This window comes from Chiloscyllium plagiosum, unplaced genomic scaffold (assembly GCF_037043375.1).
Source record: "Chiloscyllium plagiosum isolate Xiang-an unplaced genomic scaffold, Cpla_swu_hap1 HiC_scaffold_38, whole genome shotgun sequence".
Classification (NCBI taxonomy): domain Eukaryota; kingdom Metazoa; phylum Chordata; class Chondrichthyes; order Orectolobiformes; family Hemiscylliidae; genus Chiloscyllium; species Chiloscyllium plagiosum.
Window position 1 is genome coordinate 21,471,497 of NW_028270176.1, and position 540,934 is coordinate 22,012,430.

The 540,934-nt window shown below is 51.2% G+C and overlaps 1 protein-coding gene, 1 long non-coding RNA gene and 275 other non-coding genes across 277 annotated transcripts; 72 read left to right on the forward strand and 205 right to left on the reverse strand.

Moving 5' to 3' along the window:
• Window positions 1-2,232: 2,232 nt before the first annotated feature.
• LOC122548095 (uncharacterized) lies at window positions 2,233-6,613 on the forward strand. Its single transcript, XR_006311172.2, has 3 exons — window positions 2,233-2,428; window positions 2,708-2,827; window positions 4,182-6,613. It is a non-coding gene; the product is annotated as an uncharacterized LOC122548095 (long non-coding RNA).
• Window positions 6,614-13,751: 7,138 nt separating this feature from the next.
• LOC148139022 (cobalamin binding intrinsic factor-like) lies at window positions 13,752-26,221 on the forward strand. Its single transcript, XM_087980829.1, has 5 exons — window positions 13,752-13,818; window positions 16,179-16,355; window positions 19,829-20,031; window positions 23,196-23,403; window positions 25,980-26,221. The coding sequence occupies exons 1-5, from the start codon at window positions 13,752-13,754 to the stop codon at window positions 26,219-26,221; spliced, it is 897 nt and encodes a 298-aa protein (XP_087836955.1).
• Window positions 26,222-53,673: 27,452 nt separating this feature from the next.
• On the forward strand, window positions 53,674-53,746 carry trnat-ugu (transfer RNA threonine (anticodon UGU)). The gene has a single exon. It is a non-coding gene; the product is annotated as a tRNA-Thr (tRNA).
• Window positions 53,747-54,991: 1,245 nt separating this feature from the next.
• trnat-ugu (transfer RNA threonine (anticodon UGU)) lies at window positions 54,992-55,064 on the forward strand. Its single transcript has one exon. It is a non-coding gene; the product is annotated as a tRNA-Thr (tRNA).
• Window positions 55,065-56,309: 1,245 nt separating this feature from the next.
• trnat-ugu (transfer RNA threonine (anticodon UGU)) lies at window positions 56,310-56,382 on the forward strand. Its single transcript has one exon. It is a non-coding gene; the product is annotated as a tRNA-Thr (tRNA).
• A 1,245-nt stretch (window positions 56,383-57,627) lies between these two features.
• On the forward strand, window positions 57,628-57,700 carry trnat-ugu (transfer RNA threonine (anticodon UGU)). The gene has a single exon. It is a non-coding gene; the product is annotated as a tRNA-Thr (tRNA).
• Window positions 57,701-58,946: 1,246 nt separating this feature from the next.
• Window positions 58,947-59,019, forward strand: trnat-ugu (transfer RNA threonine (anticodon UGU)). The gene has a single exon. It is a non-coding gene; the product is annotated as a tRNA-Thr (tRNA).
• A 1,245-nt stretch (window positions 59,020-60,264) lies between these two features.
• On the forward strand, window positions 60,265-60,337 carry trnat-ugu (transfer RNA threonine (anticodon UGU)). Its single transcript has one exon. It is a non-coding gene; the product is annotated as a tRNA-Thr (tRNA).
• Window positions 60,338-61,582: 1,245 nt separating this feature from the next.
• Window positions 61,583-61,655, forward strand: trnat-ugu (transfer RNA threonine (anticodon UGU)). Its single transcript has one exon. It is a non-coding gene; the product is annotated as a tRNA-Thr (tRNA).
• A 1,242-nt stretch (window positions 61,656-62,897) lies between these two features.
• trnat-ugu (transfer RNA threonine (anticodon UGU)) lies at window positions 62,898-62,970 on the forward strand. The gene has a single exon. It is a non-coding gene; the product is annotated as a tRNA-Thr (tRNA).
• A 1,246-nt stretch (window positions 62,971-64,216) lies between these two features.
• On the forward strand, window positions 64,217-64,289 carry trnat-cgu (transfer RNA threonine (anticodon CGU)). The gene has a single exon. It is a non-coding gene; the product is annotated as a tRNA-Thr (tRNA).
• A 1,246-nt stretch (window positions 64,290-65,535) lies between these two features.
• On the forward strand, window positions 65,536-65,608 carry trnat-cgu (transfer RNA threonine (anticodon CGU)). Its single transcript has one exon. It is a non-coding gene; the product is annotated as a tRNA-Thr (tRNA).
• Window positions 65,609-66,840: 1,232 nt separating this feature from the next.
• Window positions 66,841-66,913, forward strand: trnat-ugu (transfer RNA threonine (anticodon UGU)). The gene has a single exon. It is a non-coding gene; the product is annotated as a tRNA-Thr (tRNA).
• A 1,242-nt stretch (window positions 66,914-68,155) lies between these two features.
• Window positions 68,156-68,228, forward strand: trnat-cgu (transfer RNA threonine (anticodon CGU)). The gene has a single exon. It is a non-coding gene; the product is annotated as a tRNA-Thr (tRNA).
• Window positions 68,229-69,470: 1,242 nt separating this feature from the next.
• trnat-ugu (transfer RNA threonine (anticodon UGU)) lies at window positions 69,471-69,543 on the forward strand. The gene has a single exon. It is a non-coding gene; the product is annotated as a tRNA-Thr (tRNA).
• A 1,249-nt stretch (window positions 69,544-70,792) lies between these two features.
• trnat-ugu (transfer RNA threonine (anticodon UGU)) lies at window positions 70,793-70,865 on the forward strand. The gene has a single exon. It is a non-coding gene; the product is annotated as a tRNA-Thr (tRNA).
• Window positions 70,866-72,111: 1,246 nt separating this feature from the next.
• On the forward strand, window positions 72,112-72,184 carry trnat-cgu (transfer RNA threonine (anticodon CGU)). The gene has a single exon. It is a non-coding gene; the product is annotated as a tRNA-Thr (tRNA).
• Window positions 72,185-73,426: 1,242 nt separating this feature from the next.
• Window positions 73,427-73,499, forward strand: trnat-ugu (transfer RNA threonine (anticodon UGU)). The gene has a single exon. It is a non-coding gene; the product is annotated as a tRNA-Thr (tRNA).
• A 1,246-nt stretch (window positions 73,500-74,745) lies between these two features.
• On the forward strand, window positions 74,746-74,818 carry trnat-cgu (transfer RNA threonine (anticodon CGU)). Its single transcript has one exon. It is a non-coding gene; the product is annotated as a tRNA-Thr (tRNA).
• Window positions 74,819-76,064: 1,246 nt separating this feature from the next.
• On the forward strand, window positions 76,065-76,137 carry trnat-ugu (transfer RNA threonine (anticodon UGU)). The gene has a single exon. It is a non-coding gene; the product is annotated as a tRNA-Thr (tRNA).
• A 1,246-nt stretch (window positions 76,138-77,383) lies between these two features.
• Window positions 77,384-77,456, forward strand: trnat-cgu (transfer RNA threonine (anticodon CGU)). The gene has a single exon. It is a non-coding gene; the product is annotated as a tRNA-Thr (tRNA).
• A 1,242-nt stretch (window positions 77,457-78,698) lies between these two features.
• Window positions 78,699-78,771, forward strand: trnat-ugu (transfer RNA threonine (anticodon UGU)). The gene has a single exon. It is a non-coding gene; the product is annotated as a tRNA-Thr (tRNA).
• Window positions 78,772-80,014: 1,243 nt separating this feature from the next.
• Window positions 80,015-80,087, forward strand: trnat-ugu (transfer RNA threonine (anticodon UGU)). Its single transcript has one exon. It is a non-coding gene; the product is annotated as a tRNA-Thr (tRNA).
• Window positions 80,088-81,333: 1,246 nt separating this feature from the next.
• trnat-cgu (transfer RNA threonine (anticodon CGU)) lies at window positions 81,334-81,406 on the forward strand. Its single transcript has one exon. It is a non-coding gene; the product is annotated as a tRNA-Thr (tRNA).
• Window positions 81,407-82,649: 1,243 nt separating this feature from the next.
• trnat-ugu (transfer RNA threonine (anticodon UGU)) lies at window positions 82,650-82,722 on the forward strand. The gene has a single exon. It is a non-coding gene; the product is annotated as a tRNA-Thr (tRNA).
• Window positions 82,723-83,968: 1,246 nt separating this feature from the next.
• trnat-cgu (transfer RNA threonine (anticodon CGU)) lies at window positions 83,969-84,041 on the forward strand. Its single transcript has one exon. It is a non-coding gene; the product is annotated as a tRNA-Thr (tRNA).
• Window positions 84,042-85,283: 1,242 nt separating this feature from the next.
• trnat-ugu (transfer RNA threonine (anticodon UGU)) lies at window positions 85,284-85,356 on the forward strand. The gene has a single exon. It is a non-coding gene; the product is annotated as a tRNA-Thr (tRNA).
• Window positions 85,357-86,602: 1,246 nt separating this feature from the next.
• Window positions 86,603-86,675, forward strand: trnat-cgu (transfer RNA threonine (anticodon CGU)). Its single transcript has one exon. It is a non-coding gene; the product is annotated as a tRNA-Thr (tRNA).
• Window positions 86,676-87,917: 1,242 nt separating this feature from the next.
• Window positions 87,918-87,990, forward strand: trnat-ugu (transfer RNA threonine (anticodon UGU)). The gene has a single exon. It is a non-coding gene; the product is annotated as a tRNA-Thr (tRNA).
• Window positions 87,991-89,236: 1,246 nt separating this feature from the next.
• trnat-cgu (transfer RNA threonine (anticodon CGU)) lies at window positions 89,237-89,309 on the forward strand. Its single transcript has one exon. It is a non-coding gene; the product is annotated as a tRNA-Thr (tRNA).
• Window positions 89,310-90,551: 1,242 nt separating this feature from the next.
• trnat-ugu (transfer RNA threonine (anticodon UGU)) lies at window positions 90,552-90,624 on the forward strand. The gene has a single exon. It is a non-coding gene; the product is annotated as a tRNA-Thr (tRNA).
• A 1,243-nt stretch (window positions 90,625-91,867) lies between these two features.
• On the forward strand, window positions 91,868-91,940 carry trnat-ugu (transfer RNA threonine (anticodon UGU)). The gene has a single exon. It is a non-coding gene; the product is annotated as a tRNA-Thr (tRNA).
• Window positions 91,941-93,186: 1,246 nt separating this feature from the next.
• On the forward strand, window positions 93,187-93,259 carry trnat-cgu (transfer RNA threonine (anticodon CGU)). The gene has a single exon. It is a non-coding gene; the product is annotated as a tRNA-Thr (tRNA).
• A 1,242-nt stretch (window positions 93,260-94,501) lies between these two features.
• On the forward strand, window positions 94,502-94,574 carry trnat-ugu (transfer RNA threonine (anticodon UGU)). Its single transcript has one exon. It is a non-coding gene; the product is annotated as a tRNA-Thr (tRNA).
• Window positions 94,575-95,820: 1,246 nt separating this feature from the next.
• trnat-cgu (transfer RNA threonine (anticodon CGU)) lies at window positions 95,821-95,893 on the forward strand. Its single transcript has one exon. It is a non-coding gene; the product is annotated as a tRNA-Thr (tRNA).
• A 1,242-nt stretch (window positions 95,894-97,135) lies between these two features.
• On the forward strand, window positions 97,136-97,208 carry trnat-ugu (transfer RNA threonine (anticodon UGU)). The gene has a single exon. It is a non-coding gene; the product is annotated as a tRNA-Thr (tRNA).
• Window positions 97,209-98,454: 1,246 nt separating this feature from the next.
• trnat-cgu (transfer RNA threonine (anticodon CGU)) lies at window positions 98,455-98,527 on the forward strand. Its single transcript has one exon. It is a non-coding gene; the product is annotated as a tRNA-Thr (tRNA).
• A 1,242-nt stretch (window positions 98,528-99,769) lies between these two features.
• trnat-ugu (transfer RNA threonine (anticodon UGU)) lies at window positions 99,770-99,842 on the forward strand. Its single transcript has one exon. It is a non-coding gene; the product is annotated as a tRNA-Thr (tRNA).
• A 1,246-nt stretch (window positions 99,843-101,088) lies between these two features.
• trnat-cgu (transfer RNA threonine (anticodon CGU)) lies at window positions 101,089-101,161 on the forward strand. The gene has a single exon. It is a non-coding gene; the product is annotated as a tRNA-Thr (tRNA).
• A 1,242-nt stretch (window positions 101,162-102,403) lies between these two features.
• Window positions 102,404-102,476, forward strand: trnat-ugu (transfer RNA threonine (anticodon UGU)). Its single transcript has one exon. It is a non-coding gene; the product is annotated as a tRNA-Thr (tRNA).
• Window positions 102,477-103,722: 1,246 nt separating this feature from the next.
• trnat-ugu (transfer RNA threonine (anticodon UGU)) lies at window positions 103,723-103,795 on the forward strand. The gene has a single exon. It is a non-coding gene; the product is annotated as a tRNA-Thr (tRNA).
• Window positions 103,796-105,041: 1,246 nt separating this feature from the next.
• On the forward strand, window positions 105,042-105,114 carry trnat-cgu (transfer RNA threonine (anticodon CGU)). The gene has a single exon. It is a non-coding gene; the product is annotated as a tRNA-Thr (tRNA).
• Window positions 105,115-106,356: 1,242 nt separating this feature from the next.
• Window positions 106,357-106,429, forward strand: trnat-ugu (transfer RNA threonine (anticodon UGU)). Its single transcript has one exon. It is a non-coding gene; the product is annotated as a tRNA-Thr (tRNA).
• A 1,246-nt stretch (window positions 106,430-107,675) lies between these two features.
• trnat-cgu (transfer RNA threonine (anticodon CGU)) lies at window positions 107,676-107,748 on the forward strand. The gene has a single exon. It is a non-coding gene; the product is annotated as a tRNA-Thr (tRNA).
• A 1,242-nt stretch (window positions 107,749-108,990) lies between these two features.
• On the forward strand, window positions 108,991-109,063 carry trnat-ugu (transfer RNA threonine (anticodon UGU)). The gene has a single exon. It is a non-coding gene; the product is annotated as a tRNA-Thr (tRNA).
• Window positions 109,064-110,309: 1,246 nt separating this feature from the next.
• Window positions 110,310-110,382, forward strand: trnat-cgu (transfer RNA threonine (anticodon CGU)). The gene has a single exon. It is a non-coding gene; the product is annotated as a tRNA-Thr (tRNA).
• Window positions 110,383-111,624: 1,242 nt separating this feature from the next.
• On the forward strand, window positions 111,625-111,697 carry trnat-cgu (transfer RNA threonine (anticodon CGU)). Its single transcript has one exon. It is a non-coding gene; the product is annotated as a tRNA-Thr (tRNA).
• A 1,242-nt stretch (window positions 111,698-112,939) lies between these two features.
• Window positions 112,940-113,012, forward strand: trnat-ugu (transfer RNA threonine (anticodon UGU)). The gene has a single exon. It is a non-coding gene; the product is annotated as a tRNA-Thr (tRNA).
• A 1,246-nt stretch (window positions 113,013-114,258) lies between these two features.
• On the forward strand, window positions 114,259-114,331 carry trnat-cgu (transfer RNA threonine (anticodon CGU)). Its single transcript has one exon. It is a non-coding gene; the product is annotated as a tRNA-Thr (tRNA).
• Window positions 114,332-115,577: 1,246 nt separating this feature from the next.
• Window positions 115,578-115,650, forward strand: trnat-cgu (transfer RNA threonine (anticodon CGU)). Its single transcript has one exon. It is a non-coding gene; the product is annotated as a tRNA-Thr (tRNA).
• A 1,242-nt stretch (window positions 115,651-116,892) lies between these two features.
• On the forward strand, window positions 116,893-116,965 carry trnat-ugu (transfer RNA threonine (anticodon UGU)). The gene has a single exon. It is a non-coding gene; the product is annotated as a tRNA-Thr (tRNA).
• A 1,246-nt stretch (window positions 116,966-118,211) lies between these two features.
• trnat-cgu (transfer RNA threonine (anticodon CGU)) lies at window positions 118,212-118,284 on the forward strand. The gene has a single exon. It is a non-coding gene; the product is annotated as a tRNA-Thr (tRNA).
• Window positions 118,285-119,526: 1,242 nt separating this feature from the next.
• On the forward strand, window positions 119,527-119,599 carry trnat-cgu (transfer RNA threonine (anticodon CGU)). Its single transcript has one exon. It is a non-coding gene; the product is annotated as a tRNA-Thr (tRNA).
• Window positions 119,600-120,841: 1,242 nt separating this feature from the next.
• On the forward strand, window positions 120,842-120,914 carry trnat-ugu (transfer RNA threonine (anticodon UGU)). The gene has a single exon. It is a non-coding gene; the product is annotated as a tRNA-Thr (tRNA).
• Window positions 120,915-122,160: 1,246 nt separating this feature from the next.
• trnat-cgu (transfer RNA threonine (anticodon CGU)) lies at window positions 122,161-122,233 on the forward strand. Its single transcript has one exon. It is a non-coding gene; the product is annotated as a tRNA-Thr (tRNA).
• Window positions 122,234-123,475: 1,242 nt separating this feature from the next.
• On the forward strand, window positions 123,476-123,548 carry trnat-ugu (transfer RNA threonine (anticodon UGU)). The gene has a single exon. It is a non-coding gene; the product is annotated as a tRNA-Thr (tRNA).
• Window positions 123,549-124,790: 1,242 nt separating this feature from the next.
• On the forward strand, window positions 124,791-124,863 carry trnat-ugu (transfer RNA threonine (anticodon UGU)). The gene has a single exon. It is a non-coding gene; the product is annotated as a tRNA-Thr (tRNA).
• Window positions 124,864-126,109: 1,246 nt separating this feature from the next.
• trnat-cgu (transfer RNA threonine (anticodon CGU)) lies at window positions 126,110-126,182 on the forward strand. Its single transcript has one exon. It is a non-coding gene; the product is annotated as a tRNA-Thr (tRNA).
• A 1,246-nt stretch (window positions 126,183-127,428) lies between these two features.
• trnat-cgu (transfer RNA threonine (anticodon CGU)) lies at window positions 127,429-127,501 on the forward strand. The gene has a single exon. It is a non-coding gene; the product is annotated as a tRNA-Thr (tRNA).
• A 1,246-nt stretch (window positions 127,502-128,747) lies between these two features.
• Window positions 128,748-128,820, forward strand: trnat-cgu (transfer RNA threonine (anticodon CGU)). Its single transcript has one exon. It is a non-coding gene; the product is annotated as a tRNA-Thr (tRNA).
• Window positions 128,821-130,062: 1,242 nt separating this feature from the next.
• On the forward strand, window positions 130,063-130,135 carry trnat-ugu (transfer RNA threonine (anticodon UGU)). The gene has a single exon. It is a non-coding gene; the product is annotated as a tRNA-Thr (tRNA).
• A 1,246-nt stretch (window positions 130,136-131,381) lies between these two features.
• trnat-cgu (transfer RNA threonine (anticodon CGU)) lies at window positions 131,382-131,454 on the forward strand. Its single transcript has one exon. It is a non-coding gene; the product is annotated as a tRNA-Thr (tRNA).
• Window positions 131,455-132,700: 1,246 nt separating this feature from the next.
• trnat-cgu (transfer RNA threonine (anticodon CGU)) lies at window positions 132,701-132,773 on the forward strand. Its single transcript has one exon. It is a non-coding gene; the product is annotated as a tRNA-Thr (tRNA).
• Window positions 132,774-134,019: 1,246 nt separating this feature from the next.
• On the forward strand, window positions 134,020-134,092 carry trnat-cgu (transfer RNA threonine (anticodon CGU)). The gene has a single exon. It is a non-coding gene; the product is annotated as a tRNA-Thr (tRNA).
• Window positions 134,093-135,338: 1,246 nt separating this feature from the next.
• On the forward strand, window positions 135,339-135,411 carry trnat-cgu (transfer RNA threonine (anticodon CGU)). The gene has a single exon. It is a non-coding gene; the product is annotated as a tRNA-Thr (tRNA).
• A 1,246-nt stretch (window positions 135,412-136,657) lies between these two features.
• On the forward strand, window positions 136,658-136,730 carry trnat-cgu (transfer RNA threonine (anticodon CGU)). The gene has a single exon. It is a non-coding gene; the product is annotated as a tRNA-Thr (tRNA).
• A 1,246-nt stretch (window positions 136,731-137,976) lies between these two features.
• trnat-cgu (transfer RNA threonine (anticodon CGU)) lies at window positions 137,977-138,049 on the forward strand. Its single transcript has one exon. It is a non-coding gene; the product is annotated as a tRNA-Thr (tRNA).
• Window positions 138,050-139,295: 1,246 nt separating this feature from the next.
• On the forward strand, window positions 139,296-139,368 carry trnat-cgu (transfer RNA threonine (anticodon CGU)). Its single transcript has one exon. It is a non-coding gene; the product is annotated as a tRNA-Thr (tRNA).
• Window positions 139,369-140,614: 1,246 nt separating this feature from the next.
• Window positions 140,615-140,687, forward strand: trnat-cgu (transfer RNA threonine (anticodon CGU)). Its single transcript has one exon. It is a non-coding gene; the product is annotated as a tRNA-Thr (tRNA).
• A 1,246-nt stretch (window positions 140,688-141,933) lies between these two features.
• Window positions 141,934-142,006, forward strand: trnat-cgu (transfer RNA threonine (anticodon CGU)). The gene has a single exon. It is a non-coding gene; the product is annotated as a tRNA-Thr (tRNA).
• Window positions 142,007-143,244: 1,238 nt separating this feature from the next.
• trnat-cgu (transfer RNA threonine (anticodon CGU)) lies at window positions 143,245-143,317 on the forward strand. The gene has a single exon. It is a non-coding gene; the product is annotated as a tRNA-Thr (tRNA).
• A 1,238-nt stretch (window positions 143,318-144,555) lies between these two features.
• On the forward strand, window positions 144,556-144,628 carry trnat-cgu (transfer RNA threonine (anticodon CGU)). Its single transcript has one exon. It is a non-coding gene; the product is annotated as a tRNA-Thr (tRNA).
• A 5,741-nt stretch (window positions 144,629-150,369) lies between these two features.
• Window positions 150,370-150,442, reverse strand: trnat-ugu (transfer RNA threonine (anticodon UGU)). Its single transcript has one exon. It is a non-coding gene; the product is annotated as a tRNA-Thr (tRNA).
• Window positions 150,443-151,688: 1,246 nt separating this feature from the next.
• trnat-ugu (transfer RNA threonine (anticodon UGU)) lies at window positions 151,689-151,761 on the reverse strand. Its single transcript has one exon. It is a non-coding gene; the product is annotated as a tRNA-Thr (tRNA).
• Window positions 151,762-153,007: 1,246 nt separating this feature from the next.
• On the reverse strand, window positions 153,008-153,080 carry trnat-ugu (transfer RNA threonine (anticodon UGU)). Its single transcript has one exon. It is a non-coding gene; the product is annotated as a tRNA-Thr (tRNA).
• Window positions 153,081-154,326: 1,246 nt separating this feature from the next.
• Window positions 154,327-154,399, reverse strand: trnat-ugu (transfer RNA threonine (anticodon UGU)). Its single transcript has one exon. It is a non-coding gene; the product is annotated as a tRNA-Thr (tRNA).
• Window positions 154,400-155,645: 1,246 nt separating this feature from the next.
• Window positions 155,646-155,718, reverse strand: trnat-ugu (transfer RNA threonine (anticodon UGU)). Its single transcript has one exon. It is a non-coding gene; the product is annotated as a tRNA-Thr (tRNA).
• A 1,246-nt stretch (window positions 155,719-156,964) lies between these two features.
• On the reverse strand, window positions 156,965-157,037 carry trnat-ugu (transfer RNA threonine (anticodon UGU)). Its single transcript has one exon. It is a non-coding gene; the product is annotated as a tRNA-Thr (tRNA).
• Window positions 157,038-159,601: 2,564 nt separating this feature from the next.
• Window positions 159,602-159,674, reverse strand: trnat-ugu (transfer RNA threonine (anticodon UGU)). The gene has a single exon. It is a non-coding gene; the product is annotated as a tRNA-Thr (tRNA).
• Window positions 159,675-162,238: 2,564 nt separating this feature from the next.
• On the reverse strand, window positions 162,239-162,311 carry trnat-ugu (transfer RNA threonine (anticodon UGU)). The gene has a single exon. It is a non-coding gene; the product is annotated as a tRNA-Thr (tRNA).
• A 1,246-nt stretch (window positions 162,312-163,557) lies between these two features.
• Window positions 163,558-163,630, reverse strand: trnat-ugu (transfer RNA threonine (anticodon UGU)). Its single transcript has one exon. It is a non-coding gene; the product is annotated as a tRNA-Thr (tRNA).
• A 1,246-nt stretch (window positions 163,631-164,876) lies between these two features.
• trnat-ugu (transfer RNA threonine (anticodon UGU)) lies at window positions 164,877-164,949 on the reverse strand. The gene has a single exon. It is a non-coding gene; the product is annotated as a tRNA-Thr (tRNA).
• A 1,246-nt stretch (window positions 164,950-166,195) lies between these two features.
• trnat-ugu (transfer RNA threonine (anticodon UGU)) lies at window positions 166,196-166,268 on the reverse strand. Its single transcript has one exon. It is a non-coding gene; the product is annotated as a tRNA-Thr (tRNA).
• A 1,246-nt stretch (window positions 166,269-167,514) lies between these two features.
• On the reverse strand, window positions 167,515-167,587 carry trnat-ugu (transfer RNA threonine (anticodon UGU)). The gene has a single exon. It is a non-coding gene; the product is annotated as a tRNA-Thr (tRNA).
• A 1,246-nt stretch (window positions 167,588-168,833) lies between these two features.
• trnat-ugu (transfer RNA threonine (anticodon UGU)) lies at window positions 168,834-168,906 on the reverse strand. The gene has a single exon. It is a non-coding gene; the product is annotated as a tRNA-Thr (tRNA).
• A 1,246-nt stretch (window positions 168,907-170,152) lies between these two features.
• trnat-ugu (transfer RNA threonine (anticodon UGU)) lies at window positions 170,153-170,225 on the reverse strand. The gene has a single exon. It is a non-coding gene; the product is annotated as a tRNA-Thr (tRNA).
• A 1,246-nt stretch (window positions 170,226-171,471) lies between these two features.
• trnat-ugu (transfer RNA threonine (anticodon UGU)) lies at window positions 171,472-171,544 on the reverse strand. Its single transcript has one exon. It is a non-coding gene; the product is annotated as a tRNA-Thr (tRNA).
• A 1,246-nt stretch (window positions 171,545-172,790) lies between these two features.
• On the reverse strand, window positions 172,791-172,863 carry trnat-ugu (transfer RNA threonine (anticodon UGU)). Its single transcript has one exon. It is a non-coding gene; the product is annotated as a tRNA-Thr (tRNA).
• A 1,246-nt stretch (window positions 172,864-174,109) lies between these two features.
• trnat-ugu (transfer RNA threonine (anticodon UGU)) lies at window positions 174,110-174,182 on the reverse strand. The gene has a single exon. It is a non-coding gene; the product is annotated as a tRNA-Thr (tRNA).
• Window positions 174,183-176,747: 2,565 nt separating this feature from the next.
• Window positions 176,748-176,820, reverse strand: trnat-ugu (transfer RNA threonine (anticodon UGU)). The gene has a single exon. It is a non-coding gene; the product is annotated as a tRNA-Thr (tRNA).
• Window positions 176,821-178,066: 1,246 nt separating this feature from the next.
• Window positions 178,067-178,139, reverse strand: trnat-ugu (transfer RNA threonine (anticodon UGU)). Its single transcript has one exon. It is a non-coding gene; the product is annotated as a tRNA-Thr (tRNA).
• Window positions 178,140-179,385: 1,246 nt separating this feature from the next.
• Window positions 179,386-179,458, reverse strand: trnat-ugu (transfer RNA threonine (anticodon UGU)). Its single transcript has one exon. It is a non-coding gene; the product is annotated as a tRNA-Thr (tRNA).
• Window positions 179,459-180,704: 1,246 nt separating this feature from the next.
• On the reverse strand, window positions 180,705-180,777 carry trnat-ugu (transfer RNA threonine (anticodon UGU)). The gene has a single exon. It is a non-coding gene; the product is annotated as a tRNA-Thr (tRNA).
• Window positions 180,778-182,023: 1,246 nt separating this feature from the next.
• Window positions 182,024-182,096, reverse strand: trnat-ugu (transfer RNA threonine (anticodon UGU)). Its single transcript has one exon. It is a non-coding gene; the product is annotated as a tRNA-Thr (tRNA).
• Window positions 182,097-183,342: 1,246 nt separating this feature from the next.
• On the reverse strand, window positions 183,343-183,415 carry trnat-ugu (transfer RNA threonine (anticodon UGU)). The gene has a single exon. It is a non-coding gene; the product is annotated as a tRNA-Thr (tRNA).
• Window positions 183,416-184,661: 1,246 nt separating this feature from the next.
• trnat-ugu (transfer RNA threonine (anticodon UGU)) lies at window positions 184,662-184,734 on the reverse strand. The gene has a single exon. It is a non-coding gene; the product is annotated as a tRNA-Thr (tRNA).
• Window positions 184,735-185,980: 1,246 nt separating this feature from the next.
• Window positions 185,981-186,053, reverse strand: trnat-ugu (transfer RNA threonine (anticodon UGU)). The gene has a single exon. It is a non-coding gene; the product is annotated as a tRNA-Thr (tRNA).
• A 1,246-nt stretch (window positions 186,054-187,299) lies between these two features.
• On the reverse strand, window positions 187,300-187,372 carry trnat-ugu (transfer RNA threonine (anticodon UGU)). Its single transcript has one exon. It is a non-coding gene; the product is annotated as a tRNA-Thr (tRNA).
• Window positions 187,373-188,618: 1,246 nt separating this feature from the next.
• trnat-ugu (transfer RNA threonine (anticodon UGU)) lies at window positions 188,619-188,691 on the reverse strand. The gene has a single exon. It is a non-coding gene; the product is annotated as a tRNA-Thr (tRNA).
• A 3,885-nt stretch (window positions 188,692-192,576) lies between these two features.
• On the reverse strand, window positions 192,577-192,649 carry trnat-ugu (transfer RNA threonine (anticodon UGU)). Its single transcript has one exon. It is a non-coding gene; the product is annotated as a tRNA-Thr (tRNA).
• A 1,246-nt stretch (window positions 192,650-193,895) lies between these two features.
• Window positions 193,896-193,968, reverse strand: trnat-cgu (transfer RNA threonine (anticodon CGU)). The gene has a single exon. It is a non-coding gene; the product is annotated as a tRNA-Thr (tRNA).
• A 5,204-nt stretch (window positions 193,969-199,172) lies between these two features.
• On the reverse strand, window positions 199,173-199,245 carry trnat-ugu (transfer RNA threonine (anticodon UGU)). The gene has a single exon. It is a non-coding gene; the product is annotated as a tRNA-Thr (tRNA).
• A 1,246-nt stretch (window positions 199,246-200,491) lies between these two features.
• trnat-cgu (transfer RNA threonine (anticodon CGU)) lies at window positions 200,492-200,564 on the reverse strand. Its single transcript has one exon. It is a non-coding gene; the product is annotated as a tRNA-Thr (tRNA).
• A 6,522-nt stretch (window positions 200,565-207,086) lies between these two features.
• trnat-cgu (transfer RNA threonine (anticodon CGU)) lies at window positions 207,087-207,159 on the reverse strand. Its single transcript has one exon. It is a non-coding gene; the product is annotated as a tRNA-Thr (tRNA).
• A 1,246-nt stretch (window positions 207,160-208,405) lies between these two features.
• trnat-ugu (transfer RNA threonine (anticodon UGU)) lies at window positions 208,406-208,478 on the reverse strand. The gene has a single exon. It is a non-coding gene; the product is annotated as a tRNA-Thr (tRNA).
• Window positions 208,479-211,043: 2,565 nt separating this feature from the next.
• Window positions 211,044-211,116, reverse strand: trnat-ugu (transfer RNA threonine (anticodon UGU)). The gene has a single exon. It is a non-coding gene; the product is annotated as a tRNA-Thr (tRNA).
• A 1,247-nt stretch (window positions 211,117-212,363) lies between these two features.
• Window positions 212,364-212,436, reverse strand: trnat-cgu (transfer RNA threonine (anticodon CGU)). Its single transcript has one exon. It is a non-coding gene; the product is annotated as a tRNA-Thr (tRNA).
• A 1,246-nt stretch (window positions 212,437-213,682) lies between these two features.
• trnat-ugu (transfer RNA threonine (anticodon UGU)) lies at window positions 213,683-213,755 on the reverse strand. The gene has a single exon. It is a non-coding gene; the product is annotated as a tRNA-Thr (tRNA).
• A 1,247-nt stretch (window positions 213,756-215,002) lies between these two features.
• trnat-cgu (transfer RNA threonine (anticodon CGU)) lies at window positions 215,003-215,075 on the reverse strand. The gene has a single exon. It is a non-coding gene; the product is annotated as a tRNA-Thr (tRNA).
• Window positions 215,076-216,321: 1,246 nt separating this feature from the next.
• On the reverse strand, window positions 216,322-216,394 carry trnat-cgu (transfer RNA threonine (anticodon CGU)). Its single transcript has one exon. It is a non-coding gene; the product is annotated as a tRNA-Thr (tRNA).
• A 1,246-nt stretch (window positions 216,395-217,640) lies between these two features.
• On the reverse strand, window positions 217,641-217,713 carry trnat-ugu (transfer RNA threonine (anticodon UGU)). The gene has a single exon. It is a non-coding gene; the product is annotated as a tRNA-Thr (tRNA).
• Window positions 217,714-220,278: 2,565 nt separating this feature from the next.
• trnat-ugu (transfer RNA threonine (anticodon UGU)) lies at window positions 220,279-220,351 on the reverse strand. The gene has a single exon. It is a non-coding gene; the product is annotated as a tRNA-Thr (tRNA).
• A 2,565-nt stretch (window positions 220,352-222,916) lies between these two features.
• Window positions 222,917-222,989, reverse strand: trnat-ugu (transfer RNA threonine (anticodon UGU)). The gene has a single exon. It is a non-coding gene; the product is annotated as a tRNA-Thr (tRNA).
• A 2,565-nt stretch (window positions 222,990-225,554) lies between these two features.
• trnat-ugu (transfer RNA threonine (anticodon UGU)) lies at window positions 225,555-225,627 on the reverse strand. The gene has a single exon. It is a non-coding gene; the product is annotated as a tRNA-Thr (tRNA).
• A 1,246-nt stretch (window positions 225,628-226,873) lies between these two features.
• Window positions 226,874-226,946, reverse strand: trnat-ugu (transfer RNA threonine (anticodon UGU)). Its single transcript has one exon. It is a non-coding gene; the product is annotated as a tRNA-Thr (tRNA).
• A 1,246-nt stretch (window positions 226,947-228,192) lies between these two features.
• trnat-ugu (transfer RNA threonine (anticodon UGU)) lies at window positions 228,193-228,265 on the reverse strand. Its single transcript has one exon. It is a non-coding gene; the product is annotated as a tRNA-Thr (tRNA).
• A 2,565-nt stretch (window positions 228,266-230,830) lies between these two features.
• On the reverse strand, window positions 230,831-230,903 carry trnat-ugu (transfer RNA threonine (anticodon UGU)). The gene has a single exon. It is a non-coding gene; the product is annotated as a tRNA-Thr (tRNA).
• A 1,246-nt stretch (window positions 230,904-232,149) lies between these two features.
• trnat-ugu (transfer RNA threonine (anticodon UGU)) lies at window positions 232,150-232,222 on the reverse strand. The gene has a single exon. It is a non-coding gene; the product is annotated as a tRNA-Thr (tRNA).
• Window positions 232,223-234,787: 2,565 nt separating this feature from the next.
• On the reverse strand, window positions 234,788-234,860 carry trnat-ugu (transfer RNA threonine (anticodon UGU)). The gene has a single exon. It is a non-coding gene; the product is annotated as a tRNA-Thr (tRNA).
• Window positions 234,861-238,745: 3,885 nt separating this feature from the next.
• Window positions 238,746-238,818, reverse strand: trnat-cgu (transfer RNA threonine (anticodon CGU)). The gene has a single exon. It is a non-coding gene; the product is annotated as a tRNA-Thr (tRNA).
• Window positions 238,819-240,064: 1,246 nt separating this feature from the next.
• trnat-ugu (transfer RNA threonine (anticodon UGU)) lies at window positions 240,065-240,137 on the reverse strand. Its single transcript has one exon. It is a non-coding gene; the product is annotated as a tRNA-Thr (tRNA).
• Window positions 240,138-241,384: 1,247 nt separating this feature from the next.
• trnat-cgu (transfer RNA threonine (anticodon CGU)) lies at window positions 241,385-241,457 on the reverse strand. Its single transcript has one exon. It is a non-coding gene; the product is annotated as a tRNA-Thr (tRNA).
• Window positions 241,458-242,704: 1,247 nt separating this feature from the next.
• On the reverse strand, window positions 242,705-242,777 carry trnat-cgu (transfer RNA threonine (anticodon CGU)). Its single transcript has one exon. It is a non-coding gene; the product is annotated as a tRNA-Thr (tRNA).
• A 1,246-nt stretch (window positions 242,778-244,023) lies between these two features.
• Window positions 244,024-244,096, reverse strand: trnat-ugu (transfer RNA threonine (anticodon UGU)). The gene has a single exon. It is a non-coding gene; the product is annotated as a tRNA-Thr (tRNA).
• Window positions 244,097-245,342: 1,246 nt separating this feature from the next.
• Window positions 245,343-245,415, reverse strand: trnat-ugu (transfer RNA threonine (anticodon UGU)). The gene has a single exon. It is a non-coding gene; the product is annotated as a tRNA-Thr (tRNA).
• A 1,247-nt stretch (window positions 245,416-246,662) lies between these two features.
• trnat-cgu (transfer RNA threonine (anticodon CGU)) lies at window positions 246,663-246,735 on the reverse strand. The gene has a single exon. It is a non-coding gene; the product is annotated as a tRNA-Thr (tRNA).
• Window positions 246,736-247,981: 1,246 nt separating this feature from the next.
• On the reverse strand, window positions 247,982-248,054 carry trnat-ugu (transfer RNA threonine (anticodon UGU)). Its single transcript has one exon. It is a non-coding gene; the product is annotated as a tRNA-Thr (tRNA).
• Window positions 248,055-249,301: 1,247 nt separating this feature from the next.
• trnat-cgu (transfer RNA threonine (anticodon CGU)) lies at window positions 249,302-249,374 on the reverse strand. The gene has a single exon. It is a non-coding gene; the product is annotated as a tRNA-Thr (tRNA).
• A 1,246-nt stretch (window positions 249,375-250,620) lies between these two features.
• trnat-ugu (transfer RNA threonine (anticodon UGU)) lies at window positions 250,621-250,693 on the reverse strand. Its single transcript has one exon. It is a non-coding gene; the product is annotated as a tRNA-Thr (tRNA).
• Window positions 250,694-251,939: 1,246 nt separating this feature from the next.
• On the reverse strand, window positions 251,940-252,012 carry trnat-ugu (transfer RNA threonine (anticodon UGU)). The gene has a single exon. It is a non-coding gene; the product is annotated as a tRNA-Thr (tRNA).
• A 1,246-nt stretch (window positions 252,013-253,258) lies between these two features.
• Window positions 253,259-253,331, reverse strand: trnat-ugu (transfer RNA threonine (anticodon UGU)). Its single transcript has one exon. It is a non-coding gene; the product is annotated as a tRNA-Thr (tRNA).
• Window positions 253,332-257,190: 3,859 nt separating this feature from the next.
• On the reverse strand, window positions 257,191-257,263 carry trnat-cgu (transfer RNA threonine (anticodon CGU)). The gene has a single exon. It is a non-coding gene; the product is annotated as a tRNA-Thr (tRNA).
• Window positions 257,264-258,509: 1,246 nt separating this feature from the next.
• On the reverse strand, window positions 258,510-258,582 carry trnat-ugu (transfer RNA threonine (anticodon UGU)). Its single transcript has one exon. It is a non-coding gene; the product is annotated as a tRNA-Thr (tRNA).
• A 1,246-nt stretch (window positions 258,583-259,828) lies between these two features.
• Window positions 259,829-259,901, reverse strand: trnat-ugu (transfer RNA threonine (anticodon UGU)). Its single transcript has one exon. It is a non-coding gene; the product is annotated as a tRNA-Thr (tRNA).
• Window positions 259,902-262,467: 2,566 nt separating this feature from the next.
• Window positions 262,468-262,540, reverse strand: trnat-cgu (transfer RNA threonine (anticodon CGU)). The gene has a single exon. It is a non-coding gene; the product is annotated as a tRNA-Thr (tRNA).
• A 1,247-nt stretch (window positions 262,541-263,787) lies between these two features.
• Window positions 263,788-263,860, reverse strand: trnat-cgu (transfer RNA threonine (anticodon CGU)). Its single transcript has one exon. It is a non-coding gene; the product is annotated as a tRNA-Thr (tRNA).
• A 1,246-nt stretch (window positions 263,861-265,106) lies between these two features.
• Window positions 265,107-265,179, reverse strand: trnat-ugu (transfer RNA threonine (anticodon UGU)). The gene has a single exon. It is a non-coding gene; the product is annotated as a tRNA-Thr (tRNA).
• A 1,247-nt stretch (window positions 265,180-266,426) lies between these two features.
• On the reverse strand, window positions 266,427-266,499 carry trnat-cgu (transfer RNA threonine (anticodon CGU)). Its single transcript has one exon. It is a non-coding gene; the product is annotated as a tRNA-Thr (tRNA).
• Window positions 266,500-267,745: 1,246 nt separating this feature from the next.
• On the reverse strand, window positions 267,746-267,818 carry trnat-ugu (transfer RNA threonine (anticodon UGU)). The gene has a single exon. It is a non-coding gene; the product is annotated as a tRNA-Thr (tRNA).
• Window positions 267,819-269,064: 1,246 nt separating this feature from the next.
• Window positions 269,065-269,137, reverse strand: trnat-ugu (transfer RNA threonine (anticodon UGU)). Its single transcript has one exon. It is a non-coding gene; the product is annotated as a tRNA-Thr (tRNA).
• A 9,095-nt stretch (window positions 269,138-278,232) lies between these two features.
• On the reverse strand, window positions 278,233-278,305 carry trnat-ugu (transfer RNA threonine (anticodon UGU)). The gene has a single exon. It is a non-coding gene; the product is annotated as a tRNA-Thr (tRNA).
• Window positions 278,306-282,165: 3,860 nt separating this feature from the next.
• On the reverse strand, window positions 282,166-282,238 carry trnat-ugu (transfer RNA threonine (anticodon UGU)). Its single transcript has one exon. It is a non-coding gene; the product is annotated as a tRNA-Thr (tRNA).
• A 5,166-nt stretch (window positions 282,239-287,404) lies between these two features.
• Window positions 287,405-287,477, reverse strand: trnat-ugu (transfer RNA threonine (anticodon UGU)). Its single transcript has one exon. It is a non-coding gene; the product is annotated as a tRNA-Thr (tRNA).
• A 1,260-nt stretch (window positions 287,478-288,737) lies between these two features.
• On the reverse strand, window positions 288,738-288,810 carry trnat-ugu (transfer RNA threonine (anticodon UGU)). The gene has a single exon. It is a non-coding gene; the product is annotated as a tRNA-Thr (tRNA).
• Window positions 288,811-290,057: 1,247 nt separating this feature from the next.
• On the reverse strand, window positions 290,058-290,130 carry trnat-ugu (transfer RNA threonine (anticodon UGU)). Its single transcript has one exon. It is a non-coding gene; the product is annotated as a tRNA-Thr (tRNA).
• A 1,246-nt stretch (window positions 290,131-291,376) lies between these two features.
• trnat-ugu (transfer RNA threonine (anticodon UGU)) lies at window positions 291,377-291,449 on the reverse strand. Its single transcript has one exon. It is a non-coding gene; the product is annotated as a tRNA-Thr (tRNA).
• A 1,246-nt stretch (window positions 291,450-292,695) lies between these two features.
• trnat-ugu (transfer RNA threonine (anticodon UGU)) lies at window positions 292,696-292,768 on the reverse strand. The gene has a single exon. It is a non-coding gene; the product is annotated as a tRNA-Thr (tRNA).
• A 1,246-nt stretch (window positions 292,769-294,014) lies between these two features.
• On the reverse strand, window positions 294,015-294,087 carry trnat-ugu (transfer RNA threonine (anticodon UGU)). The gene has a single exon. It is a non-coding gene; the product is annotated as a tRNA-Thr (tRNA).
• Window positions 294,088-295,333: 1,246 nt separating this feature from the next.
• Window positions 295,334-295,406, reverse strand: trnat-ugu (transfer RNA threonine (anticodon UGU)). Its single transcript has one exon. It is a non-coding gene; the product is annotated as a tRNA-Thr (tRNA).
• A 1,246-nt stretch (window positions 295,407-296,652) lies between these two features.
• Window positions 296,653-296,725, reverse strand: trnat-ugu (transfer RNA threonine (anticodon UGU)). The gene has a single exon. It is a non-coding gene; the product is annotated as a tRNA-Thr (tRNA).
• Window positions 296,726-297,971: 1,246 nt separating this feature from the next.
• Window positions 297,972-298,044, reverse strand: trnat-ugu (transfer RNA threonine (anticodon UGU)). The gene has a single exon. It is a non-coding gene; the product is annotated as a tRNA-Thr (tRNA).
• A 1,246-nt stretch (window positions 298,045-299,290) lies between these two features.
• Window positions 299,291-299,363, reverse strand: trnat-ugu (transfer RNA threonine (anticodon UGU)). Its single transcript has one exon. It is a non-coding gene; the product is annotated as a tRNA-Thr (tRNA).
• A 1,246-nt stretch (window positions 299,364-300,609) lies between these two features.
• trnat-ugu (transfer RNA threonine (anticodon UGU)) lies at window positions 300,610-300,682 on the reverse strand. The gene has a single exon. It is a non-coding gene; the product is annotated as a tRNA-Thr (tRNA).
• A 1,246-nt stretch (window positions 300,683-301,928) lies between these two features.
• On the reverse strand, window positions 301,929-302,001 carry trnat-ugu (transfer RNA threonine (anticodon UGU)). The gene has a single exon. It is a non-coding gene; the product is annotated as a tRNA-Thr (tRNA).
• Window positions 302,002-303,247: 1,246 nt separating this feature from the next.
• On the reverse strand, window positions 303,248-303,320 carry trnat-ugu (transfer RNA threonine (anticodon UGU)). Its single transcript has one exon. It is a non-coding gene; the product is annotated as a tRNA-Thr (tRNA).
• Window positions 303,321-304,566: 1,246 nt separating this feature from the next.
• trnat-ugu (transfer RNA threonine (anticodon UGU)) lies at window positions 304,567-304,639 on the reverse strand. Its single transcript has one exon. It is a non-coding gene; the product is annotated as a tRNA-Thr (tRNA).
• Window positions 304,640-305,885: 1,246 nt separating this feature from the next.
• On the reverse strand, window positions 305,886-305,958 carry trnat-ugu (transfer RNA threonine (anticodon UGU)). The gene has a single exon. It is a non-coding gene; the product is annotated as a tRNA-Thr (tRNA).
• Window positions 305,959-307,204: 1,246 nt separating this feature from the next.
• On the reverse strand, window positions 307,205-307,277 carry trnat-ugu (transfer RNA threonine (anticodon UGU)). The gene has a single exon. It is a non-coding gene; the product is annotated as a tRNA-Thr (tRNA).
• A 1,246-nt stretch (window positions 307,278-308,523) lies between these two features.
• On the reverse strand, window positions 308,524-308,596 carry trnat-ugu (transfer RNA threonine (anticodon UGU)). The gene has a single exon. It is a non-coding gene; the product is annotated as a tRNA-Thr (tRNA).
• A 1,246-nt stretch (window positions 308,597-309,842) lies between these two features.
• trnat-ugu (transfer RNA threonine (anticodon UGU)) lies at window positions 309,843-309,915 on the reverse strand. The gene has a single exon. It is a non-coding gene; the product is annotated as a tRNA-Thr (tRNA).
• Window positions 309,916-311,161: 1,246 nt separating this feature from the next.
• Window positions 311,162-311,234, reverse strand: trnat-ugu (transfer RNA threonine (anticodon UGU)). Its single transcript has one exon. It is a non-coding gene; the product is annotated as a tRNA-Thr (tRNA).
• A 1,246-nt stretch (window positions 311,235-312,480) lies between these two features.
• On the reverse strand, window positions 312,481-312,553 carry trnat-ugu (transfer RNA threonine (anticodon UGU)). Its single transcript has one exon. It is a non-coding gene; the product is annotated as a tRNA-Thr (tRNA).
• Window positions 312,554-313,799: 1,246 nt separating this feature from the next.
• Window positions 313,800-313,872, reverse strand: trnat-ugu (transfer RNA threonine (anticodon UGU)). The gene has a single exon. It is a non-coding gene; the product is annotated as a tRNA-Thr (tRNA).
• A 1,246-nt stretch (window positions 313,873-315,118) lies between these two features.
• On the reverse strand, window positions 315,119-315,191 carry trnat-ugu (transfer RNA threonine (anticodon UGU)). Its single transcript has one exon. It is a non-coding gene; the product is annotated as a tRNA-Thr (tRNA).
• A 1,246-nt stretch (window positions 315,192-316,437) lies between these two features.
• On the reverse strand, window positions 316,438-316,510 carry trnat-ugu (transfer RNA threonine (anticodon UGU)). The gene has a single exon. It is a non-coding gene; the product is annotated as a tRNA-Thr (tRNA).
• A 1,246-nt stretch (window positions 316,511-317,756) lies between these two features.
• trnat-ugu (transfer RNA threonine (anticodon UGU)) lies at window positions 317,757-317,829 on the reverse strand. Its single transcript has one exon. It is a non-coding gene; the product is annotated as a tRNA-Thr (tRNA).
• Window positions 317,830-319,075: 1,246 nt separating this feature from the next.
• trnat-ugu (transfer RNA threonine (anticodon UGU)) lies at window positions 319,076-319,148 on the reverse strand. Its single transcript has one exon. It is a non-coding gene; the product is annotated as a tRNA-Thr (tRNA).
• A 1,245-nt stretch (window positions 319,149-320,393) lies between these two features.
• trnat-ugu (transfer RNA threonine (anticodon UGU)) lies at window positions 320,394-320,466 on the reverse strand. The gene has a single exon. It is a non-coding gene; the product is annotated as a tRNA-Thr (tRNA).
• Window positions 320,467-321,712: 1,246 nt separating this feature from the next.
• trnat-ugu (transfer RNA threonine (anticodon UGU)) lies at window positions 321,713-321,785 on the reverse strand. The gene has a single exon. It is a non-coding gene; the product is annotated as a tRNA-Thr (tRNA).
• Window positions 321,786-323,031: 1,246 nt separating this feature from the next.
• On the reverse strand, window positions 323,032-323,104 carry trnat-ugu (transfer RNA threonine (anticodon UGU)). The gene has a single exon. It is a non-coding gene; the product is annotated as a tRNA-Thr (tRNA).
• Window positions 323,105-324,350: 1,246 nt separating this feature from the next.
• Window positions 324,351-324,423, reverse strand: trnat-ugu (transfer RNA threonine (anticodon UGU)). Its single transcript has one exon. It is a non-coding gene; the product is annotated as a tRNA-Thr (tRNA).
• Window positions 324,424-325,669: 1,246 nt separating this feature from the next.
• trnat-ugu (transfer RNA threonine (anticodon UGU)) lies at window positions 325,670-325,742 on the reverse strand. The gene has a single exon. It is a non-coding gene; the product is annotated as a tRNA-Thr (tRNA).
• A 1,246-nt stretch (window positions 325,743-326,988) lies between these two features.
• Window positions 326,989-327,061, reverse strand: trnat-ugu (transfer RNA threonine (anticodon UGU)). The gene has a single exon. It is a non-coding gene; the product is annotated as a tRNA-Thr (tRNA).
• Window positions 327,062-328,307: 1,246 nt separating this feature from the next.
• On the reverse strand, window positions 328,308-328,380 carry trnat-ugu (transfer RNA threonine (anticodon UGU)). The gene has a single exon. It is a non-coding gene; the product is annotated as a tRNA-Thr (tRNA).
• A 1,246-nt stretch (window positions 328,381-329,626) lies between these two features.
• trnat-ugu (transfer RNA threonine (anticodon UGU)) lies at window positions 329,627-329,699 on the reverse strand. Its single transcript has one exon. It is a non-coding gene; the product is annotated as a tRNA-Thr (tRNA).
• A 1,246-nt stretch (window positions 329,700-330,945) lies between these two features.
• On the reverse strand, window positions 330,946-331,018 carry trnat-ugu (transfer RNA threonine (anticodon UGU)). Its single transcript has one exon. It is a non-coding gene; the product is annotated as a tRNA-Thr (tRNA).
• A 1,246-nt stretch (window positions 331,019-332,264) lies between these two features.
• On the reverse strand, window positions 332,265-332,337 carry trnat-ugu (transfer RNA threonine (anticodon UGU)). Its single transcript has one exon. It is a non-coding gene; the product is annotated as a tRNA-Thr (tRNA).
• Window positions 332,338-333,583: 1,246 nt separating this feature from the next.
• Window positions 333,584-333,656, reverse strand: trnat-ugu (transfer RNA threonine (anticodon UGU)). Its single transcript has one exon. It is a non-coding gene; the product is annotated as a tRNA-Thr (tRNA).
• Window positions 333,657-334,902: 1,246 nt separating this feature from the next.
• On the reverse strand, window positions 334,903-334,975 carry trnat-ugu (transfer RNA threonine (anticodon UGU)). The gene has a single exon. It is a non-coding gene; the product is annotated as a tRNA-Thr (tRNA).
• Window positions 334,976-336,221: 1,246 nt separating this feature from the next.
• Window positions 336,222-336,294, reverse strand: trnat-ugu (transfer RNA threonine (anticodon UGU)). Its single transcript has one exon. It is a non-coding gene; the product is annotated as a tRNA-Thr (tRNA).
• A 1,246-nt stretch (window positions 336,295-337,540) lies between these two features.
• On the reverse strand, window positions 337,541-337,613 carry trnat-ugu (transfer RNA threonine (anticodon UGU)). The gene has a single exon. It is a non-coding gene; the product is annotated as a tRNA-Thr (tRNA).
• A 1,246-nt stretch (window positions 337,614-338,859) lies between these two features.
• trnat-ugu (transfer RNA threonine (anticodon UGU)) lies at window positions 338,860-338,932 on the reverse strand. The gene has a single exon. It is a non-coding gene; the product is annotated as a tRNA-Thr (tRNA).
• A 1,246-nt stretch (window positions 338,933-340,178) lies between these two features.
• On the reverse strand, window positions 340,179-340,251 carry trnat-ugu (transfer RNA threonine (anticodon UGU)). The gene has a single exon. It is a non-coding gene; the product is annotated as a tRNA-Thr (tRNA).
• A 2,668-nt stretch (window positions 340,252-342,919) lies between these two features.
• On the reverse strand, window positions 342,920-342,993 carry trnat-cgu (transfer RNA threonine (anticodon CGU)). The gene has a single exon. It is a non-coding gene; the product is annotated as a tRNA-Thr (tRNA).
• Window positions 342,994-344,239: 1,246 nt separating this feature from the next.
• trnat-cgu (transfer RNA threonine (anticodon CGU)) lies at window positions 344,240-344,312 on the reverse strand. The gene has a single exon. It is a non-coding gene; the product is annotated as a tRNA-Thr (tRNA).
• Window positions 344,313-345,558: 1,246 nt separating this feature from the next.
• On the reverse strand, window positions 345,559-345,632 carry trnat-cgu (transfer RNA threonine (anticodon CGU)). Its single transcript has one exon. It is a non-coding gene; the product is annotated as a tRNA-Thr (tRNA).
• A 1,227-nt stretch (window positions 345,633-346,859) lies between these two features.
• On the reverse strand, window positions 346,860-346,932 carry trnat-ugu (transfer RNA threonine (anticodon UGU)). The gene has a single exon. It is a non-coding gene; the product is annotated as a tRNA-Thr (tRNA).
• Window positions 346,933-348,178: 1,246 nt separating this feature from the next.
• trnat-ugu (transfer RNA threonine (anticodon UGU)) lies at window positions 348,179-348,251 on the reverse strand. Its single transcript has one exon. It is a non-coding gene; the product is annotated as a tRNA-Thr (tRNA).
• Window positions 348,252-349,497: 1,246 nt separating this feature from the next.
• trnat-cgu (transfer RNA threonine (anticodon CGU)) lies at window positions 349,498-349,570 on the reverse strand. Its single transcript has one exon. It is a non-coding gene; the product is annotated as a tRNA-Thr (tRNA).
• Window positions 349,571-350,816: 1,246 nt separating this feature from the next.
• Window positions 350,817-350,889, reverse strand: trnat-ugu (transfer RNA threonine (anticodon UGU)). The gene has a single exon. It is a non-coding gene; the product is annotated as a tRNA-Thr (tRNA).
• Window positions 350,890-352,135: 1,246 nt separating this feature from the next.
• Window positions 352,136-352,208, reverse strand: trnat-cgu (transfer RNA threonine (anticodon CGU)). Its single transcript has one exon. It is a non-coding gene; the product is annotated as a tRNA-Thr (tRNA).
• Window positions 352,209-352,999: 791 nt separating this feature from the next.
• trnat-cgu (transfer RNA threonine (anticodon CGU)) lies at window positions 353,000-353,072 on the reverse strand. The gene has a single exon. It is a non-coding gene; the product is annotated as a tRNA-Thr (tRNA).
• A 15,756-nt stretch (window positions 353,073-368,828) lies between these two features.
• trnat-ugu (transfer RNA threonine (anticodon UGU)) lies at window positions 368,829-368,901 on the reverse strand. Its single transcript has one exon. It is a non-coding gene; the product is annotated as a tRNA-Thr (tRNA).
• A 1,247-nt stretch (window positions 368,902-370,148) lies between these two features.
• Window positions 370,149-370,221, reverse strand: trnat-ugu (transfer RNA threonine (anticodon UGU)). Its single transcript has one exon. It is a non-coding gene; the product is annotated as a tRNA-Thr (tRNA).
• Window positions 370,222-371,468: 1,247 nt separating this feature from the next.
• trnat-cgu (transfer RNA threonine (anticodon CGU)) lies at window positions 371,469-371,541 on the reverse strand. Its single transcript has one exon. It is a non-coding gene; the product is annotated as a tRNA-Thr (tRNA).
• Window positions 371,542-372,787: 1,246 nt separating this feature from the next.
• trnat-ugu (transfer RNA threonine (anticodon UGU)) lies at window positions 372,788-372,860 on the reverse strand. Its single transcript has one exon. It is a non-coding gene; the product is annotated as a tRNA-Thr (tRNA).
• A 1,246-nt stretch (window positions 372,861-374,106) lies between these two features.
• trnat-ugu (transfer RNA threonine (anticodon UGU)) lies at window positions 374,107-374,179 on the reverse strand. The gene has a single exon. It is a non-coding gene; the product is annotated as a tRNA-Thr (tRNA).
• Window positions 374,180-375,426: 1,247 nt separating this feature from the next.
• On the reverse strand, window positions 375,427-375,499 carry trnat-cgu (transfer RNA threonine (anticodon CGU)). The gene has a single exon. It is a non-coding gene; the product is annotated as a tRNA-Thr (tRNA).
• Window positions 375,500-376,745: 1,246 nt separating this feature from the next.
• Window positions 376,746-376,818, reverse strand: trnat-ugu (transfer RNA threonine (anticodon UGU)). The gene has a single exon. It is a non-coding gene; the product is annotated as a tRNA-Thr (tRNA).
• A 2,565-nt stretch (window positions 376,819-379,383) lies between these two features.
• Window positions 379,384-379,456, reverse strand: trnat-ugu (transfer RNA threonine (anticodon UGU)). Its single transcript has one exon. It is a non-coding gene; the product is annotated as a tRNA-Thr (tRNA).
• Window positions 379,457-383,340: 3,884 nt separating this feature from the next.
• trnat-cgu (transfer RNA threonine (anticodon CGU)) lies at window positions 383,341-383,413 on the reverse strand. The gene has a single exon. It is a non-coding gene; the product is annotated as a tRNA-Thr (tRNA).
• Window positions 383,414-384,659: 1,246 nt separating this feature from the next.
• trnat-ugu (transfer RNA threonine (anticodon UGU)) lies at window positions 384,660-384,732 on the reverse strand. Its single transcript has one exon. It is a non-coding gene; the product is annotated as a tRNA-Thr (tRNA).
• A 2,565-nt stretch (window positions 384,733-387,297) lies between these two features.
• On the reverse strand, window positions 387,298-387,370 carry trnat-ugu (transfer RNA threonine (anticodon UGU)). Its single transcript has one exon. It is a non-coding gene; the product is annotated as a tRNA-Thr (tRNA).
• Window positions 387,371-388,617: 1,247 nt separating this feature from the next.
• Window positions 388,618-388,690, reverse strand: trnat-cgu (transfer RNA threonine (anticodon CGU)). The gene has a single exon. It is a non-coding gene; the product is annotated as a tRNA-Thr (tRNA).
• A 1,246-nt stretch (window positions 388,691-389,936) lies between these two features.
• On the reverse strand, window positions 389,937-390,009 carry trnat-ugu (transfer RNA threonine (anticodon UGU)). Its single transcript has one exon. It is a non-coding gene; the product is annotated as a tRNA-Thr (tRNA).
• A 1,247-nt stretch (window positions 390,010-391,256) lies between these two features.
• Window positions 391,257-391,329, reverse strand: trnat-cgu (transfer RNA threonine (anticodon CGU)). The gene has a single exon. It is a non-coding gene; the product is annotated as a tRNA-Thr (tRNA).
• A 1,246-nt stretch (window positions 391,330-392,575) lies between these two features.
• On the reverse strand, window positions 392,576-392,648 carry trnat-ugu (transfer RNA threonine (anticodon UGU)). The gene has a single exon. It is a non-coding gene; the product is annotated as a tRNA-Thr (tRNA).
• A 2,565-nt stretch (window positions 392,649-395,213) lies between these two features.
• Window positions 395,214-395,286, reverse strand: trnat-ugu (transfer RNA threonine (anticodon UGU)). Its single transcript has one exon. It is a non-coding gene; the product is annotated as a tRNA-Thr (tRNA).
• Window positions 395,287-397,851: 2,565 nt separating this feature from the next.
• On the reverse strand, window positions 397,852-397,924 carry trnat-ugu (transfer RNA threonine (anticodon UGU)). Its single transcript has one exon. It is a non-coding gene; the product is annotated as a tRNA-Thr (tRNA).
• Window positions 397,925-400,489: 2,565 nt separating this feature from the next.
• trnat-ugu (transfer RNA threonine (anticodon UGU)) lies at window positions 400,490-400,562 on the reverse strand. The gene has a single exon. It is a non-coding gene; the product is annotated as a tRNA-Thr (tRNA).
• A 3,884-nt stretch (window positions 400,563-404,446) lies between these two features.
• trnat-ugu (transfer RNA threonine (anticodon UGU)) lies at window positions 404,447-404,519 on the reverse strand. Its single transcript has one exon. It is a non-coding gene; the product is annotated as a tRNA-Thr (tRNA).
• A 2,565-nt stretch (window positions 404,520-407,084) lies between these two features.
• On the reverse strand, window positions 407,085-407,157 carry trnat-ugu (transfer RNA threonine (anticodon UGU)). Its single transcript has one exon. It is a non-coding gene; the product is annotated as a tRNA-Thr (tRNA).
• Window positions 407,158-409,722: 2,565 nt separating this feature from the next.
• On the reverse strand, window positions 409,723-409,795 carry trnat-ugu (transfer RNA threonine (anticodon UGU)). Its single transcript has one exon. It is a non-coding gene; the product is annotated as a tRNA-Thr (tRNA).
• Window positions 409,796-412,360: 2,565 nt separating this feature from the next.
• trnat-ugu (transfer RNA threonine (anticodon UGU)) lies at window positions 412,361-412,433 on the reverse strand. The gene has a single exon. It is a non-coding gene; the product is annotated as a tRNA-Thr (tRNA).
• A 13,039-nt stretch (window positions 412,434-425,472) lies between these two features.
• Window positions 425,473-425,545, reverse strand: trnat-ugu (transfer RNA threonine (anticodon UGU)). Its single transcript has one exon. It is a non-coding gene; the product is annotated as a tRNA-Thr (tRNA).
• Window positions 425,546-429,405: 3,860 nt separating this feature from the next.
• Window positions 429,406-429,478, reverse strand: trnat-ugu (transfer RNA threonine (anticodon UGU)). Its single transcript has one exon. It is a non-coding gene; the product is annotated as a tRNA-Thr (tRNA).
• Window positions 429,479-434,644: 5,166 nt separating this feature from the next.
• Window positions 434,645-434,717, reverse strand: trnat-ugu (transfer RNA threonine (anticodon UGU)). Its single transcript has one exon. It is a non-coding gene; the product is annotated as a tRNA-Thr (tRNA).
• A 1,260-nt stretch (window positions 434,718-435,977) lies between these two features.
• trnat-ugu (transfer RNA threonine (anticodon UGU)) lies at window positions 435,978-436,050 on the reverse strand. Its single transcript has one exon. It is a non-coding gene; the product is annotated as a tRNA-Thr (tRNA).
• Window positions 436,051-437,296: 1,246 nt separating this feature from the next.
• Window positions 437,297-437,369, reverse strand: trnat-ugu (transfer RNA threonine (anticodon UGU)). Its single transcript has one exon. It is a non-coding gene; the product is annotated as a tRNA-Thr (tRNA).
• A 1,246-nt stretch (window positions 437,370-438,615) lies between these two features.
• trnat-ugu (transfer RNA threonine (anticodon UGU)) lies at window positions 438,616-438,688 on the reverse strand. Its single transcript has one exon. It is a non-coding gene; the product is annotated as a tRNA-Thr (tRNA).
• A 1,246-nt stretch (window positions 438,689-439,934) lies between these two features.
• On the reverse strand, window positions 439,935-440,007 carry trnat-ugu (transfer RNA threonine (anticodon UGU)). Its single transcript has one exon. It is a non-coding gene; the product is annotated as a tRNA-Thr (tRNA).
• A 1,246-nt stretch (window positions 440,008-441,253) lies between these two features.
• On the reverse strand, window positions 441,254-441,326 carry trnat-ugu (transfer RNA threonine (anticodon UGU)). The gene has a single exon. It is a non-coding gene; the product is annotated as a tRNA-Thr (tRNA).
• Window positions 441,327-442,572: 1,246 nt separating this feature from the next.
• trnat-ugu (transfer RNA threonine (anticodon UGU)) lies at window positions 442,573-442,645 on the reverse strand. Its single transcript has one exon. It is a non-coding gene; the product is annotated as a tRNA-Thr (tRNA).
• Window positions 442,646-443,891: 1,246 nt separating this feature from the next.
• Window positions 443,892-443,964, reverse strand: trnat-ugu (transfer RNA threonine (anticodon UGU)). The gene has a single exon. It is a non-coding gene; the product is annotated as a tRNA-Thr (tRNA).
• Window positions 443,965-445,210: 1,246 nt separating this feature from the next.
• Window positions 445,211-445,283, reverse strand: trnat-ugu (transfer RNA threonine (anticodon UGU)). Its single transcript has one exon. It is a non-coding gene; the product is annotated as a tRNA-Thr (tRNA).
• A 1,246-nt stretch (window positions 445,284-446,529) lies between these two features.
• Window positions 446,530-446,602, reverse strand: trnat-ugu (transfer RNA threonine (anticodon UGU)). Its single transcript has one exon. It is a non-coding gene; the product is annotated as a tRNA-Thr (tRNA).
• Window positions 446,603-447,848: 1,246 nt separating this feature from the next.
• Window positions 447,849-447,921, reverse strand: trnat-ugu (transfer RNA threonine (anticodon UGU)). The gene has a single exon. It is a non-coding gene; the product is annotated as a tRNA-Thr (tRNA).
• Window positions 447,922-449,167: 1,246 nt separating this feature from the next.
• On the reverse strand, window positions 449,168-449,240 carry trnat-ugu (transfer RNA threonine (anticodon UGU)). The gene has a single exon. It is a non-coding gene; the product is annotated as a tRNA-Thr (tRNA).
• A 1,246-nt stretch (window positions 449,241-450,486) lies between these two features.
• trnat-ugu (transfer RNA threonine (anticodon UGU)) lies at window positions 450,487-450,559 on the reverse strand. Its single transcript has one exon. It is a non-coding gene; the product is annotated as a tRNA-Thr (tRNA).
• Window positions 450,560-451,805: 1,246 nt separating this feature from the next.
• trnat-ugu (transfer RNA threonine (anticodon UGU)) lies at window positions 451,806-451,878 on the reverse strand. The gene has a single exon. It is a non-coding gene; the product is annotated as a tRNA-Thr (tRNA).
• Window positions 451,879-453,124: 1,246 nt separating this feature from the next.
• Window positions 453,125-453,197, reverse strand: trnat-ugu (transfer RNA threonine (anticodon UGU)). The gene has a single exon. It is a non-coding gene; the product is annotated as a tRNA-Thr (tRNA).
• A 1,246-nt stretch (window positions 453,198-454,443) lies between these two features.
• trnat-ugu (transfer RNA threonine (anticodon UGU)) lies at window positions 454,444-454,516 on the reverse strand. The gene has a single exon. It is a non-coding gene; the product is annotated as a tRNA-Thr (tRNA).
• Window positions 454,517-455,762: 1,246 nt separating this feature from the next.
• On the reverse strand, window positions 455,763-455,835 carry trnat-ugu (transfer RNA threonine (anticodon UGU)). Its single transcript has one exon. It is a non-coding gene; the product is annotated as a tRNA-Thr (tRNA).
• A 1,246-nt stretch (window positions 455,836-457,081) lies between these two features.
• Window positions 457,082-457,154, reverse strand: trnat-ugu (transfer RNA threonine (anticodon UGU)). Its single transcript has one exon. It is a non-coding gene; the product is annotated as a tRNA-Thr (tRNA).
• Window positions 457,155-458,400: 1,246 nt separating this feature from the next.
• Window positions 458,401-458,473, reverse strand: trnat-ugu (transfer RNA threonine (anticodon UGU)). Its single transcript has one exon. It is a non-coding gene; the product is annotated as a tRNA-Thr (tRNA).
• A 1,246-nt stretch (window positions 458,474-459,719) lies between these two features.
• On the reverse strand, window positions 459,720-459,792 carry trnat-ugu (transfer RNA threonine (anticodon UGU)). Its single transcript has one exon. It is a non-coding gene; the product is annotated as a tRNA-Thr (tRNA).
• A 1,246-nt stretch (window positions 459,793-461,038) lies between these two features.
• Window positions 461,039-461,111, reverse strand: trnat-ugu (transfer RNA threonine (anticodon UGU)). Its single transcript has one exon. It is a non-coding gene; the product is annotated as a tRNA-Thr (tRNA).
• A 2,565-nt stretch (window positions 461,112-463,676) lies between these two features.
• trnat-ugu (transfer RNA threonine (anticodon UGU)) lies at window positions 463,677-463,749 on the reverse strand. Its single transcript has one exon. It is a non-coding gene; the product is annotated as a tRNA-Thr (tRNA).
• Window positions 463,750-466,314: 2,565 nt separating this feature from the next.
• trnat-ugu (transfer RNA threonine (anticodon UGU)) lies at window positions 466,315-466,387 on the reverse strand. Its single transcript has one exon. It is a non-coding gene; the product is annotated as a tRNA-Thr (tRNA).
• Window positions 466,388-468,952: 2,565 nt separating this feature from the next.
• On the reverse strand, window positions 468,953-469,025 carry trnat-ugu (transfer RNA threonine (anticodon UGU)). Its single transcript has one exon. It is a non-coding gene; the product is annotated as a tRNA-Thr (tRNA).
• Window positions 469,026-470,271: 1,246 nt separating this feature from the next.
• trnat-ugu (transfer RNA threonine (anticodon UGU)) lies at window positions 470,272-470,344 on the reverse strand. The gene has a single exon. It is a non-coding gene; the product is annotated as a tRNA-Thr (tRNA).
• A 1,246-nt stretch (window positions 470,345-471,590) lies between these two features.
• Window positions 471,591-471,663, reverse strand: trnat-ugu (transfer RNA threonine (anticodon UGU)). Its single transcript has one exon. It is a non-coding gene; the product is annotated as a tRNA-Thr (tRNA).
• Window positions 471,664-474,226: 2,563 nt separating this feature from the next.
• Window positions 474,227-474,300, reverse strand: trnat-cgu (transfer RNA threonine (anticodon CGU)). Its single transcript has one exon. It is a non-coding gene; the product is annotated as a tRNA-Thr (tRNA).
• Window positions 474,301-475,546: 1,246 nt separating this feature from the next.
• Window positions 475,547-475,619, reverse strand: trnat-cgu (transfer RNA threonine (anticodon CGU)). The gene has a single exon. It is a non-coding gene; the product is annotated as a tRNA-Thr (tRNA).
• A 2,563-nt stretch (window positions 475,620-478,182) lies between these two features.
• Window positions 478,183-478,256, reverse strand: trnat-cgu (transfer RNA threonine (anticodon CGU)). The gene has a single exon. It is a non-coding gene; the product is annotated as a tRNA-Thr (tRNA).
• Window positions 478,257-479,502: 1,246 nt separating this feature from the next.
• On the reverse strand, window positions 479,503-479,575 carry trnat-cgu (transfer RNA threonine (anticodon CGU)). Its single transcript has one exon. It is a non-coding gene; the product is annotated as a tRNA-Thr (tRNA).
• Window positions 479,576-480,821: 1,246 nt separating this feature from the next.
• Window positions 480,822-480,895, reverse strand: trnat-cgu (transfer RNA threonine (anticodon CGU)). The gene has a single exon. It is a non-coding gene; the product is annotated as a tRNA-Thr (tRNA).
• Window positions 480,896-482,141: 1,246 nt separating this feature from the next.
• Window positions 482,142-482,214, reverse strand: trnat-cgu (transfer RNA threonine (anticodon CGU)). The gene has a single exon. It is a non-coding gene; the product is annotated as a tRNA-Thr (tRNA).
• A 1,246-nt stretch (window positions 482,215-483,460) lies between these two features.
• On the reverse strand, window positions 483,461-483,533 carry trnat-cgu (transfer RNA threonine (anticodon CGU)). Its single transcript has one exon. It is a non-coding gene; the product is annotated as a tRNA-Thr (tRNA).
• Window positions 483,534-484,779: 1,246 nt separating this feature from the next.
• trnat-cgu (transfer RNA threonine (anticodon CGU)) lies at window positions 484,780-484,853 on the reverse strand. The gene has a single exon. It is a non-coding gene; the product is annotated as a tRNA-Thr (tRNA).
• A 1,246-nt stretch (window positions 484,854-486,099) lies between these two features.
• Window positions 486,100-486,172, reverse strand: trnat-ugu (transfer RNA threonine (anticodon UGU)). The gene has a single exon. It is a non-coding gene; the product is annotated as a tRNA-Thr (tRNA).
• A 2,565-nt stretch (window positions 486,173-488,737) lies between these two features.
• trnat-ugu (transfer RNA threonine (anticodon UGU)) lies at window positions 488,738-488,810 on the reverse strand. Its single transcript has one exon. It is a non-coding gene; the product is annotated as a tRNA-Thr (tRNA).
• Window positions 488,811-491,375: 2,565 nt separating this feature from the next.
• Window positions 491,376-491,448, reverse strand: trnat-ugu (transfer RNA threonine (anticodon UGU)). Its single transcript has one exon. It is a non-coding gene; the product is annotated as a tRNA-Thr (tRNA).
• A 1,246-nt stretch (window positions 491,449-492,694) lies between these two features.
• Window positions 492,695-492,767, reverse strand: trnat-ugu (transfer RNA threonine (anticodon UGU)). Its single transcript has one exon. It is a non-coding gene; the product is annotated as a tRNA-Thr (tRNA).
• Window positions 492,768-494,013: 1,246 nt separating this feature from the next.
• On the reverse strand, window positions 494,014-494,086 carry trnat-ugu (transfer RNA threonine (anticodon UGU)). The gene has a single exon. It is a non-coding gene; the product is annotated as a tRNA-Thr (tRNA).
• A 2,563-nt stretch (window positions 494,087-496,649) lies between these two features.
• trnat-cgu (transfer RNA threonine (anticodon CGU)) lies at window positions 496,650-496,723 on the reverse strand. The gene has a single exon. It is a non-coding gene; the product is annotated as a tRNA-Thr (tRNA).
• A 1,246-nt stretch (window positions 496,724-497,969) lies between these two features.
• trnat-cgu (transfer RNA threonine (anticodon CGU)) lies at window positions 497,970-498,042 on the reverse strand. Its single transcript has one exon. It is a non-coding gene; the product is annotated as a tRNA-Thr (tRNA).
• Window positions 498,043-500,605: 2,563 nt separating this feature from the next.
• On the reverse strand, window positions 500,606-500,679 carry trnat-cgu (transfer RNA threonine (anticodon CGU)). The gene has a single exon. It is a non-coding gene; the product is annotated as a tRNA-Thr (tRNA).
• Window positions 500,680-501,925: 1,246 nt separating this feature from the next.
• Window positions 501,926-501,998, reverse strand: trnat-cgu (transfer RNA threonine (anticodon CGU)). Its single transcript has one exon. It is a non-coding gene; the product is annotated as a tRNA-Thr (tRNA).
• Window positions 501,999-503,244: 1,246 nt separating this feature from the next.
• Window positions 503,245-503,318, reverse strand: trnat-cgu (transfer RNA threonine (anticodon CGU)). The gene has a single exon. It is a non-coding gene; the product is annotated as a tRNA-Thr (tRNA).
• Window positions 503,319-504,564: 1,246 nt separating this feature from the next.
• trnat-cgu (transfer RNA threonine (anticodon CGU)) lies at window positions 504,565-504,637 on the reverse strand. The gene has a single exon. It is a non-coding gene; the product is annotated as a tRNA-Thr (tRNA).
• Window positions 504,638-505,883: 1,246 nt separating this feature from the next.
• On the reverse strand, window positions 505,884-505,956 carry trnat-cgu (transfer RNA threonine (anticodon CGU)). The gene has a single exon. It is a non-coding gene; the product is annotated as a tRNA-Thr (tRNA).
• A 1,246-nt stretch (window positions 505,957-507,202) lies between these two features.
• On the reverse strand, window positions 507,203-507,276 carry trnat-cgu (transfer RNA threonine (anticodon CGU)). Its single transcript has one exon. It is a non-coding gene; the product is annotated as a tRNA-Thr (tRNA).
• Window positions 507,277-508,522: 1,246 nt separating this feature from the next.
• On the reverse strand, window positions 508,523-508,595 carry trnat-ugu (transfer RNA threonine (anticodon UGU)). The gene has a single exon. It is a non-coding gene; the product is annotated as a tRNA-Thr (tRNA).
• Window positions 508,596-509,841: 1,246 nt separating this feature from the next.
• Window positions 509,842-509,914, reverse strand: trnat-ugu (transfer RNA threonine (anticodon UGU)). The gene has a single exon. It is a non-coding gene; the product is annotated as a tRNA-Thr (tRNA).
• A 1,246-nt stretch (window positions 509,915-511,160) lies between these two features.
• trnat-ugu (transfer RNA threonine (anticodon UGU)) lies at window positions 511,161-511,233 on the reverse strand. The gene has a single exon. It is a non-coding gene; the product is annotated as a tRNA-Thr (tRNA).
• Window positions 511,234-512,479: 1,246 nt separating this feature from the next.
• trnat-ugu (transfer RNA threonine (anticodon UGU)) lies at window positions 512,480-512,552 on the reverse strand. Its single transcript has one exon. It is a non-coding gene; the product is annotated as a tRNA-Thr (tRNA).
• A 1,246-nt stretch (window positions 512,553-513,798) lies between these two features.
• trnat-cgu (transfer RNA threonine (anticodon CGU)) lies at window positions 513,799-513,871 on the reverse strand. The gene has a single exon. It is a non-coding gene; the product is annotated as a tRNA-Thr (tRNA).
• Window positions 513,872-516,437: 2,566 nt separating this feature from the next.
• trnat-cgu (transfer RNA threonine (anticodon CGU)) lies at window positions 516,438-516,510 on the reverse strand. The gene has a single exon. It is a non-coding gene; the product is annotated as a tRNA-Thr (tRNA).
• Window positions 516,511-517,755: 1,245 nt separating this feature from the next.
• Window positions 517,756-517,828, reverse strand: trnat-ugu (transfer RNA threonine (anticodon UGU)). Its single transcript has one exon. It is a non-coding gene; the product is annotated as a tRNA-Thr (tRNA).
• Window positions 517,829-520,391: 2,563 nt separating this feature from the next.
• On the reverse strand, window positions 520,392-520,465 carry trnat-cgu (transfer RNA threonine (anticodon CGU)). The gene has a single exon. It is a non-coding gene; the product is annotated as a tRNA-Thr (tRNA).
• A 1,246-nt stretch (window positions 520,466-521,711) lies between these two features.
• On the reverse strand, window positions 521,712-521,784 carry trnat-cgu (transfer RNA threonine (anticodon CGU)). Its single transcript has one exon. It is a non-coding gene; the product is annotated as a tRNA-Thr (tRNA).
• A 1,246-nt stretch (window positions 521,785-523,030) lies between these two features.
• trnat-cgu (transfer RNA threonine (anticodon CGU)) lies at window positions 523,031-523,103 on the reverse strand. The gene has a single exon. It is a non-coding gene; the product is annotated as a tRNA-Thr (tRNA).
• A 1,246-nt stretch (window positions 523,104-524,349) lies between these two features.
• On the reverse strand, window positions 524,350-524,422 carry trnat-ugu (transfer RNA threonine (anticodon UGU)). The gene has a single exon. It is a non-coding gene; the product is annotated as a tRNA-Thr (tRNA).
• A 1,246-nt stretch (window positions 524,423-525,668) lies between these two features.
• On the reverse strand, window positions 525,669-525,741 carry trnat-ugu (transfer RNA threonine (anticodon UGU)). Its single transcript has one exon. It is a non-coding gene; the product is annotated as a tRNA-Thr (tRNA).
• A 1,246-nt stretch (window positions 525,742-526,987) lies between these two features.
• On the reverse strand, window positions 526,988-527,060 carry trnat-ugu (transfer RNA threonine (anticodon UGU)). The gene has a single exon. It is a non-coding gene; the product is annotated as a tRNA-Thr (tRNA).
• A 1,151-nt stretch (window positions 527,061-528,211) lies between these two features.
• Window positions 528,212-528,285, reverse strand: trnat-cgu (transfer RNA threonine (anticodon CGU)). The gene has a single exon. It is a non-coding gene; the product is annotated as a tRNA-Thr (tRNA).
• Between the last annotated feature and the right edge of the window lie 12,649 nt (window positions 528,286-540,934).

The following is a 540,934-nucleotide window of genomic DNA, read 5'->3' on the forward strand; positions in this document are numbered from 1 at the left end:
AGGAGGGGAGGGAGGGAGAGGAGGGAGGGGGAGAGAGAGGGGGAGGGAGAGAGAGAGGGAGGGAGGGAGGGTGAGTGAAGAGGGAGGAGGGGGAGGGAGGGGGAGGGAGGGGAGAGGAGAGGGGGGAGGTGGGTGAGTGACGGGGAGAGGGAGGGAGGGGGAGTGGGAGGTGGTGAGAGAGGGGGGGAAGAGGGAGGGAGGGGGAGGTGGTGAGAGAGCGGGGGGAGAGAGAGAGAGGGAGGGGCAGGCCCTCTGACATGCAGCACTCCCTTAGCACTGTCCCTCCGACAGTGCGGCGTTCTCTCCGACAGTGTCCACTCCCTCAACACTGACCCGTCTGACAGTGCAGTCCTCCCTCAACACTGACCGTCTGACAGTGCAGTCCTCCCTTAGCACTGGCCATCTGACAGTGCGGCACTCCCTCAACACTGACCATCTGACAGTGCGGCACTCCCCTCAGCACTGACCATCTGACAGTGCGGCACTCCCTCAACACTGACCGTCTGACAGTGCAGTCCCTCCCTCAACACTGACCATCTGACAGTGCAGTCCTCCCTCAAACACTGACCATCTGACAGTGCGGCACTCCCTCAACACTGACCCTCCGACAGTGCAAGCACTCCCCTCAGCACTGATGCTCTGATAGTGCCCACTCCCTCAACACTGACCCTTCGACAGTGCGGCACTCCCTCAGCACTGACCGTCTGACAGTGCGGCACTCCCTCAGCTCTGACCCTCCGACAGTGCGGCACTCCCTCAGCACTGACCCTCCCGACAGTGCGGCACTCCCTCAGCACTGACCGTCTGACAGTGCAGCACTCCCCTCAGCACTGACCCTCCGACAGTGCGGCACTCCCTCAGCACTGACCATCTGACAGTGCGGCTCTCCCTCAGCACTGACCCTCTGACAGTGCGGCACTCCCTCAGCACTGACCATCTGACAGTGCGGCTCTCCCTCAGCACTGACCCTCTGACAGTGCGGCACTCCCTCAGCACTGACCATCTGACAGTGCGGCACTCCCTCAGCACTGACCCTCTGACAGTGCGGCACTCCCTCAGCACTGACCCTCTGACAGTGCGTCTCTCTCCCTCAGCACTGACCCTCTGACAGTGCGGCTCTCCCTCAGCACTGACCCTCTGACAGTGCGGCACTCCCTCAGCACTGACCATCTGACAGTGCAGCTCTCCCTCAGCACTGACCCTCTGACAGTGCGGCTCTCCCTCAGCACTGACCCTCTGACAGTGCGGCTCTCCCTCAGCACTGACCCTCTGACAGTGCGGGCACTCCCCTCAGCACTGACCCTCCGACAGTGCGGCACTCCCTCAGCACTGACCCTCTGACAGTGCGGGCACTCCCTCAGCACTGACCCTTTGACAGTGCCCACTCCCTCAGCACTGACCCTCCGACAGTGCGGCACTCCCTCAGCACTGACCCCCTCTGACAGTGCGGCACTCCCTCAGCACTGACCCTCTGACAGTGCCCCACTCCCTCAGCACTGACCCTCCGACAGTGCGGCACTCCCTCAGCACTGACCCTCTGACAGTGCGGCACTCCCCTCAGCACTGACCCTCCGACAGTGCGGCACTCCCTCAGCACTGACCCTCTGACAGTGCGGCACTCCCTTAGCACTGATGCTCTGACAGTGCGGCACTCCCTTAGCACTGATGCTCTGACAGTGCGGCACTCCCTTAGCACTGATGCTCTGACAGTGCGACACTCCCTCAGCACTGACCCTAGCTCTGTAGTTACGGGTGTACACACATCTGTGTCTGTCTGCTTCTGAAAATGGTGAATTGGATGAGGCCATTCTACCCTGTCTGGTGTTTTCCCTCGTCCCGCTAGGTCGTTTTTGATTTGCTCATCCCAGCTCAGTGCCCTCCACCCCCCCCCCCCACGGTGACCTGTTACCTGTTTGATTGTGGAGAACGTATCTCACAACTCACCCCTCAACTCTGCTTCTGTTACATTTTGAGGAGGAGGGAGTCAGCAGTTTACCTGGACAAGTTGGGGAGTAGTGGAAAATTCAGAGGGAGATGGAGAGAGGGGGTAGAGAAAGCTGCTGTCCCCCTTTTGTCAAATGCTCAGTGACGAGGGTGTGGGCCGTCGTGTGGTATTGGAAAGGATGTGGTAGAAACTCCATTGCGACACTGCTGTTCGGAGCTGGGCCTGGTCTCTGAGGTACCTCACCCCTGTCTGCCACTCTGCCCCCCACCCCCCTCTCTCTCTCTCTGCAGGTAACCTGACATTCCCAGTGTCCAGTACATCCTCGCCTCCCACCACCCAGGGGCTCCCCATCACGGTGGAGTACAACATTGTGGACGGACTGACCCATTCCTTCGGCGATGCTGTGAGCGTTTCCGTGCCTGGAGGAAGTCCCTTGATCCGGGTTCTGGAACGGGCCCGGGATCTGTATCCCGATCGTTTCAGGTACGGCCTACTGTGACGGAGGTGATCGCCTGACTTGGGGGGCCAGTTCATTAGATACACTCGGGAGGGAGCTGGACATGACCCTTGTGGCTAAACGGACCAAGGGGTTTAGAGAGAGAGCAGGAACGGGATACTGAGATTGTATGATCCACCGTCATTGTACTGAATGTTGCTAGAGGCTCAAAGGGCCGAATGGCCTCTCCTACACCTATTGTCTATGTTTCCATGGTAGCTGTTTCTGATTGCCAGTCTGAATGATGCCTCATTTTCTGTTCAAAGCTTTAGTATCACACAGAAACTGTGGGGGCCCATCTCTGACCACCGTCCAGGGTCTAACGGCATCCAGTCAGAACAGAACTTATTGGCAGCTCCTGAGTGGATCCAAGCCACTGGATCAGGGTAAGAATTGACCATAACAAAGTCAGAAATAACTGGGAAATCTCAGCAGGTCTGGCAGCAGCCGCAGAGAGAAATCAGAGTTTCGGGTCCAGTGACCCTTCCTCAGAACTGAATCCACAACAGATAAATAACACAGCTGCAGGTTAATACACAGTAGATCCAGTAGCATTATTCTGTATACCCAGCTCCTGCAGCACTGTACTCTGCATTATTCTTGGTGAAACCATTGTTGATTGTTGGAAAACTGGGTCACTAATGTCCTTTAGGGAAGGAAACTGCCATCCCTACCTGCTGTGACCCACATGTAACTCCAGCTTAGAGTGGTGCTGGAAAAGCACAGCAAGTCAGGCAGCATCCGAGGGGCAGGAAAATCAATGTTTCGGGCAAAAGCCTGAAGAAGGGCTTTTGCCCGAAACGTCGATTTTCCTGCCCCTCGGACGCTGCCTGACCTGCTGTGCTTTACCAGCACCACTCTAATCTAGACTCTGGTTTCCAGCATCTGCAATCTGTGTTTTTACCTCATGTGACTCCAGACCCACAGCAATGTGATTGACTCTTAACTGCTGTCTGGGATGGACAAGGAATTCTGGTCCAGCCAACAGCGCTCTGATCCCATCAATACATTTTTAAAAATCCAATAACTAAACTCTTATAACACTATACCCCGGAGTATTCATTCATTGACATAACTCATGCACAATTGTACACAAGGTTGTAACTCTCTCTCCCCCACCCCTTCCCCAACCTTTCTCTATCTCTCTTCTCTCTTTCTCTTCCCCGCCTCTCTCTGTCTCTCCCTTCTCCAACCTTTCTCTCTCTCTCTCTCTCGCACTCCACTCCCCAGTCTCGCTCTCTCCCCATCTCTCTCTCTCGCTGTCTATCTGTGTCTCTCCATTCGTCAACTGTGGGTGGCACAGTGGCACAGTGGCAAGCACTGCTGCCTCGCAGCACCAGAGAGCCCGGGTTCAATACCCACCTCAGGCGACTGACTGTGTGGAGTTTGCACATTCTCCCCGTGTCTGCGTGGGTTTCCTCCGGGTGCATCCAGTTTCCTCCCACAGTCCAAAACTGTGCAGGTCAGGTGAATTGGCCATGCTAAATTGCCTGTGGTGTTAGGTGAAGGGGTAAATGTAGGGGAATGGGTCTGGTTGGGTTGCTCTTCGGAGGGTCGGTGTGGCCTTGTTGGGCCAAAGCATCTGTTTCCACACTGTAAGTAAAAAAAAAACTCGTACACGAGGTTGTAACTCTCTCTCTCTCTCACACACCTCCCCATCCTCTCCCCCTGTTCCGAACCTAGTTGTTCGGTGTTGAGGAAGAACCCTCAAAGTAATTGTTTATTACTTTGCCTTGCCAGGTATCGGTGATTACAAGCCCAAAGACGGGGAGCAAATCTTTGCAAAATACAGCCACTACTGATAGGGAACTGAGTGCGATTCAGGAAGGGAAATCGAGAACGATGGAACGCAAGGAAGGAATCTTCCCCTTCTCCCATGATGCTGCCTTCCAGTACCATCACAGCATACCTCCTGCTTATTCGGAAATCACCCACCCCTTTCTCCACACGCAGAAGGCGTTCTGCTTTGAACTTGGAAGCCTCTCAAACTAACTGAAAGATGCTGTCTGTATCACCTCTCTGACTGATTAATACTGAGCTCACACCATTCTCTCTTTGTAGCTTTGGTTCCCCATTGTGTCTCCCCTCTCCATGCATCAGCACATTGAAAACCCCGTTACCCCATTTCCAACTCGACAGCAGTTCCCATTCTCTGATAATCCTCCCCACCACCAGGCCATTCACAGACTTCCAGGGAAATACAACGTGCGATGTCTTCCTGTCTGTCTGTGCCTATCTTTATCTCTGTAACCCATGCCAGCCCCTACGCCCCCTCTCTATCTCTGTAACCCTCTCCAGCCACTACACCCCCTCCCTATCTCTGTAACCCCCTTCAGCCCCTACACTCCCTCCCTATCTCTGTAACCCCCCTCCAGCCCCTACATCCACTCCCTATCTCTGTAACCCCCTCCAGCCCCTACACCCCCTTCCTCACTCTGTAACCCCCTCCAGCCCCTACACCCCCTCCCTATCTCTGTAACCCTCTCCAGCCGCTACACCCCCTCCCTATCTCTGTAACCCACTTCAGCCCCTACACCCCCTCACTATCTCTGTAAACCCCTCCAGCCCCTACACCCTTCCCTATCTCTGTAACCCCCTCCAGCCCCTACACCCCCTCCCTATCTCTGTAACCCCCTCCAGCCCCTACACCCCCTCCCTATCTCTGTAACCCCATCCAGCCCCTACGCCCCCTCCCTATCTCTGTAACTTCCTCCGGCCCCTATGCCCCCTCCCTCTCTGTAATCTCCTCCAGCCCCGACAGCCCCTCCCTATCTCTGTAACCCCCTCCAACCCGTATACCCCCTCCCTAGCTCTGTAATCCCCTCCAGCCCCTACATCCCCTCCCTATCTCTGTAACCCCCTCCCGCCCCTACAGCCCCTCCCTATCTCTGTCACCCCCTCCAGCCCCTACAGCCCCTCACTATCTCTGTAACCCCCTACAGCCCCTCCCTATCTCTGTCACCCCCTCCAGCCCCTACAGCCCCTCCCTATCTCTGTCACCCCCTCCAGCCCCTACAGTCCCTCCCTCTCTCTGTCACCCCCTCCAGCCCCTACAGCCCCTCCCTATCTCTGTCACCCCCTCCAGCCCCTACAGCCCCTCCCTATCACTGTAACCCCCTCCAGCCCCTACACCCTCTCCCTATCTCTGTCAACCCCTCCAGCCCCTAAACCCCCTCCCTTTCTCTGTCACCCCCTCCAACCCCTACAGCCCCTCCCTATCTCTGTCACCCCTCTCCAGCCCTTTCACCCCCTCACTATCTCTGTAACCCCCTCCAGCCCCGACACCACTCCCTATCTCTGTAACCCCCTCCAGCCCCTACACCCCCTCACTATCTCTGTAACCCCCTCCAGCCCCTACACCACTCCCTATCTCTGTAACCCCCTCCAGCCCCTACACCCCCTCCCTATCTCTGTAACCCCCCACCCCTACACCCCCTCCCTATCTCTGTAACCCCTCCAGCCCCTACACCCCCTCCCTATCTCTGTAACCCCCTCCCGCCCCTACAGCCCCTCCCTATCTCTGTCACCCCCTCCAGCACCTACAGCCCCTCACTATCTCTGTAACCCCCTACAGTCCCTACCTATCTCTGTCACCCCCTCCAGCCCCTACAGTCCCTCCCTATCTCTGTCACCCCCTCCAGCCCCTACAGCCCCTCCCTATCTCTGTCACCCCCTCCAGCCCCTACAGCCCGTCCCTATCTCTGTCACCCCCTCCAGCCACTACACCCCCTCCCTATCTCTGTAACCCCCTCCAGCCCCTACAGCCCCTCCCTATCTCTGTAACCCCCTACAGCCCGTACAGCGCCTCCCTATCTCTGTCACCCCCTCCAGCCTCTACACACCCTCCCTATCTCTGTAAACCCCTCCAGCCCCTACACTCCCTCCCTATCTCTGTAACCCCCTCCAACCCCTACACCCCCTCCCTATCTCTGTAACCCCCTCCAGCCCCTACACCCCCTCACTATCTCTGTAACCCCCTCCAGCCCCTACACCCCCTCCCGATCTCTGTAACCCCCTCCAGCCCCACACCCCCTCCCTATCTCTGTAACCCCCTCCAGCCCCTACACCCCCTCCCTATCTCTGTAACCCCCTCCAGCCCCTACACCTCCTCCCTATCTCTGTAACCCCCTCCAGCCCCTACACACCCTCCCTATCTCTGTAACCCCTCCAGCCCCTACACCCCCTCCCTATCTCTGTAACTCTCTCCAGCCCCTACACCCCCTCCCTATCTCTGTAACCCCCTCCAGCCCCTACACCCCCTCACTATCTCTGTAACCCCCTCCAGCCCCTACACCCCCTCCCTATCTCTGTAACCCCCTCCAGCCCCTACACCCCCTCCCTATCTCTGTAACCCCCTCCAGCCCCTACACCCCCTCCCTATCTCTGTAACCCCCTCCAGCCCCTACACCCCCTCCCTATCTCTGTAACCCCCTCCAGCCCCACACCCCCTCCCTATCTCTGTAACCCCCTCCAGCCCCTACACCCCCTCCCGATCTCTGTAACCCCCTCCAGCCCCTACACCCCCTCCCTATCTCTGTAACCCCCTCCAGCCCCACACCCCCTCACTATCTCTGTAACCCCCTCCAGCCCCTACACCCCCTCCCGATCTCTGTAACCCCCTCCAGCCCCACACCCCCTCCCTATCTCTGTAACCCCCTCCAGCCCCTACACCCCCTCCCTATCTCTGTAACCCCCTCCAGCCCCTACACCTCCTCCCTATCTCTGTAACCCCCTCCAGCCCCTACACCCCCTCCCTATCTCTGTAACCCCCTCCAGCCCCTACACCCCCTCACTATCTCTGTAACCCCCTCCAGCCCCTACACCCCCTCCCTATCTCTGTAACCCCCTCCAGCCCCTACACCCCCTCCCTATCTCTGTAACCCCCTCCAGCCCCTACACCCCCTCCCTATCTCTGTAACCCCCTCCAGCCCCTACACCCCCTCCCTATCTCTGTATCCCCCTCCAGCCCCTACACCCCCTCCCTATCTCTGTAACCCCCTCCAGCCCTGGACTCTCCAGTGTCCCCTGATTCCTATTGCTCCGCCATTGCAGCCCGTGAGTTCAGGAAATCCCACCCTCCGCCTTCCTGACCCTCCTCACTTCTCCCCGTTTTTAGAATTCCGTTTAAAACTGACTCAAGGCAAGGTCCAGTCCTGACACTCTCTCCCTGGTGAGGCGAGTCTGCAGCTGCTGATGTTATAATCCATGATACTTCCTTCATTTGAAGCTTTTGCCACGATTACTGTTCTGGCTGGTGAATAATTGTCACGTTTACGAGATTCCCACATTCCCTCTCAATATCCAGCTTCAGGAAAAAAACTATCCATTGTGGTGTTCCGGAATGCTGGCCACTTTTCTTATCTTCTCTATCAAATAAAAACCAGATTGACTGGAGTGGCCTCTCATTTGGAATATTAGCTACACAGAGTCTACAGGAACCTTCCCTCAAATTGAAATAGTCAGGCCAGAAATTAAAAAAGGGTTTGGGATTGACCCCCTCAGGTTTGATCCTTCTCCCACCCCATAGACTCCCTACAGTGCAGATGGAGGCCATTTGGCCCATCGGTCAAGGCCAACCCTCCAAAGAGCATCCCGCAGACAGCCACATCAGCCTTCTAAAACCTGTTTAATCTTTGCTTCAAAGACAACCCCTCCACGTCAGGGATCATCGCAGTGAAACTTCCCCGAGCTGTGTCTCGGGGTTGTAGCTGCTGTCCGAATCAGTCCGGGAAAAATTGGCTCCATCCCTATATGACTGACATATGGGGAAAGACTAGATGGACTGGGCTTGTACTCGCTGGAATTTAGAGGAATGACAGGAAGGATCTCGTGGATAGATATAAAATCCTGCTGGGACTGATCAGGCCAGATATAGGAAGGACATTCCCGATTTTGGGCAAGTTCAGAATTGGGAGTCAGAGTCTAAGAATCAGGGATAAGCCATTCCAGATTGAGGTGAGGGAGAATTTCTGCACTCAGAGTTGGGAACCTGTGGAAATCTCTCCCACAGGAAGCTGTTGGGGGCCAGTTCCTTATTTCCTATGCGCTTCTTTATGGGTCTATGCACTGAGTACAGGAGTTGGGAGGTCATGTTGCGGCTCTACAGGGCATTGGTTCGGCCACTTTTGGAATGTCGCATGCAGTTCTGGTCTCCTTCCTATCTGAAGGATGTTGTGAAACTTGAAAGGCTTCAGAAAAGATTTGCAAGAATGTTGCCAGGGTTGGAGGGTCTGAGCTACAGGGAGAGGCTGAACAGGCTGGGGCTGTTTTCCCTGGAGCGTCGGAGGCTGAGGGGTGACCTTATAGAGGTTTATAAAATCATGAGGGGCATGGATAGGGTAAATAGACAAGGTCTATTCCCTGGGGTGGGGGAGTCCAGAACTAGAGGGGCATAGGTTTAGGGTGAGAGGGGAAAGATTTAAACTGGACCTAAGAGGCAACTTTTTCACGCAGAGGGTGGGTTGAGAGGGATACGTGCCGGGTGCTGGCAGGTGGGAGTAGATTGGGTTGGCGTACCTGGTCGGCATGGGCAAGTTGGGCCGAACGGTCTGTTTCTGTGCTGTACATCTTGATGACTCTGTATGTTCAAGGGGGAACTGGACAAGTGGCTAAAGGGGTGTGAGGAGAGGGTGGGAATGGGATCCTGAGATTACATGATCAGCCATGATTGTATTGAAAGATGGTGCAGGCTCGAAGGGCCGAATGGCCTCCTCCTGCACCTATTGTCTGTATCCTCATTCAAAGGTTTGCAATGGGAAGCGTTCTGGAAAAGAGAGTGGAATGTATTCGACACAGTGTGACCTGAGAAATCACAATAAATCCATAACTAATGAGCTCTGGTAATGAGAAAGCAAGAGGCACACTCTCTCACACACACTACAAAGACAGTTTGTCTCCAATCTATTGTCTGCAGGACAATCCCACAGTGGGAGATCAAAGAACACCTTCCACTCTGAGAGTCGTGAGGGCAGGCACTGTGAGGATTTTATCCCCAAAGGTATAGGCTGAAGATTGGCTCATTAACCACCATTTCAAAGGAAGGAGCATGTTCCACAGCTATTCACCTCAGCTGCCACAGACTGTTCCAACCCTGCATTGTTACAACTCCTTTGAAATGGTCACGTCTTCAGAGATTCAGCCAGAACATTGCAAAAGCCATGATAAATTGTTCCAGAATGTTGCACAAATGAGAGACAGACTCACTGGCAATGTCCCACTGGGCCCATCAAGTCAACACCATCCCCTCTGGAGAGCGTCCAACCCAAACCCACCCCATCCCCAAACCCTGCACTTCCCAGGACCAATGCACTCTAACCTGCACATCCCTGGGAAAATATAGCATAGCCAATCCACCCTAACCTGCACGTCCCTGGAGAGTCAGTCCTGAGGGAGTGCAGTGCTGTCAGAAGGTCAGCGCTGAGGGACTGCCACACTGTCAGGCCGACAGTGCTGAGGGAGTGCCGCACTGTCGGAGGATCAGTGCTGAGGGAGTGCCGCACTGGCAGAGGGTCAGTGCAGAGGGAGTGCCACACTGTCGGAGGGTCAGTGCTGAGGAAGTGGGCACTGTCGGAGGGTCAGTGCTGAGGGAGCTCTGCACTGTCAAAGGGTCAGTGCTGAGGAAGTGCCGCACTGTCGAAGGGTCATTGCTGGAGGAGTGCCGCCCTGTTGGAGGGTCAGTGCTGAGGGAACAGGTACTGTTGAAGGGTCAGTGCTGAAGGAGTGCCTCACTGTCGGAGGGTCAGTGCTGAGGGAGCATCGCACTGTTGGAGGTACAGTGCTGAGGAAACAGGTACTGTCGAAGGGTCAGTGCTGAGGGAGTGCCGTGCTGTCGGAGGGTCAGTGCTGAGGGAATGTCGTGCTGTCGGTGGGTCAGTGCTGAGGGAATGTCGTGCTGTCGGTGGGTCAGTGCTGAGGAAGTGCTGGACTGTCGGAGGGTCAGTGCTGAGGGAGTGTCTCACTGTTGGAGGGTCAGTGCTGAGGGAGTATCATACTGTCAGAGGGTCAGTGCTGAAAAGGTGCCGCACTGTCGGGAGGGTTAGTGTAGAGGTAACGAGCACTGTGGGAGGGTCATTGCTGATGGTGTGCCACACTGTCAGAGGGTCAGTGCTGAGGGAGTGGGCACTGTCGGAGGGTCAGTGCTGAGGGAGCGTCGCACTGTCGGAGGGTCAGTGCTGAGGGAGTGGGCACTGTATGAGGATCAGAGCTGAGGAAGTGGGCACTGTTGGAGGGTCAGTGCTGAGGGAGTGCCGCACTGTTGGAGGGTCAGTGCTGAGGGAGTGCCGCACTGTCGGAGGGTCAGTGCTGAGGGAGTGCTGCACTGTCAGAGGGTCAGTGCTGAGGGAGTGCCGCACTGTCGGAGGGTCAGTGCTGAGGCAGTGCCGCACTGTCGGAGGGTCAGTGCTGAGGGAGTGGGCACTGTCGGAGGGTCAGTGCTGAGGGAGTGCCGCACTGTTGGAGGGTCAGTGCTGAGGGAGTGCCGCACTGTCGGAGGGTCAGTGCTGAGGGAGTGCCGCACTGTTGGAGGGTCAGTGCTGAGGGAGTGCCGCACTGTCGGAGGGTCAGTGCTGAGGGAGTGCTGCACTGTCGGAGGGTCAGTGCTGAGGGAGCACTGCACTGTCGGAGGGTCAGTGCTGAGGGAGTGCCGCACAGTCGGAGGGTCAGTGCTGAGGAAGTGCTGCGCTGTCGGAGGTCAGTGCTGAGGGAGTGCTGCACTTGTCAGGGTCAGTGCTGAGATGTACAATAAACTGATTCCTGCTGTGCCCTTCGAGTTGGGTGTGAAATTCTCACGCATGTTTCTGGTAGGTCAAGGGAGTTTCTCGCTGCAGTCCCAAGTCCACTGCTGTCTAAACTTCACCTCAGGAACCTGTCAGAGTCCAGCACTAGGATTGGGATCTTGCTGTGCCCCAATTGATTTCCTCAAGTCGTCCATCCACATGACTCCAGTTTAAATAAAGCCGTTTATCTGTACCACTGAATGATGGCCTGAGGTGGTGACAGGCACCATGGAAATGAAAATGTACCCTGCTCATTTTCCCTTTGTCTGCTTGTTTTCGATTCTCTTATTCCCTAATTCTGTCCCTCTAACTGTCTGTGTGTGTGGACCTCTGTGTGTGTCACCGTGTGTGTGTCACCGTGTGTGTGTGTGTCTGTGTGTGTGTCACCGTGTGTGTGTCACCGTGTGTGTGTGTCACCGCATGTGTGTGTTTGTGTCACCGTGTGTGTGTCACCGTGTGTGTGTCACCGTGTGTGTGTGTGTGTGTGTGTGTGTGTGTCACCGTGTGTGTGTGTGTGTGTCACTGTGTGTGTGTGTGTGTGTGTGTCACCGCGTGTGTGTGTTTGTGTCACCGTGTGTGTGTCTGTGTGTGTGTGTGTGTCACTGTGTGTGTGTGTGTCACCGTGTGTGTATTGCCGTGTGTGTGTGTGTCACCGTGTGTGTATCGCCGTGTGTGTGTGTGACCGTGTGTGTGTGTGTCTCTCTCTCTCTCTCTCTCTTTGTCCTTTCTCTCCCTATCACCTTTTCTGTGGTCTGTCACTCCATCTCCCTCTGTCTGTCCTTGTTTCTGTCTCTCTCTGTATATCTGTGTCTCCTCCTGTCTTTCTCTCTCTCTCTCTCTCTCTCTTTCTCTGACTTTGTTTCTGTCTGGATTAGTGGTGCTGGCAGAGCACAGCAGTTCAGGCAGCATCCAAGGAGCAGCGAAATCGACGTTTCGGGCAAAAGCCATTCATTCCTGATGAAGGGCTTTTGCCCGAAACGTCGATTTTACTGCTCCTCGGATGCTGCCTGAACTGCTGTGCTCTGGCAGCACCACCGATCCAGAATCTGGTTTCCAGCATCTGTAGTCATTGTTTTTACCTCTTTGTTCCTGTCTGCCTGTGTCTCTCTCTGCCTCTCTCTCTCCATTCCTCTCTCTTTGTCTCTTTTTCACTCTCTCGCCCTCTTTGTCTCTCTCTCTCTCTCTCTCTATCTCTGTCCTATTCTGTGAGTCTCTGTGTTCTCTCCGACCATCTCTCTCTCTCTCACTATCTCTTTCTCCCTGACACCTCTCTGTCTGCCCTGATCTGTGAGTGCCTCGCCCTCTGACTCTCTTTCTGCCTGTCTCTCATTCTCTTCATTTTTGTCTCTCTCTCTGTCCCCCAATCTGTCTCTCTCTCTTTCTCTCTCTCTCTCTTTATCCCCCTCTTTGTCTTTCCACCTTGCTGTCTGTCCATTGGTCTCAATCCAGCTCTCTGTCTCTCTCGCTCTCCGTCCACTTACTCCCTGTCTGATTCTGTGAAACTGTCCCTCAGTCTCTCTCTTTCTCTGTCTCTTTCATTCTCTCTCTGTCTCTCTCTCTCTCCCTCTCGCTCTTTCTCCTTAATCCATCCTCAACAGTAATGGAAGGGAATGATTCCTGCAGTTTGAAGGTCATGATCCTGAATGATGAAGAGATTGGCCTAGCACTGGAGATGGTCATTGAGAATCAGAGGGGGATACACAGCACACCAGAGAGAGAGAAACAGGGCAAGAGAAAACACTGGGATGAGGGAGAGACGGGGGAGGCAGAGAGGATGTGAGACAGAGAGAGAGAGAGATAAAAACAGAAGGGTGAAGGGAGACACTGAGGGATAAGAGTGAGAGAGAGCAATAGAGAGAGGGAGAGTCACAGAGGAGGAGCCGTGGGTGAGATGCCATAGGAAAGTTGAAGCTGTGAGACAGTTCAGAGAGAGAAAGATAGAAAACCAGGGAAGATGAGTTCGAGAGATGCAGAGATAGACAAACAGAGGGAGAGCTAGATGAGAGACAGAGAGAAGATAGAGAGACAGAACGGGATAAACATAGACAGAAATGTATGAGAAAGACTAAATCTGTCAGAGAGAAGGGGGTCAGTGGGAAAAGTGGTGCAGGAGAGAGAGAGAGAGAGAGAGAGAGAGAGAGAGAAACACAGACAGTGAAGAACACAGAGAGATAGAATGAGATTGTGATGGGGATGTGTGCCATGGAGAGGGGACAACATTGAGCTGGAATAGAGAAAGTGAGTGAGAGACAGAAGAGGGAGGGAGCAGCAGCTGAGCAGAGGAGAGATGGAAGGAGCGAGTGAGGGAGGGAGGGAGAAAGGGAGAGAGAATGTGGGAGGTTGCTGGAGATTGATGTTGTTGGTGTTTGTGGTGAAGACAACTCCCAGTTGACTCCCTGCAGTTTCTCAGGAACACTGTGCCCTACTCCCTGACAATGACAGGTCTGTTCACCAGCTCGGGTAATGTGGGGGAACAGTATATAACCAGGACAAAAGGAGAGCAGAAAGTACTGTGGTCCAGTGAGTAATGTCAAAAATGTTAGCTGTGAAATGTCTCATTCTCCTTGTCATGATCATCGCGGCAAGTCTGTCTGACCAATGTGGTAAGTCGCTTTTAATATTCCCCCGTACACAAAACACTGGAGGAATAGTACAAAAACTGGAACAACAGGCATTAATCATCTCTCCTTGTCAGAGGGTCGTGCAGAGGGAGTGCTGCACTGTCAGAGGGTCAGTGCTGAGGGAGTGGGCACTGTCGGAGGGTCAGTGCTGAGGGAGTGGGCACTGTCGGAGGGTCAGTGCTGAGGGAGTGGGCACTGTCGGAGGGTCAGTGCTGAGGGAGTGGGCACTGTCGGAGGGTCAGTGCTGAGGGAGTGCTGCACTGTCGGAGGGTCAGCGTTGAGGGTGTGCTGCACTGTCAGAGGATCAGTGCTGAGGGAGTGGGCACTGTCAGAGGGTCAGTGCTGAGGGAGTGCCGCACTGTCGGAGGGTCAGTGCTAAGGGAGTGGGCACTGTCGGAGGGTCAGTACTGAGGGAGCGCCACACTGTCGGAGGGTCAGTGCTGAGGGAGTGCCGCACTGTCAAAGGGTCAGTGCTGAGGGAGTGCCTCACTGTGGAGGGTCAGTGCTGAGGGAGTGCCGTGCTGTCGGAGGGTCAGTGCTGAGGGAGTGGGCACTGTCAGAGGGTCAGTGCTGAGGGAGTGAGCGCTGTTGGAGGGTCAGTGCTGATGGAGTGCCACACTGTCGGATGGTCAGTGCTGAGGGGGGCCGCACTGTCGGAGTGTCAGTGCTAAGGGAGTGGGCACTGTCGGAGGGTCAGTACTGAGGGAGCGCCACACTGTCGGAGGGTCAGTGCTGAGGGAGTGCCGCACTGTCAGAGGGTCAGTGCTGAGGTTGTGCCGCACTGTCAGAGGGTCAGTGCTGAGGGAGTGCTGCACTGTCGGAGGGTCAGTGCTGAGGGAGTGCCACACTGTCGGAGGGTCAGTGCTGAGGGTGTGCCACACTGTCGGAGGGTCAGTGCTGAGGGTGTGCCACACTGTCGGAGGGTCAGTGCTGAGGGTGTGCCACACTGTCGGAGGGTCAGTGCTGAGGGTGTGCCACACTGTCGGAGGGTCAGTGCTGAGGGTGTGCCACACTGTCGGAGGGTCAGTGCTGAGGGTGTGCCACACTGTCGGAGGGTCAGTGCTGAGGGTGTGCCGCTGTTGCCCAGCAGATGAATCCTCTTGTGCCGTAGTCACAGTCAGATATGCTCCAGGGCGGGATTGTCCGTACCCACTCAGGGAAGGCAGGTTTTTCAAGCTGAGCCAGGGCCAGTCTGCTGTCCCGATTTGCCCCACAAGGAGGTAGTGAACTTGCCTCTTGACCCACTGCAGTCCCTGCATTGAGCAGAGTCCTGTGACACCCATGACCAGTCCCACTCCCTGAAGAGCTGTTTGCGAGATTGATCTCTCAATTTACGATGACTTTTTGGGGTAATCGTTAGGCTTTTAACAAACTAGGGAACCTAGGATGCTGGTGATCTGAAACCGGAGCTGAAAACTGCTGGAGAAGCTCAGCAGGTCTGGCAGCATCTGTGGAGAGAGGTGGAGAAAGCAGAGTTGACGATTTGGGTCCATTCTTGTGGTTATTAATCTCAGCGACAGACCCACTCAAACATCTGAATCCCCCCCATCCCCTTTAAATGACACAGATCTTCCAGAACCAATGTCCTGAAGCCTGGGCGATGATAAACTTTATCTTCATTCCCCTGGACCTAGATTATACGGGCATGAAAATTTTCCTACGTCCACGCAAGACCCTGGAGAGACCCCATTCAGAGCACAGTGCGCAGGGATAAAGCAACAACTTGCATTTCGAGTCACAGAGTCAGTCCGGCAGCACGGAAACAGACCCTTCAGCCCATCCAGCCCATGCTGACCCTAATCCCCAAATTAAACTAGTCCCACCTGCCTGCTTCTAGCCCATATCCCTCCAAAATTTTCCTATTTATTTACTTGTCCAAAAGTCCCTTCACCCGCTACTTCCTCAGGAAGGTCATTCCACACACGAACCATCCTCTGTGGAAACAATTTGCCTCATATATATTTTTTAAACCTCTCTCCATTTGACCTAGTACTTAACCACTGGTAAACCATTGCTGGGGAGGTGGAAGCTCTGGGTAGCTGAGATTTGGAGTTGATGATGGAGATTGAGGAACTGTCTCCCTAATAATCCTTACGCACTTAAGTGCTGGACGTAACTTGCTGCATTGAACTTCAGATAATTCCCCAAATGCAGAACCTCCTCCCCTCCCTGCAGGTTCCTGAGGCTGGGGTACACATTCCTGGTCTGGAATCCCATCCCGATTTTGGGAAAGATTGATTGGAGCCAGTGTCGGAGCTGACGGGTTGGAATTACAGGGAAGTCTGAAACTTTCTCGGACACCTTTTTGTTCTGATGCAGTGATTGATTTCGTCTCTTTCCAGGGACCCCTGTCCCAGAGAGGGGTTTGGTGGCTTCCCTCCTCCGGGGAATCCTACCCTCTGCAGGTGATGGATCTCCCGATCCGAATGTCCTCCTCACTCTTCGTCTCGCCAGGCAACATGACCTGAAAGAGGAGGCACACCTCCTGAGGGAATTGAAGAGGAATGTTCTCAGCAACGGTAGGATCACTGGGCGGAGGAGGGTGAGTGTGTGTGAGAGATGGAGTGTGGGTGTGCAAGAAAGTGTGAGTCTTGAGAGAGAGTTGGAGGAGGGTGAATGTGAGAGAGATTGAGTGCAGAGGCACATGAGTGAGAGAGTGTGGAGGTGTGTGAATTGGATTAGATTACTTACAGTGTGGAAACAGGCCCTTCGGCCCAACAAGTCCACGCCAACCCTCCAAAGAGCAACCCACCTACACCCCTTAATTTACCCCTTCACCTAACACTATGGGGCAATTTAGCATGGCCAATTCACCTGACCTGCACATATTTGGACTGTGGGAGGAAACCGGAGCACCCACAGGGAAACCCATCCAGACAGGGGGAAAATGTGCAAACTCCACACAGACATTTGCCTGCGGTGGGAATTGAACCGGGGTCCCTGGCACTGTGAGGCAGCAATGCTAACCACCGTGCCACACACTCTGCAAGAGTGAGTGACGGTGTGAGTATGAGAGAGTGTGTAGAGGTATGTGACTGTGAGAAAGAGTGTAGGGGTGTGATTGTGAGAGAGAGAGAGTGTGGAGGTGTGTGAGTGTGAGAGAGAGTGAGTGTGTAAAAGAGAGAGTGTGGAGGTGTGTGAGTGTGAGAGAGAGTGAATGTGAAGGTGTGTAAGTGTGAGAGAGAGAGAGTGTGTGTGAGAGAGTGTGGAGGTGTGTGAGTGTGAGTGAGTGTGGAGGTGTGTGAGTGTGAGAGAGAGTGTGGAGTTATGTGAGTGTGAGAGAGAATGTAGAGGTGTAATTGTGAAAGAGAGTGAGTGTGGAGATGTGTGAATGTGAGAGAGAGTGAGTATGAGAGAGAGTGAATGTTGAGGTTTGTGAGTGTGAGAGAGTGTGAAGGTGTGTGTGAGAGAGTGAATGTTTGAGAGTGTGAGAAAGATTGTGTGAATGTGTGTGAGAAAAAGTGTGTCAATGTCTGAGTGTGAGTGTATGAAGATGTGAGTGTGAGAGAGAGAGTTTGTGACGGTGTGAACATGAAAGAGAGTATGTTAATGTCTAAGTGTGAGACAGAATTTGAGTGTGGGAGAGTGACTGTGAAGGAGTGTGAGTGTGAGAGTATATGTGAAGGTTTGGAGTGTCATAATGTGAATATGGGTGCATGAGAGTGTGTGTGTGAATGTGGGTGTGCGAGAGAATGTGTAAACATGTGAGTGTAAGACTATGCGAAAGTGTGAATGTGGTGCAGTGTGTGTGCAAATGTGTATGCAAGATAGAGTGTGAAAGTGTGAGCGTGAGACAGACTGTGTGAACATGTGAGTGTGAGAGAATCTAGGAATATCGGTGTGTGAAATGGAGTGTGAGGATAGGAGTGTGTGAGGGAGAGTGTGTGACTGAGAGGCAAAGAATATGTTACATTTGAATATATGTGTGAGATATGTTGTGTACATTCATGAGTGTTTCCGTGTTTGGGCATATTTGAGAGTGAGTGAGTATGTACATGTGTCTGAGAAAGTGAGTGTGTGAGTATGTGTGTATATTTGTGTGTGAGAGAGAGAGAGAGTTTGTTAGCGTATCTATATGTGTGTGGAGTGTGTGTGAATGCTTGTATGTATTTGAGTATGAGGGTATGACTAATATTAGTGAGTGTGTGCAGCTGTGCGTGAGAGAGTGTAAGTGTGTGCATGTTTGTGTGTGATGGGCCAATAGATGTGTAAGTGTGTGCATGCATGGGGTGAGTGTGTGTGTGTGTGTGAATAAATATGTGAGAAAAAATGGCAAGTGCAAGATTGTGAGTGTGCACATATCTGTGTATGTGATTGAATGTGTAAACGTGTGTGTGTAAGTGTAAGTGTGTGCATAAATGTGTGTGTGCATAAGTATGTATAGATGAATGAGTGAGTGTGTGAAAATGAATGTGCAAATGTGAGTGAGAACGTATGTAAATGTGTGAGCATGAGGGCATATGTGTGTGCAAGTGTGTTAATGTGAGTGTGAGTATATGTGTGAAAGTGAGTGCATAAATGTGAGTGACTACACCTGCAAATATATGAGTGTGGGAGTGTGTAAATGTGTGAGAGTGTGTGCAAATGTGTGACGGTGCACATATATGTGAGTGAGTTTATAAATATGTGCATCTGTGTGGGCACATAGGCGAGTGTGAGTGAGCGAGTGTGAATGTACAAATGTGAATGAGTGTGGGTGTGTAAGTGTGTGCATATGTGTGTGTGTAAGTGTGAGTGAGGGTGTGTTTCTGTAAATTTGTGTGCGAGTCAATGTATGCTTCCACTTTTCAATCCAATATCTCTGAAGAGGAAATTCAATGAATTTTGGGATGGCCTTCCTCATGAGTGCTATCACTTTCAGGACAGCCATATCTAGCTCCCTCAGTTCCTCTGCCCCATTTGGAGTCTTATTTTCGAAGGCAGAGATGGTGAAATGCAAACTATAACATTCAGCCCATCACCCAAACCGGATTTGAGATCTCGCCTATGATGCCAGCTCTTTCCCAAATCAATGCTGTTTCTGTCATATCTCTTCCTGTTTGTTGCTGCAAATTTCAGCCGAAACTTGGCCCAACTCCTTTTGAAAGATGTTATGAAGCTGAAGGTGTGCACTGTATCTTTAAGAGAAAGTTGTGTTGATGCTGTTTTTCACAGAGACCTTACAAGCACCTGTCATATGACTAGCTAGCAGTCTCAGAGTGTACTGCAAAATTGAAAATATGTAACATTTGGTTTTGAAACAGATACCTGAGTTGATTGCTGTTTTGAATTTATCCAATCAGTATAAATTATGCCCCAGGATACTAAAACCCAATCCAGTTTGAATTTATGTTTTGCCAACATTGAACCAATGAGATGATCCGATGTTGGGGGGGAATAAAAGAGGCAGTCAATTTGAAGTTTGACAGAGAGTGACTGTCATCGAGAGACAGTGTCATTCGAACACTCTCTATCAAAGGTACATTTCTCACATGAAACACCTTTGTAGTAAAAGACAGAAGATGTTCCAGGGAGATCTTCAGCCAGAGGAAGACAGACACCAAAGATGCTGTGTGGTTTGGAAATTAAGTTGCTATCATTTTAATAAGTGTTTTATTGGAACAGTACATTGTCATGAAGTTGGAGACAGATAATAAGCAGTAAGAGAAAGGGAGAGCTTATAGTTGTTGTTTAATGTTCACTTTTAGAGTTAAAGAATAAGTTGATATTATTTTCTTTAAATAGTGGAATTTGGGAAGTTCTCTGTCACTCATATTTTAATATGAGGCTTTTCAGGTGTTTGGTTTTAATTAACAGAAGGGTATACCATCGTGTTGTAACAAAGGCAATAATTAGCTCCACCTTCCCCTCATTCTTTAGCCATCCATACACACTGCATGAAAAGTCGTCCCCTCTTCTGTTTCTCTTGTGAAAGACGATGTACCTCACACTTTCCAATGGTGTAGCACACTGTTTATATGAGCATCTGAACATTTCTCCGCTTCTGAAACAGGCTCGGAATTATCTGCTGGGACTATCGCCCTTCATACAATGGCTCTGCTGGCCTCATGTGATGACCCTCTGAACGTCACGGTGGAAGACCAGCAGATGAACCTGGTGGCCTTACTGATGGATAAACTGAAGACAGACATCGATGCCGCTGGTGCGATACCAAATGGGATTTTGCTCAGTACTGCCAATCGAGAGTGGAAAGAGGTGGAGGAGGGGTGCGGAGGGGTGATGGGAAGGCTGGGGGATTTGGGGGATGTGGGGAAGTGTCAGGGAAGCACACAGTGAGACCCTTGAGGAGATCAAAGCCGGTCAGAAAAACGTCATTGGGCAGGAAAGCAGCAAAGATTATGAGTGGGAAAGGGAGGCAAGTAGCTAAATTGTGCACCCATCAGGACAAATGCAAGAGTGCCAAATCTTCAATAAGCACAGCATTTATACACCACAGAAGTAAAGGTTGCTGAGTACTTGGTGACTCAACTCTGAATATGAGAGCCAAAGACTTGAAGAAAACAACAGGGAGCCATTCAATGTCCCCCACCTCAAAGTTCCAGGGTCTCAGACCTGGGCATATTCCTTTTGTTTGCAGATCATTCCATAGCTGAACATCTGTCACTGGCAGGATTGGGCCAGCTGATAGCGATAACATTCCGGTTGCTAGCGCAATTGGGATTATTGAGCACAATCCTTTGTTGTTTTTATGGTCACATAAACAGAGCACCCATTGTATTCAGTCATCCTTCTGAGGAAAGATGTCTGCGGTTTGAAGGGGCAGAAGTCAATGGGGTTCAGGAAGAGGCAGAAGTTGCTGAACAATCCTGTGTGTGCTCATGGCTAGATTGACAACCAACTCAAACTAACCCGTCAGGCTCATCAGATGTGGCTCGTTGAAGCTTTGAGGAGCAGGGTCTGCGAGGACTCTTCAGTAAGAGTATTAGACCTTTCCTCAAATCAGGAGAGTATTAGATCCTTCCTCCAATCAGGAGATTATTAGACCCTTCCTCAAATGGGGAGAGTATTAGACCCTTCCTCAGATCAGGAGAGTATTAGACCGTTCCTCATATCAGGAGAGTATTAGACCCTTCCTCAAATGAGGAGAGTATTAGACCCTTCCTCAAATCAGGAGAGTATTAGATCCTTCCTCCAATTAGGAGAGTATTAGACCCTTCCTCAAATGGGGAGAGTATTAGACCCTTCCTCAGATCAGGAGAGTATTAGACCCTTCCTCAGATCAGGAGAGTATTAGACCCTTCCTCAAATGGGGAGAGTATTAGACCCTTCCTCAGATCAGGAGAGTATTAGACCCTTCCTCAGATCAGGAGAGTATTAGACCCTTCCTCAAATGAGGAGAGTATTAGACCCTTCCTCAGATCAGGAGAGTATTAGACCCTTCCTCAGATCTGGAGACTATGAGATCCTTTCTCAGATCAGGAAACAAAAACTGTGTTTGAGGGTTTGCGATATGGTCTCACCGTTATAACTGAACCACAAGGTTCCTACTGCCACATTCAGGATCTCTCTTGCAATAAAGGTCAGTATCCCATTGGCCTTCCTGATTATGTGCTGTACCTGTACAGTCATCACGTGGTGTCCCAGATCCCTCCGCTTTTCGCACTTGAACGTTTACCTTTCAGATCGGCTCACTTCTTCCCTTATCATATATCCACACGCTCGCCCTATCTTTGCAAATCTCCTTAACAACATTGTTTCTCACCCATCTTTGTGTAACCTGCTGGTTTAGCCTGTCTGCCTTCACTCCCAACATCAAAGCTGTTGATGTAAATTGAGTTCCCAACATAGATCCCCATTTGTTACTAGCTGCAGCTCAGATAATCTATCCAATCTTTCTGTTTTCTACCAACCAGCCAATTTTCTATAAACGCCAATAGATTACCCTCGCACCAGGCATGTTAAACTTTTGGTCGGGTCATACAGCACGGAAACAGACACTTCGGCCCAACCAGTCCGTGCTAACCGTGTTCCCAAACTAAACTAGTCCCACCTGCCTGCTCCTGGCCCATCTCCCTCCAACCCTTTCCTGTCCATGTCCTTATCCAAATGTCTTTTAAACATTGTAACTGTCCCCACACACCCCCACTTCCTCAGGAAGGTCATTCCACACACGGACCACCCTCGGGGGAAAATAGTTGCCCCTCGTGTCTTTTTTAAATCTCTCTCCTCTCATCTTAAACATGTGCCCCATGTCTTGAAGTCCCCCCACCCTAGGGAACGAGACACCTGCCCTTCACTTTATCCATGCCCCTCATGATTTTATAAACCTCTATAAGGTCACCCCTCAGCCTCCAACACTCCAGGGAAAACAGTCCCAGCCTATCCAGCCTTTCTTTATAACTCCAACCCTCCCATTCCTGGCAACATCCTGGGAAATCTCTCCGGAACCCTCTCCAGTTTAATAATATCCTTCCTATAATAGGGTGACCAGAACTGGACACAGTATTCCAGAAGGGGCCTCACCAATGTCCTGTACAACCTCAACATGACGTCCCCAACTCCTACACTCAAAGGGCTGAGCAATGAAGGGGAGCTTACGAAACCCCTTCTAAACTCTCTGTCTATACATGACACAAACTCCAAAGAATTATGTCCCTGAACCCCTAGACCCCTCTGTTCTACAACATTCGCTGCTGTTCTTTATAGTCTGACCTACCGTCTGAATCTCCCTCACCTTTGTGTAATTCTACACAATTTCCTTCTGTTTGATACTTGCAATAACTTTGTTTGTTCTCTGTTTGGAATCTTTCCTCATGGAAGGAAGATAATTCTTCTTAATATTCCTCCTTGAATGTCACCCAGTGTCTCCATCGATCTGTCACCTTGCCTGGTTTTCCCAGTTCCCTTCTGCTAGGTCAGATTTTGAGCCCTCATAGTGGCTCTTAATTACCCCCCCTCCGCCGAGATCTCTGCATTCCTCCCACCATCCCAGCCTCTTCAACACCCGCCCCCACCGATTCCCACCGCTCCCCCACTGACGGCTGTGCCTTTAACTTGCTGGGGGGTGGGGGAGGGGGGAGGTGTCTGAGCTCCTTAAATATCCTGCAGTCGTCTCTTCAATTAAATATCTCACTGACCTGTTGCTCTCCTGTCCCTCAAATCTCCTCACGGAGGGCAAGTTCGGTATTGTTTGTTTGATAATAACCCCATGCATCATTTTTACATTGAGGGACTGAAATGCAAAACAGTTCTTGGCTTTGGAGGCCAAGGCATTGAGCGCCTTTAAGACCGAGATGGGTAGGTTGTTGATTGGTACAGGGATCGAGGGTTATGGGGAAGAGTGGTGCTGAGAAACATATCAACCACCATCGAACAGCGGAGTGCTCTCAATGGACCAGTTCTACTCTTATGTCTAACAGGCTGATGGTGCTGCTGTCATCTTCTCTGTCACAATGAACTATGTTTTCTCATCAGCATATGGAGACCCTCTCACAGATTACTACCAGATTAGCCTGGCGGTCCTAGCTCTTTGTAAGAGCTCATCGTGTTTACCTTGTCAAACCATTGAGATGATTTTCTGCTCAGCTGCTCACCGTTCCATCCAGGAAGAATTCACCTACTCGGCCGGTGAGTTGAAGAAGAGTTTTCAGTTCTAGCCCCATCCCATCCTCAGTTTTTTTTCCTCAATGACCTTCCCTCCATCAGAAGGTCAGAATTGGGGATGTTCGCTGATGATCGCATAACGTTCAGCAACTCCTTAGATACTGAAGCAGTCTGTGCTCAAATAGAACAAGATCTGAGTGATATCCAGGCTTGGGCTGACAAGTAGAAAAAAACATTCAAGCCACACAAATGCCAGTCTACGATCATCACCGGTGAGAGAGAATCTAACCATTGCCCGTTGACATTAAATGGTGTTACCATCACTGAATCCCCCACAGTCAACTTCCTGGGGGTTACCCTTGAGATAAAATCTCACCATTACCCCTTGACATTCAATGCTGTTACCATCCCTGAATCTCCCACTGTCAACCTCCTGGGGGCTACCATTGAGATAGAATCTAACCATTGTCACTTGACACTCAATGCTGTTATCATCGCTAAATGCCCGACTATCAACATTGTGGGGGTTACCATTGAGAAAAAATCAAGCCATGTTTAATTGACATTCAATGGTGTTACCATCACTGAATTCCCCACTATCAGCAACCCAAGGGGTTATCATTGAGAAAGAATCTAGCCATTGCCCCTTGACATTCAGCAGTGTTACCATCACTGAATTCCCCATTATCAGCAACCCAGGCGTTACCACTGAGATAGAATCTAACCATAGCCCCTTGACATGCAATGGTGTTACCATCACTGAATTCCCCAGTATCAACAGCCTGGGGGGTTGTCATTGAGAAAGAATCTGATCACCATCCCTTGACATTCGATAGTGGCACTATGACTGGATCCCCCCCCCCACTATCAACGACCATTGCAAAAGAGTCTAACCACCTCCCCTTGATAGTCAGTGGCGTTACCATCACTGATTCCCTTCCTACCAACATCCTGGGGTTACCATTGACCAGAAGCTGAACTGGCCCAGCCATATAAAGGTACAGTTCCTATAGCCTCACTTCCTCATTAGATAGTGATGACAGAAGGGAAGTTTAACCTGAAGGTCTCCACATCTCAGGTAAGGTTTGAGAAGGAAGGAGCTCTGCCGGTGTTGGGATTGAAGCCCTGCTACTGGCATCACATGTCAATCTCCAACCAACTGAGCAAGCTGACTCCCAGCCTTATACATACCACGTCTGAGGTAGAGGTATTGTTGATCAGTCGGGTAGTCAAGGCTTACGGGGCAAAGGCAGGGACATGGAGCTGAGGATGATCAGACCAGTCATGATCTCTCTGAACGGTAGAGCAGGCTCGATGGGCTCAATAGCCTCCTGAGCCTACGTTGTATGGTAAGCTGATGGAAAGAGAAGGGAGTAGAAGGATTCATTGATGGGGGAAAGGGAGGGAAAGGTGGGGAACAGAAACTCCTGCAGTCCTCAAGAACTGGGCTGACCACCAAAAGGGTATGGAGACTGGAATATGCATTGCTCCAAATGTGGTGTACCCGAGGGAAATGGAGTGTGGGACAGTTCATAGTGCTCCGAGTGTGGGTCTGACTGAGGGATACGGAGACTGGAACTGTGCACAGTGCTCCGAGTGTGGGTCTGACTGAGGGATACGGAGACTGGAACTGTGCACGGTGCTCCGAGTGTGGGTCTGACTGAGGGATACAGAGACTGGAACTGTGCACAGTGCTCCGAGTGTGGGTCTAACTGAGGGATACGGAGACAGGAACTGTGCACAGTGCTCCGAGTGTGGGTCTAACTGAGGGATACGGAGACTGGAACTGTGCACAGTGCTCCGAGTGTGGGTCTGACTGAGGGATACGGAGACTGGAACTGTGCACAGTGCTCCGAGTGTGGGTCTGACTGAGGGATACAGAGACTGGAACTGTGCACAGTGCTCCGAGTGTGGGTCTAACTGAGGGATACAGAGACTGGAACTGTGCACAGTGCTCCGAGTGTGGGTCTAACTGAGGGATACGGAGACTGGAACTGTGCACAGTGCTCTGAGTGTGGGTCTGATTGAGGGATACAGAGACTGGAACTGTGCACAGTGCTCCGAGTGTGGGTCTAACTGAGGGATACGGAGACTGGAACTGTGCACAGTGCTCCGAGTGTGGGTCTAACTGAGGGATACAGAGACTGGAACTGTGCACAGTGCTCCGAGTGTGGGTCTAACTCAGGGATACGGAGACTGGAACTGTGCACGGTTCTCCGAGTGTGGGTCTAACTGAGGGATACAGACACTGGAACTGTGCACAGTGCTCCGAGTGTGGGTCTAACTCAGGGATACGGAGACTGGAACTGTGCACGGTTCTCCAAGTGTGGGTCTAACTGAGGGATACAGACACTGGAACTGTGCACAGTGCTCCGAGTGTGGGTCTAACTGAGGGATACAGAGACTGGAACTGTGCACAGTGCTCCGAGTGTGGGTCTAACTGAGGGATACAGACACTGGAACTGTGCACAGTGCTCCGAGTGTGGGTCTAACTGAGGGATACGGAGACTGGAACTGTACCCAGTGTTCTGAGTGCGTACTAAGCAGATTTGCTACCTGAGGTGCAGTTGGTGTAAATGTGATGTTTGGTTGCTTTCTAGAGATCCTGTCCATAGCCGCCCTGGCCTTGCGGTGCATGAGCGTTGAGAATTGTGAATGTCAGACGGAGAACGTGATGTCAGCCTTACGGAATGTGGTGGAGCGTATCCTGTCTCACATTCAGAGTGATGGGACGATTGGGGACATCGGCAGCGCTGGACTCGCTATACAGGTCACTGCCCATCGGCTGAACCAGCCTTGGCAGCCCCGGTCGCCCAGTTACCGCTGTCTATCTCATGGATGACCTACCTGAGCCAGCAATACTAGCTCTGAGATACAAAGCAGGATTATTCTGTTTTGGATTGGGAAGATGGGCTACCACAGGGTTCGCTGACAGTGTCTCAGCTATTGCCAATGGGAGCAAGGAATGCAATGCATTCTGAGTTTGCAAATATTACAAAGTGAGGTGGGATAGTAAGATGTGGGAGGAGCATATAACCTTCCAGAGGGATGCCTACGGGCAGAGTGGGTAGCACATAGAGCCAGAACATGGAGAGGTGGACGTTTCTCAAGAACAGGAAGGCAGGTCAAAGAGATGGGAGCCTATTCGATGTCGGAGCTCAGACTGCTGAAGGTTACTAGCCATGGCTGGGCAGGGCAGACTGCTGTATGTTTTTATTCAATCACAGAGGGTGGGGCATTGCTGATTGGGCCCAGTATTTACAGTCCCATCCCTAGTTGCCCCCTCCCTCCTTGAGAAGGTGGGGGGTGAGCTGCCTTCTTGAACCGCTGCAGTCCATGTGCTGTAGGGTAGACCCACAATGTCCGTGAGGGAGGGAATCCCAGGATTCTGACCCAGGAAGGTACAGCCGATATATTTCCAAGTCGGGATGGTGAGGGGCTCGGAGGGGAACTTGCAGGGGGGGCGATCAAGGATTTTGCCCCAGGATTTTGACAGAGGTGATGTTAGGACGTTTTGTTCCTGCTGAGCAGGCTTTGGTGCAACCAGATCTGAAATCGTGTTGGGAAAATCGGATACGGAGCAGCGAAGATCCATAGAATTAGTTCCTGGAGTGAAAAGGTTACCCCAGACAGGTGATTCAAGAGAATGCGAGCCCATATTTTCTGGTGTTTGGAAGAATGAGAGATATACAATTCTTAAGAACCTTTGTCAGGGTCGTTGAGAGTCATAGAGATGTACAGCAAAGAAACAGACCATTCGGCCTAACTCGTCCATGCCAACCCGCCCTAACCTAATCTAGTCCCATTTGCCAGCACCCGGCTCATATCCCTTGAAACCCTTCCTAGTCATCCAGATGCCTTTTAAATGTTGTCATTGTACCAGCCTCCACCACTTCCTCTGGCAGCTCATTCCAGACACGTATCACCCTCTGGGTGAAAAAAATGCCCCTCAAGTCCTAGTAAATCTTTCACCTTAAACCCATGCCCCTCTAGTTCTGGACTCCCTCACCCCAGGGAAAAGACCTTGTCTATTTACCCTATCCATGCCCCTCATGATTTTATAAACCTCTATAAGGTCACCCTTCAGCCTCCGACGCTCCAGAGAAAACAGCCCCAACCTGTTCAGCCCCTCCCTGTAGCTCAGACCCTCCAACCCTGGCAGCATCCTTGTAAATCTTTTCTGAACCCTGTCAAGTTTCACAACATCCTTCCTGTAGCAGGGAGACCAGAATTGCACACAATATTCCAAAAGTGGCCTCACCAATGCCCTGTACAGCTGCAACATGACCTCCCAACTCCTGTACTCAATACTCTGACCAATAAAGGAAAGCATACTACATGTCTTCTTCACTATCCTATCTACCTGAGACTCCACTTTCATGGAACTATGAACCTGCACTCCAAAGTCTCTCTGCTCAGCAACACTCCCTAGGACTTTACCATTAAATGTATAAGTCCTGTCCTGATTTGCCTTTCCAAAATGCCGCACCTCACATTTATCTAAATTAATCTCCATCTGCTATTCCTCGGCCCATTTGGTCCATCTGATCAAGATCCTGTTGTGCTCTGAGGTCACCTCTCTCCCACCATCTTTCCCCAGCCTCAGATGTCGAACCTGGAAACAGATGAGAGATTTCTGTGGAACGGACATTGTCAGAACGTTGTCCCTCCCAGGCCTCCGTGGATATTCCATAACTGGATTGATTGAGAACTAGAGACTGAGAGAACAGAAGAGAATCAAGAATGAGGTAGTCACTGTGTAGGTGAGACAGAGGATCAGCCCATGGTCTTGCTGGACAGAGGTACCAGCTTGATGGGCTGAATGGCTGAATGGCTGAAACAGCTTCTGTTCCATCAAGTGCCAGGAATTCCCAAGACCACCGCTCCAATCCCTACCCCTTGGGCATCCTCCAAATCCTGTTCAGCTGCCTGAGACCCTGAGCTCAGGAATTCTCTCTATACCTCTCCATCTCTCTCTCTTTCTCTCACTTCCCATCTCTCTTTCTCTGTCACTCCATGTCTCTCTCTCTCTCTCTCTCTCTCACAGACACACACACATACACTCCTTCTTGACATCTCTCTTTCTCTTTCACTCCAGCTCTCTCTCTCTCTCTGTATCTCGCTCTCTCTGTCTGTCTCTCTCTCTCTCCCTGTCTCTCTGTCTCTGTCTCTCTCTCTCTCGGTCTCTCTCTCTCTCTGTCTCTCTCTTTTTCTGTCTTTCTCGCTCCATCTGTCTCTCTATCTCTCCCTCTGCCAATCTCTCTCTTTCCATCTTTCTCTCTCTCTCCCCATCTGTCTCCCTCTCTGACTCTCTCTCTCTCCATCTCTCTCCGTCTCTTTCAGTCTGTCTGTCTCTCTCTCCCCACCTTTAAGATGCTCTCTAAGACAAACCAACTACTTCAAAACTGGGATGTCTGGTGACCAGACCTCCTGACGGACCAGAGACTCTGCCTAATTTGCGTGGAGCACCCTGTGATGTTAAGGGGTGCTATTTGAATGCAGGTTGTTGTTTGTGCTTAAGTGATCAGCTGACTCTCTCTTCTGTCTGTCAGGCACTGAGTGCGAATCCTGAACTGGTTCCTCCCGGATCCTGGGACTGTCAGCTGTCTATGGAAGGACTCCTGGAGGGAATCTACAATGGAACTTTCGACAATCCCCAAGCCCTTTCCCTTGTGGTTCCAGCCTTGGAAAACCGAACCTTCCTGGACATCGACAGATTGAACTGTTCCATGGACGTTGGTTAGTGACTGAATTCCAAGATCTGGGAAAAGGAAATTTCTCTAACCTTCTCCCCTGTCTATCTGTGTGTGTCTCTATTTCCCTCCTTCTGTCTCTATCCCTGCCTTCCATTGTCTGTCTGCATCTCTCACACACACAATCACCCTCTTTCTGTGTGTCTGTCTGCATCTCTCTCACATTGTCCCTACTTCTGTCTCTCTCTCTCTCTCTGTCTCTATCTCTGCTGCTCTCTCTGTCTGTCTGCATCTCTCACTCTCTCTCTCTCCTTCACTGTCTGTCTGCCTATGTCTCTCTGTTTCTCTGACTCTGTCTGTCTGTCTGTCTCTGTCTGTTTGTCTCTGTCTCTGTCACAACTCTCTGGCTTTACCTATATCTCGCTCTGTCTCTGTCATGCTCTGTCTGCCACTCTCTGACTCTCTAACTCTCCCTCTGTTGCTCTTCCTCTCTGACTCTCTATATTCCTCCCCCCGCCCCTCTCTCTACCTTACTCTCAGTTTTTGTCTCTCTCACTGCCTCTTTGTTTCCCTCTGCCTCTCTTTTACACTTTTTCCCTCTCTCTCAATCTCTCCCACACTCACCATCTTGCTTCAATTCTGTCTCTCTCTCTCAGTTTCCTCCTTCTCCCTCCCTCTCTCACCTCTCCTCTCTCTCTGACTTTCTCTCAGGTCTCTCTCTCTCTCAGTCTGTGCTTCTCTCTGTCTCACTCATTCTCATTCTTTCAGTCTTGGTCTGTCTGTCTGTCTGTCTCCCTCTCTCTCTCTCTTCCCCTTCTCCCTCACTCTCTTTCTCTGTCTCTACTCTGTCTCTCCTGTCTGTCTCACTCCAAGTCTGTCTTTCTCAATCTGTGTTTTTCTCTCTCTTTCCCATTTTGTCTCTCTCCTCTCTTTTTCTCTCTCCCACAATTTGTTTCCCTCAGTCTGTGTCTCTCACCCTCTCCATCTCTCTCACTCTTTCCCATTCTGTCTCTCTCAGCACATCTCACTTCTCTCTCTCCCTCTCAGTCTCTCTTTCCCATTCTATTTCCCTCAGTCTCTCCTCTCTCTCTCTCCCTCTCTTTTTCCCAGTCTGTCTCTCTTTCTCTCTCTGTCTCTCTTCCTCTCCCTTCCTCCCATTCTGTCTGTCTCTCAGTCTGTCTGTCTGTCTCTCTCTCTCCCATTCTCTCTCTCCCCCCCCATTCTGTCTGTCTCTCTTTCTCTCTCTCTCTCTCCCTCCCATTCCGTCCCTCTCTCTCAGTCTCTCTCTCTCCCTCCCATTCTGTCTCTCTCTCAGTCTCTCTCTCTCCCTCCCATTCTGTCTCTCTCTAAGTCACTCTCTCTCCCTCCCATTCTGTCTCTCTCTCTAAGTCTCTCTCTCTCCCTCCCATTCTGTCTCTCTCTCAGTCTCTCTCTCTCCCTCCCATTCTGTCTCTCTCTAAGTCTCTCTCTCTCCCTCCCATTCTGTCCCTCTCTCTCAGTCTCTCTCTCCCTCCCATTCTGTCCCTCTCTCTCAGTCTCGCTCTCTCCCTCCCATTCTGTCTCTCTCAGTCTCTCTCTCTCCCTCCCATTCTGTCCCTCTCTCTCAGTCTCTCTCTCTCCCTCCCATTCTGTCTCTCTCTCTCTCCCTCCCATTCTGTCCCTCTCTCTCAGTCTCTCTCTCTCCCTCCCATTCTGTCTCTCTCTCAGTCTCTCTCTCTCTCTCCCATTCTGTCTCTCTCCCTCCCATTCTGTCTCTCTCTCAGTCTCTCTCTCTCCCTCCCATTCTGTCTCTCTCTCTCTCCCTCCCATTCTGTCCCTCTCTCTCAGTCTCTCTCTCTCTCCCTCCCATTCTGTCTCTCTCAGTCTGTATTATTCCCTCTTTCTCGTTCCGCATCTTTCTCTCTCACTGAAGACTGAGTTGATGATGACTTGATGTATTGACCTTTTGCAGATGATCTGCCCGTCATAACCCGTGGGGGACCCATCATGATTGACCCTGCAAATCCCACACGGACTTCCACCCACCCCTCCTCCACCCTGGTCCCCCACCCATCACGAAGCATCCCCATGAGCTCCTCCCCTGCTCGCCTCATCAGGGTCAATTACACCGTCATGGAGGCCGTATTCAACAACTTCACCCATTCGCTGGTGCTGACGGTGCCTCTGGGATCATCCGTGTTGGATGTAATGATGGAGGCACATTATCTGTCACCAGCCATCTTCAGGTAGGCCCAAACAGTTACCAGGGCAACAGACAGACAGGCCACCCATTTTCAGGTAGACCTGAATGGTAACCATGGTAACAGACGGGCAGGCCAACCATTTCCACATAGGCCAGAATGGTAACCAGGGCAATATAGGAAGGCAGCCATCTTCAGGTGGGTCCATACGATAACCAGGGCAACAGACAGGAAGGGGATAGGCTCCTGTCAGTGTCAATCATCAGGTTGAATAAATCCAGTCACTTTCGGGGCAACATTTATTACCCATTGCTAATCACCCAGGAGCCATGCAAGAGTTGGCGACTGGAGTCAGACGTCAACCAGACTGGGTAAAGACGGTAGATTTCCCTCCCGAAAGGACATTACTGAACCAGATGGGTTTTTACAACAATCACAATAGCTGTCCACACTGCTGATATGTAATTCCGTAAGGATTCCACTGAATTCAGATCCCACATTCTGACATACCACTAAATCACCAATATTTGGGGAATTCCTGCATGGCACACCCTCCAACAGTGCGGCACTCCCTCAGCACTGACCCTCTGACAGTGTGGCACTCCCTCAGCGCTGACCCTCTGACAGTGCAGCACTCCCTCAGCACTGACCTTCTGACAGTGCAGCACTCCCTCAGCACTGACTCACCGACAGTGCAGCATTCCCTCAGCACTGACCCTCTGACAGTGCGCACTCCCTCAGCACTGACCCTCTGACAGTGCAGCACTCCCTCAGCACTGACCCTCCGATAGTACAGCACTCCCTCAGCACTGACCCTCCGACAGTGCGGCACTCCCTCAGCACTGACCCTCCGACAGTGCGGCACTCCCTCAGCACTGACCCTCCGACAGTGCGGCACTCCCTCAGCACTGACCCTCCGACAGTGCGGCACTCCCTCAGCACTGACCCTCCGACAGTGCGGCACTCCCTCAGCACTGACCCTCCGACAGTGCGGCACTCCCTCAGCACTGACCCTCCGACAGTGCGGCACTCCCTCAGCACTGACCCTCCGACAGTGCGGCACTCCCTCAGCACTAACCCTCCGACAGTACCCACTCCCTCAGCACTGACCCTCCGACAGTGTGGCGCTCCCTCAGCACTGACCCTCCGACAGTGCCCACTTCATCATCACTGAACCTGGGAGTGATATGTGATTTCCTGACCTGTGTGGTTGAGCTCACCTTGTCTGATGTATTGGGAACAGATCCGTCAGCTGAGGAACATTGCAGCTTTAGTGAGGTTTATTAGTGTGCAACGTAACTGGGGGTGCAGGCTGTGAGACGGGTTGACATTAACGTGCTGGTGTCTGCTTTTTGCTCAGTTTTCAATCTGTTGAAACCCCTGAGGGTTTTATCATCAAGACGATAAGTGGTGTAACTGCAGACCTGTTCCAGACTGAGTGGTTCTTTGTCACTGGACATCATGAGTCGATTAAACGTGGGTATATTTCAAAACAGAATTGATTTCAGCGCGGGATTTATTTTCTGGAGATACATCATTGTACCCCTGTAACAAACCTCCTTGTTCACCTTTGCGCCCTTCCATTAGCGCCCTTCCTATGATAATCTCAGCAGTGATAAAGGAGGGCTCAGTGTCAGTATCTGACATTGTAGAGTCCTTCCCCTTCATGCATTAGCAGAGGTGGTGAACTTCACCGGTGGGAATTGGCCCATCGGCAAATCTGAGTGGTTTAGGTCAGGGAGATGGGTTTACGAATGGAGAGGCAAGAGGCAGGGGGAATGAGAGATCAGAAAGATGGGTGAAAGGTGGAGGAGGCAAGGACTACTACTAAATAGGCCCCAAAGGAACCTGGATACCTCGTAGAGCGGTCACTGAAAGTGAGCGTACGGGTGCAGCAAGCGGTCAGAAAGCTGTTGGACCTCATTGGAGGAGAGTTTGAGTGCAGGAGTAAGTCTTACTGGGTCCTGCTGCGAATATTGCGCGCAGTTTTGGTCTCCTTACTGTGGGAAGGAAATACATGCCTTAGAGGGAGTCCTGCGAATGTTCACCAACCCGATTCCCGAGTGTGGCTGGTTTGTTGTATGAGCAGAGATTGCGTTGAGTGGACCCGAGTTCCTGGAGTTTGGAAGGACGAGGGGCGACCTGAATGCCAACAGGGCTGGAGGTCGGATGTACCCCCAGCTCGATGATTGGGTGGTTCTGGGACAAGGTTGGGAGGTGGAAGGTCTAGGCCTCGGGAAATGCGGTAGACAGTCTCGGACTGAAGTAGGGACCAGCGACCCTGAGGAACTGCCTACCGGAGGAGGCTGTGGAGGTCAAGTCACTCACTCGATTCAAGAGAGAAATTACATTAATGTAAACAATGTCAGGGCTGGGGGGGGGGTGGGGGCCGAGGGGATGGGGGTGGGACGGTGGGGTGGTAGAAAGAGAGAGCTGGGGTAGAACAACGTAATAGGGGATCTGCTGTGGTCATGTTGAAGAGCAAATAGTGCACCATTGACTAAATGCTCCATCTAAGCCTCTGTTGTCTGTGTCTGAGAGGATCACGTTTTACATAGAGAGCAATAAAAGGGTGGGGGCGGGTGTTGGAGCGGGTGTGAAGGGAATCTGTACTAAGAATAAGCTGCAAATTCAGAGTCTCCGTGACAAATGTAGAGTCAGGGTGAATTAAACCATCAATATGAGCGAAGGGAGGAAGGCAGTGGTATAACTGTGATGAGAGTAGCCATGTGATCGAGACTCTGCTGGGAGATTGGAGTCACTTCAATAGCAATGTGACTGAGACTCTGCTGGGAGATTGGAGTCACTTCAATAGCAATGTGACAGAGACTCTGCTGGGGGATCGGAGACACTTCAATAGCAATGTAACAGAGACTCTGCTGGGAGATCGGAGTCACTTCAATAACAATGTGATCGAGACTCTGCTGGGAAATCGGAGTCACTTCAATAGTAATGTGACAGAGACTCTGCTGGGAGATCGGAGTCACTTCAATAGTAATGTGACAGAGACTCTGCTGGGAGATCGGAGTCACTTCAATAGCAATGTGATCGAGACTCTGCTGGGAGATCGGAGTCACTTCAATAGTAATGTGACAGAGACTCTGCTGGGAGATCGGAGTCACTTCAATAGCAATGTGATCGACACTCTGCTGGGAGATCGGAGTCACTTCAATAGTAATGTGACAGAGACTCTGCTGGGAGATTGGAGTCACTTCAACAGCAATGGGACAGAAACTCTGCTGGGAGATCGGAGTCACTTCAATAGCAATTTGATCGACACTCTGCTGGGAGATCGGAGTCACTTCAACAGCAATGGGACAGAAGCTCTGCTGGGAGATCGGAGTCACTTCAATAGCAATGTGACAGAGACTCTGCTGGGAGATCGGAGTCACTTCAATAGCAATGTGACAGAAACTTTGCTGGGAGATCAGAGTCACTTCAATAGCAATGTGACAGAGACTCTGCTGGGAGATCGGAGTCACTTCAATAGCAATGTGTCAGAGACTCTGCTGGGAGATCAGAGTCACTTCAATAGCAATGTGACAGAGACTCTGCTGGTAGATCGGAGTCACTTCAATAGCAATGTGACAGAGACTCTACTGGGAGATCGGAGTCACTTCAATAGCAATGTGATCGAGACTCTGCTGGGAGATCGGAGTCACTTCAATAGCAATGTGACAGAGACTCTGCTGGGAGATCGGAATGACTTCAATAGCAATGTGACAGAGACTCTGCTGGGAGATCAGAGTCACTTCAATAGCAATGTGACAGAGACTCTGCTGGGAGATCGGAGTCACTTCAATTGCAATGTGACAGAGACTCTGCTGGGAGATCGGAGTCACTTCAATAGCAATGTGACAGAGACTCTGCTGGGAGATCGGAATCACTTCAATAGCAATGTAACAGACTCTGCTGGGAGATCGGAGTCACTTCAATAGCAATGTGACAGAGACTCTGCTGGGAGATCGGAGTCACTTCAATAGCAATGTGACAGAGACTCTGCTGGGAGATCGGAATCACTTCAATAACAATGTGACAGAGACTCTGCTGGGTGATCGGAGTCACTTCAATAGCAATGTGATAAAGACTCTGCTGGGAGATCGGAATCACTTCAATAGCAATGTGACAGAGACCATGCTGGGAGATCGGAATCACTTCAATAGCAATGTGACAGAGACTCTGCTGGGAGATCGGAGTCACTTCAATAGCAATGTGACAGAGACCATGCTGGGAGATCGGAATCACTTCAATAGCAATGTGACAGAGACTCTGCTGGGAGATCGGAGTCACTTCAATAGCAATGTGACAGAGACTCTGCTGGGAGATCAGAGTCACTTCAACAGCAATGTGATCGAGACTCTGCTGGGAGATCGGAATCACTTCAATAGCAATGTGACAGAGACTCTGCTGGGAGATCGGAGTCACTTCAATAGCAATGTGACAGAGACTCTGCTGGTAGATCGGAGTCACTTCAAAAGCAATGTGACAGAGACTGTGCTGGGAGATTGGAGTCACTTCAATAGCAATGTGATAAAGACTCTGCTGGGAGATCGGAATCACTTCAATAGCAATGTGATCGAGACTCTGCTGGGAGATCGGAATCACTTCAATAGCAATGTGACAGAGACTCTGCTGGGAGATCGGGGTCACTTCAATAGTAATGTGACAGAGACTCTGCAGGGAGATTGGAGTCACTTCAACAGCAATGTGATCGAGATTCTGCTGGGAGATCGGAATCACTTCAATAGCAATGTGACAGAGACTCTGCTGGGAGATTGGAGTCACTGCAACAGCAATGTGATCGAGACTCTGCTGGGAGATCGGAATCACTTCAATAGCAATGTGACAGAGACTCTGCTGGGAGATCGGAGTCACTTCAATAGTAATGTGACAGAGACTCTGCTGGGAGATCGGAGTAACTTCAATAGCAATGTGATCGAGACTCTGCTTGGAGATCGGAGTCACTTCAATAGCAATGTGATCGTGACTCTGCTGGGAGATCGGGGACACTTCAATAGTAATGTGACAGAGACTCTGCAGGGAGATTGGAGTCACTTCAATAGCAATGTGACAGAGACTCTGCTGGGAGATCGGAATCACTTCAATAGCAATGTGACAGAGACTCTGCTGGAAGGTCAGAGCCACTTCAATAGCAATGTAACAGAAACTCTGCTGGGAGATCGGAGTCACTTCAATAGCAATGTGACAGAGACACTACTGGAAGGTCGGAGTCACTTCAATAGCAATGTGACAGAGACTCTGCTGGGAGATCGGAGTCACTTCAATAGCAATGTGACAGAGACTCTGCTGGGAGATCGGAGACACTTCAATAGCAATGTGACAGAAACTCTGCTGGGAGATCGGAGTCACTTCAATAGCAATGTGACAGAGACTCTACTGGAATGTCAGAGCCACTTCAATAGCAATGTGACAGAGACTCTGCTGGGAGATCGGAGTCACTTCAATAGCAATGTGACAGAGACTCAACTGGAAGGTCAGAGCCACTTCAATAGTAATGTAACAGAGACTCTGCTGGGAGTTCGGAGTCACTTCAATAGCAATGTGACAGAGACTCTGCAGGGAGATCGGAGTCACTTCAATAGTAATGTGACAGAGTCTCTGCTGGGAGATCGGAGTCACTTCAATAGCAATGTGACAGAGACTCTGCTGGAAGGTCAGAGCCACTTCAATAGTAATGTGACAGAGACTCTACTGGAAGGTCAGAGCCACTTCAATAGCAATGTGACAGAGACTCTACTGGAAGGTCAGAGCCACTTCAATAGTAATGTGACAGAGACTCTGCTGGGAGATCGGAGTCACTTCAACAGCAATGTGATCGAGACTCTGCTGGGAGATCGGAGTCACTTCAATAGCAATGTGACAGAGACTCTGCTGGGAGATCGGAATCACTTCAATAGCAATGTGACAGAGACTCTGCTGGAAGGTCAGAGCCACTTCAATAGCAATGTGACAGAGACTCTACTGGAAGGTCAGAGCCACTTCAATAGTAATGTGACAGAGACTCTGCTGGGAGATCGGAGTCACTTCAACAGCAATGTGATCGAGACTCTGCTGGGAGATCGGAGTCACTTCAATAGCAATGTGACAGAGACTCTGCTGGGAGATCGGAATCACTTCAATAGCAATGTGACAGAGACTCTGCTGGAAGGTCAGAGCCACTTCAATAGCAATGTAACAGAAACTCTGCTGAGAGATCGGAGTCACTTCAATAGCAATGTGACAGAGACACTACTGGAAGGTCGGAGTCACTTCAATAGCAATGTGACAGAGACTCTGCTGGGAGATCGGAGTCACTTCAATAGCAATGTGACAGAGACTCTACTGGGAGATCGGAGACACTTCAATAGCAATGTGACAGAGACTCTGCTGGGAGATCGGAGACACTTCAACAGCAATGTGACAGAGACTCTGCTGGGAGATCGGAGTCACTTCAATAGCAATGTAACAGAGACTCTGCTGGGAGATCGGAGTCACTTCAATAGCAATGTGATTAAGACTCTGCTGGGAGATCGGAGTCACTTCAATAGCAATGTAACAGAGACTCTGCTGGGAGATCGGAGTCACTTCAATAGCAATGTGACAGAGACTCTGCTGGGAGATCGGAGTCACTTCAATAGCAATGTGACAGAGACTCTGCTGGGAGATCGGAGTCACTTCAATAGCAATGTGACAGAGACTCTGCTGGGAGATTGGAGTCACTTCAATAGCAATGTGACAGAGACTCTGCTGGGAGATCAGAGTCACTTCAATAGCAATGTGACAGAGACTCTGCTGGTAGATCGGAGTCACTTCAATAGCAATGTGACAGAGACTCTGCTGGGAGATCGGAGTCACTTCAACAGCAATGTGATCGAGACTCTGCTGGGAGATCGGAGTCACTTCAATAGCAATGTGACAGAGACTCTGCTGGGAGATCGGAATCACTTCAATAGCAATGTGACAGAGACTCTGCTGGAAGGTCAGAGCCACTTCAATAGCAATGTGACAGAGACTCTACTGGAAGGTCAGAGCCACTTCAATAGTAATGTGACAGAGACTCTGCTGGGAGATCGGAGTCACTTCAACAGCAATGTGATCGAGACTCTGCTGGGAGATCGGAGTCACTTCAATAGCAATGTGACAGAGACTCTGCTGGGAGATCGGAATCACTTCAATAGCAATGTGACAGAGACTCTGCTGGAAGGTCAGAGCCACTTCAATAGCAATGTAACAGAAACTCTGCTGGGAGATCGGAGTCACTTCAATAGCAATGTGACAGAGACACTACTGGAAGGTCGGAGTCACTTCAATAGCAATGTGACAGAGACTCTGCTGGGAGATCGGAGTCACTTCAATAGCAATGTGACAGAGACTCTACTGGGAGATCGGAGACACTTCAATAGCAATGTGACAGAGACTCTGCTGGGAGATCGGAGACACTTCAATAGCAATGTGACAGAGACTCTGCTGGGAGATCGGAGTCACTTCAATAGCAATGTAACAGAGACTCTGCTGGGAGATCGGAGTCACTTCAATAGCAATGTGATTAAGACTCTGCTGGGAGATCGGAGTCACTTCAATAGCAATGTAACAGAGACTCTGCTGGGAGATCGGAGTCACTTCAATAGCAATGTGACAGAGACTCTGCTGGGAGATCGGAGTCACTTCAATAGCAATGTGACAGAGACTCTGCTGGGAGATCGGAGTCACTTCAATAGCAATGTGACAGAGACTCTGCTGGGAGATTGGAGTCACTTCAATAGCAATGTGACAGAGACTCTGCTGGGAGATCAGAGTCACTTCAATAGCAATGTGACAGAGACTCTGCTGGTAGATCGGAGTCACTTCAATAGCAATGTGACAGAGACTCTACTGGGAGATCTGAGTCACTTCAATAGCAATGTGATAAAGACTCTGCTGGGAGATCGGAGTCACTTCAATAGCAATGTGACAGAGACTCTGCTGGGAGATCGGAATCACTTCAATAGCAATGTGACAGAGACTCTGCTGGGAGATCAGAGTCACTTCAATAGCAATGTGACAGAGACTCTGCTGGGTGATCGGAGTCACTTCAATAGCAATGTGACAGAGACTCTGCTGGGTGATCGGAGTCACTTCAATAGCAATGAGATAAAGACTCTGCTGGGAGATCGGAATCACTTCAATAGCAATGTGATCGAGACTCTGCTGGGAGATCGGAGTCACTTCAACAGCAATGTGATCGAGACTCTGCTGGGAGATCGAAATCACTTCAATAGCAATGTGTCAGAGACTCTGCTGGGAGATCGGAGTCACTTCAATAGCAATGTGACAGAGACTCTGCTGGGAGATCAGAGTCACTTCAACAGCAATGTGATCGAGACTCTGCTGGGAGATCGGAATCACTTCAATAGCAATGTGACAGAGACTCTGCTGGGAGATCGGAGTCACTTCAATAGCAATGTGACAGAGACTCTGCTGGGAGATCAGAGTCACTTCAACAGCAATGTGATCGAGACTCTGCTGGGAGATCGGAATCACTTCAATAGCAATGTGACAGAGACTCTGCTGGGAGATCGGAGTCACTTCAATAGCAATGTGACAGAGACTCTGCTGGTAGATCGGAGTCACTTCAAAAGCAATGTGACAGAGACTGTGCTGGGAGATTGGAGTCACTTCAATAGCAATGTGATAAAGACTCTGCTGGGAGATCGGAGTCACTTCAATAGCAATGTGACTGAGACTCTGCTGGGAGATCGGAATCACTTCAATAGCAATGTGACAGAGACTCTGCTGGGAGATCAGAGTCACTTCAATAGCAATGTGACAGAGACTCTGCTGGGAGATCGGAGTCACTTCAATTGCAATGTGACAGAGACTCTGCTGGGAGATCGGAGTCACTTCAATAGCAATGTGACAGAGACTCTGCTGGGAGATCGGAGTCACTTCAATAGCAATGTGACAGAGACTCTGCTGGGAGATCGGAGTCACTTCAATAGCAATGTAACAGACTCTGCTGGGAGATCGGAGTCACTTCAATAGCAATGTGACAGAGACTCTGCTGGGAGATCGGAGTCACTTCAATAGCAATGTGACAGAGACTCTGCTGGGAGATCGGAATCACTTCAATAACAATGTGACAGAGTCTCTGCTGGGAGATCGGAGTCACTTCAATAGCAATGTGACAGAGACTCTGCTGGGAGATCGGAGTCACTTCAATAGCAATGTGACAGAGACTCTGCTGGGAGATCGGAATCACTTCAATAACAATGTGACAGAGACTCTGCTGGGTGATCGGAGTCACTTCAATAGCAATGTGATAAAGACTCTGCTGGGAGATCGGAATCACTTCAATAGCAATGTGATCGAGACTCTGCTGGGAGATCGGAGTCACTTCAACAGCAATGTGATCGAGACTCTGCTGGGAGAGCGAAATCACTTCAATAGCAATGTGACAGAGACCATGCTGGGAGATCGGAATCACTTCAATAGCAATGTGACAGAGACTCTGCTGGGAGATCGGAGTCACTTCAATAGCAATGTGACAGAGACTCTGCTGGGAGATCAGAGTCACTTCAACAGCAATGTGATCGAGACTCTGCTGGGAGATCGGAATCACTTCAATAGCAATGTGACAGAGACTCTGCTGGGAGATTGGAGTCACTTCAATAGCAATGTGACAGAGACTCTGCTGGTAGATCGGAGTCACTTCAAAAGCAATGTGACAGAGACTGTGCTGGGAGATTGGAGTCACTTCAATAGCAATGTGATAAAGACTCTGCTGGGAGATCGGAATCACTTCAATAGCAATGTGACAGAGACTCTGCTGGGAGATCGGAGTCACTTCAACAGCAATGTGATCGAGACTCTGCTGGGAGATCGGAATCACTTCAATAGCAATGTGACAGAGACTCTGCTGGGAGATCGGAGTCACTTCAATAGCAATGTGACAGAGACTCTGCTGGGAGATCAGAGTCACTTCAATAGCAATGTGACAGAGACTCTGCTGGGAGATCGGAGTCACTTCAATTGCAATGTGACAGAGACTCTGCTGGGAGATCGGAGTCACTTCAATAGCAATGTGACAGAGACTCTGCTGGGAGATCGGAGTCACTTCAATAGCAATGTGACAGAGACTCTGCTGGGAAATCGGAGTCACTTCAATAGCAATGTAACAGACTCTGCTGGGAGATCGGAGTCACTTCAATAGCAATGTGACAGAGACTCTGCTGGGAGATCGGAGTCACTTCAATAGCAATGTGACAGAGACTCTGCTGGGAGATCGGAATCACTTCAATAACAATGTGACAGAGACTCTGCTGGGTGATCGGAGTCACTTCAATAGCAATGTGATAAAGACTCTGCTGGGAGATCAGAATCACTTCAATAGCAATGTGATCGAGACTCTGCTGGGAGATCGGAGTCACTTCAACAGCAATGTGATCGAGACTCTGCTGGGAGATCGAAATCACATCAATAGCAATGTGACAGAGACCATGCTGGGAGATCGGAATCACTTCAATAGCAATGTGACAGAGACTCTGCTGGGAGATCGGAGTCACTTCAATAGCAATGTGACAGAGACTCTGCTGGGAGATCAGAGTCACTTCAACAGCAATGTGATCGAGACTCTGCTGGGAGATCGGAATCACTTCAATAGCAATGTGACAGAGACTCTGCTGGGAGATCGGAGTCACTTCAATAGCAATGTGACAGAGACTCTGCTGGTAGATCGGAGTCACTTCAAAAGCAATGTGACAGAGACTGTGCTGGGAGATTGGAGAGACTTCAATAGCAATGTGATAAAGACTCTGCTGGGAGATCGGAATCACTTCAATAGCAATGTGATCGAGACTCTGCTGGGAGATCGGAATCACTTCAATAGCAATGTGACAGAGACTCTGCTGGGAGATCGGAATCACTTCAATAGCAATGTGACAGAGACTCTGCTGGGAGATCGGAGTCACTTCAATAGCAATGTGACAGAGACTCTGCTGGGAGATCAGAGTCACTTCAACAGCAATGTGATCGAGACTCTGCTGGGAGATCGGAATCACTTCAATAGCAATGTGACAGAGACTCTGCTGGGAGATCGGAATCACTTCAATAGCAATGTGACAGAGACTCTGCAGGGAGATCGGAGTCACTTCAATAGTAATGTGACAGAGACTCTGCTGGGAGATCGGAGTAACTTCAATCGCAATGTGATCGAGACTCTGCTTGGAGATCGGAGTCACTTCAATAGCAATGTGATCGTGACTCTGCTGGGAGATCGGGGACACTTCAATAGTAATGTGACAGAGACTCTGCAGGGAGATTGGAGTCACTTCAATAGCAATGTGACAGAGACTCTGCTGGGAGATCGGAATCACTTCAATAGCAATGTGACAGAGACTCTGCTGGAAGGTCAGAGCCACTTCAATAGCAAAGTGACAGAGACTCTGCTGGTAGATCGGAGTCACTTCAAAAGCAATGTGACAGAGACTGTGCTGGGAGATTGGAGTCACTTCAATAGCAATGTGATAAAGACTCTGCTGGGAGATCGGAATCACTTCAATAGCAATGTGATCGTGACTCTGCTGGGAGATCGGAGTCACTTCAATGGCAATGTGACAGAGACTCTGCTGGGAGATCGGAATCACTTCAATAGCAATGTGACAGAGACTCTGCTGGAAGGTCAGAGCCACTTCAATAGCAATGTAACAGAAACTCTGCTGGGAGATCGGAGTCACTTCAATAGCAATGTAACAGAAACTCTGCTGGGAGATCGGAGTCACTTCAATAGCAATGTGACAGAGACTCTGCTGGGAGATCGGAATCACTTCAATAACAATGTGACAGAGTCTCTGCTGGGAGATCGGAGTCACTTCAATAGCAATGTGACAGAGACTCTGCTGGGAGATCGGAGTCACTTCAATAACAATGTGACAGAGACTCTGCTGGGAGATCGGAATCACTTCAATAACAATGTGACAGAGACTCTGCTGGGTGATCGGAGTCACTTCAATAGCAATGTGATAAAGACTCTGCTGGGAGATCGGAATCACTTCAATAGCAATGTGATCGAGACTCTGCTGGGAGATCGGAGTCACTTCAACAGCAATGTGATCGAGACTCTGCTGGGAGAGCGAAATCACTTCAATAGCAATGTGACAGAGACCATGCTGGGAGATCGGAATCACTTCAATAGCAATGTGACAGAGACTCTGCTGGGAGATCGGAGTCACTTCAATAGCAATGTGACAGAGACTCTGCTGGGAGATCAGAGTCACTTCAACAGCAATGTGATCGAGACTCTGCTGGGAGATCGGAATCACTTCAATAGCAATGTGACAGAGACTCTGCTGGGAGATCGGAGTCACTTCAATAGCAATGTGACAGAGACTCTGCTGGTAGATCGGAGTCACTTCAAAAGCAATGTGACAGAGACTGTGCTGGGAGATTGGAGTCACTTCAATAGCAATGTGATAAAGACTCTGCTGGGAGATCGGAATCACTTCAATAGCAATGTGACAGAGACTCTGCTGGGAGATCGGAGTCACTTCAACAGCAATGTGATCGAGACTCTGCTGGGAGATCGGAATCACTTCAATAGCAATGTGACAGAGACTCTGCTGGGAGATCGGAGTCACTTCAATAGCAATGTGACAGAGACTCTGCTGGGAGATCAGAGTCACTTCAATAGCAATGTGACAGAGACTCTGCTGGGAGATCGGAGTCACTTCAATTGCAATGTGACAGAGACTCTGCTGGGAGATCGGAGTCACTTCAATAGCAATGTGACAGAGACTCTGCTGGGAGATCGGAGTCACTTCAATAGCAATGTGACAGAGACTCTGCTGGGAGATCGGAGTCACTTCAATAGCAATGTAACAGACTCTGCTGGGAGATCGGAGTCACTTCAATAGCAATGTGACAGAGACTCTGCTGGGAGATCGGAGTCACTTCAATAGCAATGTGACAGAGACTCTGCTGGGAGATCGGAATCACTTCAATAACAATGTGACAGAGACTCTGCTGGGTGATCGGAGTCACTTCAATAGCAATGTGATAAAGACTCTGCTGGGAGATCAGAATCACTTCAATAGCAATGTGATCGAGACTCTGCTGGGAGATCGGAGTCACTTCAACAGCAATGTGATCGAGACTCTGCTGGGAGATCGAAATCACATCAATAGCAATGTGACAGAGACCATGCTGGGAGATCGGAATCACTTCAATAGCAATGTGACAGAGACTCTGCTGGGAGATCGGAGTCACTTCAATAGCAATGTGACAGAGACTCTGCTGGGAGATCAGAGTCACTTCAACAGCAATGTGATCGAGACTCTGCTGGGAGATCGGAATCACTTCAATAGCAATGTGACAGAGACTCTGCTGGGAGATCGGAGTCACTTCAATAGCAATGTGACAGAGACTCTGCTGGTAGATCGGAGTCACTTCAAAAGCAATGTGACAGAGACTGTGCTGGGAGATTGGAGAGACTTCAATAGCAATGTGATAAAGACTCTGCTGGGAGATCGGAATCACTTCAATAGCAATGTGATCGAGACTCTGCTGGGAGATCGGAATCACTTCAATAGCAATGTGACAGAGACTCTGCTGGGAGATCGGAATCACTTCAATAGCAATGTGACAGAGACTCTGCTGGGAGATCGGAGTCACTTCAATAGCAATGTGACAGAGACTCTGCTGGGAGATCAGAGTCACTTCAACAGCAATGTGATCGAGACTCTGCTGGGAGATCGGAATCACTTCAATAGCAATGTGACAGAGACTCTGCTGGGAGATCGGAATCACTTCAATAGCAATGTGACAGAGACTCTGCAGGGAGATCGGAGTCACTTCAATAGTAATGTGACAGAGACTCTGCTGGGAGATCGGAGTAACTTCAATCGCAATGTGATCGAGACTCTGCTTGGAGATCGGAGTCACTTCAATAGCAATGTGATCGTGACTCTGCTGGGAGATCGGGGACACTTCAATAGTAATGTGACAGAGACTCTGCAGGGAGATTGGAGTCACTTCAATAGCAATGTGACAGAGACTCTGCTGGGAGATCGGAATCACTTCAATAGCAATGTGACAGAGACTCTGCTGGAAGGTCAGAGCCACTTCAATAGCAATGTGACAGAGACTCTGCTGGTAGATCGGAGTCACTTCAAAAGCAATGTGACAGAGACTGTGCTGGGAGATTGGAGTCACTTCAATAGCAATGTGATAAAGACTCTGCTGGGAGATCGGAATCACTTCAATAGCAATGTGATCGTGACTCTGCTGGGAGATCGGAGTCACTTCAATGGCAATGTGACAGAGACTCTGCTGGGAGATCGGAATCACTTCAATAGCAATGTGACAGAGACTCTGCTGGAAGGTCAGAGCCACTTCAATAGCAATGTAACAGAAACTCTGCTGGGAGATCGGAGTCACTTCAATAGCAATGTAACAGAAACTCTGCTGGGAGATCGGAGTCACTTCAATAGCAATGTGACAGAGACTCTGCTGGGTGATCGGAGTCACTTCAATAGCAATGTAACAGAGACTCTGCTGGGAGATCGGAGTCACTTCAATAGCAATGTGACAGAGACTCTGCTGGGAGATCGGAGTCACTCAATAGCAATGTGACAGAGACTCTGCTGGGAGATCGGAGTCACTTCAATAGCAATGTGACAGAGACTCTACTGGAATGTCAGAGCCACTTCAATAGCAATGTGACAGAGACTCTGCTGGGAGATCGGAATCACTTCAATAGCAATGTGACAGAGACTCTGCTGGGAGATCGGAGTCACTTCAATAGCAATGTGACAGAGACTCTACTGGAATGTCAGAGCCACTTCAATAGCAATGTGACAGAGACTCTGCTGGGAGATCGGAGTCACTTCAATAGCAATGTGACAGAGACTCTACTGGAAGGTCAGAGCCACTTCAATAGTAATGTGACAGAGACTCTGCTGCGAGATCGGAGTCACTTCAACAGCAATGTGATCGAGACTCTGCTGGGAGATCGGAGTCACTTCAATAGCAATGTGACAGAGACTCTGCTGGGAGATCGGAGTCACTTCAATAGCAATGTGACAGAGACTCTGCTGGAAGGTCAGAGCCACTTCAATAGTAATGTGACAGAGACTCTACTGCGAGATCGGAGTCACTTCAATAGCAATGTGACAGAGACTCTGCTGGGAGATCGGAGTCACTTCAATAGCAATGTGACAGAGACTCTGCTGGGAGATCGGAGTCACTTCAATAGCAATGTGACAGAGACTCTGCTGGGACATCGGAGTCACTTCAATAGCAATGTGACAGAGACTCTACTGGAATGTCAGAGCCACTTCAATAGCAATGTGACAGAGACTCTGCTGGGAGATCGGAGTCACTTCAATAGCAATGTGACAGAGACTCTACTGCAAGGTCAGAGCCACTTCAATAGTAATGTGACAGAGACTCTGCTGGGAGATCGGAGTCACTTCAATAGCAATGTGACAGAGACTCTGCTGGGAGATCGGAGTCACTTCAATAGCAATGTGACAGAGACTCTACTGGAAGGTCAGAGCCACTTCAATAGCAATGTGACAGAGACTCTGCTGGGAGATCGGAGTCACTTCAATAGCAATGTGACAGAGACTCTACTGGAATGTCAGAGTCACTTCAATAGCAATGTAACAGAGACTCTGCTGGGAGATCGGAGTCACTTCAATAGCAATGTGACAGAGACTCTGCTGGGAGTTCGGAATCACTTCAATAGCAATGTGACAGAGACTCTGCTGGGAGATCGGAGTCACTTCAATAGCAATGTGACAGAGACTCTGCTGGGAGATCGGAGTCACTTCAATAGCAATGTGACAGAGACTCTACTGGAAGGTCAGAGCCACTTCAATAGCAATGTGACAGAGACTCTACTGGAATGTCAGAGCCACTTCAATAGCAATGTGACAGAGACTCTACTGGAATGTCAGAGCCACTTCAATAGCAATGTGACAGAGACTCTGCTGGGAGATCGGAGTCACTTCAATAGCAATGTGACAGAGACTCTACTGGAAGGTCAGAGCCACTTCAATAGTAATGTAACAGAGACTCTGCTGGGAGTTCGGAGTTACTTCAATAGCAATGTGACAGAGACTCTGCTGGGAGATCGGAGTCACTTCAATAGCAATGTGACAGAGACTCTGCTGGCAGATCGGAGTCACTTCAATAGCAATGTGACAGAGACTCTACTGGAAGGTCAGAGCCACTTCAATCGCAATGTGACTGAGACTCTGCTGGGAGATCGGAGTCACTTCAATAGCAATGTGATTAAGACTCTGCTGGGAGATCGGAGTCACTTCAATAGCAATGTCACAGAGACTCTGCTGGGAGATCGGAGTCACTCAATAGCAATGTGACAGAGACTCTGCTGGGAGATCGGAGTCACTTCAATAGCAATGTGACAGAGACTCTACTGGAATGTCAGAGCCACTTCAATAGCAATGTGACAGAGACTCTGCTGGGAGATCGGAATCACTTCAATAGCAATGTGACAGAGACTCTGCTGGGAGATCGGAGTCACTTCAATAGCAATGTGACAGAGACTCTACTGGAATGTCAGAGCCACTTCAATAGCAATGTGACAGAGACTCTGCTGGGAGATCGGAGTCACTTCAATAGCAATGTGACAGAGACTCTACTGGAAGGTCAGAGCCACTTCAATAGTAATGTGACAGAGACTCTGCTGCGAGATCGGAGTCACTTCAACAGCAATGTGATCGAGACTCTGCTGGGAGATCGGAGTCACTTCAATAGCAATGTGACAGAGACTCTGCTGGGAGATCGGAGTCACTTCAATAGCAATGTGACAGAGACTCTGCTGGAAGGTCAGAGCCACTTCAATAGCAATGTAACAGAAACTCTGCTGGGAGATCGGAGTCACTTCAATAGCAATGTGACAGAGACTCTGCTGGGAGATCGGAGTCACTTCAATAGCAATGTGACAGAGTCTCTGCTGGGAGATCGGAATCACTTCAATAGCAATGTGACAGAGACTCTGCTGGGAGATCGGAGTCACTTCAATAGCAATGTGACAGAGACTCTGCTGGGAGATCGGAGTCACTTCAATAGCAATGTGACAGAGACTCTGCTGGGACATCGGAGTCACTTCAATAGCAATGTGACAGAGACTCTACTGGAATGTCAGAGCCACTTCAATAGCAATGTGACAGAGACTCTGCTGGGAGATCGGAGTCACTTCAATAGCAATGTGACAGAGACTCTGCTGGGAGATCGGAGTCACTTCAATAGCAATGTGACAGAGACTCTACTGGAAGGTCAGAGCCACTTCAATAGCAATGTGACAGAGACTCTACTGGAAGGTCAGAGCCACTTCAATAGTAATGTGACAGAGACTCTGCTGGGAGATCGGAGTCACTTCAATAGCAATGTGACAGAGACTCTGCTGGGAGATCGGAGTCACTTCAATAGCAATGTGACAGAGACTCTACTGGAAGGTCAGAGCCACTTCAATAGCAATGTGACAGAGACTCTGCTGGGAGATCGGAGTCACTTCAATAGCAATGTGACAGAGACTCTACTGGAATGTCAGAGTCACTTCAATAGCAATGTAACAGAGACTCTGCTGGGAGATCGGAGTCACTTCAATAGCAATGTGACAGAGACTCTGCTAGGAGTTCGGAGTCACTTCAATAGCAATGTGACAGAGACTCTGCTGGGAGATCGGAGTCACTTCAATAGCAATGTGACAGAGACTCTGCTGGGAGATCGGAGTCACTTCAATAGCAATGTGACAGAGACTCTACTGGAAGGTCAGAGCCACTTCAATAGCAATGTGACAGAGACTCTGCTGGGAGATCGGAGTCACTTCAATAGCAATGTGACAGAGACTCTACTGGAATGTCAGAGCCACTTCAATAGCAATGTGACAGAGACTCTACTGGAATGTCAGAGCCACTTCAATAGCAATGTGACAGAGACTCTGCTGGGAGATCGGAGTCACTTCAATAGCAATGTGACAGAGACTCTACTGGAAGGTCAGAGCCACTTCAATAGTAATGTAACAGAGACTCTGCTGGGAGTTCGGAGTTACTTCAATAGCAATGTGACATAGACTCTGCTGGGAGATCGGAGTCACTTCAATAGCAATGTGACAGAGACTCTGCTGGCAGATCGGAGTCACTTCAATAGCAATGTGACAGAGACTCTACTGGAAGGTCAGAGCCACTTCAATAGCAATGTGACAGAGACTCTGCTGGGAGATCGGAGTCACTTCAATAGCAATGTGATTAAGACTCTGCTGGGAGATCGGAGTCACTTCAATAGCAATGTAACAGAGACTCTGCTGGGAGATCGGAGTCACTTCAATAGCAATGTGACAGAGACTCTGCTGGGAGATCGGAGTCACTTCAATAGCAATGTGACAGAGACTCTACTGGAAGGTCAGAGCCACTTCAATAGCAATGTGACAGAGACTCTGCTGGGAGATCGGAGTCACTTCATTAGCAATGTGACAGAGACTCTACTGGAAGGTCAGAGCCACTTCAAGAGCAATGTAACAGAGACTCTGCTGGGAGATCGGAGTCACTTCAATAGCAATGTGACAGAGACTCTACTGGAAGGTCAGAGCCACTTCAATAGTAATGTGACAGAGACTCTGCTGGGAGATCGGAGTCACTTCAATAGCAATGTGATTAAGACTCTGCTGGGAGATCGGAGTCACTTCAATAGCAATGTAACAGAGACTCTGCTGGGAGATCGGAGTCACTTCAATAGCAATGTGACAGAGACTCTGCTGGGAGATCGGAGTCACTTCAATAGCAATGTGACAGAGACTCTACTGGAAGGTCAGAGCCACTTCAATAGCAATGTGACAGAGACTCTGCTGGGAGATCGGAGTCACTTCATTAGCAATGTAACAGACTCTGCTGGGAGATCGGAGTCACTTCAATAGCAATGTGACAGAGACTCTACTGGAAGGTCAGAGCTACTTCAATAGCAATGTGACAGAGACTCTGCTGGGAGATCGGAGTCACTTCATTAGCAATGTGATTAAGACTCTACTGGAAGGTCAGAGCCACTTCAAGAGCAATGTAACAGAGACTCTGCTGGGAGATCGGAGTCACTTCAATAGCAATGTAACAGACTCTGCTGGGAGATCGGAGTCACTTCAATAGCAATGTGACAGAGGCTCTGCTGGAAGGTCGCAGCTGGAGATGGTCTGGGCACTTATACTGAACCTGAATCTTCATCTGCACAGCGTCCTGAGGCACTGTTTGAACAACTTGTGCAGTCTGGGCCTATCTGAAGAGATGAGACCACACTGCAACAGAGACTTTGGAATCTGCGATGGTTATTTAGAGAGACTAAGTCAATTTCGACCTCAAGCAAATTAAAAACCAGCAATACAAAGTAAATATTTGTACCCACAGACCCCAGACGTATGGTGGGGGTGGGAAGGTGGGTGGGTGGGGGTTTGCTGCTTCAAAGCCACGTCCCGCTGCGGAATTCTCAACAGAAAGGTCTCCTGTTCAGAGAGGGAGCCAACCGCAATGAATCTAAAATCTTCCAAATCATTCTTTTCATCTGCGAGAGGTCTCTGGGTGAAATGACAAATGCATTTTGAGACTCTGGCTGAGTCACAGAACCATGCATCATGGAAAAAGACCATTCATTTTGACCAGGTTTCCCTGTGTTTTGCCCATACCCTGCTAAACCCTTCCCTTTCATATACCCATCCAGATGCCTTTTAAATGCTGTAATTGTACGTTTGGCAGCTTATTCCATACACCCACCACCCTCTGTGTGAAAAGGTTGCCACCACCGGCGGCCCCTCCACCCTAGGTCCCCTGTATACCTTTCCCCTCTGACCCTAAACCCATGCCCTCTAGTTCTGGACTCCCCCGCCCCAGGGAAAAGACCTTGTCTATTTACCCTATCCGTGCCCCTCATGATTTTATAAACCTCTATAATGTCACCCCTCAGTCTCTGACACTTCCAGGGAAAACAACCCCAGCCTGTTCAGCCTCTCCCTGTTGCTCAAACCCTCCAACCCTGGCAACATTCTTGTCGATTTTTTCTGAGCCCTTTCAAGTTTCACAACATCTTCCTGTAGCAGGGAGACCAGAATTGAACGCGGTATTCCAAAAGTGACTGCACAAAGCCTTTCACTGTGCCTTGGGACACGTGACAATAAATTCAATCCAATTCAATCTCCTGTACAGGTGTAACATGAACTCCCATCTCTGAGCTAATGTTCTCCCTTCCATTGATTTTGGGACCAGGTGTTGAAGACTACCAGCCGTCTGACGGGGAGACTATCTTCGCGATATACACTCTGAGAATGTTCCCAAGGGATTGACCTGCTCATTGAGGCACCTGGAGAAGACAAGAGGGAAAGACATTGATGTCATCATCAGTGAATCTATCTATAAAACTCTCGTTCTCTGTAATTTTTCAAGCTGATTTTAAATCACTTTCTAGACATAATCTGCGACACAGAGGTTTCACCGCTAATGATATCATGTTCAATAGGTTTTCACATTATATTGAATTAAATGTTTACACAGACAAATAGCAGTTAACTAAGTTTCAGATTTTCTTCAGACTGATAGATACCTGCGAAATTATGAAGTCCAGAACTGAGGGTATCATTGGATGGGGAGTGAAGATTCAGCGCTAACCCTCCGACAGCTCGATGCTCCCTCAGCACTGACCCTCCGACAGTGCGGCACTCCCTCAGCACTGACCCTCCGACAGTGCGACACTCCCTCAGCACTGACCCAGAGACAATGCGGCACTCCCTCAGCACTGACCCTCCGACAGTGCCCACACCCTCAGCACTGACCCTCCGACAGAGTCCACTCCCTCAGCACTGACCCTCCGACAGTGCAGCACTCCCTCAGCACTGACCCTCCGACAGAGTCCACTCCCTCAGCACTGACCCTCCGACAGTGCAGCACTCCCTCAGCACTGACCCTAAGACAGTGCCCACTCCCTCAGCACTGACCCTCCGACAGTGTCCACTCCCTCAGCACTGACCCCCAGACAATGCGGTACTCGCACAGCCACCCAGCTCCATAGCTCAGCGGTTAGAGCACGGGTCTTGTAAACCAGGGGTCGTGAGTTCAAATCTCACTGGGGCCTCTCAGCCATGTTTCCAGCCCACACTCAGTTTCAACGCTTGGCATGACACTGAAGGATGCTATGTTCAAGCTCAACGCCAGCTTGTCGTCTAACCGGCTGATTTGGAAGCTGCAGCGTTCACCCACAACCACCAAATGAACGAGTCGCGCTCCTGAATAACCCTGTTGGGCGGATAGCTGCTGTTTTTGTCAAGAGCTTGGGAATTGATATCTGAAACACCAGGGTCATTACCCTGAAGTGACAGACACCTGTCGCCTCTCATTTCTCGTCGCTGAGCTGAAAATGTATTGCCGGAAAAGCGCAGCAGGTCAGGCAGCATCCAAGGAGCAGGAGAATCGTCTCAGACCTGTTGAGCTTTTCCTGCAACTTCTGTTTTTGTCACTTTCAGCGTTCAGTTGAAATCCACAAACTTCTTTTTGCTGCAGGCAAAGAACGGGGCTGTGTGTGTTCACGGATTTAACTTTGAGATCGCTGACCTCAGTCACTCCAAGCGAGCGAATGACAATTCCCAATTAGGTCTCCCGGTGATTGTCAGAAATCTCAGAGGCACAGGATCCCTCCAGTTTGGAAACAGGCCATTCCGCCCAACCAGTCGCTCAGTGGTTCGCACTGCTGCCTCACAGCGCTAGGGAGCCAGGCTCGATTCCAGCTTTAGGGAATCGAGTCTGTGTCGACATTGCACATTCTCCCAGAGTCTGCGTGGGTTTGCTCCGGTTTGCTCTCACAGTCCAAAGACGTGCAGGCCGGCTGAATTGGCCATTCTAAATTGCTGAGCTGAAAATGTATTGCTGGAAAAGCGCAGCAGGTCAGGCAGCATCCAAGGAGCAGGAGAATCGACGTTTCGGGCATGAGCCCTTCTACAGGAAGTTCTAAATTGCCCCTAGTCATAGGTGCATTATTCAGAGTGAAACGGGTCTGGGTGGGTTACTCTTCAGAGGATCGATGTGGACTTGTTGGGCTGAAGGTCCTGTTTCCACACTGTAGCCAATCTAATTTATTCTAATCTCGTCCACACCGACCCTGCAGAGAGCAATCGACCCAGACCCATTCCGCATCATTCCACATTTAATGCTGACGAATCCACCGGGCCCGCACTATCACCGTACACAATGGGACAATGAAGCATGGCCAATCCCGCAGACGCTACACATCTTTGGACTGAGAGCGGTAACCGGAGCAGCCGGAGCAAACCCACGCACACACGGGCAGAATGTTCAAACTGTGCAGACGGTGACGCGAGAGTCGATTGAAACCTGTGTCCCAAGTATTTGAGTCAGCCAGTGTTAACCAATCCAGCGCAATTCGCCGGACCACCCGGCTCCATAGCTCAGCGGTTAGAGCACTGGTCTTGTAAACCAGGGGTCGTGAGTTCAAATCTCACTGGGGCCTCTCAGCCATGTCTCCAGCGCCCACTCAGTTTCAACGCTTGGCATGAGACTGTAGGATGCTCCGTTCAAGCTCAACGCCAGCTTGTCATCTAACCGGCTTATTTGGAAGCTACGGCGTTCAGCCGCAATCACCAAATGAACGAGTCGCGCTCCTGAATAACCCTATTGGACTGATAGCTGCTGTTTTTGTCAAGAGCTTGGGAATTGATGTCTGAAACAACAGGGTCATTACCCTGAAGTGACAGACACCTGTCGACTCTCATTTCTCGTCTCAGACCTGTTGAGCTTTTCCTGCAACTTCTGTTTTTGTCACTTACAGCGTTCAGTTGAAATCCACAAACTTCTTTTTTCTGCAGGCAAAGAACGGGGCTGTGTGTGTTCACGGATTTAACTTTGAGATCGCTGACCTCAGTCACTCCAAGCGAGCGAATGACAATTCCCAGTTAGGTCTCCCGGTGATTGTCAGAAATCTCAGAGGCATAGGATCCCTCCAGTTTGGAAACAGGCCATTCCGCCCAACCAGTCGCTCAGTGGTTCGCACTGCTGCCTCACAGCGCTAGGAAGCCAGGCTCGATTCCAGCTTTAGGGAATCGAGTCTGTGTCGACTTTGCACATTCTCCCAGAGTCTGCGTGGGTTTGCTCCGGTTTGCTCTCACAGTCCAAAGACGTGCAGGCCGGCTGAATTGGCCATTCTAAATTGCTGAGCTGAAAATGTATTGCTGGAAAAGCGCAGCAGGTCAGGCAGCATCCAAGGAGCAGGAGAATCGACGTTTCGGGCATGAGTCCTTCTACAGGAAGTTCTAAATTGCCCCGAGTCATAGGTGCATTATCAGAGTGAAACGGGTCTGGGTGGGTTACTCTTCAGAGGATCGATGTGGACTTGTTGGGCTGAAGGTCCTGTTTCCACACTGTAGCCAATCTAATTTATTCTAATCTCGTCCACACCGACCCTGCAGAGAGCAATCGACCCAGACCCATTCCGCATCATTCCACATTTAATACTGACGAATCCACCGGGCCCGCACTATCACCGTACACAATGGGACAATGAAGCATGGCCAATCCCGCAGAAGCTACACATCTTTGGACTGAGAGCGGTAACCGGAGCAGCCGGAGCAAACCCACGCACACACGGGCAGAATGTTCAAACTGTGCAGACGGTGACGCGAGAGTCGATTGAAACCTGTGTCCCAAGTATTTGAGTCAGCCAGTGTTAACCAATCCAGCGCAATTCGCCGGACCACCCGGCTCCATAGCTCAGCGGTTAGAGCACTGGTCTTGTAAACCAGGGGTCGTGAGTTCAAATCTCAATGGGGCCTCTCAGCCATGTCTCCAGCGCCCACTCAGTTTCAACGCTTGGCATGAGACTGTAGGATGCTACGTTCAAGCTCAACGCCAGCTTGTCATCTAACCGGCTTATTTGGAAGCTACGGCGTTCAGCCGCAATCACCAAATGAACGAGTCGCGCTCCTGAATAACCCTATTGGACTGATAGCTGCTGTTTTTGTCAAGAGCTTGGGAATTGATGTCTGAAACAACAGGGTCATTACCCTGAAGTGACAGACACCTGTCGACTCTCATTTCTCGTCTCAGACCTGTTGAGCTTTTCCTGCAACTTCTGTTTTTGTCACTTACAGCGTTCAGTTGAAATCCACAAACTTCTTTTTTCTGCAGGCAAAGAACGGGGCTGTGTGTGTTCACGGATTTAACTTTGAGATCGCTGACCTCAGTCACTCCAAGCGAGCGAATGACAATTCCCAATTAGGTCTCCCGGTGATTGTCAGAAATCTCAGAGGCATAGGATCCCTCCAGTTTGGAAACAGGCCATTCCACCCAACCAGTCGCTCAGTGGTTCGCACTGGTGCCTCACAGCGCTAGGGAGCCAGGCTCGATTCCAGCTTTAGGGAATCGAGTCTGTGTCGACTTTGCACATTCTCCCAGAGTCTGCGTGGGTTTGCTCCGGTTTGCTCTCACAGTCCAAAGACGTGCAGGCCGGCTGAATTGGCCATTCTAAATTGCTGAGCTGAAAATGTATTGCTGGAAAAGCGCAGCAGGTCAGGCAGCATCCAAGGAGCAGGAGAATCGACGTTTCGGGCATGAGTCCTTCTACAGGAAGTTCTAAATTGCCCCGAGTCATAGGTGCATTATCAGAGTGAAACGGGTCTGGGTGGGTTACTCTTCAGAGGATCGATGTGGACTTGTTGGGCTGAAGGTCCTGTTTCCACACTGTAGCCAATCTAATTTATTCTAATCTCGTCCACACCGACCCTGCAGAGAGCAATCGACCCAGACCCATTCCGCATCATTCCACATTTAATACTGACGAATCCACCGGGCCCGCACTATCACCGTACACAATGGGACAATGAAGCATGGCCAATCCCGCAGAAGCTACACATCTTTGGACTGAGAGCGGTAACCGGAGCAGCCGGAGCAAACCCACGCACACACGGGCAGAATGTTCAAACTGTGCAGACGGTGACGCGAGAGTCGATTGAAACCTGTGTCCCAAGTATTTGAGTCAGCCAGTGTTAACCAATCCAGCGCAATTCGCCGGACCACCCGGCTCCATAGCTCAGCGGTTAGAGCACTGGTCTTGTAAACCAGGGGTCGTGAGTTCAAATCTCACTGGGGCCTCTCAGCCATGTCTCCAGCGCCCACTCAGTTTCAACGCTTGGCATGAGACTGTAGGATGCTACGTTCAAGCTCAACGCCAGCTTGTCATCTAACCGGCTTATTTGGAAGCTACGGCGTTCAGCCGCAATCACCAAATGAACGAGTCGCGCTCCTGAATAACCCTATTGGACTGATAGCTGCTGTTTTTGTCAAGAGCTTGGGAATTGATGTCTGAAACAACAGGGTCATTACCCTGAAGTGACAGACACCTGTCGACTCTCATTTCTCGTCTCAGACCTGTTGAGCTTTTCCTGCAACTTCTGTTTTTGTCACTTACAGCGTTCAGTTGAAATCCACAAACTTCTTTTTTCTGCAGGCAAAGAACGGGGCTGTGTGTGTTCACGGATTTAACTTTGAGATCGCTGACCTCAGTCACTCCAAGCGAGCGAATGACAATTCCCAGTTAGGTCTCCCGGTGATTGTCAGAAATCTCAGAGGCATAGGATCCCTCCAGTTTGGAAACAGGCCATTCCACCCAACCAGTCGCTCAGTGGTTCGCACTGGTGCCTCACAGCGCTAGGGAGCCAGGCTCGATTCCAGCTTTAGGGAATCGAGTCTGTGTCGACTTTGCACATTCTCCCAGAGTCTGCGTGGGTTTGCTCCGGTTTGCTCTCACAGTCCAAAGACGTGCAGGCCGGCTGAATTGGCCATTCTAAATTGCTGAGCTGAAAATGTATTGCTGGAAAAGCGCAGCAGGTCAGGCAGCATCCAAGGAGCAGGAGAATCGACGTTTCGGGCATGAGCCCTTCTACAGGAAGTTCTAAATTGCCCCTAGTCATAGGTGCATTATCAGAGTGAAACGGGTCTGGGTGGGTTACTCTTCAGAGGATCGATGTGGACTTGTTGGGCTGAAGGTCCTGTTTCCACACTGTAGCCAATCTAATTTATTCTAATCTCGTCCACACCGACCCTGCAGAGAGCAATCGACCCAGACCCATTCCGCATCATTCCACATTTAATACTGACGAATCCACCGGGCCCGCACTATCACCGTACACAATGGGACAATGAAGCATGGCCAATCCCGCAGAAGCTACACATCTTTGGACTGAGAGCGGTAACCGGAGCAGCCGGAGCAAACCCACGCACACACGGGCAGAATGTTCAAACTGTACAGACGGTGAGGCGAGAGTCGATTGAAACCTGTGTCCCAAGTATTTGAGTCAGCCAGTGTTAACCAATCCAGCGCAGTTCGCCGGACCACCCGGCTCCATAGCTCAGCGGTTAGAGCACTGGTCTTGTAAACCAGGGGTCGTGAGTTCAAATCTCACTGGGGCCTCTCAGCCATGTCTCCAGCGCCCACTCAGTTTCAACGCTTGGCATGAGACTGTAGGATGCTATGTTCAAGCTCAACGCCAGCTTGTCATCTAACCGGCTTATTTGGAAGCTACGGCGTTCAGCCGCAATCACCAAATGAACGAGTCGCGCTCCTGAATAACCCTATTGGACTGATAGCTGCTGTTTTTGTCAAGAGCTTGGGAATTGATGTCTGAAACAACAGGGTCATTACCCTGAAGTGACAGACACCTGTCGACTCTCATTTCTCGTCTCAGACCTGTTGAGCTTTTCCTGCAACTTCTGTTTTTGTCACTTACAGCGTTCAGTTGAAATCCACAAACTTCTTTTTTCTGCAGGCAAAGAACGGGGCTGTGTGTGTTCACGGATTTAACTTTGAGATCGCTGACCTCAGTCACTCCAAGCGAGCGAATGACAATTCCCAGTTAGGTCTCCCGGTGATTGTCAGAAATCTCAGAGGCATAGGATCCCTCCAGTTTGGAAACAGGCCATTCCGCCCAACCAGTCGCTCAGTGGTTCGCACTGGTGCCTCACAGCGCTAGGGAGCCAGGCTCGATTCCAGCTTTAGGGAATCGAGTCTGTGTCGACTTTGCACATTCTCCCAGAGTCTGCGTGGGTTTGCTCCGGTTTGCTCTCACAGTCCAAAGACGTGCAGGCCGGCTGAATTGGCCATTCTAAATTGCTGAGCTGAAAATGTATTGCTGGAAAAGCGCAGCAGGTCAGGCAGCATCCAAGGAGCAGGAGAATCGACGTTTCGGGCATGAGCCCTTCTACAGGAAGTTCTAAATTGCCCCTAGTCATAGGTGCATTATTCAGAGTGAAACGGGTCTGGGTGGGTTACTCTTCAGAGGATCGATGTGGACTTGTTGGGCTGAAGGTCCTGTTTCCACACTGTAGCCAATCTAATTTATTCTAATCTCGTCCACACCGACCCTGCAGAGAGCAATCGACCCAGACCCATTCCGCATCATTCCACATTTAATACTGACGAATCCACCGGGCCCGCACTATCACCGTACACAATGGGACAATGAAGCATGGCCAATCCCGCAGAAGCTACACATCTTTGGACTGAGAGCGGTAACCGGAGCAGCCGGAGCAAACCCACGCACACACGGGCAGAATGTTCAAACTGTGCAGACGGTGACGCGAGAGTCGATTGAAACCTGTGTCCCAAGTATTTGAGTCAGCCAGTGTTAACCAATCCAGCGCAGTTCGCCGGACCACCCGGCTCCATAGCTCAGCGGTTAGAGCACTGGTCTTGTAAACCAGGGGTCGTGAGTTCAAATCTCACTGGGGCCTCTCAGCCATGTCTCCAGCGCCCACTCAGTTTCAACGCTTGGCATGAGACTGTAGGATGCTATGTTCAAGCTCAACGCCAGCTTGTCATCTAACCGGCTTATTTGGAAGCTACGGCGTTCAGCCGCAATCACCAAATGAACGAGTCGCGCTCCTGAATAACCCTATTGGACTGATAGCTGCTGTTTTTGTCAAGAGCTTGGGAATTGATGTCTGAAACAACAGGGTCATTACCCTGAAGTGACAGACACCTGTCGACTCTCATTTCTCGTCTCAGACCTGTTGAGCTTTTCCTGCAACTTCTGTTTTTGTCACTTTCAGCGTTCAGTTGAAATCCACAAACTTCTTTTTTCTGCAGGCAAAGAACGGGGCTGTGTGTGTTCACGGATTTAACTTTGAGATCGCTGACCTCAGTCACTCCAAGCGAGCGAATGACAATTCCCAGTTAGGTCTCCCGGTGATTGTCAGAAATCTCAGAGGCATAGGATCCCTCCAGTTTGGAAACAGGCCATTCCACCCAACCAGTCGCTCAGTGGTTCGCACTGGTGCCTCACAGCGCTAGGGAGCCAGGCTCGATTCCAGCTTTAGGGAATCGAGTCTGTGTCGACTTTGCACATTCTCCCAGAGTCTGCGTGGGTTTGCTCCGGTTTGCTCTCACAGTCCAAAGACGTGCAGGCCGGCTGAATTGGCCATTCTAAATTGCTGAGCTGAAAATGTATTGCTGGAAAAGCGCAGCAGGTCAGGCAGCATCCAAGGAGCAGGAGAATCGACGTTTCGGGCATGAGTCCTTCTACAGGAAGTTCTAAATTGCCCCGAGTCATAGGTGCATTATCAGAGTGAAACGGGTCTGGGTGGGTTACTCTTCAGAGGATCGATGTGGACTTGTTGGGCTGAAGGTCCTGTTTCCACACTGTAGCCAATCTAATTTATTCTAATCTCGTCCACACCGACCCTGCAGAGAGCAATCGACCCAGACCCATTCCGCATCATTCCACATTTAATACTGACGAATCCACCGGGCCCGCACTATCACCGTACACAATGGGACAATGAAGCATGGCCAATCCCGCAGAAGCTACACATCTTTGTACTGAGAGCGGTAACCGGAGCAGCCGGAGCAAACCCACGCACACACGGGCAGAATGTTCAAACTGTGCAGACGGTGACGCGAGAGTCGATTGAAACCTGTGTCCCAAGTATTTGAGTCAGCCAGTGTTAACCAGTCCAGCGCAGTGCGCCGGACCACCCGGCTCCATAGCTCAGCGGTTAGAGCACTGGTCTTGTAAACCAGGGGTCGTGAGTTCAAATCTCACTGGGGCCTCTCAGCCATGTCTCCAGCGCCCACTCAGTTTCAACGCTTGGCATGAGACTGTAGGATGCTACGTTCAAGCTCAACGCCAGCTTGTCATCTAACCGGCTTATTTGGAAGCTACGGCGTTCAGCCGCAATCACCAACTAAACGAGTCGCGCTCCTGAATAACCCTATTGGACTGATAGCTGCTGTTTTTGTCAAGAGCTTGGGAATTGATGTCTGAAACAACAGGGTCATTACCCTGAAGTGACAGACACCTGTCGACTCTCATTTCTCGTCTCAGACCTGTTGAGCTTTTCCTGCAACTTCTGTTTTTGTCACTTACAGCGTTCAGTTGAAATCCACAAACTTCTTTTTTCTGCAGGCAAAGAACGGGGCTGTGTGTGTTCACGGATTTAACTTTGAGATCGCTGACCTCAGTCACTCCAAGCGAGCGAATGACAATTCCCAGTTAGGTCTCCCGGTGATTGTCAGAAATCTCAGAGGCATAGGATCCCTCCAGTTTGGAAACAGGCCATTCCGCCCAACCAGTCGCTCAGTGGTTCGCACTGGTGCCTCACAGCGCTAGGGAGCCAGGCTCGATTCCAGCTTTAGGGAATCGAGTCTGTGTCGACTTTGCACATTCTCCCAGAGTCTGCGTGGGTTTGCTCCGGTTTGCTCTCACAGTCCAAAGACGTGCAGGCCGGCTGAATTGGCCATTCTAAATTGCTGAGCTGAAAATGTATTGCTGGAAAAGCGCAGCAGGTCAGGCAGCATCCAAGGAGCAGGAGAATCGACGTTTGGGGCATGAGTCCTTCTACAGGAAGTTCTAAATTGCCCCTAGTCATAGGTGCATTATCAGAGTGAAACGGGTCTGGGTGGGTTACTCTTCAGAGGATCGATGTGGACTTGTTGGGCTGAAGGTCCTGTTTCCACACTGTAGCCAATCTAATTTATTCTAATCTCGTCCACACCGACCCTGCAGAGAGCAATCGACCCAGACCCATTCCGCATCATTCCACATTTAATGCTGACGAATCCACCGGGCCCGCACTATCACCGTACACAATGGGACAAAGAAGCATGGCCAATCCCGCAGAAGCTATACATCTTTGTACTGAGAGCGGTAACCGGAGCAGCCGGAGCAAACCCACGCACACACGGGCAGAATGTTCAAACTGTGCAGACGGTGACGCGAGAGTCGATTGAAACCTGTGTCCCAAGGATTTGAGTCAGCCAGTGTTAACCAATCCAGCGCAGTTCGCCGGACCACCCGGCTCCATAGCTCAGCGGTTAGAGCACTGGTCTTGTAAACCAGGGGTCGTGAGTTCAAATCTCACTGGGGCCTCTCAGCCATGTCTCCAGCGCCCATTCAGTTTCAACGCTTTGCATGAGTCTGTAGGATGCTATGTTCAAGCTCAACGCCAGCTTGTCATCTAACCGGCTTATTTGGAAGCTACGGCGTTCAGCCGCAATCACCAAATGAACGAGTCGCGCTCCTGAATAACCCTATTGGACTGATAGCTGCTGTTTTTGTCAAGAGCTTGGGAATTGATGTCTGAAACAACAGGGTCATTACCCTGAAGTGACAGACACCTGTCGACTCTCATTTCTCGTCTCAGACCTGTTGAGCTTTTCCTGCAACTTCTGTTTTTGTCACTTACAGCGTTCAGTTGAAATCCACAAACTTCTTTTTTCTGCAGGCAAAGAACGGGGCTGTGTGTGTTCACGGATTTAACTTTGAGATCGCTGACCTCAGTCACTCCAAGCGAGCGAATGACAATTCCCAATTAGGTCTCCCGGTGATTGTCAGAAATCTCAGAGGCATAGGATCCCTCCAGTTTGGAAACAGGCCATTCCGCCCAACCAGTCGCTCAGTGGTTCGCACTGCTTCCTCACAGCGCTAGGGAGCCAGGCTCGATTCCAGCTTTAGGGAATCGAGTCTGTGTCGACTTTGCACATTCTCCCAGAGTCTGCGTGGGTTTGCTCCGGTTTGCTCTCACAGTCCAAAGACGTGCAGGCCGGGTGAATTGGCCATTCTAAATTGCTGAGCTGAAAATGTATTGCTGGAAAAGCGCAGCAGGTCAGGCAGCATCCAAGGAGCAGGAGAATCGACGTTTCGGGCATGAGCCCTTCTACAGGAAGTTCTAAATTGCCCCTAGTCATAGGTGCATTATTCAGAGTGAAACGGGTCTGGGTGGGTTAGTCTTCAGAGGATCGATGTGGACTTGTTGGGCTGAAGGTCCTGTTTCCACACTGTAGCCAATCTAATTTATTCTATTCTAAAACCGACCCTGCAGAGAGCAATCGACCCAGACCCATTCCGCATCATTCCACATTTAATGCTGACGAATCCACCGGGCCCGCACTATCACCGTACACAATGGGACAATGAAGCATGGCCAATCCCGCAGAAGCTACACATCTTTGGACTGAGAGCGGTAACCGGAGCAGCCGGAGCAAACCCACGCACACACGGGCAGAATGTTCAAACTGTGCAGACGGTGACACGAGAGTCGATTGAAACCTGTGTCCCAAGTATTTGAGTCAGCCAGTGTTAACCAATCCAGCGCAGTTCGCCGGACCACCCGGCTCCATAGCTCAGCGGTTAGAGCACTGGTCTTGTAAACCAGGGGTCGTGAGTTCAAATCTCACTGGGGCCTCTCAGCCATGTCTCCTGCGCCCACTCAGTTTCAACGCTTGGCATGAGACTGTAGGATGCTATGTTCAAGCTCAACGCCAGCTTGTCATCTAACCGGCTTATTTGGAAGCTACGGCGTTCAGCCGCAATCACCAAATGAACGAGTCGCGCTCCTGAATAACCCTATTGGACTGATAGCTGCTGTTTTTGTCAAGAGCTTGGGAATTGATGTCTGAAACAACAGGGTCATTACCCTGAAGTGACAGACACCTGTCGACTCTCATTTCTCGTCTCAGACCTGTTGAGCTTTTCCTGCAACTTCTGTTTTTGTCACTTACAGCGTTCAGTTGAAATCCACAAACTTCTTTTTTCTGCAGGCAAAGAACGGGGCTGTGTTTGTTCACGGATTTAACTTTGAGATCGCTGACCTCAGTCACTCCAAGCGAGCGAATGACAATTCCCAATTAGGTCTCCCGGTGATTGTCAGAAATCTCAGAGGCATAGGATCCCTCCAGTTTGGAAACAGGCCATTCCGCCCAACCAGTCGCTCAGTGGTTCGCACTGCTGCCTCACAGCGCTAGGGAGCCAGGCTCGATTCCAGCTTTAGGGAATCGAGTCTGTGTCGACTTTGCACATTCTCCCAGAGTCTGCGTGGGTTTGCTCCGGTTTGCTCTCACAGTCCAAAGACGTGCAGGCCGGCTGAATTGGCCGTTCTAAATTGCTGAGCTGAAAATGTATTGCTGGAAAAGCGCAGCAGGTCAGGCAGCATCCAAGGAGCAGGAGAATCGACGTTTCGGGCATGAGCCCTTCTACAGGAAGTTCTAAATTGCCCCTAGTCATAGGTGCATTATTCAGAGTGAAACGGGTCTGGGTGAGTTACTCTTCAGAGGATCGATGTGGACTTGTTGGGCTGAAGGTCCTGTTTCCACACTGTAGCCAATCTAATTTATTCTAATCTCGTCCACACCGACCCTGCAGAGAGCAATCGACCCAGACCCATTCCGCATCATTCCACATTTAATGCTGACGAATCCACCGGGCCCGCACTATCACCGTACACAATGGGACAATGAAGCATGGCCAATCCCGCAGAAGCTACACATCTTTGGACTGAGAGCGGTAACCGGAGCAGCCGGAGCAAACCCACGCACACACGGGCAGAATGTTCAAACTGTACAGACGGTGAGGCGAGAGTCGATTGAAACCTGTGTCCCAAGTATTTGAGTCAGCCAGTGTTAACCAATCCAGCGCAGTTCGCCGGACCACCCGGCTCCATAGCTCAGCGGTTAGAGCGCTGGTCTCGTAAACCAGAAGTCGTGAGTTCAAATCTCACTGGGGCCTCTCAGCCATGTTTCCAGCGCCCACTCAGTTTCAACGCTTGGCATGAGACTGAAGAATGCTATGTTCAAGCTCAACGCCAGCTTGTCATCTAACCGGCTTATTTGGAAGCTACGGCGTTCAGCCGCAATCACCAAATGAACGAGTCGCGCTCCTGAATAACCCTATTGGACTGATAGCTGCTGTTTTTGTCAAGAGCTTGGGAATTGATGTCTGAAACAACAGGGTCATTACCCTGAAGTGACAGACACCTGTCGACTCTCATTTCTCGTCTCAGACCTGTTGAGCTTTTCCTGCAACTTCTGTTTTTGTCACTTACAGCGTTCAGTTGAAATCCACAAACTTCTTTTTTCTGCAGGCAAAGAACGGGGCTGTGTTTGTTCACGGATTTAACTTTGAGATCGCTGACCTCAGTCACTCCAAGCGAGCGAATGACAATTCCCAATTAGGTCTCCCGGTGATTGTCAGAAATCTCAGAGGCATAGGATCCCTCCAGTTTGGAAACAGGCCATTCCGCCCAACCAGTCGCTCAGTGGTTCGCACTGCTGCCTCACAGCGCTAGGGAGCCAGGCTCGATTCCAGCTTTAGGGAATCGAGTCTGTGTCGACTTTGCACATTCTCCCAGAGTCTGCGTGGGTTTGCTCCGGTTTGCTCTCACAGTCCAAAGACGTGCAGGCCGGCTGAATTGGCCGTTCTAAATTGCTGAGCTGAAAATGTATTGCTGGAAAAGCGCAGCAGGTCAGGCAGCATCCAAGGAGCAGGAGAATCGACGTTTCGGGCATGAGCCCTTCTACAGGAAGTTCTAAATTGCCCCTAGTCATAGGTGCATTATTCAGAGTGAAACGGGTCTGGGTGAGTTACTCTTCAGAGGATCGATGTGGACTTGTTGGGCTGAAGGTCCTGTTTCCACACTGTAGCCAATCTAATTTATTCTAATCTCGTCCACACCGACCCTGCAGAGAGCAATCGACCCAGACCCATTCCGCATCATTCCACATTTAATGCTGACGAATCCACCGGGCCCGCACTATCACCGTACACAATGGGACAATGAAGCATGGCCAATCCCGCAGAAGCTACACATCTTTGGACTGAGAGCGGTAACCGGAGCAGCCGGAGCAAACCCACGCACACACGGGCAGAATGTTCAAACTGTACAGACGGTGAGGCGAGAGTCGATTGAAACCTGTGTCCCAAGTATTTGAGTCAGCCAGTGTTAACCAATCCAGCGCAGTTCGCCGGACCACCCGGCTCCATAGCTCAGCGGTTAGAGCGCTGGTCTCGTAAACCAGAAGTCGTGAGTTCAAATCTCACTGGGGCCTCTCAGCCATGTTTCCAGCGCCCACTCAGTTTCAACGCTTGGCATGAGACTGAAGAATGCTATGTTCAAGCTCAACGCCAGCTTGTCATCTAACCGGCTTATTTGGAAGCTACGGCGTTCAGCCGCAATCACCAAATGAACGAGTCGCGCTCCTGAATAACCCTATTGGACTGATAGCTGCTGTTTTTGTCAAGAGCTTGGGAATTGATGTCTGAAACAACAGGGTCATTACCCTGAAGTGACAGACACCTGTCGACTCTCATTTCTCGTCTCAGACCTGTTGAGCTTTTCCTGCAACTTCTGTTTTTGTCACTTACAGCGTTCAGTTGAAATCCACAAACTTCTTTTTTCTGCAGGCAAAGAACGGGGCTGTGTGTGTTCACGGATTTAACTTTGAGATCGCTGACCTCAGTCACTCCAAGCGAGCGAATGACAATTCCCAATTAGGTCTCCCGGTGATTGTCAGAAATCTCAGAGGCATAGGATCCCTCCAGTTTGGAAACAGGCCATTCCGCCCAACCAGTCGCTCAGTGGTTCGCACTGCTTCCTCACAGCGCTAGGGAGCCAGGCTCGATTCCAGCTTTAGGGAATCGAGTCTGTGTCGACTTTGCACATTCTCCCAGAGTCTGCGTGGGTTTGCTCCGGTTTGCTCTCACAGTCCAAAGACGTGCAGGCCGGGTGAATTGGCCATTCTAAATTGCTGAGCTGAAAATGTATTGCTGGAAAAGCGCAGCAGGTCAGGCAGCATCCAAGGAGCAGGAGAATCGACGTTTCGGGCATGAGCCCTTCTACAGGAAGTTCTAAATTGCCCCTAGTCATAGGTGCATTATTCAGAGTGAAACGGGTCTGGGTGGGTTAGTCTTCAGAGGATCGATGTGGACTTGTTGGGCTGAAGGTCCTGTTTCCACACTGTAGCCAATCTAATTTATTCTATTCTAAAACCGACCCTGCAGAGAGCAATCGACCCAGACCCATTCCGCATCATTCCACATTTAATGCTGACGAATCCACCGGGCCCGCACTATCACCGTACACAATGGGACAATGAAGCATGGCCAATCCCGCAGAAGCTACACATCTTTGGACTGAGAGCGGTAACCGGAGCAGCCGGAGCAAACCCACGCACACACGGGCAGAATGTTCAAACTGTGCAGACGGTGACACGAGAGTCGATTGAAACCTGTGTCCCAAGTATTTGAGTCAGCCAGTGTTAACCAATCCAGCGCAGTTCGCGGCTCCATAGCTCAGCGGTTAGAGCACTGGTCTTGTAAACCAGGGGTCGTGAGTTCAAATCTCACTGGGGCCTCTCAGCCATGTCTCCTGCGCCCACTCAGTTTCAACGCTTGGCATGAGACTGTAGGATGCTATGTTCAAGCTCAACGCCAGCTTGTCATCTAACCGGCTTATTTGGAAGCTACGGCGTTCAGCCGCAATCACCAAATGAACGAGTCGCGCTCCTGAATAACCCTATTGGACTGATAGCTGCTGTTTTTGTCAAGAGCTTGGGAATTGATGTCTGAAACAACAGGGTCATTACCCTGAAGTGACAGACACCTGTCGCCTCCCATTTCTCGTCTCAGACCTGTTGAGCTTTTCCTGCAACCTCTGTTTTTGTCACTTACAGCGTTCAGTTGAAATCCACAAACTTCTTTTTTCTGCAGGCAAAGAACGGGGCTGTGTGTGTTCACGGATTTAACTTTGAGATCGCTGACCTCAGTCACTCCAAGCGAGCGAATGACAATTCCCAATTAGGTCTCCCGGTGATTGTCAGAAATCTCAGAGGCATAGGATCCCTCCAGTTTGGAAACAGGCCATTCCGCCCAACCAGTCGCTCAGTGGTTCGCACTGCTTCCTCACAGCGCTAGGGAGCCAGGCTCGATTCCAGCTTTAGGGAATCGAGTCTGTGTCGACTTTGCACATTCTCCCAGAGTCTGCGTGGGTTTGCTTCGGTTTGCTCTCACAGTCCAAAGACGTGCAGGCCGGGTGAATTGGCCATTCTAAATTGCTGAGCTGAAAATGTATTGCTGGAAAAGCGCAGCAGGTCAGGCAGCATCCAAGGAGCAGGAGAATCGACGTTTCGGGCATGAGCCCTTCTACAGGAAGTTCTAAATTGCCCCTAGTCATAGGTGCATTATTCAGAGAGAAACGGGTCTGGGTGGGTTAGTCTTCAGAGGATCGATGTGGACTTGTTGGGCTGAAGGTCCTGTTTCCACACTGTAGCCAATCTAATTTATTCTATTCTAAAACCGACCCTGCAGAGAGCAATCGACCCAGACCCATTCCGCATCATTCCACATTTAATGCTGACGAATCCACCGGGCCCGCACTATCACCGTACACAATGGGACAATGAAGCATGGCCAATCCCGCAGAAGCTACACATCTTTGGACTGAGAGCGGTAACCGGAGCAGCCGGAGCAAACCCACGCACACACGGGCAGAATGTTCAAACTGTACAGACGGTGAGGCGAGAGTCGATTGAAACCTGTGTCCCAAGTATTTGAGTCAGCCAGTGTTAACCAATCCAGCGCAGTTCGCCGGACCACCCGGCTCCATAGCTCAGCGGTTAGAGCGCTGGTCTCGTAAACCAGAAGTCGTGAGTTCAAATCTCACTGGGGCCTCTCAGCCATGTTTCCAGCGCCCACTCAGTTTCAACGCTTGGCATGAGACTGAAGAATGCTATGTTCAAGCTCAACGACAGCTTGTCGTCTAACCGGCTTTTTTGGAAGCTACGGCGTTCACCCACAACCACCAAATGAACGAGTCGCGCTCCTGAATAACCCTGTTGGACTGATAGCTGCAGTTTTTGTCAAGAGCTTGGGAATTGTTGTCTGAAACACCAGGGTCATTACCCTGAAGTGACAGACACCTGTCGCCTCCCATTTCTCGTCTCAGACCTGTTGAGCTTTTCCTGCAACCTCTGTTTTTGTCACTTACAGCGTTCAGTTGAAATCCACAAACTTCTTTTTTCTGCAGGCAAAGAACGGGGCTGTGTGTGTTCACGGATTTAACTTTGAGATCGCTGACCTCAGTCACTCCAAGCGAGCGAATGACAATTCCCAATTAGGTCTCCCGGTGATTGTCAGAAATCTCAGAGGCATAGGATCCCTCCAGTTTGGAAACAGGCCATTCCGCCCAACCAGTCGCTCAGTGGTTCGCACTGCTTCCTCACAGCGCTAGGGAGCCAGGCTCGATTCCAGCTTTAGGGAATCGAGTCTGTGTCGACTTTGCACATTCTCCCAGAGTCTGCGTGGGTTTGCTCCGGTTTGCTCTCACAGTCCAAAGACGTGCAGGCCGGGTGAATTGGCCATTCTAAATTGCTGAGCTGAAAATGTATTGCTGGAAAAGCGCAGCAGGTCAGGCAGCATCCAAGGAGCAGGAGAATCGACGTTTCGGGCATGAGCCCTTCTACAGGAAGTTCTAAATTGCCCCTAGTCATAGGTGCATTATTCAGAGAGAAACGGGTCTGGGTGGGTTAGTCTTCAGAGGATCGATGTGGACTTGTTGGGCTGAAGGTCCTGTTTCCACACTGTAGCCAATCTAATTTATTCTATTCTAAAACCGACCCTGCAGAGAGCAATCGACCCAGACCCATTCCGCATCATTCCACATTTAATGCTGACGAATCCACCGGGCCCGCACTATCACCGTACACAATGGGACAATGAAGCATGGCCAATCCCGCAGAAGCTACACATCTTTGTACTGAGAGCGGTAACCGGAGCAGCCGGAGCAAACCCACGCACACACGGGCAGAATGTTCAAACTGTACAGACGGTGACGCGAGAGTCGATTGAAACCTGTGTCCCAAGTATTTGAGTCAGCCAGTGTTAACCAGTCCAGTGCAGTGCGCCGGACCACCCGGCTCCATAGCTCAGCGGTTAGAGCACTGGTCTTGTAAACCAGGGGTCGTGAGTTCAAATCTCACTGGGGCCTCTCAGCCATGTCTCCTGCGCCCACTCAGTTTCAACGCTTGGCATGAGACTGTAGGATGCGATGTTCAAGCTCAACGCCAGCTTGTCATCTAACCGGCTTATTTGGAAGCTACGGCGTTCAGCCGCAATCACCAAATGAACGAGTCGCGCTCCTGAATAACCCTATTGGACTGATAGCTGCTGTTTTTGTCAAGAGCTTGGGAATTGATGTCTGAAACAACAGGGTCATTACCCTGAAGTGACAGACACCTGTCGACTCTCATTTCTCGTCTCAGACCTGTTGAGCTTTTCCTGCAACTTCTGTTTTTGTCACTTACAGCGTTCAGTTGAAATCCACAAACTTCTTTTTTCTGCAGGCAAAGAACGGGGCTGTGTTTGTTCACGGATTTAACTTTGAGATCGCTGACCTCAGTCACTCCAAGCGAGCGAATGACAATTCCCAATTAGGTCTCCCGGTGATTGTCAGAAATCTCAGAGGCATAGGATCCCTCCAGTTTGGAAACAGGCCATTCCGCCCAACCAGTCGCTCAGTGGTTCGCACTGCTGCCTCACAGCGCTAGGGAGCCAGGCTCGATTCCAGCTTTAGGGAATCGAGTCTGTGTCGACTTTGCACATTCTCCCAGAGTCTGCGTGGGTTTGCTCCGGTTTGCTCTCACAGTCCAAAGACGTGCAGGCCGGCTGAATTGGCCGTTCTAAATTGCTGAGCTGAAAATGTATTGCTGGAAAAGCGCAGCAGGTCAGGCAGCATCCAAGGAGCAGGAGAATCGACGTTTCGGGCATGAGCCCTTCTACAGGAAGTTCTAAATTGCCCCGAGTCATAGTTGCATTATTCAGAGTGAAACGGGTCTGGGTGAGTTACTCTTCAGAGGATCGATGTGGACTTGTTGGGCTGAAGGTCCTGTTTCCACACTGTAGCCAATCTAATTTATTCTAATCTCGTCCACACCGACCCTGCAGAGAGCAATCGACCCAGACCCATTCCGCATCATTCCACATTTAATGCTGACGAATCCACCGGGCCCGCACTATCACCGTACACAATGGGACAATGAAGCATGGCCAATCCCGCAGAAGCTACACATCTTTGTACTGAGAGCGGTAACCGGAGCAGCCGGAGCAAACCCACGCACACACGGGCAGAATGTTCAAACTGTGCAGACGGTGACGCGAGAGTCGATTGAAACCTGTGTCCCAAGTATTTGAGTCAGCCAGTGTTAACCAATCCAGCGCGGCAGTTCGCCGGACCACCCGGCTCCATAGCTCAGCGGTTAGAGCACTGGTCTTGTAAACCAGGGGTCGTGAGTTCAAATCTCACTGGGGCCTCTCAGCCATGTCTCCTGCGCCCACTCAGTTTCAACGCTTGGCATGAGACTGTAGGATGCTATGTTCAAGCTCAACGCCAGCTTGTCATCTAACCGGCTTATTTGGAAGCTACGGCGTTCAGCCGCAATCACCAAATGAACGAGTCGCGCTCCTGAATAACCCTATTGGACTGATAGCTGCTGTTTTTGTCAAGAGCTTGGGAATTGATGTCTGAAACAACAGGGTCATTACCCTGAAGTGACAGACACCTGTCGATTCTCATTTCTCGTCTCAGACCTGTTGAGCTTTTCCTGCAACTTCTGTTTTTGTCACTTACAGCGTTCAGTTGAAATCCACAAACTTCTTTTTTCTGCAGGCAAAGAACGGGGCTGTGTTTGTTCACGGATTTAACTTTGAGATCGCTGACCTCAGTCACTCCAAGCGAGCGAATGACAATTCCCAATTAGGTCTCCCGGTGATTGTCAGAAATCTCAGAGGCATAGGATCCCTCCAGTTTGGAAACAGGCCATTCCGCCCAACCAGTCGCTGAGTGGTTCGCACTGCTGCCTCACAGCGCTAGGGAGCCAGGCTCGATTCCAGCTTTAGGGAATCGAGTCTGTGTCGACTTTGCACATTCTCCCAGAGTCTGCGTGGGTTTGCTCCGGTTTGCTCTCACAGTCCAAAGACGTGCAGGCCGGCTGAATTGGCCGTTCTAAATTGCTGAGCTGAAAATGTATTGCTGGAAAAGCGCAGCAGGTCAGGCAGCATCCAAGGAGCAGAAGAATCGACGTTTCGGGCATGAGCCCTTCTACAGGAAGTTCTAAATTGCCCCTAGTCATAGGTGCATTATTCAGAGTGAAACGGGTCTGGGTGAGTTACTCTTCAGAGGATCGATGTGGACTTGTTGGGCTGAAGGTCCTGTTTCCACACTGTAGCCAATCTAATTTATTCTAATCTCGTCCACACCGACCCTGCAGAGAGCAATCGACCCAGACCCATTCCGCATCATTCCACATTTAATGCTGACGAATCCACCGGGCCCGCACTATCACCGTACATAATGGGACAATGAAGCATGGCCAATCCCGCAGAAGCTACACATCTTTGGACTGAGAGCGGTAACCGGAGCAGCCGGAGCAAACCCACGCACACACGGGCAGAATGTTCAAACTGTACAGACGGTGAGGCGAGAGTCGATTGAAACCTGTGTCCCAAGTATTTGAGTCAGCCAGTGTTAACCAATCCAGCGCAGTTCGCCGGACCACCCGGCTCCATAGCTCAGCGGTTAGAGCGCTGGTCTCGTAAACCAGAAGTCGTGAGTTCAAATCTCACTGGGGCCTCTCAGCCATGTTTCCAGCGCCCACTCAGTTTCAACGCTTGGCATGAGACTGAAGAATGCTATGTTCAAGCTCAACGACAGCTTGTCGTCTAACCGGCTTCTTTGGAAGCTACGGCGTTCACCCACAACCACCAAATGAACGAGTCGCGCTCCTGAATAACCCTGTTGGACTGATAGCTGCAGTTTTTGTCAAGAGCTTGGGAATTGTTGTCTGAAACACCAGGGTCATTACCCTGAAGTGACAGACACCTGTCGCCTCCCATTTCTCGTCTCAGACCTGTTGAGCTTTTCCTGCAACCTCTGTTTTTGTCACTTACAGCGTTCAGTTGAAATCCACAAACTTCTTTTTTCTGCAGGCAAAGAACGGGGCTGTGTGTGTTCACGGATTTAACTTTGAGATCGCTGACCTCAGTCACTCCAAGCGAGCGAATGACAATTCCCAATTAGGTCTCCCGGTGATTGTCAGAAATCTCAGAGGCATAGGATCCCTCCAGTTTGGAAACAGGCCATTCCGCCCAACCAGTCGCTCAGTGGTTCGCACTGCTTCCTCACAGCGCTAGGGAGCCAGGCTCGATTCCAGCTTTAGGGAATCGAGTCTGTGTCGACTTTGCACATTCTCCCAGAGTCTGCGTGGGTTTGCTCCGGTTTGCTCTCACAGTCCAAAGACGTGCAGGCCGGGTGAATTGGCCATTCTAAATTGCTGAGCTGAAAATGTATTGCTGGAAAAGCGCAGCAGGTCAGGCAGCATCCAAGGAGCAGGAGAATCGACGTTTCGGGCATGAGTCCTTCTACAGGAAGTTCTAAATTGCCCCTAGTCATAGGTGCATTATTCAGAGAGAAACGGGTCTGGGTGGGTTAGTCTTCAGAGGATCGATGTGGACTTGTTGGGCTGAAGGTCCTGTTTCCACACTGTAGCCAATCTAATTTATTCTATTCTAAAACCGACCCTGCAGAGAGCAATCGACCCAGACCCATTCCGCATCATTCCACATTTAATGCTGACGAATCCACCGGGCCCGCACTATCACCGTACACAATGGGACAATGAAGCATGGCCAATCCCGCAGAAGCTACACATCTTTGTACTGAGAGCGGTAACCGGAGCAGCCGGAGCAAACCCACGCACACACGGGCAGAATGTTCAAACTGTACAGACGGTGACGCGAGAGTCGATTGAAACCTGTGTCCCAAGTATTTGAGTCAGCCAGTGTTAACCAGTCCAGTGCAGTGCGCCGGACCACCCGGCTCCATAGCTCAGCGGTTAGAGCACTGGTCTTGTAAACCAGGGGTCGTGAGTTCAAATCTCACTGGGGCCTCTCAGCCATGTCTCCTGCGCCCACTCAGTTTCAACGCTTGGCATGAGACTGTAGGATGCGATGTTCAAGCTCAACGCCAGCTTGTCATCTAACCGGCTTATTTGGAAGCTACGGCGTTCAGCCGCAATCACCAAATGAACGAGTCGCGCTCCTGAATAACCCTATTGGACTGATAGCTGCTGTTTTTGTCAAGAGCTTGGGAATTGATGTCTGAAACAACAGGGTCATTACCCTGAAGTGACAGACACCTGTCGACTCTCATTTCTCGTCTCAGACCTGTTGAGCTTTTCCTGCAACTTCTGTTTTTGTCACTTACAGCGTTCAGTTGAAATCCACAAACTTCTTTTTTCTGCAGGCAAAGAACGGGGCTGTGTTTGTTCACGGATTTAACTTTGAGATCGCTGACCTCAGTCACTCCAAGCGAGCGAATGACAATTCCCAATTAGGTCTCCCGGTGATTGTCAGAAATCTCAGAGGCATAGGATCCCTCCAGTTTGGAAACAGGCCATTCCGCCCAACCAGTCGCTCAGTGGTTCGCACTGCTGCCTCACAGCGCTAGGGAGCCAGGCTCGATTCCAGCTTTAGGGAATCGAGTCTGTGTCGACTTTGCACATTCTCCCAGAGTCTGCGTGGGTTTGCTCCGGTTTGCTCTCACAGTCCAAAGACGTGCAGGCCGGCTGAATTGGCCGTTCTAAATTGCTGAGCTGAAAATGTATTGCTGGAAAAGCGCAGCAGGTCAGGCAGCATCCAAGGAGCAGGAGAATCGACGTTTCGGGCATGAGCCCTTCTACAGGAAGTTCTAAATTGCCCCGAGTCATAGTTGCATTATTCAGAGTGAAACGGGTCTGGGTGAGTTACTCTTCAGAGGATCGATGTGGACTTGTTGGGCTGAAGGTCCTGTTTCCACACTGTAGCCAATCTAATTTATTCTAATCTCGTCCACACCGACCCTGCAGAGAGCAATCGACCCAGACCCATTCCGCATCATTCCACATTTAATGCTGACGAATCCACCGGGCCCGCACTATCACCGTACACAATGGGACAATGAAGCATGGCCAATCCCGCAGAAGCTACACATCTTTGGACTGAGAGCGGTAACCGGAGCAGCCGGAGCAAACCCACGCACACACGGGCAGAATGTTCAAACTGTACAGACGGTGAGGCGAGAGTCGATTGAAACCTGTGTCCCAAGTATTTGAGTCAGCCAGTGTTAACCAATCCAGCGCAGTTCGCCGGACCACCCGGCTCCATAGCTCAGCGGTTAGAGCGCTGGTCTCGTAAACCAGAAGTCGTGAGTTCAAATCTCACTGGGGCCTCTCAGCCATGTTTCCAGCGCCCACTCAGTTTCAACGCTTGGCATGAGACTGAAGAGTGCTATGTTCAAGCTCAACGACAGCTTGTCGTCTAACCGGCTTTTTTGGAAGCTACGGCGTTCACCCACAACCACCAAATGAACGAGTCGCGCTCCTGAATAACCCTGTTGGACTGATAGCTGCAGTTTTTGTCAAGAGCTTGGGAATTGTTGTCTGAAACACCAGGGTCATTACCCTGAAGTGACAGACACCTGTCGCCTCCCATTTCTCGTCTCAGACCTGTTGAGCTTTTCCTGCAACCTCTGTTTTTGTCACTTACAGCGTTCAGTTGAAATCCACAAACTTCTTTTTTCTGCAGGCAAAGAACGGGGCTGTGTGTGTTCACGGATTTAACTTTGAGATCGCTGACCTCAGTCACTCCAAGCGAGCGAATGACAATTCCCAATTAGGTCTCCCGGTGATTGTCAGAAATCTCAGAGGCATAGGATCCCTCCAGTTTGGAAACAGGCCATTCCGCCCAACCAGTCGCTCAGTGGTTCGCACTGCTTCCTCACAGCGCTAGGGAGCCAGGCTCGATTCCAGCTTTAGGGAATCGAGTCTGTGTCGACTTTGCACATTCTCCCAGAGTCTGCGTGGGTTTGCTCCGGTTTGCTCTCACAGTCCAAAGACGTGCAGGCCGGGTGAATTGGCCATTCTAAATTGCTGAGCTGAAAATGTATTGCTGGAAAAGCGCAGCAGGTCAGGCAGCATCCAAGGAGCAGGAGAATCGACGTTTCGGGCATGAGCCCTTCTACAGGAAGTTCTAAATTGCCCCTAGTCATAGGTGCATTATTCAGAGAGAAACGGGTCTGGGTGGGTTAGTCTTCAGAGGATCGATGTGGACTTGTTGGGCTGAAGGTCCTGTTTCCACACTGTAGCCAATCTAATTTATTCTAATCTCGTCCACACCGACCCTGCAGAGAGCAATCGACCCAGACCCATTCCGCATCATTCCACATTTAATGCTGACGAATCCACCGGGCCCGCACTATCACCGTACACAATGGGACAATGAAGCATGGCCAATCCCGCAGAAGCTACACATCTTTGTACTGAGAGCGGTAACCGGAGCAGCCGGAGCAAACCCACGCACACACGGGCAGAATGTTCAAACTGTGCAGACGGTGACGCGAGAGTCGATTGAAACCTGTGTCCCAAGTATTTGAGTCAGCCAGTGTTAACCAATCCAGCGCAGTTCGCCGGACCACCCGGCTCCATAGCTCAGCGGTTAGAGCACTGGTCTTGTAAACCAGGGGTCGTGAGTTCAAATCTCACTGGGGCCTCTCAGCCATGTCTCCTGCGCCCACTCAGTTTCAACGCTTGGCATGAGACTGTAGGATGCTATGTTCAAGCTCAACGCCAGCTTGTCATCTAACCGGCTTATTTGGAAGCTACGGCGTTCAGCCGCAATCACCAAATGAACGAGTCGCGCTCCTGAATAACCCTATTGGACTGATAGCTGCTGTTTTTGTCAAGAGCTTGGGAATTGATGTCTGAAACAACAGGGTCATTACCCTGAAGTGACAGACACCTGTCGCCTCCCATTTCTCGTCTCAGACCTGTTGAGCTTTTCCTGCAACCTCTGTTTTTGTCACTTACAGCGTTCAGTTGAAATCCACAAACTTCTTTTTTCTGCAGGCAAAGAACGGGGCTGTGTGTGTTCACGGATTTAACTTTGAGATCGCTGACCTCAGTCACTCCAAGCGAGCGAATGACAATTCCCAATTAGGTCTCCCGGTGATTGTCAGAAATCTCAGAGGCATAGGATCCCTCCAGTTTGGAAACAGGCCATTCCGCCCAACCAGTCGCTCAGTGGTTCGCACTGCTGCCTCACAGCGCTAGGGAGCCAGGCTCGATTCCAGCTTTAGGGAATCGAGTCTGTGTCGACTTTGCACATTCTCCCAGAGTCTGCGTGGGTTTGCTCCGGTTTGCTCTCACAGTCCAAAGACGTGCAGGCCGGGTGAATTGGCCATTCTAAATTGCTGAGCTGAAAATGTATTGCTGGAAAAGCGCAGCAGGTCAGGCAGCATCCAAGGAGCAGGAGAATCGACGTTTCGGGCATGAGCCCTTCTACAGGAAGTTCTAAATTGCCCCGAGTCATAGTTGCATTATTCAGAGTGAAACGGGTCTGGGTGAGTTACTCTTCAGAGGATCGATGTGGACTTGTTGGGCTGAAGGTCCTGTTTCCACACTGTAGCCAATCTAATTTATTCTAATCTCGTCCACACCGACCCTGCAGAGAGCAATCGACCCAGACCCATTCCGCATCATTCCACATTTAATGCTGACGAATCCACCGGGCCCGCACTATCACCGTACACAATGGGACAATGAAGCATGGCCAATCCCGCAGAAGCTACACATCTTTGGACTGAGAGCGGTAACCGGAGCAGCCGGAGCAAACCCACGCACACACGGGCAGAATGTTCAAACTGTACAGACGGTGAGGCGAGAGTCGATTGAAACCTGTGTCCCAAGTATTTGAGTCAGCCAGTGTTAACCAATCCAGCGCAGTTCGCCGGACCACCCGGCTCCATAGCTCAGCGGTTAGAGCGCTGGTCTCGTAAACCAGAAGTCGTGAGTTCAAATCTCACTGGGGCCTCTCAGCCATGTTTCCAGCGCCCACTCAGTTTCAACGCTTGGCATGAGACTGAAGAATGCTATGTTCAAGCTCAACGACAGCTTGTCGTCTAACCGGCTTCTTTGGAAGCTACGGCGTTCACCCACAACCACCAAATGAACGAGTCGCGCTCCTGAATAACCCTGTTGGACTGATAGCTGCAGTTTTTGTCAAGAGCTTGGGAATTGTTGTCTGAAACACCAGGGTCATTACCCTGAAGTGACAGACACCTGTCGCCTCCCATTTCTCGTCTCAGACCTGTTGAGCTTTTCCTGCAACCTCTGTTTTTGTCACTTACAGCGTTCAGTTGAAATCCACAAACTTCTTTTTTCTGCAGGCAAAGAACGGGGCTGTGTGTGTTCACGGATTTAACTTTGAGATCGCTGACCTCAGTCACTCCAAGCGAGCGAATGACAATTCCCAATTAGGTCTCCCGGTGATTGTCAGAAATCTCAGAGGCATAGGATCCCTCCAGTTTGGAAACAGGCCATTCCGCCCAACCAGTCGCTCAGTGGTTCGCACTGCTTCCTCACAGCGCTAGGGAGCCAGGCTCGATTCCAGCTTTAGGGAATCGAGTCTGTGTCGACTTTGCACATTCTCCCAGAGTCTGCGTGGGTTTGCTCCGGTTTGCTCTCACAGTCCAAAGACGTGCAGGCCGGGTGAATTGGCCATTCTAAATTGCTGAGCTGAAAATGTATTGCTGGAAAAGCGCAGCAGGTCAGGCAGCATCCAAGGAGCAGGAGAATCGACGTTTCGGGCATGAGTCCTTCTACAGGAAGTTCTAAATTGCCCCTAGTCATAGGTGCATTATTCAGAGTGAAACGGGTCTGGGTGGGTTAGTCTTCAGAGGATCGATGTGGACTTCTTGGGCTGAAGGTCCTGTTTCCACACTGTAGCCAATCTAATTTATTCTATTCTAAAACCGACCCTGCAGAGAGCAATCGACCCAGACCCATTCCGCATCATTCCACATTTAATGCTGACGAATCCACCGGGCCCGCACTATCACCGTACACAATGGGACAATGAAGCATGGCCAATCCCGCAGAAGCTACACATCTTTGTACTGAGAGCGGTAACCGGAGCAGCCGGAGCAAACCCACGCACACACGGGCAGAATGTTCAAACTGTACAGACGGTGACGCGAGAGTCGATTGAAACCTGTGTCCCAAGTATTTGAGTCAGCCAGTGTTAACCAGTCCAGTGCAGTGCGCCGGACCACCCGGCTCCATAGCTCAGCGGTTAGAGCACTGGTCTTGTAAACCAGGGGTCGTGAGTTCAAATCTCACTGGGGCCTCTCAGCCATGTCTCCTGCGCCCACTCAGTTTCAACGCTTGGCATGAGATTGTAGGATGCGATGTTCAAGCACAACGCCAGCTTGTCATCTAACCGGCTTATTTGGAAGCTACGGCGTTCAGCCGCAATCACCAAATGAACGAGTCGCGCTCCTGAATAACCCTATTGGACTGATAGCTGCTGTTTTTGTCAAGAGCTTGGGAATTGATGTCTGAAACAACAGGGTCATTACCCTGAAGTGACAGACACCTGTCGACTCTCATTTCTCGTCTCAGACCTGTTGAGCTTTTCCTGCAACTTCTGTTTTTGTCACTTACAGCGTTCAGTTGAAATCCACAAACTTCTTTTTTCTGCAGGCAAAGAACGGGGCTGTGTTTGTTCACGGATTTAACTTTGAGATCGCTGACCTCAGTCACTCCAAGCGAGCGAATGACAATTCCCAATTAGGTCTCCCGGTGATTGTCAGAAATCTCAGAGGCATAGGATCCCTCCAGTTTGGAAACAGGCCATTCCGCCCAACCAGTCGCTCAGTGGTTCGCACTGCTGCCTCACAGCGCTAGGGAGCCAGGCTCGATTCCAGCTTTAGGGAATCGAGTCTGTGTCGACTTTGCACATTCTCCCAGAGTCTGCGTGGGTTTGCTCCGGTTTGCTCTCACAGTCCAAAGACGTGCAGGCCGGCTGAATTGGCCGTTCTAAATTTCTGAGCTGAAAATGTATTGCTGGAAAAGCGCAGCAGGTCAGGCAGCATCCAAGGAGCAGGAGAATCGACGTTTCGGGCATGAGCCCTTCTACAGGAAGTTCTAAATTGCCCCTAGTCATAGGTGCATTATTCAGAGAGAAACGGGTCTGGGTGGGTTACTCTTCAGAGGATCGATGTGGACTTGTTGGGCTGAAGGTCCTGTTTCCACACTGTAGCCAATCTAATTTATTCTATTCTAAAACCGACCCTGCAGAGAGCAATCGACCCAGACCCATTCCGCATCATTCCACATTTAATGCTGACGAATCCACCGGGCCCGCACTATCACCGTACACAATGGGACAATGAAGCATGGCCAATCCCGCAGAAGCTACACATCTTTGTACTGAGAGCGGTAACCGGAGCAGCCGGAGCAAACCCACGCACACACGGGCAGAATGTTCAAACTGTGCAGACGGTGACGCGAGAGTCGATTGAAACCTGTGTCCCAAGTATTTGAGTCAGCCAGTGTTAACCAATCCAGCGGCAGTTCGCCGGACCACCCGGCTCCATAGCTCAGCGGTTAGAGCACTGGTCTTGTAAACCAGGGGTCGTGAGTTCAAATCTCACTGGGGCCTCTCAGCCATGTCTCCTGCGCCCACTCAGTTTCAACGCTTGGCATGAGACTGTAGGATGCTATGTTCAAGCTCAACGCCAGCTTGTCATCTAACCGGCTTATTTGGAAGCTACGGCGTTCAGCCGCAATCACCAAATGAACGAGTCGCGCTCCTGAATAACCCTATTGGACTGATAGCTGCTGTTTTTGTCAAGAGCTTGGGAATTGATGTCTGAAACAACAGGGTCATTACCCTGAAGTGACAGACACCTGTCGACTCTCATTTCTCGTCTCAGACCTGTTGAGCTTTTCCTGCAACTTCTGTTTTTGTCACTTACAGCGTTCAGTTGAAATCCACAAACTTCTTTTTTCTGCAGGCAAAGAACGGGGCTGTGTGTGTTCACGGATTTAACTTTGAGATCGCTGACCTCAGTCACTCCAAGCGAGCGAATGACAATTCCCAATTAGGTCTCCCGGTGATTGTCAGAAATCTCAGAGGCATAGGATCCCTCCAGTTTGGAAACAGGCCATTCCGCCCAACCAGTCGCTCAGTGGTTCGCACTGCTGCCTCACAGCGCTAGGGAGCCAGGCTCGATTCCAGCTTTAGGGAATCGAGTCTGTGTCGACTTTGCACATTCTCCCAGAGTCTGCGTGGGTTTGCTCCGGTTTGCTCTCACAGTCCAAAGACGTGCAGGCCGGCTGAATTGGCCGTTCTAAATTGCTGAGCTGAAAATGTATTGCTGGAAAAGCGCAGCAGGTCAGGCAGCATCCAAGGAGCAGGAGAATCGACGTTTCGGGCATGAGCCCTTCTACAGGAAGTTCTAAATTGCCCCGAGTCATAGTTGCATTATTCAGAGTGAAACGGGTCTGGGTGAGTTACTCTTCAGAGGATCGATGTGGACTTGTTGGGCTGAAGGTCCTGTTTCCACACTGTAGCCAATCTAATTTATTCTAATCTCGTCCACACCGACCCTGCAGAGAGCAATCGACCCAGACCCATTCCGCATCATTCCACATTTAATGCTGACGAATCCACCGGGCCCGCACTATCACCGTACACAATGGGACAATGAAGCATGGCCAATCCCGCAGAAGCTACACATCTTTGGACTGAGAGCGGTAACCGGAGCAGCCGGAGCAAACCCACGCACACACGGGCAGAATGTTCAAACTGTACAGACGGTGAGGCGAGAGTCGATTGAAACCTGTGTCCCAAGTATTTGAGTCAGCCAGTGTTAACCAATCCAGCGCAGTTCGCCGGACCACCCGGCTCCATAGCTCAGCGGTTAGAGCGCTGGTCTCGTAAACCAGAAGTCGTGAGTTCAAATCTCACTGGGGCCTCTCAGCCATGTTTCCAGCGCCCACTCAGTTTCAACGCTTGGCATGAGACTGAAGAATGCTATGTTCAAGCTCAACGACAGCTTGTCGTCTAACCGGCTTCTTTGGAAGCTACGGCGTTCACCCACAACCACCAAATGAACGAGTCGCGCTCCTGAATAACCCTGTTGGACTGATAGCTGCAGTTTTTGTCAAGAGCTTGGGAATTGTTGTCTGAAACACCAGGGTCATTACCCTGAAGTGACAGACACCTGTCGCCTCCCATTTCTCGTCTCAGACCTGTTGAGCTTTTCCTGCAACCTCTGTTTTTGTCACTTACAGCGTTCAGTTGAAATCCACAAACTTCTTTTTTCTGCAGGCAAAGAACGGGGCTGTGTGTGTTCACGGATTTAACTTTGAGATCGCTGACCTCAGTCACTCCAAGCGAGCGAATGACAATTCCCAATTAGGTCTCCCGGTGATTGTCAGAAATCTCAGAGGCATAGGATCCCTCCAGTTTGGAAACAGGCCATTCCGCCCAACCAGTCGCTCAGTGGTTCGCACTGCTTCCTCACAGCGCTAGGGAGCCAGGCTCGATTCCAGCTTTAGGGAATCGAGTCTGTGTCGACTTTGCACATTCTCCCAGAGTCTGCGTGGGTTTGCTCCGGTTTGCTCTCACAGTCCAAAGACGTGCAGGCCGGGTGAATTGGCCATTCTAAATTGCTGAGCTGAAAATGTATTGCTGGAAAAGCGCAGCAGGTCAGGCAGCATCCAAGGAGCAGGAGAATCGACGTTTCGGGCATGAGTCCTTCTACAGGAAGTTCTAAATTGCCCCTAGTCATAGGTGCATTATTCAGAGAGAAACGGGTCTGGGTGGGTTAGTCTTCAGAGGATCGATGTGGACTTGTTGGGCTGAAGGTCCTGTTTCCACACTGTAGCCAATCTAATTTATTCTATTCTAAAACCGACCCTGCAGAGAGCAATCGACCCAGACCCATTCCGCATCATTCCACATTTAATGCTGACGAATCCACCGGGCCCGCACTATCACCGTACACAATGGGACAATGAAGCATGGCCAATCCCGCAGAAGCTACACATCTTTGTACTGAGAGCGGTAACCGGAGCAGCCGGAGCAAACCCACGCACACACGGGCAGAATGTTCAAACTGTGCAGACGGTGACGCGAGAGTCGATTGAAACCTGTGTCCCAAGTATTTGAGTCAGCCAGTGTTAACCAATCCAGCGGCAGTTCGCCGGACCACCCGGCTCCATAGCTCAGCGGTTAGAGCACTGGTCTTGTAAACCAGGGGTCGTGAGTTCAAATCTCACTGGGGCCTCTCAGCCATGTCTCCTGCGCCCACTCAGTTTCAACGCTTGGCATGAGACTGTAGGATGCTATGTTCAAGCTCAACGCCAGCTTGTCATCTAACCGGCTTATTTGGAAGCTACGGCGTTCAGCCGCAATCACCAAATGAACGAGTCGCGCTCCTGAATAACCCTATTGGACTGATAGCTGCTGTTTTTGTCAAGAGCTTGGGAATTGATGTCTGAAACAACAGGGTCATTACCCTGAAGTGACAGACACCTGTCGACTCTCATTTCTCGTCTCAGACCTGTTGAGCTTTTCCTGCAACTTCTGTTTTTGTCACTTACAGCGTTCAGTTGAAATCCACAAACTTCTTTTTTCTGCAGGCAAAGAACGGGGCTGTGTTTGTTCACGGATTTAACTTTGAGATCGCTGACCTCAGTCACTCCAAGCGAGCGAATGACAATTCCCAATTAGGTCTCCCGGTGATTGTCAGAAATCTCAGAGGCATAGGATCCCTCCAGTTTGGAAACAGGCCATTCCGCCCAACCAGTCGCTCAGTGGTTCGCACTGCTGCCTCACAGCGCTAGGGAGCCAGGCTCGATTCCAGCTTTAGGGAATCGAGTCTGTGTCGACTTTGCACATTCTCCCAGAGTCTGCGTGGGTTTGCTCCGGTTTGCTCTCACAGTCCAAAGACGTGCAGGCCGGCTGAATTGGCCGTTCTAAATTGCTGAGCTGAAAATGTATTGCTGGAAAAGCGCAGCAGGTCAGGCAGCATCCAAGGAGCAGGAGAATCGACGTTTCGGGCATGAGCCCTTCTACAGGAAGTTCTAAATTGCCCCGAGTCATAGTTGCATTATTCAGAGTGAAACGGGTCTGGGTGAGTTACTCTTCAGAGGATCGATGTGGACTTGTTGGGCTGAAGGTCCTGTTTCCACACTGTAGCCAATCTAATTTATTCTAATCTCGTCCACACCGACCCTGCAGAGAGCAATCGACCCAGACCCATTCCGCATCATTCCACATTTAATGCTGACGAATCCACCGGGCCCGCACTATCACCGTACACAATGGGACAATGAAGCATGGCCAATCCCGCAGAAGCTACACATCTTTGGACTGAGAGCGGTAACCGGAGCAGCCGGAGCAAACCCACGCACACACGGGCAGAATGTTCAAACTGTACAGACGGTGAGGCGAGAGTCGATTGAAACCTGTGTCCCAAGTATTTGAGTCAGCCAGTGTTAACCAATCCAGCGCAGTTCGCCGGACCACCCGGCTCCATAGCTCAGCGGTTAGAGCGCTGGTCTCGTAAACCAGAAGTCGTGAGTTCAAATCTCACTGGGGCCTCTCAGCCATGTTTCCAGCGCCCACTCAGTTTCAACGCTTGGCATGAGACTGAAGAATGCTATGTTCAAGCTCAACGACAGCTTGTCGTCTAACCGGCTTCTTTGGAAGCTACGGCGTTCACCCACAACCACCAAATGAACGAGTCGCGCTCCTGAATAACCCTGTTGGACTGATAGCTGCAGTTTTTGTCAAGAGCTTGGGAATTGTTGTCTGAAACACCAGGGTCATTACCCTGAAGTGACAGACACCTGTCGCCTCCCATTTCTCGTCTCAGACCTGTTGAGCTTTTCCTGCAACCTCTGTTTTTGTCACTTACAGCGTTCAGTTGAAATCCACAAACTTCTTTTTTCTGCAGGCAAAGAACGGGGCTGTGTGTGTTCACGGATTTAACTTTGAGATCGCTGACCTCAGTCACTCCAAGCGAGCGAATGACAATTCCCAATTAGGTCTCCCGGTGATTGTCAGAAATCTCAGAGGCATAGGATCCCTCCAGTTTGGAAACAGGCCATTCCGCCCAACCAGTCGCTCAGTGGTTCGCACTGCTTCCTCACAGCGCTAGGGAGCCAGGCTCGATTCCAGCTTTAGGGAATCGAGTCTGTGTCGACTTTGCACATTCTCCCAGAGTCTGCGTGGGTTTGCTCCGGTTTGCTCTCACAGTCCAAAGACGTGCAGGCCGGGTGAATTGGCCATTCTAAATTGCTGAGCTGAAAATGTATTGCTGGAAAAGCGCAGCAGGTCAGGCAGCATCCAAGGAGCAGGAGAATCGACGTTTCGGGCATGAGTCCTTCTACAGGAAGTTCTAAATTGCCCCTAGTCATAGGTGCATTATTCAGAGAGAAACGGGTCTGGGTGGGTTAGTCTTCAGAGGATCGATGTGGACTTGTTGGGCTGAAGGTCCTGTTTCCACACTGTAGCCAATCTAATTTATTCTATTCTAAAACCGACCCTGCAGAGAGCAATCGACCCAGACCCATTCCGCATCATTCCACATTTAATGCTGACGAATCCACCGGGCCCGCACTATCACCGTACACAATGGGACAATGAAGCATGGCCAATCCCGCAGAAGCTACACATCTTTGTACTGAGAGCGGTAACCGGAGCAGCCGGAGCAAACCCACGCACACACGGGCAGAATGTTCAAACTGTACAGACGGTGACGCGAGAGTCGATTGAAACCTGTGTCCCAAGTATTTGAGTCAGCCAGTGTTAACCAGTCCAGTGCAGTGCGCCGGACCACCCGGCTCCATAGCTCAGCGGTTAGAGCACTGGTCTTGTAAACCAGGGGTCGTGAGTTCAAATCTCACTGGGGCCTCTCAGCCATGTCTCCTGCGCCCACTCAGTTTCAACGCTTGGCATGAGACTGTAGGATGCGATGTTCAAGCTCAACGCCAGCTTGTCATCTAACCGGCTTATTTGGAAGCTACGGCGTTCAGCCGCAATCACCAAATGAACGAGTCGCGCTCCTGAATAACCCTATTGGACTGATAGCTGCTGTTTTTGTCAAGAGCTTGGGAATTGATGTCTGAAACAACAGGGTCATTACCCTGAAGTGACAGACACCTGTCGACTCTCATTTCTCGTCTCAGACCTGTTGAGCTTTTCCTGCAACTTCTGTTTTTGTCACTTACAGCGTTCAGTTGAAATCCACAAACTTCTTTTTTCTGCAGGCAAAGAACGGGGCTGTGTGTGTTCACGGATTTAACTTTGAGATCGCTGACCTCAGTCACTCCAAGCGAGCGAATGACAATTCCCAATTAGGTCTCCCGGTGATTGTCAGAAATCTCAGAGGCATAGGATCCCTCCAGTTTGGAAACAGGCCATTCCGCCCAACCAGTCGCTCAGTGGTTCGCACTGCTGCCTCACAGCGCTAGGGAGCCAGGCTCGATTCCAGCTTTAGGGAATCGAGTCTGTGTCGACTTTGCACATTCTCCCAGAGTCTGCGTGGGTTTGCTCCGGTTTGCTCTCACAGTCCAAAGACGTGCAGGCCGGCTGAATTGGCCGTTCTAAATTGCTGAGCTGAAAATGTATTGCTGGAAAAGCGCAGCAGGTCAGGCAGCATCCAAGGAGCAGGAGAATCGACGTTTCGGGCATGAGCCCTTCTACAGGAAGTTCTAAATTGCCCCGAGTCATAGTTGCATTATTCAGAGTGAAACGGGTCTGGGTGAGTTACTCTTCAGAGGATCGATGTGGACTTGTTGGGCTGAAGGTCCTGTTTCCACACTGTAGCCAATCTAATTTATTCTAATCTCGTCCACACCGACCCTGCAGAGAGCAATCGACCCAGACCCATTCCGCATCATTCCACATTTAATGCTGACGAATCCACCGGGCCCGCACTATCACCGTACACAATGGGACAATGAAGCATGGCCAATCCCGCAGAAGCTACACATCTTTGGACTGAGAGCGGTAACCGGAGCAGCCGGAGCAAACCCACGCACACACGGGCAGAATGTTCAAACTGTACAGACGGTGAGGCGAGAGTCGATTGAAACCTGTGTCCCAAGTATTTGAGTCAGCCAGTGTTAACCAATCCAGCGCAGTTCGCCGGACCACCCGGCTCCATAGCTCAGCGGTTAGAGCGCTGGTCTCGTAAACCAGAAGTCGTGAGTTCAAATCTCACTGGGGCCTCTCAGCCATGTTTCCAGCGCCCACTCAGTTTCAACGCTTGGCATGAGACTGAAGAGTGCTATGTTCAAGCTCAACGACAGCTTGTCGTCTAACCGGCTTTTTTGGAAGCTACGGCGTTCACCCACAACCACCAAATGAACGAGTCGCGCTCCTGAATAACCCTGTTGGACTGATAGCTGCAGTTTTTGTCAAGAGCTTGGGAATTGTTGTCTGAAACACCAGGGTCATTACCCTGAAGTGACAGACACCTGTCGCCTCCCATTTCTCGTCTCAGACCTGTTGAGCTTTTCCTGCAACCTCTGTTTTTGTCACTTACAGCGTTCAGTTGAAATCCACAAACTTCTTTTTTCTGCAGGCAAAGAACGGGGCTGTGTGTGTTCACGGATTTAACTTTGAGATCGCTGACCTCAGTCACTCCAAGCGAGCGAATGACAATTCCCAATTAGGTCTCCCGGTGATTGTCAGAAATCTCAGAGGCATAGGATCCCTCCAGTTTGGAAACAGGCCATTCCGCCCAACCAGTCGCTCAGTGGTTCGCACTGCTTCCTCACAGCGCTAGGGAGCCAGGCTCGATTCCAGCTTTAGGGAATCGAGTCTGTGTCGACTTTGCACATTCTCCCAGAGTCTGCGTGGGTTTGCTCCGGTTTGCTCTCACAGTCCAAAGACGTGCAGGCCGGGTGAATTGGCCATTCTAAATTGCTGAGCTGAAAATGTATTGCTGGAAAAGCGCAGCAGGTCAGGCAGCATCCAAGGAGCAGGAGAATCGACGTTTCGGGCATGAGCCCTTCTACAGGAAGTTCTAAATTGCCCCTAGTCATAGGTGCATTATTCAGAGAGAAACGGGTCTGGGTGGGTTAGTCTTCAGAGGATCGATGTGGACTTGTTGGGCTGAAGGTCCTGTTTCCACACTGTAGCCAATCTAATTTATTCTATTCTAAAACCGACCCTGCAGAGAGCAATCGACCCAGACCCATTCCGCATCATTCCACATTTAATGCTGACGAATCCACCGGGCCCGCACTATCACCGTACACAATGGGACAATGAAGCATGGCCAATCCCGCAGAAGCTACACATCTTTGTACTGAGAGCGGTAACCGGAGCAGCCGGAGCAAACCCACGCACACACGGGCAGAATGTTCAAACTGTGCAGACGGTGACGCGAGAGTCGATTGAAACCTGTGTCCCAAGTATTTGAGTCAGCCAGTGTTAACCAATCCAGCGCAGTTCGCCGGACCACCCGGCTCCATAGCTCAGCGGTTAGAGCACTGGTCTTGTAAACCAGGGGTCGTGAGTTCAAATCTCACTGGGGCCTCTCAGCCATGTCTCCTGCGCCCACTCAGTTTCAACGCTTGGCATGAGACTGTAGGATGCTATGTTCAAGCTCAACGCCAGCTTGTCATCTAACCGGCTTATTTGGAAGCTACGGCGTTCAGCCGCAATCACCAAATGAACGAGTCGCGCTCCTGAATAACCCTATTGGACTGATAGCTGCTGTTTTTGTCAAGAGCTTGGGAATTGATGTCTGAAACAACAGGGTCATTACCCTGAAGTGACAGACACCTGTCGCCTCCCATTTCTCGTCTCAGACCTGTTGAGCTTTTCCTGCAACCTCTGTTTTTGTCACTTACAGCGTTCAGTTGAAATCCACAAACTTCTTTTTTCTGCAGGCAAAGAACGGGGCTGTGTGTGTTCACGGATTTAACTTTGAGATCGCTGACCTCAGTCACTCCAAGCGAGCGAATGACAATTCCCAATTAGGTCTCCCGGTGATTGTCAGAAATCTCAGAGGCATAGGATCCCTCCAGTTTGGAAACAGGCCATTCCGCCCAACCAGTCGCTCAGTGGTTCGCACTGCTGCCTCACAGCGCTAGGGAGCCAGGCTCGATTCCAGCTTTAGGGAATCGAGTCTGTGTCGACTTTGCACATTCTCCCAGAGTCTGCGTGGGTTTGCTCCGGTTTGCTCTCACAGTCCAAAGACGTGCAGGCCGGGTGAATTGGCCATTCTAAATTGCTGAGCTGAAAATGTATTGCTGGAAAAGCGCAGCAGGTCAGGCAGCATCCAAGGAGCAGGAGAATCGACGTTTCGGGCATGAGCCCTTCTACAGGAAGTTCTAAATTGCCCCGAGTCATAGTTGCATTATTCAGAGTGAAACGGGTCTGGGTGAGTTACTCTTCAGAGGATCGATGTGGACTTGTTGGGCTGAAGGTCCTGTTTCCACACTGTAGCCAATCTAATTTATTCTAATCTCGTCCACACCGACCCTGCAGAGAGCAATCGACCCAGACCCATTCCGCATCATTCCACATTTAATGCTGACGAATCCACCGGGCCCGCACTATCACCGTACACAATGGGACAATGAAGCATGGCCAATCCCGCAGAAGCTACACATCTTTGGACTGAGAGCGGTAACCGGAGCAGCCGGAGCAAACCCACGCACACACGGGCAGAATGTTCAAACTGTACAGACGGTGAGGCGAGAGTCGATTGAAACCTGTGTCCCAAGTATTTGAGTCAGCCAGTGTTAACCAATCCAGCGCAGTTCGCCGGACCACCCGGCTCCATAGCTCAGCGGTTAGAGCGCTGGTCTCGTAAACCAGAAGTCGTGAGTTCAAATCTCACTGGGGCCTCTCAGCCATGTTTCCAGCGCCCACTCAGTTTCAACGCTTGGCATGAGACTGAAGAATGCTATGTTCAAGCTCAACGACAGCTTGTCGTCTAACCGGCTTCTTTGGAAGCTACGGCGTTCACCCACAACCACCAAATGAACGAGTCGCGCTCCTGAATAACCCTGTTGGACTGATAGCTGCAGTTTTTGTCAAGAGCTTGGGAATTGTTGTCTGAAACACCAGGGTCATTACCCTGAAGTGACAGACACCTGTCGCCTCCCATTTCTCGTCTCAGACCTGTTGAGCTTTTCCTGCAACCTCTGTTTTTGTCACTTACAGCGTTCAGTTGAAATCCACAAACTTCTTTTTTCTGCAGGCAAAGAACGGGGCTGTGTGTGTTCACGGATTTAACTTTGAGATCGCTGACCTCAGTCACTCCAAGCGAGCGAATGACAATTCCCAATTAGGTCTCCCGGTGATTGTCAGAAATCTCAGAGGCATAGGATCCCTCCAGTTTGGAAACAGGCCATTCCGCCCAACCAGTCGCTCAGTGGTTCGCACTGCTTCCTCACAGCGCTAGGGAGCCAGGCTCGATTCCAGCTTTAGGGAATCGAGTCTGTGTCGACTTTGCACATTCTCCCAGAGTCTGCGTGGGTTTGCTCCGGTTTGCTCTCACAGTCCAAAGACGTGCAGGCCGGGTGAATTGGCCATTCTAAATTGCTGAGCTGAAAATGTATTGCTGGAAAAGCGCAGCAGGTCAGGCAGCATCCAAGGAGCAGGAGAATCGACGTTTCGGGCATGAGTCCTTCTACAGGAAGTTCTAAATTGCCCCTAGTCATAGGTGCATTATTCAGAGTGAAACGGGTCTGGGTGGGTTAGTCTTCAGAGGATCGATGTGGACTTGTTGGGCTGAAGGTCCTGTTTCCACACTGTAGCCAATCTAATTTATTCTATTCTAAAACCGACCCTGCAGAGAGCAATCGACCCAGACCCATTCCGCATCATTCCACATTTAATGCTGACGAATCCACCGGGCCCGCACTATCACCGTACACAATGGGACAATGAAGCATGGCCAATCCCGCAGAAGCTACACATCTTTGTACTGAGAGCGGTAACCGGAGCAGCCGGAGCAAACCCACGCACACACGGGCAGAATGTTCAAACTGTACAGACGGTGACGCGAGAGTCGATTGAAACCTGTGTCCCAAGTATTTGAGTCAGCCAGTGTTAACCAGTCCAGTGCAGTGCGCCGGACCACCCGGCTCCATAGCTCAGCGGTTAGAGCACTGGTCTTGTAAACCAGGGGTCGTGAGTTCAAATCTCACTGGGGCCTCTCAGCCATGTCTCCTGCGCCCACTCAGTTTCAACGCTTGGCATGAGACTGTAGGATGCGATGTTCAAGCACAACGCCAGCTTGTCATCTAACCGGCTTATTTGGAAGCTACGGCGTTCAGCCGCAATCACCAAATGAACGAGTCGCGCTCCTGAATAACCCTATTGGACTGATAGCTGCTGTTTTTGTCAAGAGCTTGGGAATTGATGTCTGAAACAACAGGGTCATTACCCTGAAGTGACAGACACCTGTCGACTCTCATTTCTCGTCTCAGACCTGTTGAGCTTTTCCTGCAACTTCTGTTTTTGTCACTTACAGCGTTCAGTTGAAATCCACAAACTTCTTTTTTCTGCAGGCAAAGAACGGGGCTGTGTTTGTTCACGGATTTAACTTTGAGATCGCTGACCTCAGTCACTCCAAGCGAGCGAATGACAATTCCCAATTAGGTCTCCCGGTGATTGTCAGAAATCTCAGAGGCATAGGATCCCTCCAGTTTGGAAACAGGCCATTCCGCCCAACCAGTCGCTCAGTGGTTCGCACTGCTGCCTCACAGCGCTAGGGAGCCAGGCTCGATTCCAGCTTTAGGGAATCGAGTCTGTGTCGACTTTGCACATTCTCCCAGAGTCTGCGTGGGTTTGCTCCGGTTTGCTCTCACAGTCCAAAGACGTGCAGGCCGGCTGAATTGGCCGTTCTAAATTTCTGAGCTGAAAATGTATTGCTGGAAAAGCGCAGCAGGTCAGGCAGCATCCAAGGAGCAGGAGAATCGACGTTTCGGGCATGAGCCCTTCTACAGGAAGTTCTAAATTGCCCCTAGTCATAGGTGCATTATTCAGAGAGAAACGGGTCTGGGTGGGTTAGTCTTCAGAGGATCGATGTGGACTTGTTGGGCTGAAGGTCCTGTTTCCACACTGTAGCCAATCTAATTTATTCTATTCTAAAACCGACCCTGCAGAGAGCAATCGACCCAGACCCATTCCGCATCATTCCACATTTAATGCTGACGAATCCACCGGGCCCGCACTATCACCGTACACAATGGGACAATGAAGCATGGCCAATCCCGCAGAAGCTACACATCTTTGTACTGAGAGCGGTAACCGGAGCAGCCGGAGCAAACCCACGCACACACGGGCAGAATGTTCAAACTGTGCAGACGGTGACGCGAGAGTCGATTGAAACCTGTGTCCCAAGTATTTGAGTCAGCCAGTGTTAACCAATCCAGCGGCAGTTCGCCGGACCACCCGGCTCCATAGCTCAGCGGTTAGAGCACTGGTCTTGTAAACCAGGGGTCGTGAGTTCAAATTTCACTGGGGCCTCTCAGCCATGTCTCCTGCGCCCACTCAGTTTCAACGCTTGGCATGAGACTGTAGGATGCTATGTTCAAGCTCAACGCCAGCTTGTCATCTAACCGGCTTATTTGGAAGCTACGGCGTTCAGCCGCAATCACCAAATGAACGAGTCGCGCTCCTGAATAACCCTATTGGACTGATAGCTGCTGTTTTTGTCAAGAGCTTGGGAATTGATGTCTGAAACAACAGGGTCATTACCCTGAAGTGACAGACACCTGTCGACTCTCATTTCTCGTCTCAGACCTGTTGAGCTTTTCCTGCAACTTCTGTTTTTGTCACTTACAGCATTCAGTTGAAATCCACAAACTTCTTTTTTCTGCAGGCAAAGAACGGGGCTGTGTTTGTTCACGGATTTAACTTTGAGATCGCTGACCTCAGTCACTCCAAGCGAGCGAATGACAATTCCCTATTAGGTCTCCCGGTGATTGTCAGAAATCTCAGAGGCATAGGATCCCTCCAGTTTGGAAACAGGCCATTCCGCCCAACCAGTCGCTCAGTGGTTCGCACTGCTGCCTCACAGCGCTAGGGAGCCAGGCTCGATTCCAGCTTTAGGGAATCGAGTCTGTGTCGACTTTGCACATTCTCCCAGAGTCTGCGTGGGTTTGCTCCGGTTTGCTCTCACAGTCCAAAGACGTGCAGGCCGGCTGAATTGGCCATTCTAAATTGCTGAGCTGAAAATGTATTGCTGGAAAAGCGCAGCAGGTCAGGCAGCATCCAAGGAGCAGGAGAATCGACGTTTCGGGCATGAGCCCTTCTACAGGAAGTTCTAAATTGCCCCGAGTCATAGTTGCATTATTCAGAGTGAAACGGGTCTGGGTGAGTTACTCTTCAGAGGATCGATGTGGACTTGTTGGGCTGAAGGTCCTGTTTCCACACTGTAGCCAATCTAATTTATTCTAATCTCGTCCACACCGACCCTGCAGAGAGCAATCGACCCAGACCCATTCCGCATCATTCCACATTTAATGCTGACGAATCCACCGGGCCCGCACTATCACCGTACACAATGGGACAATGAAGCATGGCCAATCCCGCAGAAGCTACACATCTTTGGACTGAGAGCGGTAACCGGAGCAGCCGGAGCAAACCCACGCACACACGGGCAGAATGTTCAAACTGTACAGACGGTGAGGCGAGAGTCGATTGAAACCTGTGTCCCAAGTATTTGAGTCAGCCAGTGTTAACCAATCCAGCGCAGTTCGCCGGACCACCCGGCTCCATAGCTCAGCGGTTAGAGCGCTGGTCTCGTAAACCAGAAGTCGTGAGTTCAAATCTCACTGGGGCCTCTCAGCCATGTTTCCAGCGCCCACTCAGTTTCAACGCTTGGCATGAGACTGAAGAATGCTATGTTCAAGCTCAACGACAGCTTGTCGTCTAACCGGCTTCCTTGGAAGCTACGGCGTTCACCCACAACCACCTAATGAACGAGTCGCGCTCCTGAATAACCCTGTTGGACTGATAGCTGCAGTTTTTGTCAAGAGCTTGGGAATTGTTGTCTGAAACACCAGGGTCATTACCCTGAAGTGACAGACACCTGTCGCCTCCCATTTCTCGTCTCAGACCTGTTGAGCTTTTCCTGCAACCTCTGTTTTTGTCACTTACAGCGTTCAGTTGAAATCCACAAACTTCTTTTTTCTGCAGGCAAAGAACGGGGCTGTGTGTGTTCACGGATTTAACTTTGAGATCGCTGACCTCAGTCACTCCAAGCGAGCGAATGACAATTCCCAATTAGGTCTCCCGGTGATTGTCAGAAATCTCAGAGGCATAGGATCCCTCCAGTTTGGAAACAGGCCATTCCGCCCAACCAGTCGCTCAGTGGTTCGCACTGCTTCCTCACAGCGCTAGGGAGCCAGGCTCGATTCCAGCTTTAGGGAATCGAGTCTGTGTCGACTTTGCACATTCTCCCAGAGTCTGCGTGGGTTTGCTCCGGTTTGCTCTCACAGTCCAAAGACGTGCAGGCCGGGTGAATTGGCCATTCTAAATTGCTGAGCTGAAAATGTATTGCTGGAAAAGCGCAGCAGGTCAGGCAGCATCCAAGGAGCAGGAGAATCGACGTTTCGGGCATGAGTCCTTCTACAGGAAGTTCTAAATTGCCCCTAGTCATAGGTGCATTATTCAGAGAGAAACGGGTCTGGGTGGGTTAGTCTTCAGAGGATCGATGTGGACTTGTTGGGCTGAAGGTCCTGTTTCCACACTGTAGCCAATCTAATTTATTCTATTCTAAAACCGACCCTGCAGAGAGCAATCGACCCAGACCCATTCCGCATCATTCCACATTTAATGCTGACGAATCCACCGGGCCCGCACTATCACCGTACACAATGGGACAATGAAGCATGGCCAATCCCGCAGAAGCTACACATCTTTGTACTGAGAGCGGTAACCGGAGCAGCCGGAGCAAACCCACGCACACACGGGCAGAATGTTCAAACTGTACAGACGGTGACGCGAGAGTCGATTGAAACCTGTGTCCCAAGTATTTGAGTCAGCCAGTGTTAACCAGTCCAGTGCAGTGCGCCGGACCACCCGGCTCCATAGCTCAGCGGTTAGAGCACTGGTCTTGTAAACCAGGGGTCGTGAGTTCAAATCTCACTGGGGCCTCTCAGCCATGTCTCCTGCGCCCACTCAGTTTCAACGCTTGGCATGAGACTGTAGGATGCGATGTTCAAGCTCAACGCCAGCTTGTCATCTAACCGGCTTATTTGGAAGCTACGGCGTTCAGCCGCAATCACCAAATGAACGAGTCGCGCTCCTGAATAACCCTATTGGACTGATAGCTGCTGTTTTTGTCAAGAGCTTGGGAATTGATGTCTGAAACAACAGGGTCATTACCCTGAAGTGACAGACACCTGTCGCCTCCCATTTCTCGTCTCAGACCTGTTGAGCTTTTCCTGCAACCTCTGTTTTTGTCACTTACAGCGTTCAGTTGAAATCCACAAACTTCTTTTTTCTGCAGGCAAAGAACGGGGCTGTGTGTGTTCACGGATTTAACTTTGAGATCGCTGACCTCAGTCACTCCAAGCGAGCGAATGACAATTCCCAATTAGGTCTCCCGGTGATTGTCAGAAATCTCAGAGGCATAGGATCCCTCCAGTTTGGAAACAGGCCATTCCGCCCAACCAGTCGCTCAGTGGTTCGCACTGCTGCCTCACAGCGCTAGGGAGCCAGGCTCGATTCCAGCTTTAGGGAATCGAGTCTGTGTCGACTTTGCACATTCTCCCAGAGTCTGCGTGGGTTTGCTCCGGTTTGCTCTCACAGTCCAAAGACGTGCAGGCCGGGTGAATTGGCCATTCTAAATTGCTGAGCTGAAAATGTATTGCTGGAAAAGCGCAGCAGGTCAGGCAGCATCCAAGGAGCAGGAGAATCGACGTTTCGGGCATGAGCCCTTCTACAGGAAGTTCTAAATTGCCCCGAGTCATAGTTGCATTATTCAGAGTGAAACGGGTCTGGGTGAGTTACTCTTCAGAGGATCGATGTGGACTTGTTGGGCTGAAGGTCCTGTTTCCACACTGTAGCCAATCTAATTTATTCTAATCTCGTCCACACCGACCCTGCAGAGAGCAATCGACCCAGACCCATTCCGCATCATTCCACATTTAATGCTGACGAATCCACCGGGCCCGCACTATCACCGTACACAATGGGACAATGAAGCATGGCCAATCCCGCAGAAGCTACACATCTTTGGACTGAGAGCGGTAACCGGAGCAGCCGGAGCAAACCCACGCACACACGGGCAGAATGTTCAAACTGTACAGACGGTGAGGCGAGAGTCGATTGAAACCTGTGTCCCAAGTATTTGAGTCAGCCAGTGTTAACCAATCCAGCGCAGTTCGCCGGACCACCCGGCTCCATAGCTCAGCGGTTAGAGCGCTGGTCTCGTAAACCAGAAGTCGTGAGTTCAAATCTCACTGGGGCCTCTCAGCCATGTTTCCAGCGCCCACTCAGTTTCAACGCTTGGCATGAGACTGAAGAATGCTATGTTCAAGCTCAACGACAGCTTGTCGTCTAACCGGCTTCCTTGGAAGCTACGGCGTTCACCCACAACCACCAAATGAACGAGTCGCGCTCCTGAATAACCCTGTTGGACTGATAGCTGCAGTTTTTGTCAAGAGCTTGGGAATTGTTGTCTGAAACACCAGGGTCATTACCCTGAAGTGACAGACACCTGTCGCCTCCCATTTCTCGTCTCAGACCTGTTGAGCTTTTCCTGCAACCTCTGTTTTTGTCACTTACAGCGTTCAGTTGAAATCCACAAACTTCTTTTTTCTGCAGGCAAAGAACGGGGCTGTGTGTGTTCACGGATTTAACTTTGAGATCGCTGACCTCAGTCACTCCAAGCGAGCGAATGACAATTCCCAATTAGGTCTCCCGGTGATTGTCAGAAATCTCAGAGGCATAGGATCCCTCCAGTTTGGAAACAGGCCATTCCGCCCAACCAGTCGCTCAGTGGTTCGCACTGCTTCCTCACAGCGCTAGGGAGCCAGGCTCGATTCCAGCTTTAGGGAATCGAGTCTGTGTCGACTTTGCACATTCTCCCAGAGTCTGCGTGGGTTTGCTCCGGTTTGCTCTCACAGTCCAAAGACGTGCAGGCCGGGTGAATTGGCCATTCTAAATTGCTGAGCTGAAAATGTATTGCTGGAAAAGCGCAGCAGGTCAGGCAGCATCCAAGGAGCAGGAGAATCGACGTTTCGGGCATGAGTCCTTCTACAGGAAGTTCTAAATTGCCCCTAGTCATAGGTGCATTATTCAGAGAGAAACGGGTCTGGGTGGGTTAGTCTTCAGAGGATCGATGTGGACTTGTTGGGCTGAAGGTCCTGTTTCCACACTGTAGCCAATCTAATTTATTCTATTCTAAAACCGACCCTGCAGAGAGCAATCGACCCAGACCCATTCCGCATCATTCCACATTTAATGCTGACGAATCCACCGGGCCCGCACTATCACCGTACACAATGGGACAATGAAGCATGGCCAATCCCGCAGAAGCTACACATCTTTGTACTGAGAGCGGTAACCGGAGCAGCCGGAGCAAACCCACGCACACACGGGCAGAATGTTCAAACTGTACAGACGGTGACGCGAGAGTCGATTGAAACCTGTGTCCCAAGTATTTGAGTCAGCCAGTGTTAACCAGTCCAGTGCAGTGCGCCGGACCACCCGGCTCCATAGCTCAGCGGTTAGAGCACTGGTCTTGTAAACCAGGGGTCGTGAGTTCAAATCTCACTGGGGCCTCTCAGCCATGTCTCCTGCGCCCACTCAGTTTCAACGCTTGGCATGAGACTGTAGGATGCGATGTTCAAGCTCAACGCCAGCTTGTCATCTAACCGGCTTATTTGGAAGCTACGGCGTTCAGCCGCAATCACCAAATGAACGAGTCGCGCTCCTGAATAACCCTATTGGACTGATAGCTGCTGTTTTTGTCAAGAGCTTGGGAATTGATGTCTGAAACAACAGGGTCATTACCCTGAAGTGACAGACACCTGTCGCCTCCCATTTCTCGTCTCAGACCTGTTGAGCTTTTCCTGCAACCTCTGTTTTTGTCACTTACAGCGTTCAGTTGAAATCCACAAACTTCTTTTTTCTGCAGGCAAAGAACGGGGCTGTGTGTGTTCACGGATTTAACTTTGAGATCGCTGACCTCAGTCACTCCAAGCGAGCGAATGACAATTCCCAATTAGGTCTCCCGGTGATTGTCAGAAATCTCAGAGGCATAGGATCCCTCCAGTTTGGAAACAGGCCATTCCGCCCAACCAGTCGCTCAGTGGTTCGCACTGCTGCCTCACAGCGCTAGGGAGCCAGGCTCGATTCCAGCTTTAGGGAATCGAGTCTGTGTCGACTTTGCACATTCTCCCAGAGTCTGCGTGGGTTTGCTCCGGTTTGCTCTCACAGTCCAAAGACGTGCAGGCCGGGTGAATTGGCCATTCTAAATTGCTGAGCTGAAAATGTATTGCTGGAAAAGCGCAGCAGGTCAGGCAGCATCCAAGGAGCAGGAGAATCGACGTTTCGGGCATGAGCCCTTCTACAGGAAGTTCTAAATTGCCCCGAGTCATAGTTGCATTATTCAGAGTGAAACGGGTCTGGGTGAGTTACTCTTCAGAGGATCGATGTGGACTTGTTGGGCTGAAGGTCCTGTTTCCACACTGTAGCCAATCTAATTTATTCTAATCTCGTCCACACCGACCCTGCAGAGAGCAATCGACCCAGACCCATTCCGCATCATTCCACATTTAATGCTGACGAATCCACCGGGCCCGCACTATCACCGTACACAATGGGACAATGAAGCATGGCCAATCCCGCAGAAGCTACACATCTTTGGACTGAGAGCGGTAACCGGAGCAGCCGGAGCAAACCCACGCACACACGGGCAGAATGTTCAAACTGTACAGACGGTGAGGCGAGAGTCGATTGAAACCTGTGTCCCAAGTATTTGAGTCAGCCAGTGTTAACCAATCCAGCGCAGTTCGCCGGACCACCCGGCTCCATAGCTCAGCGGTTAGAGCGCTGGTCTCGTAAACCAGAAGTCGTGAGTTCAAATCTCACTGGGGCCTCTCAGCCATGTTTCCAGCGCCCACTCAGTTTCAACGCTTGGCATGAGACTGAAGAATGCTATGTTCAAGCTCAACGACAGCTTGTCGTCTAACCGGCTTCCTTGGAAGCTACGGCGTTCACCCACAACCACCAAATGAACGAGTCGCGCTCCTGAATAACCCTGTTGGACTGATAGCTGCTGTTTTTGTCAAGAGCTTGGGAATTGTTGTCTGAAACACCAGGGTCATTACCCTGAAGTGACAGACACCTGTCGACTCTCATTTCTCGTCTCAGACCTGTTGAGCTTTTCCTGCAACCTCTGTTTTTGTCACTTACAGCGTTCAGTTGAAATCCACAAACTTCTTTTTTCTGCAGGCAAAGAACGGGGCTGTGTGTGTTCACGGATTTAACTTTGAGATCGCTGACCTCAGTCACTCCAAGCGAGCGAATGACAATTCCCAATTAGGTCTCCCGGTGATTGTCAGAAATCTCAGAGGCATAGGATCCCTCCAGTTTGGAAACAGGCCATTCCGCCCAACCAGTCGCTCAGTGGTTCGCACTGCTTCCTCACAGCGCTAGGGAGCCAGGCTCGATTCCAGCTTTAGGGAATCGAGTCTGTGTCGACTTTGCACATTCTCCCAGAGTCTGCGTGGGTTTGCTCCGGTTTGCTCTCACAGTCCAAAGACGTGCAGGCCGGGTGAATTGGCCATTCTAAATTGCTGAGCTGAAAATGTATTGCTGGAAAAGCGCAGCAGGTCAGGCAGCATCCAAGGAGCAGGAGAATCGACGTTTCGGGCATGAGTCCTTCTACAGGAAGTTCTAAATTGCCCCTAGTCATAGGTGCATTATTCAGAGAGAAACGGGTCTGGGTGGGTTAGTCTTCAGAGGATCGATGTGGACTTGTTGGGCTGAAGGTCCTGTTTCCACACTGTAGCCAATCTAATTTATTCTATTCTAAAACCGACCCTGCAGAGAGCAATCGACCCAGACCCATTCCGCATCATTCCACATTTAATGCTGACGAATCCACCGGGCCCGCACTATCACCGTACACAATGGGACAATGAAGCATGGCCAATCCCGCAGAAGCTACACATCTTTGTACTGAGAGCGGTAACCGGAGCAGCCGGAGCAAACCCACGCACACACGGGCAGAATGTTCAAACTGTACAGACGGTGAGGCGAGAGTCGATTGAAACCTGTGTCCCAAGTATTTGAGTCAGCCAGTGTTAACCAGTCCAGTGCAGTGCGCCGGACCACCCGGCTCCATAGCTCAGCGGTTAGAGCACTGGTCTTGTAAACCAGGGGTCGTGAGTTCAAATCTCACTGGGGCCTCTCAGCCATGTCTCCTGCGCCCACTCAGTTTCAACGCTTGGCATGAGACTGTAGGATGCGATGTTCAAGCTCAACGCCAGCTTGTCATCTAACCGGCTTATTTGGAAGCTACGGCGTTCAGCCGCAATCACCAAATGAACGAGTCGCGCTCCTGAATAACCCTATTGGACTGATAGCTGCTGTTTTTGTCAAGAGCTTGGGAATTGATGTCTGAAACAACAGGGTCATTACCCTGAAGTGACAGACACCTGTCGCCTCCCATTTCTCGTCTCAGACCTGTTGAGCTTTTCCTGCAACCTCTGTTTTTGTCACTTACAGCGTTCAGTTGAAATCCACAAACTTCTTTTTTCTGCAGGCAAAGAACGGGGCTGTGTGTGTTCACGGATTTAACTTTGAGATCGCTGACCTCAGTCACTCCAAGCGAGCGAATGACAATTCCCAATTAGGTCTCCCGGTGATTGTCAGAAATCTCAGAGGCATAGGATCCCTCCAGTTTGGAAACAGGCCATTCCGCCCAACCAGTCGCTCAGTGGTTCGCACTGCTGCCTCACAGCGCTAGGGAGCCAGGCTCGATTCCAGCTTTAGGGAATCGAGTCTGTGTCGACTTTGCACATTCTCCCAGAGTCTGCGTGGGTTTGCTCCGGTTTGCTCTCACAGTCCAAAGACGTGCAGGCCGGGTGAATTGGCCATTCTAAATTGCTGAGCTGAAAATGTATTGCTGGAAAAGCGCAGCAGGTCAGGCAGCATCCAAGGAGCAGGAGAATCGACGTTTCGGGCATGAGCCCTTCTACAGGAAGTTCTAAATTGCCCCGAGTCATAGTTGCATTATTCAGAGTGAAACGGGTCTGGGTGAGTTACTCTTCAGAGGATCGATGTGGACTTGTTGGGCTGAAGGTCCTGTTTCCACACTGTAGCCAATCTAATTTATTCTAATCTCGTCCACACCGACCCTGCAGAGAGCAATCGACCCAGACCCATTCCGCATCATTCCACATTTAATGCTGACGAATCCACCGGGCCCGCACTATCACCGTACACAATGGGACAATGAAGCATGGCCAATCCCGCAGAAGCTACACATCTTTGGACTGAGAGCGGTAACCGGAGCAGCCGGAGCAAACCCACGCACACACGGGCAGAATGTTCAAACTGTACAGACGGTGAGGCGAGAGTCGATTGAAACCTGTGTCCCAAGTATTTGAGTCAGCCAGTGTTAACCAATCCAGCGCAGTTCGCCGGACCACCCGGCTCCATAGCTCAGCGGTTAGAGCGCTGGTCTCGTAAACCAGAAGTCGTGAGTTCAAATCTCACTGGGGCCTCTCAGCCATGTTTCCAGCGCCCACTCAGTTTCAACGCTTGGCATGAGACTGAAGAGTGCTATGTTCAAGCTCAACGACAGCTTGTCGTCTAACCGGCTTTTTTGGAAGCTACGGCGTTCACCCACAACCACCAAATGAACGAGTCGCGCTCCTGAATAACCCTGTTGGACTGATAGCTGCAGTTTTTGTCAAGAGCTTGGGAATTGTTGTCTGAAACACCAGGGTCATTACCCTGAAGTGACAGACACCTGTCGCCTCCCATTTCTCGTCTCAGACCTGTTGAGCTTTTCCTGCAACCTCTGTTTTTGTCACTTACAGCGTTCAGTTGAAATCCACAAACTTCTTTTTTCTGCAGGCAAAGAACGGGGCTGTGTGTGTTCACGGATTTAACTTTGAGATCGCTGACCTCAGTCACTCCAAGCGAGCGAATGACAATTCCCAATTAGGTCTCCCGGTGATTGTCAGAAATCTCAGAGGCATAGGATCCCTCCAGTTTGGAAACAGGCCATTCCGCCCAACCAGTCGCTCAGTGGTTCGCACTGCTTCCTCACAGCGCTAGGGAGCCAGGCTCGATTCCAGCTTTAGGGAATCGAGTCTGTGTCGACTTTGCACATTCTCCCAGAGTCTGCGTGGGTTTGCTCCGGTTTGCTCTCACAGTCCAAAGACGTGCAGGCCGGGTGAATTGGCCATTCTAAATTGCTGAGCTGAAAATGTATTGCTGGAAAAGCGCAGCAGGTCAGGCAGCATCCAAGGAGCAGGAGAATCGACGTTTCGGGCATGAGCCCTTCTACAGGAAGTTCTAAATTGCCCCTAGTCATAGGTGCATTATTCAGAGAGAAACGGGTCTGGGTGGGTTAGTCTTCAGAGGATCGATGTGGACTTGTTGGGCTGAAGGTCCTGTTTCCACACTGTAGCCAATCTAATTTATTCTATTCTAAAACCGACCCTGCAGAGAGCAATCGACCCAGACCCATTCCGCATCATTCCACATTTAATGCTGACGAATCCACCGGGCCCGCACTATCACCGTACACAATGGGACAATGAAGCATGGCCAATCCCGCAGAAGCTACACATCTTTGTACTGAGAGCGGTAACCGGAGCAGCCGGAGCAAACCCACGCACACACGGGCAGAATGTTCAAACTGTGCAGACGGTGACGCGAGAGTCGATTGAAACCTGTGTCCCAAGTATTTGAGTCAGCCAGTGTTAACCAATCCAGCGCAGTTCGCCGGACCACCCTGCTCCATAGCTCAGCGGTTAGAGCACTGGTCTTGTAAACCAGGGGTCGTGAGTTCAAATCTCACTGGGGCCTCTCAGCCATGTCTCCTGCGCCCACTCAGTTTCAACGCTTGGCATGAGACTGTAGGATGCTATGTTCAAGCTCAACGCCAGCTTGTCATCTAACCGGCTTATTTGGAAGCTACGGCGTTCAGCCGCAATCACCAAATGAACGAGTCGCGCTCCTGAATAACCCTATTGGACTGATAGCTGCTGTTTTTGTCAAGAGCTTGGGAATTGATGTCTGAAACAACAGGGTCATTACCCTGAAGTGACAGACACCTGTCGACTCTCATTTCTCGTCTCAGACCTGTTGAGCTTTTCCTGCAACTTCTGTTTTTGTCACTTACAGCGTTCAGTTGAAATCCACAAACTTCTTTTTTCTGCAGGCAAAGAACGGGGCTGTGTTTGTTCACGGATTTAACTTTGAGATCGCTGACCTCAGTCACTCCAAGCGAGCGAATGACAATTCCCAATTAGGTCTCCCGGTGATTGTCAGAAATCTCAGAGGCATAGGATCCCTCCAGTTTGGAAACAGGCCATTCCGCCCAACCAGTCGCTCAGTGGTTCGCACTGCTGCCTCACAGCGCTAGGGAGCCAGGCTCGATTCCAGCTTTAGGGAATCGAGTCTGTGTCGACTTTGCACATTCTCCCAGAGTCTGCGTGGGTTTGCTCCGGTTTGCTCTCACAGTCCAAAGACGTGCAGGCCGGGTGAATTGGCCGTTCTAAATTGCTGAGCTGAAAATGTATTGCTGGAAAAGCGCAGCAGGTCAGGCAGCATCCAAGGAGCAGGAGAATCGACGTTTCGGGCATGAGCCCTTCTACAGGAAGTTCTAAATTGCCCCGAGTCATAGTTGCATTATTCAGAGTGAAACGGGTCTGGGTGAGTTACTCTTCAGAGGATCGATGTGGACTTGTTGGGCTGAAGGTCCTGTTTCCACACTGTAGCCAATCTAATTTATTCTAATCTCGTCCACACCGACCCTGCAGAGAGCAATCGACCCAGACCCATTCCGCATCATTCCACATTTAATGCTGACGAATCCACCGGGCCCGCACTATCACCGTACACAATGGGACAATGAAGCATGGCCAATCCCGCAGAAGCTACACATCTTTGTACTGAGAGCGGTAACCGGAGCAGCCGGAGCAAACCCACGCACACACGGGCAGAATGTTCAAACTGTACAGACGGTGACGCGAGAGTCGATTGAAACCTGTGTCCCAAGTATTTGAGTCAGCCAGTGTTAACCAGTCCAGTGCAGTGCGCCGGACCACCCGGCTCCATAGCTCAGCGGTTAGAGCACTGGTCTTGTAAACCAGGGGTCGTGAGTTCAAATCTCACTGGGGCCTCTCAGCCATGTCTCCTGCGCCCACTCAGTTTCAACGCTTGGCATGAGACTGTAGGATGCGATGTTCAAGCTCAACGCCAGCTTGTCATCTAACCGGCTTATTTGGAAGCTACGGCGTTCAGCCGCAATCACCAAATGAACGAGTCGCGCTCCTGAATAACCCTATTGGACTGATAGCTGCTGTTTTTGTCAAGAGCTTGGGAATTGATGTCTGAAACAACAGGGTCATTACCCTGAAGTGACAGACACCTGTCGCCTCCCATTTCTCGTCTCAGACCTGTTGAGCTTTTCCTGCAACCTCTGTTTTTGTCACTTACAGCGTTCAGTTGAAATCCACAAACTTCTTTTTTCTGCAGGCAAAGAACGGGGCTGTGTGTGTTCACGGATTTAACTTTGAGATCGCTGACCTCAGTCACTCCAAGCGAGCGAATGACAATTCCCAATTAGGTCTCCCGGTGATTGTCAGAAATCTCAGAGGCATAGGATCCCTCCAGTTTGGAAACAGGCCATTCCGCCCAACCAGTCGCTGAGTGGTTCGCACTGCTGCCTCACAGCGCTAGGGAGCCAGGCTCGATTCCAGCTTTAGGGAATCGAGTCTGTGTCGACTTTGCACATTCTCCCAGAGTCTGCGTGGGTTTGCTCCGGTTTGCTCTCACAGTCCAAAGACGTGCAGGCCGGGTGAATTGGCCATTCTAAATTGCTGAGCTGAAAATGTATTGCTGGAAAAGCGCAGCAGGTCAGGCAGCATCCAAGGAGCAGGAGAATCGACGTTTCGGGCATGAGCCCTTCTACAGGAAGTTCTAAATTGCCCCGAGTCATAGTTGCATTATTCAGAGTGAAACGGGTCTGGGTGAGTTACTCTTCAGAGGATCGATGTGGACTTGTTGGGCTGAAGGTCCTGTTTCCACACTGTAGCCAATCTAATTTATTCTAATCTCGTCCACACCGACCCTGCAGAGAGCAATCGACCCAGACCCATTCCGCATCATTCCACATTTAATGCTGACGAATCCACCGGGCCCGCACTATCACCGTACACAATGGGACAATGAAGCATTGCCAATCCCGCAGAAGCTACACATCTTTGGACTGAGAGCGGTAACCGGAGCAGCCGGAGCAAACCCACGCACACACGGGCAGAATGTTCAAACTGTACAGACGGTGAGGCGAGAGTCGATTGAAACCTGTGTCCCAAGTATTTGAGTCAGCCAGTGTTAACCAATCCAGCGCAGTTCGCCGGACCACCCGGCTCCATAGCTCAGCGGTTAGAGCGCTGGTCTCGTAAACCAGAAGTCGTGAGTTCAAATCTCACTGGGGCCTCTCAGCCATGTTTCCAGCGCCCACTCAGTTTCAACGCTTGGCATGAGACTGAAGAGTGCTATGTTCAAGCTCAACGACAGCTTGTCGTCTAACCGGCTTTTTTGGAAGCTACGGCGTTCACCCACAACCACCAAATGAACGAGTCGCGCTCCTGAATAACCCTGTTGGACTGATAGCTGCAGTTTTTGTCAAGAGCTTGGGAATTGTTGTCTGAAACACCAGGGTCATTACCCTGAAGTGACAGACACCTGTCGCCTCCCATTTCTCGTCTCAGACCTGTTGAGCTTTTCCTGCAACCTCTGTTTTTGTCACTTACAGCGTTCAGTTGAAATCCACAAACTTCTTTTTTCTGCAGGCAAAGAACGGGGCTGTGTGTGTTCACGGATTTAACTTTGAGATCGCTGACCTCAGTCACTCCAAGCGAGCGAATGACAATTCCCAATTAGGTCTCCCGGTGATTGTCAGAAATCTCAGAGGCATAGGATCCCTCCAGTTTGGAAACAGGCCATTCCGCCCAACCAGTCGCTCAGTGGTTCGCACTGCTTCCTCACAGCGCTAGGGAGCCAGGCTCGATTCCAGCTTTAGGGAATCGAGTCTGTGTCGACTTTGCACATTCTCCCAGAGTCTGCGTGGGTTTGCTCCGGTTTGCTCTCACAGTCCAAAGACGTGCAGGCCGGGTGAATTGGCCATTCTAAATTGCTGAGCTGAAAATGTATTGCTGGAAAAGCGCAGCAGGTCAGGCAGCATCCAAGGAGCAGGAGAATCGACGTTTCGGGCATGAGCCCTTCTACAGGAAGTTCTAAATTGCCCCTAGTCATAGGTGCATTATTCAGAGAGAAACGGGTCTGGGTGGGTTAGTCTTCAGAGGATCGATGTGGACTTGTTGGGCTGAAGGTCCTGTTTCCACACTGTAGCCAATCTAATTTATTCTATTCTAAAACCGACCCTGCAGAGAGCAATCGACCCAGACCCATTCCGCATCATTCCACATTTAATGCTGACGAATCCACCGGGCCCGCACTATCACCGTACACAATGGGACAATGAAGCATGGCCAATCCCGCAGAAGCTACACATCTTTGTACTGAGAGCGGTAACCGGAGCAGCCGGAGCAAACCCACGCACACACGGGCAGAATGTTCAAACTGTGCAGACGGTGACGCGAGAGTCGATTGAAACCTGTGTCCCAAGTATTTGAGTCAGCCAGTGTTAACCAATCCAGCGCAGTTCGCCGGACCACCCGGCTCCATAGCTCAGCGGTTAGAGCACTGGTCTTGTAAACCAGGGGTCGTGAGTTCAAATCTCACTGGGGCCTCTCAGCCATGTCTCCTGCGCCCACTCAGTTTCAACGCTTGGCATGAGACTGTAGGATGCTATGTTCAAGCTCAACGCCAGCTTGTCATCTAACCGGCTTATTTGGAAGCTACGGCGTTCAGCCGCAATCACCAAATGAACGAGTCGCGCTCCTGAATAACCCTATTGGACTGATAGCTGCTGTTTTTGTCAAGAGCTTGGGAATTGATGTCTGAAACAACAGGGTCATTACCCTGAAGTGACAGACACCTGTCGCCTCCCATTTCTCGTCTCAGACCTGTTGAGCTTTTCCTGCAACCTCTGTTTTTGTCACTTACAGCGTTCAGTTGAAATCCACAAACTTCTTTTTTCTGCAGGCAAAGAACGGGGCTGTGTGTGTTCACGGATTTAACTTTGAGATCGCTGACCTCAGTCACTCCAAGCGAGCGAATGACAATTCCCAATTAGGTCTCCCGGTGATTGTCAGAAATCTCAGAGGCATAGGATCCCTCCAGTTTGGAAACAGGCCATTCCGCCCAACCAGTCGCTCAGTGGTTCGCACTGCTGCCTCACAGCGCTAGGGAGCCAGGCTCGATTCCAGCTTTAGGGAATCGAGTCTGTGTCGACTTTGCACATTCTCCCAGAGTCTGCGTGGGTTTGCTCCGGTTTGCTCTCACAGTCCAAAGACGTGCAGGCCGGGTGAATTGGCCATTCTAAATTGCTGAGCTGAAAATGTATTGCTGGAAAAGCGCAGCAGGTCAGGCAGCATCCAAGGAGCAGGAGAATCGACGTTTCGGGCATGAGCCCTTCTACAGGAAGTTCTAAATTGCCCCGAGTCATAGTTGCATTATTCAGAGTGAAACGGGTCTGGGTGAGTTACTCTTCAGAGGATCGATGTGGACTTGTTGGGCTGAAGGTCCTGTTTCCACACTGTAGCCAATCTAATTTATTCTAATCTCGTCCACACCGACCCTGCAGAGAGCAATCGACCCAGACCCATTCCGCATCATTCCACATTTAATGCTGACGAATCCACCGGGCCCGCACTATCACCGTACACAATGGGACAATGAAGCTTGGCCAATCCCGCAGAAGCTACACATCTTTGGACTGAGAGCGGTAACCGGAGCAGCCGGAGCAAACCCACGCACACACGGGCAGAATGTTCAAACTGTACAGACGGTGAGGCGAGAGTCGATTGAAACCTGTGTCCCAAGTATTTGAGTCAGCCAGTGTTAACCAATCCAGCGCAGTTCGCCGGACCACCCGGCTCCATAGCTCAGCGGTTAGAGCGCTGGTCTCGTAAACCAGAAGTCGTGAGTTCAAATCTCACTGGGGCCTCTCAGCCATGTTTCCAGCGCCCACTCAGTTTCAACGCTTGGCATGAGACTGAAGAGTGCTATGTTCAAGCTCAACGACAGCTTGTCGTCTAACCGGCTTTTTTGGAAGCTACGGCGTTCACCCACAACCACCAAATGAACGAGTCGCGCTCCTGAATAACCCTGTTGGACTGATAGCTGCAGTTTTTGTCAAGAGCTTGGGAATTGTTGTCTGAAACACCAGGGTCATTACCCTGAAGTGACAGACACCTGTCGCCTCCCATTTCTCGTCTCAGACCTGTTGAGCTTTTCCTGCAACCTCTGTTTTTGTCACTTACAGCGTTCAGTTGAAATCCACAAACTTCTTTTTTCTGCAGGCAAAGAACGGGGCTGTGTGTGTTCACGGATTTAACTTTGAGATCGCTGACCTCAGTCACTCCAAGCGAGCGAATGACAATTCCCAATTAGGTCTCCCGGTGATTGTCAGAAATCTCAGAGGCATAGGATCCCTCCAGTTTGGAAACAGGCCATTCCGCCCAACCAGTCGCTCAGTGGTTCGCACTGCTTCCTCACAGCGCTAGGGAGCCAGGCTCGATTCCAGCTTTAGGGAATCGAGTCTGTGTCGACTTTGCACATTCTCCCAGAGTCTGCGTGGGTTTGCTCCGGTTTGCTCTCACAGTCCAAAGACGTGCAGGCCGGGTGAATTGGCCATTCTAAATTGCTGAGCTGAAAATGTATTGCTGGAAAAGCGCAGCAGGTCAGGCAGCATCCAAGGAGCAGGAGAATCGACGTTTCGGGCATGAGCCCTTCTACAGGAAGTTCTAAATTGCCCCTAGTCATAGGTGCATTATTCAGAGAGAAACGGGTCTGGGTGGGTTAGTCTTCAGAGGATCGATGTGGACTTGTTGGGCTGAAGGTCCTGTTTCCACACTGTAGCCAATCTAATTTATTCTATTCTAAAACCGACCCTGCAGAGAGCAATCGACCCAGACCCATTCCGCATCATTCCACATTTAATGCTGACGAATCCACCGGGCCCGCACTATCACCGTACACAATGGGACAATGAAGCATGGCCAATCCCGCAGAAGCTACACATCTTTGTACTGAGAGCGGTAACCGGAGCAGCCGGAGCAAACCCACGCACACACGGGCAGAATGTTCAAACTGTGCAGACGGTGACGCGAGAGTCGATTGAAACCTGTGTCCCAAGTATTTGAGTCAGCCAGTGTTAACCAATCCAGCGCAGTTCGCCGGACCACCCGGCTCCATAGCTCAGCGGTTAGAGCACTGGTCTTGTAAACCAGGGGTCGTGAGTTCAAATCTCACTGGGGCCTCTCAGCCATGTCTCCTGCGCCCACTCAGTTTCAACGCTTGGCATGAGACTGTAGGATGCTATGTTCAAGCTCAACGCCAGCTTGTCATCTAACCGGCTTATTTGGAAGCTACGGCGTTCAGCCGCAATCACCAAATGAACGAGTCGCGCTCCTGAATAACCCTATTGGACTGATAGCTGCTGTTTTTGTCAAGAGCTTGGGAATTGATGTCTGAAACAACAGGGTCATTACCCTGAAGTGACAGACACCTGTCGACTCTCATTTCTCGTCTCAGACCTGTTGAGCTTTTCCTGCAACTTCTGTTTTTGTCACTTACAGCGTTCAGTTGAAATCCACAAACTTCTTTTTTCTGCAGGCAAAGAACGGGGCTGTGTTTGTTCACGGATTTAACTTTGAGATCGCTGACCTCAGTCACTCCAAGCGAGCGAATGACAATTCCCAATTAGGTCTCCCGGTGATTGTCAGAAATCTCAGAGGCATAGGATCCCTCCAGTTTGGAAACAGGCCATTCCGCCCAACCAGTCGCTCAGTGGTTCGCACTGCTGCCTCACAGCGCTAGGGAGCCAGGCTCGATTCCAGCTTTAGGGAATCGAGTCTGTGTCGACTTTGCACATTCTCCCAGAGTCTGCGTGGGTTTGCTCCGGTTTGCTCTCACAGTCCAAAGACGTGCAGGCCGGCTGAATTGGCCGTTCTAAATTGCTGAGCTGAAAATGTATTGCTGGAAAAGCGCAGCAGGTCAGGCAGCATCCAAGGAGCAGGAGAATCGACGTTTCGGGCATGAGCCCTTCTACAGGAAGTTCTAAATTGCCCCGAGTCATAGTTGCATTATTCAGAGTGAAACGGGTCTGGGTGAGTTACTCTTCAGAGGATCGATGTGGACTTGTTGGGCTGAAGGTCCTGTTTCCACACTGTAGCCAATCTAATTTATTCTAATCTCGTCCACACCGACCCTGCAGAGAGCAATCGACCCAGACCCATTCCGCATCATTCCACATTTAATGCTGACGAATCCACCGGGCCCGCACTATCACCGTACACAATGGGACAATGAAGCATGGCCAATCCCGCAGAAGCTACACATCTTTGGACTGAGAGCGGTAACCGGAGCAGCCGGAGCAAACCCACGCACACACGGGCAGAATGTTCAAACTGTACAGACGGTGACGCGAGAGTCGATTGAAACCTGTGTCCCAAGTATTTGAGTCAGCCAGTGTTAACCAATCCAGCGCAGTTCGCCGGACCACCCGGCTCCATAGCTCAGCGGTTAGAGCGCTGGTCTCGTAAACCAGAAGTCGTGAGTTCAAATCTCACTGGGGCCTCTCAGCCATGTTTCTAGCGCCCACTCAGTTTCAACGCTTGGCATGAGACTGAAGAATGCTATGTTCAAGCTCAACGACAGCTTGTCGTCTAACCGGCTTTTTTGGAAGCTACGGCGTTCACCCACAACCACCAAATGAACGAGTCGCGCTCCTGAATAACCCTGTTGGACTGATAGCTGCAGTTTTTGTCAAGAGCTTGGGAATTGTTGTCTGAAACACCAGGGTCATTACCCTGAAGTGACAGACACCTGTCGCCTCCCATTTCTCGTCTCAGACCTGTTGAGCTTTTCCTGCAACCTCTGTTTTTGTCACTTACAGCGTTCAGTTGAAATCCACAAACTTCTTTTTTCTGCAGGCAAAGAACGGGGCTGTGTGTGTTCACGGATTTAACTTTGAGATCGCTGACCTCAGTCACTCCAAGCGAGCGAATGACAATTCCCAATTAGGTCTCCCGGTGATTGTCAGAAATCTCAGAGGCATAGGATCCCTCCAGTTTGGAAACAGGCCATTCCGCCCAACCAGTCGCTCAGTGGTTCGCACTGCTTCCTCACAGCGCTAGGGAGCCAGGCTCGATTCCAGCTTTAGGGAATCGAGTCTGTGTCGACTTTGCACATTCTCCCAGAGTCTGCGTGGGTTTGCTCCGGTTTGCTCTCACAGTCCAAAGACGTGCAGGCCGGGTGAATTGGCCATTCTAAATTGCTGAGCTGAAAATGTATTGCTGGAAAAGCGCAGCAGGTCAGGCAGCATCCAAGGAGCAGGAGAATCGACGTTTCGGGCATGAGTCCTTCTACAGGAAGTTCTAAATTGCCCCTAGTCATAGGTGCATTATTCAGAGAGAAACGGGTCTGGGTGGGTTAGTCTTCAGAGGATCGATGTGGACTTGTTGGGCTGAAGGTCCTGTTTCCACACTGTAGCCAATCTAATTTATTCTATTCTAAAACCGACCCTGCAGAGAGCAATCGACCCAGACCCATTCCGCATCATTCCACATTTAATGCTGACGAATCCACCGGGCCCGCACTATCACCGTACACAATGGGACAATGAAGCATGGCCAATCCCGCAGAAGCTACACATCTTTGTACTGAGAGCGGTAACCGGAGCAGCCGGAGCAAACCCACGCACACACGGGCAGAATGTTCAAACTGTACAGACGGTGACGCGAGAGTCGATTGAAACCTGTGTCCCAAGTATTTGAGTCAGCCAGTGTTAACCAATCCAGCGCAGTTCGCCGGACCACCCGGCTCCATAGCTCAGCGGTTAGAGCGCTGGTCTCGTAAACCAGAAGTCGTGAGTTCAAATCTCACTGGGGCCTCTCAGCCATGTTTCTAGCGCCCACTCAGTTTCAACGCTTGGCATGAGACTGAAGAATGCTATGTTCAAGCTCAACGACAGCTTGTCGTCTAACCGGCTTTTTTGGAAGCTACGGCGTTCACCCACAACCACCAAATGAACGAGTCGCGCTCCTGAATAACCCTGTTGGACTGATAGCTGCAGTTTTTGTCAAGAGCTTGGGAATTGTTGTCTGAAACACCAGGGTCATTACCCTGAAGTGACAGACACCTGTCGCCTCCCATTTCTCGTCTCAGACCTGTTGAGCTTTTCCTGCAACCTCTGTTTTTGTCACTTACAGCGTTCAGTTGAAATCCACAAACTTCTTTTTTCTGCAGGCAAAGAACGGGGCTGTGTGTGTTCACGGATTTAACTTTGAGATCGCTGACCTCAGTCACTCCAAGCGAGCGAATGACAATTCCCAATTAGGTCTCCCGGTGATTGTCAGAAATCTCAGAGGCATAGGATCCCTCCAGTTTGGAAACAGGCCATTCCGCCCAACCAGTCGCTCAGTGGTTCGCACTGCTTCCTCACAGCGCTAGGGAGCCAGGCTCGATTCCAGCTTTAGGGAATCGAGTCTGTGTCGACTTTGCACATTCTCCCAGAGTCTGCGTGGGTTTGCTCCGGTTTGCTCTCACAGTCCAAAGACGTGCAGGCCGGGTGAATTGGCCATTCTAAATTGCTGAGCTGAAAATGTATTGCTGGAAAAGCGCAGCAGGTCAGGCAGCATCCAAGGAGCAGGAGAATCGACGTTTCGGGCATGAGTCCTTCTACAGGAAGTTCTAAATTGCCCCTAGTCATAGGTGCATTATTCAGAGAGAAACGGGTCTGGGTGGGTTAGTCTTCAGAGGATCGATGTGGACTTGTTGGGCTGAAGGTCCTGTTTCCACACTGTAGCCAATCTAATTTATTCTATTCTAAAACCGACCCTGCAGAGAGCAATCGACCCAGACCCATTCCGCATCATTCCACATTTAATGCTGACGAATCCACCGGGCCCGCACTATCACCGTACACAATGGGACAATGAAGCATGGCCAATCCCGCAGAAGCTACACATCTTTGTACTGAGAGCGGTAACCGGAGCAGCCGGAGCAAACCCACGCACACACGGGCAGAATGTTCAAACTGTACAGACGGTGACGCGAGAGTCGATTGAAACCTGTGTCCCAAGTATTTGAGTCAGCCAGTGTTAACCAGTCCAGTGCAGTGCGCCGGACCACCCGGCTCCATAGCTCAGCGGTTAGAGCACTGGTCTTGTAAACCAGGGGTCGTGAGTTCAAATCTCACTGGGGCCTCTCAGCCATGTCTCCTGCGCCCACTCAGTTTCAACGCTTGGCATGAGACTGTAGGATGCTATGTTCAAGCTCAACGCCAGCTTGTCATCTAACCGGCTTATTTAGAAGCTACGGCGTTCAGCCGCAATTACCAAATGAACGAGTCGCGCTCCTGAATAACCCTATTGGACTGATAGCTGCTGTTTTTGTCAAGAGCTTGGGAATTGATGTCTGAAACAACAGGGTCATTACCCTGAAGTGACAGACACCTGTCGACTCTCATTTCTCGTCTCAGACCTGTTGAGCTTTTCCTGCAACTTCTGTTTTTGTCACTTACAGCGTTCAGTTGAAATCCACAAACTTCTTTTTTCTGCAGGCAAAGAACGGGGCTGTGTTTGTTCACGGATTTAACTTTGAGATCGCTGACCTCAGTCACTCCAAGCGAGCGAATGACAATTCCCAATTAGGTCTCCCGGTGATTGTCAGAAATCTCAGAGGCATAGGATCCCTCCAGTTTGGAAACAGGCCATTCCGCCCAACCAGTCGCTCAGTGGTTCGCACTGCTGCCTCACAGCGCTAGGGAGCCAGGCTCGATTCCAGCTTTAGGGAATCGAGTCTGTGTCGACTTTGCACATTCTCCCAGAGTCTGCGTGGGTTTGCTCCGGTTTGCTCTCACAGTCCAAAGACGTGCAGGCCGGCTGAATTGGCCGTTCTAAATTGCTGAGCTGAAAATGTATTGCTGGAAAAGCGCAGCAGGTCAGGCAGCATCCAAGGAGCAGGAGAATCGACGTTTCGGGCATGAGCCCTTCTACAGGAAGTTCTAAATTGCCCCGAGTCATAGTTGCATTATTCAGAGTGAAACGGGTCTGGGTGAGTTACTCTTCAGAGGATCGATGTGGACTTGTTGGGCTGAAGGTCCTGTTTCCACACTGTAGCCAATCTAATTTATTCTAATCTCGTCCACACCGACCCTGCAGAGAGCAATCGACCCAGACCCATTCCGCATCATTCCACATTTAATGCTGACGAATCCACCGGGCCCGCACTATCACCGTACACAATGGGACAATGAAGCATGGCCAATCCCGCAGAAGCTACACATCTTTGGACTGAGAGCGGTAACCGGAGCAGCCGGAGCAAACCCACGCACACACGGGCAGAATGTTCAAACTGTACAGACGGTGAGGCGAGAGTCGATTGAAACCTGTGTCCCAAGTATTTGAGTCAGCCAGTGTTAACCAATCCAGCGCAGTTCGCCGGACCACCCGGCTCCATAGCTCAGCGGTTAGAGCGCTGGTCTCGTAAACCAGGGGTCGTGAGTTCAAATCTCACTGGGGCCTCTCAGCCATGTCTCCTGCGCCCACTCAGTTTCAACGCTTGGCATGAGACTGTAGGATGCTATGTTCAAGCTCAACGCCAGCTTGTCATCTAACCGGCTTATTTGGAAGCTACGGCGTTCAGCCGCAATCACCAAATGAACGAGTCGCGCTCCTGAATAACCCTATTGGACTGATAGCTGCTGTTTTTGTCAAGAGCTTGGGAATTGATGTCTGAAACAACAGGGTCATTACCCTGAAGTGACAGACACCTGTCGCCTCCCATTTCTCGTCTCAGACCTGTTGAGCTTTTCCTGCAACCTCTGTTTTTGTCACTTACAGCGTTCAGTTGAAATCCACAAACTTCTTTTTTCTGCAGGCAAAGAACGGGGCTGTGTGTGTTCACGGATTTAACTTTGAGATCGCTGACCTCAGTCACTCCAAGCGAGCGAATGACAATTCCCAATTAGGTCTCCCGGTGATTGTCAGAAATCTCAGAGGCATAGGATCCCTCCAGTTTGGAAACAGGCCATTCCGCCCAACCAGTCGCTCAGTGGTTCGCACTGCTGCCTCACAGCGCTAGGGAGCCAGGCTCGATTCCAGCTTTAGGGAATCGAGTCTGTGTCGACTTTGCACATTCTCCCAGAGTCTGCGTGGGTTTGCTCCGGTTTGCTCTCACAGTCCAAAGACGTGCAGGCCGGGTGAATTGGCCATTCTAAATTGCTGAGCTGAAAATGTATTGCTGGAAAAGCGCAGCAGGTCAGGCAGCATCCAAGGAGCAGGAGAATCGACGTTTCGGGCATGAGCCCTTCTACAGGAAGTTCTAAATTGCCCCGAGTCATAGTTGCATTATTCAGAGTGAAACGGGTCTGGGTGAGTTACTCTTCAGAGGATCGATGTGGACTTGTTGGGCTGAAGGTCCTGTTTCCACACTGTAGCCAATCTAATTTATTCTAATCTCGTCCACACCGACCCTGCAGAGAGCAATCGACCCAGACCCATTCCGCATCATTCCACATTTAATGCTGACGAATCCACCGGGCCCGCACTATCACCGTACACAATGGGACAATGAAGCTTGGCCAATCCCGCAGAAGCTACACATCTTTGGACTGAGAGCGGTAACCGGAGCAGCCGGAGCAAACCCACGCACACACGGGCAGAATGTTCAAACTGTACAGACGGTGAGGCGAGAGTCGATTGAAACCTGTGTCCCAAGTATTTGAGTCAGCCAGTGTTAACCAATCCAGCGCAGTTCGCCGGACCACCCGGCTCCATAGCTCAGCGGTTAGAGCGCTGGTCTCGTAAACCAGAAGTCGTGAGTTCAAATCTCACTGGGGCCTCTCAGCCATGTTTCCAGCGCCCACTCAGTTTCAACGCTTGGCATGAGACTGAAGAGTGCTATGTTCAAGCTCAACGACAGCTTGTCGTCTAACCGGCTTTTTTGGAAGCTACGGCGTTCACCCACAACCACCAAATGAACGAGTCGCGCTCCTGAATAACCCTGTTGGACTGATAGCTGCAGTTTTTGTCAAGAGCTTGGGAATTGTTGTCTGAAACACCAGGGTCATTACCCTGAAGTGACAGACACCTGTCGCCTCCCATTTCTCGTCTCAGACCTGTTGAGCTTTTCCTGCAACCTCTGTTTTTGTCACTTACAGCGTTCAGTTGAAATCCACAAACTTCTTTTTTCTGCAGGCAAAGAACGGGGCTGTGTGTGTTCACGGATTTAACTTTGAGATCGCTGACCTCAGTCACTCCAAGCGAGCGAATGACAATTCCCAATTAGGTCTCCCGGTGATTGTCAGAAATCTCAGAGGCATAGGATCCCTCCAGTTTGGAAACAGGCCATTCCGCCCAACCAGTCGCTCAGTGGTTCGCACTGCTTCCTCACAGCGCTAGGGAGCCAGGCTCGATTCCAGCTTTAGGGAATCGAGTCTGTGTCGACTTTGCACATTCTCCCAGAGTCTGCGTGGGTTTGCTCCGGTTTGCTCTCACAGTCCAAAGACGTGCAGGCCGGGTGAATTGGCCATTCTAAATTGCTGAGCTGAAAATGTATTGCTGGAAAAGCGCAGCAGGTCAGGCAGCATCCAAGGAGCAGGAGAATCGACGTTTCGGGCATGAGCCCTTCTACAGGAAGTTCTAAATTGCCCCTAGTCATAGGTGCATTATTCAGAGAGAAACGGGTCTGGGTGGGTTAGTCTTCAGAGGATCGATGTGGACTTGTTGGGCTGAAGGTCCTGTTTCCACACTGTAGCCAATCTAATTTATTCTATTCTAAAACCGACCCTGCAGAGAGCAATCGACCCAGACCCATTCCGCATCATTCCACATTTAATGCTGACGAATCCACCGGGCCCGCACTATCACCGTACACAATGGGACAATGAAGCATGGCCAATCCCGCAGAAGCTACACATCTTTGTACTGAGAGCGGTAACCGGAGCAGCCGGAGCAAACCCACGCACACACGGGCAGAATGTTCAAACTGTGCAGACGGTGACGCGAGAGTCGATTGAAACCTGTGTCCCAAGTATTTGAGTCAGCCAGTGTTAACCAATCCAGCGCAGTTCGCCGGACCACCCGGCTCCATAGCTCAGCGGTTAGAGCACTGGTCTTGTAAACCAGGGGTCGTGAGTTCAAATCTCACTGGGGCCTCTCAGCCATGTCTCCTGCGCCCACTCAGTTTCAACGCTTGGCATGAGACTGTAGGATGCTATGTTCAAGCTCAACGCCAGCTTGTCATCTAACCGGCTTATTTGGAAGCTACGGCGTTCAGCCGCAATCACCAAATGAACGAGTCGCGCTCCTGAATAACCCTATTGGACTGATAGCTGCTGTTTTTGTCAAGAGCTTGGGAATTGATGTCTGAAACAACAGGGTCATTACCCTGAAGTGACAGACACCTGTCGACTCTCATTTCTCGTCTCAGACCTGTTGAGCTTTTCCTGCAACTTCTGTTTTTGTCACTTACAGCGTTCAGTTGAAATCCACAAACTTCTTTTTTCTGCAGGCAAAGAACGGGGCTGTGTTTGTTCACGGATTTAACTTTGAGATCGCTGACCTCAGTCACTCCAAGCGAGCGAATGACAATTCCCAATTAGGTCTCCCGGTGATTGTCAGAAATCTCAGAGGCATAGGATCCCTCCAGTTTGGAAACAGGCCATTCCGCCCAACCAGTCGCTCAGTGGTTCGCACTGCTGCCTCACAGCGCTAGGGAGCCAGGCTCGATTCCAGCTTTAGGGAATCGAGTCTGTGTCGACTTTGCACATTCTCCCAGAGTCTGCGTGGGTTTGCTCCGGTTTGCTCTCACAGTCCAAAGACGTGCAGGCCGGCTGAATTGGCCGTTCTAAATTGCTGAGCTGAAAATGTATTGCTGGAAAAGCGCAGCAGGTCAGGCAGCATCCAAGGAGCAGGAGAATCGACGTTTCGGGCATGAGCCCTTCTACAGGAAGTTCTAAATTGCCCCGAGTCATAGTTGCATTATTCAGAGTGAAACGGGTCTGGGTGAGTTACTCTTCAGAGGATCGATGTGGACTTGTTGGGCTGAAGGTCCTGTTTCCACACTGTAGCCAATCTAATTTATTCTAATCTCGTCCACACCGACCCTGCAGAGAGCAATCGACCCAGACCCATTCCGCATCATTCCACATTTAATGCTGACGAATCCACCGGGCCCGCACTATCACCGTACACAATGGGACAATGAAGCATGGCCAATCCCGCAGAAGCTACACATCTTTGGACTGAGAGCGGTAACCGGAGCAGCCGGAGCAAACCCACGCACACACGGGCAGAATGTTCAAACTGTACAGACGGTGACGCGAGAGTCGATTGAAACCTGTGTCCCAAGTATTTGAGTCAGCCAGTGTTAACCAATCCAGCGCAGTTCGCCGGACCACCCGGCTCCATAGCTCAGCGGTTAGAGCGCTGGTCTCGTAAACCAGAAGTCGTGAGTTCAAATCTCACTGGGGCCTCTCAGCCATGTTTCTAGCGCCCACTCAGTTTCAACGCTTGGCATGAGACTGAAGAATGCTATGTTCAAGCTCAACGACAGCTTGTCGTCTAACCGGCTTTTTTGGAAGCTACGGCGTTCACCCACAACCACCAAATGAACGAGTCGCGCTCCTGAATAACCCTGTTGGACTGATAGCTGCAGTTTTTGTCAAGAGCTTGGGAATTGTTGTCTGAAACACCAGGGTCATTACCCTGAAGTGACAGACACCTGTCGCCTCCCATTTCTCGTCTCAGACCTGTTGAGCTTTTCCTGCAACCTCTGTTTTTGTCACTTACAGCGTTCAGTTGAAATCCACAAACTTCTTTTTTCTGCAGGCAAAGAACGGGGCTGTGTGTGTTCACGGATTTAACTTTGAGATCGCTGACCTCAGTCACTCCAAGCGAGCGAATGACAATTCCCAATTAGGTCTCCCGGTGATTGTCAGAAATCTCAGAGGCATAGGATCCCTCCAGTTTGGAAACAGGCCATTCCGCCCAACCAGTCGCTCAGTGGTTCGCACTGCTTCCTCACAGCGCTAGGGAGCCAGGCTCGATTCCAGCTTTAGGGAATCGAGTCTGTGTCGACTTTGCACATTCTCCCAGAGTCTGCGTGGGTTTGCTCCGGTTTGCTCTCACAGTCCAAAGACGTGCAGGCCGGGTGAATTGGCCATTCTAAATTGCTGAGCTGAAAATGTATTGCTGGAAAAGCGCAGCAGGTCAGGCAGCATCCAAGGAGCAGGAGAATCGACGTTTCGGGCATGAGTCCTTCTACAGGAAGTTCTAAATTGCCCCTAGTCATAGGTGCATTATTCAGAGAGAAACGGGTCTGGGTGGGTTAGTCTTCAGAGGATCGATGTGGACTTGTTGGGCTGAAGGTCCTGTTTCCACACTGTAGCCAATCTAATTTATTCTATTCTAAAACCGACCCTGCAGAGAGCAATCGACCCAGACCCATTCCGCATCATTCCACATTTAATGCTGACGAATCCACCGGGCCCGCACTATCACCGTACACAATGGGACAATGAAGCATGGCCAATCCCGCAGAAGCTACACATCTTTGTACTGAGAGCGGTAACCGGAGCAGCCGGAGCAAACCCACGCACACACGGGCAGAATGTTCAAACTGTACAGACGGTGACGCGAGAGTCGATTGAAACCTGTGTCCCAAGTATTTGAGTCAGCCAGTGTTAACCAATCCAGCGCAGTTCGCCGGACCACCCGGCTCCATAGCTCAGCGGTTAGAGCGCTGGTCTCGTAAACCAGAAGTCGTGAGTTCAAATCTCACTGGGGCCTCTCAGCCATGTTTCTAGCGCCCACTCAGTTTCAACGCTTGGCATGAGACTGAAGAATGCTATGTTCAAGCTCAACGACAGCTTGTCGTCTAACCGGCTTTTTTGGAAGCTACGGCGTTCACCCACAACCACCAAATGAACGAGTCGCGCTCCTGAATAACCCTGTTGGACTGATAGCTGCAGTTTTTGTCAAGAGCTTGGGAATTGTTGTCTGAAACACCAGGGTCATTACCCTGAAGTGACAGACACCTGTCGCCTCCCATTTCTCGTCTCAGACCTGTTGAGCTTTTCCTGCAACCTCTGTTTTTGTCACTTACAGCGTTCAGTTGAAATCCACAAACTTCTTTTTTCTGCAGGCAAAGAACGGGGCTGTGTGTGTTCACGGATTTAACTTTGAGATCGCTGACCTCAGTCACTCCAAGCGAGCGAATGACAATTCCCAATTAGGTCTCCCGGTGATTGTCAGAAATCTCAGAGGCATAGGATCCCTCCAGTTTGGAAACAGGCCATTCCGCCCAACCAGTCGCTCAGTGGTTCGCACTGCTTCCTCACAGCGCTAGGGAGCCAGGCTCGATTCCAGCTTTAGGGAATCGAGTCTGTGTCGACTTTGCACATTCTCCCAGAGTCTGCGTGGGTTTGCTCCGGTTTGCTCTCACAGTCCAAAGACGTGCAGGCCGGGTGAATTGGCCATTCTAAATTGCTGAGCTGAAAATGTATTGCTGGAAAAGCGCAGCAGGTCAGGCAGCATCCAAGGAGCAGGAGAATCGACGTTTCGGGCATGAGTCCTTCTACAGGAAGTTCTAAATTGCCCCTAGTCATAGGTGCATTATTCAGAGAGAAACGGGTCTGGGTGGGTAAGTCTTCAGAGGATCGATGTGGACTTGTTGGGCTGAAGGTCCTGTTTCCACACTGTAGCCAATCTAATTTATTCTATTCTAAAACCGACCCTGCAGAGAGCAATCGACCCAGACCCATTCCGCATCATTCCACATTTAATGCTGACGAATCCACCGGGCCCGCACTATCACCGTACACAATGGGACAATGAAGCATGGCCAATCCCGCAGAAGCTACACATCTTTGTACTGAGAGCGGTAACCGGAGCAGCCGGAGCAAACCCACGCACACACGGGCAGAATGTTCAAACTGTACAGACGGTGACGCGAGAGTCGATTGAAACCTGTGTCCCAAGTATTTGAGTCAGCCAGTGTTAACCAGTCCAGTGCAGTGCGCCGGACCACCCGGCTCCATAGCTCAGCGGTTAGAGCACTGGTCTTGTAAACCAGGGGTCGTGAGTTCAAATCTCACTGGGGCCTCTCAGCCATGTCTCCTGCGCCCACTCAGTTTCAACGCTTGGCATGAGACTGTAGGATGCTATGTTCAAGCTCAACGCCAGCTTGTCATCTAACCGGCTTATTTAGAAGCTACGGCGTTCAGCCGCAATTACCAAATGAACGAGTCGCGCTCCTGAATAACCCTATTGGACTGATAGCTGCTGTTTTTGTCAAGAGCTTGGGAATTGATGTCTGAAACAACAGGGTCATTACCCTGAAGTGACAGACACCTGTCGACTCTCATTTCTCGTCTCAGACCTGTTGAGCTTTTCCTGCAACTTCTGTTTTTGTCACTTACAGCGTTCAGTTGAAATCCACAAACTTCTTTTTTCTGCAGGCAAAGAACGGGGCTGTGTTTGTTCACGGATTTAACTTTGAGATCGCTGACCTCAGTCACTCCAAGCGAGCGAATGACAATTCCCAATTAGGTCTCCCGGTGATTGTCAGAAATCTCAGAGGCATAGGATCCCTCCAGTTTGGAAACAGGCCATTCCGCCCAACCAGTCGCTCAGTGGTTCGCACTGCTGCCTCACAGCGCTAGGGAGCCAGGCTCGATTCCAGCTTTAGGGAATCGAGTCTGTGTCGACTTTGCACATTCTCCCAGAGTCTGCGTGGGTTTGCTCCGGTTTGCTCTCACAGTCCAAAGACGTGCAGGCCGGCTGAATTGGCCGTTCTAAATTGCTGAGCTGAAAATGTATTGCTGGAAAAGCGCAGCAGGTCAGGCAGCATCCAAGGAGCAGGAGAATCGACGTTTCGGGCATGAGCCCTTCTACAGGAAGTTCTAAATTGCCCCGAGTCATAGTTGCATTATTCAGAGTGAAACGGGTCTGGGTGAGTTACTCTTCAGAGGATCGATGTGGACTTGTTGGGCTGAAGGTCCTGTTTCCACACTGTAGCCAATCTAATTTATTCTAATCTCGTCCACACCGACCCTGCAGAGAGCAATCGACCCAGACCCATTCCGCATCATTCCACATTTAATGCTGACGAATCCACCGGGCCCGCACTATCACCGTACACAATGGGACAATGAAGCATGGCCAATCCCGCAGAAGCTACACATCTTTGGACTGAGAGCGGTAACCGGAGCAGCCGGAGCAAACCCACGCACACACGGGCAGAATGTTCAAACTGTACAGACGGTGAGGCGAGAGTCGATTGAAACCTGTGTCCCAAGTATTTGAGTCAGCCAGTGTTAACCAATCCAGCGCAGTTCGCCGGACCACCCGGCTCCATAGCTCAGCGGTTAGAGCGCTGGTCTCGTAAACCAGAAGTCGTGAGTTCAAATCTCACTGGGGTCTCTCAGCCATGTTTCCAGCGCCCACTCAGTTTCAACGCTTGGCATGAGACTGAAGAGTGCTATGTTCAAGCTCAACGACAGCTTGTCGTCTAACCGGCTTTTTTGGAAGCTACGGCGTTCACCCACAACCACCAAATGAACGAGTCGCGCTCCTGAATAACCCTGTTGGACTGATAGCTGCAGTTTTTGTCAAGAGCTTGGGAATTGTTGTCTGAAACACCAGGGTCATTACCCTGAAGTGACAGACACCTGTCGCCTCCCATTTCTCGTCTCAGACCTGTTGAGCTTTTCCTGCAACCTCTGTTTTTGTCACTTACAGCGTTCAGTTGAAATCCACAAACTTCTTTTTTCTGCAGGCAAAGAACGGGGCTGTGTGTGTTCACGGATTTAACTTTGAGATCGCTGACCTCAGTCACTCCAAGCGAGCGAATGACAATTCCCAATTAGGTCTCCCGGTGATTGTCAGAAATCTCAGAGGCATAGGATCCCTCCAGTTTGGAAACAGGCCATTCCGCCCAACCAGTCGCTCAGTGGTTCGCACTGCTTCCTCACAGCGCTAGGGAGCCAGGCTCGATTCCAGCTTTAGGGAATCGAGTCTGTGTCGACTTTGCACATTCTCCCAGAGTCTGCGTGGGTTTGCTCCGGTTTGCTCTCACAGTCCAAAGACGTGCAGGCCGGGTGAATTGGCCATTCTAAATTGCTGAGCTGAAAATGTATTGCTGGAAAAGCGCAGCAGGTCAGGCAGCATCCAAGGAGCAGGAGAATCGACGTTTCGGGCATGAGCCCTTCTACAGGAAGTTCTAAATTGCCCCTAGTCATAGGTGCATTATTCAGAGAGAAACGGGTCTGGGTGGGTTAGTCTTCAGAGGATCGATGTGGACTTGTTGGGCTGAAGGTCCTGTTTCCACACTGTAGCCAATCTAATTTATTCTATTCTAAAACCGACCCTGCAGAGAGCAATCGACCCAGACCCATTCCGCATCATTCCACATTTAATGCTGACGAATCCACCGGGCCCGCACTATCACCGTACACAATGGGACAATGAAGCATGGCCAATCCCGCAGAAGCTACACATCTTTGTACTGAGAGCGGTAACCGGAGCAGCCGGAGCAAACCCACGCACACACGGGCAGAATGTTCAAACTGTGCAGACGGTGACGCGAGAGTCGATTGAAACCTGTGTCCCAAGTATTTGAGTCAGCCAGTGTTAACCAATCCAGCGCAGTTCGCCGGACCACCCGGCTCCATAGCTCAGCGGTTAGAGCACTGGTCTTGTAAACCAGGGGTCGTGAGTTCAAATCTCACTGGGGCCTCTCAGCCATGTCTCCTGCGCCCACTCAGTTTCAACGCTTGGCATGAGACTGTAGGATGCTATGTTCAAGCTCAACGCCAGCTTGTCATCTAACCGGCTTATTTGGAAGCTACGGCGTTCAGCCGCAATCACCAAATGAACGAGTCGCGCTCCTGAATAACCCTATTGGACTGATAGCTGCAGTTTTTGTCAAGAGCTTGGGAATTGATGTCTGAAACAACAGGGTCATTACCCTGAAGTGACAGACACCTGTCGCCTCCCATTTCTCGTCTCAGACCTGTTGAGCTTTTCCTGCAACCTCTGTTTTTGTCACTTACAGCGTTCAGTTGAAATCCACAAACTTCTTTTTTCTGCAGGCAAAGAACGGGGCTGTGTGTGTTCACGGATTTAACTTTGAGATCGCTGACCTCAGTCACTCCAAGCGAGCGAATGACAATTCCCAATTAGGTCTCCCGGTGATTGTCAGAAATCTCAGAGGCATAGGATCCCTCCAGTTTGGAAACAGGCCATTCCGCCCAACCAGTCGCTCAGTGGTTCGCACTGCTTCCTCACAGCGCTAGGGAGCCAGGCTCGATTCCAGCTTTAGGGAATCGAGTCTGTGTCGACTTTGCACATTCTCCCAGAGTCTGCGTGGGTTTGCTCCGGTTTGCTCTCACAGTCCAAAGACGTGCAGGCCGGGTGAATTGGCCATTCTAAATTGCTGAGCTGAAAATGTATTGCTGGAAAAGCGCAGCAGGTCAGGCAGCATCCAAGGAGCAGGAGAATCGACGTTTCGGGCATGAGTCCTTCTACAGGAAGTTCTAAATTGCCCCTAGTCATAGGTGCATTATTCAGAGAGAAACGGGTCTGGGTGGGTTAGTCTTCAGAGGATCGATGTGGACTTGTTGGGCTGAAGGTCCTGTTTCCACACTGTAGCCAATCTAATTTATTCTATTCTAAAACCGACCCTGCAGAGAGCAATCGACCCAGACCCATTCCGCATCATTCCACATTTAATGCTGACGAATCCACCGGGCCCGCACTATCACCGTACACAATGGGACAATGAAGCATGGCCAATCCCGCAGAAGCTACACATCTTTGTACTGAGAGCGGTAACCGGAGCAGCCGGAGCAAACCCACGCACACACGGGCAGAATGTTCAAACTGTGCAGACGGTGACGCGAGAGTCGATTGAAACCTGTGTCCCAAGTATTTGAGTCAGCCAGTGTTAACCAATCCAGCGCAGTTCGCCGGACCACCCGGCGCCATAGCTCAGCGGTTAGAGCACTGGTCTTGTAAACCAGGGGTCGTGAGTTCAAATCTCACTGGGGCCTCTCAGCCATGTCTCCTGCGCCCACTCAGTTTCAACGCTTGGCATGAGACTGTAGGATGCTATGTTCAAGCTCAACGCCAGCTTGTCATCTAACCGGCTTATTTGGAAGCTACGGCGTTCAGCCGCAATCACCAAATGAACGAGTCGCGCTCCTGAATAACCCTATTGGACTGATAGCTGCTGTTTTTGTCAAGAGCTTGGGAATTGATGTCTGAAACAACAGGGTCATTACCCTGAAGTGACAGACACCTGTCGACTCTCATTTCTCGTCTCAGACCTGTTGAGCTTTTCCTGCAACTTCTGTTTTTGTCACTTACAGCGTTCAGTTGAAATCCACAAACTTCTTTTTTCTGCAGGCAAAGAACGGGGCTGTGTTTGTTCACGGATTTAACTTTGAGATCGCTGACCTCAGTCACTCCAAGCGAGCGAATGACAATTCCCAATTAGGTCTCCCGGTGATTGTCAGAAATCTCAGAGGCATAGGATCCCTCCAGTTTGGAAACAGGCCATTCCGCCCAACCAGTCGCTCAGTGGTTCGCACTGCTGCCTCACAGCGCTAGGGAGCCAGGCTCGATTCCAGCTTTAGGGAATCGAGTCTGTGTCGACTTTGCACATTCTCCCAGAGTCTGCGTGGGTTTGCTCCGGTTTGCTCTCACAGTCCAAAGACGTGCAGGCCGGCTGAATTGGCCGTTCTAAATTGCTGAGCTGAAAATGTATTGCTGGAAAAGCGCAGCAGGTCAGGCAGCATCCAAGGAGCAGGAGAATCGACGTTTCGGGCATGAGCCCTTCTACAGGAAGTTCTAAATTGCCCCGAGTCATAGTTGCATTATTCAGAGTGAAACGGGTCTGGGTGAGTTACTCTTCAGAGGATCGATGTAGACTTGTTGGGCTGAAGGTCCTGTTTCCACACTGTAGCCAATCTAATTTATTCTAATCTCGTCCACACCGACCCTGCAGAGAGCAATCGACCCAGACCCATTCCGCATCATTCCACATTTAATGCTGACGAATCCACCGGGCCCGCACTATCACCGTACACAATGGGACAATGAAGCATGGCCAATCCCGCAGAAGCTACACATCTTTGTACTGAGAGCGGTAACCGGAGCAGCCGGAGCAAACCCACGCACACACGGGCACAATGTTCAAACTGCACAGACGGTGACGCGAGAGTCGATTGAAACCTGTGTCCCAAGTATTTGAGTCAGCCAGTGTTAACCAGTCCAGTGCAGTGCGCCGAGCCACCCGGCTCCATAGCTCAGCGGTTAGAGCGCTGGTCTCGTAAACCAGAAGTCGTGAGTTCAAATCTCACTGGGGCCTCGCAGCCATGTCTCCAGCGCCCACTCAGTTTGAACGCTTGGCATGAGACTGAAGGATGCTATGTTCAACCTCAACGCCAGCTTGTCATCCAACCGGCTTCTTTGGAAGCTGCAGCGTTCACCCACAACCACCAAATGAACGAGTCGCGCTCCTGAACAACCCTATTGGACGGATAGCTGCTGCTTTTGTCAAGAGCTTGGGAATTGATATCTGAAACACCAGGGTCATTACCCTGAAGTGACAGACACCTGTCGCCTCTCATTTCTCGTCTCAGACCTGTTGAGCTTTTCCTGCAACTTCTGTTTTTGTCACTTTCAGCGTTCAGTTGAAATCCACAAACTTCTTTTTGCTGCAGGCAAAGAACGGGGCTGTGTGTGTTCACGGATTTAACTTTGAGATCGCTGACCTCAGTCACTCCAAGCGAGCGAATGACAATTCCCAATTAGGTCTCCCGGTGATTGTCAGAAATCTCAGAGGCACAGGATCCCTCCAGTTTGGAAACAGGCCATTCCGCCCAACCAGTCGCTCAGTGGTTCGCACTGCTGCCTCACAGCGCTAGGGAGCCAGGCTCGATTCCAGCTTTAGGGAATCGAGTCTGTGTCGACATTGCACATTCTCCCAGAGTCTGCGTGGGTTTGCTCCGGTTTGCTCTCACAGTCCAAAGACGTGCAGGCCGGCTGAATTGGCCATTCTAAATTGCTGAGCTGAAAATGTATTGCCGGAAAAGCGCAGCAGGTCCGGCAGCATCCAAGGAGCAGGAGAATCGACGTTTCGGGCATGAGCCCTTCTACAGGAAGTTCTAAATTGCCCCTAGTCATAGGTGCATTATTCAGAGAGAAACGGGTCTGGGTGGGTTAGTCTTCAGAGGATCGATGTGGACTTGTTGGGCTGAAGGGCCTGTTTCCACACTGTAGCCAATCTAATTTATTCTAATCTCGTCCACACCGACCCTGCAGAGAGCAATCGACCCAGACCCATTCCGCATCATTCTACATTTAATGCTGACGAATCCACCGGGCCCGCACTATCACCGTACACAATGGGACAATGAAGCATGGCCAATCCCGCAGAAGCTACACATCTTTGTACTGAGAGCGGTAACCGGAGCAGCCGGAGCAAACCCACGCACACACGGGCAGAATGTTCAAACTGCACAGACGGTGACGCGAGAGTCGATTGAAACCTGTGTCCCAAGTATTTGAGTCAGCCAGTGTTAACCAGTCCAGTGCAGTGCGCCGAGCCACCCGGCTCCATAGCTCAGCGGTTAGAGCGCTGGTCTCGTAAACCAGAAGTCGTGAGTTCAAATCTCACTGGGGCCTCGCAGCCATGTCTCCAGCGCCCACTCAGTTTCAACGCTTGGCATGAGACTGAAGGATGCTATGTTCAACCTCAACGCCAGCTTGTCATCCAACCGGCTTATTTGGAAGCTGCCGCGTTCACCCACAACCACCAAATGAACGAGTCGCGCTCCTGAATAACCCTGTTGGACGGATAGCTGCTGTTTTTGTCAAGAGCTTGGGAATTGATATCTGAAACACCAGGGTCATTACCCTGAAGTGACAGACACCTGTCGCCTCTCATTTCTCGTCTCAGACCTGTTGAGCTTTTCCTGCAACTTCTGTTTTTGTCACTTTCAGCGTTCAGTTGAAATCCACAAACTTCTTTTTGCTGCAGGCAAAGAACGGGGCTGTGTGTGTTCACGGATTTAACTTTGAGATCGCTGACCTCAGTCACTCCAAGCGAGCGAATGACAATTCCCAATTAGGTCTCCCGGTGATTGTCAGAAATCTCAGAGGCACAGGATCCCTCCAGTTTGGAAACAGGCCATTCCGCCCAACCAGTCGCTCAGTGGTTCGCACTGCTGCCTCACAGCGCTAGGGAGCCAGGCTCGATTCCAGCTTTAGGGAATCGAGTCTGTGTCGACATTGCACATTCTCCCAGAGTCTGCGTGGGTTTGCTCCGGTTTGCTCTCACAGTCCAAAGACGTGCAGGCCGGCTGAATTGGCCATTCTAAATTGCTGAGCTGAAAATGTATTGCCGGAAAAGCGCAGCAGGTCAGGCAGCATCCAAGGAGCAGGAGAATCGACGTTTCGGGCATGAGCCCTTCTACAGGAAGTTCTAAATTGCCCCTAGTCATAGGTGCATTATTCAGAGAGAAACGGGTCTGGGTGGGTTAGTCTTCAGAGGATCGATGTGGACTTGTTGGGCTGAAGGGCCTGTTTCCACACTGTAGCCAATCTAATTTATTCTAATCTCGTCCACACCGACCCTGCAGAGAGCAATCGACCCAGACCCATTCCGCATCATTCTACATTTAATGCTGACGAATCCACCGGGCCCGCACTATCACCGTACACAATGGGACAATGAAGCATGGCCAATCCCGCAGAAGCTACACATCTTTGTACTGAGAGCGGTAACCGGAGCAGCCGGAGCAAACCCACGCACACACGGGCAGAATGTTCAAACTGCACAGACGGTGACGCGAGAGTCGATTGAAACCTGTGTCCCAAGTATTTGAGTCAGCCAGTGTTAACCAGTCCAGTGCAGTGCGCCGAGCCGCCCGGCTCCATAGCTCAGCGGTTAGAGCGCTGGTCTCGTAAACCAGAAGTCGTGAGTTCAAATCTCACTGGGGCCTCTCAGCCATGTCTCCAGCGCCCACTCAGTTTCAACGCTTGGCATGAGACTGAAGGATGCTATGTTCAACCTCAACGCCAGCTTGTCATCCAACCGGCTTCTTTGGAAGCTGCAGCGTTCACCCACAACCACCAAATGAACGAGTCGCGCTCCTGAACAACCCTATTGGACGGATAGCTGCTGCTTTTGTCAAGAGCTTGGGAATTGATATCTGAAACACCAGGGTCATTACCCTGAAGTGACAGACACCTGTCGCCTCTCATTTCTCGTCTCAGACCTGTTGAGCTTTTCCTGCAACTTCTGTTTTTGTCACTTTCAGCGTTCAGTTGAAATCCACAAACTTCTTTTTGCTGCAGGCAAAGAACGGGGCTGTGTGTGTTCACGGATTTAACTTTGAGATCGCTGACCTCAGTCACTCCAAGCGAGCGAATGACAATTCCCAATTAGGTCTCCCGGTGATTGTCAGAAATCTCAGAGGCACAGGATCCCTCCAGTTTGGAAACAGGCCATTCCGCCCAACCAGTCGCTCAGTGGTTCGCACTGCTGCCTCACAGCGCTAGGGAGCCAGGCTCGATTCCAGCTTTAGGGAATCGAGTCTGTGTCGACATTGCACATTCTCCCAGAGTCTGCGTGGGTTTGCTCCGGTTTGCTCTCACAGTCCAAAGACGTGCAGGCCGGCTGAATTGGCCATTCTAAATTGCTGAGCTGAAAATGTATTGCCGGAAAAGCGCAGCAGGTCCGGCAGCATCCAAGGAGCAGGAGAATCGACGTTTCGGGCATGAGCCCTTCTACAGGAAGTTCTAAATTGCCCCTAGTCATAGGTGCATTATTCAGAGAGAAACGGGTCTGGGTGGGTTAGTCTTCAGAGGATCGATGTGGACTTGTTGGGCTGAAGGTCCTGTTTCCACACTGTAGCCAATCTAATTTATTCTATTCTAAAACCGACCCTGCAGAGAGCAATCGACCCAGACCCATTCCGCATCATTCCACATTTAATGCTGACGAATCCACCGGGCCCGCACTATCACCGTACACAATGGGACAATGAAGCATGGCCAATCCCGCAGAAGCTACACATCTTTGTACTGAGAGCGGTAACCGGAGCAGCCGGAGCAAACCCACGCACACACGGGCAGAATGTTCAAACTGTGCAGACGGTGACGCGAGAGTCGATTGAAACCTGTGTCCCAAGTATTTGAGTCAGCCAGTGTTAACCAATCCAGCGCAGTTCGCCGGACCACCCGGCTCCATAGCTCAGCGGTTAGAGCACTGGTCTTGTAAACCAGGGGTCGTGAGTTCAAATCTCACTGGGGCCTCTCAGCCATGTCTCCTGCGCCCACTCAGTTTCAACGCTTGGCATGAGACTGTAGGATGCTATGTTCAAGCTCAACGCCAGCTTGTCATCTAACCGGCTTATTTGGAAGCTACGGCGTTCAGCCGCAATCACCAAATGAACGAGTCGCGCTCCTGAATAACCTTATTGGACTGATAGCTGCTGTTTTTGTCAAGAGCTTGGGAATTGATGTCTGAAACAACAGGGTCATTACCCTGAAGTGACAGACACCTGTCGACTCTCATTTCTCGTCTCAGACCTGTTGAGCTTTTCCTGCAACTTCTGTTTTTGTCACTTACAGCGTTCAGTTGAAATCCACAAACTTCTTTTTTCTGCAGGCAAAGAACGGGGCTGTGTTTGTTCACGGATTTAACTTTGAGATCGCTGACCTCAGTCACTCCAAGCGAGCGAATGACAATTCCCAATTAGGTCTCCCGGTGATTGTCAGAAATCTCAGAGGCATAGGATCCCTCCAGTTTGGAAACAGGCCATTCCGCCCAACCAGTCGCTCAGTGGTTCGCACTGCTGCCTCACAGCGCTAGGGAGCCAGGCTCGATTCCAGCTTTAGGGAATCGAGTCTGTGTCGACTTTGCACATTCTCCCAGAGTCTGCGTGGGTTTGCTCCGGTTTGCTCTCACAGTCCAAAGACGTGCAGGCCGGCTGAATTGGCCGTTCTAAATTGCTGAGCTGAAAATGTATTGCTGGAAAAGCGCAGCAGGTCAGGCAGCATCCAAGGAGCAGGAGAATCGACGTTTCGGGCATGAGCCCTTCTACAGGAAGTTCTAAATTGCCCCGAGTCATAGTTGCATTATTCAGAGTGAAACGGGTCTGGGTGAGTTACTCTTCAGAGGATCGATGTGGACTTGTTGGGCTGAAGGTCCTGTTTCCACACTGTAGCCAATCTAATTTATTCTAATCTCGTCCACACCGACCCTGCAGAGAGCAATCGACCCAGACCCATTCCGCATCATTCCACATTTAATGCTGACGAATCCACCGGGCCCGCACTATCACCGTACACAATGGGACAATGAAGCATGGCCAATCCCGCAGAAGCTACACATCTTTGTACTGAGAGCGGTAACCGGAGCAGCCGGAGCAAACCCACGCACACACGGGCACAATGTTCAAACTGCACAGACGGTGACGCGAGAGTCGATTGAAACCTGTGTCCCAAGTATTTGAGTCAGCCAGTGTTAACCAGTCCAGTGCAGTGCGCCGAGCCACCCGGCTCCATAGCTCAGCGGTTAGAGCGCTGGTCTCGTAAACCAGAAGTCGTGAGTTCAAATCTCACTGGGGCCTCGCAGCCATGTCTCCAGCGCCCACTCAGTTTGAACGCTTGGCATGAGACTGAAGGATGCTATGTTCAACCTCAACGCCAGCTTGTCATCCAACCGGCTTCTTTGGAAGCTGCAGCGTTCACCCACAACCACCAAATGAACGAGTCGCGCTCCTGAACAACCCTATTGGACGGATAGCTGCTGCTTTTGTCAAGAGCTTGGGAATTGATATCTGAAACACCAGGGTCATTACCCTGAAGTGACAGACACCTGTCGCCTCTCATTTCTCGTCTCAGACCTGTTGAGCTTTTCCTGCAACTTCTGTTTTTGTCACTTTCAGCGTTCAGTTGAAATCCACAAACTTCTTTTTTCTGCAGGCAAAGAACGGGGCTGTGTTTGTTCACGGATTTAACTTTGAGATCGCTGACCTCAGTCACTCCAAGCGAGCGAATGACAATTCCCAATTAGGTCTCCCGGTGATTGTCAGAAATCTCAGAGGCATAGGATCCCTCCAGTTTGGAAACAGGCCATTCCGCCCAACCAGTCGCTCAGTGGTTCGCACTGCTGCCTCACAGCGCTAGGGAGCCAGGCTCGATTCCAGCTTTAGGGAATCGAGTCTGTGTCGACTTTGCACATTCTCCCAGAGTCTGCGTGGGTTTGCTCCGGTTTGCTCTCACAGTCCAAAGACGTGCAGGCCGGCTGAATTGGCCGTTCTAAATTGCTGAGCTGAAAATGTATTGCTGGAAAAGCGCAGCAGGTCAGGCAGCATCCAAGGAGCAGGAGAATCGACGTTTCGGGCATGAGCCCTTCTACAGGAAGTTCTAAATTGCCCCGAGTCATAGTTGCATTATTCAGAGTGAAACGGGTCTGGGTGAGTTACTCTTCAGAGGATCGATGTGGACTTGTTGGGCTGAAGGTCCTGTTTCCACACTGTAGCCAATCTAATTTATTCTAATCTCGTCCACACCGACCCTGCAGAGAGCAATCGACCCAGACCCATTCCGCATCATTCCACATTTAATGCTGACGAATCCACCGGGCCCGCACTATCACCGTACACAATGGGACAATGAAGCATGGCCAATCCCGCAGAAGCTACACATCTTTGTACTGAGAGCGGTAACCGGAGCAGCCGGAGCAAACCCACGCACACACGGGCACAATGTTCAAACTGCACAGACGGTGACGCGAGAGTCGATTGAAACCTGTGTCCCAAGTATTTGAGTCAGCCAGTGTTAACCAGTCCAGTGCAGTGCGCCGAGCCACCCGGCTCCATAGCTCAGCGGTTAGAGCGCTGGTCTCGTAAACCAGAAGTCGTGAGTTCAAATCTCACTGGGGCCTCGCAGCCATGTCTCCAGCGCCCACTCAGTTTGAACGCTTGGCATGAGACTGAAGGATGCTATGTTCAACCTCAACGCCAGCTTGTCATCCAACCGGCTTCTTTGGAAGCTGCAGCGTTCACCCACAACCACCAAATGAACGAGTCGCGCTCCTGAACAACCCTATTGGACGGATAGCTGCTGCTTTTGTCAAGAGCTTGGGAATTGATATCTGAAACACCAGGGTCATTACCCTGAAGTGACAGACACCTGTCGCCTCTCATTTCTCGTCTCAGACCTGTTGAGCTTTTCCTGCAACTTCTGTTTTTGTCACTTTCAGCGTTCAGTTGAAATCCACAAACTTCTTTTTGCTGCAGGCAAAGAACGGGGCTGTGTGTGTTCACGGATTTAACTTTGAGATCGCTGACCTCAGTCACTCCAAGCGAGCGAATGACAATTCCCAATTAGGTCTCCCGGTGATTGTCAGAAATCTCAGAGGCACAGGATCCCTCCAGTTTGGAAACAGGCCATTCCGCCCAACCAGTCGCTCAGTGGTTCGCACTGCTGCCTCACAGCGCTAGGGAGCCAGGCTCGATTCCAGCTTTAGGGAATCGAGTCTGTGTCGACATTGCACATTCTCCCAGAGTCTGCGTGGGTTTGCTCCGGTTTGCTCTCACAGTCCAAAGACGTGCAGGCCGGCTGAATTGGCCATTCTAAATTGCTGAGCTGAAAATGTATTGCCGGAAAAGCGCAGCAGGTCCGGCAGCATCCAAGGAGCAGGAGAATCGACGTTTCGGGCATGAGCCCTTCTACAGGAAGTTCTAAATTGCCCCTAGTCATAGGTGCATTATTCAGAGAGAAACGGGTCTGGGTGGGTTAGTCTTCAGAGGATCGATGTGGACTTGTTGGGCTGAAGGGCCTGTTTCCACACTGTAGCCAATCTAATTTATTCTAATCTCGTCCACACCGACCCTGCAGAGAGCAATCGACCCAGACCCATTCCGCATCATTCTACATTTAATGCTGACGAATCCACCGGGCCCGCACTATCACCGTACACAATGGGACAATGAAGCATGGCCAATCCCGCAGAAGCTACACATCTTTGTACTGAGAGCGGTAACCGGAGCAGCCGGAGCAAACCCACGCACACACGGGCAGAATGTTCAAACTGCACAGACGGTGACGCGAGAGTCGATTGAAACCTGTGTCCCAAGTATTTGAGTCAGCCAGTGTTAACCAGTCCAGTGCAGTGCGCCGAGCCACCCGGCTCCATAGCTCAGCGGTTAGAGCGCTGGTCTCGTAAACCAGAAGTCGTGAGTTCAAATCTCACTGGGGCCTCGCAGCCATGTCTCCAGCGCCCACTCAGTTTCAACGCTTGGCATGAGACTGAAGGATGCTATGTTCAACCTCAACGCCAGCTTGTCATCCAACCGGCTTATTTGGAAGCTGCAGCGTTCACCCACAACCACCAAATGAACGAGTCGCGCTCCTGAATAACCCTGTTGGACGGATAGCTGCTGTTTTTGTCAAGAGCTTGGGAATTGATATCTGAAACACCAGGGTCATTACCCTGAAGTGACAGACACCTGTCGCCTCTCATTTCTCGTCTCAGACCTGTTGAGCTTTTCCTGCAACTTCTGTTTTTGTCACTTTCAGCGTTCAGTTGAAATCCACAAACTTCTTTTTGCTGCAGGCAAAGAACGGGGCTGTGTGTGTTCACGGATTTAACTTTGAGATCGCTGACCTCAGTCACTCCAAGCGAGCGAATGACAATTCCCAATTAGGTCTCCCGGTGATTGTCAGAAATCTCAGAGGCACAGGATCCCTCCAGTTTGGAAACAGGCCATTCCGCCCAACCAGTCGCTCAGTGGTTCGCACTGCTGCCTCACAGCGCTAGGGAGCCAGGTTCGATTCCAGCTTTAGGGAATCGAGTCTGTGTCGACATTGCACATTCTCCCAGAGTCTGCGTGGGTTTGCTCCGGTTTGCTCTCACAGTCCAAAGACGTGCAGGCCGGCTGAATTGGCCATTCTAAATTGCTGAGCTGAAAATGTATTGCCGGAAAAGCGCAGCAGGTCAGGCAGCATCCAAGGAGCAGGAGAATCGACGTTTCGGGCATGAGCCCTTCTACAGGAAGTTCTAAATTGCCCCTAGTCATAGGTGCATTATTCAGAGAGAAACGGGTCTGGGTGGGTTAGTCTTCAGAGGATCGATGTGGACTTGTTGGGCTGAAGGGCCTGTTTCCACACTGTAGCCAATCTAATTTATTCTAATCTCGTCCACACCGACCCTGCAGAGAGCAATCGACCCAGACCCATTCCGCATCATTCTACATTTAATGCTGACGAATCCACCGGGCCCGCACTATCACCGTACACAATGGGACAATGAAGCATGGCCAATCCCGCAGAAGCTACACATCTTTGTACTGAGAGCGGTAACCGGAGCAGCCGGAGCAAACCCACGCACACACGGGCAGAATGTTCAAACTGCACAGACGGTGACGCGAGAGTCGATTGAAACCTGTGTCCCAAGTATTTGAGTCAGCCAGTGTTAACCAGTCCAGTGCAGTGCGCCGAGCCGCCCGGCTCCATAGCTCAGCGGTTAGAGCGCTGGTCTCGTAAACCAGAAGTCGTGAGTTCAAATCTCACTGGGGCCTCTCAGCCATGTCTCCAGCGCCCACTCAGTTTCAACGCTTGGCATGAGACTGAAGGATGCTATGTTCAACCTCAACGCCAGCTTGTCATCCAACCGGCTTCTTTGGAAGCTGCAGCGTTCACCCACAACCACCAAATGAACGAGTCGCGCTCCTGAACAACCCTATTGGACGGATAGCTGCTGCTTTTGTCAAGAGCTTGGGAATTGATATCTGAAACACCAGGGTCATTACCCTGAAGTGACAGACACCTGTCGCCTCTCATTTCTCGTCTCAGACCTGTTGAGCTTTTCCTGCAACTTCTGTTTTTGTCACTTTCAGCGTTCAGTTGAAATCCACAAACTTCTTTTTGCTGCAGGCAAAGAACGGGGCTGTGTGTGTTCACGGATTTAACTTTGAGATCGCTGACCTCAGTCACTCCAAGCGAGCGAATGACAATTCCCAATTAGGTCTCCCGGTGATTGTCAGAAATCTCAGAGGCACAGGATCCCTCCAGTTTGGAAACAGGCCATTCCGCCCAACCAGTCGCTCAGTGGTTCGCACTGCTGCCTCACAGCGCTAGGGAGCCAGGCTCGATTCCAGCTTTAGGGAATCGAGTCTGTGTCGACATTGCACATTCTCCCAGAGTCTGCGTGGGTTTGCTCCGGTTTGCTCTCACAGTCCAAAGACGTGCAGGCCGGCTGAATTGGCCATTCTAAATTGCTGAGCTGAAAATGTATTGCCGGAAAAGCGCAGCAGGTCCGGCAGCATCCAAGGAGCAGGAGAATCGACGTTTCGGGCATGAGCCCTTCTACAGGAAGTTCTAAATTGCCCCTAGTCATAGGTGCATTATTCAGAGAGAAACGGGTCTGGGTGGGTTAGTCTTCAGAGGATCGATGTGGACTTGTTGGGCTGAAGGGCCTGTTTCCACACTGTAGCCAATCTAATTTATTCTAATCTCGTCCACACCGACCCTGCAGAGAGCAATCGACCCAGACCCATTCCGCATCATTCTACATTTAATGCTGACGAATCCACCGGGCCCGCACTATCACCGTACACAATGGGACAATGAAGCATGGCCAATCCCGCAGAAGCTACACATCTTTGTACTGAGAGCGGTAACCGGAGCAGCCGGAGCAAACCCACGCACACACGGGCACAATGTTCAAACTGGACAGACGGTGACGCGAGAGTCGATTGAAACCTGTGTCCCAAGTATTTGAGTCAGCCAGTGTTAACCAGTCCAGTGCAGTGCGCCGAGCCGCCCGGCTCCATAGCTCAGCGGTTAGAGCGCTGGTCTCGTAAACCAGAAGTCGTGAGTTCAAATCTCACTGGGGCCTCTCAGCCATGTCTCCAGCGCCCACTCAGTTTGAACGCTTGGCATGAGACTGAAGGATGCTATGTTCAACCTCAACGCCAGCTTGTCATCCAACCGGCTTCTTTGGAAGCTGCAGCGTTCACCCACAACCACCAAATGAACGAGTCGCGCTCCTGAACAACCCTATTGGACGGATAGCTGCTGCTTTTGTCAAGAGCTTGGGAATTGATATCTGAAACACCAGGGTCATTACCCTGAAGTGACAGACACCTGTCGCCTCTCATTTCTCGTCTCAGACCTGTTGAGCTTTTCCTGCAACTTCTGTTTTTGTCACTTTCAGCGTTCAGTTGAAATCCACAAACTTCTTTTTGCTGCAGGCAAAGAACGGGGCTGTGTTTGTTCACGGATTTAACTTTGAGATCGCTGACCTCAGTCACTCCAAGCGAGCGAATGACAATTCCCAATTAGGTCTCCCGGTGATTGTCAGAAATCTCAGAGGCATAGGATCCCTCCAGTTTGGAAACAGGCCATTCCGCCCAACCAGTCGCTCAGTGGTTCGCACTGCTGCCTCACAGCGCTAGGGAGCCAGGCTCGATTCCAGCTTTAGGGAATCGAGTCTGTGTCGACTTTGCACATTCTCCCAGAGTCTGCGTGGGTTTGCTCCGGTTTGCTCTCACAGTCCAAAGACGTGCAGGCCGGCTGAATTGGCCGTTCTAAATTGCTGAGCTGAAAATGTATTGCTGGAAAAGCGCAGCAGGTCAGGCAGCATCCAAGGAGCAGGAGAATCGACGTTTCGGGCATGAGCCCTTCTACAGGAAGTTCTAAATTGCCCCGAGTCATAGTTGCATTATTCAGAGTGAAACGGGTCTGGGTGAGTTACTCTTCAGAGGATCGATGTGGACTTGTTGGGCTGAAGGTCCTGTTTCCACACTGTAGCCAATCTAATTTATTCTAATCTCGTCCACACCGACCCTGCAGAGAGCAATCGACCCAGACCCATTCCGCATCATTCCACATTTAATGCTGACGAATCCACCGGGCCCGCACTATCACCGTACACAATGGGACAATGAAGCATGGCCAATCCCGCAGAAGCTACACATCTTTGTACTGAGAGCGGTAACCGGAGCAGCCGGAGCAAACCCACGCACACACGGGCACAATGTTCAAACTGCACAGACGGTGACGCGAGAGTCGATTGAAACCTGTGTCCCAAGTATTTGAGTCAGCCAGTGTTAACCAGTCCAGTGCAGTGCGCCGAGCCACCCGGCTCCATAGCTCAGCGGTTAGAGCGCTGGTCTCGTAAACCAGAAGTCGTGAGTTCAAATCTCACTGGGGCCTCGCAGCCATGTCTCCAGCGCCCACTCAGTTTCAACGCTTGGCATGAGACTGAAGGATGCTATGTTCAACCTCAACGCCAGCTTGTCATCCAACCGGCTTCTTTGGAAGCTGCAGCGTTCACCCACAACCACCAAATGAACGAGTCGCGCTCCTGAACAACCCTATTGGACGGATAGCTGCTGCTTTTGTCAAGAGCTTGGGAATTGATATCTGAAACACCAGGGTCATTACCCTGAAGTGACAGACACCTGTCGCCTCTCATTTCTCGTCTCAGACCTGTTGAGCTTTTCCTGCAACTTCTGTTTTTGTCACTTTCAGCGTTCAGTTGAAATCCACAAACTTCTTTTTGCTGCAGGCAAAGAACGGGGCTGTGTGTGTTCACGGATTTAACTTTGAGATCGCTGACCTCAGTCACTCCAAGCGAGCGAATGACAATTCCCAATTAGGTCTCCCGGTGATTGTCAGAAATCTCAGAGGCACAGGATCCCTCCAGTTTGGAAACAGGCCATTCCGCCCAACCAGTCGCTCAGTGGTTCGCACTGCTGCCTCACAGCGCTAGGGAGCCAGGCTCGATTCCAGCTTTAGGGAATCGAGTCTGTGTCGACATTGCACATTCTCCCAGAGTCTGCGTGGGTTTGCTCCGGTTTGCTCTCACAGTCCAAAGACGTGCAGGCCGGCTGAATTGGCCATTCTAAATTGCTGAGCTGAAAATGTATTGCCGGAAAAGCGCAGCAGGTCCGGCAGCATCCAAGGAGCAGGAGAATCGACGTTTCGGGCATGAGCCCTTCTACAGGAAGTTCTAAATTGCCCCTAGTCATAGGTGCATTATTCAGAGAGAAACGGGTCTGGGTGGGTTAGTCTTCAGAGGATCGATGTGGACTTGTTGGGCTGAAGGGCCTGTTTCCACACTGTAGCCAATCTAATTTATTCTAATCTCGTCCACACCGACCCTGCAGAGAGCAATCGACCCAGACCCATTCCGCATCATTCTACATTTAATGCTGACGAATCCACCGGGCCCGCACTATCACCGTACACAACGGGACAATGAAGCATGGCCAATCCCGCAGAAGCTACACATCTTTGTACTGAGAGCGGTAACCGGAGCAGCCGGAGCAAACCCACGCACACACGGGCAGAATGTTCAAACTGGACAGACGGTGACGCGAGAGTCGATTGAAACCTGTGTCCCAAGTATTTGAGTCAGCCAGTGTTAACCAGTCCAGTGCAGTGCGCCGAGCCGCCCGGCTCCATAGCTCAGCGGTTAGAGCACTGGTCTCGTAAACCAGAAGTCGTGAGTTCAAATCTCACTGGGGCCTCTCAGCCATGTCTCCAGCGCCCACTCAGTTTGAACGCTTGGCATGAGACTGAAGGATGCTATGTTCAACCTCAACGCCAGCTTGTCATCCAACCGGCTTCTTTGGAAGCTGCAGCGTTCACCCACAACCACCAAATGAACGAGTCGCGCTCCTGAACAACCCTATTGGACGGATAGCTGCTGCTTTTGTCAAGAGCTTGGGAATTGATGTCTGAAACACCAGGGTCATTACCCTGAAGTGACAGACACCTGTCGCCTCTCATTTCTCGTCTCAGACCTGTTGAGCTTTTCCTGCAACTTCTGTTTTTGTCACTTTCAGCGTTCAGTTGAAATCCACAAACTTCTTTTTGCTGCAGGCAAAGAACGGGGCTGTGTGTGTTCACGGATTTAACTTTGAGATCGCTGACCTCAGTCACTCCAAGCGAGCGAATGACAATTCCCAATTAGGTCTCCCGGTGATTGTCAGAAATCTCAGAGGCACAGGATCCCTCCAGTTTGGAAACAGGCCATTCCGCCCAACCAGTCGCTCAGTGGTTCGCACTGCTGCCTCACAGCGCTAGGGAGCCAGGCTCGATTCCAGCTTTAGGGAATCGAGTCTGTGTCGACATTGCACATTCTCCCAGAGTCTGCGTGGGTTTGCTCCGGTTTGCTCTCACAGTCCAAAGACGTGCAGGCCGGCTGAATTGGCCATTCTAAATTGCTGAGCTGAAAATGTATTGCCGGAAAAGCGCAGCAGGTCAGGCAGCATCCAAGGAGCAGGAGAATCGACGTTTCGGGCATGAGCCCTTCTACAGGAAGTTCTAAATTGCCCCTAGTCATAGGTGCATTATTCGGAGAGAAACGGGTCTGGGTGGGTTAGTCTTCAGAGGATCGATGTGGACTTGTTGGGCTGAAGGGCCTGTTTCCACACTGTAGCCAATCTAATTTATTCTAATCTCGTCCACACCGACCCTGCAGAGAGCAATCGACCCAGACCCATTCCGCATCATTCTACATTTAATGCTGACGAATCCACCGGGCCCGCACTATCACCGTACACAATGGGACAATGAAGCATGGCCAATCCCGCAGAAGCTACACATCTTTGTACTGAGAGCGGTAACCGGAGCAGCCGGAGCAAACCCACGCACACACGGGCAGAATGTTCAAACTGCACAGACGGTGACGCGAGAGTCGATTGAAACCTGTGTCCCAAGTATTTGAGTCAGCCAGTGTTAACCAGTCCAGTGCAGTGCGCCGAGCCGCCCGGCTCCATAGCTCAGCGGTTAGAGCGCTGGTCTCGTAAACCAGAAGTCGTGAGTTCAAATCTCACTGGGGCCTCTCAGCCATGTCTCCAGCGCCCACTCAGTTTCAACGCTTGGCATGAGACTGAAGGATGCTATGTTCAACCTCAACGCCAGCTTGTCATCCAACCGGCTTCTTTGGAAGCTGCAGCGTTCACCCACAACCACCAAATGAACGAGTCGCGCTCCTGAACAACCCTATTGGACGGATAGCTGCTGCTTTTGTCAAGAGCTTGGGAATTGATATCTGAAACACCAGGGTCATTACCCTGAAGTGACAGACACCTGTCGCCTCTCATTTCTCGTCTCAGACCTGTTGAGCTTTTCCTGCAACTTCTGTTTTTGTCACTTTCAGCGTTCAGTTGAAATCCACAAACTTCTTTTTGCTGCAGGCAAAGAACGGGGCTGTGTGTGTTCACGGATTTAACTTTGAGATCGCTGACCTCAGTCACTCCAAGCGAGCGAATGACAATTCCCAATTAGGTCTCCCGGTGATTGTCAGAAATCTCAGAGGCACAGGATCCCTCCAGTTTGGAAACAGGCCATTCCGCCCAACCAGTCGCTCAGTGGTTCGCACTGCTGCCTCACAGCGCTATGGAGCCAGGCTCGATTCCAGCTTTAGGGAATCGAGTCTGTGTCGACATTGCACATTCTCCCAGAGTCTGCGTGGGTTTGCTCCGGTTTGCTCTCACAGTCCAAAGACGTGCAGGCCGGCTGAATTGGCCATTCTAAATTGCTGAGCTGAAAATGTATTGCCGGAAAAGCGCAGCAGGTCCGGCAGCATCCAAGGAGCAGGAGAATCGACGTTTCGGGCATGAGCCCTTCTACAGGAAGTTCTAAATTGCCCCTAGTCATAGGTGCATTATTCAGAGAGAAACGGGTCTGGGTGGGTTACTCTTCAGAGGATCGATGTGGACTTGTTGGGCTGAAGGGCCTGTTTCCACACTGTAGCCAATCTAATTTATTCTAATCTCGTCCACACCGACCCTGCAGAGAGCAATCGACCCAGACCCATTCCGCATCATTCTACATTTAATGCTGACGAATCCACCGGGCCCGCACTATCACCGTACACAATGGGACAATGAAGCATGGCCAATCCCGCAGAAGCTACACATCTTTGTACTGAGAGCGGTAACCGGAGCAGCCGGAGCAAACCCACGCACACACGGGCACAATGTTCAAACTGCACAGACGGTGACGCGAGAGTCGATTGAAACCTGTGTCCCAAGTATTTGAGTCAGCCAGTGTTAACCAGTCCAGTGCAGTGCGCCGAGCCACCCGGCTCCATAGCTCAGCGGTTAGAGCGCTGGTCTCGTAAACCAGAAGTCGTGAGTTCAAATCTCACTGGGGCCTCTCAGCCATGTCTCCAGCGCCCACTCAGTTTGAACGCTTGGCATGAGACTGAAGGATGCTATGTTCAACCTCAACGCCAGCTTGTCATCCAACCGGCTTCTTTGGAAGCTGCAGCGTTCACCCACAACCACCAAATGAACGAGTCGCGCTCCTGAACAACCCTATTGGACGGATAGCTGCTGCTTTTGTCAAGAGCTTGGGAATTGATATCTGAAACACCAGGGTCATTACCCTGAAGTGACAGACACCTGTCGCCTCTCATTTCTCGTCTCAGACCTGTTGAGCTTTTCCTGCAACTTCTGTTTTTGTCACTTTCAGCGTTCAGTTGAAATCCACAAACTTCTTTTTGCTGCAGGCAAAGAACGGGGCTGTGTGTGTTCACGGATTTAACTTTGAGATCGCTGACCTCAGTCACTCCAAGCGAGCGAATGACAATTCCCAATTAGGTCTCCCAGTGATTGTCAGAAATCTCAGAGGCACAGGATCCCTCCAGTTTGGAAACAGGCCATTCCGCCCAACCAGTCGCTCAGTGGTTCGCACTGCTGCCTCACAGCGCTAGGGAGCCAGGCTCGATTCCAGCTTTAGGGAATCGAGTCTGTGTCGACATTGCACATTCTCCCAGAGTCTGCGTGGGTTTGCTCCGGTTTGCTCTCACAGTCCAAAGACGTGCAGGCCGGCTGAATTGGCCATTCTAAATTGCTGAGCTGAAAATGTATTGCCGGAAAAGCGCAGCAGGTCCGGCAGCATCCAAGGAGCAGGAGAATCGACGTTTCGGGCATGAGCCCTTCTACAGGAAGTTCTAAATTGCCCCTAGTCATAGGTGCATTATTCAGAGAGAAACGGGTCTGGGTGGGTTAGTCTTCAGAGGATCGATGTGGACTTGTTGGGCTGAAGGGCCTGTTTCCACACTGTAGCCAATCTAATTTATTCTAATCTCGTCCACACCGACCCTGCAGAGAGCAATCGACCCAGACCCATTCCGCATCATTCTACATTTAATGCTGACGAATCCACCGGGCCCGCACTATCACCGTACACAATGGGACAATGAAGCATGGCCAATCCCGCAGAAGCTACACATCTTTGTACTGAGAGCGGTAACCGGAGCAGCCGGAGCAAACCCACGCACACACGGGCAGAATGTTCAAACTGCACAGACGGTGACGCGAGAGTCGATTGAAACCTGTGTCCCAAGTGTCCCAGTGTTAACCAGTCCAGTGCAGTGCGCCGAGCCGCCCGGCTCCATAGCTCAGCGGTTAGAGCGCTGGTCTCGTAAACCAGAAGTCGTGAGTTCAAATCTCACTGGGGCCTCTCAGCCATGTCTCCAGCGCCCACTCAGTTTCAACGCTTGGCATGAGACTGAAGGATGCTATGTTCAACCTCAACGCCAGCTTGTCATCCAACCGGCTTCTTTGGAAGCTGCAGCGTTCACCCACAACCACCAAATGAACGAGTCGCGCTCCTGAATAACCCTGTTGGACGGATAGCTGCTGTTTTTGTCAAGAGCTTGGGAATTGATATCTGAAACACCAGGGTCATTACCCTGAAGTGACAGACACCTGTCGCCTCTCATTTCTCGTCTCAGACCTGTTGAGCTTTTCCTGCAACTTCTGTTTTTGTCACTTTCAGCGTTCAGTTGAAATCCACAAACTTCTTTTTGCTGCAGGCAAAGAACGGGGCTGTGTGTGTTCACGGATTTAACTTTGAGATCGCTGACCTCAGTCACTCCAAGCGAGCGAATGACAATTCCCAATTAGGTCTCCCGGTGATTGTCAGAAATCTCAGAGGCACAGGATCCCTCCAGTTTGGAAACAGGCCATTCCGCCCAACCAGTCGCTCAGTGGTTCGCACTGCTGCCTCACAGCGCTAGGGAGCCAGGCTCGATTCCAGCTTTAGGGAATCGAGTCTGTGTCGACATTGCACATTCTCCCAGAGTCTGCGTGGGTTTGCTCCGGTTTGCTCTCACAGTCCAAAGACGTGCAGGCCGGCTGAATTGGCCATTCTAAATTGCTGAGCTGAAAATGTATTGCCGGAAAAGCGCAGCAGGTCCGGCAGCATCCAAGGAGCAGGAGAATCGACGTTTCGGGCATGAGCCCTTCTACAGGAAGTTCTAAATTGCCCCTAGTCATAGGTGCATTATTCAGAGAGAAACGGGTCTGGGTGGGTTAGTCTTCAGAGGATCGATGTGGACTTGTTGGGCTGAAGGGCCTGTTTCCACACTGTAGCCAATCTAATTTATTCTAATCTCGTCCACACCGACCCTGCAGAGAGCAATCGACCCAGACCCATTCCGCATCATTCTACATTTAATGCTGACGAATCCACCGGGCCCGCACTATCACCGTACACAATGGGACAATGAAGCATGGCCAATCCCGCAGAAGCTACACATCTTTGTACTGAGAGCGGTAACCGGAGCAGCCGGAGCAAACCCACGCACACACGGGCAGAATGTTCAAACTGCACAGACGGTGACGCGAGAGTCGATTGAAACCTGTGTCCCAAGTGTCCCAGTGTTAACCAGTCCAGTGCAGTGCGCCGAGCCGCCCGGCTCCATAGCTCAGCGGTTAGAGCGCTGGTCTCGTAAACCAGAAGTCGTGAGTTCAAATCTCACTGGGGCCTCTCCGCCATGTCTCCAGCGCCCACTCAGTTTCAACGCTTGGCATGAGACTGAAGGATGCTATGTTCAACCTCAACGCCAGCTTGTCATCCAACCGGCTTCTTTGGAAGCTGCAGCGTTCACCCACAACCACCAAATGAACGAGTCGCGCTCCTGAATAACCCTGTTGGACGGATAGCTGCTGTTTTTGTCAAGAGCTTGGGAATTGATATCTGAAACACCAGGGTCATTACCCTGAAGTGACAGACACCTGTCGCCTCTCATTTCTCGTCTCAGACCTGTTGAGCTTTTCCTGCAACTTCTGTTTTTGTCACTTTCAGCGTTCAGTTGAAATCCACAAACTTCTTTTTGCTGCAGGCAAAGAACGGGGCTGTGTGTGTTCACGGATTTAACTTTGAGATCGCTGACCTCAGTCACTCCAAGCGAGCGAATGACAATTCCCAATTAGGTCTCCCGGTGATTGTCAGAAATCTCAGAGGCACAGGATCCCTCCAGTTTGGAAACAGGCCATTCCGCCCAACCAGTCGCTCAGTGGTTCGCACTGCTGCCTCACAGCGCTAGGGAGCCAGGCTCGATTCCAGCTTTAGGGAATCGAGTCTGTGTCGACATTGCACATTCTCCCAGAGTCTGCGTGGGTTTGCTCCGGTTTGCTCTCACAGTCCAAAGACGTGCAGGCCGGCTGAATTGGCCATTCTAAATTGCTGAGCTGAAAATGTATTGCCGGAAAAGCGCAGCAGGTCCGGCAGCATCCAAGGAGCAGGAGAATCGACGTTTCGGGCATGAGCCCTTCTACAGGAAGTTCTAAATTGCCCCTAGTCATAGGTGCATTATTCAGAGAGAAACGGGTCTGGGTGGGTTAGTCTTCAGAGGATCGATGTGGACTTGTTGGGCTGAAGGGCCTGTTTCCACACTGTAGCCAATCTAATTTATTCTAATCTCGTCCACACCGACCCTGCAGAGAGCAATCGACCCAGACCCATTCCGCATCATTCTACATTTAATGCTGACGAATCCACCGGGCCCGCACTATCACCGTACACAATGGGACAATGAAGCATGGCCAATCCCGCAGAAGCTACACATCTTTGTACTGAGAGCGGTAACCGAAGCAGCAAACCCACGCACACACGGGCAGAATGTGAGTGAAATAGGAGTTGATGGTAAGGGTGAGGGCAGTAACAAATGAAAAATATTATATATGAATGCACGAACCATTAGAAATAAGATTAGATTCGATTACTTACAGTGTGGAAACAGGCCCTTCGGCCCAACAAGTCCACACCGACCCGCCGAAGCGCAACCCACCCATACCCCTACATTTACCCCTTTAACCTAACACTACGGGCAATTTAGCATGGCCAATTCATCTGACCCGCACATTTTTTGGATTGTGGGAGGAAACCGGAGCACCCGGAGGAAACCCACGCAGACACGGGGAGAAGGTGCAAACTCCACACAGTCAGTCGCCTGAGTCGGGAATTGAACCCGGGTCTCTGGCGCTGTGATGCAGCAGTGCTAACCACTGTGCCACTGTGCCACCGTGCCGCCCATAATAAATAAGATGGATGAGCTTGAGGCTCTTTTGGAAATTGGCAGATTCAATATTGTGGGGATAACTGAGACGTGGCTTCAAGTGGACAGGGCTTGGGAAATGAATATTAAAGGCCACACGTGCTATCGTAAGGACAGACTGACGGGCACATGGGGTGGGGTGGCCATGTTGGTAAGAGATGATATTCAGTCCCTTGCGTGGGGGGACCTAGAATCAGGGGATGTAGAGTCAGTATGGATAGAGCTGAGAAATTCTAAGGGTAAAAAGACCCTCTTGGGAGTTACCTACAGGCGCCCAAACAGTAGTCTGGATGTCGGATGTAAGTTGAATCAGGAGGTGAAATTGGCCTGTCGCATAGATGTTACTATAGTTGTTATGGGGGATTTCAACATGCAGGTAGACTGGGAGAGTCAGGATGGTGTTCGACCTCAAGAAAGAGACTTTCTGGGGTGCCTCCGAGATGGATTCTTAGAACAGCTGGTGCTGGAGCCTACCAGGGAGAAGGCAATTCTGGATCTGGTATTGTGCAACGAACCAAAATTGATCAGAGACCTCGAAGTGAAGGAGCCATTGGGAAGTAGTGACCATAATACAATAAGCTTCAATCTGCAATTTGAGAGGGAGAGGGTACAATCGGAAGTGACAATATTTCAGTTGAATAAAGGGAACTATGGAGCTATGAGGGAGGATCTGTCCAAAGCTCAATGGTGCAATACCTTAACAGGGATGGCAGATATTTCTGTACATAATGCAGAAGATGCAGGATCAGTTCATTCCAAAAAGGAAGAAACATCCTACGAGGAGGCATGGGTGGCCATGGCTGATGAGGGAAGTTAAGAAAAATATAAAGTTAAAAGAGAAAAAGTATAACATAGCAAAGGTAAGTGGGAAAACGGAGGACTGGGAAGCTTTGAAAGAACAACAGAGGATTACTAAGAAGGAAATACGCAGAGAAAAAATGAGATATGAAGGTAAACTGGCCAAAAATATAAAGGAGGATAGTAAAAGCTTTTTTAGGTATGTGAAAGGCAAAAAAATTGTTAAGTCTAAAATTGGGCCCTTGAAGACAGAAACAGGGGAATATATTACGAGGAACAAAGAAATGGCAGAAGAATTGAATTGGTACTTCAGATCTGTGTTCACTGGGGAAGACACAAGCAATTTCCCTGAGGTAACAGTGGCTGAAGGACCTGAACTTAAGGGAATTTATATTTTCCAGGTATTGGTGTTGGAGAGACTGTTAGGTCTGAAGGTTGATAAGTCCCCGGAGCCTGATGGTCTACATCCCAGGGTACTGAAGGAGGTGGCTCGCGAAATCATGGATGCGTTGGTGATTATTTTCCAGAGTTCGATAGATTCGGGATCAATTCCTGCAGATTGGAAGGTGCATAATGTTGTACCACTTTTTAAGAAAGGTGGGAGAGAGAAAGCAGGAAATTATAGACCAGTTAGCCTGACCTGAGTGGTGGAAAAGATGCTGGAGTCTATTATAAAGGATGAAATTACGACACACTGGGGTAACAGGATAGGTCAGAGTCAGCATGGATTTATGAAGGGGAAATCATGCTTGACTAATCTTCTGGAATTTTTTGAGGATGTAACTCTGAAGATGGATGAGGGAGAACCAGTAGATGTAGTGTACCTGGACTTTCAGAAAGCTTTTGTTAAAAGTCCAACACAGGAGGTTAGTGAGCAAAATTAGGGCGCATGGTATTGGGGACAAGGTACTAACTTGGATTGAAAGTTGGTTGGCTGACAGGAAACAAAGAGTAGTGATAAATGGCTCCATTTCGGTATGGCAGGCAGTGATCAGTAGTGTACCGCAGGGATCAGTGCTGGGACTTCAGCTTTTTACAATATATGTTAATGATTTGGAAAATGGTATTAGTAATAACATTAGCATATTTGCTGATGATATTAAGCTGGGTGGCAGGGTGAAATACGAGGAGGATGTTAGGAGATTGCAGGGTGACCTGGACACGTTAGGTGAGTGGTCAGATGCATGGCAGATGCAGTTTAATATGGATAAATGTATGGTTAACCACTTTGGTGGCAAGAACAGGAAGGCAGATTACTACCTAAATGGAATCAATTTAGGTAAAGGGGCAGTTCCAAGAGATCTGGGCGTTCTTGTCCAGCAGTCAATGAAGGTAAGCATGCAGGTACAGCAGGTAGTGAAGAAGGCTAATAGCATGCTGGCCTTCATAACAAGAGGGATTGAATATAGAAGCAAAGAGGTTCTTCTGCAGCTGTACAGGGCCCTGGTGAGACCACACCTGGAATATTGTGTGCAGTTCTGGTCTCAAAATTTGAGGAAAGACATTCTGGCTAAGGAGGGAGTGCAGCGTAGGTTCACGAGGTCAATTCCTAGAATGGCAGGACTACCTTACGCTGAAAGATTGGCAGACTGGGCTTGTATACCCTTGGGTTCAGAAGACTGAGAGGGAATATGATTGAGACATATAAGATTATTAAAGGATTGGACGCTCTGGAGGCAGGAAACATGTTTCCGCGAATGGGTGAGTGTCGAACCAGAGGACATAGCTTAAAAATATGGGGTAGACCATTTAGGACAGAGATGAGGAGAAACTTCACCCAGAGAGTGGTGGCTGTGTGGAATGGTCTGCATCCGAGGACAGGGTAGACCCAGTCTCGGGATTCATTTAAGAAAGAGTTGGATCGAGCTCTCAAAGATAGTGGCATCAAGGGTTATGGAGATAAGGCAGGAACAGGATACTGATTAAGGATGATTAGCCATCATCATATTGAATGGTGGTGCAGGCTCGAAGGGCAGAATAATTGTCAGAAATCACAGAGGCGCTGTGAAACGGGGTGTGTGCTGGGAACAAGGCCGAGAGGCCCCAGGGAGATTGGAACTCACGAGCACTGGTGTACTACACCAATGCTCTAACCGCTGAGCTCCAGAGCGGGAGGGGGGTGGGGGGTGCGCTCCGTGCTGCACTCGTGACTAATTGGTGAACACTGGCTGACTCAAATACTTGGGACACAGGTTTCAATCGACTCTCGCGTCACCGTCTGTACAGTTTGAACATTCTGCCCGTGTGTGCGTGGGTTTGCTCCGGCTGCTCCGGTTACCGCTCTCAGTACAAAGATGTGAAGCTTCTGCGGGATTGGCCATGCTTCATTGTCCCATTGTGTACGGTGATAGTGCGGGCCCGGTGGATTCGTCAGCATTAAATGTAGAATGATGCGGAATGGGTCTGGGTCGATTGCTCTCTGCAGGGTCGGTGTGGACGAGATTAGAATAAATTAGATTGGCTACAGTGTGGAAACAGGCCCTTCAGCCCAACAAGTCCACATCGATCCTCTGAAGAGTAACCCACCCAGACCCATTTCTCTCTGAATTACGCACCTATGACTAGGGGCAATTTAGAACTTCCTGTAGAAGGGCTCATGCCCGAAACGTCGATTCTCCTGCTCCTTGGATGCTGCCTGACCTGCTGCGCTTTTCCAGCAATACATTTTCAGCTCAGCAATTTAGAATGGCCAATTCAGCCGGCCTGCACGTCTTTGGACTGTGAGAGCAAACCGGAGCAAACCCACGCAGACTCTGGGAGAATGTGCAAAGTCGACAGACTCGATTCCCTAAAGTTGGAATCGAGCTTGGCTCCCTAGCGCTGTGAGGCAGCAGTGCGAACCACTGAGCGACTGGTTGGGCGGAATGGCCTGTTTCCAAACTGGAGGGATCCTATGCCTCTGAGATTTCTGACAGTCACCGGGAGACTTAATTGGGAATTGTCATTCGCTCGCTTGGAGTGACTGAGGTCAGCGATCTCAAAGTTAAATCCGTGAACACACACAGCCCCGTTGTTTGCCTGCAGAAAAAAGAAGTTTGTGGATTTCAAATGAACGCTGTAAGTGACAAAAACAGAAGTTGCAGGAAAAGCTCAACAGGTCTGAGACGAGAAATGAGAGTCGACAGGTGTCTGTCACTTCAGGGTAATGACCCTGTTGTTTCAGACATCAATTCCCAAGCTCTTGACAAAAACCGCAGCTATCAGTCCAATGGGGTTATTCAGGAGCGCGACTCGTTCATTTGGTGATTGCGGCTGAACGCCGTAGCTTCCAAATAAGCCGGTTAGATGACAAGCTGGCGTTGAGCTTGAACATAGCATCCTACAGTCTCATGCCAAGCGTTGAAACTGAGTGGGCGCTGGAGACATGGCTGAGAGGCCCCAGGGAGATTTGAACTCACGACCCCTGGTTTACAAGACCAGTGCTCTAACCGCTGAGCTATGGAGCCGGGTGGTCCGGCGCACTGCCGCTGGATTGGTTAACACTGGCTGACTCAAATCCTTGGGACACAGGTTTCAATCGACTCTCGCGTCACCGTCTGCACAGTTTGAACATTCTGCCCGTGTGTGCGTGGGTTTGCTCCGGCTGCTCCGGTTACCGCTCTCAGTCCAAAGATGTGTAGCTTCTGCGGGATTGGCCATGCTTCATTGTCCCATTGTGTACGGTGATAGTGCGGGCCCGGTGGATTCGTCAGCATTAAATGTGGAATGATGCGGAATGGGTCTGGGTCGATTGCTCTCTGCAGGGTCGGTGTGGACGAGATTAGAATAAATTAGATTGGCTACAGTGTGGAAACAGGACCTTCAGCCCAACAAGTCCACATCGATCCTCTGAAGAGTAACCCACCCAGACCCGTTTCACTCTGATAATGCACCTATGACTAGGGGCAATTTAGAACTTCCTGTAGAAGGGCTCATGCCCGAAACGTCGATTCTCCTGCTCCTTGGACGCTGCCTGACCTGCTGCGCTTTTCCAGCAATACATTTTCAGCTCAGCAATTTAGAATGGCCAATTCAGCCGGCCTGCACGTCTTTGGACTGTGAGAGCAAACCGGAGCAAACCCACGCAGACTCTGGGAGAATGTGCAAAGTCGACACAGACTCGATTCCCTAAAGCTGGAATCGAGCCTGGCTCCCTAGCGCTGTGAGGCAGCAGTGCGAACCACTGAGCGACTGGTTGGGCGGAATGGCCTGTTTCCAAACTGGAGGGATCCTATGCCTCTGAGATTTCTGACAATCACCGGGAGACCTAATTGGGAATTGTCATTCGCTCGCTTGGAGTGACTGAGGTCAGCGATCTCAAAGTTAAATCCGTGAACACACACAGCCCCGTTCTTTGCCTGCAGAAAAAAGAAGTTTGTGGATTTCAACTGAACGCTGTAAGTGACAAAAACAGAAGTTGCAGGAAAAGCTCAACAGGTCTGAGACGAGAAATGAGAGTCGACAGGTGTCTGTCACTTCAGGGTAATGACCCTGTTGTTTCAGACATCAATTCCCAAGCTCTTGACAAAAACCGCAGCTATCAGTCCAACAGGGTTATTCAGGAGCGCGACTCGTTCATTGGGTGATTGCGGCTGAACGCCGCAGCTTCCAAATAAGCCGGTTAGATGACAAGCTGGCGTTGAGCTTGAACATAGCATCCTACAGTCTCATGCCAAGCGTTGAAACTGAGTGGGCGCTGGAGACATGGCTGAGAGGCCCCAGGGAGATTTGAACTCACGACCCCTGGTTTACAAGACCAGTGCTCTAACCGCTGAGCTATGGAGCCGGGTGGTCCGGCGCACTGCCGCTGGATTGGTTAACACTGGCTGACTCAAATACTTGGGACACAGGTTTCAATCGACTCTCGCGTCACCGTCTGCACAGTTTGAACATTCTGCCCGTGTGTGCGTGGGTTTGCTCCGGCTGCTCCGGTTACCGCTCTCAGTACAAAGATGTGTAGCTTCTGCGGGATTGGCCATGCTTCATTGTCCCATTGTGTACGGTGATAGTGCGGGCCCGGTGGATTCGTCAGCATTAAATGTGGAATGATGCGGAATGGGTCTGGGTCGATTGCTCTCTGCAGGGTCGGTGTGGACGAGATTAGAATAAATTAGATTGGCTACAGTGTGGAAACAGGACCTTCAGCCCAACAAGTCCACATCGATCCTCTGAAGAGTAACCCACCCAGACCCGTTTCACTCTGATAATGCACCTATGACTAGGGGCAATTTAGAACTTCCTGTAGAAGGGCTCATGCCCGAAACGTCGATTCTCCTGCTCCTTGGACGCTGCCTGACCTGCTGCGCTTTTCCAGCAATACATTTTCAGCTCAGCAATTTAGAATGGCCAATTCAGCCGGCCTGCACGTCTTTGGACTGTGAGAGCAAACCGGAGCAAACCCACGCAGACTCTGGGAGAATGTGCAAAGTCGACACAGACTCGATTCCCTAAAGCTGGAATCGAGCCTGGCTCCCTAGCGCTGTGAGGCAGCAGTGCGAACCACTGAGCGACTGGTTGGGCGGAATGGCCTGTTTCCAAACTGGAGGGATCCTATGCCTCTGAGATTTCTGACAATCACCGGGAGACCTAATTGGGAATTGTCATTCGCTCGCTTGGAGTGACTGAGGTCAGCGATCTCAAAGTTAAATCCGTGAACTCACACAGCCCCGTTCTTTGCCTGCAGAAAAAAGAAGTTTGTGGATTTCAACTGAACGCTGTAAGTGACAAAAACAGAAGTTGCAGGAAAAGCTCAACAGGTCTGAGACGAGAAATGAGAGTCGACAGGTGTCTGTCACTTCAGGGTAATGACCCTGGTGTTTCAGACATCAATTCCCAAGCTCTTGACAAAAACAGCAGCTATCAGTCCAATAGGGTTATTCAGGAGCGCGACTCGTTCATTTGGTGATTGCGGCTGAACGCCGTAGCTTCCAAATAAGCCGGTTAGATGACAAGCTGGCGTTGAGCTTGAACATAGCATCCTACAGTCTCATGCCAAGCGTTGAAACTGAGTGGGCGCTGGAGACATGGCTGAGAGGCCCCAGGGAGATTTGAACTCACGACCCCTGGTTTACAAGACCAGTGCTCTAACCGCTGAGCTATGGAGCCGGGTGGTCCGGCGCACTGCCGCTGGATTGGTTAACACTGGCTGACTCAAATACTTGGGACACAGGTTTCAATCGACTCTCGCGTCACCGTCTGCACAGTTTGAACATTCTGCCCGTGTGTGCGTGGGTTTGCTCCGGCTGCTCCGGTTACCGCTCTCAGTACAAAGATGTGTAGCTTCTGCGGGATTGGCCATGCTTCATTGTCCCATTGTGTACGGTGATAGTGCGGGCCCGGTGGATTCGTCAGCATTAAATGTGGAATGATGCGGAATGGGTCTGGGTCGATTGCTCTCTGCAGGGTCGGTGTGGACGAGATTAGAATAAATTAGATTGGCTACAGTGTGGAAACAGGACCTTCAGCCCAACAAGTCCACATCGATCCTCTGAAGAGTAACCCACCCAGACCCGTTTCACTCTGATAATGCACCTATGACTAGGGGCAATTTAGAACTTCCTGTAGAAGGGCTCATGCCCGAAACGTCGATTCTCCTGCTCCTTGGACGCTGCCTGACCTGCTGCGCTTTTCCAGCAATACATTTTCAGCTCAGCAATTTAGAATGGCCAATTCAGCCGGCCTGCACGTCTTTGGACTGTGAGAGCAAACCGGAGCAAACCCACGCAGACTCTGGGAGAATGTGCAAAGTCGACACAGACTCGATTCCCTAAAGCTGGAATCGAGCCTGGCTCCCTAGCGCTGTGAGGCAGCAGTGCGAACCACTGAGCGACTGGTTGGGCGGAATGGCCTGTTTCCAAACTGGAGGGATCCTATGCCTCTGAGATTTCTGACAATCACCGGGAGACCTAATTGGGAATTGTCATTCGCTCGCTTGGAGTGACTGAGGTCAGCGATCTCAAAGTTAAATCCGTGAACTCACACAGCCCCGTTCTTTGCCTGCAGAAAAAAGAAGTTTGTGGATTTCAACTGAACGCTGTAAGTGACAAAAACAGAAGTTGCAGGAAAAGCTCAACAGGTCTGAGACGAGAAATGAGAGTCGACAGGTGTCTGTCACTTCAGGGTAATGACCCTGGTGTTTCAGACATCAATTCCCAAGCTCTTGACAAAAACAGCAGCTATCAGTCCAATAGGGTTATTCAGGAGCGCGACTCGTTCATTTGGTGATTGCGGCTGAACGCCGTAGCTTCCAAATAAGCCGGTTAGATGACAAGCTGGCGTTGAGCTTGAACATAGCATCCTACAGTCTCATGCCAAGCGTTGAAACTGAGTGGGCGCTGGAGACATGGCTGAGAGGCGCCAGTGAGATTTGAACTCACGACCCCTGGTTTACAAGACCAGTGCTCTAACCGCTGAGCTATGGAGCCGGGTGGTCCGGCGCCCTTCGCAGGATTGGTTAACACTAGCTGACTCAAATACTTGGGACACAGGTTTCAATCGACTCTCGCGTCACCGTCTGTACAGTTTGAACATTCTGCCCGTGTGTGCGTGGGTTTGCTCCGGCTGCTCCGGTTACCGCTCTCAGTCCAAAGATGTGTAGCTTCTGCGGGATTGGCCATGCTTCATTGTCCCATTGTGTACGGTGATAGTGCGGGCCCGGTGGATTCGTCAGCATTAAATGTGGAATGATGCGGAATGGGTCTGGGTCGATTGCTCTCTGCAGGGTCGGTGTGGACGAGATTAGAATAAATTAGATTGGCTACAGTGTGGAAACAGGACCTTCAGCCCAACAAGTCCACATCGATCCTCTGAAGAGTAACCCACCCAGACCCGTTTCACTCTGAATAATGCACCTATGACTAGGGGCAATTTAGAACTTCCTGTAGAAGGGCTCATGCCCGAAACGTCGATTCTCCTGCTCCTTGGATGCTGCCGGACCTGCTGCGCTTTTCCAGCAATACATTTTCAGCTCAGCAATTTAGAATGGCCAATTCAGCCGGCCTGCACGTCTTTGGACTGTGAGAGCAAACCGGAGCAAACCCACGCAGACTCTGGGAGAATGTGCAAAGTCGACACAGACTCGATTCCCTAAAGCTGGAATCGAGCCTGGCTCCCTAGCGCTGTGAGGCAGCAGTGCGAACCACTGAGCGACTGGTTGGGCGGAATGGCCTGTTTCCAAACTGGAGGGATCCTATGCCTCTGAGATTTCTGACAATCACCGGGAGACCTAATTGGGAATTGTCATTCGCTCGCTTGGAGTGACTGAGGTCAGCGATCTCAAAGTTAAATCCGTGAACACACACAGCCCCGTTCTTTGCCTGCAGAAAAAAGAAGTTTGTGGATTTCAACTGAACGCTGTAAGTGACAAAAACAGAAGTTGCAGGAAAAGCTCAACAGGTCTGAGACGAGAAATGAGAGTCGACAGGTGTCTGTCACTTCAGGGTAATGACCCTGGTGTTTCAGACATCAATTCCCAAGCTCTTGACAAAAACAGCAGCTATCAGTCCAACAGGGTTATTCAGGAGCCCGACTCGTTCATTTGGTGATTGCGGGTGAACGCCGTAGCTTCCAAATAAGCCGGTTAGACGACAAGCTGGCGTTGAGCTTGAACATAGCATCCTACAGTCTCATGCCAAGCGTTGAAACTGAGTGGGCGCTGGAGACATGGCTGAGAGGCCCCAGTGAGATTTGAACTCACGACCCCTGGTTTACAAGACCAGCGCTCTAACCGCTGAGCTATGGAGCCGGGTGGCCCGGCGCACTGCACTGGATTGGTTAACACTGGCTGACTCAAGTACTTGGGACACAGGTTTCAATCGACTCTCGCCTCACCGTCTGTACAGTTTGAACATTCTGCCCGTGTGTGCGTGGGTTTGCTCCGGCTGCTCCGGTTACCGCTCTCAGTCCAAAGATGTGTAGCTTCTGCGGGATTGGCCATGCTTCATTGTCCCATTGTGTACGGTGATAGTGCGGGCCCGGTGGATTCGTCAGCATTAAATGTGGAATGATGCGGAATGGGTCTGGGTCGATTGCTCTCTGCAGGGTCGGTGTGGACGAGATTAGAATAAATTAGATTGGCTACAGTGTGGAAACAGGACCTTCAGCCCAACAAGTCCACATCGATCCTCTGAAGAGTAACCCACCCAGACCCGTTTCACTCTGAATAATGCACCTATGACTAGGGGCAATTTAGAACTTCCTGTAGAAGGGCTCATGCCCGAAACGTCGATTCTCCTGCTCCTTGGATGCTGCCGGACCTGCTGCGCTTTTCCAGCAATACATTTTCAGCTCAGCAATTTAGAATGGCCAATTCAGCCGGCCTGCACGTCTTTGGACTGTGAGAGCAAACCGGAGCAAACCCACGCAGACTCTGGGAGAATGTGCAAAGTCGACACAGACTCGATTCCCTAAAGCTGGAATCGAGCCTGGCTCCTTAGCGCTGTGAGGCAGCAGTGCGAACCACTGAGCGACTGGTTGGGCGGAATGGCCTGTTTCCAAACTGGAGGGATCCTATGCCTCTGAGATTTCTGACAATCACCGGGAGACCTAATTGGGAATTGTCATTCGCTCGCTTGGAGTGACTGAGGTCAGCGATCTCAAAGTTAAATCCGTGAACACACACAGCCCCGTTCTTTGCCTGCAGAAAAAAGAAGTTTGTGGATTTCAACTGAACGCTGTAAGTGACAAAAACAGAAGTTGCAGGAAAAGCTCAACAGGTCTGAGACGAGAAATGAGAGGCGACAAGTGTCTGTCACTTCAGGGTAATGACCCTGGTGTTTCAGACATCAATTCCCAAGCTCTTGACAAAAACTGCAGCTATCAGTCCAACAGGGTTATTCAGGAGCGCGACTCGTTCATTTGGTGATTGCGGGTGAACGCCGTAGCTTCCAAATAAGCCGGTTAGACGACAAGCTGGCGTTGGGCTGGAACATAGCATCCTGCAGTCTCACGCCAAGCGTTGAAACTGAGTGGGCGCTGGAGACATGGCTGAGAGGCCCCAGTGAGATTTGAACTCACGACCCCTGGTTTACAAGACCAGTGCTTTAACCGCTGAGCTATGGAGCCGGGTGGTCCGGCGCCCTGCGCTGGATTGGTTAACACTGGCTGACTCAAATACTTGGGACACAGGTTTCAATCGACTCTCGCCTCACCGTCTGTACAGTTTGAACATTCTGCCCGTGTGTGCGTGGGTTTGCTCCGGCTGCTCCGGTTACCGCTCTCAGTCCAAAGATGTGTAGCTTCTGCGGGATTGGCCATGCTTCATTGTCCCATGTGTACGGTGATAGTGCGGGCCCGGTGGATTCGTCAGCATTAAATGTGGAATGATGCGGAATGGGTCTGGGTCGATTGCTCTCTGCAGGGTCGGTGTGGACGAGATTAGAATAAATTAGATTGGCTACAGTGTGGAAACAGGACCTTCAGCCCAACAAGTCCACATCGATCCTCTGAAGAGTAACCCACCCAGACCCGTTTCACTCTGAATAATGCACCTATGACTAGGGGCAATTTAGAACTTCCTGTAGAAAGGCTCATGCCCGAAACGTCGATTCTCCTGCTCCTTGGATGCTGCCTGACCTGCTGCGCTTTTCCAGCAATACATTTTCAGCTCAGCAATTTAGAATGGCCAATTCAGCCGGCCTGCACGTCTTTGGACTGTGAGAGCAAACCGGAGCAAACCCACGCAGACTCTGGGAGAATGTGCAAAGTCGACACAGACTCGATTCCCTAAAGCTGGAATCGAGCCTGGCTCCCTAGCGCTGTGAGGCAGCAGTGCGAACCACTCAGCGACTGGTTGGGCGGAATGGCCTGTTTCCAAACTGGAGGGATCCTATGCCTCTGAGATTTCTGACAATCACCGGGAGACCTAATTGGGAATTGTCATTCGCTCGCTTGGAGTGACTGAGGTCAGCGATCTCAAAGTTAAATCCGTGAACACACACAGCCCCGTTCTTTGCCTGCAGAAAAAAGAAGTTTGTGGATTTCAACTGAACGCTGTAAGTGACAAAAACAGAAGTTGCAGGAAAAGCTCAACAGGTCTGAGACGAGAAATGAGAGGCGACAAGTGTCTGTCACTTCAGGGTAATGACCCTGGTGTTTCAGACATCAATTCCCAAGCTCTTGACAAAAACAGCAGCTATCAGTCCAACAGGGTTATTCAGGAGCGCGACTCGTTCATTTGGTGATTGCGGGTGAACGCCGTAGCTTCCAAATAAGCCGGTTAGACGACAAGCTGGCGTTGGGCTTGAACATAGCATCCTGCAGTCTCATGCCAAGCGTTGAAACTGAGTGGGCGCTGGAGACATGGCTGAGAGGCCCCAGTGAGATTTAAACTCACGACCCCTGGTTTACAAGACCAGTGCTCTAACCGCTGTGCTATGGAGCCGGGTGGTCCGGCGCCCTGCGCTGGATTGGTTAACACTGGCTGACTCAAATACTTGGGACACAGGTTTCAATCGACTCTCGCCTCACCGTCTGTACAGTTTGAACATTCTGCCCGTGTGTGCGTGGGTTTGCTCCGGCTGCTCCGGTTACCGCTCTCAGTCCAAAGATGTGTAGCTTCTGCGGGATTGGCCATGCTTCATTGTCCCATTGTGTACGGTGATAGTGCGGGCCCGGTGGATTCGTCAGCATTAAATGTGGAATGATGCGGAATGGGTCTGGGTCGATTGCTCTCTGCAGGGTCGGTGTGGACGAGATTAGAATAAATTAGATTGGCTACAGTGTGGAAACAGGACCTTCAGCCCAACAAGTCCACATCGATCCTCTGAAGAGTAACCCACCCAGACCCGTTTCACTCTGAATAATGCACCTATGACTAGGGGCAATTTAGAACTTCCTGTAGAAGGGCTCATGCCCGAAACGTCGATTCTCCTGCTCCTTGGATGCTGCCTGACCTGCTGCGCTTTTCCAGCAATACATTTTCAGCTCAGCAATTTAGAATGGCCAATTCAGCCGGCCTGCACGTCTTTGGACTGTGAGAGCAAACCGGAGCAAACCCACGCAGACTCTGGGAGAATGTGCAAAGTCGACACAGACTCGATTCCCTAAAGCTGGAATCGAGCCTGGCTCCCTAGCGCTGTGAGGCAGCAGTGCGAACCACTGAGCGACTGGTTGGGCGGAATGGCCTGTTTCCAAACTGGAGGGATCCTATGCCTCTGAGATTTCTGACAATCACCGGGAGACCTAATTGGGAATTGTCATTCGCTCGCTTGGAGTGACTGAGGTCAGCGATCTCAAAGTTAAATCCGTGAACACACACAGCCCCGTTCTTTGCCTGCAGAAAAAAGAAGTTTGTGGATTTCAACTGAACGCTGTAAGTGACAAAAACAGAAGTTGCAGGAAAAGCTCAACAGGTCTGAGACGAGAAATGAGAGGCGACAAGTGTCTGTCACTTCAGGGTAATGACCCTGGTGTTTCAGACATCAATTCCCAAGCTCTTGACAAAAACTGCAGCTATCAGTCCAACAGGGTTATTCAGGAGCGCGACTCGTTCATTTGGTGATTGCGGGTGAACGCCGTAGCTTCCAAATAAGCCGGTTAGACGACAAGCTGGCGTTGGGCTGGAACATAGCATCCTGCAGTCTCACGCCAAGCGTTGAAACTGAGTGGGCGCTGGAGACATGGCTGAGAGGCCCCAGTGAGATTTGAACTCACGACCCCTGGTTTACAAGACCAGTGCTTTAACCGCTGAGCTATGGAGCCGGGTGGTCCGGCGCCCTGCGCTGGATTGGTTAACACTGGCTGACTCAAATACTTGGGACACAGGTTTCAATCGACTCTCGCCTCACCGTCTGTACAGTTTGAACATTCTGCCCGTGTGTGCGTGGGTTTGCTCCGGCTGCTCCGGTTACCGCTCTCAGTCCAAAGATGTGTAGCTTCTGCGGGATTGGCCATGCTTCATTGTCCCATGTGTACGGTGATAGTGCGGGCCCGGTGGATTCGTCAGCATTAAATGTGGAATGATGCGGAATGGGTCTGGGTCGATTGCTCTCTGCAGGGTCGGTGTGGACGAGATTAGAATAAATTAGATTGGCTACAGTGTGGAAACAGGACCTTCAGCCCAACAAGTCCACATCGATCCTCTGAAGAGTAACCCACCCAGACCTGTTTCACTCTGAATAATGCACCTATGACTAGGGGCAATTTAGAACTTCCTGTAGAAAGGCTCATGCCCGAAACGTCGATTCTCCTGCTCCTTGGATGCTGCCTGACCTGCTGCGCTTTTCCAGCAATACATTTTCAGCTCAGCAATTTAGAATGGCCAATTCAGCCGGCCTGCACGTCTTTGGACTGTGAGAGCAAACCGGAGCAAACCCACGCAGACTCTGGGAGAATGTGCAAAGTCGACACAGACTCGATTCCCTAAAGCTGGAATCGAGCCTGGCTCCCTAGCGCTGTGAGGCAGCAGTGCGAACCACTGAGCGACTGGTTGGGCGGAATGGCCTGTTTCCAAACTGGAGGGATCCTATGCCTCTGAGATTTCTGACAATCACCGGGAGACCTAATTGGGAATTGTCATTCGCTCGCTTGGAGTGACTGAGGTCAGCGATCTCAAAGTTAAATCCGTGAACACACACAGCCCCGTTCTTTGCCTGCAGAAAAAAGAAGTTTGTGGATTTCAACTGAACGCTGTAAGTGACAAAAACAGAAGTTGCAGGAAAAGCTCAACAGGTCTGAGACGAGAAATGAGAGGCGACAAGTATCTGTCACTTCAGGGTAATGACCCTGGTGTTTCAGACATCAATTCCCAAGCTCTTGACAAAAACAGCAGCTATCAGTCCAACAGGGTTATTCAGGAGCGCGACTCGTTCATTTGGTGATTGCGGGTGAACGCCGTAGCTTCCAAATAAGCCGGTTAGACGACAAGCTGGCGTTGGGCTTGAACATAGCATCCTGCAGTCTCATGCCAAGCGTTGAAACTGAGTGGGCGCTGGAGACATGGCTGAGAGGCCCCAGTGAGATTTGAACTCACGACCCCTGGTTTACAAGACCAGTGCTCTAACCGCTGTGCTATGGAGCCGGGTGGTCCGGCGCCCTGCGCTGGATTGGTTAACACTGGCTGACTCAAATACTTGGGACACAGGTTTCAATCGACTCTCGCCTCACCGTCTGTACAGTTTGAACATTCTGCCCGTGTGTGCGTGGGTTTGCTCCGGCTGCTCCGGTTACCGCTCTCAGTCCAAAGATGTGTAGCTTCTGCGGGATTGGCCATGCTTCATTGTCCCATTGTGTACGGTGATAGTGCGGGCCCGGTGGATTCGTCAGCATTAAATGTGGAATGATGCGGAATGGGTCTGGGTCGATTGCTCTCTGCAGGGTCGGTGTGGACGAGATTAGAATAAATTTGATTGGCTACAGTGTGGAAACAGGACCTTCAGCCCAACAAGTCCACATCGATCCTCTGAAGAGTAACCCACCCAGACCCGTTTCACTCTGAATAATGCACCTATGACTAGGGGCAATTTAGAACTTCCTGTAGAAAGGCTCATGCCCGAAACGTCGATTCTCCTGCTCCTTGGATGCTGCCTGACCTGCTGCGCTTTTCCAGCAATACATTTTCAGCTCAGCAATTTAGAATGGCCAATTCAGCCGGCCTGCACGTCTTTGGACTGTGAGAGCAAACCGGAGCAAACCCACGCAGACTCTGGGAGAATGTGCAAAGTCGACACAGACTCGATTCCCTAAAGCTGGAATCGAGCCTGGCTCCCTAGCGCTGTGAGGCAGCAGTGCGAACCACTGAGCGACTGGTTGGGCGGAATGGCCTGTTTCCAAACTGGAGGGATCCTATGCCTCTGAGATTTCTGACAATCACCGGGAGACCTAATTGGGAATTGTCATTCGCTCGCTTGGAGTGACTGAGGTCAGCGATCTCAAAGTTAAATCCGTGAACACACACAGCCCCGTTCTTTGCCTGCAGAAAAAAGAAGTTTGTGGATTTCAACTGAACGCTGTAAGTGACAAAAACAGAAGTTGCAGGAAAAGCTCAACAGGTCTGAGACGAGAAATGAGAGGCGACAAGTGTCTGTCACTTCAGGGTAATGACCCTGGTGTTTCAGACATCAATTCCCAAGCTCTTGACAAAAACAGCAGCTATCAGTCCAACAGGGTTATTCAGGAGCACGACTCGTTCATTTGGTGATTGCGGGTGAACGCCGTAGCTTCCAAATAAGCCGGTTAGACGACAAGCTGGCGTTGGGCTTGAACATAGCATCCTGCAGTCTCATGCCAAGCGTTGAAACTGAGTGGGCGCTGGAGACATGGCTGAGAGGCCCCAGTGAGATTTGAACTCACGACCCCTGGTTTACAAGACCAGTGCTCTAACCGCTGAGCTATGGAGCCGGGTGGCCCGGCGCACTGCGCTGGATTGGTTAACACTGGCTGACTCAAATACTTGGGACACAGGTTTCAATCGACTCTCGCCTCACCGTCTGTACAGTTTGAACATTCTGCCCGTGTGTGCGTGGGTTTGCTCCGGCTGCTCCGGTTACCGCTCTCAGTCCAAAGATGTGTAGCTTCTGCGGGATTGGCCATGCTTCATTGTCCCATTGTGTACGGTGATAGTGCGGGCCCGGTGGATTCGTCAGCATTAAATGTGGAATGATGCGGAATGGGTCTGGGTCGATTGCTCTCTGCAGGGTCGGTGTGGACGAGATTAGAATAAATTAGATTGGCTACAGTGTGGAAACAGGACCTTCAGCCCAACAAGTCCACATCGATCCTCTGAAGAGTAACCCACCCAGACCCGTTTCACTCTGAATAATGCACCTATGACTAGGGGCAATTTAGAACTTCCTGTAGAAAGGCTCATGCCCGAAACGTCGATTCTCCTGCTCCTTGGATGCTGCCTGACCTGCTGCGCTTTTCCAGCAATACATTTTCAGCTCAGCAATTTAGAATGGCCAATTCAGCCGGCCTGCACGTCTTTGGACTGTGAGAGCAAACCGGAGCAAACCCACGCAGACTCTGGGAGAATGTGCAAAGTCGACACAGACTCGATTCCCTAAAGCTGGAATCGAGCCTGGCTCCCTAGCGCTGTGAGGCAGCAGTGCGAACCACTGAGCGACTGGTTGGGCGGAATGGCCTGTTTCCAAATTGGAGGGATCCTATGCCTCTGAGATTTCTGACAATCACCGGGAGACCTAATTGGGAATTGTCATTCGCTCGCTTGGAGTGACTGAGGTCAGCGATCTCAAAGTTAAATCCGTGAACACACACAGCCCCGTTCTTTGCCTGCAGAAAAAAGAAGTTTGTGGATTTCAACTGAACGCTGTAAGTGACAAAAACAGAAGTTGCAGGAAAAGCTCAACAGGTCTGAGACGAGAAATGAGAGGCGACAAGTATCTGTCACTTCAGGGTAATGACCCTGGTGTTTCAGACATCAATTCCCAAGCTCTTGACAAAAACAGCAGCTATCAGTCCAACAGGGTTATTCAGGAGCGCGACTCGTTCATTTGGTGATTGCGGGTGAACGCCGTAGCTTCCAAATAAGCCGGTTAGACGACAAGCTGGCGTTGGGCTTGAACATAGCATCCTGCAGTCTCATGCCAAGCGTTGAAACTGAGTGGGCGCTGGAGACATGGCTGAGAGGCCCCAGTGAGATTTGAACTCACGACCCCTGGTTTACAAGACCAGTGCTCTAACCGCTGAGCTATGGAGCCGGGTGGTCCGGCGCCCTGCGCTGGATTGGTTAACACTGGCTGACTCAAATACTTGGGACACAGGTTTCAATCGACTCTCGCCTCACCGTCTGTACAGTTTGAACATTCTGCCCGTGTGTGCGTGGGTTTGCTCCGGCTGCTCCGGTTACCGCTCTCAGTCCAAAGATGTGTAGCTTCTGCGGGATTGGCCATGCTTCATTGTCCCATTGTGTACGGTGATAGTGCGGGCCCAGTGGATTCGTCAGCATTAAATGTGGAATGATGCGGAATGGGTCTGGGTCGATTGCTCTCTGCAGGGTCGGTGTGGACGAGATTAGAATAAATTAGATTGGCTACAGTGTGGAAACAGGACCTTCAGCCCAACAAGTCCACATCGATCCTCTGAAGAGTAACCCACCCAGACCCGTTTCACTCTGAATAATGCACCTATGACTAGGGGCAATTTACAACTTCCTGTAGAAAGGCTCATGCCCGAAACGTCGATTCTCCTGCTCCTTGGATGCTGCCTGACCTGCTGCGCTTTTCCAGCAATACATTTTCAGCTCAGCAATTTAGAATGGCCAATTCAGCCGGCCTGCACGTCTTTGGACTGTGAGAGCAAACCGGAGCAAACCCACGCAGACTCTGGGAGAATGTGCAAAGTCGACACAGACTCGATTCCCTAAAGCTGGAATCGAGCCTGGCTCCCTAGCGCTGTGAGGCAGCAGTGCGAACCACTGAGCGACTGGTTGGGCGGAATGGCCTGTTTCCAAACTGGAGGGATCCTATGCCTCTGAGATTTCTGACAATCACCGGGAGACCTAATTGGGAATTGTCATTCGCTCGCTTGGAGTGACTGAGGTCAGCGATCTCAAAGTTAAATCCGTGAACACACACAGCCCCGTTCTTTGCCTGCAGAAAAAAGAAGTTTGTGGATTTCAACTGAACGCTGTAAGTGACAAAAACAGAAGTTGCAGGAAAAGCTCAACAGGTCTGAGACGAGAAATGAGAGGCGACAAGTGTCTGTCACTTCAGGGTAATGACCCTGGTGTTTCAGACATCAATTCCCAAGCTCTTGACAAAAACAGCAGCTATCAGTCCAACAGGGTTATTCAGGAGCGCGACTCGTTCATTTGGTGATTGCGGGTGAACGCCGTAGCTTCCAAATAAGCCGGTTAGACGACAAGCTGGCGTTGGGCTTGAACATAGCATCCTGCAGTCTCATGCCAAGCGTTGAAACTGAGTGGGCGCTGGAGACATGGCTGAGAGGCCCCAGTGAGATTTGAACTCACGACCCCTGGTTTACAAGACCAGTGCTCTAACCGCTGAGCTATGGAGCCGGGTGGTCCGGCGCACTGCACTGGATTGGTTAACACTGGCTGACTCAAATACTTGGGACACAGGTTTCAATCGACTCTCGCCTCACCGTCTGTACAGTTTGAACATTCTGCCCGTGTGTGCGTGGGTTTGCTCCGGCTGCTCCGGTTACCGCTCTCAGTCCAAAGATGTGTAGCTTCTGCGGGATTGGCCATGCTTCATTGTCCCATTGTGTACGGTGATAGTGCGGGCCCGGTGGATTCGTCAGCATTAAATGTGGAATGATGCGGAATGGGTCTGGGTCGATTGCTCTCTGCAGGGTCGGTGTGGACGAGATTAGAATAAATTAGATTGGCTACAGTGTGGAAACAGGACCTTCAGCCCAACAAGTCCACATCGATCCTCTGAAGAGTAACCCACCCAGACCCGTTTCTCTCTGAATAATGCACCTATGACTAGGGGCAATTTAGAACTTCCTGTAGAAAGGCTCATGCCCGAAACGTCGATTCTCCTGCTCCTTGGATGCTGCCTGACCTGCTGCGCTTTTCCAGCAATACATTTTCAGCTCAGCAATTTAGAATGGCCAATTCAGCCGGCCTGCACGTCTTTGGACTGTGAGAGCAAACCGGAGCAAACCCACGCAGACTCTGGGAGAATGTGCAAAGTCGACACAGACTCGATTCCCTAAAGCTGGAATCGAGCCTGGCTCCCTAGCGCTGTGAGGCAGCAGTGCGAACCACTGAGCGACTGGTTGGGCGGAATGGCCTGTTTCCAAACTGGAGGGATCCTATGCCTCTGAGATTTCTGACAATCACCGGGACCCCTAATTGGGAATTGTCATTCGCTCGCTTGGAGTGACTGAGGTCAGCGATCTCAAAGTTAAATCCGTGAACACACACAGCCCCGTTCTTTGCCTGCAGAAAAAAGAAGTTTGTGGATTTCAACTGAACGCTGTAAGTGACAAAAACAGAAGTTGCAGGAAAAGCTCAACAGGTCTGAGACGAGAAATGAGAGGCGACAAGTGTCTGTCACTTCAGGGTAATGACCCTGGTGTTTCAGACATCAATTCCCAAGCTCTTGACAAAAACAGCAGCTATCAGTCCAACAGGGTTATTCAGGAGCGCGACTCGTTCATTTGGTGATTGCGGGTGAACGCCGTAGCTTCCAAATAAGCCGGTTAGACGACAAGCTGGCGTTGGGCTTGAACATAGCATCCTGCAGTCTCATGCCAAGCGTTGAAACTGAGTGGGCGCTGGAGACATGGCTGAGAGGCCCCAGTGAGATTTGAACTCACGACCCCTGGTTTACAAGACCAGTGCTCTAACCGCTGAGCTATGGAGCCGGGTGGTCCGGCGCCCTGCGCTGGATTGGTTAACACTGGCTGACTCAAATACTTGGGACACAGGTTTCAATCGACTCTCGCCTCACCGTCTGTACAGTTTGAACATTCTGCCCGTGTGTGCGTGGGTTTGCTCCGGCTGCTCCGGTTACCGCTCTCAGTCCAAAGATGTGTAGCTTCTGCGGGATTGGCCATGCTTCATTGTCCCATTGTGTACGGTGATAGTGCGGGCCCGGTGGATTCGTCAGCATTAAATGTGGAATGATGCGGAATGGGTCTGGGTCGATTGCTCTCTGCAGGGTCGGTGTGGACGAGATTAGAATAAATTAGATTGGCTACAGTGTGGAAACAGGACCTTCAGCCCAACAAGTCCACATCGATCCTCTGAAGAGTAACCCACCCAGACCCGTTTCTCTCTGAATAATGCACCTATGACTAGGGGCAATTTAGAACTTCCTGTAGAAAGGCTCATGCCCGAAACGTCGATTCTCCTGCTCCTTGGATGCTGCCTGACCTGCTGCGCTTTTCCAGCAATACATTTTCAGCTCAGCAATTTAGAATGGCCAATTCAGCCGGCCTGCACGTCTTTGGACTGTGAGAGCAAACCGGAGCAAACCCACGCAGACTCTGGGAGAATGTGCAAAGTCGACACAGACTCGATTCCCTAAAGCTGGAATCGAGCCTGGCTCCCTAGCGCTGTGAGGCAGCAGTGCGAACCACTGAGCGACTGGTTGGGCGGAATGGCCTGTTTCCAAACTGGAGGGATCCTATGCCTCTGAGATTTCTGACAATCACCGGGACCCCTAATTGGGAATTGTCATTCGCTCGCTTGGAGTGACTGAGGTCAGCGATCTCAAAGTTAAATCCGTGAACACACACAGCCCCGTTCTTTGCCTGCAGAAAAAAGAAGTTTGTGGATTTCAACTGAACGCTGTAAGTGACAAAAACAGAAGTTGCAGGAAAAGCTCAACAGGTCTGAGACGAGAAATGAGAGGCGACAAGTGTCTGTCACTTCAGGGTAATGACCCTGGTGTTTCAGACATCAATTCCCAAGCTCTTGACAAAAACAGCAGCTATCAGTCCAACAGGGTTATTCAGGAGCGCGACTCGTTCATTTGGTGATTGCGGGTGAACGCCGTAGCTTCCAAATAAGCCGGTTAGACGACAAGCTGGCGTTGGGCTTGAACATAGCATCCTGCAGTCTCATGCCAAGCGTTGAAACTGAGTGGGCGCTGGAGACATGGCTGAGAGGCCCCAGTGAGATTTGAACTCACGACCCCTGGTTTACAAGACCAGTGCTCTAACCGCTGAGCTATGGAGCCGGGTGGTCCGGCGCCCTGCGCTGGATTGGTTAACACTGGCTGACTCAAATACTTGGGACACAGGTTTCAATCGACTCTCGCCTCACCGTCTGTACAGTTTGAACATTCTGCCCGTGTGTGCGTGGGTTTTCTCCGGCTGCTCCGGTTACCGCTCTCAGTCCAAAGATGTGTAGCTTCTGCGGGATTGGCCATGCTTCATTGTCCCATTGTGTACGGTGATAGTGCGGGCCCGGTGGATTCGTCAGCATTAAATGTGGAATGATGCGGAATGGGTCTGGGTCGATTGCTCTCTGCAGGGTCGGTGTGGACGAGATTAGAATAAATTAGATTGGCTACAGTGTGGAAACAGGACCTTCAGCCCAACAAGTCCACATCGATCCTCTGAAGAGTAACCCACCCAGACCCGTTTCACTCTGAATAATGCACCTATGACTAGGGGCAATTTACAACTTCCTGTAGAAAGGCTCATGCCCGAAACGTCGATTCTCCTGCTCCTTGGATGCTGCCTGACCTGCTGCGCTTTTCCAGCAATACATTTTCAGCTCAGCAATTTAGAATGGCCAATTCAGCCGGCCTGCACGTCTTTGGACTGTGAGAGCAAACCGGAGCAAACCCACGCAGACTCTGGGAGAATGTGCAAAGTCGACACAGACTCGATTCCCTAAAGCTGGAATCGAGCCTGGCTCCCTAGCGCTGTGAGGCAGCAGTGCGAACCACTGAGCGACTGGTTGGGCGGAATGGCCTGTTTCCAAACTGGAGGGATCCTATGCCTCTGAGATTTCTGACAATCACCGGGAGACCTAATTGGGAATTGTCATTCGCTCGCTTGGAGTGACTGAGGTCAGCGATCTCAAAGTTAAATCCGTGAACACACACAGCCCCGTTCTTTGCCTGCAGAAAAAAGAAGTTTGTGGATTTCAACTGAACGCTGTAAGTGACAAAAACAGAAGTTGCAGGAAAAGCTCAACAGGTCTGAGACGAGAAATGAGAGGCGACAAGTGTCTGTCACTTCAGGGTAATGACCCTGGTGTTTCAGACATCAATTCCCAAGCTCTTGACAAAAACAGCAGCTATCAGTCCAACAGGGTTATTCAGGAGCGCGACTCGTTCATTTGGTGATTGCGGGTGAACGCCGTAGCATCCAAATAAGCCGGTTAGACGACAAGCTGGCGTTGGGCTTGAACATAGCATCCTGCAGTCTCATGCCAAGCGTTGAAACTGAGTGGGCGCTGGAGACATGGCTGAGAGGCCCCAGTGAGATTTGAACTCACGACCCCTGGTTTACAAGACCAGTGCTCTAACCGCTGAGCTATGGAGCCGGGTGGTCCGGCGCCCTGCGCTGGATTGGTTAACACTGGCTGACTCAAATACTTGGGACACAGGTTTCAATCGACTCTCGCCTCACCGTCTGTACAGTTTGAACATTCTGCCCGTGTGTGCGTGGGTTTGCTCCGGCTGCTCCGGTTACCGCTCTCAGTCCAAAGATGTGTAGCTTCTGCGGGATTGGCCATGCTTCATTGTCCCATTGTGTACGGTGATAGTGCGGGCCCGGTGGATTCGTCAGCATTAAATGTGGAATGATGCGGAATGGGTCTGGGTCGATTGCTCTCTGCAGGGTCGGTGTGGACGAGATTAGAATAAATTAGATTGGCTACAGTGTGGAAACAGGACCTTCAGCCCAACAAGTCCACATCGATCCTCTGAAGAGTAACCCACCCAGACCCGTTTCTCTCTGAATAATGCACCTATGACTAGGGGCAATTTAGAACTTCCTGTAGAAAGGCTCATGCCCGAAACGTCGATTCTCCTGCTCCTTGGATGCTGCCTGACCTGCTGCGCTTTTCCAGCAATACATTTTCAGCTCAGCAATTTAGAATGGCCAATTCAGCCGGCCTGCACGTCTTTGGACTGTGAGAGCAAACCGGAGCAAACCCACGCAGACTCTGGGAGAATGTGCAAAGTCGACACAGACTCGATTCCCTAAAGCTGGAATCGAGCCTGGCTCCCTAGCGCTGTGAGGCAGCAGTGCGAACCACTGAGCGACTGGTTGGGCGGAATGGCCTGTTTCCAAACTGGAGGGATCCTATGCCTCTGAGATTTCTGACAATCACCGGGACCCCTAATTGGGAATTGTCATTCGCTCGCTTGGAGTGACTGAGGTCAGCGATCTCAAAGTTAAATCCGTGAACACACACAGCCCCGTTCTTTGCCTGCAGAAAAAAGAAGTTTGTGGATTTCAACTGAACGCTGTAAGTGACAAAAACAGAAGTTGCAGGAAAAGCTCAACAGGTCTGAGACGAGAAATGAGAGGCGACAAGTGTCTGTCACTTCAGGGTAATGACCCTGGTGTTTCAGACATCAATTCCCAAGCTCTTGACAAAAACAGCAGCTATCAGTCCAACAGGGTTATTCAGGACCGCGACTCGTTCATTTGGTGATTGCGGGTGAACGCCGTAGCTTCCAAATAAGCCGGTTAGACGACAAGCTGGCGTTGGGCTTGAACATAGCATCCTGCAGTCTCATGCCAAGCGTTGAAACTGAGTGGGCGCTGGAGACATGGCTGAGAGGCCCCAGTGAGATTTGAACTCACGACCCCTGGTTTACAAGACCAGTGCTCTAACCGCTGAGCTATGGAGCCGGGTGGTCCGGCGCCCTGCGCTGGATTGGTTAACACTGGCTGACTCAAATACTTGGGACACAGGTTTCAATCGACTCTCGCCTCACCGTCTGTACAGTTTGAACATTCTGCCCGTGTGTGCGTGGGTTTGCTCCGGCTGCTCCGGTTACCGCTCTCAGTCCAAAGATGTGTAGCTTCTGCGGGATTGGCCATGCTTCATTGTCCCATTGTGTACGGTGATAGTGCGGGCCCGGTGGATTCGTCAGCATTAAATGTGGAATGATGCGGAATGGGTCTGGGTCGATTGCTCTCTGCAGGGTCGGTGTGGACGAGATTAGAATAAATTAGATTGGCTACAGTGTGGAAACAGGACCTTCAGCCCAACAAGTCCACATCGATCCTCTGAAGAGTAACCCACCCAGACCCGTTTCACTCTGAATAATGCACCTATGACTAGGGGCAATTTAGAACTTCCTGTAGAAGGGCTCATGCCCGAAACGTCGATTCTCCTGCTCCTTGGATGCTGCCTGACCTGCTGCGCTTTTCCAGCAATACATTTTCAGCTCAGCAATTTAGAATGGCCAATTCAGCCGGCCTGCACGTCTTTGGACTGTGAGAGCAAACCGGAGCAAACCCACGCAAACTCTGGGAGAATGTGCAAAGTCGACACAGACTCGATTCCCTAAAGCTGGAATCGAGCCTGGCTCCCTAGCGTTGTGAGGCAGCAGTGCGAACCACTCAGCGACTGGTTGGGCGGAATGGCCTGTTTCCAAACTGGAGGGATCCTATGCCTCTGAGATTTCTGACAATCACCGGGAGACCTAATTGGGAATTGTCATTCGCTCGCTTGGAGTGACTGAGGTCAGCGATCTCAAAGTTAAATTCGTGAACACACACAGCCCCGTTCTTTGCCTGCAGAAGAAAGAAGTTTGTGGATTTCAACTGAACGCTGTAAGTGACAAAAACAGAAGTTGCAGGAAAAGCTCAACAGGTCTGAGACGAGAAATGAGAGTCGACAGGTGTCTGTCACTTCAGGGTAATGACCCTGGTGTTTCAGACATCAATTCCCAAGCTCTTGACAAAAACAGCAGCTATCAGTCCAACAAGGTTATTCAGGAGCGCGACTCGTTTATTTGGTGATTGCGGGTGAACGCCGTAGCTTCCAAATAAGCCGGTTAGACGACAAGCTGGCGTTGAGCTTGAACATAGCATCCTACAGTCTCATGCCAAGCGTTGAAACTGAGTGGGCGCTGGAGACATGGCTGAGAGGCCCCAGTGAGATTTGAACTCACGACCCCTGGTTTACAAGACCAGTGCTCTAACCGCTGAGCTATGGAGCCGGGTGGTCCGGCGCACTGCGCTGGATTGGTTAACACTGGCTGACTCAAATACATGGGACGCAGGTTTCAATCGACTCTCGCCTCACCGTCTGTACAGTTTGAACATTCTGCCCGTGTGTGCGTGGGTTTGCTCCGGCTGCTCCGGTTACCGCTCTCAGTCCAAAGATGTGTAGCTTCTGCGGGATTGGCCATGCTTCATTGTCCCATTGTGTACGGTGATAGTGCGGGCCCGGTGGATTCGTCAGCATTAAATGTGGAATGATGCGGAATGGGTCTGGGTCGATTGCTCTCTGCAGGGTCGGTGTGGACGAGATTAGAATAAATTAGATTGGCTACAGTGTGGAAACAGGACCTTCAGCCCAACAAGTCCACATCGATCCTCTGAAGAGTAACCCACCCAGACCCGTTTCACTCTGAATAATGCACCTATGACTAGGGGCAATTTACAACTTCCTGTAGAAGGGCTCATGCCCGAAACGTCGATTCTCCTGCTCCTTGGATGCTGCCTGACCTGCTGCGCTTTTCCAGCAATACATTTTCAGCTCAGCAATTTAGAATGGCCAATTCAGCCGGCCTGCACGTCTTTGGACTGTGAGAGCAAACCGGAGCAAACCCACGCAGACTCTGGGAGAATGTGCAAAGTCGACACAGACTCGATTCCCTAAAGCTGGAATCGAGCCTGGCTCCCTAGCGCTGTGAGGCAGCAGTGCGAACCACTCAGCGACTGGTTGGGCGGAATGGCCTGTTTCCAAACTGGAGGGATCCTATGCCTCTGAGATTTCTGACAATCACCGGGAGACCTAATTGGGAATTGTCATTCGCTCGCTTGGAGTGACTGAGGTCAGCGATCTCAAAGTTAAATCCGTGAACACACACAGCCCCGTTCTTTGCCTGCAGAAGAAAGAAGTTTGTGGATTTCAACTGAACGCTGTAAGTGACAAAAACAGAAGTTGCAGGAAAAGCTCAACAGGTCTGAGACGAGAAATGAGAGTCGACAGGTGTCTGTCACTTCAGGGTAATGACCCTGGTGTTTCAGACATCAATTCCCAAGCTCTTGACAAAAACAGCAGCTATCAGTCCAACAGGGTTATTCAGGAGCGCGACTCGTTCATTTGGTGATTGCGGGTGAACGCCGTAGCTTCCAAATAAGCCGGTTAGACGACAAGCTGGCGTTGAGTTTGAACATAGCATCCTACAGTCTCATGCCAAGCGTTGAAACTGAGTGGGCGCTGGAGACATGGCTGAGAGGCCCCAGTGAGATTTGAACTCACGACCCCTGGTTTACAAGACCAGTGCTCTAACCGCTGAGCTATGGAGCCGGGTGGTCCGGCGCCCTGCGCTGGATTGGTTAACACTGGCTGACTCAAATACATGGGACGCAGGTTTCAATCGACTCTCGCCTCACCGTCTGTACAGTTTGAACATTCTGCCCGTGTGTGCGTGGGTTTGCTCCGGCTGCTCCGGTTACCGCTCTCAGTCCAAAGATGTGTAGCTTCTGCGGGATTGGCCATGCTTCATTGTCCCATTGTGTACGGTGATAGTGCGGGCCCGGTGGATTCGTCAGCATTAAATGTGGAATGATGCGGAATGGGTCTGGGTCGATTGCTCTCTGCAGGGTCGGTGTGGACGAGATTAGAATAAATTAGATTGGCTACAGTGTGGAAACAGGACCTTCAGCCCAACAAGTCCACATCGATCCTCTGAAGAGTCACCCACCCAGACCCGTTTCACTCTGAATAATGCACCTATGACTAGGGGCAATTTAGAACTTCCTGTAGAAGGGCTCATGCCCGAAACGTCGATTCTCCTGCTCCTTGGATGCTGCCTGACCTGCTGCGCTTTTCCAGCAATACATTTTCAGCTCAGCAATTTAGAATGGCCAATTCAGCCGGCCTGCACGTCTTTGGACTGTGAGAGCAAACCGGAGCAAACCCACGCAGACTCTGGGAGAATGTGCAAAGTCGACACAGACTCGATTCCCTAAAGCTGGAATCGAGCCTGGCTCCCTAGCGCTGTGAGGCAGCAGGGCGAACCACTGAGCGACTGGTTGGGCGGAATGGCCTGTTTCCAAACTGGAGGGATCCTATGCCTCTGAGATTTCTGACAATCACCGGGAGACCTAATTGGGAATTGTCATTCGCTCGCTTGGAGTGACTGAGGTCAGCGATCTCAAAGTTAAATCCGTGAACACACACAGCCCCGTTCTTTGCCTGCAGAAAAAAGAAGTTTGTGGATTTCAACTGAACGCTGTAAGTGACAAAAACAGAAGTTGCAGGAAAAGCTCAACAGGTCTGAGACGAGAAATGAGAGTCGACAGGTGTCTGTCACTTCAGGGTAATGACCCTGGTGTTTCAGACATCAATTCCCAAGCTCTTGACAAAAACAGCAGCTATCAGTCCAACAGGGTTATTCAGGAGCGCGACTCGTTCATTTGGTGATTGCGGGTGAACGCCGTAGCTTCCAAATAAGCCGGTTAGACGACAAGCTGGCGTTGAGTTTGAACATAGCATCCTACAGTCTCATGCCAAGCGTTGAAACTGAGTGGGCGCTGGAGACATGGCTGAGAGGCCCCAGTGAGATTTGAACTCACGACCCCTGGTTTACAAGACCAGTGCTCTAACCGCTGAGCTATGGAGCCGGGTGGTCCGGCGCCCTGCGCTGGATTGGTTAACACTGGCTGACTCAAATACATGGGACGCAGGTTTCAATCGACTCTCGCCTCACCGTCTGTACAGTTTGAACATTCTGCCCGTGTGTGCGTGGGTTTGCTCCGGCTGCTCCGGTTACCGCTCTCAGTACAAAGATGTGTAGCTTCTGCGGGATTGGCCATGCTTCATTGTCCCATTGTGTACGGTGATAGTGCGGGCCCGGTGGATTCGTCAGCATTAAATGTGGAATGATGCGGAATGGGTCTGGGTCGATTGCTCTCTGCAGGGTCGGTGTGGACGAGATTAGAATAAATTAGATTGGCTACAGTGTGGAAACAGGACCTTCAGCCCAACAAGTCCACATCGATCCTCTGAAGAGTCACCCACCCAGACCCGTTTCACTCTGAATAATGCACCTATGACTAGGGGCAATTTAGAACTTCCTGTAGAAGGGCTCATGCCCGAAACGTCGATTCTCCTGCTCCTTGGATGCTGCCTGACCTGCTGCGCTTTTCCAGCAATACATTTTCAGCTCAGCAATTTAGAATGGCCAATTCAGCCGGCCTGCACGTCTTTGGACTGTGAGAGCAAACCGGAGCAAACCCACGCAGACTCTGGGAGAATGTGCAAAGTCGACACAGACTCGATTCCCTTAAGCTGGAATCGAGCCTGGCTCCCTAGCGCTGTGAGGCAGCAGGGCGAACCACTGAGCGACTGGTTGGGCGGAATGGCCTGTTTCCAAATTGGAGGGATCCTATGCCTCTGAGATTTCTGACAATCACCGGGAGACCTAATTGGGAATTGTCATTCGCTCGCTTGGAGTGACTGAGGTCAGCGATCTCAAAGTTAAATCCGTGAACACACACAGCCCCGTTCTTTGCCTGCAGAAAAAAGAAGTTTGTGGATTTCAACTGAACGCTGTAAGTGACAAAAACAGAAGTTGCAGGAAAAGCTCAACAGGTCTGAGACGAGAAATGAGAGGCGACAAGTGTCTGTCACTTCAGGGTAATGACCCTGGTGTTTCAGACATCAATTCCCAAGCTCTTGACAAAAACAGCAGCTATCAGTCCAACAGGGTTATTCAGGAGCGCGACTCGTTCATTTGGTGATTGCGGGTGAACGCCGTAGCTTCCAAATAAGCCGGTTAGACGACAAGCTGGCGTTGGGCTTGAACATAGCATCCTGCAGTCTCATGCCAAGCGTTGAAACTGAGTGGGCGCTGGAGACATGGCTGAGAGGCCCCAGTGAGATTTGAACTCACGACCCCTGGTTTACAAGACCAGTGCTCTAACCGCTGTGCTATGGAGCCGGGTGGTCCGGCGCCCTGCGCTGGATTGGTTAACACTGGCTGACTCAAATACTTGGGACACAGGTTTCAATCGACTCTCGCCTCACCGTCTGTACAGTTTGAACATTCTGCCCGTGTGTGCGTGGGTTTGCTCCGGCTGCTCCGGTTACCGCTCTCAGTCCAAAGATGTGTAGCTTCTGCGGGATTGGCCATGCTTCATTGTCCCATTGTGTACGGTGATAGTGCGGGCCCGGTGGATTCGTCAGCATTAAATGTGGAATGATGCGGAATGGGTCTGGGTCGATTGCTCTCTGCAGGGTCGGTGTGGACGAGATTAGAATAAATTAGATTGGCTACAGTGTGGAAACAGGACCTTCAGCCCAACAAGTCCACATCGATCCTCTGAAGAGTAACCCACCCAGACCCGTTTCACTCTGAATAATGCACCTATGACTAGGGGCAATTTAGAACTTCCTGTAGAAAGGCTCATGCCCGAAACGTCGATTCTCCTGCTCCTTGGATGCTGCCTGACCTGCTGCGCTTTTCCAGCAATACATTTTCAGCTCAGCAATTTAGAATGGCCAATTCAGCCGGCCTGCACGTCTTTGGACTGTGAGAGCAAACCGGAGCAAACCCACGCAGACTCTGGGAGAATGTGCAAAGTCGACACAGACTCGATTCCCTAAAGCTGGAATCGAGCCTGGCTCCCTAGCGCTGTGAGGCAGCAGTGCGAACCACTGAGCGACTGGTTGGGCGGAATGGCCTGTTTCCAAACTGGAGGGATCCTATGCCTCTGAGATTTCTGACAATCACCGGGAGACCTAATTGGGAATTGTCATTCGCTCGCTTGGAGTGACTGAGGTCAGCGATCTCAAAGTTAAATCCGTGAACACACACAGCCCCGTTCTTTGCCTGCAGAAAAAAGAAGTTTGTGGATTTCAACTGAACGCTGTAAGTGACAAAAACAGAAGTTGCAGGAAAAGCTCAACAGGTCTGAGACGAGAAATGAGAGGCGACAAGTGTCTGTCACTTCAGGGTAATGACCCTGGTGTTTCAGACATCAATTCCCAAGCTCTTGACAAAAACAGCAGCTATCAGTCCAACAGGGTTATTCAGGAGCACGACTCGTTCATTTGGTGATTGCGGGTGAACGCCGTAGCTTCCAAATAAGCCGGTTAGACGACAAGCTGGCGTTGGGCTTGAACATAGCATCCTGCAGTCTCATGCCAAGCGTTGAAACTGAGTGGGCGCTGGAGACATGGCTGAGAGGCCCCAGTGAGATTTGAACTCACGACCCCTGGTTTACAAGACCAGTGCTCTAACCGCTGAGCTATGGAGCCGGGTGGTCCGGCGCCCTGCGCTGGATTGGTTAACACTGGCTGACTCAAATACTTGGGACACAGGTTTCAATCGACTCTCGCCTCACCGTCTGTACAGTTTGAACATTCTGCCCGTGTGTGCGTGGGTTTGCTCCGGCTGCTCCGGTTACCGCTCTCAGTCCAAAGATGTGTAGCTTCTGCGGGATTGGCCATGCTTCATTGTCCCATTGTGTACGGTGATAGTGCGGGCCCGGTGGATTCGTCAGCATTAAATGTGGAATGATGCGGAATGGGTCTGGGTCGATTGCTCTCTGCAGGGTCGGTGTGGACGAGATTAGAATAAATTAGATTGGCTACAGTGTGGAAACAGGACCTTCAGCCCAACAAGTCCACATCGATCCTCTGAAGAGTAACCCACCCAGACCCGTTTCACTCTGAATAATGCACCTATGACTAGGGGCAATTTAGAACTTCCTGTAGAAAGGCTCATGCCCGAAACGTCGATTCTCCTGCTCCTTGGATGCTGCCTGACCTGCTGCGCTTTTCCAGCAATACATTTTCAGCTCAGCAATTTAGAATGGCCAATTCAGCCGGCCTGCACGTCTTTGGACTGTGAGAGCAAACCGGAGCAAACCCACGCAGACTCTGGGAGAATGTGCAAAGTCGACACAGACTCGATTCCCTAAAGCTGGAATCGAGCCTGGCTCCCTAGCGCTGTGAGGCAGCAGTGCGAACCACTGAGCGACTGGTTGGGCGGAATGGCCTGTTTCCAAATTGGAGGGATCCTATGCCTCTGAGATTTCTGACAATCACCGGGAGACCTAATTGGGAATTGTCATTCGCTCGCTTGGAGTGACTGAGGTCAGCGATCTCAAAGTTAAATCCGTGAACACACACAGCCCCGTTCTTTGCCTGCAGAAAAAAGAAGTTTGTGGATTTCAACTGAACGCTGTAAGTGACAAAAACAGAAGTTGCAGGAAAAGCTCAACAGGTCTGAGACGAGAAATGAGAGGCGACAAGTATCTGTCACTTCAGGGTAATGACCCTGGTGTTTCAGACATCAATTCCCAAGCTCTTGACAAAAACAGCAGCTATCAGTCCAACAGGGTTATTCAGGAGCGCGACTCGTTCATTTGGTGATTGCGGGTGAACGCCGTAGCTTCCAAATAAGCCGGTTAGACGACAAGCTGGCGTTGGGCTTGAACATAGCATCCTGCAGTCTCATGCCAAGCGTTGAAACTGAGTGGGCGCTGGAGACATGGCTGAGAGGCCCCAGTGAGATTTGAACTCACGACCCCTGGTTTACAAGACCAGTGCTCTAACCGCTGAGCTATGGAGCCGGGTGGTCCGGCGCACTGCGCTGGATTGGTTAACACTGGCTGACTCAAATACTTGGGACACAGGTTTCAATCGACTCTCGCCTCACCGTCTGTACAGTTTGAACATTCTGCCCGTGTGTGCGTGGGTTTGCTCCGGCTGCTCCGGTTACCGCTCTCAGTCCAAAGATGTGTAGCTTCTGCGGGATTGGCCATGCTTCATTGTCCCATTGTGTACGGTGATAGTGCGGGCCCGGTGGATTCGTCAGCATTAAATGTGGAATGATGCGGAATGGGTCTGGGTCGATTGCTCTCTGCAGGGTCGGTGTGGACGAGATTAGAATAAATTAGATTGGCTACAGTGTGGAAACAGGACCTTCAGCCCAACAAGTCCACATCGATCCTCTGAAGAGTAACCCACCCAGACCCGTTTCACTCTGAATAATGCACCTATGACTAGGGGCAATTTAGACCTTCCTGTAGAAAGGCTCATGCCCGAAACGTCGATTCTCCTGCTCCTTGGATGCTGCCTGACCTGCTGCGCTTTTCCAGCAATACATTTTCAGCTCAGCAATTTAGAATGGCCAATTCAGCCGGCCTGCACGTCTTTGGACTGTGAGAGCAAACCGGAGCAAACCCACGCAGACTCTGGGAGAATGTGCAAAGTCGACACAGACTCGATTCCCTAAAGCTGGAATCGAGCCTGGCTCCCTAGCGCTGTGAGGCAGCAGTGCGAACCACTGAGCGACTGGTTGGGCGGAATGGCCTGTTTCCAAACTGGAGGGATCCTATGCCTCTGAGATTTCTGACAATCACCGGGAGACCTAATTGGGAATTGTCATTCGCTCGCTTGGAGTGACTGAGGTCAGCGATCTCAAAGTTAAATCCGTGAACACACACAGCCCCGTTCTTTGCCTGCAGAAAAAAGAAGTTTGTGGATTTCAACTGAACGCTGTAAGTGACAAAAACAGAAGTTGCAGGAAAAGCTCAACAGGTCTGAGACGAGAAATGAGAGGCGACAAGTGTCTGTCACTTCAGGGTAATGACCCTGGTGTTTCAGACATCAATTCCCAAGCTCTTGACAAAAACAGCAGCTATCAGTCCAACAGGGTTATTCAGGAGCGCGACTCGTTCATTTGGTGATTGCGGGTGAACGCCGTAGCTTCCAAATAAGCCGGTTAGACGACAAGCTGGCGTTGAGCTTGAACATAGCATCCTACAGTCTCATACCAAGCGTTGAAACTGAGTGGGCGCTGGAGACATGGCTGAGAGGCCCCAGTGAGATTTGAACTCACGACCCCTGGTTTACAAGACCAGTGCTCTAACCGCTGAGCTATGGAGCCGGGTGGTCCGGCGCACTGCGCTGGATTGGTTAACACTGGCTGACTCAAATACATGGGACGCAGGTTTCAATCGACTCTCGCCTCACCGTCTGTACAGTTTGAACATTCTGCCCGTGTGTGCGTGGGTTTGCTCCGGCTGCTCCGGTTACCGCTCTCAGTCCAAAGATGTGTAGCTTCTGCGGGATTGGCCATGCTTCATTGTCCCATTGTGTACGGTGATAGTGCGGGCCCGGTGGATTCGTCAGCATTAAATGTGGAATGATGCGGAATGGGTCTGGGTCGATTGCTCTCTGCAGGGTCGGTGTGGACGAGATTAGAATAAATTAGATTGGCTACAGTGTGGAAACAGGACCTTCAGCCCAACAAGTCCACATCGATCCTCTGAAGAGTAACCCACCCAGACCCGTTTCACTCTGAATAATGCACCTATGACTAGGGGCAATTTAGAACTTCCTGTAGAAGGGCTCATGCCCGAAACGTCGATTCTCCTGCTCCTTGGATGCTGCCTGACCTGCTGCGCTTTTCCAGCAATACATTTTCAGCTCAGCAATTTAGAATGGCCAATTCAGCCGGCCTGCACGTCTTTGGACTGTGAGAGCAAACCGGAGCAAACCCACGCAGACTCTGGGAGAATGTGCAAAGTCGACACAGACTCGATTCCCTAAAGCTGGAATCGAGCCTGGCTCCCTAGCGCTGTGAGGCAGCAGTGCGAACCACTCAGCGACTGGTTGGGCGGAATGGCCTGTTTCCAAACTGGAGGGATCCTATGCCTCTGAGATTTCTGACAATCACCGGGAGACCTAATTGGGAATTGTCATTCGCTCGCTTGGAGTGACTGAGGTCAGCGATCTCAAAGTTAAATCCGTGAACACACACAGCCCCGTTCTTTGCCTGCAGAAGAAAGAAGTTTGTGGATTTCAACTGAACGCTGTAAGTGACAAAAACAGAAGTTGCAGGAAAAGCTCAACAGGTCTGAGACGAGAAATGAGAGTCGACAGGTGTCTGTCACTTCAGGGTAATGACCCTGGTGTTTCAGACATCAATTCCCAAGCTCTTGACAAAAACAGCAGCTATCAGTCCAACAGGGTTATTCAGGAGTGCGACTCGTTCATTTGGTGATTGCGGGTGAACGCCGTAGCTTCCAAATAAGCCGGTTAGACGACAAGCTGGCGTTGAGCTTGAACATAGCATCCTACAGTCTCATGCCAAGCGTTGAAACTGAGTGGGCGCTGGAGACATGGCTGAGAGGCCCCAGTGAGATTTGAACTCACAACCCCTGGTTTACAAGACCAGTGCTCTAACCGCTGAGCTATGGAGCCGGGTGGTCCGGCGCACTGCGCTGGATTGGTTAACACTGGCTGACTCAAATACATGGGACGCAGGTTTCAATCGACTCTCGCCTCACCGTCTGTACAGTTTGAACATTCTGCCCGTGTGTGCGTGGGTTTGCTCCGGCTGCTCCGGTTACCGCTCTCAGTCCAAAGATGTGTAGCTTCTGCGGGATTGGCCATGCTTCATTGTCCCATTGTGTACGGTGATAGTGCGGGCCCGGTGGATTCGTCAGCATTAAATGTGGAATGATGCGGAATGGGTCTGGGTCGATTGCTCTCTGCAGGGTCGGTGTGGACGAGATTAGAATAAATTAGATTGGCTACAGTGTGGAAACAGGACCTTCAGCCCAACAAGTCCACATCGATCCTCTGAAGAGTAACCCACCCAGACCCGTTTCACTCTGAATAATGCACCTATGACTAGGGGCAATTTAGAACTTCCTGTAGAAGGGCTCATGCCCGAAACGTCGATTCTCCTGCTCCTTGGATGCTGCCTGACCTGCTGCGCTTTTCCAGCAATACATTTTCAGCTCAGCAATTTAGAATGGCCAATTCAGCCGGCCTGCACGTCTTTGGACTGTGAGAGCAAACCGGAGCAAACCCACGCAGACTCTGGGAGAATGTGCAAAGTCGACACAGACTCGATTCCCTAAAGCTGGAATCGAGCCTGGCTCCCTAGCGCTGTGAGGCAGCAGTGCGAACCACTCAGCGACTGGTTGGGCGGAATGGCCTGTTTCCAAACTGGAGGGATCCTATGCCTCTGAGATTTCTGACAATCACCGGGAGACCTAATTGGGAATTGTCATTCGCTCGCTTGGAGTGACTGAGGTCAGCGATCTCAAAGTTAAATCCGTGAACACACACAGCCCCGTTCTTTGCCTGCAGAAGAAAGAAGTTTGTGGATTTCAACTGAACGCTGTAAGTGACAAAAACAGAAGTTGCAGGAAAAGCTCAACAGGTCTGAGACGAGAAATGAGAGTCGACAGGTGTCTGTCACTTCAGGGTAATGACCCTGGTGTTTCAGACATCAATTCCCAAGCTCTTGACAAAAACAGCAGCTATCAGTCCAACAGGGTTATTCAGGAGCGCGACTCGTTCATTTGGTGATTGCGGGTGAACGCCGTAGCTTCCAAATAAGCCGGTTAGACGACAAGCTGGCGTTGAGCTTGAACATAGCATCCTACAGTCTCATGCCAAGCGTTGAAACTGAGTGGGCGCTGGAGACATGGCTGAGAGGCCCCAGTGAGATTTGAACTCACGACCACTGGTTTACAAGACCAGTGCTCTAACCGCTGAGCTATGGAGCCGGGTGGTCCGGCGCACTGCGCTGGATTGGTTAACACTGGCTGACTCAAATACATGGGACGCAGGTTTCAATCGACTCTCGCCTCACCGTCTGTACAGTTTGAACATTCTGCCCGTGTGTGCGTGGGTTTGCTCCGGCTGCTCCGGTTACCGCTCTCAGTCCAAAGATGTGTAGCTTCTGCGGGATTGGCCATGCTTCATTGTCCCATTGTGTACGGTGATAGTGCGGGCCCGGTGGATTCGTCAGCATTAAATGTGGAATGATGCGGAATGGGTCTGGGTCGATTGCTCTCTGCAGGGTCGGTGTGGACGAGATTAGAATAAATTAGATTGGCTACAGTGTGGAAACAGGACCTTCAGCCCAACAAGTCCACATCGATCCTCTGAAGAGTAACCCACCCAGACCCGTTTCACTCTGAATAATGCACCTATGACTAGGGGCAATTTAGAACTTCCTGTAGAAGGGCTCATGCCCGAAACGTCGATTCTCCTGCTCCTTGGATGCTGCCTGACCTGCTGCGCTTTTCCAGCAATACATTTTCAGCTCAGCAATTTAGAATGGCCAATTCAGCCGGCCTGCACGTCTTTGGACTGTGAGAGCAAACCGGAGCAAACCCACGCAGACTCTGGGAGAATGTGCAAAGTCGACACAGACTCGATTCCCTAAAGCTGGAATCGAGCCTGGCTCCCTAGCGCTGTGAGGCAGCAGTGCGAACCACTCAGCGACTGGTTGGGCGGAATGGCCTGTTTCCAAACTGGAGGGATCCTATGCCTCTGAGATTTCTGACAATCACCGGGAGACCTAATTGGGAATTGTCATTCGCTCGCTTGGAGTGACTGAGGTCAGCGATCTCAAAGTTAAATCCGTGAACACACACAGCCCCGTTCTTTGCCTGCAGAAAAAAGAAGTTTGTGGATTTCAACTGAACGCTGTAAGTGACAAAAACAGAAGTTGCAGGAAAAGCTCAACAGGTCTGAGACGAGAAATGAGAGGCGACAAGTGTCTGTCACTTCAGGGTAATGACCCTGGTGTTTCAGACATCAATTCCCAAGCTCTTGACAAAAACAGCAGCTATCAGTCCAACAGGGTTATTCAGGAGCACGACTCGTTCATTTGGTGATTGCGGGTGAACGCCGTAGCTTCCAAATAAGCCGGTTAGACGACAAGCTGGCGTTGGGCTTGAACATAGCATCCTGCAGTCTCATGCCAAGCGTTGAAACTGAGTGGGCGCTGGAGACATGGCTGAGAGGCCCCAGTGAGATTTGAACTCACGACCCCTGGTTTACAAGACCAGTGCTCTAACCGCTGAGCTATGGAGCCGGGTGGTCCGGCGCCCTGCGCTGGATTGGTTAACACTGGCTGACTCAAATACTTGGGACACAGGTTTCAATCGACTCTCGCCTCACCGTCTGTACAGTTTGAACATTCTGCCCGTGTGTGCGTGGGTTTGCTCCGGCTGCTCCGGTTACCGCTCTCAGTCCAAAGATGTGTAGCTTCTGCGGGATTGGCCATGCTTCATTGTCCCATTGTGTACGGTGATAGTGCGGGCCCGGTGGATTCGTCAGCATTAAATGTGGAATGATGCGGAATGGGTCTGGGTCGATTGCTCTCTGCAGGGTCGGTGTGGACGAGATTAGAATAAATTAGATTGGCTACAGTGTGGAAACAGGACCTTCAGCCCAACAAGTCCACATCGATCCTCTGAAGAGTAACCCACCCAGACCCGTTTCACTCTGAATAATGCACCTATGACTAGGGGCAATTTAGAACTTCCTGTAGAAAGGCTCATGCCCGAAACGTCGATTCTCCTGCTCCTTGGATGCTGCCTGACCTGCTGCGCTTTTCCAGCAATACATTTTCAGCTCAGCAATTTAGAATGGCCAATTCAGCCGGCCTGCACGTCTTTGGACTGTGAGAGCAAACCGGAGCAAACCCACGCAGACTCTGGGAGAATGTGCAAAGTCGACACAGACTCGATTCCCTAAAGCTGGAATCGAGCCTGGCTCCCTAGCGCTGTGAGGCAGCAGTGCGAACCACTGAGCGACTGGTTGGGCGGAATGGCCTGTTTCCAAATTGGAGGGATCCTATGCCTCTGAGATTTCTGACAATCACCGGGAGACCTAATTGGGAATTGTCATTCGCTCGCTTGGAGTGACTGAGGTCAGCGATCTCAAAGTTAAATCCGTGAACACACACAGCCCCGTTCTTTGCCTGCAGAAAAAAGAAGTTTGTGGATTTCAACTGAACGCTGTAAGTGACAAAAACAGAAGTTGCAGGAAAAGCTCAACAGGTCTGAGACGAGAAATGAGAGGCGACAAGTATCTGTCACTTCAGGGTAATGACCCTGGTGTTTCAGACATCAATTCCCAAGCTCTTGACAAAAACAGCAGCTATCAGTCCAACAGGGTTATTCAGGAGCGCGACTCGTTCATTTGGTGATTGCGGGTGAACGCCGTAGCTTCCAAATAAGCCGGTTAGACGACAAGCTGGCGTTGGGCTTGAACATAGCATCCTGCAGTCTCATGCCAAGCGTTGAAACTGAGTGGGCGCTGGAGACATGGCTGAGAGGCCCCAGTGAGATTTGAACTCACGACCCCTGGTTTACAAGACCAGTGCTCTAACCGCTGAGCTATGGAGCCGGGTGGTCCGGCGCACTGCGCTGGATTGGTTAACACTGGCTGACTCAAATACTTGGGACACAGGTTTCAATCGACTCTCGCCTCACCGTCTGTACAGTTTGAACATTCTGCCCGTGTGTGCGTGGGTTTGCTCCGGCTGCTCCGGTTACCGCTCTCAGTCCAAAGATGTGTAGCTTCTGCGGGATTGGCCATGCTTCATTGTCCCATTGTGTACGGTGATAGTGCGGGCCCGGTGGATTCGTCAGCATTAAATGTGGAATGATGCGGAATGGGTCTGGGTCGATTGCTCTCTGCAGGGTCGGTGTGGACGAGATTAGAATAAATTAGATTGGCTACAGTGTGGAAACAGGACCTTCAGCCCAACAAGTCCACATCGATCCTCTGAAGAGTAACCCACCCAGACCCGTTTCACTCTGAATAATGCACCTATGACTAGGGGCAATTTAGACCTTCCTGTAGAAAGGCTCATGCCCGAAACGTCGATTCTCCTGCTCCTTGGATGCTGCCTGACCTGCTGCGCTTTTCCAGCAATACATTTTCAGCTCAGCAATTTAGAATGGCCAATTCAGCCGGCCTGCACGTCTTTGGACTGTGAGAGCAAACCGGAGCAAACCCACGCAGACTCTGGGAGAATGTGCAAAGTCGACACAGACTCGATTCCCTAAAGCTGGAATCGAGCCTGGCTCCCTAGCGCTGTGAGGCAGCAGTGCGAACCACTGAGCGACTGGTTGGGCGGAATGGCCTGTTTCCAAACTGGAGGGATCCTATGCCTCTGAGATTTCTGACAATCACCGGGAGACCTAATTGGGAATTGTCATTCGCTCGCTTGGAGTGACTGAGGTCAGCGATCTCAAAGTTAAATCCGTGAACACACACAGCCCCGTTCTTTGCCTGCAGAAAAAAGAAGTTTGTGGATTTCAACTGAACGCTGTAAGTGACAAAAACAGAAGTTGCAGGAAAAGCTCAACAGGTCTGAGACGAGAAATGAGAGGCGACAAGTGTCTGTCACTTCAGGGTAATGACCCTGGTGTTTCAGACATCAATTCCCAAGCTCTTGACAAAAACAGCAGCTATCAGTCCAACAGGGTTATTCAGGAGCGCGACTCGTTCATTTGGTGATTGCGGGTGAACGCCGTAGCTTCCAAATAAGCCGGTTAGACGACAAGCTGGCGTTGAGCTTGAACATAGCATCCTACAGTCTCATACCAAGCGTTGAAACTGAGTGGGCGCTGGAGACATGGCTGAGAGGCCCCAGTGAGATTTGAACTCACGACCCCTGGTTTACAAGACCAGTGCTCTAACCGCTGAGCTATGGAGCCGGGTGGTCCGGCGCACTGCGCTGGATTGGTTAACACTGGCTGACTCAAATACATGGGACGCAGGTTTCAATCGACTCTCGCCTCACCGTCTGTACAGTTTGAACATTCTGCCCGTGTGTGCGTGGGTTTGCTCCGGCTGCTCCGGTTACCGCTCTCAGTCCAAAGATGTGTAGCTTCTGCGGGATTGGCCATTCTTCATTGTCCCATTGTGTACGGTGATAGTGCGGGCCCGGTGGATTCGTCAGCATTAAATGTGGAATGATGCGGAATGGGTCTGGGTCGATTGCTCTCTGCAGGGTCGGTGTGGACGAGATTAGAATAAATTAGATTGGCTACAGTGTGGAAACAGGACCTTCAGCCCAACAAGTCCACATCGATCCTCTGAAGAGTAACCCACCCAGACCCGTTTCACTCTGAATAATGCACCTATGACTAGGGGCAATTTAGAACTTCCTGTAGAAGGGCTCATGCCCGAAACGTCGATTCTCCTGCTCCTTGGATGCTGCCTGACCTGCTGCGCTTTTCCAGCAATACATTTTCAGCTCAGCAATTTAGAATGGCCAATTCAGCCGGCCTGCACGTCTTTGGACTGTGAGAGCAAACCGGAGCAAACCCACGCAGACTCTGGGAGAATGTGCAAAGTCGACACAGACTCGATTCCCTAAAGCTGGAATCGAGCCTGGCTCCCTAGCGCTGTGAGGCAGCAGTGCGAACCACTCAGCGACTGGTTGGGCGGAATGGCCTGTTTCCAAACTGGAGGGATCCTATGCCTCTGAGATTTCTGACAATCACCGGGAGACCTAATTGGGAATTGTCATTCGCTCGCTTGGAGTGACTGAGGTCAGCGATCTCAAAGTTAAATCCGTGAACACACACAGCCCCGTTCTTTGCCTGCAGAAGAAAGAAGTTTGTGGATTTCAACTGAACGCTGTAAGTGACAAAAACAGAAGTTGCAGGAAAAGCTCAACAGGTCTGAGACGAGAAATGAGAGTCGACAGGTGTCTGTCACTTCAGGGTAATGACCCTGGTGTTTCAGACATCAATTCCCAAGCTCTTGACAAAAACAGCAGCTATCAGTCCAACAGGGTTATTCAGGAGTGCGACTCGTTCATTTGGTGATTGCGGGTGAACGCCGTAGCTTCCAAATAAGCCGGTTAGACGACAAGCTGGCGTTGAGCTTGAACATAGCATCCTACAGTCTCATGCCAAGCGTTGAAACTGAGTGGGCGCTGGAGACATGGCTGAGAGGCCCCAGTGAGATTTGAACTCACAACCCCTGGTTTACAAGACCAGTGCTCTAACCGCTGAGCTATGGAGCCGGGTGGTCCGGCGCACTGCGCTGGATTGGTTAACACTGGCTGACTCAAATACATGGGACGCAGGTTTCAATCGACTCTCGCCTCACCGTCTGTACAGTTTGAACATTCTGCCCGTGTGTGCGTGGGTTTGCTCCGGCTGCTCCGGTTACCGCTCTCAGTCCAAAGATGTGTAGCTTCTGCGGGATTGGCCATGCTTCATTGTCCCATTGTGTACGGTGATAGTGCGGGCCCGGTGGATTCGTCAGCATTAAATGTGGAATGATGCGGAATGGGTCTGGGTCGATTGCTCTCTGCAGGGTCGGTGTGGACGAGATTAGAATAAATTAGATTGGCTACAGTGTGGAAACAGGACCTTCAGCCCAACAAGTCCACATCGATCCTCTGAAGAGTAACCCACCCAGACCCGTTTCACTCTGAATAATGCACCTATGACTAGGGGCAATTTAGAACTTCCTGTAGAAGGGCTCATGCCCGAAACGTCGATTCTCCTGCTCCTTGGATGCTGCCTGACCTGCTGCGCTTTTCCAGCAATACATTTTCAGCTCAGCAATTTAGAATGGCCAATTCAGCCGGCCTGCACGTCTTTGGACTGTGAGAGCAAACCGGAGCAAACCCACGCAGACTCTGGGAGAATGTGCAAAGTCGACACAGACTCGATTCCCTAAAGCTGGAATCGAGCCTGGCTCCCTAGCGCTGTGAGGCAGCAGTGCGAACCACTCAGCGACTGGTTGGGCGGAATGGCCTGTTTCCAAACTGGAGGGATCCTATGCCTCTGAGATTTCTGACAATCACCGGGAGACCTAATTGGGAATTGTCATTCGCTCGCTTGGAGTGACTGAGGTCAGCGATCTCAAAGTTAAATCCGTGAACACACACAGCCCCGTTCTTTGCCTGCAGAAGAAAGAAGTTTGTGGATTTCAACTGAACGCTGTAAGTGACAAAAACAGAAGTTGCAGGAAAAGCTCAACAGGTCTGAGACGAGAAATGAGAGTCGACAGGTGTCTGTCACTTCAGGGTAATGACCCTGGTGTTTCAGACATCAATTCCCAAGCTCTTGACAAAAACAGCAGCTATCAGTCCAACAGGGTTATTCAGGAGCGCGACTCGTTCATTTGGTGATTGCGGGTGAACGCCGTAGCTTCCAAATAAGCCGGTTAGACGACAAGCTGGCGTTGAGCTTGAACATAGCATCCTACAGTCTCATGCCAAGCGTTGAAACTGAGTGGGCGCTGGAGACATGGCTGAGAGGCCCCAGTGAGATTTGAACTCACGACCACTGGTTTACAAGACCAGTGCTCTAACCGCTGAGCTATGGAGCCGGGTGGTCCGGCGCACTGCGCTGGATTGGTTAACACTGGCTGACTCAAATACATGGGACGCAGGTTTCAATCGACTCTCGCCTCACCGTCTGTACAGTTTGAACATTCTGCCCGTGTGTGCGTGGGTTTGCTCCGGCTGCTCCGGTTACCGCTCTCAGTCCAAAGATGTGTAGCTTCTGCGGGATTGGCCATGCTTCATTGTCCCATTGTGTACGGTGATAGTGCGGGCCCGGTGGATTCGTCAGCATTAAATGTGGAATGATGCGGAATGGGTCTGGGTCGATTGCTCTCTGCAGGGTCGGTGTGGACGAGATTAGAATAAATTAGATTGGCTACAGTGTGGAAACAGGACCTTCAGCCCAACAAGTCCACATCGATCCTCTGAAGAGTAACCCACCCAGACCCGTTTCACTCTGAATAATGCACCTATGACTAGGGGCAATTTAGAACTTCCTGTAGAAGGGCTCATGCCCGAAACGTCGATTCTCCTGCTCCTTGGATGCTGCCTGACCTGCTGCGCTTTTCCAGCAATACATTTTCAGCTCAGCAATTTAGAATGGCCAATTCAGCCGGCCTGCACGTCTTTGGACTGTGAGAGCAAACCGGAGCAAACCCACGCAGACTCTGGGAGAATGTGCAAAGTCGACACAGACTCGATTCCCTAAAGCTGGAATCGAGCCTGGCTCCCTAGCGCTGTGAGGCAGCAGTGCGAACCACTCAGCGACTGGTTGGGCGGAATGGCCTGTTTCCAAACTGGAGGGATCCTATGCCTCTGAGATTTCTGACAATCACCGGGAGACCTAATTGGGAATTGTCATTCGCTCGCTTGGAGTGACTGAGGTCAGCGATCTCAAAGTTAAATCCGTGAACACACACAGCCCCGTTCTTTGCCTGCAGAAGAAAGAAGTTTGTGGATTTCAACTGAACGCTGTAAGTGACAAAAACAGAAGTTGCAGGAAAAGCTCAACAGGTCTGAGACGAGAAATGAGAGTCGACAGGTGTCTGTCACTTCAGGGTAATGACCCTGGTGTTTCAGACATCAATTCCCAAGCTCTTGACAAAAACAGCAGCTATCAGTCCAACAGGGTTATTCAGGAGCGCGACTCGTTCATTTGGTGATTGCGGGTGAACGCCGTAGCTTCCAAATAAGCCGGTTAGACGACAAGCTGGCGTTGAGCTTGACCATAGCATCCTACAGTCTCATGCCAAGCGTTGAAACTGAGTGGGCGCTGGAGACATGGCTGAGAGGCCCCAGTGAGATTTGAACTCACGACCCCTGGTTTACAAGACCAGTGCTCTAACCGCTGTGCTATGGAGCCGGGTGGTCCGGCGCACTGCGCTGGATGGGTTAACACTGGCTGACTCAAGTACTTGGGACACAGGTTTCAATCGACTCTCGCCTCACCGTCTGTCCAGTTTGAACATTCTGCCCGTGTGTGCGTGGGTTTGCTCCGGCTGCTCCGGTTACCGCTCTCATTCCAAAGATGTGTAGCTTCTGCGGGATTGGCCATGCTTCATTGTCCCATTGTGTACGGTGATAGTGCGGGCCCGGTGGATTCGTCAGCATTAAATGTGGAATGATGCGGAATGGGTCTGGGTCGATTGCTCTCTGCAGGGTCGGTGTGGACGAGATTAGAATAAATTAGATTGGCTACAGTGTGGAAACAGGACCTTCAGCCCAACAAGTCCACATCGATCCTCTGAAGAGTAACCCACCCAGACCCGTTTCACTCTGAATAATGCACCTATGACTAGGGGCAATTTAGAACTTCCTGTAGAAGGGCTCATGCCCGAAACGTCGATTCTCCTGCTCCTTGGATGCTGCCGGACCTGCTGCGCTTTTCCAGCAATACATTTTCAGCTCAGCAATTTAGAATGGCCAATTCAGCCGGCCTGCACGTCTTTGGACTGTGAGAGCAAACCGGAGCAAACCCACGCAGACTCTGGGAGAATGTGCAAAGTCGACACAGACTCGATTCCCTAAAGCTGGAATCGAGCCTGGCTCCCTAGCGCTGTGAGGCAGCAGTGCGAACCACTCAGCGACTGGTTGGGCGGAATGGCCTGTTTCCAAACTGGAGGGATCCTATGCCTCTGAGATTTCTGACAATCACCGGGAGACCTAATTGGGAATTGTCATTCGCTCGCTTGGAGTGACTGAGGTCAGCGATCTCAAAGTTAAATCCGTGAACACACACAGCCCCGTTCTTTGCCTGCAGAAGAAAGAAGTTTGTGGATTTCAACTGAACGCTGTAAGTGACAAAAACAGAAGTTGCAGGAAAAGCTCAACAGGTCTGAGACGAGAAATGAGAGTCGACAGGTGTCTGTCACTTCAGGGTAATGACCCTGGTGTTTCAGACATCAATTCCCAAGCTCTTGACAAAAACAGCAGCTATCAGTCCAACAGGGTTATTCAGGAGCGCGACTCGTTCATTTGGTGATTGCGGGTGAACGCCGTAGCTTCCAAATAAGCCGGTTAGACGACAAGCTGGCGTTGAGCTTGAACATAGCATCCTACAGTCTCATGCCAAGCGCTGAAACTGAGTGGGCGCTGGAGACATGGCTGAGAGGCCCCAGTGAGATTTGAACTCACGACCCCTGGTTTACAAGACCAGTGCTCTAACCGCTGTGCTATGGAGCCGGGTGGTCCGGCGCACTGCGCTGGATTGGTTAACACTGGCTGACTCAAGTACTTGGGACACAGGTTTCAATCGACTCTCGCCTCACCGTCTGTACAGTTTGAACATTCTGCCCGTGTGTGCGTGGGTTTGCTCCGGCTGCTCCGGTTACCGCTCTCAGTCCAAAGATGTGTAGCTTCAGCGGGATTGGCCATGCTTCATTGTCCCATTGTGTACGGTGATAGTGCGGGCCCGGTGGATTCGTCAGCATTAAATGTGGAATGATGCGGAATGGGTCTGGGTCGATTGCTCTCTGCAGGGTCGGTGTGGACGAGATTAGAATAAATTAGATTGGCTACAGTGTGGAAACAGGACCTTCAGCCCAACAAGTCCACATCGATCCTCTGAAGAGTAACCCACCCAGACCCGTTTCACTCTGAATAATGCACCTATGACTAGGGGCAATTTAGAACTTCCTGTAGAAGGGCTCATGCCCGAAACGTCGATTCTCCTGCTCCTTGGATGCTGCCGGACCTGCTGCGCTTTTCCAGCAATACATTTTCAGCTCAGCAATTTAGAATGGCCAATTCAGCCGGCCTGCACGTCTTTGGACTGTGAGAGCAAACCGGAGCAAACCCACGCAGACTCTGGGAGAATGTGCAAAGTCGACACAGACTCGATTCCCTAAAGCTGGAATCGAGCCTGGCTCCCTAGCGCTGTGAGGCAGCAGTGCGAACCACTGAGCGACTGGTTGGGCGGAATGGCCTGTTTCCAAACTGGAGGGATCCTATGCCTCTGAGATTTCTGACAATCACCGGGAGACCTAATTGGGAATTGTCATTCGCTCGCTTGGAGTGACTGAGGTCTGCGATCTCAAAGTTAAATCCGTGAACACACACAGCCCCGTTCTTTGCCTGCAGAAAAAAAGAAGTTTGTGGATTTCAACTGAACGCTGTAAGTGACAAAAACAGAAGTTGCAGGAAAAGCTCAACAGGTCTGAGACGAGAAATGAGAGTCGACAGGTGTCTGTCACTTCAGGGTAATGACCCTGGTGTTTCAGACATCAATTCCCAAGCTCTTGACAAAAACAGCAGCTATCAGTCCAACAGGGTTATTCAGGAGCCCGACTCGTTCATTTGGTGATTGCGGGTGAACGCCGTAGCTTCCAAATAAGCCGGTTAGACGACAAGCTGGCGTTGAGCTTGAACATAGCATCCTACAGTCTCATGCCAAGCGTTGAAACTGAGTGGGCGCTGGAGACATGGCTGAGAGGCCCGAGTGAGATTTGAACTCACGACCCCTGGTTTACAAGACCAGCGCTCTAACCGCTGAGCTATGGAGCCGGGTGGCCCGGCGCACTGCACTGGATTGGTTAACACTGGCTGACTCTAGTACTTGGGACACAGGTTTCAATCGACTCTCGCCTCACCGTCTGTACAGTTTGAACATTCTGCCCGTGTGTGCGTGGGTTTGCTCCGGCTGCTCCGGTTACCGCTCTCAGTCCAAAGATGTGTAGCTTCTGCGGGATTGGCCATGCTTCATTGTCCCATTGTGTACGGTGATAGTGCGGGCCCGGTGGATTCGTCAGCATTAAATGTGGAATGATGCGGAATGGGTCTGGGTCGATTGCTCTCTGCAGGGTCGGTGTGGACGAGATTAGAATAAATTAGATTGGCTACAGTGTGGAAACAGGACCTTCAGCCCAACAAGTCCACATCGATCCTCTGAAGAGTAACCCACCCAGACCCGTTTCACTCTGAATAATGCACCTATGACTAGGGGCAATTTAGAACTTCCTGTAGAAGGGCTCATGCCCGAAACGTCGATTCTCCTGCTCCTTGGATGCTGCCTGACCTGCTGCGCTTTTCCAGCAATACATTTTCAGCTCAGCAATTTAGAATGGCCAATTCAGCCGGCCTGCACGTCTTTGGACTGTGAGAGCAAACCGGAGCAAACCCACGCAGACTCTGGGAGAATGTGCAAAGTCGACACAGACTCGATTCCCTAAAGCTGGAATCGAGCCTGGCTCCCTAGCGCTGTGAGGCAGCAGTGCGAACCACTGAGCGACTGGTTGGGCGGAATGGCCTGTTTCCAAACTGGAGGGATCCTATGCCTCTGAGATTTCTGACAATCACCGGGAGACCTAATTGGGAATTGTCATTCGCTCGCTTGGAGTGACTGAGGTCAGCGATCTCAAAGTTAAATCCGTGAACACACACAGCCCCGTTCTTTGCCTGCAGAAGAAAGAAGTTTGTGGATTTCAACTGAACGCTGTAAGTGACAAAAACAGAAGTTGCAGGAAAAGCTCAACAGGTCTGAGACGAGAAATGAGAGTCGACAGGTGTCTGTCACTTCAGGGTAATGACCCTGGTGTTTCAGACATCAATTCCCAAGCTCTTGACAAAAACAGCAGCTATCAGTCCAAGAGGGTTATTCAGGAGCGCGACTCGTTCATTTGGTGATTGCGGGTGAACGCCGTAGCTTCCAAAAAAGCCGGTTAGACGACAAGCTGGCGTTGAGCTTGAACATAGCATCCTACAGTCTCATGCCAAGCGTTGTAAACTGAGTGGGCGCTGGAGACATGGCGAGAGGCCCCAGTGAGATTTGAACTCACGACTTCTGGTTTACGAGACCAGCGCTCTAACCGCTGAGCTATGGAGCCGGGTGGCCCGGTGCACTGCACTGGATTGGTTAACACTGGCTGACTCAAATACTTGGGACACAGGTTTCAATCGACTCTCGCGTCACCGTCTGTCCAGTTTGAACATTCTGCCCGTGTGTGCGTGGGTTTGCTCCGGCTGCTCCGGTTACCGCTCTCAGTACAAAGATGTGTAGCTTCTGCGGGATTGGCCATGCTTCATTGTCCCATTGTGTACGGTGATAGTGCGGGCCCGGTGGATTCTCCAGCATTAAATGTGGAATGATGCGGAATGGGTCTGGGTCGATTGCTCTCTGCAGGGTCGGTGTGGACGAGATTAGAATAAATTAGATTGGCTACAGTGTGGAAACAGGACCTTCAGCCCAACAAGTCCACATCGATCCTCTGAAGAGTAACCCACCCAGACCCGTTTCACTCTGAATAATGCACCTATGACTAGGGGCAATTTAGAACTTCCTGTAGAAGGGCTCATGCCCGAAACGTCGATTCTCCTGCTCCTTGGATGCTGCCTGACCTGCTGCGCTTTTCCAGCAATACATTTTCAGCTCAGCAATTTAGAATGGCCAATTCAGCCGGCCTGCACGTCTTTGGACTGTGAGAGCAAACCGGAGCAAACCCACGCAGACTCTGGGAGAATGTGCAAAGTCGACACAGACTCGATTCCCTAAAGCTGGAATCGAGCCTGGCTCCCTAGCGCTGTGAGGCAGCAGTGCGAACCACTGAGCGACTGGTTGGGCGGAATGGCCTGTTTCCAAACTGGAGGGATCCTATGCCTCTGAGATTTCTGACAATCACCGGGAGACCTAATTGGGAATTGTCATTCGCTCGCTTGGAGTGACTGAGGTCAGCGATCTCAAAGTTAAATCCGTGAACACACACAGCCCCGTTCTTTGCCTGCAGAAGAAAGAAGTTTGTGGATTTCAACTGAACGCTGTAAGTGACAAACACAGAAGTTGCAGGAAAAGCTCAACAGGTCTGAGACGAGAAATGAGAGTCGACAGGTGTCTGTCACTTCAGGGTAATGACCCTGGTGTTTCAGACATCAATTCCCAAGCTCTTGACAAAAACAGCAGCTATCAGTCCAAGAGGGTTATTCAGGAGCGCGACTCGTTCATTTGGTGATTGCGGGTGAACGCCGTAGCTTCCAAATAAGCCGGTTAGACGACAAGCTGGCGTTGAGCTTGACCATAGCATCCTACAGTCTCATGCCAAGCGCTGAAACTGAGTGGGCGCTGGAGACATGGCTGAGAGGCCCCAGTGAGATTTGAACTCACGACCCCTGGTTTACAAGACCAGTGCTCTAACCGCTGTGCTATGGAGCCGGGTGGTCCGGCGCACTGCGCTGGATGGGTTAACACTGGCTGACTCAAGTACTTGGGACACAGGTTTCAATCGACTCTCGCCTCACCGTCTGTCCAGTTTGAACATTCTGCCCGTGTGTGCGTGGGTTTGCTCCGGCTGCTCCGGTTACCGCTCTCATTCCAAAGATGTGTAGCTTCTGCGGGATTGGCCATGCTTCATTGTCCCATTGTGTACGGTGATAGTGCGGGCCCGGTGGATTCGTCAGCATTAAATGTGGAATGATGCGGAATGGGTCTGGGTCGATTGCTCTCTGCAGGGTCGGTGTGGACGAGATTAGAATAAATTAGATTGGCTACAGTGTGGAAACAGGACCTTCAGCCCAACAAGTCCACATCGATCCTCTGAAGAGTAACCCACCCAGACCCGTTTCACTCTGAATAATGCACCTATGACTAGGGGCAATTTAGAACTTCCTGTAGAAGGGCTCATGCCCGAAACGTCGATTCTCCTGCTCCTTGGATGCTGCCTGACCTGCTGCGCTTTTCCAGCAATACATTTTCAGCTCAGCAATTTAGAATGGCCAATTCAGCCGGCCTGCACGTCTTTGGACTGTGAGAGCAAACCGGAGCAAACCCACGCAGACTCTGGGAGAATGTGCAAAGTCGACACAGACTCGATTCCCTAAAGCTGGAATCGAGCCTGGCTCCCTAGCGCTGTGAGGCAGCAGTGCGAACCACTCAGCGACTGGTTGGGCGGAATGGCCTGTTTCCAAACTGGAGGGATCCTATGCCTCTGAGATTTCTGACAATCACCGGGAGACCTAATTGGGAATTGTCATTCGCTCGCTTGGAGTGACTGAGGTCAGCGATCTCAAAGTTAAATCCGTGAACACACACAGCCCCGTTCTTTGCCTGCAGAAGAAAGAAGTTTGTGGATTTCAACTGAACGCTGTAAGTGACAAAAACAGAAGTTGCAGGAAAAGCTCAACAGGTCTGAGACGAGAAATGAGAGTCGACAGGTGTCTGTCACTTCAGGGTAATGACCCTGGTGTTTCAGACATCAATTCCCAAGCTCTTGACAAAAACAGCAGCTATCAGTCCAACAGGGTTATTCAGGAGCGCGACTCGTTCATTTGGTGATTGCGGGTGAACGCCGTAGCTTCCAAATAAGCCGGTTAGACGACAAGCTGGCGTTGAGCTTGACCATAGCATCCTACAGTCTCATGCCAAGCGTTGAAACTGAGTGGGCGCTGGAGACATGGCTGAGAGGCCCCAGTGAGATTTGAACTCACGACCCCTGGTTTACAAGACCAGTGCTCTAACCGCTGTGCTATGGAGCCGGGTGGTCCGGCGCACTGCGCTGGATGGGTTAACACTGGCTGACTCAAGTACTTGGGACACAGGTTTCAATCGACTCTCGCCTCACCGTCTGTCCAGTTTGAACATTCTGCCCGTGTGTGCGTGGGTTTGCTCCGGCTGCTCCGGTTACCGCTCTCATTCCAAAGATGTGTAGCTTCTGCGGGATTGGCCATGCTTCATTGTCCCATTGTGTACGGTGATAGTGCGGGCCCGGTGGATTCGTCAGCATTAAATGTGGAATGATGCGGAATGGGTCTGGGTCGATTGCTCTCTGCAGGGTCGGTGTGGACGAGATTAGAATAAATTAGATTGGCTACAGTGTGGAAACAGGACCTTCAGCCCAACAAGTCCACATCGATCCTCTGAAGAGTAACCCACCCAGACCCGTTTCACTCTGAATAATGCACCTATGACTAGGGGCAATTTAGAACTTCCTGTAGAAGGGCTCATGCCCGAAACGTCGATTCTCCTGCTCCTTGGATGCTGCCGGACCTGCTGCGCTTTTCCAGCAATACATTTTCAGCTCAGCAATTTAGAATGGCCAATTCAGCCGGCCTGCACGTCTTTGGACTGTGAGAGCAAACCGGAGCAAACCCACGCAGACTCTGGGAGAATGTGCAAAGTCGACACAGACTCGATTCCCTAAAGCTGGAATCGAGCCTGGCTCCCTAGCGCTGTGAGGCAGCAGTGCGAACCACTCAGCGACTGGTTGGGCGGAATGGCCTGTTTCCAAACTGGAGGGATCCTATGCCTCTGAGATTTCTGACAATCACCGGGAGACCTAATTGGGAATTGTCATTCGCTCGCTTGGAGTGACTGAGGTCAGCGATCTCAAAGTTAAATCCGTGAACACACACAGCCCCGTTCTTTGCCTGCAGAAGAAAGAAGTTTGTGGATTTCAACTGAACGCTGTAAGTGACAAAAACAGAAGTTGCAGGAAAAGCTCAACAGGTCTGAGACGAGAAATGAGAGTCGACAGGTGTCTGTCACTTCAGGGTAATGACCCTGGTGTTTCAGACATCAATTCCCAAGCTCTTGACAAAAACAGCAGCTATCAGTCCAACAGGGTTATTCAGGAGCGCGACTCGTTCATTTGGTGATTGCGGGTGAACGCCGTAGCTTCCAAATAAGCCGGTTAGACGACAAGCTGGCGTTGAGCTTGAACATAGCATCCTACAGTCTCATGCCAAGCGCTGAAACTGAGTGGGCGCTGGAGACATGGCTGAGAGGCCCCAGTGAGATTTGAACTCACGACCCCTGGTTTACAAGACCAGTGCTCTAACCGCTGTGCTATGGAGCCGGGTGGTCCGGCGCACTGCGCTGGATTGGTTAACACTGGCTGACTCAAGTACTTGGGACACAGGTTTCAATCGACTCTCGCCTCACCGTCTGTACAGTTTGAACATTCTGCCCGTGTGTGCGTGGGTTTGCTCCGGCTGCTCCGGTTACCGCTCTCAGTCCAAAGATGTGTAGCTTCAGCGGGATTGGCCATGCTTCATTGTCCCATTGTGTACGGTGATAGTGCGGGCCCGGTGGATTCGTCAGCATTAAATGTGGAATGATGCGGAATGGGTCTGGGTCGATTGCTCTCTGCAGGGTCGGTGTGGACGAGATTAGAATAAATTAGATTGGCTACAGTGTGGAAACAGGACCTTCAGCCCAACAAGTCCACATCGATCCTCTGAAGAGTAACCCACCCAGACCCGTTTCACTCTGAATAATGCACCTATGACTAGGGGCAATTTAGAACTTCCTGTAGAAGGGCTCATGCCCGAAACGTCGATTCTCCTGCTCCTTGGATGCTGCCGGACCTGCTGCGCTTTTCCAGCAATACATTTTCAGCTCAGCAATTTAGAATGGCCAATTCAGCCGGCCTGCACGTCTTTGGACTGTGAGAGCAAACCGGAGCAAACCCACGCAGACTCTGGGAGAATGTGCAAAGTCGACACAGACTCGATTCCCTAAAGCTGGAATCGAGCCTGGCTCCCTAGCGCTGTGAGGCAGCAGTGCGAACCACTGAGCGACTGGTTGGGCGGAATGGCCTGTTTCCAAACTGGAGGGATCCTATGCCTCTGAGATTTCTGACAATCACCGGGAGACCTAATTGGGAATTGTCATTCGCTCGCTTGGAGTGACTGAGGTCTGCGATCTCAAAGTTAAATCCGTGAACACACACAGCCCCGTTCTTTGCCTGCAGAAAAAAAGAAGTTTGTGGATTTCAACTGAACGCTGTAAGTGACAAAAACAGAAGTTGCAGGAAAAGCTCAACAGGTCTGAGACGAGAAATGAGAGTCGACAGGTGTCTGTCACTTCAGGGTAATGACCCTGGTGTTTCAGACATCAATTCCCAAGCTCTTGACAAAAACAGCAGCTATCAGTCCAACAGGGTTATTCAGGAGCCCGACTCGTTCATTTGGTGATTGCGGGTGAACGCCGTAGCTTCCAAATAAGCCGGTTAGACGACAAGCTGGCGTTGAGCTTGAACATAGCATCCTACAGTCTCATGCCAAGCGTTGAAACTGAGTGGGCGCTGGAGACATGGCTGAGAGGCCCGAGTGAGATTTGAACTCACGACCCCTGGTTTACAAGACCAGCGCTCTAACCGCTGAGCTATGGAGCCGGGTGGCCCGGCGCACTGCACTGGATTGGTTAACACTGGCTGACTCTAGTACTTGGGACACAGGTTTCAATCGACTCTCGCCTCACCGTCTGTACAGTTTGAACATTCTGCCCGTGTGTGCGTGGGTTTGCTCCGGCTGCTCCGGTTACCGCTCTCAGTCCAAAGATGTGTAGCTTCTGCGGGATTGGCCATGCTTCATTGTCCCATTGTGTACGGTGATAGTGCGGGCCCGGTGGATTCGTCAGCATTAAATGTGGAATGATGCGGAATGGGTCTGGGTCGATTGCTCTCTGCAGGGTCGGTGTGGACGAGATTAGAATAAATTAGATTGGCTACAGTGTGGAAACAGGACCTTCAGCCCAACAAGTCCACATCGATCCTCTGAAGAGTAACCCACCCAGACCCGTTTCACTCTGAATAATGCACCTATGACTAGGGGCAATTTAGAACTTCCTGTAGAAGGGCTCATGCCCGAAACGTCGATTCTCCTGCTCCTTGGATGCTGCCTGACCTGCTGCGCTTTTCCAGCAATACATTTTCAGCTCAGCAATTTAGAATGGCCAATTCAGCCGGCCTGCACGTCTTTGGACTGTGAGAGCAAACCGGAGCAAACCCACGCAGACTCTGGGAGAATGTGCAAAGTCGACACAGACTCGATTCCCTAAAGCTGGAATCGAGCCTGGCTCCCTAGCGCTGTGAGGCAGCAGTGCGAACCACTGAGCGACTGGTTGGGCGGAATGGCCTGTTTCCAAACTGGAGGGATCCTATGCCTCTGAGATTTCTGACAATCACCGGGAGACCTAATTGGGAATTGTCATTCGCTCGCTTGGAGTGACTGAGGTCAGCGATCTCAAAGTTAAATCCGTGAACACACACAGCCCCGTTCTTTGCCTGCAGAAGAAAGAAGTTTGTGGATTTCAACTGAACGCTGTAAGTGACAAAAACAGAAGTTGCAGGAAAAGCTCAACAGGTCTGAGACGAGAAATGAGAGTCGACAGGTGTCTGTCACTTCAGGGTAATGACCCTGGTGTTTCAGACATCAATTCCCAAGCTCTTGACAAAAACAGCAGCTATCAGTCCAAGAGGGTTATTCAGGAGCGCGACTCGTTCATTTGGTGATTGCGGGTGAACGCCGTAGCTTCCAAAAAAGCCGGTTAGACGACAAGCTGGCGTTGAGCTTGAACATAGCATCCTACAGTCTCATGCCAAGCGTTGTAAACTGAGTGGGCGCTGGAGACATGGCGAGAGGCCCCAGTGAGATTTGAACTCACGACTTCTGGTTTACGAGACCAGCGCTCTAACCGCTGAGCTATGGAGCCGGGTGGCCCGGTGCACTGCACTGGATTGGTTAACACTGGCTGACTCAAATACTTGGGACACAGGTTTCAATCGACTCTCGCGTCACCGTCTGTCCAGTTTGAACATTCTGCCCGTGTGTGCGTGGGTTTGCTCCGGCTGCTCCGGTTACCGCTCTCAGTACAAAGATGTGTAGCTTCTGCGGGATTGGCCATGCTTCATTGTCCCATTGTGTACGGTGATAGTGCGGGCCCGGTGGATTCTCCAGCATTAAATGTGGAATGATGCGGAATGGGTCTGGGTCGATTGCTCTCTGCAGGGTCGGTGTGGACGAGATTAGAATAAATTAGATTGGCTACAGTGTGGAAACAGGACCTTCAGCCCAACAAGTCCACATCGATCCTCTGAAGAGTAACCCACCCAGACCCGTTTCACTCTGAATAATGCACCTATGACTAGGGGCAATTTAGAACTTCCTGTAGAAGGGCTCATGCCCGAAACGTCGATTCTCCTGCTCCTTGGATGCTGCCTGACCTGCTGCGCTTTTCCAGCAATACATTTTCAGCTCAGCAATTTAGAATGGCCAATTCAGCCGGCCTGCACGTCTTTGGACTGTGAGAGCAAACCGGAGCAAACCCACGCAGACTCTGGGAGAATGTGCAAAGTCGACACAGACTCGATTCCCTAAAGCTGGAATCGAGCCTGGCTCCCTAGCGCTGTGAGGCAGCAGTGCGAACCACTGAGCGACTGGTTGGGCGGAATGGCCTGTTTCCAAACTGGAGGGATCCTATGCCTCTGAGATTTCTGACAATCACCGGGAGACCTAATTGGGAATTGTCATTCGCTCGCTTGGAGTGACTGAGGTCAGCGATCTCAAAGTTAAATCCGTGAACACACACAGCCCCGTTCTTTGCCTGCAGAAGAAAGAAGTTTGTGGATTTCAACTGAACGCTGTAAGTGACAAACACAGAAGTTGCAGGAAAAGCTCAACAGGTCTGAGACGAGAAATGAGAGTCGACAGGTGTCTGTCACTTCAGGGTAATGACCCTGGTGTTTCAGACATCAATTCCCAAGCTCTTGACAAAAACAGCAGCTATCAGTCCAAGAGGGTTATTCAGGAGCGCGACTCGTTCATTTGGTGATTGCGGGTGAACGCCGTAGCTTCCAAATAAGCCGGTTAGACGACAAGCTGGCGTTGAGCTTGACCATAGCATCCTACAGTCTCATGCCAAGCGCTGAAACTGAGTGGGCGCTGGAGACATGGCTGAGAGGCCCCAGTGAGATTTGAACTCACGACCCCTGGTTTACAAGACCAGTGCTCTAACCGCTGTGCTATGGAGCCGGGTGGTCCGGCGCACTGCGCTGGATGGGTTAACACTGGCTGACTCAAGTACTTGGGACACAGGTTTCAATCGACTCTCGCCTCACCGTCTGTCCAGTTTGAACATTCTGCCCGTGTGTGCGTGGGTTTGCTCCGGCTGCTCCGGTTACCGCTCTCATTCCAAAGATGTGTAGCTTCTGCGGGATTGGCCATGCTTCATTGTCCCATTGTGTACGGTGATAGTGCGGGCCCGGTGGATTCGTCAGCATTAAATGTGGAATGATGCGGAATGGGTCTGGGTCGATTGCTCTCTGCAGGGTCGGTGTGGACGAGATTAGAATAAATTAGATTGGCTACAGTGTGGAAACAGGACCTTCAGCCCAACAAGTCCACATCGATCCTCTGAAGAGTAACCCACCCAGACCCGTTTCACTCTGAATAATGCACCTATGACTAGGGGCAATTTAGAACTTCCTGTAGAAGGGCTCATGCCCGAAACGTCGATTCTCCTGCTCCTTGGATGCTGCCTGACCTGCTGCGCTTTTCCAGCAATACATTTTCAGCTCAGCAATTTAGAATGGCCAATTCAGCCGGCCTGCACGTCTTTGGACTGTGAGAGCAAACCGGAGCAAACCCACGCAGACTCTGGGAGAATGTGCAAAGTCGACACAGACTCGATTCCCTAAAGCTGGAATCGAGCCTGGCTCCCTAGCGCTGTGAGGCAGCAGTGCGAACCACTCAGCGACTGGTTGGGCGGAATGGCCTGTTTCCAAACTGGAGGGATCCTATGCCTCTGAGATTTCTGACAATCACCGGGAGACCTAATTGGGAATTGTCATTCGCTCGCTTGGAGTGACTGAGGTCAGCGATCTCAAAGTTAAATCCGTGAACACACACAGCCCCGTTCTTTGCCTGCAGAAGAAAGAAGTTTGTGGATTTCAACTGAACGCTGTAAGTGACAAAAACAGAAGTTGCAGGAAAAGCTCAGCAGGTCTGAGACGAGAAATGAGAGTCGACAGGTGTCTGTCACTTCAGGGTAATGACCCTGGTGTTTCAGACATCAATTCCCAAGCTCTTGACAAAAACAGCAGCTATCAGTCCAACAGGGTTATTCAGGAGCGCGACTCGTTCATTTGGTGATTGCGGGTGAACGCCGTCGCTTCCAAATAAGCCGGTTAGACGACAAGCTGGCGTTGAGCTTGACCATAGCATCCTACAGTCTCATGCCAAGCGTTGAAACTGAGTGGGCGCTGGAGACATGGCTGAGAGGCCCCAGTGAGATTTGAACTCACGACCCCTGGTTTACAAGACCAGTGCTCTAACCGCTGTGCTATGGAGCCGGGTGGTCCGGCGCACTGCGCTGGATGGGTTAACACTGGCTGACTCAAGTACTTGGGACACAGGTTTCAATCGACTCTCGCCTCACCGTCTGTCCAGTTTGAACATTCTGCCCGTGTGTGCGTGGGTTTGCTCCGGCTGCTCCGGTTACCGCTCTCATTCCAAAGATGTGTAGCTTCTGCGGGATTGGCCATGCTTCATTGTCCCATTGTGTACGGTGATAGTGCGGGCCCGGTGGATTCGTCAGCATTAAATGTGGAATGATGCGGAATGGGTCTGGGTCGATTGCTCTCTGCAGGGTCGGTGTGGACGAGATTAGAATAAATTAGATTGGCTACAGTGTGGAAACAGGACCTTCAGCCCAACAAGTCCACATCGATCCTCTGAAGAGTAACCCACCCAGACCCGTTTCACTCTGAATAATGCACCTATGACTAGGGGCAACTTACAACTTCCTGTAGAAGGGCTCATGCCCGAAACGTCGATTCTCCTGCTCCTTGGATGCTGCCTGACCTGCTGCGCTTTTCCAGCAATACATTTTCAGCTCAGCAATTTAGAATGGCCAATTCAGCCGGCCTGCACGTCTTTGGACTGTGAGAGCAAACCGGAGCAAACCCACGCAGACTCTGGGAGAATGTGCAAAGTCGACACAGACTCGATTCCCTAAAGCTGGAATCCAGCCTGGCTCCCTAGCGCTGTGAGGCAGCAGTGCGAACCACTCAGCGACTGGTTGGGCGGAATGGCCTGTTTCCAAACTGGAGGGATCCTATGCCTCTGAGATTTCTGACAATCACCGGGAGACCTAATTGGGAATTGTCATTCGCTCGCTTGGAGTGACTGAGGTCAGCGATCTCAAAGTTAAATCCGTGAACACACACAGCCCCGTTCTTTGCCTGCAGAAGAAAGAAGTTTGTGGATTTCAACTGAACGCTGTAAGTGACAAAAACAGAAGTTGCAGGAAAAGCTCAACAGGTCTGAGACGAGAAATGAGAGTCGACAGGTGTCTGTCACTTCAGGGTAATGACCCTGGTGTTTCAGACATCAATTCCCAAGCTCTTGACAAAAACAGCAGCTATCAGTCCAACAGGGTTATTCAGGAGCGCGACTCGTTCATTTGGTGATTGCGGGTGAACGCCGTAGCTTCCAAATAAGCCGGTTAGACGACAAGCTGGCGTTGAGCTTGACCATAGCATCCTACAGTCTCATGCCAAGCGCTGAAACTGAGTGGGCGCTGGAGACATGGCTGAGAGGCCCCAGTGAGATTTGAACTCACGACCCCTGGTTTACAAGACCAGTGCTCTAACCGCTGTGCTATGGAGCCGGGTGGTCCGGCGCACTGCGCTGGATGGGTTAACACTGGCTGACTCAAGTACTTGGGACACAGGTTTCAATCGACTCTCGCCTCACCGTCTGTCCAGTTTGAACATTCTGCCCGTGTGTGCGTGGGTTTGCTCCGGCTGCTCCGGTTACCGCTCTCATTCCAAAGATGTGTAGCTTCTGCGGGATTGGCCATGCTTCATTGTCCCATTGTGTACGGTGATAGTGCGGGCCCGGTGGATTCGTCAGCATTAAATGTGGAATGATGCGGAATGGGTCTGGGTCGATTGCTCTCTGCAGGGTCGGTGTGGACGAGATTAGAATAAATTAGATTGGCTACAGTGTGGAAACAGGACCTTCAGCCCAACAAGTCCACATCGATCCTCTGAAGAGTAACCCACCCAGACCCGTTTCACTCTGAATAATGCACCTATGACTAGGGGCAATTTAGAACTTCCTGTAGAAGGGCTCATGCCCGAAACGTCGATTCTCCTGCTCCTTGGATGCTGCCTGACCTGCTGCGCTTTTCCAGCAATACATTTTCAGCTCAGCAATTTAGAATGGCCAATTCAGCCGGCCTGCACGTCTTTGGACTGTGAGAGCAAACCGGAGCACACCCACGCAGACTCTGGGAGAATGTGCAAAGTCGACACAGACTCGATTCCCTAAAGCTGGAATCGAGCCTGGCTCCCTAGCGCTGTGAGGCAGCAGTGCGAACCACTCAGCGACTGGTTGGGCGGAATGGCCTGTTTCCAAACTGGAGGGATCCTATGCCTCTGAGATTTCTGACAATCACCGGGAGACCTAATTGGGAATTGTCATTCGCTCGCTTGGAGTGACTGAGGTCAGCGATCTCAAAGTTAAATCCGTGAACACACACAGCCCCGTTCTTTGCCTGCAGAAGAAAGAAGTTTGTGGATTTCAACTGAACGCTGTAAGTGACAAAAACAGAAGTTGCAGGAAAAGCTCAACAGGTCTGAGACGAGAAATGAGAGTCGACAGGTGTCTGTCACTTCAGGGTAATGACCCTGGTGTTTCAGACATCAATTCCCAAGCTCTTGACAAAAACAGCAGCTATCAGTCCAAGAGGGTTATTCAGGAGCGCGACTCGTTCATTTGGTGATTGCGGGTGAACGCCGTAGCTTCCAAATAAGCCGGTTAGACGACAAGCTGGCGTTGAGCTTGACCATAGCATCCTACAGTCTCATGCCAAGCGTTGAAACTGAGTGGGCGCTGGAGACATGGCTGAGAGGCCCCAGTGAGATTTGAACTCACGACCCCTGGTTTACAAGACCAGTGCTCTAACCGCTGTGCTATGGAGCCGGGTGGTCCGGCGCACTGCGCTGGATGGGTTAACACTGGCTGACTCAAGTACTTGGGACACAGGTTTCAATCGACTCTCGCCTCACCGTCTGTCCAGTTTGAACATTCTGCCCGTGTGTGCGTGGGTTTGCTCCGGCTGCTCCGGTTACCGCTCTCATTCCAAAGATGTGTAGCTTCTGCGGGATTGGCCATGCTTCATTGTCCCATTGTGTACGGTGATAGTGCGGGCCCGGTGGATTCGTCAGCATTAAATGTGGAATGATGCGGAATGGGTCTGGGTCGATTGCTCTCTGCAGGGTCGGTGTGGACGAGATTAGAATAAATTAGATTGGCTACAGTGTGGAAACAGGACCTTCAGCCCAACAAGTCCACATCGATCCTCTGAAGAGTAACCCACCCAGACCCGTTTCACTCTGAATAATGCACCTATGACTAGGGGCAATTTAGAACTTCCTGTAGAAGGGCTCATGCCCGAAACGTCGATTCTCCTGCTCCTTGGATGCTGCCTGACCTGCTGCGCTTTTCCAGCAATACATTTTCAGCTCAGCAATTTAGAATGGCCAATTCAGCCGGCCTGCACGTCTTTGGACTGTGAGAGCAAACCGGAGCAAACCCACGCAGACTCTGGGAGAATGTGCAAAGTCGACACAGACTCGATTCCCTAAAGCTGGAATCGAGCCTGGCTCCCTAGCGCTGTGAGGCAGCAGTGCGAACCACTCAGCGACTGGTTGGGCGGAATGGCCTGTTTCCAAACTGGAGGGATCCTATGCCTCTGAGATTTCTGACAATCACCGGGAGACCTAATTGGGAATTGTCATTCGCTCGCTTGGAGTGACTGAGGTCAGCGATCTCAAAGTTAAATCCGTGAACACACACAGCCCCGTTCTTTGCCTGCAGAAGAAAGAAGTTTGTGGATTTCAACTGAACGCTGTAAGTGACAAAAACAGAAGTTGCAGGAAAAGCTCAACAGGTCTGAGACGAGAAATGAGAGTCGACAGGTGTCTGTCACTTCAGGGTAATGACCCTGGTGTTTCAGACATCAATACCCAAGCTCTTGACAAAAACAGCAGCTATCAGTCCAACAGGGTTATTCAGGAGCGCGACTCGTTCATTTGGTGGTTGTGGGTGAACGCCGTAGCTTCCAAAAAAGCCGGTTAGACGACAAGCTGGCGTTGAGCTTGAACATAGCATCCTTCAGTCTCATGCCAAGCGTTGAAACTGAGTGGGCGCTGGAAACATGGCTGAGAAGCCCCAGGGAGATTTGAACTCACGACTTCCGGTTTACGAGACCAGCGCTCTAACCGCTGAGCTATGGAGCCGGGTGGCCCAGCGCACTGCACTGGATTGGTTAACACTGGCTGACTCAAATACTTGGGACACAGGTTTCAATCGACTCTCGCGTCACCGTCTGTCCAGTTTGAACATTCTGCCCGTGTGTGCGTGGGTTTGCTCCGGCTGCTCCGGTTACCGCTCTCAGTACAAAGATGTGTAGCTTCTGCGGGATTGGCCATGCTTCATTGTCCCATTGTGTACGGTGATAGTGCGGGCCCGGTGGATTCTCCAGCATTAAATGTGGAATGATGCGGAATGGGTCTGGGTCGATTGCTCTCTGCAGGGTCGGTGTGGACGAGATTAGAATAAATTAGATTGGCTACAGTGTGGAAACAGGACCTTCAGCCCAACAAGTCCACATCGATCCTCTGAAGAGTAACCCACCCAGACCCGTTTCACTCTGAATAATGCACCTATGACTAGGGGCAATTTAGAACTTCCTGTAGAAGGGCTCATGCCCGAAACGTCGATTCTCCTGCTCCTTGGATGCTGCCTGACCTGCTGCGCTTTTCCAGCAATACATTTTCAGCTCAGCAATTTAGAATGGCCAATTCAGCCGGCCTGCACGTCTTTGGACTGTGAGAGCAAACCGGAGCAAACCCACGCAGACTCTGGGAGAATGTGCAAAGTCGACACAGACTCGATTCCCTAAAGCTGGAATCGAGCCTGGCTCCCTAGCGCTGTGAGGCAGCAGTGCGAACCACTGAGCGACTGGTTGGGCGGAATGGCCTGTTTCCAAACTGGAGGGATCCTATGCCTCTGAGATTTCTGACAATCACCGGGAGACCTAATTGGGAATTGTCATTCGCTCGCTTGGAGTGACTGAGGTCAGCGATCTCAAAGTTAAATCCGTGAACACACACAGCCCCGTTCTTTGCCTGCAGAAGAAAGAAGTTTGTGGATTTCAACTGAACGCTGTAAGTGACAAAAACAGAAGTTGCAGGAAAAGCTCAACAGGTCTGAGACGAGAAATGAGAGTCGACAGGTGTCTGTCACTTCAGGGTAATGACCCTGGTGTTTCAGACATCAATTCCCAAGCTCTTGACAAAAACAGCAGCTATCAGTCCAAGAGGGTTATTCAGGAGCGCGACTCGTTCATTTGGTGATTGCGGGTGAACGCCGTAGCTTCCAAATAAGCCGGTTAGACGACAAGCTGGCGTTGAGCTTGAACATAGCATCCTACAGTCTCATGCCAAGCGTTGAAACTGAGTGGGCGCTGGAGACATGGCTGAGAGGCCCCAGTGAGATTTGAACTCACGACCCCTGGTTTACAAGACCAGCGCTCTAACCGCTGAGCTATGGAGCCGGGTGGCCCGGCGCACTGCACTGGATTGGTTAACACTGGCTGACTCAAGTACTTGGGACACAGGTTTCAATCGACTCTCGCCTCACCGTCTGTACAGTTTGAACATTCTGCCCGTGTGTGCGTGGGTTTGCTCCGGCTGCTCCGGTTACCGCTCTCAGTCCAAAGATGTGTAGCTTCAGCGGGATTGGCCATGCTTCCTTGTCCCATTGTGTACGGTGATAGTGCGGGCCCGGTGGATTCGTCAGCATTAAATGTGGAATGATGCGGAATGGGTCTGGGTCGATTGCTCTCTGCAGGGTCGGTGTGGACGAGATTAGAATAAATTAGATTGGCTACAGTGTGGAAACAGGACCTTCAGCCCAACAAGTCCACATCGATCCTCTGAAGAGTCACCCACCCAGACCCGTTTCACTCTGAATAATGCACCTATGACTAGGGGCAATTTAGAACTTCCTGTAGAAGGGCTCATGCCCGAAACGTCGATTCTCCTGCTCATTGGATGCTGCCGGACCTGCTGCGCTTTTCCAGCAATACATTTTCAGCTCAGCAATTTAGAATGGCCAATTCAGCCGGCCTGCACGTCTTTGGACTGTGAGAGCAAACCGGAGCAAACCCACGCAGACTCTGGGAGAATGTGCAAAGTCGACACAGACTCGATTCCCTAAAGCTGGAATCGAGCCTGGCTCCCTAGCGCTGTGAGGCAGCAGTGCGAACCACTGAGCGACTGGTTGGGCGGAATGGCCTGTTTCCAAACTGGAGGGATCCTATGCCTCTGAGATTTCTGACAATCACCGGGAGACCTAATTGGGAATTGTCATTCGCTCGCTTGGAGTGACTGAGGTCAGCGATCTCAAAGTTAAATCCGTGAACACACACAGCCCCGTTCTTTGCCTGCAGAAAAAAGAAGTTTGTGGATTTCAACTGAACGCTGTAAGTGACAAAAACAGAAGTTGCAGGAAAAGCTCAACAGGTCTGAGACGAGAAATGAGAGTCGACAGGTGTCTGTCACTTCAGGGTAATGACCCTGGTGTTTCAGACATCAGTTCCCAAGCTCTTGACAAAAACAGCAGCTATCAGTCCAACAGGGTTATTCAGGAGCGCGACTCGTTCATTTGGTGATTGCGGGTGAACGCCGTCGCTTCCAAATAAGCCGGTTAGACGACAAGCTGGCGTTGAGCTTGACCATAGCATCCTACAGTCTCATGCCAAGCGTTGAAACTGAGTGGGCGCTGGAGACATGGCTGAGAGGCCCCAGTGAGATTTGAACTCACGACCCCTGGTTTACAAGACCAGTGCTCTAACCGCTGTGCTATGGAGCCGGGTGGTCCGGCGCACTGCGCTGGATTGGTTAACACTGGCTGACCCAAGTACTTGGGACACAGGTTTCAATCGACTCTCGCCTCACCGTCTGTCCAGTTTGAACATTCTGCCCGTGTGTGCGTGGGTTTGCTCCGGCTGCTCCGGTTACCGCTCTCAGTACAAAGATGTGTAGCTTCTGCGGGATTGGCCATGCTTCATTGTCCCATTGTGTACGGTGATAGTGCGGGCCCGGTGGATTCTCCAGCATTAAATGTGGAATGATGCGGAATGGGTCTGGGTCGATTGCTCTCTGCAGGGTCGGTGTGGACGAGATTAGAATAAATTAGATTGGCTACAGTGTGGAAACAGGACCTTCAGCCCAACAAGTCCACATCGATCCTCTGAAGAGTAACCCACCCAGACCCGTTTCACTCTGAATAATGCACCTATGACTAGGGGCAATTTAGAACTTCCTGTAGAAGGGCTCATGCCCGAAACGTCGATTCTCCTGCTCCTTGGATGCTGCCTGACCTGCTGCGCTTTTCCAGCAATACATTTTCAGCTCAGCAATTTAGAATGGCCAATTCAGCCGGCCTGCACGTCTTTGGACTGTGAGAGCAAACCGGAGCAAACCCACGCAGACTCTGGGAGAATGTGCAAAGTCGACACAGACTCGATTCCCTAAAGCTGGAATCGAGCCTGGCTCCCTAGCGCTGTGAGGCAGCAGTGCGAACCACTGAGCGACTGGTTGGGCGGAATGGCCTGTTTCCAAACTGGAGGGATCCTATGCCTCTGAGATTTCTGACAATCACCGGGAGACCTAATTGGGAATTGTCATTCGCTCGCTTGGAGTGACTGAGGTCAGCGATCTCAAAGTTAAATCCGTGAACACACACAGCCCCGTTCTTTGCCTGCAGAAGAAAGAAGTTTGTGGATTTCAACTGAACGCTGTAAGTGACAAAAACAGAAGTTGCAGGAAAAGCTCAACAGGTCTGAGACGAGAAATGAGAGTCGACAGGTGTCTGTCACTTCAGGGTAATGACCCTGGTGTTTCAGACATCAATTCCCAAGCTCTTGACAAAAACAGCAGCTATCAGTCCAACAGGGTTATTCAGGAGCGCGACTCGTTCATTTGGTGATTGCGGGTGAACGCCGTAGCTTCCAAATAAGCCGGTTAGACGACAAGCTGGCGTTGAGCTTGAACATAGCATCCTACAGTCTCATGCCAAGCGTTGAAACTGAGTGGGCGCTGGAGACATGGCTGAGAGGCCCCAGTGAGATTTGAACTCACGACCCCTGGTTTACAAGACCAGCGCTCTAACCGCTGAGCTATGGAGCCGGGTGGCCCGGCGCACTGCACTGGATTGGTTAACACTGGCTGACTCAAGTACTTGGGACACAGGTTTCAATCGACTCTCGCCTCACCGTCTGTACAGTTTGAACATTCTGCCCGTGTGTGCGTGGGTTTGCTCCGGCTGCTCCGGTTACCGCTCTCAGTCCAAAGATGTGTAGCTTCAGCGGGATTGGCCATGCTTCCTTGTCCCATTGTGTACGGTGATAGTGCGGGCCCGGTGGATTCGTCAGCATTAAATGTGGAATGATGCGGAATGGGTCTGGGTCGATTGCTCTCTGCAGGGTCGGTGTGGACGAGATTAGAATAAATTAGATTGGCTACAGTGTGGAAACAGGACCTTCAGCCCAACAAGTCCACATCGATCGTCTGAAGAGTCACCCACCCAGACCCGTTTCACTCTGAATAATGCACCTATGACTAGGGGCAATTTAGAACTTCCTGTAGAAGGGCTCATGCCCGAAACGTCGATTCTCCTGCTCATTGGATGCTGCCGGACCTGCTGCGCTTTTCCAGCAATACATTTTCAGCTCAGCAATTTAGAATGGCCAATTCAGCCGGCCTGCACGTCTTTGGACTGTGAGAGCAAACCGGAGCAAACCCACGCAGACTCTGGGAGAATGTGCAAAGTCGACACAGACTCGATTCCCTAAAGCTGGAATCGAGCCTGGCTCCCTAGCGCTGTGAGGCAGCAGTGCGAACCACTGAGCGACTGGTTGGGCGGAATGGCCTGTTTCCAAACTGGAGGGATCCTATGCCTCTGAGATTTCTGACAATCACCGGGAGACCTAATTGGGAATTGTCATTCGCTCGCTTGGAGTGACTGAGGTCAGCGATCTCAAAGTTAAATCCGTGAACACACACAGCCCCGTTCTTTGCCTGCAGAAAAAAGAAGTTTGTGGATTTCAACTGAACGCTGTAAGTGACAAAAACAGAAGTTGCAGGAAAAGCTCAACAGGTCTGAGACGAGAAATGAGAGTCGACAGGTGTCTGTCACTTCAGGGTAATGACCCTGGTGTTTCAGACATCAGTTCCCAAGCTCTTGACAAAAACAGCAGCTATCAGTCCAACAGGGTTATTCAGGAGCGCGACTCGTTCATTTGGTGATTGCGGGTGAACGCCATCGCTTCCAAATAAGCCGGTTAGACGACAAGCTGGCGTTGAGCTTGAACATAGCATCCTACAGTCTCATGCCAAGCGTTGTAAACTGAGTGGGCGCTGGAGACATGGCTGAGAGGCCCCAGTGAGATTTGAACTCACGACTTCTGGTTTACGAGACCAGCGCTCTAACCGCTGAGCTATGGAGCCGGGTGGCCCGGCGCACTGCACTGGATTGGTTAACACTGGCTGACTCAAATACTTGGGACACAGGTTTCAATCGACTCTCGCGTCACCGTCTGTCCAGTTTGAACATTCTGCCCGTGTGTGCGTGGGTTTGCTCCGGCTGCTCCGGTTACCGCTCTCAGTACAAAGATGTGTAGCTTCTGCGGGATTGGCCATGCTTCATTGTCCCATTGTGTACGGTGATAGTGCAGGCCCGGTGGATTCGTCAGCATTAAATGTGGAATGATGCGGAATGGGTCTGGGTCGATTGCTCTCTGCAGGGTCGGTGTGGACGAGATTAGAATAAATTAGATTGGCTACAGTGTGGAAACAGGACCTTCAGCCCAACAAGTCCACATCGATCCTCTGAAGAGTAACCCACCCAGACCCGTTTCACTCTGAATAATGCACCTATGACTAGGGGCAATTTAGAACTTCCTGTAGAAGGGCTCATGCCCGAAACGTCGATTCTCCTGCTCCTTGGATGCTGCCTGACCTGCTGCGCTTTTCCAGCAATACATTTTCAGCTCAGCAATTTAGAATGGCCAATTCAGCCGGCCTGCACGTCTTTGGACTGTGAGAGCAAACCGGAGCAAACCCACGCAGACTCTGGGAGAATGTGCAAAGTCGACACAGACTCGATTCCCTAAAGCTGGAATCGAGCCTGGCTCCCTAGCGCTGTGAGGCAGCAGTGCGAACCACTGAGCGACTGGTTGGGCGGAATGGCCTGTTTCCAAACTGGAGGGATCCTATGCCTCTGAGATTTCTGACAATCACCGGGAGACCTAATTGGGAATTGTCATTCGCTCGCTTGGAGTGACTGAGGTCAGCGATCTCAAAGTTAAATCCGTGAACACACACAGCCCCGTTCTTTGCCTGCAGAAGAAAGAAGTTTGTGGATTTCAACTGAACGCTGTAAGTGACAAAAACAGAAGTTGCAGGAAAAGCTCAACAGGTCTGAGACGAGAAATGAGAGTCGACAGGTGTCTGTCACTTCAGGGTAATGACCCTGGTGTTTCAGACATCAATTCCCAAGCTCTTGACAAAAACAGCAGCTATCAGTCCAAGAGGGTTATTCAGGAGCGCGACTCGTTCATTTGGTGATTGCGGGTGAACGCCGTAGCTTCCAAATAAGCCGGTTAGACGACAAGCTGGCGTTGAGCTTGAACATAGCATCCTACAGTCTCATGCCAAGCGTTGAAACTGAGTGGGCGCTGGAGACATGGCTGAGAGGCCCCAGTGAGATTTGAACTCACGACCCCTGGTTTACAAGACCAGCGCTCTAACCGCTGAGCTATGGAGCCGGGTGGTCCGGCGCACTGCACTGGATTGGTTAACACTGGCTGACTCAAGTACTTGGGACACAGGTTTCAATCGACTCTCGCCTCACCGTCTGTACAGTTTGAACATTCTGCCCGTGTGTGCGTGGGTTTGCTCCGGCTGCTCCGGTTACCGCTCTCAGTCCAAAGATGTGTAGCTTCAGCGGGATTGGCCATGCTTCCTTGTCCCATTGTGTACGGTGATAGTGCGGGCCCGGTGGATTCGTCAGCATTAAATGTGGAATGATGCGGAATGGGTCTGGGTCGATTGCTCTCTGCAGGGTCGGTGTGGACGAGATTAGAATAAATTAGATTGGCTACAGTGTGGAAACAGGACCTTCAGCCCAACAAGTCCACATCGATCCTCTGAAGAGTCACCCACCCAGACCCGTTTCACTCTGAATAATGCACCTATGACTAGGGGCAATTTAGAACTTCCTGTAGAAGGGCTCATGCCCGAAACGTCGATTCTCCTGCTCATTGGATGCTGCCGGACCTGCTGCGCTTTTCCAGCAATACATTTTCAGCTCAGCAATTTAGAATGGCCAATTCAGCCGGCCTGCACGTCTTTGGACTGTGAGAGCAAACCGGAGCAAACCCACGCAGACTCTGGGAGAATGTGCAAAGTCGACACAGACTCGATTCCCTAAAGCTGGAATCGAGCCTGGCTCCCTAGCGCTGTGAGGCAGCAGTGCGAACCACTGAGCGACTGGTTGGGCGGAATGGCCTGTTTCCAAACTGGAGGGATCCTATGCCTCTGAGATTTCTGACAATCACCGGGAGACCTAATTGGGAATTGTCATTCGCTCGCTTGGAGTGACTGAGGTCAGCGATCTCAAAGTTAAATCCGTGAACACACACAGCCCCGTTCTTTGCCTGCAGAAAAAAGAAGTTTGTGGATTTCAACTGAACGCTGTAAGTGACAAAAACAGAAGTTGCAGGAAAAGCTCAACAGGTCTGAGACGAGAAATGAGAGTCGACAGGTGTCTGTCACTTCAGGGTAATGACCCTGGTGTTTCAGACATCAGTTCCCAAGCTCTTGACAAAAACAGCAGCTATCAGTCCAACAGGGTTATTCAGGAGCGCGACTCGTTCATTTGGTGATTGCGGGTGAACGCCGTCGCTTCCAAATAAGCCGGTTAGACGACAAGCTGGCGTTGAGCTTGAACATAGCATCCTACAGTCTCATGCCAAGCGTTGTAAACTGAGTGGGCGCTGGAGACATGGCTGAGAGGCCCCAGGGAGATTTGAACTCACGACTTCTGGTTTACGAGACCAGCGCTCTAACCGCTGAGCTATGGAGCCGGGTGGCCCGGCGCACTGCACTGGATTGGTTAACACTGGCTGACTCAAATACTTGGGACACAGGTTTCAATCGACTCTCGCGTCACCGTCTGTCCAGTTTGAACATTCTGCCCGTGTGTGCGTGGGTTTGCTCCGGCTGCTCCGGTTACCGCTCTCAGTACAAAGATGTGTAGCTTCTGCGGGATTGGCCATGCTTCATTGTCCCATTGTGTACGGTGATAGTGCGGGCCCGGTGGATTCGTCAGCATTAAATGTGGAATGATGCGGAATGGGTCTGGGTCGATTGCTCTCTGCAGGGTCGGTGTGGACGAGATTAGAATAAATTAGATTGGCTACAGTGTGGAAACAGGACCTTCAGCCCAACAAGTCCACATCGATCCTCTGAAGAGTAACCCACCCAGACCCGTTTCACTCTGAATAATGCACCTATGACTAGGGGCAATTTACAACTTCCTGTAGAAGGGCTCATGCCCGAAACGTCGATTCTCCTGCTCCTTGGATGCTGCCTGACCTGCTGCGCTTTTCCAGCAATACATTTTCAGCTCAGCAATTTAGAATGGCCAATTCAGCCGGCCTGCACGTCTTTGGACTGTGAGAGCAAACCGGAGCAAACCCACGCAGACTCTGGGAGAATGTGCAAAGTCGACACAGACTCGATTCCCTAAAGCTGGAATCGAGCCTGGCTCCCTAGCGCTGTGAGGCAGCAGTGCGAACCACTGAGCGACTGGTTGGGCGGAATGGCCTGTTTCCAAACTGGAGGGATCCTATGCCTCTGAGATTTCTGACAATCACCGGGAGACCTAATTGGGAATTGTCATTCGCTCGCTTGGAGTGACTGAGGTCAGCGATCTCAAAGTTAAATCCGTGAACACACACAGCCCCGTTCTTTGCCTGCAGAAAAAAGAAGTTTGTGGATTTCAACTGAACGCTGTAAGTGACAAAAACAGAAGTTGCAGGAAAAGCTCAACAGGTCTGAGACGAGAAATGAGAGTCGACAGGTGTCTGTCACTTCAGGGTAATGACCCTGGTGTTTCAGACATCAATACCCAAGCTCTTGACAAAAACAGCAGCTATCAGTCCAACAGGGTTATTCAGGAGCGCGACTCGTTCATTTGGTGGTTGTGGGTGAACGCCGTAGCTTCCAAAAAAGCCGGTTAGACGACAAGCTGGCGTTGAGCTTGAACATAGCATCCTTCAGTCTCATGCCAAGCGTTGAAACTGAGTGGGCGCTGGAAACATGGCTGAGAGGCCCCAGGGAGATTTGAACTCACGACTTCTGGTTTACGAGACCAGCGCTCTAACAGCTGAGCTATGGAGCCGGGTGGCCCGGCGCACTGCACTGGATTGGTTAACACTGGCTGACTCAAATACTTGGGACACAGGTTTCAATCGACTCTCGCCTCACCGTCTGTCCAGTTTGAACATTCTGCCCGTGTGTGCGTGGGTTTGCTCCGGCTGCTCCGGTTACCGCTCTCAGTACAAAGATGTGTAGCTTCTGCGGGATTGGCCATGCTTCATTGTCCCATTGTGTACGGTGATAGTGCGGGCCCGGTGGATTCTCCAGCATTAAATGTGGAATGATGCGGAATGGGTCTGGGTCGATTGCTCTCTGCAGGGTCGGTGTGGACGAGATTAGAATAAATTAGATTGGCTACAGTGTGGAAACAGGACCTTCAGCCCAACAAGTCCACATCGATCCTCTGAAGAGTAACCCACCCAGACCCGTTTCACTCTGAATAATGCACCTATGACTAGGGGCAATTTAGAACTTCCTGTAGAAGGGCTCATGCCCGAAACGTCGATTCTCCTGCTCCTTGGATGCTGCCTGACCTGCTGCGCTTTTCCAGCAATACATTTTCAGCTCAGCAATTTAGAATGGCCAATTCAGCCGGCCTGCACGTCTTTGGACTGTGAGAGCAAACCGGAGCAAACCCACGCAGACTCTGGGAGAATGTGCAAAGTCGACACAGACTCGATTCCCTAAAGCTGGAATCGAGCCTGGCTCCCTAGCGCTGTGAGGCAGCAGTGCGAACCACTGAGCGACTGGTTGGGCGGAATGGCCTGTTTCCAAACTGGAGGGATCCTATGCCTCTGAGATTTCTGACAATCACCGGGAGACCTAATTGGGAATTGTCATTCGCTCGCTTGGAGTGACTGAGGTCAGCGATCTCAAAGTTAAATCCGTGAACACACACAGCCCCGTTCTTTGCCTGCAGAAGAAAGAAGTTTGTGGATTTCAACTGAACGCTGTAAGTGACAAAAACAGAAGTTGCAGGAAAAGCTCAACAGGTCTGAGACGAGAAATGAGAGTCGACAGGTGTCTGTCACTTCAGGGTAATGACCCTGGTGTTTCAGACATCAATTCCCAAGCTCTTGACAAAAACAGCAGCTATCAGTCCAAGAGGGTTATTCAGGAGCGCGACTCGTTCATTTGGTGATTGCGGGTGAACGCCGTAGCTTCCAAATAAGCCGGTTAGACGACAAGCTGGCGTTGAGCTTGAACATAGCATCCTACAGTCTCATGCCAAGCGTTGAAACTGAGTGGGCGCTGGAGACATGGCTGAGAGGCCCCAGTGAGATTTGAACTCACGACCCCTGGTTTACAAGACCAGCGCTCTAACCGCTGAGCTATGGAGCCGGGTGGCCCGGCGCACTGCACTGGATTGGTTAACACTGGCTGACTCAAGTACTTGGGACACAGGTTTCAATCGACTCTCGCCTCACCGTCTGTACAGTTTGAACATTCTGCCCGTGTGTGCGTGGGTTTGCTCCGGCTGCTCCGGTTACCGCTCTCAGTCCAAAGATGTGTAGCTTCAGCGGGATTGGCCATGCTTCCTTGTCCCATTGTGTACGGTGATAGTGCGGGCCCGGTGGATTCGTCAGCATTAAATGTGGAATGATGCGGAATGGGTCTGGGTCGATTGCTCTCTGCAGGGTCGGTGTGGACGAGATTAGAATAAATTAGATTGGCTACAGTGTGGAAACAGGACCTTCAGCCCAACAAGTCCACATCGATCGTCTGAAGAGTCACCCACCCAGACCCGTTTCACTCTGAATAATGCACCTATGACTAGGGGCAATTTAGAACTTCCTGTAGAAGGGCTCATGCCCGAAACGTCGATTCTCCTGCTCATTGGATGCTGCCGGACCTGCTGCGCTTTTCCAGCAATACATTTTCAGCTCAGCAATTTAGAATGGCCAATTCAGCCGGCCTGCACGTCTTTGGACTGTGAGAGCAAACCGGAGCAAACCCACGCAGACTCTGGGAGAATGTGCAAAGTCGACACAGACTCGATTCCCTAAAGCTGGAATCGAGCCTGGCTCCCTAGCGCTGTGAGGCAGCAGTGCGAACCACTGAGCGACTGGTTGGGCGGAATGGCCTGTTTCCAAACTGGAGGGATCCTATGCCTCTGAGATTTCTGACAATCACCGGGAGACCTAATTGGGAATTGTCATTCGCTCGCTTGGAGTGACTGAGGTCAGCGATCTCAAAGTTAAATCCGTGAACACACACAGCCCCGTTCTTTGCCTGCAGAAAAAAGAAGTTTGTGGATTTCAACTGAACGCTGTAAGTGACAAAAACAGAAGTTGCAGGAAAAGCTCAACAGGTCTGAGACGAGAAATGAGAGTCGACAGGTGTCTGTCACTTCAGGGTAATGACCCTGGTGTTTCAGACATCAGTTCCCAAGCTCTTGACAAAAACAGCAGCTATCAGTCCAACAGGGTTATTCAGGAGCGCGACTCGTTCATTTGGTGATTGCGGGTGAACGCCGTCGCTTCCAAATAAGCCGGTTAGACGACAAGCTGGCGTTGAGCTTGACCATAGCATCCTACAGTCTCATGCCAAGCGTTGAAACTGAGTGGGCGCTGGAGACATGGCTGAGAGGCCCCAGTGAGATTTGAACTCACGACCCCTGGTTTACAAGACCAGTGCTCTAACCGCTGTGCTATGGAGCCGGGTGGTCCGGCGCACTGCGCTGGATTGGTTAACACTGGCTGACCCAAGTACTTGGGACACAGGTTTCAATCGACTCTCGCCTCACCGTCTGTCCAGTTTGAACATTCTGCCCGTGTGTGCGTGGGTTTGCTCCGGCTGCTCCGGTTACCGCTCTCAGTACAAAGATGTGTAGCTTCTGCGGGATTGGCCATGCTTCATTGTCCCATTGTGTACGGTGATAGTGCGGGCCCGGTGGATTCTCCAGCATTAAATGTGGAATGATGCGGAATGGGTCTGGGTCGATTGCTCTCTGCAGGGTCGGTGTGGACGAGATTAGAATAAATTAGATTGGCTACAGTGTGGAAACAGGACCTTCAGCCCAACAAGTCCACATCGATCCTCTGAAGAGTAACCCACCCAGACCCGTTTCACTCTGAATAATGCACCTATGACTAGGGGCAATTTAGAACTTCCTGTAGAAGGGCTCATGCCCGAAACGTCGATTCTCCTGCTCCTTGGATGCTGCCTGACCTGCTGCGCTTTTCCAGCAATACATTTTCAGCTCAGCAATTTAGAATGGCCAATTCAGCCGGCCTGCACGTCTTTGGACTGTGAGAGCAAACCGGAGCAAACCCACGCAGACTCTGGGAGAATGTGCAAAGTCGACACAGACTCGATTCCCTAAAGCTGGAATCGAGCCTGGCTCCCTAGCGCTGTGAGGCAGCAGTGCGAACCACTGAGCGACTGGTTGGGCGGAATGGCCTGTTTCCAAACTGGAGGGATCCTATGCCTCTGAGATTTCTGACAATCACCGGGAGACCTAATTGGGAATTGTCATTCGCTCGCTTGGAGTGACTGAGGTCAGCGATCTCAAAGTTAAATCCGTGAACACACACAGCCCCGTTCTTTGCCTGCAGAAGAAAGAAGTTTGTGGATTTCAACTGAACGCTGTAAGTGACAAAAACAGAAGTTGCAGGAAAAGCTCAACAGGTCTGAGACGAGAAATGAGAGTCGACAGGTGTCTGTCACTTCAGGGTAATGACCCTGGTGTTTCAGACATCAATTCCCAAGCTCTTGACAAAACCAGCAGCTATCAGTCCAAGAGGGTTATTCAGGAGCGCGACTCGTTCATTTGGTGATTGCGGGTGAACGCCGTAGCTTCCAAATAAGCCGGTTAGACGACAAGCTGGCGTTGAGCTTGAACATAGCATCCTACAGTCTCATGCCAAGCGTTGAAACTGAGTGGGCGCTGGAGACATGGCTGAGAGGCCCCAGTGAGATTTGAACTCACGACCCCTGGTTTACAAGACCAGCGCTCTAACCGCTGAGCTATGGAGCCGGGTGGCCCGGCGCACTGCACTGGATTGGTTAACACTGGCTGACTCAAGTACTTGGGACACAGGTTTCAATCGACTCTCGCCTCACCGTCTGTACAGTTTGAACATTCTGCCCGTGTGTGCGTGGGTTTGCTCCGGCTGCTCCGGTTACCGCTCTCAGTCCAAAGATGTGTAGCTTCAGCGGGATTGGCCATGCTTCCTTGTCCCATTGTGTACGGTGATAGTGCGGGCCCGGTGGATTCGTCAGCATTAAATGTGGAATGATGCGGAATGGGTCTGGGTCGATTGCTCTCTGCAGGGTCGGTGTGGACGAGATTAGAATAAATTAGATTGGCTACAGTGTGGAAACAGGACCTTCAGCCCAACAAGTCCACATCGATCGTCTGAAGAGTCACCCACCCAGACCCGTTTCACTCTGAATAATGCACCTATGACTAGGGGCAATTTAGAACTTCCTGTAGAAGGGCTCATGCCCGAAACGTCGATTCTCCTGCTCATTGGATGCTGCCGGACCTGCTGCGCTTTTCCAGCAATACATTTTCAGCTCAGCAATTTAGAATGGCCAATTCAGCCGGCCTGCACGTCTTTGGACTGTGAGAGCAAACCGGAGCAAACCCACGCAGACTCTGGGAGAATGTGCAAAGTCGACACAGACTCGATTCCCTAAAGCTGGAATCGAGCCTGGCTCCCTAGCGCTGTGAGGCAGCAGTGCGAACCACTGAGCGACTGGTTGGGCGGAATGGCCTGTTTCCAAACTGGAGGGATCCTATGCCTCTGAGATTTCTGACAATCACCGGGAGACCTAATTGGGAATTGTCATTCGCTCGCTTGGAGTGACTGAGGTCAGCGATCTCAAAGTTAAATCCGTGAACACACACAGCCCCGTTCTTTGCCTGCAGAAAAAAGAAGTTTGTGGATTTCAACTGAACGCTGTAAGTGACAAAAACAGAAGTTGCAGGAAAAGCTCAACAGGTCTGAGACGAGAAATGAGAGTCGACAGGTGTCTGTCACTTCAGGGTAATGACCCTGGTGTTTCAGACATCAGTTCCCAAGCTCTTGACAAAAACAGCAGCTATCAGTCCAACAGGGTTATTCAGGAGCGCGACTCGTTCATTTGGTGATTGCGGGTGAACGCCGTCGCTTCCAAATAAGCCGGTTAGACGACAAGCTGGCGTTGAGCTTGACCATAGCATCCTACAGTCTCATGCCAAGCGTTGAAACTGAGTGGGCGCTGGAGACATGGCTGAGAGGCCCCAGTGAGATTTGAACTCACGACCCCTGGTTTACAAGACCAGTGCTCTAACCGCTGTGCTATGGAGCCGGGTGGTCCGGCGCACTGCGCTGGATTGGTTAACACTGGCTGACCCAAGTACTTGGGACACAGGTTTCAATCGACTCTCGCCTCACCGTCTGTCCAGTTTGAACATTCTGCCCGTGTGTGCGTGGGTTTGCTCCGGCTGCTCCGGTTACCGCTCTCAGTACAAAGATGTGTAGCTTCTGCGGGATTGGCCATGCTTCATTGTCCCATTGTGTACGGTGATAGTGCGGGCCCGGTGGATTCTCCAGCATTAAATGTGGAATGATGCGGAATGGGTCTGGGTCGATTGCTCTCTGCAGGGTCGGTGTGGACGAGATTAGAATAAATTAGATTGGCTACAGTGTGGAAACAGGACCTTCAGCCCAACAAGTCCACATCGATCCTCTGAAGAGTAACCCACCCAGACCCGTTTCACTCTGAATAATGCACCTATGACTAGGGGCAATTTAGAACTTCCTGTAGAAGGGCTCATGCCCGAAACGTCGATTCTCCTGCTCCTTGGATGCTGCCTGACCTGCTGCGCTTTTCCAGCAATACATTTTCAGCTCAGCAATTTAGAATGGCCAATTCAGCCGGCCTGCACGTCTTTGGACTGTGAGAGCAAACCGGAGCAAACCCACGCAGACTCTGGGAGAATGTGCAAAGTCGACACAGACTCGATTCCCTAAAGCTGGAATCGAGCCTGGCTCCCTAGCGCTGTGAGGCAGCAGTGCGAACCACTGAGCGACTGGTTGGGCGGAATGGCCTGTTTCCAAACTGGAGGGATCCTATGCCTCTGAGATTTCTGACAATCACCGGGAGACCTAATTGGGAATTGTCATTCGCTCGCTTGGAGTGACTGAGGTCAGCGATCTCAAAGTTAAATCCGTGAACACACACAGCCCCGTTCTTTGCCTGCAGAAGAAAGAAGTTTGTGGATTTCAACTGAACGCTGTAAGTGACAAAAACAGAAGTTGCAGGAAAAGCTCAACAGGTCTGAGACGAGAAATGAGAGTCGACAGGTGTCTGTCACTTCAGGGTAATGACCCTGGTGTTTCAGACATCAATTCCCAAGCTCTTGACAAAACCAGCAGCTATCAGTCCAAGAGGGTTATTCAGGAGCGCGACTCGTTCATTTGGTGATTGCGGGTGAACGCCGTAGCTTCCAAATAAGCCGGTTAGACGACAAGCTGGCGTTGAGCTTGAACATAGCATCCTACAGTCTCATGCCAAGCGTTGAAACTGAGTGGGCGCTGGAGACATGGCTGAGAGGCCCCAGTGAGATTTGAACTCACGACCCCTGGTTTACAAGACCAGCGCTCTAACCGCTGAGCTATGGAGCCGGGTGGCCCGGCGCACTGCACTGGATTGGTTAACACTGGCTGACTCAAGTACTTGGGACACAGGTTTCAATCGACTCTCGCCTCACCGTCTGTACAGTTTGAACATTCTGCCCGTGTGTGCGTGGGTTTGCTCCGGCTGCTCCGGTTACCGCTCTCAGTCCAAAGATGTGTAGCTTCAGCGGGATTGGCCATGCTTCCTTGTCCCATTGTGTACGGTGATAGTGCGGGCCCGGTGGATTCGTCAGCATTAAATGTGGAATGATGCGGAATGGGTCTGGGTCGATTGCTCTCTGCAGGGTCGGTGTGGACGAGATTAGAATAAATTAGATTGGCTACAGTGTGGAAACAGGACCTTCAGCCCAACAAGTCCACATCGATCCTCTGAAGAGTCACCCACCCAGACCCGTTTCACTCTGAATAATGCACCTATGACTAGGGGCAATTTAGAACTTCCTGTAGAAGGGCTCATGCCCGAAACGTCGATTCTCCTGCTCATTGGATGCTGCCGGACCTGCTGCGCTTTTCCAGCAATACATTTTCAGCTCAGCAATTTAGAATGGCCAATTCAGCCGGCCTGCACGTCTTTGGACTGTGAGAGCAAACCGGAGCAAACCCACGCAGACTCTGGGAGAATGTGCAAAGTCGACACAGACTCGATTCCCTAAAGCTGGAATCGAGCCTGGCTCCCTAGCGCTGTGAGGCAGCAGTGCGAACCACTGAGCGACTGGTTGGGCGGAATGGCCTGTTTCCAAACTGGAGGGATCCTATGCCTCTGAGATTTCTGACAATCACCGGGAGACCTAATTGGGAATTGTCATTCGCTCGCTTGGAGTGACTGAGGTCAGCGATCTCAAAGTTAAATCCGTGAACACACACAGCCCCGTTCTTTGCCTGCAGAAAAAAGAAGTTTGTGGATTTCAACTGAACGCTGTAAGTGACAAAAACAGAAGTTGCAGGAAAAGCTCAACAGGTCTGAGACGAGAAATGAGAGTCGACAGGTGTCTGTCACTTCAGGGTAATGACCCTGGTGTTTCAGACATCAGTTCCCAAGCTCTTGACAAAAACAGCAGCTATCAGTCCAACAGGGTTATTCAGGAGCGCGACTCGTTCATTTGGTGATTGCGGGTGAACGCCGTCGCTTCCAAATAAGCCGGTTAGACGACAAGCTGGCGTTGAGCTTGACCATAGCATCCTACAGTCTCATGCCAAGCGTTGAAACTGAGTGGGCGCTGGAGACATGGCTGAGAGGCCCCAGTGAGATTTGAACTCACGACCCCTGGTTTACAAGACCAGTGCTCTAACCGCTGTGCTATGGAGCCGGGTGGTCCGGCGCACTGCGCTGGATTGGTTAACACTGGCTGACCCAAGTACTTGGGACACAGGTTTCAATCGACTCTCGCCTCACCGTCTGTCCAGTTTGAACATTCTGCCCGTGTGTGCGTGGGTTTGCTCCGGCTGCTCCGGTTACCGCTCTCAGTACAAAGATGTGTAGCTTCTGCGGGATTGGCCATGCTTCATTGTCCCATTGTGTACGGTGATAGTGCGGGCCCGGTGGATTCTCCAGCATTAAATGTGGAATGATGCGGAATGGGTCTGGGTCGATTGCTCTCTGCAGGGTCGGTGTGGACGAGATTAGAATAAATTAGATTGGCTACAGTGTGGAAACAGGACCTTCAGCCCAACAAGTCCACATCGATCCTCTGAAGAGTAACCCACCCAGACCCGTTTCACTCTGAATAATGCACCTATGACTAGGGGCAATTTAGAACTTCCTGTAGAAGGGCTCATGCCCGAAACGTCGATTCTCCTGCTCCTTGGATGCTGCCGGACCTGCTGCGCTTTTCCAGCAATACATTTTCAGCTCAGCAATTTAGAATGGCCAATTCAGCCGGCCTGCACGTCTTTGGACTGTGAGAGCAAACCGGAGCAAACCCACGCAGACTCTGGGAGAATGTGCAAAGTCGACACAGACTCGATTCCCTAAAGCTGGAATCGAGCCTGGCTCCCTAGCGCTGTGAGGCAGCAGTGCGAACCACTGAGCGACTGGTTGGGCGGAATGGCCTGTTTCCAAACTGGAGGGATCCTATGCCTCTGAGATTTCTGACAATCACCGGGAGACCTAATTGGGAATTGTCATTCGCTCGCTTGGAGTGACTGAGGTCAGCGATCTCAAAGTTAAATCCGTGAACACACACAGCCCCGTTCTTTGCCTGCAGAAGAAAGAAGTTTGTGGATTTCAACTGAACGCTGTAAGTGACAAAAACAGAAGTTGCAGGAAAAGCTCAACAGGTCTGAGACGAGAAATGAGAGTCGACAGGTGTCTGTCACTTCAGGGTAATGACCCTGGTGTTTCAGACATCAATTCCCAAGCTCTTGACAAAAACAGCAGCTATCAGTCCAAGAGGGTTATTCAGGAGCGCGACTCGTTCATTTGGTGATTGCGGGTGAACGCCGTAGCTTCCAAATAAGCCGGTTAGACGACAAGCTGGCGTTGAGCTTGAACATAGCATCCTACAGTCTCATGCCAAGCGTTGAAACTGAGTGGGCGCTGGAGACATGGCTGAGAGGCCCCAGTGAGATTTGAACTCACGACCCCTGGTTTACAAGACCAGCGCTCTAACCGCTGAGCTATGGAGCCGGGTGGCCCGGCGCACTGCACTGGATTGGTTAACACTGGCTGACTCAAGTACTTGGGACACAGGTTTCAATCGACTCTCGCCTCACCGTCTGTACAGTTTGAACATTCTGCCCGTGTGTGCGTGGGTTTGCTCCGGCTGCTCCGGTTACCGCTCTCAGTCCAAAGATGTGTAGCTTCAGCGGGATTGGCCATGCTTCCTTGTCCCATTGTGTACGGTGATAGTGCGGGCCCGGTGGATTCGTCAGCATTAAATGTGGAATGATGCGGAATGGGTCTGGGTCGATTGCTCTCTGCAGGGTCGGTGTGGACGAGATTAGAATAAATTAGATTGGCTACAGTGTGGAAACAGGACCTTCAGCCCAACAAGTCCACATCGATCCTCTGAAGAGTCACCCACCCAGACCCGTTTCACTCTGAATAATGCACCTATGACTAGGGGCAATTTAGAACTTCCTGTAGAAGGGCTCATGCCCGAAACGTCGATTCTCCTGCTCCTTGGATGCTGCCGGACCTGCTGCGCTTTTCCAGCAATACATTTTCAGCTCAGCAATTTAGAATGGCCAATTCAGCCGGCCTGCACGTCTTTGGACTGTGAGAGCAAACCGGAGCAAACCCACGCAGACTCTGGGAGAATGTGCAAAGTCGACACAGACTCGATTCCCTAAAGCTGGAATCGAGCCTGGCTCCCTAGCGCTGTGAGGCAGCAGTGCGAACCACTGAGCGACTGGTTGGGCGGAATGGCCTGTTTCCAAACTGGAGGGATCCTATGCCTCTGAGATTTCTGACAATCACCGGGAGACCTAATTGGGAATTGTCATTCGCTCGCTTGGAGTGACTGAGGTCAGCGATCTCAAAGTTAAATCCGTGAACACACACAGCCCCGTTCTTTGCCTGCAGAAAAAAGAAGTTTGTGGATTTCAACTGAACGCTGTAAGTGACAAAAACAGAAGTTGCAGGAAAAGCTCAACAGGTCTGAGACGAGAAATGAGAGTCGACAGGTGTCTGTCACTTCAGGGTAATGACCCTGGTGTTTCAGACATCAGTTCCCAAGCTCTTGACAAAAACAGCAGCTATCAGTCCAACAGGGTTATTCAGGAGCGCGACTCGTTCATTTGGTGATTGCGGGTGAACGCCGTCGCTTCCAAATAAGCCGGTTAGACGACAAGCTGGCGTTGAGCTTGACCATAGCATCCTACAGTCTCATGCCAAGCGTTGAAACTGAGTGGGCGCTGGAGACATGGCTGAGAGGCCCCAGTGAGATTTGAACTCACGACCCCTGGTTTACAAGACCAGTGCTCTAACCACTGTGCTATGGAGCCGGGTGGTCCGGCGCACTGCGCTGGATTGGTTAACACTGGCTGACCCAAGTACTTGGGACACAGGTTTCAATCGACTCTCGCCTCACCGTCTGTCCAGTTTGAACATTCTGCCCGTGTGTGCGTGGGTTTGCTCCGGCTGCTCCGGTTACCGCTCTCAGTACAAAGATGTGTAGCTTCTGCGGGATTGGCCATGCTTCATTGTCCCATTGTGTACGGTGATAGTGCGGGCCCGGTGGATTCTCCAGCATTAAATGTGGAATGATGCGGAATGGGTCTGGGTCGATTGCTCTCTGCAGGGTCGGTGTGGACGAGATTAGAATAAATTAGATTGGCTACAGTGTGGAAACAGGACCTTCAGCCCAACAAGTCCACATCGATCCTCTGAAGAGTAACCCACCCAGACCCGTTTCACTCTGAATAATGCACCTATGACTAGGGGCAATTTAGAACTTCCTGTAGAAGGGCTCATGCCCGAAACGTCGATTCTCCTGCTCCTTGGATGCTGCCTGACCTGCTGCGCTTTTCCAGCAATACATTTTCAGCTCAGCAATTTAGAATGGCCAATTCAGCCGGCCTGCACGTCTTTGGACTGTGAGAGCAAACCGGAGCAAACCCACGCAGACTCTGGGAGAATGTGCAAAGTCGACACAGACTCGATTCCCTAAAGCTGGAATCGAGCCTGGCTCCCTAGCGCTGTGAGGCAGCAGTGCGAACCACTGAGCGACTGGTTGGGCGGAATGGCCTGTTTCCAAACTGGAGGGATCCTATGCCTCTGAGATTTCTGACAATCACCGGGAGACCTAATTGGGAATTGTCATTCGCTCGCTTGGAGTGACTGAGGTCAGCGATCTCAAAGTTAAATCCGTGAACACACACAGCCCCGTTCTTTGCCTGCAGAAGAAAGAAGTTTGTGGATTTCAACTGAACGCTGTAAGTGACAAAAACAGAAGTTGCAGGAAAAGCTCAACAGGTCTGAGACGAGAAATGAGAGTCGACAGGTGTCTGTCACTTCAGGGTAATGACCCTGGTGTTTCAGACATCAATTCCCAAGCTCTTGACAAAAACAGCAGCTATCAGTCCAAGAGGGTTATTCAGGAGCGCGACTCGTTCATTTGGTGATTGCGGGTGAACGCCGTAGCTTCCAAATAAGCCGGTTAGACGACAAGCTGGCGTTGAGCTTGAACATAGCATCCTACAGTCTCATGCCAAGCGTTGAAACTGAGTGGGCGCTGGAGACATGGCTGAGAGGCCCCAGTGAGATTTGAACTCACGACCCCTGGTTTACAAGACCAGCGCTCTAACCGCTGAGCTATGGAGCCGGGTGGCCCGGCGCACTGCACTGGATTGGTTAACACTGGCTGACTCAAGTACTTGGGACACAGGTTTCAATCGACTCTCGCCTCACCGTCTGTACAGTTTGAACATTCTGCCCGTGTGTGCGTGGGTTTGCTCCGGCTGCTCCGGTTACCGCTCTCAGTCCAAAGATGTGTAGCTTCAGCGGGATTGGCCATGCTTCCTTGTCCCATTGTGTACGGTGATAGTGCGGGCCCGGTGGATTCGTCAGCATTAAATGTGGAATGATGCGGAATGGGTCTGGGTCGATTGCTCTCTGCAGGGTCGGTGTGGACGAGATTAGAATAAATTAGATTGGCTACAGTGTGGAAACAGGACCTTCAGCCCAACAAGTCCACATCGATCCTCTGAAGAGTCACCCACCCAGACCCGTTTCACTCTGAATAATGCACCTATGACTAGGGGCAATTTAGAACTTCCTGTAGAAGGGCTCATGCCCGAAACGTCGATTCTCCTGCTCCTTGGATGCTGCCGGACCTGCTGCGCTTTTCCAGCAATACATTTTCAGCTCAGCAATTTAGAATGGCCAATTCAGCCGGCCTGCACGTCTTTGGACTGTGAGAGCAAACCGGAGCAAACCCACGCAGACTCTGGGAGAATGTGCAAAGTCGACACAGACTCGATTCCCTAAAGCTGGAATCGAGCCTGGCTCCCTAGCGCTGTGAGGCAGCAGTGCGAACCACTGAGCGACTGGTTGGGCGGAATGGCCTGTTTCCAAACTGGAGGGATCCTATGCCTCTGAGATTTCTGACAATCACCGGGAGACCTAATTGGGAATTGTCATTCGCTCGCTTGGAGTGACTGAGGTCAGCGATCTCAAAGTTAAATCCGTGAACACACACAGCCCCGTTCTTTGCCTGCAGAAAAAAGAAGTTTGTGGATTTCAACTGAACGCTGTAAGTGACAAAAACAGAAGTTGCAGGAAAAGCTCAACAGGTCTGAGACGAGAAATGAGAGTCGACAGGTGTCTGTCACTTCAGGGTAATGACCCTGGTGTTTCAGACATCAGTTCCCAAGCTCTTGACAAAAACAGCAGCTATCAGTCCAACAGGGTTATTCAGGAGCGCGACTCGTTCATTTGGTGATTGCGGGTGAACGCCGTCGCTTCCAAATAAGCCGGTCAGACGACAAGCTGGCGTTGAGCTTGACCATAGCATCCTACAGTCTCATGCCAAGCGTTGAAACTGAGTGGGCGCTGGAGACATGGCTGAGAGGCCCCAGTGAGATTTGAACTCACGACCCCTGGTTTACAAGACCAGTGCTCTAACCGCTGTGCTATGGAGCCGGGTGGTCCGGCGCACTGCGCTGGATTGGTTAACACTGGCTGACCCAAGTACTTGGGACACAGGTTTCAATCGACTCTCGCCTCACCGTCTGTACAGTTTGAACATTCTGCCCGTGTGTGCGTGGGTTTGCTCCGGCTGCTCCGGTTACCGCTCTCAGTCCAAAGATGTGTAGCTTCAGCGGGATTGGCCATGCTTCCTTGTCCCATTGTGTACGGTGATAGTGCGGGCCCGGTGGATTCGTCAGCATTAAATGTGGAATGATGCGGAATGGGTCTGGGTCGATTGCTCTCTGCAGGGTCGGTGTGGACGAGATTAGAATAAATTAGATTGGCTACAGTGTGGAAACAGGACCTTCAGCCCAACAAGTCCACATCGATCCTCTGAAGAGTCACCCACCCAGACCCGTTTCACTCTGAATAATGCACCTATGACTAGGGGCAATTTAGAACTTCCTGTAGAAGGGCTCATGCCCGAAACGTCGATTCTCCTGCTCCTTGGATGCTGCCGGACCTGCTGCGCTTTTCCAGCAATACATTTTCAGCTCAGCAATTTAGAATGGCCAATTCAGCCGGCCTGCACGTCTTTGGACTGTGAGAGCAAACCGGAGCAAACCCACGCAGACTCTGGGAGAATGTGCAAAGTCGACACAGACTCGATTCCCTAAAGCTGGAATCGAGCCTGGCTCCCTAGCGCTGTGAGGCAGCAGTGCGAACCACTGAGCGACTGGTTGGGCGGAATGGCCTGTTTCCAAACTGGAGGGATCCTATGCCTCTGAGATTTCTGACAATCACCGGGAGACCTAATTGGGAATTGTCATTCGCTCGCTTGGAGTGACTGAGGTCAGCGATCTCAAAGTTAAATCCGTGAACACACACAGCCCCGTTCTTTGCCTGCAGAAAAAAGAAGTTTGTGGATTTCAACTGAACGCTGTAAGTGACAAAAACAGAAGTTGCAGGAAAAGCTCAACAGGTCTGAGACGAGAAATGAGAGTCGACAGGTGTCTGTCACTTCAGGGTAATGACCCTGGTGTTTCAGACATCAGTTCCCAAGCTCTTGACAAAAACAGCAGCTATCAGTCCAACAGGGTTATTCAGGAGCGCGACTCGTTCATTTGGTGATTGCGGGTGAACGCCGTCGCTTCCAAATAAGCCGGTTAGACGACAAGCTGGCGTTGAGCTTGACCATAGCATCCTACAGTCTCATGCCAAGCGTTGAAACTGAGTGGGCGCTGGAGACATGGCTGAGAGGCCCCAGTGAGATTTGAACTCACGACCCCTGGTTTACAAGACCAGTGCTCTAACCACTGTGCTATGGAGCCGGGTGGTCCGGCGCACTGCGCTGGATTGGTTAACACTGGCTGACCCAAGTACTTGGGACACAGGTTTCAATCGACTCTCGCCTCACCGTCTGTCCAGTTTGAACATTCTGCCCGTGTGTGCGTGGGTTTGCTCCGGCTGCTCCGGTTACCGCTCTCAGTACAAAGATGTGTAGCTTCTGCGGGATTGGCCATGCTTCATTGTCCCATTGTGTACGGTGATAGTGCGGGCCCGGTGGATTCTCCAGCATTAAATGTGGAATGATGCGGAATGGGTCTGGGTCGATTGCTCTCTGCAGGGTCGGTGTGGACGAGATTAGAATAAATTAGATTGGCTACAGTGTGGAAACAGGACCTTCAGCCCAACAAGTCCACATCGATCCTCTGAAGAGTAACCCACCCAGACCCGTTTCACTCTGAATAATGCACCTATGACTAGGGGCAATTTAGAACTTCCTGTAGAAGGGCTCATGCCCGAAACGTCGATTCTCCTGCTCCTTGGATGCTGCCTGACCTGCTGCGCTTTTCCAGCAATACATTTTCAGCTCAGCAATTTAGAATGGCCAATTCAGCCGGCCTGCACGTCTTTGGACTGTGAGAGCAAACCGGAGCAAACCCACGCAGACTCTGGGAGAATGTGCAAAGTCGACACAGACTCGATTCCCTAAAGCTGGAATCGAGCCTGGCTCCCTAGCGCTGTGAGGCAGCAGTGCGAACCACTGAGCGACTGGTTGGGCGGAATGGCCTGTTTCCAAACTGGAGGGATCCTATGCCTCTGAGATTTCTGACAATCACCGGGAGACCTAATTGGGAATTGTCATTCGCTCGCTTGGAGTGACTGAGGTCAGCGATCTCAAAGTTAAATCCGTGAACACACACAGCCCCGTTCTTTGCCTGCAGAAGAAAGAAGTTTGTGGATTTCAACTGAACGCTGTAAGTGACAAAAACAGAAGTTGCAGGAAAAGCTCAACAGGTCTGAGACGAGAAATGAGAGTCGACAGGTGTCTGTCACTTCAGGGTAATGACCCTGGTGTTTCAGACATCAATTCCCAAGCTCTTGACAAAAACAGCAGCTATCAGTCCAAGAGGGTTATTCAGGAGCGCGACTCGTTCATTTGGTGATTGCGGGTGAACGCCGTAGCTTCCAAATAAGCCGGTTAGACGACAAGCTGGCGTTGAGCTTGAACATAGCATCCTACAGTCTCATGCCAAGCGTTGAAACTGAGTGGGCGCTGGAGACATGGCTGAGAGGCCCCAGTGAGATTTGAACTCACGACCCCTGGTTTACAAGACCAGCGCTCTAACCGCTGAGCTATGGAGCCGGGTGGCCCGGCGCACTGCACTGGATTGGTTAACACTGGCTGACTCAAGTACTTGGGACACAGGTTTCAATCGACTCTCGCCTCACCGTCTGTACAGTTTGAACATTCTGCCCGTGTGTGCGTGGGTTTGCTCCGGCTGCTCCGGTTACCGCTCTCAGTCCAAAGATGTGTAGCTTCAGCGGGATTGGTCATGCTTCCTTGTCCCATTGTGTACGGTGATAGTGCGGGCCCGGTGGATTCGTCAGCATTAAATGTGGAATGATGCGGAATGGGTCTGGGTCGATTGCTCTCTGCAGGGTCGGTGTGGACGAGATTAGAATAAATTAGATTGGCTACAGTGTGGAAACAGGACCTTCAGCCCAACAAGTCCACATCGATCCTCTGAAGAGTCACCCACCCAGACCCGTTTCACTCTGAATAATGCACCTATGACTAGGGGCAATTTAGAACTTCCTGTAGAAGGGCTCATGCCCGAAACGTCGATTCTCCTGCTCCTTGGATGCTGCCGGACCTGCTGCGCTTTTCCAGCAATACATTTTCAGCTCAGCAATTTAGAATGGCCAATTCAGCCGGCCTGCACGTCTTTGGACTGTGAGAGCAAACCGGAGCAAACCCACGCAGACTCTGGGAGAATGTGCAAAGTCGACACAGACTCGATTCCCTAAAGCTGGAATCGAGCCTGGCTCCCTAGCGCTGTGAGGCAGCAGTGCGAACCACTGAGCGACTGGTTGGGCGGAATGGCCTGTTTCCAAACTGGAGGGATCCTATGCCTCTGAGATTTCTGACAATCACCGGGAGACCTAATTGGGAATTGTCATTCGCTCGCTTGGAGTGACTGAGGTCAGCGATCTCAAAGTTAAATCCGTGAACACACACAGCCCCGTTCTTTGCCTGCAGAAAAAAGAAGTTTGTGGATTTCAACTGAACGCTGTAAGTGACAAAAACAGAAGTTGCAGGAAAAGCTCAACAGGTCTGAGACGAGAAATGAGAGTCGACAGGTGTCTGTCACTTCAGGGTAATGACCCTGGTGTTTCAGACATCAGTTCCCAAGCTCTTGACAAAAACAGCAGCTATCAGTCCAACAGGGTTATTCAGGAGCGCGACTCGTTCATTTGGTGATTGCGGGTGAACGCCGTCGCTTCCAAATAAGCCGGTCAGACGACAAGCTGGCGTTGAGCTTGACCATAGCATCCTACAGTCTCATGCCAAGCGTTGAAACTGAGTGGGCGCTGGAGACATGGCTGAGAGGCCCCAGTGAGATTTGAACTCACGACCCCTGGTTTACAAGACCAGTGCTCTAACCGCTGTGCTATGGAGCCGGGTGGTCCGGCGCACTGCGCTGGATTGGTTAACACTGGCTGACCCAAGTACTTGGGACACAGGTTTCAATCGACTCTCGCCTCACCGTCTGTACAGTTTGAACATTCTGCCCGTGTGTGCGTGGGTTTGCTCCGGCTGCTCCGGTTACCGCTCTCAGTCCAAAGATGTGTAGCTTCAGCGGGATTGGCCATGCTTCCTTGTCCCATTGTGTACGGTGATAGTGCGGGCCCGGTGGATTCGTCAGCATTAAATGTGGAATGATGCGGAATGGGTCTGGGTCGATTGCTCTCTGCAGGGTCGGTGTGGACGAGATTAGAATAAATTAGATTGGCTACAGTGTGGAAACAGGACCTTCAGCCCAACAAGTCCACATCGATCCTCTGAAGAGTCACCCACCCAGACCCGTTTCACTCTGAATAATGCACCTATGACTAGGGGCAATTTAGAACTTCCTGTAGAAGGGCTCATGCCCGAAACGTCGATTCTCCTGCTCATTGGATGCTGCCGGACCTGCTGCGCTTTTCCAGCAATACATTTTCAGCTCAGCAATTTAGAATGGCCAATTCAGCCGGCCTGCACGTCTTTGGACTGTGAGAGCAAACCGGAGCAAACCCACGCAGACTCTGGGAGAATGTGCAAAGTCGACACAGACTCGATTCCCTAAAGCTGGAATCGAGCCTGGCTCCCTAGCGCTGTGAGGCAGCAGTGCGAACCACTGAGCGACTGGTTGGGCGGAATGGCCTGTTTCCAAACTGGAGGGATCCTATGCCTCTGAGATTTCTGACAATCACCGGGAGACCTAATTGGGAATTGTCATTCGCTCGCTTGGAGTGACTGAGGTCAGCGATCTCAAAGTTAAATCCGTGAACACACACAGCCCCGTTCTTTGCCTGCAGAAGAAAGAAGTTTGTGGATTTCAACTGAACGCTGTAAGTGACAAAAACAGAAGTTGCAGGAAAAGCTCAACAGGTCTGAGACGAGAAATGAGAGTCGACAGGTGTCTGTCACTTCAGGGTAATGACCCTGGTGTTTCAGACATCAATTCCCAAGCTCTTGACAAAACCAGCAGCTATCAGTCCAAGAGGGTTATTCAGGAGCGCGACTCGTTCATTTGGTGATTGCGGGTGAACGCCGTAGCTTCCAAATAAGCCGGTTAGACGACAAGCTGGCGTTGAGCTTGAACATAGCATCCTACAGTCTCATGCCAAGCGTTGAAACTGAGTGGGCGCTGGAGACATGGCTGAGAGGCCCCAGTGAGATTTGAACTCACGACCCCTGGTTTACAAGACCAGCGCTCTAACCGCTGAGCTATGGAGCCGGGTGGCCCGGCGCACTGCACTGGATTGGTTAACACTGGCTGACTCAAGTACTTGGGACACAGGTTTCAATCGACTCTCGCCTCACCGTCTGTACAGTTTGAACATTCTGCCCGTGTGTGCGTGGGTTTGCTCCGGCTGCTCCGGTTACCGCTCTCAGTCCAAAGATGTGTAGCTTCAGCGGGATTGGCCATGCTTACTTGTCCCATTGTGTACGGTGATAGTGCGGGCCCGGTGGATTCGTCAGCATTAAATGTGGAATGATGCGGAATGGGTCTGGGTCGATTGCTCTCTGCAGGGTCGGTGTGGACGAGATTAGAATAAATTAGATTGGCTACAGTGTGGAAACAGGACCTTCAGCCCAACAAGTCCACATCGATCCTCTGAAGAGTCACCCACCCAGACCCGTTTCACTCTGAATAATGCACCTATGACTAGGGGCAATTTAGAACTTCCTGTAGAAGGGCTCATGCCCGAAACGTCGATTCTCCTGCTCATTGGATGCTGCCGGACCTGCTGCGCTTTTCCAGCAATACATTTTCAGCTCAGCAATTTAGAATGGCCAATTCAGCCGGCCTGCACGTCTTTGGACTGTGAGAGCAAACCGGAGCAAACCCACGCAGACTCTGGGAGAATGTGCAAAGTCGACACAGACTCGATTCCCTAAAGCTGGAATCGAGCCTGGCTCCCTAGCGCTGTGAGGCAGCAGTGCGAACCACTGAGCGACTGGTTGGGCGGAATGGCCTGTTTCCAAACTGGAGGGATCCTATGCCTCTGAGATTTCTGACAATCACCGGGAGACCTAATTGGGAATTGTCATTCGCTCGCTTGGAGTGACTGAGGTCAGCGATCTCAAAGTTAAATCCGTGAACACACACAGCCCCGTTCTTTGCCTGCAGAAAAAAGAAGTTTGTGGATTTCAACTGAACGCTGTAAGTGACAAAAACAGAAGTTGCAGGAAAAGCTCAACAGGTCTGAGACGAGAAATGAGAGTCGACAGGTGTCTGTCACTTCAGGGTAATGACCCTGGTGTTTCAGACATCAGTTCCCAAGCTCTTGACAAAAACAGCAGCTATCAGTCCAACAGGGTTATTCAGGAGCGCGACTCGTTCATTTGGTGATTGCGGGTGAATGCCGTCGCTTCCAAATAAGCCGGTTAGACGACAAGCTGGCGTTGAGCTTGACCATAGCATCCTACAGTCTCATGCCAAGCGTTGAAACTGAGTGGGCGCTGGAGACATGGCTGAGAGGCCCCAGTGAGATTTGAACTCACGACCCCTGGTTTACAAGACCAGTGCTCTAACCGCTGTGCTATGGAGCCGGGTGGTCCGGCGCACTGCGCTGGATTGGTTAACACTGGCTGACCCAAGTACTTGGGACACAGGTTTCAATCGACTCTCGCCTCACCGTCTGTCCAGTTTGAACATTCTGCCCGTGTGTGCGTGGGTTTGCTCCGGCTGCTCCGGTTACCGCTCTCAGTACAAAGATGTGTAGCTTCTGCGGGATTGGCCATGCTTCATTGTCCCATTGTGTACGGTGATAGTGCGGGCCCGGTGGATTCTCCAGCATTAAATGTGGAATGATGCGGAATGGGTCTGGGTCGATTGCTCTCTGCAGGGTCGGTGTGGACGAGATTAGAATAAATTAGATTGGCTACAGTGTGGAAACAGGACCTTCAGCCCAACAAGTCCACATCGATCCTCTGAAGAGTAACCCACCCAGACCCGTTTCACTCTGAATAATGCACCTATGACTAGGGGCAATTTAGAACTTCCTGTAGAAGGGCTCATGCCCGAAACGTCGATTCTCCTGCTCCTTGGATGCTGCCTGACCTGCTGCGCTTTTCCAGCAATACATTTTCAGCTCAGCAATTTAGAATGGCCAATTCAGCCGGCCTGCACGTCTTTGGACTGTGAGAGCAAACCGGAGCAAACCCACGCAGACTCTGGGAGAATGTGCAAAGTCGACACAGACTCGATTCCCTAAAGCTGGAATCGAGCCTGGCTCCCTAGCGCTGTGAGGCAGCAGTGCGAACCACTGAGCGACTGGTTGGGCGGAATGGCCTGTTTCCAAACTGGAGGGATCCTATGCCTCTGAGATTTCTGACAATCACCGGGAGACCTAATTGGGAATTGTCATTCGCTCGCTTGGAGTGACTGAGGTCAGCGATCTCAAAGTTAAATCCGTGAACACACACAGCCCCGTTCTTTGCCTGCAGAAAAAAGAAGTTTGTGGATTTCAACTGAACGCTGTAAGTGACAAAAACAGAAGTTGCAGGAAAAGCTCAACAGGTCTGAGACGAGAAATGAGAGTCGACAGGTGTCTGTCACTTCAGGGTAATGACCCTGGTGTTTCAGACATCAGTTCCCAAGCTCTTGACAAAAACAGCAGCTATCAGTCCAACAGGGTTATTCAGGAGCGCGACTCGTTCATTTGGTGATTGCGGGTGAACGCCGTCGCTTCCAAATAAGCCGGTTAGACGACAAGCTGGCGTTGAGCTTGACCATAGCATCCTACAGTCTCATGCCAAGCGTTGAAACTGAGTGGGCGCTGGAGACATGGCTGAGAGGCCCCAGTGAGATTTGAACTCACGACCCCTGGTTTACAAGACCAGTGCTCTAACCGCTGTGCTATGGAGCCGGGTGGTCCGGCGCACTGCGCTGGATTGGTTAACACTGGCTGACCCAAGTACTTGGGACACAGGTTTCAATCGACTCTCGCCTCACCGTCTGTCCAGTTTGAACATTCTGCCCGTGTGTGCGTGGGTTTGCTCCGGCTGCTCCGGTTACCGCTCTCAGTCCAAAGATGTGTAGCTTCAGCGGGATTGGCCATGCTTCATTGTCCCATTGTGTACGGTGATAGTGCGGGCCCGGTGGATTCGTCAGCATTAAATGTGGAATGATGCGGAATGGGTCTGGGTCGATTGCTCTCTGCAGGGTCGGTGTGGACGAGATTAGAATAAATTAGATTGGCTACAGTGTGGAAACAGGACCTTCAGCCCAACAAGTCCACATCGATCCTCTGAAGAGTAACCCACCCAGACCCGTTTCACTCTGAATAATGCACCTATGACTAGGGGCAATTTAGAACTTCCTGTAGAAGGGCTCATGCCCGAAACGTCGATTCTCCTGCTCCTTGGATGCTGCCGGACCTGCTGCGCTTTTCCAGCAATACATTTTCAGCTCAGCAATTTAGAATGGCCAATTCAGCCGGCCTGCACGTCTTTGGACTGTGAGAGCAAACCGGAGCAAACCCACGCAGACTCTGGGAGAATGTGCAAAGTCGACACAGACTCGATTCCCTAAAGCTGGAATCGAGCCTGGCTCCCTAGCGCTGTGAGGCAGCAGTGCGAACCACTGAGCGACTGGTTGGGCGGAATGGCCTGTTTCCAAACTGGAGGGATCCTATGCCTCTGAGATTTCTGACAATCACCGGGAGACCTAATTGGGAATTGTCATTCGCTCGCTTGGAGTGACTGAGGTCAGCGATCTCAAAGTTAAATCCGTGAACACACACAGCCCCGTTCTTTGCCTGCAGAAAAAAGAAGTTTGTGGATTTCAACTGAACGCTGTAAGTGACAAAAACAGAAGTTGCAGGAAAAGCTCAACAGGTCTGAGACGAGAAATGAGAGTCGACAGGTGTCTGTCACTTCAGGGTAATGACCCTGGTGTTTCAGACATCAGTTCCCAAGCTCTTGACAAAAACAGCAGCTATCAGTCCAACAGGGTTATTCAGGAGCGCGACTCGTTCATTTGGTGATTGCGGGTGAACGCCGTAGCTTCCAAATAAGCCGGTTAGACGACAAGCTGGCGTTGAGCTTGAACATAGCATCCTACAGTCTCATGCCAAGCGTTGTAAACTGAGTGGGCGCTGGAGACATGGCTGAGAGGCCCCAGTGAGATTTGAACTCACGACTTCTGGTTTACGAGACCAGCGCTCTAACCGCTGAGCTATGGAGCCGGGTGGCCCGGCGCACTGCACTGGATTGGTTAACACTGGCTGACTCAAATACTTGGGACACAGGTTTCAATCGACTCTCGCGTCACCGTCTGTCCAGTTTGAACATTCTGCCCGTGTGTGCGTGGGTTTGCTCCGGCTGCTCCGGTTACCGCTCTCAGTACAAAGATGTGTAGCTTCTGCGGGATTGGCCATGCTTCATTGTCCCATTGTGTACGGTGATAGTGCGGGCCCGGTGGATTCTCCAGCATTAAATGTGGAATGATGCGGAATGGGTCTGGGTCGATTGCTCTCTGCAGGGTCGGTGTGGACGAGATTAGAATAAATTAGATTGGCTACAGTGTGGAAACAGGACCTTCAGCCCAACAAGTCCACATCGATCCTCTGAAGAGTAACCCACCCAGACCCGTTTCACTCTGAATAATGCACCTATGACTAGGGGCAATTTAGAACTTCCTGTAGAAGGGCTCATGCCCGAAACGTCGATTCTCCTGCTCCTTGGATGCTGCCTGACCTGCTGCGCTTTTCCAGCAATACATTTTCAGCTCAGCAATTTAGAATGGCCAATTCAGCCGGCCTGCACGTCTTTGGACTGTGAGAGCAAACCGGAGCAAACCCACGCAGACTCTGGGAGAATGTGCAAAGTCGACACAGACTCGATTCCCTAAAGCTGGAATCGAGCCTGGCTCCCTAGCGCTGTGAGGCAGCAGTGCGAACCACTGAGCGACTGGTTGGGCGGAATGGCCTGTTTCCAAACTGGAGGGATCCTATGCCTCTGAGATTTCTGACAATCACCGGGAGACCTAATTGGGAATTGTCATTCGCTCGCTTGGAGTGACTGAGGTCAGCGATCTCAAAGTTAAATCCGTGAACACACACAGCCCCGTTCTTTGCCTGCAGAAGAAAGAAGTTTGTGGATTTCAACTGAACGCTGTAAGTGACAAAAACAGAAGTTGCAGGAAAAGCTCAACAGGTCTGAGACGAGAAATGAGAGTCGACAGGTGTCTGTCACTTCAGGGTAATGACCCTGGTGTTTCAGACATCAATTCCCAAGCTCTTGACAAAAACAGCAGCTATCAGTCCAAGAGGGTTATTCAGGAGCGCGACTCGTTCATTTGGTGATTGCGGGTGAACGCCGTAGCTTCCAAATAAGCCGGTTAGACGACAAGCTGGCGTTGAGCTTGAACATAGCATCCTACAGTCTCATGCCAAGCGTTGAAACTGAGTGGGCGCTGGAGACATGGCTGAGAGGCCCCAGTGAGATTTGAACTCACGACCCCTGGTTTACAAGACCAGCGCTCTAACCGCTGAGCTATGGAGCCGGGTGGCCCGGCGCACTGCACTGGATTGGTTAACACTGGCTGACTCAAGTACTTGGGACACAGGTTTCAATCGACTCTCGCCTCACCGTCTGTACAGTTTGAACATTCTGCCCGTGTGTGCGTGGGTTTGCTCCGGCTGCTCCGGTTACCGCTCTCAGTCCAAAGATGTGTAGCTTCAGCGGGATTGGCCATGCTTCCTTGTCCCATTGTGTACGGTGATAGTGCGGGCCCGGTGGATTCGTCAGCATTAAATGTGGAATGATGCGGAATGGGTCTGGGTCGATTGCTCTCTGCAGGGTCGGTGTGGACGAGATTAGAATAAATTAGATTGGCTACAGTGTGGAAACAGGACCTTCAGCCCAACAAGTCCACATCGATCCTCTGAAGAGTCACCCACCCAGACCCGTTTCACTCTGAATAATGCACCTATGACTAGGGGCAATTTAGAACTTCCTGTAGAAGGGCTCATGCCCGAAACGTCGATTCTCCTGCTCATTGGATGCTGCCGGACCTGCTGCGCTTTTCCAGCAATACATTTTCAGCTCAGCAATTTAGAATGGCCAATTCAGCCGGCCTGCACGTCTTTGGACTGTGAGAGCAAACCGGAGCAAACCCACGCAGACTCTGGGAGAATGTGCAAAGTCGACACAGACTCGATTCCCTAAAGCTGGAATCGAGCCTGGCTCCCTAGCGCTGTGAGGCAGCAGTGCGAACCACTGAGCGACTGGTTGGGCGGAATGGCCTGTTTCCAAACTGGAGGGATCCTATGCCTCTGAGATTTCTGACAATCACCGGGAGACCTAATTGGGAATTGTCATTCGCTCGCTTGGAGTGACTGAGGTCAGCGATCTCAAAGTTAAATCCGTGAACACACACAGCCCCGTTCTTTGCCTGCAGAAAAAAGAAGTTTGTGGATTTCAACTGAACGCTGTAAGTGACAAAAACAGAAGTTGCAGGAAAAGCTCAACAGGTCTGAGACGAGAAATGAGAGTCGACAGGTGTCTGTCACTTCAGGGTAATGACCCTGGTGTTTCAGACATCAGTTCCCAAGCTCTTGACAAAAACAGCAGCTATCAGTCCAACAGGGTTATTCAGGAGCGCGACTCGTTCATTTGGTGATTGCGGGTGAACGCCGTAGCTTCCAAATAAGCCGGTTAGACGACAAGCTGGCGTTGAGCTTGAACATAGCATCCTACAGTCTCATGCCAAGCGTTGTAAACTGAGTGGGCGCTGGAGACATGGCTGAGAGGCCCCAGTGAGATTTGAACTCACGACTTCTGGTTTACGAGACCAGCGCTCTAACCGCTGAGCTATGGAGCCGGGTGGCCCGGCGCACTGCACTGGATTGGTTAACACTGGCTGACTCAAATACTTGGGACACAGGTTTCAATCGACTCTCGCGTCACCGTCTGTCCAGTTTGAACATTCTGCCCGTGTGTGCGTGGGTTTGCTCCGGCTGCTCCGGTTACCGCTCTCAGTACAAAGATGTGTAGCTTCTGCGGGATTGGCCATGCTTCATTGTCCCATTGTGTACGGTGATAGTGCGGGCCCGGTGGATTCTCCAGCATTAAATGTGGAATGATGCGGAATGGGTCTGGGTCGATTGCTCTCTGCAGGGTCGGTGTGGACGAGATTAGAATAAATTAGATTGGCTACAGTGTGGAAACAGGACCTTCAGCCCAACAAGTCCACATCGATCCTCTGAAGAGTAACCCACCCAGACCCGTTTCACTCTGAATAATGCACCTATGACTAGGGGCAATTTAGAACTTCCTGTAGAAGGGCTCATGCCCGAAACGTCGATTCTCCTGCTCCTTGGATGCTGCCGGACCTGCTGCGCTTTTCCAGCAATACATTTTCAGCTCAGCAATTTAGAATGGCCAATTCAGCCGGCCTGCACGTCTTTGGACTGTGAGAGCAAACCGGAGCAAACCCACGCAGACTCTGGGAGAATGTGCAAAGTCGACACAGACTCGATTCCCTAAAGCTGGAATCGAGCCTGGCTCCCTAGCGCTGTGAGGCAGCAGTGCGAACCACTGAGCGACTGGTTGGGCGGAATGGCCTGTTTCCAAACTGGAGGGATCCTATGCCTCTGAGATTTCTGACAATCACCGGGAGACCTAATTGGGAATTGTCATTCGCTCGCTTGGAGTGACTGAGGTCAGCGATCTCAAAGTTAAATCCGTGAACACACACAGCCCCGTTCTTTGCCTGCAGAAAAAAGAAGTTTGTGGATTTCAACTGAACGCTGTAAGTGACAAAAACAGAAGTTGCAGGAAAAGCTCAACAGGTCTGAGACGAGAAATGAGAGTCGACAGGTGTCTGTCACTTCAGGGTAATGACCCTGGTGTTTCAGACATCAGTTCCCAAGCTCTTGACAAAAACAGCAGCTATCAGTCCAACAGGGTTATTCAGGAGCGCGACTCGTTCATTTGGTGATTGCGGGTGAACGCCGTAGCTTCCAAATAAGCCGGTTAGACGACAAGCTGGCGTTGAGCTTGAACATAGCATCCTACAGTCTCATGCCAAGCGTTGTAAACTGAGTGGGCGCTGGAGACATGGCTGAGAGGCCCCAGTGAGATTTGAACTCACGACTTCTGGTTTACGAGACCAGCGCTCTAACCGCTGAGCTATGGAGCCGGGTGGCCCGGCGCACTGCACTGGATTGGTTAACACTGGCTGACTCAAATACTTGGGACACAGGTTTCAATCGACTCTCGCGTCACCGTCTGTCCAGTTTGAACATTCTGCCCGTGTGTGCGTGGGTTTGCTCCGGCTGCTCCGGTTACCGCTCTCAGTACAAAGATGTGTAGCTTCTGCGGGATTGGCCATGCTTCATTGTCCCATTGTGTACGGTGATAGTGCGGGCCCGGTGGATTCTCCAGCATTAAATGTGGAATGATGCGGAATGGGTCTGGGTCGATTGCTCTCTGCAGGGTCGGTGTGGACGAGATTAGAATAAATTAGATTGGCTACAGTGTGGAAACAGGACCTTCAGCCCAACAAGTCCACATCGATCCTCTGAAGAGTAACCCACCCAGACCCGTTTCACTCTGAATAATGCACCTATGACTAGGGGCAATTTAGAACTTCCTGTAGAAGGGCTCATGCCCGAAACGTCGATTCTCCTGCTCCTTGGATGCTGCCTGACCTGCTGCGCTTTTCCAGCAATACATTTTCAGCTCAGCAATTTAGAATGGCCAATTCAGCCGGCCTGCACGTCTTTGGACTGTGAGAGCAAACCGGAGCAAACCCACGCAGACTCTGGGAGAATGTGCAAAGTCGACACAGACTCGATTCCCTAAAGCTGGAATCGAGCCTGGCTCCCTAGCGCTGTGAGGCAGCAGTGCGAACCACTGAGCGACTGGTTGGGCGGAATGGCCTGTTTCCAAACTGGAGGGATCCTATGCCTCTGAGATTTCTGACAATCACCGGGAGACCTAATTGGGAATTGTCATTCGCTCGCTTGGAGTGACTGAGGTCAGCGATCTCAAAGTTAAATCCGTGAACACACACAGCCCCGTTCTTTGCCTGCAGAAGAAAGAAGTTTGTGGATTTCAACTGAACGCTGTAAGTGACAAAAACAGAAGTTGCAGGAAAAGCTCAACAGGTCTGAGACGAGAAATGAGAGTCGACAGGTGTCTGTCACTTCAGGGTAATGACCCTGGTGTTTCAGACATCAATTCCCAAGCTCTTGACAAAAACAGCAGCTATCAGTCCAAGAGGGTTATTCAGGAGCGCGACTCGTTCATTTGGTGATTGCGGGTGAACGCCGTAGCTTCCAAATAAGCCGGTTAGACGACAAGCTGGCGTTGAGCTTGAACATAGCATCCTACAGTCTCATGCCAAGCGTTGAAACTGAGTGGGCGCTGGAGACATGGCTGAGAGGCCCCAGTGAGATTTGAACTCACGACCCCTGGTTTACAAGACCAGCGCTCTAACCGCTGAGCTATGGAGCCGGGTGGCCCGGCGCACTGCACTGGATTGGTTAACACTGGCTGACTCAAGTACTTGGGACACAGGTTTCAATCGACTCTCGCCTCACCGTCTGTACAGTTTGAACATTCTGCCCGTGTGTGCGTGGGTTTGCTCCGGCTGCTCCGGTTACCGCTCTCAGTCCAAAGATGTGTAGCTTCAGCGGGATTGGCCATGCTTCCTTGTCCCATTGTGTACGGTGATAGTGCGGGCCCGGTGGATTCGTCAGCATTAAATGTGGAATGATGCGGAATGGGTCTGGGTCGATTGCTCTCTGCAGGGTCGGTGTGGACGAGATTAGAATAAATTAGATTGGCTACAGTGTGGAAACAGGACCTTCAGCCCAACAAGTCCACATCGATCCTCTGAAGAGTCACCCACCCAGACCCGTTTCACTCTGAATAATGCACCTATGACTAGGGGCAATTTAGAACTTCCTGTAGAAGGGCTCATGCCCGAAACGTCGATTCTCCTGCTCATTGGATGCTGCCGGACCTGCTGCGCTTTTCCAGCAATACATTTTCAGCTCAGCAATTTAGAATGGCCAATTCAGCCGGCCTGCACGTCTTTGGACTGTGAGAGCAAACCGGAGCAAACCCACGCAGACTCTGGGAGAATGTGCAAAGTCGACACAGACTCGATTCCCTAAAGCTGGAATCGAGCCTGGCTCCCTAGCGCTGTGAGGCAGCAGTGCGAACCACTGAGCGACTGGTTGGGCGGAATGGCCTGTTTCCAAACTGGAGGGATCCTATGCCTCTGAGATTTCTGACAATCACCGGGAGACCTAATTGGGAATTGTCATTCGCTCGCTTGGAGTGACTGAGGTCAGCGATCTCAAAGTTAAATCCGTGAACACACACAGCCCCGTTCTTTGCCTGCAGAAAAAAGAAGTTTGTGGATTTCAACTGAACGCTGTAAGTGACAAAAACAGAAGTTGCAGGAAAAGCTCAACAGGTCTGAGACGAGAAATGAGAGTCGACAGGTGTCTGTCACTTCAGGGTAATGACCCTGGTGTTTCAGACATCAATTCCCAAGCTCTTGACAAAAACAGCAGCTATCAGTCCAAGAGGGTTATTCAGGAGCGCGACTCGTTCATTTGGTGATTGCGGGTGAACGCCGTAGCTTCCAAATAAGCCGGTTAGACGACAAGCTGGCGTTGAGCTTGAACATAGCATCCTACAGTCTCATGCCAAGCGTTGAAACTGAGTGGGCGCTGGAGACATGGCTGAGAGGCCCCAGTGAGATTTGAACTCACGACCCCTGGTTTACAAGACCAGCGCTCTAACCGCTGAGCTATGGAGCCGGGTGGCCCGGCGCACTGCACTGGATTGGTTAACACTGGCTGACTCAAGTACTTGGGACACAGGTTTCAATCGACTCTCGCCTCACCGTCTGTACAGTTTGAACATTCTGCCCGTGTGTGCGTGGGTTTGCTCCGGCTGCTCCGGTTACCGCTCTCAGTCCAAAGATGTGTAGCTTCAGCGGGATTGGCCATGCTTCCTTGTCCCATTGTGTACGGTGATAGTGCGGGCCCGGTGGATTCGTCAGCATTAAATGTGGAATGATGCGGAATGGGTCTGGGTCGATTGCTCTCTGCAGGGTCGGTGTGGACGAGATTAGAATAAATTAGATTGGCTACAGTGTGGAAACAGGACCTTCAGCCCAACAAGTCCACATCGATCCTCTGAAGAGTCACCCACCCAGACCCGTTTCACTCTGAATAATGCACCTATGACTAGGGGCAATTTAGAACTTCCTGTAGAAGGGCTCATGCCCGAAACGTCGATTCTCCTGCTCATTGGATGCTGCCGGACCTGCTGCGCTTTTCCAGCAATACATTTTCAGCTCAGCAATTTAGAATGGCCAATTCAGCCGGCCTGCACGTCTTTGGACTGTGAGAGCAAACCGGAGCAAACCCACGCAGACTCTGGGAGAATGTGCAAAGTCGACACAGACTCGATTCCCTAAAGCTGGAATCGAGCCTGGCTCCCTAGCGCTGTGAGGCAGCAGTGCGAACCACTGAGCGACTGGTTGGGCGGAATGGCCTGTTTCCAAACTGGAGGGATCCTATGCCTCTGAGATTTCTGACAATCACCGGGAGACCTAATTGGGAATTGTCATTCGCTCGCTTGGAGTGACTGAGGTCAGCGATCTCAAAGTTAAATCCGTGAACACACACAGCCCCGTTCTTTGCCTGCAGAAAAAAGAAGTTTGTGGATTTCAACTGAACGCTGTAAGTGACAAAAACAGAAGTTGCAGGAAAAGCTCAACAGGTCTGAGACGAGAAATGAGAGTCGACAGGTGTCTGTCACTTCAGGGTAATGACCCTGGTGTTTCAGACATCAGTTCCCAAGCTCTTGACAAAAACAGCAGCTATCAGTCCAACAGGGTTATTCAGGAGCGCGACTCGTTCATTTGGTGATTGCGGGTGAACGCCGTAGCTTCCAAATAAGCCGGTTAGACGACAAGCTGGCGTTGAGCTTGAACATAGCATCCTACAGTCTCATGCCAAGCGTTGTCAACTGAGTGGGCGCTGGAGACATGGCTGAGAGGCCCCAGTGAGATTTGAACTCACGACTTTTGGTTTACGAGACCAGCGCTCTAACCGCTGAGCTATGGAGCCGGGTGGCCCGGCGCACTGCACTGGATTGGTTAACACTGGCTGACTCAAATACTTGGGACACAGGTTTCAATCGACTCTCGCGTCACCGTCTGTCCAGTTTGAACATTCTGCCCGTGTGTGCGTGGGTTTGCTCCGGCTGCTCCGGTTACCGCTCTCAGTACAAAGATGTGTAGCTTCTGCGGGATTGGCCATGCTTCATTGTCCCATTGTGTACGGTGATAGTGCGGGCCCGGTGGATTCTCCAGCATTAAATGTGGAATGATGCGGAATGGGTCTGGGTCGATTGCTCTCTGCAGGGTCGGTGTGGACGAGATTAGAATAAATTAGATTGGCTACAGTGTGGAAACAGGACCTTCAGCCCAACAAGTCCACATCGATCCTCTGAAGAGTAACCCACCCAGACCCGTTTCACTCTGAATAATGCACCTATGACTAGGGGCAATTTAGAACTTCCTGTAGAAGGGCTCATGCCCGAAACGTCGATTCTCCTGCTCCTTGGATGCTGCCTGACCTGCTGCGCTTTTCCAGCAATACATTTTCAGCTCAGCAATTTAGAATGGCCAATTCAGCCGGCCTGCACGTCTTTGGACTGTGAGAGCAAACCGGAGCAAACCCACGCAGACTCTGGGAGAATGTGCAAAGTCGACACAGACTCGATTCCCTAAAGCTGGAATCGAGCCTGGCTCCCTAGCGCTGTGAGGCAGCAGTGCGAACCACTGAGCGACTGGTTGGGCGGAATGGCCTGTTTCCAAACTGGAGGGATCCTATGCCTCTGAGATTTCTGACAATCACCGGGAGACCTAATTGGGAATTGTCATTCGCTCGCTTGGAGTGACTGAGGTCAGCGATCTCAAAGTTAAATCCGTGAACACACACAGCCCCGTTCTTTGCCTGCAGAAGAAAGAAGTTTGTGGATTTCAACTGAACGCTGTAAGTGACAAAAACAGAAGTTGCAGGAAAAGCTCAACAGGTCTGAGACGAGAAATGAGAGTCGACAGGTGTCTGTCACTTCAGGGTAATGACCCTGGTGTTTCAGACATCAATTCCCAAGCTCTTGACAAAAACAGCAGCTATCAGTCCAAGAGGGTTATTCAGGAGCGCGACTCGTTCATTTGGTGATTGCGGGTGAACGCCGTAGCTTCCAAATAAGCCGGTTAGACGACAAGCTGGCGTTGAGCTTGAACATAGCATCCTACAGTCTCATGCCAAGCGTTGAAACTGAGTGGGCGCTGGAGACATGGCTGAGAGGCCCCAGTGAGATTTGAACTCACGACCCCTGGTTTACAAGACCAGCGCTCTAACCGCTGAGCTATGGAGCCGGGTGGCCCGGCGCACTGCACTGGATTGGTTAACACTGGCTGACTCAAGTACTTGGGACACAGGTTTCAATCGACTCTCGCCTCACCGTCTGTACAGTTTGAACATTCTGCCCGTGTGTGCGTGGGTTTGCTCCGGCTGCTCCGGTTACCGCTCTCAGTCCAAAGATGTGTAGCTTCAGCGGGATTGGCCATGCTTCCTTGTCCCATTGTGTACGGTGATAGTGCGGGCCCGGTGGATTCGTCAGCATTAAATGTGGAATGATGCGGAATGGGTCTGGGTCGATTGCTCTCTGCAGGGTCGGTGTGGACGAGATTAGAATAAATTAGATTGGCTACAGTGTGGAAACAGGACCTTCAGCCCAACAAGTCCACATCGATCCTCTGAAGAGTCACCCACCCAGACCCGTTTCACTCTGAATAATGCACCTATGACTAGGGGCAATTTAGAACTTCCTGTAGAAGGGCTCATGCCCGAAACGTCGATTCTCCTGCTCATTGGATGCTGCCGGACCTGCTGCGCTTTTCCAGCAATACATTTTCAGCTCAGCAATTTAGAATGGCCAATTCACCCGGCCTGCACGTCTTTGGACTGTGAGAGCAAACCGGAGCAAACCCACGCAGACTCTGGGAGAATGTGCAAAGTCGACACAGACTCGATTCCCTAAAGCTGGAATCGAGCCTGGCTCCCTAGCGCTGTGAGGCAGCAGTGCGAACCACTGAGCGACTGGTTGGGCGGAATGGCCTGTTTCCAAACTGGAGGGATCCTATGCCTCTGAGATTTCTGACAATCACCGGGAGACCTAATTGGGAATTGTCATTCGCTCGCTTGGAGTGACTGAGGTCAGCGATCTCAAAGTTAAATCCGTGAACACACACAGCCCCGTTCTTTGCCTGCAGAAAAAAGAAGTTTGTGGATTTCAACTGAACGCTGTAAGTGACAAAAACAGAAGTTGCAGGAAAAGCTCAACAGGTCTGAGACGAGAAATGAGAGTCGACAGGTGTCTGTCACTTCAGGGTAATGACCCTGGTGTTTCAGACATCAATTCCCAAGCTCTTGACAAAAACAGCAGCTATCAGTCCAACAGGGTTATTCAGGAGCGCGACTCGTTCATTTGGTGATTGCGGGTGAACGCCGTAGCTTCCAAATAAGCCGGTTAGACGACAAGCTGGCGTTGAGCTTGAACATAGCATCCTACAGTCTCATGCCAAGCGTTGTCAACTGAGTGGGCGCTGGAGACATGGCTGAGAGGCCCCAGTGAGATTTGAACTCACGACTTCTGGTTTACGAGACCAGCGCTCTAACCGCTGAGCTATGGAGCCGGGTGGCCCGGCGCACTGCACTGGATTGGTTAACACTGGCTGACTCAAATACTTGGGACACAGGTTTCAATCGACTCTCGCGTCACCGTCTGTCCAGTTTGAACATTCTGCCCGTGTGTGCGTGGGTTTGCTCCGGCTGCTCCGGTTACCGCTCTCAGTACAAAGATGTGTAGCTTCTGCGGGATTGGCCATGCTTCATTGTCCCATTGTGTACGGTGATAGTGCGGGCCCGGTGGATTCTCCAGCATTAAATGTGGAATGATGCGGAATGGGTCTGGGTCGATTGCTCTCTGCAGGGTCGGTGTGGACGAGATTAGAATAAATTAGATTGGCTACAGTGTGGAAACAGGACCTTCAGCCCAACAAGTCCACATCGATCCTCTGAAGAGTAACCCACCCAGACCCGTTTCACTCTGAATAATGCACCTATGACTAGGGGCAATTTAGAACTTCCTGTAGAAGGGCTCATGCCCGAAACGTCGATTCTCCTGCTCCTTGGATGCTGCCTGACCTGCTGCGCTTTTCCAGCAATACATTTTCAGCTCAGCAATTTAGAATGGCCAATTCAGCCGGCCTGCACGTCTTTGGACTGTGAGAGCAAACCGGAGCAAACCCACGCAGACTCTGGGAGAATGTGCAAAGTCGACACAGACTCGATTCCCTAAAGCTGGAATCGAGCCTGGCTCCCTAGCGCTGTGAGGCAGCAGTGCGAACCACTGAGCGACTGGTTGGGCGGAATGGCCTGTTTCCAAACTGGAGGGATCCTATGCCTCTGAGATTTCTGACAATCACCGGGAGACCTAATTGGGAATTGTCATTCGCTCGCTTGGAGTGACTGAGGTCAGCGATCTCAAAGTTAAATCCGTGAACACACACAGCCCCGTTCTTTGCCTGCAGAAAAAAGAAGTTTGTGGATTTCAACTGAACGCTGTAAGTGACAAAAACAGAAGTTGCAGGAAAAGCTCAACAGGTCTGAGACGAGAAATGAGAGTCGACAGGTGTCTGTCACTTCAGGGTAATGACCCTGGTGTTTCAGACATCAATTCCCAAGCTCTTGACAAAAACAGCAGCTATCAGTCCAAGAGGGTTATTCAGGAGCGCGACTCGTTCATTTGGTGATTGCGGGTGAACGCCGTAGCTTCCAAATAAGCCGGTTAGACGACAAGCTGGCGTTGAGCTTGAACATAGCATCCTACAGTCTCATGCCAAGCGTTGAAACTGAGTGGGCGCTGGAGACATGGCTGAGAGGCCCCAGTGAGATTTGAACTCACGACCCCTGGTTTACAAGACCAGCGCTCTAACCGCTGAGCTATGGAGCCGGGTGGCCCGGCGCACTGCACTGGATTGGTTAACACTGGCTGACTCAAGTACTTGGGACACAGGTTTCAATCGACTCTCGCCTCACCGTCTGTACAGTTTGAACATTCTGCCCGTGTGTGCGTGGGTTTGCTCCGGCTGCTCCGGTTACCGCTCTCAGTCCAAAGATGTGTAGCTTCAGCGGGATTGGCCATGCTTCCTTGTCCCATTGTGTACGGTGATAGTGCGGGCCCGGTGGATTCGTCAGCATTAAATGTGGAATGATGCGGAATGGGTCTGGGTCGATTGCTCTCTGCAGGGTCGGTGTGGACGAGATTAGAATAAATTAGATTGGCTACAGTGTGGAAACAGGACCTTCAGCCCAACAAGTCCACATCGATCCTCTGAAGAGTCACCCACCCAGACCCGTTTCACTCTGAATAATGCACCTATGACTAGGGGCAATTTAGAACTTCCTGTAGAAGGGCTCATGCCCGAAACGTCGATTCTCCTGCTCATTGGATGCTGCCGGACCTGCTGCGCTTTTCCAGCAATACATTTTCAGCTCAGCAATTTAGAATGGCCAATTCAGCCGGCCTGCACGTCTTTGGACTGTGAGAGCAAACCGGAGCAAACCCACGCAGACTCTGGGAGAATGTGCAAAGTCGACACAGACTCGATTCCCTAAAGCTGGAATCGAGCCTGGCTCCCTAGCGCTGTGAGGCAGCAGTGCGAACCACTGAGCGACTGGTTGGGCGGAATGGCCTGTTTCCAAACTGGAGGGATCCTATGCCTCTGAGATTTCTGACAATCACCGGGAGACCTAATTGGGAATTGTCATTCGCTCGCTTGGAGTGACTGAGGTCAGCGATCTCAAAGTTAAATCCGTGAACACACACAGCCCCGTTCTTTGCCTGCAGAAAAAAGAAGTTTGTGGATTTCAACTGAACGCTGTAAGTGACAAAAACAGAAGTTGCAGGAAAAGCTCAACAGGTCTGAGACGAGAAATGAGAGTCGACAGGTGTCTGTCACTTCAGGGTAATGACCCTGGTGTTTCAGACATCAATTCCCAAGCTCTTGACAAAAACAGCAGCTATCAGTCCAACAGGGTTATTCAGGAGCGCGACTCGTTCATTTGGTGATTGCGGGTGAACGCCGTAGCTTCCAAATAAGCCGGTTAGACGACAAGCTGGCGTTGAGCTTGAACATAGCATCCTACAGTCTCATGCCAAGCGTTGAAACTGAGTGGGCGCTGGAGACATGGCTGAGAGGCCCCAGTGAGATTTGAACTCACGACCCCTGGTTTACAAGACCAGTGCTCTAACCGCTGAGCTATGGAGCCGGGTGGTCCGGCGCACTGCGCTGGATTGGTTAACACTGGCTGACTCAAATACTTGGGACACAGGTTTCAATCGACTCTCGCCTCACCGTCTGTCCAGTTTGAACATTCTGCCCGTGTGTGCGTGGGTTTGCTCCGGCTGCTCCGGTTACCGCTCTCAGTCCAAAGATGTGTAGCTTCTGCGGGATTGGCCATGCTTCATTGTCCCATTGTGTACGGTGATAGTGCGGGCCCGGTGGATTCGTCAGCATTAAATGTGGAATGATGCGGAATGGGTCTGGGTCGATTGCTCTCTGCAGGGTCGGTGTGGACGAGATTAGAATAAATTAGATTGGCTACAGTGTGGAAACAGGACCTTCAGCCCAACAAGTCCACATCGATCCTCTGAAGAGTAACCCACCCAGACCCGTTTCACTCTGAATAATGCACCTATGACTAGGGGCAATTTAGAACTTCCTGTAGAAGGGCTCATGCCCGAAACGTCGATTCTCCTGCTCCTTGGATGCTGCCTGACCTGCTGCGCTTTTCCAGCAATACATTTTCAGCTCAGCAATTTAGAATGGCCAATTCAGCCGGCCTGCACGTCTTTGGACTGTGAGAGCAAACCGGAGCAAACCCACGCAGACTCTGGGAGAATGTGCAAAGTCGACACAGACTCGATTCCCTAAAGCTGGAATCGAGCCTGGCTCCCTAGCGCTGTGAGGCAGCAGTGCGAACCACTGAGCGACTGGTTGGGCGGAATGGCCTGTTTCCAAACTGGAGGGATCCTATGCCTCTGAGATTTCTGACAATCACCGGGAGACCTAATTGGGAATTGTCATTCGCTCGCTTGGAGTGACTGAGGTCAGCGATCTCAAAGTTAAATCCGTGAACACACACAGCCCCGTTCTTTGCCTGCAGAAAAAAGAAGTTTGTGGATTTCAACTGAACGCTGTAAGTGACAAAAACAGAAGTTGCAGGAAAAGCTCAACAGGTCTGAGACGAGAAATGAGAGTCGACAGGTGTCTGTCACTTCAGGGTAATGACCCTGGTGTTTCAGACATCAATTCCCAAGCTCTTGACAAAAACAGCAGCCATCAGTCCAACAGGGTTATTCAGGAGCGCGACTCGTTCATTTGGTGATTGCGGGTGAACGCCTTAGCTTCCAAATAAGCCGGTTAGACGACAAGCTGGCGTTGAGCTTGAACATAGCATCCTACAGTCTCATGCCAAGCGTTGAAACTGAGTGGGCGCAGGAGACATGGCTGAGAGGGCCCAGTGAGATTTGAACTCACGACCCCTGGTTTACAAGACCAGTGCTCTAACCGCTGAGCTATGGAGCCGGGTGGTCCGGCGCACTGCGCTGGATTGGTTAACACTGGCTGACTCAAATACATGGGACACAGGTTTCAATCGACTCTCGCCTCACCGTCTGTACAGTTTGAACATTCTGCCCGTGTGTGCGTGGGTTTGCTCCGGCTGCTCCGGTTACCGCTCTCAGTCCAAAGATGTGTAGCTTCTGCGGGATTGGCCATGCTTCATTGTCCCATTGTGTACGGTGATAGTGCGGGCCCGGTGGATTCGTCAGCATTAAATGTGGAATGATGCGGAATGGGTCTGGGTCGATTGCTCTCTGCAGGGTCGGTGTGGACGAGATTAGAATAAATTAGATTGGCTACAGTGTGGAAACAGGACCTTCAGCCCAACAAGTCCACATCGATCCTCTGAAGAGTCACCCACCCAGACCCGTTTCACTCTGAATAATGCACCTATGACTAGGGGCAATTTAGAACTTCCTGTAGAAGGGCTCATGCCCGAAACGTCGATTCTCCTGCTCATTGGATGCTGCCGGACCTGCTGCGCTTTTCCAGCAATACATTTTCAGCTCAGCAATTTAGAATGGCCAATTCAGCCGGCCTGCACGTCTTTGGACTGTGAGAGCAAACCGGAGCAAACCCACGCAGACTCTGGGAGAATGTGCAAAGTCGACACAGACTCGATTCCCTAAAGCTGGAATCGAGCCTGGCTCCCTAGCGCTGTGAGGCAGCAGTGCGAACCACTGAGCGACTGGTTGGGCGGAATGGCCTGTTTCCAAACTGGAGGGATCCTATGCCTCTGAGATTTCTGACAATCACCGGGAGACCTAATTGGGAATTGTCATTCGCTCGCTTGGAGTGACTGAGGTCAGCGATCTCAAAGTTAAATCCGTGAACACACACAGCCCCGTTCTTTGCCTGCAGAAAAAAGAAGTTTGTGGATTTCAACTGAACGCTGTAAGTGACAAAAACAGAAGTTGCAGGAAAAGCTCAACAGGTCTGAGACGAGAAATGAGAGGCGACAAGTGTCTGTCACTTCAGGGTAATGACCCTGGTGTTTCAGACATCAATTCCCAAGCTCTTGACAAAAACAGCAGCTATCAGTCCAACAGGGTTATTCAGGAGCGCGACTCGTTCATTTGGTGATTGCGGGTGGACGCCGTAGCTTCCAAATAAGCCGGTTAGACGACAAGCTGGCGTTGAGCTTGAACATAGCATCCTACAGTCTCATGCCAAGCGTTGAAACTGAGTGGGCGCTGGAGACATGGCTGAGAGGCCCCAGTAAGATTTGAACTCACGACCCCTGGTGCTCTAACCGCTGAGCTATGGAGCCGGGTGGTCCGGCGCACTGCGCTGGATTGGTTAACACTGGCTGACTCAAATACATGGGACACAGGTTTCAATCGACTCTCGCCTCACCGTCTGTACAGTTTGAACATTCTGCCCGTGTGTGCGTGGGTTTGCTCCGGCTGCTCCGGTTACCGCTCTCAGTCCAAAGATGTGTAGCTTCTGCGGGATTGGCCATGCTTCATTGTCCCATTGTGTACGGTGATAGTGCGGGCCCGGTGGATTCGTCAGCATTAAATGTGGAATGATGCGGAATGGGTCTGGGTCGATTGCTCTCTGCAGGGTCGGTGTGGACGAGATTAGAATAAATTAGATTGGCTACAGTGTGGAAACAGGACCTTCAGCCCAACAAGTCCACATCGATCCTCTGAAGAGTAACCCACCCAGACCCGTTTCACTCTGAATAATGCACCTATGACTAGGGGCAATTTAGAACTTCCTGTAGAAGGGCTCATGCCCGAAACGTCGATTCTCCTGCTCCTTGGATGCTGCCTGACCTGCTGCGCTTTTCCAGCAATACATTTTCAGCTCAGCAATTTAGAATGGCCAATTCAGCCGGCCTGCACGTCTTTGGACTGTGAGAGCAAACCGGAGCAAACCCACGCAGACTCTGGGAGAATGTGCAAAGTCGACACAGACTCGATTCCCTAAAGCTGGAATCGAGCCTGGCTCCCTAGCGCTGTGAGGCAGCAGTGCGAACCACTGAGCGACTGGTTGGGCGGAATGGCCTGTTTCCAAACTGGAGGGATCCTATGCCTCTGAGATTTCTGACAATCACCGGGAGACCTAATTGGGAATTGTCATTCGCTCGCTTGGAGTGACTGAGGTCAGCGATCTCAAAGTTAAATCCGTGAACACACACAGCCCCGTTCTTTGCCTGCAGAAAAAAGAAGTTTGTGGATTTCAACTGAACGCTGTAAGTGACAAAAACAGAAGTTGCAGGAAAAGCTCAACAGGTCTGAGACGAGAAATGAGAGTCGACAGGTGTCTGTCACTTCAGGGTAATGACCCTGGTGTTTCAGACATCAATTCCCAAGCTCTTGACAAAAACAGCAGCTATCAGTCCAACAGGGTTATTCAGGAGCGCGACCCGTTCATTTGGTGATTGCGGGTGAACGCCGTAGCTTCCAAATAAGCCGGTTAGACGACAAGCTGGCGTTGAGCTTGAACATAGCATCCTACAGTCTCATGCCAAGCGTTGAAACTGAGTGGGCGCTGGAGACATGGCTGAGAGGCCCCAGTGAGATTTGAACTCACGACCCCTGGTGCTCCAACCGCTGAGCTATGGAGCCGGGTGTTCCGGCGCACTGCACTGGATTGGTTAACACTGGCTGACTCAAATACATGGGACACAGGTTTCAATCGACTCTCGCCTCACCGTCTGTACAGTTTGAACATTCTGCCCGTGTGTGCGTGGGTTTGCTCCGGCTGCTCCGGTTACCGCTCTCAGTCCAAAGATGTGTAGCTTCTGCGGGATTGGCCATGCTTCATTGTCCCATTGTGTACGGTGATAGTGCGGGCCCGGTGGATTCGTCAGCATTAAATGTGGATTGATGCGGAATGGGTCTGGGTCGATTGCTCTCTGCAGGGTCGGTGTGGACGAGATTAGAATAAATTAGATTGGCTACAGTGTGGAAACAGGACCTTCAGCCCAACAAGTCCACATCGATCCTCTGAAGAGTAACCCACCCAGACCCGTTTCACTCTGAATAATGCACCTATGACTAGGGGCAATTTAGAACTTCCTGTAGAAGGGCTCATGCCCGAAACGTCGATTCTCCTGCTCCTTGGATGCTGCCTGACCTGCTGCGCTTTTCCAGCAATACATTTTCAGCTCAGCAATTTAGAATGGCCAATTCAGCCGGCCTGCACGTCTTTGGACTGTGAGAGCAAACCGGAGCAAACCCACGCAGACTCTGGGAGAATGTGCAAAGTCGACACAGACTCGATTCCCTAAAGCTGGAATCGAGCCTGGCTCCCTAGCGCTGTGAGGCAGCAGTGCGAACCACTGAGCGACTGGTTGGGCGGAATGGCCTGTTTCCAAACTGGAGGGATCCTATGCCTCTGAGATTTCTGACAATCACCGGGAGACCTAATTGGGAATTGTCATTCGCTCGCTTGGAGTGACTGAGGTCAGCGATCTCAAAGTTAAATCCGTGAACACACACAGCCCCGTTCTTTGCCTGCAGAAAAAAGAAGTTTGTGGATTTCAACTGAACGCTGTAAGTGACAAAAACAGAAGTTGCAGGAAAAGCTCAACAGGTCTGAGACGAGAAATGAGAGTCGACAGGTGTCTGTCACTTCAGGGTAATGACCCTGGTGTTTCAGACATCAGTTCCCAAGCTCTTGACAAAAACAGCAGCTATCAGTCCAACAGGGTTATTCAGGAGCGCGACTCGTTCATTTGGTGATTGCGGGTGAACGCCGTAGCTTCCAAATAAGCCGGTTAGACGACAAGCTGGCGTTGAGCTTGAACATAGCATCCTACAGTCTCATGCCAAGCGTTGTCAACTGAGTGGGCGCTGGAGACATGGCTGAGAGGCCCCAGTGAGATTTGAACTCACGACTTTTGGTTTACGAGACCAGCGCTCTAACCGCTGAGCTATGGAGCCGGGTGGCCCGGCGCACTGCACTGGATTGGTTAACACTGGCTGACTCAAATACTTGGGACACAGGTTTCAATCGACTCTCGCGTCACCGTCTGTCCAGTTTGAACATTCTGCCCGTGTGTGCGTGGGTTTGCTCCGGCTGCTCCGGTTACCGCTCTCAGTACAAAGATGTGTAGCTTCTGCGGGATTGGCCATGCTTCATTGTCCCATTGTGTACGGTGATAGTGCGGGCCCGGTGGATTCTCCAGCATTAAATGTGGAATGATGCGGAATGGGTCTGGGTCGATTGCTCTCTGCAGGGTCGGTGTGGACGAGATTAGAATAAATTAGATTGGCTACAGTGTGGAAACAGGACCTTCAGCCCAACAAGTCCACATCGATCCTCTGAAGAGTAACCCACCCAGACCCGTTTCACTCTGAATAATGCACCTATGACTAGGGGCAATTTAGAACTTCCTGTAGAAGGGCTCATGCCCGAAACGTCGATTCTCCTGCTCCTTGGATGCTGCCTGACCTGCTGCGCTTTTCCAGCAATACATTTTCAGCTCAGCAATTTAGAATGGCCAATTCAGCCGGCCTGCACGTCTTTGGACTGTGAGAGCAAACCGGAGCAAACCCACGCAGACTCTGGGAGAATGTGCAAAGTCGACACAGACTCGATTCCCTAAAGCTGGAATCGAGCCTGGCTCCCTAGCGCTGTGAGGCAGCAGTGCGAACCACTGAGCGACTGGTTGGGCGGAATGGCCTGTTTCCAAACTGGAGGGATCCTATGCCTCTGAGATTTCTGACAATCACCGGGAGACCTAATTGGGAATTGTCATTCGCTCGCTTGGAGTGACTGAGGTCAGCGATCTCAAAGTTAAATCCGTGAACACACACAGCCCCGTTCTTTGCCTGCAGAAGAAAGAAGTTTGTGGATTTCAACTGAACGCTGTAAGTGACAAAAACAGAAGTTGCAGGAAAAGCTCAACAGGTCTGAGACGAGAAATGAGAGTCGACAGGTGTCTGTCACTTCAGGGTAATGACCCTGGTGTTTCAGACATCAATTCCCAAGCTCTTGACAAAAACAGCAGCTATCAGTCCAACAGGGTTATTCAGGAGCGCGACTCGTTCATTTGGTGATTGCGGGTGAACGCCGTAGCTTCCAAATAAGCCGGTTAGACGACAAGCTGGCGTTGAGCTTGAACATAGCATCCTACAGTCTCATGCCAAGCGTTGAAACTGAGTGGGCGCTGGAGACATGGCTGAGAGGCCCCAGTGAGATTTGAACTCACGACCCCTGGTTTACAAGACCAGCGCTCTAACCGCTGAGCTATGGAGCCGGGTGGCCCGGCGCACTGCACTGGATTGGTTAACACTGGCTGACTCAAGTACTTGGGACACAGGTTTCAATCGACTCTCGCCTCACCGTCTGTACAGTTTGAACATTCTGCCCGTGTGTGCGTGGGTTTGCTCCGGCTGCTCCGGTTACCGCTCTCAGTCCAAAGATGTGTAGCTTCAGCGGGATTGGCCATGCTTCCTTGTCCCATTGTGTACGGTGATAGTGCGGGCCCGGTGGATTCGTCAGCATTAAATGTGGAATGATGCGGAATGGGTCTGGGTCGATTGCTCTCTGCAGGGTCGGTGTGGACGAGATTAGAATAAATTAGATTGGCTACAGTGTGGAAACAGGACCTTCAGCCCAACAAGTCCACATCGATCCTCTGAAGAGTCACCCACCCAGACCCGTTTCACTCTGAATAATGCACCTATGACTAGGGGCAATTTAGAACTTCCTGTAGAAGGGCTCATGCCCGAAACGTCGATTCTCCTGCTCATTGGATGCTGCCGGACCTGCTGCGCTTTTCCAGCAATACATTTTCAGCTCAGCAATTTAGAATGGCCAATTCAGCCGGCCTGCACGTCTTTGGACTGTGAGAGCAAACCGGAGCAAACCCACGCAGACTCTGGGAGAATGTGCAAAGTCGACACAGACTCGATTCCCTAAAGCTGGAATCGAGCCTGGCTCCCTAGCGCTGTGAGGCAGCAGTGCGAACCACTGAGCGACTGGTTGGGCGGAATGGCCTGTTTCCAAACTGGAGGGATCCTATGCCTCTGAGATTTCTGACAATCACCGGGAGACCTAATTGGGAATTGTCATTCGCTCGCTTGGAGTGACTGAGGTCAGCGATCTCAAAGTTAAATCCGTGAACACACACAGCCCCGTTCTTTGCCTGCAGAAAAAAGAAGTTTGTGGATTTCAACTGAACGCTGTAAGTGACAAAAACAGAAGTTGCAGGAAAAGCTCAACAGGTCTGAGACGAGAAATGAGAGTCGACAGGTGTCTGTCACTTCAGGGTAATGACCCTGGTGTTTCAGACATCAATTCCCAAGCTCTTGACAAAAACAGCAGCTATCAGTCCAAGAGGGTTATTCAGGAGCGCGACTCGTTCATTTGGTGATTGCGGGTGAACGCCGTAGCTTCCAAATAAGCCGGTTAGACGACAAGCTGGCGTTGAGCTTGAACATAGCATCCTACAGTCTCATGCCAAGCGTTGAAACTGAGTGGGCGCTGGAGACATGGCTGAGAGGCCCCAGTGAGATTTGAACTCACGACCCCTGGTTTACAAGACCAGCGCTCTAACCGCTGAGCTATGGAGCCGGGTGGCCCGGCGCACTGCACTGGATTGGTTAACACTGGCTGACTCAAGTACTTGGGACACAGGTTTCAATCGACTCTCGCCTCACCGTCTGTACAGTTTGAACATTCTGCCCGTGTGTGCGTGGGTTTGCTCCGGCTGCTCCGGTTACCGCTCTCAGTCCAAAGATGTGTAGCTTCAGCGGGATTGGCCATGCTTCCTTGTCCCATTGTGTACGGTGATAGTGCGGGCCCGGTGGATTCGTCAGCATTAAATGTGGAATGATGCGGAATGGGTCTGGGTCGATTGCTCTCTGCAGGGTCGGTGTGGACGAGATTAGAATAAATTAGATTGGCTACAGTGTGGAAACAGGACCTTCAGCCCAACAAGTCCACATCGATCCTCTGAAGAGTCACCCACCCAGACCCGTTTCACTCTGAATAATGCACCTATGACTAGGGGCAATTTAGAACTTCCTGTAGAAGGGCTCATGCCCGAAACGTCGATTCTCCTGCTCATTGGATGCTGCCGGACCTGCTGCGCTTTTCCAGCAATACATTTTCAGCTCAGCAATTTAGAATGGCCAATTCAGCCGGCCTGCACGTCTTTGGACTGTGAGAGCAAACCGGAGCAAACCCACGCAGACTCTGGGAGAATGTGCAAAGTCGACACAGACTCGATTCCCTAAAGCTGGAATCGAGCCTGGCTCCCTAGCGCTGTGAGGCAGCAGTGCGAACCACTGAGCGACTGGTTGGGCGGAATGGCCTGTTTCCAAACTGGAGGGATCCTATGCCTCTGAGATTTCTGACAATCACCGGGAGACCTAATTGGGAATTGTCATTCGCTCGCTTGGAGTGACTGAGGTCAGCGATCTCAAAGTTAAATCCGTGAACACACACAGCCCCGTTCTTTGCCTGCAGAAAAAAGAAGTTTGTGGATTTCAACTGAACGCTGTAAGTGACAAAAACAGAAGTTGCAGGAAAAGCTCAACAGGTCTGAGACGAGAAATGAGAGTCGACAGGTGTCTGTCACTTCAGGGTAATGACCCTGGTGTTTCAGACATCAATTCCCAAGCTCTTGACAAAAACAGCAGCTATCAGTCCAACAGGGTTATTCAGGAGCGCGACTCGTTCATTTGGTGATTGCGGGTGAACGCCGTAGCTTCCAAATAAGCCGGTTAGACGACAAGCTGGCGTTGAGCTTGAACATAGCATCCTACAGTCTCATGCCAAGCGTTGAAACTGAGTGGGCGCTGGAGACATGGCTGAGAGGCCCCAGTGAGATTTGAACTCACGACCCCTGGTTTACAAGACCAGTGCTCTAACCGCTGTGCTATGGAGCCGGGTGGTCCGGCGCACTGCGCTGGATTGGTTAACACTGGCTGACTCAAGTACTTGGGACACAGGTTTCAATCGACTCTCGCCTCACCGTCTGTACAGTTTGAACATTCTGCCCGTGTGTGCGTGGGTTTGCTCCGGCTGCTCCGGTTACCGCTCTCAGTCCAAAGATGTGTAGCTTCAGCGGGATTGGCCATGCTTCATTGTCCCATTGTGTACGGTGATAGTGCGGGCCCGGTGGATTCGTCAGCATTAAATGTGGAATGATGCGGAATGGGTCTGGGTCGATTGCTCTCTGCAGGGTCGGTGTGGACGAGATTAGAATAAATTAGATTGGCTACAGTGTGGAAACAGGACCTTCAGCCCAACAAGTCCACATCGATCCTCTGAAGAGTAACCCACCCAGACCCGTTTCACTCTGAATAATGCACCTATGACTAGGGGCAATTTAGAACTTCCTGTAGAAGGGCTCATGCCCGAAACGTCGATTCTCCTGCTCCTTGGATGCTGCCGGACCTGCTGCGCTTTTCCAGCAATACATTTTCAGCTCAGCAATTTAGAATGGCCAATTCAGCCGGCCTGCACGTCTTTGGACTGTGAGAGCAAACCGGAGCAAACCCACGCAGACTCTGGGAGAATGTGCAAAGTCGACACAGACTCGATTCCCTAAAGCTGGAATCGAGCCTGGCTCCCTAGCGCTGTGAGGCAGCAGTGCGAACCACTGAGCGACTGGTTGGGCGGAATGGCCTGTTTCCAAACTGGAGGGATCCTATGCCTCTGAGATTTCTGACAATCACCGGGAGACCTAATTGGGAATTGTCATTCGCTCGCTTGGAGTGACTGAGGTCAGCGATCTCAAAGTTAAATCCGTGAACACACACAGCCCCGTTCTTTGCCTGCAGAAAAAAGAAGTTTGTGGATTTCAACTGAACGCTGTAAGTGACAAAAACAGAAGTTGCAGGAAAAGCTCAACAGGTCTGAGACGAGAAATGAGAGTCGACAGGTGTCTGTCACTTCAGGGTAATGACCCTGGTGTTTCAGACATCAGTTCCCAAGCTCTTGACAAAAACAGCAGCTATCAGTCCAACAGGGTTATTCAGGAGCGCGACTCGTTCATTTGGTGATTGCGGGTGAACGCCGTAGCTTCCAAATAAGCCGGTTAGACGACAAGCTGGCGTTGAGCTTGAACATAGCATCCTACAGTCTCATGCCAAGCGTTGTAAACTGAGTGGGCGCTGGAGACATGGCTGAGAGGCCCCAGTGAGATTTGAACTCACGACTTTTGGTTTACGAGACCAGCGCTCTAACCGCTGAGCTATGGAGCCGGGTGGCCCGGCGCACTGCACTGGATTGGTTAACACTGGCTGACTCAAATACTTGGGACACAGGTTTCAATCGACTCTCGCGTCACCGTCTGTCCAGTTTGAACATTCTGCCCGTGTGTGCGTGGGTTTGCTCCGGCTGCTCCGGTTACCGCTCTCAGTACAAAGATGTGTAGCTTCTGCGGGATTGGCCATGCTTCATTGTCCCATTGTGTACGGTGATAGTGCGGGCCCGGTGGATTCTCCAGCATTAAATGTGGAATGATGCGGAATGGGTCTGGGTCGATTGCTCTCTGCAGGGTCGGTGTGGACGAGATTAGAATAAATTAGATTGGCTACAGTGTGGAAACAGGACCTTCAGCCCAACAAGTCCACATCGATCCTCTGAAGAGTAACCCACCCAGACCCGTTTCACTCTGAATAATGCACCTATGACTAGGGGCAATTTAGAACTTCCTGTAGAAGGGCTCATGCCCGAAACGTCGATTCTCCTGCTCCTTGGATGCTGCCGGACCTGCTGCGCTTTTCCAGCAATACATTTTCAGCTCAGCAATTTAGAATGGCCAATTCAGCCGGCCTGCACGTCTTTGGACTGTGAGAGCAAACCGGAGCAAACCCACGCAGACTCTGGGAGAATGTGCAAAGTCGACACAGACTCGATTCCCTAAAGCTGGAATCGAGCCTGGCTCCCTAGCGCTGTGAGGCAGCAGTGCGAACCACTGAGCGACTGGTTGGGCGGAATGGCCTGTTTCCAAACTGGAGGGATCCTATGCCTCTGAGATTTCTGACAATCACCGGGAGACCTAATTGGGAATTGTCATTCGCTCGCTTGGAGTGACTGAGGTCAGCGATCTCAAAGTTAAATCCGTGAACACACACAGCCCCGTTCTTTGCCTGCAGAAAAAAGAAGTTTGTGGATTTCAACTGAACGCTGTAAGTGACAAAAACAGAAGTTGCAGGAAAAGCTCAACAGGTCTGAGACGAGAAATGAGAGTCGACAGGTGTCTGTCACTTCAGGGTAATGACCCTGGTGTTTCAGACATCAGTTCCCAAGCTCTTGACAAAAACAGCAGCTATCAGTCCAACAGGGTTATTCAGGAGCGCGACTCGTTCATTTGGTGATTGCGGGTGAACGCCGTAGCTTCCAAATAAGCCGGTTAGACGACAAGCTGGCGTTGAGCTTGAACATAGCATCCTACAGTCTCATGCCAAGCGTTGTCAACTGAGTGGGCGCTGGAGACATGGCTGAGAGGCCCCAGTGAGATTTGAACTCACGACTTTTGGTTTACGAGACCAGCGCTCTAACCGCTGAGCTATGGAGCCGGGTGGCCCGGCGCACTGCACTGGATTGGTTAACACTGGCTGACTCAAATACTTGGGACACAGGTTTCAATCGACTCTCGCGTCACCGTCTGTCCAGTTTGAACATTCTGCCCGTGTGTGCGTGGGTTTGCTCCGGCTGCTCCGGTTACCGCTCTCAGTACAAAGATGTGTAGCTTCTGCGGGATTGGCCATGCTTCATTGTCCCATTGTGTACGGTGATAGTGCGGGCCCGGTGGATTCTCCAGCATTAAATGTGGAATGATGCGGAATGGGTCTGGGTCGATTGCTCTCTGCAGGGTCGGTGTGGACGAGATTAGAATAAATTAGATTGGCTACAGTGTGGAAACAGGACCTTCAGCCCAACAAGTCCACATCGATCCTCTGAAGAGTAACCCACCCAGACCCGTTTCACTCTGAATAATGCACCTATGACTAGGGGCAATTTAGAACTTCCTGTAGAAGGGCTCATGCCCGAAACGTCGATTCTCCTGCTCCTTGGATGCTGCCTGACCTGCTGCGCTTTTCCAGCAATACATTTTCAGCTCAGCAATTTAGAATGGCCAATTCAGCCGGCCTGCACGTCTTTGGACTGTGAGAGCAAACCGGAGCAAACCCACGCAGACTCTGGGAGAATGTGCAAAGTCGACACAGACTCGATTCCCTAAAGCTGGAATCGAGCCTGGCTCCCTAGCGCTGTGAGGCAGCAGTGCGAACCACTGAGCGACTGGTTGGGCGGAATGGCCTGTTTCCAAACTGGAGGGATCCTATGCCTCTGAGATTTCTGACAATCACCGGGAGACCTAATTGGGAATTGTCATTCGCTCGCTTGGAGTGACTGAGGTCAGCGATCTCAAAGTTAAATCCGTGAACACACACAGCCCCGTTCTTTGCCTGCAGAAGAAAGAAGTTTGTGGATTTCAACTGAACGCTGTAAGTGACAAAAACAGAAGTTGCAGGAAAAGCTCAACAGGTCTGAGACGAGAAATGAGAGTCGACAGGTGTCTGTCACTTCAGGGTAATGACCCTGGTGTTTCAGACATCAATTCCCAAGCTCTTGACAAAAACAGCAGCTATCAGTCCAAGAGGGTTATTCAGGAGCGCGACTCGTTCATTTGGTGATTGCGGGTGAACGCCGTAGCTTCCAAATAAGCCGGTTAGACGACAAGCTGGCGTTGAGCTTGAACATAGCATCCTACAGTCTCATGCCAAGCGTTGAAACTGAGTGGGCGCTGGAGACATGGCTGAGAGGCCCCAGTGAGATTTGAACTCACGACCCCTGGTTTACAAGACCAGCGCTCTAACCGCTGAGCTATGGAGCCGGGTGGCCCGGCGCACTGCACTGGATTGGTTAACACTGGCTGACTCAAGTACTTGGGACACAGGTTTCAATCGACTCTCGCCTCACCGTCTGTACAGTTTGAACATTCTGCCCGTGTGTGCGTGGGTTTGCTCCGGCTGCTCCGGTTACCGCTCTCAGTCCAAAGATGTGTAGCTTCAGCGGGATTGGCCATGCTTCCTTGTCCCATTGTGTACGGTGATAGTGCGGGCCCGGTGGATTCGTCAGCATTAAATGTGGAATGATGCGGAATGGGTCTGGGTCGATTGCTCTCTGCAGGGTCGGTGTGGACGAGATTAGAATAAATTAGATTGGCTACAGTGTGGAAACAGGACCTTCAGCCCAACAAGTCCACATCGATCCTCTGAAGAGTCACCCACCCAGACCCGTTTCACTCTGAATAATGCACCTATGACTAGGGGCAATTTAGAACTTCCTGTAGAAGGGCTCATGCCCGAAACGTCGATTCTCCTGCTCATTGGATGCTGCCGGACCTGCTGCGCTTTTCCAGCAATACATTTTCAGCTCAGCAATTTAGAATGGCCAATTCACCCGGCCTGCACGTCTTTGGACTGTGAGAGCAAACCGGAGCAAACCCACGCAGACTCTGGGAGAATGTGCAAAGTCGACACAGACTCGATTCCCTAAAGCTGGAATCGAGCCTGGCTCCCTAGCGCTGTGAGGCAGCAGTGCGAACCACTGAGCGACTGGTTGGGCGGAATGGCCTGTTTCCAAACTGGAGGGATCCTATGCCTCTGAGATTTCTGACAATCACCGGGAGACCTAATTGGGAATTGTCATTCGCTCGCTTGGAGTGACTGAGGTCAGCGATCTCAAAGTTAAATCCGTGAACACACACAGCCCCGTTCTTTGCCTGCAGAAAAAAGAAGTTTGTGGATTTCAACTGAACGCTGTAAGTGACAAAAACAGAAGTTGCAGGAAAAGCTCAACAGGTCTGAGACGAGAAATGAGAGTCGACAGGTGTCTGTCACTTCAGGGTAATGACCCTGGTGTTTCAGACATCAATTCCCAAGCTCTTGACAAAAACAGCAGCTATCAGTCCAACAGGGTTATTCAGGAGCGCGACTCGTTCATTTGGTGATTGCGGGTGAACGCCGTAGCTTCCAAATAAGCCGGTTAGACGACAAGCTGGCGTTGAGCTTGAACATAGCATCCTACAGTCTCATGCCAAGCGTTGTCAACTGAGTGGGCGCTGGAGACATGGCTGAGAGGCCCCAGTGAGATTTGAACTCACGACTTCTGGTTTACGAGACCAGCGCTCTAACCGCTGAGCTATGGAGCCGGGTGGCCCGGCGCACTGCACTGGATTGGTTAACACTGGCTGACTCAAATACTTGGGACACAGGTTTCAATCGACTCTCGCGTCACCGTCTGTCCAGTTTGAACATTCTGCCCGTGTGTGCGTGGGTTTGCTCCGGCTGCTCCGGTTACCGCTCTCAGTACAAAGATGTGTAGCTTCTGCGGGATTGGCCATGCTTCATTGTCCCATTGTGTACGGTGATAGTGCGGGCCCGGTGGATTCTCCAGCATTAAATGTGGAATGATGCGGAATGGGTCTGGGTCGATTGCTCTCTGCAGGGTCGGTGTGGACGAGATTAGAATAAATTAGATTGGCTACAGTGTGGAAACAGGACCTTCAGCCCAACAAGTCCACATCGATCCTCTGAAGAGTAACCCACCCAGACCCGTTTCACTCTGAATAATGCACCTATGACTAGGGGCAATTTAGAACTTCCTGTAGAAGGGCTCATGCCCGAAACGTCGATTCTCCTGCTCCTTGGATGCTGCCTGACCTGCTGCGCTTTTCCAGCAATACATTTTCAGCTCAGCAATTTAGAATGGCCAATTCAGCCGGCCTGCACGTCTTTGGACTGTGAGAGCAAACCGGAGCAAACCCACGCAGACTCTGGGAGAATGTGCAAAGTCGACACAGACTCGATTCCCTAAAGCTGGAATCGAGCCTGGCTCCCTAGCGCTGTGAGGCAGCAGTGCGAACCACTGAGCGACTGGTTGGGCGGAATGGCCTGTTTCCAAACTGGAGGGATCCTATGCCTCTGAGATTTCTGACAATCACCGGGAGACCTAATTGGGAATTGTCATTCGCTCGCTTGGAGTGACTGAGGTCAGCGATCTCAAAGTTAAATCCGTGAACACACACAGCCCCGTTCTTTGCCTGCAGAAGAAAGAAGTTTGTGGATTTCAACTGAACGCTGTAAGTGACAAAAACAGAAGTTGCAGGAAAAGCTCAACAGGTCTGAGACGAGAAATGAGAGTCGACAGGTGTCTGTCACTTCAGGGTAATGACCCTGGTGTTTCAGACATCAATTCCCAAGCTCTTGACAAAAACAGCAGCTATCAGTCCAAGAGGGTTATTCAGGAGCGCGACTCGTTCATTTGGTGATTGCGGGTGAACGCCGTAGCTTCCAAATAAGCCGGTTAGACGACAAGCTGGCGTTGAGCTTGAACATAGCATCCTACAGTCTCATGCCAAGCGTTGAAACTGAGTGGGCGCTGGAGACATGGCTGAGAGGCCCCAGTGAGATTTGAACTCACGACCCCTGGTTTACAAGACCAGCGCTCTAACCGCTGAGCTATGGAGCCGGGTGGCCCGGCGCACTGCACTGGATTGGTTAACACTGGCTGACTCAAGTACTTGGGACACAGGTTTCAATCGACTCTCGCCTCACCGTCTGTACAGTTTGAACATTCTGCCCGTGTGTGCGTGGGTTTGCTCCGGCTGCTCCGGTTACCGCTCTCAGTCCAAAGATGTGTAGCTTCAGCGGGATTGGCCATGCTTCCTTGTCCCATTGTGTACGGTGATAGTGCGGGCCCGGTGGATTCGTCAGCATTAAATGTGGAATGATGCGGAATGGGTCTGGGTCGATTGCTCTCTGCAGGGTCGGTGTGGACGAGATTAGAATAAATTAGATTGGCTACAGTGTGGAAACAGGACCTTCAGCCCAACAAGTCCACATCGATCCTCTGAAGAGTCACCCACCCAGACCCGTTTCACTCTGAATAATGCACCTATGACTAGGGGCAATTTAGAACTTCCTGTAGAAGGGCTCATGCCCGAAACGTCGATTCTCCTGCTCATTGGATGCTGCCGGACCTGCTGCGCTTTTCCAGCAATACATTTTCAGCTCAGCAATTTAGAATGGCCAATTCAGCCGGCCTGCACGTCTTTGGACTGTGAGAGCAAACCGGAGCAAACCCACGCAGACTCTGGGAGAATGTGCAAAGTCGACACAGACTCGATTCCCTAAAGCTGGAATCGAGCCTGGCTCCCTAGCGCTGTGAGGCAGCAGTGCGAACCACTGAGCGACTGGTTGGGCGGAATGGCCTGTTTCCAAACTGGAGGGATCCTATGCCTCTGAGATTTCTGACAATCACCGGGAGACCTAATTGGGAATTGTCATTCGCTCGCTTGGAGTGACTGAGGTCAGCGATCTCAAAGTTAAATCCGTGAACACACACAGCCCCGTTCTTTGCCTGCAGAAAAAAGAAGTTTGTGGATTTCAACTGAACGCTGTAAGTGACAAAAACAGAAGTTGCAGGAAAAGCTCAACAGGTCTGAGACGAGAAATGAGAGTCGACAGGTGTCTGTCACTTCAGGGTAATGACCCTGGTGTTTCAGACATCAATTCCCAAGCTCTTGACAAAAACAGCAGCTATCAGTCCAACAGGGTTATTCAGGAGCGCGACTCGTTCATTTGGTGATTGCGGGTGAACGCCGTAGCTTCCAAATAAGCCGGTTAGACGACAAGCTGGCGTTGAGCTTGAACATAGCATCCTACAGTCTCATGCCAAGCGTTGAAACTGAGTGGGCGCTGGAGACATGGCTGAGAGGCCCCAGTGAGATTTGAACTCACGACCCCTGGTTTACAAGACCAGTGCTCTAACCGCTGAGCTATGGAGCCGGGTGGTCCGGCGCACTGCGCTGGATTGGTTAACACTGGCTGACTCAAATACTTGGGACACAGGTTTCAATCGACTCTCGCCTCACCGTCTGTCCAGTTTGAACATTCTGCCCGTGTGTGCGTGGGTTTGCTCCGGCTGCTCCGGTTACCGCTCTCAGTCCAAAGATGTGTAGCTTCTGCGGGATTGGCCATGCTTCATTGTCCCATTGTGTACGGTGATAGTGCGGGCCCGGTGGATTCGTCAGCATTAAATGTGGAATGATGCGGAATGGGTCTGGGTCGATTGCTCTCTGCAGGGTCGGTGTGGACGAGATTAGAATAAATTAGATTGGCTACAGTGTGGAAACAGGACCTTCAGCCCAACAAGTCCACATCGATCCTCTGAAGAGTAACCCACCCAGACCCGTTTCACTCTGAATAATGCACCTATGACTAGGGGCAATTTAGAACTTCCTGTAGAAGGGCTCATGCCCGAAACGTCGATTCTCCTGCTCCTTGGATGCTGCCTGACCTGCTGCGCTTTTCCAGCAATACATTTTCAGCTCAGCAATTTAGAATGGCCAATTCAGCCGGCCTGCACGTCTTTGGACTGTGAGAGCAAACCGGAGCAAACCCACGCAGACTCTGGGAGAATGTGCAAAGTCGACACAGACTCGATTCCCTAAAGCTGGAATCGAGCCTGGCTCCCTAGCGCTGTGAGGCAGCAGTGCGAACCACTGAGCGACTGGTTGGGCGGAATGGCCTGTTTCCAAACTGGAGGGATCCTATGCCTCTGAGATTTCTGACAATCACCGGGAGACCTAATTGGGAATTGTCATTCGCTCGCTTGGAGTGACTGAGGTCAGCGATCTCAAAGTTAAATCCGTGAACACACACAGCCCCGTTCTTTGCCTGCAGAAAAAAGAAGTTTGTGGATTTCAACTGAACGCTGTAAGTGACAAAAACAGAAGTTGCAGGAAAAGCTCAACAGGTCTGAGACGAGAAATGAGAGGCGACAAGTGTCTGTCACTTCAGGGTAATGACCCTGGTGTTTCAGACATCAATTCCCAAGCTCTTGACAAAAACAGCAGCTATCAGTCCAACAGGGTTATTCAGGAGCGCGACTCGTTCATTTGGTGATTGCGGGTGGACGCCGTAGCTTCCAAATAAGCCGGTTAGACGACAAGCTGGCGTTGAGCTTGAACATAGCATCCTACAGTCTCATGCCAAGCGTTGAAACTGAGTGGGCGCTGGAGACATGGCTGAGAGGCCCCAGTGAGATTTGAACTCACGACCCCTGGTGCTCTAACCGCTGAGCTATGGAGCCGGGTGGTCCGGCGCACTGCGCTGGATTGGTTAACACTGGCTGACTCAAATACATGGGACACAGGTTTCAATCGACTCTCGCCTCACCGTCTGTACAGTTTGAACATTCTGCCCGTGTGTGCGTGGGTTTGCTCCGGCTGCTCCGGTTACCGCTCTCAGTCCAAAGATGTGTAGCTTCTGCGGGATTGGCCATGCTTCATTGTCCCATTGTGTACGGTGATAGTGCGGGCCCGGTGGATTCGTCAGCATTAAATGTGGAATGATGCGGAATGGGTCTGGGTCGATTGCTCTCTGCAGGGTCGGTGTGGACGAGATTAGAATAAATTAGATTGGCTACAGTGTGGAAACAGGACCTTCAGCCCAACAAGTCCACATCGATCCTCTGAAGAGTAACCCACCCAGACCCGTTTCACTCTGAATAATGCACCTATGACTAGGGGCAATTTAGAACTTCCTGTAGAAGGGCTCATGCCCGAAACGTCGATTCTCCTGCTCCTTGGATGCTGCCTGACCTGCTGCGCTTTTCCAGCAATACATTTTCAGCTCAGCAATTTAGAATGGCCAATTCAGCCGGCCTGCACGTCTTTGGACTGTGAGAGCAAACCGGAGCAAACCCACGCAGACTCTGGGAGAATGTGCAAAGTCGACACAGACTCGATTCCCTAAAGCTGGAATCGAGCCTGGCTCCCTAGCGCTGTGAGGCAGCAGTGCGAACCACTGAGCGACTGGTTGGGCGGAATGGCCTGTTTCCAAACTGGAGGGATCCTATGCCTCTGAGATTTCTGACAATCACCGGGAGACCTAATTGGGAATTGTCATTCGCTCGCTTGGAGTGACTGAGGTCAGCGATCTCAAAGTTAAATCCGTGAACACACACAGCCCCGTTCTTTGCCTGCAGAAAAAAGAAGTTTGTGGATTTCAACTGAACGCTGTAAGTGACAAAAACAGAAGTTGCAGGAAAAGCTCAACAGGTCTGAGACGAGAAATGAGAGTCGACAGGTGTCTGTCACTTCAGGGTAATGACCCTGGTGTTTCAGACATCAATTCCCAAGCTCTTGACAAAAACAGCAGCTATCAGTCCAACAGGGTTATTCAGGAGCGCGACCCGTTCATTTGGTGATTGCGGGTGAACGCCGTAGCTTCCAAATAAGCCGGTTAGACGACAAGCTGGCGTTGAGCTTGAACATAGCATCCTACAGTCTCATGCCAAGCGTTGAAACTGAGTGGGCGCTGGAGACATGGCTGAGAGGCCCCAGTGAGATTTGAACTCACGACCCCTGGTGCTCCAACCGCTGAGCTATGGAGCCGGGTGTTCCGGCGCACTGCACTGGATTGGTTAACACTGGCTGACTCAAATACATGGGACACAGGTTTCAATCGACTCTCGCCTCACCGTCTGTACAGTTTGAACATTCTGCCCGTGTGTGCGTGGGTTTGCTCCGGCTGCTCCGGTTACCGCTCTCAGTCCAAAGATGTGTAGCTTCTGCGGGATTGGCCATGCTTCATTGTCCCATTGTGTACGGTGATAGTGCGGGCCCGGTGGATTCGTCAGCATTAAATGTGGATTGATGCGGAATGGGTCTGGGTCGATTGCTCTCTGCAGGGTCGGTGTGGACGAGATTAGAATAAATTAGATTGGCTACAGTGTGGAAACAGGACCTTCAGCCCAACAAGTCCACATCGATCCTCTGAAGAGTAACCCACCCAGACCCGTTTCACTCTGAATAATGCACCTATGACTAGGGGCAATTTAGAACTTCCTGTAGAAGGGCTCATGCCCGAAACGTCGATTCTCCTGCTCCTTGGATGCTGCCTGACCTGCTGCGCTTTTCCAGCAATACATTTTCAGCTCAGCAATTTAGAATGGCCAATTCAGCCGGCCTGCACGTCTTTGGACTGTGAGAGCAAACCGGAGCAAACCCACGCAGACTCTGGGAGAATGTGCAAAGTCGACACAGACTCGATTCCCTAAAGCTGGAATCGAGCCTGGCTCCCTAGCGCTGTGAGGCAGCAGTGCGAACCACTGAGCGACTGGTTGGGCGGAATGGCCTGTTTCCAAACTGGAGGGATCCTATGCCTCTGAGATTTCTGACAATCACCGGGAGACCTAATTGGGAATTGTCATTCGCTCGCTTGGAGTGACTGAGGTCAGCGATCTCAAAGTTAAATCCGTGAACACACACAGCCCCGTTCTTTGCCTGCAGAAAAAAGAAGTTTGTGGATTTCAACTGAACGCTGTAAGTGACAAAAACAGAAGTTGCAGGAAAAGCTCAACAGGTCTGAGACGAGAAATGAGAGTCGACAGGTGTCTGTCACTTCAGGGTAATGACCCTGGTGTTTCAGACATCAATTCCCAAGCTCTTGACAAAAACAGCAGCTATCAGTCCAACAGGGTTATTCAGGAGCGCGACCCGTTCATTTGGTGATTGCGGGTGAACGCCGTAGCTTCCAAATAAGCCGGTTAGACGACAAGCTGGCGTTGAGCTTGAACATAGCATCCTACAGTCTCATGCCAAGCGTTGAAACTGAGTGGGCGCTGGAGACATGGCTGAGAGGCCCCAGTGAGATTTGAACTCACGACCCCTGGTGCTCCAACCGCTGAGCTATGGAGCCGGGTGGTCCGGCGCACTGCGCTGGATTGGTTAACACTGGCTGACTCAAATACATGGGACACAGGTTTCAATCGACTCTCGCCTCACCGTCTGTACAGTTTGAACATTCTGCCCGTGTGTGCGTGGGTTTGCTCCGGCTGCTCCGGTTACCGCTCTCAGTCCAAAGATGTGTAGCTTCTGCGGGATTGGCCATGCTTCATTGTCCCATTGTGTACGGTGATAGTGCGGGCCCGGTGGATTCGTCAGCATTAAATGTGGAATGATGCGGAATGGGTCTGGGTCGATTGCTCTCTGCAGGGTCGGTGTGGACGAGATTAGAATAAATTAGATTGGCTACAGTGTGGAAACAGGACCTTCAGCCCAACAAGTCCACATCGATCCTCTGAAGAGTAACCCACCCAGACCCGTTTCACTCTGAATAATGCACCTATGACTAGGGGCAATTTAGAACTTCCTGTAGAAGGGCTCATGCCCGAAACGTCGATTCTCCTGCTCCTTGGATGCTGCCTGACCTGCTGCGCTTTTCCAGCAATACATTTTCAGCTCAGCAATTTAGAATGGCCAATTCAGCCGGCCTGCACGTCTTTGGACTGTGAGAGCAAACCGGAGCAAACCCACGCAGACTCTGGGAGAATGTGCAAAGTCGACACAGACTCGATTCCCTAAAGCTGGAATCGAGCCTGGCTCCCTAGCGCTGTGAGGCAGCAGTGCGAACCACTGAGCGACTGGTTGGGCGGAATGGCCTGTTTCCAAACTGGAGGGATCCTATGCCTCTGAGATTTCTGACAATCACCGGGAGACCTAATTGGGAATTGTCATTCGCTCGCTTGGAGTGACTGAGGTCAGCGATCTCAAAGTTAAATCCGTGAACACACACAGCCCCGTTCTTTGCCTGCAGAAAAAAGAAGTTTGTGGATTTCAACTGAACGCTGTAAGTGACAAAAACAGAAGTTGCAGGAAAAGCTCAACAGGTCTGAGACGAGAAATGAGAGTCGACAGGTGTCTGTCACTTCAGGGTAATGACCCTGGTGTTTCAGACATCAATTCCCAAGCTCTTGACAAAAACAGCAGCTATCAGTCCAACAGGGTTATTCAGGAGCGCGACTCGTTCATTTGGTGATTGCGGGTGAACGCCGTGGCTTCCAAATAAGCCGGTTAGACGACAAGCTGGCGTTGAGCTTGAACATAGCATCCTACAGTCTCATGCCAAGCGTTGAAACTGAGAGGGCGCAGAAGACATGGCTGAGAGGCCCCAGTGAGATTGGAACTCACGACCCCTGGTTTACAAGACCAGTGCTTTAACCGCTGAGCTATGGAGCCGGGTGGTCTGGCGCACTGCGCTGGATTGGTTAACACTGGCTGACTCAAATACATGGGACACAGGTTTCAATCGACTCTCGCCTCACCGTCTGTACAGTTTGAACATTCTGCCCGTGTGTGCGTGGGTTTGCTCCGGCTGCTCCGGTTACCGCTCTCAGTCCAAAGATGTGTAGCTTCTGCGGGATTGGCCATGCTTCATTGTCCCATTGTGTACGGTGATAGTGCGGGCCCGGTGGATTCGTCAGCATTAAATGTGGAATGATGCGGAATGGGTCTGGGTCGATTGCTCTCTGCAGGGTCGGTGTGGACGAGATTAGAATAAATTAGATTGGCTACAGTGTGGAAACAGGACCTTCAGCCCAACAAGTCCACATCGATCCTCTGAAGAGTAACCCACCCAGACCCGTTTCACTCTGAATAATGCACCTATGACTAGGGGCAATTTAGAACTTCCTGTAGAAGGGCTCATGCCCGAAACGTCGATTCTCCTGCTCCTTGGATGCTGCCTGACCTGCTGCGCTTTTCCAGCAATACATTTTCAGCTCAGCAATTTAGAATGGCCAATTCAGCCGGCCTGCACGTCTTTGGACTGTGAGAGCAAACCGGAGCAAACCCACGCAGACTCTGGGAGAATGTGCAAAGTCGACACAGACTCGATTCCCTAAAGCTGGAATCGAGCCTGGCTCCCTAGCGCTGTGAGGCAGCAGTGCGAACCACTGAGCGACTGGTTGGGCGGAATGGCCTGTTTCCAAACTGGAGGGATCCTATGCCTCTGAGATTTCTGACAATCACCGGGAGACCTAATTGGGAATTGTCATTCGCTCGCTTGGAGTGACTGAGGTCAGCGATCTCAAAGTTAAATCCGTGAACACACACAGCCCCGTTCTTTGCCTGCAGAAAAAAGAAGTTTGTGGATTTCAACTGAACGCTGTAAGTGACAAAAACAGAAGTTGCAGGAAAAGCTCAACAGGTCTGAGACGAGAAATGAGAGGCGACAAGTGTCTGTCACTTCAGGGTAATGACCCTGGTGTTTCAGACATCAATTCCCAAGCTCTTGACAAAAACAGCAGCTATCAGTCCAACAGGGTTATTCAGGAGCGCGACTCGTTCATTTGGTGATTGCGGGTGAACGCCGTAGCTTCCAAATAAGCCGGTTAGACGACAAGCTGGCGTTGAGCTTGAACATAGCATCCTACAGTCTCATGCCAAGCGTTGAAACTGAGTGGGCGCTGGAGACATGGCTGAGAGGCCCCAGTGAGATTTGAACTCACGACCCCTGGTGCTCTAACCGCTGAGCTATGGAGCCGGGTGGTCCGGCGCACTGCGCTGGATTGGTTAACACTGGCTGACTCAAATACATGGGACACAGGTTTCAATCGACTCTCGCCTCACCGTCTGTACAGTTTGAACATTCTGCCCGTGTGTGCGTGGGTTTGCTCCGGCTGCTCCGGTTACCGCTCTCAGTCCAAAGATGTGTAGCTTCTGCGGGATTGGCCATGCTTCATTGTCCCATTGTGTACGGTGATAGTGCGGGCCCGGTGGATTCGTCAGCATTAAATGTGGAATGATGCGGAATGGGTCTGGGTCGATTGCTCTCTGCAGGGTCGGTGTGGACGAGATTAGAATAAATTAGATTGGCTACAGTGTGGAAACAGGACCTTCAGCCCAACAAGTCCACATCGATCCTCTGAAGAGTAACCCACCCAGACCCGTTTCACTCTGAATAATGCACCTATGACTAGGGGCAATTTAGAACTTCCTGTAGAAGGGCTCATGCCCGAAACGTCGATTCTCCTGCTCCTTGGATGCTGCCTGACCTGCTGCGCTTTTCCAGCAATACATTTTCAGCTCAGCAATTTAGAATGGCCAATTCAGCCGGCCTGCACGTCTTTGGACTGTGAGAGCAAACCGGAGCAAACCCACGCAGACTCTGGGAGAATGTGCAAAGTCGACACAGACTCGATTCCCTAAAGCTGGAATCGAGCCTGGCTCCCTAGCGCTGTGAGGCAGCAGTGCGAACCACTGAGCGACTGGTTGGGCGGAATGGCCTGTTTCCAAACTGGAGGGATCCTATGCCTCTGAGATTTCTGACAATCACCGGGAGACCTAATTGGGAATTGTCATTCGCTCGCTTGGAGTGACTGAGGTCAGCGATCTCAAAGTTAAATCCGTGAACACACACAGCCCCGTTCTTTGCCTGCAGAAAAAAGAAGTTTGTGGATTTCAACTGAACGCTGTAAGTGACAAAAACAGAAGTTGCAGGAAAAGCTTAACAGGTCTGAGACGAGAAATGAGAGGCGACAAGTGTCTGTCACTTCAGGGTAATGACCCTGGTGTTTCAGACATCAATTCCCAAGCTCTTGACAAAAACAGCAGCTATCAGTCCAACAGGGTTATTCAGGAGCGCGACTCGTTCATTTGGTGATTGCGGGTGGACGCCGTAGCTTCCAAATAAGCCGGTTAGACGACAAGCTGGCGTTGAGCTTGAACATAGCATCCTACAGTCTCATGCCAAGCGTTGAAACTGAGTGGGCGCTGGAGACATGGCTGAGAGGCCCCAGTGAGATTTGAACTCACGACCCCTGGTGCTCTAACCGCTGAGCTATGGAGCCGGGTGGTCCGGCGCACTGCGCTGGATTGGTTAACACTGGCTGACTCAAATACATGGGACACAGGTTTCAATCGACTCTCGCCTCACCGTCTGTACAGTTTGAACATTCTGCCCGTGTGTGCGTGGGTTTGCTCCGGCTGCTCCGGTTACCGCTCTCAGTCCAAAGATGTGTAGCTTCTGCGGGATTGGCCATGCTTCATTGTCCCATTTTGTACGGTGATAGTGCGGGCCCGGTGGATTCGTCAGCATTAAATGTGGAATGATGCGGAATGGGTCTGGGTCGATTGCTCTCTGCAGGGTCGGTGTGGACGAGATTAGAATAAATTAGATTGGCTACAGTGTGGAAACAGGACCTTCAGCCCAACAAGTCCACATCGATCCTCTGAAGAGTAACCCACCCAGACCCGTTTCACTCTGAATAATGCACCTATGACTAGGGGCAATTTAGAACTTCCTGTAGAAGGGCTCATGCCCGAAACGTCGATTCTCCTGCTCCTTGGATGCTGCCTGACCTGCTGCGCTTTTCCAGCAATACATTTTCAGCTCAGCAATTTAGAATGGCCAATTCAGCCGGCCTGCACGTCTTTGGACTGTGAGAGCAAACCGGAGCAAACCCACACAGACTCTGGGAGAATGTGCAAAGTCGACACAGACTCGATTCCCTAAAGCTGGAATCGAGCCTGGCTCCCTAGCGCTGTGAGGCAGCAGTGCGAACCACTGAGCGACTGGTTGGGCGGAATGGCCTGGTTCCAAACTGGAGGGATCCTATGCCTCTGAGATTTCTGACAATCACCGGGAGACCTAATTGGGAATTGTCATTCGCTCGCTTGGAGTGACTGAGGTCAGCGATCTCAAAGTTAAATCCGTGAACCCACACAGCCCCGTTCTTTGCCTGCAGAAAAAAGAAGTTTGTGGATTTCAACTGAACGCTGTAAGTGACAAAAACAGAAGTTGCAGGAAAAGCTTAACAGGTCTGAGACGAGAAATGAGAGGCGACAAGTGTCTGTCACTTCAGGGTAATGACCCTAGTGTTTCAGACATCAATTCCCAAGCTCTTGACAAAAACAGCAGCTATCAGTCCAACAGGGTTATTCAGGAGCGCGACTCGTTCATTTGGTGATTGCGGGTGGACGCCGTAGCTTCCAAATAAGCCGGTTAGACGACAAGCTGGCGTTGAGCTTGAACATAGCATCCTACAGTCTCATGCCAAGCGTTGAAACTGAGTGGGCGCTGGAGACATGGCTGAGAGGCCCCAGTGAGATTTGAACTCACGACCCCTGGTTTACAAGACCAGTGCTCTAACCGCTGAGCTATGGAGCCGGGTGGTCCGGCGCCCTGCGCTGGATTGGTTAACACTGGCTGACTCAAATACTTGGGACGCAGGTTTCAATCGACTCTCGCCTCACCGTCTGTACAGTTTGAACATTCTGCCCGTGTGTGCGTGGGTTTGCTCCGGCTGCTCCGGTTACCGCTCTCAGTCCAAAGATGTGTAGCTTCTGCGGGATTGGCCATGCTTCATTGTCCCATTGTGTACGGTGATAGTGCGGGCCCGGTGGATTCGTCAGCATTAAATGTGGAATGATGCGGAATGGGTCTGGGTCGATTTCTCTCTGCAGGGTCGGTGTGGACGAGATTAGAATAAATTAGATTGGCTACAGTGTGGAAACAGGACCTTCAGCCCAACAAGTCCACATCGATCCTCTGAAGAGTAACCCACCCAGACCCGTTTCACTCTGAATAATGCACCTATGACTAGGGGCAATTTAGAACTTCCTGTAGAAGGGCTCATGCCCGAAACGTCGATTCTCCTGCTCCTTGGATGCTGCCTGACCTGCTGCGCTTTTCCAGCAATACATTTTCAGCTCAGCAATTTAGAATGGCCAATTCAGCCGGCCTGCACGTCTTTGGACTGTGACAGCAAACCGGAGCAAACCCACGCAGACTCTGGGAGAATGTGCAAAGTCGACACAGACTCGATTCCCTAAAGCTGGAATCGAGCCTGGCTCCCTAGCGCTGTGAGGCAGCAGTGCGAACCACTGAGCGACTGGTTGGGCGGAATGGCCTGTTTCCAAACTGGAGGGATCCTATGCCTCTGAGATTTCTGACAATCACCGGGAGACCTAATTGGGAATTGTCATTCGCTCGCTTGGAGTGACTGAGGTCAGCGATCTCAAAGTTAAATCCGTGAACACACACAGCCCCGTTCTTTGCCTGCAGAAAAAAGAAGTTTGTGGATTTCAACTGAACGCTGTAAGTGACAAAAACAGAAGTTGCAGGAAAAGCTCAACAGGTCTGAGACGAGAAATGAGAGGCGACAAGTGTCTGTCACTTCAGGGTAATGACCCTGGTGTTTCAGACATCAATTCCCAAGCTCTTGACAAAAACAGCAGCTATCAGTCCAACAGGGTTATTCATCAGCGCGACTCGTTCATTTGGTGATTGCGGGTGAACGCCGTAGCTTCCAAATAAGCCGGTTAGACGACAAGCTGGCGTTGAGCTTGAACATAGCATCCTACAGTCTCATGCCAAGCGTTGAAACTGAGTGGGCGCTTGGAGACATGGCTGAGAGGCCCCAGTGAGATTTGAACTCACGACCCCTGGTGCTCCAACCGCTGAGCTATGGAGCCGGGTGGTCCGGCGCACTGCACTGGATTGGTTAACACTGGCTGACTCAAATACATGGGACACAGGTTTCAATCGACTCTCGCCTCACCGTCTGTACAGTTTGAACATTCTGCCCGTGTGTGCGTGGGTTTGCTCCGGCTGCTCCGGTTACCGCTCTCAGTCCAAAGATGTGTAGCTTCTGCGGGATTGGCCATGCTTCATTGTCCCATTGTGTACGGTGATAGTGCGGGCCCGGTGGATTCGTCAGCATTAAATGTGGAATGATGCGGAATGGGTCTGGGTCGATTGCTCTCTGCAGGGTCGGTGTGGACGAGATTAGAATAAATTAGATTGGCTACAGTGTGGAAACAGGACCTTCAGCCCAACAAGTCCACATCGATCCTCTGAAGAGTAACCCACCCAGACCCGTTTCACTCTGAATAATGCACCTATGACTAGGGGCAATTTAGAACTTCCTGTAGAAGGGCTCATGCCCGAAACGTCGATTCTCCTGCTCCTTGGATGCTGCCTGACCTGCTGCGCTTTTCCAGCAATACATTTTCAGCTCAGCAATTTAGAATGGCCAATTCAGCCGGCCTGCACGTCTTTGGACTGTGAGAGCAAACCGGAGCAAACCCACGCAGACTCTGGGAGAATGTGCAAAGTCGACACAGACTCGATTCCCTAAAGCTGGAATCGAGCCTGGCTCCCTAGCGCTGTGAGGCAGCAGTGCGAACCACTGAGCGACTGGTTGGGCGGAATGGCCTGTTTCCAAACTGGAGGGATCCTATGCCTCTGAGATTTCTGACAATCACCGGGAGACCTAATTGGGAATTGTCATTCGCTCGCTTGGAGTGACTGAGGTCAGCGATCTCAAAGTTAAATCCGTGAACACACACAGCCCCGTTCTTTGCCTGCAGAAAAAAGAAGTTTGTGGATTTCAACTGAACGCTGTAAGTGACAAAAACAGAAGTTGCAGGAAAAGCTTAACAGGTCTGAGACGAGAAATGAGAGGCGACAAGTGTCTGTCACTTCAGGGTAATGACCCTGGTGTTTCAGACATCAATTCCCAAGCTCTTGACAAAAACAGCAGCTATCAGTCCAACAGGGTTATTCAGGAGCGCGACTCGTTCATTTGGTGATTGCGGGTGGACGCCGTAGCTTCCAAATAAGCCGGTTAGACGACAAGCTGGCGTTGAGCTTGAACATAGCATCCTACAGTCTCATGCCAAGCGTTGAAACTGAGTGGGCGCTGGAGACATGGCTGAGAGGCCCCAGTGAGATTTGAACTCACGACCCCTGGTGCTCTAACCGCTGAGCTATGGAGCCGGGTGGTCCGGCGCACTGCACTGGATTGGTTAACACTGGCTGACTCAAATACTTGGGACACAGGTTTCAATCGACTCTCGCCTCACCGTCTGTACAGTTTGAACATTCTGCCCGTGTGTGCGTGGGTTTGCTCCGGCTGCTCCGGTTACCGCTCTCAGTCCAAAGATGTGTAGCTTCTGCGGGATTGGCCATGCTTCATTGTCCCATTGTGTACGGTGATAGTGCGGGCCCGGTGGATTCGTCAGCATTAAATGTGGAATGATGCGGAATGGGTCTGGGTCGATTGCTCTCTGCAGGGTCGGTGTGGACGAGATTAGAATAAATTAGATTGGCTACAGTGTGGAAACAGGACCTTCAGCCCAACAAGTCCACATCGATCCTCTGAAGAGTAACCCACCCAGACCCGTTTCACTCTGAATAATGCACCTATGACTAGGGGCAATTTAGAACTTCCTGTAGAAGGGCTCATGCCCGAAACGTCGATTCTCCTGCTCCTTGGATGCTGCCTGACCTGCTGCGCTTTTCCAGCAATACATTTTCAGCTCAGCAATTTAGAATGGCCAATTCAGCCGGCCTGCACGTCTTTGGACTGTGAGAGCAAACCGGAGCAAACCCACGCAGACTCTGGGAGAATGTGCAAAGTCGACACAGACTCGATTCCCTAAAGCTGGAATCGAGCCTGGCTCCCTAGCGCTGTGAGGCAGCAGTGCGAACCACTGAGCGACTGGTTGGGCGGAATGGCCTGTTTCCAAACTGGAGGGATCCTATGCCTCTGAGATTTCTGACAATCACCGGGAGACCTAATTGGGAATTGTCATTCGCTCGCTTGGAGTGACTGAGGTCAGCGATCTCAAAGTTAAATCCATGAACACACACAGCCCCGTTCTTTGCCTGCAGAAAAAAGAAGTTTGTGGATTTCAACTGAACGCTGTAAGTGACAAAAACAGAAGTTGCAGGAAAAGCTCAACAGGTCTGAGACGAGAAATGAGAGGCGACAAGTGTCTGTCACTTCAGGGTAATGACCCTGGTGTTTCAGACATCAATTCCCAAGCTCTTGACAAAAACAGCAGCTATCAGTCCAACAGGGTTATTCAGGAGCGCTACTCGTTCATTTGGTGATTGCGGGTGAACACCGTAGCTTCCAAATAAGCCGGTTAGACGACAAGCTGGCGTTGAGCTTGAACATAGCATCCTACAGTCTCATGCCAAGCGTTGAAACTGAGTGGGCGCTTGGAGACATGGCTGAGAGGCCCCAGTGAGATTTAAACTCACGACCCCTGGTTTACAAGACCAGTGCTCTAACCGCTGAGCTATGGAGCCGGGTGGTCCGGCGCACTGCGCTGGATTGGTTAACACTGGCTGACTCAAATACTTGGGACACAGGTTTCAATCGACTCTCGCCTCACCGTCTGTACAGTTTGAACATTCTGCCCGTGTGTGCGTGGGTTTGCTCCGGCTGCTCCGGTTACCGCTCTCAGTCCAAAGATGTGTAGCTTCTGCGGGATTGGCCATGCTTCATTGTCCCATTGTGTACGGTGATAGTGCGGGCCCGGTGGATTCGTCAGCATTAAATGTGGAATGATGCGGAATGGGTCTGGGTCGATTGCTCTCTGCAGGGTCGGTGTGGACGAGATTAGAATAAATTAGATTGGCTACAGTGTGGAAACAGGACCTTCAGCCCAACAAGTCCACATCGATCCTCTGAAGAGTAACCCACCCAGACCCGTTTCACTCTGAATAATGCACCTATGACTAGGGGCAATTTAGAACTTCCTGTAGAAGGGCTCATGCCCGAAACGTCGATTCTCCTGCTCCTTGGATGCTGCCTGACCTGCTGCGCTTTTCCAGCAATACATTTTCAGCTCAGCAATTTAGAATGGCCAATTCAGCCGGCCTGCACGTCTTTGGACTGTGAGAGCAAACCGGAGCAAACCCACGCAGACTCTGGGAGAATGTGCAAAGTCGACACAGACTCGATTCCCTAAAGCTGGAATCGAGCCTGGCTCCCTAGCGCTGTGAGGCAGCAGTGCGAACCACTGAGCGACTGGTTGGGCGGAATGGCCTGTTTCCAAACTGGAGGGATCCTATGCCTCTGAGATTTCTGACAATCACCGGGAGACCTAATTGGGAATTGTCATTCGCTCGCTTGGAGTGACTGAGGTCAGCGATCTCAAAGTTAAATCCGTGAACACACACAGCCCCGTTCTTTGCCTGCAGAAAAAAGAAGTTTGTGGATTTCAACTGAACGCTGTAAGTGACAAAAACAGAAGTTGCAGGAAAAGCTTAACAGGTCTGAGACGAGAAATGAGAGGCGACAAGTGTCTGTCACTTCAGGGTAATGACCCTGGTGTTTCAGACATCAATTCCCAAGCTCTTGACAAAAACAGCAGCTATCAGTCCAACAGGGTTATTCAGGAGCGCGACTCGTTCATTTGGTGATTGCGGGTGGACGCCGTAGCTTCCAAATAAGCCGGTTAGACGACAAGCTGGCGTTGAGCTTGAACATAGCATCCTACAGTCTCATGCCAAGCGTTGAAACTGAGTGGGCGCTGGAGACATGGCTGAGAGGCCCCAGTGAGATTTGAACTCACGACCCCTGGTGCTCTAACCGCTGAGCTATGGAGCCGGGTGGTCCGGCGCACTGCGCTGGATTGGTTAACACTGGCTGACTCAAATACATGGGACACAGGTTTCAATCGACTCTCGCCTCACCGTCTGTACAGTTTGAACATTCTGCCCGTGTGTGCGTGGGTTTGCTCCGGCTGCTCCGGTTACCGCTCTCAGTCCAAAGATGTGTAGCTTCTGCGGGATTGGCCATGCTTCATTGTCCCATTTTGTACGGTGATAGTGCGGGCCCGGTGGATTCGTCAGCATTAAATGTGGAATGATGCGGAATGGGTCTGGGTCGATTGCTCTCTGCAGGGTCGGTGTGGACGAGATTAGAATAAATTAGATTGGCTACAGTGTGGAAACAGGACCTTCAGCCCAACAAGTCCACATCGATCCTCTGAAGAGTAACCCACCCAGACCCGTTTCACTCTGAATAATGCACCTATGACTAGGGGCAATTTAGAACTTCCTGTAGAAGGGCTCATGCCCGAAACGTCGATTCTCCTGCTCCTTGGATGCTGCCTGACCTGCTGCGCTTTTCCAGCAATACATTTTCAGCTCAGCAATTTAGAATGGCCAATTCAGCCGGCCTGCACGTCTTTGGACTGTGAGAGCAAACCGGAGCAAACCCACGCAGACTCTGGGAGAATGTGCAAAGTCGACACAGACTCGATTCCCTAAAGCTGGAATCGAGCCTGGCTCCCTAGCGCTGTGAGGCAGCAGTGCGAACCACTGAGCGACTGGTTGGGCGGAATGGCCTGGTTCCAAACTGGAGGGATCCTATGCCTCTGAGATTTCTGACAATCACCGGGAGACCTAATTGGGAATTGTCATTCGCTCGCTTGGAGTGACTGAGGTCAGCGATCTCAAAGTTAAATCCGTGAACACACACAGCCCCGTTCTTTGCCTGCAGAAAAAAGAAGTTTGTGGATTTCAACTGAACGCTGTAAGTGACAAAAACAGAAGTTGCAGGAAAAGCTTAACAGGTCTGAGACGAGAAATGAGAGGCGACAAGTGTCTGTCACTTCAGGGTAATGACCCTGGTGTTTCAGACATCAATTCCCAAGCTCTTGACAAAAACAGCAGCTATCAGTCCAACAGGGTTATTCAGGAGCGCGACTCGTTCATTTGGTGATTGCGGGTGGACGCCGTAGCTTCCAAATAAGCCGGTTAGACGACAAGCTGGCGTTGAGCTTGAACATAGCATCCTACAGTCTCATGCCAAGCGTTGAAACTGAGTGGGCGCTGGAGACATGGCTGAGAGGCCCCAGTGAGATTTGAACTCACGACCCCTGGTGCTCCAACCGCTGAGCTATGGAGCCGGGTGGTCCGGCGCACTGCACTGGATTGGTTAACACTGGCTGACTCAAATACATGGGACACAGGTTTCAATCGACTCTCGCCTCACCGTCTGTACAGTTTGAACATTCTGCCCGTGTGTGCGTGGGTTTGCTCCGGCTGCTCCGGTTACCGCTCTCAGTCCAAAGATGTGTAGCTTCTGCGGGATTGGCCATGCTTCATTGTCCCATTGTGTACGGTGATAGTGCGGGCCCGGTGGATTCGTCAGCATTAAATGTGGAATGATGCGGAATGGGTCTGGGTCGATTGCTCTCTGCAGGGTCGGTGTGGACGAGATTAGAATAAATTAGATTGGCTACAGTGTGGAAACAGGACCTTCAGCCCAACAAGTCCACATCGATCCTCTGAAGAGTAACCCACCCAGACCCGTTTCACTCTGAATAATGCACCTATGACTAGGGGCAATTTAGAACTTCCTGTAGAAGGGCTCATGCCCGAAACGTCGATTCTCCTGCTCCTTGGATGCTGCCTGACCTGCTGCGCTTTTCCGGCAATACATTTTCAGCTCAGCAATTTAGAATGGCCAATTCAGCCGGCCTGCACGTCTTTGGACTGTGACAGCAAACCGGAGCAAACCCACGCAGACTCTGGGAGAATGTGCAAAGTCGACACAGACTCGATTCCCTAAAGCTGGAATCGAGCCTGGCTCCCTAGCGCTGTGAGGCAGCAGTGCGAACCACTGAGCGACTGGTTGGGCGGAATGGCCTGTTTCCAAACTGGAGGGATCCTATGCCTCTGAGATTTCTGACAATCACCGGGAGACCTAATTGGGAATTGTCATTCGCTCGCTTGGAGTGACTGAGGTCAGCGATCTCAAAGTTAAATCCGTGAACACACACAGCCCCGTTCTTTGCCTGCAGAAAAAAGAAGTTTGTGGATTTCAACTGAACGCTGTAAGTGACAAAAACAGAAGTTGCAGGAAAAGCTCAACAGGTCTGAGACGAGAAATGAGAGGCGACAAGTGTCTGTCACTTCAGGGTAATGACCCTGGTGTTTCAGACATCAATTCCCAAGCTCTTGACAAAAACAGCAGCTATCAGTCCAACAGGGTTATTCAGGAGCGCGACTCGTTCATTTGGTGATTGCGGGTGAACGCCGTAGCTTCCAAATAAGCCGGTTAGACGACAAGCTGGCGTTGAGCTTGAACATAGCATCCTACAGTCTCATGCCAAGCGTTGAAACTGAGTGGGCGCTTGGAGACATGGCTGAGAGGCCCCAGTGAGATTTGAACTCACGACCCCTGGTGCTCCAACCGCTGAGCTATGGAGCCGGGTGGTCCGGCGCACTGCACTGGATTGGTTAACACTGGCTGACTCAAATACATGGGACACAGGTTTCAATCGACTCTCGCCTCACCGTCTGTACAGTTTGAACATTCTGCCCGTGTGTGCGTGGGTTTGCTCCGGCTGCTCCGGTTACCGCTCTCAGTCCAAAGATGTGTAGCTTCTGCGGGATTGGCCATGCTTCATTGTCCCATTATGTACGGTGATAGTGCGGGCCCGGTGGATTCGTCAGCATTAAATGTGGAATGATGCGGAATGGGTCTGGGTCGATTGCTCTCTGCAGGGTCGGTGTGGACGAGATTAGAATAAATTAGATTGGCTACAGTGTGGAAACAGGACCTTCAGCCCAACAAGTCCACATCGATCCTCTGAAGAGTAACCCACCCAGACCCGTTTCACTCTGAATAATGCACCTATGACTAGGGGCAATTTAGAACTTCCTGTAGAAGGGCTCATGCCCGAAACGTCGATTCTCCTGCTCCTTGGATGCTGCCGGACCTGCTGCGCTTTTCCAGCAATACATTTTCAGCTCAGCAATTTAGAATGGCCAATTCAGCCGGCCTGCACGTCTTTGGACTGTGAGAGCAAACCGGAGCAAACCCACGCAGACTCTGGGAGAATGTGCAAAGTCGACACAGACTCGATTCCCTAAAGCTGGAATCGAGCCTGGCTCCCTAGCGCTGTGAGGCAGCAGTGCGAACCACTGAGCGACTGGTTGGGCGGAATGGCCTGTTTCCAAACTGGAGGGATCCTATGCCTCTGAGATTTCTGACAATCACCGGGAGACCTAATTGGGAATTGTCATTCGCTCGCTTGGAGTGACTGAGGTCAGCGATCTCAAAGTTAAATCCATGAACACACACAGCCCCGTTCTTTGCCTGCAGAAAAAAGAAGTTTGTGGATTTCAACTGAACGCTGTAAGTGACAAAAACAGAAGTTGCAGGAAAAGCTCAACAGGTCTGAGACGAGAAATGAGAGGCGACAAGTGTCTGTCACTTCAGGGTAATGACCCTGGTGTTTCAGACATCAATTCCCAAGCTCTTGACAAAAACAGCAGCTATCAGTCCAACAGGGTTGTTCAGGAGCGCGACTCGTTCATTTGGTGATTGCGGGTGAACGCCGTAGCTTCCAAATAAGCCGGTTAGACGACAAGCTGGCGTTGAGCTTGAACATAGCATCCTACAGTCTCATGCCAAGCGTTGAAACTGAGTGGGCGCTTGGAGACATGGCTGAGAGGCCCCAGTGAGATTTGAACTCACGACCCCTGGTTTACAAGACCAGTGCTCTAACCGCTGAGCTATGGAGCCGGGTGGTCGGGCGCTGGATTGGTTAACACTGCGCTGGATTGGTTAACACTGGCTGACTCAAATACTTGGGACACAGGTTTCAATCGACTCTCGCCTCACCGTCTGTACAGTTTGAACATTCTGCCCGTGTGTGCGTGGGTTTGCTCCGGCTGCTCCGGTTACCGCTCTCAGTCCAAAGATGTGTAGCTTCTGCGGGATTGGCCATGCTTCATTGTCCCATTGTGTACGGTGATCGTGCGGGCCCGGTGGATTCGTCAGCATTAAATTTGGAATGATGCGGAATGGGTCTGGGTCGATTGCTCTCTGCAGGGTCGGTGTGGACGAGATTAGAATAAATTAGATTGGCTACAGAGTGGAAACAGGAGCTTCAGCCCAACAAGTCCACATCGATCCTCTGAAGTGTAACCCACCCAGACCCGTTTCACTCTGAATAATGCACCTATGACTAGGGGCAATTTAGAACTTCCTGTAGAAGGGCTCATGCCCGAAACGTCGATTCTCCTGCTCCTTGGATGCTGCCTGACCTGCTGCGCTTTTCCAGCAATACATTTTCAGCTCAGCAATTTAGAATGGCCAATTCAGCCGGCCTGCACGTCTTTGGACTGTGAGAGCAAACCGGAGCAAACCCACGCAGACTCTGGGAGAATGTGCAAAGTCGACACAGACTCGATTCCCTAAAGCTGGAATCGAGCCTGGCTCCCTAGCGCTGTGAGGCAGCAGTGCGAACCACTGAGCGACTGGTTGGGCGGAATGGCCTGTTTCCAAACTGGAGGGATCCTATGCCTCTGAGATTTCTGACAATCACCGGGAGACCTAATTGGGAATTGTCATTCGCTCGCTTGGAGTGACTGAGGTCAGCGATCTCAAAGTTAAATCCGTGAACACACACAGCCCCGTTCTTTGCCTGCAGAAAAAAGAAGTTTGTGGATTTCAACTGAACGCTGTAAGTGACAAAAACAGAAGTTGCAGGAAAAGCTCAACAGGTCTGAGACGAGAAATGAGAGGCGACAAGTGTCTGTCACTTCAGGGTAATGACCCTGGTGTTTCAGACATCAATTCCCATTCTCTTGACAAAAACAGCAGCTATCAGTCCAACAGGGTTATTCAGGAGCGCGACTCGTTCATTTGGTGATTGCGGGTGAACGCCGTAGCTTCCAAATAAGCCGGTTAGACGACAAGCTGGCGTTGAGCTTGAACATAGCATCCTACAGTCTCATGCCAAGCGTTGAAACTGAGTGGGCGCTTGGAGACATGGCTGAGAGGCCCCAGTGAGATTTAAACTCACGACCCCTGGTTTACAAGACCAGTGCTCTAACCGCTGAGCTATGGAGCCGGGTGGTCCGGCGCACTGCGCTGGATTGGTTAACACTGGCTGACTCAAATACTTGGGACACAGGTTTCAATCGACTCTCGCCTCACCGTCTGTACAGTTTGAACATTCTGCCCGTGTGTGCGTGGGTTTGCTCCGGCTGCTCCGGTTACCGCTCTCAGTCCAAAGATGTGTAGCTTCAGCGGGATTGGCCATGCTTCATTGTCCCATTGTGTACGGTGATAGTGCGGGCCCGGTGGATTCGTCAGCATTAAATGTGGAATGATGCGGAATGGGTCTGGGTCGATTGCTCTCTGCAGGGTCGGTGTGGACGAGATTAGAATAAATTAGATTGGCTACAGTGTGGAAACAGGACCTTCAGCCCAACAAGTCCACATCGATCCTCTGAAGAGTAACCCACCCAGACCCGTTTCACTCTGAATAATGCACCTATGACTAGGGGCAATTTAGAACTTCCTGTAGAAGGGCTCATGCCCGAAACGTCGATTCTCCTGCTCCTTGGATGCTGCCTGACCTGCTGCGCTTTTCCAGCAATACATTTTCAGCTCAGCAATTTAGAATGGCCAATTCAGCCGGCCTGCACGTCTTTGGACTGTGAGAGCAAACCGGAGCAAACCCACGCAGACTCTGGGAGAATGTGCAAAGTCGACACAGACTCGATTCCCTAAAGCTGGAATCGAGCCTGGCTCCCTAGCGCTGTGAGGCAGCAGTGCGAACCACTGAGCGACTGGTTGGGCGGAATGGCCTGTTTCCAAACTGGAGGGATCCTATGCCTCTGAGATTTCTGACAATCACCGGGAGACCTAATTGGGAATTGTCATTCGCTCGCTTGGAGTGACTGAGGTCAGCGATCTCAAAGTTAAATCCGTGAACACACACAGCCCCGTTCTTTGCCTGCAGAAAAAAGAAGTTTGTGGATTTCAACTGAACGCTGTAAGTGACAAAAACAGAAGTTGCAGGAAAAGCTCAACAGGTCTGAGACGAGAAATGAGAGGCGACAAGTGTCTGTCACTTCAGGGTAATGACCCTGGTGTTTCAGACATCAATTCCCATTCTCTTGACAAAAACAGCAGCTATCAGTCCAACAGGGTTATTCAGGAGCGCGACTCGTTCATTTGGTGATTGCGGGTGAACGCCGTAGCTTCCAAATAAGCCGGTTAGACGACAAGCTGGCGTTGAGCTTGAACATAGCATCCTACAGTCTCATGCCAAGCGTTGAAACTGAGTGGGCGCTTGGAGACATGGCTGAGAGGCCCCAGTGAGATTTAAACTCACGACCCCTGGTTTACAAGACCAGTGCTCTAACCGCTGAGCTATGGAGCCGGGTGGTCCGGCGCACTGCGCTGGATTGGTTAACACTGGCTGACTCAAATACTTGGGACACAGGTTTCAATCGACTCTCGCCTCACCGTCTGTACAGTTTGAACATTCTGCCCGTGTGTGCGTGGGTTTGCTCCGGCTGCTCCGGTTACCGCTCTCAGTCCAAAGATGTGTAGCTTCAGCGGGATTGGCCATGCTTCATTGTCCCATTGTGTACGGTGATAGTGCGGGCCCGGTGGATTCGTCAGCATTAAATGTGGAATGATGCGGAATGGGTCTGGGTCGATTGCTCTCTGCAGGGTCGGTGTGGACGAGATTAGAATAAATTAGATTGGCTACAGTGTGGAAACAGGACCTTCAGCCCAACAAGTCCACATCGATCCTCTGAAGAGTAACCCACCCAGACCCGTTTCACTCTGAATAATGCACCTATGACTAGGGGCAATTTAGAACTTCCTGTAGAAGGGCTCATGCCCGAAACGTCGATTCTCCTGCTCCTTGGATGCTGCCTGACCTGCTGCGCTTTTCCAGCAATACATTTTCAGCTCAGCAATTTAGAATGGCCAATTCAGCCGGCCTGCACGTCTTTGGACTGTGAGAGCAAACCGGAGCAAACCCACGCAGACTCTGGGAGAATGTGCAAAGTCGACACAGACTCGATTCCCTAAAGCTGGAATCGAGCCTGGCTCCCTAGCGCTGTGAGGCAGCAGTGCGAACCACTGAGCGACTGGTTGGGCGGAATGGCCTGTTTCCAAACTGGAGGGATCCTATGCCTCTGAGATTTCTGACAATCACCGGGAGACCTAATTGGGAATTGTCATTCGCTCGCTTGGAGTGACTGAGGTCAGCGATCTCAAAGTTAAATCCGTGAACACACACAGCCCCGTTCTTTGCCTGCAGAAGAAAGAAGTTTGTGGATTTCAACTGAACGCTGTAAGTGACAAAAACAGAAGTTGCAGGAAAAGCTCAACAGGTCTGAGACGAGAAATGAGAGGCGACAAGTGTCTGTCACTTCAGGGTAATGACCCTGGTGTTTCAGACATCAATTCCCAAGCTCTTGACAAAAACAGCAGCTATCAGTCCAACAGGGTTATTCAGGAGCGCGACTCGTTCATTTGGTGATTGCGGGTGAACGCCGTAGCTTCCAAATAAGCCGGTTAGACGACAAGCTGGCGTTGAGCTTGAACATAGCATCCTACAGTCTCATGCCAAGCGTTGAAACTGAGTGGGCGCTGGAGACATGGCTGAGAGGCCCCAGTGAGATTTAAACTCACGACCCCTGGTTTACAAGACCAGTGCTCTAACCGCTGAGCTATGGAGCCGGGTGGTCCGGCGCACTGCGCTGGATTGGTTAACACTGGCTGACTCAAATACTTGGGACACAGGTTTCAATCGACTCTCGCCTCACCGTCTGTACAGTTTGAACATTCTGCCCGTGTGTGCGTGGGTTTGCTCCGGCTGCTCCGGTTACCGCTCTCAGTCCAAAGATGTGTAGCTTCTGCGGGATTGGCCATGCTTCATTGTCCCATTGTGTACGGTGATAGTGCGGGCCCGGTGGATTCGTCAGCATTAAATGTGGAATGATGCGGAATGGGTCTGGGTCGATTGCTCTCTGCAGGGTCGGTGTGGACGAGATTAGAATAAATTAGATTGGCTACAGTGTGGAAACAGGACCTTCAGCCCAACAAGTCCACATCGATCCTCTGAAGAGTAACCCACCCAGACCCGTTTCACTCTGAATAATGCACCTATGACTAGGGGCAATTTAGAACTTCCTGTAGAAGGGCTCATGCCCGAAACGTCGATTCTCCTGCTCCTTGGATGCTGCCTGACCTGCTGCGCTTTTCCAGCAATACATTTTCAGCTCAGCAATTTAGAATGGCCAATTCAGCCGGCCTGCACGTCTTTGGACTGTGAGAGCAAACCGGAGCAAACCCACGCAGACTCTGGGAGAATGTGCAAAGTCGACACAGACTCGATTCCCTAAAGCTGGAATCGAGCCTGGCTCCCTAGCGCTGTGAGGCAGCAGTGCGAACCACTGAGCGACTGGTTGGGCGGAATGGCCTGTTTCCAAACTGGAGGGATCCTATGCCTCTGAGATTTCTGACAATCACCGGGAGACCTAATTGGGAATTGTCATTCGCTCGCTTGGAGTGACTGAGGTCAGCGATCTCAAAGTTAAATTCGTGAACACACACAGCCCCGTTCTTTGCCTGCAGAAGAAAGAAGTTTGTGGATTTCAACTGAACGCTGTAAGTGACAAAAACAGAAGTTGCAGGAAAAGCTCAACAGGTCTGAGACGAGAAATGAGAGTCGACAGGTGTCTGTCACTTCAGGGTAATGACCCTGGTGTTTCAGACATCAATTCCCAAGCTCTTGACAAAAACAGCAGCTATCAGTCCAACAAGGTTATTCAGGAGCGCGACTCGTTTATTTGGTGATTGCGGGTGAACGCCGTAGCTTCCAAATAAGCCGGTTAGACGACAAGCTGGCGTTGAGCTTGAACATAGCATCCTACAGTCTCATGCCAAGCGTTGAAACTGAGTGGGCGCTGGAGACATGGCTGAGAGGCCCCAGTGAGATTTGAACTCACGACCCCTGGTTTACAAGACCAGTGCTCTAACCACTGAGCTATGGAGCCGGGTGATCCGGCGCACTGCACTGGATTGGTTAACACTGGCTGACTCAAGTACTTGGGACACAGGTTTCAATCGACTCTCGCCTCACCGTCTGTACAGTTTGAACATTCTGCCCGTGTGTGCGTGGGTTTGCTCCGGCTGCTCCGGTTACCGCTCTCAGTCCAAAGATGTGTAGCTTCTGCGGGATTGGCCATGCTTCATTGTCCCATTGTGTACGGTGATAGTGCGGGCCCGGTGGATTCGTCAGCATTAAATGTGGAATGATGCGGAATGGGTCTGGGTCGATTGCTCTCTGCAGGGTCGGTGTGGACGAGATTAGAATAAATTAGATTGGCTACAGTGTGGAAACAGGACCTTCAGCCCAACAAGTCCACATCGATCCTCTGAAGAGTAACCCACCCAGACCCGTTTCACTCTGAATAATGCACCTATGACTAGGGGCAATTTAGAACTTCCTGTAGAAGGGCTCATGCCCGAAACGTCGATTCTCCTGCTCCTTGGATGCTGCCTGACCTGCTGCGCTTTTCCAGCAATACATTTTCAGCTCAGCAATTTAGAATGGCCAATTCAGCCGGCCTGCACGTCTTTGGACTGTGAGAGCAAACCGGAGCAAACCCACGCAAACTCTGGGAGAATGTGCAAAGTCGACACAGACTCGATTCCCTAAAGCTGGAATCGAGCCTGGCTCCCTAGCGTTGTGAGGCAGCAGTGCGAACCACTCAGCGACTGGTTGGGCGGAATGGCCTGTTTCCAAACTGGAGGGATCCTATGCCTCTGAGATTTCTGACAATCACCGGGAGACCTAATTGGGAATTGTCATTCGCTCGCTTGGAGTGACTGAGGTCAGCGATCTCAAAGTTAAATTCGTGAACACACACAGCCCCGTTCTTTGCCTGCAGAAGAAAGAAGTTTGTGGATTTCAACTGAACGCTGTAAGTGACAAAAACAGAAGTTGCAGGAAAAGCTCAACAGGTCTGAGACGAGAAATGAGAGTCGACAGGTGTCTGTCACTTCAGGGTAATGACCCTGGTGTTTCAGACATCAATTCCCAAGCTCTTGACAAAAACAGCAGCTATCAGTCCAACAAGGTTATTCAGGAGCGCGACTCGTTTATTTGGTGATTGCGGGTGAACGCCGTAGCTTCCAAATAAGCCGGTTAGACGACAAGCTGGCGTTGAGCTTGAACATAGCATCCTACAGTCTCATGCCAAGCGTTGAAACTGAGTGGGCGCTGGAGACATGGCTGAGAGGCCCCAGTGAGATTTGAACTCACGACCCCTGGTTTACAAGACCAGTGCTCTAACCGCTGAGCTATGGAGCCGGGTGGTCCGGCGCACTGCACTGGATTGGTTAACACTGGCTGACTCAAATACATGGGACGCAGGTTTCAATCGACTCTCGCCTCACCGTCTGTACAGTTTGAACATTCTGCCCGTGTGTGCGTGGGTTTGCTCCGGCTGCTCCGGTTACCGCTCTCAGTCCAAAGATGTGTAGCTTCTGCGGGATTGGCCATGCTTCATTGTCCCATTGTGTACGGTGATAGTGCGGGCCCGGTGGATTCGTCAGCATTAAATGTGGAATGATGCGGAATGGGTCTGGGTCGATTGCTCTCTGCAGGGTCGGTGTGGACGAGATTAGAATAAATTAGATTGGCTACAGTGTGGAAACAGGACCTTCAGCCCAACAAGTCCACATCGATCCTCTGAAGAGTAACCCACCCAGACCCGTTTCACTCTGAATAATGCACCTATGACTAGGGGCAATTTAGAACTTCCTGTAGAAGGGCTCATGCCCGAAACGTCGATTCTCCTGCTCCTTGGATGCTGCCTGACCTGCTGCGCTTTTCCAGCAATACATTTTCAGCTCAGCAATTTAGAATGGCCAATTCAGCCGGCCTGCACGTCTTTGGACTGTGAGAGCAAACCGGAGCAAACCCACGCAGACTCTGGGAGAATGTGCAAAGTCGACACAGACTCGATTCCCTAAAGCTGGAATCGAGCCTGGCTCCCTAGCGCTGTGAGGCAGCAGTGCGAACCACTCAGCGACTGGTTGGGCGGAATGGCCTGTTTCCAAACTGGAGGGATCCTATGCCTCTGAGATTTCTGACAATCACCGGGAGACCTAATTGGGAATTGTCATTCGCTCGCTTGGAGTGACTGAGGTCAGCGATCTCAAAGTTAAATTCGTGAACACACACAGCCCCGTTCTTTGCCTGCAGAAGAAAGAAGTTTGTGGATTTCAACTGAACGCTGTAAGTGACAAAAACAGAAGTTGCAGGAAAAGCTCAACAGGTCTGAGACGAGAAATGAGAGTCGACAGGTGTCTGTCACTTCAGGGTAATGTCCCTGGTGTTTCAGACATCAATTCCCAAGCTCTTGACAAAAACAGCAGCTATCAGTCCAACAGGGTTATTCAGGAGCGCGACTCGTTCATTTGGTGATTGCGGGTGAACGCCGTAGCTTCCAAATAAGCCGGTTAGACGACAAGCTGGCGTTGAGCTTGAACATAGCATCCTATAGTCTCATGCCAAGCGTTGAAACTGAGTGGGCGCTGGAGACATGGCTGAGAGGCCCCAGTGAGATTTGAACTCACGACCCCTGGTTTACAAGACCAGTGCTCTAACCGCTGAGCTATGGAGCCGGGTGATCCGGCGAAATGCGCTGGATTGGTTAACACTGGCTGACTCAAATACATGGGACGCAGGTTTCAATCGACTCTCGCCTCACCGTCTGTACAGTTTGAACATTCTGCCCGTGTGTGCGTGGGTTTGCTCCGGCTGCTCCGGTTACCGCTCTCAGTCCAAAGATGTGTAGCTTCTGCGGGATTGGCCATGCTTCATTGTCCCATTGTGTACGGTGATAGTGCGGGCCCGGTGGATTCGTCAGCATTAAATGTGGAATGATGCGGAATGGGTCTGGGTCGATTGCTCTCTGCAGGGTCGGTGTGGACGAGATTAGAATAAATTAGATTGGCTACAGTGTGGAAACAGGACCTTCAGCCCAACAAGTCCACATCGATCCTCTGAAGAGTAACCCACCCAGACCCGTTTCACTCTGAATAATGCACCTATGACTAGGGGCAATTTAGAACTTCCTGTAGAAGGGCTCATGCCCGAAACGTCGATTCTCCTGCTCCTTGGATGCTGCCTGACCTGCTGCGCTTTTCCAGCAATACATTTTCAGCTCAGCAATTTAGAATGGCCAATTCAGCCGGCCTGCACGTCTTTGGACTGTGAGAGCAAACCGGAGCAAACCCACGCAGACTCTGGGAGAATGTGCAAAGTCGACACAGACTCGATTCCCTAAAGCTGGAATCGAGCCTGGCTCCCTAGCGCTGTGAGGCAGCAGTGCGAACCACTCAGCGACTGGTTGGGCGGAATGGCCTGTTTCCAAACTGGAGGGATCCTATGCCTCTGAGATTTCTGACAATCACCGGGAGACCTAATTGGGAATTGTCATTCGCTCGCTTGGAGTGACTGAGGTCAACGATCTCAAAGTTAAATTCGTGAACACACACAGCCCCGTTCTTTGCCTGCAGAAGAAAGAAGTTTGTGGATTTCAACTGAACGCTGTAAGTGACAAAAACAGAAGTTGCAGGAAAAGCTCAACAGGTCTGAGACGAGAAATGAGAGTCGACAGGTGTCTGTCACTTCAGGGTAATGACCCTGGTGTTTCAGACATCAATTCCCAAGCTCTTGACAAAAACAGCAGCTATCAGTCCAACAAGGTTATTCAGGAGCGCGACTCGTTCATTTGGTGATTGCGGGTGAACGCCGTAGCTTCCAAATAAGCCGGTTAGACGACAAGCTGGCGTTGAGCTTGAACATAGCATCCTACAGTCTCATGCCAAGCGTTGAAACTGAGTGGGCGCTGGAGACATGGCTGAGAGGCCCCAGTGAGATTTGAACTCACGACCCCTGGTTTACAAGACCAGTGCTCTAACCGCTGAGCTATGGAGCCGGGTGGTCCGGCGCACTGCGCTGGATTGGTTAACACTGGCTGACTCAAGTACTTGGGACACAGGTTTCAATCGACTCTCGCGTCACCGTCTGTACAGTTTGAACATTCTGCCCGTGTGTGCGTGGGTTTGCTCCGGCTGCTCCGGTTACCGCTCTCAGTCCAAAGATGTGTAGCTTCTGCGGGATTGGCCATGCTTCATTGTCCCATTGTGTACGGTGATAGTGCGGGCCCGGTGGATTCGTCAGCATTAAATGTGGAATGATGCGGAATGGGTCTGGGTCGATTGCTCTCTGCAGGGTCGGTGTGGACGAGATTAGAATAAATTAGATTGGCTACAGTGTGGAAACAGGACCTTCAGCCCAACAAGTCCACATCGATCCTCTGAAGAGTAACCCACCCAGACCCGTTTCACTCTGAATAATGCACCTATGACTAGGGGCAATTTAGAACTTCCTGTAGAAGGGCTCATGCCCGAAACGTCGATTCTCCTGCTCCTTGGATGCTGCCTGACCTGCTGCGCTTTTCCAGCAATACATTTTCAGCTCAGCAATTTAGAATGGCCAATTCAGCCGGCCTGCACGTCTTTGGACTGTGAGAGCAAACCGGAGCAAACCCACGCAGACTCTGGGAGAATGTGCAAAGTCGACACAGACTCGATTCCCTAAAGCTGGAATCGAGCCTGGCTCCCTAGCGCTGTGAGGCAGCAGTGCGAACCACTCAGCGACTGGTTGGGCGGAATGGCCTGTTTCCAAACTGGAGGGATCCTATGCCTCTGAGATTTCTGACAATCACCGGGAGACCTAATTGGGAATTGTCATTCGCTCGCTTGGAGTGACTGAGGTCAGCGATCTCAAAGTTAAATCCGTGAACACACACAGCCCCGTTCTTTGCCTGCAGAAGAAAGAAGTTTGTGGATTTCAACTGAACGCTGTAAGTGACAAAAACAGAAGTTGCAGGAAAAGCTCAACAGGTCTGAGACGAGAAATGAGAGGCGACAAGTGTCTGTCACTTCAGGGTAATGACCCTGGTGTTTCAGACATCAATTCCCAAGCTCTTGACAAAAACAGCAGCTATCAGTCCAACAGGGTTATTCAGGAGCGCGACTCGTTCATTTGGTGATTGCGGGTGAACGCCGTAGCTTCCAAATAAGCCGGTTAGACGACAAGCTGGCGTTGAGCTTGAACATAGCATCCTACAGTCTCATGCCAAGCGTTGAAACTGAGTGGGCGCTGGAGACATGGCTGAGAGGCCCCAGTGAGATTTAAACTCACGACCCCTGGTTTACAAGACCAGTGCTCTAACCGCTGAGCTATGGAGCCGGGTGGTCCGGCGCACTGCGCTGGATTGGTTAACACTGGCTGACTCAAATACTTGGGACACAGGTTTCAATCGACTCTCGCCTCACCGTCTGTACAGTTTGAACATTCTGCCCGTGTGTGCGTGGGTTTGCTCCGGCTGCTCCGGTTACCGCTCTCAGTCCAAAGATGTGTAGCTTCTGCGGGATTGGCCATGCTTCATTGTCCCATTGTGTACGGTGATAGTGCGGGCCCGGTGGATTCGTCAGCATTAAATGTGGAATGATGCGGAATGGGTCTGGGTCGATTGCTCTCTGCAGGGTCGGTGTGGACGAGATTAGAATAAATTAGATTGGCTACAGTGTGGAAACAGGACCTTCAGCCCAACAAGTCCACATCGATCCTCTGAAGAGTAACCCACCCAGACCCGTTTCACTCTGAATAATGCACCTATGACTAGGGGCAATTTAGAACTTCCTGTAGAAGGGCTCATGCCCGAAACGTCGATTCTCCTGCTCCTTGGATGCTGCCTGACCTGCTGCGCTTTTCCAGCAATACATTTTCAGCTCAGCAATTTAGAATGGCCAATTCAGCCGGCCTGCACGTCTTTGGACTGTGAGAGCAAACCGGAGCAAACCCACGCAAACTCTGGGAGAATGTGCAAAGTCGACACAGACTCGATTCCCTAAAGCTGGAATCGAGCCTGGCTCCCTAGCGCTGTGAGGCAGCAGTGCGAACCACTGAGCGACTGGTTGGGCGGAATGGCCTGTTTCCAAACTGGAGGGATCCTATGCCTCTGAGATTTCTGACAATCACCGGGAGACCTAATTGGGAATTGTCATTCGCTCGCTTGGAGTGACTGAGGTCAGCGATCTCAAAGTTAAATTCGTGAACACACACAGCCCCGTTCTTTGCCTGCAGAAGAAAGAAGTTTGTGGATTTCAACTGAACGCTGTAAGTGACAAAAACAGAAGTTGCAGGAAAAGCTCAACAGGTCTGAGACGAGAAATGAGAGTCGACAGGTGTCTGTCACTTCAGGGTAATGACCCTGGTGTTTCAGACATCAATTCCCAAGCTCTTGACAAAAACAGCAGCTATCAGTCCAACAAGGTTATTCAGGAGCGCGACTCGTTTATTTGGTGATTGCGGGTGAACGCCGTAGCTTCCAAATAAGCCGGTTAGACGACAAGCTGGCGTTGAGCTTGAACATAGCATCCTACAGTCTCATGCCAAGCGTTGAAACTGAGTGGGCGCTGGAGACATGGCTGAGAGGCCCCAGTGAGATTTGAACTCACGACCCCTGGTTTACAAGACCAGTGCTCTAACCACTGAGCTATGGAGCCGGGTGGTCCGGCGCACTGCACTGGATTGGTTAACACTGGCTGACTCAAGTACTTGGGACACAGGTTTCAATCGACTCTCGCCTCACCGTCTGTACAGTTTGAACATTCTGCCCGTGTGTGCGTGGGTTTGCTCCGGCTGCTCCGGTTACCGCTCTCAGTCCAAAGATGTGTAGCTTCTGCGGGATTGGCCATGCTTCATTGTCCCATTGTGTACGGTGATAGTGCGGGCCCGGTGGATTCGTCAGCATTAAATGTGGAATGATGCGGAATGGGTCTGGGTCGATTGCTCTCTGCAGGGTCGGTGTGGACGAGATTAGAATAAATTAGATTGGCTACAGTGTGGAAACAGGACCTTCAGCCCAACAAGTCCACATCGATCCTCTGAAGAGTAACCCACCCAGACCCGTTTCACTCTGAATAATGCACCTATGACTAGGGGCAATTTAGAACTTCCTGTAGAAGGGCTCATGCCCGAAACGTCGATTCTCCTGCTCCTTGGATGCTGCCTGACCTGCTGCGCTTTTCCAGCAATACATTTTCAGCTCAGCAATTTAGAATGGCCAATTCAGCCGGCCTGCACGTCTTTGGACTGTGAGAGCAAACCGGAGCAAACCCACGCAAACTCTGGGAGAATGTGCAAAGTCGACACAGACTCGATTCCCTAAAGCTGGAATCGAGCCTGGCTCCCTAGCGTTGTGAGGCAGCAGTGCGAACCACTCAGCGACTGGTTGGGCGGAATGGCCTGTTTCCAAACTGGAGGGATCCTATGCCTCTGAGATTTCTGACAATCACCGGGAGACCTAATTGGGAATTGTCATTCGCTCGCTTGGAGTGACTGAGGTCAGCGATCTCAAAGTTAAATTCGTGAACACACACAGCCCCGTTCTTTGCCTGCAGAAGAAAGAAGTTTGTGGATTTCAACTGAACGCTGTAAGTGACAAAAACAGAAGTTGCAGGAAAAGCTCAACAGGTCTGAGACGAGAAATGAGAGTCGACAGGTGTCTGTCACTTCAGGGTAATGACCCTGGTGTTTCAGACATCAATTCCCAAGCTCTTGACAAAAACAGCAGCTATCAGTCCAACAAGGTTATTCAGGAGCGCGACTCGTTTATTTGGTGATTGCGGGTGAACGCCGTAGCTTCCAAATAAGCCGGTTAGACGACAAGCTGGCGTTGAGCTTGAACATAGCATCCTACAGTCTCATGCCAAGCGTTGAAACTGAGTGGGCGCTGGAGACATGGCTGAGAGGCCCCAGTGAGATTTGAACTCACGACCCCTGGTTTACAAGACCAGTGCTCTAACCGCTGAGCTATGGAGCCGGGTGGTCCGGCGCACTGCACTGGATTGGTTAACACTGGCTGACTCAAATACATGGGACGCAGGTTTCAATCGACTCTCGCCTCACCGTCTGTACAGTTTGAACATTCTGCCCGTGTGTGCGTGGGTTTGCTCCGGCTGCTCCGGTTACCGCTCTCAGTCCAAAGATGTGTAGCTTCTGCGGGATTGGCCATGCTTCATTGTCCCATTGTGTACGGTGATAGTGCGGGCCCGGTGGATTCGTCAGCATTAAATGTGGAATGATGCGGAATGGGTCTGGGTCGATTGCTCTCTGCAGGGTCGGTGTGGACGAGATTAGAATAAATTAGATTGGCTACAGTGTGGAAACAGGACCTTCAGCCCAACAAGTCCACATCGATCCTCTGAAGAGTAACCCACCCAGACCCGTTTCACTCTGAATAATGCACCTATGACTAGGGGCAATTTAGAACTTCCTGTAGAAGGGCTCATGCCCGAAACGTCGATTCTCCTGCTCCTTGGATGCTGCCTGACCTGCTGCGCTTTTCCAGCAATACATTTTCAGCTCAGCAATTTAGAATGGCCAATTCAGCCGGCCTGCACGTCTTTGGACTGTGAGAGCAAACCGGAGCAAACCCACGCAGACTCTGGGAGAATGTGCAAAGTCGACACAGACTCGATTCCCTAAAGCTGGAATCGAGCCTGGCTCCCTAGCGCTGTGAGGCAGCAGTGCGAACCACTCAGCGACTGGTTGGGCGGAATGGCCTGTTTCCAAACTGGAGGGATCCTATGCCTCTGAGATTTCTGACAATCACCGGGAGACCTAATTGGGAATTGTCATTCGCTCGCTTGGAGTGACTGAGGTCAGCGATCTCAAAGTTAAATTCGTGAACACACACAGCCCCGTTCTTTGCCTGCAGAAGAAAGAAGTTTGTGGATTTCAACTGAACGCTGTAAGTGACAAAAACAGAAGTTGCAGGAAAAGCTCAACAGGTCTGAGACGAGAAATGAGAGTCGACAGGTGTCTGTCACTTCAGGGTAATGTCCCTGGTGTTTCAGACATCAATTCCCAAGCTCTTGACAAAAACAGCAGCTATCAGTCCAACAGGGTTATTCAGGAGCGCGACTCGTTCATTTGGTGATTGCGGGTGAACGCCGTAGCTTCCAAATAAGCCGGTTAGACGACAAGCTGGCGTTGAGCTTGAACATAGCATCCTATAGTCTCATGCCAAGCGTTGAAACTGAGTGGGCGCTGGAGACATGGCTGAGAGGCCCCAGTGAGATTTGAACTCACGACCCCTGGTTTACAAGACCAGTGCTCTAACCGCTGAGCTATGGAGCCGGGTGATCCGGCGAAATGCGCTGGATTGGTTAACACTGGCTGACTCAAATACATGGGACGCAGGTTTCAATCGACTCTCGCCTCACCGTCTGTACAGTTTGAACATTCTGCCCGTGTGTGCGTGGGTTTGCTCCGGCTGCTCCGGTTACCGCTCTCAGTCCAAAGATGTGTAGCTTCTGCGGGATTGGCCATGCTTCATTGTCCCATTGTGTACGGTGATAGTGCGGGCCCGGTGGATTCGTCAGCATTAAATGTGGAATGATGCGGAATGGGTCTGGGTCGATTGCTCTCTGCAGGGTCGGTGTGGACGAGATTAGAATAAATTAGATTGGCTACAGTGTGGAAACAGGACCTTCAGCCCAACAAGTCCACATCGATCCTCTGAAGAGTAACCCACCCAGACCCGTTTCACTCTGAATAATGCACCTATGACTAGGGGCAATTTAGAACTTCCTGTAGAAGGGCTCATGCCCGAAACGTCGATTCTCCTGCTCCTTGGATGCTGCCTGACCTGCTGCGCTTTTCCAGCAATACATTTTCAGCTCAGCAATTTAGAATGGCCAATTCAGCCGGCCTGCACGTCTTTGGACTGTGAGAGCAAACCGGAGCAAACCCACGCAGACTCTGGGAGAATGTGCAAAGTCGACACAGACTCGATTCCCTAAAGCTGGAATCGAGCCTGGCTCCCTAGCGCTGTGAGGCAGCAGTGCGAACCACTCAGCGACTGGTTGGGCGGAATGGCCTGTTTCCAAACTGGAGGGATCCTATGCCTCTGAGATTTCTGACAATCACCGGGAGACCTAATTGGGAATTGTCATTCGCTCGCTTGGAGTGACTGAGGTCAACGATCTCAAAGTTAAATTCGTGAACACACACAGCCCCGTTCTTTGCCTGCAGAAGAAAGAAGTTTGTGGATTTCAACTGAACGCTGTAAGTGACAAAAACAGAAGTTGCAGGAAAAGCTCAACAGGTCTGAGACGAGAAATGAGAGTCGACAGGTGTCTGTCACTTCAGGGTAATGACCCTGGTGTTTCAGACATCAATTCCCAAGCTCTTGACAAAAACAGCAGCTATCAGTCCAACAAGGTTATTCAGGAGCGCGACTCGTTCATTTGGTGATTGCGGGTGAACGCCGTAGCTTCCAAATAAGCCGGTTAGACGACAAGCTGGCGTTGAGCTTGAACATAGCATCCTACAGTCTCATGCCAAGCGTTGAAACTGAGTGGGCGCTGGAGACATGGCTGAGAGGCCCCAGTGAGATTTGAACTCACGACCCCTGGTTTACAAGACCAGTGCTCTAACCGCTGAGCTATGGAGCCGGGTGGTCCGGCGCACTGCGCTGGATTGGTTAACACTGGCTGACTCAAGTACTTGGGACACAGGTTTCAATCGACTCTCGCGTCACCGTCTGTACAGTTTGAACATTCTGCCCGTGTGTGCGTGGGTTTGCTCCGGCTGCTCCGGTTACCGCTCTCAGTCCAAAGATGTGTAGCTTCTGCGGGATTGGCCATGCTTCATTGTCCCATTGTGTACGGTGATAGTGCGGGCCCGGTGGATTCGTCAGCATTAAATGTGGAATGATGCGGAATGGGTCTGGGTCGATTGCTCTCTGCAGGGTCGGTGTGGACGAGATTAGAATAAATTAGATTGGCTACAGTGTGGAAACAGGACCTTCAGCCCAACAAGTCCACATCGATCCTCTGAAGAGTAACCCACCCAGACCCGTTTCACTCTGAATAATGCACCTATGACTAGGGGCAATTTAGAACTTCCTGTAGAAGGGCTCATGCCCGAAACGTCGATTCTCCTGCTCCTTGGATGCTGCCTGACCTGCTGCGCTTTTCCAGCAATACATTTTCAGCTCAGCAATTTAGAATGGCCAATTCAGCCGGCCTGCACGTCTTTGGACTGTGAGAGCAAACCGGAGCAAACCCACGCAGACTCTGGGAGAATGTGCAAAGTCGACACAGACTCGATTCCCTAAAGCTGGAATCGAGCCTGGCTCCCTAGCGCTGTGAGGCAGCAGTGCGAACCACTCAGCGACTGGTTGGGCGGAATGGCCTGTTTCCAAACTGGAGGGATCCTATGCCTCTGAGATTTCTGACAATCACCGGGAGACCTAATTGGGAATTGTCATTCGCTCGCTTGGAGTGACTGAGGTCAGCGATCTCAAAGTTAAATCCGTGAACACACACAGCCCCGTTCTTTGCCTGCAGAAGAAAGAAGTTTGTGGATTTCAACTGAACGCTGTAAGTGACAAAAACAGAAGTTGCAGGAAAAGCTCAACAGGTCTGAGACGAGAAATGAGAGTCGACAGGTGTCTGTCACTTCAGGGTAATGACCCTGGTGTTTCAGACATCAATTCCCAAGCTCTTGACAAAAACAGCAGCTATCAGTCCAACAGGGTTATTCAGGAGCGCGACTCGTTCATTTGGTGATTGCGGGTGAACGCCGTAGCTTCCAAATAAGCCGGTTAGACGACAAGCTGGCGTTGAGCTTGAACATAGCATCCTATAGTCTCATGCCAAGCGTTGAAACTGAGTGGGCGCTGGAGACATGGCTGAGAGGCCCCAGTGAGATTTGAACTCACGACCCCTGGTTTACAAGACCAGTGCTCTAACCGCTGAGCTATGGAGCCGGGTGATCCGGCGAAATGCGCTGGATTGGTTAACACTGGCTGACTCAAATACATGGGACGCAGGTTTCAATCGACTCTCGCCTCACCGTCTGTACAGTTTGAACATTCTGCCCGTGTGTGCGTGGGTTTGCTCCGGCTGCTCCGGTTACCGCTCTCAGTCCAAAGATGTGTAGCTTCTGCGGGATTGGCCATGCTTCATTGTCCCATTGTGTACGGTGATAGTGCGGGCCCGGTGGATTCGTCAGCATTAAATGTGGAATGATGCGGAATGGGTCTGGGTCGATTGCTCTCTGCAGGGTCGGTGTGGACGAGATTAGAATAAATTAGATTGGCTACAGTGTGGAAACAGGCCCTTCAGCCCAACAAGTCCACATCGATCCTCTGAAGAGTAACCCACCCAGACCCGTTTCACTCTGAATAATGCACCTATGACTAGGGGCAATTTAGAACTTCCTGTAGAAGGGCTCATGCCCGAAACGTCGATTCTCCTGCTCCTTGGATGCTGCCTGACCTGCTGCGCTTTTCCAGCAATACATTTTCAGCTCAGCAATTTAGAATGGCCAATTCAGCCGGCCTGCACGTCTTTGGACTGTGAGAGCAAACCGGAGCAAACCCACGCAGACTCTGGGAGAATGTGCAAAGTCGACACAGACTCGATTCCCTAAAGCTGGAATCGAGCCTGGCTCCCTAGCGCTGTGAGGCAGCAGTGCGAACCACTCAGCGACTGGTTGGGCGGAATGGCCTGTTTCCAAACTGGAGGGATCCTATGCCTCTGAGATTTCTGACAATCACCGGGAGACCTAATTGGGAATTGTCATTCGCTCGCTTGGAGTGACTGAGGTCAGCGATCTCAAAGTTAAATCCGTGAACACACACAGCCCCGTTCTTTGCCTGCAGAAGAAAGAAGTTTGTGGATTTCAACTGAACGCTGTAAGTGACAAAAACAGAAGTTGCAGGAAAAGCTCAACAGGTCTGAGACGAGAAATGAGAGTCGACAGGTGTCTGTCACTTCAGGGTAATGACCCTGGTGTTTCAGACATCAATTCCCAAGCTCTTGACAAAAACAGCAGCTATCAGTCCAACAGGGTTATTCAGGAGCGCGACTCGTTCATTTGGTGATTGCGGGTGAACGCCGTAGCTTCCAAATAAGCCGGTTAGACGACAAGCTGGCGTTGAGCTTGAACATAGCATCCTACAGTCTCATGCCAAGCGTTGAAACTGAGTGGGCGCTGGAGACATGGCTGAGAGGCCCCAGTGAGATTTGAACTCACGACCCCTGGTTTACAAGACCAGTGCTCTAACCGCTGAGCTATGGAGCCGGGTGATCCGGCGAAATGCGCTGGATTGGTTAACACTGGCTGACTCAAATACATGGGACGCAGGTTTCAATCGACTCTCGCCTCACCGTCTGTACAGTTTGAACATTCTGCCCGTGTGTGCGTGGGTTTGCTCCGGCTGCTCCGGTTACCGCTCTCAGTCCAAAGATGTGTAGCTTCTGCGGGATTGGCCATGCTTCATTGTCCCATTGTGTACGGTGATAGTGCGGGCCCGGTGGATTCGTCAGCATTAAATGTGGAATGATGCGGAATGGGTCTGGGTCGATTGCTCTCTGCAGGGTCGGTGTGGACGAGATTAGAATAAATTAGATTGGCTACAGTGTGGAAACAGGACCTTCAGCCCAACAAGTCCACATCGATCCTCTGAAGAGTAACCCACCCAGACCCGTTTCACTCTGAATAATGCACCTATGACTAGGGGCAATTTAGAACTTCCTGTAGAAGGGCTCATGCCCGAAACGTCGATTCTCCTGCTCCTTGGATGCTGCCTGACCTGCTGCGCTTTTCCAGCAATACATTTTCAGCTCAGCAATTTAGAATGGCCAATTCAGCCGGCCTGCACGTCTTTGGACTGTGAGAGCAAACCGGAGCAAACCCACGCAGACTCTGGGAGAATGTGCAAAGTCGACACAGACTCGATTCCCTAAAGCTGGAATCGAGCCTGGCTCCCTAGCGCTGTGAGGCAGCAGTGCGAACCACTCAGCGACTGGTTGGGCGGAATGGCCTGTTTCCAAACTGGAGGGATCCTATGCCTCTGAGATTTCTGACAATCACCGGGAGACCTAATTGGGAATTGTCATTCGCTCGCTTGGAGTGACTGAGGTCAGCGATCTCAAAGTTAAATCCGTGAACACACACAGCCCCGTTCTTTGCCTGCAGAAGAAAGAAGTTTGTGGATTTCAACTGAACGCTGTAAGTGACAAAAACAGAAGTTGCAGGAAAAGCTCAACAGGTCTGAGACGAGAAATGAGAGTCGACAGGTGTCTGTCACTTCAGGGTAATGACCCTGGTGTTTCAGACATCAATTCCCAAGCTCTTGACAAAAACAGCAGCTATCAGTCCAACAGGGTTATTCAGGAGCGCGACTCGTTCATTTGGTGATTGCGGGTGAACGCCGTAGCTTCCAAATAAGCCGGTTAGACGACAAGCTGGCGTTGAGCTTGAACATAGCATCCTATAGTCTCATGCCAAGCGTTGAAACTGAGTGGGCACTGGAGACATGGCTGAGAGGCCCCAGTGAGATTTGAACTCACGACCCCTGGTTTACAAGACCAGTGCTCTAACCGCTGAGCTATGGAGCCGGGTGATCCGGCGAAATGCGCTGGATTGGTTAACACTGGCTGACTCAAATACATGGGACGCAGGTTTCAATCGACTCTCGCCTCACCGTCTGTACAGTTTGAACATTCTGCCCGTGTGTGCGTGGGTTTGCTCCGGCTGCTCCGGTTACCGCTCTCAGTCCAAAGATGTGTAGCTTCTGCGGGATTGGCCATGCTTCATTGTCCCATTGTGTACGGTGATAGTGCGGGCCCGGTGGATTCGTCAGCATTAAATGTGGAATGATGCGGAATGGGTCTGGGTCGATTGCTCTCTGCAGGGTCGGTGTGGACGAGATTAGAATAAATTAGATTGGCTACAGTGTGGAAACAGGCCCTTCAGCCCAACAAGTCCACATCGATCCTCTGAAGAGTAACCCACCCAGACCCGTTTCACTCTGAATAATGCACCTATGACTAGGGGCAATTTAGAACTTCCTGTAGAAGGGCTCATGCCCGAAACGTCGATTCTCCTGCTCCTTGGATGCTGCCTGACCTGCTGCGCTTTTCCAGCAATACATTTTCAGCTCAGCAATTTAGAATGGCCAATTCAGCCGGCCTGCACGTCTTTGGACTGTGAGAGCAAACCGGAGCAAACCCACGCAGACTCTGGGAGAATGTGCAAAGTCGACACAGACTCGATTCCCTAAAGCTGGAATCGAGCCTGGCTCCCTAGCGCTGTGAGGCAGCAGTGCGAACCACTCAGCGACTGGTTGGGCGGAATGGCCTGTTTCCAAACTGGAGGGATCCTATGCCTCTGAGATTTCTGACAATCACCGGGAGACCTAATTGGGAATTGTCATTCGCTCGCTTGGAGTGACTGAGGTCAGCGATCTCAAAGTTAAATCCGTGAACACACACAGCCCCGTTCTTTGCCTGCAGAAGAAAGAAGTTTGTGGATTTCAACTGAACGCTGTAAGTGACAAAAACAGAAGTTGCAGGAAAAGCTCAACAGGTCTGAGACGAGAAATGAGAGTCGACAGGTGTCTGTCACTTCAGGGTAATGACCCTGGTGTTTCAGACATCAATTCCCAAGCTCTTGACAAAAACAGCAGCTATCAGTCCAACAGGGTTATTCAGGAGCGCGACTCGTTCATTTGGTGATTGCGGGTGAACGCCGTAGCTTCCAAATAAGCCGGTTAGACGACAAGCTGGCGTTGAGCTTGAACATAGCATCCTACAGTCTCATGCCAAGCGTTGAAACTGAGTGGGCGCTGGAGACATGGCTGAGAGGCCCCAGTGAGATTTGAACTCACGACCCCTGGTTTACAAGACCAGTGCTCTAACCGCTGAGCTATGGAGCCGGGTGGTCCGGCGCACTGCGCTGGATTGGTTAACACTGGCTGACTCAAATACATGGGACACAGGTTTCAATCGACTCTCGCCTCACCGTCTGTACAGTTTGAACATTCTGCCCGTGTGTGCGTGGGTTTGCTCCGGCTGCTCCGGTTACCGCTCTCAGTCCAAAGATGTGTAGCTTCTGCGGGATTGGCCATGCTTCATTGTCCCATTGTGTACGGTGATAGTGCGGGCCCGGTGGATTCGTCAGCATTAAATGTGGAATGATGCGGAATGGGTCTGGGTCGATTGCTCTCTGCAGGGTCGGTGTGGACGAGATTAGAATAAATTAGATTGGCTACAGTGTGGAAACAGGACCTTCAGCCCAACAAGTCCACATCGATCCTCTGAAGAGTAACCCACCCAGACCCGTTTCACTCTGAATAATGCACCTATGACTAGGGGCAATTTAGAACTTCCTGTAGAAGGGCTCATGCCCGAAACGTCGATTCTCCTGCTCCTTGGATGCTGCCTGACCTGCTGCGCTTTTCCAGCAATACATTTTCAGCTCAGCAATTTAGAATGGCCAATTCAGCCGGCCTGCACGTCTTTGGACTGTGAGAGCAAACCGGAGCAAACCCACGCAGACTCTGGGAGAATGTGCAAAGTCGACACAGACTCGATTCCCTAAAGCTGGAATCGAGCCTGGCTCCCTAGCGCTGTGAGGCAGCAGTGCGAACCACTCAGCGACTGGTTGGGCGGAATGGCCTGTTTCCAAACTGGAGGGATCCTATGCCTCTGAGATTTCTGACAATCACCGGGAGACCTAATTGGGAATTGTCATTCGCTCGCTTGGAGTGACTGAGGTCAGCGATCTCAAAGTTAAATTCGTGAACACACACAGCCCCGTTCTTTGCCTGCAGAAGAAAGAAGTTTGTGGATTTCAACTGAACGCTGTAAGTGACAAAAACAGAAGTTGCAGGAAAAGCTCAACAGGTCTGAGACGAGAAATGAGAGTCGACAGGTGTCTGTCACTTCAGGGTAATGACCCTGGTGTTTCAGACATCAATTCCCAAGCTCTTGACAAAAGCAGCAGCTATCAGTCCAACAAGGTTATTCAGGAGCGCGACTCGTTCATTTGGTGATTGCGGGTGAACGCCGTAGCTTCCAAATAAGCCGGTTAGACGACAAGCTGGCGTTGAGCTTGAACATAGCATCCTACAGTCTCATGCCAAGCGTTGAAACTGAGTGGGCGCTGGAGACATGGCTGAGAGGCCCCAGTGAGATTTGAACTCACGACCCCTGGTTTACAAGACCAGTGCTCTAACCGCTGAGCTATGGAGCCGGGTGGTCCGGCGCACTGCACTGGATTGGTTAACACTGCCTGACTCAAGTACTTGGGACACAGGTTTCAATCGACTCTCGCCTCACCGTCTGTACAGTTTGAACATTCTGCCCGTGTGTGCGTGGGTTTGCTCCGGCTGCTCTGGTTACCGCTCTCAGTCCAAAGATGTGTAGCTTCTGCGGGATTGGCCATGCTTCATTGTCCCATTGTGTACGGTGATAGTGCGGGCCCGGTGGATTCGTCAGCATTAAATGTGGAATGATGCGGAATGGGTCTGGGTCGATTGCTCTCTGCAGGGTCGGTGTGGACGAGATTAGAATAAATTAGATTGTCTACAGTGTGGAAACAGGCCCTTCAGCCCAACAAGTCCACATCGATCCTCTGAAGAGTAACCCACCCAGACCCGTTTCACTCTGAATAATGCACCTATGACTAGGGGCAATTTAGAACTTCCTGTAGAAGGGCTCATGCCCGAAACGTCGATTCTCCTGCTCCTTGGATGCTGCCTGACCTGCTGCGCTTTTCCAGCAATACATTTTCAGCTCAGCAATTTAGAATGGCCAATTCAGCCGGCCTGCACGTCTTTGGACTGTGAGAGCAAACCGGAGCAAACCCACGCAGACTCTGGGAGAATGTGCAAAGTCGACACAGACTCGATTCCCTAAAGCTGGAATCGAGCCTGGCTCCCTAGCGCTGTGAGGCAGCAGTGCGAACCACTCAGCGACTGGTTGGGCGGAATGGCCTGTTTCCAAACTGGAGGGATCCTATGCCTCTGAGATTTCTGACAATCACCGGGAGACCTAATTGGGAATTGTCATTCGCTCGCTTGGAGTGACTGAGGTCAGCGATCTCAAAGTTAAATTCGTGAACACACACAGCCCCGTTCTTTGCCTGCAGAAGAAAGAAGTTTGTGGATTTCAACTGAACGCTGTAAGTGACAAAAACAGAAGTTGCAGGAAAAGCTCAACAGGTCTGAGACGAGAAATGAGAGTCGACAGGTGTCTGTCACTTCAGGGTAATGACCCTGGTGTTTCAGACATCAATTCCCAAGCTCTTGACAAAAACAGCAGCTATCAGTCCAACAAGGTTATTCAGGAGCGCGACTCGTTTATTTGGTGATTGCGGGTGAACGCCGTAGCTTCCAAATAAGCCGGTTAGACGACAAGCTGGCGTTGAGCTTGAACATAGCATCCTACAGTCTCATGCCAAGCGTTGAAACTGAGTGGGCGCTGGAGACATGGCTGAGAGGCCCCAGTGAGATTTGAACTCACGACCCCTGGTTTACAAGACCAGTGCTCTAACCGCTGAGCTATGGAGCCGGGTGGTCCGGCGCACTGCACTGGATTGGTTAACACTGGCTGACTCAAATACTTGGGACACAGGTTTCAATCGACTCTCGCCTCACCGTCTGTACAGTTTGAACATTCTGCCCGTGTGTGCGTGGGTTTGCTCCGGCTGCTCCGGTTACCGCTCTCAGTCCAAAGATGTGTAGCTTCTGCGGGATTGGCCATGCTTCATTGTCCCATTGTGTACGGTGATAGTGCGGGCCCGGTGGATTCGTCAGCATTAAATGTGGAATGATGCGGAATGGGTCTGGGTCGATTGCTCTCTGCAGGGTCGGTGTGGACGAGATTAGAATAAATTAGATTGGCTACAGTGTGGAAACAGGACCTTCAGCCCAACAAGTCCACATCGATCCTCTGAAGAGTAACCCACCCAGACCCGTTTCACTCTGAATAATGCACCTATGACTAGGGGCAATTTAGAACTTCCTGTAGAAGGGCTCATGCCCGAAACGTCGATTCTCCTGCTCCTTGGATGCTGCCTGACCTGCTGCGCTTTTCCAGCAATACATTTTCAGCTCAGCAATTTAGAATGGCCAATTCAGCCGGCCTGCACGTCTTTGGACTGTGAGAGCAAACCGGAGCAAACCCACGCAGACTCTGGGAGAATGTGCAAAGTCGACACAGACTCGATTCCCTAAAGCTGGAATCGAGCCTGGCTCCCTAGCGCTGTGAGGCAGCAGTGCGAACCACTCAGCGACTGGTTGGGCGGAATGGCCTGTTTCCAAACTGGAGGGATCCTATGCCTCTGAGATTTCTGACAATCACCGGGAGACCTAATTGGGAATTGTCATTCGCTCGCTTGGAGTGACTGAGGTCAGCGATCTCAAAGTTAAATTCGTGAACACACACAGCCCCGTTCTTTGCCTGCAGAAGAAAGAAGTTTGTGGATTTCAACTGAACGCTGTAAGTGACAAAAACAGAAGTTGCAGGAAAAGCTCAACAGGTCTGAGACGAGAAATGAGAGTCGACAGGTGTCTGTCACTTCAGGGTAATGACCCTGGTGTTTCAGACATCAATTCCCAAGCTCTTGACAAAAACAGCAGCTATCAGTCCAACAAGGTTATTCAGGAGCGCGACTCGTTTATTTGGTGATTGCGGGTGAACGCCGTAGCTTCCAAATAAGCCGGTTAGACGACAAGCTGGCGTTGAGCTTGAACATAGCATCCTACAGTCTCATGCCAAGCGTTGAAACTGAGTGGGCGCTGGAGACATGGCTGAGAGGCCCCAGTGAGATTTGAACTCACGACCCCTGGTTTACAAGACCAGTGCTCTAACCGCTGAGCTATGGAGCCGGGTGGTCCGGCGCACTGCACTGGATTGGTTAACACTGGCTGACTCAAGTACTTGGGACACAGGTTTCAATCGACTCTCGCCTCACCGTCTGTACAGTTTGAACATTCTGCCCGTGTGTGCGTGGGTTTGCTCCGGCTGCTCCGGTTACCGCTCTCAGTCCAAAGATGTGTAGCTTCTGCGGGATTGGCCATGCTTCATTGTCCCATTGTGTACGGTGATAGTGCGGGCCCGGTGGATTCGTCAGCATTAAATGTGGAATGATGCGGAATGGGTCTGGGTCGATTGCTCTCTGCAGGGTCGGTGTGGACGAGATTAGAATAAATTAGATTGGCTACAGTGTGGAAACAGGACCTTCAGCCCAACAAGTCCACATCGATCCTCTGAAGAGTAACCCACCCAGACCCGTTTCACTCTGAATAATGCACCTATGACTAGGGGCAATTTAGAACTTCCTGTAGAAGGGCTCATGCCCGAAACGTCGATTCTCCTGCTCCTTGGATGCTGCCTGACCTGCTGCGCTTTTCCAGCAATACATTTTCAGCTCAGCAATTTAGAATGGCCAATTCAGCCGGCCTGCACGTCTTTGGACTGTGAGAGCAAACCGGAGCAAACCCACGCAGACTCTGGGAGAATGTGCAAAGTCGACACAGACTCGATTCCCTAAAGCTGGAATCGAGCCTGGCTCCCTAGCGCTGTGAGGCAGCAGTGCGAACCACTCAGCGACTGGTTGGGCGGAATGGCCTGTTTCCAAACTGGAGGGATCCTATGCCTCTGAGATTTCTGACAATCACCGGGAGACCTAATTGGGAATTGTCATTCGCTCGCTTGGAGTGACTGAGGTCAGCGATCTCAAAGTTAAATTCGTGAACACACACAGCCCCGTTCTTTGCCTGCAGAAGAAAGAAGTTTGTGGATTTCAACTGAACGCTGTAAGTGACAAAAACAGAAGTTGCAGGAAAAGCTCAACAGGTCTGAGACGAGAAATGAGAGTCGACAGGTGTCTGTCACTTCAGGGTAATGTCCCTGGTGTTTCAGACATCAATTCCCAAGCTCTTGACAAAAACAGCAGCTATCAGTCCAACAGGGTTATTCAGGAGCGCGACTCGTTCATTTGGTGATTGCGGGTGAACGCCGTAGCTTCCAAATAAGCCGGTTAGACGACAAGCTGGCGTTGAGCTTGAACATAGCATCCTATAGTCTCATGCCAAGCGTTGAAACTGAGTGGGCGCTGGAGACATGGCTGAGAGGCCCCAGTGAGATTTGAACTCACGACCCCTGGTTTACAAGACCAGTGCTCTAACCGCTGAGCTATGGAGCCGGGTGATCCGGCGAAATGCGCTGGATTGGTTAACACTGGCTGACTCAAATACATGGGACGCAGGTTTCAATCGACTCTCGCCTCACCGTCTGTACAGTTTGAACATTCTGCCCGTGTGTGCGTGGGTTTGCTCCGGCTGCTCCGGTTACCGCTCTCAGTCCAAAGATGTGTAGCTTCTGCGGGATTGGCCATGCTTCATTGTCCCATTGTGTACGGTGATAGTGCGGGCCCGGTGGATTCGTCAGCATTAAATGTGGAATGATGCGGAATGGGTCTGGGTCGATTGCTCTCTGCAGGGTCGGTGTGGACGAGATTAGAATAAATTAGATTGGCTACAGTGTGGAAACAGGACCTTCAGCCCAACAAGTCCACATCGATCCTCTGAAGAGTAACCCACCCAGACCCGTTTCACTCTGAATAATGCACCTATGACTAGGGGCAATTTAGAACTTCCTGTAGAAGGGCTCATGCCCGAAACGTCGATTCTCCTGCTCCTTGGATGCTGCCTGACCTGCTGCGCTTTTCCAGCAATACATTTTCAGCTCAGCAATTTAGAATGGCCAATTCAGCCGGCCTGCACGTCTTTGGACTGTGAGAGCAAACCGGAGCAAACCCACGCAGACTCTGGGAGAATGTGCAAAGTCGACACAGACTCGATTCCCTAAAGCTGGAATCGAGCCTGGCTCCCTAGCGCTGTGAGGCAGCAGTGCGAACCACTCAGCGACTGGTTGGGCGGAATGGCCTGTTTCCAAACTGGAGGGATCCTATGCCTCTGAGATTTCTGACAATCACCGGGAGACCTAATTGGGAATTGTCATTCGCTCGCTTGGAGTGACTGAGGTCAGCGATCTCAAAGTTAAATTCGTGAACACACACAGCCCCGTTCTTTGCCTGCAGAAGAAAGAAGTTTGTGGATTTCAACTGAACGCTGTAAGTGACAAAAACAGAAGTTGCAGGAAAAGCTCAACAGGTCTGAGACGAGAAATGAGAGTCGACAGGTGTCTGTCACTTCAGGGTAATGACCCTGGTGTTTCAGACATCAATTCCCAAGCTCTTGACAAAAACAGCAGCTATCAGTCCAACAAGGTTATTCAGGAGCGCGACTCGTTCATTTGGTGATTGCGGGTGAACGCCGTAGCTTCCAAATAAGCCGGTTAGACGACAAGCTGGCGTTGAGCTTGAACATAGCATCCTACAGTCTCATGCCAAGCGTTGAAACTGAGTGGGCGCTGGAGACATGGCTGAGAGGCCCCAGTGAGATTTGAACTCACGACCCCTGGTTTACAAGACCAGTGCTCTAACCGCTGAGCTATGGAGCCGGGTGGTCTGGCGCACTGCGCTGGATTGGTTAACACTGGCTGACTCAAGTACTTGGGACGCAGGTTTCAATCGACTCTCGCCTCACCGTCTGTACAGTTTGAACATTCTGCCCGTGTGTGCGTGGGTTTGCTCCGGCTGCTCCGGTTACCGCTCTCAGTCCAAAGATGTGTAGCTTCTGCGGGATTGGCCATGCTTCATTGTCCCATTGTGTACGGTGATAGTGCGGGCCCGGTGGATTCGTCAGCATTAAATGTGGAATGATGCGGAATGGGTCTGGGTCGATTGCTCTCTGCAGGGTCGGTGTGGACGAGATTAGAATAAATTAGATTGGCTACAGTGTGGAAACAGGACCTTCAGCCCAACAAGTCCACATCGATCCTCTGAAGAGTAACCCACCCAGACCCGTTTCACTCTGAATAATGCACCTATGACTAGGGGCAATTTAGAACTTCCTGTAGAAGGGCTCATGCCCGAAACGTCGATTCTCCTGCTCCTTGGATGCTGCCTGACCTGCTGCGCTTTTCCAGCAATACATTTTCAGCTCAGCAATTTAGAATGGCCAATTCAGCCGGCCTGCACGTCTTTGGACTGTGAGAGCAAACCGGAGCAAACCCACGCAGACTCTGGGAGAATGTGCAAAGTCGACACAGACTCGATTCCCTAAAGCTGGAATCGAGCCTGGCTCCCTAGCGCTGTGAGGCAGCAGTGCGAACCACTCAGCGACTGGTTGGGCGGAATGGCCTGTTTCCAAACTGGAGGGATCCTATGCCTCTGAGATTTCTGACAATCACCGGGAGACCTAATTGGGAATTGTCATTCGCTCGCTTGGAGTGACTGAGGTCAGCGATCTCAAAGTTAAATCCGTGAACACACACAGCCCCGTTCTTTGCCTGCAGAAGAAAGAAGTTTGTGGATTTCAACTGAACGCTGTAAGTGACAAAAACAGAAGTTGCAGGAAAAGCTCAACAGGTCTGAGACGAGAAATGAGAGTCGACAGGTGTCTGTCACTTCAGGGTAATGACCCTGGTGTTTCAGACATCAATTCCCAAGCTCTTGACAAAAACAGCAGCTATCAGTCCAACAAGGTTATTCAGGAGCGCGACTCGTTCATTTGGTGATTGCGGGTGAACGCCGTAGCTTCCAAATAAGCCGGTTAGACGACAAGCTGGCGTTGAGCTTGAACATAGCATCCTACAGTCTCATGCCAAGCGTTGAAACTGAGTGGGCGCTGGAGACATGGCTGAGAGGCCCCAGTGAGATTTGAACTCACGACCCCTGGTTTACAAGACCAGTGCTCTAACCGCTGAGCTATGGAGCCGGGTGGTCTGGCGCACTGCGCTGGATTGGTTAACACTGGCTGACTCAAGTACTTGGGACACAGGTTTCAATCGACTCTCGCCTCACCGTCTGTACAGTTTGAACATTCTGCCCGTGTGTGCGTGGGTTTGCTCCGGCTGCTCCGGTTACCGCTCTCAGTCCAAAGATGTGTAGCTTCTGCGGGATTGGCCATGCTTCATTGTCCCATTGTGTACGGTGATAGTGCGGGCCCGGTGGATTCGTCAGCATTAAATGTGGAATGATGCGGAATGGGTCTGGGTCGATTGCTCTCTGCAGGGTCGGTGTGGACGAGATTAGAATAAATTAGATTGGCTACAGTGTGGAAACAGGACCTTCAGCCCAACAAGTCCACATCGATCCTCTGAAGAGTAACCCACCCAGACCCGTTTCACTCTGAATAATGCACCTATGACTAGGGGCAATTTAGAACTTCCTGTAGAAGGGCTCATGCCCGAAACGTCGATTCTCCTGCTCCTTGGATGCTGCCTGACCTGCTGCGCTTTTCCAGCAATACATTTTCAGCTCAGCAATTTAGAATGGCCAATTCAGCCGGCCTGCACGTCTTTGGACTGTGAGAGCAAACCGGAGCAAACCCACGCAGACTCTGGGAGAATGTGCAAAGTCGACACAGACTCGATTCCCTAAAGCTGGAATCGAGCCTGGCTCCCTAGCGCTGTGAGGCAGCAGTGCGAACCACTCAGCGACTGGTTGGGCGGAATGGCCTGTTTCCAAACTGGAGGGATCCTATGCCTCTGAGATTTCTGACAATCACCGGGAGACCTAATTGGGAATTGTCATTCGCTCGCTTGGAGTGACTGAGGTCAGCGATCTCAAAGTTAAATCCGTGAACACACACAGCCCCGTTCTTTGCCTGCAGAAGAAAGAAGTTTGTGGATTTCAACTGAACGCTGTAAGTGACAAAAACAGAAGTTGCAGGAAAAGCTCAACAGGTCTGAGACGAGAAATGAGAGTCGACAGGTGTCTGTCACTTCAGGGTAATGACCCTGGTGTTTCAGACATCAATTCCCAAGCTCTTGACAAAAACAGCAGCTATCAGTCCAACAGGGTTATTCAGGAGCGCGACTCGTTCATTTGGTGATTGCGGGTGAACGCCGTAGCTTCCAAATAAGCCGGTTAGACGACAAGCTGGCGTTGAGCTTGAACATAGCATCCTATAGTCTCATGCCAAGCGTTGAAACTGAGTGGGCGCTGGAGACATGGCTGAGAGGCCCCAGTGAGATTTGAACTCACGACCCCTGGTTTACAAGACCAGCGCTCTAACCGCTGAGCTATGGAGCCGGGTGGCCCGGCGCACTGCACTGGATTGGTTAACACTGGCTGACTCAAATACTTGGGACGCAGGTTTCAATCGACTCTCGCCTCACCGTCTGTACAGTTTGAACATTCTGCCCGTGTGTGCGTGGGTTTGCTCCGGCTGCTCCGGTTACCGCTCTCAGTCCAAAGATGTGTAGCTTCTGCGGGATTGGCCATGCTTCATTGTCCCATTGTGTACGGTGATAGTGCGGGCCCGGTGGATTCGTCAGCATTAAATGTGGAATGATGCGGAATGGGTCTGGGTCGATTGCTCTCTGCAGGGTCGGTGTGGACGAGATTAGAATAAATTAGATTGGCTACAGTGTGGAAACAGGCCCTTCAGCCCAACAAGTCCACATCGATCCTCTGAAGAGTAACCCACCCAGACCCGTTTCACTCTGAATAATGCACCTATGACTAGGGGCAATTTAGAACTTCCTGTAGAAGGGCTCATGCCCGAAACGTCGATTCTCCTGCTCCTTGGATGCTGCCTGACCTGCTGCGCTTTTCCAGCAATACATTTTCAGCTCAGCAATTTAGAATGGCCAATTCAGCCGGCCTGCACGTCTTTGGACTGTGAGAGCAAACCGGAGCAAACCCACGCAGACTCTGGGAGAATGTGCAAAGTCGACACAGACTCGATTCCCTAAAGCTGGAATCGAGCCTGGCTCCCTAGCGCTGTGAGGCAGCAGTGCGAACCACTCAGCGACTGGTTGGGCGGAATGGCCTGTTTCCAAACTGGAGGGATCCTATGCCTCTGAGATTTCTGACAATCACCGGGAGACCTAATTGGGAATTGTCATTCGCTCGCTTGGAGTGACTGAGGTCAGCGATCTCAAAGTTAAATCCGTGAACACACACAGCCCCGTTCTTTGCCTGCAGAAGAAAGAAGTTTGTGGATTTCAACTGAACGCTGTAAGTGACAAAAACAGAAGTTGCAGGAAAAGCTCAACAGGTCTGAGACGAGAAATGAGAGTCGACAGGTGTCTGTCACTTCAGGGTAATGACCCTGGTGTTTCAGACATCAATTCCCAAGCTCTTGACAAAAACAGCAGCTATCAGTCCAACAGGGTTATTCAGGAGCGCGACTCGTTCATTTGGTGATTGCGGGTGAACGCCGTAGCTTCCAAATAAGCCGGTTAGACGACAAGCTGGCGTTGAGCTTGAACATAGCATCCTACAGTCTCATGCCAAGCGTTGAAACTGAGTGGGCGCTGGAGACATGGCTGAGAGGCCCCAGTGAGATTTGAACTCACGACCCCTGGTTTACAAGACCAGTGCTCTAACCGCTGAGCTATGGAGCCGGGTGATCCGGCGAAATGCGCTGGATTGGTTAACACTGGCTGACTCAAATACATGGGACGCAGGTTTCAATCGACTCTCGCCTCACCGTCTGTACAGTTGAACATTCTGCCCGTGTGTGCGTGGGTTTGCTCCGGCTGCTCCGGTTACCGCTCTCAGTCCAAAGATGTGTAGCTTCTGCGGGATTGGCCATGCTTCATTGTCCCATTGTGTACGGTGATAGTGCGGGCCCGGTGGATTCGTCAGCATTAAATGTGGAATGATGCGGAATGGGTCTGGGTCGATTGCTCTCTGCAGGGTCGGTGTGGACGAGATTAGAATAAATTAGATTGGCTACAGTGTGGAAACAGGACCTTCAGCCCAACAAGTCCACATCGATCCTCTGAAGAGTAACCCACCCAGACCCGTTTCACTCTGAATAATCCCCCTATGACTAGGGGCAATTTAGAACTTCCTGTAGAAGGGCTCATGCCCGAAACGTCGATTCTCCTGCTCCTTGGATGCTGCCTGACCTGCTGCGCTTTTCCAGCAATACATTTTCAGCTCAGCAATTTAGAATGGCCAATTCAGCCGGCCTGCACGTCTTTGGACTGTGAGAGCAAACCGGAGCAAACCCACGCAGACTCTGGGAGAATGTGCAAAGTCGACACAGACTCGATTCCCTAAAGCTGGAATCGAGCCTGGCTCCCTAGCGCTGTGAGGCAGCAGTGCGAACCACTCAGCGACTGGTTGGGCGGAATGGCCTGTTTCCAAACTGGAGGGATCCTATGCCTCTGAGATTTCTGACAATCACCGGGAGACCTAATTGGGAATTGTCATTCGCTCGCTTGGAGTGACTGAGGTCAGCGATCTCAAAGTTAAATTCGTGAACACACACAGCCCCGTTCTTTGCCTGCAGAAGAAAGAAGTTTGTGGATTTCAACTGAACGCTGTAAGTGACAAAAACAGAAGTTGCAGGAAAAGCTCAACAGGTCTGAGACGAGAAATGAGAGTCGACAGGTGTCTGTCACTTCAGGGTAATGTCCCTGGTGTTTCAGACATCAATTCCCAAGCTCTTGACAAAAACAGCAGCTATCAGTCCAACAGGGTTATTCAGGAGCGCGACTCGTTCATTTGGTGATTGCGGGTGAACGCCGTAGCTTCCAAATAAGCCGGTTAGACGACAAGCTGGCGTTGAGCTTGAACATAGCATCCTATAGTCTCATGCCAAGCGTTGAAACTGAGTGGGCGCTGGAGACATGGCTGAGAGGCCCCAGTGAGATTTGAACTCACGACCCCTGGTTTACAAGACCAGTGCTCTAACCGCTGAGCTATGGAGCCGGGTGATCCGGCGAAATGCGCTGGATTGGTTAACACTGGCTGACTCAAATACTTGGGACACAGGTTTCAATCGACTCTCGCCTCACCGTCTGTACAGTTTGAACATTCTGCCCGTGTGTGCGTGGGTTTGCTCCGGCTGCTCCGGTTACCGCTCTCAGTCCAAAGATGTGTAGCTTCTGCGGGATTGGCCATGCTTCATTGTCCCATTGTGTACGGTGATAGTGCGGGCCCGGTGGATTCGTCAGCATTAAATGTGGAATGATGCGGAATGGGTCTGGGTCGATTGCTCTCTGCAGGGTCGGTGTGGACGAGATTAGAATAAATTAGATTGGCTACAGTGTGGAAACAGGACCTTCAGCCCAACAAGTCCACATCGATCCTCTGAAGAGTAACCCACCCAGACCCGTTTCACTCTGAATAATGCACCTATGACTAGGGGCAATTTAGAACTTCCTGTAGAAGGGCTCATGCCCGAAACGTCGATTCTCCTGCTCCTTGGATGCTGCCTGACCTGCTGCGCTTTTCCAGCAATACATTTTCAGCTCAGCAATTTAGAATGGCCAATTCAGCCGGCCTGCACGTCTTTGGACTGTGAGAGCAAACCGGAGCAAACCCACGCAGACTCTGGGAGAATGTGCAAAGTCGACACAGACTCGATTCCCTAAAGCTGGAATCGAGCCTGGCTCCCTAGCGCTGTGAGGCAGCAGTGCGAACCACTCAGCGACTGGTTGGGCGGAATGGCCTGTTTCCAAACTGGAGGGATCCTATGCCTCTGAGATTTCTGACAATCACCGGGAGACCTAATTGGGAATTGTCATTCGCTCGCTTGGAGTGACTGAGGTCAGCGATCTCAAAGTTAAATCCGTGAACACACACAGCCCCGTTCTTTGCCTGCAGAAGAAAGAAGTTTGTGGATTTCAACTGAACGCTGTAAGTGACAAAAACAGAAGTTGCAGGAAAAGCTCAACAGGTCTGAGACGAGAAATGAGAGTCGACAGGTGTCTGTCACTTCAGGGTAATGACCCTGGTGTTTCAGACATCAATTCCCAAGCTCTTGACAAAAACAGCAGCTATCAGTCCAACAAGGTTATTCAGGAGCGCGACTCGTTCATTTGGTGATTGCGGGTGAACGCCGTAGCTTCCAAATAAGCCGGTTAGACGACAAGCTGGCGTTGAGCTTGAACATAGCATCCTACAGTCTCATGCCAAGCGTTGAAACTGAGTGGGCGCTGGAGACATGGCTGAGAGGCCCCAGTGAGATTTGAACTCACGACCCCTGGTTTACAAGACCAGTGCTCTAACCGCTGAGCTATGGAGCCGGGTGGTCTGGCGCACTGCGCTGGATTGGTTAACACTGGCTGACTCAAGTACTTGGGACACAGGTTTCAATCGACTCTCGCCTCACCGTCTGTACAGTTTGAACATTCTGCCCGTGTGTGCGTGGGTTTGCTCCGGCTGCTCCGGTTACCGCTCTCAGTCCAAAGATGTGTAGCTTCTGCGGGATTGGCCATGCTTCATTGTCCCATTGTGTACGGTGATAGTGCGGGCCCGGTGGATTCGTCAGCATTAAATGTGGAATGATGCGGAATGGGTCTGGGTCGATTGCTCTCTGCAGGGTCGGTGTGGACGAGATTAGAATAAATTAGATTGGCTACAGTGTGGAAACAGGACCTTCAGCCCAACAAGTCCACATCGATCCTCTGAAGAGTAACCCACCCAGACCCGTTTCACTCTGAATAATGCACCTATGACTAGGGGCAATTTAGAACTTCCTGTAGAAGGGCTCATGCCCGAAACGTCGATTCTCCTGCTCCTTGGATGCTGCCTGACCTGCTGCGCTTTTCCAGCAATACATTTTCAGCTCAGCAATTTAGAATGGCCAATTCAGCCGGCCTGCACGTCTTTGGACTGTGAGAGCAAACCGGAGCAAACCCACGCAGACTCTGGGAGAATGTGCAAAGTCGACACAGACTCGATTCCCTAAAGCTGGAATCGAGCCTGGCTCCCTAGCGCTGTGAGGCAGCAGTGCGAACCACTCAGCGACTGGTTGGGCGGAATGGCCTGTTTCCAAACTGGAGGGATCCTATGCCTCTGAGATTTCTGACAATCACCGGGAGACCTAATTGGGAATTGTCATTCGCTCGCTTGGAGTGACTGAGGTCAGCGATCTCAAAGTTAAATCCGTGAACACACACAGCCCCGTTCTTTGCCTGCAGAAGAAAGAAGTTTGTGGATTTCAACTGAACGCTGTAAGTGACAAAAACAGAAGTTGCAGGAAAAGCTCAACAGGTCTGAGACGAGAAATGAGAGTCGACAGGTGTCTGTCACTTCAGGGTAATGACCCTGGTGTTTCAGACATCAATTCCCAAGCTCTTGACAAAAACAGCAGCTATCAGTCCAACAGGGTTATTCAGGAGCGCGACTCGTTCATTTGGTGATTGCGGGTGAACGCCGTAGCTTCCAAATAAGCCGGTTAGACGACAAGCTGGCGTTGAGCTTGAACATAGCATCCTATAGTCTCATGCCAAGCGTTGAAACTGAGTGGGCGCTGGAGACATGGCTGAGAGGCCCCAGTGAGATTTGAACTCACGACCCCTGGTTTACAAGACCAGTGCTCTAACCGCTGAGCTATGGAGCCGGGTGATCCGGCGAAATGCGCTGGATTGGTTAACACTGGCTGACTCAAATACATGGGACGCAGGTTTCAATCGACTCTCGCCTCACCGTCTGTACAGTTTGAACATTCTGCCCGTGTGTGCGTGGGTTTGCTCCGGCTGCTCCGGTTACCGCTCTCAGTCCAAAGATGTGTAGCTTCTGCGGGATTGGCCATGCTTCATTGTCCCATTGTGTACGGTGATAGTGCGGGCCCGGTGGATTCGTCAGCATTAAATGTGGAATGATGCGGAATGGGTCTGGGTCGATTGCTCTCTGCAGGGTCGGTGTGGACGAGATTAGAATAAATTAGATTGGCTACAGTGTGGAAACAGGCCCTTCAGCCCAACAAGTCCACATCGATCCTCTGAAGAGTAACCCACCCAGACCCGTTTCACTCTGAATAATGCACCTATGACTAGGGGCAATTTAGAACTTCCTGTAGAAGGGCTCATGCCCGAAACGTCGATTCTCCTGCTCCTTGGATGCTGCCTGACCTGCTGCGCTTTTCCAGCAATACATTTTCAGCTCAGCAATTTAGAATGGCCAATTCAGCCGGCCTGCACGTCTTTGGACTGTGAGAGCAAACCGGAGCAAACCCACGCAGACTCTGGGAGAATGTGCAAAGTCGACACAGACTCGATTCCCTAAAGCTGGAATCGAGCCTGGCTCCCTAGCGCTGTGAGGCAGCAGTGCGAACCACTCAGCGACTGGTTGGGCGGAATGGCCTGTTTCCAAACTGGAGGGATCCTATGCCTCTGAGATTTCTGACAATCACCGGGAGACCTAATTGGGAATTGTCATTCGCTCGCTTGGAGTGACTGAGGTCAGCGATCTCAAAGTTAAATCCGTGAACACACACAGCCCCGTTCTTTGCCTGCAGAAGAAAGAAGTTTGTGGATTTCAACTGAACGCTGTAAGTGACAAAAACAGAAGTTGCAGGAAAAGCTCAACAGGTCTGAGACGAGAAATGAGAGTCGACAGGTGTCTGTCACTTCAGGGTAATGACCCTGGTGTTTCAGACATCAATTCCCAAGCTCTTGACAAAAACAGCAGCTATCAGTCCAACAGGGTTATTCAGGAGCGCGACTCGTTCATTTGGTGATTGCGGGTGAACGCCGTAGCTTCCAAATAAGCCGGTTAGACGACAAGCTGGCGTTGAGCTTGAACATAGCATCCTACAGTCTCATGCCAAGCGTTGAAACTGAGTGGGCGCTGGAGACATGGCTGAGAGGCCCCAGTGAGATTTGAACTCACGACCCCTGGTTTACAAGACCAGTGCTCTAACCGCTGAGCTATGGAGCCGGGTGATCCGGCGAAATGCGCTGGATTGGTTAACACTGGCTGACTCAAATACATGGGACGCAGGTTTCAATCGACTCTCGCCTCACCGTCTGTACAGTTTGAACATTCTGCCCGTGTGTGCGTGGGTTTGCTCCGGCTGCTCCGGTTACCGCTCTCAGTCCAAAGATGTGTAGCTTCTGCGGGATTGGCCATGCTTCATTGTCCCATTGTGTACGGTGATAGTGCGGGCCCGGTGGATTCGTCAGCATTAAATGTGGAATGATGCGGAATGGGTCTGGGTCGATTGCTCTCTGCAGGGTCGGTGTGGACGAGATTAGAATAAATTAGATTGGCTACAGTGTGGAAACAGGACCTTCAGCCCAACAAGTCCACATCGATCCTCTGAAGAGTAACCCACCCAGACCCGTTTCACTCTGAATAATGCACCTATGACTAGGGGCAATTTAGAACTTCCTGTAGAAGGGCTCATGCCCGAAACGTCGATTCTCCTGCTCCTTGGATGCTGCCTGACCTGCTGCGCTTTTCCAGCAATATATTTTCAGCTCAGCAATTTAGAATGGCCAATTCAGCCGGCCTGCACGTCTTTGGACTGTGAGAGCAAACCGGAGCAAACCCACGCAGACTCTGGGAGAATGTGCAAAGTCGACACAGACTCGATTCCCTAAAGCTGGAATCGAGCCTGGCTCCCTAGCGCTGTGAGGCAGCAGTGCGAACCACTCAGCGACTGGTTGGGCGGAATGGCCTGTTTCCAAACTGGAGGGATCCTATGCCTCTGAGATTTCTGACAATCACCGGGAGACCTAATTGGGAATTGTCATTCGCTCGCTTGGAGTGACTGAGGTCAGCGATCTCAAAGTTAAATTCGTGAACACACACAGCCCCGTTCTTTGCCTGCAGAAGAAAGAAGTTTGTGGATTTCAACTGAACGCTGTAAGTGACAAAAACAGAAGTTGCAGGAAAAGCTCAACAGGTCTGAGACGAGAAATGAGAGTCGACAGGTGTCTGTCACTTCAGGGTAATGTCCCTGGTGTTTCAGACATCAATTCCCAAGCTCTTGACAAAAACAGCAGCTATCAGTCCAACAGGGTTATTCAGGAGCGCGACTCGTTCATTTGGTGATTGCGGGTGAACGCCGTAGCTTCCAAATAAGCCGGTTAGACGACAAGCTGGCGTTGAGCTTGAACATAGCATCCTATAGTCTCATGCCAAGCGTTGAAACTGAGTGGGCGCTGGAGACATGGCTGAGAGGCCCCAGTGAGATTTGAACTCACGACCCCTGGTTTACAAGACCAGTGCTCTAACCGCTGAGCTATGGAGCCGGGTGATCCGGCGAAATGCGCTGGATTGGTTAACACTGGCTGACTCAAATACTTGGGACACAGGTTTCAATCGACTCTCGCCTCACCGTCTGTACAGTTTGAACATTCTGCCCGTGTGTGCGTGGGTTTGCTCCGGCTGCTCCGGTTACCGCTCTCAGTCCAAAGATGTGTAGCTTCTGCGGGATTGGCCATGCTTCATTGTCCCATTGTGTACGGTGATAGTGCGGGCCCGGTGGATTCGTCAGCATTAAATGTGGAATGATGCGGAATGGGTCTGGGTCGATTGCTCTCTGCAGGGTCGGTGTGGACGAGATTAGAATAAATTAGATTGGCTACAGTGTGGAAACAGGACCTTCAGCCCAACAAGTCCACATCGATCCTCTGAAGAGTAACCCACCCAGACCCGTTTCACTCTGAATAATGCACCTATGACTAGGGGCAATTTAGAACTTCCTGTAGAAGGGCTCATGCCCGAAACGTCGATTCTCCTGCTCCTTGGATGCTGCCTGACCTGCTGCGCTTTTCCAGCAATACATTTTCAGCTCAGCAATTTAGAATGGCCAATTCAGCCGGCCTGCACGTCTTTGGACTGTGAGAGCAAACCGGAGCAAACCCACGCAGACTCTGGGAGAATGTGCAAAGTCGACACAGACTCGATTCCCTAAAGCTGGAATCGAGCCTGGCTCCCTAGCGCTGTGAGGCAGCAGTGCGAACCACTCAGCGACTGGTTGGGCGGAATGGCCTGTTTCCAAACTGGAGGGATCCTATGCCTCTGAGATTTCTGACAATCACCGGGAGACCTAATTGGGAATTGTCATTCGCTCGCTTGGAGTGACTGAGGTCAGCGATCTCAAAGTTAAATTCGTGAACACACACAGCCCCGTTCTTTGCCTGCAGAAGAAAGAAGTTTGTGGATTTCAACTGAACGCTGTAAGTGACAAAAACAGAAGTTGCAGGAAAAGCTCAACAGGTCTGAGACGAGAAATGAGAGTCGACAGGTGTCTGTCACTTCAGGGTAATGACCCTGGTGTTTCAGACATCAATTCCCAAGCTCTTGACAAAAACAGCAGCTATCAGTCCAACAAGGTTATTCAGGAGCGCGACTCGTTCATTTGGTGATTGCGGGTGAACGCCGTAGCTTCCAAATAAGCCGGTTAGACGACAAGCTGGCGTTGAGCTTGAACATAGCATCCTACAGTCTCATGCCAAGCGTTGAAACTGAGTGGGCGCTGGAGACATGGCTGAGAGGCCCCAGTGAGATTTGAACTCACGACCCCTGGTTTACAAGACCAGTGCTCTAACCGCTGAGCTATGGAGCCGGGTGGCCCGGCGCACTGCACTGGATTGGTTAACACTGGCTGACTCAAGTACTTGGGACACAGGTTTCAATCGACTCTCGCCTCACCGTCTGTACAGTTTGAACATTCTGCCCGTGTGTGCGTGGGTTTGCTCCGGCTGCTCCGGTTACCGCTCTCAGTCCAAAGATGTGTAGCTTCTGCGGGATTGGCCATGCTTCATTGTCCCATTGTGTACGGTGATAGTGCGGGCCCGGTGGATTCGTCAGCATTAAATGTGGAATGATGCGGAATGGGTCTGGGTCGATTGCTCTCTGCAGGGTCGGTGTGGACGAGATTAGAATAAATTAGATTGGCTACAGTGTGGAAACAGGACCTTCAGCCCAACAAGTCCACATCGATCCTCTGAAGAGTAACCCACCCAGACCCGTTTCACTCTGAATAATGCACCTATGACTAGGGGCAATTTAGAACTTCCTGTAGAAGGGCTCATGCCCGAAACGTCGATTCTCCTGCTCCTTGGATGCTGCCTGACCTGCTGCGCTTTTCCAGCAATACATTTTCAGCTCAGCAATTTAGAATGGCCAATTCAGCCGGCCTGCACGTCTTTGGACTGTGAGAGCAAACCGGAGCAAACCCACGCAGACTCTGGGAGAATGTGCAAAGTCGACACAGACTCGATTCCCTAAAGCTGGAATCGAGCCTGGCTCCCTAGCGCTGTGAGGCAGCAGTGCGAACCACTCAGCGACTGGTTGGGCGGAATGGCCTGTTTCCAAACTGGAGTGATCCTATGCCTCTGAGATTTCTGACAATCACCGGGAGACCTAATTGGGAATTGTCATTCGCTCGCTTGGAGTGACTGAGGTCAGCGATCTCAAAGTTAAATTCGTGAACACACACAGCCCCGTTCTTTGCCTGCAGAAGAAAGAAGTTTGTGGATTTCAACTGAACGCTGTAAGTGACAAAAACAGAAGTTGCAGGAAAAGCTCAACAGGTCTGAGACGAGAAATGAGAGTCGACAGGTGTCTGTCACTTCAGGGTAATGTCCCTGGTGTTTCAGACATCAATTCCCAAGCTCTTGACAAAAACAGCAGCTATCAGTCCAACAGGGTTATTCAGGAGCGCGACTCGTTCATTTGGTGATTGCGGGTGAACGCCGTAGCTTCCAAATAAGCCGGTTAGACGACAAGCTGGCGTTGAGCTTGAACATAGCATCCTATAGTCTCATGCCAAGCGTTGAAACTGAGTGGGCGCTGGAGACATGGCTGAGAGGCCCCAGTGAGATTTGAACTCACGACCCCTGGTTTACAAGACCAGTGCTCTAACCGCTGAGCTATGGAGCCGGGTGATCCGGCGAAATGCGCTGGATTGGTTAACACTGGCTGACTCAAATACATGGGACGCAGGTTTCAATCGACCCCCGCCTCACCGTCTGTACAGTTTGAACATTCTGCCCGTGTGTGCGTGGGTTTGCTCCGGCTGCTCCGGTTACCGCTCTCAGTCCAAAGATGTGTAGCTTCTGCGGGATTGGCCATGCTTCATTGTCCCATTGTGTACGGTGATAGTGCGGGCCCGGTGGATTCGTCAGCATTAAATGTGGAATGATGCGGAATGGGTCTGGGTCGATTGCTCTCTGCAGGGTCGGTGTGGACGAGATTAGAATAAATTAGATTGGCTACAGTGTGGAAACAGGACCTTCAGCCCAACAAGTCCACATCGATCCTCTGAAGAGTAACCCACCCAGACCCGTTTCACTCTGAATAATGCACCTATGACTAGGGGCAATTTAGAACTTCCTGTAGAAGGGCTCATGCCCGAAACGTCGATTCTCCTGCTCCTTGGATGCTGCCTGACCTGCTGCGCTTTTCCAGCAATACATTTTCAGCTCAGCAATTTAGAATGGCCAATTCAGCCGGCCTGCACGTCTTTGGACTGTGAGAGCAAACCGGAGCAAACCCACGCAGACTCTGGGAGAATGTGCAAAGTCGACACAGACTCGATTCCCTAAAGCTGGAATCGAGCCTGGCTCCCTAGCGCTGTGAGGCAGCAGTGCGAACCACTCAGCGACTGGTTGGGCGGAATGGCCTGTTTCCAAACTGGAGGGATCCTATGCCTCTGAGATTTCTGACAATCACCGGGAGACCTAATTGGGAATTGTCATTCGCTCGCTTGGAGTGACTGAGGTCAGCGATCTCAAAGTTAAATCCGTGAACACACACAGCCCCGTTCTTTGCCTGCAGAAGAAAGAAGTTTGTGGATTTCAACTGAACGCTGTAAGTGACAAAAACAGAAGTTGCAGGAAAAGCTCAACAGGTCTGAGACGAGAAATGAGAGTCGACAGGTGTCTGTCACTTCAGGGTAATGACCCTGGTGTTTCAGACATCAATTCCCAAGCTCTTGACAAAAACAGCAGCTATCAGTCCAACAAGGTTATTCAGGAGCGCGACTCGTTCATTTGGTGATTGCGGGTGAACGCCGTAGCTTCCAAATAAGCCGGTTAGACGACAAGCTGGCGTTGAGCTTGAACATAGCATCCTACAGTCTCATGCCAAGCGTTGAAACTGAGTGGGCGCTGGAGACATGGCTGAGAGGCCCCAGTGAGATTTGAACTCACGACCCCTGGTTTACAAGACCAGTGCTCTAACCGCTGAGCTATGGAGCCGGGTGGTCTGGCGCACTGCGCTGGATTGGTTAACACTGGCTGACTCAAGTACTTGGGACACAGGTTTCAATCGACTCTCGCCTCACCGTCTGTACAGTTTGAACATTCTGCCCGTGTGTGCGTGGGTTTGCTCCGGCTGCTCCGGTTACCGCTCTCAGTCCAAAGATGTGTAGCTTCTGCGGGATTGGCCATGCTTCATTGTCCCATTGTGTACGGTGATAGTGCGGGCCCGGTGGATTCGTCAGCATTAAATGTGGAATGATGCGGAATGGGTCTGGGTCGATTGCTCTCTGCAGGGTCGGTGTGGACGAGATTAGAATAAATTAGATTGGCTACAGTGTGGAAACAGGACCTTCAGCCCAACAAGTCCACATCGATCCTCTGAAGAGTAACCCACCCAGACCCGTTTCACTCTGAATAATGCACCTATGACTAGGGGCAATTTAGAACTTCCTGTAGAAGGGCTCATGCCCGAAACGTCGATTCTCCTGCTCCTTGGATGCTGCCTGACCTGCTGCGCTTTTCCAGCAATACATTTTCAGCTCAGCAATTTAGAATGGCCAATTCAGCCGGCCTGCACGTCTTTGGACTGTGAGAGCAAACCGGAGCAAACCCACGCAGACTCTGGGAGAATGTGCAAAGTCGACACAGACTCGATTCCCTAAAGCTGGAATCGAGCCTGGCTCCCTAGCGCTGTGAGGCAGCAGTGCGAACCACTCAGCGACTGGTTGGGCGGAATGGCCTGTTTCCAAACTGGAGGGATCCTATGCCTCTGAGATTTCTGACAATCACCGGGAGACCTAATTGGGAATTGTCATTCGCTCGCTTGGAGTGACTGAGGTCAGCGATCTCAAAGTTAAATCCGTGAACACACACAGCCCCGTTCTTTGCCTGCAGAAGAAAGAAGTTTGTGGATTTCAACTGAACGCTGTAAGTGACAAAAACAGAAGTTGCAGGAAAAGCTCAACAGGTCTGAGACGAGAAATGAGAGTCGACAGGTGTCTGTCACTTCAGGGTAATGACCCTGGTGTTTCAGACATCAATTCCCAAGCTCTTGACAAAAACAGCAGCTATCAGTCCAACAGGGTTATTCAGGAGCGCGACTCGTTCATTTGGTGATTGCGGGTGAACGCCGTAGCTTCCAAATAAGCCGGTTAGACGACAAGCTGGCGTTGAGCTTGAACATAGCATCCTATAGTCTCATGCCAAGCGTTGAAACTGAGTGGGCGCTGGAGACATGGCTGAGAGGCCCCAGTGAGATTTGAACTCACGACCCCTGGTTTACAAGACCAGTGCTCTAACCGCTGAGCTATGGAGCCGGGTGATCCGGCGAAATGCGCTGGATTGGTTAACACTGGCTGACTCAAATACATGGGACGCAGGTTTCAATCGACTCTCGCCTCACCGTCTGTACAGTTTGAACATTCTGCCCGTGTGTGCGTGGGTTTGCTCCGGCTGCTCCGGTTACCGCTCTCAGTCCAAAGATGTGTAGCTTCTGCGGGATTGGCCATGCTTCATTGTCCCATTGTGTACGGTGATAGTGCGGGCCCGGTGGATTCGTCAGCATTAAATGTGGAATGATGCGGAATGGGTCTGGGTCGATTGCTCTCTGCAGGGTCGGTGTGGACGAGATTAGAATAAATTAGATTGGCTACAGTGTGGAAACAGGCCCTTCAGCCCAACAAGTCCACATCGATCCTCTGAAGAGTAACCCACCCAGACCCGTTTCACTCTGAATAATGCACCTATGACTAGGGGCAATTTAGAACTTCCTGTAGAAGGGCTCATGCCCGAAACGTCGATTCTCCTGCTCCTTGGATGCTGCCTGACCTGCTGCGCTTTTCCAGCAATACATTTTCAGCTCAGCAATTTAGAATGGCCAATTCAGCCGGCCTGCACGTCTTTGGACTGTGAGAGCAAACCGGAGCAAACCCACGCAGACTCTGGGAGAATGTGCAAAGTCGACACAGACTCGATTCCCTAAAGCTGGAATCGAGCCTGGCTCCCTAGCGCTGTGAGGCAGCAGTGCGAACCACTCAGCGACTGGTTGGGCGGAATGGCCTGTTTCCAAACTGGAGGGATCCTATGCCTCTGAGATTTCTGACAATCACCGGGAGACCTAATTGGGAATTGTCATTCGCTCGCTTGGAGTGACTGAGGTCAGCGATCTCAAAGTTAAATCCGTGAACACACACAGCCCCGTTCTTTGCCTGCAGAAGAAAGAAGTTTGTGGATTTCAACTGAACGCTGTAAGTGACAAAAACAGAAGTTGCAGGAAAAGCTCAACAGGTCTGAGACGAGAAATGAGAGTCGACAGGTGTCTGTCACTTCAGGGTAATGACCCTGGTGTTTCAGACATCAATTCCCAAGCTCTTGACAAAAACAGCAGCTATCAGTCCAACAGGGTTATTCAGGAGCGCGACTCGTTCATTTGGTGATTGCGGGTGAACGCCGTAGCTTCCAAATAAGCCGGTTAGACGACAAGCTGGCGTTGAGCTTGAACATAGCATCCTACAGTCTCATGCCAAGCGTTGAAACTGAGTGGGCGCTGGAGACATGGCTGAGAGGCCCCAGTGAGATTTGAACTCACGACCCCTGGTTTACAAGACCAGTGCTCTAACCGCTGAGCTATGGAGCCGGGTGATCCGGCGAAATGCGCTGGATTGGTTAACACTGGCTGACTCAAATACATGGGACGCAGGTTTCAATCGACTCTCGCCTCACCGTCTGTACAGTTTGAACATTCTGCCCGTGTGTGCGTGGGTTTGCTCCGGCTGCTCCGGTTACCGCTCTCAGTCCAAAGATGTGTAGCTTCTGCGGGATTGGCCATGCTTCATTGTCCCATTGTGTACGGTGATAGTGCGGGCCCGGTGGATTCGTCAGCATTAAATGTGGAATGATGCGGAATGGGTCTGGGTCGATTGCTCTCTGCAGGGTCGGTGTGGACGAGATTAGAATAAATTAGATTGGCTACAGTGTGGAAACAGGACCTTCAGCCCAACAAGTCCACATCGATCCTCTGAAGAGTAACCCACCCAGACCCGTTTCACTCTGAATAATGCACCTATGACTAGGGGCAATTTAGAACTTCCTGTAGAAGGGCTCATGCCCGAAACGTCGATTCTCCTGCTCCTTGGATGCTGCCTGACCTGCTGCGCTTTTCCAGCAATACATTTTCAGCTCAGCAATTTAGAATGGCCAATTCAGCCGGCCTGCACGTCTTTGGACTGTGAGAGCAAACCGGAGCAAACCCACGCAGACTCTGGGAGAATGTGCAAAGTCGACACAGACTCGATTCCCTAAAGCTGGAATCGAGCCTGGCTCCCTAGCGCTGTGAGGCAGCAGTGCGAACCACTCAGCGACTGGTTGGGCGGAATGGCCTGTTTCCAAACTGGAGGGATCCTATGCCTCTGAGATTTCTGACAATCACCGGGAGACCTAATTGGGAATTGTCATTCGCTCGCTTGGAGTGACTGAGGTCAGCGATCTCAAAGTTAAATTCGTGAACACACACAGCCCCGTTCTTTGCCTGCAGAAGAAAGAAGTTTGTGGATTTCAACTGAACGCTGTAAGTGACAAAAACAGAAGTTGCAGGAAAAGCTCAACAGGTCTGAGACGAGAAATGAGAGTCGACAGGTGTCTGTCACTTCAGGGTAATGTCCCTGGTGTTTCAGACATCAATTCCCAAGCTCTTGACAAAAACAGCAGCTATCAGTCCAACAGGGTTATTCAGGAGCGCGACTCGTTCATTTGGTGATTGCGGGTGAACGCCGTAGCTTCCAAATAAGCCGGTTAGACGACAAGCTGGCGTTGAGCTTGAACATAGCATCCTATAGTCTCATGCCAAGCGTTGAAACTGAGTGGGCGCTGGAGACATGGCTGAGAGGCCCCAGTGAGATTTGAACTCACGACCCCTGGTTTACAAGACCAGTGCTCTAACCGCTGAGCTATGGAGCCGGGTGATCCGGCGAAATGCGCTGGATTGGTTAACACTGGCTGACTCAAATACTTGGGACACAGGTTTCAATCGACTCTCGCCTCACCGTCTGTACAGTTTGAACATTCTGCCCGTGTGTGCGTGGGTTTGCTCCGGCTGCTCCGGTTACCGCTCTCAGTCCAAAGATGTGTAGCTTCTGCGGGATTGGCCATGCTTCATTGTCCCATTGTGTACGGTGATAGTGCGGGCCCGGTGGATTCGTCAGCATTAAATGTGGAATGATGCGGAATGGGTCTGGGTCGATTGCTCTCTGCAGGGTCGGTGTGGACGAGATTAGAATAAATTAGATTGGCTACAGTGTGGAAACAGGACCTTCAGCCCAACAAGTCCACATCGATCCTCTGAAGAGTAACCCACCCAGACCCGTTTCACTCTGAATAATGCACCTATGACTAGGGGCAATTTAGAACTTCCTGTAGAAGGGCTCATGCCCGAAACGTCGATTCTCCTGCTCCTTGGATGCTGCCTGACCTGCTGCGCTTTTCCAGCAATACATTTTCAGCTCAGCAATTTAGAATGGCCAATTCAGCCGGCCTGCACGTCTTTGGACTGTGAGAGCAAACCGGAGCAAACCCACGCAGACTCTGGGAGAATGTGCAAAGTCGACACAGACTCGATTCCCTAAAGCTGGAATCGAGCCTGGCTCCCTAGCGCTGTGAGGAAGCAGTGCGAACCACTCAGCGACTGGTTGGGCGGAATGGCCTGTTTCCAAACTGGAGGGATCCTATGCCTCTGAGATTTCTGACAATCACCGGGAGACCTAATTGGGAATTGTCATTCGCTCGCTTGGAGTGACTGAGGTCAGCGATCTCAAAGTTAAATTCGTGAACACACACAGCCCCGTTCTTTGCCTGCAGAAGAAAGAAGTTTGTGGATTTCAACTGAACGCTGTAAGTGACAAAAACAGAAGTTGCAGGAAAAGCTCAACAGGTCTGAGACGAGAAATGAGAGTCGACAGGTGTCTGTCACTTCAGGGTAATGACCCTGGTGTTTCAGACATCAATTCCCAAGCTCTTGACAAAAACAGCAGCTATCAGTCCAACAAGGTTATTCAGGAGCGCGACTCGTTCATTTGGTGATTGCGGGTGAACGCCGTAGCTTCCAAATAAGCCGGTTAGACGACAAGCTGGCGTTGAGCTTGAACATAGCATCCTACAGTCTCATGCCAAGCGTTGAAACTGAGTGGGCGCTGGAGACATGGCTGAGAGGCCCCAGTGAGATTTGAACTCACGACCCCTGGTTTACAAGACCAGTGCTCTAACCGCTGAGCTATGGAGCCGGGTGGCCCGGCGCACTGCACTGGATTGGTTAACACTGGCTGACTCAAGTACTTGGGACACAGGTTTCAATCGACTCTCGCCTCACCGTCTGTACAGTTTGAACATTCTGCCCGTGTGTGCGTGGGTTTGCTCCGGCTGCTCCGGTTACCGCTCTCAGTCCAAAGATGTGTAGCTTCTGCGGGATTGGCCATGCTTCATTGTCCCATTGTGTACGGTGATAGTGCGGGCCCGGTGGATTCGTCAGCATTAAATGTGGAATGATGCGGAATGGGTCTGGGTCGATTGCTCTCTGCAGGGTCGGTGTGGACGAGATTAGAATAAATTAGATTGGCTACAGTGTGGAAACAGGACCTTCAGCCCAACAAGTCCACATCGATCCTCTGAAGAGTAACCCACCCAGACCCGTTTCACTCTGAATAATGCACCTATGACTAGGGGCAATTTAGAACTTCCTGTAGAAGGGCTCATGCCCGAAACGTCGATTCTCCTGCTCCTTGGATGCTGCCTGACCTGCTGCGCTTTTCCAGCAATACATTTTCAGCTCAGCAATTTAGAATGGCCAATTCAGCCGGCCTGCACGTCTTTGGACTGTGAGAGCAAACCGGAGCAAACCCACGCAGACTCTGGGAGAATGTGCAAAGTCGACACAGACTCGATTCCCTAAAGCTGGAATCGAGCCTGGCTCCCTAGCGCTGTGAGGCAGCAGTGCGAACCACTCAGCGACTGGTTGGGCGGAATGGCCTGTTTCCAAACTGGAGTGATCCTATGCCTCTGAGATTTCTGACAATCACCGGGAGACCTAATTGGGAATTGTCATTCGCTCGCTTGGAGTGACTGAGGTCAGCGATCTCAAAGTTAAATTCGTGAACACACACAGCCCCGTTCTTTGCCTGCAGAAGAAAGAAGTTTGTGGATTTCAACTGAACGCTGTAAGTGACAAAAACAGAAGTTGCAGGAAAAGCTCAACAGGTCTGAGACGAGAAATGAGAGTCGACAGGTGTCTGTCACTTCAGGGTAATGTCCCTGGTGTTTCAGACATCAATTCCCAAGCTCTTGACAAAAACAGCAGCTATCAGTCCAACAGGGTTATTCAGGAGCGCGACTCGTTCATTTGGTGATTGCGGGTGAACGCCGTAGCTTCCAAATAAGCCGGTTAGACGACAAGCTGGCGTTGAGCTTGAACATAGCATCCTATAGTCTCATGCCAAGCGTTGAAACTGAGTGGGCGCTGGAGACATGGCTGAGAGGCCCCAGTGAGATTTGAACTCACGACCCCTGGTTTACAAGACCAGTGCTCTAACCGCTGAGCTATGGAGCCGGGTGATCCGGCGACATGCGCTGGATGGGTTAACACTGGCTGACTCAAGTACTTGGGACACAGGTTTCAATCGACTCTCGCCTCACCGTCTGTACAGTTTGAACATTCTGCCCGTGTGTGCGTGGGTTTGCTCCGGCTGCTCCGGTTACCGCTCTCAGTCCAAAGATGTGTAGCTTCTGCGGGATTGGCCATGCTTCATTGTCCCATTGTGTACGGTGATAGTGCGGGCCCGGTGGATTCGTCAGCATTAAATGTGGAATGATGCGGAATGGGTCTGGGTCGATTGCTCTCTGCAGGGTCGGTGTGGACGAGATTAGAATAAATTAGATTGGCTACAGTGTGGAAACAGGACCTTCAGCCCAACAAGTCCACATCGATCCTCTGAAGAGTAACCCACCCAGACCCGTTTCACTCTGAATAATGCACCTATGACTAGGGGCAATTTAGAACTTCCTGTAGAAGGGCTCATGCCCGAAACGTCGATTCTCCTGCTCCTTGGATGCTGCCTGACCTGCTGCGCTTTTCCAGCAATACATTTTCAGCTCAGCAATTTAGAATGGCCAATTCAGCCGGCCTGCACGTCTTTGGACTGTGAGAGCAAACCGGAGCAAACCCACGCAGACTCTGGGAGAATGTGCAAAGTCGACACAGACTCGATTCCCTAAAGCTGGAATCGAGCCTGGCTCCCTAGCGCTGTGAGGCAGCAGTGCGAACCACTCAGCGACTGGTTGGGCGGAATGGCCTGTTTCCAAACTGGAGGGATCCTATGCCTCTGAGATTTCTGACAATCACCGGGAGACCTAATTGGGAATTGTCATTCGCTCGCTTGGAGTGACTGAGGTCAGCGATCTCAAAGTGAAATCCGTGAACACACACAGCCCCGTTCTTTGCCTGCAGAAGAAAGAAGTTTGTGGATTTCAACTGAACGCTGTAAGTGACAAAAACAGAAGTTGCAGGAAAAGCTCAACAGGTCTGAGACGAGAAATGAGAGTCGACAGGTGTCTGTCACTTCAGGGTAATGACCCTGGTGTTTCAGACATCAATTCCCAAGCTCTTGACAAAAACAGCAGCTATCAGTCCAACAAGGTTATTCAGGAGCGCGACTCGTTCATTTGGTGATTGCGGGTGAACGCCGTAGCTTCCAAATAAGCCGGTTAGACGACAAGCTGGCGTTGAGCTTGAACATAGCATCCTACAGTCTCATGCCAAGCGTTGAAACTGAGTGGGCGCTGGAGACATGGCTGAGAGGCCCCAGTGAGATTTGAACTCACGACCCCTGGTTTACAAGACCAGTGCTCTAACCGCTGAGCTATGGAGCCGGGTGGTCTGGCGCACTGCGCTGGATTGGTTAACACTGGCTGACTCAAGTACTTGGGACACAGGTTTCAATCGACTCTCGCCTCACCGTCTGTACAGTTTGAACATTCTGCCCGTGTGTGCATGGGTTTGCTCCGGCTGCTCCGGTTACCGCTCTCAGTCCAAAGATGTGTAGCTTCTGCGGGATTGGCCATGCTTCATTGTCCCATTGTGTACGGTGATAGTGCGGGCCCGGTGGATTCGTCAGCATTAAATGTGGAATGATGCGGAATGGGTCTGGGTCGATTGCTCTCTGCAGGGTCGGTGTGGACGAGATTAGAATAAATTAGATTGGCTACAGTGTGGAAACAGGACCTTCAGCCCAACAAGTCCACATCGATCCTCTGAAGAGTAACCCACCCAGACCCGTTTCACTCTGAATAATGCACCTATGACTAGGGGCAATTTAGAACTTCCTGTAGAAGGGCTCATGCCCGAAACGTCGATTCTCCTGCTCCTTGGATGCTGCCTGACCTGCTGCGCTTTTCCAGCAATACATTTTCAGCTCAGCAATTTAGAATGGCCAATTCAGCCGGCCTGCACGTCTTTGGACTGTGAGAGCAAACCGGAGCAAACCCACGCAGACTCTGGGAGAATGTGCAAAGTCGACACAGACTCGATTCCCTAAAGCTGGAATCGAGCCTGGCTCCCTAGCGCTGTGAGGCAGCAGTGCGAACCACTCAGCGACTGGTTGGGCGGAATGGCCTGTTTCCAAACTGGAGGGATCCTATGCCTCTGAGATTTCTGACAATCACCGGGAGACCTAATTGGGAATTGTCATTCGCTCGCTTGGAGTGACTGAGGTCAGCGATCTCAAAGTTAAATCCGTGAACACACACAGCCCCGTTCTTTGCCTGCAGAAGAAAGAAGTTTGTGGATTTCAACTGAACGCTGTAAGTGACAAAAACAGAAGTTGCAGGAAAAGCTCAACAGGTCTGAGACGAGAAATGAGAGTCGACAGGTGTCTGTCACTTCAGGGTAATGACCCTGGTGTTTCAGACATCAATTCCCAAGCTCTTGACAAAAACAGCAGCTATCAGTCCAACAGGGTTATTCAGGAGCGCGACTCGTTCATTTGGTGATTGCGGGTGAACGCCGTAGCTTCCAAATAAGCCGGTTAGACGACAAGCTGGCGTTGAGCTTGAACATAGCATCCTATAGTCTCATGCCAAGCGTTGAAACTGAGTGGGCGCTGGAGACATGGCTGAGAGGCCCCAGTGAGATTTGAACTCACGACCCCTGGTTTACAAGACCAGTGCTCTAACCGCTGAGCTATGGAGCCGGGTGATCCGGCGAAATGCGCTGGATTGGTTAACACTGGCTGACTCAAATACATGGGACGCAGGTTTCAATCGACTCTCGCCTCACCGTCTGTACAGTTTGAACATTCTGCCCGTGTGTGCGTGGGTTTGCTCCGGCTGCTCCGGTTACCGCTCTCAGTCCAAAGATGTGTAGCTTCTGCGGGATTGGCCATGCTTCATTGTCCCATTGTGTACGGTGATAGTGCGGGCCCGGTGGATTCGTCAGCATTAAATGTGGAATGATGCGGAATGGGTCTGGGTCGATTGCTCTCTGCAGGGTCGGTGTGGACGAGATTAGAATAAATTAGATTGGCTACAGTGTGGAAACAGGCCCTTCAGCCCAACAAGTCCACATCGATCCTCTGAAGAGTAACCCACCCAGACCCGTTTCACTCTGAATAATGCACCTATGACTAGGGGCAATTTAGAACTTCCTGTAGAAGGGCTCATGCCCGAAACGTCGATTCTCCTGCTCCTTGGATGCTGCCTGACCTGCTGCGCTTTTCCAGCAATACATTTTCAGCTCAGCAATTTAGAATGGCCAATTCAGCCGGCCTGCACGTCTTTGGACTGTGAGAGCAAACCGGAGCAAACCCACGCAGACTCTGGGAGAATGTGCAAAGTCGACACAGACTCGATTCCCTAAAGCTGGAATCGAGCCTGGCTCCCTAGCGCTGTGAGGCAGCAGTGCGAACCACTCAGCGACTGGTTGGGCGGAATGGCCTGTTTCCAAACTGGAGGGATCCTATGCCTCTGAGATTTCTGACAATCACCGGGAGACCTAATTGGGAATTGTCATTCGCTCGCTTGGAGTGACTGAGGTCAGCGATCTCAAAGTTAAATCCGTGAACACACACAGCCCCGTTCTTTGCCTGCAGAAGAAAGAAGTTTGTGGATTTCAACTGAACGCTGTAAGTGACAAAAACAGAAGTTGCAGGAAAAGCTCAACAGGTCTGAGACGAGAAATGAGAGTCGACAGGTGTCTGTCACTTCAGGGTAATGACCCTGGTGTTTCAGACATCAATTCCCAAGCTCTTGACAAAAACAGCAGCTATCAGTCCAACAGGGTTATTCAGGAGCGCGACTCGTTCATTTGGTGATTGCGGGTGAACGCCGTAGCTTCCAAATAAGCCGGTTAGACGACAAGCTGGCGTTGAGCTTGAACATAGCATCCTACAGTCTCATGCCAAGCGTTGAAACTGAGTGGGCGCTGGAGACATGGCTGAGAGGCCCCAGTGAGATTTGAACTCACGACCCCTGGTTTACAAGACCAGTGCTCTAACCGCTGAGCTATGGAGCCGGGTGATCCGGCGAAATGCGCTGGATTGGTTAACACTGGCTGACTCAAATACATGGGACGCAGGTTTCAATCGACTCTCGCCTCACCGTCTGTACAGTTTGAACATTCTGCCCGTGTGTGCGTGGGTTTGCTCCGGCTGCTCCGGTTACCGCTCTCAGTCCAAAGATGTGTAGCTTCTGCGGGATTGGCCATGCTTCATTGTCCCATTGTGTACGGTGATAGTGCGGGCCCGGTGGATTCGTCAGCATTAAATGTGGAATGATGCGGAATGGGTCTGGGTCGATTGCTCTCTGCAGGGTCGGTGTGGACGAGATTAGAATAAATTAGATTGGCTACAGTGTGGAAACAGGCCCTTCAGCCCAACAAGTCCACATCGATCCTCTGAAGAGTAACCCACCCAGACCCGTTTCACTCTGAATAATGCACCTATGACTAGGGGCAATTTAGAACTTCCTGTAGAAGGGCTCATGCCCGAAACGTCGATTCTCCTGCTCCTTGGATGCTGCCTGACCTGCTGCGCTTTTCCAGCAATACATTTTCAGCTCAGCAATTTAGAATGGCCAATTCAGCCGGCCTGCACGTCTTTGGACTGTGAGAGCAAACCGGAGCAAACCCACGCAGACTCTGGGAGAATGTGCAAAGTCGACACAGACTCGATTCCCTAAAGCTGGAATCGAGCCTGGCTCCCTAGCGCTGTGAGGCAGCAGTGCGAACCACTCAGCGACTGGTTGGGCGGAATGGCCTGTTTCCAAACTGGAGGGATCCTATGCCTCTGAGATTTCTGACAATCACCGGGAGACCTAATTGGGAATTGTCATTCGCTCGCTTGGAGTGACTGAGGTCAGCGATCTCAAAGTTAAATTCGTGAACACACACAGCCCCGTTCTTTGCCTGCAGAAGAAAGAAGTTTGTGGATTTCAACTGAACGCTGTAAGTGACAAAAACAGAAGTTGCAGGAAAAGCTCAACAGGTCTGAGACGAGAAATGAGAGTCGACAGGTGTCTGTCACTTCAGGGTAATGACCCTGGTGTTTCAGACATCAATTCCCAAGCTCTTGACAAAAACAGCAGCTATCAGTCCAACAAGGTTATTCAGGAGCGCGACTCGTTCATTTGGTGATTGCGGGTGAACGCCGTAGCTTCCAAATAAGCCGGTTAGACGACAAGCTGGCGTTGAGCTTGAACATAGCATCCTACAGTCTCATGCCAAGCGCTGAAACTGAGTGGGCGCTGGAGACATGGCTGAGAGGCCCCAGTGAGATTTGAACTCACGACCCCTGGTTTACAAGACCAGTGCTCTAACCGCTGTGCTATGGAGCCGGGTGGCCGGGCGCACTGCACTGGATTGGTTAACACTGGCTGACTCAAGTACTTGGGACACAGGTTTCAATCGACTCTCGCCTCACCGTCTGTACAGTTTGAACATTCTGCCCGTGTGTGCGTGGGTTTGCTCCGGCTGCTCCGGTTACCGCTCTCAGTCCAAAGATGTGTAGCTTCTGCGGGATTGGCCATGCTTCATTGTCCCATTGTGTACGGTGATAGTGCGGGCCCGGTGGATTCGTCAGCATTAAATGTGGAATGATGCGGAATGGTTCTGGGTCGATTGCTCTCTGCAGGGTCGGTGTGGACGAGATTAGAATAAATTAGATTGGCTACAGTGTGGAAACAGGACCTTCAGCCCAACAAGTCCACATCGATCCTCTGAAGAGTAACCCACCCAGACCCGTTTCACTCTGAATAATGCACCTATGACTAGGGGCAATTTAGAACTTCCTGCAGAAGGACTCATGCCCGAAACGTCGATTCTCCTGCTCCTTGGATGCTGCCTGACCTGCTGCGCTTTTCCAGCAATACATTTTCAGCTCAGCATTTTAGAATGGCCAATTCACCCGGCCTGCACGTCTTTGGACTGTGAGAGCAAACCGGAGCAAACCCACGCAGACTCTGGGAGAATGTGCAAAGTCGACACAGACTCCCGAAACGTCGATTTTGCCTGTCCTCGGATGCTGCCTGAATTGCTGTGCTCTTCCAGCACCACTGATCCAGAATCTGGTTTCCAGCATCTGCAGTCATTGTTTTTACCTCCCTAAAGCTGGAATCGAGCCTGGCTCCCTAGCGCTGTGAGGCAGCAGTGCGAACCACTCAGCGACTGGTTGGGCGGAATGGCCTGTTTCCAAACTGGAGGGATCCTATGCCTCTGAGATTTCTGACAATCACCGGGAGACCTAATTGGGAATTGTCATTCGCTCGCTTGGAGTGACTGAGGTCAGCGATCTCAAAGTTAAATCCGTGAACACACACAGCCCCGTTCTTTGCCTGCAAAAAAGAAGTTTGTGGATTTCAACTGAACGCTGTCAGTGACAAAAACAGAAATTGCAGGAAAAGCTCAACAGGTCTGAGACGAGAAATGAGAGTCGACAGGTGTCTGTCACTTCAGGGTAATGACCCTGGTGTTTCAGACAACAATTCCCAAGCTCTTGACAAAAACTGCAGCTATCAGTCCAACAGGGTGATTCAGGAGCGCGACTCGTTCATTTGGTGGTTGTGGGTGAACGCCGTAGCTTCCAAATAAGCCGGTTAGACGACAAGCTGGCGTTGAGCTTGAACATAGCATCCTTCAGTCTCATGCCAAGCGTTGAAACTGAGTGGGCGCTGGAAACATGGCTGAGAGGCCCCAGTAAGATTTGAACTCACGACTTGTTGGTTTACGAGACCAGCGCTCTAACCGCTGAGCTATGGAGCCGGGTGGCCCAGCCCACTGCACTGGATTGGTTAACACTGGCTGACTCAAATCCTTGGGACACAGGTTTCAATCGACTCTCGCGTCACCGTCTGTCCAGTTTGAACATTCTGCCCGTGTGTGCGTGGGTTTGCTCCGGCTGCTCCGGTTACCGCTCTCAGTCCAAAGATGTGTAGCTTCTGCGGGATTGGCCATGCTTCATTGTCCCATTGTGTACGGTGATAGTGCGGGCCCGGTGGATTCGTCAGCATTAAATGTGGAATGATGCGGAATGGGTCTGGGTCGATTGCTCTCTGCACGGTCGGTGTGGACGAGATTAGAATAAATTAGATTGGCTACAGTGTGGAAACAGGACCTTCAGCCCAACAAGTCCACATCGATCCTCTGAAGAGTAACCCACCCAGACCCGTTTCACTCTGAATAATGCACCTATGACTAGGGGCAATTTAGAACTTCCTGTAGAAGGGCTCATGCCCGAAACGTCGATTCTCCTGCTCCTTGGATGCTGCCTGACCTGCTGCGCTTTTCCAGCAATACATTTTCAGCTCAGCAATTTAGAATGGCCAATTCAGCCGGCCTGCACGTCTTTGGACTGTGAGAGCAAACCGGAGCAAACCCACGCAGACTCTGGGAGAATGTGCAAAGTCGACACAGACTCGATTCCCTAAAGCTGGAATCGAGCCTGGCTCCCTAGCGCTGTGAGGCAGCAGTGCGAACCACTCAGCGACTGGTTGGGCGGAATGGCCTGTTTCCAAACTGGAGGGATCCTATGCCTCTGAGATTTCTGACAATCACCGGGAGACCTAATTGGGAATTGTCATTCGCTCGCTTGGAGTGACTGAGGTCAGCGATCTCAAAGTTAAATCCGTGAACACACACAGCCCCGTTCTTTGCCTGCAGAAAAAAGAAGTTTGTGGATTTCAACTGAACGCTGTAAGTGAGAAAAACAGAAGTTGCAGGAAAAGCTCAACAGGTCTGAGACGAGAAATGAGAGGCGACAGGTGTCTGTCACTTCAGGGTAATGACCCTGTTGTTTCAGACAACAATTCCCAAGCTCTTGACAAAAACTGCAGCTATCAGTCCAACAGGGTTATTCAGGAGCGCGACTCGTTCATTTGGTGGTTGTGGGTGAACGCCGTAGCTTCCAAAAAAGCCGGTTACACGACAAGCTGGCGTTGAGCTTGAACATAGCATCCTTCAGTCTCATGCCAAGCGTTGAAACTGAGTGGGCGCTGGAAACATGGCTGAGAGGCCCCAGTGAGATTTGAACTCACGACTTCTGGTTTACGAGACCAGCGCTCTAACCGCTGAGCTATGGAGCCGGGAGGGCGAGCGCACTGCACTGGATTGGTTAACACTGGCTGACTCAAATACTTGGGACACAGGTTTCAATCGACTCTCGCGTCACCGTCTGTCCAGTTTGAACATTCTGCCCGTGTGTGCGTGGGTTTGCTCCGGCTGCTCCGGTTACCGCTCTCAGTCCAAAGATGTGTAGCTTCTGCGGGATTGGCCATGCTTCATTGTCCCATTGTGTACGGTGATAGTGCGGGCCCGGTGGATTCGTCAGCATTAAATGTGGAATGATGCGGAATGGGTCTGGGTCGATTGCTCTCTGCAGGGTCGGTGTGGACGAGATTAGAATAAATTAGATTGGCTACAGTGTGGAAACAGGACCTTCAGCCCAACAAGTCCACATCGATCCTCTGAAGACTAACCCACCCAGACCCGTTTCTCTCTGAATAATGCACCTATGACTAGGGGCAATTTAGAACTTCCTGTAGAAGGACTCATGCCCGAAACGTCGATTCTCCTGCTCCTTGGATGCTGCCTGACCTGCTGCGCTTTTCCAGCAATACATTTTCAGCTCAGCATTTTAGAATGGCCAATTCACCCGGCCTGCACGTCTTTGGACTGTGAGAGCAAACCGGAGCAAACCCACGCAGACTCTGGGAGAATGTGCAAAGTCGACACAGACTCGATTCCCTAAAGCTGGAATCGAGCCTGGCTCCCTAGCGCTGTGAGGAAGCAGTGCGAACCACTGAGCGACTGGTTGGGCGGAATGGCCTGTTTCCAAACTGGAGGGATCCTATGCCTCTGAGATTTCTGACAATCACCGGGAGACCTAACTGGGAATTGTCATTCGCTCGCTTGGAGTGACTGAGGTCAGCGATCTCAAAGTTAAATCCGTGAACACACACAGCCCCGTTCTTTGCCTGCAGAAAAAAGAAGTTTGTGGATTTCAACTGAACGCTGTAAGTGACAAAAACAGAAGTTGCAGGAAAAGCTCAACAGGTCTGAGACGAGAAATGAGAGTCGACAGGTGTCTGTCACTTCAGGGTAATGACCCTGGAGTTTCAGACAACAATTCCCAAGCTCTTGACAAAAACTGCAGCTATCAGTCCAACAGGGTTATTCAGGAGCGCGACTCGTTCATTTGGTGGTTGTGGGTGAACGCCGTAGCTTCCAAATAAGCAGATTAGACGACAAGCTGGCGTTGAGCTTGAACATAGCATCCTTCAGTCTCATGCCAAGCGTTGAAACTGAGTGGGCGCTGGAAACATGGCTGAGAGGCCCCAGTAAGATTTGAACTCACGACTTGTTGGTTTACGAGACCAGCGCTCTAACCGCTGAGCTATGGAGCCGGGTGGCCCAGCCCACTGCACTGGATTGGTTAACACTGGCTGACTCAAATCCTTGGGACACAGGTTTCAATCGACTCTCGCGTCACCGTCTGTCCAGTTTGAACATTCTGCCCGTGTGTGCGTGGGTTTGCTCCGGCTGCTCCGGTTACCGCTCTCAGTCCAAAGATGTGTAGCTTCTGCGGGATTGGCCATGCTTCATTGTCCCATTGTGTACGGTGATAGTGCGGGCCCGGTGGATTCGTCAGCATTAAATGTGGAATGATGCGGAATGGGTCTGGGTCGATTGCTCTCTGCACGGTCGGTGTGGACGAGATTAGAATAAATTAGATTGGCTACAGTGTGGAAACAGGACCTTCAGCCCAACAAGTCCACATCGATCCTCTGAAGAGTAACCCACCCAGACCCGTTTCACTCTGAATAATGCACCTATGACTAGGGGCAATTTAGAACTTCCTGTAGAAGGGCTCATGCCCGAAACGTCGATTCTCCTGCTCCTTGGATGCTGCCTGACCTGCTGCGCTTTTCCAGCAATACATTTTCAGCTCAGCAATTGAGAATGGCCAATTCAGCCGGCCTGCACGTCTTTGGACTGTGAGAGCAAACCGGAGCAAACCCACGCAGACTCTGGGAGAATGTGCAAAGTCGACACAGACTCGATTCCCTAAAACTGGAATCGAGCCTGGCTCCCTAGCGCTGTGAGGCAGCAGTGCGAACCACTCAGCGACTGGTTGGGCGGAATGGCCTGTTTCCAAACTGGAGGGATCCTATGCCTCTGAGATTTCTGACAATCACCGGGAGACCTAATTGGGAATTGTCATTCGCTCGCTTGGAGTGACTGAGGTCAGCGATCTCAAAGTTAAATCCGTGAACACACACAGCCCCGTTCTTTGCCTGCAGAAGAAAGAAGTTTGTGGATTTCAACTGAACGCTGTAAGTGACAAAAACAGAAGTTGCAGGAAAAGCTCAACAGGTCTGAGACGAGAAATGAGAGTCGACAGGTGTCTGTCACTTCAGGGTAATGACCCTGGTGTTTCAGACATCAATTCCCAAGCTCTTGACAAAAACAGCAGCTATCAGTCCAACAGGGTTATTTAGGAGCGCGACTCGTTCATTTGGTGATTGCGGGTGAACGCCGTTAGACGACAAGCTGTCGTTGAGCTTGAACATCGCATCCTTCAGTCTCATGCCAAGCTTTGAAACTGAGTGGGCGCTGGAGACATGGCTGAGAGGCCCCAGTGAGATTTGAACTCACGACCCCTGGTTTACAAGACCAGTGCTCTAACCGCTGAGCTATGGAGCCGGGTGATCCGGCGAAATGCGCTGGATTGGTTAACACTGGCTGACTCAAATACATGGGACACAGGTTTCAATCGACTCTCGCCTCACCGTCTGTACAGTTTGAACATTCTGCCCGTGTGTGCGTGGGTTTGCTCCGGCTGCTCCGGTTACCGCTCTCAGTCCAAAGATGTGTAGCTTCTGCGGGATTGGCCATGCTTCATTGTCCCATTGTGTACGGTGATAGTGCGGGCCCGGTGGATTCGTCAGCATTAAATGTGGAATGATGCGGAATGGGTCTGGGTCGATTGCTCTCTGCACGGTCGGTGTGGACGAGATTAGAATAAATTAGATTGGCTACAGTGTGGAAACAGGACCTTCAGCCCAACAAGTCCACATCGATCCTCTGAAGAGTAACCCACCCAGACCCGTTTCACTCTGAATAATGCACCTATGACTAGGGGCAATTTAGAACTTCCTGTAGAAGGGCTCATGCCCGAAACGTCGATTCTCCTGCTCCTTGGATGCTGCCTGACCTGCTGCGCTTTTCCAGCAATACATTTTCAGCTCAGCAATTTAGAATGGCCAATTCAGCCGGCCTGCACGTCTTTGGACTGTGAGAGCAAACCGGAGCAAACCCACGCAGACTCTGGGAGAATGTGCAAAGTCGACACAGACTCGATTCCCTAAAGCTGGAATCGAGCCTGGCTCCCTAGCACTGTGAGGCAGCAGTGCGAACCACTGAGCGACTGGTTGGGCGGAATGGCCTGTTTCCAAACTGGAGGGATCCTATGCCTCTGAGATTTCTGACAATCACCGGGAGACCTAATTGGGAATTGTCATTCGCTCGCTTGGAGTGACTGAGGTCAGCGATCTCAAAGTTAAATCCGTGAACACACACAGCCCCGTTCTTTGCCTGCAGAAGAAAGAAGTTTGTGGATTTCAACTGAACGCTGTAAGTGACAAAAACAGAAGTTGCAGGAAAAGCTCAACAGGTCTGAGACGAGAAATGAGAGTCGACAGGTGTCTGTCACTTCAGGGTAATGACCCTGGTGTTTCAGACATCAATTCCCAAGCTCTTGACAAAAACAGCAGCTATCAGTCCAACAGGGTTATTCAGGAGCGCGACTCGTTCATTTGGTGATTGCGGGTGAACGCCGTAGCTTCCAAATAAGCCGGTTAGACGACAAGCTGGCGTTGAGCTTGAACATAGCATCCTATAGTCTCATGCCAAGCGTTGAAACTGAGTGGGCGCTGGAGACATGGCTGAGAGGCCCCAGTGAGATTTGAACTCACGACCCCTGGTTTACAAGACCAGTGCTCTAACCGCTGAGCTATGGAGCCGGGTGATCCGGCGAAATGCGCTGGATTGGTTAACACTGGCTGACTCAAATACATGGGACGCAGGTTTCAATCGACTCTCGCCTCACCGTCTGTACAGTTTGAACATTCTGCCCGTGTGTGCGTGGGTTTGCTCCGGCTGCTCCGGTTACCGCTCTCAGTCCAAAGATGTGTAGCTTCTGCGGGATTGGCCATGCTTCATTGTCCCATTGTGTACGGTGATAGTGCGGGCCCGGTGGATTCGTCAGCATTAAATGTAGAATGATGCGGAATGGGTCTGGGTCGATTGCTCTCTGCACGGTCGGTGTGGACGAGATTAGAATAAATTAGATTGGCTACAGTGTGGAAACAGGACCTTCAGCCCAACAAGTCCACATCGATCCTCTGAAGAGTAACCCACCCAGACCCGTTTCACTCTGAATAATGCACCTATGACTAGGAGCAATTTAGAACTTCCTGTAGAAGGGCTCATGCCCGAAACGTCGATTCTCCTGCTCCTTGGATGCTGCCTGACCTGCTGCGCTTTTCCAGCAATACATTTTCAGCTCAGCAATTTAGAATGGCCAATTCACCCGGCCTGCACGTCTTTGGACTGTGAGAGCAAACCGGAGAAAACCCACGCAGACTCTGGGAGAATGTGCAAAGTCGACACAGACTCGATTCCCTAAAGCTGGAATCGAGCCTGGCTCCCTAGCGCTGTGAGGCAGCAGTGCGAACCACTCAGCGACTGGTTGGGCGGAATGGCCTGTTTCCAAACTGGAGGGATCCTATGCCTCTGAGATTTCTGACAATCACCGGGAGACCTAACTGGGAATTGTCATTCGCTCGCTTGGAGTGACTGAGGTCAGCGATCTCAAAGTTAAATCCGTGAACACACACAGCCCCGTTCTTTGCCTGCAGAAAAAAGAAGTTGGTGGATTTCAACTGAACGCTGTCAGTGACAAAAACAGAAATTGCAGGAAAAGCTCAACAGGTCTGAGACGAGAAATGAGAGGCGACAGGTGTCTGTCACTTCAGGGTAATGACCCTGGTGTTTCAGACAACAATTCCCAAGCTCTTGACAAAAACTGCAGCTATCAGTCCAACAGGGTTATTCAGGAGCGCGACTCGTTCATTTGGTGGTTGTGGGTGAACGCCGTAGCTTCCAAAAAAGCCGGTTAGACGACAAGCTGTCGTTGAGCTTGAACATCGCATCCTTCAGTCTCATGCCAAGCGTTGAAACTGAGTGGGCGCTGGAAACATGGCTGAGAGGCCCCAGTGAGATTTGAACTCACGACTTCTGGTTTACGAGACCAGCGCTCTAACCGCTGAGCTATGGAGCCGGGTGGCCCGGCGCACTGCACTGGATTGGTTAACACTGGCTGACTCAAATCCTTGGGACACAGGTTTCAATCGACTCTCGCGTCACCGTCTGTCCAGTTTGAACATTCTGCCCGTGTGTGCGTGGGTTTGCTCCGGCTGCTCCGGTTTCCGCTCTCAGTACAAAGATGTGTAGCTTCTGCGGGATTGGCCATGCTTCATTGTCCCATTGTGTACGGTGATAGTGCGGGCCCGGTGGATTCGTCAGCATTAAATGTGGAATGATGCGGAATGGGTCTGGGTCGATTGCTCTCTGCACGGTCGGTGTGGACGAGATTAGAATAAATTAGATTGGCTACAGTGTGGAAACAGGACCTTCAGCCCAACAAGTCCACATCGATCTTCTGAAGACTAACCCACCCAGACCCGTTTCTCTCTGAATAATGCACCTATGACTAGGGGCAATTTAGAACTTCCTGTAGAAGGACTCATGCCCGAAACGTCGATTCTCCTGCTCCTTGGATGCTGCCTGACCTGCTGCGCTTTTCCAGCAATACATTTTCAGCTCAGCAATTTAGAATAGCCAATTCACCCGGCCTGCACGTCTTTGGACTGTGAGAGCAAACCGGAGCAAACCCACGCAGACTCTGGGAGAATGTGCAAAGTCGACACAGACTCGATTCCCTAAAGCTGGAATCGAGCCTCGCTCCCCAGCGCTGTGAGGAAGCAGTGCGAACCACTCAGCGACTGGTTGGGCGGAATGGCCTGTTTCCAAACTGGAGGGATCCTATGCCTCTGAGATTTCTGACAATCACCGGGAGACCTAATTGGGAATTGTCATTCGCTCGCTTGGAGTGACTGAGGTCAGCGATCTCAAAGTTAAATCCGTGAACACACACAGCCCCGTTCTTTGCCTGCAGAAGAAAGAAGTTTGTGGATTTCAACTGAACGCTGTAAGTGACAAAAACAGAAGTTGCAGGAAAAGCTCAACAGGTCTGAGACGAGAAATGAGAGTCGACAGGTGTCTGTCACTTCAGGGTAATGACCCTGGTGTTTCAGACATCAATTCCCAAGCTCTTGACAAAAACAGCAGCTATCAGTCAAACAGGGTTATTCAGGAGCGCGACTCGTTCATTTGGTGATTGCGGGTGAACGCCGTAGCTTCCAAATAAGCCGGTTAGACGACAAGCTGGCGTTGAGCTTGAACATAGCATCCTATAGTCTCATGCCAAGCGTTGAAACTGAGTGGGCGCTGGAGACATGGCTGAGAGGCCCCAGTGAGATTTGAACTCACGACCCCTGGTTTACAAGACCAGTGCTCTAACCGCTGAGCTATGGAGCCGGGTGATCCGGCGAAATGCGCTGGATTGGTTAACACTGGCTGACTCAAATACATGGGACGCAGGTTTCAATCGACTCTCGCCTCACCGTCTGTACAGTTTGAACATTCTGCCCGTGTGTGCATGGGTTTGCTCCGGCTGCTCCGGTTACCGCTCTCAGTACAAAGATGTGTAGCTTCTGCGGGATTGGCCATGCTTCATTGTCCCATTGTGTACGGTGATAGTGCGGGCCCGGTGGATTCGTCAGCATTAAATGTGGAATGATGCGGAATGGGTCTGGGTCGATTGCTCTCTGCAGGGTCGGTGTGGACGAGATTAGAATAAATTAGATTGGCTACAGTGTGGAAACAGGACCTTCAGCCCAACAAGTCCACATCGATCCTCTGAAGACTAACCCACCCAGACCCGTTTCTCTCTGAATAATGCACCTATGACTAGGGGCAATTTAGAACTTCCTGTAGAAGGACTCATGCCCGAAACGTCGATTCTCCTGCTCCTTGGATGCTGCCTGACCTGCTGCGCTTTTCCAGCAATACATTTTCAGCTCAGCAATTTAGAATGGCCAATTCACCCGGCCTGCACGTCTTTGGACTGTGAGAGCAAACCGGAGAAAACCCACGCAGACTCTGGGAGAATGTGCAAAGTCGACACAGACTCGATTCCCTAAAGCTGGAATCGAGCCTGGCTCCCTAGCGCTGTGAGGCAGCAGTGCGAACCACTGAGCGACTGGTTGGGCGGAATGGCCTGTTTCCAAACTGGAGGGATCCTATGCCTCTGAGATTTCTGACAATCACCGGGAGACCTAACTGGGAATTGTCATTCGCTCGCTTGGAGTGACTGAGGTCAGCGATCTCAAAGTTAAATCCGTGAACACACACAGCCCCGTTCTTTGCCTGCAGAAAAAAGAAGTTTGTGGATTTCAACTGAACGCTGTAAGTGACAAAAACAGAAGTTGCAGGAAAAGCTCAACAGGTCTGAGACGAGAAATGAGAGGCGACAGGTGTCTGTCACTTCAGGGTAATGACCCTGGAGTTTCAGACAACAATTCCCAAGCTCTTGACAAAAACTGCAGCTCTCAGTCCAACAGGGTTATTCAGGAGCGCGACTCGTTTATTTGGTGGTTGTGGGTGAACGCCGTAGCTTCCAAATAAGCCGGTTAGACGACAAGCTGGCGTTGAGCTTGAACATAGCATCCTTCAGTCTCATGCCAAGCGTTGAAACTGAGTGGGCGCTGGAAACATGGCTGAGAGGCCCCAGTGAGATTTGAACTCACGACTTCTGGTTTACGAGACCAGCGCTTTAACCGCGGAGCTATGGAGCCGGGTGGCCCGGCGCACTGCACTGGATTGGTTAACACTGGCTGACTCAAATACTTGGGACACAGGTTTCAATCGACTCTCGCGTCACCGTCTGTCCAGTTTGAACATTCTGCCCGTGTGTGCGTGGGTTTGCTCCGGCTGCTCCGGTTACCGCTCTCAGTCCAAAGATGTGTAGCTTCTGCGGGATTGGCCATGCTTCATTGTCCCATTGTGTACGGTGATAGTGCGGGCCCGGTGGATTCGTCAGCATTAAATGTAGAATGATGCGGAATGGGTCTGGGTCGATTGCTCTCTGCAGGGTCGGTGTGGACGAGATTAGAATAAATTAGATTGGCTACAGTGTGGAAACAGGACCTTCAGCCCAACAAGTCCACATCGATCCTCTGAAGACTAACCCACCCAGACCCGTTTCTCTCTGAATAATGCACCTATGACTAGGGGCAATTTAGAACTTCCTGTAGAAGGACTCATGCCCGAAACGTCGATTCTCCTGCTCCTTGGATGCTGCCTGACCTGCTGCGCTTTTCCAGCAATACATTTTCAGCTCAGCAATTTAGAATAGCCAATTCACCCGGCCTGCACGTCTTTGGACTGTGAGAGCAAACCGGAGCAAACCCACGCAGACTCAATAGGGTTATTCAGGAGCGCGACTCGTTCATTTGGTGGTTGTGGGTGAACGCCGTAGCTTCCAAAAAAGCCGGTTAGACGACAAGCTGTCGTTGAGCTTGAACATAGCATCCTTCAGTCTCATGCCAAGCGTTGAAACTGAGTGGGCGCTGGAAACATGGCTGAGAGGCCCCAGTGAGATTTGAACTCACGACTTCTCGTTTACGAGACCAGCGCTCTAACCGCTGAGCTATGGAGCCGGGTGGCCCGGCGCACTGCACTGGATTGGTTAACACTGGCTGACTCAAATCCTTGGGACACAGGTTTCAATCGACTCTCGCGTCACCGTCTGTCCAGTTTGAACATTCTGCCCGTGTGTGCGTGGGTTTGCACCGGCTGCTCCGGTTACCACTCTCAGTCCAAAGATGTGTAGCTTCTGCGGGATTGGCCATGCTTCATTGTCCCATTGTGTACGGTGATAGTGCGGGCCCGGTGGATTCGTCAGCATTAAATGTGGAATGATGCGGAATGGGTCTGGGTCGATTGCTCTCTGCAGGGTCGGTGTGGACGAGATTAGAATAAATTAGATTGGCTACAGTGTGGAAACAGGACCTTCAGCCCAACAAGTCCACATCGATCCTCTGAAGACTAACCCACCCAGACCCGTTTCACTCTGAATAATGCACCTATGACTAGGGGCAATTTACAACTTCCTGTAGAAGGGCTCATGCCCGAAACGTCGATTCTCCTGCTCCTTGGATGCTGCCTGACCTGCTGCGCTTTTCCAGCAATACATTTTCAGCTCAGCAATTTAGAATGGCCAATTCAGCCGGCCTGCACGTCTTTGGACTGTGAGAGCAAACCGGAGCAAACCCACGCAGACTCTGGGAGAATGTGCAAAGTCGACACAGACTCGATTCCCTAAAGCTGGAATCGAGCCTGGCTCCCTAGCGCTGTGAGGCAGCAGTGCGAACCACTCAGCGACTGGTTGGGCGGAATGGCCTGTTTCCAAACTGGAGGGATCCTATGCCTCTGAGATTTCTGACAATCACCGGGAGACCTAATTGGGAATTGTCATTCGCTCGCTTGGAGTGACTGAGGTCAGCGATCTCAAAGTTAAATCCGTGAACACACACAGCCCCGTTCTTTGCCTGCAGAAGAAAGAAGTTTGTGGATTTCAACTGAACGCTGTAAGTGACAAAAACAGAAGTTGCAGGAAAAGCTCAACAGGTCTGAGACGAGAAATGAGAGTCGACAGGTGTCTGTCACTTCAGGGTAATGACCCTGGTGTTTCAGACATCAATTCCCAAGCTCTTGACAAAAACAGCAGCTATCAGTCCAAGAGGGTTATTCAGGAGCGCGACTCGTTCATTTGGTGATTGCGGGTGAACGCCGTAGCTTCCAAATAAGCCGGTTAGACGACAAGCTGGCGTTGAGCTTGACCATAGCATCCTACAGTCTCATGCCAAGCGCTGAAACTGAGTGGGCGCTGGAGACATGGCTGAGAGGCCCCAGTGAGATTTGAACTCACGACCCCTGGTTTACAAGACCAGTGCTCTAACCGCTGTGCTATGGAGCCGGGTGGTCCGGCGCACTGCGCTGGATGGGTTAACACTGGCTGACTCAAGTACTTGGGACACAGGTTTCAATCGACTCTCGCCTCACCGTCTGTCCAGTTTGAACATTCTGCCCGTGTGTGCGTGGGTTTGCTCCGGCTGCTCCGGTTACCGCTCTCATTCCAAAGATGTGTAGCTTCTGCGGGATTGGCCATGCTTCATTGTCCCATTGTGTACGGTGATAGTGCGGGCCCGGTGGATTCGTCAGCATTAAATGTGGAATGATGCGGAATGGGTCTGGGTCGATTGCTCTCTGCAGGGTCGGTGTGGACGAGATTAGAATAAATTAGATTGGCTACAGTGTGGAAACAGGACCTTCAGCCCAACAAGTCCACATCGATCCTCTGAAGAGTAACCCACCCAGACCCGTTTCACTCTGAATAATGCACCTATGACTAGGGGCAATTTAGAACTTCCTGTAGAAGGGCTCATGCCCGAAACGTCGATTCTCCTGCTCCTTGGATGCTGCCTGACCTGCTGCGCTTTTCCAGCAATACATTTTCAGCTCAGCAATTTAGAATGGCCAATTCAGCCGGCCTGCACGTCTTTGGACTGTGAGAGCAAACCGGAGCAAACCCACGCAGACTCTGGGAGAATGTGCAAAGTCGACACAGACTCGATTCCCTAAAGCTGGAATCGAGCCTGGCTCCCTAGCGCTGTGAGGCAGCAGTGCGAACCACTCAGCGACTGGTTGGGCGGAATGGCCTGTTTCCAAACTGGAGGGATCCTATGCCTCTGAGATTTCTGACAATCACCGGGAGACCTAATTGGGAATTGTCATTCGCTCGCTTGGAGTGACTGAGGTCAGCGATCTCAAAGTTAAATCCGTGAACACACACAGCCCCGTTCTTTGCCTGCAGAAGAAAGAAGTTTGTGGATTTCAACTGAACGCTGTAAGTGACAAAAACAGAAGTTGCAGGAAAAGCTCAGCAGGTCTGAGACGAGAAATGAGAGTCGACAGGTGTCTGTCACTTCAGGGTAATGACCCTGGTGTTTCAGACATCAATTCCCAAGCTCTTGACAAAAACAGCAGCTATCAGTCCAAGAGGGTTATTCAGGAGCGCGACTCGTTCATTTGGTGATTGCGGGTGAACGCCGTAGCTTCCAAATAAGCCGGTTAGACGACAAGCTGGCGTTGAGCTTGACCATAGCATCCTACAGTCTCATGCCAAGCGTTGAAACTGAGTGGGCGCTGGAGACATGGCTGAGAGGCCCCAGTGAGATTTGAACTCACGACCCCTGGTTTACAAGACCAGTGCTCTAACCGCTGTGCTATGGAGCCGGGTGGTCCGGCGCACTGCGCTGGATGGGTTAACACTGGCTGACTCAAGTACTTGGGACACAGGTTTCAATCGACTCTCGCCTCACCGTCTGTCCAGTTTGAACATTCTGCCCGTGTGTGCGTGGGTTTGCTCCGGCTGCTCCGGTTACCGCTCTCATTCCAAAGATGTGTAGCTTCTGCGGGATTGGCCATGCTTCATTGTCCCATTGTGTACGGTGATAGTGCGGGCCCGGTGGATTCGTCAGCATTAAATGTGGAATGATGCGGAATGGGTCTGGGTCGATTGCTCTCTGCAGGGTCGGTGTGGACGAGATTAGAATAAATTAGATTGGCTACAGTGTGGAAACAGGACCTTCAGCCCAACAAGTCCACATCGATCCTCTGAAGAGTAACCCACCCAGACCCGTTTCACTCTGAATAATGCACCTATGACTAGGGGCAATTTACAACTTCCTGTAGAAGGGCTCATGCCCGAAACGTCGATTCTCCTGCTCCTTGGATGCTGCCTGACCTGCTGCGCTTTTCCAGCAATACATTTTCAGCTCAGCAATTTAGAATGGCCAATTCAGCCGGCCTGCACGTCTTTGGACTGTGAGAGCAAACCGGAGCAAACCCACGCAGACTCTGGGAGAATGTGCAAAGTCGACACAGACTCGATTCCCTAAAGCTGGAATCGAGCCTGGCTCCCTAGCGCTGTGAGGCAGCAGTGCGAACCACTCAGCGACTGGTTGGGCGGAATGGCCTGTTTCCAAACTGGAGGGATCCTATGCCTCTGAGATTTCTGACAATCACCGGGAGACCTAATTGGGAATTGTCATTCGCTCGCTTGGAGTGACTGAGGTCAGCGATCTCAAAGTTAAATCCGTGAACACACACAGCCCCGTTCTTTGCCTGCAGAAGAAAGAAGTTTGTGGATTTCAACTGAACGCTGTAAGTGACAAAAACAGAAGTTGCAGGAAAAGCTCAGCAGGTCTGAGACGAGAAATGAGAGTCGACAGGTGTCTGTCACTTCAGGGTAATGACCCTGGTGTTTCAGACATCAATTCCCAAGCTCTTGACAAAAACAGCAGCTATCAGTCCAACAGGGTTATTCAGGAGCGCGACTCGTTCATTTGGTGATTGCGGGTGAACGCCGTCGCTTCCAAATAAGCCGGTTAGACGACAAGCTGGCGTTGAGCTTGACCATAGCATCCTACAGTCTCATGCCAAGCGTTGAAACTGAGTGGGCGCTGGAGACATGGCTGAGAGGCCCCAGTGAGATTTGAACTCACGACCCCTGGTTTACAAGACCAGTGCTCTAACCGCTGTGCTATGGAGCCGGGTGGTCCGGCGCACTGCGCTGGATGGGTTAACACTGGCTGACTCAAGTACTTGGGACACAGGTTTCAATCGACTCTCGCCTCACCGTCTGTCCAGTTTGAACATTCTGCCCGTGTGTGCGTGGGTTTGCTCCGGCTGCTCCGGTTACCGCTCTCATTCCAAAGATGTGTAGCTTCTGCGGGATTGGCCATGCTTCATTGTCCCATTGTGTACGGTGATAGTGCGGGCCCGGTGGATTCGTCAGCATTAAATGTGGAATGATGCGGAATGGGTCTGGGTCGATTGCTCTCTGCAGGGTCGGTGTGGACGAGATTAGAATAAATTAGATTGGCTACAGTGTGGAAACAGGACCTTCAGCCCAACAAGTCCACATCGATCCTCTGAAGAGTAACCCACCCAGACCCGTTTCACTCTGAATAATGCACCTATGACTAGGGGCAATTTAGAACTTCCTGTAGAAGGGCTCATGCCCGAAACGTCGATTCTCCTGCTCCTTGGATGCTGCCTGACCTGCTGCGCTTTTCCAGCAATACATTTTCAGCTCAGCAATTTAGAATGGCCAATTCAGCCGGCCTGCACGTCTTTGGACTGTGAGAGCAAACCGGAGCAAACCCACGCAGACTCTGGGAGAATGTGCAAAGTCGACACAGACTCGATTCCCTAAAGCTGGAATCGAGCCTGGCTCCCTAGCGCTGTGAGGCAGCAGTGCGAACCACTCAGCGACTGGTTGGGCGGAATGGCCTGTTTCCAAACTGGAGGGATCCTATGCCTCTGAGATTTCTGACAATCACCGGGAGACCTAATTGGGAATTGTCATTCGCTCGCTTGGAGTGACTGAGGTCAGCGATCTCAAAGTTAAATCCGTGAACACACACAGCCCCGTTCTTTGCCTGCAGAAGAAAGAAGTTTGTGGATTTCAACTGAACGCTGTAAGTGACAAAAACAGAAGTTGCAGGAAAAGCTCAACAGGTCTGAGACGAGAAATGAGAGTCGACAGGTGTCTGTCACTTCAGGGTAATGACCCTGGTGTTTCAGACATCAATTCCCAAGCTCTTGACAAAAACAGCAGCTATCAGTCCAAGAGGGTTATTCAGGAGCGCGACTCGTTCATTTGGTGATTGCGGGTGAACGCCGTAGCTTCCAAATAAGCCGGTTAGACGACAAGCTGGCGTTGAGCTTGACCATAGCATCCTACAGTCTCATGCCAAGCGCTGAAACTGAGTGGGCGCTGGAGACATGGCTGAGAGGCCCCAGTGAGATTTGAACTCACGACCCCTGGTTTACAAGACCAGTGCTCTAACCGCTGTGCTATGGAGCCGGGTGGTCCGGCGCACTGCGCTGGATGGGTTAACACTGGCTGACTCAAGTACTTGGGACACAGGTTTCAATCGACTCTCGCCTCACCGTCTGTCCAGTTTGAACATTCTGCCCGTGTGTGCGTGGGTTTGCTCCGGCTGCTCCGGTTACCGCTCTCATTCCAAAGATGTGTAGCTTCTGCGGGATTGGCCATGCTTCATTGTCCCATTGTGTACGGTGATAGTGCGGGCCCGGTGGATTCGTCAGCATTAAATGTGGAATGATGCGGAATGGGTCTGGGTCGATTGCTCTCTGCAGGGTCGGTGTGGACGAGATTAGAATAAATTAGATTGGCTACAGTGTGGAAACAGGACCTTCAGCCCAACAAGTCCACATCGATCCTCTGAAGAGTAACCCACCCAGACCCGTTTCACTCTGAATAATGCACCTATGACTAGGGGCAATTTAGAACTTCCTGTAGAAGGGCTCATGCCCGAAACGTCGATTCTCCTGCTCCTTGGATGCTGCCTGACCTGCTGCGCTTTTCCAGCAATACATTTTCAGCTCAGCAATTTAGAATGGCCAATTCAGCCGGCCTGCACGTCTTTGGACTGTGAGAGCAAACCGGAGCGAACCCACGCAGACTCTGGGAGAATGTGCAAAGTCGACACAGACTCGATTCCCTAAAGCTGGAATCGAGCCTGGCTCCCTAGCGCTGTGAGGCAGCAGTGCGAACCACTCAGCGACTGGTTGGGCGGAATGGCCTGTTTCCAAACTGGAGGGATCCTATGCCTCTGAGATTTCTGACAATCACCGGGAGACCTAATTGGGAATTGTCATTCGCTCGCTTGGAGTGACTGAGGTCAGCGATCTCAAAGTTAAATCCGTGAACACACACAGCCCCGTTCTTTGCCTGCAGAAGAAAGAAGTTTGTGGATTTCAACTGAACGCTGTAAGTGACAAAAACAGAAGTTGCAGGAAAAGCTCAGCAGGTCTGAGACGAGAAATGAGAGTCGACAGGTGTCTGTCACTTCAGGGTAATGACCCTGGTGTTTCAGACATCAATTCCCAAGCTCTTGACAAAAACAGCAGCTATCAGTCCAAGAGGGTTATTCAGGAGCGCGACTCGTTCATTTGGTGATTGCGGGTGAACGCCGTAGCTTCCAAATAAGCCGGTTAGACGACAAGCTGGCGTTGAGCTTGACCATAGCATCCTACAGTCTCATGCCAAGCGTTGAAACTGAGTGGGCGCTGGAGACATGGCTGAGAGGCCCCAGTGAGATTTGAACTCACGACCCCTGGTTTACAAGACCAGTGCTCTAACCGCTGTGCTATGGAGCCGGGTGGTCCGGCGCACTGCGCTGGATGGGTTAACACTGGCTGACTCAAGTACTTGGGACACAGGTTTCAATCGACTCTCGCCTCACCGTCTGTCCAGTTTGAACATTCTGCCCGTGTGTGCGTGGGTTTGCTCCGGCTGCTCCGGTTACCGCTCTCATTCCAAAGATGTGTAGCTTCTGCGGGATTGGCCATGCTTCATTGTCCCATTGTGTACGGTGATAGTGCGGGCCCGGTGGATTCGTCAGCATTAAATGTGGAATGATGCGGAATGGGTCTGGGTCGATTGCTCTCTGCAGGGTCGGTGTGGACGAGATTAGAATAAATTAGATTGGCTACAGTGTGGAAACAGGACCTTCAGCCCAACAAGTCCACATCGATCCTCTGAAGAGTAACCCACCCAGACCCGTTTCACTCTGAATAATGCACCTATGACTAGGGGCAATTTAGAACTTCCTGTAGAAGGGCTCATGCCCGAAACGTCGATTCTCCTGCTCCTTGGATGCTGCCTGACCTGCTGCGCTTTTCCAGCAATACATTTTCAGCTCAGCAATTTAGAATGGCCAATTCAGCCGGCCTGCACGTCTTTGGACTGTGAGAGCAAACCGGAGCGAACCCACGCAGACTCTGGGAGAATGTGCAAAGTCGACACAGACTCGATTCCCTAAAGCTGGAATCGAGCCTGGCTCCCTAGCGCTGTGAGGCAGCAGTGCGAACCACTCAGCGACTGGTTGGGCGGAATGGCCTGTTTCCAAACTGGAGGGATCCTATGCCTCTGAGATTTCTGACAATCACCGGGAGACCTAATTGGGAATTGTCATTCGCTCGCTTGGAGTGACTGAGGTCAGCGATCTCAAAGTTAAATCCGTGAACACACACAGCCCCGTTCTTTGCCTGCAGAAGAAAGAAGTTTGTGGATTTCAACTGAACGCTGTAAGTGACAAAAACAGAAGTTGCAGGAAAAGCTCAGCAGGTCTGAGACGAGAAATGAGAGTCGACAGGTGTCTGTCACTTCAGGGTAATGACCCTGGTGTTTCAGACATCAATTCCCAAGCTCTTGACAAAAACAGCAGCTATCAGTCCAAGAGGGTTATTCAGGAGCGCGACTCGTTCATTTGGTGATTGCGGGTGAACGCCGTAGCTTCCAAATAAGCCGGTTAGACGACAAGCTGGCGTTGAGCTTGACCATAGCATCCTACAGTCTCATGCCAAGCGTTGAAACTGAGTGGGCGCTGGAGACATGGCTGAGAGGCCCCAGTGAGATTTGAACTCACGACCCCTGGTTTACAAGACCAGTGCTCTAACCGCTGTGCTATGGAGCCGGGTGGTCCGGCGCACTGCGCTGGATGGGTTAACACTGGCTGACTCAAGTACTTGGGACACAGGTTTCAATCGACTCTCGCCTCACCGTCTGTCCAGTTTGAACATTCTGCCCGTGTGTGCGTGGGTTTGCTCCGGCTGCTCCGGTTACCGCTCTCATTCCAAAGATGTGTAGCTTCTGCGGGATTGGCCATGCTTCATTGTCCCATTGTGTACGGTGATAGTGCGGGCCCGGTGGATTCGTCAGCATTAAATGTGGAATGATGCGGAATGGGTCTGGGTCGATTGCTCTCTGCAGGGTCGGTGTGGACGAGATTAGAATAAATTAGATTGGCTACAGTGTGGAAACAGGACCTTCAGCCCAACAAGTCCACATCGATCCTCTGAAGAGTAACCCACCCAGACCCGTTTCACTCTGAATAATGCACCTATGACTAGGGGCAATTTACAACTTCCTGTAGAAGGGCTCATGCCCGAAACGTCGATTCTCCTGCTCCTTGGATGCTGCCGGACCTGCTGCGCTTTTCCAGCAATACATTTTCAGCTCAGCAATTTAGAATGGCCAATTCAGCCGGCCTGCACGTCTTTGGACTGTGAGAGCAAACCGGAGCAAACCCACGCAGACTCTGGGAGAATGTGCAAAGTCGACACAGACTCGATTCCCTAAAGCTGGAATCGAGCCTGGCTCCCTAGCGCTGTGAGGCAGCAGTGCGAACCACTCAGCGACTGGTTGGGCGGAATGGCCTGTTTCCAAACTGGAGGGATCCTATGCCTCTGAGATTTCTGACAATCACCGGGAGACCTAATTGGGAATTGTCATTCGCTCGCTTGGAGTGACTGAGGTCAGCGATCTCAAAGTTAAATCCGTGAACACACACAGCCCCGTTCTTTGCCTGCAGAAGAAAGAAGTTTGTGGATTTCAACTGAACGCTGTAAGTGACAAAAACAGAAGTTGCAGGAAAAGCTCAGCAGGTCTGAGACGAGAAATGAGAGTCGACAGGTGTCTGTCACTTCAGGGTAATGACCCTGGTGTTTCAGACATCAATTCCCAAGCTCTTGACAAAAACAGCAGCTATCAGTCCAACAGGGTTATTCAGGAGCGCGACTCGTTCATTTGGTGATTGCGGGTGAACGCCGTCGCTTCCAAATAAGCCGGTTAGACGACAAGCTGGCGTTGAGCTTGACCATAGCATCCTACAGTCTCATGCCAAGCGTTGAAACTGAGTGGGCGCTGGAGACATGGCTGAGAGGCCCCAGTGAGATTTGAACTCACGACCCCTGGTTTACAAGACCAGTGCTCTAACCGCTGTGCTATGGAGCCGGGTGGTCCGGCGCACTGCGCTGGATGGGTTAACACTGGCTGACTCAAGTACTTGGGACACAGGTTTCAATCGACTCTCGCCTCACCGTCTGTCCAGTTTGAACATTCTGCCCGTGTGTGCGTGGGTTTGCTCCGGCTGCTCCGGTTACCGCTCTCATTCCAAAGATGTGTAGCTTCTGCGGGATTGGCCATGCTTCATTGTCCCATTGTGTACGGTGATAGTGCGGGCCCGGTGGATTCGTCAGCATTAAATGTGGAATGATGCGGAATGGGTCTGGGTCGATTGCTCTCTGCAGGGTCGGTGTGGACGAGATTAGAATAAATTAGATTGGCTACAGTGTGGAAACAGGACCTTCAGCCCAACAAGTCCACATCGATCCTCTGAAGAGTAACCCACCCAGACCCGTTTCACTCTGAATAATGCACCTATGACTAGGGGCAATTTACAACTTCCTGTAGAAGGGCTCATGCCCGAAACGTCGATTCTCCTGCTCCTTGGATGCTGCCTGACCTGCTGCGCTTTTCCAGCAATACATTTTCAGCTCAGCAATTTAGAATGGCCAATTCAGCCGGCCTGCACGTCTTTGGACTGTGAGAGCAAACCGGAGCAAACCCACGCAGACTCTGGGAGAATGTGCAAAGTCGACACAGACTCGATTCCCTAAAGCTGGAATCGAGCCTGGCTCCCTAGCGCTGTGAGGCAGCAGTGCGAACCACTCAGCGACTGGTTGGGCGGAATGGCCTGTTTCCAAACTGGAGGGATCCTATGCCTCTGAGATTTCTGACAATCACCGGGAGACCTAATTGGGAATTGTCATTCGCTCGCTTGGAGTGACTGAGGTCAGCGATCTCAAAGTTAAATCCGTGAACACACACAGCCCCGTTCTTTGCCTGCAGAAGAAAGAAGTTTGTGGATTTCAACTGAACGCTGTAAGTGACAAAAACAGAAGTTGCAGGAAAAGCTCAACAGGTCTGAGACGAGAAATGAGAGTCGACAGGTGTCTGTCACTTCAGGGTAATGACCCTGGTGTTTCAGACATCAATTCCCAAGCTCTTGACAAAAACAGCAGCTATCAGTCCAAGAGGGTTATTCAGGAGCGCGACTCGTTCATTTGGTGATTGCGGGTGAACGCCGTAGCTTCCAAATAAGCCGGTTAGACGACAAGCTGGCGTTGAGCTTGACCATAGCATCCTACAGTCTCATGCCAAGCGCTGAAACTGAGTGGGCGCTGGAGACATGGCTGAGAGGCCCCAGTGAGATTTGAACTCACGACCCCTGGTTTACAAGACCAGTGCTCTAACCGCTGTGCTATGGAGCCGGGTGGTCCGGCGCACTGCGCTGGATGGGTTAACACTGGCTGACTCAAGTACTTGGGACACAGGTTTCAATCGACTCTCGCCTCACCGTCTGTCCAGTTTGAACATTCTGCCCGTGTGTGCGTGGGTTTGCTCCGGCTGCTCCGGTTACCGCTCTCATTCCAAAGATGTGTAGCTTCTGCGGGATTGGCCATGCTTCATTGTCCCATTGTGTACGGTGATAGTGCGGGCCCGGTGGATTCGTCAGCATTAAATGTGGAATGATGCGGAATGGGTCTGGGTCGATTGCTCTCTGCAGGGTCGGTGTGGACGAGATTAGAATAAATTAGATTGGCTACAGTGTGGAAACAGGACCTTCAGCCCAACAAGTCCACATCGATCCTCTGAAGAGTAACCCACCCAGACCCGTTTCACTCTGAATAATGCACCTATGACTAGGGGCAATTTAGAACTTCCTGTAGAAGGGCTCATGCCCGAAACGTCGATTCTCCTGCTCCTTGGATGCTGCCTGACCTGCTGCGCTTTTCCAGCAATACATTTTCAGCTCAGCAATTTAGAATGGCCAATTCAGCCGGCCTGCACGTCTTTGGACTGTGAGAGCAAACCGGAGCAAACCCACGCAGACTCTGGGAGAATGTGCAAAGTCGACACAGACTCGATTCCCTAAAGCTGGAATCGAGCCTGGCTCCCTAGCGCTGTGAGGCAGCAGTGCGAACCACTCAGCGACTGGTTGGGCGGAATGGCCTGTTTCCAAACTGGAGGGATCCTATGCCTCTGAGATTTCTGACAATCACCGGGAGACCTAATTGGGAATTGTCATTCGCTCGCTTGGAGTGACTGAGGTCAGCGATCTCAAAGTTAAATCCGTGAACACACACAGCCCCGTTCTTTGCCTGCAGAAGAAAGAAGTTTGTGGATTTCAACTGAACGCTGTAAGTGACAAAAACAGAAGTTGCAGGAAAAGCTCAGCAGGTCTGAGACGAGAAATGAGAGTCGACAGGTGTCTGTCACTTCAGGGTAATGACCCTGGTGTTTCAGACATCAATTCCCAAGCTCTTGACAAAAACAGCAGCTATCAGTCCAAGAGGGTTATTCAGGAGCGCGACTCGTTCATTTGGTGATTGCGGGTGAACGCCGTAGCTTCCAAATAAGCCGGTTAGACGACAAGCTGGCGTTGAGCTTGACCATAGCATCCTACAGTCTCATGCCAAGCGTTGAAACTGAGTGGGCGCTGGAGACATGGCTGAGAGGCCCCAGTGAGATTTGAACTCACGACCCCTGGTTTACAAGACCAGTGCTCTAACCGCTGTGCTATGGAGCCGGGTGGTCCGGCGCACTGCGCTGGATGGGTTAACACTGGCTGACTCAAGTACTTGGGACACAGGTTTCAATCGACTCTCGCCTCACCGTCTGTCCAGTTTGAACATTCTGCCCGTGTGTGCGTGGGTTTGCTCCGGCTGCTCCGGTTACCGCTCTCATTCCAAAGATGTGTAGCTTCTGCGGGATTGGCCATGCTTCATTGTCCCATTGTGTACGGTGATAGTGCGGGCCCGGTGGATTCGTCAGCATTAAATGTGGAATGATGCGGAATGGGTCTGGGTCGATTGCTCTCTGCAGGGTCGGTGTGGACGAGATTAGAATAAATTAGATTGGCTACAGTGTGGAAACAGGACCTTCAGCCCAACAAGTCCACATCGATCCTCTGAAGAGTAACCCACCCAGACCCGTTTCACTCTGAATAATGCACCTATGACTAGGGGCAATTTAGAACTTCCTGTAGAAGGGCTCATGCCCGAAACGTCGATTCTCCTGCTCCTTGGATGCTGCCTGACCTGCTGCGCTTTTCCAGCAATACATTTTCAGCTCAGCAATTTAGAATGGCCAATTCAGCCGGCCTGCACGTCTTTGGACTGTGAGAGCAAACCGGAGCAAACCCACGCAGACTCTGGGAGAATGTGCAAAGTCGACACAGACTCGATTCCCTAAAGCTGGAATCGAGCCTGGCTCCCTAGCGCTGTGAGGCAGCAGTGCGAACCACTCAGCGACTGGTTGGGCGGAATGGCCTGTTTCCAAACTGGAGGGATCCTATGCCTCTGAGATTTCTGACAATCACCGGGAGACCTAATTGGGAATTGTCATTCGCTCGCTTGGAGTGACTGAGGTCAGCGATCTCAAAGTTAAATCCGTGAACACACACAGCCCCGTTCTTTGCCTGCAGAAGAAAGAAGTTTGTGGATTTCAACTGAACGCTGTAAGTGACAAAAACAGAAGTTGCAGGAAAAGCTCAACAGGTCTGAGACGAGAAATGAGAGTCGACAGGTGTCTGTCACTTCAGGGTAATGACCCTGGTGTTTCAGACATCAATTCCCAAGCTCTTGACAAAAACAGCAGCTATCAGTCCAACAGGGTTATTCAGGAGCGCGACTCGTTCATTTGGTGATTGCGGGTGAACGCCGTCGCTTCCAAATAAGCCGGTTAGACGACAAGCTGGCGTTGAGCTTGACCATAGCATCCTACAGTCTCATGCCAAGCGTTGAAACTGAGTGGGCGCTGGAGACATGGCTGAGAGGCCCCAGTGAGATTTGAACTCACGACCCCTGGTTTACAAGACCAGTGCTCTAACCGCTGTGCTATGGAGCCGGGTGGTCCGGCGCACTGCGCTGGATGGGTTAACACTGGCTGACCCAAGTACTTGGGACACAGGTTTCAATCGACTCTCGCCTCACCGTCTGTCCAGTTTGAACATTCTGCCCGTGTGTGCGTGGGTTTGCTCCGGCTGCTCCGGTTACCGCTCTCAGTCCAAAGATGTGTAGCTTCTGCGGGATTGGCCATGCTTCATTGTCCCATTGTGTACGGTGATAGTGCGGGCCCGGTGGATTCGTCAGCATTAAATGTGGAATGATGCGGAATGGGTCTGGGTCGATTGCTCTCTGCAGGGTCGGTGTGGACGAGATTAGAATAAATTAGATTGGCTACAGTGTGGAAACAGGACCTTCAGCCCAACAAGTCCACATCGATCCTCTGAAGAGTAACCCACACAGACCCGTTTCACTCTGAATAATGCACCTATGACTAGGGGCAATTTAGAACTTCCTGTAGAAGGGCTCATGCCCGAAACGTCGATTCTCCTGCTCCTTGGATGCTGCCGGACCTGCTGCGCTTTTCCAGCAATACATTTTCAGCTCAGCAATTTAGAATGGCCAATTCAGCCGGCCTGCACGTCTTTGGACTGTGAGAGCAAACCGGAGCAAACCCACGCAGACTCTGGGAGAATGTGCAAAGTCGACACAGACTCGATTCCCTAAAGCTGGAATCGAGCCTGGCTCCCTAGCGCTGTGAGGCAGCAGTGCGAACCACTCAGCGACTGGTTGGGCGGAATGGCCTGTTTCCAAACTGGAGGGATCCTATGCCTCTGAGATTTCTGACAATCACCGGGAGACCTAATTGGGAATTGTCATTCGCTCGCTTGGAGTGACTGAGGTCAGCGATCTCAAAGTTAAATCCGTGAACACACACAGCCCCGTTCTTTGCCTGCAGAAGAAAGAAGTTTGTGGATTTCAACTGAACGCTGTAAGTGACAAAAACAGAAGTTGCAGGAAAAGCTCAACAGGTCTGAGACGAGAAATGAGAGTCGACAGGTGTCTGTCACTTCAGGGTAATGACCCTGGTGTTTCAGACATCAATTCCCAAGCTCTTGACAAAAACAGCAGCTATCAGTCCAACAGGGTTATTCAGGAGCGCGACTCGTTCATTTGGTGATTGCGGGTGAACGCCGTAGCTTCCAAATAAGCCGGTTAGACGACAAGCTGGCGTTGAGCTTGAACATAGCATCCTACAGTCTCATGCCAAGCGCTGAAACTGAGTGGGCGCTGGAGACATGGCTGAGAGGCCCCAGTGAGATTTGAACTCACGACCCCTGGTTTACAAGACCAGTGCTCTAACCGCTGTGCTATGGAGCCGGGTGGTCCGGCGCACTGCGCTGGATTGGTTAACACTGGCTGACCCAAGTACTTGGGACACAGGTTTCAATCGACTCTCGCCTCACCGTCTGTACAGTTTGAACATTCTGCCCGTGTGTGCGTGGGTTTGCTCCGGCTGCTCCGGTTACCGCTCTCAGTCCAAAGATGTGTAGCTTCAGCGGGATTGGCCATGCTTCATTGTCCCATTGTGTACGGTGATAGTGCGGGCCCGGTGGATTCGTCAGCATTAAATGTGGAATGATGCGGAATGGGTCTGGGTCGATTGCTCTCTGCAGGGTCGGTGTGGACGAGATTAGAATAAATTAGATTGGCTACAGTGTGGAAACAGGACCTTCAGCCCAACAAGTCCACATCGATCCTCTGAAGAGTAACCCACCCAGACCCGTTTCACTCTGAATAATGCACCTATGACTAGGGGCAATTTAGAACTTCCTGTAGAAGGGCTCATGCCCGAAACGTCGATTCTCCTGCTCCTTGGATGCTGCCGGACCTGCTGCGCTTTTCCAGCAATACATTTTCAGCTCAGCAATTTAGAATGGCCAATTCAGCCGGCCTGCACGTCTTTGGACTGTGAGAGCAAACCGGAGCAAACCCACGCAGACTCTGGGAGAATGTGCAAAGTCGACACAGATTCGATTCCCTAAAGCTGGAATCGAGCCTGGCTCCCTAGCGCTGTGAGGCAGCAGTGCGAACCACTGAGCGACTGGTTGGGCGGAATGGCCTGTTTCCAAACTGGAGGGATCCTATGCCTCTGAGATTTCTGACAATCACCGGGAGACCTAATTGGGAATTGTCATTCGCTCGCTTGGAGTGACTGAGGTCTGCGATCTCAAAGTTAAATCCGTGAACACACACAGCCCCGTTCTTTGCCTGCAGAAAAAAAGAAGTTTGTGGATTTCAACTGAACGCTGTAAGTGACAAAAACAGAAGTTGCAGGAAAAGCTCAACAGGTCTGAGACGAGAAATGAGAGTCGACAGGTGTCTGTCACTTCAGGGTAATGACCCTGGTGTTTCAGACATCAATTCCCAAGCTCTTGACAAAAACAGCAGCTATCAGTCCAACAGGGTTATTCAGGAGCCCGACTCGTTCATTTGGTGATTGCGGGTGAACGCCGTAGCTTCCAAATAAGCCGGTTAGACGACAAGCTGGCGTTGAGCTTGAACATAGCATCCTACAGTCTCATGCCAAGCGTTGAAACTGAGTGGGCGCTGGAGACATGGCTGAGAGGCCCGAGTGAGATTTGAACTCACGACCCCTGGTTTACAAGACCAGCGCTCTAACCGCTGAGCTATGGAGCCGGGTGGCCCGGCGCACTGCACTGGATTGGTTAACACTGGCTGACTCTAGTACTTGGGACACAGGTTTCAATCGACTCTCGCCTCACCGTCTGTACAGTTTGAACATTCTGCCCGTGTGTGCGTGGGTTTGCTCCGGCTGCTCCGGTTACCGCTCTCAGTCCAAAGATGTGTAGCTTCAGCGGGATTGGCCATGCTTCATTGTCCCATTGTGTACGGTGATAGTGCGGGCCCGGTGGATTCGTCAGCATTAAATGTGGAATGATGCGGAATGGGTCTGGGTCGATTGCTCTCTGCAGGGTCGGTGTGGACGAGATTAGAATAAATTAGATTGGCTACAGTGTGGAAACAGGACCTTCAGCCCAACAAGTCCACATCGATCCTCTGAAGAGTAACCCACCCAGACCCGTTTCACTCTGAATAATGCACCTATGACTAGGGGCAATTTAGAACTTCCTGTAGAAGGGCTCATGCCCGAAACGTCGATTCTCCTGCTCCTTGGATGCTGCCGGACCTGCTGCGCTTTTCCAGCAATACATTTTCAGCTCAGCAATTTAGAATGGCCAATTCAGCCGGCCTGCACGTCTTTGGACTGTGAGAGCAAACCGGAGCAAACCCACGCAGACTCTGGGAGAATGTGCAAAGTCGACACAGACTCGATTCCCTAAAGCTGGAATCGAGCCTGGCTCCCTAGCGCTGTGAGGCAGCAGTGCGAACCACTGAGCGACTGGTTGGGCGGAATGGCCTGTTTCCAAACTGGAGGGATCCTATGCCTCTGAGATTTCTGACAATCACCGGGAGACCTAATTGGGAATTGTCATTCGCTCGCTTGGAGTGACTGAGGTCTGCGATCTCAAAGTTAAATCCGTGAACACACACAGCCCCGTTCTTTGCCTGCAGAAAAAAAGAAGTTTGTGGATTTCAACTGAACGCTGTAAGTGACAAAAACAGAAGTTGCAGGAAAAGCTCAACAGGTCTGAGACGAGAAATAAGAGTCGACAGGTGTCTGTCACTTCAGGGTAATGACCCTGGTGTTTCAGACATCAATTCCCAAGCTCTTGACAAAAACAGCAGCTATCAGTCCAACAGGGTTATTCAGGAGCCCGACTCGTTCATTTGGTGATTGCGGGTGAACGCCGTAGCTTCCAAATAAGCCGGTTAGACGACAAGCTGGCGTTGAGCTTGAACATAGCATCCTACAGTCTCATGCCAAGCGTTGAAACTGAGTGGGCGCTGGAGACATGGCTGAGAGGCCCGAGTGAGATTTGAACTCACGACCCCTGGTTTACAAGACCAGCGCTCTAACCGCTGAGCTATGGAGCCGGGTGGCCCGGCGCACTGCACTGGATTGGTTAACACTGGCTGACTCTAGTACTTGGGACACAGGTTTCAATCGACTCTCGCCTCACCGTCTGTACAGTTTGAACATTCTGCCCGTGTGTGCGTGGGTTTGCTCCGGCTGCTCCGGTTACCGCTCTCAGTCCAAAGATGTGTAGCTTCAGCGGGATTGGCCATGCTTCATTGTCCCATTGTGTACGGTGATAGTGCGGGCCCGGTGGATTCGTCAGCATTAAATGTGGAATGATGCGGAATGGGTCTGGGTCGATTGCTCTCTGCAGGGTCGGTGTGGACGAGATTAGAATAAATTAGATTGGCTACAGTGTGGAAACAGGACCTTCAGCCCAACAAGTCCACATCGATCCTCTGAAGAGTAACCCACCCAGACCCGTTTCACTCTGAATAATGCACCTATGACTAGGGGCAATTTAGAACTTCCTGTAGAAGGGCTCATGCCCGAAACGTCGATTCTCCTGCTCCTTGGATGCTGCCGGACCTGCTGCGCTTTTCCAGCAATACATTTTCAGCTCAGCAATTTAGAATGGCCAATTCAGCCGGCCTGCACGTCTTTGGACTGTGAGAGCAAACCGGAGCAAACCCACGCAGACTCTGGGAGAATGTGCAAAGTCGACACAGACTCGATTCCCTAAAGCTGGAATCGAGCCTGGCTCCCTAGCGCTGTGAGGCAGCAGTGCGAACCACTGAGCGACTGGTTGGGCGGAATGGCCTGTTTCCAAACTGGAGGGATCCTATGCCTCTGAGATTTCTGACAATCACCGGGAGACCTAATTGGGAATTGTCATTCGCTCGCTTGGAGTGACTGAGGTCAGCGATCTCAAAGTTAAATCCGTGAACACACACAGCCCCGTTCTTTGCCTGCAGAAAAAAGAAGTTTGTGGATTTCAACTGAACGCTGTAAGTGACAAAAACAGAAGTTGCAGGAAAAGCTCAACAGGTCTGAGACGAGAAATGAGAGTCGACAGGTGTCTGTCACTTCAGGGTAATGACCCTGGTGTTTCAGACATCAGTTCCCAAGCTCTTGACAAAAACAGCAGCTATCAGTCCAACAGGGTTATTCAGGAGCGCGACTCGTTCATTTGGTGATTGCGGGTGAACGCCGTAGCTTCCAAATAAGCCGGTTAGACGACAAGCTGGCGTTGAGCTTGAACATAGCATCCTACAGTCTCATGCCAAGCGTTGTAAACTGAGTGGGCGCTGGAGACATGGCTGAGAGGCCCCAGTGAGATTTGAATTCACGACTTCTGGTTTACGAGACCAGCGCTCTAACCGCTGAGCTATGGAGCCGGGTGGCCCGGCGCACTGCACTGGATTGGTTAACACTGGCTGACTCAAATACTTGGGACACAGGTTTCAATCGACTCTCGCGTCACCGTCTGTCCAGTTTGAACATTCTGCCCGTGTGTGCGTGGGTTTGCTCCGGCTGCTCCGGTTACCGCTCTCAGTACAAAGATGTGTAGCTTCTGCGGGATTGGCCATGCTTCATTGTCCCATTGTGTACGGTGATAGTGCGGGCCCGGTGGATTCGTCAGCATTAAATGTGGAATGATGCGGAATGGGTCTGGGTCGATTGCTCTCTGCAGGGTCGGTGTGGACGAGATTAGAATAAATTAGATTGGCTACAGTGTGGAAACAGGACCTTCAGCCCAACAAGTCCACATCGATCCTCTGAAGAGTAACCCACCCAGACCCGTTTCACTCTGAATAATGCACCTATGACTAGGGGCAATTTAGAACTTCCTGTAGAAGGGCTCATGCCCGAAACGTCGATTCTCCTGCTCCTTGGATGCTGCCTGACCTGCTGCGCTTTTCCAGCAATACATTTTCAGCTCAGCAATTTAGAATGGCCAATTCAGCCGGCCTGCACGTCTTTGGACTGTGAGAGCAAACCGGAGCAAACCCACGCAGACTCTGGGAGAATGTGCAAAGTCGACACAGACTCGATTCCCTAAAGCTGGAATCGAGCCTGGCTCCCTAGCGCTGTGAGGCAGCAGTGCGAACCACTGAGCGACTGGTTGGGCGGAATGGCCTGTTTCCAAACTGGAGGGATCCTATGCCTCTGAGATTTCTGACAATCACCGGGAGACCTAATTGGGAATTGTCATTCGCTCGCTTGGAGTGACTGAGGTCAGCGATCTCAAAGTTAAATCCGTGAACACACACAGCCCCGTTCTTTGCCTGCAGAAGAAAGAAGTTTGTGGATTTCAACTGAACGCTGTAAGTGACAAAAACAGAAGTTGCAGGAAAAGCTCAACAGGTCTGAGACGAGAAATGAGAGTCGACAGGTGTCTGTCACTTCAGGGTAATGACCCTGGTGTTTCAGACATCAATTCCCAAGCTCTTGACAAAAACAGCAGCTATCAGTCCAAGAGGGTTATTCAGGAGCGCGACTCGTTCATTTGGTGATTGCGGGTGAACGCCGTAGCTTCCAAATAAGCCGGTTAGACGACAAGCTGGCGTTGAGCTTGAACATAGCATCCTACAGTCTCATGCCAAGCGTTGAAACTGAGTGGGCGCTGGAGACATGGCTGAGAGGCCCCAGTGAGATTTGAACTCACGACCCCTGGTTTACAAGACCAGCGCTCTAACCGCTGAGCTATGGAGCCGGGTGGCCCGGCGCACTGCACTGGATTGGTTAACACTGGCTGACTCAAGTACTTGGGACACAGGTTTCAATCGACTCTCGCCTCACCGTCTGTACAGTTTGAACATTCTGCCCGTGTGTGCGTGGGTTTGCTCCGGCTGCTCCGGTTACCGCTCTCAGTCCAAAGAAGTGTAGCTTCAGCGGGATTGGCCATGCTTCATTGTCCCATTGTGTACGGTGATAGTGCGGGCCCGGTGGATTCGTCAGCATTAAATGTGGAATGATGCGGAATGGGTCTGGGTCGATTGCTCTCTGCAGGGTCGGTGTGGACGAGATTAGAATAAATTAGATTGGCTACAGTGTGGAAACAGGACCTTCAGCCCAACAAGTCCACATCGATCCTCTGAAGAGTAACCCACCCAGACCCGTTTCACTCTGAATAATGCACCTATGACTAGGGGCAATTTAGAACTTCCTGTAGAAGGGCTCATGCCCGAAACGTCGATTCTCCTGCTCCTTGGATGCTGCCGGACCTGCTGCGCTTTTCCAGCAATACATTTTCAGCTCAGCAATTTAGAATGGCCAATTCAGCCGGCCTGCACGTCTTTGGACTGTGAGAGCAAACCGGAGCAAACCCACGCAGACTCTGGGAGAATGTGCAAAGTCGACACAGACTCGATTCCCTAAAGCTGGAATCGAGCCTGGCTCCCTAGCGCTGTGAGGCAGCAGTGCGAACCACTGAGCGACTGGTTGGGCGGAATGGCCTGTTTCCAAACTGGAGGGATCCTATGCCTCTGAGATTTCTGACAATCACCGGGAGACCTAATTGGGAATTGTCATTCGCTCGCTTGGAGTGACTGAGGTCTGCGATCTCAAAGTTAAATCCGTGAACACACACAGCCCCGTTCTTTGCCTGCAGAAAAAAGAAGTTTGTGGATTTCAACTGAACGCTGTAAGTGACAAAAACAGAAGTTGCAGGAAAAGCTCAACAGGTCTGAGACGAGAAATGAGAGTCGACAGGTGTCTGTCACTTCAGGGTAATGACCCTGGTGTTTCAGACATCAATTCCCAAGCTCTTGACAAAAACAGCAGCTATCAGTCCAACAGGGTTATTCAGGAGCCCGACTCGTTCATTTGGTGATTGCGGGTGAACGCCGTCGCTTCCAAATAAGCCGGTTAGACGACAAGCTGGCGTTGAGCTTGAACATAGCATCCTACAGTCTCATGCCAAGCGTTGAAACTGAGTGGGCGCTGGAGACATGGCTGAGAGGCCCGAGTGAGATTTGAACTCACGACCCCTGGTTTACAAGACCAGCGCTCTAACCGCTGAGCTATGGAGCCGGGTGGCCCGGCGCACTGCACTGGATTGGTTAACACTGGCTGACTCTTGTACTTGGGACACAGGTTTCAATCGACTCTCGCCTCACCGTCTGTACAGTTTGAACATTCTGCCCGTGTGTGCGTGGGTTTGCTCCGGCTGCTCCGGTTACCGCTCTCAGTCCAAAGATGTGTAGCTTCAGCGGGATTGGCCATGCTTCATTGTCCCATTGTGTACGGTGATAGTGCGGGCCCGGTGGATTCGTCAGCATTAAATGTGGAATGATGCGGAATGGGTCTGGGTCGATTGCTCTCTGCAGGGTCGGTGTGGACGAGATTAGAATAAATTAGATTGGCTACAGTGTGGAAACAGGACCTTCAGCCCAACAAGTCCACATCGATCCTCTGAAGAGTAACCCACCCAGACCCGTTTCACTCTGAATAATGCACCTATGACTAGGGGCAATTTAGAACTTCCTGTAGAAGGGCTCATGCCCGAAACGTCGATTCTCCTGCTCCTTGGATGCTGCCGGACCTGCTGCGCTTTTCCAGCAATACATTTTCAGCTCAGCAATTTAGAATGGCCAATTCAGCCGGCCTGCACGTCTTTGGACTGTGAGAGCAAACCGGAGCAAACCCACGCAGACTCTGGGAGAATGTGCAAAGTCGACACAGACTCGATTCCCTAAAGCTGGAATCGAGCCTGGCTCCCTAGCGCTGTGAGGCAGCAGTGCGAACCACTGAGCGACTGGTTGGGCGGAATGGCCTGTTTCCAAACTGGAGGGATCCTATGCCTCTGAGATTTCTGACAATCACCGGGAGACCTAATTGGGAATTGTCATTCGCTCGCTTGGAGTGACTGAGGTCAGCGATCTCAAAGTTAAATCCGTGAACACACACAGCCCCGTTCTTTGCCTGCAGAAAAAAGAAGTTTGTGGATTTCAACTGAACGCTGTAAGTGACAAAAACAGAAGTTGCAGGAAAAGCTCAACAGGTCTGAGACGAGAAATGAGAGTCGACAGGTGTCTGTCACTTCAGGGTAATGACCCTGGTGTTTCAGACATCAGTTCCCAAGCTCTTGACAAAAACAGCAGCTATCAGTCCAACAGGGTTATTCAGGAGCGCGACTCGTTCATTTGGTGATTGCGGGTGAACGCCGTAGCTTCCAAATAAGCCGGTTAGACGACAAGCTGGCGTTGAGCTTGAACATAGCATCCTACAGTCTCATGCCAAGCGTTGTAAACTGAGTGGGCGCTGGAGACATGGCTGAGAGGCCCCAGTGAGATTTGAACTCACGACTTCTGGTTTACGAGACCAGCGCTCTAACCGCTGAGCTATGGAGCCGGGTGGCCCGGCGCACTGCACTGGATTGGTTAACACTGGCTGACTCAAATACTTGGGACACAGGTTTCAATCGACTCTCGCGTCACCGTCTGTCCAGTTTGAACATTCTGCCCGTGTGTGCGTGGGTTTGCTCCGGCTGCTCCGGTTACCGCTCTCAGTACAAAGATGTGTAGCTTCTGCGGGATTGGCCATGCTTCATTGTCCCATTGTGTACGGTGATAGTGCGGGCCCGGTGGATTCGTCAGCATTAAATGTGGAATGATGCGGAATGGGTCTGGGTCGATTGCTCTCTGCAGGGTCGGTGTGGACGAGATTAGAATAAATTAGATTGGCTACAGTGTGGAAACAGGACCTTCAGCCCAACAAGTCCACATCGATCCTCTGAAGAGTAACCCACCCAGACCCGTTTCACTCTGAATAATGCACCTATGACTAGGGGCAATTTAGAACTTCCTGTAGAAGGGCTCATGCCCGAAACGTCGATTCTCCTGCTCCTTGGATGCTGCCTGACCTGCTGCGCTTTTCCAGCAATACATTTTCAGCTCAGCAATTTAGAATGGCCAATTCAGCCGGCCTGCACGTCTTTGGACTGTGAGAGCAAACCGGAGCAAACCCACGCAGACTCTGGGAGAATGTGCAAAGTCGACACAGACTCGATTCCCTAAAGCTGGAATCGAGCCTGGCTCCCTAGCGCTGTGAGGCAGCAGTGCGAACCACTGAGCGACTGGTTGGGCGGAATGGCCTGTTTCCAAACTGGAGGGATCCTATGCCTCTGAGATTTCTGACAATCACCGGGAGACCTAATTGGGAATTGTCATTCGCTCGCTTGGAGTGACTGAGGTCAGCGATCTCAAAGTTAAATCCGTGAACACACACAGCCCCGTTCTTTGCCTGCAGAAGAAAGAAGTTTGTGGATTTCAACTGAACGCTGTAAGTGACAAAAACAGAAGTTGCAGGAAAAGCTCAACAGGTCTGAGACGAGAAATGAGAGTCGACAGGTGTCTGTCACTTCAGGGTAATGACCCTGGTGTTTCAGACATCAATTCCCAAGCTCTTGACAAAAACAGCAGCTATCAGTCCAAGAGGGTTATTCAGGAGCGCGACTCGTTCATTTGGTGATTGCGGGTGAACGCCGTAGCTTCCAAATAAGCCGGTTAGACGACAAGCTGGCGTTGAGCTTGAACATAGCATCCTACAGTCTCATGCCAAGCGTTGAAACTGAGTGGGCGCTGGAGACATGGCTGAGAGGCCCCAGTGAGATTTGAACTCACGACCCCTGGTTTACAAGACCAGCGCTCTAACCGCTGAGCTATGGAGCCGGGTGGCCCGGCGCACTGCACTGGATTGGTTAACACTGGCTGACTCAAGTACTTGGGACACAGGTTTCAATCGACTCTCGCCTCACCGTCTGTACAGTTTGAACATTCTGCCCGTGTGTGCGTGGGTTTGCTCCGGCTGCTCCGGTTACCGCTCTCAGTCCAAAGATGTGTAGCTTCAGCGGGATTGGCCATGCTTCCTTGTCCCATTGTGTACGGTGATAGTGCGGGCCCGGTGGATTCGTCAGCATTAAATGTGGAATGATGCGGAATGGGTCTGGGTCGATTGCTCTCTGCAGGGTCGGTGTGGACGAGATTAGAATAAATTAGATTGGCTACAGTGTGGAAACAGGACCTTCAGCCCAACAAGTCCACATCGATCCTCTGAAGAGTCACCCACCCAGACCCGTTTCACTCTGAATAATGCACCTATGACTAGGGGCAATTTAGAACTTCCTGTAGAAGGGCTCATGCCCGAAACGTCGATTCTCCTGCTCATTGGATGCTGCCGGACCTGCTGCGCTTTTCCAGCAATACATTTTCAGCTCAGCAATTTAGAATGGCCAAGTCAGCCGGCCTGCACGTCTTTGGACTGTGAGAGCAAACCGGAGCAAACCCACGCAGACTCTGGGAGAATGTGCAAAGTCGACACAGACTCGATTCCCTAAAGCTGGAATCGAGCCTGGCTCCCTAGCGCTGTGAGGCAGCAGTGCGAACCACTGAGCGACTGGTTGGGCGGAATGGCCTGTTTCCAAACTGGAGGGATCCTATGCCTCTGAGATTTCTGACAATCACCGGGAGACCTAATTGGGAATTGTCATTCGCTCGCTTGGAGTGACTGAGGTCAGCGATCTCAAAGTTAAATCCGTGAACACACACAGCCCCGTTCTTTGCCTGCAGAAAAAAGAAGTTTGTGGATTTCAACTGAACGCTGTAAGTGACAAAAACAGAAGTTGCAGGAAAAGCTCCACAGGTCTGAGACGAGAAATGAGAGTCGACAGGTGTCTGTCACTTCAGGGTAATGACCCTGGTGTTTCAGACATCAGTTCCCAAGCTCTTGACAAAAACAGCAGCTATCAGTCCAACAGGGTTATTCAGGAGCGCGACTCGTTCATTTGGTGATTGCGGGTGAACGCCGTCGCTTCCAAATAAGCCGGTTAGACGACAAGCTGGCGTTGAGCTTGACCATAGCATCCTACAGTCTCATGCCAAGCGTTGAAACTGAGTGGGCGCTGGAGACATGGCTGAGAGGCCCCAGTGAGATTTGAACTCACGACCCCTGGTTTACAAGACCAGTGCTCTAACCGCTGTGCTATGGAGCCGGGTGGTCCGGCGCACTGCGCTGGATTGGTTAACACTGGCTGACCCAAGTACTTGGGACACAGGTTTCAATCGACTCTCGCCTCACCGTCTGTCCAGTTTGAACATTCTGCCCGTGTGTGCGTGGGTTTGCTCCGGCTGCTCCGGTTACCGCTCTCAGTACAAAGATGTGTAGCTTCTGCGGGATTGGCCATGCTTCATTGTCCCATTGTGTACGGTGATAGTGCGGGCCCGGTGGATTCTCCAGCATTAAATGTGGAATGATGCGGAATGGGTCTGGGTCGATTGCTCTCTGCAGGGTCGGTGTGGACGAGATTAGAATAAATTAGATTGGCTACAGTGTGGAAACAGGACCTTCAGCCCAACAAGTCCACATCGATCCTCTGAAGAGTAACCCACCCAGACCCGTTTCACTCTGAATAATGCACCTATGACTAGGGGCAATTTAGAACTTCCTGTAGAAGGGCTCATGCCCGAAACGTCGATTCTCCTGCTCCTTGGATGCTGCCTGACCTGCTGCGCTTTTCCAGCAATACATTTTCAGCTCAGCAATTTAGAATGGCCAATTCAGCCGGCCTGCACGTCTTTGGACTGTGAGAGCAAACCGGAGCAAACCCACGCAGACTCTGGGAGAATGTGCAAAGTCGACACAGACTCGATTCCCTAAAGCTGGAATCGAGCCTGGCTCCCTAGCGCTGTGAGGCAGCAGTGCGAACCACTGAGCGACTGGTTGGGCGGAATGGCCTGTTTCCAAACTGGAGGGATCCTATGCCTCTGAGATTTCTGACAATCACCGGGAGACCTAATTGGGAATTGTCATTCGCTCGCTTGGAGTGACTGAGGTCAGCGATCTCAAAGTTAAATCCGTGAACACACACAGCCCCGTTCTTTGCCTGCAGAAGAAAGAAGTTTGTGGATTTCAACTGAACGCTGTAAGTGACAAAAACAGAAGTTGCAGGAAAAGCTCAACAGGTCTGAGACGAGAAATGAGAGTCGACAGGTGTCTGTCACTTCAGGGTAATGACCCTGGTGTTTCAGACATCAATTCCCAAGCTCTTGACAAAAACAGCAGCTATCAGTCCAAGAGGGTTATTCAGGAGCGTGACTCGTTCATTTGGTGATTGCGGGTGAACGCCGTAGCTTCCAAATAAGCCGGTTAGACGACAAGCTGGCGTTGAGCTTGAACATAGCATCCTACAGTCTCATGCCAAGCGTTGAAACTGAGTGGGCGCTGGAGACATGGCTGAGAGGCCCCAGTGAGATTTGAACTCACGACCCCTGGTTTACAAGACCAGCGCTCTAACCGCTGAGCTATGGAGCCGGGTGGCCCGGCGCACTGCACTGGATTGGTTAACACTGGCTGACTCAAGTACTTGGGACACAGGTTTCAATCGACTCTCGCCTCACCGTCTGTACAGTTTGAACATTCTGCCCGTGTGTGCGTGGGTTTGCTCCGGCTGCTCCGGTTACCGCTCTCAGTCCAAAGATGTGTAGCTTCAGCGGGATTGGCCATGCTTCCTTGTCCCATTGTGTACGGTGATAGTGCGGGCCCGGTGGATTCGTCAGCATTAAATGTGGAATGATGCGGAATGGGTCTGGGTCGATTGCTCTCTGCAGGGTCGGTGTGGACGAGATTAGAATAAATTAGATTGGCTACAGTGTGGAAACAGGACCTTCAGCCCAACAAGTCCACATCGATCCTCTGAAGAGTCACCCACCCAGACCCGTTTCACTCTGAATAATGCACCTATGACTAGGGGCAATTTAGAACTTCCTGTAGAAGGGCTCATGCCCGAAACGTCGATTCTCCTGCTCCTTGGATGCTGCCGGACCTGCTGCGCTTTTCCAGCAATACATTTTCAGCTCAGCAATTTAGAATGGCCAATTCAGCCGGCCTGCACGTCTTTGGACTGTGAGAGCAAACCGGAGCAAACCCACGCAGACTCTGGGAGAATGTGCAAAGTCGACACAGACTCGATTCCCTAAAGCTGGAATCGAGCCTGGCTCCCTAGCGCTGTGAGGCAGCAGTGCGAACCACTGAGCGACTGGTTGGGCGGAATGGCCTGTTTCCAAACTGGAGGGATCCTATGCCTCTGAGATTTCTGACAATCACCGGGAGACCTAATTGGGAATTGTCATTCGCTCGCTTGGAGTGACTGAGGTCAGCGATCTCAAAGTTAAATCCGTGAACACACACAGCCCCGTTCTTTGCCTGCAGAAAAAAGAAGTTTGTGGATTTCAACTGAACGCTGTAAGTGACAAAAACAGAAGTTGCAGGAAAAGCTCAACAGGTCTGAGACGAGAAATGAGAGTCGACAGGTGTCTGTCACTTCAGGGTAATGACCCTGGTGTTTCAGACATCAGTTCCCAAGCTCTTGACAAAAACAGCAGCTATCAGTCCAACAGGGTTATTCAGGAGCCCGACTCGTTCATTTGGTGATTGCGGGTGAACGCCGTCGCTTCCAAATAAGCCGGTTAGACGACAAGCTGGCGTTGAGCTTGACCATAGCATCCTACAGTCTCATGCCAAGCGTTGAAACTGAGTGGGCGCTGGAGACATGGCTGAGAGGCCCCAGTGAGATTTGAACTCACGACCCCTGGTTTACAAGACCAGTGCTCTAACCGCTGTGCTATGGAGCCGGGTGGTCCGGCGCACTGCGCTGGATTGGTTAACACTGGCTGACCCAAGTACTTGGGACACAGGTTTCAATCGACTCTCGCCTCACCGTCTGTCCAGTTTGAACATTCTGCCCGTGTGTGCGTGGGTTTGCTCCGGCTGCTCCGGTTACCGCTCTCAGTCCAAAGAAGTGTAGCTTCAGCGGGATTGGCCATGCTTCATTGTCCCATTGTGTACGGTGATAGTGCGGGCCCGGTGGATTCGTCAGCATTAAATGTGGAATGATGCGGAATGGGTCTGGGTCGATTGCTCTCTGCAGGGTCGGTGTGGACGAGATTAGAATAAATTAGATTGGCTACAGTGTGGAAACAGGACCTTCAGCCCAACAAGTCCACATCGATCCTCTGAAGAGTAAACCACCCAGACCCGTTTCACTCTGAATAATGCACCTATGACTAGGGGCAATTTAGAACTTCCTGTAGAAGGGCTCATGCCCGAAACGTCGATTCTCCTGCTCCTTGGATGCTGCCGGACCTGCTGCGCTTTTCCAGCAATACATTTTCAGCTCAGCAATTTAGAATGGCCAATTCAGCCGGCCTGCACGTCTTTGGACTGTGAGAGCAAACCGGAGCAAACCCACGCAGACTCTGGGAGAATGTGCAAAGTCGACACAGACTCGATTCCCTAAAGCTGGAATCGAGCCTGGCTCCCTAGCGCTGTGAGGCAGCAGTGCGAACCACTGAGCGACTGGTTGGGCGGAATGGCCTGTTTCCAAACTGGAGGGATCCTATGCCTCTGAGATTTCTGACAATCACCGGGAGACCTAATTGGGAATTGTCATTCGCTCGCTTGGAGTGACTGAGGTCAGCGATCTCAAAGTTAAATCCGTGAACACACACAGCCCCGTTCTTTGCCTGCAGAAGAAAGAAGTTTGTGGATTTCAACTGAACGCTGTAAGTGACAAAAACAGAAGTTGCAGGAAAAGCTCAACAGGTCTGAGACGAGAAATGAGAGTCGACAGGTGTCTGTCACTTCAGGGTAATGACCCTGGTGTTTCAGACATCAATTCCCAAGCTCTTGACAAAAACAGCAGCTATCAGTCCAACAGGGTTATTCAGGAGCGCGACTCGTTCATTTGGTGATTGCGGGTGAACGCCGTAGCTTCCAAATAAGCCGGTTAGACGACAAGCTGGCGTTGAGCTTGAACATAGCATCCTACAGTCTCATGCCAAGCGCTGAAACTGAGTGGGCGCTGGAGACATGGCTGAGAGGCCCCAGTGAGATTTGAACTCACGACCCCTGGTTTACAAGACCAGTGCTCTAACCGCTGTGCTATGGAGCCGGGTGGTCCGGCGCACTGCGCTGGATTGGTTAACACTGGCTGACTCAAGTACTTGGGACACAGGTTTCAATCGACTCTCGCCTCACCGTCTGTACAGTTTGAACATTCTGCCCGTGTGTGCGTGGGTTTGCTCCGGCTGCTCCGGTTACCGCTCTCAGTCCAAAGATGTGTAGCTTCAGCGGGATTGGCCATGCTTCATTGTCCCATTGTGTACGGTGATAGTGCGGGCCCGGTGGATTCGTCAGCATTAAATGTGGAATGATGCGGAATGGGTCTGGGTCGATTGGTCTCTGCAGGGTCGGTGTGGACGAGATTAGAATAAATTAGATTGGCTACAGTGTGGAAACAGGACCTTCAGCCCAACAAGTCCACATCGATCCTCTGAAGAGTAACCCACCCAGACCCGTTTCACTCTGAATAATGCACCTATGACTAGGGGCAATTTAGAACTTCCTGTAGAAGGGCTCATGCCCGAAACGTCGATTCTCCTGCTCCTTGGATGCTGCCGGACCTGCTGCGCTTTTCCAGCAATACATTTTCAGCTCAGCAATTTAGAATGGCCAATTCAGCCGGCCTGCACGTCTTTGGACTGTGAGAGCAAACCGGAGCAAACCCACGCAGACTCTGGGAGAATGTGCAAAGTCGACACAGACTCGATTCCCTAAAGCTGGAATCGAGCCTGGCTCCCTAGCGCTGTGAGGCAGCAGTGCGAACCACTGAGCGACTGGTTGGGCGGAATGGCCTGTTTCCAAACTGGAGGGATCCTATGCCTCTGAGATTTCTGACAATCACCGAGAGACCTAATTGGGAATTGTCATTCGCTCGCTTGGAGTGACTGAGGTCAGCGATCTCAAAGTTAAATCCGTGAACACACACAGCCCCGTTCTTTGCCTGCAGAAAAAAGAAGTTTGTGGATTTCAACTGAACGCTGTAAGTGACAAAAACAGAAGTTGCAGGAAAAGCTCAACAGGTCTGAGACGAGAAATGAGAGTCGACAGGTGTCTGTCACTTCAGGGTAATGACCCTGGTGTTTCAGACATCAATACCCAAGCTCTTGACAAAAACAGCAGCTATCAGTCCAACAGGGTTATTCAGGAGCGCGACTCGTTCATTTGGTGGTTGTGGGTGAACGCCGTAGCTTCCAAAAAAGCCGGTTAGACGACAAGCTGGCGTTGAGCTTGAACATAGCATCCTTCAGTCTCATGCCAAGCGTTGAAACTGAGTGGGCGCTGGAAACATGGCTGAGAGGCCCCAGGGAGATTTGAACTCACGACTTCCGGTTTACGAGACCAGCGCTCTAACCGCTGAGCTATGGAGCCGGGTGGCCCAGCGCACTGCACTGGATTGGTTAACACTGGCTGACTCAAATACTTGGGACACAGGTTTCAATCGACTCTCGCGTCACCGTCTGTCCAGTTTGAACATTCTGCCCGTGTGTGCGTGGGTTTGCTCCGGCTGCTCCGGTTACCGCTCTCAGTACAAAGATGTGTAGCTTCTGCGGGATTGGCCATGCTTCATTGTCCCATTGTGTACGGTGATAGTGCGGGCCCGGTGGATTCTCCAGCATTAAATGTGGAATGATGCGGAATGGGTCTGGGTCGATTGCTCTCTGCAGGGTCGGTGTGGACGAGATTAGAATAAATTAGATTGGCTACAGTGTGGAAACAGGACCTTCAGCCCAACAAGTCCACATCGATCCTCTGAAGAGTAACCCACCCAGACCCGTTTCACTCTGAATAATGCACCTATGACTAGGGGCAATTTAGAACTTCCTGTAGAAGGGCTCATGCCCGAAACGTCGATTCTCCTGCTCCTTGGATGCTGCCTGACCTGCTGCGCTTTTCCAGCAATACATTTTCAGCTCAGCAATTTAGAATGGCCAATTCAGCCGGCCTGCACGTCTTTGGACTGTGAGAGCAAACCGGAGCAAACCCACGCAGACTCTGGGAGAATGTGCAAAGTCGACACAGACTCGATTCCCTAAAGCTGGAATCGAGCCTGGCTCCCTAGCGCTGTGAGGCAGCAGTGCGAACCACTGAGCGACTGGTTGGGCGGAATGGCCTGTTTCCAAACTGGAGGGATCCTATGCCTCTGAGATTTCTGACAATCACCGGGAGACCTAATTGGGAATTGTCATTCGCTCGCTTGGAGTGACTGAGGTCAGCGATCTCAAAGTTAAATCCGTGAACACACACAGCCCCGTTCTTTGCCTGCAGAAGAAAGAAGTTTGTGGATTTCAACTGAACGCTGTAAGTGACAAAAACAGAAGTTGCAGGAAAAGCTCAACAGGTCTGAGACGAGAAATGAGAGTCGACAGGTGTCTGTCACTTCAGGGTAATGACCCTGGTGTTTCAGACATCAATTCCCAAGCTCTTGACAAAAACAGCAGCTATCAGTCCAAGAGGGTTATTCAGGAGCGCGACTCGTTCATTTGGTGATTGCGGGTGAACGCCGTAGCTTCCAAATAAGCCGGTTAGACGACAAGCTGGCGTTGAGCTTGAACATAGCATCCTACAGTCTCATGCCAAGCGTTGAAACTGAGTGGGCGCTGGAGACATGGCTGAGAGGCCCCAGTGAGATTTGAACTCACGACCCCTGGTTTACAAGACCAGCGCTCTAACCGCTGAGCTATGGAGCCGGGTGGCCCGGCGCACTGCACTGGATTGGTTAACACTGGCTGACTCAAGTACTTGGGACACAGGTTTCAATCGACTCTCGCCTCACCGTCTGTACAGTTTGAACATTCTGCCCGTGTGTGCGTGGGTTTGCTCCGGCTGCTCCGGTTACCGCTCTCAGTCCAAAGATGTGTAGCTTCAGCGGGATTGGCCATGCTTCCTTGTCCCATTGTGTACGGTGATAGTGCGGGCCCGGTGGATTCGTCAGCATTAAATGTGGAATGATGCGGAATGGGTCTGGGTCGATTGCTCTCTGCAGGGTCGGTGTGGACGAGATTAGAATAAATTAGATTGGCTACAGTGTGGAAACAGGACCTTCAGCCCAACAAGTCCACATCGATCCTCTGAAGAGTCACCCACCCAGACCCGTTTCACTCTGAATAATGCACCTATGACTAGGGGCAATTTAGAACTTCCTGTAGAAGGGCTCATGCCCGAAACGTCGATTCTCCTGCTCATTGGATGCTGCCGGACCTGCTGCGCTTTTCCAGCAATACATTTTCAGCTCAGCAATTTAGAATGGCCAATTCAGCCGGCCTGCACGTCTTTGGACTGTGAGAGCAAACCGGAGCAAACCCACGCAGACTCTGGGAGAATGTGCAAAGTCGACACAGACTCGATTCCCTAAAGCTGGAATCGAGCCTGGCTCCCTAGCGCTGTGAGGCAGCAGTGCGAACCACTGAGCGACTGGTTGGGCGGAATGGCCTGTTTCCAAACTGGAGGGATCCTATGCCTCTGAGATTTCTGACAATCACCGGGAGACCTAATTGGGAATTGTCATTCGCTCGCTTGGAGTGACTGAGGTCAGCGATCTCAAAGTTAAATCCGTGAACACACACAGCCCCGTTCTTTGCCTGCAGAAAAAAGAAGTTTGTGGATTTCAACTGAACGCTGTAAGTGACAAAAACAGAAGTTGCAGGAAAAGCTCAACAGGTCTGAGACGAGAAATGAGAGTCGACAGGTGTCTGTCACTTCAGGGTAATGACCCTGGTGTTTCAGACATCAGTTCCCAAGCTCTTGACAAAAACAGCAGCTATCAGTCCAACAGGGTTATTCAGGAGCGCGACTCGTTCATTTGGTGATTGCGGGTGAACGCCGTCGCTTCCAAATAAGCCGGTTAGACGACAAGCTGGCGTTGAGCTTGACCATAGCATCCTACAGTCTCATGCCAAGCGTTGAAACTGAGTGGGCGCTGGAGACATGGCTGAGAGGCCCCAGTGAGATTTGAACTCACGACCCCTGGTTTACAAGACCAGTGCTCTAACCGCTGTGCTATGGAGCCGGGTGGTCCGGCGCACTGCGCTGGATTGGTTAACACTGGCTGACCCAAGTACTTGGGACACAGGTTTCAATCGACTCTCGCCTCACCGTCTGTCCAGTTTGAACATTCTGCCCGTGTGTGCGTGGGTTTGCTCCGGCTGCTCCGGTTACCGCTCTCAGTACAAAGATGTGTAGCTTCTGCGGGATTGGCCATGCTTCATTGTCCCATTGTGTACGGTGATAGTGCGGGCCCGGTGGATTCTCCAGCATTAAATGTGGAATGATGCGGAATGGGTCTGGGTCGATTGCTCTCTGCAGGGTCGGTGTGGACGAGATTAGAATAAATTAGATTGGCTACAGTGTGGAAACAGGACCTTCAGCCCAACAAGTCCACATCGATCCTCTGAAGAGTAACCCACCCAGACCCGTTTCACTCTGAATAATGCACCTATGACTAGGGGCAATTTAGAACTTCCTGTAGAAGGGCTCATGCCCGAAACGTCGATTCTCCTGCTCCTTGGATGCTGCCTGACCTGCTGCGCTTTTCCAGCAATACATTTTCAGCTCAGCAATTTAGAATGGCCAATTCAGCCGGCCTGCACGTCTTTGGACTGTGAGAGCAAACCGGAGCAAACCCACGCAGACTCTGGGAGAATGTGCAAAGTCGACACAGACTCGATTCCCTAAAGCTGGAATCGAGCCTGGCTCCCTAGCGCTGTGAGGCAGCAGTGCGAACCACTGAGCGACTGGTTGGGCGGAATGGCCTGTTTCCAAACTGGAGGGATCCTATGCCTCTGAGATTTCTGACAATCACCGGGAGACCTAATTGGGAATTGTCATTCGCTCGCTTGGAGTGACTGAGGTCAGCGATCTCAAAGTTAAATCCGTGAACACACACAGCCCCGTTCTTTGCCTGCAGAAGAAAGAAGTTTGTGGATTTCAACTGAACGCTGTAAGTGACAAAAACAGAAGTTGCAGGAAAAGCTCAACAGGTCTGAGACGAGAAATGAGAGTCGACAGGTGTCTGTCACTTCAGGGTAATGACCCTGGTGTTTCAGACATCAATTCCCAAGCTCTTGACAAAAACAGCAGCTATCAGTCCAACAGGGTTATTCAGGAGCGCGACTCGTTCATTTGGTGATTGCGGGTGAACGCCGTAGCTTCCAAATAAGCCGGTTAGACGACAAGCTGGCGTTGAGCTTGAACATAGCATCCTACAGTCTCATGCCAAGCGTTGAAACTGAGTGGGCGCTGGAGACATGGCTGAGAGGCCCCAGTGAGATTTGAACTCACGACCCCTGGTTTACAAGACCAGCGCTCTAACCGCTGAGCTATGGAGCCGGGTGGCCCGGCGCACTGCACTGGATTGGTTAACACTGGCTGACTCAAGTACTTGGGACACAGGTTTCAATCGACTCTCGCCTCACCGTCTGTACAGTTTGAACATTCTGCCCGTGTGTGCGTGGGTTTGCTCCGGCTGCTCCGGTTACCGCTCTCAGTCCAAAGATGTGTAGCTTCAGCGGGATTGGCCATGCTTCCTTGTCCCATTGTGTACGGTGATAGTGCGGGCCCGGTGGATTCGTCAGCATTAAATGTGGAATGATGCGGAATGGGTCTGGGTCGATTGCTCTCTGCAGGGTCGGTGTGGACGAGATTAGAATAAATTAGATTGGCTACAGTGTGGAAACAGGACCTTCAGCCCAACAAGTCCACATCGATCCTCTGAAGAGTCACCCACCCAGACCCGTTTCACTCTGAATAATGCACCTATGACTAGGGGCAATTTAGAACTTCCTGTAGAAGGGCTCATGCCCGAAACGTCGATTCTCCTGCTCATTGGATGCTGCCGGACCTGCTGCGCTTTTCCAGCAATACATTTTCAGCTCAGCAATTTAGAATGGCCAATTCAGCCGGCCTGCACGTCTTTGGACTGTGAGAGCAAACCGGAGCAAACCCACGCAGACTCTGGGAGAATGTGCAAAGTCGACACAGACTCGATTCCCTAAAGCTGGAATCGAGCCTGGCTCCCTAGCGCTGTGAGGCAGCAGTGCGAACCACTGAGCGACTGGTTGGGCGGAATGGCCTGTTTCCAAACTGGAGGGATCCTATGCCTCTGAGATTTCTGACAATCACCGGGAGACCTAATTGGGAATTGTCATTCGCTCGCTTGGAGTGACTGAGGTCAGCGATCTCAAAGTTAAATCCGTGAACACACACAGCCCCGTTCTTTGCCTGCAGAAAAAAGAAGTTTGTGGATTTCAACTGAACGCTGTAAGTGACAAAAACAGAAGTTGCAGGAAAAGCTCAACAGGTCTGAGACGAGAAATGAGAGTCGACAGGTGTCTGTCACTTCAGGGTAATGACCCTGGTGTTTCAGACATCAGTTCCCAAGCTCTTGACAAAAACAGCAGCTATCAGTCCAACAGGGTTATTCAGGAGCGCGACTCGTTCATTTGGTGATTGCGGGTGAACGCCGTCGCTTCCAAATAAGCCGGTTAGACGACAAGCTGGCGTTGAGCTTGAACATAGCATCCTACAGTCTCATGCCAAGCGTTGTAAACTGAGTGGGCGCTGGAGACATGGCTGAGAGGCCCCAGTGAGATTTGAACTCACGACTTCTGGTTTACGAGACCAGCGCTCTAACCGCTGAGCTATGGAGCCGGGTGGCCCGGCGCACTGCACTGGATTGGTTAACACTGGCTGACTCAAATACTTGGGACACAGGTTTCAATCGACTCTCGCGTCACCGTCTGTCCAGTTTGAACATTCTGCCCGTGTGTGCGTGGGTTTGCTCCGGCTGCTCCGGTTACCGCTCTCAGTACAAAGATGTGTAGCTTCTGCGGGATTGGCCATGCTTCATTGTCCCATTGTGTACGGTGATAGTGCAGGCCCGGTGGATTCGTCAGCATTAAATGTGGAATGATGCGGAATGGGTCTGGGTCGATTGCTCTCTGCAGGGTCGGTGTGGACGAGATTAGAATAAATTAGATTGGCTACAGTGTGGAAACAGGACCTTCAGCCCAACAAGTCCACATCGATCCTCTGAAGAGTAACCCACCCAGACCCGTTTCACTCTGAATAATGCACCTATGACTAGGGGCAATTTAGAACTTCCTGTAGAAGGGCTCATGCCCGAAACGTCGATTCTCCTGCTCCTTGGATGCTGCCGGACCTGCTGCGCTTTTCCAGCAATACATTTTCAGCTCAGCAATTTAGAATGGCCAATTCAGCCGGCCTGCACGTCTTTGGACTGTGAGAGCAAACCGGAGCAAACCCACGCAGACTCTGGGAGAATGTGCAAAGTCGACACAGACTCGATTCCCTAAAGCTGGAATCGAGCCTGGCTCCCTAGCGCTGTGAGGCAGCAGTGCGAACCACTGAGCGACTGGTTGGGCGGAATGGCCTGTTTCCAAACTGGAGGGATCCTATGCCTCTGAGATTTCTGACAATCACCGGGAGACCTAATTGGGAATTGTCATTCGCTCGCTTGGAGTGACTGAGGTCAGCGATCTCAAAGTTAAATCCGTGAACACACACAGCCCCGTTCTTTGCCTGCAGAAGAAAGAAGTTTGTGGATTTCAACTGAACGCTGTAAGTGACAAAAACAGAAGTTGCAGGAAAAGCTCAACAGGTCTGAGACGAGAAATGAGAGTCGACAGGTGTCTGTCACTTCAGGGTAATGACCCTGGTGTTTCAGACATCAATTCCCAAGCTCTTGACAAAAACAGCAGCTATCAGTCCAAGAGGGTTATTCAGGAGCGCGACTCGTTCATTTGGTGATTGCGGGTGAACGCCGTAGCTTCCAAATAAGCCGGTTAGACGACAAGCTGGCGTTGAGCTTGAACATAGCATCCTACAGTCTCATGCCAAGCGTTGAAACTGAGTGGGCGCTGGAGACATGGCTGAGAGGCCCCAGTGAGATTTGAACTCACGACCCCTGGTTTACAAGACCAGCGCTCTAACCGCTGAGCTATGGAGCCGGGTGGTCCGGCGCACTGCACTGGATTGGTTAACACTGGCTGACTCAAGTACTTGGGACACAGGTTTCAATCGACTCTCGCCTCACCGTCTGTACAGTTTGAACATTCTGCCCGTGTGTGCGTGGGTTTGCTCCGGCTGCTCCGGTTACCGCTCTCAGTCCAAAGATGTGTAGCTTCAGCGGGATTGGCCATGCTTCCTTGTCCCATTGTGTACGGTGATAGTGCGGGCCCGGTGGATTCGTCAGCATTAAATGTGGAATGATGCGGAATGGGTCTGGGTCGATTGCTCTCTGCAGGGTCGGTGTGGACGAGATTAGAATAAATTAGATTGGCTACAGTGTGGAAACAGGACCTTCAGCCCAACAAGTCCACATCGATCCTCTGAAGAGTCACCCACCCAGACCCGTTTCACTCTGAATAATGCACCTATGACTAGGGGCAATTTAGAACTTCCTGTAGAAGGGCTCATGCCCGAAACGTCGATTCTCCTGCTCATTGGATGCTGCCGGACCTGCTGCGCTTTTCCAGCAATACATTTTCAGCTCAGCAATTTAGAATGGCCAATTCAGCCGGCCTGCACGTCTTTGGACTGTGAGAGCAAACCGGAGCAAACCCACGCAGACTCTGGGAGAATGTGCAAAGTCGACACAGACTCGATTCCCTAAAGCTGGAATCGAGCCTGGCTCCCTAGCGCTGTGAGGCAGCAGTGCGAACCACTGAGCGACTGGTTGGGCGGAATGGCCTGTTTCCAAACTGGAGGGATCCTATGCCTCTGAGATTTCTGACAATCACCGGGAGACCTAATTGGGAATTGTCATTCGCTCGCTTGGAGTGACTGAGGTCAGCGATCTCAAAGTTAAATCCGTGAACACACACAGCCCCGTTCTTTGCCTGCAGAAAAAAGAAGTTTGTGGATTTCAACTGAACGCTGTAAGTGACAAAAACAGAAGTTGCAGGAAAAGCTCAACAGGTCTGAGACGAGAAATGAGAGTCGACAGGTGTCTGTCACTTCAGGGTAATGACCCTGGTGTTTCAGACATCAGTTCCCAAGCTCTTGACAAAAACAGCAGCTATCAGTCCAACAGGGTTATTCAGGAGCGCGACTCGTTCATTTGGTGATTGCGGGTGAACGCCGTCGCTTCCAAATAAGCCGGTTAGACGACAAGCTGGCGTTGAGCTTGAACATAGCATCCTACAGTCTCATGCCAAGCGTTGTAAACTGAGTGGGCGCTGGAGACATGGCTGAGAGGCCCCAGTGAGATTTGAACTCACGACTTCTGGTTTACGAGACCAGCGCTCTAACCGCTGAGCTATGGAGCCGGGTGGCCCGGCGCACTGCACTGGATTGGTTAACACTGGCTGACTCAAATACTTGGGACACAGGTTTCAATCGACTCTCGCGTCACCGTCTGTCCAGTTTGAACATTCTGCCCGTGTGTGCGTGGGTTTGCTCCGGCTGCTCCGGTTACCGCTCTCAGTACAAAGATGTGTAGCTTCTGCGGGATTGGCCATGCTTCATTGTCCCATTGTGTACGGTGATAGTGCGGGCCCGGTGGATTCGTCAGCATTAAATGTGGAATGATGCGGAATGGGTCTGGGTCGATTGCTCTCTGCAGGGTCGGTGTGGACGAGATTAGAATAAATTAGATTGGCTACAGTGTGGAAACAGGACCTTCAGCCCAACAAGTCCACATCGATCCTCTGAAGAGTAACCCACCCAGACCCGTTTCACTCTGAATAATGCACCTATGACTAGGGGCAATTTAGAACTTCCTGTAGAAGGGCTCATGCCCGAAACGTCGATTCTCCTGCTCCTTGGATGCTGCCTGACCTGCTGCGCTTTTCCAGCAATACATTTTCAGCTCAGCAATTTAGAATGGCCAATTCAGCCGGCCTGCACGTCTTTGGACTGTGAGAGCAAACCGGAGCAAACCCACGCAGACTCTGGGAGAATGTGCAAAGTCGACACAGACTCGATTCCCTAAAGCTGGAATCGAGCCTGGCTCCCTAGCGCTGTGAGGCAGCAGTGCGAACCACTGAGCGACTGGTTGGGCGGAATGGCCTGTTTCCAAACTGGAGGGATCCTATGCCTCTGAGATTTCTGACAATCACCGGGAGACCTAATTGGGAATTGTCATTCGCTCGCTTGGAGTGACTGAGGTCAGCGATCTCAAAGTTAAATCCGTGAACACACACAGCCCCGTTCTTTGCCTGCAGAAGAAAGAAGTTTGTGGATTTCAACTGAACGCTGTAAGTGACAAAAACAGAAGTTGCAGGAAAAGCTCAACAGGTCTGAGACGAGAAATGAGAGTCGACAGGTGTCTGTCACTTCAGGGTAATGACCCTGGTGTTTCAGACATCAATTCCCAAGCTCTTGACAAAAACAGCAGCTATCAGTCCAAGAGGGTTATTCAGGAGCGCGACTCGTTCATTTGGTGATTGCGGGTGAATGCCGTAGCTTCCAAATAAGCCGGTTAGACGACAAGCTGGCGTTGAGCTTGAACATAGCATCCTACAGTCTCATGCCAAGCGTTGAAACTGAGTGGGCGCTGGAGACATGGCTGAGAGGCCCCAGTGAGATTTGAACTCACGACCCCTGGTTTACAAGACCAGCGCTCTAACCGCTGAGCTATGGAGCCGGGTGGCCCGGCGCACTGCACTGGATTGGTTAACACTGGCTGACTCAAGTACTTGGGACACAGGTTTCAATCGACTCTCGCCTCACCGTCTGTACAGTTTGAACATTCTGCCCGTGTGTGCGTGGGTTTGCTCCGGCTGCTCCGGTTACCGCTCTCAGTCCAAAGAAGTGTAGCTTCAGCGGGATTGGCCATGCTTCATTGTCCCATTGTGTACGGTGATAGTGCGGGCCCGGTGGATTCGTCAGCATTAAATGTGGAATGATGCGGAATGGGTCTGGGTCGATTGCTCTCTGCAGGGTCGGTGTGGACGAGATTAGAATAAATTAGATTGGCTACAGTGTGGAAACAGGACCTTCAGCCCAACAAGTCCACATCGATCCTCTGAAGAGTAAACCACCCAGACCCGTTTCACTCTGAATAATGCACCTATGACTAGGGGCAATTTAGAACTTCCTGTAGAAGGGCTCATGCCCGAAACGTCGATTCTCCTGCTCCTTGGATGCTGCCGGACCTGCTGCGCTTTTCCAGCAATACATTTTCAGCTCAGCAATTTAGAATGGCCAATTCAGCCGGCCTGCACGTCTTTGGACTGTGAGAGCAAACCGGAGCAAACCCACGCAGACTCTGGGAGAATGTGCAAAGTCGACACAGACTCGATTCCCTAAAGCTGGAATCGAGCCTGGCTCCCTAGCGCTGTGAGGCAGCAGTGCGAACCACTGAGCGACTGGTTGGGCGGAATGGCCTGTTTCCAAACTGGAGGGATCCTATGCCTCTGAGATTTCTGACAATCACCGGGAGACCTAATTGGGAATTGTCATTCGCTTGCTTGGAGTGACTGAGGTCAGCGATCTCAAAGTTAAATCCGTGAACACACACAGCCCCGTTCTTTGCCTGCAGAAGAAAGAAGTTTGTGGATTTCAACTGAACGCTGTAAGTGACAAAAACAGAAGTTGCAGGAAAAGCTCAACAGGTCTGAGACGAGAAATGAGAGTCGACAGGTGTCTGTCACTTCAGGGTAATGACCCTGGTGTTTCAGACATCAATTCCCAAGCTCTTGACAAAAACAGCAGCTATCAGTCCAACAGGGTTATTCAGGAGCGCGACTCGTTCATTTGGTGATTGCGGGTGAACGCCGTAGCTTCCAAATAAGCCGGTTAGACGACAAGCTGGCGTTGAGCTTGAACATAGCATCCTACAGTCTCATGCCAAGCGCTGAAACTGAGTGGGCGCTGGAGACATGGCTGAGAGGCCCCAGTGAGATTTGAACTCACGACCCCTGGTTTACAAGACCAGTGCTCTAACCGCTGTGCTATGGAGCCGGGTGGTCCGGCGCACTGCGCTGGATTGGTTAACACTGGCTGACTCAAATACTTGGGACACAGGTTTCAATCGACTCTCGCCTCACCGTCTGTACAGTTTGAACATTCTGCCCGTGTGTGCGTGGGTTTGCTCCGGCTGCTCCGGTTACCGCTCTCAGTCCAAAGATGTGTAGCTTCAGCGGGATTGGCCATGCTTCATTGTCCCATTGTGTACGGTGATAGTGCGGGCCCGGTGGATTCGTCAGCATTAAATGTGGAATGATGCGGAATGGGTCTGGGTCGATTGCTCTCTGCAGGGTCGGTGTGGACGAGATTAGAATAAATTAGATTGGCTACAGTGTGGAAACAGGACCTTCAGCCCAACAAGTCCACATCGATCCTCTGAAGAGTAACCCACCCAGACCCGTTTCACTCTGAATAATGCACCTATGACTAGGGGCAATTTAGAACTTCCTGTAGAAGGGCTCATGCCCGAAACGTCGATTCTCCTGCTCCTTGGATGCTGCCGGACCTGCTGCGCTTTTCCAGCAATACATTTTCAGCTCAGCAATTTAGAATGGCCAATTCAGCCGGCCTGCACGTCTTTGGACTGTGAGAGCAAACCGGAGCAAACCCACGCAGACTCTGGGAGAATGTGCAAAGTCGACACAGACTCGATTCCCTAAAGCTGGAATCGAGCCTGGCTCCCTAGCGCTGTGAGGCAGCAGTGCGAACCACTGAGCGACTGGTTGGGCGGAATGGCCTGTTTCCAAACTGGAGGGATCCTATGCCTCTGAGATTTCTGACAATCACCGGGAGACCTAATTGGGAATTGTCATTCGCTCGCTTGGAGTGACTGAGGTCAGCGATCTCAAAGTTAAATCCGTGAACACACACAGCCCCGTTCTTTGCCTGCAGAAAAAAGAAGTTTGTGGATTTCAACTGAACGCTGTAAGTGACAAAAACAGAAGTTGCAGGAAAAGCTCAACAGGTCTGAGACGAGAAATGAGAGTCGACAGGTGTCTGTCACTTCAGGGTAATGACCCTGGTGTTTCAGACATCAATACCCAAGCTCTTGACAAAAACAGCAGCTATCAGTCCAACAGGGTTATTCAGGAGCGCGACTCGTTCATTTGGTGGTTGTGGGTGAACGCCGTAGCTTCCAAAAAAGCCGGTTAGACGACAAGCTGGCGTTGAGCTTGAACATAGCATCCTTCAGTCTCATGCCAAGCGTTGAAACTGAGTGGGCGCTGGAGACATGGCTGAGAGGCCCCAGTGAGATTTGAACTCACGACCCCTGGTTTACAAGACCAGCGCTCTAACCGCTGAGCTATGGAGCCGGGTGGCCCGGCGCACTGCACTGGATTGGTTAACACTGGCTGACTCAAGTACTTGGGACACAGGTTTCAATCGACTCTCGCCTCACCGTCTGTACAGTTTGAACATTCTGCCCGTGTGTGCGTGGGTTTGCTCCGGCTGCTCCGGTTACCGCTCTCAGTCCAAAGATGTGTAGCTTCAGCGGGATTGGCCATGCTTCCTTGTCCCATTGTGTACGGTGATAGTGCGGGCCCGGTGGATTCGTCAGCATTAAATGTGGAATGATGCGGAATGGGTCTGGGTCGATTGCTCTCTGCAGGGTCGGTGTGGACGAGATTAGAATAAATTAGATTGGCTACAGTGTGGAAACAGGACCTTCAGCCCAACAAGTCCACATCGATCCTCTGAAGAGTCACCCACCCAGACCCGTTTCACTCTGAATAATGCACCTATGACTAGGGGCAATTTAGAACTTCCTGTAGAAGGGCTCATGCCCGAAACGTCGATTCTCCTGCTCATTGGATGCTGCCGGACCTGCTGCGCTTTTCCAGCAATACATTTTCAGCTCAGCAATTTAGAATGGCCAATTCAGCCGGCCTGCACGTCTTTGGACTGTGAGAGCAAACCGGAGCAAACCCACGCAGACTCTGGGAGAATGTGCAAAGTCGACACAGACTCGATTCCCTAAAGCTGGAATCGAGCCTGGCTCCCTAGCGCTGTGAGGCAGCAGTGCGAACCACTGAGCGACTGGTTGGGCGGAATGGCCTGTTTCCAAACTGGAGGGATCCTATGCCTCTGAGATTTCTGACAATCACCGGGAGACCTAATTGGGAATTGTCATTCGCTCGCTTGGAGTGACTGAGGTCAGCGATCTCAAAGTTAAATCCGTGAACACACACAGCCCCGTTCTTTGCCTGCAGAAAAAAGAAGTTTGTGGATTTCAACTGAACGCTGTAAGTGACAAAAACAGAAGTTGCAGGAAAAGCTCAACAGGTCTGAGACGAGAAATGAGAGTCGACAGGTGTCTGTCACTTCAGGGTAATGACCCTGGTGTTTCAGACATCAGTTCCCAAGCTCTTGACAAAAACAGCAGCTATCAGTCCAACAGGGTTATTCAGGAGCGCGACTCGTTCATTTGGTGATTGCGGGTGAACGCCGTCGCTTCCAAATAAGCCGGTTAGACGACAAGCTGGCGTTGAGCTTGACCATAGCATCCTACAGTCTCATGCCAAGCGTTGAAACTGAGTGGGCGCTGGAGACATGGCTGAGAGGCCCCAGTGAGATTTGAACTCACGACCCCTGGTTTACAAGACCAGTGCTCTAACCGCTGTGCTATGGAGCCGGGTGGTCCGGCGCACTGCGCTGGATTGGTTAACACTGGCTGACCCAAGTACTTGGGACACAGGTTTCAATCGACTCTCGCCTCACCGTCTGTCCAGTTTGAACATTCTGCCCGTGTGTGCGTGGGTTTGCTCCGGCTGCTCCGGTTACCGCTCTCAGTACAAAGATGTGTAGCTTCTGCGGGATTGGCCATGCTTCATTGTCCCATTGTGTACGGTGATAGTGCGGGCCCGGTGGATTCTCCAGCATTAAATGTGGAATGATGCGGAATGGGTCTGGGTCGATTGCTCTCTGCAGGGTCGGTGTGGACGAGATTAGAATAAATTAGATTGGCTACAGTGTGGAAACAGGACCTTCAGCCCAACAAGTCCACATCGATCCTCTGAAGAGTAACCCACCCAGACCCGTTTCACTCTGAATAATGCACCTATGACTAGGGGCAATTTAGAACTTCCTGTAGAAGGGCTCATGCCCGAAACGTCGATTCTCCTGCTCCTTGGATGCTGCCTGACCTGCTGCGCTTTTCCAGCAATACATTTTCAGCTCAGCAATTTAGAATGGCCAATTCAGCCGGCCTGCACGTCTTTGGACTGTGAGAGCAAACCGGAGCAAACCCACGCAGACTCTGGGAGAATGTGCAAAGTCGACACAGACTCGATTCCCTAAAGCTGGAATCGAGCCTGGCTCCCTAGCGCTGTGAGGCAGCAGTGCGAACCACTGAGCGACTGGTTGGGCGGAATGGCCTGTTTCCAAACTGGAGGGATCCTATGCCTCTGAGATTTCTGACAATCACCGGGAGACCTAATTGGGAATTGTCATTCGCTCGCTTGGAGTGACTGAGGTCAGCGATCTCAAAGTTAAATCCGTGAACACACACAGCCCCGTTCTTTGCCTGCAGAAGAAAGAAGTTTGTGGATTTCAACTGAACGCTGTAAGTGACAAAAACAGAAGTTGCAGGAAAAGCTCAACAGGTCTGAGACGAGAAATGAGAGTCGACAGGTGTCTGTCACTTCAGGGTAATGACCCTGGTGTTTCAGACATCAATTCCCAAGCTCTTGACAAAACCAGCAGCTATCAGTCCAAGAGGGTTATTCAGGAGCGCGACTCGTTCATTTGGTGATTGCGGGTGAACGCCGTAGCTTCCAAATAAGCCGGTTAGACGACAAGCTGGCGTTGAGCTTGAACATAGCATCCTACAGTCTCATGCCAAGCGTTGAAACTGAGTGGGCGCTGGAGACATGGCTGAGAGGCCCCAGTGAGATTTGAACTCACGACCCCTGGTTTACAAGACCAGCGCTCTAACCGCTGAGCTATGGAGCCGGGTGGCCCGGCGCACTGCACTGGATTGGTTAACACTGGCTGACTCAAGTACTTGGGACACAGGTTTCAATCGACTCTCGCCTCACCGTCTGTACAGTTTGAACATTCTGCCCGTGTGTGCGTGGGTTTGCTCCGGCTGCTCCGGTTACCGCTCTCAGTCCAAAGATGTGTAGCTTCAGCGGGATTGGCCATGCTTCCTTGTCCCATTGTGTACGGTGATAGTGCGGGCCCGGTGGATTCGTCAGCATTAAATGTGGAATGATGCGGAATGGGTCTGGGTCGATTGCTCTCTGCAGGGTCGGTGTGGACGAGATTAGAATAAATTAGATTGGCTACAGTGTGGAAACAGGACCTTCAGCCCAACAAGTCCACATCGATCCTCTGAAGAGTCACCCACCCAGACCCGTTTCACTCTGAATAATGCACCTATGACTAGGGGCAATTTAGAACTTCCTGTAGAAGGGCTCATGCCCGAAACGTCGATTCTCCTGCTCATTGGATGCTGCCGGACCTGCTGCGCTTTTCCAGCAATACATTTTCAGCTCAGCAATTTAGAATGGCCAATTCAGCCGGCCTGCACGTCTTTGGACTGTGAGAGCAAACCGGAGCAAACCCACGCAGACTCTGGGAGAATGTGCAAAGTCGACACAGACTCGATTCCCTAAAGCTGGAATCGAGCCTGGCTCCCTAGCGCTGTGAGGCAGCAGTGCGAACCACTGAGCGACTGGTTGGGCGGAATGGCCTGTTTCCAAACTGGAGGGATCCTATGCCTCTGAGATTTCTGACAATCACCGGGAGACCTAATTGGGAATTGTCATTCGCTCGCTTGGAGTGACTGAGGTCAGCGATCTCAAAGTTAAATCCGTGAACACACACAGCCCCGTTCTTTGCCTGCAGAAAAAAGAAGTTTGTGGATTTCAACTGAACGCTGTAAGTGACAAAAACAGAAGTTGCAGGAAAAGCTCAACAGGTCTGAGACGAGAAATGAGAGTCGACAGGTGTCTGTCACTTCAGGGTAATGACCCTGGTGTTTCAGACATCAGTTCCCAAGCTCTTGACAAAAACAGCAGCTATCAGTCCAACAGGGTTATTCAGGAGCGCGACTCGTTCATTTGGTGATTGCGGGTGAACGCCGTCGCTTCCAAATAAGCCGGTTAGACGACAAGCTGGCGTTGAGCTTGACCATAGCATCCTACAGTCTCATGCCAAGCGTTGAAACTGAGTGGGCGCTGGAGACATGGCTGAGAGGCCCCAGTGAGATTTGAACTCACGACCCCTGGTTTACAAGACCAGTGCTCTAACCGCTGTGCTATGGAGCCGGGTGGTCCGGCGCACTGCGCTGGATTGGTTAACACTGGCTGACCCAAGTACTTGGGACACAGGTTTCAATCGACTCTCGCCTCACCGTCTGTCCAGTTTGAACATTCTGCCCGTGTGTGCGTGGGTTTGCTCCGGCTGCTCCGGTTACCGCTCTCAGTACAAAGATGTGTAGCTTCTGCGGGATTGGCCATGCTTCATTGTCCCATTGTGTACGGTGATAGTGCGGGCCCGGTGGATTCTCCAGCATTAAATGTGGAATGATGCGGAATGGGTCTGGGTCGATTGCTCTCTGCAGGGTCGGTGTGGACGAGATTAGAATAAATTAGATTGGCTACAGTGTGGAAACAGGACCTTCAGCCCAACAAGTCCACATCGATCCTCTGAAGAGTAACCCACCCAGACCCGTTTCACTCTGAATAATGCACCTATGACTAGGGGCAATTTAGAACTTCCTGTAGAAGGGCTCATGCCCGAAACGTCGATTCTCCTGCTCCTTGGATGCTGCCTGACCTGCTGCGCTTTTCCAGCAATACATTTTCAGCTCAGCAATTTAGAATGGCCAATTCAGCCGGCCTGCACGTCTTTGGACTGTGAGAGCAAACCGGAGCAAACCCACGCAGACTCTGGGAGAATGTGCAAAGTCGACACAGACTCGATTCCCTAAAGCTGGAATCGAGCCTGGCTCCCTAGCGCTGTGAGGCAGCAGTGCGAACCACTGAGCGACTGGTTGGGCGGAATGGCCTGTTTCCAAACTGGAGGGATCCTATGCCTCTGAGATTTCTGACAATCACCGGGAGACCTAATTGGGAATTGTCATTCGCTCGCTTGGAGTGACTGAGGTCAGCGATCTCAAAGTTAAATCCGTGAACACACACAGCCCCGTTCTTTGCCTGCAGAAGAAAGAAGTTTGTGGATTTCAACTGAACGCTGTAAGTGACAAAAACAGAAGTTGCAGGAAAAGCTCAACAGGTCTGAGACGAGAAATGAGAGTCGACAGGTGTCTGTCACTTCAGGGTAATGACCCTGGTGTTTCAGACATCAATTCCCAAGCTCTTGACAAAAACAGCAGCTATCAGTCCAAGAGGGTTATTCAGGAGCGCGACTCGTTCATTTGGTGATTGCGGGTGAACGCCGTAGCTTCCAAATAAGCCGGTTAGACGACAAGCTGGCGTTGAGCTTGAACATAGCATCCTACAGTCTCATGCCAAGCGTTGAAACTGAGTGGGCGCTGGAGACATGGCTGAGAGGCCCCAGTGAGATTTGAACTCACGACCCCTGGTTTACAAGACCAGCGCTCTAACCGCTGAGCTATGGAGCCGGGTGGCCCGGCGCACTGCACTGGATTGGTTAACACTGGCTGACTCAAGTACTTGGGACACAGGTTTCAATCGACTCTCGCCTCACCGTCTGTACAGTTTGAACATTCTGCCCGTGTGTGCGTGGGTTTGCTCCGGCTGCTCCGGTTACCGCTCTCAGTCCAAAGATGTGTAGCTTCAGCGGGATTGGCCATGCTTCCTTGTCCCATTGTGTACGGTGATAGTGCGGGCCCGGTGGATTCGTCAGCATTAAATGTGGAATGATGCGGAATGGGTCTGGGTCGATTGCTCTCTGCAGGGTCGGTGTGGACGAGATTAGAATAAATTAGATTGGCTACAGTGTGGAAACAGGACCTTCAGCCCAACAAGTCCACATCGATCCTCTGAAGAGTCACCCACCCAGACCCGTTTCACTCTGAATAATGCACCTATGACTAGGGGCAATTTAGAACTTCCTGTAGAAGGGCTCATGCCCGAAACGTCGATTCTCCTGCTCATTGGATGCTGCCGGACCTGCTGCGCTTTTCCAGCAATACATTTTCAGCTCAGCAATTTAGAATGGCCAAGTCAGCCGGCCTGCACGTCTTTGGACTGTGAGAGCAAACCGGAGCAAACCCACGCAGACTCTGGGAGAATGTGCAAAGTCGACACAGACTCGATTCCCTAAAGCTGGAATCGAGCCTGGCTCCCTAGCGCTGTGAGGCAGCAGTGCGAACCACTGAGCGACTGGTTGGGCGGAATGGCCTGTTTCCAAACTGGAGGGATCCTATGCCTCTGAGATTTCTGACAATCACCGGGAGACCTAATTGGGAATTGTCATTCGCTCGCTTGGAGTGACTGAGGTCAGCGATCTCAAAGTTAAATCCGTGAACACACACAGCCCCGTTCTTTGCCTGCAGAAAAAAGAAGTTTGTGGATTTCAACTGAACGCTGTAAGTGACAAAAACAGAAGTTGCAGGAAAAGCTCAACAGGTCTGAGACGAGAAATGAGAGTCGACAGGTGTCTGTCACTTCAGGGTAATGACCCTGGTGTTTCAGACATCAGTTCCCAAGCTCTTGACAAAAACAGCAGCTATCAGTCCAACAGGGTTATTCAGGAGCGCGACTCGTTCATTTGGTGATTGCGGGTGAACGCCGTCGCTTCCAAATAAGCCGGTTAGACGACAAGCTGGCGTTGAGCTTGACCATAGCATCCTACAGTCTCATGCCAAGCGTTGAAACTGAGTGGGCGCTGGAGACATGGCTGAGAGGCCCCAGTGAGATTTGAACTCACGACCCCTGGTTTACAAGACCAGTGCTCTAACCGCTGTGCTATGGAGCCGGGTGGTCCGGCGCACTGCGCTGGATTGGTTAACACTGGCTGACCCAAGTACTTGGGACACAGGTTTCAATCGACTCTCGCCTCACCGTCTGTCCAGTTTGAACATTCTGCCCGTGTGTGCGTGGGTTTGCTCCGGCTGCTCCGGTTACCGCTCTCAGTACAAAGATGTGTAGCTTCTGCGGGATTGGCCATGCTTCATTGTCCCATTGTGTACGGTGATAGTGCGGGCCCGGTGGATTCTCCAGCATTAAATGTGGAATGATGCGGAATGGGTCTGGGTCGATTGCTCTCTGCAGGGTCGGTGTGGACGAGATTAGAATAAATTAGATTGGCTACAGTGTGGAAACAGGACCTTCAGCCCAACAAGTCCACATCGATCCTCTGAAGAGTAACCCACCCAGACCCGTTTCACTCTGAATAATGCACCTATGACTAGGGGCAATTTAGAACTTCCTGTAGAAGGGCTCATGCCCGAAACGTCGATTCTCCTGCTCCTTGGATGCTGCCTGACCTGCTGCGCTTTTCCAGCAATACATTTTCAGCTCAGCAATTTAGAATGGCCAATTCAGCCGGCCTGCACGTCTTTGGACTGTGAGAGCAAACCGGAGCAAACCCACGCAGACTCTGGGAGAATGTGCAAAGTCGACACAGACTCGATTCCCTAAAGCTGGAATCGAGCCTGGCTCCCTAGCGCTGTGAGGCAGCAGTGCGAACCACTGAGCGACTGGTTGGGCGGAATGGCCTGTTTCCAAACTGGAGGGATCCTATGCCTCTGAGATTTCTGACAATCACCGGGAGACCTAATTGGGAATTGTCATTCGCTCGCTTGGAGTGACTGAGGTCAGCGATCTCAAAGTTAAATCCGTGAACACACACAGCCCCGTTCTTTGCCTGCAGAAGAAAGAAGTTTGTGGATTTCAACTGAACGCTGTAAGTGACAAAAACAGAAGTTGCAGGAAAAGCTCAACAGGTCTGAGACGAGAAATGAGAGTCGACAGGTGTCTGTCACTTCAGGGTAATGACCCTGGTGTTTCAGACATCAATTCCCAAGCTCTTGACAAAAACAGCAGCTATCAGTCCAAGAGGGTTATTCAGGAGCGCGACTCGTTCATTTGGTGATTGCGGGTGAACGCCGTAGCTTCCAAATAAGCCGGTTAGACGACAAGCTGGCGTTGAGCTTGAACATAGCATCCTACAGTCTCATGCCAAGCGCTGAAACTGAGTGGGCGCTGGAGACATGGCTGAGAGGCCCCAGTGAGATTTGAACTCACGACCCCTGGTTTACAAGACCAGTGCTCTAACCGCTGTGCTATGGAGCCGGGTGGTCCGGCGCACTGCGCTGGATTGGTTAACACTGGCTGACTCAAATACTTGGGACACAGGTTTCAATCGACTCTCGCCTCACCGTCTGTACAGTTTGAACATTCTGCCCGTGTGTGCGTGGGTTTGCTCCGGCTGCTCCGGTTACCGCTCTCAGTCCAAAGATGTGTAGCTTCAGCGGGATTGGCCATGCTTCATTGTCCCATTGTGTACGGTGATAGTGCGGGCCCGGTGGATTCGTCAGCATTAAATGTGGAATGATGCGGAATGGGTCTGGGTCGATTGCTCTCTGCAGGGTCGGTGTGGACGAGATTAGAATAAATTAGATTGGCTACAGTGTGGAAACAGGACCTTCAGCCCAACAAGTCCACATCGATCCTCTGAAGAGTCACCCACCCAGACCCGTTTCACTCTGAATAATGCACCTATGACTAGGGGCAATTTAGAACTTCCTGTAGAAGGGCTCATGCCCGAAACGTCGATTCTCCTGCTCCTTGGATGCTGCCGGACCTGCTGCGCTTTTCCAGCAATACATTTTCAGCTCAGCAATTTAGAATGGCCAATTCAGCCGGCCTGCACGTCTTTGGACTGTGAGAGCAAACCGGAGCAAACCCACGCAGACTCTGGGAGAATGTGCAAAGTCGACACAGACTCGATTCCCTAAAGCTGGAATCGAGCCTGGCTCCCTAGCGCTGTGAGGCAGCAGTGCGAACCACTGAGCGACTGGTTGGGCGGAATGGCCTGTTTCCAAACTGGAGGGATCCTATGCCTCTGAGATTTCTGACAATCACCGGGAGACCTAATTGGGAATTGTCATTCGCTCGCTTGGAGTGACTGAGGTCAGCGATCTCAAAGTTAAATCCGTGAACACACACAGCCCCGTTCTTTGCCTGCAGAAAAAAGAAGTTTGTGGATTTCAACTGAACGCTGTAAGTGACAAAAACAGAAGTTGCAGGAAAAGCTCAACAGGTCTGAGACGAGAAATGAGAGTCGACAGGTGTCTGTCACTTCAGGGTAATGACCCTGGTGTTTCAGACATCAATACCCAAGCTCTTGACAAAAACAGCAGCTATCAGTCCAACAGGGTTATTCAGGAGCGCGACTCGTTCATTTGGTGGTTGTGGGTGAACGCCGTAGCTTCCAAAAAAGCCGGTTAGACGACAAGCTGGCGTTGAGCTTGAACATAGCATCCTTCAGTCTCATGCCAAGCGTTGAAACTGAGTGGGCGCTGGAGACATGGCTGAGAGGCCCCAGTGAGATTTGAACTCACGACCCCTGGTTTACAAGACCAGCGCTCTAACCGCTGAGCTATGGAGCCGGGTGGCCCGGCGCACTGCACTGGATTGGTTAACACTGGCTGACTCAAGTACTTGGGACACAGGTTTCAATCGACTCTCGCCTCACCGTCTGTACAGTTTGAACATTCTGCCCGTGTGTGCGTGGGTTTGCTCCGGCTGCTCCGGTTACCGCTCTCAGTCCAAAGATGTGTAGCTTCAGCGGGATTGGCCATGCTTCCTTGTCCCATTGTGTACGGTGATAGTGCGGGCCCGGTGGATTCGTCAGCATTAAATGTGGAATGATGCGGAATGGGTCTGGGTCGATTGCTCTCTGCAGGGTCGGTGTGGACGAGATTAGAATAAATTAGATTGGCTACAGTGTGGAAACAGGACCTTCAGCCCAACAAGTCCACATCGATCCTCTGAAGAGTCACCCACCCAGACCCGTTTCACTCTGAATAATGCACCTATGACTAGGGGCAATTTAGAACTTCCTGTAGAAGGGCTCATGCCCGAAACGTCGATTCTCCTGCTCATTGGATGCTGCCGGACCTGCTGCGCTTTTCCAGCAATACATTTTCAGCTCAGCAATTTAGAATGGCCAATTCAGCCGGCCTGCACGTCTTTGGACTGTGAGAGCAAACCGGAGCAAACCCACGCAGACTCTGGGAGAATGTGCAAAGTCGACACAGACTCGATTCCCTAAAGCTGGAATCGAGCCTGGCTCCCTAGCGCTGTGAGGCAGCAGTGCGAACCACTGAGCGACTGGTTGGGCGGAATGGCCTGTTTCCAAACTGGAGGGATCCTATGCCTCTGAGATTTCTGACAATCACCGGGAGACCTAATTGGGAATTGTCATTCGCTCGCTTGGAGTGACTGAGGTCAGCGATCTCAAAGTTAAATCCGTGAACACACACAGCCCCGTTCTTTGCCTGCAGAAAAAAGAAGTTTGTGGATTTCAACTGAACGCTGTAAGTGACAAAAACAGAAGTTGCAGGAAAAGCTCAACAGGTCTGAGACGAGAAATGAGAGTCGACAGGTGTCTGTCACTTCAGGGTAATGACCCTGGTGTTTCAGACATCAGTTCCCAAGCTCTTGACAAAAACAGCAGCTATCAGTCCAACAGGGTTATTCAGGAGCGCGACTCGTTCATTTGGTGATTGCGGGTGAACGCCGTCGCTTCCAAATAAGCCGGTTAGACGACAAGCTGGCGTTGAGCTTGACCATAGCATCCTACAGTCTCATGCCAAGCGTTGAAACTGAGTGGGCGCTGGAGACATGGCTGAGAGGCCCCAGTGAGATTTGAACTCACGACCCCTGGTTTACAAGACCAGTGCTCTAACCGCTGTGCTATGGAGCCGGGTGGTCCGGCGCACTGCGCTGGATTGGTTAACACTGGCTGACCCAAGTACTTGGGACACAGGTTTCAATCGACTCTCGCCTCACCGTCTGTCCAGTTTGAACATTCTGCCCGTGTGTGCGTGGGTTTGCTCCGGCTGCTCCGGTTACCGCTCTCAGTACAAAGATGTGTAGCTTCTGCGGGATTGGCCATGCTTCATTGTCCCATTGTGTACGGTGATAGTGCGGGCCCGGTGGATTCTCCAGCATTAAATGTGGAATGATGCGGAATGGGTCTGGGTCGATTGCTCTCTGCAGGGTCGGTGTGGACGAGATTAGAATAAATTAGATTGGCTACAGTGTGGAAACAGGACCTTCAGCCCAACAAGTCCACATCGATCCTCTGAAGAGTAACCCACCCAGACCCGTTTCACTCTGAATAATGCACCTATGACTAGGGGCAATTTAGAACTTCCTGTAGAAGGGCTCATGCCCGAAACGTCGATTCTCCTGCTCCTTGGATGCTGCCTGACCTGCTGCGCTTTTCCAGCAATACATTTTCAGCTCAGCAATTTAGAATGGCCAATTCAGCCGGCCTGCACGTCTTTGGACTGTGAGAGCAAACCGGAGCAAACCCACGCAGACTCTGGGAGAATGTGCAAAGTCGACACAGACTCGATTCCCTAAAGCTGGAATCGAGCCTGGCTCCCTAGCGCTGTGAGGCAGCAGTGCGAACCACTCAGCGACTGGTTGGGCGGAATGGCCTGTTTCCAAACTGGAGGGATCCTATGCCTCTGAGATTTCTGACAATCACCGGGAGACCTAATTGGGAATTGTCATTCGCTCGCTTGGAGTGACTGAGGTCAGCGATCTCAAAGTTAAATCCGTGAACACACACAGCCCCGTTCTTTGCCTGCAGAAGAAAGAAGTTTGTGGATTTCAACTGAACGCTGTAAGTGACAAAAACAGAAGTTGCAGGAAAAGCTCAACAGGTCTGAGACGAGAAATGAGAGTCGACAGGTGTCTGTCACTTCAGGGTAATGACCCTGGTGTTTCAGACATCAATTCCCAAGCTCTTGACAAAACCAGCAGCTATCAGTCCAAGAGGGTTATTCAGGAGCGCGACTCGTTCATTTGGTGATTGCGGGTGAACGCCGTAGCTTCCAAATAAGCCGGTTAGACGACAAGCTGGCGTTGAGCTTGAACATAGCATCCTACAGTCTCATGCCAAGCGTTGAAACTGAGTGGGCGCTGGAGACATGGCTGAGAGGCCCCAGTGAGATTTGAACTCACGACCCCTGGTTTACAAGACCAGCGCTCTAACCGCTGAGCTATGGAGCCGGGTGGCCCGGCGCACTGCACTGGATTGGTTAACACTGGCTGACTCAAGTACTTGGGACACAGGTTTCAATCGACTCTCGCCTCACCGTCTGTACAGTTTGAACATTCTGCCCGTGTGTGCGTGGGTTTGCTCCGGCTGCTCCGGTTACCGCTCTCAGTCCAAAGATGTGTAGCTTCAGCGGGATTGGCCATGCTTCCTTGTCCCATTGTGTACGGTGATAGTGCGGGCCCGGTGGATTCGTCAGCATTAAATGTGGAATGATGCGGAATGGGTCTGGGTCGATTGCTCTCTGCAGGGTCGGTGTGGACGAGATTAGAATAAATTAGATTGGCTACAGTGTGGAAACAGGACCTTCAGCCCAACAAGTCCACATCGATCCTCTGAAGAGTCACCCACCCAGACCCGTTTCACTCTGAATAATGCACCTATGACTAGGGGCAATTTAGAACTTCCTGTAGAAGGGCTCATGCCCGAAACGTCGATTCTCCTGCTCATTGGATGCTGCCGGACCTGCTGCGCTTTTCCAGCAATACATTTTCAGCTCAGCAATTTAGAATGGCCAATTCAGCCGGCCTGCACGTCTTTGGACTGTGAGAGCAAACCGGAGCAAACCCACGCAGACTCTGGGAGAATGTGCAAAGTCGACACAGACTCGATTCCCTAAAGCTGGAATCGAGCCTGGCTCCCTAGCGCTGTGAGGCAGCAGTGCGAACCACTGAGCGACTGGTTGGGCGGAATGGCCTGTTTCCAAACTGGAGGGATCCTATGCCTCTGAGATTTCTGACAATCACCGGGAGACCTAATTGGGAATTGTCATTCGCTCGCTTGGAGTGACTGAGGTCAGCGATCTCAAAGTTAAATCCGTGAACACACACAGCCCCGTTCTTTGCCTGCAGAAAAAAGAAGTTTGTGGATTTCAACTGAACGCTGTAAGTGACAAAAACAGAAGTTGCAGGAAAAGCTCAACAGGTCTGAGACGAGAAATGAGAGTCGACAGGTGTCTGTCACTTCAGGGTAATGACCCTGGTGTTTCAGACATCAGTTCCCAAGCTCTTGACAAAAACAGCAGCTATCAGTCCAACAGGGTTATTCAGGAGCGCGACTCGTTCATTTGGTGATTGCGGGTGAACGCCGTCGCTTCCAAATAAGCCGGTTAGACGACAAGCTGGCGTTGAGCTTGACCATAGCATCCTACAGTCTCATGCCAAGCGTTGAAACTGAGTGGGCGCTGGAGACATGGCTGAGAGGCCCCAGTGAGATTTGAACTCACGACCCCTGGTTTACAAGACCAGTGCTCTAACCGCTGTGCTATGGAGCCGGGTGGTCCGGCGCACTGCGCTGGATTGGTTAACACTGGCTGACCCAAGTACTTGGGACACAGGTTTCAATCGACTCTCGCCTCACCGTCTGTCCAGTTTGAACATTCTGCCCGTGTGTGCGTGGGTTTGCTCCGGCTGCTCCGGTTACCGCTCTCAGTACAAAGATGTGTAGCTTCTGCGGGATTGGCCATGCTTCATTGTCCCATTGTGTACGGTGATAGTGCGGGCCCGGTGGATTCTCCAGCATTAAATGTGGAATGATGCGGAATGGGTCTGGGTCGATTGCTCTCTGCAGGGTCGGTGTGGACGAGATTAGAATAAATTAGATTGGCTACAGTGTGGAAACAGGACCTTCAGCCCAACAAGTCCACATCGATCCTCTGAAGAGTAACCCACCCAGACCCGTTTCACTCTGAATAATGCACCTATGACTAGGGGCAATTTAGAACTTCCTGTAGAAGGGCTCATGCCCGAAACGTCGATTCTCCTGCTCCTTGGATGCTGCCTGACCTGCTGCGCTTTTCCAGCAATACATTTTCAGCTCAGCAATTTAGAATGGCCAATTCAGCCGGCCTGCACGTCTTTGGACTGTGAGAGCAAACCGGAGCAAACCCACGCAGACTCTGGGAGAATGTGCAAAGTCGACACAGACTCGATTCCCTAAAGCTGGAATCGAGCCTGGCTCCCTAGCGCTGTGAGGCAGCAGTGCGAACCACTGAGCGACTGGTTGGGCAGAATGGCCTGTTTCCAAACTGGAGGGATCCTATGCCTCTGAGATTTCTGACAATCACCGGGAGACCTAATTGGGAATTGTCATTCGCTCGCTTGGAGTGACTGAGGTCAGCGATCTCAAAGTTAAATCCGTGAACACACACAGCCCCGTTCTTTGCCTGCAGAAGAAAGAAGTTTGTGGATTTCAACTGAACGCTGTAAGTGACAAAAACAGAAGTTGCAGGAAAAGCTCAACAGGTCTGAGACGAGAAATGAGAGTCGACAGGTGTCTGTCACTTCAGGGTAATGACCCTGGTGTTTCAGACATCAATTCCCAAGCTCTTGACAAAAACAGCAGCTATCAGTCCAAGAGGGTTATTCAGGAGCGCGACTCGTTCATTTGGTGATTGCGGGTGAACGCCGTAGCTTCCAAATAAGCCGGTTAGACGACAAGCTGGCGTTGAGCTTGAACATAGCATCCTACAGTCTCATGCCAAGCGTTGAAACTGAGTGGGCGCTGGAGACATGGCTGAGAGGCCCCAGTGAGATTTGAACTCACGACCCCTGGTTTACAAGACCAGCGCTCTAACCGCTGAGCTATGGAGCCGGGTGGCCCGGCGCACTGCACTGGATTGGTTAACACTGGCTGACTCAAGTACTTGGGACACAGGTTTCAATCGACTCTCGCCTCACCGTCTGTACAGTTTGAACATTCTGCCCGTGTGTGCGTGGGTTTGCTCCGGCTGCTCCGGTTACCGCTCTCAGTCCAAAGATGTGTAGCTTCAGCGGGATTGGCCATGCTTCCTTGTCCCATTGTGTACGGTGATAGTGCGGGCCCGGTGGATTCGTCAGCATTAAATGTGGAATGATGCGGAATGGGTCTGGGTCGATTGCTCTCTGCAGGGTCGGTGTGGACGAGATTAGAATAAATTAGATTGGCTACAGTGTGGAAACAGGACCTTCAGCCCAACAAGTCCACATCGATCCTCTGAAGAGTCACCCACCCAGACCCGTTTCACTCTGAATAATGCACCTATGACTAGGGGCAATTTAGAACTTCCTGTAGAAGGGCTCATGCCCGAAACGTCGATTCTCCTGCTCATTGGATGCTGCCGGACCTGCTGCGCTTTTCCAGCAATACATTTTCAGCTCAGCAATTTAGAATGGCCAAGTCAGCCGGCCTGCACGTCTTTGGACTGTGAGAGCAAACCGGAGCAAACCCACGCAGACTCTGGGAGAATGTGCAAAGTCGACACAGACTCGATTCCCTAAAGCTGGAATCGAGCCTGGCTCCCTAGCGCTGTGAGGCAGCAGTGCGAACCACTGAGCGACTGGTTGGGCGGAATGGCCTGTTTCCAAACTGGAGGGATCCTATGCCTCTGAGATTTCTGACAATCACCGGGAGACCTAATTGGGAATTGTCATTCGCTCGCTTGGAGTGACTGAGGTCAGCGATCTCAAAGTTAAATCCGTGAACACACACAGCCCCGTTCTTTGCCTGCAGAAAAAAGAAGTTTGTGGATTTCAACTGAACGCTGTAAGTGACAAAAACAGAAGTTGCAGGAAAAGCTCAACAGGTCTGAGACGAGAAATGAGAGTCGACAGGTGTCTGTCACTTCAGGGTAATGACCCTGGTGTTTCAGACATCAGTTCCCAAGCTCTTGACAAAAACAGCAGCTATCAGTCCAACAGGGTTATTCAGGAGCGCGACTCGTTCATTTGGTGATTGCGGGTGAACGCCGTCGCTTCCAAATAAGCCGGTTAGACGACAAGCTGGCGTTGAGCTTGACCATAGCATCCTACAGTCTCATGCCAAGCGTTGAAACTGAGTGGGCGCTGGAGACATGGCTGAGAGGCCCCAGTGAGATTTGAACTCACGACCCCTGGTTTACAAGACCAGTGCTCTAACCGCTGTGCTATGGAGCCGGGTGGTCCGGCGCACTGCGCTGGATTGGTTAACACTGGCTGACCCAAGTACTTGGGACACAGGTTTCAATCGACTCTCGCCTCACCGTCTGTCCAGTTTGAACATTCTGCCCGTGTGTGCGTGGGTTTGCTCCGGCTGCTCCGGTTACCGCTCTCAGTACAAAGATGTGTAGCTTCTGCGGGATTGGCCATGCTTCATTGTCCCATTGTGTACGGTGATAGTGCGGGCCCGGTGGATTCTCCAGCATTAAATGTGGAATGATGCGGAATGGGTCTGGGTCGATTGCTCTCTGCAGGGTCGGTGTGGACGAGATTAGAATAAATTAGATTGGCTACAGTGTGGAAACAGGACCTTCAGCCCAACAAGTCCACATCGATCCTCTGAAGAGTAACCCACCCAGACCCGTTTCACTCTGAATAATGCACCTATGACTAGGGGCAATTTAGAACTTCCTGTAGAAGGGCTCATGCCCGAAACGTCGATTCTCCTGCTCCTTGGATGCTGCCTGACCTGCTGCGCTTTTCCAGCAATACATTTTCAGCTCAGCAATTTAGAATGGCCAATTCAGCCGGCCTGCACGTCTTTGGACTGTGAGAGCAAACCGGAGCAAACCCACGCAGACTCTGGGAGAATGTGCAAAGTCGACACAGACTCGATTCCCTAAAGCTGGAATCGAGCCTGGCTCCCTAGCGCTGTGAGGCAGCAGTGCGAACCACTGAGCGACTGGTTGGGCGGAATGGCCTGTTTCCAAACTGGAGGGATCCTATGCCTCTGAGATTTCTGACAATCACCGGGAGACCTAATTGGGAATTGTCATTCGCTCGCTTGGAGTGACTGAGGTCAGCGATCTCAAAGTTAAATCCGTGAACACACACAGCCCCGTTCTTTGCCTGCAGAAGAAAGAAGTTTGTGGATTTCAACTGAACGCTGTAAGTGACAAAAACAGAAGTTGCAGGAAAAGCTCAACAGGTCTGAGACGAGAAATGAGAGTCGACAGGTGTCTGTCACTTCAGGGTAATGACCCTGGTGTTTCAGACATCAATTCCCAAGCTCTTGACAAAAACAGCAGCTATCAGTCCAAGAGGGTTATTCAGGAGCGCGACTCGTTCATTTGGTGATTGCGGGTGAACGCCGTAGCTTCCAAATAAGCCGGTTAGACGACAAGCTGGCGTTGAGCTTGAACATAGCATCCTACAGTCTCATGCCAAGCGTTGAAACTGAGTGGGCGCTGGAGACATGGCTGAGAGGCCCCAGTGAGATTTGAACTCACGACCCCTGGTTTACAAGACCAGCGCTCTAACCGCTGAGCTATGGAGCCGGGTGGCCCGGCGCACTGCACTGGATTGGTTAACACTGGCTGACTCAAGTACTTGGGACACAGGTTTCAATCGACTCTCGCCTCACCGTCTGTACAGTTTGAACATTCTGCCCGTGTGTGCGTGGGTTTGCTCCGGCTGCTCCGGTTACCGCTCTCAGTCCAAAGATGTGTAGCTTCAGCGGGATTGGCCATGCTTCCTTGTCCCATTGTGTACGGTGATAGTGCGGGCCCGGTGGATTCGTCAGCATTAAATGTGGAATGATGCGGAATGGGTCTGGGTCGATTGCTCTCTGCAGGGTCGGTGTGGACGAGATTAGAATAAATTAGATTGGCTACAGTGTGGAAACAGGACCTTCAGCCCAACAAGTCCACATCGATCCTCTGAAGAGTCACCCACCCAGACCCGTTTCACTCTGAATAATGCACCTATGACTAGGGGCAATTTAGAACTTCCTGTAGAAGGGCTCATGCCCGAAACGTCGATTCTCCTGCTCCTTGGATGCTGCCGGACCTGCTGCGCTTTTCCAGCAATACATTTTCAGCTCAGCAATTTAGAATGGCCAATTCAGCCGGCCTGCACGTCTTTGGACTGTGAGAGCAAACCGGAGCAAACCCACGCAGACTCTGGGAGAATGTGCAAAGTCGACACAGACTCGATTCCCTAAAGCTGGAATCGAGCCTGGCTCCCTAGCGCTGTGAGGCAGCAGTGCGAACCACTGAGCGACTGGTTGGGCGGAATGGCCTGTTTCCAAACTGGAGGGATCCTATGCCTCTGAGATTTCTGACAATCACCGGGAGACCTAATTGGGAATTGTCATTCGCTCGCTTGGAGTGACTGAGGTCAGCGATCTCAAAGTTAAATCCGTGAACACACACAGCCCCGTTCTTTGCCTGCAGAAAAAAGAAGTTTGTGGATTTCAACTGAACGCTGTAAGTGACAAAAACAGAAGTTGCAGGAAAAGCTCAACAGGTCTGAGACGAGAAATGAGAGTCGACAGGTGTCTGTCACTTCAGGGTAATGACCCTGGTGTTTCAGACATCAGTTCCCAAGCTCTTGACAAAAACAGCAGCTATCAGTCCAACAGGGTTATTCAGGAGCGCGACTCGTTCATTTGGTGATTGCGGGTGAACGCCGTCGCTTCCAAATAAGCCGGTTAGACGACAAGCTGGCGTTGAGCTTGACCATAGCATCCTACAGTCTCATGCCAAGCGTTGAAACTGAGTGGGCGCTGGAGACATGGCTGAGAGGCCCCAGTGAGATTTGAACTCACGACCCCTGGTTTACAAGACCAGTGCTCTAACCGCTGTGCTATGGAGCCGGGTGGTCCGGCGCACTGCGCTGGATTGGTTAACACTGGCTGACCCAAGTACTTGGGACACAGGTTTCAATCGACTCTCGCCTCACCGTCTGTACAGTTTGAACATTCTGCCCGTGTGTGCGTGGGTTTGCTCCGGCTGCTCCGGTTACCGCTCTCAGTCCAAAGATGTGTAGCTTCTGCGGGATTGGCCATGCTTCCTTGTCCCATTGTGTACGGTGATAGTGCGGGCCCGGTGGATTCGTCAGCATTAAATGTGGAATGATGCGGAATGGGTCTGGGTCGATTGCTCTCTGCAGGGTCGGTGTGGACGAGATTAGAATAAATTAGATTGGCTACAGTGTGGAAACAGGACCTTCAGCCCAACAAGTCCACATCGATCCTCTGAAGAGTCACCCACCCAGACCCGTTTCACTCTGAATAATGCACCTATGACTAGGGGCAATTTAGAACTTCCTGTAGAAGGGCTCATGCCCGAAACGTCGATTCTCCTGCTCATTGGATGCTGCCGGACCTGCTGCGCTTTTCCAGCAATACATTTTCAGCTCAGCAATTTAGAATGGCCAATTCAGCCGGCCTGCACGTCTTTGGACTGTGAGAGCAAACCGGAGCAAACCCACGCAGACTCTGGGAGAATGTGCAAAGTCGACACAGACTCGATTCCCTAAAGCTGGAATCGAGCCTGGCTCCCTAGCGCTGTGAGGCAGCAGTGCGAACCACTGAGCGACTGGTTGGGCGGAATGGCCTGTTTCCAAACTGGAGGGATCCTATGCCTCTGAGATTTCTGACAATCACCGGGAGACCTAATTGGGAATTGTCATTCGCTCGCTTGGAGTGACTGAGGTCAGCGATCTCAAAGTTAAATCCGTGAACACACACAGCCCCGTTCTTTGCCTGCAGAAAAAAGAAGTTTGTGGATTTCAACTGAACGCTGTAAGTGACAAAAACAGAAGTTGCAGGAAAAGCTCAACAGGTCTGAGACGAGAAATGAGAGTCGACAGGTGTCTGTCACTTCAGGGTAATGACCCTGGTGTTTCAGACATCAGTTCCCAAGCTCTTGACAAAAACAGCAGCTATCAGTCCAACAGGGTTATTCAGGAGCTCGACTCGTTCATTTGGTGATTGCGGGTGAACGCGGTCGCTTCCAAATAAGCCGGTTAGACGACAAGCTGGCGTTGAGCTTGACCATAGCATCCTACAGTCTCATGCCAAGCGTTGAAACTGAGTGGGCGCTGGAGACATGGCTGAGAGGCCCCAGTGAGATTTGAACTCACGACCCCTGGTTTACAAGACCAGTGCTCTAACCGCTGTGCTATGGAGCCGGGTGGTCCGGCGCACTGCGCTGGATTGGTTAACACTGGCTGACCCAAGTACTTGGGACACAGGTTTCAATCGACTCTCGCCTCACCGTCTGTCCAGTTTGAACATTCTGCCCGTGTGTGCGTGGGTTTGCTCCGGCTGCTCCGGTTACCGCTCTCAGTCCAAAGATGTGTAGCTTCTGCGGGATTGGCCATGCTTCATTGTCCCATTGTGTACGGTGATAGTGCGGGCCCGGTGGATTCGTCAGCATTAAATGTGGAATGATGCGGAATGGGTCTGGGTCGATTGCTCTCTGCAGGGTCGGTGTGGACGAGATTAGAATAAATTAGATTGGCTACAGTGTGGAAACAGGACCTTCAGCCCAACAAGTCCACATCGATCCTCTGAAGAGTAACCCACCCAGACCCGTTTCACTCTGAATAATGCACCTATGACTAGGGGCAATTTAGAACTTCCTGTAGAAGGGCTCATGCCCGAAACGTCGATTCTCCTGCTCCTTGGATGCTGCCTGACCTGCTGCGCTTTTCCAGCAATACATTTTCAGCTCAGCAATTTAGAATGGCCAATTCAGCCGGCCTGCACGTCTTTGGACTGTGAGAGCAAACCGGAGCAAACCCACGCAGACTCTGGGAGAATGTGCAAAGTCGACACAGACTCGATTCCCTAAAGCTGGAATCGAGCCTGGCTCCCTAGCGCTGTGAGGCAGCAGTGCGAACCACTGAGCGACTGGTTGGGCGGAATGGCCTGTTTCCAAACTGGAGGGATCCTATGCCTCTGAGATTTCTGACAATCACCGGGAGACCTAATTGGGAATTGTCATTCGCTCGCTTGGAGTGACTGAGGTCAGCGATCTCAAAGTTAAATCCGTGAACACACACAGCCCCGTTCTTTGCCTGCAGAAAAAAGAAGTTTGTGGATTTCAACTGAACGCTGTAAGTGACAAAAACAGAAGTTGCAGGAAAAGCTCAACAGGTCTGAGACGAGAAATGAGAGTCGACAGGTGTCTGTCACTTCAGGGTAATGACCCTGGTGTTTCAGACATCAATTCCCAAGCTCTTGACAAAAACAGCAGCTATCAGTCCAACAGGGTTATTCAGGAGCGCGACCCGTTCATTTGGTGATTGCGGGTGAACGCCGTAGCTTCCAAATAAGCCGGTTAGACGACAAGCTGGCGTTGAGCTTGAACATAGCATCCTACAGTCTCATGCCAAGCGTTGAAACTGAGTGGGCGCTGGAGACATGGCTGAGAGGCCCCAGTGAGATTTGAACTCACGACCCCTGGTGCTCCAACCGCTGAGCTATGGAGCCGGGTGGTCCGGCGCACTGCACTGGATTGGTTAACACTGGCTGACTCAAATACATGGGACACAGGTTTCAATCGACTCTCGCCTCACCGTCTGTACAGTTTGAACATTCTGCCCGTGTGTGCGTGGGTTTGCTCCGGCTGCTCCGGTTACCGCTCTCAGTCCAAAGATGTGTAGCTTCTGCGGGATTGGCCATGCTTCATTGTCCCATTGTGTACGGTGATAGTGCGGGCCCGGTGGATTCGTCAGCATTAAATGTGGAATGATGCGGAATGGGTCTGGGTCGATTGCTCTCTGCAGGGTCGGTGTGGACGAGATTAGAATAAATTAGATTGGCTACAGTGTGGAAACAGGACCTTCAGCCCAACAAGTCCACATCGATCCTCTGAAGAGTCACCCACCCAGACCCGTTTCACTCTGAATAATGCACCTATGACTAGGGGCAATTTAGAACTTCCTGTAGAAGGGCTCATGCCCGAAACGTCGATTCTCCTGCTCATTGGATGCTGCCGGACCTGCTGCGCTTTTCCAGCAATACATTTTCAGCTCAGCAATTTAGAATGGCCAATTCAGCCGGCCTGCACGTCTTTGGACTGTGAGAGCAAACCGGAGCAAACCCACGCAGACTCTGGGAGAATGTGCAAAGTCGACACAGACTCGATTCCCTAAAGCTGGAATCGAGCCTGGCTCCCTAGCGCTGTGAGGCAGCAGTGCGAACCACTGAGCGACTGGTTGGGCGGAATGGCCTGTTTCCAAACTGGAGGGATCCTATGCCTCTGAGATTTCTGACAATCACCGGGAGACCTAATTGGGAATTGTCATTCGCTCGCTTGGAGTGACTGAGGTCAGCGATCTCAAAGTTAAATCCGTGAACACACACAGCCCCGTTCTTTGCCTGCAGAAAAAAGAAGTTTGTGGATTTCAACTGAACGCTGTAAGTGACAAAAACAGAAGTTGCAGGAAAAGCTCAACAGGTCTGAGACGAGAAATGAGAGGCGACAAGTGTCTGTCACTTCAGGGTAATGACCCTGGTGTTTCAGACATCAATTCCCAAGCTCTTGACAAAAACAGCAGCTATCAGTCCAACAGGGTTATTCAGGAGCGCGACTCGTTCATTTGGTGATTGCGGGTGGACGCCGTAGCTTCCAAATAAGCCGGTTAGACGACAAGCTGGCGTTGAGCTTGAACATAGCATCCTACAGTCTCATGCCAAGCGTTGAAACTGAGTGGGCGCTGGAGACATGGCTGAGAGGCCCCAGTGAGATTTGAACTCACGACCCCTGGTGCTCTAACCGCTGAGCTATGGAGCCGGGTGGTCCGGCGCACTGCGCTGGATTGGTTAACACTGGCTGACTCAAATACATGGGACACAGGTTTCAATCGACTCTCGCCTCACCGTCTGTACAGTTTGAACATTCTGCCCGTGTGTGCGTGGGTTTGCTCCGGCTGCTCCGGTTACCGCTCTCAGTCCAAAGATGTGTAGCTTCTGCGGGATTGGCCATGCTTCATTGTCCCATTGTGTACGGTGATAGTGCGGGCCCGGTGGATTCGTCAGCATTAAATGTGGAATGATGCGGAATGGGTCTGGGTCGATTGCTCTCTGCAGGGTCGGTGTGGACGAGATTAGAATAAATTAGATTGGCTACAGTGTGGAAACAGGACCTTCAGCCCAACAAGTCCACATCGATCCTCTGAAGAGTAACCCACCCAGACCCGTTTCACTCTGAATAATGCACCTATGACTAGGGGCAATTTAGAACTTCCTGTAGAAGGGCTCATGCCCGAAACGTCGATTCTCCTGCTCCTTGGATGCTGCCTGACCTGCTGCGCTTTTCCAGCAATACATTTTCAGCTCAGCAATTTAGAATGGCCAATTCAGCCGGCCTGCACGTCTTTGGACTGTGAGAGCAAACCGGAGCAAACCCACGCAGACTCTGGGAGAATGTGCAAAGTCGACACAGACTCGATTCCCTAAAGCTGGAATCGAGCCTGGCTCCCTAGCGCTGTGAGGCAGCAGTGCGAACCACTGAGCGACTGGTTGGGCGGAATGGCCTGTTTCCAAACTGGAGGGATCCTATGCCTCTGAGATTTCTGACAATCACCGGGAGACCTAATTGGGAATTGTCATTCGCTCGCTTGGAGTGACTGAGGTCAGCGATCTCAAAGTTAAATCCGTGAACACACACAGCCCCGTTCTTTGCCTGCAGAAAAAAGAAGTTTGTGGATTTCAACTGAACGCTGTAAGTGACAAAAACAGAAGTTGCAGGAAAAGCTCAACAGGTCTGAGACGAGAAATGAGAGTCGACAGGTGTCTGTCACTTCAGGGTAATGACCCTGGTGTTTCAGACATCAATTCCCAAGCTCTTGACAAAAACAGCAGCTATCAGTCCAACAGGGTTATTCAGGAGCGCGACCCGTTCATTTGGTGATTGCGGGTGAACGCCGTAGCTTCCAAATAAGCCGGTTAGCGGACAAGCTGGCGTTGAGCTTGAACATAGCATCCTACAGTCTCATGCCAAGCGTTGAAACTGAGTGGGCGCTGGAGACATGGCTGAGAGGCCCCAGTGAGATTTGAACTCACGACCCCTGGTGCTCCAACCGCTGAGCTATGGAGCCGGGTGGTCCGGCGCACTGCACTGGATTGGTTAACACTGGCTGACTCAAATACATGGGACACAGGTTTCAATCGACTCTCGCCTCACCGTCTGTACAGTTTGAACATTCTGCCCGTGTGTGCGTGGGTTTGCTCCGGCTGCTCCGGTTACCGCTCTCAGTCCAAAGATGTGTAGCTTCTGCGGGATTGGCCATGCTTCATTGTCCCATTGTGTACGGTGATAGTGCGGGCCCGGTGGATTCGTCAGCATTAAATGTGGATTGATGCGGAATGGGTCTGGGTCGATTGCTCTCTGCAGGGTCGGTGTGGACGAGATTAGAATAAATTAGATTGGCTACAGTGTGGAAACAGGACCTTCAGCCCAACAAGTCCACATCGATCCTCTGAAGAGTAACCCACCCAGACCCGTTTCACTCTGAATAATGCACCTATGACTAGGGGCAATTTAGAACTTCCTGTAGAAGGGCTCATGCCCGAAACGTCGATTCTCCTGCTCCTTGGATGCTGCCTGACCTGCTGCGCTTTTCCAGCAATACATTTTCAGCTCAGCAATTTAGAATGGCCAATTCAGCCGGCCTGCACGTCTTTGGACTGTGAGAGCAAACCGGAGCAAACCCACGCAGACTCTGGGAGAATGTGCAAAGTCGACACAGACTCGATTCCCTAAAGCTGGAATCGAGCCTGGCTCCCTAGCGCTGTGAGGCAGCAGTGCGAACCACTGAGCGACTGGTTGGGCGGAATGGCCTGTTTCCAAACTGGAGGGATCCTATGCCTCTGAGATTTCTGACAATCACCGGGAGACCTAATTGGGAATTGTCATTCGCTCGCTTGGAGTGACTGAGGTCAGCGATCTCAAAGTTAAATCCGTGAACACACACAGCCCCGTTCTTTGCCTGCAGAAAAAAGAAGTTTGTGGATTTCAACTGAACGCTGTAAGTGACAAAAACAGAAGTTGCAGGAAAAGCTCAACAGGTCTGAGACGAGAAATGAGAGTCGACAGGTGTCTGTCACTTCAGGGTAATGACCCTGGTGTTTCAGACATCAATTCCCAAGCTCTTGACAAAAACAGCAGCTATCAGTCCAACAGGGTTATTCAGGAGCGCGACCCGTTCATTTGGTGATTGCGGGTGAACGCCGTAGCTTCCAAATAAGCCGGTTAGACGACAAGCTGGCGTTGAGCTTGAACATAGCATCCTACAGTCTCATGCCAAGCGTTGAAACTGAGTGGGCGCTGGAGACATGGCTGAGAGGCCCCAGTGAGATTTGAACTCACGACCCCTGGTGCTCCAACCGCTGAGCTATGGAGCCGGGTGGTCCGGCGCACTGCGCTGGATTGGTTAACACTGGCTGACTCAAATACATGGGACACAGGTTTCAATCGACTCTCGCCTCACCGTCTGTACAGTTTGAACATTCTGCCCGTGTGTGCGTGGGTTTGCTCCGGCTGCTCCGGTTACCGCTCTCAGTCCAAAGATGTGTAGCTTCTGCGGGATTGGCCATGCTTCATTGTCCCATTGTGTACGGTGATAGTGCGGGCCCGGTGGATTCGTCAGCATTAAATGTGGAATGATGCGGAATGGGTCTGGGTCGATTGCTCTCTGCAGGGTCGGTGTGGACGAGATTAGAATAAATTAGATTGGCTACAGTGTGGAAACAGGACCTTCAGCCCAACAAGTCCACATCGATCCTCTGAAGAGTAACCCACCCAGACCCGTTTCACTCTGAATAATGCACCTATGACTAGGGGCAATTTAGAACTTCCTGTAGAAGGGCTCATGCCCGAAACGTCGATTCTCCTGCTCCTTGGATGCTGCCTGACCTGCTGCGCTTTTCCAGCAATACATTTTCAGCTCAGCAATTTAGAATGGCCAATTCAGCCGGCCTGCACGTCTTTGGACTGTGAGAGCAAACCGGAGCAAACCCACGCAGACTCTGGGAGAATGTGCAAAGTCGACACAGACTCGATTCCCTAAAGCTGGAATCGAGCCTGGCTCCCTAGCGCTGTGAGGCAGCAGTGCGAACCACTGAGCGACTGGTTGGGCGGAATGGCCTGTTTCCAAACTGGAGGGATCCTATGCCTCTGAGATTTCTGACAATCACCGGGAGACCTAATTGGGAATTGTCATTCGCTCGCTTGGAGTGACTGAGGTCAGCGATCTCAAAGTTAAATCCGTGAACACACACAGCCCCGTTCTTTGCCTGCAGAAAAAAGAAGTTTGTGGATTTCAACTGAACGCTGTAAGTGACAAAAACAGAAGTTGCAGGAAAAGCTCAACAGGTCTGAGACGAGAAATGAGAGTCGACAGGTGTCTGTCACTTCAGGGTAATGACCCTGGTGTTTCAGACATCAATTCCCAAGCTCTTGACAAAAACAGCAGCTATCAGTCCAACAGGGTTATTCAGGAGCGCGACTCGCTCATTTGGTGATTGCGGGTGAACGCCGTGGCTTCCAAATAAGCCGGTTAGACGACAAGCTGGCGTTGAGCTTGAACATAGCATCCTACAGTCTCATGCCAAGCGTTGAAACTGAGAGGGCGCAGAAGACATGGCTGAGAGGCCCCAGTGAGATTGGAACTCACGACCCCTGGTTTACAAGACCAGTGCTTTAACCGCTGAGCTATGGAGCAGGGTGGTCTGGCGCACTGCGCTGGATTGGTTAACACTGGCTGACTCAAATACATGGGACACAGGTTTCAATCGACTCTCGCCTCACCGTCTGTACAGTTTGAACATTCTGCCCGTGTGTGCGTGGGTTTGCTCCGGCTGCTCCGGTTACCGCTCTCAGTCCAAAGATGTGTAGCTTCTGCGGGATTGGCCATGCTTCATTGTCCCATTGTGTACGGTGATAGTGCGGGCCCGGTGGATTCATCAGCATTAAATGTGGAATGATGCGGAATGGGTCTGGGTCGATTGCTCTCTGCAGGGTCGGTGTGGACGAGATTAGAATAAATTAGATTGGCTACAGTGTGGAAACAGGACCTTCAGCCCAACAAGTCCACATCGATCCTCTGAAGAGTAACCCACCCAGACCCGTTTCACTCTGAATAATGCACCTATGACTAGGGGCAATTTAGAACTTCCTGTAGAAGGGCTCATGCCCGAAACGTCGATTCTCCTGCTCCTTGGATGCTGCCTGACCTGCTGCGCTTTTCCAGCAATACATTTTCAGCTCAGCAATTTAGAATGGCCAATTCAGCCGGCCTGCACGTCTTTGGACTGTGAGAGCAAACCGGAGCAAACCCACGCAGACTCTGGGAGAATGTGCAAAGTCGACACAGACTCGATTCCCTAAAGCTGGAATCGAGCCTGGCTCCCTAGCGCTGTGAGGCAGCAGTGCGAACCACTGAGCGACTGGTTGGGCGGAATGGCCTGTTTCCAAACTGGAGGGATCCTATGCCTCTGAGATTTCTGACAATCACCGGGAGACCTAATTGGGAATTGTCATTCGCTCGCTTGGAGTGACTGAGGTCAGCGATCTCAAAGTTAAATCCGTGAACACACACAGCCCCGTTCTTTGCCTGCAGAAAAAAGAAGTTTGTGGATTTCAACTGAACGCTGTAAGTGACAAAAACAGAAGTTGCAGGAAAAGCTCAACAGGTCTGAGACGAGAAATGAGAGGCGACAAGTGTCTGTCACTTCAGGGTAATGACCCTGGTGTTTCAGACATCAATTCCCAAGCTCTTGACAAAAACAGCAGCTATCAGTCCAACAGGGTTATTCAGGAGCGCGACTCGTTCATTTGGTGATTGCGGGTGAACGCCGTAGCTTCCAAATAAGCCGGTTAGACGACAAGCTGGCGTTGAGCTTGAACATAGCATCCTACAGTCTCATGCCAAGCGTTGAAACTGAGTGGGCGCTGGAGACATGGCTGAGAGGCCCCAGTGAGATTTGAACTCACGACCCCTGGTGCTCTAACCGCTGAGCTATGGAGCCGGGTGGTCCGGCGCACTGCGCTGGATTGGTTAACACTGGCTGACTCAAATACATGGGACACAGGTTTCAATCGACTCTCGCCTCACCGTCTGTACAGTTTGAACATTCTGCCCGTGTGTGCGTGGGTTTGCTCCGGCTGCTCCGGTTACCGCTCTCAGTCCAAAGATGTGTAGCTTCTGCGGGATTGGCCATGCTTCATTGTCCCATTGTGTACGGTGATAGTGCGGGCCCGGTTGATTCGTCAGCATTAAATGTGGAATGATGCGGAATGGGTCTGGGTCGATTGCTCTCTGCAGGGTCGGTGTGGACGAGATTAGAATAAATTAGATTGGCTACAGTGTGGAAACAGGACCTTCAGCCCAACAAGTCCACATCGATCCTCTGAAGAGTAACCCACCCAGACCCGTTTCACTCTGAATAATGCACCTATGACTAGGGGCAATTTAGAACTTCCTGTAGAAGGGCTCATGCCCGAAACGTCGATTCTCCTGCTCCTTGGATGCTGCCTGACCTGCTGCGCTTTTCCAGCAATACATTTTCAGCTCAGCAATTTAGAATGGCCAATTCAGCCGGCCTGCACGTCTTTGGACTGTGAGAGCAAACCGGAGCAAACCCACGCAGACTCTGGGAGAATGTGCAAAGTCGACACAGACTCGATTCCCTAAAGCTGGAATCGAGCCTGGCTCCCTAGCACTGTGAGGCAGCAGTGCGAACCACTGAGCGACTGGTTGGGCGGAATGGCCTGTTTCCAAACTGGAGGGATCCTATGCCTCTGAGATTTCTGACAATCACCGGGAGACCTAATTGGGAATTGTCATTCGCTCGCTTGGAGTGACTGAGGTCAGCGATCTCAAAGTTAAATCCGTGAACACACACAGCCCCGTTCTTTGCCTGCAGAAAAAAGAAGTTTGTGGATTTCAACTGAACGCTGTAAGTGACAAAAACAGAAGTTGCAGGAAAAGCTTAACAGGTCTGAGACGAGAAATGAGAGGCGACAAGTGTCTGTCACTTCAGGGTAATGACCCTGGTGTTTCAGACATCAATTCCCAAGCTCTTGACAAAAACAGCAGCTATCAGTCCAACAGGGTTATTCAGGAGCGCGACTCGTTCATTTGGTGATTGCGGGTGGACGCCGTAGCTTCCAAATAAGCCGGTTAGACGACAAGCTGGCGTTGAGCTTGAACATAGCATCCTACAGTCTCATGCCAAGCGTTGAAACTGAGTGGGCGCTGGAGACATGGCTGAGAGGCCCCAGTGAGATTTGAACTCACGACCCCTGGTGCTCTAACCGCTGAGCTATGGAGCCGGGTGGTCCGGCGCACTGCGCTGGATTGGTTAACACTGGCTGACTCAAATACATGGGACACAGGTTTCAATCGACTCTCGCCTCACCGTCTGTACAGTTTGAACATTCTGCCCGTGTGTGCGTGGGTTTGCTCCGGCTGCTCCGGTTACCGCTCTCAGTCCAAAGATGTGTAGCTTCTGCGGGATTGGCCATGCTTCATTGTCCCATTTTGTACGGTGATAGTGCGGGCCCGGTGGATTCGTCAGCATTAAATGTGGAATGATGCGGAATGGGTCTGGGTCGATTGCTCTCTGCAGGGTCGGTGTGGACGAGATTAGAATAAATTAGATTGGCTACAGTGTGGAAACAGGACCTTCAGCCCAACAAGTCCACATCGATCCTCTGAAGAGTAACCCACCCAGACCCGTTTCACTCTGAATAATGCACCTATGACTAGGGGCAATTTAGAACTTCCTGTAGAAGGGCTCATGCCCGAAACGTCGATTCTCCTGCTCCTTGGATGCTGCCTGACCTGCTGCGCTTTTCCAGCAATACATTTTCAGCTCAGCAATTTAGAATGGCCAATTCAGCCGGCCTGCACGTCTTTGGACTGTGAGAGCAAACCGGAGCAAACCCACACAGACTCTGGGAGAATGTGCAAAGTCGACACAGACTCGATTCCCTAAAGCTGGAATCGAGCCTGGCTCCCTAGCGCTGTGAGGCAGCAGTGCGAACCACTGAGCGACTGGTTGGGCGGAATGGCCTGGTTCCAAACTGGAGGGATCCTATGCCTCTGAGATTTCTGACAATCACCGGGAGACCTAATTGGGAATTGTCATTCGCTCGCTTGGAGTGACTGAGGTCAGCGATCTCAAAGTTAAATCCGTGAACCCACACAGCCCCGTTCTTTGCCTGCAGAAAAAAGAAGTTTGTGGATTTCAACTGAACGCTGTAAGTGACAAAAACAGAAGTTGCAGGAAAAGCTTAACAGGTCTGAGACGAGAAATGAGAGGCGACAAGTGTCTGTCACTTCAGGGTAATGACCCTAGTGTTTCAGACATCAATTCCCAAGCTCTTGACAAAAACAGCAGCTATCAGTCCAACAGGGTTATTCAGGAGCGCGACTCGTTCATTTGGTGATTGCGGGTGGACGCCGTAGCTTCCAAATAAGCCGGTTAGACGACAAGCTGGCGTTGAGCTTGAACATAGCATCCTACAGTCTCATGCCAAGCGTTGAAACTGAGTGGGCGCTGGAGACATGGCTGAGAGGCCCCAGTGAGATTTGAACTCACGACCCCTGGTTTACAAGACCAGTGCTCTAACCGCTGAGCTATGGAGCCGGGTGGTCCGGCGCCCTGCGCTGGATTGGTTAACACTGGCTGACTCAAATACTTGGGACGCAGGTTTCAATCGACTCTCGCCTCACCGTCTGTACAGTTTGAACATTCTGCCCGTGTGTGCGTGGGTTTGCTCCGGCTGCTCCGGTTACCGCTCTCAGTCCAAAGATGTGTAGCTTCTGCGGGATTGGCCATGCTTCATTGTCCCATTGTGTACGGTGATAGTGCGGGCCCGGTGGATTCGTCAGCATTAAATGTGGAATGATGCGGAATGGGTCTGGGTCGATTGCTCTCTGCAGGGTCGGTGTGGACGAGATTAGAATAAATTAGATTGGCTACAGTGTGGAAACAGGACCTTCAGCCCAACAAGTCCACATCGATCCTCTGAAGAGTAACCCACCCAGACCCGTTTCACTCTGAATAATGCACCTATGACTAGGGGCAATTTAGAACTTCCTGTAGAAGGGCTCATGCCCGAAACGTCGATTCTCCTGCTCCTTGGATGCTGCCTGACCTGCTGCGCTTTTCCAGCAATACATTTTCAGCTCAGCAATTTAGAATGGCCAATTCAGCCGGCCTGCACGTCTTTGGACTGTGACAGCAAACCGGAGCAAACCCACGCAGACTCTGGGAGAATGTGCAAAGTCGACACAGACTCGATTCCCTAAAGCTGGAATCGAGCCTGGCTCCCTAGCGCTGTGAGGCAGCAGTGCGAACCACTGAGCGACTGGTTGGGCGGAATGGCCTGTTTCCAAACTGGAGGGATCCTATGCCTCTGAGATTTCTGACAATCACCGGGAGACCTAATTGGGAATTGTCATTCGCTCGCTTGGAGTGACTGAGGTCAGCGATCTCAAAGTTAAATCCGTGAACACACACAGCCCCGTTCTTTGCCTGCAGAAAAAAGAAGTTTGTGGATTTCAACTGAACGCTGTAAGTGACAAAAACAGAAGTTGCAGGAAAAGCTCAACAGGTCTGAGACGAGAAATGAGAGGCGACAAGTGTCTGTCACTTCAGGGTAATGACCCTGGTGTTTCAGACATCAATTCCCAAGCTCTTGACAAAAACAGCAGCTATCAGTCCAACAGGGTTATTCAGGAGCGCGACTCGTTCATTTGGTGATTGCGGGTGAACGCCGTAGCTTCCAAATAAGCCGGTTAGACGACAAGCTGGCGTTGAGCTTGAACATAGCATCCTACAGTCTCATGCCAAGCGTTGAAACTGAGTGGGCGCTTGGAGACATGGCTGAGAGGCCCCAGTGAGATTTGAACTCACGACCCCTGGTGCTCCAACCGCTGAGCTATGGAGCCGGGTGGTCCGGCGCACTGCACTGGATTGGTTAACACTGGCTGACTCAAATACATGGGACACAGGTTTCAATCGACTCTCGCCTCACCGTCTGTACAGTTTGAACATTCTGCCCGTGTGTGCGTGGGTTTGCTCCGGCTGCTCCGGTTACCGCTCTCAGTCCAAAGATGTGTAGCTTCTGCGGGATTGGCCATGCTTCATTGTCCCATTGTGTACGGTGATAGTGCGGGCCCGGTGGATTCGTCAGCATTAAATGTGGAATGATGCGGAATGGGTCTGGGTCGATTGCTCTCTGCAGGGTCGGTGTGGACGAGATTAGAATAAATTAGATTGGCTACAGTGTGGAAACAGGACCTTCAGCCCAACAAGTCCACATCGATCCTCTGAAGAGTAACCCACCCAGACCCGTTTCACTCTGAATAATGCACCTATGACTAGGGGCAATTTAGAACTTCCTGTAGAAGGGCTCATGCCCGAAACGTCGATTCTCCTGCTCCTTGGATGCTGCCTGACCTGCTGCGCTTTTCCAGCAATACATTTTCAGCTCAGCAATTTAGAATGGCCAATTCAGCCGGCCTGCACGTCTTTGGACTGTGAGAGCAAACCGGAGCAAACCCACGCAGACTCTGGGAGAATGTGCAAAGTCGACACAGACTCGATTCCCTAAAGCTGGAATCGAGCCTGGCTCCCTAGCGCTGTGAGGCAGCAGTGCGAACCACTGAGCGACTGGTTGGGCGGAATGGCCTGTTTCCAAACTGGAGGGATCCTATGCCTCTGAGATTTCTGACAATCACCGGGAGACCTAATTGGGAATTGTCATTCGCTCGCTTGGAGTGACTGAGGTCAGCGATCTCAAAGTTAAATCCGTGAACACACACAGCCCCGTTCTTTGCCTGCAGAAAAAAGAAGTTTGTGGATTTCAACTGAACGCTGTAAGTGACAAAAACAGAAGTTGCAGGAAAAGCTTAACAGGTCTGAGACGAGAAATGAGAGGCGACAAGTGTCTGTCACTTCAGGGTAATGACCCTGGTGTTTCAGACATCAATTCCCAAGCTCTTGACAAAAACAGCAGCTATCAGTCCAACAGGGTTATTCAGGAGCGCGACTCGTTCATTTGGTGATTGCGGGTGGACGCCGTAGCTTCCAAATAAGCCGGTTAGACGACAAGCTGGCGTTGAGCTTGAACATAGCATCCTACAGTCTCATGCCAAGCGTTGAAACTGAGTGGGCGCTGGAGACATGGCTGAGAGGCCCCAGTGAGATTTGAACTCACGACCCCTGGTGCTCTAACCGCTGAGCTATGGAGCCGGGTGGTCCGGCGCACTGCACTGGATTGGTTAACACTGGCTGACTCAAATACTTGGGACACAGGTTTCAATCGACTCTCGCCTCACCGTCTGTACAGTTTGAACATTCTGCCCGTGTGTGCGTGGGTTTGCTCCGGCTGCTCCGGTTACCGCTCTCAGTCCAAAGATGTGTAGCTTCTGCGGGATTGGCCATGCTTCATTGTCCCATTGTGTACGGTGATAGTGCGGGCCCGGTGGATTCGTCAGCATTAAATGTGGAATGATGCGGAATGGGTCTGGGTCGATTGCTCTCTGCAGGGTCGGTGTGGACGAGATTAGAATAAATTAGATTGGCTACAGTGTGGAAACAGGACCTTCAGCCCAACAAGTCCACATCGATCCTCTGAAGAGTAACCCACCCAGACCCGTTTCACTCTGAATAATGCACCTATGACTAGGGGCAATTTAGAACTTCCTGTAGAAGGGCTCATGCCCGAAACGTCGATTCTCCTGCTCCTTGGATGCTGCCTGACCTGCTGCGCTTTTCCAGCAATACATTTTCAGCTCAGCAATTTAGAATGGCCAATTCAGCCGGCCTGCACGTCTTTGGACTGTGAGAGCAAACCGGAGCAAACCCACGCAGACTCTGGGAGAATGTGCAAAGTCGACACAGACTCGATTCCCTAAAGCTGGAATCGAGCCTGGCTCCCTAGCGCTGTGAGGCAGCAGTGCGAACCACTGAGCGACTGGTTGGGCGGAATGGCCTGTTTCCAAACTGGAGGGATCCTATGCCTCTGAGATTTCTGACAATCACCGGGAGACCTAATTGGGAATTGTCATTCGCTCGCTTGGAGTGACTGAGGTCAGCGATCTCAAAGTTAAATCCATGAACACACACAGCCCCGTTCTTTGCCTGCAGAAAAAAGAAGTTTGTGGATTTCAACTGAACGCTGTAAGTGACAAAAACAGAAGTTGCAGGAAAAGCTCAACAGGTCTGAGACGAGAAATGAGAGGCGACAAGTGTCTGTCACTTCAGGGTAATGACCCTGGTGTTTCAGACATCAATTCCCAAGCTCTTGACAAAAACAGCAGCTATCAGTCCAACAGGGTTATTCAGGAGCGCTACTCGTTCATTTGGTGATTGCGGGTGAACACCGTAGCTTCCAAATAAGCCGGTTAGACGACAAGCTGGCGTTGAGCTTGAACATAGCATCCTACAGTCTCATGCCAAGCGTTGAAACTGAGTGGGCGCTTGGAGACATGGCTGAGAGGCCCCAGTGAGATTTAAACTCACGACCCCTGGTTTACAAGACCAGTGCTCTAACCGCTGAGCTATGGAGCCGGGTGGTCCGGCGCACTGCGCTGGATTGGTTAACACTGGCTGACTCAAATACTTGGGACACAGGTTTCAATCGACTCTCGCCTCACCGTCTGTACAGTTTGAACATTCTGCCCGTGTGTGCGTGGGTTTGCTCCGGCTGCTCCGGTTACCGCTCTCAGTCCAAAGATGTGTAGCTTCTGCGGGATTGGCCATGCTTCATTGTCCCATTGTGTACGGTGATAGTGCGGGCCCGGTGGATTCGTCAGCATTAAATGTGGAATGATGCGGAATGGGTCTGGGTCGATTGCTCTCTGCAGGGTCGGTGTGGACGAGATTAGAATAAATTAGATTGGCTACAGTGTGGAAACAGGACCTTCAGCCCAACAAGTCCACATCGATCCTCTGAAGAGTAACCCACCCAGACCCGTTTCACTCTGAATAATGCACCTATGACTAGGGGCAATTTAGAACTTCCTGTAGAAGGGCTCATGCCCGAAACGTCGATTCTCCTGCTCCTTGGATGCTGCCTGACCTGCTGCGCTTTTCCAGCAATACATTTTCAGCTCAGCAATTTAGAATGGCCAATTCAGCCGGCCTGCACGTCTTTGGACTGTGAGAGCAAACCGGAGCAAACCCACGCAGACTCTGGGAGAATGTGCAAAGTCGACACAGACTCGATTCCCTAAAGCTGGAATCGAGCCTGGCTCCCTAGCGCTGTGAGGCAGCAGTGCGAACCACTGAGCGACTGGTTGGGCGGAATGGCCTGTTTCCAAACTGGAGGGATCCTATGCCTCTGAGATTTCTGACAATCACCGGGAGACCTAATTGGGAATTGTCATTCGCTCGCTTGGAGTGACTGAGGTCAGCGATCTCAAAGTTAAATCCGTGAACACACACAGCCCCGTTCTTTGCCTGCAGAAAAAAGAAGTTTGTGGATTTCAACTGAACGCTGTAAGTGACAAAAACAGAAGTTGCAGGAAAAGCTTAACAGGTCTGAGACGAGAAATGAGAGGCGACAAGTGTCTGTCACTTCAGGGTAATGACCCTGGTGTTTCAGACATCAATTCCCAAGCTCTTGACAAAAACAGCAGCTATCAGTCCAACAGGGTTATTCAGGAGCGCGACTCGTTCATTTGGTGATTGCGGGTGGACGCCGTAGCTTCCAAATAAGCCGGTTAGACGACAAGCTGGCGTTGAGCTTGAACATAGCATCCTACAGTCTCATGCCAAGCGTTGAAACTGAGTGGGCGCAGGAGACATGGCTGAGAGGCCCCAGTGAGATTTGAACTCACGACCCCTGGTGCTCTAACCGCTGAGCTATGGAGCCGGGTGGTCCGGCGCACTGCGCTGGATTGGTTAACACTGGCTGACTCAAATACATGGGACACAGGTTTCAATCGACTCTCGCCTCACCGTCTGTACAGTTTGAACATTCTGCCCGTGTGTGCGTGGGTTTGCTCCGGCTGCTCCGGTTACCGCTCTCAGTCCAAAGATGTGTAGCTTCTGCGGGATTGGCCATGCTTCATTGTCCCATTTTGTACGGTGATAGTGCGGGCCCGGTGGATTCGTCAGCATTAAATGTGGAATGATGCGGAATGGGTCTGGGTCGATTGCTCTCTGCAGGGTCGGTGTGGACGAGATTAGAATAAATTAGATTGGCTACAGTGTGGAAACAGGACCTTCAGCCCAACAAGTCCACATCGATCCTCTGAAGAGTAACCCACCCAGACCCGTTTCACTCTGAATAATGCACCTATGACTAGGGGCAATTTAGAACTTCCTGTAGAAGGGCTCATGCCCGAAACGTCGATTCTCCTGCTCCTTGGATGCTGCCTGACCTGCTGCGCTTTTCCAGCAATACATTTTCAGCTCAGCAATTTAGAATGGCCAATTCAGCCGGCCTGCACGTCTTTGGACTGTGAGAGCAAACCGGAGCAAACCCACGCAGACTCTGGGAGAATGTGCAAAGTCGACACAGACTCGATTCCCTAAAGCTGGAATCGAGCCTGGCTCCCTAGCGCTGTGAGGCAGCAGTGCGAACCACTGAGCGACTGGTTGGGCGGAATGGCCTGGTTCCAAACTGGAGGGATCCTATGCCTCTGAGATTTCTGACAATCACCGGGAGACCTAATTGGGAATTGTCATTCGCTCGCTTGGAGTGACTGAGGTCAGCGATCTCAAAGTTAAATCCGTGAACACACACAGCCCCGTTCTTTGCCTGCAGAAAAAAGAAGTTTGTGGATTTCAACTGAACGCTGTAAGTGACAAAAACAGAAGTTGCAGGAAAAGCTTAACAGGTCTGAGACGAGAAATGAGAGGCGACAAGTGTCTGTCACTTCAGGGTAATGACCCTGGTGTTTCAGACATCAATTCCCAAGCTCTTGACAAAAACAGCAGCTATCAGTCCAACAGGGTTATTCAGGAGCGCGACTCGTTCATTTGGTGATTGCGGGTGGACGCCGTAGCTTCCAAATAAGCCGGTTAGACGACAAGCTGGCGTTGAGCTTGAACATAGCATCCTACAGTCTCATGCCAAGCGTTGAAACTGAGTGGGCGCTGGAGACATGGCTGAGAGGCCCCAGTGAGATTTGAACTCACGACCCCTGGTGCTCCAACCGCTGAGCTATGGAGCCGGGTGGTCCGGCGCACTGCACTGGATTGGTTAACACTGGCTGACTCAAATACATGGGACACAGGTTTCAATCGACTCTCGCCTCACCGTCTGTACAGTTTGAACATTCTGCCCGTGTGTGCGTGGGTTTGCTCCGGCTGCTCCGGTTACCGCTCTCAGTCCAAAGATGTGTAGCTTCTGCGGGATTGGCCATGCTTCATTGTCCCATTGTGTACGGTGATAGTGCGGGCCCGGTGGATTCGTCAGCATTAAATGTGGAATGATGCGGAATGGGTCTGGGTCGATTGCTCTCTGCAGGGTCGGTGTGGACGAGATTAGAATAAATTAGATTGGCTACAGTGTGGAAACAGGACCTTCAGCCCAACAAGTCCACATCGATCCTCTGAAGAGTAACCCACCCAGACCCGTTTCACTCTGAATAATGCACCTATGACTAGGGGCAATTTAGAACTTCCTGTAGAAGGGCTCATGCCCGAAACGTCGATTCTCCTGCTCCTTGGATGCTGCCTGACCTGCTGCGCTTTTCCGGCAATACATTTTCAGCTCAGCAATTTAGAATGGCCAATTCAGCCGGCCTGCACGTCTTTGGACTGTGACAGCAAACCGGAGCAAACCCACGCAGACTCTGGGAGAATGTGCAAAGTCGACACAGACTCGATTCCCTAAAGCTGGAATCGAGCCTGGCTCCCTAGCGCTGTGAGGCAGCAGTGCGAACCACTGAGCGACTGGTTGGGCGGAATGGCCTGTTTCCAAACTGGAGGGATCCTATGCCTCTGAGATTTCTGACAATCACCGGGAGACCTAATTGGGAATTGTCATTCGCTCGCTTGGAGTGACTGAGGTCAGCGATCTCAAAGTTAAATCCGTGAACACACACAGCCCCGTTCTTTGCCTGCAGAAAAAAGAAGTTTGTGGATTTCAACTGAACGCTGTAAGTGACAAAAACAGAAGTTGCAGGAAAAGCTCAACAGGTCTGAGACGAGAAATGAGAGGCGACAAGTGTCTGTCACTTCAGGGTAATGACCCTGGTGTTTCAGACATCAATTCCCAAGCTCTTGACAAAAACAGCAGCTATCAGTCCAACAGGGTTATTCAGGAGCGCGACTCGTTCATTTGGTGATTGCGGGTGAACGCCGTAGCTTCCAAATAAGCCGGTTAGACGACAAGCTGGCGTTGAGCTTGAACATAGCATCCTACAGTCTCATGCCAAGCGTTGAAACTGAGTGGGCGCTTGGAGACATGGCTGAGAGGCCCCAGTGAGATTTGAACTCACGACCCCTGGTGCTCCAACCGCTGAGCTATGGAGCCGGGTGGTCCGGCGCACTGCACTGGATTGGTTAACACTGGCTGACTCAAATACATGGGACACAGGTTTCAATCGACTCTCGCCTCACCGTCTGTACAGTTTGAACATTCTGCCCGTGTGTGCGTGGGTTTGCTCCGGCTGCTCCGGTTACCGCTCTCAGTCCAAAGATGTGTAGCTTCTGCGGGATTGGCCATGCTTCATTGTCCCATTATGTACGGTGATAGTGCGGGCCCGGTGGATTCGTCAGCATTAAATGTGGAATGATGCGGAATGGGTCTGGGTCGATTGCTCTCTGCAGGGTCGGTGTGGACGAGATTAGAATAAATTAGATTGGCTACAGTGTGGAAACAGGACCTTCAGCCCAACAAGTCCACATCGATCCTCTGAAGAGTAACCCACCCAGACCCGTTTCACTCTGAATAATGCACCTATGACTAGGGGCAATTTAGAACTTCCTGTAGAAGGGCTCATGCCCGAAACGTCGATTCTCCTGCTCCTTGGATGCTGCCTGACCTGCTGCGCTTTTCCAGCAATACATTTTCAGCTCAGCAATTTAGAATGGCCAATTCAGCCGGCCTGCACGTCTTTGGACTGTGAGAGCAAACCGGAGCAAACCCACGCAGACTCTGGGAGAATGTGCAAAGTCGACACAGACTCGATTCCCTAAAGCTGGAATCGAGCCTGGCTCCCTAGCGCTGTGAGGCAGCAGTGCGAACCACTGAGCGACTGGTTGGGCGGAATGGCCTGTTTCCAAACTGGAGGGATCCTATGCCTCTGAGATTTCTGACAATCACCGGGAGACCTAATTGGGAATTGTCATTCGCTCGCTTGGAGTGACTGAGGTCAGCGATCTCAAAGTTAAATCCATGAACACACACAGCCCCGTTCTTTGCCTGCAGAAGAAAGAAGTTTGTGGATTTCAACTGAACGCTGTAAGTGACAAAAACAGAAGTTGCAGGAAAAGCTCAACAGGTCTGAGACGAGAAATGAGAGGCGACAAGTGTCTGTCACTTCAGGGTAATGACCCTGGTGTTTCAGACATCAATTCCCAAGCTCTTGACAAAAACAGCAGCTATCAGTCCAACAGGGTTGTTCAGGAGCGCGACTCGTTCATTTGGTGATTGCGGGTGAACGCCGTAGCTTCCAAATAAGCCGGTTAGACGACAAGCTGGCGTTGAGCTTGAACATAGCATCCTACAGTCTCATGCCAAGCGTTGAAACTGAGTGGGCGCTTGGAGACATGGCTGAGAGGCCCCAGTGAGATTTGAACTCACGACCCCTGGTTTACAAGACCAGTGCTCTAACCGCTGAGCTATGGAGCCGGGTGGTCGGGCGCTGGATTGGTTAACACTGCGCTGGATTGGTTAACACTGGCTGACTCAAATACTTGGGACACAGGTTTCAATCGACTCTCGCCTCACCGTCTGTACAGTTTGAACATTCTGCCCGTGTGTGCGTGGGTTTGCTCCGGCTGCTCCGGTTACCGCTCTCAGTCCAAAGATGTGTAGCTTCTGCGGGATTGGCCATGCTTCATTGTCCCATTGTGTACGGTGATCGTGCGGGCCCGGTGGATTCGTCAGCATTAAATTTGGAATGATGCGGAATGGGTCTGGGTCGATTGCTCTCTGCAGGGTCGGTGTGGACGAGATTAGAATAAATTAGATTGGCTACAGAGTGGAAACAGGAGCTTCAGCCCAACAAGTCCACATCGATCCTCTGAAGTGTAACCCACCCAGACCCGTTTCACTCTGAATAATGCACCTATGACTAGGGGCAATTTAGAACTTCCTGTAGAAGGGCTCATGCCCGAAACGTCGATTCTCCTGCTCCTTGGATGCTGCCTGACCTGCTGCGCTTTTCCAGCAATACATTTTCAGCTCAGCAATTTAGAATGGCCAATTCAGCCGGCCTGCACGTCTTTGGACTGTGAGAGCAAACCGGAGCAAACCCACGCAGACTCTGGGAGAATGTGCAAAGTCGACACAGACTCGATTCCCTAAAGCTGGAATCGAGCCTGGCTCCCTAGCGCTGTGAGGCAGCAGTGCGAACCACTGAGCGACTGGTTGGGCGGAATGGCCTGTTTCCAAACTGGAGGGATCCTATGCCTCTGAGATTTCTGACAATCACCGGGAGACCTAATTGGGAATTGTCATTCGCTCGCTTGGAGTGACTGAGGTCAGCGATCTCAAAGTTAAATCCGTGAACACACACAGCCCCGTTCTTTGCCTGCAGAAAAAAGAAGTTTGTGGATTTCAACTGAACGCTGTAAGTGACAAAAACAGAAGTTGCAGGAAAAGCTCAACAGGTCTGAGACGAGAAATGAGAGGCGACAAGTGTCTGTCACTTCAGGGTAATGACCCTGGTGTTTCAGACATCAATTCCCATTCTCTTGACAAAAACAGCAGCTATCAGTCCAACAGGGTTATTCAGGAGCGCGACTCGTTCATTTGGTGATTGCGGGTGAACGCCGTAGCTTCCAAATAAGCCGGTTAGACGACAAGCTGGCGTTGAGCTTGAACATAGCATCCTACAGTCTCATGCCAAGCGTTGAAACTGAGTGGGCGCTTGGAGACATGGCTGAGAGGCCCCAGTGAGATTTAAACTCACGACCCCTGGTTTACAAGACCAGTGCTCTAACCGCTGAGCTATGGAGCCGGGTGGTCCGGCGCACTGCGCTGGATTGGTTAACACTGGCTGACTCAAATACTTGGGACACAGGTTTCAATCGACTCTCGCCTCACCGTCTGTACAGTTTGAACATTCTGCCCGTGTGTGCGTGGGTTTGCTCCGGCTGCTCCGGTTACCGCTCTCAGTCCAAAGATGTGTAGCTTCAGCGGGATTGGCCATGCTTCATTGTCCCATTGTGTACGGTGATAGTGCGGGCCCGGTGGATTCGTCAGCATTAAATGTGGAATGATGCGGAATGGGTCTGGGTCGATTGCTCTCTGCAGGGTCGGTGTGGACGAGATTAGAATAAATTAGATTGGCTACAGTGTGGAAACAGGACCTTCAGCCCAACAAGTCCACATCGATCCTCTGAAGAGTAACCCACCCAGACCCGTTTCACTCTGAATAATGCACCTATGACTAGGGGCAATTTAGAACTTCCTGTAGAAGGGCTCATGCCCGAAACGTCGATTCTCCTGCTCCTTGGATGCTGCCTGACCTGCTGCGCTTTTCCAGCAATACATTTTCAGCTCAGCAATTTAGAATGGCCAATTCAGCCGGCCTGCACGTCTTTGGACTGTGAGAGCAAACCGGAGCAAACCCACGCAGACTCTGGGAGAATGTGCAAAGTCGACACAGACTCGATTCCCTAAAGCTGGAATCGAGCCTGGCTCCCTAGCGCTGTGAGGCAGCAGTGCGAACCACTGAGCGACTGGTTGGGCGGAATGGCCTGTTTCCAAACTGGAGGGATCCTATGCCTCTGAGATTTCTGACAATCACCGGGAGACCTAATTGGGAATTGTCATTCGCTCGCTTGGAGTGACTGAGGTCAGCGATCTCAAAGTTAAATCCGTGAACACACACAGCCCCGTTCTTTGCCTGCAGAAGAAAGAAGTTTGTGGATTTCAACTGAACGCTGTAAGTGACAAAAACAGAAGTTGCAGGAAAAGCTCAACAGGTCTGAGACGAGAAATGAGAGGCGACAAGTGTCTGTCACTTCAGGGTAATGACCCTGGTGTTTCAGACATCAATTCCCAAGCTCTTGACAAAAACAGCAGCTATCAGTCCAACAGGGTTATTCAGGAGCGCGACTCGTTCATTTGGTGATTGCGGGTGAACGCCGTAGCTTCCAAATAAGCCGGTTAGACGACAAGCTGGCGTTGAGCTTGAACATAGCATCCTACAGTCTCATGCCAAGCGTTGAAACTGAGTGGGCGCTGGAGACATGGCTGAGAGGCCCCAGTGAGATTTAAACTCACGACCCCTGGTTTACAAGACCAGTGCTCTAACCGCTGAGCTATGGAGCCGGGTGGTCCGGCGCACTGCGCTGGATTGGTTAACACTGGCTGACTCAAATACTTGGGACACAGGTTTCAATCGACTCTCGCCTCACCGTCTGTACAGTTTGAACATTCTGCCCGTGTGTGCGTGGGTTTGCTCCGGCTGCTCCGGTTACCGCTCTCAGTCCAAAGATGTGTAGCTTCTGCGGGATTGGCCATGCTTCATTGTCCCATTGTGTACGGTGATAGTGCGGGCCCGGTGGATTCGTCAGCATTAAATGTGGAATGATGCGGAATGGGTCTGGGTCGATTGCTCTCTGCAGGGTCGGTGTGGACGAGATTAGAATAAATTAGATTGGCTACAGTGTGGAAACAGGACCTTCAGCCCAACAAGTCCACATCGATCCTCTGAAGAGTAACCCACCCAGACCCGTTTCACTCTGAATAATGCACCTATGACTAGGGGCAATTTAGAACTTCCTGTAGAAGGGCTCATGCCCGAAACGTCGATTCTCCTGCTCCTTGGATGCTGCCTGACCTGCTGCGCTTTTCCAGCAATACATTTTCAGCTCAGCAATTTAGAATGGCCAATTCAGCCGGCCTGCACGTCTTTGGACTGTGAGAGCAAACCGGAGCAAACCCACGCAGACTCTGGGAGAATGTGCAAAGTCGACACAGACTCGATTCCCTAAAGCTGGAATCGAGCCTGGCTCCCTAGCGCTGTGAGGCAGCAGTGCGAACCACTGAGCGACTGGTTGGGCGGAATGGCCTGTTTCCAAACTGGAGGGATCCTATGCCTCTGAGATTTCTGACAATCACCGGGAGACCTAATTGGGAATTGTCATTCGCTCGCTTGGAGTGACTGAGGTCAGCGATCTCAAAGTTAAATTCGTGAACACACACAGCCCCGTTCTTTGCCTGCAGAAGAAAGAAGTTTGTGGATTTCAACTGAACGCTGTAAGTGACAAAAACAGAAGTTGCAGGAAAAGCTCAACAGGTCTGAGACGAGAAATGAGAGTCGACAGGTGTCTGTCACTTCAGGGTAATGACCCTGGTGTTTCAGACATCAATTCCCAAGCTCTTGACAAAAACAGCAGCTATCAGTCCAACAAGGTTATTCAGGAGCGCGACTCGTTTATTTGGTGATTGCGGGTGAACGCCGTAGCTTCCAAATAAGCCGGTTAGACGACAAGCTGGCGTTGAGCTTGAACATAGCATCCTACAGTCTCATGCCAAGCGTTGAAACTGAGTGGGCGCTGGAGACATGGCTGAGAGGCCCCAGTGAGATTTGAACTCACGACCCCTGGTTTACAAGACCAGTGCTCTAACCACTGAGCTATGGAGCCGGGTGGTCCGGCGCACTGCACTGGATTGGTTAACACTGGCTGACTCAAGTACTTGGGACACAGGTTTCAATCGACTCTCGCCTCACCGTCTGTACAGTTTGAACATTCTGCCCGTGTGTGCGTGGGTTTGCTCCGGCTGCTCCGGTTACCGCTCTCAGTCCAAAGATGTGTAGCTTCTGCGGGATTGGCCATGCTTCATTGTCCCATTGTGTACGGTGATAGTGCGGGCCCGGTGGATTCGTCAGCATTAAATGTGGAATGATGCGGAATGGGTCTGGGTCGATTGCTCTCTGCAGGGTCGGTGTGGACGAGATTAGAATAAATTAGATTGGCTACAGTGTGGAAACAGGACCTTCAGCCCAACAAGTCCACATCGATCCTCTGAAGAGTAACCCACCCAGACCCGTTTCACTCTGAATAATGCACCTATGACTAGGGGCAATTTAGAACTTCCTGTAGAAGGGCTCATGCCCGAAACGTCGATTCTCCTGCTCCTTGGATGCTGCCTGACCTGCTGCGCTTTTCCAGCAATACATTTTCAGCTCAGCAATTTAGAATGGCCAATTCAGCCGGCCTGCACGTCTTTGGACTGTGAGAGCAAACCGGAGCAAACCCACGCAAACTCTGGGAGAATGTGCAAAGTCGACACAGACTCGATTCCCTAAAGCTGGAATCGAGCCTGGCTCCCTAGCGCTGTGAGGCAGCAGTGCGAACCACTCAGCGACTGGTTGGGCGGAATGGCCTGTTTCCAAACTGGAGGGATCCTATGCCTCTGAGATTTCTGACAATCACCGGGAGACCTAATTGGGAATTGTCATTCGCTCGCTTGGAGTGACTGAGGTCAGCGATCTCAAAGTTAAATTCGTGAACACACACAGCCCCGTTCTTTGCCTGCAGAAGAAAGAAGTTTGTGGATTTCAACTGAACGCTGTAAGTGACAAAAACAGAAGTTGCAGGAAAAGCTCAACAGGTCTGAGACGAGAAATGAGAGTCGACAGGTGTCTGTCACTTCAGGGTAATGACCCTGGTGTTTCAGACATCAATTCCCAAGCTCTTGACAAAAACAGCAGCTATCAGTCCAACAAGGTTATTCAGGAGCGCGACTCGTTTATTTGGTGATTGCGGGTGAACGCCGTAGCTTCCAAATAAGCCGGTTAGACGACAAGCTGGCGTTGAGCTTGAACATAGCATCCTACAGTCTCATGCCAAGCGTTGAAACTGAGTGGGCGCTGGAGACATGGCTGAGAGGCCCCAGTGAGATTTGAACTCACGACCCCTGGTTTACAAGACCAGTGCTCTAACCGCTGAGCTATGGAGCCGGGTGGTCCGGCGCACTGCACTGGATTGGTTAACACTGGCTGACTCAAGTACTTGGGACACAGGTTTCAATCGACTCTCGCCTCACCGTCTGTACAGTTTGAACATTCTGCCCGTGTGTGCGTGGGTTTGCTCCGGCTGCTCCGGTTACCGCTCTCAGTCCAAAGATGTGTAGCTTCTGCGGGATTGGCCATGCTTCATTGTCCCATTGTGTACGGTGATAGTGCGGGCCCGGTGGATTCGTCAGCATTAAATGTGGAATGATGCGGAATGGGTCTGGGTCGATTGCTCTCTGCAGGGTCGGTGTGGACGAGATTAGAATAAATTAGATTGGCTACAGTGTGGAAACAGGACCTTCAGCCCAACAAGTCCACATCGATCCTCTGAAGAGTAACCCACCCAGACCCGTTTCACTCTGAATAATGCACCTATGACTAGGGGCAATTTAGAACTTCCTGTAGAAGGGCTCATGCCCGAAACGTCGATTCTCCTGCTCCTTGGATGCTGCCTGACCTGCTGCGCTTTTCCAGCAATACATTTTCAGCTCAGCAATTTAGAATGGCCAATTCAGCCGGCCTGCACGTCTTTGGACTGTGAGAGCAAACCGGAGCAAACCCACGCAGACTCTGGGAGAATGTGCAAAGTCGACACAGACTCGATTCCCTAAAGCTGGAATCGAGCCTGGCTCCCTAGCGCTGTGAGGCAGCAGTGCGAACCACTCAGCGACTGGTTGGGCGGAATGGCCTGTTTCCAAACTGGAGGGATCCTATGCCTCTGAGATTTCTGACAATCACCGGGAGACCTAATTGGGAATTGTCATTCGCTCGCTTGGAGTGACTGAGGTCAGCGATCTCAAAGTTAAATTCGTGAACACACACAGCCCCGTTCTTTGCCTGCAGAAGAAAGAAGTTTGTGGATTTCAACTGAACGCTGTAAGTGACAAAAACAGAAGTTGCAGGAAAAGCTCAACAGGTCTGAGACGAGAAATGAGAGTCGACAGGTGTCTGTCACTTCAGGGTAATGTCCCTGGTGTTTCAGACATCAATTCCCAAGCTCTTGACAAAAACAGCAGCTATCAGTCCAACAGGGTTATTCAGGAGCGCGACTCGTTCATTTGGTGATTGCGGGTGAACGCCGTAGCTTCCAAATAAGCCGGTTAGACGACAAGCTGGCGTTGAGCTTGAACATAGCATCCTATAGTCTCATGCCAAGCGTTGAAACTGAGTGGGCGCTGGAGACATGGCTGAGAGGCCCCAGTGAGATTTGAACTCACGACCCCTGGTTTACAAGACCAGTGCTCTAACCGCTGAGCTATGGAGCCGGGTGATCCGGCGAAATGCGCTGGATTGGTTAACACTGGCTGACTCAAATACATGGGACGCAGGTTTCAATCGACTCTCGCCTCACCGTCTGTACAGTTTGAACATTCTGCCCGTGTGTGCGTGGGTTTGCTCCGGCTGCTCCGGTTACCGCTCTCAGTCCAAAGATGTGTAGCTTCTGCGGGATTGGCCATGCTTCATTGTCCCATTGTGTACGGTGATAGTGCGGGCCCGGTGGATTCGTCAGCATTAAATGTGGAATGATGCGGAATGGGTCTGGGTCGATTGCTCTCTGCAGGGTCGGTGTGGACGAGATTAGAATAAATTAGATTGGCTACAGTGTGGAAACAGGACCTTCAGCCCAACAAGTCCACATCGATCCTCTGAAGAGTAACCCACCCAGACCCGTTTCACTCTGAATAATGCACCTATGACTAGGGGCAATTTAGAACTTCCTGTAGAAGGGCTCATGCCCGAAACGTCGATTCTCCTGCTCCTTGGATGCTGCCTGACCTGCTGCGCTTTTCCAGCAATACATTTTCAGCTCAGCAATTTAGAATGGCCAATTCAGCCGGCCTGCACGTCTTTGGACTGTGAGAGCAAACCGGAGCAAACCCACGCAGACTCTGGGAGAATGTGCAAAGTCGACACAGACTCGATTCCCTAAAGCTGGAATCGAGCCTGGCTCCCTAGCGCTGTGAGGCAGCAGTGCGAACCACTCAGCGACTGGTTGGGCGGAATGGCCTGTTTCCAAACTGGAGGGATCCTATGCCTCTGAGATTTCTGACAATCACCGGGAGACCTAATTGGGAATTGTCATTCGCTCGCTTGGAGTGACTGAGGTCAGCGATCTCAAAGTTAAATTCGTGAACACACACAGCCCCGTTCTTTGCCTGCAGAAGAAAGAAGTTTGTGGATTTCAACTGAACGCTGTAAGTGACAAAAACAGAAGTTGCAGGAAAAGCTCAACAGGTCTGAGACGAGAAATGAGAGTCGACAGGTGTCTGTCACTTCAGGGTAATGACCCTGGTGTTTCAGACATCAATTCCCAAGCTCTTGACAAAAACAGCAGCTATCAGTCCAACAGGGTTATTCAGGAGCGCGACTCGTTCATTTGGTGATTGCGGGTGAACGCCGTAGCTTCCAAATAAGCCGGTTAGACGACAAGCTGGCGTTGAGCTTGAACATAGCATCCTATAGTCTCATGCCAAGCGTTGAAACTGAGTGGGCGCTGGAGACATGGCTGAGAGGCCCCAGTGAGATTTGAACTCACGACCCCTGGTTTACAAGACCAGTGCTCTAACCGCTGAGCTATGGAGCCGGGTGATCCGGCGAAATGCGCTGGATTGGTTAACACTGGCTGACTCAAATACATGGGACGCAGGTTTCAATCGACTCTCGCCTCACCGTCTGTACAGTTTGAACATTCTGCCCGTGTGTGCGTGGGTTTGCTCCGGCTGCTCCGGTTACCGCTCTCAGTCCAAAGATGTGTAGCTTCTGCGGGATTGGCCATGCTTCATTGTCCCATTGTGTACGGTGATAGTGCGGGCCCGGTGGATTCGTCAGCATTAAATGTGGAATGATGCGGAATGGGTCTGGGTCGATTGCTCTCTGCAGGGTCGGTGTGGACGAGATTAGAATAAATTAGATTGGCTACAGTGTGGAAACAGGCCCTTCAGCCCAACAAGTCCACATCGATCCTCTGAAGAGTAACCCACCCAGACCCGTTTCACTCTGAATAATGCACCTATGACTAGGGGCAATTTAGAACTTCCTGTAGAAGGGCTCATGCCCGAAACGTCGATTCTCCTGCTCCTTGGATGCTGCCTGACCTGCTGCGCTTTTCCAGCAATACATTTTCAGCTCAGCAATTTAGAATGGCCAATTCAGCCGGCCTGCACGTCTTTGGACTGTGAGAGCAAACCGGAGCAAACCCACGCAGACTCTGGGAGAATGTGCAAAGTCGACACAGACTCGATTCCCTAAAGCTGGAATCGAGCCTGGCTCCCTAGCGCTGTGAGGCAGCAGTGCGAACCACTCAGCGACTGGTTGGGCGGAATGGCCTGTTTCCAAACTGGAGGGATCCTATGCCTCTGAGATTTCTGACAATCACCGGGAGACCTAATTGGGAATTGTCATTCGCTCGCTTGGAGTGACTGAGGTCAGCGATCTCAAAGTTAAATCCGTGAACACACACAGCCCCGTTCTTTGCCTGCAGAAGAAAGAAGTTTGTGGATTTCAACTGAACGCTGTAAGTGACAAAAACAGAAGTTGCAGGAAAAGCTCAACAGGTCTGAGACGAGAAATGAGAGTCGACAGGTGTCTGTCACTTCAGGGTAATGACCCTGGTGTTTCAGACATCAATTCCCAAGCTCTTGACAAAAACAGCAGCTATCAGTCCAACAGGGTTATTCAGGAGCGCGACTCGTTCATTTGGTGATTGCGGGTGAACGCCGTAGCTTCCAAATAAGCCGGTTAGACGACAAGCTGGCGTTGAGCTTGAACATAGCATCCTATAGTCTCATGCCAAGCGTTGAAACTGAGTGGGCACTGGAGACATGGCTGAGAGGCCCCAGTGAGATTTGAACTCACGACCCCTGGTTTACAAGACCAGTGCTCTAACCGCTGAGCTATGGAGCCGGGTGATCCGGCGAAATGCGCTGGATTGGTTAACACTGGCTGACTCAAATACATGGGACGCAGGTTTCAATCGACTCTCGCCTCACCGTCTGTACAGTTTGAACATTCTGCCCGTGTGTGCGTGGGTTTGCTCCGGCTGCTCCGGTTACCGCTCTCAGTCCAAAGATGTGTAGCTTCTGCGGGATTGGCCATGCTTCATTGTCCCATTGTGTACGGTGATAGTGCGGGCCCGGTGGATTCGTCAGCATTAAATGTGGAATGATGCGGAATGGGTCTGGGTCGATTGCTCTCTGCAGGGTCGGTGTGGACGAGATTAGAATAAATTAGATTGGCTACAGTGTGGAAACAGGCCCTTCAGCCCAACAAGTCCACATCGATCCTCTGAAGAGTAACCCACCCAGACCCGTTTCACTCTGAATAATGCACCTATGACTAGGGGCAATTTAGAACTTCCTGTAGAAGGGCTCATGCCCGAAACGTCGATTCTCCTGCTCCTTGGATGCTGCCTGACCTGCTGCGCTTTTCCAGCAATACATTTTCAGCTCAGCAATTTAGAATGGCCAATTCAGCCGGCCTGCACGTCTTTGGACTGTGAGAGCAAACCGGAGCAAACCCACGCAGACTCTGGGAGAATGTGCAAAGTCGACACAGACTCGATTCCCTAAAGCTGGAATCGAGCCTGGCTCCCTAGCGCTGTGAGGCAGCAGTGCGAACCACTCAGCGACTGGTTGGGCGGAATGGCCTGTTTCCAAACTGGAGGGATCCTATGCCTCTGAGATTTCTGACAATCACCGGGAGACCTAATTGGGAATTGTCATTCGCTCGCTTGGAGTGACTGAGGTCAGCGATCTCAAAGTTAAATCCGTGAACACACACAGCCCCGTTCTTTGCCTGCAGAAGAAAGAAGTTTGTGGATTTCAACTGAACGCTGTAAGTGACAAAAACAGAAGTTGCAGGAAAAGCTCAACAGGTCTGAGACGAGAAATGAGAGTCGACAGGTGTCTGTCACTTCAGGGTAATGACCCTGGTGTTTCAGACATCAATTCCCAAGCTCTTGACAAAAACAGCAGCTATCAGTCCAACAGGGTTATTCAGGAGCGCGACTCGTTCATTTGGTGATTGCGGGTGAACGCCGTAGCTTCCAAATAAGCCGGTTAGACGACAAGCTGGCGTTGAGCTTGAACATAGCATCCTACAGTCTCATGCCAAGCGTTGAAACTGAGTGGGCGCTGGAGACATGGCTGAGAGGCCCCAGTGAGATTTGAACTCACGACCCCTGGTTTACAAGACCAGTGCTCTAACCGCTGAGCTATGGAGCCGGGTGGTCCGGCGCACTGCGCTGGATTGGTTAACACTGGCTGACTCAAATACATGGGACACAGGTTTCAATCGACTCTCGCCTCACCGTCTGTACAGTTTGAACATTCTGCCCGTGTGTGCGTGGGTTTGCTCCGGCTGCTCCGGTTACCGCTCTCAGTCCAAAGATGTGTAGCTTCTGCGGGATTGGCCATGCTTCATTGTCCCATTGTGTACGGTGATAGTGCGGGCCCGGTGGATTCGTCAGCATTAAATGTGGAATGATGCGGAATGGGTCTGGGTCGATTGCTCTCTGCAGGGTCGGTGTGGACGAGATTAGAATAAATTAGATTGGCTACAGTGTGGAAACAGGACCTTCAGCCCAACAAGTCCACATCGATCCTCTGAAGAGTAACCCACCCAGACCCGTTTCACTCTGAATAATGCACCTATGACTAGGGGCAATTTAGAACTTCCTGTAGAAGGGCTCATGCCCGAAACGTCGATTCTCCTGCTCCTTGGATGCTGCCTGACCTGCTGCGCTTTTCCAGCAATACATTTTCAGCTCAGCAATTTAGAATGGCCAATTCAGCCGGCCTGCACGTCTTTGGACTGTGAGAGCAAACCGGAGCAAACCCACGCAGACTCTGGGAGAATGTGCAAAGTCGACACAGACTCGATTCCCTAAAGCTGGAATCGAGCCTGGCTCCCTAGCGCTGTGAGGCAGCAGTGCGAACCACTCAGCGACTGGTTGGGCGGAATGGCCTGTTTCCAAACTGGAGGGATCCTATGCCTCTGAGATTTCTGACAATCACCGGGAGACCTAATTGGGAATTGTCATTCGCTCGCTTGGAGTGACTGAGGTCAGCGATCTCAAAGTTAAATTCGTGAACACACACAGCCCCGTTCTTTGCCTGCAGAAGAAAGAAGTTTGTGGATTTCAACTGAACGCTGTAAGTGACAAAAACAGAAGTTGCAGGAAAAGCTCAACAGGTCTGAGACGAGAAATGAGAGTCGACAGGTGTCTGTCACTTCAGGGTAATGACCCTGGTGTTTCAGACATCAATTCCCAAGCTCTTGACAAAAGCAGCAGCTATCAGTCCAACAAGGTTATTCAGGAGCGCGACTCGTTCATTTGGTGATTGCGGGTGAACGCCGTAGCTTCCAAATAAGCCGGTTAGACGACAAGCTGGCGTTGAGCTTGAACATAGCATCCTACAGTCTCATGCCAAGCGTTGAAACTGAGTGGGCGCTGGAGACATGGCTGAGAGGCCCCAGTGAGATTTGAACTCACGACCCCTGGTTTACAAGACCAGTGCTCTAACCGCTGAGCTATGGAGCCGGGTGGTCCGGCGCACTGCACTGGATTGGTTAACACTGCCTGACTCAAGTACTTGGGACACAGGTTTCAATCGACTCTCGCCTCACCGTCTGTACAGTTTGAACATTCTGCCCGTGTGTGCGTGGGTTTGCTCCGGCTGCTCCGGTTACCGCTCTCAGTCCAAAGATGTGTAGCTTCTGCGGGATTGGCCATGCTTCATTGTCCCATTGTGTACGGTGATAGTGCGGGCCCGGTGGATTCGTCAGCATTAAATGTGGAATGATGCGGAATGGGTCTGGGTCGATTGCTCTCTGCAGGGTCGGTGTGGACGAGATTAGAATAAATTAGATTGTCTACAGTGTGGAAACAGGCCCTTCAGCCCAACAAGTCCACATCGATCCTCTGAAGAGTAACCCACCCAGACCCGTTTCACTCTGAATAATGCACCTATGACTAGGGGCAATTTAGAACTTCCTGTAGAAGGGCTCATGCCCGAAACGTCGATTCTCCTGCTCCTTGGATGCTGCCTGACCTGCTGCGCTTTTCCAGCAATACATTTTCAGCTCAGCAATTTAGAATGGCCAATTCAGCCGGCCTGCACGTCTTTGGACTGTGAGAGCAAACCGGAGCAAACCCACGCAGACTCTGGGAGAATGTGCAAAGTCGACACAGACTCGATTCCCTAAAGCTGGAATCGAGCCTGGCTCCCTAGCGCTGTGAGGCAGCAGTGCGAACCACTCAGCGACTGGTTGGGCGGAATGGCCTGTTTCCAAACTGGAGGGATCCTATGCCTCTGAGATTTCTGACAATCACCGGGAGACCTAATTGGGAATTGTCATTCGCTCGCTTGGAGTGACTGAGGTCAGCGATCTCAAAGTTAAATTCGTGAACACACACAGCCCCGTTCTTTGCCTGCAGAAGAAAGAAGTTTGTGGATTTCAACTGAACGCTGTAAGTGACAAAAACAGAAGTTGCAGGAAAAGCTCAACAGGTCTGAGACGAGAAATGAGAGTCGACAGGTGTCTGTCACTTCAGGGTAATGACCCTGGTGTTTCAGACATCAATTCCCAAGCTCTTGACAAAAACAGCAGCTATCAGTCCAACAAGGTTATTCAGGAGCGCGACTCGTTCATTTGGTGATTGCGGGTGAACGCCGTAGCTTCCAAATAAGCCGGTTAGACGACAAGCTGGCGTTGAGCTTGAACATAGCATCCTACAGTCTCATGCCAAGCGTTGAAACTGAGTGGGCGCTGGAGACATGGCTGAGAGGCCCCAGTGAGATTTGAACTCACGACCCCTGGTTTACAAGACCAGTGCTCTAACCGCTGAGCTATGGAGCCGGGTGGTCCGGCGCACTGCACTGGATTGGTTAACACTGGCTGACTCAAATACTTGGGACGCAGGTTTCAATCGACTCTCGCCTCACCGTCTGTACAGTTTGAACATTCTGCCCGTGTGTGCGTGGGTTTGCTCCGGCTGCTCCGGTTACCGCTCTCAGTCCAAAGATGTGTAGCTTCTGCGGGATTGGCCATGCTTCATTGTCCCATTGTGTACGGTGATAGTGCGGGCCCGGTGGATTCGTCAGCATTAAATGTGGAATGATGCGGAATGGGTCTGGGTCGATTGCTCTCTGCAGGGTCGGTGTGGACGAGATTAGAATAAATTAGATTGGCTACAGTGTGGAAACAGGACCTTCAGCCCAACAAGTCCACATCGATCCTCTGAAGAGTAACCCACCCAGACCCGTTTCACTCTGAATAATGCACCTATGACTAGGGGCAATTTAGAACTTCCTGTAGAAGGGCTCATGCCCGAAACGTCGATTCTCCTGCTCCTTGGATGCTGCCTGACCTGCTGCGCTTTTCCAGCAATACATTTTCAGCTCAGCAATTTATAATGGCCAATTCAGCCGGCCTGCACGTCTTTGGACTGTGAGAGCAAACCGGAGCAAACCCACGCAGACTCTGGGAGAATGTGCAAAGTCGACACAGACTCGATTCCCTAAAGCTGGAATCGAGCCTGGCTCCCTAGCGCTGTGAGGCAGCAGTGCGAACCACTCAGCGACTGGTTGGGCGGAATGGCCTGTTTCCAAACTGGAGGGATCCTATGCCTCTGAGATTTCTGACAATCACCGGGAGACCTAATTGGGAATTGTCATTCGCTCGCTTGGAGTGACTGAGGTCAGCGATCTCAAAGTTAAATTCGTGAACACACACAGCCCCGTTCTTTGCCTGCAGAAGAAAGAAGTTTGTGGATTTCAACTGAACGCTGTAAGTGACAAAAACAGAAGTTGCAGGAAAAGCTCAACAGGTCTGAGACGAGAAATGAGAGTCGACAGGTGTCTGTCACTTCAGGGTAATGACCCTGGTGTTTCAGACATCAATTCCCAAGCTCTTGACAAAAACAGCAGCTATCAGTCCAACAAGGTTATTCAGGAGCGCGACTCGTTTATTTGGTGATTGCGGGTGAACGCCGTAGCTTCCAAATAAGCCGGTTAGACGACAAGCTGGCGTTGAGCTTGAACATAGCATCCTACAGTCTCATGCCAAGCGTTGAAACTGAGTGGGCGCTGGAGACATGGCTGAGAGGCCCCAGTGAGATTTGAACTCACGACCCCTGGTTTACAAGACCAGTGCTCTAACCGCTGAGCTATGGAGCCGGGTGGTCTGGCGCACTGCGCTGGATTGGTTAACACTGGCTGACTCAAGTACTTGGGACACAGGTTTCAATCGACTCTCGCCTCACCGTCTGTACAGTTTGAACATTCTGCCCGTGTGTGCGTGGGTTTGCTCCGGCTGCTCCGGTTACCGCTCTCAGTCCAAAGATGTGTAGCTTCTGCGGGATTGGCCATGCTTCATTGTCCCATTGTGTACGGTGATAGTGCGGGCCCGGTGGATTCGTCAGCATTAAATGTGGAATGATGCGGAATGGGTCTGGGTCGATTGCTCTCTGCAGGGTCGGTGTGGACGAGATTAGAATAAATTAGATTGGCTACAGTGTGGAAACAGGACCTTCAGCCCAACAAGTCCACATCGATCCTCTGAAGAGTAACCCACCCAGACCCGTTTCACTCTGAATAATGCACCTATGACTAGGGGCAATTTAGAACTTCCTGTAGAAGGGCTCATGCCCGAAACGTCGATTCTCCTGCTCCTTGGATGCTGCCTGACCTGCTGCGCTTTTCCAGCAATACATTTTCAGCTCAGCAATTTAGAATGGCCAATTCAGCCGGCCTGCACGTCTTTGGACTGTGAGAGCAAACCGGAGCAAACCCACGCAGACTCTGGGAGAATGTGCAAAGTCGACACAGACTCGATTCCCTAAAGCTGGAATCGAGCCTGGCTCCCTAGCGCTGTGAGGCAGCAGTGCGAACCACTCAGCGACTGGTTGGGCGGAATGGCCTGTTTCCAAACTGGAGGGATCCTATGCCTCTGAGATTTCTGACAATCACCGGGAGACCTAATTGGGAATTGTCATTCGCTCGCTTGGAGTGACTGAGGTCAGCGATCTCAAAGTTAAATCCGTGAACACACACAGCCCCGTTCTTTGCCTGCAGAAGAAAGAAGTTTGTGGATTTCAACTGAACGCTGTAAGTGACAAAAACAGAAGTTGCAGGAAAAGCTCAACAGGTCTGAGACGAGAAATGAGAGTCGACAGGTGTCTGTCACTTCAGGGTAATGACCCTGGTGTTTCAGACATCAATTCCCAAGCTCTTGACAAAAACAGCAGCTATCAGTCCAACAGGGTTATTCAGGAGCGCGACTCGTTCATTTGGTGATTGCGGGTGAACGCCGTAGCTTCCAAATAAGCCGGTTAGACGACAAGCTGGCGTTGAGCTTGAACATAGCATCCTATAGTCTCATGCCAAGCGTTGAAACTGAGTGGGCGCTGGAGACATGGCTGAGAGGCCCCAGTGAGATTTGAACTCACGACCCCTGGTTTACAAGACCAGTGCTCTAACCGCTGAGCTATGGAGCCGGGTGATCCGGCGAAATGCGCTGGATTGGTTAACACTGGCTGACTCAAATACATGGGACGCAGGTTTCAATCGACTCTCGCCTCACCGTCTGTACAGTTTGAACATTCTGCCCGTGTGTGCGTGGGTTTGCTCCGGCTGCTCCGGTTACCGCTCTCAGTCCAAAGATGTGTAGCTTCTGCGGGATTGGCCATGCTTCATTGTCCCATTGTGTACGGTGATAGTGCGGGCCCGGTGGATTCGTCAGCATTAAATGTGGAATGATGCGGAATGGGTCTGGGTCGATTGCTCTCTGCAGGGTCGGTGTGGACGAGATTAGAATAAATTAGATTGGCTACAGTGTGGAAACAGGCCCTTCAGCCCAACAAGTCCACATCGATCCTCTGAAGAGTAACCCACCCAGACCCGTTTCACTCTGAATAATGCACCTATGACTAGGGGCAATTTAGAACTTCCTGTAGAAGGGCTCATGCCCGAAACGTCGATTCTCCTGCTCCTTGGATGCTGCCTGACCTGCTGCGCTTTTCCAGCAATACATTTTCAGCTCAGCAATTTAGAATGGCCAATTCAGCCGGCCTGCACGTCTTTGGACTGTGAGAGCAAACCGGAGCAAACCCACGCAGACTCTGGGAGAATGTGCAAAGTCGACACAGACTCGATTCCCTAAAGCTGGAATCGAGCCTGGCTCCCTAGCGCTGTGAGGCAGCAGTGCGAACCACTCAGCGACTGGTTGGGCGGAATGGCCTGTTTCCAAACTGGAGGGATCCTATGCCTCTGAGATTTCTGACAATCACCGGGAGACCTAATTGGGAATTGTCATTCGCTCGCTTGGAGTGACTGAGGTCAGCGATCTCAAAGTTAAATCCGTGAACACACACAGCCCCGTTCTTTGCCTGCAGAAGAAAGAAGTTTGTGGATTTCAACTGAACGCTGTAAGTGACAAAAACAGAAGTTGCAGGAAAAGCTCAACAGGTCTGAGACGAGAAATGAGAGTCGACAGGTGTCTGTCACTTCAGGGTAATGACCCTGGTGTTTCAGACATCAATTCCCAAGCTCTTGACAAAAACAGCAGCTATCAGTCCAACAGGGTTATTCAGGAGCGCGACTCGTTCATTTGGTGATTGCGGGTGAACGCCGTAGCTTCCAAATAAGCCGGTTAGACGACAAGCTGGCGTTGAGCTTGAACATAGCATCCTACAGTCTCATGCCAAGCGTTGAAACTGAGTGGGCGCTGGAGACATGGCTGAGAGGCCCCAGTGAGATTTGAACTCACGACCCCTGGTTTACAAGACCAGTGCTCTAACCGCTGAGCTATGGAGCCGGGTGATCCGGCGAAATGCGCTGGATTGGTTAACACTGGCTGACTCAAATACATGGGACGCAGGTTTCAATCGACTCTCGCCTCACCGTCTGTACAGTTTGAACATTCTGCCCGTGTGTGCGTGGGTTTGCTCCGGCTGCTCCGGTTACCGCTCTCAGTCCAAAGATGTGTAGCTTCTGCGGGATTGGCCATGCTTCATTGTCCCATTGTGTACGGTGATAGTGCGGGCCCGGTGGATTCGTCAGCATTAAATGTGGAATGATGCGGAATGGGTCTGGGTCGATTGCTCTCTGCAGGGTCGGTGTGGACGAGATTAGAATAAATTAGATTGGCTACAGTGTGGAAACAGGACCTTCAGCCCAACAAGTCCACATCGATCCTCTGAAGAGTAACCCACCCAGACCCGTTTCACTCTGAATAATGCACCTATGACTAGGGGCAATTTAGAACTTCCTGTAGAAGGGCTCATGCCCGAAACGTCGATTCTCCTGCTCCTTGGATGCTGCCTGACCTGCTGCGCTTTTCCAGCAATACATTTTCAGCTCAGCAATTTAGAATGGCCAATTCAGCCGGCCTGCACGTCTTTGGACTGTGAGAGCAAACCGGAGCAAACCCACGCAGACTCTGGGAGAATGTGCAAAGTCGACACAGACTCGATTCCCTAAAGCTGGAATCGAGCCTGGCTCCCTAGCGCTGTGAGGCAGCAGTGCGAACCACTCAGCGACTGGTTGGGCGGAATGGCCTGTTTCCAAACTGGAGGGATCCTATGCCTCTGAGATTTCTGACAATCACCGGGAGACCTAATTGGGAATTGTCATTCGCTCGCTTGGAGTGACTGAGGTCAGCGATCTCAAAGTTAAATTCGTGAACACACACAGCCCCGTTCTTTGCCTGCAGAAGAAAGAAGTTTGTGGATTTCAACTGAACGCTGTAAGTGACAAAAACAGAAGTTGCAGGAAAAGCTCAACAGGTCTGAGACGAGAAATGAGAGTCGACAGGTGTCTGTCACTTCAGGGTAATGTCCCTGGTGTTTCAGACATCAATTCCCAAGCTCTTGACAAAAACAGCAGCTATCAGTCCAACAGGGTTATTCAGGAGCGCGACTCGTTCATTTGGTGATTGCGGGTGAACGCCGTAGCTTCCAAATAAGCCGGTTAGACGACAAGCTGGCGTTGAGCTTGAACATAGCATCCTACAGTCTCATGCCAAGCGTTGAAACTGAGTGGGCGCTGGAGACATGGCTGAGAGGCCCCAGTGAGATTTGAACTCACGACCCCTGGTTTACAAGACCAGTGCTCTAACCGCTGAGCTATGGAGCCGGGTGATCCGGCGAAATGCGCTGGATTGGTTAACACTGGCTGACTCAAATACTTGGGACACAGGTTTCAATCGACTCTCGCCTCACCGTCTGTACAGTTTGAACATTCTGCCCGTGTGTGCGTGGGTTTGCTCCGGCTGCTCCGGTTACCGCTCTCAGTCCAAAGATGTGTAGCTTCTGCGGGATTGGCCATGCTTCATTGTCCCATTGTGTACGGTGATAGTGCGGGCCCGGTGGATTCGTCAGCATTAAATGTGGAATGATGCGGAATGGGTCTGGGTCGATTGCTCTCTGCAGGGTCGGTGTGGACGAGATTAGAATAAATTAGATTGGCTACAGTGTGGAAACAGGACCTTCAGCCCAACAAGTCCACATCGATCCTCTGAAGAGTAACCCACCCAGACCCGTTTCACTCTGAATAATGCACCTATGACTAGGGGCAATTTAGAACTTCCTGTAGAAGGGCTCATGCCCGAAACGTCGATTCTCCTGCTCCTTGGATGCTGCCTGACCTGCTGCGCTTTTCCAGCAATACATTTTCAGCTCAGCAATTTAGAATGGCCAATTCAGCCGGCCTGCACGTCTTTGGACTGTGAGAGCAAACCGGAGCAAACCCACGCAGACTCTGGGAGAATGTGCAAAGTCGACACAGACTCGATTCCCTAAAGCTGGAATCGAGCCTGGCTCCCTAGCGCTGTGAGGCAGCAGTGCGAACCACTCAGCGACTGGTTGGGCGGAATGGCCTGTTTCCAAACTGGAGGGATCCTATGCCTCTGAGATTTCTGACAATCACCGGGAGACCTAATTGGGAATTGTCATTCGCTCGCTTGGAGTGACTGAGGTCAGCGATCTCAAAGTTAAATCCGTGAACACACACAGCCCCGTTCTTTGCCTGCAGAAGAAAGAAGTTTGTGGATTTCAACTGAACGCTGTAAGTGACAAAAACAGAAGTTGCAGGAAAAGCTCAACAGGTCTGAGACGAGAAATGAGAGTCGACAGGTGTCTGTCACTTCAGGGTAATGACCCTGGTGTTTCAGACATCAATTCCCAAGCTCTTGACAAAAACAGCAGCTATCAGTCCAACAAGGTTATTCAGGAGCGCGACTCGTTCATTTGGTGATTGCGGGTGAACGCCGTAGCTTCCAAATAAGCCGGTTAGACGACAAGCTGGCGTTGAGCTTGAACATAGCATCCTACAGTCTCATGCCAAGCGTTGAAACTGAGTGGGCGCTGGAGACATGGCTGAGAGGCCCCAGTGAGATTTGAACTCACGACCCCTGGTTTACAAGACCAGTGCTCTAACCGCTGAGCTATGGAGCCGGGTGGTCTGGCGCACTGCGCTGGATTGGTTAACACTGGCTGACTCAAGTACTTGGGACACAGGTTTCAATCGACTCTCGCCTCACCGTCTGTACAGTTTGAACATTCTGCCCGTGTGTGCGTGGGTTTGCTCCGGCTGCTCCGGTTACCGCTCTCAGTCCAAAGATGTGTAGCTTCTGCGGGATTGGCCATGCTTCATTGTCCCATTGTGTACGGTGATAGTGCGGGCCCGGTGGATTCGTCAGCATTAAATGTGGAATGATGCGGAATGGGTCTGGGTCGATTGCTCTCTGCAGGGTCGGTGTGGACGAGATTAGAATAAATTAGATTGGCTACAGTGTGGAAACAGGACCTTCAGCCCAACAAGTCCACATCGATCCTCTGAAGAGTAACCCACCCAGACCCGTTTCACTCTGAATAATGCACCTATGACTAGGGGCAATTTAGAACTTCCTGTAGAAGGGCTCATGCCCGAAACGTCGATTCTCCTGCTCCTTGGATGCTGCCTGACCTGCTGCGCTTTTCCAGCAATACATTTTCAGCTCAGCAATTTAGAATGGCCAATTCAGCCGGCCTGCACGTCTTTGGACTGTGAGAGCAAACCGGAGCAAACCCACGCAGACTCTGGGAGAATGTGCAAAGTCGACACAGACTCGATTCCCTAAAGCTGGAATCGAGCCTGGCTCCCTAGCGCTGTGAGGCAGCAGTGCGAACCACTCAGCGACTGGTTGGGCGGAATGGCCTGTTTCCAAACTGGAGGGATCCTATGCCTCTGAGATTTCTGACAATCACCGGGAGACCTAATTGGGAATTGTCATTCGCTCGCTTGGAGTGACTGAGGTCAGCGATCTCAAAGTTAAATCCGTGAACACACACAGCCCCGTTCTTTGCCTGCAGAAGAAAGAAGTTTGTGGATTTCAACTGAACGCTGTAAGTGACAAAAACAGAAGTTGCAGGAAAAGCTCAACAGGTCTGAGACGAGAAATGAGAGTCGACAGGTGTCTGTCACTTCAGGGTAATGACCCTGGTGTTTCAGACATCAATTCCCAAGCTCTTGACAAAAACAGCAGCTATCAGTCCAACAGGGTTATTCAGGAGCGCGACTCGTTCATTTGGTGATTGCGGGTGAACGCCGTAGCTTCCAAATAAGCCGGTTAGACGACAAGCTGGCGTTGAGCTTGAACATAGCATCCTACAGTCTCATGCCAAGCGTTGAAACTGAGTGGGCGCTGGAGACATGGCTGAGAGGCCCCAGTGAGATTTGAACTCACGACCCCTGGTTTACAAGACCAGTGCTCTAACCGCTGAGCTATGGAGCCGGGTGATCCGGCGAAATGCGCTGGATTGGTTAACACTGGCTGACTCAAATACACGGGACGCAGGTTTCAATCGACTCTCGCCTCACCGTCTGTACAGTTTGAACATTCTGCCCGTGTGTGCGTGGGTTTGCTCCGGCTGCTCCGGTTACCGCTCTCAGTCCAAAGATGTGTAGCTTCTGCGGGATTGGCCATGCTTCATTGTCCCATTGTGTACGGTGATAGTGCGGGCCCGGTGGATTCGTCAGCATTAAATGTGGAATGATGCGGAATGGGTCTGGGTCGATTGCTCTCTGCAGGGTCGGTGTGGACGAGATTAGAATAAATTAGATTGGCTACAGTGTGGAAACAGGACCTTCAGCCCAACAAGTCCACATCGATCCTCTGAAGAGTAACCCACCCAGACCCGTTTCACTCTGAATAATGCACCTATGACTAGGGGCAATTTAGAACTTCCTGTAGAAGGGCTCATGCCCGAAACGTCGATTCTCCTGCTCCTTGGATGCTGCCTGACCTGCTGCGCTTTTCCAGCAATACATTTTCAGCTCAGCAATTTAGAATGGCCAATTCAGCCGGCCTGCACGTCTTTGGACTGTGAGAGCAAACCGGAGCAAACCCACGCAGACTCTGGGAGAATGTGCAAAGTCGACACAGACTCGATTCCCTAAAGCTGGAATCGAGCCTGGCTCCCTAGCGCTGTGAGGCAGCAGTGCGAACCACTCAGCGACTGGTTGGGCGGAATGGCCTGTTTCCAAACTGGAGGGATCCTATGCCTCTGAGATTTCTGACAATCACCGGGAGACCTAATTGGGAATTGTCATTCGCTCGCTTGGAGTGACTGAGGTCAGCGATCTCAAAGTTAAATCCGTGAACACACACAGCCCCGTTCTTTGCCTGCAGAAGAAAGAAGTTTGTGGATTTCAACTGAACGCTGTAAGTGACAAAAACAGAAGTTGCAGGAAAAGCTCAACAGGTCTGAGACGAGAAATGAGAGTCGACAGGTGTCTGTCACTTCAGGGTAATGACCCTGGTGTTTCAGACATCAATTCCCAAGCTCTTGACAAAAACAGCAGCTATCAGTCCAACAGGGTTATTCAGGAGCGCGACTCGTTCATTTGGTGATTGCGGGTGAACGCCGTAGCTTCCAAATAAGCCGGTTAGACGACAAGCTGGCGTTGAGCTTGAACATAGCATCCTACAGTCTCATGCCAAGCGTTGAAACTGAGTGGGCGCTGGAGACATGGCTGAGAGGCCCCAGTGAGATTTGAACTCACGACCCCTGGTTTACAAGACCAGTGCTCTAACCGCTGAGCTATGGAGCCGGGTGATCCGGCGAAATGCGCTGGATTGGTTAACACTGGCTGACTCAAATACATGGGACGCAGGTTTCAATCGACTCTCGCCTCACCGTCTGTACAGTTTGAACATTCTGCCCGTGTGTGCGTGGGTTTGCTCCGGCTGCTCCGGTTACCGCTCTCAGTCCAAAGATGTGTAGCTTCTGCGGGATTGGCCATGCTTCATTGTCCCATTGTGTACGGTGATAGTGCGGGCCCGGTGGATTCGTCAGCATTAAATGTGGAATGATGCGGAATGGGTCTGGGTCGATTGCTCTCTGCAGGGTCGGTGTGGACGAGATTAGAATAAATTAGATTGGCTACAGTGTGGAAACAGGACCTTCAGCCCAACAAGTCCACATCGATCCTCTGAAGAGTAACCCACCCAGACCCGTTTCACTCTGAATAATGCACCTATGACTAGGGGCAATTTAGAACTTCCTGTAGAAGGGCTCATGCCCGAAACGTCGATTCTCCTGCTCCTTGGATGCTGCCTGACCTGCTGCGCTTTTCCAGCAATACATTTTCAGTTCAGCAATTTAGAATGGCCAATTCAGCCGGCCTGCACGTCTTTGGACTGTGAGAGCAAACCGGAGCAAACCCACGCAGACTCTGGGAGAATGTGCAAAGTCGACACAGACTCGATTCCCTAAAGCTGGAATCGAGCCTGGCTCCCTAGCGCTGTGAGGCAGCAGTGCGAACCACTCAGCGACTGGTTGGGCGGAATGGCCTGTTTCCAAACTGGAGGGATCCTATGCCTCTGAGATTTCTGACAATCACCGGGAGACCTAATTGGGAATTGTCATTCGCTCGCTTGGAGTGACTGAGGTCAGCGATCTCAAAGTTAAATTCGTGAACACACACAGCCCCGTTCTTTGCCTGCAGAAGAAAGAAGTTTGTGGATTTCAACTGAACGCTGTAAGTGACAAAAACAGAAGTTGCAGGAAAAGCTCAACAGGTCTGAGACGAGAAATGAGAGTCGACAGGTGTCTGTCACTTCAGGGTAATGTCCCTGGTGTTTCAGACATCAATTCCCAAGCTCTTGACAAAAACAGCAGCTATCAGTCCAACAGGGTTATTCAGGAGCGCGACTCGTTCATTTGGTGATTGCGGGTGAACGCCGTAGCTTCCAAATAAGCCGGTTAGACGACAAGCTGGCGTTGAGCTTGAACATAGCATCCTATAGTCTCATGCCAAGCGTTGAAACTGAGTGGGCGCTGGAGACATGGCTGAGAGGCCCCAGTGAGATTTGAACTCACGACCCCTGGTTTACAAGACCAGTGCTCTAACCGCTGAGCTATGGAGCCGGGTGATCCGGCGAAATGCGCTGGATTGGTTAACACTGGCTGACTCAAATACTTGGGACACAGGTTTCAATCGACTCTCGCCTCACCGTCTGTACAGTTTGAACATTCTGCCCGTGTGTGCGTGGGTTTGCTCCGGCTGCTCCGGTTACCGCTCTCAGTCCAAAGATGTGTAGCTTCTGCGGGATTGGCCATGCTTCATTGTCCCATTGTGTACGGTGATAGTGCGGGCCCGGTGGATTCGTCAGCATTAAATGTGGAATGATGCGGAATGGGTCTGGGTCGATTGCTCTCTGCAGGGTCGGTGTGGACGAGATTAGAATAAATTAGATTGGCTACAGTGTGGAAACAGGACCTTCAGCCCAACAAGTCCACATCGATCCTCTGAAGAGTAACCCACCCAGACCCGTTTCACTCTGAATAATGCACCTATGACTAGGGGCAATTTAGAACTTCCTGTAGAAGGGCTCATGCCCGAAACGTCGATTCTCCTGCTCCTTGGATGCTGCCTGACCTGCTGCGCTTTTCCAGCAATACATTTTCAGCTCAGCAATTTAGAATGGCCAATTCAGCCGGCCTGCACGTCTTTGGACTGTGAGAGCAAACCGGAGCAAACCCACGCAGACTCTGGGAGAATGTGCAAAGTCGACACAGACTCGATTCCCTAAAGCTGGAATCGAGCCTGGCTCCCTAGCGCTGTGAGGCAGCAGTGCGAACCACTCAGCGACTGGTTGGGCGGAATGGCCTGTTTCCAAACTGGAGGGATCCTATGCCTCTGAGATTTCTGACAATCACCGGGAGACCTAATTGGGAATTGTCATTCGCTCGCTTGGAGTGACTGAGGTCAGCGATCTCAAAGTTAAATTCGTGAACACACACAGCCCCGTTCTTTGCCTGCAGAAGAAAGAAGTTTGTGGATTTCAACTGAACGCTGTAAGTGACAAAAACAGAAGTTGCAGGAAAAGCTCAACAGGTCTGAGACGAGAAATGAGAGTCGACAGGTGTCTGTCACTTCAGGGTAATGACCCTGGTGTTTCAGACATCAATTCCCAAGCTCTTGACAAAAACAGCAGCTATCAGTCCAACAGGGTTATTCAGGAGCGCGACTCGTTCATTTGGTGATTGCGGGTGAACGCCGTAGCTTCCAAATAAGCCGGTTAGACGACAAGCTGGCGTTGAGCTTGAACATAGCATCCTACAGTCTCATGCCAAGCGTTGAAACTGAGTGGGCGCTGGAGACATGGCTGAGAGGCCCCAGTGAGATTTGAACTCACGACCCCTGGTTTACAAGACCAGTGCTCTAACCGCTGAGCTATGGAGCCGGGTGATCCGGCGAAATGCGCTGGATTGGTTAACACTGGCTGACTCAAATACATGGGACGCAGGTTTCAATCGACTCTCGCCTCACCGTCTGTACAGTTTGAACATTCTGCCCGTGTGTGCGTGGGTTTGCTCCGGCTGCTCCGGTTACCGCTCTCAGTCCAAAGATGTGTAGCTTCTGCGGGATTGGCCATGCTTCATTGTCCCATTGTGTACGGTGATAGTGCGGGCCCGGTGGATTCGTCAGCATTAAATGTGGAATGATGCGGAATGGGTCTGGGTCGATTGCTCTCTGCAGGGTCGGTGTGGACGAGATTAGAATAAATTAGATTGGCTACAGTGTGGAAACAGGACCTTCAGCCCAACAAGTCCACATCGATCCTCTGAAGAGTAACCCACCCAGACCCGTTTCACTCTGAATAATGCACCTATGACTAGGGGCAATTTAGAACTTCCTGTAGAAGGGCTCATGCCCGAAACGTCGATTCTCCTGCTCCTTGGATGCTGCCTGACCTGCTGCGCTTTTCCAGCAATACATTTTCAGCTCAGCAATTTAGAATGGCCAATTCAGCCGGCCTGCACGTCTTTGGACTGTGAGAGCAAACCGGAGCAAACCCACGCAGACTCTGGGAGAATGTGCAAAGTCGACACAGACTCGATTCCCTAAAGCTGGAATCGAGCCTGGCTCCCTAGCGCTGTGAGGCAGCAGTGCGAACCACTCAGCGACTGGTTGGGCGGAATGGCCTGTTTCCAAACTGGAGGGATCCTATGCCTCTGAGATTTCTGACAATCACCGGGAGACCTAATTGGGAATTGTCATTCGCTCGCTTGGAGTGACTGAGGTCAGCGATCTCAAAGTTAAATCCGTGAACACACACAGCCCCGTTCTTTGCCTGCAGAAGAAAGAAGTTTGTGGATTTCAACTGAACGCTGTAAGTGACAAAAACAGAAGTTGCAGGAAAAGCTCAACAGGTCTGAGACGAGAAATGAGAGTCGACAGGTGTCTGTCACTTCAGGGTAATGACCCTGGTGTTTCAGACATCAATTCCCAAGCTCTTGACAAAAACAGCAGCTATCAGTCCAACAGGGTTATTCAGGAGCGCGACTCGTTCATTTGGTGATTGCGGGTGAACGCCGTAGCTTCCAAATAAGCCGGTTAGACGACAAGCTGGCGTTGAGCTTGAACATAGCATCCTACAGTCTCATGCCAAGCGTTGAAACTGAGTGGGCGCTGGAGACATGGCTGAGAGGCCCCAGTGAGATTTGAACTCACGACCCCTGGTTTACAAGACCAGTGCTCTAACCGCTGAGCTATGGAGCCGGGTGATCCGGCGAAATGCGCTGGATTGGTTAACACTGGCTGACTCAAATACATGGGACGCAGGTTTCAATCGACTCTCGCCTCACCGTCTGTACAGTTTGAACATTCTGCCCGTGTGTGCGTGGGTTTGCTCCGGCTGCTCCGGTTACCGCTCTCAGTCCAAAGATGTGTAGCTTCTGCGGGATTGGCCATGCTTCATTGTCCCATTGTGTACGGTGATAGTGCGGGCCCGGTGGATTCGTCAGCATTAAATGTGGAATGATGCGGAATGGGTCTGGGTCGATTGCTCTCTGCAGGGTCGGTGTGGACGAGATTAGAATAAATTAGATTGGCTACAGTGTGGAAACAGGACCTTCAGCCCAACAAGTCCACATCGATCCTCTGAAGAGTAACCCACCCAGACCCGTTTCACTCTGAATAATGCACCTATGACTAGGGGCAATTTAGAACTTCCTGTAGAAGGGCTCATGCCCGAAACGTCGATTCTCCTGCTCCTTGGATGCTGCCTGACCTGCTGCGCTTTTCCAGCAATACATTTTCAGTTCAGCAATTTAGAATGGCCAATTCAGCCGGCCTGCACGTCTTTGGACTGTGAGAGCAAACCGGAGCAAACCCACGCAGACTCTGGGAGAATGTGCAAAGTCGACACAGACTCGATTCCCTAAAGCTGGAATCGAGCCTGGCTCCCTAGCGCTGTGAGGCAGCAGTGCGAACCACTCAGCGACTGGTTGGGCGGAATGGCCTGTTTCCAAACTGGAGGGATCCTATGCCTCTGAGATTTCTGACAATCACCGGGAGACCTAATTGGGAATTGTCATTCGCTCGCTTGGAGTGACTGAGGTCAGCGATCTCAAAGTTAAATTCGTGAACACACACAGCCCCGTTCTTTGCCTGCAGAAGAAAGAAGTTTGTGGATTTCAACTGAACGCTGTAAGTGACAAAAACAGAAGTTGCAGGAAAAGCTCAACAGGTCTGAGACGAGAAATGAGAGTCGACAGGTGTCTGTCACTTCAGGGTAATGTCCCTGGTGTTTCAGACATCAATTCCCAAGCTCTTGACAAAAACAGCAGCTATCAGTCCAACAGGGTTATTCAGGAGCGCGACTCGTTCATTTGGTGATTGCGGGTGAACGCCGTAGCTTCCAAATAAGCCGGTTAGACGACAAGCTGGCGTTGAGCTTGAACATAGCATCCTATAGTCTCATGCCAAGCGTTGAAACTGAGTGGGCGCTGGAGACATGGCTGAGAGGCCCCAGTGAGATTTGAACTCACGACCCCTGGTTTACAAGACCAGTGCTCTAACCGCTGAAATATGGAGCCGGGTGATCCGGCGAAATGCGCTGGATTGGTTAACACTGGCTGACTCAAATACTTGGGACACAGGTTTCAATCGACTCTCGCCTCACCGTCTGTACAGTTTGAACATTCTGCCCGTGTGTGCGTGGGTTTGCTCCGGCTGCTCCGGTTACCGCTCTCAGTCCAAAGATGTGTAGCTTCTGCGGGATTGGCCATGCTTCATTGTCCCATTGTGTACGGTGATAGTGCGGGCCCGGTGGATTCGTCAGCATTAAATGTGGAATGATGCGGAATGGGTCTGGGTCGATTGCTCTCTGCAGGGTCGGTGTGGACGAGATTAGAATAAATTAGATTGGCTACAGTGTGGAAACAGGACCTTCAGCCCAACAAGTCCACATCGATCCTCTGAAGAGTAACCCACCCAGACCCGTTTCACTCTGAATAATGCACCTATGACTAGGGGCAATTTAGAACTTCCTGTAGAAGGGCTCATGCCCGAAACGTCGATTCTCCTGCTCCTTGGATGCTGCCTGACCTGCTGCGCTTTTCCAGCAATACATTTTCAGCTCAGCAATTTAGAATGGCCAATTCAGCCGGCCTGCACGTCTTTGGACTGTGAGAGCAAACCGGAGCAAACCCACGCAGACTCTGGGAGAATGTGCAAAGTCGACACAGACTCGATTCCCTAAAGCTGGAATCGAGCCTGGCTCCCTAGCGCTGTGAGGCAGCAGTGCGAACCACTCAGCGACTGGTTGGGCGGAATGGCCTGTTTCCAAACTGGAGGGATCCTATGCCTCTGAGATTTCTGACAATCACCGGGAGACCTAATTGGGAATTGTCATTCGCTCGCTTGGAGTGACTGAGGTCAGCGATCTCAAAGTTAAATTCGTGAACACACACAGCCCCGTTCTTTGCCTGCAGAAGAAAGAAGTTTGTGGATTTCAACTGAACGCTGTAAGTGACAAAAACAGAAGTTGCAGGAAAAGCTCAACAGGTCTGAGACGAGAAATGAGAGTCGACAGGTGTCTGTCACTTCAGGGTAATGACCCTGGTGTTTCAGACATCAATTCCCAAGCTCTTGACAAAAACAGCAGCTATCAGTCCAACAAGGTTATTCAGGAGCGCGACTCGTTCATTTGGTGATTGCGGGTGAACGCCGTAGCTTCCAAATAAGCCGGTTAGACGACAAGCTGGCGTTGAGCTTGAACATAGCATCCTACAGTCTCATGCCAAGCGTTGAAACTGAGTGGGCGCTGGAGACATGGCTGAGAGGCCCCAGTGAGATTTGAACTCACGACCCCTAGTTTACAAGACCAGTGCTCTAACCGCTGAGCTATGGAGCCGGGTGGTCCGGCGCACTGCACTGGATTGGTTAACACTGGCTGACTCAAGTACTTGGGACACAGGTTTCAATCGACTCTCGCCTCACCGTCTGTACAGTTTGAACATTCTGCCCGTGTGTGCGTGGGTTTGCTCCGGCTGCTCCGGTTACCGCTCTCAGTCCAAAGATGTGTAGCTTCTGCGGGATTGGCCATGCTTCATTGTCCCATTGTGTACGGTGATAGTGCGGGCCCGGTGGATTCGTCAGCATTAAATGTGGAATGATGCGGAATGGGTCTGGGTCGATTGCTCTCTGCAGGGTCGGTGTGGACGAGATTAGAATAAATTAGATTGGCTACAGTGTGGAAACAGGACCTTCAGCCCAACAAGTCCACATCGATCCTCTGAAGAGTAACCCACCCAGACCCGTTTCACTCTGAATAATGCACCTATGACTAGGGGCAATTTAGAACTTCCTGTAGAAGGGCTCATGCCCGAAACGTCGATTCTCCTGCTCCTTGGATGCTGCCTGACCTGCTGCGCTTTTCCAGCAATACATTTTCAGCTCAGCAATTTAGAATGGCCAATTCAGCCGGCCTGCACGTCTTTGGACTGTGAGAGCAAACCGGAGCAAACCCACGCAGACTCTGGGAGAATGTGCAAAGTCGACACAGACTCGATTCCCTAAAGCTGGAATCGAGCCTGGCTCCCTAGCGCTGTGAGGCAGCAGTGCGAACCACTCAGCGACTGGTTGGGCGGAATGGCCTGTTTCCAAACTGGAGGGATCCTATGCCTCTGAGATTTCTGACAATCACCGGGAGACCTAATTGGGAATTGTCATTCGCTCGCTTGGAGTGACTGAGGTCAGCGATCTCAAAGTTAAATTCGTGAACACACACAGCCCCGTTCTTTGCCTGCAGAAGAAAGAAGTTTGTGGATTTCAACTGAACGCTGTAAGTGACAAAAACAGAAGTTGCAGGAAAAGCTCAACAGGTCTGAGACGAGAAATGAGAGTCGACAGGTGTCTGTCACTTCAGGGTAATGACCCTGGTGTTTCAGACATCAATTCCCAAGCTCTTGACAAAAACAGCAGCTATCAGTCCAACAAGGTTATTCAGGAGCGCGACTCGTTCATTTGGTGATTGCGGGTGAACGCCGTAGCTTCCAAATAAGCCGGTTAGACGACAAGCTGGCGTTGAGCTTGAACATAGCATCCTACAGTCTCATGCCAAGCGTTGAAACTGAGTGGGCGCTGGAGACATGGCTGAGAGGCCCCAGTGAGATTTGAACTCACGAACCCTAGTTTACAAGACCAGTGCTCTAACCGCTGAGCTATGGAGCCGGGTGGTCCGGCGCACTGCACTGGATTGGTTAACACTGGCTGACTCAAGTACTTGGGACACAGGTTTCAATCGACTCTCGCCTCACCGTCTGTACAGTTTGAACATTCTGCCCGTGTGTGCGTGGGTTTGCTCCGGCTGCTCCGGTTACCGCTCTCAGTCCAAAGATGTGTAGCTTCTGCGGGATTGGCCATGCTTCATTGTCCCATTGTGTACGGTGATAGTGCGGGCCCGGTGGATTCGTCAGCATTAAATGTGGAATGATGCGGAATGGGTCTGGGTCGATTGCTCTCTGCAGGGTCGGTGTGGACGAGATTAGAATAAATTAGATTGGCTACAGTGTGGAAACAGGACCTTCAGCCCAACAAGTCCACATCGATCCTCTGAAGAGTAACCCACCCAGACCCGTTTCACTCTGAATAATGCACCTATGACTAGGGGCAATTTAGAACTTCCTGTAGAAGGGCTCATGCCCGAAACGTCGATTCTCCTGCTCCTTGGATGCTGCCTGACCTGCTGCGCTTTTCCAGCAATACATTTTCAGCTCAGCAATTTAGAATGGCCAATTCAGCCGGCCTGCACGTCTTTGGACTGTGAGAGCAAACCGGAGCAAACCCACGCAGACTCTGGGAGAATGTGCAAAGTCGACACAGACTCGATTCCCTAAAGCTGGAATCGAGCCTGGCTCCCTAGCGCTGTGAGGCAGCAGTGCGAACCACTCAGCGACTGGTTGGGCGGAATGGCCTGTTTCCAAACTGGAGGGATCCTATGCCTCTGAGATTTCTGACAATCACCGGGAGACCTAATTGGGAATTGTCATTCGCTCGCTTGGAGTGACTGAGGTCAGCGATCTCAAAGTTAAATTCGTGAACACACACAGCCCCGTTCTTTGCCTGCAGAAGAAAGAAGTTTGTGGATTTCAACTGAACGCTGTAAGTGACAAAAACAGAAGTTGCAGGAAAAGCTCAACAGGTCTGAGACGAGAAATGAGAGTCGACAGGTGTCTGTCACTTCAGGGTAATGACCCTGGTGTTTCAGACATCAATTCCCAAGCTCTTGACAAAAACAGCAGCTATCAGTCCAACAAGGTTATTCAGGAGCGCGACTCGTTCATTTGGTGATTGCGGGTGAACGCCGTAGCTTCCAAATAAGCCGGTTAGACGACAAGCTGGCGTTGAGCTTGAACATAGCATCCTACAGTCTCATGCCAAGCGTTGAAACTGAGTGGGCGCTGGAGACATGGCTGAGAGGCCCCAGTGAGATTTGAACTCACGACCCCTAGTTTACAAGACCAGTGCTCTAACCGCTGAGCTATGGAGCCGGGTGGTCCGGCGCACTGCACTGGATTGGTTAACACTGGCTGACTCAAGTACTTGGGACACAGGTTTCAATCGACTCTCGCCTCACCGTCTGTACAGTTTGAACATTCTGCCCGTGTGTGCGTGGGTTTGCTCCGGCTGCTCCGGTTACCGCTCTCAGTCCAAAGATGTGTAGCTTCTGCGGGATTGGCCATGCTTCATTGTCCCATTGTGTACGGTGATAGTGCGGGCCCGGTGGATTCGTCAGCATTAAATGTGGAATGATGCGGAATGGGTCTGGGTCGATTGCTCTCTGCAGGGTCGGTGTGGACGAGATTAGAATAAATTAGATTGGCTACAGTGTGGAAACAGGACCTTCAGCCCAACAAGTCCACATCGATCCTCTGAAGAGTAACCCACCCAGACCCGTTTCACTCTGAATAATGCACCTATGACTAGGGGCAATTTAGAACTTCCTGTAGAAGGGCTCATGCCCGAAACGTCGATTCTCCTGCTCCTTGGATGCTGCCTGACCTGCTGCGCTTTTCCAGCAATACATTTTCAGCTCAGCAATTTAGAATGGCCAATTCAGCCGGCCTGCACGTCTTTGGACTGTGAGAGCAAACCGGAGCAAACCCACGCAGACTCTGGGAGAATGTGCAAAGTCGACACAGACTCGATTCCCTAAAGCTGGAATCGAGCCTGGCTCCCTAGCGCTGTGAGGCAGCAGTGCGAACCACTCAGCGACTGGTTGGGCGGAATGGCCTGTTTCCAAACTGGAGGGATCCTATGCCTCTGAGATTTCTGACAATCACCGGGAGACCTAATTGGGAATTGTCATTCGCTCGCTTGGAGTGACTGAGGTCAGCGATCTCAAAGTTAAATTCGTGAACACACACAGCCCCGTTCTTTGCCTGCAGAAGAAAGAAGTTTGTGGATTTCAACTGAACGCTGTAAGTGACAAAAACAGAAGTTGCAGGAAAAGCTCAACAGGTCTGAGACGAGAAATGAGAGTCGACAGGTGTCTGTCACTTCAGGGTAATGACCCTGGTGTTTCAGACATCAATTCCCAAGCTCTTGACAAAAACAGCAGCTATCAGTCCAACAAGGTTATTCAGGAGCGCGACTCGTTCATTTGGTGATTGCGGGTGAACGCCGTAGCTTCCAAATAAGCCGGTTAGACGACAAGCTGGCGTTGAGCTTGAACATAGCATCCTACAGTCTCATGCCAAGCGTTGAAACTGAGTGGGCGCTGGAGACATGGCTGAGAGGCCCCAGTGAGATTTGAACTCACGAACCCTAGTTTACAAGACCAGTGCTCTAACCGCTGAGCTATGGAGCCGGGTGGTCCGGCGCACTGCACTGGATTGGTTAACACTGGCTGACTCAAGTACTTGGGACACAGGTTTCAATCGACTCTCGCCTCACCGTCTGTACAGTTTGAACATTCTGCCCGTGTGTGCGTGGGTTTGCTCCGGCTGCTCCGGTTACCGCTCTCAGTCCAAAGATGTGTAGCTTCTGCGGGATTGGCCATGCTTCATTGTCCCATTGTGTACGGTGATAGTGCGGGCCCGGTGGATTCGTCAGCATTAAATGTGGAATGATGCGGAATGGGTCTGGGTCGATTGCTCTCTGCAGGGTCGGTGTGGACGAGATTAGAATAAATTAGATTGGCTACAGTGTGGAAACAGGACCTTCAGCCCAACAAGTCCACATCGATCCTCTGAAGAGTAACCCACCCAGACCCGTTTCACTCTGAATAATGCACCTATGACTAGGGGCAATTTAGAACTTCCTGTAGAAGGGCTCATGCCCGAAACGTCGATTCTCCTGCTCCTTGGATGCTGCCTGACCTGCTGCGCTTTTCCAGCAATACATTTTCAGCTCAGCAATTTAGAATGGCCAATTCAGCCGGCCTGCACGTCTTTGGACTGTGAGAGCAAACCGGAGCAAACCCACGCAGACTCTGGGAGAATGTGCAAAGTCGACACAGACTCGATTCCCTAAAGCTGGAATCGAGCCTGGCTCCCTAGCGCTGTGAGGCAGCAGTGCGAACCACTCAGCGACTGGTTGGGCGGAATGGCCTGTTTCCAAACTGGAGGGATCCTATGCCTCTGAGATTTCTGACAATCACCGGGAGACCTAATTGGGAATTGTCATTCGCTCGCTTGGAGTGACTGAGGTCAGCGATCTCAAAGTTAAATTCGTGAACACACACAGCCCCGTTCTTTGCCTGCAGAAGAAAGAAGTTTGTGGATTTCAACTGAACGCTGTAAGTGACAAAAACAGAAGTTGCAGGAAAAGCTCAACAGGTCTGAGACGAGAAATGAGAGTCGACAGGTGTCTGTCACTTCAGGGTAATGTCCCTGGTGTTTCAGACATCAATTCCCAAGCTCTTGACAAAAACAGCAGCTATCAGTCCAACAGGGTTATTCAGGAGCGCGACTCGTTCATTTGATGATTGCGGGTGAACGCCGTAGCTTCCAAATAAGCCGGTTAGACGACAAGCTGGCGTTGAGCTTGAACATAGCATCCTATAGTCTCATGCCAAGCGTTGAAACTGAGTGGGCGCTGGAGACATGGCTGAGAGGCCCCAGTGAGATTTGAACTCACGACCCCTGGTTTACAAGACCAGTGCTCTAACCGCTGAGCTATGGAGCCGGGTGATCCGGCGAAATGCGCTGGATTGGTTAACACTGGCTGACTCAAATACATGGGACGCAGGTTTCAATCGACCCCCGCCTCACCGTCTGTACAGTTTGAACATTCTGCCCGTGTGTGCGTGGGTTTGCTCCGGCTGCTCCGGTTACCGCTCTCAGTCCAAAGATGTGTAGCTTCTGCGGGATTGGCCATGCTTCATTGTCCCATTGTGTACGGTGATAGTGCGGGCCCGGTGGATTCGTCAGCATTAAATGTGGAATGATGCGGAATGGGTCTGGGTCGATTGCTCTCTGCAGGGTCGGTGTGGACGAGATTAGAATAAATTAGATTGGCTACAGTGTGGAAACAGGACCTTCAGCCCAACAAGTCCACATCGATCCTCTGAAGAGTAACCCACCCAGACCCGTTTCACTCTGAATAATGCACCTATGACTAGGGGCAATTTAGAACTTCCTGTAGAAGGGCTCATTCCCGAAACGTCGATTCTCCTGCTCCTTGGATGCTGCCTGACCTGCTGCGCTTTTCCAGCAATACATTTTCAGCTCAGCAATTTAGAATGGCCAATTCAGCCGGCCTGCACGTCTTTGGACTGTGAGAGCAAACCGGAGCAAACCCACGCAGACTCTGGGAGAATGTGCAAAGTCGACACAGACTCGATTCCCTAAAGCTGGAATCGAGCCTGGCTCCCTAGCGCTGTGAGGCAGCAGTGCGAACCACTCAGCGACTGGTTGGGCGGAATGGCCTGTTTCCAAACTGGAGGGATCCTATGCCTCTGAGATTTCTGACAATCACCGGGAGACCTAATTGGGAATTGTCATTCGCTCGCTTGGAGTGACTGAGGTCAGCGATCTCAAAGTTAAATTCGTGAACACACACAGCCCCGTTCTTTGCCTGCAGAAGAAAGAAGTTTGTGGATTTCAACTGAACGCTGTAAGTGACAAAAACAGAAGTTGCAGGAAAAGCTCAACAGGTCTGAGACGAGAAATGAGAGTCGACAGGTGTCTGTCACTTCAGGGTAATGTCCCTGGTGTTTCAGACATCAATTCCCAAGCTCTTGACAAAAACAGCAGCTATCAGTCCAACAGGGTTATTCAGGAGCGCGACTCGTTCATTTGATGATTGCGGGTGAACGCCGTAGCTTCCAAATAAGCCGGTTAGACGACAAGCTGGCGTTGAGCTTGAACATAGCATCCTATAGTCTCATGCCAAGCGTTGAAACTGAGTGGGCGCTGGAGACATGGCTGAGAGGCCCCAGTGAGATTTGAACTCACGACCCCTGGTTTACAAGACCAGTGCTCTAACCGCTGAGCTATGGAGCCGGGTGATCCGGCGAAATGCGCTGGATTGGTTAACACTGGCTGACTCAAATACATGGGACGCAGGTTTCAATCGACCCCCGCCTCACCGTCTGTACAGTTTGAACATTCTGCCCGTGTGTGCGTGGGTTTGCTCCGGCTGCTCCGGTTACCGCTCTCAGTCCAAAGATGTGTAGCTTCTGCGGGATTGGCCATGCTTCATTGTCCCATTGTGTACGGTGATAGTGCGGGCCCGGTGGATTCGTCAGCATTAAATGTGGAATGATGCGGAATGGGTCTGGGTCGATTGCTCTCTGCAGGGTCGGTGTGGACGAGATTAGAATAAATTAGATTGGCTACAGTGTGGAAACAGGACCTTCAGCCCAACAAGTCCACATCGATCCTCTGAAGAGTAACCCACCCAGACCCGTTTCACTCTGAATAATGCACCTATGACTAGGGGCAATTTAGAACTTCCTGTAGAAGGGCTCATTCCCGAAACGTCGATTCTCCTGCTCCTTGGATGCTGCCTGACCTGCTGCGCTTTTCCAGCAATACATTTTCAGCTCAGCAATTTAGAATGGCCAATTCAGCCGGCCTGCACGTCTTTGGACTGTGAGAGCAAACCGGAGCAAACCCACGCAGACTCTGGGAGAATGTGCAAAGTCGACACAGACTCGATTCCCTAAAGCTGGAATCGAGCCTGGCTCCCTAGCGCTGTGAGGCAGCAGTGCGAACCACTCAGCGACTGGTTGGGCGGAATGGCCTGTTTCCAAACTGGAGGGATCCTATGCCTCTGAGATTTCTGACAATCACCGGGAGACCTAATTGGGAATTGTCATTCGCTCGCTTGGAGTGACTGAGGTCAGCGATCTCAAAGTTAAATTCGTGAACACACACAGCCCCGTTCTTTGCCTGCAGAAGAAAGAAGTTTGTGGATTTCAACTGAACGCTGTAAGTGACAAAAACAGAAGTTGCAGGAAAAGCTCAACAGGTCTGAGACGAGAAATGAGAGTCGACAGGTGTCTGTCACTTCAGGGTAATGACCCTGGTGTTTCAGACATCAATTCCCAAGCTCTTGACAAAAACAGCAGCTATCAGTCCAACAAGGTTATTCAGGAGCGCGACTCGTTCATTTGGTGATTGCGGGTGAACGCCGTAGCTTCCAAATAAGCCGGTTAGACGACAAGCTGGCGTTGAGCTTGAACATAGCATCCTATAGTCTCATGCCAAGCGTTGAAACTGAGTGCGCGCTGGAGACATGGCTGAGAGGCCCCAGTGAGATTTGAACTCACGACCCCTGGTTTACAAGACCAGTGCTCTAACCGCTGAGCTATGGAGCCGGGTGATCCGGCGAAATGCGCTGGATTGGTTAACACTGGCTGACTCAAATACATGGGACGCAGGTTTCAATCGACTCTCGCCTCACCGTCTGTCCAGTTTGAACATTCTGCCCGTGTGTGCGTGGGTTTGCTCCGGCTGCTCCGGTTACCGCTCTCAGTCCAAAGATGTGTAGCTTCTGCGGGATTGGCCATGCTTCATTGTCCCATTGTGTACGGTGATAGTGCGGGCCCGGTGGATTCGTCAGCATTAAATGTGGAATGATGCGGAATGGGTCTGGGTCGATTGCTCTCTGCACGGTCGGTGTGGACGAGATTAGAATAAATTAGATTGGCTACAGTGTGGAAACAGGACCTTCAGCCCAACAAGTCCACATCGATCCTCTGAAGAGTAACCCACCCAGACCCGTTTCACTCTGAATAATGCACCTATGACTAGGGGCAATTTAGAACTTCCTGTAGAAGGGCTCATGCCCGAAACGTCGATTCTCCTGCTCCTTGGATGCTGCCTGACCTGCTGCGCTTTTCCAGCAATACATTTTCAGCTCAGCAATTGAGAATGGCCAATTCAGCCGGCCTGCACGTCTTTGGACTGTGAGAGCAAACCGGAGCAAACCCACGCAGACTCTGGGAGAATGTGCAAAGTCGACACAGACTCGATTCCCTAAAGCTGGAATCGAGCCTGGCTCCCTAGCGCTGTGAGGCAGCAGTGCGAACCACTCAGCGACTGGTTGGGCGGAATGGCCTGTTTCCAAACTGGAGGGATCCTATGCCTCTGAGATTTCTGACAATCACCGGGAGACCTAATTGGGAATTGTCATTCGCTCGCTTGGAGTGACTGAGGTCAGCGATCTCAAAGTTAAATCCGTGAACACACACAGCCCCGTTCTTTGCCTGCAGAAGAAAGAAGTTTGTGGATTTCAACTGAACGCTGTAAGTGACAAAAACAGAAGTTGCAGGAAAAGCTCAACAGGTCTGAGACGAGAAATGAGAGTCGACAGGTGTCTGTCACTTCAGGGTAATGACCCTGGTGTTTCAGACATCAATTCCCAAGCTCTTGACAAAAACAGCAGCTATCAGTCCAACAGGGTTATTCAGGAGCGCGACTCGTTCATTTGGTGATTGCGGGTGAACGCCGTAGCTTCCAAATAAGCCGGTTAGACGACAAGCTGGCGTTGAGCTTGAACATAGCATCCTACAGTCTCATGCCAAGCGCTGAAACTGAGTGGGCGCTGGAGACATGGCTGAGAGGCCCCAGTGAGATTTGAACTCACGACCCCTGGTTTACAAGACCAGTGCTCTAACCGCTGTGCTATGGAGCCGGGTGGCCCGGCGCACTGCACTGGATTGGTTAACACTGGCTGACTCAAGTACTTGGGACACAGGTTTCAATCGACTCTCGCCTCACCGTCTGTACAGTTTGAACATTCTGCCCGTGTGTGCGTGGGTTTGCTCCGGCTGCTCCGGTTACCGCTCTCAGTCCAAAGATGTGTAGCTTCAGCGGGATTGGCCATGCTTCATTGTCCCATTGTGTACGGTGATAGTGCGGGCCCGGTGGATTCGTCAGCATTAAATGTGGAATGATGCGGAATGGTTCTGGGTCGATTGCTCTCTGCAGGGTCGGTGTGGACGAGATTAGAATAAATTAGATTGGCTACAGTGTGGAAACAGGACCTTCAGCCCAACAAGTCCACATCGATCCTCTGAAGAGTAACCCACCCAGACCCGTTTCACTCTGAATAATGCACCTATGACTAGGGGCAATTTAGAACTTCCTGCAGAAGGACTCATGCCCGAAACGTCGATTCTCCTGCTCCTTGGATGCTGCCTGACCTGCTGCGCTTTTCCAGCAATACATTTTCAGCTCAGCATTTTAGAATGGCCAATTCACCCGGCCTGCACGTCTTTGGACTGTGAGAGCAAACCGGAGCAAACCCACGCAGACTCTGGGAGAATGTGCAAAGTCGACACAGACTCGATTCCCTAAAGCTGGAATCGAGCCTGGCTCCCTAGCGCTGTGAGGCAGCAGTGCGAACCACTGAGCGACTGGTTGGGCGGAATGGCCTGTTTCCAAACTGGAGGGATCCTGTGCCTCTGAGATTTCTGACAATCACCGGGAGACCTAATTGGGAATTGTCATTCGCTCGCTTGGAGTGACTGAGGTCAGCGATCTCAAAGTTAAATCCGTGAACACACACAGCCCCGTTCTTTGCCTGCAAAAAAGAAGTTTGTGGATTTCAACTGAACGCTGTCAGTGACAAAAACAGAAATTGCAGGAAAAGCTCAACAGGTCTGAGACGAGAAATGAGAGTCGACAGGTGTCTGTCACTTCAGGGTAATGACCCTGGTGTTTCAGACAACAATTCCCAAGCTCTTGACAAAAACTGCAGCTATCAGTCCAACAGGGTGATTCAGGAGCGCGACTCGTTCATTTGGTGGTTGTGGGTGAACGCCGTAGCTTCCAAATAAGCCGGTTAGACGACAAGCTGGCGTTGAGCTTGAACATAGCATCCTTCAGTCTCATGCCAAGCGTTGAAACTGAGTGGGCGCTGGAAACATGGCTGAGAGGCCCCAGTAAGATTTGAACTCACGACTTGTTGGTTTACGAGACCAGCGCTCTAACCGCTGAGCTATGGAGCCGGGTGGCGCAGCCCACTGCACTGGATTGGTTAACACTGGCTGACTCAAATCCTTGGGACACAGGTTTCAATCGACTCTCGCGTCACCGTCTGTCCAGTTTGAACATTCTGCCCGTGTGTGCGTGGGTTTGCTCCGGCTGCTCCGGTTACCGCTCTCAGTCCAAAGATGTGTAGCTTCTGCGGGATTGGCCATGCTTCATTGTCCCATTGTGTACGGTGATAGTGCGGGCCCGGTGGATTCGTCAGCATTAAATGTGGAATGATGCGGAATGGGTCTGGGTCGATTGCTCTCTGCACGGTCGGTGTGGACGAGATTAGAATAAATTAGATTGGCTACAGTGTGGAAACAGGACCTTCAGCCCAACAAGTCCACATCGATCCTCTGAAGAGTAACCCACCCAGACCCGTTTCACTCTGAATAATGCACCTATGACTAGGGGCAATTTAGAACTTCCTGTAGAAGGGCTCATGCCCGAAACGTCGATTCTCCTGCTCCTTGGATGCTGCCTGACCTGCTGCGCTTTTCCAGCAATACATTTTCAGCTCAGCAATTTAGAATGGCCAATTCAGCCGGCCTGCACGTCTTTGGACTGTGAGAGCAAACCGGAGCAAACCCACGCAGACTCTGGGAGAATGTGCAAAGTCGACACAGACTCGATTCCCTAAAGCTGGAATCGAGCCTGGCTCCCTAGCGCTGTGAGGCAGCAGTGCGAACCACTCAGCGACTGGTTGGGCGGAATGGCCTGTTTCCAAACTGGAGGGATCCTATGCCTCTGAGATTTCTGACAATCACCGGGAGACCTAATTGGGAATTGTCATTCGCTCGCTTGGAGTGACTGAGGTCAGCGATCTCAAAGTTAAATCCGTGAACACACACAGCCCCGTTCTTTGCCTGCAGAAAAAAGAAGTTTGTGGATTTCAACTGAACGCTGTAAGTGAGAAAAACAGAAGTTGCAGGAAAAGCTCAACAGGTCTGAGACGAGAAATGAGAGGCGACAGGTGTCTGTCACTTCAGGGTAATGACCCTGGAGTTTCAGACAACAATTCCCAAGCTCTTGACAAAAACTGCAGCTATCAGTCCAACAGGGTTATTCAGGAGCGCGACTCGTTCATTTGGTGGTTGTGGGTGAACGCCGTAGCTTCCAAAAAAGCCGGTTACACGACAAGCTGGCGTTGAGCTTGAACATAGCATCCTTCAGTCTCATGCCAAGCGTTGAAACTGAGTGGGCGCTGGAAACATGGCTGAGAGGCCCCAGTGAGATTTGAACTCACGACTTCTGGTTTACGAGACCAGCGCTCTAACCGCTGAGCTATGGAGCCGGGAGGGCGGGCGCACTGCACTGGATTGGTTAACACTGGCTGACTCAAATACTTGGGACACAGGTTTCAATCGACTCTCGCGTCACCGTCTGTCCAGTTTGAACATTCTGCCCGTGTGTGCGTGGGTTTGCTCCGGCTGCTCCGGTTACCGCTCTCAGTCCAAAGATGTGTAGCTTCTGCGGGATTGGCCATGCTTCATTGTCCCATTGTGTACGGTGATAGTGCGGGCCCGGTGGATTCGTCAGCATTAAATGTGGAATGATGCGGAATGGGTCTGGGTCGATTGCTCTCTGCACGGTCGGTGTGGACGAGATTAGAATAAATTAGATTGGCTACAGTGTGGAAACAGGACCTTCAGCCCAACAAGTCCACATCGATCCTCTGAAGAGTAACCCACCCAGACCCGTTTCACTCTGAATAATGCACCTATGACTAGGGGCAATTTAGAACTTCCTGTAGAAGGGCTCATGCCCGAAACGTCGATTCTCCTGCTCCTTGGATGCTGCCTGACCTGCTGCGCTTTTCCAGCAATACATTTTCAGCTCAGCAATTGAGAATGGCCAATTCAGCCGGCCTGCACGTCTTTGGACTGTGAGAGCAAACCGGAGCAAACCCACGCAGACTCTGGGAGAATGTGCAAAGTCGACACAGACTCGATTCCCTAAAGCTGGAATCGAGCCTGGCTCCCTAGCGCTGTGAGGCAGCAGTGCGAACCACTCAGCGACTGGTTGGGCGGAATGGCCTGTTTCCAAACTGGAGGGATCCTATGCCTCTGAGATTTCTGACAATCACCGGGAGACCTAATTGGGAATTGTCATTCGCTCGCTTGGAGTGACTGAGGTCAGCGATCTCAAAGTTAAATCCGTGAACACACACAGCCCCGTTCTTTGCCTGCAGAAGAAAGAAGTTTGTGGATTTCAACTGAACGCTGTAAGTGACAAAAACAGAAGTTGCAGGAAAAGCTCAACAGGTCTGAGACGAGAAATGAGAGTCGACAGGTGTCTGTCACTTCAGGGTAATGACCCTGGTGTTTCAGACATCAATTCCCAAGCTCTTGACAAAAACAGCAGCTATCAGTCCAACAGGGTTATTCAGGAGCGCGACTCGTTCATTTGGTGATTGCGGGTGAACGCCGTAGCTTCCAAATAAGCCGGTTAGACGACAAGCTGGCGTTGAGCTTGAACATAGCATCCTACAGTCTCATGCCAAGCGCTGAAACTGAGTGGGCGCTGGAGACATGGCTGAGAGGCCCCAGTGAGATTTGAACTCACGACCCCTGGTTTACAAGACCAGTGCTCTAACCGCTGTGCTATGGAGCCGGGTGGCCCGGCGCACTGCACTGGATTGGTTAACACTGGCTGACTCAAGTACTTGGGACACAGGTTTCAATCGACTCTCGCCTCACCGTCTGTACAGTTTGAACATTCTGCCCGTGTGTGCGTGGGTTTGCTCCGGCTGCTCCGGTTACCGCTCTCAGTCCAAAGATGTGTAGCTTCAGCGGGATTGGCCATGCTTCATTGTCCCATTGTGTACGGTGATAGTGCGGGCCCGGTGGATTCGTCAGCATTAAATGTGGAATGATGCGGAATGGTTCTGGGTCGATTGCTCTCTGCAGGGTCGGTGTGGACGAGATTAGAATAAATTAGATTGGCTACAGTGTGGAAACAGGACCTTCAGCCCAACAAGTCCACATCGATCCTCTGAAGAGTAACCCACCCAGACCCGTTTCACTCTGAATAATGCACCTATGACTAGGGGCAATTTAGAACTTCCTGCAGAAGGACTCATGCCCGAAACGTCGATTCTCCTGCTCCTTGGATGCTGCCTGACCTGCTGCGCTTTTCCAGCAATACATTTTCAGCTCAGCATTTTAGAATGGCCAATTCACCCGGCCTGCACGTCTTTGGACTGTGAGAGCAAACCGGAGCAAACCCACGCAGACTCTGGGAGAATGTGCAAAGTCGACACAGACTCGATTCCCTAAAGCTGGAATCGAGCCTGGCTCCCTAGCGCTGTGAGGCAGCAGTGCGAACCACTGAGCGACTGGTTGGGCGGAATGGCCTGTTTCCAAACTGGAGGGATCCTGTGCCTCTGAGATTTCTGACAATCACCGGGAGACCTAATTGGGAATTGTCATTCGCTCGCTTGGAGTGACTGAGGTCAGCGATCTCAAAGTTAAATCCGTGAACACACACAGCCCCGTTCTTTGCCTGCAAAAAAGAAGTTTGTGGATTTCAACTGAACGCTGTCAGTGACAAAAACAGAAATTGCAGGAAAAGCTCAACAGGTCTGAGACGAGAAATGAGAGTCGACAGGTGTCTGTCACTTCAGGGTAATGACCCTGGTGTTTCAGACAACAATTCCCAAGCTCTTGACAAAAACTGCAGCTATCAGTCCAACAGGGTGATTCAGGAGCGCGACTCGTTCATTTGGTGGTTGTGGGTGAACGCCGTAGCTTCCAAATAAGCCGGTTAGACGACAAGCTGGCGTTGAGCTTGAACATAGCATCCTTCAGTCTCATGCCAAGCGTTGAAACTGAGTGGGCGCTGGAAACATGGCTGAGAGGCCCCAGTAAGATTTGAACTCACGACTTGTTGGTTTACGAGACCAGCGCTCTAACCGCTGAGCTATGGAGCCGGGTGGCGCAGCCCACTGCACTGGATTGGTTAACACTGGCTGACTCAAATCCTTGGGACACAGGTTTCAATCGACTCTCGCGTCACCGTCTGTCCAGTTTGAACATTCTGCCCGTGTGTGCGTGGGTTTGCTCCGGCTGCTCCGGTTACCGCTCTCAGTCCAAAGATGTGTAGCTTCTGCGGGATTGGCCATGCTTCATTGTCCCATTGTGTACGGTGATAGTGCGGGCCCGGTGGATTCGTCAGCATTAAATGTGGAATGATGCGGAATGGGTCTGGGTCGATTGCTCTCTGCACGGTCGGTGTGGACGAGATTAGAATAAATTAGATTGGCTACAGTGTGGAAACAGGACCTTCAGCCCAACAAGTCCACATCGATCCTCTGAAGAGTAACCCACCCAGACCCGTTTCACTCTGAATAATGCACCTATGACTAGGGGCAATTTAGAACTTCCTGTAGAAGGGCTCATGCCCGAAACGTCGATTCTCCTGCTCCTTGGATGCTGCCTGACCTGCTGCGCTTTTCCAGCAATACATTTTCAGCTCAGCAATTTAGAATGGCCAATTCAGCCGGCCTGCACGTCTTTGGACTGTGAGAGCAAACCGGAGCAAACCCACGCAGACTCTGGGAGAATGTGCAAAGTCGACACAGACTCGATTCCCTAAAGCTGGAATCGAGCCTGGCTCCCTAGCGCTGTGAGGCAGCAGTGCGAACCACTCAGCGACTGGTTGGGCGGAATGGCCTGTTTCCAAACTGGAGGGATCCTATGCCTCTGAGATTTCTGACAATCACCGGGAGACCTAATTGGGAATTGTCATTCGCTCGCTTGGAGTGACTGAGGTCAGCGATCTCAAAGTTAAATCCGTGAACACACACAGCCCCGTTCTTTGCCTGCAGAAAAAAGAAGTTTGTGGATTTCAACTGAACGCTGTAAGTGAGAAAAACAGAAGTTGCAGGAAAAGCTCAACAGGTCTGAGACGAGAAATGAGAGGCGACAGGTGTCTGTCACTTCAGGGTAATGACCCTGGAGTTTCAGACAACAATTCCCAAGCTCTTGACAAAAACTGCAGCTATCAGTCCAACAGGGTTATTCAGGAGCGCGACTCGTTCATTTGGTGGTTGTGGGTGAACGCCGTAGCTTCCAAAAAAGCCGGTTACACGACAAGCTGGCGTTGAGCTTGAACATAGCATCCTTCAGTCTCATGCCAAGCGTTGAAACTGAGTGGGCGCTGGAAACATGGCTGAGAGGCCCCAGTGAGATTTGAACTCACGACTTCTGGTTTACGAGACCAGCGCTCTAACCGCTGAGCTATGGAGCCGGGAGGGCGGGCGCACTGCACTGGATTGGTTAACACTGGCTGACTCAAATACTTGGGACACAGGTTTCAATCGACTCTCGCGTCACCGTCTGTCCAGTTTGAACATTCTGCCCGTGTGTGCGTGGGTTTGCTCCGGCTGCTCCGGTTACCGCTCTCAGTCCAAAGATGTGTAGCTTCTGCGGGATTGGCCATGCTTCATTGTCCCATTGTGTACGGTGATAGTGCGGGCCCGGTGGATTCGTCAGCATTAAATGTAGAATGATGCGGAATGGGTCTGGGTCGATTGCTCTCTGCAGGGTCGGTGTGGACGAGATTAGAATAAATTAGATTGGCTACAGTGTGGAAACAGGACCTTCAGCCCAACAAGTCCACATCGATCCTCTGAAGACTAACCCACCCAGACCCGTTTCTCTCTGAATAATGCACCTATGACTAGGGGCAATTTAGAACTTCCTGTAGAAGGACTCATGCCCGAAACGTCGATTCTCCTGCTCCTTGGATGCTGCCTGACCTGCTGCGCTTTTCCAGCAATACATTTTCAGCTCAGCATTTTAGAATGGCCAATTCACCCGGCCTGCACGTCTTTGGACTGTGAGAGCAAACCGGAGCAAACCCACGCAGACTCTGGGAGAATGTGCAAAGTCGACACAGACTCGATTCCCTAAAGCTGGAATCGAGCCTGGCTCCCTAGCGCTGTGAGGAAGCAGTGCGAACCACTGAGCGACTGGTTGGGCGGAATGGCCTGTTTCCAAACTGGAGGGATCCTATGCCTCTGAGATTTCTGACAATCACCGGGAGACCTAACTGGGAATTGTCATTCGCTCGCTTGGAGTGACTGAGGTCAGCGATCTCAAAGTTAAATCCGTGAACACACACAGCCCCGTTCTTTGCCTGCAGAAAAAAGAAGTTTGTGGATTTCAACTGAACGCTGTAAGTGACAAAAACAGAAGTTGCAGGAAAAGCTCAACAGGTCTGAGACGAGAAATGAGAGTCGACAGGTGTCTGTCACTTCAGGGTAATGACCCTGGTGTTTCAGACAACAATTCCCAAGCTCTTGACAAAAACTGCAGCTATCAGTCCAACAGGGTTATTCAGGAGCGCGACTCGTTCATTTGGTGGTTGTGGGTGAACGCCGTAGCTTCCAAATAAGCAGATTAGACGACAAGCTGGCGTTGAGCTTGAACATAGCATCCTTCAGTCTCATGCCAAGCGTTGAAACTGAGTGGGCGCTGGAAACATGGCTGAGAGGCCCCAGTAAGATTTGAACTCACGACTTGTTGGTTTACGAGACCAGCGCTCTAACCGCTGAGCTATGGAGCCGGGTGGCCCAGCCCACTGCACTGGATTGGTTAACACTGGCTGACTCAAATCCTTGGGACACAGGTTTCAATCGACTCTCGCGTCACCGTCTGTACAGTTTGAACATTCTGCCCGTGTGTGCGTGGGTTTGCTCCGGCTGCTCCGGTTACCGCTCTCAGTCCAAAGATGTGTAGCTTCTGCGGGATTGGCCATGCTTCATTGTCCCATTGTGTACGGTGATAGTGCGGGCCCGGTGGATTCGTCAGCATTAAATGTGGAATGATGCGGAATGGGTCTGGGTCGATTGCTCTCTGCAGGGTCGGTGTGGACGAGATTAGAATAAATTAGATTGGCTACAGTGTGGAAACAGGACCTTCAGCCCAACAAGTCCACATCGATCCTCTGAAGAGTAACCCACCCAGACCCGTTTCACTCTGAATAATGCACCTATGACTAGGGGCAATTTAGAACTTCCTGTAGAAGGGCTCATGCCCGAAACGTCGATTCTCCTGCTCCTTGGATGCTGCCTGACCTGCTGCGCTTTTCCAGCAATACATTTTCAGCTCAGCAATTGAGAATGGCCAATTCAGCCGGCCTGCACGTCTTTGGACTGTGAGAGCAAACCGGAGCAAACCCACGCAGACTCTGGGAGAATGTGCAAAGTCGACACAGACTCGATTCCCTAAAGCTGGAATCGAGCCTGGCTCCCTAGCGCTGTGAGGCAGCAGTGCGAACCACTCAGCGACTGGTTGGGCGGAATGGCCTGTTTCCAAACTGGAGGGATCCTATGCCTCTGAGATTTCTGACAATCACCGGGAGACCTAATTGGGAATTGTCATTCGCTCGCTTGGAGTGACTGAGGTCAGCGATCTCAAAGTTAAATCCGTGAACACACACAGCCCCGTTCTTTGCCTGCAGAAAAAAGAAGTTTGTGGATTTCAACTGAACGCTGTAAGTGAGAAAAACAGAAGTTGCAGGAAAAGCTCAACAGGTCTGAGACGAGAAATGAGAGGCGACAGGTGTCTGTCACTTCAGGGTAATGACCCTGGAGTTTCAGACAACAATTCCCAAGCTCTTGACAAAAACTGCAGCTATCAGTCCAACAGGGTTATTCAGGAGCGCGACTCGTTCATTTGGTGGTTGTGTGTGAACGCCGTAGCTTCCAAAAAAGCCGGTTACACGACAAGCTGGCGTTGAGCTTGAACATAGCATCCTTCAGTCTCATGCCAAGCGTTGAAACTGAGTGGGCGCTGGAAACATGGCTGAGAGGCCCCAGTGAGATTTGAACTCACGACTTCTGGTTTACGAGACCAGCGCTCTAACCGCTGAGCTATGGAGCCGGGTGGGTGGGCGCACTGCACTGGATTGGTTAACACTGGCTGACTCAAATACTTGGGACACAGGTTTCAATCGACTCTCGCGTCACCGTCTGTCCAGTTTGAACATTCTGCCCGTGTGTGCGTGGGTTTGCTCCGGCTGCTCCGGTTACCGCTCTCAGTCCAAAGATGTGTAGCTTCTGCGGGATTGGCCATGCTTCATTGTCCCATTGTGTACGGTGATAGTGCGGGCCCGGTGGATTCGTCAGCATTAAATGTGGAATGATGCGGAATGGGTCTGGGTCGATTGCTCTCTGCAGGGTCGGTGTGGACGAGATTAGAATAAATTAGATTGGCTACAGTGTGGAAACAGGACCTTCAGCCCAACAAGTCCACATCGATCCTCTGAAGAGTAACCCACCCAGACCCGTTTCACTCTGAATAATGCACCTATGACTAGGGGCAATTTAGAACTTCCTGTAGAAGGGCTCATGCCCGAAACGTCGATTCTCCTGCTCCTTGGATGCTGCCTGACCTGCTGCGCTTTTCCAGCAATACATTTTCAGCTCAGCAATTTAGAATGGCCAATTCAGCCGGCCTGCACGTCTTTGGACTGTGAGAGCAAACCGGAGCAAACCCACGCAGACTCTGGGAGAATGTGCAAAGTCGACACAGACTCGATTCCCTAAAGCTGGAATCGAGCCTGGCTCCCTAGCGCTGTGAGGCAGCAGTGCGAACCACTCAGCGACTGGTTGGGCGGAATGGCCTGTTTCCAAACTGGAGGGATCCTATGCCTCTGAGATTTCTGACAATCACCGGGAGACCTAATTGGGAATTGTCATTCGCTCGCTTGGAGTGACTGAGGTCAGCGATCTCAAAGTTAAATCCGTGAACACACACAGCCCCGTTCTTTGCCTGCAGAAGAAAGAAGTTTGTGGATTTCAACTGAACGCTGTAAGTGACAAAAACAGAAGTTGCAGGAAAAGCTCAACAGGTCTGAGACGAGAAATGAGAGTCGACAGGTGTCTGTCACTTCAGGGTAATGACCCTGGTGTTTCAGACATCAATTCCCAAGCTCTTGACAAAAACAGCAGCTATCAGTCCAACAGGGTTATTCAGGAGCGCGACTCGTTCATTTGGTGGTTGTGGGTGAACGCCGTAGCTTCCAAAAAAGCCGGTTACACGACAAGCTGGCGTTGAGCTTGAACATAGCATCCTTCAGTCTCATGCCAAGCGTTGAAACTGAGTGGGCGCTGGAAACATGGCTGAGAGGCCCCAGTGAGATTTGAACTCACGACTTCTGGTTTACGAGACCAGCGCTCTAACCGCTGAGCTATGGAGCCGGGTGGGCGGGCGCACTGCACTGGATTGGTTAACACTGGCTGACTCAAATACTTGGGACACAGGTTTCAATCGACTCTCGCGTCACCGTCTGTCCAGTTTGAACATTCTGCCCGTGTGTGCGTGGGTTTGCTCCGGCTGCTCCGGTTACCGCTCTCAGTACAAAGATGTGTAGCTTCTGCGGGATTGGCCATGCTTCATTGTCCCATTGTGTACGGTGATAGTGCGGGCCCGGTGGATTCGTCAGCATTAAATGTAGAATGATGCGGAATGGGTCTGGGTCGATTGCTCTCTGCAGGGTCGGTGTGGACGAGATTAGAATAAATTAGATTGGCTACAGTGTGGAAACAGGACCTTCAGCCCAACAAGTCCACATCGATCCTCTGAAGACTAACCCACCCAGACCCGTTTCTCTCTGAATAATGCACCTATGACTAGGGGCAATTTAGAACTTCCTGTAGAAGGACTCATGCCCGAAACGTCGATTCTCCTGCTCCTTGGATGCTGCCTGACCTGCTGCGCTTTTCCAGCAATACATTTTCAGCTCAGCATTTTAGAATGGCCAATTCACCCGGCCTGCACGTCTTTGGACTGTGAGAGCAAACCGGAGCAAACCCACGCAGACTCTGGGAGAATGTGCAAAGTCGACACAGACTCGATTCCCTAAAGCTGGAATCGAGCCTGGCTCCCTAGCGCTGTGAGGAAGCAGTGCGAACCACTGAGCGACTGGTTGGGCGGAATGGCCTGTTTCCAAACTGGAGGGATCCTATGCCTCTGAGATTTCTGACAATCACCGGGAGACCTAACTGGGAATTGTCATTCGCTCGCTTGGAGTGACTGAGGTCAGCGATCTCAAAGTTAAATCCGTGAACACACACAGCCCCGTTCTTTGCCTGCAGAAAAAAGAAGTTTGTGGATTTCAACTGAACGCTGTAAGTGACAAAAACAGAAGTTGCAGGAAAAGCTCAACAGGTCTGAGACGAGAAATGAGAGTCGACAGGTGTCTGTCACTTCAGGGTAATGACCCTGGAGTTTCAGACAACAATTCCCAAGCTCTTGACAAAAACTGCAGCTATCAGTCCAACAGGGTTATTCAGGAGCGCGACTCGTTCATTTGGTGGTTGTGGGTGAACGCCGTAGCTTCCAAATAAGCAGATTAGACGACAAGCTGGCGTTGAGCTTGAACATAGCATCCTTCAGTCTCATGCCAAGCGTTGAAACTGAGTGGGCGCTGGAAACATGGCTGAGAGGCCCCAGTAAGATTTGAACTCACGACTTGTTGGTTTACGAGACCAGCGCTCTAACCGCTGAGCTATGGAGCCGGGTGATCCGGCGAAATGCGCTGGATTGGTTAACACTGGCTGACTCAAATACATGGGACGCAGGTTTCAATCGACTCTCGCCTCACCGTCTGTACAGTTTGAACATTCTGCCCGTGTGTGCGTGGGTTTGCTCCGGCTGCTCCGGTTACCGCTCTCAGTCCAAAGATGTGTAGCTTCTGCGGGATTGGCCATGCTTCATTGTCCCATTGTGTACGGTGATAGTGCGGGCCCGGTGGATTCGTCAGCATTAAATGTGGAATGATGCGGAATGGGTCTGGGTCGATTGCTCTCTGCAGGGTCGGTGTGGACGAGATTAGAATAAATTAGATTGGCTACAGTGTGGAAACAGGACCTTCAGCCCAACAAGTCCACATCGATCCTCTGAAGAGTAACCCACCCAGACCCGTTTCACTCTGAATAATGCACCTATGACTAGGGGCAATTTAGAACTTCCTGTAGAAGGGCTCATGCCCGAAACGTCGATTCTCCTGCTCCTTGGATGCTGCCTGACCTGCTGCGCTTTTCCAGCAATACATTTTCAGCTCAGCAATTTAGAATGGCCAATTCAGCCGGCCTGCACGTCTTTGGACTGTGAGAGCAAACCGGAGCAAACCCACGCAGACTCTGGGAGAATGTGCAAAGTCGACACAGACTCGATTCCCTAAAGCTGGAATCGAGCCTGGCTCCCTAGCGCTGTGAGGCAGCAGTGCGAACCACTCAGCGACTGGTTGGGCGGAATGGCCTGTTTCCAAACTGGAGGGATCCTATGCCTCTGAGATTTCTGACAATCACCGGGAGACCTAATTGGGAATTGTCATTCGCTCGCTTGGAGTGACTGAGGTCAGCGATCTCAAAGTTAAATCCGTGAACACACACAGCCCCGTTCTTTGCCTGCAGAAGAAAGAAGTTTGTGGATTTCAACTGAACGCTGTAAGTGACAAAAACAGAAGTTGCAGGAAAAGCTCAACAGGTCTGAGACGAGAAATGAGAGTCGACAGGTGTCTGTCACTTCAGGGTAATGACCCTGGTGTTTCAGACATCAATTCCCAAGCTCTTGACAAAAACAGCAGCTATCAGTCCAACAGGGTTATTCAGGAGCGCGACTCGTTCATTTGGTGATTGCGGGTGAACGCCGTAGCTTCCAAATAAGCCGGTTAGACGACAAGCTGGCGTTGAGCTTGAACATAGCATCCTACAGTCTCATGCCAAGCGTTGAAACTGAGTGGGCGCTGGAGACATGGCTGAGAGGCCCCAGTGAGATTTGAACTCACGACCCCTGGTTTACAAGACCAGTGCTCTAACCGCTGAGCTATGGAGCCGGGTGATCCGGCGAAATGCGCTGGATTGGTTAACACTGGCTGACTCAAATACATGGGACGCAGGTTTCAATCGACTCTCGCCTCACCGTCTGTACAGTTTGAACATTCTGCCCGTGTGTGCGTGGGTTTGCTCCGGCTGCTCCGGTTACCGCTCTCAGTCCAAAGATGTGTAGCTTCTGCGGGATTGGCCATGCTTCATTGTCCCATTGTGTACGGTGATAGTGCGGGCCCGGTGGATTCGTCAGCATTAAATGTGGAATGATGCGGAATGGGTCTGGGTCGATTGCTCTCTGCAGGGTCGGTGTGGACGAGATTAGAATAAATTAGATTGGCTACAGTGTGGAAACAGGACCTTCAGCCCAACAAGTCCACATCGATCCTCTGAAGAGTAACCCACCCAGACCCGTTTCACTCTGAATAATGCACCTATGACTAGGGGCAATTTAGAACTTCCTGTAGAAGGGCTCATGCCCGAAACGTCGATTCTCCTGCTCCTTGGATGCTGCCTGACCTGCTGCGCTTTTCCAGCAATACATTTTCAGTTCAGCAATTTAGAATGGCCAATTCAGCCGGCCTGCACGTCTTTGGACTGTGAGAGCAAACCGGAGCAAACCCACGCAGACTCTGGGAGAATGTGCAAAGTCGACACAGACTCGATTCCCTAAAGCTGGAATCGAGCCTGGCTCCCTAGCGCTGTGAGGCAGCAGTGCGAACCACTCAGCGACTGGTTGGGCGGAATGGCCTGTTTCCAAACTGGAGGGATCCTATGCCTCTGAGATTTCTGACAATCACCGGGAGACCTAATTGGGAATTGTCATTCGCTCGCTTGGAGTGACTGAGGTCAGCGATCTCAAAGTTAAATTCGTGAACACACACAGCCCCGTTCTTTGCCTGCAGAAGAAAGAAGTTTGTGGATTTCAACTGAACGCTGTAAGTGACAAAAACAGAAGTTGCAGGAAAAGCTCAACAGGTCTGAGACGAGAAATGAGAGTCGACAGGTGTCTGTCACTTCAGGGTAATGTCCCTGGTGTTTCAGACATCAATTCCCAAGCTCTTGACAAAAACAGCAGCTATCAGTCCAACAGGGTTATTCAGGAGCGCGACTCGTTCATTTGGTGATTGCGGGTGAACGCCGTAGCTTCCAAATAAGCCGGTTAGACGACAAGCTGGCGTTGAGCTTGAACATAGCATCCTATAGTCTCATGCCAAGCGTTGAAACTGAGTGGGCGCTGGAGACATGGCTGAGAGGCCCCAGTGAGATTTGAACTCACGACCCCTGGTTTACAAGACCAGTGCTCTAACCGCTGAAATATGGAGCCGGGTGATCCGGCGAAATGCGCTGGATTGGTTAACACTGGCTGACTCAAATACTTGGGACACAGGTTTCAATCGACTCTCGCCTCACCGTCTGTACAGTTTGAACATTCTGCCCGTGTGTGCGTGGGTTTGCTCCGGCTGCTCCGGTTACCGCTCTCAGTCCAAAGATGTGTAGCTTCTGCGGGATTGGCCATGCTTCATTGTCCCATTGTGTACGGTGATAGTGCGGGCCCGGTGGATTCGTCAGCATTAAATGTGGAATGATGCGGAATGGGTCTGGGTCGATTGCTCTCTGCAGGGTCGGTGTGGACGAGATTAGAATAAATTAGATTGGCTACAGTGTGGAAACAGGACCTTCAGCCCAACAAGTCCACATCGATCCTCTGAAGAGTAACCCACCCAGACCCGTTTCACTCTGAATAATGCACCTATGACTAGGGGCAATTTAGAACTTCCTGTAGAAGGGCTCATGCCCGAAACGTCGATTCTCCTGCTCCTTGGATGCTGCCTGACCTGCTGCGCTTTTCCAGCAATACATTTTCAGCTCAGCAATTTAGAATGGCCAATTCAGCCGGCCTGCACGTCTTTGGACTGTGAGAGCAAACCGGAGCAAACCCACGCAGACTCTGGGAGAATGTGCAAAGTCGACACAGACTCGATTCCCTAAAGCTGGAATCGAGCCTGGCTCCCTAGCGCTGTGAGGCAGCAGTGCGAACCACTCAGCGACTGGTTGGGCGGAATGGCCTGTTTCCAAACTGGAGGGATCCTATGCCTCTGAGATTTCTGACAATCACCGGGAGACCTAATTGGGAATTGTCATTCGCTCGCTTGGAGTGACTGAGGTCAGCGATCTCAAAGTTAAATTCGTGAACACACACAGCCCCGTTCTTTGCCTGCAGAAGAAAGAAGTTTGTGGATTTCAACTGAACGCTGTAAGTGACAAAAACAGAAGTTGCAGGAAAAGCTCAACAGGTCTGAGACGAGAAATGAGAGTCGACAGGTGTCTGTCACTTCAGGGTAATGACCCTGGTGTTTCAGACATCAATTCCCAAGCTCTTGACAAAAACAGCAGCTATCAGTCCAACAAGGTTATTCAGGAGCGCGACTCGTTCATTTGGTGATTGCGGGTGAACGCCGTAGCTTCCAAATAAGCCGGTTAGACGACAAGCTGGCGTTGAGCTTGAACATAGCATCCTACAGTCTCATGCCAAGCGTTGAAACTGAGTGGGCGCTGGAGACATGGCTGAGAGGCCCCAGTGAGATTTGAACTCACGACCCCTAGTTTACAAGACCAGTGCTCTAACCGCTGAGCTATGGAGCCGGGTGGTCCGGCGCACTGCACTGGATTGGTTAACACTGGCTGACTCAAGTACTTGGGACACAGGTTTCAATCGACTCTCGCCTCACCGTCTGTACAGTTTGAACATTCTGCCCGTGTGTGCGTGGGTTTGCTCCGGCTGCTCCGGTTACCGCTCTCAGTCCAAAGATGTGTAGCTTCTGCGGGATTGGCCATGCTTCATTGTCCCATTGTGTACGGTGATAGTGCGGGCCCGGTGGATTCGTCAGCATTAAATGTGGAATGATGCGGAATGGGTCTGGGTCGATTGCTCTCTGCAGGGTCGGTGTGGACGAGATTAGAATAAATTAGATTGGCTACAGTGTGGAAACAGGACCTTCAGCCCAACAAGTCCACATCGATCCTCTGAAGAGTAACCCACCCAGACCCGTTTCACTCTGAATAATGCACCTATGACTAGGGGCAATTTAGAACTTCCTGTAGAAGGGCTCATGCCCGAAACGTCGATTCTCCTGCTCCTTGGATGCTGCCTGACCTGCTGCGCTTTTCCAGCAATACATTTTCAGCTCAGCAATTTAGAATGGCCAATTCAGCCGGCCTGCACGTCTTTGGACTGTGAGAGCAAACCGGAGCAAACCCACGCAGACTCTGGGAGAATGTGCAAAGTCGACACAGACTCGATTCCCTAAAGCTGGAATCGAGCCTGGCTCCCTAGCGCTGTGAGGCAGCAGTGCGAACCACTCAGCGACTGGTTGGGCGGAATGGCCTGTTTCCAAACTGGAGGGATCCTATGCCTCTGAGATTTCTGACAATCACCGGGAGACCTAATTGGGAATTGTCATTCGCTCGCTTGGAGTGACTGAGGTCAGCGATCTCAAAGTTAAATTCGTGAACACACACAGCCCCGTTCTTTGCCTGCAGAAGAAAGAAGTTTGTGGATTTCAACTGAACGCTGTAAGTGACAAAAACAGAAGTTGCAGGAAAAGCTCAACAGGTCTGAGACGAGAAATGAGAGTCGACAGGTGTCTGTCACTTCAGGGTAATGACCCTGGTGTTTCAGACATCAATTCCCAAGCTCTTGACAAAAACAGCAGCTATCAGTCCAACAAGGTTATTCAGGAGCGCGACTCGTTCATTTGGTGATTGCGGGTGAACGCCGTAGCTTCCAAATAAGCCGGTTAGACGACAAGCTGGCGTTGAGCTTGAACATAGCATCCTACAGTCTCATGCCAAGCGTTGAAACTGAGTGGGCGCTGGAGACATGGCTGAGAGGCCCCAGTGAGATTTGAACTCACGAACCCTAGTTTACAAGACCAGTGCTCTAACCGCTGAGCTATGGAGCCGGGTGGTCCGGCGCACTGCACTGGATTGGTTAACACTGGCTGACTCAAGTACTTGGGACACAGGTTTCAATCGACTCTCGCCTCACCGTCTGTACAGTTTGAACATTCTGCCCGTGTGTGCGTGGGTTTGCTCCGGCTGCTCCGGTTACCGCTCTCAGTCCAAAGATGTGTAGCTTCTGCGGGATTGGCCATGCTTCATTGTCCCATTGTGTACGGTGATAGTGCGGGCCCGGTGGATTCGTCAGCATTAAATGTGGAATGATGCGGAATGGGTCTGGGTCGATTGCTCTCTGCAGGGTCGGTGTGGACGAGATTAGAATAAATTAGATTGGCTACAGTGTGGAAACAGGACCTTCAGCCCAACAAGTCCACATCGATCCTCTGAAGAGTAACCCACCCAGACCCGTTTCACTCTGAATAATGCACCTATGACTAGGGGCAATTTAGAACTTCCTGTAGAAGGGCTCATGCCCGAAACGTCGATTCTCCTGCTCCTTGGATGCTGCCTGACCTGCTGCGCTTTTCCAGCAATACATTTTCAGCTCAGCAATTTAGAATGGCCAATTCAGCCGGCCTGCACGTCTTTGGACTGTGAGAGCAAACCGGAGCAAACCCACGCAGACTCTGGGAGAATGTGCAAAGTCGACACAGACTCGATTCCCTAAAGCTGGAATCGAGCCTGGCTCCCTAGCGCTGTGAGGCAGCAGTGCGAACCACTCAGCGACTGGTTGGGCGGAATGGCCTGTTTCCAAACTGGAGGGATCCTATGCCTCTGAGATTTCTGACAATCACCGGGAGACCTAATTGGGAATTGTCATTCGCTCGCTTGGAGTGACTGAGGTCAGCGATCTCAAAGTTAAATTCGTGAACACACACAGCCCCGTTCTTTGCCTGCAGAAGAAAGAAGTTTGTGGATTTCAACTGAACGCTGTAAGTGACAAAAACAGAAGTTGCAGGAAAAGCTCAACAGGTCTGAGACGAGAAATGAGAGTCGACAGGTGTCTGTCACTTCAGGGTAATGTCCCTGGTGTTTCAGACATCAATTCCCAAGCTCTTGACAAAAACAGCAGCTATCAGTCCAACAGGGTTATTCAGGAGCGCGACTCGTTCATTTGATGATTGCGGGTGAACGCCGTAGCTTCCAAATAAGCCGGTTAGACGACAAGCTGGCGTTGAGCTTGAACATAGCATCCTATAGTCTCATGCCAAGCGTTGAAACTGAGTGGGCGCTGGAGACATGGCTGAGAGGCCCCAGTGAGATTTGAACTCACGACCCCTGGTTTACAAGACCAGTGCTCTAACCGCTGAGCTATGGAGCCGGGTGATCCGGCGAAATGCGCTGGATTGGTTAACACTGGCTGACTCAAATACATGGGACGCAGGTTTCAATCGACCCCCGCCTCACCGTCTGTACAGTTTGAACATTCTGCCCGTGTGTGCGTGGGTTTGCTCCGGCTGCTCCGGTTACCGCTCTCAGTCCAAAGATGTGTAGCTTCTGCGGGATTGGCCATGCTTCATTGTCCCATTGTGTACGGTGATAGTGCGGGCCCGGTGGATTCGTCAGCATTAAATGTGGAATGATGCGGAATGGGTCTGGGTCGATTGCTCTCTGCAGGGTCGGTGTGGACGAGATTAGAATAAATTAGATTGGCTACAGTGTGGAAACAGGACCTTCAGCCCAACAAGTCCACATCGATCCTCTGAAGAGTAACCCACCCAGACCCGTTTCACTCTGAATAATGCACCTATGACTAGGGGCAATTTAGAACTTCCTGTAGAAGGGCTCATTCCCGAAACGTCGATTCTCCTGCTCCTTGGATGCTGCCTGACCTGCTGCGCTTTTCCAGCAATACATTTTCAGCTCAGCAATTTAGAATGGCCAATTCAGCCGGCCTGCACGTCTTTGGACTGTGAGAGCAAACCGGAGCAAACCCACGCAGACTCTGGGAGAATGTGCAAAGTCGACACAGACTCGATTCCCTAAAGCTGGAATCGAGCCTGGCTCCCTAGCGCTGTGAGGCAGCAGTGCGAACCACTCAGCGACTGGTTGGGCGGAATGGCCTGTTTCCAAACTGGAGGGATCCTATGCCTCTGAGATTTCTGACAATCACCGGGAGACCTAATTGGGAATTGTCATTCGCTCGCTTGGAGTGACTGAGGTCAGCGATCTCAAAGTTAAATTCGTGAACACACACAGCCCCGTTCTTTGCCTGCAGAAGAAAGAAGTTTGTGGATTTCAACTGAACGCTGTAAGTGACAAAAACAGAAGTTGCAGGAAAAGCTCAACAGGTCTGAGACGAGAAATGAGAGTCGACAGGTGTCTGTCACTTCAGGGTAATGTCCCTGGTGTTTCAGACATCAATTCCCAAGCTCTTGACAAAAACAGCAGCTATCAGTCCAACAGGGTTATTCAGGAGCGCGACTCGTTCATTTGATGATTGCGGGTGAACGCCGTAGCTTCCAAATAAGCCGGTTAGACGACAAGCTGGCGTTGAGCTTGAACATAGCATCCTATAGTCTCATGCCAAGCGTTGAAACTGAGTGGGCGCTGGAGACATGGCTGAGAGGCCCCAGTGAGATTTGAACTCACGACCCCTGGTTTACAAGACCAGTGCTCTAACCGCTGAGCTATGGAGCCGGGTGATCCGGCGAAATGCGCTGGATTGGTTAACACTGGCTGACTCAAATACATGGGACGCAGGTTTCAATCGACCCCCGCCTCACCGTCTGTACAGTTTGAACATTCTGCCCGTGTGTGCGTGGGTTTGCTCCGGCTGCTCCGGTTACCGCTCTCAGTCCAAAGATGTGTAGCTTCTGCGGGATTGGCCATGCTTCATTGTCCCATTGTGTACGGTGATAGTGCGGGCCCGGTGGATTCGTCAGCATTAAATGTGGAATGATGCGGAATGGGTCTGGGTCGATTGCTCTCTGCAGGGTCGGTGTGGACGAGATTAGAATAAATTAGATTGGCTACAGTGTGGAAACAGGACCTTCAGCCCAACAAGTCCACATCGATCCTCTGAAGAGTAACCCACCCAGACCCGTTTCACTCTGAATAATGCACCTATGACTAGGGGCAATTTAGAACTTCCTGTAGAAGGGCTCATTCCCGAAACGTCGATTCTCCTGCTCCTTGGATGCTGCCTGACCTGCTGCGCTTTTCCAGCAATACATTTTCAGCTCAGCAATTTAGAATGGCCAATTCAGCCGGCCTGCACGTCTTTGGACTGTGAGAGCAAACCGGAGCAAACCCACGCAGACTCTGGGAGAATGTGCAAAGTCGACACAGACTCGATTCCCTAAAGCTGGAATCGAGCCTGGCTCCCTAGCGCTGTGAGGCAGCAGTGCGAACCACTCAGCGACTGGTTGGGCGGAATGGCCTGTTTCCAAACTGGAGGGATCCTATGCCTCTGAGATTTCTGACAATCACCGGGAGACCTAATTGGGAATTGTCATTCGCTCGCTTGGAGTGACTGAGGTCAGCGATCTCAAAGTTAAATTCGTGAACACACACAGCCCCGTTCTTTGCCTGCAGAAGAAAGAAGTTTGTGGATTTCAACTGAACGCTGTAAGTGACAAAAACAGAAGTTGCAGGAAAAGCTCAACAGGTCTGAGACGAGAAATGAGAGTCGACAGGTGTCTGTCACTTCAGGGTAATGACCCTGGTGTTTCAGACATCAATTCCCAAGCTCTTGACAAAAACAGCAGCTATCAGTCCAACAAGGTTATTCAGGAGCGCGACTCGTTCATTTGGTGATTGCGGGTGAACGCCGTAGCTTCCAAATAAGCCGGTTAGACGACAAGCTGGCGTTGAGCTTGAACATAGCATCCTATAGTCTCATGCCAAGCGTTGAAACTGAGTGCGCGCTGGAGACATGGCTGAGAGGCCCCAGTGAGATTTGAACTCACGACCCCTGGTTTACAAGACCAGTGCTCTAACCGCTGAGCTATGGAGCCGGGTGATCCGGCGAAATGCGCTGGATTGGTTAACACTGGCTGACTCAAATACATGGGACGCAGGTTTCAATCGACTCTCGCCTCACCGTCTGTCCAGTTTGAACATTCTGCCCGTGTGTGCGTGGGTTTGCTCCGGCTGCTCCGGTTACCGCTCTCAGTCCAAAGATGTGTAGCTTCTGCGGGATTGGCCATGCTTCATTGTCCCATTGTGTACGGTGATAGTGCGGGCCCGGTGGATTCGTCAGCATTAAATGTGGAATGATGCGGAATGGGTCTGGGTCGATTGCTCTCTGCACGGTCGGTGTGGACGAGATTAGAATAAATTAGATTGGCTACAGTGTGGAAACAGGACCTTCAGCCCAACAAGTCCACATCGATCCTCTGAAGAGTAACCCACCCAGACCCGTTTCACTCTGAATAATGCACCTATGACTAGGGGCAATTTAGAACTTCCTGTAGAAGGGCTCATGCCCGAAACGTCGATTCTCCTGCTCCTTGGATGCTGCCTGACCTGCTGCGCTTTTCCAGCAATACATTTTCAGCTCAGCAATTGAGAATGGCCAATTCAGCCGGCCTGCACGTCTTTGGACTGTGAGAGCAAACCGGAGCAAACCCACGCAGACTCTGGGAGAATGTGCAAAGTCGACACAGACTCGATTCCCTAAAGCTGGAATCGAGCCTGGCTCCCTAGCGCTGTGAGGCAGCAGTGCGAACCACTCAGCGACTGGTTGGGCGGAATGGCCTGTTTCCAAACTGGAGGGATCCTATGCCTCTGAGATTTCTGACAATCACCGGGAGACCTAATTGGGAATTGTCATTCGCTCGCTTGGAGTGACTGAGGTCAGCGATCTCAAAGTTAAATCCGTGAACACACACAGCCCCGTTCTTTGCCTGCAGAAGAAAGAAGTTTGTGGATTTCAACTGAACGCTGTAAGTGACAAAAACAGAAGTTGCAGGAAAAGCTCAACAGGTCTGAGACGAGAAATGAGAGTCGACAGGTGTCTGTCACTTCAGGGTAATGACCCTGGTGTTTCAGACATCAATTCCCAAGCTCTTGACAAAAACAGCAGCTATCAGTCCAACAGGGTTATTCAGGAGCGCGACTCGTTCATTTGGTGATTGCGGGTGAACGCCGTAGCTTCCAAATAAGCCGGTTAGACGACAAGCTGGCGTTGAGCTTGAACATAGCATCCTACAGTCTCATGCCAAGCGCTGAAACTGAGTGGGCGCTGGAGACATGGCTGAGAGGCCCCAGTGAGATTTGAACTCACGACCCCTGGTTTACAAGACCAGTGCTCTAACCGCTGTGCTATGGAGCCGGGTGGCCCGGCGCACTGCACTGGATTGGTTAACACTGGCTGACTCAAGTACTTGGGACACAGGTTTCAATCGACTCTCGCCTCACCGTCTGTACAGTTTGAACATTCTGCCCGTGTGTGCGTGGGTTTGCTCCGGCTGCTCCGGTTACCGCTCTCAGTCCAAAGATGTGTAGCTTCAGCGGGATTGGCCATGCTTCATTGTCCCATTGTGTACGGTGATAGTGCGGGCCCGGTGGATTCGTCAGCATTAAATGTGGAATGATGCGGAATGGTTCTGGGTCGATTGCTCTCTGCAGGGTCGGTGTGGACGAGATTAGAATAAATTAGATTGGCTACAGTGTGGAAACAGGACCTTCAGCCCAACAAGTCCACATCGATCCTCTGAAGAGTAACCCACCCAGACCCGTTTCACTCTGAATAATGCACCTATGACTAGGGGCAATTTAGAACTTCCTGCAGAAGGACTCATGCCCGAAACGTCGATTCTCCTGCTCCTTGGATGCTGCCTGACCTGCTGCGCTTTTCCAGCAATACATTTTCAGCTCAGCATTTTAGAATGGCCAATTCACCCGGCCTGCACGTCTTTGGACTGTGAGAGCAAACCGGAGCAAACCCACGCAGACTCTGGGAGAATGTGCAAAGTCGACACAGACTCGATTCCCTAAAGCTGGAATCGAGCCTGGCTCCCTAGCGCTGTGAGGCAGCAGTGCGAACCACTGAGCGACTGGTTGGGCGGAATGGCCTGTTTCCAAACTGGAGGGATCCTGTGCCTCTGAGATTTCTGACAATCACCGGGAGACCTAATTGGGAATTGTCATTCGCTCGCTTGGAGTGACTGAGGTCAGCGATCTCAAAGTTAAATCCGTGAACACACACAGCCCCGTTCTTTGCCTGCAAAAAAGAAGTTTGTGGATTTCAACTGAACGCTGTCAGTGACAAAAACAGAAATTGCAGGAAAAGCTCAACAGGTCTGAGACGAGAAATGAGAGTCGACAGGTGTCTGTCACTTCAGGGTAATGACCCTGGTGTTTCAGACAACAATTCCCAAGCTCTTGACAAAAACTGCAGCTATCAGTCCAACAGGGTGATTCAGGAGCGCGACTCGTTCATTTGGTGGTTGTGGGTGAACGCCGTAGCTTCCAAATAAGCCGGTTAGACGACAAGCTGGCGTTGAGCTTGAACATAGCATCCTTCAGTCTCATGCCAAGCGTTGAAACTGAGTGGGCGCTGGAAACATGGCTGAGAGGCCCCAGTAAGATTTGAACTCACGACTTGTTGGTTTACGAGACCAGCGCTCTAACCGCTGAGCTATGGAGCCGGGTGGCGCAGCCCACTGCACTGGATTGGTTAACACTGGCTGACTCAAATCCTTGGGACACAGGTTTCAATCGACTCTCGCGTCACCGTCTGTCCAGTTTGAACATTCTGCCCGTGTGTGCGTGGGTTTGCTCCGGCTGCTCCGGTTACCGCTCTCAGTCCAAAGATGTGTAGCTTCTGCGGGATTGGCCATGCTTCATTGTCCCATTGTGTACGGTGATAGTGCGGGCCCGGTGGATTCGTCAGCATTAAATGTGGAATGATGCGGAATGGGTCTGGGTCGATTGCTCTCTGCACGGTCGGTGTGGACGAGATTAGAATAAATTAGATTGGCTACAGTGTGGAAACAGGACCTTCAGCCCAACAAGTCCACATCGATCCTCTGAAGAGTAACCCACCCAGACCCGTTTCACTCTGAATAATGCACCTATGACTAGGGGCAATTTAGAACTTCCTGTAGAAGGGCTCATGCCCGAAACGTCGATTCTCCTGCTCCTTGGATGCTGCCTGACCTGCTGCGCTTTTCCAGCAATACATTTTCAGCTCAGCAATTTAGAATGGCCAATTCAGCCGGCCTGCACGTCTTTGGACTGTGAGAGCAAACCGGAGCAAACCCACGCAGACTCTGGGAGAATGTGCAAAGTCGACACAGACTCGATTCCCTAAAGCTGGAATCGAGCCTGGCTCCCTAGCGCTGTGAGGCAGCAGTGCGAACCACTCAGCGACTGGTTGGGCGGAATGGCCTGTTTCCAAACTGGAGGGATCCTATGCCTCTGAGATTTCTGACAATCACCGGGAGACCTAATTGGGAATTGTCATTCGCTCGCTTGGAGTGACTGAGGTCAGCGATCTCAAAGTTAAATCCGTGAACACACACAGCCCCGTTCTTTGCCTGCAGAAAAAAGAAGTTTGTGGATTTCAACTGAACGCTGTAAGTGAGAAAAACAGAAGTTGCAGGAAAAGCTCAACAGGTCTGAGACGAGAAATGAGAGGCGACAGGTGTCTGTCACTTCAGGGTAATGACCCTGGAGTTTCAGACAACAATTCCCAAGCTCTTGACAAAAACTGCAGCTATCAGTCCAACAGGGTTATTCAGGAGCGCGACTCGTTCATTTGGTGGTTGTGGGTGAACGCCGTAGCTTCCAAAAAAGCCGGTTACACGACAAGCTGGCGTTGAGCTTGAACATAGCATCCTTCAGTCTCATGCCAAGCGTTGAAACTGAGTGGGCGCTGGAAACATGGCTGAGAGGCCCCAGTGAGATTTGAACTCACGACTTCTGGTTTACGAGACCAGCGCTCTAACCGCTGAGCTATGGAGCCGGGAGGGCGGGCGCACTGCACTGGATTGGTTAACACTGGCTGACTCAAATACTTGGGACACAGGTTTCAATCGACTCTCGCGTCACCGTCTGTCCAGTTTGAACATTCTGCCCGTGTGTGCGTGGGTTTGCTCCGGCTGCTCCGGTTACCGCTCTCAGTCCAAAGATGTGTAGCTTCTGCGGGATTGGCCATGCTTCATTGTCCCATTGTGTACGGTGATAGTGCGGGCCCGGTGGATTCGTCAGCATTAAATGTGGAATGATGCGGAATGGGTCTGGGTCGATTGCTCTCTGCACGGTCGGTGTGGACGAGATTAGAATAAATTAGATTGGCTACAGTGTGGAAACAGGACCTTCAGCCCAACAAGTCCACATCGATCCTCTGAAGAGTAACCCACCCAGACCCGTTTCACTCTGAATAATGCACCTATGACTAGGGGCAATTTAGAACTTCCTGTAGAAGGGCTCATGCCCGAAACGTCGATTCTCCTGCTCCTTGGATGCTGCCTGACCTGCTGCGCTTTTCCAGCAATACATTTTCAGCTCAGCAATTGAGAATGGCCAATTCAGCCGGCCTGCACGTCTTTGGACTGTGAGAGCAAACCGGAGCAAACCCACGCAGACTCTGGGAGAATGTGCAAAGTCGACACAGACTCGATTCCCTAAAGCTGGAATCGAGCCTGGCTCCCTAGCGCTGTGAGGCAGCAGTGCGAACCACTCAGCGACTGGTTGGGCGGAATGGCCTGTTTCCAAACTGGAGGGATCCTATGCCTCTGAGATTTCTGACAATCACCGGGAGACCTAATTGGGAATTGTCATTCGCTCGCTTGGAGTGACTGAGGTCAGCGATCTCAAAGTTAAATCCGTGAACACACACAGCCCCGTTCTTTGCCTGCAGAAGAAAGAAGTTTGTGGATTTCAACTGAACGCTGTAAGTGACAAAAACAGAAGTTGCAGGAAAAGCTCAACAGGTCTGAGACGAGAAATGAGAGTCGACAGGTGTCTGTCACTTCAGGGTAATGACCCTGGTGTTTCAGACATCAATTCCCAAGCTCTTGACAAAAACAGCAGCTATCAGTCCAACAGGGTTATTCAGGAGCGCGACTCGTTCATTTGGTGATTGCGGGTGAACGCCGTAGCTTCCAAATAAGCCGGTTAGACGACAAGCTGGCGTTGAGCTTGAACATAGCATCCTACAGTCTCATGCCAAGCGCTGAAACTGAGTGGGCGCTGGAGACATGGCTGAGAGGCCCCAGTGAGATTTGAACTCACGACCCCTGGTTTACAAGACCAGTGCTCTAACCGCTGTGCTATGGAGCCGGGTGGCCCGGCGCACTGCACTGGATTGGTTAACACTGGCTGACTCAAGTACTTGGGACACAGGTTTCAATCGACTCTCGCCTCACCGTCTGTACAGTTTGAACATTCTGCCCGTGTGTGCGTGGGTTTGCTCCGGCTGCTCCGGTTACCGCTCTCAGTCCAAAGATGTGTAGCTTCAGCGGGATTGGCCATGCTTCATTGTCCCATTGTGTACGGTGATAGTGCGGGCCCGGTGGATTCGTCAGCATTAAATGTGGAATGATGCGGAATGGTTCTGGGTCGATTGCTCTCTGCAGGGTCGGTGTGGACGAGATTAGAATAAATTAGATTGGCTACAGTGTGGAAACAGGACCTTCAGCCCAACAAGTCCACATCGATCCTCTGAAGAGTAACCCACCCAGACCCGTTTCACTCTGAATAATGCACCTATGACTAGGGGCAATTTAGAACTTCCTGCAGAAGGACTCATGCCCGAAACGTCGATTCTCCTGCTCCTTGGATGCTGCCTGACCTGCTGCGCTTTTCCAGCAATACATTTTCAGCTCAGCATTTTAGAATGGCCAATTCACCCGGCCTGCACGTCTTTGGACTGTGAGAGCAAACCGGAGCAAACCCACGCAGACTCTGGGAGAATGTGCAAAGTCGACACAGACTCGATTCCCTAAAGCTGGAATCGAGCCTGGCTCCCTAGCGCTGTGAGGCAGCAGTGCGAACCACTGAGCGACTGGTTGGGCGGAATGGCCTGTTTCCAAACTGGAGGGATCCTGTGCCTCTGAGATTTCTGACAATCACCGGGAGACCTAATTGGGAATTGTCATTCGCTCGCTTGGAGTGACTGAGGTCAGCGATCTCAAAGTTAAATCCGTGAACACACACAGCCCCGTTCTTTGCCTGCAAAAAAGAAGTTTGTGGATTTCAACTGAACGCTGTCAGTGACAAAAACAGAAATTGCAGGAAAAGCTCAACAGGTCTGAGACGAGAAATGAGAGTCGACAGGTGTCTGTCACTTCAGGGTAATGACCCTGGTGTTTCAGACAACAATTCCCAAGCTCTTGACAAAAACTGCAGCTATCAGTCCAACAGGGTGATTCAGGAGCGCGACTCGTTCATTTGGTGGTTGTGGGTGAACGCCGTAGCTTCCAAATAAGCCGGTTAGACGACAAGCTGGCGTTGAGCTTGAACATAGCATCCTTCAGTCTCATGCCAAGCGTTGAAACTGAGTGGGCGCTGGAAACATGGCTGAGAGGCCCCAGTAAGATTTGAACTCACGACTTGTTGGTTTACGAGACCAGCGCTCTAACCGCTGAGCTATGGAGCCGGGTGGCGCAGCCCACTGCACTGGATTGGTTAACACTGGCTGACTCAAATCCTTGGGACACAGGTTTCAATCGACTCTCGCGTCACCGTCTGTCCAGTTTGAACATTCTGCCCGTGTGTGCGTGGGTTTGCTCCGGCTGCTCCGGTTACCGCTCTCAGTCCAAAGATGTGTAGCTTCTGCGGGATTGGCCATGCTTCATTGTCCCATTGTGTACGGTGATAGTGCGGGCCCGGTGGATTCGTCAGCATTAAATGTGGAATGATGCGGAATGGGTCTGGGTCGATTGCTCTCTGCACGGTCGGTGTGGACGAGATTAGAATAAATTAGATTGGCTACAGTGTGGAAACAGGACCTTCAGCCCAACAAGTCCACATCGATCCTCTGAAGAGTAACCCACCCAGACCCGTTTCACTCTGAATAATGCACCTATGACTAGGGGCAATTTAGAACTTCCTGTAGAAGGGCTCATGCCCGAAACGTCGATTCTCCTGCTCCTTGGATGCTGCCTGACCTGCTGCGCTTTTCCAGCAATACATTTTCAGCTCAGCAATTTAGAATGGCCAATTCAGCCGGCCTGCACGTCTTTGGACTGTGAGAGCAAACCGGAGCAAACCCACGCAGACTCTGGGAGAATGTGCAAAGTCGACACAGACTCGATTCCCTAAAGCTGGAATCGAGCCTGGCTCCCTAGCGCTGTGAGGCAGCAGTGCGAACCACTCAGCGACTGGTTGGGCGGAATGGCCTGTTTCCAAACTGGAGGGATCCTATGCCTCTGAGATTTCTGACAATCACCGGGAGACCTAATTGGGAATTGTCATTCGCTCGCTTGGAGTGACTGAGGTCAGCGATCTCAAAGTTAAATCCGTGAACACACACAGCCCCGTTCTTTGCCTGCAGAAAAAAGAAGTTTGTGGATTTCAACTGAACGCTGTAAGTGAGAAAAACAGAAGTTGCAGGAAAAGCTCAACAGGTCTGAGACGAGAAATGAGAGGCGACAGGTGTCTGTCACTTCAGGGTAATGACCCTGGAGTTTCAGACAACAATTCCCAAGCTCTTGACAAAAACTGCAGCTATCAGTCCAACAGGGTTATTCAGGAGCGCGACTCGTTCATTTGGTGGTTGTGGGTGAACGCCGTAGCTTCCAAAAAAGCCGGTTACACGACAAGCTGGCGTTGAGCTTGAACATAGCATCCTTCAGTCTCATGCCAAGCGTTGAAACTGAGTGGGCGCTGGAAACATGGCTGAGAGGCCCCAGTGAGATTTGAACTCACGACTTCTGGTTTACGAGACCAGCGCTCTAACCGCTGAGCTATGGAGCCGGGAGGGCGGGCGCACTGCACTGGATTGGTTAACACTGGCTGACTCAAATACTTGGGACACAGGTTTCAATCGACTCTCGCGTCACCGTCTGTCCAGTTTGAACATTCTGCCCGTGTGTGCGTGGGTTTGCTCCGGCTGCTCCGGTTACCGCTCTCAGTCCAAAGATGTGTAGCTTCTGCGGGATTGGCCATGCTTCATTGTCCCATTGTGTACGGTGATAGTGCGGGCCCGGTGGATTCGTCAGCATTAAATGTAGAATGATGCGGAATGGGTCTGGGTCGATTGCTCTCTGCAGGGTCGGTGTGGACGAGATTAGAATAAATTAGATTGGCTACAGTGTGGAAACAGGACCTTCAGCCCAACAAGTCCACATCGATCCTCTGAAGACTAACCCACCCAGACCCGTTTCTCTCTGAATAATGCACCTATGACTAGGGGCAATTTAGAACTTCCTGTAGAAGGACTCATGCCCGAAACGTCGATTCTCCTGCTCCTTGGATGCTGCCTGACCTGCTGCGCTTTTCCAGCAATACATTTTCAGCTCAGCATTTTAGAATGGCCAATTCACCCGGCCTGCACGTCTTTGGACTGTGAGAGCAAACCGGAGCAAACCCACGCAGACTCTGGGAGAATGTGCAAAGTCGACACAGACTCGATTCCCTAAAGCTGGAATCGAGCCTGGCTCCCTAGCGCTGTGAGGAAGCAGTGCGAACCACTGAGCGACTGGTTGGGCGGAATGGCCTGTTTCCAAACTGGAGGGATCCTATGCCTCTGAGATTTCTGACAATCACCGGGAGACCTAACTGGGAATTGTCATTCGCTCGCTTGGAGTGACTGAGGTCAGCGATCTCAAAGTTAAATCCGTGAACACACACAGCCCCGTTCTTTGCCTGCAGAAAAAAGAAGTTTGTGGATTTCAACTGAACGCTGTAAGTGACAAAAACAGAAGTTGCAGGAAAAGCTCAACAGGTCTGAGACGAGAAATGAGAGTCGACAGGTGTCTGTCACTTCAGGGTAATGACCCTGGTGTTTCAGACAACAATTCCCAAGCTCTTGACAAAAACTGCAGCTATCAGTCCAACAGGGTTATTCAGGAGCGCGACTCGTTCATTTGGTGGTTGTGGGTGAACGCCGTAGCTTCCAAATAAGCAGATTAGACGACAAGCTGGCGTTGAGCTTGAACATAGCATCCTTCAGTCTCATGCCAAGCGTTGAAACTGAGTGGGCGCTGGAAACATGGCTGAGAGGCCCCAGTAAGATTTGAACTCACGACTTGTTGGTTTACGAGACCAGCGCTCTAACCGCTGAGCTATGGAGCCGGGTGGCCCAGCCCACTGCACTGGATTGGTTAACACTGGCTGACTCAAATCCTTGGGACACAGGTTTCAATCGACTCTCGCGTCACCGTCTGTACAGTTTGAACATTCTGCCCGTGTGTGCGTGGGTTTGCTCCGGCTGCTCCGGTTACCGCTCTCAGTCCAAAGATGTGTAGCTTCTGCGGGATTGGCCATGCTTCATTGTCCCATTGTGTACGGTGATAGTGCGGGCCCGGTGGATTCGTCAGCATTAAATGTGGAATGATGCGGAATGGGTCTGGGTCGATTGCTCTCTGCAGGGTCGGTGTGGACGAGATTAGAATAAATTAGATTGGCTACAGTGTGGAAACAGGACCTTCAGCCCAACAAGTCCACATCGATCCTCTGAAGAGTAACCCACCCAGACCCGTTTCACTCTGAATAATGCACCTATGACTAGGGGCAATTTAGAACTTCCTGTAGAAGGGCTCATGCCCGAAACGTCGATTCTCCTGCTCCTTGGATGCTGCCTGACCTGCTGCGCTTTTCCAGCAATACATTTTCAGCTCAGCAATTGAGAATGGCCAATTCAGCCGGCCTGCACGTCTTTGGACTGTGAGAGCAAACCGGAGCAAACCCACGCAGACTCTGGGAGAATGTGCAAAGTCGACACAGACTCGATTCCCTAAAGCTGGAATCGAGCCTGGCTCCCTAGCGCTGTGAGGCAGCAGTGCGAACCACTCAGCGACTGGTTGGGCGGAATGGCCTGTTTCCAAACTGGAGGGATCCTATGCCTCTGAGATTTCTGACAATCACCGGGAGACCTAATTGGGAATTGTCATTCGCTCGCTTGGAGTGACTGAGGTCAGCGATCTCAAAGTTAAATCCGTGAACACACACAGCCCCGTTCTTTGCCTGCAGAAAAAAGAAGTTTGTGGATTTCAACTGAACGCTGTAAGTGAGAAAAACAGAAGTTGCAGGAAAAGCTCAACAGGTCTGAGACGAGAAATGAGAGGCGACAGGTGTCTGTCACTTCAGGGTAATGACCCTGGAGTTTCAGACAACAATTCCCAAGCTCTTGACAAAAACTGCAGCTATCAGTCCAACAGGGTTATTCAGGAGCGCGACTCGTTCATTTGGTGGTTGTGTGTGAACGCCGTAGCTTCCAAAAAAGCCGGTTACACGACAAGCTGGCGTTGAGCTTGAACATAGCATCCTTCAGTCTCATGCCAAGCGTTGAAACTGAGTGGGCGCTGGAAACATGGCTGAGAGGCCCCAGTGAGATTTGAACTCACGACTTCTGGTTTACGAGACCAGCGCTCTAACCGCTGAGCTATGGAGCCGGGTGGGTGGGCGCACTGCACTGGATTGGTTAACACTGGCTGACTCAAATACTTGGGACACAGGTTTCAATCGACTCTCGCGTCACCGTCTGTCCAGTTTGAACATTCTGCCCGTGTGTGCGTGGGTTTGCTCCGGCTGCTCCGGTTACCGCTCTCAGTCCAAAGATGTGTAGCTTCTGCGGGATTGGCCATGCTTCATTGTCCCATTGTGTACGGTGATAGTGCGGGCCCGGTGGATTCGTCAGCATTAAATGTGGAATGATGCGGAATGGGTCTGGGTCGATTGCTCTCTGCAGGGTCGGTGTGGACGAGATTAGAATAAATTAGATTGGCTACAGTGTGGAAACAGGACCTTCAGCCCAACAAGTCCACATCGATCCTCTGAAGAGTAACCCACCCAGACCCGTTTCACTCTGAATAATGCACCTATGACTAGGGGCAATTTAGAACTTCCTGTAGAAGGGCTCATGCCCGAAACGTCGATTCTCCTGCTCCTTGGATGCTGCCTGACCTGCTGCGCTTTTCCAGCAATACATTTTCAGCTCAGCAATTTAGAATGGCCAATTCAGCCGGCCTGCACGTCTTTGGACTGTGAGAGCAAACCGGAGCAAACCCACGCAGACTCTGGGAGAATGTGCAAAGTCGACACAGACTCGATTCCCTAAAGCTGGAATCGAGCCTGGCTCCCTAGCGCTGTGAGGCAGCAGTGCGAACCACTCAGCGACTGGTTGGGCGGAATGGCCTGTTTCCAAACTGGAGGGATCCTATGCCTCTGAGATTTCTGACAATCACCGGGAGACCTAATTGGGAATTGTCATTCGCTCGCTTGGAGTGACTGAGGTCAGCGATCTCAAAGTTAAATCCGTGAACACACACAGCCCCGTTCTTTGCCTGCAGAAGAAAGAAGTTTGTGGATTTCAACTGAACGCTGTAAGTGACAAAAACAGAAGTTGCAGGAAAAGCTCAACAGGTCTGAGACGAGAAATGAGAGTCGACAGGTGTCTGTCACTTCAGGGTAATGACCCTGGTGTTTCAGACATCAATTCCCAAGCTCTTGACAAAAACAGCAGCTATCAGTCCAACAGGGTTATTCAGGAGCGCGACTCGTTCATTTGGTGGTTGTGGGTGAACGCCGTAGCTTCCAAAAAAGCCGGTTACACGACAAGCTGGCGTTGAGCTTGAACATAGCATCCTTCAGTCTCATGCCAAGCGTTGAAACTGAGTGGGCGCTGGAAACATGGCTGAGAGGCCCCAGTGAGATTTGAACTCACGACTTCTGGTTTACGAGACCAGCGCTCTAACCGCTGAGCTATGGAGCCGGGTGGGCGGGCGCACTGCACTGGATTGGTTAACACTGGCTGACTCAAATACTTGGGACACAGGTTTCAATCGACTCTCGCGTCACCGTCTGTCCAGTTTGAACATTCTGCCCGTGTGTGCGTGGGTTTGCTCCGGCTGCTCCGGTTACCGCTCTCAGTACAAAGATGTGTAGCTTCTGCGGGATTGGCCATGCTTCATTGTCCCATTGTGTACGGTGATAGTGCGGGCCCGGTGGATTCGTCAGCATTAAATGTAGAATGATGCGGAATGGGTCTGGGTCGATTGCTCTCTGCAGGGTCGGTGTGGACGAGATTAGAATAAATTAGATTGGCTACAGTGTGGAAACAGGACCTTCAGCCCAACAAGTCCACATCGATCCTCTGAAGACTAACCCACCCAGACCCGTTTCTCTCTGAATAATGCACCTATGACTAGGGGCAATTTAGAACTTCCTGTAGAAGGACTCATGCCCGAAACGTCGATTCTCCTGCTCCTTGGATGCTGCCTGACCTGCTGCGCTTTTCCAGCAATACATTTTCAGCTCAGCATTTTAGAATGGCCAATTCACCCGGCCTGCACGTCTTTGGACTGTGAGAGCAAACCGGAGCAAACCCACGCAGACTCTGGGAGAATGTGCAAAGTCGACACAGACTCGATTCCCTAAAGCTGGAATCGAGCCTGGCTCCCTAGCGCTGTGAGGAAGCAGTGCGAACCACTGAGCGACTGGTTGGGCGGAATGGCCTGTTTCCAAACTGGAGGGATCCTATGCCTCTGAGATTTCTGACAATCACCGGGAGACCTAACTGGGAATTGTCATTCGCTCGCTTGGAGTGACTGAGGTCAGCGATCTCAAAGTTAAATCCGTGAACACACACAGCCCCGTTCTTTGCCTGCAGAAAAAAGAAGTTTGTGGATTTCAACTGAACGCTGTAAGTGACAAAAACAGAAGTTGCAGGAAAAGCTCAACAGGTCTGAGACGAGAAATGAGAGTCGACAGGTGTCTGTCACTTCAGGGTAATGACCCTGGAGTTTCAGACAACAATTCCCAAGCTCTTGACAAAAACTGCAGCTATCAGTCCAACAGGGTTATTCAGGAGCGCGACTCGTTCATTTGGTGGTTGTGGGTGAACGCCGTAGCTTCCAAATAAGCAGATTAGACGACAAGCTGGCGTTGAGCTTGAACATAGCATCCTTCAGTCTCATGCCAAGCGTTGAAACTGAGTGGGCGCTGGAAACATGGCTGAGAGGCCCCAGTAAGATTTGAACTCACGACTTGTTGGTTTACGAGACCAGCGCTCTAACCGCTGAGCTATGGAGCCGGGTGGCCCAGCCCACTGCACTGGATTGGTTAACACTGGCTGACTCAAATCCTTGGGACACAGGTTTCAATCGACTCTCGCGTCACCGTCTGTACAGTTTGAACATTCTGCCCGTGTGTGCGTGGGTTTGCTCCGGCTGCTCCGGTTACCGCTCTCAGTCCAAAGATGTGTAGCTTCTGCGGGATTGGCCATGCTTCATTGTCCCATTGTGTACGGTGATAGTGCGGGCCCGGTGGATTCGTCAGCATTAAATGTGGAATGATGCGGAATGGGTCTGGGTCGATTGCTCTCTGCAGGGTCGGTGTGGACGAGATTAGAATAAATTAGATTGGCTACAGTGTGGAAACAGGACCTTCAGCCCAACAAGTCCACATCGATCCTCTGAAGAGTAACCCACCCAGACCCGTTTCACTCTGAATAATGCACCTATGACTAGGGGCAATTTAGAACTTCCTGTAGAAGGGCTCATGCCCGAAACGTCGATTCTCCTGCTCCTTGGATGCTGCCTGACCTGCTGCGCTTTTCCAGCAATACATTTTCAGCTCAGCAATTTAGAATGGCCAATTCAGCCGGCCTGCACGTCTTTGGACTGTGAGAGCAAACCGGAGCAAACCCACGCAGACTCTGGGAGAATGTGCAAAGTCGACACAGACTCGATTCCCTAAAGCTGGAATCGAGCCTGGCTCCCTAGCGCTGTGAGGCAGCAGTGCGAACCACTCAGCGACTGGTTGGGCGGAATGGCCTGTTTCCAAACTGGAGGGATCCTATGCCTCTGAGATTTCTGACAATCACCGGGAGACCTAATTGGGAATTGTCATTCGCTCGCTTGGAGTGACTGAGGTCAGCGATCTCAAAGTTAAATCCGTGAACACACACAGCCCCGTTCTTTGCCTGCAGAAGAAAGAAGTTTGTGGATTTCAACTGAACGCTGTAAGTGACAAAAACAGAAGTTGCAGGAAAAGCTCAACAGGTCTGAGACGAGAAATGAGAGTCGACAGGTGTCTGTCACTTCAGGGTAATGACCCTGGTGTTTCAGACATCAATTCCCAAGCTCTTGACAAAAACAGCAGCTATCAGTCCAACAGGGTTATTCAGGAGCGCGACTCGTTCATTTGGTGATTGCGGGTGAACGCCGTAGCTTCCAAATAAGCCGGTTAGACGACAAGCTGGCGTTGAGCTTGAACATCGCATCCTACAGTCTCATGCCAAGCGTTGAAACTGAGTGGGCGCTGGAGACATGGCTGAGAGGCCCCAGTGAGATTTGAACTCACGACCCCTGGTTTACAAGACCAGTGCTCTAACCGCTGAGCTATGGAGCCGGGTGATCCGGCGCACTGCGCTGGATTGGTTAACACTGGCTGACTCAAATACATGGGACGCAGGTTTCAATCGACTCTCGCCTCACCGTCTGTACAGTTTGAACATTCTGCCCGTGTGTGCGTGGGTTTGCTCCGGCTGCTCCGGTTACCGCTCTCAGTCCAAAGATGTGTGGCTTCTGCGGGATTGGCCATGCTTCATTGTCCCATTGTGTACGGTGATAGTGCGGGCCCGGTGGATTCGTCAGCATTAAATGTGGAATGATGCGGAATGGGTCTGGGTCGATTGCTCTCTGCAGGGTCGGTGTGGACGAGATTAGAATAAATTAGATTGGCTACAGTGTGGAAACAGGACCTTCAGCCCAACAAGTCCACATCGATCCTCTGAAGAGTAACCCACCCAGACCCGTTTCACTCTGAATAATGCACCTATGACTAGGGGCAATTTAGAACTTCCTGTAGAAGGGCTCATGCCCGAAACGTCGATTCTCCTGCTCCTTGGATGCTGCCTGACCTGCTGCGCTTTTCCAGCAATACATTTTCAGCTCAGCAATTTAGAATGGCCAATTCAGCCGGCCTGCACGTCTTTGGACTGTGAGAGCAAACCGGAGCAAACCCACGCAGACTCTGGGAGAATGTGCAAAGTCGACACAGACTCGATTCCCTAAAGCTGGAATCGAGCCTGGCTCCCTAGCGCTGTGAGGCAGCAGTGCGAACCACTCAGCGACTGGTTGGGCGGAATGGCCTGTTTCCAAACTGGAGGGATCCTATGCCTCTGAGATTTCTGACAATCACCGGGAGACCTAATTGGGAATTGTCATTCGCTCGCTTGGAGTGACTGAGGTCAGCGATCTCAAAGTTAAATCCGTGAACACACACAGCCCCGTTCTTTGCCTGCAGAAGAAAGAAGTTTGTGGATTTCAACTGAACGCTGTAAGTGACAAAAACAGAAGTTGCAGGAAAAGCTCAACAGGTCTGAGACGAGAAATGAGAGTCGACAGGTGTCTGTCACTTCAGGGTAATGACCCTGGTGTTTCAGACATCAATTCCCAAGCTCTTGACAAAAACAGCAGCTATCCGTCCAACAGGGTTATTCAGGAGCGCGACTCGTTCATTTGGTGATTGCGGGTGAACGCCGTAGCTTCCGAATAAGCCGGTTAGACGACAAGCTGGCGTTGAGCTTGAACATAGCATCCTACAGTCTCATGCCAAGCGTTGAAACTGAGTGGGCGCTGGAGACATGGCTGAGAGGCCCCAGTGAGATTTGAACTCACGACCCCTGGTTTACAAGACCAGTGCTCTAACCGCTGAGCTATGGAGCCGGGTGATCCGGCGAAATGCGCTGGATTGGTTAACACTGGCTGACTCAAATCCTTGGGACACAGGTTTCAATCGACTCTCGCCTCACCGTCTGTACAGTTTGAACATTCTGCCCGTGTGTGCGTGGGTTTGCTCCGGCTGCTCCGGTTACCGCTCTCAGTCCAAAGATGTGTAGCTTCTGCGGGATTGGCCATGCTTCATTGTCCCATTGTGTACGGTGATAGTGCGGGCCCGGTGGATTCGTCAGCATTAAATGTGGAATGATGCGGAATGGGTCTGGGTCGATTGCTCTCTGCAGGGTCGGTGTGGACGAGATTAGAATAAATTAGATTGGCTACAGTGTGGAAACAGGACCTTCAGCCCAACAAGTCCACATCGATCCTCTGAAGAGTAACCCACCCAGACCCGTTTCACTCTGAATAATGCACCTATGACTAGGGGCAATTTAGAACTTCCTGTAGAAGGGCTCATGCCCGAAACGTCGATTCTCCTGCTCCTTGGATGCTGCCTGACCTGCTGCGCTTTTCCAGCAATACATTTTCAGCTCAGCAATTTAGAATGGCCAATTCAGCCGGCCTGCACGTCTTTGGACTGTGAGAGCAAACCGGAGCAAACCCACGCAGACTCTGGGAGAATGTGCAAAGTCGACACAGACTCGATTCCCTAAAGCTGGAATCGAGCCTGGCTCCCTAGCGCTGTGAGGCAGCAGTGCGAACCACTCAGCGACTGGTTGGGCGGAATGGCCTGTTTCCAAACTGGAGGGATCCTATGCCTCTGAGATTTCTGACAATCACCGGGAGACCTAATTGGGAATTGTCATTCGCTCGCTTGGAGTGACTGAGGTCAGCGATCTCAAAGTTAAATCCGTGAACACACACAGCCCCGTTCTTTGCCTGCAGAAGAAAGAAGTTTGTGGATTTCAACTGAACGCTGTAAGTGACAAAAACAGAAGTTGCAGGAAAAGCTCAACAGGTCTGAGACGAGAAATGAGAGTCGACAGGTGTCTGTCACTTCAGGGTAATGACCCTGGTGTTTCAGACATCAATTCCCAAGCTCTTGACAAAAACAGCAGCTATCAGTCCAACAGGGTTATTCAGGAGCGCGACTCGTTCATTTGGTGATTGCGGGTGAACGCCGTAGCTTCCAAATAAGCCGGTTAGACGACAAGCTGGCGTTGAGCTTGAACATCGCATCCTACAGTCTCATGCCAAGCGTTGAAACTGAGTGGGCGCTGGAGACATGGCTGAGAGGCCCCAGTGAGATTTGAACTCACGACCCCTGGTTTACAAGACCAGTGCTCTAACCGCTGAGCTATGGAGCCGGGTGATCCGGCGCACTGCGCTGGATTGGTTAACACTGGCTGACTCAAATACATGGGACGCAGGTTTCAATCGACTCTCGCCTCACCGTCTGTACAGTTTGAACATTCTGCCCGTGTGTGCGTGGGTTTGCTCCGGCTGCTCCGGTTACCGCTCTCAGTCCAAAGATGTGTGGCTTCTGCGGGATTGGCCATGCTTCATTGTCCCATTGTGTACGGTGATAGTGCGGGCCCGGTGGATTCGTCAGCATTAAATGTGGAATGATGCGGAATGGGTCTGGGTCGATTGCTCTCTGCAGGGTCGGTGTGGACGAGATTAGAATAAATTAGATTGGCTACAGTGTGGAAACAGGACCTTCAGCCCAACAAGTCCACATCGATCCTCTGAAGAGTAACCCACCCAGACCCGTTTCACTCTGAATAATGCACCTATGACTAGGGGCAATTTAGAACTTCCTGTAGAAGGGCTCATGCCCGAAACGTCGATTCTCCTGCTCCTTGGATGCTGCCTGACCTGCTGCGCTTTTCCAGCAATACATTTTCAGCTCAGCAATTTAGAATGGCCAATTCAGCCGGCCTGCACGTCTTTGGACTGTGAGAGCAAACCGGAGCAAACCCACGCAGACTCTGGGAGAATGTGCAAAGTCGACACAGACTCGATTCCCTAAAGCTGGAATCGAGCCTGGCTCCCTAGCGCTGTGAGGCAGCAGTGCGAACCACTCAGCGACTGGTTGGGCGGAATGGCCTGTTTCCAAACTGGAGGGATCCTATGCCTCTGAGATTTCTGACAATCACCGGGAGACCTAATTGGGAATTGTCATTCGCTCGCTTGGAGTGACTGAGGTCAGCGATCTCAAAGTTAAATCCGTGAACACACACAGCCCCGTTCTTTGCCTGTAGCAAAAAGAAGTTTGTGGATTTCAACTGAACGCTGTAAGTGACAAAAACAGAAGTTGCAGGAAAAGCTCAACAGGTCTGAGACGAGAAATGAGAGTCGACAGGTGTCTGTCACTTCAGGGTAATGACCCTGGTGTTTCAGACATCAATTCCCAAGCTCTTGACAAAAACAGCAGCTATCAGTCCAACAGGGTTATTCAGGAGCGCGACTCGTTCATTTGGTGATTGCGGGTGAACGCCGTAGCTTCCAAATAAGCCGGTTAGACGACAAGCTGGCGTTGAGCTTGAACATAGCATCCTACAGTCTCATGCCAAGCGTTGAAACTGAGTGGGCGCTGGAGACATGGCTGAGAGGCCCCAGTGAGATTTGAACTCACGACCCCTGGTTTACAAGACCAGTGCTCTAACCGCTGAGCTATGGAGCCGGGTGATCCGGCGAAATGCGCTGGATTGGTTAACACTGGCTGACTCAAATACATGGGACGCAGGTTTCAATCGACTCTCGCCTCACCGTCTGTACAGTTTGAACATTCTGCCCGTGTGTGCGTGGGTTTGCTCCGGCTGCTCCGGTTACCGCTCTCAGTCCAAAGATGTGTAGCTTCTGCGGGATTGGCCATGCTTCATTGTCCCATTGTGTACGGTGATAGTGCGGGCCCGGTGGATTCGTCAGCATTAAATGTGGAATGATGCGGAATGGGTCTGGGTCGATTGCTCTCTGCAGGGTCGGTGTGGACGAGATTAGAATAAATTAGATTGGCTACAGTGTGGAAACAGGACCTTCAGCCCAACAAGTCCACATCGATCCTCTGAAGAGTAACCCACCCAGACCCGTTTCACTCTGAATAATGCACCTATGACTAGGGGCAATTTAGAACTTCATGTAGAAGGGCTCATGCCCGAAACGTCGATTCTCCTGCTCCTTGGATGCTGCCTGACCTGCTGCGCTTTTCCAGCAATACATTTTCAGCTCAGCAATTTAGAATGGCCAATTCAGCCGGCCTGCACGTCTTTGGACTGTGAGAGCAAACCGGAGCAAACCCACGCAGACTCTGGGAGAATGTGCAAAGTCGACACAGACTCGATTCCCTAAAGCTGGAATCGAGCCTGGCTCCCTAGCGCTGTGAGGCAGCAGTGCGAACCACTCAGCGACTGGTTGGGCGGAATGGCCTGTTTCCAAACTGGAGGGATCCTATGCCTCTGAGATTTCTGACAATCACCGGGAGACCTAATTGGGAATTGTCATTCGCTCGCTTGGAGTGACTGAGGTCAGCGATCTCAAAGTTAAATCCGTGAACACACACAGCCCCGTTCTTTGCCTGCAGAAGAAAGAAGTTTGTGGATTTCAACTGAACGCTGTAAGTGACAAAAACAGAAGTTGCAGGAAAAGCTCAACAGGTCTGAGACGAGAAATGAGAGTCGACAGGTGTCTGTCACTTCAGGGTAATGACCCTGGTGTTTCAGACATCAATTCCCAAGCTCTTGACAAAAACAGCAGCTATCAGTCCAACAGGGTTATTCAGGAGCGCGACTCGTTCATTTGGTGATTGCGGGTGAACGCCGTAGCTTCCAAAGAAGCCGGTTAGACGACAAGCTGGCGTTGAGCTTGAACATAGCATCCTACAGTCTCATGCCAAGCGTTGAAACTGAGTGGGCGCTGGAGACATGGCTGAGAGGCCCCAGTGAGATTTGAACTCACGACTTTTGGTTTACGAGACCAGCGCTCTAACCGCTGAGATATGGAGCCGGGTGGGGGGGCGCACTGCACTGGATTGGTTAACACTGGCTGACTCAAATACTTGGGACACAGGTTTCAATCGACTCTCGCGTCACCGTCTGTCCAGTTTGAACATTCTGCCCGTGTGTGCGTGGGTTTGCTCCGGCTGCTCCGGTTACCGCTCTCAGTCCAAAGATGTGTAGCTTCTGCGGGATTGGCCATGCTTCATTGTCCCATTGTGTACGGTGATAGTGCGGGCCCGGTGGATTCGTCAGCATTAAATGTGGAATGATGCGGAATGGGTCTGGGTCGATTGCTCTCTGCAGGGTCGGTGTGGACGAGATTAGAATAAATTAGATTGGCTACAGTGTGGAAACAGGACCTTCAGCCCAACAAGTCCACATCGATCCTCTGAAGAGTAACCCACCCAGACCCGTTTCACTCTGAATAATGCACCTATGACTAGGGGCAATTTAGAACTTCCTGTAGAAGGGCTCATGCCCGAAACGTCGATTCTCCTGCTCCTTGGATGCTGCCTGACCTGCTGCGCTTTTCCAGCAATACATTTTCAGCTCAGCAATTTAGAATGGCCAATTCAGCCGGCCTGCACGTCTTTGGACTGTGAGAGCAAACCGGAGCAAACCCACGCAGACTCTGGGAGAATGTGCAAAGTCGACACAGACTCGATTCCCTAAAGCTGGAATCGAGCCTGGCTCCCTAGCGCTGTGAGGCAGCAGTGCGAACCACTCAGCGACTGGTTGGGCGGAATGGCCTGTTTCCAAACTGGAGGGATCCTATGCCTCTGAGATTTCTGACAATCACCGGGAGACCTAATTGGGAATTGTCATTCGCTCGCTTGGAGTGACTGAGGTCAGCGATCTCAAAGTTAAATCCGTGAACACACACAGCCCCGTTCTTTGCCTGCAGAAGAAAGAAGTTTGTGGATTTCAACTGAACGCTGTAAGTGACAAAAACAGAAGTTGCAGGAAAAGCTCAGCAGGTCTGAGACGAGAAATGAGAGTCGACAGGTGTCTGTCACTTCAGGGTAATGACCCTGGTGTTTCAGACATCAATTCCCAAGCTCTTGACAAAAACAGCAGCTATCAGTCCAACAGGGTTATTCAGGAGCGCGACTCGTTCATTTGGTGATTGCGGGTGAACGCCGTAGCTTCCAAATAAGCCGGTTAGACGACAAGCTGGCGTTGAGCTTGAACATAGCATCCTACAGTCTCATGCCAAGCGTTGAAACTGAGTGGGCGCTGGAGACATGGCTGAGAGGCCCCAGTGAGATTTGAACTCACGACCCCTGGTTTGACAAGACCAGTGCTCTAACCGCTGAGCTATGGAGCCGGGTGATCCGGCGCACTGCGCTGGATTGGTTAACACTGGCTGACTCAAATACATGGGACACAGGTTTCAATCGACTCTCGCCTCACCGTCTGGACAGTTTGAACATTCTGCCCGTGTGTGCGTGGGTTTGCTCCGGCTGCTCCGGTTACCGCTCTCAGTCCAAAGATGTGTAGCTTCTGCGGGATTGGCCATGCTTCATTGTCCCATTGTGTACGGTGATAGTGCGGGCCCGGTGGATTCGTCAGCATTAAATGTGGAATGATGCGGAATGGGTCTGGGTCGATTGCTCTCTGCAGGGTCGGTGTGGACGAGATTAGAATAAATTAGATTGGCTACAGTGTGGAAACAGGACCTTCAGCCCAACAAGTCCACATCGATCCTCTGAAGAGTAACCCACCCAGACCCGTTTCACTCTGAATAATGCACCTATGACTAGGGGCAATTTAGAACTTCCTGTAGAAGGGCTCATGCCCGAAACGTCGATTCTCCTGCTCCTTGGATGCTGCCTGACCTGCTGCGCTTTTCCAGCAATACATTTTCAGCTCAGCAATTTAGAATGGCCAATTCAGCCGGCCTGCACGTCTTTGGACTGTGAGAGCAAACCGGAGCAAACCCACGCAGACTCTGGGAGAATGTGCAAAGTCGACACAGACTCGATTCCCTAAAGCTGGAATCGAGCCTGGCTCCCTAGCGCTGTGAGGCAGCAGTGCGAACCACTCAGCGACTGGTTGGGCGGAATGGCCTGTTTCCAAACTGGAGGGATCCTATGCCTCTGAGATTTCTGACAATCACCGGGAGACCTAATTGGGAATTGTCATTCGCTCGCTTGGAGTGACTGAGGTCAGCGATCTCAAAGTTAAATCCGTGAACACACACAGCCCCGTTCTTTGCCTGCAGAAGAAAGAAGTTTGTGGATTTCAACTGAACGCTGTAAGTGACAAAAACAGAAGTTGCAGGAAAAGCTCAACAGGTCTGAGACGAGAAATGAGAGTCGACAGGTGTCTGTCACTTCAGGGTAATGACCCTGGTGTTTCAGACATCAATTCCCAAGCTCTTGACAAAAACAGCAGCTATCAGTCCAACAGGGTTATTCAGGAGCGCGACTCGTTCATTTGGTGATTGCGGGTGAACGCCGTAGCTTCCAAAGAAGCCGGTTAGACGACAAGCTGGCGTTGAGCTTGAACATAGCATCCTACAGTCTCATGCCAAGCGTTGAAACTGAGTGGGCGCTGGAGACATGGCTGAGAGGCCCCAGTGAGATTTGAACTCACGACTTTTGGTTTACGAGACCAGCGCTCTAACCGCTGAGATATGGAGCCGGGTGGGGGGGCGCACTGCACTGGATTGGTTAACACTGGCTGACTCAAATACTTGGGACACAGGTTTCAATCGACTCTCGCGTCACCGTCTGTCCAGTTTGAACATTCTGCCCGTGTGTGCGTGGGTTTGCTCCGGCTGCTCCGGTTACCGCTCTCAGTCCAAAGATGTGTAGCTTCTGCGGGATTGGCCATGCTTCATTGTCCCATTGTGTACGGTGATAGTGCGGGCCCGGTGGATTCGTCAGCATTAAATGTGGAATGATGCGGAATGGGTCTGGGTCGATTGCTCTCTGCAGGGTCGGTGTGGACGAGATTAGAATAAATTAGATTGGCTACAGTGTGGAAACAGGACCTTCAGCCCAACAAGTCCACATCGATCCTCTGAAGAGTAACCCACCCAGACCCGTTTCACTCTGAATAATGCACCTATGACTAGGGGCAATTTAGAACTTCCTGTAGAAGGGCTCATGCCCGAAACGTCGATTCTCCTGCTCCTTGGATGCTGCCTGACCTGCTGCGCTTTTCCAGCAATACATTTTCAGCTCAGCAATTTAGAATGGCCAATTCAGCCGGCCTGCACGTCTTTGGACTGTGAGAGCAAACCGGAGCAAACCCACGCAGACTCTGGGAGAATGTGCAAAGTCGACACAGACTCGATTCCCTAAAGCTGGAATCGAGCCTGGCTCCCTAGCGCTGTGAGGCAGCAGTGCGAACCACTCAGCGACTGGTTGGGCGGAATGGCCTGTTTCCAAACTGGAGGGATCCTATGCCTCTGAGATTTCTGACAATCACCGGGAGACCTAATTGGGAATTGTCATTCGCTCGCTTGGAGTGACTGAGGTCAGCGATCTCAAAGTTAAATCCGTGAACACACACAGCCCCGTTCTTTGCCTGCAGAAGAAAGAAGTTTGTGGATTTCAACTGAACGCTGTAAGTGACAAAAACAGAAGTTGCAGGAAAAGCTCAACAAGTCTGAGACGAGAAATGAGAGTCGACAGGTGTCTGTCACTTCAGGGTAATGACCCTGGTGTTTCAGACATCAATTCCCAAGCTCTTGACAAAAACAGCAGCTATCAGTCCAACAGGGTTATTCAGGAGCGCGACTCGTTCATTTGGTGATTGCGGGTGAACGCCGTAGCTTCCAAATAAGCCGGTTAGACGACAAGCTGGCGTTGAGCTTGAACATAGCATCCTACAGTCTCATGCCAAGCGTTGAAACTGAGTGGGCGCTGGAGACATGGCTGGAGGCCGCAGTGAGATTTGAACTCACGACCCCTGGTTTACAAGACCAGTGCTCTAACCGCTGAGCTATGGAGCCGGGTGATCCGGCGCACTGCGCTGGATTGGTTAACACTGGCTGACTCAAATACATGGGACACAGGTTTCAATCGACTCTCGCCTCACCGTCTGGACAGTTTGAACATTCTGCCCGTGTGTGCGTGGGTTTGCTCCGGCTGCTCCGGTTACCGCTCTCAGTCCAAAGATGTGTAGCTTCTGCGGGATTGGCCATGCTTCATTGTCCCATTGTGTACGGTGATAGTGCGGGCCCGGTGGATTCGTCAGCATTAAATGTGGAATGATGCGGAATGGGTCTGGGTCGATTGCTCTCTGCAGGGTCGGTGTGGACGAGATTAGAATAAATTAGATTGGCTACAGTGTGGAAACAGGACCTTCAGCCCAACAAGTCCACATCGATCCTCTGAAGAGTAACCCACCCAGACCCGTTTCACTCTGAATAATGCACCTATGACTAGGGGCAATTTAGAACTTCCTGTAGAAGGGCTCATGCCCGAAACGTCGATTCTCCTGCTCCTTGGATGCTGCCTGACCTGCTGCGCTTTTCCAGCAATACATTTTCAGCTCAGCAATTTAGAATGGCCAATTCAGCCGGCCTGCACGTCTTTGGACTGTGAGAGCAAACCGGAGCAAACCCACGCAGACTCTGGGAGAATGTGCAAAGTCGACACAGACTCGATTCCCTAAAGCTGGAATCGAGCCTGGCTCCCTAGCGCTGTGAGGCAGCAGTGCGAACCACTCAGCGACTGGTTGGGCGGAATGGCCTGTTTCCAAACTGGAGGGATCCTATGCCTCTGAGATTTCTGACAATCACCGGGAGACCTAATTGGGAATTGTCATTCGCTCGCTTGGAGTGACTGAGGTCAGCGATCTCAAAGTTAAATCCGTGAACACACACAGCCCCGTTCTTTGCCTGCAGAAGAAAGAAGTTTGTGGATTTCAACTGAACGCTGTAAGTGACAAAAACAGAAGTTGCAGGAAAAGCTCAACAGGTCTGAGACGAGAAATGAGAGTCGACAGGTGTCTGTCACTTCAGGGTAATGACCCTGGTGTTTCAGACATCAATTCCCAAGCTCTTGACAAAAACAGCAGCTATCAGTCCAACAGGGTTATTCAGGAGCGCGACTCGTTCATTTGGTGATTGCGGGTGAACGCCGTAGCTTCCAAATAAGCCGGTTAGACGACAAGCTGGCGTTGAGCTTGAACATAGCATCCTACAGTCTCATGCCAAGCGCTGAAACTGAGTGGGCGCCGGAGACATGGCTGAGAGGCCCCAGTGAGATTTGAACTCACGACCCCTGGTTTACAAGACCAGTGCTCTAACCGCTGTGCTATGGAGCCGGGTGGCCCGGCGCACTGCACTGGATTGGTTAACACTGGCTGACTCAAGTACTTGGGACACAGGTTTCAATCGACTCTCGCCTCACCGTCTGTACAGTTTGAACATTCTGCCCGTGTGTGCGTGGGTTTGCTCCGGCTGCTCCGGTTACCGCTCTCAGTCCAAAGATGTGTAGCTTCTGCGGGATTGGCCATGCTTCATTGTCCCATTGTGTACGGTGATAGTGCGGGCCCGGTGGATTCGTCAGCATTAAATGTGGAATGATGCGGAATGGGTCTGGGTCGATTGCTCTCTGCAGGGTCGGTGTGGACGAGATTAGAATAAATTAGATTGGCTACAGTGTGGAAACAGGACCTTCAGCCCAACAAGTCCACATCGATCCTCTGAAGAGTAACCCACCCAGACCCGTTTCACTCTGAATAATGCACCTATGACTAGGGGCAATTTAGAACTTCCTGCAGAAGGACTCATGCCCGAAACGTCGATTCTCCTGCTCCTTGGATGCTGCCTGACCTGCTGCGCTTTTCCAGCAATACATTTTCAGCTCAGCATTTTAGAATGGCCAATTCACCCGGCCTGCACGTCTTTGGACTGTGAGAGCAAACCGGAGCAAACCCACGCAGACTCTGGGAGAATGTGCAAAGTCGACACAGACTCGATTCCCTAAAGCTGGAATCGAGCCTGGCTCCCTAGCGCTGTGAGGCAGCAGTGCGAACCACTGAGCGACTGGTTGGGCGGAATGGCCTGTTTCCAAACTGGAGGGATCCTATGCCTCTGAGATTTCTGACAATCACCGGGAGACCTAATTGGGAATTGTCATTCGCTCGCTTGGAGTGACTGAGGTCAGCGATCTCAAAGTTAAATCCGTGAACACACACAGCCCCGTTCTTTGCCTGCAAAAAAGAAGTTTGTGGATTTCAACTGAACGCTGTCAGTGACAAAAACAGAAATTGCAGGAAAAGCTCAACAGGTCTGAGACGAGAAATGAGAGTCGACAGGTGTCTGTCACTTCAGGGTAATGACCCTGGTGTTTCAGACAACAATTCCCAAGCTCTTGACAAAAACTGCAGCTATCAGTCCAACAGGGTTATTCAGGAGCGCGACTCGTTCATTTGATGGTTGTGGGTGAACGCCGTAGCTTCCAAATAAGCCGGTTAGACGACAAGCTGGCGTTGAGCTTGAACATAGCATCCTTCAGTCTCATGCCAAGCGTTGAAACTGAGTGGGCGCTGGAAACATGGCTGAGAGGCCCCAGTAAGATTTGAACTCACGACTTGTTGGTTTACGAGACCAGCGCTCTAACCGCTGAGCTATGGAGCCGGGTGGCCCAGCCCACTGCACTGGATTGGTTAACACTGGCTGACTCAAATCCTTGGGACACAGGTTTCAATCGACTCTCGCGTCACCGTCTGTCCAGTTTGAACATTCTGCCCGTGTGTGCGTGGGTTTGCTCCGGCTGCTCCGGTTACCGCTCTCAGTCCAAAGATGTGTAGCTTCTGCGGGATTGGCCATGCTTCATTGTCCCATTGTGTACGGTGATAGTGCGGGCCCGGTGGATTCGTCAGCATTAAATGTGGAATGATGCGGAATGGGTCTGGGTCGATTGCTCTCTGCACGGTCGGTGTGGACGAGATTAGAATAAATTAGATTGGCTACAGTGTGGAAACAGGACCTTCAGCCCAACAAGTCCACATCGATCCTCTGAAGAGTAACCCACCCAGACCCGTTTCACTCTGAATAATGCACCTATGACTAGGGGCAATTTAGAACTTCCTGTAGAAGGGCTCATGCCCGAAACGTCGATTCTCCTGCTCCTTGGATGCTGCCTGACCTGCTGCGCTTTTCCAGCAATACATTTTCAGCTCAGCAATTTAGAATGGCCAATTCAGCCGGCCTGCACGTCTTTGGACTGTGAGAGCAAACCGGAGCAAACCCACGCAGACTCTGGGAGAATGTGCAAAGTCGACACAGACTCGATTCCCTAAAGCTGGAATCGAGCCTGGCTCCCTAGCGCTGTGAGGCAGCAGTGCGAACCACTCAGCGACTGGTTGGGCGGAATGGCCTGTTTCCAAACTGGAGGGATCCTATGCCTCTGAGATTTCTGACAATCACCGGGAGACCTAATTGGGAATTGTCATTCGCTCGCTTGGAGTGACTGAGGTCAGCGATCTCAAAGTTAAATCCGTGAACACACACAGCCCCGTTCTTTGCCTGCAGAAAAAAGAAGTTTGTGGATTTCAACTGAACGCTGTAAGTGAGAAAAACAGAAGTTGCAGGAAAAGCTCAACAGGTCTGAGACGAGAAATGAGAGGCGACAGGTGTCTGTCACTTCAGGGTAATGACCCTGGAGTTTCAGACAACAATTCCCAAGCTCTTGACAAAAACTGCAGCTATCAGTCCAACAGGGTTATTCAGGAGCGCGACTCGTTCATTTGGTGGTTGTGGGTGAACGCCGTAGCTTCCAAAAAAGCCGGTTACACGACAAGCTGGCGTTGAGCTTGAACATAGCATCCTTCAGTCTCATGCCAAGCGTTGAAACTGAGTGGGCGCTGGAAACATGGCTGAGAGGCCCCAGTGAGATTTGAACTCACGACTTCTGGTTTACGAGACCAGCGCTCTAACCGCTGAGCTATGGAGCCGGGTGGGCGGGCGCACTGCACTGGATTGGTTAACACTGGCTGACTCAAATACTTGGGACACAGGTTTCAATCGACTCTCGCGTCACCGTCTGTCCAGTTTGAACATTCTGCCCGTGTGTGCGTGGGTTTGCTCCGGCTGCTCCGGTTACCGCTCTCAGTCCAAAGATGTGTAGCTTCTGCGGGATTGGCCATGCTTCATTGTCCCATTGTGTACGGTGATAGTGCGGGCCCGGTGGATTCGTCAGCATTAAATGTAGAATGATGCGGAATGGGTCTGGGTCGATTGCTCTCTGCAGGGTCGGTGTGGACGAGATTAGAATAAATTAGATTGGCTACAGTGTGGAAACAGGACCTTCAGCCCAACAAGTCCACATCGATCCTCTGAAGACTAACCCACCCAGACCCGTTTCTCTCTGAATAATGCACCTATGACTAGGGGCAATTTAGAACTTCCTGTAGAAGGACTCATGCCCGAAACGTCGATTCTCCTGCTCCTTGGATGCTGCCTGACCTGCGGCGCTTTTCCAGCAATACATTTTCAGCTCAGCAATTTAGAATGGCCAATTCAGCCGGCCTGCACGTCTTTGGACTGTGAGAGCAAACCGGAGCAAACCCACGCAGACTCTGGGAGAATGTGCAAAGTCGACACAGACTCGATTCCCTAAAGCTGGAATCGAGCCTGGCTCCCTAGCGCTGTGAGGCAGCAGTGCGAACCACTCAGCGACTGGTTGGGCGGAATGGCCTGTTTCCAAACTGGAGGGATCCTATGCCTCTGAGATTTCTGACAATCACCGGGAGACCTAATTGGGAATTGTCATTCGCTCGCTTGGAGTGACTGAGGTCAGCGATCTCAAAGTTAAATCCGTGAACACACACAGCCCCGTTCTTTGCCTGCAGAAGAAAGAAGTTTGTGGATTTCAACTGAACGCTGTAAGTGACAAAAACAGAAGTTGCAGGAAAAGCTCAACAGGTCTGAGACGAGAAATGAGAGTCGACAGGTGTCTGTCACTTCAGGGTAATGACCCTGGTGTTTCAGACATCAATTCCCAAGCTCTTGACAAAAACAGCAGCTATCAGTCCAACAGGGTTATTCAGGAGCGCGACTCGTTCATTTGGTGGTTGTGGGTGAACGCCGTAGCTTCCAAAAAAGCCGGTTACACGACAAGCTGGCGTTGAGCTTGAACATAGCATCCTTCAGTCTCATGCCAAGCGTTGAAACTGAGTGGGCGCTGGAAACATGGCTGAGAGGCCCCAGTGAGATTTGAACTCACGACTTCTGGTTTACGAGACCAGCGCTCTAACCGCTGAGCTATGGAGCCGGGTGGGCGGGCGCACTGCACTGGATTGGTTAACACTGGCTGACTCAAATACTTGGGACACAGGTTTCAATCGACTCTCGCGTCACCGTCTGTCCAGTTTGAACATTCTGCCCGTGTGTGCGTGGGTTTGCTCCGGCTGCTCCGGTTACCGCTCTCAGTCCAAAGATGTGTAGCTTCTGCGGGATTGGCCATGCTTCATTGTCCCATTGTGTACGGTGATAGTGCGGGCCCGGTGGATTCGTCAGCATTAAATGTAGAATGATGCGGAATGGGTCTGGGTCGATTGCTCTCTGCAGGGTCGGTGTGGACGAGATTAGAATAAATTAGATTGGCTACAGTGTGGAAACAGGACCTTCAGCCCAACAAGTCCACATCGATCCTCTGAAGACTAACCCACCCAGACCCGTTTCTCTCTGAATAATGCACCTATGACTAGGGGCAATTTAGAACTTCCTGTAGAAGGGCTCATGCCCGAAACGTCGATTCTCCTGCTCCTTGGATGCTGCCTGACCTGCTGCGCTTTTCCAGCAATACATTTTCAGCTCAGCAATTTAGAATGGCCAATTCAGCCGGCCTGCACGTCTTTGGACTGTGAGAGCAAACCGGAGCAAACCCACGCAGACTCTGGGAGAATGTGCAAAGTCGACACAGACTCGATTCCCTAAAGCTGGAATCGAGCCTGGCTCCCTAGCGCTGTGAGGCAGCAGTGCGAACCACTCAGCGACTGGTTGGGCGGAATGGCCTGTTTCCAAACTGGAGGGATCCTATGCCTCTGAGATTTCTGACAATCACCGGGAGACCTAATTGGGAATTGTCATTCGCTCGCTTGGAGTGACTGAGGTCAGCGATCTCAAAGTTAAATCCGTGAACACACACAGCCCCGTTCTTTGCCTGCAGAAGAAAGAAGTTTGTGGATTTCAACTGAACGCTGTAAGTGACAAAAACAGAAGTTGCAGGAAAAGCTCAACAGGTCTGAGACGAGAAATGAGAGTCGACAGGTGTCTGTCACTTCAGGGTAATGACCCTGGTGTTTCAGACATCAATTCCCAAGCTCTTGACAAAAACAGCAGCTATCAGTCCAACAGGGTTATTCAGGAGCGCGACTCGTTCATTTGGTGATTGCGGGTGAACGCCGTAGCTTCCAAATAAGCCGGTTAGACGACAAGCTGGCGTTGAGCTTGAACATAGCATCCTACAGTCTCATGCCAAGCGTTGAAACTGAGTGGGCGCTGGAGACATGGCTGAGAGGCCCCAGTGAGATTTGAACTCACGACCCCTGGTTTACAAGACCAGTGCTCTAACCGCTGAGCTATGGAGCCGGGTGATCCGGCGAAATGCGCTGGATTGGTTAACACTGGCTGACTCAAATACATGGGACGCAGGTTTCAATCGACTCTCGCCTCACCGTCTGTACAGTTTGAACATTCTGCCCGTGTGTGCGTGGGTTTGCTCCGGCTGCTCCGGTTACCGCTCTCAGTCCAAAGATGTGTAGCTTCTGCGGGATTGGCCATGCTTCATTGTCCCATTGTGTACGGTGATAGTGCGGGCCCGGTGGATTCGTCAGCATTAAATGTGGAATGATGCGGAATGGGTCTGGGTCGATTGCTCTCTGCAGGGTCGGTGTGGACGAGATTAGAATAAATTAGATTGGCTACAGTGTGGAAACAGGACCTTCAGCCCAACAAGTCCACATCGATCCTCTGAAGAGTAACCCACCCAGACCCGTTTCACTCTGAATAATGCACCTATGACTAGGGGCAATTTAGAACTTCCTGTAGAAGGGCTCATGCCCGAAACGTCGATTCTCCTGCTCCTTGGATGCTGCCTGACCTGCTGCGCTTTTCCAGCAATACATTTTCAGCTCAGCAATTTAGAATGGCCAATTCAGCCGGCCTGCACGTCTTTGGACTGTGAGAGCAAACCGGAGCAAACCCACGCAGACTCTGGGAGAATGTGCAAAGTCGACACAGACTCGATTCCCTAAAGCTGGAATCGAGCCTGGCTCCCTAGCGCTGTGAGGCAGCAGTGCGAACCACTCAGCGACTGGTTGGGCGGAATGGCCTGTTTCCAAACTGGAGGGATCCTATGCCTCTGAGATTTCTGACAATCACCGGGAGACCTAATTGGGAATTGTCATTCGCTCGCTTGGAGTGACTGAGGTCAGCGATCTCAAAGTTAAATCCGTGAACACACACAGCCCCGTTCTTTGCCTGCAGAAGAAAGAAGTTTGTGGATTTCAACTGAACGCTGTAAGTGACAAAAACAGAAGTTGCAGGAAAAGCTCAACAGGTCTGAGACGAGAAATGAGAGTCGACAGGTGTCTGTCACTTCAGGGTAATGACCCTGGTGTTTCAGACATCAATTCCCAAGCTCTTGACAAAAACAGCAGCTATCAGTCCAACAGGGTTATTCAGGAGCGCGACTCGTTCATTTGGTGATTGCGGGTGAACGCCGTAGCTTCCAAATAAGCCGGTTAGACGACAAGCTGGCGTTGAGCTTGAACATAGCATCCTACAGTCTCATGCCAAGCGTTGAAACTGAGTGGGCGCTGGAGACATGGCTGAGAGGCCCCAGTGAGATTTGAACTCACGACCCCTGGTTTACAAGACCAGTGCTCTAACCGCTGAGCTATGGAGCCGGGTGATCCGGCGAAATGCGCTGGATTGGTTAACACTGGCTGACTCAAATACATGGGACGCAGGTTTCAATCGACTCTCGCCTCACCGTCTGTACAGTTTGAACATTCTGCCCGTGTGTGCGTGGGTTTGCTCCGGCTGCTCCGGTTACCGCTCTCAGTCCAAAGATGTGTAGCTTCTGCGGGATTGGCCATGCTTCATTGTCCCATTGTGTACGGTGATAGTGCGGGCCCGGTGGATTCGTCAGCATTAAATGTGGAATGATGCGGAATGGGTCTGGGTCGATTGCTCTCTGCAGGGTCGGTGTGGACGAGATTAGAATAAATTAGATTGGCTACAGTGTGGAAACAGGACCTTCAGCCCAACAAGTCCACATCGATCCTCTGAAGAGTAACCCACCCAGACCCGTTTCACTCTGAATAATGCACCTATGACTAGGGGCAATTTAGAACTTCCTGTAGAAGGGCTCATGCCCGAAACGTCGATTCTCCTGCTCCTTGGATGCTGCCTGACCTGCTGCGCTTTTCCAGCAATACATTTTCAGCTCAGCAATTTAGAATGGCCAATTCAGCCGGCCTGCACGTCTTTGGACTGTGAGAGCAAACCGGAGCAAACCCACGCAGACTCTGGGAGAATGTGCAAAGTCGACACAGACTCGATTCCCTAAAGCTGGAATCGAGCCTGGCTCCCTAGCGCTGTGAGGCAGCAGTGCGAACCACTCAGCGACTGGTTGGGCGGAATGGCCTGTTTCCAAACTGGAGGGATCCTATGCCTCTGAGATTTCTGACAATCACCGGGAGACCTAATTGGGAATTGTCATTCGCTCGCTTGGAGTGACTGAGGTCAGCGATCTCAAAGTTAAATCCGTGAACACACACAGCCCCGTTCTTTGCCTGCAGAAGAAAGAAGTTTGTGGATTTCAACTGAACGCTGTAAGTGACAAAAACAGAAGTTGCAGGAAAAGCTCAACAGGTCTGAGACGAGAAATGAGAGTCGACAGGTGTCTGTCACTTCAGGGTAATGACCCTGGTGTTTCAGACATCAATTCCCAAGCTCTTGACAAAAACCGCAGCTATCAGTCCAACAGGGTTATTCAGGAGCGCGACTCGTTCATTTGGTGATTGCGGGTGAACGCCGTAGCTTCCAAATAAGCCGGTTAGACGACAAGCTGGCGTTGAGCTTGAACATCGCATCCTACAGTCTCATGCCAAGCGTTGAAACTGAGTGGGCGCTGGAGACATGGCTGAGAGGCCCCAGTGAGATTTGAACTCACGACCCCTGGTTTACAAGACCAGTGCTCTAACCGCTGAGCTATGGAGCCGGGTGATCCGGCGAAATGCGCTGGATTGGTTAACACTGGCTGACTCAAATACATGGGACGCAGGTTTCAATCGACTCTCGCCTCACCGTCTGTACAGTTTGAACATTCTGCCCGTGTGTGCGTGGGTTTGCTCCGGCTGCTCCGGTTACCGCTCTCAGTCCAAAGATGTGTAGCTTCTGCGGGATTGGCCATGCTTCATTGTCCCATTGTGTACGGTGATAGTGCGGGCCCGGTGGATTCGTCAGCATTAAATGTGGAATGATGCGGAATGGGTCTGGGTCGATTGCTCTCTGCAGGGTCGGTGTGGACGAGATTAGAATAAATTAGATTGGCTACAGTGTGGAAACAGGACCTTCAGCCCAACAAGTCCACATCGATCCTCTGAAGAGTAACCCACCCAGACCCGTTTCACTCTGAATAATGCACCTATGACTAGGGGCAATTTAGAACTTCCTGTAGAAGGGCTCATGCCCGAAACGTCGATTCTCCTGCTCCTTGGATGCTGCCTGACCTGCTGCGCTTTTCCAGCAATACATTTTCAGCTCAGCAATTTAGAATGGCCAATTCAGCCGGCCTGCACGTCTTTGGACTGTGAGAGCAAACCGGAGCAAACCCACGCAGACTCTGGGAGAATGTGCAAAGTCGACACAGACTCGATTCCCTAAAGCTGGAATCGAGCCTGGCTCCCTAGCGCTGTGAGGCAGCAGTGCGAACCACTCAGCGACTGGTTGGGCGGAATGGCCTGTTTCCAAACTGGAGGGATCCTATGCCTCTGAGATTTCTGACAATCACCGGGAGACCTAATTGGGAATTGTCATTCGCTCGCTTGGAGTGACTGAGGTCAGCGATCTCAAAGTTAAATCCGTGAACACACACAGCCCCGTTCTTTGCCTGCAGAAGAAAGAAGTTTGTGGATTTCAACTGAACGCTGTAAGTGACAAAAACAGAAGTTGCAGGAAAAGCTCAACAGGTCTGAGACGAGAAATGAGAGTCGACAGGTGTCTGTCACTCGTTCATTTGGTGGTTGTGGGTGAACGCCGTAGCTTCCAAAAAAGCCGGTTAGATGACAAGCTGTCGTTGAGCTTGAACATAGCATCCTTCAGTCTCATGCCAAGCGTTAAAACTGAGTGGGCGCTGGAAACATGGCCGAGAGGCCCCAGTGAGATTTGAACTCACGACTTTCTGGTTTACGAGACCAGCGCTCTGACCGCTGAGCTATGGAGCCGGGGGGTCAACCACCCGGTTTGGTTAACACTGGCTGACTCAAATACTTGGGACATCGGTTTCAATCATGCTTCATTGTCCCAGTGTGTCCCACTCACTCCCGGCACTGTCACGCTCATTTCCCACTGTGTTCCACTCACTACGTGCACTGTCACGCTCATTTCCCACTGTGTTCCTTTCACTACCTGCACTGTCAGACTCATTTCCCACTGTGTCCCACTCATTACCTGCACTGTCACACTCATATCCCACTGTGTCCCACCCACTACCTGCAGTGTGACAGTCATTTTCCACTTTGTCCCACCCACTACCTGCAGTGTCACACTCATTTTCCACTGTGTCTGACTCACTACCTGCAGTGTCAAACTCCCGTCCCACTGTGCCCCACTCACTACCTGCACAGTAACACTCATTTCCCAGTGTCCCACCCACTACCTGCAGTGTCACACTCATTTTCCACTGTGTCCCACCCACTAGCTGCAGTGTCATACTCATTTCCCACTGCGTTCACTCACTACATGCACTGTCACACTCATTTGCCACTGTGTCCCACTCATTACCTGCACCATCACACTCATTTCCAATTGTGTCCCACTCACTACCGGCAGTGTCGCACTCATTTCCCACTGTGTCCCACTCACGACCTGCACTGTCACACTCATTTCCCACTGTGTCCTCTCACTACCTGAACTGTCACACTCATTTCGCAATGTTCTCCACGCACAAACTGCGGTGTTACACTCTTTTCCCACTGTGTAACACCTCCTGCCTGCACTTTCACACTCATTTCCCACTCACTACCTCCAGTGTCACACTTATTTCCCATTGTGTCCTCTCTCTACCTGCACTGTCACACTCATTTCCCAATGTTCTCCACACATTACCTGCAGTGTTACATTCTTTTCCCACTGTGTCACACCTGCGGCCCGCACTGTGTCACTCATTTCCCATTCACTACCTATAGTGTCACACTCCTTTGCCACTGTGTCCCACTCATTACCTGCAGTGCCACACTCATTTTCCACTGTGTCCCACTCACCACCTGCAGTGTCACACTCCTTTCCCACTGTGTCCCACCCACTACCTGCACTATCGCACTCATTTCCCACTCTGTCTCACTCACTTTTGGCAGTCTTGCACTCATTTCCCAATGTGTCCCTCTCACTACCTACAGTGTCACACTAATTTCCCAATGTTCTCCACACACTACCTGCAGTGTTACACTCTTTTCCCACTGTGTCACACCTGCTGCCCGCACTGTCACACTCATTTCCCACTCACTACCTACAGTGTCACACTCATTTGCCACTGTGTCCCACTCCAACCTGCAGTGCCAAACTCATTTCCCACTGTGCCCCACTCACTACCTGCACTGTCACACTCATTTCCCACTGTGTCCCACTTACCACCTGCACTGTCACACTCATTTCCCACTGTGTCCCACTCACGACCTGCACTTTCACACTCATTTCCCACTGTGTCCCACTCACTACCTGCAGTTTCACACTCATTTTCCAATTTTCTCCACTCACTACCTGCAGGGATACACTCGTTTCCCACTGCGTCACTCCAGCTGCCCGCATTGTCAAACTCATTTCCCACTGTGTCCCACTCACTACCTGCATTGTCACACTCATTTCCCACTTACTACCTACAGTGTCACACTCATTTGCCACTGTGTCCCACTCCAACCTGCAGTGCCACACTCATTTCCCACTATGCCCCACTCACTACCTGCACTGTCACACTCATTTCCCACTGCGTCCCACTTACCACCTGCACTGTCATACTCATTTCCCACTGTGTCCCACTCACGACCTGCACTTTCACACTCATTTCCCACTGTGTCCCACTCACTACCTGCTGTTTCACACTCATTTTCCAATTGTCTCCACTCACTACCTGCAGGGATACACTCTTTTCCTACTGCGTCACTCCAGCTGCCCGCATTGTCAAACTCATTTCCCACTGTGTCCCACTCACTACCTGCATTGTCACACTCATTTTCCATTGTGTTTGACTCATTACCTGCACTATCACACTCATTTTCTAGTGTGTCCGTCTCACTACTAGCACTGTCACACTGATTTCCCAATGTGTCCGACACACTTCCTGCACTGTCGCACTCATTTCCCACTGTGTTCCTTTCACGACCTGCACTGCCTCACTCATTTCTGACTGTGTCCCACTCACTACCTGCACTATTACACTCATTTCCCACTTTGTCCCACTCACTACCTGCACTATTACACTCATTTCCCACTTTGTCCCACTCACTACCTGCACTATTACACTCATTTCCCACTTTGTCCCATTCATTACCTGCACATTTACACTCATTTCCCACTTTGTCCCACACACTACCTGCGGTGTCACACTCATTTCCCACTGTGTCCCACTCACTGCCTACAGTGTCACACTCATTTGCCGCTGTCTTCCACTCACAACCTGCAGTGCCACACTCATTTTCCATTGTGTCCCACTCACTACCTGCACTGTCACACTCATTTCCCACTGTGTCCTCTCACTACCTGAACTGTCACACTCATTTCCCAATGTTCTCCACGCACAAACTGCGGTGTTACACTCTTTTCCCACTGTGTAACACCTCCTGCCTGCACTTTCACACTCATTTCCCACTCACTACCTACAGTGTCACACTTATTTCCCACTGTGTCCTCTCACTACCTGCACTGTCACACTCATTTCCCAATGTTCTCCACACATTACCTGCAGTGTTACATTCTTTTCCCACTGTGTCACACCTGCGGCCCGCACTGTGTCACTCATTTCCCATTCACTACCTATAGTGTCACACTCATTTGCCACTGTGTCCCACTCATTACCTGCAGTGCCACACTCATTTTCCACTGTGTCCCACTCACCACCTGCAGTGTCACACTCCTTTCCCACTGTGTCCCACCCACTACCTGCACTATCGCACTCATTTCCCACTCTGTCTCACTCACTTTTGGCAGTCTCGCACTCATTTCCCAATGTGTCCCTCTCACTACCTACAGTGTCACACTAATTTCCCAATGTTCTCCACACACTACCTGCAGTGTTACACTCTTTTCCCACTGTGTCACACCTGCTGCCCACACTGTCACACTCATTTCCCACTCACTACCTACAGTGTCACACTCATTTGCCACTGTGTCCCACTCCAACCTGCAGTGCCACACTCATTTCCCACTGTGCCCCACTCACTACCTGCACTGTCACACTCATTTCCCACTGTGTCCCACTTACCACCTGCACTGTCACACTCATTTCCCACTGTGTCCCACTCACGACCTGCACTTTCACACTCATTTCCCACTGTGTCCCACTCACTACCTGCAGTTTCACACTCATTTTCCAATTGTCTCCACTCACTACCTGCAGGGATACACTCTTTTCCCACTGCGTCACTCCAGCTGCCCGCATTGTCAAACTCATTTCCCACTGTGTCCCACACACTACCTGCATTGTCACACTCATTTTCCATTGTGTTTGACTCATTACCTGCACTATCACATTCATTTTCTAGTGTGTCCATCTCACTACTAGCACTGTCACACTGATTTCCCAATGTGACCGACACACTACCTGCACTGTCGCACTCATTTCCCACTGTGTCCCTTTCACGACCTGCACTGCCTCACTCATTTCCCACTGTGTCCCACTCACTACCTGCACTATTACACTCATTTCCCACTTTGTCCCACTCATTACCTGCACATTTACACTCATTTCCCACTTTGTCCCACACACTCACTACCTGCGGTGTCACACTCATTTCCCACTGTGTCCCACTCACTACCTGCAGTGTCACACTCACATTCCACTGTGTCCCACTCACTTCCTATACTATCACACTCATTTCCCACTGTGTCCCACTCACTACCTGCAGTGTCACACTCATTTCGCACTTTGTCCCACTCACAACCTGCACTGTCACACTCATTTCCCACTGTGTCCCACTCTCTAATTGGACTGTCGCACTCATTTCCCACTGTGTCCCACTCACGACCTGCACTGTCACACTCATTTCCCACAGTGTCCCACCCACTACCTGCAGTGTCACACTCATTTCCCACTTTCTAACACAGACTACCTGCCCTGTCCCACTCATTTCCCACTGTGTCCCACTCACTGTCAGCACCGTCACACAGATTTGTCACTGCGTCCCACTCACTACCTGCACTGTCACACACATTTCCCACAGTATCCCATCCACTACCTCCAGTGTCACACTCATCTCCCAAAGTGTCCCACTCACTACCTGCACGTCACTCTCATTTTCCATTGTGCTTGACTCACTACCTGCACTATAACTCATTTCCAATTGTGTCCCACTCACTACCGGCAGTGTACTTCGCACTCATTTCCCACTGTGTCCCACTCACTGTCAGCACTGTCACACTCTTTTCCCACTATGTCCCACTCACTACCTTCACTGTCACACTCATTTCCCACTGTGTCTCACTCACTACCTGCAGTGTCACGCTCATTTCCCACTGTGTCCCACTCACTACCTGCGCTGTCACACTCATTTCCCAATTGTCCCAATCACTACCTGCAGTGTCACACTCATTTCCCACTCTTTCCCACTCACTACCTGCAGTGTCACACTCATTTCTCACTGTGTCCCACTCACTACCTGCACTGTCACACTCATTTCCCACAGTGTCCCACCCACTACCTGCAGTGTCACACTCATTTCCCACTTTCTAACACAGACTACCTGCCCTGTCCCACTCATTTCCCACTGTGTCCCACTCACTGTCAGCACCGTCACACAGATTTGTCACTGCGTCCCACTCACTACCTGCACTGTCACACTCATTTCCCACAGTATCCCATCCACTACCTCCAGTGTCACACTCATCTCCCAAAGTGTCCCACTCACTACCTGCACGTCACTCTCATTTTACATTGTGCCTGACTCACTACCTGCACTATAACTCATTTCCAATTGTGTCCCACTCACTACCGGCAGTGTCCCTCGCACTCATTTCCCACTGTGTCCCACTCACTGTCAGCACTGTCACACTCTTTTCCCACTATGTCCCACTCACTACCTTCACTGTCACACTCATTTCCCACTGTGTCCCACTCACTACCTGCAGTGTCACGCTCATTTCCCACTGTGTACCACTCACTATCTGCGCTGTCACACTCATTTCCCAATTGTCCCAATCACTACCTGCAGTGTCACACTCATTTCCCACTGTTTCCCACTCACTACCTGCACTGTCACAGTCATTTCCCACTGTTTCCCACTCATGACCTGTAGTGTCACACTCATTTCCCACTGTGTCCCACTCACTACCTGCGGTGTCACACTCATTTCCCAATTGTCCCAATCACTACCTGCAGTGTCACACTCATTTCCCACTGTTTCCCACTCACTACCTGCACTGTCACAGTCATTTCCCACTGTTTCCCACTCATGACCTGTAGTGTCACACTCATTTCCCACTGTGTCCCACTCACTACCTGCGGTGTCAAACTCATTTCCCACTGCTTCCCACTTACTACTTACCCTATCACACTCATTTCCCACTGTTTCCCACACAGCAACTGTACTGTCACACTCATTTCCCACTGTGTCCCACTCACTACCTCCAGTGTCACACCCATTTCCAACTGTGTCCCACTCACTTCCTGCACTGTCACACTCATTTCCCACTGTTTCTTTTCACTACCCACACTGTTACACTCATTTTCCACTGTGACCCACTCACTACCTGCACTGTCACACTCATTTGCCACAGTGTCCCACTCCCTACCAGCACTGTTACACTCATTTCCCAATGTTCTCCAAAAACTGCCTGCAGTGTTACACTCTTTTCCCATTGTGTCACACTAGCACCACGCATTGTCACACTCATTTCCTACTGTGTCACACTAACTGCCTACAGTGTCACACTCATTTTCCATTGTGTCCCACTCACTACCTGCACTGTCATACTCATTTCCCACTGTGTCCCACTCACTGTCAGCACTGTCACACTCATTTCCCACTGTGTCCTCTCACGACCTGCACTGTCACACTCATTTCTCAATATTCTCCACACACTGCCTGCAGTGTTACACTCATTTCCCACTGTGTCCCACTCACTATCTGCACTATCGCACTCATTTCCCCTGTGTCCCACTCACTACTGGCAGTGTCGCACTCATTTCCCACTGTGCCCCACTCACTACCGGCACTGTCACACTCATTTCCCAGTGTCCCACTCACTACCTGCACTGTCACTCTCATTTTCCATTGTGTCTGACTCACTACCTGCACGTTCACACTCATTTCCTACAGTGTCCCACTCACTACCTGCAGTGTCATACTCATTTCCCACTGTGTCCCACGCACAATCAGCACTGTCACACTGATTTGTTGCTGCATCCCACTCACTACCTGCACTGTCACACTCATTTCCCACTGTGTCCTCTCACTACCCGCACTGTCAGACTCATTTCCCAATGTTCTCCACGCACTACCTGCAGTGTTACGCTCTTTTCCCACTGTGTCACACCAGGTGGCCTGCACTGTCACACTCATTTCCAACTGTGTCCCACTCACTACCTGCAGTGTCACACTCATTTTCCACTGTGTCCCACTCACTACTGGCAGTGTCACGCTCATTTCTCACTGTGTCCCACTCACTTCCTGCACTGTCACACTCGTTTTCTACTGTGTCCCACTCGCTACCTGCAGTGTCACACTCATTTCCCACTGTATCCCACTCACTACCTACACTATCACACTCATTTCCCACTGTGTCCGACTCGCTACCTGAACTATCCCACTCATTTCCCACAGAGTCCCACTCACTACCTGCACTGTCACACTCATTTCCCACTGTGTCCCACTCACTATCTGCACTATCGCACTCATTTTCCACTGTGTCCCACTCACTACCGGCACTGTCACACTCATTTCCCACTGTGTCCCACTCATTACCTGCACTATTACACTCATTTCCCACTTTGTCCCACTCATTACCTGCACATTTACACTCATTTCCCACTTTGTCCCACACACTACCTGCGGTGTCACACTCATTTCCCACTGTGTCCCACTCACTACCTGCAGTGTCACACTCACATTCCACTGTGTCCCACTCACTTCCTATCCTATCACACTCATTTCCCACTGTGTCCCACTCACTACCTGCAGTGTCACACTCATTTCGCACTTTGTCCCACTCACAACCTGCACTGTCACACTCATTTCCCACTGTGTCCCACTCTCTAATTGGACTGTCGCACTCATTTCCCACTGTGTCCCACTCACTACCTGCACTGTCACACTCATTTCCCACAGTGTCCCACCCACTACCTGCAGTGTCACACTCATTTCCCACTTTCTAACACAGACTACCTGCCCTGTCGCACTCATTTCCCACTTTGTCCCACACACTCACTACCTGCGGTGTCACACTCATTTCCCACTGTGTCCCACTCACTACCTGCAGTGTCACACTCACATTCCACTGTGTCCCACTCACTTCCTATACTATCACACTCATTTCCCACTGTGTCCCACTCACTACCTGCAGTGTCACACTCATTTCGCACTTTGTCCCACTCACAACCTGCACTGTCACACTCATTTCCCACTGTGTCCCACTCTCTAATTGGACTGTCGCACTCATTTCCCACTGTGTCCCACTCACGACCTGCACTGTCACACTCATTTCCCACAGTGTCCCACCCACTACCTGCAGTGTCACACTCATTTCCCACTTTCTAACACAGACTACCTGCCCTGTCCCACTCATTTCCCACTGTGTCCCACTCACTGTCAGCACCGTCACACAGATTTGTCACTGCGTCCCACTCACTACCTGCACTGTCACACACATTTCCCACAGTATCCCATCCACTACCTCCAGTGTCACACTCATCTCCCAAAGTGTCCCACTCACTACCTGCACGTCACTCTCATTTTCCATTGTGCTTGACTCACTACCTGCACTATAACTCATTTCCAATTGTGTCCCACTCACTACCGGCAGTGTACTTCGCACTCATTTCCCACTGTGTCCCACTCACTGTCAGCACTGTCACACTCTTTTCCCACTATGTCCCACTCACTACCTTCACTGTCACACTCATTTCCCACTGTGTCTCACTCACTACCTGCAGTGTCACGCTCATTTCCCACTGTGTCCCACTCACTACCTGCGCTGTCACACTCATTTCCCAATTGTCCCAATCACTACCTGCAGTGTCACACTCATTTCCCACTCTTTCCCACTCACTACCTGCAGTGTCACACTCATTTCTCACTGTGTCCCACTCACTACCTGCACTGTCACACTCATTTCCCACAGTGTCCCACCCACTACCTGCAGTGTCACACTCATTTCCCACTTTCTAACACAGACTACCTGCCCTGTCCCACTCATTTCCCACTGTGTCCCACTCACTGTCAGCACCGTCACACAGATTTGTCACTGCGTCCCACTCACTACCTGCACTGTCACACTCATTTCCCACAGTATCCCATCCACTACCTCCAGTGTCACACTCATCTCCCAAAGTGTCCCACTCACTACCTGCACGTCACTCTCATTTTACATTGTGCCTGACTCACTACCTGCACTATAACTCATTTCCAATTGTGTCCCACTCACTACCGGCAGTGTCCCTCGCACTCATTTCCCACTGTGTCCCACTCACTGTCAGCACTGTCACACTCTTTTCCCACTATGTCCCACTCACTACCTTCACTGTCACACTCATTTCCCACTGTGTCCCACTCACTACCTGCAGTGTCACGCTCATTTCCCACTGTGTACCACTCACTATCTGCGCTGTCACACTCATTTCCCAATTGTCCCAATCACTACCTGCAGTGTCACACTCATTTCCCACTGTTTCCCACTCACTACCTGCACTGTCACAGTCATTTCCCACTGTTTCCCACTCATGACCTGTAGTGTCACACTCATTTCCCACTGTGTCCCACTCACTACCTGCGGTGTCACACTCATTTCCCAATTGTCCCAATCACTACCTGCAGTGTCACACTCATTTCCCACTGTTTCCCACTCACTACCTGCACTGTCACAGTCATTTCCCACTGTTTCCCACTCATGACCTGTAGTGTCACACTCATTTCCCACTGTGTCCCACTCACTACCTGCGGTGTCAAACTCATTTCCCACTGCTTCCCACTTACTACTTACCCTATCACACTCATTTCCCACTGTTTCCCACACAGCAACTGTACTGTCACACTCATTTCCCACTGTGTCCCACTCACTACCTCCAGTGTCACACCCATTTCCAACTGTGTCCCACTCACTTCCTGCACTGTCACACTCATTTCCCACTGTTTCTTTTCACTACCCACACTGTTACACTCATTTTCCACTGTGACCCACTCACTACCTGCACTGTCACACTCATTTGCCACAGTGTCCCACTCCCTACCTGCACTGTTACACTCATTTCCCAATGTTCTCCAAAAACTGCCTGCAGTGTTACACTCTTTTCCCACTGTGTCACACTAGCACCACGCATTGTCACACTCATTTCCTACTGTGTCACACTAACTGCCTACAGTGTCACACTCATTTTCCATTGTGTCCCACTCACTACCTGCACTGTCATACTCATTTCCCACTGTGTCCCACTCACTGTCAGCACTGTCACACTCATTTCCCACTGTGTCCTCTCACGACCTGCACTGTCACACTCATTTCTCAATATTCTCCACACACTGCCTGCAGTGTTACACTCATTTCCCACTGTGTCCCACTCACTATCTGCACTATCGCACTCATTTCCCCTGTGTCCCACTCACGACTGGCAGTGTCGCACTCATTTCCCACTGTGCCCCACTCACTACCGGCACTGTCACACTCATTTCCCAGTGTCCCACTCACTACCTGCACTGTCACTCTCATTTTCCATTGTGTCTGACTCACTACCTGCACGTTCACACTCATTTCCTACAGTGTCCCACTCACTACCTGCAGTGTCATACTCATTTCCCACTGTGTCCCACGCACAATCAGCACTGTCACACTGATTTGTTGCTGCATCCCACTCACTACCTGCACTGTCACACTCATTTCCCACTGTGTCCTCTCACTACCCGCACTGTCAGACTCATTTCCCAATGTTCTCCACACACTACCTGCAGTGTTACGCTCTTTTCCCACTGTGTCACACCAGGTGGCCTGCACTGTCACACTCATTTCCAACTGTGTCCCACTCACTACCTGCAGTGTCACACTCATTTTCCACTGTGTCCCACTCACTACTGGCAGTGTCACGCTCATTTCTCACTGTGTCCCACTCACTTCCTGCACTGTCACACTCGTTTTCTACTGTGTCCCACTCGCTACCTGCAGTGTCACACTCATTTCCCACTGTATCCCACTCACTACCTACACTATCACACTCATTTCCCACTGTGTCCGACTCGCTACCTGAACTATCCCACTCATTTCCCACAGAGTCCCACTCACTACCTGCACTGTCACACTCATTTCCCACTGTGTCCCACTCACTATCTGCACTATCGCACTCATTTTCCACTGTGTCCCACTCACTACCGGCACTGTCACACTCATTTCCCACTGTGTCCCACTCATTACCTGCACTATTACACTCATTTCCCACTTTGTCCCACTCATTACCTGCACATTTACACTCATTTCCCACTTTGTCCCACACACTACCTGCGGTGTCACACTCATTTCCCACTGTGTCCCACTCACTACCTGCAGTGTCACACTCACATTCCACTGTGTCCCACTCACTTCCTATACTATCACACTCATTTCCCACTGTGTCCCACTCTCTAATTGGACTGTCGCACTCATTTCCCACTGTGTCCCACTCACTACCTGCACTGTCACACTCATTTCCCACAGTGTCCCACCCACTACCTGCAGTGTCACACTCATTTCCCACTTTCTAACACAGACTACCTGCCCTGTCCCACTCATTTCCCACTGTGTCCCACTCACTGTCAGCACAGTCACACAGATTTGTCACTGCGTCCCACTCACTACCTGCACTGTCACACTCATTTCCCACAGTATCCCATCCACTACCTCCAGTGTCACACTCATCTCCCAAAGTGTCCCACTCACTACCTGCACGTCACTCTCATTTTCCAATGTGCCTGACTCACTACCTGCTCTATAACTCATTTCCAATTGTGTCCCACTCACTACCGGCAGTGTCCCTCGCACTCATTTCCCACTGTGTCCCACTCACTGTCAGCACTGTCACACTCTTTTCCCACTATGTCCCACTCACTACCTTCACTGTCACACTCATTTCCCACTGTGTCCCACTCACTACCTGCAGTGTCACGCTCATTTCCCACTGTGTCCCACTCACTCCCTGCGCTGTCACACTCATTTCCCACTGTTTCTTTTCACTACCCACACTGTTACACTCATTTTCCACTGTGACCCACTCACTACCTGCACTGTCACACTCATTTGCCACAGTGTCCCACTCCCTACCTGCACTGTTACACTCATTTCCCAATGTTCTCCAAAAACTGCCTGCAGTGTTACACTCTTTTCCCACTGTGTCACACTAGCACCACGCATTGTCACACTCATTTCCTACTGTGTCACACTCACTGCCTACAGTGTCACACTCATTTTCCATTGTGTCCCACTCACTACCTGCACTGTCATACTCATTTCCCACTGTGTCCCACTCACTGTCAGCACTGTCACACTCATTTCCCACTGTGTCCTCTCACGACCTGCACTGTCACACTCATTTCTCAATATTCTCCACACACTGCCTGCAGTGTTACACTCATTTCCCACTGTGTCCCACTCACTATCTGCACTATCGCACTCATTTCCCCTGTGTCCCACTCACTACTGGCAGTGTCGCACTCATTTCCCACTGTGCCCCACTCACTACCGGCACTGTCACACTCATTTCCCAGTGTCCCACTCACTACCTGCACTGTCACTCTCATTTTCCATTGTGTCTGACTCACTACCTGCACGTTCACACTCATTTCCTACAGTGTCCCACTCACTACCTGCAGTGTCATACTCATTTCCCACTGTGTCCCACGCACAGTCAGCACTGTCACACTGATTTGTTGCTGCGTCCCACTCACTACCTGCACTGTCACACTCATTTCCCACTGTGTCCTCTCACTACCCGCACTGTCAGACTCATTTCCCAATGTTTCCACACACTACCTGCAGTGTTACGCTCTTTTCCCACTGTGTCACACCAGGTGGCCTGCACTGTCACACTCATTTCCAACTGTGTCCCACTCACTACCTGCAGTGTCACACTCATTTTCCACTGTGTCCCACTCACTACTGGCAGTGTCACGCTCATTTCTCACTGTGTCCCACTCACTTCCTGCACTGTCACACTCGTTTTCTACTGTGTCCCACTCGCTACCTGCAGTGTCACACTCATTTCCCACTGTATCCCACTCACTACCTACACTATCACACTCATTTCCCACTGTGTCCGACTCGCTACCTGAACTATCCCACTCATTTCCCACAGAGTCCAACTCACTACCTGCACTGTCACACTCATTTCCCACTGTGTCCCACTCACTATCTGCACTATCGCACTCATTTTCCACTGTGTCCCACTCACTACTTGCAGTGTCGCACTCATTTCCCACTGTGCCCCACTCA

What these genes read in the sequence shown, in the direction of transcription:
- LOC148139022 (XM_087980829.1), top strand. Translation starts at nt 13,752, where the DNA reads ATGTTAGCTGTGAAATGTCTCATTCTCCTTGTCATGATCATCGCGGCA. An exon ending in CCAATCGAGAGTGGAAAGAG is followed by an intron (nt 20,032 to 23,195) that starts GTGGAGGAGGGG and finishes TATGTCTAACAG; the next exon opens with GCTGATGGTGCTGCTGTCAT. An exon ending in AGAATTCACCTACTCGGCCG is followed by an intron (nt 23,404 to 25,979) that starts GTGAGTTGAAGA and finishes GTTGCTTTCTAG; the next exon opens with AGATCCTGTCCATAGCCGCC.